The sequence below is a fragment of the Paramormyrops kingsleyae genome, chromosome 15 (assembly GCF_048594095.1).
Source record: "Paramormyrops kingsleyae isolate MSU_618 chromosome 15, PKINGS_0.4, whole genome shotgun sequence".
In the NCBI taxonomy this organism is placed as follows: Eukaryota; Metazoa; Chordata; class Actinopteri; order Osteoglossiformes; family Mormyridae; genus Paramormyrops; species Paramormyrops kingsleyae.
In genome coordinates, this window is record NC_132811.1 from 13,004,637 (window position 1) to 13,464,954 (window position 460,318).

At 44.3% G+C, this 460,318-nt stretch overlaps 12 protein-coding genes, 2 long non-coding RNA genes and 1 pseudogene across 40 annotated transcripts; 6 read left to right on the forward strand and 9 right to left on the reverse strand.

Annotated features, from left to right (window-relative positions):
- Positions 1-5,054: 5,054 nt before the first annotated feature.
- On the reverse strand, positions 5,055-10,563 carry aoc1 (amine oxidase copper containing 1). Of its 3 annotated transcripts, none has more exons than XM_023804459.1 (5): positions 10,451-10,563; positions 8,689-10,233; positions 7,964-8,252; positions 7,139-7,271; positions 5,055-5,809 (listed from the first exon to the last, which is right to left on the reverse strand). In XM_023804459.1, exons 2-5 carry the CDS (start codon positions 10,223-10,225, stop codon positions 5,540-5,542), a joined length of 2,229 nt encoding a protein of 742 aa, XP_023660227.1. In that variant the 5' UTR covers positions 10,226-10,233; positions 10,451-10,563; the 3' UTR covers positions 5,055-5,539. The 3 variants fall into 3 exon arrangements, with proteins under 3 accessions (XP_023660227.1, XP_023660228.1, XP_023660229.1); XM_023804460.1 differs by having other exon boundaries at positions 10,419-10,538; XM_023804461.1 differs by having other exon boundaries at positions 10,415-10,518.
- Positions 10,564-14,618: 4,055 nt separating this feature from the next.
- Positions 14,619-90,243, forward strand: sspo (SCO-spondin). Its single transcript, XM_072699986.1, has 113 exons — positions 14,619-14,645; positions 14,847-14,946; positions 15,344-15,553; positions 16,292-16,374; positions 17,181-17,351; positions 18,213-18,436; positions 21,497-21,599; positions 21,771-21,929; positions 22,178-22,263; positions 22,418-22,543; positions 22,823-22,979; positions 23,066-23,306; positions 23,548-23,689; positions 23,780-23,906; positions 24,361-24,533; positions 24,997-25,215; positions 26,384-26,549; positions 27,975-28,221; positions 30,638-30,821; positions 30,911-31,005; positions 31,479-31,735; positions 32,430-32,564; positions 33,052-33,254; positions 33,401-33,528; positions 33,954-34,063; positions 34,163-34,312; positions 34,674-34,767; positions 35,053-35,456; positions 36,037-36,273; positions 36,768-36,941; positions 37,631-37,861; positions 37,978-38,100; positions 38,462-38,556; positions 38,711-38,942; positions 40,072-40,224; positions 40,336-40,476; positions 40,984-41,166; positions 42,427-42,577; positions 43,505-43,661; positions 43,744-43,798; positions 43,883-44,002; positions 44,104-44,367; positions 44,834-44,961; positions 45,073-45,214; positions 46,716-46,905; positions 47,101-47,191; positions 47,308-47,332; positions 47,558-47,678; positions 48,036-48,252; positions 48,778-48,919; positions 49,162-49,311; positions 50,140-50,277; positions 50,378-50,506; positions 50,668-50,835; positions 50,999-51,163; positions 52,180-52,371; positions 52,798-52,920; positions 54,350-54,479; positions 54,589-54,717; positions 54,801-54,892; positions 55,328-55,504; positions 57,227-57,397; positions 57,490-57,742; positions 57,955-58,001; positions 58,525-58,695; positions 59,899-60,033; positions 60,249-60,388; positions 60,606-60,700; positions 61,362-61,411; positions 61,499-61,669; positions 62,020-62,190; positions 62,302-62,381; positions 62,461-62,630; positions 63,921-63,967; positions 64,274-64,474; positions 64,911-65,081; positions 65,553-65,750; positions 65,895-65,994; positions 66,287-66,507; positions 66,597-66,746; positions 68,241-68,407; positions 69,408-69,568; positions 70,489-70,709; positions 71,235-71,270; positions 72,659-72,823; positions 74,846-75,055; positions 75,687-75,854; positions 76,155-76,289; positions 77,168-77,408; positions 77,834-77,986; positions 78,139-78,185; positions 78,279-78,449; positions 79,165-79,341; positions 79,602-79,757; positions 80,644-80,768; positions 80,971-81,107; positions 81,265-81,311; positions 82,655-82,885; positions 82,988-83,149; positions 83,274-83,390; positions 83,570-83,708; positions 83,800-83,996; positions 84,076-84,246; positions 85,165-85,292; positions 85,837-85,979; positions 86,160-86,206; positions 86,544-86,708; positions 88,046-88,269; positions 88,527-88,622; positions 89,001-89,061; positions 89,233-89,363; positions 89,563-89,713; positions 90,032-90,243. Exons 2-113 carry the CDS (start codon positions 14,888-14,890, stop codon positions 90,052-90,054), a joined length of 16,863 nt encoding a protein of 5,620 aa, XP_072556087.1. The 5' UTR covers positions 14,619-14,645; positions 14,847-14,887; the 3' UTR covers positions 90,055-90,243.
- A 2,495-nt stretch (positions 90,244-92,738) lies between these two features.
- kcnh2b (potassium voltage-gated channel, subfamily H (eag-related), member 2b) lies at positions 92,739-225,148 on the forward strand. 2 transcript variants are annotated; one of them, XM_023804679.2, is made up of 16 exons: positions 92,739-94,347; positions 102,282-102,512; positions 156,548-156,706; positions 157,083-157,475; positions 158,205-158,416; positions 207,760-208,182; positions 210,575-210,965; positions 212,833-213,032; positions 214,292-214,544; positions 216,187-216,380; positions 217,813-217,915; positions 218,051-218,142; positions 218,248-218,341; positions 218,817-219,003; positions 220,372-220,561; positions 221,053-225,148. In XM_023804679.2, the coding sequence occupies exons 1-16, from the start codon at positions 94,272-94,274 to the stop codon at positions 221,320-221,322; spliced, it is 3,468 nt and encodes a 1,155-aa protein (XP_023660447.2). In that variant the 5' UTR covers positions 92,739-94,271; the 3' UTR covers positions 221,323-225,148. The 2 variants fall into 2 exon arrangements, with proteins under 2 accessions (XP_023660447.2, XP_023660446.2); XM_023804678.2 differs by having other exon boundaries at positions 92,743-94,347; positions 218,051-218,341.
- A 3,142-nt stretch (positions 225,149-228,290) lies between these two features.
- Positions 228,291-291,311, forward strand: LOC111840101 (uncharacterized). 13 transcript variants are annotated; one of them, XM_072699597.1, is made up of 18 exons: positions 228,291-228,447; positions 244,048-244,247; positions 245,678-245,734; positions 245,999-246,061; positions 257,262-257,372; positions 257,787-257,852; positions 258,076-258,264; positions 260,008-261,441; positions 278,002-279,224; positions 280,814-281,050; positions 281,610-281,760; positions 282,278-282,337; positions 282,569-282,837; positions 285,642-285,734; positions 287,509-287,590; positions 287,719-287,792; positions 288,393-288,555; positions 288,790-291,311. In XM_072699597.1, exons 2-18 carry the CDS (start codon positions 244,067-244,069, stop codon positions 288,795-288,797), a joined length of 4,461 nt encoding a protein of 1,486 aa, XP_072555698.1. In that variant the 5' UTR covers positions 228,291-228,447; positions 244,048-244,066; the 3' UTR covers positions 288,798-291,311. The 13 variants fall into 13 exon arrangements, with proteins under 13 accessions (XP_072555698.1, XP_072555699.1, XP_072555700.1 ...); XM_072699598.1 differs by having other exon boundaries at positions 288,927-291,311; XM_072699599.1 differs by having other exon boundaries at positions 257,790-257,852.
- On the reverse strand, positions 239,942-249,491 carry LOC111840104 (uncharacterized). Its single transcript, XR_011982655.1, has 3 exons — positions 249,396-249,491; positions 240,262-240,479; positions 239,942-240,151 (listed from the first exon to the last, which is right to left on the reverse strand). It is a non-coding gene; the product is annotated as an uncharacterized lncRNA (long non-coding RNA).
- Positions 291,312-294,423: 3,112 nt separating the features above from the next.
- On the reverse strand, positions 294,424-297,142 carry LOC111840103 (uncharacterized). 2 transcript variants are annotated; one of them, XM_023804575.2, is made up of 9 exons: positions 295,964-297,142; positions 295,775-295,893; positions 295,589-295,692; positions 295,344-295,521; positions 295,158-295,275; positions 295,002-295,087; positions 294,909-294,936; positions 294,658-294,783; positions 294,424-294,560 (listed from the first exon to the last, which is right to left on the reverse strand). In XM_023804575.2, exons 1-9 carry the CDS (start codon positions 297,110-297,112, stop codon positions 294,432-294,434), a joined length of 2,037 nt encoding a protein of 678 aa, XP_023660343.2. In that variant the 5' UTR covers positions 297,113-297,142; the 3' UTR covers positions 294,424-294,431. The 2 variants fall into 2 exon arrangements, with proteins under 2 accessions (XP_023660343.2, XP_023660342.2); XM_023804574.2 differs by having other exon boundaries at positions 294,854-294,936.
- Positions 297,143-298,096: 954 nt separating this feature from the next.
- On the reverse strand, positions 298,097-314,387 carry LOC111840090 (retinal-specific phospholipid-transporting ATPase ABCA4-like; annotated as a pseudogene).
- Positions 314,388-318,324: 3,937 nt separating this feature from the next.
- On the reverse strand, positions 318,325-319,340 carry LOC140577607 (uncharacterized). Its single transcript, XR_011982807.1, has 3 exons — positions 319,245-319,340; positions 318,724-318,925; positions 318,325-318,502 (listed from the first exon to the last, which is right to left on the reverse strand). It is a non-coding gene; the product is annotated as an uncharacterized lncRNA (long non-coding RNA).
- A 4,036-nt stretch (positions 319,341-323,376) lies between these two features.
- Positions 323,377-361,682, reverse strand: LOC111840122 (rho GTPase-activating protein 29-like). 5 transcript variants are annotated; one of them, XM_023804618.2, is made up of 23 exons: positions 361,508-361,680; positions 359,890-360,225; positions 344,928-345,071; positions 341,480-341,576; positions 340,931-341,003; positions 340,548-340,608; positions 339,932-340,069; positions 339,730-339,794; positions 339,503-339,613; positions 339,288-339,368; positions 337,572-337,739; positions 337,042-337,179; positions 336,404-336,594; positions 335,574-335,746; positions 332,438-332,566; positions 331,015-331,113; positions 330,425-330,588; positions 329,795-329,983; positions 328,908-329,045; positions 327,773-328,005; positions 325,828-326,143; positions 325,623-325,731; positions 323,377-325,519 (listed from the first exon to the last, which is right to left on the reverse strand). In XM_023804618.2, exons 2-23 carry the CDS (start codon positions 360,137-360,139, stop codon positions 324,699-324,701), a joined length of 3,888 nt encoding a protein of 1,295 aa, XP_023660386.2. In that variant the 5' UTR covers positions 360,140-360,225; positions 361,508-361,680; the 3' UTR covers positions 323,377-324,698. The 5 variants fall into 5 exon arrangements, with proteins under 5 accessions (XP_023660386.2, XP_023660387.2, XP_023660388.2 ...); XM_023804619.2 differs by having other exon boundaries at positions 359,890-360,255; XM_023804620.2 differs by having other exon boundaries at positions 359,890-360,086; positions 361,508-361,679.
- A 2,128-nt stretch (positions 361,683-363,810) lies between these two features.
- Positions 363,811-377,446, forward strand: abcd3a (ATP-binding cassette, sub-family D (ALD), member 3a). 3 transcript variants are annotated; one of them, XM_023804665.2, is made up of 23 exons: positions 363,811-364,021; positions 364,654-364,690; positions 364,889-364,987; positions 365,723-365,811; positions 366,212-366,281; positions 367,244-367,341; positions 367,665-367,788; positions 369,117-369,173; positions 369,306-369,448; positions 369,693-369,762; positions 369,945-370,014; positions 370,174-370,271; positions 370,875-370,966; positions 371,169-371,263; positions 371,365-371,440; positions 372,324-372,387; positions 373,157-373,234; positions 373,331-373,396; positions 373,649-373,738; positions 374,623-374,742; positions 375,503-375,607; positions 375,705-375,761; positions 376,181-377,446. In XM_023804665.2, exons 1-23 carry the CDS (start codon positions 363,912-363,914, stop codon positions 376,256-376,258), a joined length of 1,986 nt encoding a protein of 661 aa, XP_023660433.1. In that variant the 5' UTR covers positions 363,811-363,911; the 3' UTR covers positions 376,259-377,446. The 3 variants fall into 3 exon arrangements, with proteins under 3 accessions (XP_023660433.1, XP_023660432.1, XP_023660434.1); XM_023804664.2 differs by lacking the exon at positions 366,212-366,281 and adding an exon at positions 366,567-366,636 and having other exon boundaries at positions 363,815-364,021; XM_023804666.2 differs by lacking the exon at positions 366,212-366,281 and adding an exon at positions 366,567-366,636 and having other exon boundaries at positions 363,817-364,021; positions 371,169-371,260.
- Positions 377,447-378,231: 785 nt separating this feature from the next.
- acp5b (acid phosphatase 5b, tartrate resistant) lies at positions 378,232-381,884 on the forward strand. 2 transcript variants are annotated; one of them, XM_023804669.2, is made up of 6 exons: positions 378,232-378,413; positions 378,545-378,735; positions 379,315-379,364; positions 379,556-379,747; positions 380,414-380,561; positions 381,167-381,884. In XM_023804669.2, exons 1-6 carry the CDS (start codon positions 378,338-378,340, stop codon positions 381,404-381,406), a joined length of 897 nt encoding a protein of 298 aa, XP_023660437.2. In that variant the 5' UTR covers positions 378,232-378,337; the 3' UTR covers positions 381,407-381,884. The 2 variants fall into 2 exon arrangements, with proteins under 2 accessions (XP_023660437.2, XP_023660436.2); XM_023804668.2 differs by having other exon boundaries at positions 378,233-378,413; positions 379,315-379,442.
- Positions 381,839-386,916, reverse strand: f3a (coagulation factor III, tissue factor a). Its single transcript, XM_023804670.2, has 6 exons — positions 386,689-386,916; positions 386,314-386,428; positions 383,678-383,871; positions 383,381-383,562; positions 383,113-383,269; positions 381,839-382,896 (listed from the first exon to the last, which is right to left on the reverse strand). The coding sequence occupies exons 1-6, from the start codon at positions 386,789-386,791 to the stop codon at positions 382,754-382,756; spliced, it is 894 nt and encodes a 297-aa protein (XP_023660438.2). The 5' UTR covers positions 386,792-386,916; the 3' UTR covers positions 381,839-382,753.
- Positions 386,917-410,062: 23,146 nt separating this feature from the next.
- Positions 410,063-423,563, reverse strand: cnn3a (calponin 3, acidic a). Its single transcript, XM_023804595.2, has 7 exons — positions 423,276-423,563; positions 413,289-413,410; positions 412,816-412,882; positions 412,504-412,641; positions 411,851-411,967; positions 411,566-411,712; positions 410,063-411,117 (listed from the first exon to the last, which is right to left on the reverse strand). Exons 1-7 carry the CDS (start codon positions 423,330-423,332, stop codon positions 410,779-410,781), a joined length of 987 nt encoding a protein of 328 aa, XP_023660363.1. The 5' UTR covers positions 423,333-423,563; the 3' UTR covers positions 410,063-410,778.
- A 2,281-nt stretch (positions 423,564-425,844) lies between these two features.
- Positions 425,845-436,154, reverse strand: alg14 (ALG14 UDP-N-acetylglucosaminyltransferase subunit). Its single transcript, XM_023804596.1, has 4 exons — positions 435,969-436,154; positions 435,520-435,668; positions 434,702-434,824; positions 425,845-426,649 (listed from the first exon to the last, which is right to left on the reverse strand). Exons 1-4 carry the CDS (start codon positions 436,111-436,113, stop codon positions 426,419-426,421), a joined length of 648 nt encoding a protein of 215 aa, XP_023660364.1. The 5' UTR covers positions 436,114-436,154; the 3' UTR covers positions 425,845-426,418.
- Positions 436,155-437,551: 1,397 nt separating this feature from the next.
- On the forward strand, positions 437,552-456,813 carry tlcd4a (TLC domain containing 4a). 4 transcript variants are annotated; one of them, XM_023804637.2, is made up of 8 exons: positions 437,552-437,824; positions 442,448-442,510; positions 442,947-443,116; positions 445,168-445,257; positions 445,787-445,845; positions 446,117-446,211; positions 452,599-452,672; positions 453,301-456,813. In XM_023804637.2, the coding sequence occupies exons 3-8, from the start codon at positions 442,962-442,964 to the stop codon at positions 453,614-453,616; spliced, it is 789 nt and encodes a 262-aa protein (XP_023660405.2). In that variant the 5' UTR covers positions 437,552-437,824; positions 442,448-442,510; positions 442,947-442,961; the 3' UTR covers positions 453,617-456,813. The 4 variants fall into 4 exon arrangements, with proteins under 4 accessions (XP_023660405.2, XP_023660404.2, XP_023660406.2 ...); XM_023804636.2 differs by lacking the exon at positions 442,448-442,510 and having other exon boundaries at positions 453,301-456,812; XM_023804638.2 differs by lacking the exons at positions 437,552-437,824; positions 442,448-442,510 and adding an exon at positions 437,834-438,692.
- The last annotated feature ends 3,505 nt before the right edge of the window (positions 456,814-460,318 follow it).

Consider the following 460,318-nt stretch of genomic DNA (forward strand, 5'->3'; position numbering starts at 1 on the left):
TCAAACCAGCTCCCAGAGTGATGAGGTGACAGTGGCACAGTGCTAACCACTACAGTACACCACTGTGCTGCCCTGTAAACTTTACCTCCTTACCTAATTTTTTAGCCACTAGTTGCCAAGGCTGGTCGATCCCATCGGTGACATAGGCTGCGGCCCAGGATGCCAACTTTCAAGGGGGTGCCGACTTGCCAACCAATTTCACTTTGCCTGGGACAGGGGGCGCTGGCAGTGATGCTCATCTAGGGCGCCACATTGGCTAGGGCCGTTACTGCCAACCACTGTTGTAGATATAATGTAATATTCTGCTTTTACAAACATATTTTCCAACATATCTGCTCTAGCCATAGTGTTGTTCACTAAGCCAAGATCCCACCAGACTTTTCCAAGAATTTTCTCAAAATTCTTTCTCGGTTTGTTGCCAATCCTTCAGATTTGCCACTAGATGGCAGCATTCACCGCTATATCTTCATAGTTTCATGAATTTTGTTGGACTATGTGGCTCTCAATGTCTGCTGCGGGCCAGTGGAAAAAAAGAGTCACAGACACATCCCATAAACGTATTCTGAACACCCACAATTCCCACTTCCATCATTTATTTCCAAGGCTCTTTTTTAAGCACGTTTTTAAAAACCATTTTTTAAATGCCGTACTCAAATTTTAATCAATTATATGAGATTTCATTCTGCTGACCTCAGTTGTCACCACACATTTATCATCCATTTGAGAACACATTTGCAAGCCAATGCATCAACCTTTTATTTTATTTTAATTAGACATTTGTGACTTTGCTCCTGGATTTATCAGCCATTATCTTGTGTGCCCCAAGAGCAAATTGATTTCTGAAAATCTGGAAGAGAAGAGAAACCTCTTAATGATTCTGCAAGTCAGAACTACACAGACTGAGGAGAACAGATTATTGACTCCATACAGAAGACCACTTGAGTAGTTTTCTTTTCCCATGGAAGGCAGTTTCCTGGCATTAGCAAATATTAGCCCACGGATATCAAAAAGTCTGAAGTTGTATCCCAAGTTCTTGGGATTGCCTGATGATTATTTGGAGCTGCTTCCTCTGGTAGGCAGTTGGTCTGTATATGGCTCATAGGAGTTTTACTTACACAAAAATGTTCTGAGGGCAGAAGGAACAATAATTGGTTTATAGAGGTAACCAATCAGATTGTAGAGGAGGTGGGTCCAAACAACTAGAGGAGGAGAGACTAAGACATCTGATTGGTTGGTCCTACCGCCTCTAGATGCTTGGGCCCACCTCCTCTACAATCTGATTGGTTATCTCTCTGAATCAATCATTTTTTCTTCTGCCCTTGGCTAATTTTCCTGTCATGTCATAACCACACTGGAGAAATAAAAAAATATTTTCTTAGCATTATTCTCGGTACTTATCTGAAATACAAAGTGTCACTGGTTGTAAAATATTTAGGCCTGACCCTTTGTAGTGTACTTGTACCTGTGAATACTTATTTATTAGCCTAAATTTATCTTCTGTGCTAATCTCTGTCTATTTTCTAATCCCCTTTCATCTCTCTCCTCTGGACCAATATTTTTTCTTAATCTCAAAATGTATCTTTCTTCCACAGGCATTTATTATATTTTTACAGTTTAATTGCTTATTTTTGTTTCCAATTGACTCATTAAATGGCCTATTATTACTATTATTATTCTGCTAAACAATTATATCTTGACTTAGTGTGTTGTGCTCCTTATGTACTGTAACTGAGTAAGTTATGTTATATACAGCTATTTGTCTGGTTCGGTTAGGAATAAGAAAATGTGCCTCAGTCATATGTGCTCAGCCGTCAACTGAGATTAAGCTGTTTACAGAGATGCCATTGTGAAGGTCTGTAAATCCATCCATCCATCCATCTTGTAACCGGTTATCTTGGTCAGGGTCTCAGGAGGTTTGAAACACATCCCAGGTTGCATAAGACTGGGGTACACATACGACTGGGTGCCAGTCCCCTAAATTCAGTCCCAGTATTTCTGTCATTAGCCAAGCTTGTTTCCAGACAGCTGTCAATGTGAATGAGTCAATTTCATCTGTACTGTACACAGCATGTCTTAGCACAATAGAGCCTTTGCTAAATCGCCATATCATTTGCCTGTCAGCAGAATGGATAACCAGAAATGAACTCCACTGGCTATAGCATTACATTTCTTAAAAACATCCCTGACCATCTCACTTAAGTTGGAAAACAGAGCATACATTGGACATGTATCTTCCAGTCAATAAAAACCTCTATAGAAGCAAAGAAGAAGCATGGTGAGCACCAATACCCTGTCTAGAAATGTGCAGATTTTCTTTGAAGTATTTTTTTATGTCACAGATTTCCTTTGAAGTATTTTTTAATGTCACAGAGATCTGCAGGGCTGTGTTTGATCTGAAAGGCACATCAGACTAAATCTTCCTAGACATAAGTCCATCCATCCGTCTTCTAACCATTTATCCTAGTCAAGCTTATGGACAAGTGATATGTTAAGTACCCAAAATGGATGTTTCAGTGAAAACTGCCACTATGATGTGCAGCAATAATGAAAAAAGTGAATCCAAATAATATTAAAAACTCATCAAGAGTGTTGTTATTTCAATCAGTATAGGCAATAAAATATGAAACGTTTCAGGCTGAACAGCACTATACGAAAGATATTCATGGGTATTTGAAAAATGAGCACTTTAGATTTCCAAACTACAAATCTAACGAAGTTTCTCAGATGACCCAGTAAAGATGCCGGCTGGACACTTTGAAATAAAACGCGGGACGATCAGTTTACTGCTTCCATAAATCATACTGCGGTATGGATTTATTTCTACAAACGATGTTCACCACGTATGAAACGTAGGAACCATAAAATAGATTTTTATCTCTCTCTGCCTCAACATAACGTATTGAGCAAATACTGTAGTAGCCCACAGTCTCTGTAGGCTGTACTAGCGAGTATAGTTCAGGGACTTGCAGGCCGGTTTCGAGTGCTGGAATGTAGTGGTGGGCGGATCGATCCAAGTATCGATAATAATGTTGATTGATCAATACCAGTTTACTGAGATCAATACTTTATTATTTATTTATTAGTTTCAATTTCTCTCCTGAATGCACTGCGGCTGTCTGTGTAAGCGCTGCTGCTCTCAATTGTCACGTGACTCAGCGGCGCCAGGCAAGCAAACAGGCTCACTTGTGCGCGCGTACACACACACACACACACACACACACAGTATAATATTCTGTCCTGGGTTTTAACTAATTAATAAAAAAATTACAAAAACACTTAAAGGTAATGAAAATTAATTCAGCTTTAGCAATTTGATGATGCATTCACCTTATTAATTATTAAAAAGTATCGATATCGGAACACCGCATCAGCGATACTGGTCCTGTATTTACTTGGTATCGGATTGATACTAAATCTTGTAGTATCGCACACCACTACTGGAATGAGTAGGAGGTTGGGTGATATTTTTATTTGTTTATATTCGTTTATTTATTGCGGGAGGGTGTCGATCGCATCTGGTTCGGGTGATACCACTGCTGAAAAAACTGGTGGCTGTGCTGGCTTACAGGTGCAGCGCCTCTAGGATCACAGAATTCGGTATAACACCGGCACATGAAGCTGGCCCACCAGCAATATTTCATTAATGTTGCTGGTCCACAGCACCAAAAAGCAACATGCATGCATTATGCTGGTGTTTTTGCAGGGGAGGAAGGGTAGTTGTTTATGTATTTGGGCCTATATTGTGATCGTTCAAAGTTCTTAGCCAACTTTTCCAGATTATCAGGTGGTGGCAGCAATTTAACCATTAGCTACGGTCCGCTTATTACAGTAAGATGCGATGACCCCCCTGATATAGCAATGCACGGACAGACAATGCTCTTTGACTATTTGTAATAATGGTCAACGTGTTTCATTTTTTAAATATCTGTATAAATACTATTGGAATATTACCATGCTTACGTCTATTGGGGAAGATGTTTGAATTAAATATGAATACGCAGCCTCGATCTGTTATAGTCTTTTTGAGGTTTTTTTTGGACTAATCGAAAACATCTGGATCTGTCTGTTCACATCAGCATGTAATTTTAAACTCAGCAAGCGTGTAATTTTAAACAAACGCCATGCCTCTCTGCATCCAAGCTGACAGACAGTCCGTACGCTTGGTTTATTTTCCCGTTTTCTGGTGCAGTTTCCCGGGGCAACCCGGCAGGTAAATCCTGGATTGTCTGTGAGCTGGTTCCGGCAAGAAGGTCCGGGGGGGACGACGTTTGCCTAAGCAGCTCCGTCTTGTTCTGGGGGGTTAAAGCATTCTCGGAAAGCCTGGTGGGATCCAGGAGCCGGACGGTGGCTGATTTGAAAGCCCCGCATCCGGCATGCTCGGAAGCTCTAACCCTCATCCATGGTGATTCAGACGCTCACTTACTCTGACAAGGTAGCAGGCGTGACCGTGATAACACCAGAGAAATAAAAGGTCCGCGAAGTCTGCTACATTTGGATTAGACTGTATGCATGGACATCCGCTTCAGGCGTATCTATTTTAATAATAATAATAATAAATTTTATTTGTATTGCACTTTATATTTTAGCAACCTCAAAGTGCTACACTGTAAAAATAAAGAAATAAAAACAGGAGGATCTATAAATTACTTTAATAAAATGTCTTTCTAAAAAGATGAGTTTTTAGGCTTTGTTTAAAAGCATCAGTCGACTGTGGGGCTCTCAGGTAGTTTTAATGATTTCCCACTTTGAATGCAGTATGTGTTTCTTAGATGAATAAGGTAGCTTGTGTGGATTAACATGTTTTGGAAATGGCTGAAAAAGTTAAATGGTGTATGTTTGAAATGGTAAATGTTCATCGATAATATAATGGCTATTTTTATATTAAATGGCTCACCTGTATACAGAATATAGATTTAAATTTTAAAATGTCATGTACTACTGAGAGCAATACAGTATATGAAAGAATTGGTCATTTGTGTCAGTTCCCCCTCCAAGCATCAATGCCTTCAGCATTACAGCAGTTATTAGAAATAAACTATAAAGTACGTGAAAAATAAATTATCCACAGTAATTTATTTAAACACCGAATGAGCATTTTGTAAACCAATATATTGGGAAATCGGTACAGATATGTAAAATATAGTACAACAAGTTGTGATGGATGTTTTGATTGTTTCACAGAATGTAGATGAAGTTTGCATTACAAAAAAAAAAACAACAAAACAGGGCCCTGTATCATGAAACTCGATTTCTTTCTTAGCAGGATAACTTGTTGGATTTAAAGTAGTCTGGGTTAAATGTAATTGAACAAAGATAAAGAAAGTCCATTTGAACTGGGTTACCTTAAATCCGATAAGTTATCTAGCTAACCAACAAATCTTGCCTTGTGATAGAGGTCCCAGAACTCAACACGCAGAGCCTGGAAAGTATTTACATCTTAGCTGAGTTTGATTCCAATGTTTCAGTCCAGCATCATTTCATGGTTTAGATATGGCACATATTTGTGGTTCACCTACAGGACGTCTGGAGGTTTCACGTCTCAGATTCCGACGTATGTGCCATTGTAGAAGAAAGGCTTGTCTGAGACACAGTGACCTACAGTCTCAGGGGTCCATCGCTGCACCTCTGGCTTGCCTTCTTTACCGGGCCGCACAATGACCGTGTTACGGGAGAGGAGGGATGGGTCCTCGTTGAAGAAGTTGAAGGGCCGCAGGAAAAAGCCCACAGCATTGCCGGGTGTGGCCGTGTTGGGGATGTCTTCCGAGTGTGGGATGTGCAGGAAGCCTACAGTCACCCAGGCAACGAGGTCCTGTCGGAACACATGGTCTCAGTATGTCTCGATCCAATCAAATAATTTTCTTGGTTACCATTCTGTTTCAGATTATGAGGGATTATTTGTCTGAGACATTAGGCATTAAAATCAGGGTTAGGGTTTATTTGAGCTATTTTCACAGATCCAAGTTTCAAGTTCATACATGAGAGTGAGAAAATGGGACTGGAAAAGATGCCAGACCAAGATCAAGTAGTGATCAGGCAATGCAATAGATGGCTTTTTTATTTTGAAGGAGTTCAGGAGACAAAAGGGGGTCGTGTGTGTGTGTGTGTCTGTTTATGTGTATAAGGTCTGGACACACCTACTGAAATTGCTTTGTTTTTCAACATCTCAGAGTTAAATAGTAAGTATTATCTTGTGAACATGGAAAGAGAAGGAGTGCTGCGACCTGGCCCCCACAATCCCCTGACCTAAACCTTATAAAGTTGGTTTGGGATGAGTTTGATCAAAGAGTAAGAGCAAGGTAGCCAACTAGTGCCCAGAACTTGTGGAAACTCCTTCAGGACTGTTGGAGAAACGTTCCAGGTGGCAACATCTATAAGCTGGTTGAAAGAATACCAAGAGTCTGTAATGGCTTTATCAAGGCAAAAGGGAGCTATTTTGAAGAGCCTAAAATTTGAGAAAATTTTGAGATATAGAACATTTCTCTTGGTCATTGCAATATTTGATATGTATTACCCCATTGCCTTGATGCCTATAAGCTGAATAGCATAGTTAAAATAAAAACAACTGCATTAACGCAGTTGTGTCCAGATTTGTTATTGGTATTATATGTGTGTGTGTGTGTGTGTGTGCGTGCGTGTGTGTGTATAGTATGTATATGCATATATACACACACACACACTAACACATTCAGTGGTCAATACATAATACCAGGTATAACCCATTTCTGTCTCCAGAGCCACTTCAAGGTACTGAGCACTGGTAGCCTTTCTGTTACCTTTAACAAGTTTCCTCTGAACTCTCTCATTAATAGGGTGTTTTCAGAAATGCCGACAGTCACATGATGTTTAAAATCACTTCAATCACACACCCTGGCCTCTCAAAAGCTTTGTCACACACTAATGGAACTTTTCGACCCTGTCGGTGTGCTTGTATGATTCACTGTTTGAAGGAGAGGGCTGTTTGCATTAACGAGCAGCTGTGACTAATGGCCAATGAGTGTATGCACATTTATAATTAAATGTATGTACATTTATTTAGCAGTTTGAACTATGTTCAAAGAGTGGTTCAGGATGTGATTTGACCACCTCTAAACCTGTTTGGAAAGAGTGATAATGTGTTTCACGGTGGCACCCGACTTGCCTGGTTGACAATGTCTTCGTTGTTGCGCAGGTAATCCTCAAAGGAGACCACAGGCTCCCAGGGGTCATTCTGAGTGTAGATGCTGCTGCTGGTCGCCTCACTGTCCTTGTGCCTCGTCACTGCCAAGGGATACCTGCATAAAAAATGTAGTTTGAACCGGCTCATAGCCTGAAATAGATTTACAGAAGTATCAATTGACCCTTCTAGGTAGATTTTACCAATGCTCTTTTTAAGCAGGTGGGGGGGGGGGGGGAGACAAAATACGAGGGGGGTTGAAACTCATTTTACAACTACCTGGCTAAGTGCCTTGTCTGGAGTGATTAGAATTTCAGGGGGGTCAAACCCATTATTTTACTACATGGCTGCATGCCTGGTTTTGGAGTATAATACAGTCATAATACGGATTTACTGGGTCAACCTCATAGTACAGATAGTATTCAGAATGTTCCAACGCTCAAGCATCACAGTGTCAGAAAAAACAGAGCCCTAATTTGTACCTTTGTTTGTCACTCGAGCTGCACCCTCAAGGGTCTGCCAATTGTACCCTAGCTGTAGGTAAGTGTACCTTTTAGTCTAATTTAAGGTACAGAAATGGACTCTGAGGAGCGTCCCCAAGGTACAAACAACATTAATATACCCCAATGGTGCAAAAATGTACTTCATAATCCATTTCTGTATCTTATAAGGTACAGTTACCCTTGAGGGTACAACCTCAGTGACAAGCAAAGATACAAATTGGTGCTTTTTTCTGATAGTGTGATAATATTTGCCAGGTCCCAATATTCAGATTGCCTGGGGAGCAGAAGAAGCCCCGGGTGGCCATACCTAGACCAGCTGATGCCGTTTTCCTCCTGGCAGCCTCGGGGCAGCACGCTGTGGGCGTGGGAGTTGAACTGGATGCGGTAGCCCTTCTTGTGACCCCATTTGTTAGACTCGTTGGGGTTGTAGAAGTGCAGGTAGCGTGGCATCTTCTTGCCGAAGCGGAACGCGGCGCTTCGTTCCGTGGGTCGCTGCGTGCGGACGAGCCGCGACTGCACGATGGTGTGGTCAGGGCTCCACGGGTTGGTGAAGTTCTCAAACTTGAGGCTCATCGTCTCAAAGCTGTTCTCCCGGCCTGAGCAGAGGCAGCCATTTTAGATAGTAGGGGCAATTTATACAGTATGTGAAAATAGTCTGAGTTTTAATCACATGGTCATGAATTTAAATTTTGTCAGTGGAATAATTTAAGTAAAACATTTCATTTATTATTATTATTCAGCTTATTTGTGTCATTTCTAGCATAACACCTTGTAAAATACTAATCATATGTAGACTATAGATAAAAATAATATGTATAGTTATTATAAATATGGATATAAATTAATCTGCATACATTTTTGTTGCAGTTCAAGTGTCCCAGCTTTTCCTCAACCAAGTCAAGGAAACTGGGTGCAGGAATTGATTATGTAGTGGGGTTTTTTTCTGTACTTTATCATTTGACTTTTGCCGTTACCTTTTTTTGGGTAAAATAACGTCTTATTCCAGGTTATGCTGATAGCCCCAAAGCTTACCAGAAATGTCCAGGTCCACCTTGTAATGAATAAGGTGAGTGTGCAGGTTGCCCAGCACATAGCTGTAGACCTTGTTCCCATAGTGAAGCCCTTCCTGCGTGAAAAAGGTGGCATGGATGTAGCCAGTGGCGCTGACCCGTGACTCCATCACCCCGTTCTGGTAGAAGTAGAAGTCCCAGATGTAATCATAGTTGTAGACTGTAGACGTGGTCCGGATCACCAGGACATGGTTTTCCAGACCCCCGAAGAAGTTGTAGCCTCCGTGGAAGTTGCTGTTGAAATGTCGCCTGAGGGGCATGGCGGTGGTCATCTCGAAAATGCAGAGCGCGTTCTTGTGCTTCACCGGTTTGTCCGTGTCGTAGTAGTGGTGAAGGTCCAGGAAGGTAGCTATTTCGGGACAGTCGATCCCCGGAGCCAGCTCGTAGGTCACGGTGCCCATGGCCCAACCAGCGTCAATGTACTTGGTCTGCATGGCTGCCGGGGTGTGCCCCGCGTAGAAGGCGATGGCCTCCTGCAGGCTGATCTCGTAGGCGATCCTCTCGCCATTGAAGCGAAGGTCGAAAATCTGGATTCCGGCGGAGGAGCGCACTCGGTAGGCAAAGGACCAACCGGCATACTCCACAAAGTTCCCCTCCACGCGGTAGCGCCGCCCCTGTGGCTCTACCAGTTTCGGCCCATGGATGTCGGTCGGTGTGTTGCTGTGGCCACGCGGGATGTAAGTAGAATACAGGTCCTGCTGGTCATGCTCTGGGAGCCTCAGTTTCAGCAGGTCACCATTGTCGTACCGCTCGACCAGCTCGTCCATGCTGTCGAAGTACTGCCCATTGTACCACACTTTCTCCACTGTCCAATTTTCTGGGTCCAGGTCACGGTGGTTGATGAGGACCTCGAAGCCCACTGGGTGGATGAAGTACCCTTCCACGAACTTCTGGAGCATTATCCAGGTCCTCCTTTCACCTGAGGCTAGTCCCCGGGGAGCAATGTCAGAAAAGGTCAGACAGCGGTCAGTACAGTTATTGAAAGTGAAACCCGTGCTCTCCTCAAGTAGTCGGTGCACCTTGGCGGTAATCTTCTTCAACATGGCGTCCAAGTGTGCGTACTCCACCATGGAAATCGGCCGTGATTCAAATTTGATTGGCCGGTTGCTCCTGAAGGTCCTGACCTGGTAGGAGTTGGGGAATGGCAGCGGCCCCACAATGTACTCCGTGATGTTGGGCTGCAGCTGCCGGCCAAACTGAACCACGACCCGAGCCTGGCGGGGGGGCTTGGCACGGCCCTGGTCTAGCGCCCGTAGCGCCTGCTCCTTTCGGGGCAGCTGCAGCTCTATCAGCAGGATGCTGTTCTTCTTCAGCTCCTTGCCCTTCGCTGGCGAGAGGCCCAGCTCCTTACAGGACGATAGGTAGTCGCGTACCGCATGCATCTCCTGGGCGGTGAGGTCGGCGAAAATGGAGGCACCGTGGTGAGCCCATTCCCGCGATCGGGGGCTGGCGGCTGAAGCATTTATTACAACCGCGAGCAGCAAGCAGAAGAACAACATGTCCACACCTGCAGAGACAGGCACGGCTTGATATCAACCCCCCCAGTTCCAAACACACTGACTGCATCTGCCTAAAACCCCCCCTCTCATAATTTTGTTTTTAATCTGTTTTATGAATATAAAAAATGCAAAAAAAATTCATAATATATGTTGCTACAAAGCCAAAGCCAGTTTTTGGTGCAGATGTACCTACGTGTTTTGCAGCCTGCTGCTTCTTCTACTTACGGGTATTCGTTTGTGTTTTTGTAGCTGTTCACTCCCTCTTCTGGTTCCCTGCTGGAGCACAGTGAACATGATATGTTCTGGAGCTGTTTTTAACAGCTCCCTCTCCCGCCTCCTCTTCCCAGAGTTTGTGATTGGAGAGTAGCGCATCATAAAATGATGAAATTCGCGAGCCTCGTTATAAATCATTAAACCACGTCATCTGCCCATTTTCCTGGAAAATGTCACAACCTTGTTTGATTGAATCGCCTTCTGAAATGGGGAATACATTAGGTGTGAAAAGTACTCGCAGAGAGCTGGGTTGAAGTGGGTATATTTTGGGAAAACATATTCACAAAGAAAAATGGCTTTTGAACAGCTAATGCACTGACAGTAATATTCTTAATAACAAAAGGTTCCTGCCCCAGTCTCTCCCCAGCTGTCATTTCAGTTAAGCACTTTTGCATATTTAATTAAGTATTATCTCATATAATTACCCAGCATTTTGATTATAATTAAATCTGATCGTACATGATTCAATATAAAGGTTATTATGTAGTTCCAAAAAATACTGGAGTAAGATTGTTTTTTGCAGTGGTTAACTAATCGCATTGAAGGTACATCAACTTGGGTGGGATGAAGACCAAAAGGCAGCTCTTGTGAGCATGTTCTTCCTCTCTCCAGGCTGCTGGATCCATGCATGGAATATGCTTTGGTTGGGTGGAAGCTGAGCCCCGAGGACCCTCCAGCATGGCATGCACCCCGATTTGCTCTTCACCTGTCTTGGAGCATGCGAGAGAGCTGAACTCAGCACTTGGTTATCATCTTTACTGCGCAGACCTTGTGCCCAGCTGGGGGGGGGTGTGGTGGAGTGAAGGTTCTGATGACAGAAAGGGAAAGTTCACATCGATAATCGCTCAATTGGCTTTGCTGCTAAACTCAGTAATATTCTGTCACGTTTATGTATTTTGTTTAGAGTAAAGTATACTACCAGTCAAAAGCTTTTGCAGACACTGAGATTTTCTATATTTGCATGTTACTGACTTAACACTTGCTAAAATACACTCAGTTTTCTTTGCCTACAAATAAATTTACAGTATGTGCACCATTTACGTATCTTAATTGGTAAGAAAATGTCATATCTTTGATTCATCAAAGTAACCTCCTCTAGCAATTATAACACTAGAGAAAATTTGAGGCATTCATTCTACAAGGGACATTAAATACTGCTCTGTTTCATGGGATGGAACAGTTAACTAGTGTATTTAAAGTTAAAGGACAGCTTAGAACTATGCCATCACCACACAACCAGTCAATAGGATGTCAGACATTCATTATTACATACTTTTTCCATGTTATAAAGGAAACTTGTTTTATTTGACTTATATTTTCATTTATAGTTGCTCACTCAACTTTTCTATTCTTAACAAGAATAAAATATCTGCAGTTTATGAAATAAATGGAAAAGTGGTAAAAACCAGTGGTGTGTTAAAACTTTTGACTGGTAGTGTAGATAGACTGTGGCTGGGTCAATGTTTGGTGCAAAAGTCAAATATCCACTGCGTCTGCATTTGCTGCAACAATGATTAAGTATTTACAGTTATTTTCTCTGAATTTCAAGGTGGTCAAAGGGATAAGATGGACAGTAGTAGAGAAAGAGAATAGCCTAGTGTTCTGGTTTGATGATTTGAATATGCGCTATGAACTTAATTGGGGGCGGGGGGGGGTGGGGGGGGGTAACGGAGATGATGGGGACACTACTGGCACCACTAATGGGGTGATTGTCCTCAAGGGCAATACCCCCTGGCAGCTAAACTAATTTCTCACAAATTTGTGTCAACCTTGTTCCTACGTGGTCACGACAACATCAATATTCATGACTCTTCTCTAAAAAATTACGTCGCCAGTCAGGGAAAGGATCGCACCAATTCTAGAAAAGGTCATATCCGCCCCACATGAGATTGTGGGACTGTGGGTAAGAAAATGAAAGCTGCAGTATGGGCCAACTGAGAAATGACTTATGCAGAGCAGCAATCTGGAGATAATAAGCATATGCAGAGGAACGGGAGTACACTATTAGGGTGAGGTGGACACTGTCCTTTCACCAGAGGATTTATGATGTCAGAGTGGGGAATTGGAATGTTCTCATGCAGTTTTTTTCGATTGTTTTGGAACATTTTGTGAAACATACTTCGCATTCGCAAGAGCATTTCTCAAAACAGTTTATGCATGTAGCACAACACTATGGTTTAGCTGCAAAAGCCTGTAACTTTTAAACTTTTAAAACAATTAACTCATGTCTCAAAAGCAAATTATTCCACCAATGAATGAGTCAGTACCACCAAAATGAAAAGTACAATCAGCATCTTTTGAACCACGAGAGTCAAAATGCTTAGATGTATTGTCAGTACATCAGTGTATGTTCCTCACGTAAATAATTCTGAATTATAGTCATTTCGCACTTTCTCATTATCACGGACTTATCATTTTTCTGTAGCAAACTAATTTATTCAGACTTATTCATGTCAACGACACCAGATTCCTCATTGCAAGGCTTTACATTACAATATGCAAAGTTCACTTGCTTGCACTCACAGGCATTTCTCAGATCTCAAGACGCAGTACAATATAACAACAAAATAGTCACACTGCACTATATAACACAAAACTGCAAAATGGCAATACAAGAACAACAAAACGACAATGAAATCATGTACTGTAGAACCAAAAACACAATGACATATCACTGTGATTTATGGAAGATATTTTTAAATCATTTTGAAATCTTAGTTAACTGTTTTGCATGTGGAGGGTAACATGACAATCATACATATATAATTCGGGGTGTATATTATTACAATGAGAAACTACATAATCTATCTTGACCAACAAAACCAAAGTAACTGAATATTCTGCCGAATGATGACAATTGCACAAAACCATTTGCATATATGTACTAAAACATCTGGAAATTTGTGTGAAGTGATGAGACAAAATGTTCTGCTGTGCAGACGTGGATTATGGTATGAGGATTACACATGATGTTTTGCAAATGTTAACTGCCATTTGAAAAATGCTCCAAAGCAATCAAGAAAATCTGTAATGACAACTTCCTGCGGGAAATTGGCTCCTAAAGCTCACTGGGGGGAGCAAACATGTTAATATATTTGTTTTCATAATTCTTTCTGTTCCTTGAGTCTTTGTGTGATGTGCTGTGGTGGGGGGCTTCTTTCGATTGGTGGGTGAGCATCAACAGTGGCAATGAAGACTGTACAAGAGCGCTAAGGAGAGTGGGTGTGTGCGTGCCTGAGTGTGTGCTTGTGTCCCACGCTGAAAGAGCAGTGGGCTGGGGTAAGGGGTGGAGGGGGTCGCAGCAGCTGTGTTTGTTGCCCAGATCCATGTCAAAAGGTTCAGGGAACAGTCTGGAAGATCCAGCACTCTCTACTATTGATGAGCTTTATTAAATAAACGCCACCAAGCTTTGCTCTTTATAAGATTAAAACGGCCGTAAACACCCCCCCTTGCATCCCTGTTCCCGTGGGTCCGGGGGATGCCATTGGACCCTGGGGGCCGGCCAGCCACCCATCATGGTGGGACGGCTAATGGTGCCCGCGGCAGCTGTTTCAGGAGACTGCTCCTCCAATGGCCACCGTCTCAGATGGTGCGGGCACCCCCAGGGATTCCCCGGCCGTTTAAAACCCGGGCTGGGGTGCCGGGAGCCCCAGTACACACAGGACGGATCACCGAGGAGACACACGACACAATAAAGCTACGAGGGAGAGAAAAGGGGAATACAGGTAACCCAGGATGCTGAATTTTCATGAATAGATAGATAGATAGATAGATAGTAGTGTTCTGAAGTTTATTGACTTGAACAAACTCAATTCTTCTTCAGTTCCCATTTCTTTAAATCCTCTTTTTTTCCTAGTTTTCCACAAATATCGTGCCTGAAGAAGGCAAACTAATGGAAATAATAATAGCAATCTGTATATTTTTGTGTTAAGTTTATTCTGCATGCAAGGTTTCACAGGTACTTTAAAAACGTATCAAAAGTGTGGATCTGCAGAAGTCTAGACGTGATTTAGCCTGTGAGTAATAACCTTGGCCCGCCTCTGTATTGCCATTATCCCATGAAACCCACATCTTTGTGTAACTTGTCTCTGTTCTGCTTCAGGCTTAGCAGATGAAGTGGATTCAAAGTCGGCGCGGGTGATAATTAGTGAGTCATTTCACTCTTGTCGAGCTGAAAAGCTCTTCACTGTGCCATTAGAGCAGGAAAACTCTGGGGAGGTCATGTCACCACTTCTGGGGAGCAACGAGTTACGGGAAGCATTGTGAAATTACAGTATGGGTTCTTCTAGAATCTTCCGTGGGGGATTTCCATGTGTAGCACTAGGTTCATGAGTTCTTCTCTGCCCAGGCTGATTGGAGGGATTTTCCAAGGCAAACCGATCGCGCAAGATGGAAGCCCTGATCTTGTTGGTGCTGGGCCTGCGTTTGGTGATGGCAATGGAGACTGGGTGAGGGTCGGATTGTGTGACTGGTTCTGTGGTCCAACTACTGCAAAAAGGGCTTCTGGGGATAGAGACGGTGAAAACATTAAAAGAACAGGAGACAAGAACATACTTTACAAAGTGATATGAATGGGTGACTACATGTAGATTAAATATTGACTGGATGTTGCTGTTGACTACTTATGCTTTCAGAAAATCGATTTCTTCATTTCCCTAAAAAAATACACTGGATTGTTTCCGATCCTCACATGGCTCACTTATATTCTGGCTGCTAAAACTGTTGTTACTTGGAAAATCATTTGAGTCTGGACTATTCTTGCTGGAGAGTTCAATTCATGCCCAAGGTATTTGAGGTTTTTGCCAGACCTTTCCTCAACTTTCAACATTTTTGTGTATGTTCCAGGCACTGGTGTGAACACACCGTAGAGGAACAGGTGGAGAGGATCATCTCTCCCCGTCAGCAACATGAAGTGGACTGCTCCACCGTATTTCAGTTCAACCTGCAGGGCTGGAAGCTGGACGTGGACAGAATGCGGCACGAGTTCGGGGGGGATGACGGCATTGCACAGTATTACAAAAAACAGGGTCCTAGGGCATCTTGCTACATGTACAAGTGAGCTAATTTACCATTCCTTATAAATAATTACCCATTCTTGTCAATGGCACTGATTTTAAGAGTATTTACAGTGGTGGCCAAAATTATTAGAACACCTGACAGATCTGAAAATATTGACTTTTTTTTGCCTCCAAAACATGATTTCATTTCATAATGTCCATGAAATATGCAGATGGTTGTGCTGAGCACAACAGATATCAGATGAAGTGAGTCAAACAAGTAATTTGGCTTCTTCTGTGAAAGAACATGATTGTGTGAAATAAGCCTAGCTTGTTTTTTGTAAGGAACATGACCTAAATTTCCTTATGGTGGCTCTATTCTATGGTTTATAGAGCATAATGATGATTTCAACAAAACAATATTTTTTTTTGGAGATGGGCATAAATGCTTAAAAAAATCAGTTTTTTTAACACACCAGCAGAGGCCATTGACAGTGTGTTGATTTGTGGGTTAGGATGCAATGCCTCTTCTCTGGAGGTTGCTGATTCAAATCCCAGAGTTGGCAGAGTGATTTTACCATTGGTTCCTGTGGACAAGGCCCAGATCTGGGGCTGTCTGATCCTGCTTTCTCAATCTGAATGTCACTTTGGATAAAAGTGTCTGCTATATGAACGATTGTAGTAAGTCCCTCCGTCTGAGACCTGTAGTCAGAGGGCCTCCTGGGCTGTCTTCCATCGGTGCATTTTTGTTGCATAGAGATGTAACGGAGGGTACCGCCCGTGTGTTTTCTGGCAGGCCGGAGGTGCTGGAGAGGCAGCCTGTGAACCATACCGTGCGGGGGTGCTGTGAAGGCTGGGTCGGGTCGCGCTGCTCACAGGGTATGCAGACGGAGCACTGCTCTCATGAAGGGGGGCTCAGCTCCCAACCCCTCCCCCTCACCTCTGAAAGGCTACGCTTCAGCTTATGATCAGCCTGAGGAAAAACAACCCCTGAATATTTGTTTTTTAATTCTCTTGTAAATAGCCCTTTATTCAAGACAGATAAAAACTTGTTCAGGTCCTTTGGTTCTTTGGTATTTTTGTAATATACTTCTGAAATACAGCCCGTGAGAGTTATAACAAATCAGACTGTAGAGGAGATGTGTCCAAGTAACTAGCAGAGGCAGGACCAACCAATCAGATGTCTTGGTCCAGCCTCGTCTGGTTGCTTGGAACCACCTCCTCTACAGTCTGATTGGTTATCTCTCTGAACCAATCATTTTTCCTTCTGCCCTCAGAACATTTTTTGTGTTAGTAAAAATTCCACAAGCTGAAATGCAGGGGGAAATATATACACTTTAAGGAACAATGGCACTTGGGATGTATAGCAGAGGTGGACATTTCAGGTCCGGAAAGTAAAAAATCCAGACCAGGATTTAGTTTCAACCAATGAGTTGAGCATAAAGAGTCACAGTTACTGGTTGGTTGAAACAAAATCCTGGTTTGGATTTTTACTTTCTGGCCCTGAAATGTCCATCTCTGATGTATAGTGTTAGACATAGGAAGAAAAACATAATGTCCTCTGTAGAGGACAGAAATGCATTGATGGATAATTTTCTTCTTTGTAATTCTGACTCATTACATGCTATTTATATTTATTTATATTTCTATGTGTCTACTCCATCTTCTCCATCTTACTGCTCTAGGGATGAGCCCAAGAGGAATGTGTTACTCGACGTGGAGCTGTGAGGATTTCCCTGGGGTACACAACTCCTCCTTAATGCCCCTGGAACAGTGCTGCAGCAGCCTGTGGGGCCTCAGCTGGAGAAATGCCTCGGACCACACCTGCCTTTCATGTGCATACACACTGCTGCCTGGTCAGTTGTGCTACAGCGCCGCCCTTCTGGTTTTCCTGGAGCATCGCGCTCTGATTGTGCCATCCATATGCAACAACCTCCAGAAATAGGGGGTGGGCTGATTTTTTTTTTCTTGAGAAGTTCTGCCTTCTACCTTAATTTTACACTGCAGACAGTCTTTTCAACCATTTAGTTATGAAGTGCATTTATTTTAGAAGATACAGAAAATTTAATTAGAAGTTTTATGTAAATACCTCATCGAAACAGGTTCAGCGTGTACAATCAGGAGCAGAATCAGCTTTATTTTCTTAACTTTTCATGTACACGGTGCTTCTCTTTGATCTTTACTAATCAGTCACCAGTTTTGTAAGTCAATAAAAGTGTATATAACAGGCAGGTGCACATATTGCAAGCATGTGCAGACACTGATATAGTGTGTGTCAAGCAAACTCTCACAAGCCGCCATTAATGCTTCCAGCAGTCATGTGACACTGACCTCAATCTGCTCTCATAAACTAATAAAACTTTGATTTTCAGGCACGTTTTACTGAGAGGCTTTCAAAAAGCAATTATGCAAGGTTCAGTGACATATTTTATTGTTTTTATTTTCCACCGTTGTTCAGACAACCGGACTGATTTAAGATTAAGATTAAGATTAAGATTAAGTTTAAAAAACAGCCAATCTGACAACAACATGGTCAGGCTAGGCTAGAGATTTTGGGCCCCATGAAACATATCATATTAGGCCCCAAAACACAAATCAATCCAGTTATGTTGCAAAATTGTTAGGGGTCACTTGGGGTTCCTTGGAAATGTTCTAACTCCCCCTCACCCCCTTAGCTGCTCCCCTGCTTATCAGACACCATCTCTCTGTGTGCACAGGTTTCCAGTCCTACCCTCGGCTTCGTGGGGGGGCCCTAGGGGGGCTCTGGGACACACAGGGCTCTGGGACATGCCTTGCCTGGGGCGGAGCACACTACCGTACCTTCGACCGCAAGCACTTTCACTTCCAGGGCAGCTGCACCTACATCCTGGCCTCATCCATTGAGGGAACGTGGGCCGTGTATATCAGCAGTGTCTGTGACGGCCAAGGGCGCTGCGACAAGGTACCACCTAAAGCCTCGCAAAGCTCATCATTAATCTCCACCACTAACCACTAACTAATCGCTCTGCTCTCCTATTAGTCTCAGACCAGTCTGGCGGTGTCTAAATTATGGCCCCTCATTTGGTTTTGCACCTTTATAATAAGATTTGCAATACTTTTCGCTGAACAGTCAAATGCTAATATGCTAATATTTGGGGGCAGTGTGCGATTTAGTGGGCTAAGTCTCTGTGCCTGTGATTGGAAGGTCAACAGTTCAAGCTTGGCTCTGGCACGTCTGTGGGCCCTTCACTAAGGCCCTTAACCCTCAGCTCCCTCGGTGCTGCTATGGGCGGAGAACAAGATGGGGTAGCAAAAAGAGAATTTCCCCACAGGGATCAATAAAGTGTATTCATAAATATAATGCTAACTGGAGGGTAAAAATGCAAATGATTCCCTGATCCCTGACTTCCTTTACACCTGGGTACTGCTCCCAGAAACCGATATCTATAAATGGCATGACGGATGGACACAGTCGTTAGCAGCGGATAAAAATAGCTCTGCGGCAAATGAGAGCAGATTGTGGCGAATGGTGATGGATCACTGACCCAGCAGTGTCAGGCAAGGCACTGACTGTGAGCCTACACAGACAGCCGGGTCAGTTCTCCGCGTCATGCCAGCACATGGGCACAGCTAGATGCGTCCCCCAGCGTGTTTGAGGAACGTGGTATTCATGTAGCTTCCAGCTGGATAAGCCATTTCAAGGACTTGAACCCATGACCACTGGTTGGAACATTATTAATTGAACAAACTGTTAGTTCATAAAACGTGTTTTCATTCAAACCAATTTCCAATATTCTATGTTCCAAGATGGCGCCATAGATAGCAGGGATGTTCAATAAATAATAATAATAATACATTTTATTTATATAGCACTTTTCATACATTTCTTTGTAACTCAAAGTGCTTTACAGGGAGCAGACAAACAAATGAAAAAGAACAGTAAAAACTAGCAATAAATACATAATAATACTAATCTAAAAAATGACAGCAATTTAAAAATCAATAGTAATAGAAAATAATAATAATAATAAGAAGGTCTAGCAATGACAAATCAGCCAACCACTAAATGCACCACGCCAGACAGGAGGTCCCCGCAAACCCCTCCGATGCAAAATCAGCCCTGCCCAAAACACAACCAGCCCACTGAGGGGAGAGGGGTGTCGACCCCATCCAGCCCCGCCCCCATCAAGTCTCACAAGCCCATAGCCCACGAAACCAAGCCACCGAGCAGGCCCAGACCCCACACGCCAGCACACCAACCGGTACAGCACGCCACGAGATCAGACCACCCGACACAGCCAACCCCGCACGGCCAAAAAGGCCCCTAAATCGTCCAGAACCCAACCCGAAACCCATCCCGCCACACACCACACCAATCAATGCGGCAGCGCGTAGAATCCACGCCCGGCCGGCAGCCCAGCCCCAAAGACACGGACCTGCGGAGATCGATGAGATAGGACGACGCCAGACAGGACAGACACCCACCCCCCACCAGAGGACCAGCCAAACCCCAGGAGCTACCGACCCCGCACCGAAGAGAATCCACAAGGCACCCTCCAACCAACACAGGAACACCCAATGATGGGCCGACCCGACATACCACGACCCAAAGACAGCAACACTTAAAACAAAAACAATCAATCAGAACAAGACATAAAAAGTGATGCAAATAAGAGAAATAAAAAACAGTGAGTTCTAACTAAAAGCCAGAGTATAAAAGTGTTTTAGCTGCTTTTTAAAGATATTGAGGGAAGAGGCCTGACGAATATTTATGGGCAGCTTGTTCCAAGTCTTAGGAGCATAAAAACTGAAGCTGCTTCTCCATATTTCTTATATTTTGCCATTGGAATATTTAACAAGGTGGAACCTGATGATCTTAAGGATCTATTTGGAATATACTCGGTCAGACACTCTGAAATATATGAAGGTGCTTGTCCATTTAAAGCTTTAAAAACTAATAAAAGTATCTTATAATCAATTCTAAAAGAGACTGGTAACCAGTGTAAGTCTGCTAAACTGGGCGTTATATGTTCAAATCTTCTGGCATGAGTCACAACTCTTGCAGCTGCGTTTTGAACAAGCTGTAGTCTTTCAGTTGTTTTTTAGGCAGTCCTATAAAGGAGTGCATTACAGTAATCTAAACATGAGAAGATAAACGCATGAGTCAGCTTCTTAGCATCTTCCAGATTAAGAAATGGTCTTATACGAGCTATGTTTCTAAGGTGGAAGAAGGCAGCTTTCACAACACTGTCAATGTGTGCCTTAAATGTTAAGCTCAGAATCCAAAATAACTCCAAGTTTTTTTACCTCAGTTTTAGTCTTTAGTGCCAGATTTCCCAGACTATTAAGAACCTTTTTTCTCTGCATTTCATTACCAACAAGGAGAATTTCACTATTCAAATTCTTCACAAATAAACAGAGATGCATTGATAGGCCCATTTGATGAGGGGGAAAAATGTAAAAGCTGATTAATTGTGCGAAAAAGAATTCTCGGGTTATTGTTATTTCTGATCATACTTGAGAAATACTTTTGTCTCTCACTGCGTACTGTTTTGTTATAACTATCAATCAACTGTTTAAGGGCATTAAGGTGAACCGTTAATTTAGTTTTCCTCCACAGACGTTCTGCTTTACGACAAGCTCTTTTAAGGTCTAGCACATGCTCATTTTTCCATGGTACTTTCTTTTTAACTGATTTTTTTCCTGATTACTTCTGGTGCCGCTATATCTAGCGCAGTTCTAATATGACTGTTAAAATAAATCACCTTTTCATCAACAGTTAATGTCTCAGGGGGAGCGGGCAATTTGTTCAGAACAAATGCAAACCTTTCTTTTTATAGGGGTGTGGCCACTGGCCTCCTGAATGTGCCCTTCTCTGTCTCTCACCGATTCGAAACATATCATTGACTAATGATAAGTTTGGCCCTTCTGTATGGCCCTGTTTATGCCCCTAGAATCCTAGAATTGCCCCTGTTGTCCAGGATGGAAACACTGATATCCTTTGACTCTCTATGCCTTTTAGGCCTTGCGGATGATGTTGGGGTTAGACCTGGTGTCAATCCATCAGAGAAATGTCACACTCAATGGCTTGTTGGTCCCTCAGAACAAGGCCCTCTTTAGGGGTGGTAAGTTTACTCCTATGGCCATGTTACATCGGTTGATTTAACTGTTTTTTTCCACAGATTTTTTTTGTTTTCTGAAACCTCTGCCATTTCTCAGGCCTGATGAGCCGCTCTCAATGCTGGCAGCCATTAACTCGCACCTGTTTCTTTGTGTGCATCCGCCACATTACGCAGGGGTGAGCATTCATTGGATGGGAGACTTTGTTTTTGTGGAGAGCGGCATGGGGGTTCGGGTGAAGTTCGACATGGGAAACACCGTCCATCTGACCGTCACTGCAGAACACCTCACTGCCACTAGGGGGCTTTGTGGAATCTTCAACAACAAAGCTGACGGTATGAGAATAGTAACACATATTATAGTAACAATGTAAGTATTTCTGCTCCCCAGAGACTTCATTTATTTATTTGTCTTTCTTACCAATGAACGAGAATCACATCTGTTTGGTTTAAATAAATTTCATCATGAGCTACAATAGCTACATCATTTAACAGTATTTTCTCGATTTAACCTGTATGGGTTATGGTGTGGAGTCATTTTTGGGGTTTTTTCCCTCTGATTACTTTTTTCCGCATGCACACAGATGATTTCACCACCGTGTCAGGCACCGTGACCCAGTACGCTGCCAGCTTTGGGAACTCGTGGCGTGTGCCAGATGAACAGTCCGAGGTATGAGGCTGGATTGGAGTTCTGTACTGTGAATGACTGCGAGCCACATAGTGCGCTTAACCCGAGACACTTCCATGCATAGCAGACACATGGAATCAGAGCCTCTCAACCCCCCCAGTTATGTTCTCTGCGCTCTGCCCCCCCGCGCCCCCAGGGATGCAGCGATGCGGCTGAGCTTGGCCATAGCTGTGACATCGTCGGGGACGCTGACCTGCGGCGGGAGGCCGAGGCCGTGTGTCACAGGCTGCTGGCGAGTCCCTTCACACAGTGTCACCAGCAGGTATGAGGCTGATGGCACGTTTGCCCCCACCGGTGCCCCTCCCTCAGTATGGTGCCCTAGGCAAGCTTCACTGCTGGCGCCTCCCGTCCGAGACAGAGAGAAATCGTCGGCACCCCAGGAAGCCGTCTGTGTCGCCTAAAGGGTTCACCCTTCCATTGGAAATGCATGCAAAGAAACTACCTCCGTTACAAAAGCTGTTTGCCCTTCCTGTGCTTTTCAAACGCACCGTTTTGGCCAAGCGGTGGCGCTCTTTGGACCGTGTCTCTCTCTCCTGATCAGGTGGACCCAGCGCCTTACGCGGACGCTTGCCTGTTCCTGCGGTGCAGCCTGAGGGGGGCAGAGCGGGATGAGGGGAGCTGCGACACCCTGGCCAGCTACGCCCGCGAATGCGCCCAGCAGCATGTCAGCCTCAGCTGGAGGGGTGCCAGACTTTGCGGTAGGTTGTCACAGCAACGGAACCTTGGCTCACCTCACATTAGACCCTTATAACCCCATGACTGTCTCTCTCCTCCTCCCCTCCAGAAAGGAAGTGCCCCCAGGGGCAGGTATTCTCTGACTGCGTGTCGTCCTGCCCCCCCAGCTGCTCCTCCCCACTGCCCCCCATGTCTGGCCAGTGCAAGGAGGAGTGTGTGAGTGGTTGCGAGTGCCCCCCTGGTCTATATCTCCACCAGGGTGCCTGCTTGCCCCGGGAACAGTGCCCCTGTTTCCACCGCCGCCGTACCTACCGACCAGGCGATGCCATCCGGCAGAGGTGCAACACCTGGTTAGTCCAGCTGTCTGTTTGCTCCTGTGTGTGGTCACATCTCCCATCAGTTAGTCACATGATTAAAAACTGCCCAACATATGTTTGCCTGCCCTCTGAAGCTAATCACTGGACCATAACTGTGGTCTTTATGTACAGTGCGTGGGATCAGGCATCAGGTCTGGAACATATTTTTTTGAGACACAACGGATACTATGTGTGAATGTCCTCATCCCTTCTCGATTTTGGTTCTGTCTCTCAGTGAGTGCAGGGCAGGGCACTGGCAGTGCTCCAGTGAAAAGTGCGCTGCGCAGTGTACCCTGCTGGGGGCGCTGCAAGTCACCACCTTCGACGGGAAGCGGTACAGCGTGCTGACCGGCGACTGCGGCTTCACCGCGGTGGAGGTGAGGAGCGGCCTTATGGTACAGCTGTGGTATTTCCAAACCGTAAAACCCACGGAGTTAATAGTGCCCCATCTGACTGTCCCTCTGCAGGACTTTGTGGACCATAAGCTTCTGGTGACTGTCCAGGCTGGGCCGTGTGCCTCAGGAGCGGGGCAGGGGTGCCTGAGGGAGATGGCCGTTACTGTGCTCCGTACCTCTGTGACCGTCTCTGATTCCGGTAGGCAGCCGTTTTATAGACCCAACTGAAACCTTTTGGCAGGGGTGTCTGAACAGCGTCTCCAAGTTACTGTAGGTTACATTACTAAATGAGGGAGGCAGTTGGTTACTGAGAGGAATGTATACAGGGGCTGGGGCTCAGCTGATTGGCCCCCAGAGTGCCTCCTCGTCTGTCACTCCCCAAATTAAATCATTTAAATCATGTATGAATCGTGGCCCCTCATTTGCTACCCACCTTAAAAAAAATCCTAGAATCGCCCATGGTTAGTGATGGTGAACTGAGTTATTTGTTTAATATGACTAAGATCATTGACTCTCTGGATGTGATGCAAGCAGACAAGTCTAGTCTTCTCTCTAGATCTATAAAGCTGTCAGGCTGTCCCTTTGAGGTCTACGGTTCTACCCATGTGTGTAGCACATGTGTATCACCACCTATTTGTTATTGCCTGCTAAAGGTGCAGTAACCGTGAACGGCCAGAGGATGGCGCTCCCTGTGGTGATGTCAGACCTGACTGTGCGGCGCGCCTCCTCCTCCTTCATCGCGGTCCAGACATTTGGCGCACAGTTACTGTGGTACCTGGAAGGACCCTATGCCCTTGTCACACTGCAGCCGGGATTCGCCCACAAGGTGTGCAGTCGTCCACAAACCAGAGAGCTGAAGCATTCAGTGACATTTCTGCCAAAATCGCAATTGGAATGGTGATCAAACACCTTCAACCCTCCAATCCCAGGAGGTGTCAGGAGATGTAGAACACAACCTGCAGAGATGCAATTAAACATCCTATTATATACAAAGGCAAAAGTGTAGCTAAGATTACAACCACTCCTCGGTTGTAACAGATAAGCAAGATGGCAAAATTCCAAATCACACTGTTCCAATTTTAACATTTGAGTGTCATTCGGGGGGCAGGCAGGTGCTGGTGTTGCTACAGATGGCAGGAGGAACAGTGGTACAGCAGCAAAAGTACAGTGTTCTAAACCCCTGGGTCACTATCCGGTTATAGAATTCTGTCTCCACGTTAGTCCAGCTTATAGCTCTGATCACATGGTGCTCGTTCAGACTCTAACTGCCCTCCCGCATGTATGTACAGGTGAGAGGGCTGTGCGGAACCTTGACGTGGAGTCAGCACGACGACTTCACCACCCCAGAGGGCGACATAGAAAGCGGCGTCAGCTCCTTCGCCAGCAAGATGACCCTGGGCGGCTGCATGCCCCCCTTGGGGGTGTCACCCGACCCCTGTGTCACCTACCCCCAGAAGAGGCAGCAGGCGGGGAGTGTTTGTGGCATCATCCAGAGTGGCGTGTTTCAGGTAGGGGAGGGGGCAGGGACAGAGAGGACTTGGCTTTAGTCAGTGAAAAATAAACGTTTCATTTCCTTTGGTTGATGCTGCACGTGTTTGGGATCATTTATTTCATTATTACATTGCGTAAATTAAGAATTATTTAGTATTCATCACTTAATGCCCAGATTATGTTCTGTCCAATAGGACGACAGGTTACTTGTGTGCGATGCAAACATCATATATATGTATGCAAACCTATATAGTTTCTTTGTAAGAGAGAGAGTACACATTAAAATGATAACAAAAGTACAGTAACGTAAATACATTAATGCTTAACACAGATGTTGGTTATCATTATCAAGTGTTGTGAGTATTATAAATTAGATGTGTTCTGTACCATTTTATGACTGACAGCGCAATTGCTTTGCTTGCACCAGCTGCATGTGGTGCATTACAGCCTCTTACGTCTGCTGCGTCCTGTTAGAAACAATAAGGATTTTCCAACTCTGTTTTAACCTTATGGGACCTCAGACGTATACTGTATGGGGACGGACGTTATGCGGACGGACGTTAAGCGACACATAACTGTAATAGTCTCTGAGAATCTAAAAAAACTCCAGTCTACTCGCAGGCTTTGGATGATTTCAGGACTGCGCTTAAATTAATAATAGTAATGAAGTCGTATGAAGAGCACATTACCAAAACTCACTCAGTCCATGGGATACATTTGCCAAAAGATTTCTATGTACTGTGTGAGTTATGGAAATTTTATGAAAGTCCCCATGTCCCCATGAGGACAGAGATTTGGAAATTTGCTCTTCATATGGTCTAACACAGGGGTGCCCAACTCCAGTCCTGGGGGGCCAGAGCCCTGCACATTTTTGGGTTTCCCCTCATTTAAACCACCTGATTCAACTCCTTGTGCTAATTACCACACAGTTCCTGAGCTGAATCATTTATGGTGGAACAGGGAAAGAACTAAGCTACACAGGGCTCCGGCCCCCCAGGACTGGAGTTGAGAACCCCTGGTCTAACAGAATGTTTCCGTGAGCTTTGAAACCGAAACTGCAGTTGCTGTTTAATTAGGAATGAATCCAACTTGGTAAATTACCAGATTTAGTAGCTGTTTGTTATTGCTTTGAAATTCCCAACATGGCCGCCACCTGTTCTGAGGACCCTCTCTCTGTCCGATCAGCCGTGTCACGATGTGGTGGAGCGGGACCCCTACATACGCCTGTGTCATGCGAAGGTGTGTGGCTGTGCGCCGCAGAGCCAGTGTCACTGCACAGTCCTCGTCGCCTATGCCCGGCACTGCGCCCAGGAGGGGGTGCTTGTAAACTGGAGGAATTCCACCTTCTGCCGTGAGAATCTCTGCGCATCCTTTCTGTTGCTCTTTTTGCAGCTATTGGTGTTTGAATATGTACAGAAGGGCTGGGCGATAACACATCGATATTATATCGCAAATGCACAATAATCACCAGGGCTTCAGATGACAGGCAAAACCTTTGGCCAGATGCCATCTTTTCGGTACTATACGGACGTTTATTTACACCTATGATTTGTTAAGCAGATTAATAGTATGGCTAAAATGTTAATGAGATGCATTTTGTGACACCCAAAAGTTAGTAATCTGCTTGAACTTGGCATATCTTTAAGTTTATTAAATTCGGTTAGTGGAGCACACCACATAATACTGTTTTCAATAGGAATTGACATAGCGGTGATGAAAGGAACGGCTCAGCAGCCATGACATCTTTTAAAAGAGGAGATCTTGTGGATAAACAAGGTACAAATATGTCGGTGGTGTGGTGGTGCTTTTTGCAGTTCAAAGTGTGACACATCTATTGAACATAAGGATATGCTGAATTTATACTGATTACTAATCATTTTTGGCCATCATAAAATGCCTCATTAAAATTTTAGGTGCACTACTAATCTGCTTACCAAATTGTGGGCGTAAATAAAAAAGCTGGCATCTGGCTAAATGTTTGGCCGGACACTGTTTGGTCGTTTAGATACACAAGACATGATAATTAACTATTCTCGAGCTACTATCACATGGACAGCCCACTCCATGTTGAAGTGCGAGACATGGATCTTAATCACATGGATCTTAATCATGTGGATGATGATAAATGGCAAGTATTATACACATGGCCACTCTTAATAGAAATGCACCCTATTCGTGATATCACTTTATGAACTTAAAGTTATCTTATAATTTGCACAGAATTTAATGGAAATATAATTAATTACAGTCTTAAAAATCCGATGTGGTTTTGGGGGGTAAGAAAGGGTCCGAGTACTGAGCCCTGAGGGACTCCTGTTCGCAGGAAGTGTTGAATGAAAGGTTCCAAGGTAGTCCAGAGCAGTCTGTGTGAATGTACCTTGGAACCACCGTACTTCAAGAGATATTTTATTAAAGCTCAGTTGGTAGCACTGGTGTCTCACACCTCCAGGGATGGAGTTTTGAATTTCACCTCCTTGGTGTGTCGAGTTTTGTATGTTCTCCCTCAGAAACATTAATCAATGCTATATCTCAGTGTCAGTAGTTGATAGGGTCAATGTACAGTATGACGTCAATGTCCCTCATTGTCAGTAGTAAATGGTGTCATTGTTCAGTGTCAGTGTCCCTTAGTGTTAGGAGTTGATAGTGTGAGTGATGTTTAATTTCGGTGTCTCTAAGTGTCAGTAAGTCATGGTGTCAATGTTGTTCAATGTCCCTCAGTGTCAGTGGCTATTATGCATTTCAGTCCACTGATGGCACTCCCCCCCTCCCCCCCCAGCCGTTCAGTGCTCGGGGGGGCAGGTGTACCAGGAATGCGGCCGTCCATGTGGGGGCTCCTGCGCAGACCTCCAACAAGGCTGGAGCTGCCAGGGGGAGGCGCCCAGCTGTGTACCAGGCTGTCAGTGTCCTTCGGAGCTGGTACAGGATGATCATGGACAATGTGTGCCTGCTGCCTTGTGCCCCTGCGTGTATGGGGACAGGGTCTACCAGCCTGGCAGTACCATCCAGAACAACTGCAACACCTGGTATGTAGACCAAGCAAAATCAACAAGACTCCAGCTAGTTCAAGGTATGGTTTAATTCGGCCTGCAGCTCAGCTAAAAAGGTCTTTATTTCTATCATCTGCTGACATGATCTAGATGGATTTAAGAAGGTTGGCTTTACGTCCTTTATCAATATACATTTGTTTCAAAGCTGTGCACCTCTTGTTCCATTCTCTTTTCTGTACAAATGTTAAAACAAATTATCCTCTTTGTGTTTGAACCAAGACGAAATTTGCCGATATTAATTCAAGCTGCAAAATGTTCCTTCAGAATACTCCCTTTGTCTTCCTTGACGAGTTGTACCTGCTGGCCTTCTCCCAAGCAAGCGCGATACAGGCACTGGGTAACGGATCATAGCTGGCACGCCGTTTTTTATCGGTGCCATGAACCCTGAGACGATTCTTATCTGAGTTAATGAACTGAGAAGATGAAGAAGTGGCCAGATGACTAAGCAGAGCGCCGACCTTTAACGCCAAAGGGTGCACTGTCGCTTCTAGGAGGTGGGGCCACTCAGGCAAGGCGCATTTGTCCTCAGATCCGGGTGTCTTATGCTTTAGCGATGAGGCTGGGTGATCTGGGCGCTTTATGACATACTTATCACATTGAGATGCCTTCATCCGCGTCAAAATTCTGCTGCCCTGCTTTACAGCTGCTGTAAATGGCTGTTTTATTACAGCGGGGACTTATTATGTTATGTCCTTGCAGAGAATGAGTTTGTGTAGGTTGATAGGAGTGGTGTGTGTGTGTGTTTGTCTCCTGATAATAGTGGTGCGAGGGCGATGATGAACTCGCCCTATGCCCTGCTCTTTCCCACATCAGGATAGGTTGATTTCATCGGCGTTCTCCGCTGCGCCAACATTGTGAGTGTTTACGTGGTCTGTGGAGAAGTGGCGGTAAGGAGGGCAGGATCCCCCACTGGATGCCGTTGATGGAAGTGTACACTATAAGGTTTCAGCACCTTACATTTTAGTGTTCTTGGCTGAGCTTCAAGCAATGCACTTTTAGTGAATTCCTGTCCGGAAACATCTGAAGAAGATGAAGGAGAGCTGAAAGTGATGATAGTCTGGCCTGCAGAGTGATCTGACCTTAACCGCATTAAGTTGACTTGGGATGAAATGGATAGTAATATTACTGGGCATATCATTTGTGGGCTGCTCTCCATCAGTATCGGAGTGAGCTTTTGGAAGAAAAAAAAAAAACCTTGAGTCTAATTAATCGAATGCCTAGAGTTTGTTGAGTTGTATTCCCTGCAAAAGGCAATCATACTGTATACATTAGTCACTGGTTAACTGCCATTCTGTGTATTTTTTTTCTTTCGTACGTGACACAGATAGTGTTTAAACTGTAATAAAACATGTGAAACTCCACATGCTGAAAAACCTCGCTGGCGGTGCAGGTCGAATTTACCGTAGTCTAGTCTGTTGGCATACCTATCTAAATGGGGAACTTCCATTCGTTGGAAAAACCCTAATCCAAATCACGACACCCTTACCCCCTACCCAGTCCTAACATAATCATAAGTAACTAAACAAAATTCAAGACTTTCTGTATTTTTACTTTTTTGATTGCATTCACAGATTTTTATAAAATTGAGGTTATCCAAATGTAAAATGGTGACCTGAAAAATGTCCACAAAAGTATTGAACCTTCATGACATTTTGGGGACATTTTGGTCCTCAAATGTAATCTACACAACCCCCCCCCCCCCCCCCCCCCCCCTCCACATGCACACAGTGCTATGGTCGGGTGAATTACAAAGTTTGAGAAATTTTCAGAACGTTCCAGTCACTTTTTACTTTAAGTTCATCTGTTTTCCATTCAACATTCACGGACGGTTACGTGTCAGTAATCTTGTGTTTTGCCCTTGCCCGGGCGGTAGGAAACTCATGGTGTTTTGACCTAGCTTTCTGGTATTAGGTTGTAATGATGTTTTTCAGTGCCAACCTGCATTTGAAACTGGTCGCACACTGGAAGCTCAGCCTAGCCCCACATTTGCTTATGTTGGCTCTTGTCTGCTCTATGGTTGTGATGTATTGAGGGATGCAGTAGGGGGATGGACACCCTGGCAGATTCGGGGGTCCATCACTTTGCAGGGGCCCTTGAATATGTACAATTTAAAAAATATATAGGTGAAATTTTGTTAGGGGACCCATAATTTTTAGCTACACCTGTGGACGTATTGCCTGCCTTTTTTGTATATTGATTTATAGAAATGCAACTGCCAGTTGAGAAAATGTAGATAAATGTCAATGTAAACATCCCCTGTAAATGTAACCCCCCTCGCAGACCCCTGCTCTATTTCAGGGTGCATTTGTATGGCTCATTAACATCTCCTTCTGTCTGCCCTGTGTCCCCTTATTCTCCTCAACTTCCTGACCGTCCTGCTTCTGGTGTGTAGTGTATGTGAAAGGGGTGTGTGGAACTGCACCGAGGAGCCCTGTCCGGCCCTGACGGCATGCCCCCCCGGCCTGGAGTACTCCCCCCAGTCCTGCCTACGCACCTGCTCCAGCCTGGATGCACACCCAGAGCCCTGCCCAGAGCCCATCCAGGGCTGTGTCTGCCCTGCCGACACCGTGCTGCTGGTTGGTGTTTGTCCATCACGGGGGCAGTAGGGGTGTCAGGGGTTCTCAAGGGGCACCGATATCCCAGCATGCACTCTGTCCCGCCACAGGGCGACCGCTGCGTGCCCTCGTCAGAGTGTCCGTGCCACCACAACGGCAGGCTGTACTACAGCAACGACACCATCACCAGAGACTGCAACACATGGTAGGCAGGTTTCAGACAGGGGTCTGCAGAGCTGAGGTGGAATTAGTCATACAGTGGGCAGGACTGCCATACACTACTAGTCACTGATTACATCAACCTAATCCAGACTAGCTGGGGGGGGGGGGGTTAAATCCTGTCCACTTGTCTACTTGTTTTTGAAAGACCTGCCTCTTCATTCTTTTTCTAAATTGTTGAAAACTGCTGACATCGCGATGCATGTTGACATCTGGGTCATGCTGCCAATGACCTGACATTAAATACGCAGTCCGGAAACGATGCTGAGTGAAAGATATCATATCACAGCACTCAACATAATTTGCCTACAAAAAAAATCACATTTTTGTTGTGGCTTTTATTGAGTTTTACTGCAATGCATGAAATTATTAGTAGGTGATATTTTAGTAATTGTTCAGTATCGCATTCTTAATGATGCTCCAAAAGTCACCTGGGCACGCTTTCTGACCCTCCCCCAGTGTATGCCGGGGGCGGCATTGGCACTGCGGCCATGCCCTCTGCGCGGGGACCTGCCTTGCCACGGGCGACCCGCACTATGTGACGTTCGACGGGCGCACCTTCACCTTCCTGGGTGACTGCGAGTATGTGCTGGCACGGGAGGTGGGGGGCCACTTCAGCATCACCGCCGAGAACATGCCATGCGGCAGCACCGGCGTCACCTGCACCAAGTCCGTCACCTTCACGGTGGGCGGCATCGCCGTGCATCTGCTGCGAGGTGAGTGAGGGGCGGCGCCAGGAGCTTGGGCACCTGCTCATTGCAATACTAACTGCAGAGCGCAGTACTAACTGCAGAGCGCAGTACTAACTGCAGAGCGCAGTACTAACCTCACCACATCAAATTTATAATTATCGTTCTTGCTAGGCTGCGCCAACACCAGTCCATGGTGGCAGTGGTGTAAGTGACAGTTTGAGATTAGGGGGACACAACTTAATGATTAAGAGATCAATGGAACCAAATTAAATATTGTGGGCTAACACCCCCCACTTCCTGCACCCCTGCATGGTGGATAGACGAACTGAAGAGCAAATTTCCAAAACTCACTCATCCAGTCAGACTTTCTCGTCATATATTACAGTATCGGGAATCAAATCTCACTCAGTCTTCATATAATCCAATGAAGAACTTCATATCCGAGGTCTGAATGAGCTTTAGAAGTTCGCTCTTCAACTGGTGTACAATGCTCTTAGTGTAAGTATGTGTAAGTGATGGAGCAGCATCCCATACAGGGAGCCCTGTGCATTCTGGGACAGGATTCAGGCTCATCATGGCATTGGATAAGAGATTACAGAGAATGAATGGATGAATATATATGACGATATGTGTGTAGTGAGGCATTCATGCTCTAAGCAAATGGGCAATTTATGTTTAATCAGGCTTCCCGTAAAACTCGGAAAACTTCTGGTTGCAGGAAAAGCGGTGTCTGTGAACGGCATGCCTGTGGCCCTGCCCAAAGCGTATTCGGGCAGCGGGCTGCATCTGGAGCAGATCGGCCTCTTCGTGTCCCTCTCGTCCCGATTTGGAATCACCGTGCTGTGGGATGGAGGTGTGGCCTACACTAGCTAGTCACGTTACATCGACATCACCTCATAGCTATTTTGGAAATAAACATAGTGGGAGTCTCACATTTCCTTCTTAAATATCACTGTCGTTAAAGAGCATAACATTTATGCACATCTGGAAACTAACTTGTACAAATAAAGTCCCAGTTACTGAGACAGGGACGGATACAGGGGCGGGGCCACAGGGGCATTGGCCCCAGCTGAAAGCTGATTGGCCCCGGGAATGCTCCCTTCCCTGTCACTCACTGATTCGAAACATATCATTGCTTAATGATAAGGCTGGCACTTCCGATGCCAACATCTGAAAAAACCAAGAGTAGAGTTGCCCCTGTGCTGTTAAATACTGTAAATGATGCATTGACTGGTACTCACATAACAATCTATATATGTATCCCAGGACCCATCTACTGGCCTATTCAAGCTGACTGTGTAAGTTAATAGTATCTTATTCCTAATGTTTCCATTGTGCAGGGATGCGGGTGTACATTCGCCTCTCTCCCAAGTTCCGAGGAAGAGTTGCAGGGCTATGTGGAAATTTTGACGGGGATGCTGAGAATGACTTCACCACGCGTCAGGGTATTATCGAGTCCACAGCCGAGCTCTTCGGGAATTCCTGGAAAGTCAACCCGACCTGTCCCGACGTCCAAAGCCAGGATCTCCGTGACCCGTGCACCGTGAGTCCCTCGGATCCTAATTCTCATTAATGGAGTAGCTTCAGCATCGATCTTCCCAGACAAATCTAAATAGGTGCTACTGGCAGTAATAATGCCAGAGTGTTTTAGGGTATTGATTGGTAGCCTGTCGCTGACCTCTGGCCCAGGAAAATCCGCACCGGGTGCCGTGGGCACGGAGGCGCTGTGCTGTGATCACACAGGAGCTTTTTGCTCCATGCCATGCTGAGGTGGCCTTCCAGCTGTTCTATGACTGGTGTGTCTTCGATGCCTGCGGGTGAGTCCCTGAGCTTAATGTTATGCTGCTCTCTCCCATCTACTTTTTTATTCTCCAAGTGTAGGGTAATGCAGGCATTACATTTTCATGTATTTTTTCCCAAAATATATTGTTTACCCTTGTGTGTCCTTTGACTAAGTGCTGTGTTGCAACAGTGACTCTGGTGGGGTGTCTCAGTACGTTCTTTGACTCTGTTGTGTTGCAGCTGTTACTCTGATGGGGACTCTCAGTACGTTCTTTGACTCAGTGTTGTGTTGCAGCTGTGACTCTGATGGGGACTCTCAGTGTGCTCTTTGACTCAGTGATGTGTTGCAGTTGTGACTCTGATGGGGACTCTCAGTGTGTTCTTTGACTCAGTGTTGTGTTGCAGCTGTGACTCTGATGGGGACTCTCAGTGTGTTCTTTGACTCAGTGATGTATTGCAGTTGTGACTCTGGCGGGGACTGTGAGTGCCTGTGTACTGCCGTCGCTGCTTACGCTGAGGAATGTAACCGCCGGGGGATCTACATCCACTGGAGGTCCCAGGAACTCTGCCGTACGTACAGCTGACTGACATTATGTTTAAAGATGACCTCCACCGACACTCTGCGTCACACTGTCTCCAGTGTATGATTTGCTCCTTTCTGCCCCACAGCCCTGCAGTGTGAGAATGGCCTGGTGTACAAGTCTTGTGGCCCAGCTTGCAAACTAATGTGCCCCAGCAGTATACATAACCCCGACTCCCCATGCAGTGCCCTCTCCTGTGTGGAGGGCTGCTTCTGCGAGTCTGGGACTGTCTGGCATGGTAAGACACTAACTAGCAGACAGAGTTTCCCACAGTCGTGCTGGTGCTGGCTGTGGGGTGTAATTCCAGTAATACACACCATCACCTCCATATTCTGGGGGTGTGTCTAACTGCTTATATGTTATTGGATGCACAGCCACCCATCAATCATAGTATATCTTGATTTGTATATTGTCTGAGCAGGTTTATTGAGCTGGTGATAAAGGCATTGAATCTATGAGACATTCCCCACTTGGACTCTTGAATGGCCCTGTACTCTGACCCCCATTAGTCTGATCAACATTTGCAAAATTCACCTCCAGCATATTGTTGTCAGTACAACATAACTGTGCATAACTCGACTCTCTGTCGCCCCCTACAGGTGATGGATGTATTACACCTTTGTCCTGCCCCTGTGAGTGGGAAGGCTCTCTGTTTCCTCCTGGGTCCTATATGGATCAGGACTGCCAGAATTGGTGAGTCTCATTATGCATACCTAGCCAGCATGTGGTGAGTTCAAATAAGCTCCTTTTGTTATGTGTTCTCAGCCTGGGCGGCATTTGAACAAACCAAGGATAAGTTTTGGACAAGTAATAAAAACTCAAAAGTACTCATTCTCCTAAAGGTCCGATGAGAATAAACTCATTTTCATCAAACAAAGATTGTTAATTGATTTACTGGGTTTACTGAATTGCCTCTCCCAAAAGTTTGTTTGGCTTGTATTCAGGCGTAAATGTAATCAAATATATGTTTTTTTGCAGCTCATGCCAGGCAGGGAGTTGGCACTGTGAGGGGTCTTCCTGTATCCCAGAATCCCCGTGCCTGGAGTCCGAGTTCCAGTGCGTGGGGGGACGTTGTATTCCAGCTCAGTGGAGGTGTGACAATGAGGACGATTGCGGGGATGGTTCAGACGAGCTCTGCCCCTCTACCTGCGCTCCTGGTCAGCTCCACTGCAGCAGTGGCCGCTGCCTCGACCGAGCCCTGTGGTGCGATGGTCACCCTGACTGCGCCGACCAGTCGGATGAGGAGTTCTGCGCTCCTGTGCGGCCGGTGCCCTTGTGCCCCCCTGGGGAATTCCAGTGTTCCAGTGGCCTCTGCCTGCCCACCAGCAAGCTGTGTGACGGCCGTTCTGACTGCGGCTTCGCCGATGACTCTGATGAGCAAGGTGGGTATCTGTTTACGAGCCGCTGTTAACCTGTCCCTCTATCGGGTCCCTGGGTCTCTGGCTCCCATTTGATTTGATCGCTCTCCCCTTTCAAAAATATCAGTATGGGGAACAGCTCGCTGGTTTGAATCCCAAAGCCAGCAGAATGATTTCACTGTTGGGACCCTGTGCAAGGTCTTTAACCCCTCGGGTGCTCCAGGGGCTGACCATGCTTCTCAGAAATGTATTTTTAATATAAGCATCTCTCAAATAAACAACAAACATATAGTGTATTCGTTGTTGTTTTCATTGTTATAGAAGTTTAAGGAGCTAGATTTACAGTAGGTGTCTTATCTTTATTATTTTACTCTGTATCTAACTGTAAATGCGTCAACCAGGTTGGTATAATTAATACTTTAATTGACTGACTTTTATTTAAAATGTTTAATAGGTAACCTTTATACAGCAAACAAATCCAGTTTTGAACCTGCTTAACAATCCACCTTCTGCCACTGCTGTACAACTAATCCTGCTGTAATACCCAGCATGTCCTGCTGGTGGCGATAGAGGGTAACGGATGCCTTTGGGGGTGTGGTTACAGACTGTGGCGCCACGTGCGGAGCCGGAGAGTTTCGCTGTGTGGGGGGCCGCTGCTTGGCATACATCCACCGGTGCGACGGGCATGATGACTGCGGGGACCTGAGCGATGAACGTGGCTGTGTATGTGCAGCAGGAGAGTTACAATGCCCAGGTGACCAGTGTGTGCCCACTGAGAGGGTGTGTGATGGCGTGCCGGACTGCCCCTCTGGCACAGACGAGGCTGTGTGCCCGCCAGGAGGTAGGACCCCATTGACGGATGAATTTTGGATATTTTGAAACATATTTATATTTAATTTAAAACAATCATTAACACTTTACCATAATTAACTTGTCATCCCTCAAGCACATTGTTTGTCTTTTTATCTATTTAAAATGTATTCAATTTTACAGTAATAACCTGTATGATTTGCATTCTATATGTCATTGTTTTTAAACTGTGACTGAATCCAAATGTCCAAATACTGCTGTGCAAATGGCAAATGTAGTTTCAGTTCAGTTTAATTCAATTCAATTCAGTTAAATTCGGTTCAATTAATTTCAGTTCATTTCAGTCCAGTTCTATTAATTTCCTTTCAATTCAATTCAATTCAATTCAATTCAATTCAATTCAATTCAATTCAATTCAACTCAATTCAAAAGCAATAAACATGTACAACCCAATGTGTTTGTGAATGTTTTCTCCCTCTCTCTCTGAGTTTTGCATGTGTATGTGTTCCCATCCATGTATGCCAGTAACCTGCGCCCCTGGTCAGTTCCCCTGTGCCGACGGTACCTGCGTGTCCCAGGTGAAGCTGTGTGATGGGTCCATGGACTGCCAGGGCGGGGAGGATGAGAATCAGACTGTCTGTCAGCCCGTATCTCCCACAGCGATGCCGGTAGTGACGCCCTCCCCAGTGCCCAGCCCTGGTTAGTGACACCATGAGAAACATCTGACAGACTGCTCAGGCATTAAGCACACCGGAATCAATCCACAGACGAATTTAAAGAGGCCCTATTATACTCTTCTAGTTTTTCTCTTTCCATTACTGTGTTTTGTAGCTTTATGTGCATGCAAACATTCTGCAGAGTCTAAGGCCTAATGTACCTGCCAAAAGCAGTTACAGTGGTATCTCAGTTCTCGTACTCATTAGAACTCAAATTTCTTAAAAGTCAAACCAACCAGATCAAAAAAAATAAAATTACCTACAGCCTGATCTGAATCTCAGAATTCAAACCGTGCAGGACTCTGGCTCTCCAGGACTGGAGTTGGGCACCCCTGCCCTAGAGTGACATGGTGGGGGGTGGGGGGGATCAGTGGAGGTTGTAGTTCTGTGGTCAGGAAGTAACTTTGAGACATAGTCTTGTTGAGGACCTCCTGTGGATGTCCATAAATAGACCTGACATCTGTAGATTCATGTCAAGGTCTGAGAGGACGGAAGATTCCTATAGCTAGATAGAGTGAATCGGAATCTGTTTACGCCGCTGCTCGACTAGTTCAATTTCTTAATATTCTCCTTCACTAGAAGGACATCTCAATTCAAGGTGACGCACACCTCTGCTTGTCATATGAGGTTTTAACCCCCCCCCAACCTTTCTGTCATGGCCCAAAACTCCAGGATGTGGGCACCATGAGTTTCGCTGCATTGATGGACACTGCGTGCCGTTGGCCTGGCGCTGCGACGGGGAGACCGACTGCCCTGGCGGTGAGGACGAACAGACCTGCCAGGGGCCCTGTGGCCCCGGCCAGTTCCCCTGCCGTGCCGGAGGCCAGTGCATCGAACACCAGCAACTGTGTGATGGCTCGCCCCACTGCCGGGACGGCTCTGACGAGAGCGAAGACAACTGTGGTTCGTCTGCACACGATCCAAACCCCCTCAGAAAAATAGATTAATATGAAAATACATATTGGTCAATAGAGTAGTGGTAAGAAACGTGTTCCCGTGTACCTCTCTGTCTGCGCCAGGCTCCTTGAAAATCCCACCCTGTCCTGGGAGCTTCCAGTGCGATAACCGCACATGCGTGAATATGTCCCATGTGTGCAACGGCATGCCCGACTGTCCACGTGGCGAGGATGAATGGATGTGCGGTGAGTTCCTGCATGGAGCCTGAAATCACTGAGGCCAGACCCCCAGTCTGAAAGTTAAAGCGTATTTGCTAACGCTGTGAGCATCTTTGCTAGCACTATGGCACATTGCCAACACTGTGGGACTCTGTCTTTGAGGCTTTGACGCTAATTCTTCAAGGCTATTTGCTAACTCTTCAAGGCTCATTTCTAACTCTTCCACTAACTGTCCGTGGCCCATTGCTAACTCGCAATGGCTCTTTGGTAAGCTTTCAGAGCTCTTTGCTAACACTTTGAAGCTTTATGCTAGCACTTCAAGGTATTTTGCTAACTCTTCAATGCTCTTTGGTAATACCCATGGCTTGCTTTTCTCTCCTTTCTCCAGACCAGAGAACCACTTCGCCTCCGGTCTCTAGAAACACTAGCAAGTCATGCCCAGAGTACACTTGCCTTGATGGCACCTGTATCATCTTCAAAGAGGTAAGGAGTTTAACCTCACTTGACTCTTAGATATTAGCTTAGCCTGAGGCTGTGGTCTGGAGGTATGAACTATCCCACTGGGCAGCTCTTGAGGGGTTGCTGAACACCGTTGTGAAGCAGCAGGGTTGTGTGTGTAATTCTTATATTCCGGCAGGTATGCAACGGTATCCCAGAATGCCCTGAAAGCACAACCGGATTGGAGGGAGGCCCATCAGATGAACGGGGTTGCCGGACCTGGGGCCCCTGGGGACCTTGGAGCCCCTGCAGCCGCTCCTGTGGGTCTGGGTCGCAGATCCGACAGCGACAGTGCCCCCTGGGGGATCCTCTGCGCCACTGTAGGGGAGAGGACACCCAGAAACAAAGTTGTTTTTCCGTCTCCTGTCCAGGTAAGGATGACAGAGAGAGGAAAAAGAGGTTGTGTGTGTAGTCTGTGTTTTTCATCACAGTTATTAGCACTGTACACCTACATGACCTTTGCTGACCTCCAGATGTCCACCTTGGTAGTGCAGCAAGCTTCCCTCACTGCTTAACATTGCACCTTCCTGTCAGAAAAGCTCCAGTTCCCCGTTCTTTTTGCTGAACCTTTACCAATGAGAATCCACGTTTGCACTTTTATGATGTCATACACAAAACAGAGTGTGAAGCATTGCAGTGGGCAGCAGAGAACCTCTGGCAATTTTTAATTCTGAATTGGTAGTAATTTGCTGCATAGTTGCCCTAAAGTGAATTACATATTGCAGAAAATAAAACAGAAGACAGTGGAAGATAGGAACAAAAATACCCTGAGGTCAGCCCAGTAGGGAATAAGGCTTATGGGAATATATGTACTCAACTGGCTGTTCAGTCCTCCAGAGAATATTAGGAAAACTACACCACGTATCTTTATATCAGCAGGTATGTAAGTAGATAGATAACATTCAGCTGCATTGCATCCTAGCCTTACTGCAGGGTTGCCAGGTTGGTCAGGTGGCTGGTGAGATTTTCAGTTTGTGTCTGCACACACATTTATATGAATGTAACTGTTTTATTACCTTGTAAATAGTCCGTAGAGTTTGCAAACTACACCAATGCATTTGATGTAGCTAATTTTAGGTATATAATGGAATTCTATAGGGTTGCTGTAAGATTTCTTGCGTGTGTGTGAGAGTCTGAAAGCATGAGTGTTGCATGAAAATTGGCAGCCCAGCCTTACTGGGATAGACTTGGGATCTTTGCAAGGCTGACTGGATAGATGTTTAATGGCCAAGGACTGACTTAAGAAATCAACTAACACTGAATTGTGCCATGCTTACTGGTTCTCTGCATTTGTTTTGATATGTATATACTATTTGTAGTCTACAAGTATTGCATAGAATATTCCAGTGTCTGATAAATGTCATACTGGATCTTAAATTTCCATTATGTAACAGATTTCACTTGATTTTACTGTCATGGAATGAACAACATTGCTACAGTTCGTATTTCTGCTGTCTGAATGGATTATACAGAATGATTTTCTCTTTGTGCGATTGACAGTTGATGGAGAGTGGTTGCCATGGGTAACATGGTCGAATTGCACTAAGGGATGTGGAGGTGTCGAAGTGCGTCATAGGGGGTGTGTCCCACCTCAGAATGGGGGCAAGGCCTGCACAGAGCTGCCCGGACAGCCCACCATCGCCATGGAGATCAGTACGTAACTTTTTTTTTTTAAACTTGCATTGTGTGAGCCCTTCTGATTGGCTACTGGGGTGGGTGATAACATGTCTGGAATTCATGCCTGGTTCTTCATGCGCCCCACAGAACCCTGTCCCCAAGACAAGTGCTCCAATGTCTCCTGCCCTGAGGGCCTCGTCCGATGGAAGTGTGCCCCCTGTCCCCTGACCTGTGCCCACCTGAGCAACGAGGGCTCCTGCGAGAGTCAGCCTCCTGGCTGCCTTTCAGGTGAGATAGGGGGCACCAGTGTGCGTCGCCAAGAGTTAAAAGGGAGGGCAATTCTATTTAATTCATAACTCTGGCTAGTGTGAAATTTGTTAGCTGTGTTTTTTTTAAAGGTTTTAATTACCATTGGTTAATATTTTGTACTTTGATGATAATGAAGTAGATCAATAGATAAGCAGATTATGCAGTAGATTATGAAATTTAACAGACACGAATAAAGCACTCTTTAAGAGATTTGTATTTGATTGCGACACCTTCACACCCTGTCGGCCAAATCTCCCAAGGGGGACCCCCCCCCCCCTTCCCTGTGACTCAGTAGCTTCCCAGATTTTTAGCTGTAACTGTAGCTAGTTGGAGACTTTATGTTTTATTCATGTTTTAACTTTTGCTGATTACAGATCTGCTGGCATGATTGCCTTTAGTGGTACTGGCGACTTAAATTGTGGTTTGTTATATGTAAAATCACTTTATAGCACAGTCCACTGTGTGACGGCGTTCTCGACCCCCCAGGATGCTGGTGTCCCGAGGGCCAAGTGATGAGCCACACGCAGCAGTGTGTAAGGCCAGAGGAGTGCATCTGCGAGGTGTCCGGTGTGCGCTACTGGCCTGGGCAGCAGGTCAAGGTGGGCTGTGACATCTGTACCTGTGCCAAAGGAAGACCCCAACACTGCAAGCCTAACCCAGAGTGTTCAGGTCAGCAGGATCAACATAGTACCAGTCACAAGTATGGACACACTGCCTTTAGTGCACGTGTCTCTGTTTTAGCTGTTATTCACGTTGTAGTAAAAGGCCTCCAGGCAATGTGATACATATCAAATATTGCAACAACCAAGAGAAATGTTCAGCATCTTAAAATTTTCTCAAGTTTTAGATTTTTCAAAACAGCCCCCTTTTGCTTCGATGAATACATTGCAGACTCTTGGTATTCTTTCAACCAGCTTCCAGATGTAGCCACCTGGAATGCTTCTCCAGGAGTGCTGAAGGAGTTTCCACAAGTTCTGGGCACTAGTTGGCTACCTTGCTCTTACTCTTTGATCAAACTCATCCCAAACTAGCTGTGTTGGGTTTAGGTTAGAGGATTGTGGCTGCCTGGTCATCTGTCACCGCACTTCATCTCTTTCCTTGTGCACAAGATAATATAGTGGTGCCTGCGGTTCACAAACGCTGTGGTCTACGAACAATTTGGTTCGCGACCAAATACTAGTGTAACACCGGCGGGTCGCATTCAGTTGTAAATAGAAGGAGCACAACAGGCAAACAATGAACACGAACCCAAATATACAGACGGGAAACACGAGGTTGACAGACGCCGAACTGCAAGATGCACACATGGTGGAAGATTTACACACGCTAAATACACGCAAGGGTCAGACCGGGTACACACAAGACACAGGCAAACACATGCATGACCATAGAGAAATGCAATCATTAACATTAACATTAACATTAACAACAAAAGCAATACAACAGTTAAGGACTGTTAAGAAAGAGGGTGATTTCCCCGGCAAGCAAGTCTCCATGTCTCTCTCTGCTCCCGCGATGCCTCGGTCCGGCCGTCGCCACACTATATTGTGTTTTTCTTTAAAGTTTTCCTATAGAATCCAGAAAATGAATTAACAAAAATTATTATTTGGTAGGCTTGTGAACGAATTAATCGAATTTCAATGCTTTCTTATGGGAAACATTGCCTTGGTTCACGCACAAATTGGTTCACGACCACTTTTCTGGAACGGATTGTGTTTGTGAACCGCAGGCATCACCGTACTTACTACATAACCTCAGGGTGTGCTTCGGGTCATTGTCTTGTTCAGAATTTTCAATAGGTGTGTTCAGACTTGTCTGATATACAGACAAAAAGTGTCAGTGTTCAGTTCAGCATGATCAACATGCATGTTGAGTGATGTGTTTATACGAGGCACGAGATCGAAGCATGGTGTTTTTGGTGGCCCCCAGTGCACTGTGGGTGGTCCGCCTGGTCGCCGTGGGGCGAGTGCCTGGGCCCCTGTGGTGTGCAAAGCGTGCAGTGGTCCTTCCGCAGCCCTAATAACCCCAGCAAGCATGGCAACGGACGGCACTGCCGGGGCATCTACCGCAAGGCCCGCCGGTAAGCAGGGCCCCCCCAGCCTCGTCTCCTACCACCACACCTCCTCTCCCCATCTGCCCCTCTGTGGTCCAGCAGGAGTTACTGCTGAGTAAGGGCTGTTGGTCAGGGTGCCAGATGCTTGGGTTCAAAGTAGCTTCCAGGTTAACAGTTGACAGGTACACCCCCCTACAGATGCAAAATCCTGTGCCTGCATATTTTATTCAAACTGAGTTATTACCAAAATTGCGTCTCTTAGGTTCTGTTTTATCTCATGACAAACTATCACAGTTAAACTATGCTCAGTGTTGAAGACAATGCTATCATTTATCTGTCTACTAAACATATGGGTAGCCAGTCAAGAAACTCCAATCCAGCCTTCTATTTTCTGTAACTGCTTGTCCTATTCAGGGTTGTGGTGTGTCCAGAATCTATGGGTGAAAGGCAGGGAACAATCCAGGATGGGGTGCCACCCCATCGCAGGGCACACTCACATACCACTCACACCTATGGGCAACTTGATAACCCCACAATAACATCTTGCAAACTTTACACACATGGAGCCATAGCTGAGACTCAAACGCTGGTCTCAGAGGTGTAAGGCAACAGTGCTAATCACTGCACCAACATGCTGTACCTCAAAAGAACCTTGAACTGTACCACCATCAACAAATATTACTAATTTAATACTTAATTATTATTAAGTCAGAGAGGCCTGCGTTGTGCCTGCGATTGGGGGCGATTCTAGGAGTTTTTAAGATCAGGGGCAAAAGAGGGACTGTAATTAATATAGAGCAGCCAACCTTGTCATTATTCAATGATACGTTTTGAATTGGTGGATGACAAGGCACTGTGGGGACCTATCAGCTTTCAGATGGGGTCAGTACCCTTATGGCCCCGCCCCCATATACGCCCCAGTCCGTGATGCTGAGTCCACATGTCTCCATCCAGCTGCCAGACCGGGCCCTGCAGGGAATGCGAGTTCCAGGGCCGCAGCCATGCCGTCCAGGACCAGTGGAAGCTGGGACAGTGCCAGCTGTGTCAATGCCTGCCCAACCTGACCGTGCAGTGCGCCCCCTACTGCCCACACGATGCAGGCTGCCCCCAGGTTAGCTGGTGCCGGCGCTCCCCTACAGCTGTCCAGGCTGCTTGGGGAAATCTTAAAAAAATATCTTCCCTTCGTCTTTCAGGGACAGACTCTCATTCCCAGAGATGGGGAGAGATGCTGCTATTGTAAGGAGACTGGTAAGGAGTCCATTTTGGCCCTTTGTTTCTGTCCTGACGGTAGGAACACTCTGTCTAAAAAGTCCCCCTCTGTCCATCCTTCAGGCAGTAATGGCACAGTGACTTCACCACCTAAAACTGTTACTCTTCCTGTCGACACTGTGTCCTCCATGCCACCAGAGGGCCCTCCAGCTCTGGTTCCTACATACCCTCTCCCAACTGGAGGTTAGTCTAATTATTATTCTGTGTGATTGTCAGTTATGCAGACAATGTAATTATGAAGTTGATATTGCTATGTTCATCACATTGCTGTTTTCTCTGTGCAGAGGAATGCTGGGCCCCTCTTGGAGTGCAAGATCTCCCGGTTTCCAGTTTCAGTGCGTCTTCACACCAGGACAGCTGGCCCCCTTGGGCGGGTCGGCTGGATGTGCGGAACCCCCGCAGCGACCTGCAGGGCTGGAGCCCAGAGCCGGAGAAGTACCGTGCGCTGCCCCGCTGGACCCCTGAGGGTGGCTACAGTGACCGTGGGGACGGTGGTGTGAAGCCTCTGTACCTACAGCTGGACCTCCTGAAGCCTCGGAACATCACGGGTAATGATGCAAGCGATTTGCAGATAACAAATCCAAATACAGTATATTACCCAGACATGAACTAACAATCATTGTATTATTAAACTGACAGCCTTCTACATGGAAAAGGCATGTAACAGGCAGGGGCAATTCAGCGATGTGTTTTAAGGCGGGGGGCATTAGATGGGCCATAATTCATATAGAGCTGCCATCATTATCTTTAGCCAATGGTATGTTTTGATTTGGTGAGTGACAGGGGAAGGGACACTCTGAGGGCCAATCAGCTTTCAGTGCCCCTGTTGCCCTGCCTCTGTATTTGCTCCTGGTAACAGGTCAAGCATTTCTTAGAGGGGGATTGAACAGCACCAGTTTCCCTGCATTCGGTTCACTGTTCGTGGAACTGACTTGTGCTCCAACACAATGGCAATAACAAAGAAGGGATCAGTGTAGGAGAATGACCTATGAGTTCCTTCTTTCTGTCCCTCAGGTATTATAACCCAGGGAGGGGGCGCATTTGATGCCTATGTGTCGAGCTTCTACCTGCAGTTCAGCAATGATGGTCAGCAATGGTTCACCTATCAGGAACTGATCACTGATGCCCGTGCCCGAGCAAAGGTACCATATCTACCTCCCCCCAGTGCAAAAGTACACCAGTGTGATGCAGTATGTGAGTCACTGAGATGCCTTCCTTTCCCATCATGCCGTCCTCCTCCTTGCTTCGTCCAGGTGTTCCTCGGTAACCGTGACGATAGCAGCAAGGCCCGGGTGCAGCTAGACAGAATGGTGTCCTCCCGGTTTGTCCGTGTGCTGCCTCATGACTTCCAGAACGGCATATACCTGAGGGTGGAGCTGTTGGGCTGTGCGACAGGTCTGTCACACGCTTGCGGGCGTCAGCTGATCACATGGGATTTGGTTGCAGCTTATTAATCAGGTTCTATCCCCACATGTCAGGAGTTCTTAGACAGAATTCATCCTAGATGGATAACTGATTTAAAGATTGCACTCTTGGGTTATTTAGTAATTATTCAATTCAATTAGGCTTATTTTTGCAACAGAATCACCCCAAGGAATTTGCCATGGGTGTGCAGTGATACATTACTACATCATACATACAGAATAATACATTAAACAGGGGAAAGGGGAAGACAGAAATTCTTAAGTTTCACAATGATAGCTGGTGCATGTTTGCTTCCAAGGTAGAATTTTCCTTCTGTGTTTGAGTTTCTGGCTCCATTCTGATATCTCCAGAGGCTCTATCCCCCCTATCCCTGCTATTCTTGCTATCCCTGCTATCCTGGCTATCCCTGCTATCCCCGCTATCCCTGCTATCCCCCCTATCCCCGCTATCCCTGCTATCCCCCCTATCCCTGCTATCCCTGCTATCCCCCCTATCCCCGCTATCCCTGCTATCCCCCCTATCCCTGCTATCCCTGCTATCCCCGCTATCCCCCCTATCCCCCCTATCCCTGCTATCCCCACTATCCTTGCTATCCCCACTATCCTTGCTATCCCCCCTATCCCTGCTATCCCCCCTATCCCTGCTATCCCCACTATCCTTGCTATCCCCCCTATCCCCCCTATCCCTGCTATCCCCCCTATCCCTGCTATCCCCACTATCCTTGCTATCCCCCCTATCCCTGCTATCCCCCCTATCCCTGCTATCCCCCCTATCCCTGCTATCCCCCCTATCCCTGCTATCCCCCCTATCCCTGCTATCCCCCCTATCCTTGCTCTCCCCGCTGTCCCTGCTATCGCCGCTATCTCTGCTCCTTCTCTTCTAGTTTATTTCTTTCTGGTCAGGGAGTTCCACTGTGGGAACAGTGACTACCTACACCCGGGTCAACAACGGTGGGGTCGCGTGCCACATCGCCTGGTTTTGGTGCCTCTCTTTGCATCCACGTCCTGTCTAGTTCCCGGTTTTCAGTCCCATGACATGCATTTTCCATCCCCATACAGTACTGCAGGAAATTTCATCTTAGTGAAATGGTGCAAATGGGTGGAACGTTGCAAAACAATTCAGATTGGTGCCTGTTTCTCCATTACAGCAATGCTTTTCCAAGAAAGTGTAAAATGGTGTGGAATGTTCTAGTACAGGGGTACTCAATTGGCAGACTGTGGTTCACATCTGGACCAAAAAATTTAATCCAGACTGCATGATTGAGTCACCCCTCCCTGGAAAATTTTATCGGGGCCGGTGGACTTTGGCTTTGTGGCACTGACCTCCAGGAAAAATAATTGCATGCCCCTGTTCTAGTATGTGTGATCACATTTACTGTTAAAATAATGTCACCATTGTCTGTGCCTCCTGTACTCCTGGAAAATGCTGCTCATGGCTCATCATGGATTAAAACACCCTGAACCTCCGGCAGAGTTCCAGCCCCCTCTGACATCACCAAGCCCCCGGCCTTGCCCAGATGGACAGTTCTCTTGCCCGACACTAGGACCTTGTGTTGGGGTGGCTCAACTCTGCAACGGAGTTCCTGATTGTCCGGATGCAGCTGATGAATGGGGATGCTTCCCTCAAGACAAGATGACCACCCCAGGCCCAGGAGTGGAGAGGTATTCATTTGCAATGAAACAAAAAAAACATGCCTCATTTTCACTGAAAACAATATCCTCCTTCTTGCATAATATCCTAAAAAAAAACGTAGCAAGGCATTTTGCAGTTTGCTGAAGTGCAATTCGACTTGAACCACTGCAGCTGCCCCCGAGCATGTGATCAGCTGATCACAGCTTGCTTGTCTCCCCTCATAGACCCCTGAGTAATGGAAGTGATACCTACATCACATCCACCCCCTCCTCTCTCAGGACACCTCAAATGGCCTCCGTCACTCTGCCGACACCCGTAAGAGCTTCTCTCACTCTTACACTGGATCATTCTCCACAACAGTTAACACCATTTTTTGCATCATAGTATTTATTTATATATCATTATTTTCATTTGTTTTCTGTTTTCTCCAGGGAATAGAAGGCCCAACATACAGAGGTAACTACAGTATAGTCAAACCTCTTCCTGTTGCAAAATTTAATTAATACTGAAGTCTTACATGACAGGCATTCTCCATAGAGTCTGTGATTTAGATTTCCGTAGTGCATTATGGGATTTTTTTTTATCAAGTGCTGCACGTTTAATCCTCAGTCACCTGGGGCACTGTGCAGAATGCCATCATGTTCCAAGGCGTACACACACTTCACAGCTCATCTTTCCTAGGGCCGTGCTCCTCGCCCCTGGGCATGGAGGATGGCCGCATCAGATACGGCCAGCTGACCTCCTCTACCCACTGGGAGGACAACCCCGCGGACGCCGGCCGACTCAACGTCGTGCCCAACGTGTGAGTGTCCGTCCCATGGTTGCCAGGTTTGAGGGCAAAAATCACCTATGAAATTTGACTGTGTAGGACTGCGAGACGCTGAGCAAAGTGCTGAGCAATCAACAAAAAATAACCTTTACATCCAAACATTCAATGGATTGTAGCGTGGTAACCCTCCAGCAGCATTTCAACCAAATTAGGCAGTAATGTCCGTGACCAAAACCCATACCCAACATAAATATGTGAAATTAAATGTCATTTTGGTCACTTGACCACCGATTGGTTGATTAGCCACATACACCAACCAGCAATTGGTTGATGAACAGGCCACATGCAGTCTGGATTGGTTCATTGCCTCTCCATATGATGGCATCGCAGTCTCATCATGGAGCCTGGGTGGAGCCCCCGACCAGACGACCCCCAGCCATACCTGCAGGTGGACTTCCTGGAGCCTGCCTGGGTGTCAGGGGTGGTGACGCAGGGCAGCGAGCTCGGGACGGGGGGCTACCTCAGCAAATACCGCCTGGCATTCAGCCTGGATGGCAGCCACTTCACCGACTACAAGGAAAACACAGAGAAGGGCCCTCAAATCAAGGTAACATGCATGGCACCATTACTGGAAACCAGCCCACCACACCCAGTGTGCCTCCTGCCCCCTGGGATAGGCTTCTGGAATAGTGTAACCCTGCCTTGGATGAACAATTGTGTAAGAGGGTGAATGGATCGAAATTATTATTAAGGTTTTCTGCGGGGGTGCTGTAAAGGGGGCTAAGGTTGGAGGATTATAAAGACCCTTGAGTGGCAAGGGCTCTAAATAATTTGGAACATAATTGGATTAGTTTGGGTTGCGGGCGATATATGATTCGCTTTTTTGGGGGCCCACAATCTCTAGCAGTGCCCCTGTATGGACAAATGTATTCCATAATGTATTTTAATGTATATTCTTCTTTTTTCTTCGTTTGTACAGCTTAATGTTTTTAGCAGAGCGGTGTGATTTGTGTGCCGTACCAGTGTCATATCTGATAATCATAGTCATAGCTGATTGGCTGAGCAGGGGGCTTGCGCCTGCCTCTGATGCTGTCAGTCATCCGGGTGTGGGTTGTGCCTCGGGCCTCGGCAGGTGTTCGAGGTCCGCATGGTGGGCAGGAGGCCGGTGACTCGCTGGCTGACCCAGCTGATCCAGGCCCGCTACCTCCGCATCATCCCCGTGGAATTCCGCCACACCTTCTACCTGCGGGCCGAGATCCTGGGCTGCAGAGATCGTACGTATCTGAACTCTCCGTGTGGGAGTGAATAAGGAGCTTGTATCTTGTGTTTTTTCATGTGTGTATGATGAGAATGTACGTCTACTGCTTCTGGAATTTTCTGTATTTAAACCCTCAGTAACTTAAAAGTATCAAAGTAATGAGAATGAGCGAATTCGTCCTTCAGGAACATGGAATTTCATTTTCCTGGACCATCTGACTTTCTTCTGATCATTGTGTCTCACTCCGTATTTCCGCAGTTGAGCTGGTTACTCCAGGGGGAGGCGCTGTTATAAAGGGGCTGTGCACGGGGGGGGAGTTTCCCTGTGGCAGCGGAGGCTGTGTTCCACTGGCCGCGCTCTGTGATGGACGGCCGGACTGCCGGGATCGTTCAGACGAACTCAACTGTGGTGAGTCGATCCCTAAACTTGTGGAAACCGGCTAGGGGAGTTGCTAGAAAACATAGAGGCCCCCTGACAGAATGTTCCACACGGGGGTTACAGATGATTATGTGTTATGCATAAAAAAGATTAGGTCAGTGGTAGTTCTGTGGGAATACATACCTTGTTAGTGGTGAGAGAGGTGAGACTGGTTAAAGCCAACAGGAAGGCTGATGAAAAAATGTCATGGGGCCAAACTCCATAAGGGAAATGTCTAGAACCACGTTGAATCGATCACTCAAAGATTTCAAGCTGATCTTGACAAAAGTACCGGAATGGCGCTGGTATCTTCAGTGCGGTGATGCTTTCCCAAGAACATCAATGTAATATAGTGTGGAATGTCATGGGTCGAATGCTGTAAGGAAGACATCGCTGACAAAACACACTCCACCCAGGAACTAAACAGGGGTACCTAATAATATGGCCACTTAGTTTGTATACTATATATAGATTCAGTTACTTCAACCACCTTTTCTCTGAAAATACAGCACATATAAAAGCGCTTCACTAAATCTTTGGCAAAATCATATTTAAGTTTTTTTATTCCCTTCCCAGATTTCCAAGAATATTACGTGATAAAATTTTTATAGCATCAGTGTCATAAAACTTTTTCTTAATGTTGAATTACTTGGATATATAAAATAAATGTAATAATAGCACAGAATGAATAAACATAATAAAAATTTAAGGCACAATGGACTCCCATAATATTTTGAGTTTCTCATCATTATATTATGTTATCTGGTTCTGATTCTGACATGTTAGAATAACACGGGGGTGCTGTACCTAATTTCCCAGGTACTACGGGAGCGCCAGGTGTCTGGAACCGGTCCAGTCCCACAGGAGGGCCAGATCTGGGCCGTATCTCCACGCCGCCGCCGGCGGAGAGTCTCTCGCCTCCCTCCGGAACCCCTGGCCCCCCTGCTCCCCCTTCAGGTTTATTATCATTTAATCGTTTGTTTGTCTCTCCCTGGAATGTTAATGCTTCCTTCCTCTAATCTCTAACTGTGATTCGTGGACTTGACTGTGACTCCAGACGAAGGGCTTCCCAGAGTCCTGTGCACCGAAGGCCAGTTTGCCTGCCGTGCTTTCGGTTGTGTGGACGCCGCGCTCATCTGCGACGGCCGGGATAACTGCCCCGACGGCTCCGACGAAGACCAGTGTGGTAAATGTTACTGTGGACGGCGTGGACGGGAAAGTGAAAGCAGTGAAGGAGGAATGCTGGAGGTCCACATTTAAGAAGAACCGTGCAGGTGTAACCCAGGATTTAGGATCTTTGCCCATCAGTCTGAAAACGTGTGCTGGATCCCTCTGCTCCTGCCCTAGGTGGTCCATCCCCGACTCCTGGACTTGTGGTGACAACAGGGCGCCCCCTAGTGCCGAGTCCTTGCTCTTCGAAACAGTTCTCCTGCGGCAGTGGGGAGTGCATTCACCTGGACCGGCGGTGTGACCTGAGGGTGGACTGTCTCGATGGCTCAGACGAGAGGAGCTGTGGTATGACGGGTCTGGACGCTTCTCACAAAACAAGCCTCTGGTTTCACGTGGGGGGGGGGGGGTTATGGCTTTGTTTTTGACCAGGTGGCCATGAGGAAGATGATGAAGTCTGTGACTGACATGGCCTACATCTGTCTTGTCTGCCACCTCCCCCCCCCCCCAGTGGACTGCATCCTGTCCCCCTGGACGCAGTGGAGCCAGTGCAGTGCCTCCTGTGGCCTGGGGTCCCTCTTTCGGCAGCGGGAGATCCTGCGTCAGGCCCGGCCCGGCGGGGAGTGCGGGGGAGCAGTTTTCGACAGCCGGGCGTGTTTCAATCGCGCCTGCCCTGGTTAGTGAATGTGGCACGGCTGCAGAGGGAAGTGATCCCAATTCCTTCTGGTTAGCTTGCAAGCATAAATGCCTTGAAAAGGTGTCAGCCGTGCCTGTCTTAACTCACTTTCATACTTCGGTTGTTTCTATGTTAATTTTGGTTTTGTAATTTTCATTGTTATCTAAATACATGCAGTTGTGGGAATTGGTGAGCCTGTGTTGCCCATAGCATGAGATTTGTGCCCCTGTCCCTTATGCCATGTGCTTCCTGTCACAGGAGTATTCAGAGGCGGAGCTACTGAGGCACTGGCCCCAGTTGAAAGCTGATTGGAGCAGGGGTGGTCAATCTTATGCTGAAAGGGCTGTTGTATATGTGTGTTTTCGCTGTAACTTCCTAATTGAGAGAACTGATTGGTTGAAGAATTCTCACACCTGGGTTAGATCAGCTGAGCTAAAGGTTATCCCAATAACCAGGATACTCACTGGCCCTTTGCAGATAACAGTGCCCTCCCCTACCCTAGAGTCTTCCCTTTCCTGTAATTCCCCTACACATCTCTTTGTTATTGCCGGTGTATTGCAGCACAGGTCATTCCCACAAGCAGTGAACTAACTGCAGGAAAGCTGGGGGTTTTCAGTCCCCTTCTAAGACATTGACCTAACCTGTTACCTTGGTCATATATGAGGGTTGGGCCACAGCAGCACTGGCCTCAGCTGAAAGCTGATTGGCCTTCCGAGTACACTCTCTCCTGTCAGTCATCAATTCAAAACATTTCATTGGCTGCTGATAAGGCTGGCCACTCTCTATGAATTATGGCTCCTTTTATGCGCCACCACCTTAAAAAAATCCTAGAATTGCTCCTGCTTGTTGGGATGGGTTCTAGGATCACCGTGACCCTGATCCGGATAACGAGTCATGGATGGATGGATTACCGTAACTGTTAGTTTTCTAGTTAACAAAGCAGACGTGAGTCTGGAAGGAATGATGTTCCCAATCCTCACACTACCCTGGCCCTGTCTCCCCCCACCCCCTCCCAGTGGACGGTCAGTGGGCGGAGTGGAGCAGCTGGTCACAGTGTAATGCCCCCTGTGGTGGAGGCCTGCGGACAAGGAACCGCAGCTGTTCTGACCCACCCCCTAAGAACGGCGGCCGTGACTGTCAGGGCCTGACAGTGCAGACGCACAGCTGCAATGGGCAGCCCTGTGGCTCCAACGTGGACTTGCAGACAGGTCGGGTTCGCGCACGGTGCTGTGCTCCATGGTCCAGGAAACAACAGAAAATCATGGCCCAGAACATCACAGCACAGCACAGCTCAGCACAGCAGCAAAATAGCTCCCAAGAGCCCTAATGCAACACAACACAGCTCAGCACGTCACGGCATTACAGCTCCTGCAAGCCTTAACACAATACTGGTCAGATAACATACAGTAGGCTCCTGAAAGCTCTAAAACAGCTTAGCATAGCTCAGCACAGCATGGCTCAGCACAGTTGAGAGCTTTATCACAGCTCAGGACAGCACAACACATCACTGCATAACAGCTCCCGTGAGCCTTAACACAACACAGCTCATTACAGTGTAAGAGCCTCCTCTGAGCCCTAACACAGCACAGCAAACCATAGCTTAGCACAGGTTTTATGTGTCTTTTGGGTGCCAGGCTGCAGCAGCGGGATGGTGCTGGTGACAGAGGAGGACTGCCGGGCTGGAAGGGCCACAGGGTGTCCGCGTACGTGCCTGGAACTTTCCTCTCCGAGCGACTGCCCCTCGCAGTGCATCCCAGGTGAGACGAGTCCCTGTGAGTCTAAGCCACAGTCTATCTACACTACCAGTCAAAGGTTTTTACACACCACAGGTTTTTACCACTTTTCCATTTATTTCATAAACTGTAGATATTTTATTCTTGCTAAACATTGAAAAGTTGAGTGAACAACTATAAATGAAAATATAAGTAAAATAAAACTTTCTTTCATAATATAGACAGAGTATGTACAGTAACAGTACGTGTCTGACATCCTATTAACTAATTGTGTGCTGATGGCATCGTCAAATTCTAAGCTGTCCTTTAACTTTAAATGCACTACTTAACGCTTTCATCCCATGTAACAGAGCAGTATTTAATGTCCCTTGTAGAAATGCCTCGAATTTGCTTTGCTGTTATAACTGATAGAGGAGGTTACTTTGATGAATCAAAGATATGACATTTTCCTGCTAATAAAGGTACTCAAATGGTGATCATACTGTAAATTTATTTGTTAGCAAAGAAAATTGAGTATGTTTTTAGTAAATGCTAAATGAGTAACATGCAAATAGAAAATCTCAGTGTGTGTAAATGCTTTTGACTGGTAGCATATGCACCTTTATAGCTGCGGCCCGGGGCCTCTGGGTCATCGCTGTGTGTCACTGTCACCCTCTGATGCTGCGGTGGCGCTGTGGATCACACTAATGCAGCTCTCTTCCAAGGTGGTGGCTTGAGCCCCATCGTTAAATAACGGATTCGGTGGACGCCCCACGACATTTATTTCTGCCTGTGGGCCAGAGCCTCCGCTCCTCTTGTACGTTCTCCCCACGCTATGTGGGATTTCTCTGCATCCATTCCTCTGTGTCCTCCAGCAGTCCAAGGACCTTCATTTAGGTGAATTAGTGCCCCTGAAGTGCCCATTGTGACTATATGCCCTGTGATTGACTGGCATCATGTTCCACATGTCTTTGTACTCCCTGGCATGGGTCCCAGACAATCCCCCATGACCCCGAGAGCTTCTGGAAGATGAATTATCTCCTTCTGTTAACTCTGTGGTATTTTCTTTGTTTACCAGGGGAGATGACAGCAGTGTGATTTATCTGACACTGTAATAAGTCGTAAGCAGTGTGATTTCAAACCTGTCTGCATGGGCACCCCCTGGTGGCCAGGCTGCTATGGGGCTCACTGCATGACCCCGAGTAACCCCTCCGATGGCTTTTCTGGTTTCCCTTTCAGTCCATTACCTGTTGCCAGGGTGGCACCAGACCCATCCAGGCTCCAGTTCTTTTGCCATACAGGGACAAAAATTCTTTATCAAATTCCAATGAATTGTATGACATACCTACCTGGACCTACCTTTGTAAACACGTTAAGGATAAATGCTTCCAAATAAAACACAAATGCAGCCTAGGCAGTGAATTAAAGCTGCTTCTAAATGGAAAATCTGTGTTTATTTTTCTTTTTCTCGCAGGATGCCGCTGTCCAGCTGGTCAGTACGCACAAGATGGCCGCTGTGTCAAGGCCAGTCAGTGTCTTTGCCACTGGGATGGACGGGTTCTTCAGCCAGGGGAGAATGTCCTGAAAGGGAACTGCAGCACGTGGTAGGGGCACACCCCCCCCTCATTGGTCATACACTGACGTGTGCTTTTGCCTCTTAAAACAGCCACGTCGCTTTTGGAGGTGATGCACCCCTATATCTGTGTTTCTCAGTCTCTGCCAGGACGGACAGGTCTTCTGCAGCAGCAGCCCCTGTGAGGCGGGCTGCTATTGGTCGGCCTGGTCTACATGGGCCCCATGTGACAGCGCCCCCTGTGGAGTTGGTGTGCAGCAGCGGTACAGGTAGCACTATTTCCTGGATGACCGCGGTAACACCTTCACGTCGGTGACTATTGCTCCCTGAATGGCTCCGCCTTCTCCTGCAGGTCGCCCCTGATCCCATCCAATGGGACGGAGAGTCCCTCCTGCCCCGGGGACACCTCAGACGCCCGTCAGTGCTTTGTGCCCTGCCCCCCAGGTACTCCCCTACCTTCTTTCCCCCAATAACCTGAAACCGGCATCAGTGCTCAGGAAGCCGTGGGTTTGAATTCAGTGGTCAGTAGAATAATCTTATCACCCTTAGACTCATAATCCCAACTGCTCCAGGGGTGCTGGATTCTGCCTGACCTGAGACTTTTCTCACTAAAATGTCTATTTGAAGCCAGTCCGGCCCAAAGCATGAGCGAACTAAGCAGTTGTGCTGACTCCAGTGGCCACCAGGGGGCACACCATTAAATCAGCCTGCCAGAATGGGAAGGAAGATGAAAAATGACAACTAGGTTGATCAAATTTTACTTAGAGCACCTGAAAAAGGTTGCGACTGTGGCCGCTCTAGATTACATCATCATAAACTGATGTAATGGGAATGACCGACACAATGTCCCCATCACTTTTGGCATGGTTGTGCTTGCAGGTGACCAGCAGCACTGGGGCGAGTGGACGGCCTGGTCGCAGTGCAGTAAGACGTGCTTCCTGCATGTGGACGACGTGGGCCTCAGGAGGCGATTCCGCAGCTGCAACGGCACAGACGGGGGCTCCTGCGATGGCGACACTGAGGAACAGGAGCCCTGCAACACAGTTCTGTGTCCCGGTACGGCAGCCCGGGCCCGAAACGCACCAGGGCTCTTCCTGTCCAAGACTGTTGCCCCTGGCAACACTGGAATTCCCACACATGTCACATGGGCACCAAATATTTATTGGTATTAAAATAGACATTTTCAGTGATGAGAATTAGCTCTCTGGAAGATTTAAGGTTCATTTGCCCTTTTGTTTTTCAGTATATAGGAATTCTCACTGGTGCCACCCAATCAATAACATGTAACAAATAACAGGATTAGATAGCACAAGACGTGACAAAGGGCATCGCAGAGCATCAAAGTAGACATACTAGCAGTTGCAGAGGTACTTATTTGAGGAAGAAATATGAAATAAACTGAAGAAATGCCTGAAAAAGAAAATATTTATGTAAATATAATATATATATATATGCACAATATATGTAAATATAGAAATTGCTGAAATAGCTGACAAAGACTTTAGATCAGGGCTATTCAACTTCAATAGCAAGTGGGCCGAATATGAAAATCACTGGGGGTTCGTGGGCCACACAGAATATTTGTCAACTAATTGCGAAAAAATTACTCTTGATGATAATAGATATTATATTAGTATGAACGAATGACACATCCATTTTCTTTAACTTTAATACTTTCACATAAGGAGCTTTTTAACCAAGGTCCATATTTATATTTTGTTCCATTCAAGATGAACAAAACAAAGTCATCAGACCAACAACATTTCCGTGCAAAAGTGACACTGTTGAAAAGACGCTAGCAGACGCTGTACTTTGTGTCTCCGTTCCTCCGAGCCCTCTGGAAAACTGGCAGAAAACGAGCCGTGATTTGACTTGTAGTGCCTCTTCACGTTGTATTCTTTCATGACAGATATGCATTCGTTGCACAGTAAACAGACCAGTTTATTACTTGTCGCGGCAGGCAAAACAAATAAATATTTGTCCATCCATTTGCTCTGGAACTGGCAGTTTTCCGAATCAATTTTTGTTTTTTTGAGAGCGACATGTTGTAAAGCGGCGTTAGTTTAGCTGACTCTGACCTCTTCACCTCTCACCCGCGAGCTGAGTGCAGAGCGAGTGTAGCAACCAATCACAGCGCATGCCTGTCCGGTAGTATAACGTGATGGATTGGAAGCGTTGTTGAAGTAGATCAGAGCTACCGGTATACCAAAATTTTATTATACCACACATTGTGATTTACTGGCAGTCTTGCGGGCCATAAAAAATTTCAAAAGGGCCGTATCCGGCCTGCAGGCTGCTAGTCGAATAGGCCTGCTTTAGAGTGTGAAATTTGTGTTGCTGATATAGGTCACCATGTAAAGCTTTCCAGTGATGACATTGAGGTTGGGGGCTTGAACCCCAGAGGGCTCACATTAATTGTAGCTGTTTTCTGTAAGGCAAGTCACTTTGTATACAGTAAATGGATCAGATAGATCAGGGGTGTCAAACTCCTGTCCTGGGGGGCTGGAGCCCTGCACAGTTTTTGGTTCACCCTCATTTAACACACCTGATTCAACTCCTTGTGCTAATTATCACACAGCTCTTGAGCTGAATCATTTGTGGTGGAACAGGGAAAGAACTAAGCTACACAGGGCTCCGGCCCCCCAGGACTGGAGTTTGACACCCCTGAGGTAGATGCATTAAAGCTCTGAACTGCTGTGACGTGTCGATCCTGTGTGTCATCTGGAGTAGCTGCCTCTGTTCCCACCCCCTCTTCATCACCTGTGTCCTCTTCCTCAGTCGCTGGTGCCTGGTCGCCCTGGTCCCCGTGGTCCTCCTGCTCGTCGGAGTGTGACTCCGGCTCTCAGACCAGGCAGCGTCTGTGTGACTCTCCCCCTCCCCAGTACGGGGGCGACGGCTGCCCCGGGCCGCAAATCCAGACACGGGACTGCAACACTCAGCCCTGCTCAGGTTCCCCCCCCCCAGCCCGTATCCAACAGTGCTGCTCACCCGTACACGATGCCCGTTAATACAGGTCTATTTTACATGCTGCTCTTTTTTAGGGGCGTGTCCCGAGGGCATGAGCTACCTGAGCGTTGACCAATGCCGGGCGCAGGGTGGGGCCTGTCCCCGCGTGTGCCTGGACCTGACGCCCTCCGCTGCGTGTGCCACCGACTGCTACGACGGCTGCTACTGCGCCCCTAGCCTCTACCTTCTCAACGGCTCCTGCGTGCCCCTGTCGGCGTGCCCCTGCTACCACCAGGGGGCGCTCTACTCCCCAGGCGCCAGCATGTCACTGGATGCCTGCAACAACTGGTATTACTCAGAGACGAGTGACGGCCTTCATCTTGTACCTCCTCACCATTTTGACAAAAGAACTAAGGCCTATTTCTACTTCAAATGAGGAGAATTTTCCCCCTTATATGCTCAGAGATGGGTTTGTAAGCAGGGAATCTCAGGTATTAATCAGTGGTTTTGTTAATGAGCTCAGTAGTCCAGCTCACTGCCTATATCCCTGCCTCTTACAGCACCTGCATTAACGGAGAGATGGATTGTGGGACAGCACCCTGCCCTGGTAAGAGAATCCACATTTATCAAAACCGTAAGATAGAAGTCTAGGCATTGTTGCTGCAATAATACTTTAGGCTTAATGAATAAGCCTGTGTCTGTAAGAGACATTTTAAATGGCCTTCTGTGCAAATCGCCATGGAAACCTGGACTGTATTTTATGTGATATTTGTATTGTTCCTTAACTCCATTTGTGTGAAGTTTTTATGAATAAGAAAAAAAAATCACATGGTGGTTAAAATGAAGAATGATGTCAGTGTAGTATGATTTGTATGGTGTGTCACTGTGCACTTCTGTATGGTGTGTCACTGTGCACTTCTGTATGGTGTGTCGCTGTGTATGGTGTGTCACTGTGCACTTCTGTATGGTGTGTCACTGTGCACTTCTGTATGGTGTGTCGCTGTGTATGGTGTGTCACTGTGCACTTCTGTATGGTGTGTCACTGTGCACTTCTGTATGGTGTGTCGCTGTGTATGGTGTGTCACTGTGCACTTCTGTATGGTGTGTCACTGTGCACTTCTGTATGGCAGTGCACTGTGGCTGGAGCGCCTGGACACCGTGGAGCGCGTGCAGCCGGACCTGCGATGTGGGCGTGAGGAGGCGCTACAGGTCACCCAGCAGTCCTGCTCCAGGCTTCGGGGGGCGCCCCTGCAAGGGCGGCCGGGTGGAGATGGACACCTGTAGCCTGGAGCCTTGTCAGGGTGAGGAAGAGGAGGGGGAGTGAGGCGAGGAGTAAGAGCTGGCCGAGAAGCCAGCAGAGGAGATTCTCGCCGCTCCTCTCCATTTATTTAGAATGTCCTGGAAGAAAACCAGGCCAGTTTGCAGCCCTTTCTTCCAACCTCGCTTACCAAGTTTACCTATTACCTCACAGTGTCATACGAATTACACAACATAGCTGATTCTTCTTTAAGTTATTCTTGAATTTTAAGGATTATAGCTACACTCAGCTGTAAAATAACAGAGTCCGTCGCCTGAAAGTGCAAGGAGAGCCAGTCCTTTTAGCATCTGAGACTCAGCAAGGTAGCTTAATTAACCTTGCAGATGAATGCTGACGGCCATGGAGCTTATGGGCTGTGTGGGCTGCCTCACTTCGTATCTGTGCTGATTGGGTTTCAGGCTCACAGCAACCCTGAAGATCGACAGTTATAAACTGAAAACTGAGATGGCAGAATGTCTGCATATTTGTGCTCAGCTCCCACAAAAGAGGATAAAGGCTCAGGTCCAAGTGGCTCAGATATCATTACCCACAAGTCCAGTGCTCAAGGTTATTGGAATAGCTTCAGGAAAACAAGTCACATGTTCATTTTCCCCCTGTGTTTTAGCTTTGCCTGTCTGTGGTCTTTGCTTTGAAATGTGTTGTTCTTTTGGTATTCTGTATATTCAGAAAGACGGATTGGATGTGTGTTGTCTCTGAAGTGTTTCTGTCTGTGTGGCATGTTTTCCGTGTGTGTTATGTGTTTCTGTATGTGTGACATGTTTCCATGTTTGTGTGTAACATATTTCTGTGTGTGACTTGTTTTTGTGTTTCCTTGCATGTAATGTGTTTCCATTTGTGTGACTTGTTCTGTGTTTGTGACGTGTTTCCATGTGTGCGTGTCATCCGTTTCCATGTGGGTGTGTTTGATGCATTTACATGTATGACATGATTTTGTGTGTGAAATGTTTCTGTGTGTTTGCCGTGTTTTCATGTGTGTGAGATGTTTTTTTCGTTTTTTCGTTGTTTTTTCGTGTTTTCATGTGTGTGTGTGTTTCTTTCTGTGTGACGTTTGACCTTGTATGTGAGACATATTTCCGTGTGTATGTGATGTGTTTATACGTGTGTATGTGACATGCTTCCATGTGTGTTGTGTGACGTGTTTCCATGTGTGTTGTGTGACATGTTTGTGTATGTTTGCACCCCACAGGAGCCCGGCAGCCTTGGGGAGCGTGGTCCGAGTGTTCTGTGCCCTGTGGTGGGGGCTACAGGAACCGGACTCGTGGGCCGTCCAGAACCCATGGCATGATGCAGCAGTTCAGCGCCTGCAATGTGCACCCATGCGGTGAGCTGGGTGGGGGGGTGGGGTAGTCCTTCATATCCTTGACAGTGAGCTTTCCGGGGACAATTATGAAAAGCTAGAGGGATGTGGACAGGCTTCCTGGGCACGGTTTCGCTGGCCAACCATACCAGTGGCAAACATCAGGGGGCGCTCACTCTCCTGTCACATGCCATCCCGCGCATTCACAACAAAGTGCTAGAACTTTCCCCTCCTCCCAGGTAATGAGTCTGGCTGCCCTGGGGAGCAGGAATTGGTGGCCTGTGTCCGGCATCCTGCTTCCTGTTCTGACCTCAGTACTGAATTCGACAACAGCAGCTGCACCTCAGGCTGTCAGTGCCGGTCCGGCCTGCTCCTCCAGGTCAGTTCCTCACTCCGCTCAGCGGTGTTGGCACACTCTTCAGACCCCGTGTCTGTCTCTGCTTGGGGCCGAGGTGTGAGAAACACACAAGAAGATGTGTGGGGGAGTGTGAAGCTCCTTGGAGGGGCGGGGAACCTCCCCTGTAGCCTATGATACTTTAAAATGCTAAATACAGCCTAAAAGTGGCCTTATTCTTACAATGTGCTGGTTTCAGCAGGACGGAAACTGTGTCTCCGCACCTCAGTGCCGCTGCTATGTGGACAGTGAGCAGTTTGAGCCAGGAGACACCATCACCCAGGGCTGCCGGAACTGGTAAGGGACACCCCCCACCCAATCGGACCACCCACCACCCACATTTGAATCCACCAAATTCCATCCTGAATACCTGCCTTTCATGCTCTGCGAAAGGAGTTGTTTTCATTTCTTACGGCCCACTGAAGGCATCTCCATAACGTCAGATTATTGGTGTATTTGGAGAACCTTTTAGAACATATCTTCCAGACATAACTATTACATATTCTTAGCTTGTCTTGCTGTCTTATTTGGTAAGTATGGAGATCTTGTGATCACTAAATTACTGCCCTTCTCTGTCACGTTAATGTCTTTTTATCTTTTTGATCTGTACTGTCATGTATCTCCCAAATTTCCCTCCCGGGGTTAATGAAGTATCTGTCTGTCTGTCTGTCTATCTGTTGGTCTCCCTGCCTGTCTGTCGTGACCGTCGGTCTTCCTCTCTCTCTGCCTGCCTGTCTGCCTGCCTGCCTGTCTGTCTGTCTGCCTGCCTGCCTGCCTGTCTGTCTGTCTGCCTGCCTGCCTATCTGCCTGTCTGCCTGTCTGCCTGTCTATCTGTTGGTCTACCTGCCTGTCTGTCGTGACCGTCGGTCTTCCTCTCTCTCTGCCTGCCTGTCTGCCTGCCTGTCTGTCTGCCTGCCTGTCTGTCTGTCTGTCTGTCTGTTGTGACTGTCCCCAACAGCACCTGTGAGTCGGGGGTGCTGACTAACTGCACCGACCTCGACTGTGATGGTGAGTATTTCGGATCGCACATGACCCATGTTGTACTTGTTAACCAATGCGCCCACCTCAGCTGACGCCCCGGTCACTGCCCCACAGTGGACGGCCTGTGGTCCGCATGGACACCCTGGAGTGATTGCAGCACCCCCTGTGGGCCGGGCCTGCAGTCCCGCTACCGCTTCTGCTCCAGTCCTCCCCGGTCCGGGCGGGGACTGCCCTGTCTCGGACCTGACCGTCAGGACCAGCTGTGCGTTCAAGCAACCTGTGACCGTAAGCCTGTCTCACGACTGCTTACAGGATTAACTTGACCCATAGCCATCCTCATGCAGCACTGTGGGAAAACGATGGCTCTAAGGCCTAAATCAGATAAAGACAAACTTTTGGCTGCCTAGAAATTTGAACTGATGCCATTGCATGAAAGATGTCTCCTAATGATCGATTATATAAATATGTACACTTGTATTGCCAGGGCGATAATCCAAATTAAAATGAGTATGTTTTCCCAGGCCCTGAGGGTGTTACTCTAGCTGTCTCCAGGGTTTTTTAAAGACAGCTTTAAAGATATCCTGCCCCATTTTAATATCACCATCCGCAAGTGATTATGCTTGGATATCCTGCAGGTGATGGAGGTTGGGGTGAATGGACCCCTTGGACGGAATGTACCAAGTCATGTGGCGGGGGTATGCAGTCCCGTCAACGGGAATGTGACAGCCCCACCCCCGAGGGGAAGGGTAACTTCTGTGAAGGCCCGGGCAGCGAGATTCAATCCTGTAACACCGATCACTGCCCCGGTACTGAGGCAGGCAGGAATACCATATATTGATAGGAACTGTGTGTGTTAGTGGGGGCCATGTAACCCCATGCCGTTTATGCATATCTGTGTCCCCTACATCATGTCCAAGTGGCCCCCTGCACCGAGGTCCCCGGGACGGCTTTCAGCAGCTGTGGCCCCTCCTGTCCCCGGTCTTGCGATGACCTGGCTGTGAGTATCGTAGTGCCCAACCATTGTTTGTGCGTTTCCGGACTGGAACCTGAAAAAATGCCTCGCTGTTCTGTTTCAGTACTGCGAGTGGCGCTGTGAGCCGGGCTGCTACTGCACGGGGACGCGTGTCCTGGGCCAGAACGGGACATCCTGCATTCAGACTGAGGACTGCCCCTGTCTGGACATGGCGACTGGTCAGCGACTGGTGCCGGGGGAAACTGTGCCAGCCCCCGATGGCTGTAACAACTGGTAAGGGCCCCCATGTCTCATACACAGGCCCCACCCCCCACCATGGTCATGTGACTGTGGTCACGTGACTACACCTCCATGCCATGCCCCCAAACATGTCCGCGGTGTCGATAAGGAGTTTCCTCCATTTGGATATTCGTCCTCTTGCCCATCTGTCGAAGGAGAGCTTGAAACCCACTCCCTTTATATGTGATTTGTGAAACACCACATTCTGACCTCATACTTACATCTTTTCCAATAGCGTGCGTTGACTCGCCAGTGGTGTTCATGATTAGTAATATAAATTCATTCAGTCTGGTTCTTGTTTCTGTCTGGCCACCTTGGCTAAGTGGTTAAGATGTTGTACCAATGGGGAAGATCTAATGGGTATCAGCCCTCGTGGCTTCAAACCGCACACCATGGAAATCTGCCTGAGCTTTGCAGCTGTGCTCTTTGACTTGTAATTGCATCCCAGAAATGAACTTGGGCAATCCAGAAGGATCCCTACATGTTCGCAAAAATGCTCATTTGGCCATTTGGCTATGGGTTGTCAGAGTTCTTTGGAAAGCTACTCCATTTCTCACTCATGAAAATCCAACACCAGTATTGTAACCCTAGTTTCCTACCCCAACACCCCACACCGCTGTACTGATGGTATCTACTACCACCCCTGTAAGTTTTCAATGGAACGTGACTGAAATCTTCTCTGCTGAATTCCAGTGCCAATAACACTGCTTAAAAATTGCATAGTTACAATTTACAGAAATCAAAACAACCATCCATCCATCTTCCAATGAACCATTTATCCTGAGCAAGGTTGCAAGGGGGCCTGGAGCCTATCCCAGACTGGACAGAGCCCAATATCCTCAGCAGGTGCCAGTTCATCATTCTCACACACATAATCATACACTACAGCCAGCTCAGACATGCCAGTCAGTATAAATTAAAGCAGCCTATTGGAATAACAGGGGCTTTCAATTTTATTATTATGTACACTGCGTGCCTGTGATTGGAAGGTTGTTGGTTCCCATCCTATAGTGGGCAGAGTGCTTTCACCATCGGGCCAATGAGCAAGGACCTTAGCCCCTAACTGCTCCAGGGCTGACCCAGCTTTCTCAAAAATGTGTACCGCTTTGAATAAAAAGCACCTGCTAAATAAACAGTTATGTAGGTATATAGATGGCTGGGAATTGTGAGCGTCACATGCCACTGAAACAGAGGTGGACTGGGGAGACAAGGATGGAGCTTGACTACATCGCCACCCTGTGGCAGCTTTTCTAAGTGACCTCGGCTTGCCCTCCTATGTTTCAGTACCTGTGAGGGTGGGAGGATCACCTGCACCCGCAAACCCTGTCCCGGTAAGTACATACTGTATACATGGTGTGGTATGCATGTGCTGAAAAGACAAGGGGACATGTCCCCAAAAGCAAATGATGGGGCATGTACAGAGGTGGGGCCATGGGGACACTGACTCCAGCTGAAAGCTGATTGGCCCCCAGAGTGCCCCCTCCCCTGTCAATCACCGATTCAAAACATATCATTGGCTAATGATAAGGTTGGCCTCTCTATATGAATTATGGCACTTCTCACCTCCCCCCCCATTCAGAAATTAATTAATCTCAAAATACGTACGTAATAAATAATCCCCCGCCCATTCCTCCCAGTGGCAGGAGGCTGGTGCGAGTGGTCCGGCTGGACGCCATGCTCGCGGACGTGCGGGACGGAGTGGGTGTCCCGGTACCGTAGCTGTGGGTGCCCTGAGCCCAAGGCGGGCGGGCCAGCCTGCCCTGGGGAGCAGGAAGCCCATGGTGGGATGGGGGTGCAGATCCAGAGGCAGCCCTGTCCCTCCGTCACCTTCTGTCCTGGTAATGATGTCTGGGCACCCATGAGAAAGCCTGTGTTTTGTAATACAGCTAGAGGTTTGCAACCCAAAAGTAGCGCGGTTATAAAAAACTCTCTAATGAAGGCTTTGTGCTACTGTTACTGCACTATGATCTGTTCACTGTTACTATTACTATTTGGGAATTAATTTGGTGCACAATTTAAAAAAAATTGAGTTGTGACTTAATGACCAAGAAAATAGGAGGGTCCTGAAGCGAAGGCAGTTGAGAACCACTGTTGTCATTTTTTGTTGTTTAATGATGGGTATTCCTATTTTGAAAAAAAAATAAAAAATAAAATCTTGCACGGTTTGTGTATGATTTGGCCATTTCGGTTCCGGCATTTGTTGCCTTACCTGTTCTGAATGCTCTCTCTCCCCCCTGCTCTCGTCCTCTGAACCTCCACCCTGTCACCCATCAGTCAACGGCCTTTGGGGGTCCTGGAGCCCCTGGACGCAGTGTGACGTGTGTGCGGGGGTGTCGACGCGCAGCCGTATCTGCAGCAGCCCCCCGGCCCGCTTTGGTGGCCTGCCCTGCCCCGGGGAGACACGTCAGAGCCGGGGCTGCCATGACAACGGCACCATCTGTTCGGGTCAGCCAGCCCCTCTGTCGACGGGCCCGTCCTGTTCTGTGTTTATGAATGCAGTAAGGTGTTGGGTTTGTTTTCTGCCAAATAGGATGCACTTTCCCTTATCTCTACTGTGAACCTGTGGTGCTTGGAGTGAGCCAGACCTTTACGTGAATGATCCAGCTTTAATAGCTTAATTTAAGAGGTTTTTGATGGAAAACAGTGAACAATTTGTCATATGTGCATCCAAGGCAGTGTATTCATTCGTTTTACTCCATGATCTGACACTTTTATTCAAAGTGATTTACAGTTGAGGGAAGGCTTACAATTAATGCATTCTCCATGGAATTTGAGCTACATTTCCTCTCGTGCCTCACTCAAGATGAACCCCCAGATGGGACTCAAACCCACAACCACAAGGGTCCTTGTTTGAGATCCCCCCCCTCCGTCATTATACCCTTTTTTGATTTCTGATGGCTTCTCCCCCCTGTACAGACTGCCCTGGGGGGCAGGAGGAATGGCCGTGTGGAAAGCCCTGCCCGCGTTCTTGCTCTGATCTCCACGGCGACACAGAGTGCGTCGACGTCCAGGGGTGTCAGCCCTCCTGCGGCTGCCCTGACGAGCTGCTCCTGCAGGACGGCCTCTGTGTGCGGCGGGACGAGTGTCGCTGCAAGTTCCCCAACAGCACCACTGGTGAGGGGTTCGCGACCCAACTCTCCCTCCAAACCGCTCAAACATGACTGGGGCTGTGTGACAGGCCCATTCCTAGCAGCTAGACTATCAGCTCTGCTAGTATCTATAATGGTACACTCTCTCTTCTCTTTCAATCCCCCCCAGGTGGGGTGGACTCAGCCAACGCCTCATGGGCATGGCCCGGCATCTCCTCCTGGCACTTCATGGACTCGGGGGAGACTATTACCAGTGCCTGTAAAAACTGGTACATCTCCACAGTATCTTCTGCACTTCAGAATCTCATTTACCCAACATGGGCACTGTTGCAAATAAATCAGCTTTATGGTGCATGTCCCGGGATGAGAGACAAAAATCTGATCTAGGACAGCTTTTTAAGGCATTTACTTTCAATTAATTTTTATCACGCCGGGAAATATTTGCATTTAAAGCCCCACTTTATATTCGGCAGTGTTTCCTGCATTTAATCACGTCTATTTATTCTTCTTCTTTGAATTAAATGAAAATCATTTTTATGAATAACTTTCTGATTCTTCCAGTACTTGTGAAGACGGTGTTGTGAAGTGTCAGTCATTACCTGGTTGCCATGTGGATGGGGCTTGGAGCCAATGGGGGGCTTGGACGCAGTGTTCCGCTCCATGCGGGGGCGGAGTCAAGCTGCGATTTCGGCAGTGTGATAACCCCACCCCTCAGAATGGGGGCAGGGGCTGTGCAGGGGTAGCGGAGCAAAGAAAGGACTGCAACAGCCAGCTCTGCACAGGTACGAGGCGCGGAGAGCAACCGCCCCCCGCTGGCACGAATAGGAGTATTCCTAATGACCCGTGTCCGCCATTTGTTTGTGTGTGCCAGACTCGGGCCCCGGGTTCGACTGGTCGCCCTGGACAGCGTGCTCGGTCAGCTGCGGGGGGGGGGAGCAGTCACGATCACGCACCTGCCGCTCGCCACCTTGCGAGGGTGTGAGGCGGCAGAGCAAGACCTGCAACACCCAGGTGTGCCTTGGTGAGTTTGGGCTGCGTCCTGGGTGCGTGTAAGCCTGTGTGAGCAGGGCCACCCCAAGGCATTAGAGAACCCTGCAGCCACCAGGGGGCGCCCCATCTGATCAGCCTGTGGTGTGTGTGTGTGTTAGGGCAAGGGGTCCCAGTTCAAATGTTTCTTATGACCATAAAAGTGTTGGGCGGGCCCTGTGTGTGTGTTTCAAGCAGCGAAGGATCACAGGGAGTCTAACCTCATCTGTGACCCACAGAGCTGGACAGTCAGGCTCACATTAAGTCTCTGCATGTGGCAGGAACCTTTGGCAGCCTGTGTGTGTTCTGTGGGTAGGGATGCTAACGGTTGAAATTAGGTGACACGGTTAATTATAAAAGAAGTAACCACGATTTCACGGTTATCCCAATTAGTTTCTATTTCAATCTGTAGCACTACACAGGAAAAATTAGACGCTGAAATAATTTTGCAATCAACTATTTTATTGTATTTTTGGGCATCTATCTATATATGAAACTAAGGTTTACTCCACCTGTCTTTTTAGAAAAAAATCTGAAAATACGTATTTGTAAAAAAAAATCTAGCAACTGGGCCTCCTCTTAAAAATTTACATTGATCAAACCATTTTCATGGTTTTGTTCAGTGTAGTAAATCCATGTTATGGTGAAGAAACGTCATTCTCATATAATGACAGAATGCCTGGGAGCTGGCGTGTGGCTGCTGTGCCTGTGATCAGAAGGTTGCTGGTTTAAATCCCATTGTCAGCAGAGTAATTTCAGCATTGGGCCCTTGAGCAAAACCCATAATCCTCACTAGCTTCAGGGCCTGGCTGACCCTGCTTTCAGTCAAATACAGTATGTGTGTCTCTTTGGATAAAAGCATCTGCTAAATCAAGTAAAGGTACAGAAAAATTGTGACTTACTATAAATTCACTCAGTGTCTGGATATTTTGCCACTATTTTTTGTTCAGATTATATAATGATATAAGCATGAGAGTGAAATGAGAGTATAATGATGTGAATCTGAGAGTATAATCAGAGTATAATCATGCAAATCTGAGAGTAAAATAAGGGTATAATGACCAAAATCTGTAAATATAACAATCTTAGTGTATAATGATGTGAATCTGAGAGTATAATGATCTGAGTCTCAGAGTATAATGAGAGAATAATAACCTGAATTTGAGAGTATAATGAGAGTATAATGATCTGAATCTGAGAGTATAATGAAGGAATACTTATGGAAATCTAAGTATGATATGGAGAGTATAATGAGAGTATAATGATCTGAATCTGAGAGTATAATGAAGGAATACTTATGGAAATCTAAGTATGATATGGGGAGTATAATGATCTTAGAGTATAATGATCTGAATCTGAGAGTATAATGAGAGTATAATGATGTGAATCGTCCTGATATTGTCTTCTCCTTACTGTTTTTCACTCATGCTGCCCATGTCCTCGTCTCCGCCCCCATCTGCCCGTCTCACGCTCCACCCCTGGGTGTCAGAGGTGGGATGCCCCCCCGGCCGCCTGTACCGGGAGTGCGAGTGGGGGGAGGGCTGCCCTTTCAGCTGCGCCCAGGTCAGTGGGCGGGAGGGTTGCTATAGTGACGGCTGTGACGAAGGCTGCCATTGCCCGCCGCGCATGTTCCTGCACCGCGGCTCCTGTGTGCAGGTGAGGGAGCTTCACGTTATACGTAGAGTCACACTTTTAATCAGTGTTGTTTCTGCTTCCTACCATCCAAGATCTCATCACTAAGGGGTTGATGACGTCTCTGGTAAATGATCATTCAAATGTGCCAGCCATCTCAGTTAATCATTTGATTATCCATCCATCCATCCATCCATCCATCCGCCCATTCATCCAGGGCCAACCCAAGGCAAAAGCAGATTAAGCAGCTGCTTATGGCCCTGCAGCCACCAGGGGGCCCAATATATGCTCAGCCTTTCAGAACAGGAAGGAAGATAACAAATAACTAGACCAATCAAATCTTGCTTAGGACCATGAAGAGGGTTGAGCTGGCCCTTCGTCCATCCATTTGCTAATACTGATCATTGAGGCACTTTTTCTACAACTTTGACAACTGCAATCATGCCTGTTGACCCTCAACATGTGTGACTCAGACATGTTGAATCACTTGCTGGGAAATATCAACAGAAACACAAAATCGCCCCACTTTGAGTCACCATTTATCTTGGTGTTCCCTGCACTTTTATTATATCGCATGATGGAAAAATAAGATGGGTGGGAGACGAGGGGCAAATCATTAAATAACAGGAGGGAGAGAGATGGGAAGGATTTCACCCCTATCTGTTATTTTCCTGTTAGGCATCGATGCACAGATCATTTGTAATGAGTCCCGAGTTTTGTATTTAGTCATGTGCCTGTATGTTTGATAAGAAGTTTGCCGAATGTGGAGATTTTTAGAGAAATATTGTGAAGTAAATTACTGACATCCTTGATGATGACATAGTGAAGAAATAATGTAGACACAAGCTCTTTTTTATTACTTTTGTGCTGGGTAGACAAGGTCATGCCACTATTTGCAGTGCTGTCAAGAAATAAGCATAGGACAGCACTTCCCGTCTGCATTTTACAGCTGGGGTGGGCAAGGAGGTGGGGAGGTGGGGGCAGGTCTGATATTGGGACCCACCCTTTCTCTCCTGGTGCACAGGAGTGCCCTTGTGAGGTTAACCTGCAGCTCCTGTCTTTGCTGAGGAACGTGTCGGTGACGCCAGCTGCAAGCCCCGCCCCTCGAGATTCTGAGGGGCAGAACCTGACGCTGGGGACAGAGCTACAGCCAGGAGTTGCACTGGCACATGAGTGCAGCGCTTGGTATGACCGTCGCATGTCAGCTGCATTGCGTGACTGGTAACATAGCAAAAGTTTGTAACTCGAAGATCACGGCTTCTGGCCCAAAGAACGGCACTGCTGTTGTACCTTCCAGTTTGGAGTCTGAGTACCTTATACAGACACAAGCCTGGAGGTAAAAATCATGAGGTTTTTAGTAACAGATTAGTCAAGTAATCATGCAGCATTTATGCCGCAAGGATGTCCAGCTTTGCAGAGACATTCCTGGCAGAATGATTTGAGAAAGTAAGGGTTTATTATCGTAATATATGTAATATGGACAAAAGTACTGGGACCCCTGGCCATTACACCCACAGGAAACTTTTATGACGTCCCATTCTAAATCCACAGGCGTCAATATGGAGTCTGTCCCCCCCTTTGCAGTTATAACAGCTGCCACTCTTCTGAGAAGATTTTCCACAATGTTTTGGAGTGTGTCTGTTTGAATTTTTGCCCATTCATCCAGAAGAGCATTTGTGAGGTCAGGCACTGATGTTGGACATGAAGACCTGGCTCACAATCTCCATTCTAATTCACCCCAAAGGTGCTCCGTGTGGACTAGTTAAGTTCTTCCACACCAAACTGACCCAATCATGCCTTTATGGACCTTGCTTTGTACATTGGGGCACAGTCATGCCTAAACAGAAAAGGGCCTTCCCCAAACTGTTCCCACAAAACTAGAAGCATATAATTGGCCAAAATGTCTTGGTATACATACCACATTAAGTATTCTATGCTTCTACACTTCCAACTCCATAGTAAAGCCTATGGATTTAGAACAGGATGTCTTAAAAATTCCGGTGGGTGTAATGCCTAGGTGTCCCAATACTATAGTGTATAGCCTCATAAAAATGGCTGATACTTTACAAGTCTTTGCTGTTTTTATTATCTGTAACCCGTCACAGCCAATGCCAACATGGTCAATGGAACTGCTCACTCATCCCTTGCCCACGTGATGGGGGCCCATCCCCTTGGGGTCCCTGGGGCCCTTGCTCGCTGTCCTGCGGCGGTCTGGGTCAGAAGTCTCGAACTCGGACCTGCGGCAACCCCGCCCCCGCACACGGAGGCAAGGACTGCGAGGGGCCACTGCAGGAGCATGCTTACTGCCAGACCCCGGACTGTCCAGGTACTAGAGAACCCAGCAGCCACCAGGGGGCGCCCCATCTGATCAACTTGTGTGTGTGTGTGTTAACCCAGGGTGTGCGGGGGGCCACTTATACAGGTTTTAGTTTCAGCAGAGTTCCTGATTAATTGTGCCATGCTTTGTATTCGTTCCATGATGTAACCATGTGAGGTGCTGATTGGTTGTTTTAATACGTACATTTTTTTTCTATGCAACACTCAGAGTTCAAATTAACCAAGCACCATCCTTAAAAGCTCAATCATGACCGAACTCAGAAATTTTCATCAAACACATCTCCTGATTGTACTCAAGAAGAAATAGAGAATTTCACCTGATTTGCAACAAACCTTGCCTGAATTTGCCACTTAAAGTCCTCAGATCCCAATAGGTTTGATTCAAAATTTCTACAAAAGGGGGGTGTTACAGTATCTCCCGCATGTTTGGTCAATGCAGATTCCTCGGTCCTGCCGGGTTTTAGCGCCATTAGCTGGGTCTCGCACCTGTAACTGGTCTTCTCTGTCTATGCAGTGATCCTCACTCCGACCGTCAAGCCCTCAGCTCCGGGTAAGTGTGTGTGAGCGGCAGCCCCCCCTCACCGGCCGTGTTTGCTGCGGCCTGGTCCACTTTACCCTGTCACCCACCCTGTCACCGCTACCTTGCAGTCCCTGTCCCCACCTTGTGCCCCCGTGACACTATTGAGATTCAACTTTTTTTTTCATCTGTTATGGTGCCTTCTAGCTCCAGGTATGGTATTATTTATGTTAATAATTTATTATATCCTCCTGAGACCCAAGGGAAAAAGTGTCCTTCAATTTTAGGTTATTTGTCTTTGGTGGAAATAAGACATCTTACAATTTAGATTTTTTCTAACTTATTTTTATTTTTAATTTCACAGCATGTCCTCTTTAGTGTACAACAGGAATAAATATGCTTCCTTACATCAGTGAAAAGATAGATGCAAAAACAAAATGTCCACTACAATGGACATAAATGAATGGGTGGGGTCTCAGGAGGTTATTGATTGTCTCGATTTTCCTTAACTGTTTTGTATGACATGCTACAATAAAAAGTACTTTGCAATAAACAAATTCCAGATGCGATTCTGATTCCCTTGCACACTCTGGAACGCAAACTGCATCTTGACCTTTCGCCTATAAAATAGCTGTAAGATGCCTTGACCTCATTATAGTAATAAAACATTTTGTGAAAGGCTGATGGAATCTGACTCCCTGCCATGAACTGTGGTTTTCATTTTGAAATGGACCCGGGGGATTTGATCGTGTTTCAGGCCCAGTTAGCATGAGAGGCCTCGGTGTGAAAATGGAGCGTAGGGGGGAACGTGTAAATGGTTTCCTTCAAAGTTTGAAGGAAAACTTTGAGAACCGTCCTCTGTAAATGGCCAGTCATTGTTTTATGTGTTATTTTATCTGATCCCGAAAAACTGTCTTTGATTATTAGTATTTGCTTCCCACTGAAAGTCTGTAATAGTTTAGCAGCTGGATGGACTTTTGCCTCTTGAAGTTTTTGGCGCAGTTTCATATTTTTTTTATTTATTTGTTTTTTAAGTTTTACTTTTTTGGAATGGGGTTGACCTCAGATCGACAGAATTGATGTATACCGTCAAGAGGGTGAAAGACGGCTTTTCCAGGGACATCCTGCTGGTTTTAAACCAATGTGTTCTAATAAGCAATTGTTTGATGGTTAAAATCTCATGAAGTAAAATAGTAGCCAAATAATATTATTAGCTATGATCTCAAAATCCGGTCACTGTGGTTTACGGTTCTGGTGTAGCTCCAGATGTAAACACAGTTATGGTCTGTACTGGTTATATTTACACTCTGGGAAAATGAGTTTATCTCCTTCTGGGATTCTGTACCAGGATCGTACTCCTGTCCTGCTGCGTGGAGCCTATTCACCGTAGGGTGGCTGACCGCCTTTGTGTTCGTCCGCAGATGAGAACGCTGGCTTCTCTCCGTGGTCCCTGTGGAGTGCTTGCTCTCGGTCGTGCAGCGACGCTCGCACCCCCGCCTGGAAGAGCCGGAGGCGGGAGTGTGTGAGACCACCTTGCTCTGGAGAGCAAAGCCAGGAGATAGCCTGCAACCTACCCCAGTGTCCTGGTATGCTTCAGCCCCCCAGTCTCAAATCATCACATGGAGAAAATGGACTGTACCCTTGTACTCTATCTATCTATCTATCTATCTATCTATCTATCTATCTATCTATCTAAAGATGAACAAGTATTTACTCTTTATTTTTCTCCAAGTTAATTAATGGGAGAATGCTCACAATTTATATGCAAGTCTTACTGATCATGTTAAAAATCATTCTTGTAGATTGTTGGATTGTTTATTTGCTTGAATATGACACAGAAATACTGAAACACATGAGAAACATGTCCAAACACGCTCCCACTCTGTAGTGCTCCATGAAAACATGACCCAGGGCCCTGTCCCCTTGCATCTAACCACGTTCAGTGAGCTTTACATTGGCTTGTCTGCCATCTTTTCTCCTCCTGTTAGGCTGATTCGACTAAACTGTACGTGCTACTGCACTGTCACCTTCCTGTTTGGACCGATAAAGCCTGTCCGTCTGTCTGTCTGTCTGCCTGTCCTTCTGTCTGTCTGTCCATCTGTCTGTCTGCCTGTCTGTCTGTCCGTCTGTCTGTCTGCCTGTCCTTCTGTCTGTCTGTCCATCTGTCTGTCTGCCTGTCTGTCTGTCTGTCCATCTGTCTGTCTGCCTGTCCTTCTGTCTGTCTGTCCATCTGTCTGTCTGCCTGTCTGTCTGTCTGTCTGCCTGTCCGTCTGTCTGTCCGTCTGTCTGTCTGCCTGTCCTTCTGTCTGTCTGCCTGTCTGTCTGTCTGTCCATCTGTCTGTCTGCCTGTCTGTCCGTCTGTCTGTCTGTCCTTCTGTCTGTCTGCCTGTCTGTCTGTCTGTCCATCTGTCTGTCTGTCTGTCCTTCTGTCTGTCCATCTGTCCGTCTGCCTGTCTGTCTGTCTGTCCGTCTGTCTGTCCGTCTGTCTGTCTGCCTGTCCATCTGTCTGTCTGCCTGTCCGTCTGTCTGTCCTTCTGTCTGTCTGTCTGTCCGTCTGTCTGTCTGCCTGTCCGTCTGTCTGTCTGCCTGTCCGTCTGTCTGTCTGCCTGTCCATCTGTCTGTCTGTCCTTCTGCCTGTCCGTCTGTCTGTCTGCCTGTCCGTCTGTCTGTCCTTCTGCCTGTCCGTCTGTCTGTCTGCCTGTCCGTCTGTCTGTCTGCCTGTCCATCTGTCTGCCTGTCCATCTGTCTGTCCTTCTGCCTGTCTGTCTGTCTGTCTGCCTGTCCATCTGTCTGCCTGTCCGTCTGTCTGTCCTTCTGCCTGTCCGTCTGTCTGTCCTTCTGCCTGTCCGTCTGTCTGTCCTTCTGCCTGTCCGTCTGTCTGTCTGCCTGTCCTTCTGTCTGTCTGTCCATCTGTCTGTCTGCCTGTCTGTCTGTCTGTCCATCTGTCTGTCTGCCTGTCTGTCCGTCTGTCTGTCTGTCTGTCCTTCTGTCTGTCTGCCTGTCTGTCTGTCTGTCTGTCCATCTGTCTGTCTGTCTGTCCTTCTGTCTGTCCATCTGTCCGTCTGCCTGTCTGTCTGTCTGTCCGTCTGTCTGTCTGTCTGCCTGTCCATCTGTCTGTCTGCCTGTCCGTCTGTCTGTCCTTCTGTCTGTCTGTCTGTCCGTCTGTCTGTCTGCCTGTCCGTCTGTCTGTCTGTCCTTCTGCCTGTCCGTCTGTCTGTCTGCCTGTCCGTCTGTCTGTCCTTCTGCCTGTCCGTCTGTCTGTCTGCCTGTCCGTCTGTCTGTCTGCCTGTCCATCTGTCTGCCTGTCCATCTGTCTGTCCTTCTGCCTGTCTGTCTGTCTGCCTGTCCATCTGTCTGCCTGTCCGTCTGTCTGTCCTTCTGCCTGTCCGTCTGTCTGTCTGCCTGTCCGTCTGTCTGTCCTTCTGCCTGTCCATCTGTCTGTCCTTCTGCCTGTCCGTCTGTCTGTCCTTCTGCCTGTCCGTCTGTCTGTCTGTCCGTCTGTCTGTCTGCCTGTCCGTCTGTCTGTCTGTCTGTCCGTCTGTCTGTCTATCTGTCCGTCTGTCTGTCTATCTGTCCATCTGTCTGTCTGTCTGTCCGTCCCTTTACAGACGGGGGGCCTTGCTGGGATGAAAACTGTGTCAGAAGGAACTGCTCATGGACAGAGTGGGCGGACTGGGCTCCCTGCTCTCGCTCCTGCGGTGTTGGGCAGCAGCAGCGCATCAGGACATATCTGGCCCCCGGCGGTAATGGCTCCTGGTGCGAGGACATCCTGGGGGGCCACATGGAGAGCCGCTTCTGCAACATCCGGGCCTGCAGAGGTGAGTCGACCTGGGAGTAGCCAAGCTAAGCACAACAGGGTATCCTAGGTCCGTCCATCCATCCATCCATCCATCTATGCATTCATATATCCATCCATTCATCCATCTACCCATTTATCCCTCCATTTACCCATCCACCCATATATCCATCTATCCATCCATCTTCTGTCTGGTTCTGCTGGCTTCCCAATGGCACGTTCATGGTTGTGAGATCTTCACTATGGATAATGTTAACAAGGCATGACATTATCTTTTTTAGCAAAAATCCAAACGATGAAAGGATGACATGTAAATGAGTGCTATTAGAGGGACCACTGTGGCTGTCTAAGCACTTGAAGGTGCTGTGATGTAGACTAGCAGGATAGACAGTCTGGGCACAGGCATCACAAGGACGACCTCCGAGGACCAGCCTGGCTTTCTGCTTGCTCTGTGTCAGCTAATGATCAGGCTACATCTCTGTTTCCAGACCCCATTTTTGAACTATATACGCTCCCTCTCCTTCTCTCTTTCCTTATACTGTATGTTTATTCCTCTATCTCCCCAACTCTTCATTTCTTTCTTTCCATCTTTCTTTCTGCATCCCTTTACCTGTCTCTCCTTGCCCCCCCATCCCCCCTCCCCCCTCTTCCAGTGGATGGCAGCTGGTCCCGCTGGAGCCCCTGGTCACGCTGCGACAGCCTGTGCGGGGGTGGCCGTTCCATCCGGACACGCTCCTGCACCAGCCCCCCTCCCAAAAACGGGGGACGCTCATGCAAGGGGGACAGGAACCAGGTGAAACCCTGCAACACCAAGCCCTGTGGTGAGGCTGCGTACAAGCTCTTATTTACCCTGTCATCCTGCACGCAGGGTCATGTGACATTAGGTAGAGCTGCTGAGCACCATGAGACCTTAAGGGAAGCGTTAAGAGTCCCTGCCCACCTTCATAGTAACCTGCCAATAGTATCTATGAAGGGTACAAGGGCAGTCCCAATTCACTCTGCATTTAGCTGCCCTATACCAAGCAACGTATGCCGTCTGCTCATTACTGAGACCTGAGTGGGGCAATGGGATGTGTATAATGTATGCGTGTGTGTCTGCGTGCGTGTCTGTCTATCCACAGATGACCAGGGCTGCCCGCCGGGTCAGGAGTTTGCGCCCTGTGCCAATGTGTGCCCACAGCGCTGCTCGGACTTGCAACAGGGCATCCGGTGCCAGGAGGATGGTGGGTGCCAACCCGGCTGCCGCTGCCCAGCAGGTAAGGGGGCCGGCGTCGGGGGGAAACCTGCCTGGCAGCTCCTGTCTGCTCCCACCATCTGGTGACCCTGAGCGGTCTGCTGACAGGTGACTGGCCGTAATTACAGTGCTGTGCTCAGTATGGATGCCACATCAGCTGACGACAGAACGGTCATGCTACTGGATATTACCTTAGTCATGTGACATAGACATGGGCTAGAGGACTGCTGGATGGGGGGGTTTACAGGCAAGTGGCAGAAAGGGGTCAAGGCCCTTTTAAAGGTGAAATGCATAGCTGGGAGGGATCCTAAAAACACAAAGTTACACCTCCCCATTACTCCACAGAGCTCCTCCTGCTCTCCTCTTCTTTACCTGATCTCCAAATCAGACACCACGATGACTTGGTAGCTCTCCAGATCTTTGTACTGTAACATCAGTGGTTCTCAAACCTCTCAAAAAACACTGGGTCAAGTCTTACGACTCAAATATGATTACATTTGGGTGTTGGTGGTGGATACTGACGAAATGACGAAATGTCATGCGTGCCACCCCTGGGGGGGGGTCATATCGCCACAGTATGAGAACCAATGCTGTAAATAACCCTACCATGATGGTACACAGGGCCACAGGGACTGGGTCTCTATGGCAACATCAGCCAAACTAAATTTAACCATCCCATTGGCTCACACAGGACCCCTGCGAGACTTAAAATATTTTTATATAATAATAAATGAATTAAATAATTTTATGAGCTTTTCTGAATTTAATTTTTTTTCTGAACTAAGAGCTAGACATAGCTCTTTGTTAACAGATACAGTTGTAGTTGTAGAGCAGTGTGTTTGTAAAACCCTGTATTAAGGGGCTCTCTGAATGCGGAGCCTGCGATGCTGTTCTGCGCAGGCCGGCTGCAGCAGGATGGCGCCTGCGTACACGCATGGCAGTGTGACTGCACCGACTCCCAGGGTCACAGCTGGGCCGCTGGCAGCTGGCACCAGGACGACTGCAACAACTGCAGCTGCGCAGACGGCCTCCTGTCCTGCACCAACTGGAGCTGTTCAGAGGCTCCCTGCTCCTGGAGCGCATGGTCCGCCTGGGCGTCCTGCAGCGCCTCCTGCGGATCTGGCCACAGGACCCGATTCCGGTTGGTGCTGAATTGTTATCTTTAGCTAACACTTTTATCCAGGGTGCAGTTTAGCTTTATAATTGAGAAATTTCAGTTATGCATCTTGGAGACCCCTCAAGGCACCAGAATCCCTACCCAGCATGGTGGCTGCTGCCCCTAGTGGCTGGAGGGGTACAATGCGTCCACAGAAAAAATGGAAGGGCTACATTTCAATTGTTATATAAAAAATACTCCTGGTATAACACAGTTTGTTGTGAGGAATGCAGAAAGAAAGAAGTCACTATTTGCATGTTTTGCTGAAATGTGGTATTTTACACTGAATACCTAGTTGACTTGGTATGCTGGGACATTTGCTGCCATGTTCTTGCTCTTGTGATGCCATTTTTATACTTTTAATAAGATCTTAGGAGCCCCAAGTATATCACGACTCCACGTTTCACCAGATCAATGGTCCCGGAACCTGATGGTGCCGACTGCCAGTTCGAGGAAGTGCAGAGGAAACCGTGTGACCTAGGGCCATGCCCACCCCTTTGTATCCATGACGACCAGGAGCTGATTGTGGGTGACACGTGGCTCCAGGGGGAGTGTAAGCAATGGTGAGTGGGGTGGGGGGGGGTTGGGTTGGTGGTGGAGGAAATGAACATGATGTTTTTAGACAGGCATCACCTTGGGCACCTCACAGTGCTGCTTCGGAGTGCAATGAAAAGCACACTGCGGGTCACTTTCATCTTTGCTCTGTGTTTTCTAGCACCTGCACCCCTGAGGGAGACTATTGCCAGGATGTCGAGTGTCAAGGTGAGTGGCGGCTGACCAGGCCCAGGCCCGTCCCGAACGCTTCCAGGATGGAGCTGTGCTCGGTCCGGTCTCTGACCCTCTCGCATCTCCCAGTGGACGGTGGGTGGACTCCCTGGTCCGTGTGGTCTGACTGCCCCGTGACCTGCGGCCGTGGGACCCGCATCCGCACCCGCGCCTGCATAAACCCCCCTCCTCGTAACAACGGCATGTTCTGCCCCGGAGATGAGAGGGAGACCCAGGATTGCCACGCCCCTCCCTGTCTCGGTACGCCGCCGCACTGCCGCCGCACTGCCACCGCACTGCCACCGCACTGCCCCCGCACTGCTGCTGTGTAGAACTCCCACCTTGTACAGACGCTGAAACACCTATTTGTCGTTATAGTTTCTCATCATTGTTATTGTAAAGCCCCTCTCTGCCCCTGGACCCAAATAGACTCCCTGTTCTATCCACCCAATCACATGTGGTGTCACATGACTCTGCCTGCCATCCCTCCGATATTGCCCGTTACTATGACGTTATGTGTTGTACAGTATGTGGCATGGAGTGCAGTGCAAAAGTTTTAAACAAAGAAAATGATGTTTAAATAGTTTTAATTAATTGAGCTGGTGGTGAAATGCTGAGGTGCCCCTGAGGAGAGGTTTGGGAACTGAAGCGGTGTTCATCTAGCCGTCCAGCGAGACATCAGTGGCCTTTTTTTATTGGATTACTGTTCATTTGCACGTGATCTAAATAGATTTTTTTATTCTGCAAATATGCACTTATATATACACTTATCACCCAGATAAGAGTACCTAAGATTTTTGCACTGTACTGTGTATAATGTTTATCCTTATTATTGCACTTTAGTGATTGTTAATCAGATTTTCCCCTGGTCACTAGTGCTCTGATGTTTAACTTTTGATGAACTAAATGAAAGGTACAAAGAAGTTTTTTTTACTGTGGTTCAGACAAAGGAACCTTTCCTGTGCATGTTCCCCAGACGACTTTTGCCCCTGGTCTCGGTGGTCCTCCTGCTCTCGCACCTGCGGCGCTGGGGTCATGTCTCGTCACAGGAGGTGCGTGTGTGCCGAGGGGGGCGATGCCCCGTGCCCGGCGGAGCTGGAGGGGGCGCAGGAGGAAGAGGAGACCCGGCTGTGCTACAAACAGCCCTGCCCAGGTTCCACGCGCCGTGATTTTAGCTAGTAGCGAAAACTGCCTGAGAACGCCGGCATCAAACATCATCCCCAGCAACACCTGCACATAGCAGCTTTTACCTCTGATTCCCACTTGTCTCACCTCCCCTCTCCCTCTCTTTCCCTCTCTTTCTCACCTCCCTGCTCCATCTCCCCCTCCTCTCCCCCTCCTCTCCCTTTCTCTCTCTCACTTTCTCACCTCCTCCCTCCCTCACTCCATCTCGCTCTCCCCGTCTCTGAGCAGACTGCCCAATGTCTGAGTGGAGCGAGTGGACGGCCTGCTCCTGCCAGTCTCAGAGGGAGCAACGTTATCGTGCACCGCTCTCTGCTGCCATCAGGGGGCAGCAGTGCCCAGAGCTTCAGACAGAGAGCAGGACTTGTCAACCTCAACATTGCCTGGGTGACTTTACTGATGGATTGTGTGTGTGAATCCTGTGAGATGTAATTTACTGGGAAAATGTCAGGATTCATTGATTTTATACCTGTACATTCTAATGTCTCATCTTTCACGCACGCACACGCACACACACACACACACACACACACACACACACACACACACACACATATATAGGCAGTCCCCTGGTTACAAAACAGATTTGTTCCCTTGGTCTGTCTTTAAGTTGAATTTGTAAGTATATCATAATAATAATAGTTATTATACAATAATAATAAAACGAACATCATATTTTATGGTACCACTGTACCACAAACTGACAAACCTCTGAAGCCACGCAATGTTTTCAGGAGCATCACAAAGCAGTGTGTGTGTTTCTTATTACCAACCATTGTATTTAACCTGAATTTTTTCAGGTTAAATGTCCAGACCCCATTTTTGAACTTTATAGCAGCCTGTTTGCACATTTGAGTTGTCTGTAAGTTGGATGCTCTTAACCTGGGAACTCCCTGTATGTTCAGGGTCAGACCGTTAAACTGGCAGCTCTGAAGCCTTTGGAGGGGTCCAGCCGACACGTAACTGTTCCGCTTAGGACAGGATTTAAACTGGCAACCTTCCGATTACAGACACAGTGGCTGAACCAGCTGAACCTCATGCTGTCTCACCCTGTGTGAGCAGCATCTCCAAGGGACAAGATTTTTTGTTCTAATTTTTTACAAAAAAATAATAAGTTCACATCGGCGTGAAAAAGGAATGTTTTAAAAAATGTTTTTCAGTGGGTTTAGTGTTACGGGTTATTATATTAGCACAATTTAAATGGCTGAAAATGATGTTGAGAAGGCTAATATTTGCGTGGTTCTTTCTGGGCTGGTGCTGCTTCCTGTGACAGAGTGCAAGGAGCCATTCCAGTACGCCGACTGCGGCTCTCCCTGTGAAAAGCTCTGTGCACTTCAAGGACACAATGGGACATGTGCCGGACCCCCGGCCTGCACACCTGGATGCTACTGTCCTCAGGTATGCCCTTCTTCCACACCCCATTGTTAGCCCCCATCGGCGTGGCCTATTAACATGCCGTATTGGTACGTTCCATCAGTGCATCCCTTTGGCACGCTGTATTGGTACGTCCCAATGTTGTAACAATGGCGACCCGTGGAGATCACATCCTGCGAAGTCCAGAGCGCATGTTGTTATGCGGATCCCTGCTGCGTGTTTCCAGGGCCTGCTTCAGCAGAACGGGACCTGTGTTCCCCCCGGGCAGTGTGGTTGCACGGTCTTGCTACACCAACTGCATGGGAGGCCTGTTTCCATCACCATCCAGCAGGGGGAGACGGTGACCGTCGGCTGCAGCACCTGGTGAGAGACTGAGGCAGTCAGAGACACCATCCTAGACAGATTCCAGAAAAACGTGTGCTTGACTCGCCATGGGATGCAGGGTGTGCCTAAGCAGAACATCCTCTTGAAGAGGCACAGAGGAGATATCTCTCAGTGTCTCTGTTTCTGTCTCTGACAGCCTGTGTCAGGATGAAGGCCTGCATTGTGACAGCCGCGAGTGTGAGGGTGAGCATGAGAGACCGTGCCTCGTGTTTCTGAAGCGTGTCAAAGTCTCCTGTATGAGTGACACTTAAGAGTGAGCCTGGGCATCAGAGGGCCGCCCCCATGCAGTGGGTGGGAGGGTCTTACAAGGAACCACACAACCGCAGAGGGTAACAGCTCTCAGTTTGTAACAACAGCACATGAGCTGCAGAAAAACATTGGTTATATGCTCCTTCCTCTCCGAAAGGAAATGTAATGAGATTCAAGGAAATTAATCACACTGAATATATAACAAATTTAAAATACATTTACATGTGCAAGACTGAGTACAGTATATAATGACATATAATTATGTATATGTGTGTATGTATATTATATATATATATAATCACATTAAATATTTTCTTACAGTTTTTAATCAGTATTGTCTTAAAGTTAGAACTGTAGTACCCTGGTGATTCATAATCCAAATTAATATAATGAAACCTGACATTAATTCTTCATTTCCCTAAGAAATTTCATAAGAGGATTAACTATGTGGTCCGGTAATTGTGATATTTCATAATTCCTGACAAGTGATCTATTTTGCCTTTTAAATAACTTTCAAACTAACTAAATTTGAAATAATAGCCTTAATTGTTTTTTATTTTATTAATAGGTAGCTTGTGAAGTCTTGCCTAATGTATCATTACGCAGCACTGTGAGGTTGTCCAAGCAGGTTGGATCTTAGCAAGCTTTTTGAGCACTGAGAATGGAGCCCGGTTTTTTGTGAGCTTCTTTCGTGATGTTCGTATGATTCTCTCGTGATTCTCCCCAACCTTAACTTTTTAATGCATAAAGTTCGAAAATGACAGTATATATATTATACATTTAGCACAGATGATTCACGTGTCAATACAGAGGATATGAGCATTCAATGGAAGGCAGCATAGTAATGCTTTAATACGGAGGAAGACCATGGATGTGTAGTGCAGGGTAAAGAGTAACTAATGTGACTTTACAGCATGTAACGTGTGACATGTTTAGCACAGTGAAAATAGCATGTTTAGCCTGGGGGACGCTAGCTTTTAGCACAGATGCTGTCACATTTCACACATGCGGTTGACATGAACATTTAGCTTAGAAGTGATGAGCATTCAGCACAGGGGATATAAGGGTTCAGCCCAGTGTACATGAGCATTTAACACACAAGATATAAGGGTTTAGCATTTAGCATGTAGCACAGGGCATCTAATGGGATTAGCCTTTAGCACAGGGGATATATATTTAGCATTTAGAAAAGGGGTTATAAGGGTTTAGCATTTAGCACGGGAGTGATAAGGGTTTAGCATTGAGTGAAGTGACTCTGCCATGCTGTCCCTGTTCAGTATCCCTCAGTGAGTGGTCAGAATGGACTCCTTGCTCCCCCTGTGTGCTGCCACCCACCACACATGCCACCATGGCCCTCTTGGATGCCGTGCGGCCGCTGTCCTTCCAGCGCCGGTACCGCGCCTGTCTGGACCTGGACTCCGGGTTGCCCATCAGCAAGGAAGAGGAGGGCAGCTGTGGCGCGGAGCTGGAGGAGGAGAGGCCATGTCCGGACCCCGCTGTCTGTCTGGGTAAGTCCGCCAGGAGGGGGCGGTGCTGACCTGAGCGCTGACCTAGGTCAATGCGGACTAGCGCTGATGGTTCTGTGTTGTCCCTCTTTGCTGGGCCTTCAGATGTGTGCCAGTGGAGCGTTTGGGGCCCCTGGAGGGCCTGCCAGGAGCCCTGCAGCGGGGGCTTCCGTCAGCGTCACAGGACACGCCAGGACATCCCCGTGGGGCCCCAGTGTCGGGGTCAGCAATCCCAGACTGAGAGCTGCAACACCGGCCTCTGCCCAGGTGAGCAGGAAGCACAGGCACCGCGGTAAAACACACACATGTATGATAGCTGACATCATGGCTGGGGGGTATCACTGGCATCCAGCTGCGAGTGACGTTGGAGGGGGGATGTGGTGTCACTCAGGTGAGAGGTGCGAGGACAGAGGTCGCATATATGAGGAGTCCTGCGCCAACCAGTGTCCTCGGAGCTGCACGGACCTCTGGGAGCATGTGCAGTGTCTGCAGGGGGCCTGTCAGCCAGGTAGCATGATTCTACGGGAATTAATGCCTTTTACATGCCATTTAGAATCTTTTTCTCCTATGAATTTAAAGGTTTGTAAAATGTTTGTAACTTTCTGCGTCCCTCTGCCTTTCCTGTATCCCTCACATGCTCTTACTTTCTGCGTCCCTCTACCTTTCTGCCTCTATCCCTCCATTCAGGTTGCCGATGCCCTGACAGCTGGCTCACACAGGACGGACAATGTGTCCCCGAGTCCGAGTGCCGCTGTGGCATCCCTATGGAAAATGGCACGCTGGAGATCTTGCCTGGAGAGGTCGTCATGATAGACTGCAACAACTGGTAGGTGGGCATGATAACAAGTGCCCTGCAGCCGGTAACGTTCCTTGTTGCTTTGAAGCTAGAAACCCTGATGGAGTCTTTTGTTTCCCAGTACATGCGAGAATGGCTCCCTGGCTTGCAGTGACCTGCCCTGCCCTGTGTATGGATCATGGGGGCCCTGGGGCAGCTGCTCTTCCTCTTGCGGGTTTGGATACCAGAACCGCAGCCGCACGTGCCAGCATACAGCCGGCGGACCACCGTGCGAGGAAATGAACCAGACCCAGCTCTGTCTCCTGCCCTCCTGTCCAGGTGAGCGCTGCTCCTGTCATCAGACGGGGTCAGCTGGGTCCACTTGTTCCCTTTTAACAACATTTCCGATTTGTCTCAGTGGGTTGCGTGCTCAGCGATTGGTCCTCCTGGAGCACATGCAGCGCCTCCTGTGGAGGAGGCGTGTCAGTGCGGAACAAGACCGTCCTGCAGGAGCCCCAGCCTGGTGGAGAGGATTGTTCCTCGCCTTTGGAGCAGCACACTGCCTGTAATACACAAAGCTGCCTGCCAGGTGTGTTCCCACACACACACACACACACACACACACACACAGCCATGTAATCATATCTTTTTGGGGACCACTCATTCATTTCAATGGGAAAAATGCTAACGCTAACTATGAGAACCTTAACCCCTACCCAGCCCTAACCATAACCATAAGTAACCAAACAAAGTACGAGAGTTTTTGCATTTTTAGTTTTTTCATTGCAGTCATGGATTTTTATTAAATAGAGTTTTCCTGGAAATTCCAGGAAATTGGTCCCCATAAGGTAAAAAAATGGATATTCATCATGATGTGGGGACATTTGGTCCCCACAAGGTAAGGTACAGTATACCTGGACCACACACACAGAACACACACACATACAGTACAGGTTTGTCTTTATATCTTTGTGGGGACCATCCATTCATTTCTGTGTGAAAAACCCTAATCGCAGCAATGAGAACCTTACCCCCTACCCAGCCCTAACCTTAACCGTAAGTAACCAAACAAAATACAAGACTTACATTTCTAAAGCCCATTATACATGCACCCACACTGCAGATCGCTGTACTTAAGGGCACCTCCAATTTTATTGCAATTGAAGGTTCTGAATCCAATCCACTAAAGCACTGCTTTACTTTAAAGCAGATGCAGTTAAAAAAATATCATAAAACACGTAATTCGTCCTTTTTGAGGTTTGTCATTCCAGTATCAGCCCCCTTGAAATAGCAGATACTTTGAAAAGTACATTTAACAATGAACCCAGAGCTAAATTCATGTTCAAATTTTTAAGCTGAAGAAGCACGAAGAAGAGAAATTCATATGCAGAAGAACCTCGGCACACTGTACAAATTCTTGTAAATCCCTTCTATTGTTCCGACACTTTGCCAAGCCTGCTAAATGTGCACTCTGAAGGATTTCATTTTATTTTGGCCCTTGCCGCAGAATGCACCGGAGGCCAGGTGTTCAGCGCGTGTGCAGGCGTCTGCCCCTACACGTGTGAGGACCTGTGGCCTGAGACTCAGTGTGTGCCAGGGCCCTGCCAACCAGGCTGCACCTGCCCGCCCGGCAAGGTCTGTGACACTGCCATCTGCTGGAGGGAGGCCGGCATCGGCCTGTGGTCAGATGTCGCTAGTGGGAGTTTTATTTACGCAAAAATGGTCTGAGGGCAGAACGAGAAATGATTGGTTCAAAGAGATAGCCAAACGAAGACATAACCAAACCAAGATCTCCAAACCGTCAAACCACACACTGTACTATAAGGACCTCCATGATAATAATGATTGGTTCAGGGAGATAACCAGTCAGATTGTGGAGGAGGTGGGTCCAAACAACTAGAAGAGGCAGGACCAACCAATCAGATGTCTTGGTCCTGCCTTTTCTAGTTGCTTGGTCCCACCTCTTCTATAACCTGGTTGGTTGTCTTTCTGAACCATTCAGATGCCTCTGAAATTCTATAGCCCATCTGCCAGTTTTTGGTCAAACCCACACTGCTCACAACCTACCACCTTCATGCAACTTCCTGGCAGGTGGTACTTCAGGAGCAGGACTGAGACACAGTCTAGCCAGATATCCTTGTGGTCATTTGGCAGTTTAAGTGCCCTGTTTTCCCCAAAGGTCCTGCTTGAGGGATCCTGCGTTCCTCACAAGGAGTGTCCCTGCTCCTCATTCTCACTCCATGGGCCCCTAAACCTGAGCTCAGAGGAGCAGAAACAGGAGCTTCCTCCTGGGATGGTCCTTCAGCATCTCTGTAACACCTGGTACCCCCACACCTCTGCTTTAACCTCCTCTTATAATAATTCTTCTTCTTCTTCTTCTTCTTCTTCTTCTTCTTCTTCTTCTTCTTATTATTATTATTATTATTATTATTATTATTATTATTATTATTATGCCTGTGTCCTGTGTGCGAATCATCCCCCCCCCCCACTTCCTGTCTTAAGCGTTTGCCAGGGCGGCGTGTTTAACTGCACTGAAGACACCTGCGATGGTAAGAGTCACGTCCCTTCTTGTCATTACGTGGATCGTTAACTCCATCACAACCCAGGATAGCTCAGGACAGTCTGTTTCTTATTACGGGGGGTACACCCCTACTTAATATGCAGGACAAGAGGTGCTTTAATGTAGTTTTAAACACTGTGAATTTATGATATGGAGGTTTGACTCAGGCCTGTTTCCTGTTAGTGATAGTTCTGTCATGTTGGTGTAGATTTAAAAACCTGCCCTATAAATAACAACCTTTATAATTATATGATAATAATTTGCCTTCTGGATGCTCTGTCTTTTTATGCCTTGATTATGTCCCTGTCTCTACCCTGCCCTTGCAGTGGACTGTGAGTGGGACACCTGGTCTGAATGGGGGCCCTGCTCTGCAACCTGCGACTTGGGGGTGCAGAGCTCTGAGAGGGCGGAGCTGAGGGCCCGGCAGTACGGGGGGGCGGAGTGTCAGGGGCCCTCAGTGCGCTCCCGGCCATGCTCGGGGCCTGACTGCGGTGAGCACACAACACTGCTGAGTACTCAGTTTTTTATTTAGTTTTTATTTTTATATCATTTTCAATTTGCATTGGAAATCCAGTTTACTTTTTTTCAGTGCAATTTTATTAGTTTTTAGTTTTTATTTTATCTATTTATCTTTTATTTCCTGTAAAGCACTTTGAATGACCTCTATGTTTGAAAATGTGCTACATAACATAATAATAACATAATAACATAATAATTTAGTTTTTATGTATTTTGGTTTCAATTTACATTTTACCTTCTAGGGATAATTGAAAGAACTGTATTATGTGTTTGATCATTAGAGAATCATACATGAACGCAGTGCTCATTGTGTCCTTAAAATGGTCATTAAAGATAAATTAATTACTCTTGATAAACAGTATTAAAAACAGTATCTGAAAGTATTTGTTTGTTTTTGTTTATTTCAGTTTTAGAAGCAATGTTTACAGTTTTCATCTGGCTGTAGTTCTGTATTTTGTCGTATCTTATTTTATTTCAGTTTATGAAGATGTTAACTTATGATATTAGTTTTAGTTATTGTTTTCGATAATAACCCTGGCAGACAGAGAATGTACATTGGCTACTTTTATTGCTCTACGTTACAGTAATGTTTTAAAAATGTTGCATAAGCTGCAATCATGGGGCCGTCACGCACAGTAAAGTTACACTTGTTATGAAGTAAATCACGAACCCCCGGCATGACTAAGCACTCTGCACCTCCCTGAGGGCCATCAGGGGCCTGCGGCTCCGGTCCGGTTGAGCTCGCCTCGCTCACGGGGGCGATGGCTTTGCGTCAGCTAGGCTACTTGTGCTGATTGCCGCAGAAGTGCCTCCCACAGATCACAGACCCATGTAACACTCGCTGGCCATCCAAAGCTGCTTGCTCCTCCTCCTCCTCTTCATGCAGGCCTCTCTACGACTTCCTGTGGTCCATAACGTGTAACGAATAGAGACCTTATTGGGTGTTACCTAACCAGCGAACAGCGACCAAGACATTCTGGTCAATGGCGTGTGTACATCATTAACTATATCCAGGGCCGTCCCAGCCCTTTTTGAGGCTGTAAGCAAAATTTAATTAACCCAGTTGTCATTTGTCATCGTCCCTCCCATTCTGACAGGCTGATCAGATCGGGCGCCCCCTGGTGGCCACTGTGCCCTAAGCTGTAGCTTAGTCCTCGTATGCCTTGGGTTGGCCCTGTTTATATCATGTCACACAAAGATTTTGATTTCAGAGTGACTTGTATTTAAGGGCTGGAATTTGCAGTGGGGAATTGGCCTCACTAATGGCCTGACTGGATAACCCCCACCCCCCGCCTCCCATCTCTTTCAGCATGCCCCCCAGGAGAGCGCTGGAGGAGGAGCGGTCCGGGGGCACCATCCCACTGTGAGAGGAGCTGTGCCGAGATTTACGAGGCCACGCCCCCTAGCTGCGGCGGCCCAGGGGTGGGGGTTGGGGGGGGCTGTGTGTGCCAGGAGGGTCTATACCGCGGCAGTGGCGGCGAGTGCGTGATCGCCGCGCTTTGCGAGTGCCAGGAGGCCGGGACGTTCCGAGAGGTATTCGCCCATGGGGGTGTTGCAGAAAGGAGGCAGTGATCTGCCTATGCCTTCTACAACACAGATTAATAACTCACCCACGTGTAAGTGGCTGGGCCGTAACAGCCAATGAGCTTTGGCGGAGCCAGAGACAGATTTCCAAATGAGAGGAATATTGCAGTAATGAGATTATGGACTTTAGTCAGGGGAGAAATTTCAGCAACCACTGTCCCCCCCCCCCCCCCAACCCCCCACCCACCGTCAATGTCTTGGCACAGGCAGGATCAGAGTGGGCAGAGGGATGCCAGTCGTGCCGCTGTGTGAACGGGCAGAAGCAGTGCCACTCTGCCTGCCCCCCCCTGCACTGTGAGGAGGTGAGTTTCCCCTCACAGTACGAGGGACGGTCTCCTTAAAAGTTCTGATATTTCTCATTGTAACAGAGCTGTTCTGTCAGGCTTGCCGCTACACCTGTGAGAAGACTGCGCCTGATAACCATTTTAACTTCTTCTACCTCCCATGAAATAAATGGTACAGGAGTTTGAATGGAGAAGCAATTAATTCATAGTCCAGTTTGCTCTTGTTCATTGCCACTCCGGCCTCGTTCAGCCTCATTAGCACTTGGCAAAAAGCTGCAATAAAAATATTTAAAGACATGATGCATCATGAACACGGACGTTTTAATGGATTCGAGCTGGACGGTGGAGCTGTTTTGCGATGGGATTGTCCGGCTGACCTCGGTTTTCGTTATTCAGGGGAAAGTGAAGATTCTGGAACCAGGAAGCTGCTGTCCAGTGTGCAGGATGGAGTTTCCTGGTAGGAGAACAGTGGCTGACATTTTTCTCCTTGGTTGTGTCTCAGACGGTTATTTTGTGTTTTCCATCTGCATCCAGGTTTCACCCATCAGTCTTTCATGGACACTCACCTTAAGCTCCTGCTTCTAACATCATTCGCTGTTCTTTCTCTTTAACCCCGCTGTGTCCCCAGGGGAACTTGAGGCGCAATGTCGGCGCGTCACCGAGGTCAGGAATATCACCAAGGGCAACTGTCGCCTGGACAACGTGGAAGTCAGCTACTGCAGGGGCCGCTGTCTGTCTGGGACGGATGTCATTCTGGAGGTGCGTCTGTGACGGTTTTGGGCCGGATCGAGGGCGCTTCTGCTCCACTTTGCATGTGAATGCTGGCATGATGGATGCATCTGGGAATAAATCTGGGAGGTGTCCTCTTTCTTCCGACTCTAAGCACCCGAGCAGGTGAGCAGCCATGCGTCACTGATACAAACACAATCTGACTGGCTCTGCGCCTGTTGTGCCCCAGGAGCCCTATCTGCAGGCTTCCTGCGACTGCTGCAGCTATCGGCTGGACCCCCGGAGCCCCGTGCGCTTCCTCAGCCTGCAGTGCGACAGCGGGGAGACTGAGCCGGTGGTGCTTCCTGTCATCCACAGCTGCGAGTGCACCAGCTGTCAGGGTCTGCACTATACTCCTTGACCGTCTCACACAGGCCTTACCCAGACCGTTCGTGTGCTAACCACCTCTCAGCCTCTCTTTCATCCTGACCGCTCACACTCATTTCCAGCTTGACCACTCCCAATGGTGCTCACCCTGACCGTTGTCACCCTGATCGTTGTCAATAGGCTCTCACCCTGATCAGTCTCACCTGACCAATCCCAATGGACCTTACCTTGCCCACTTTTTCTCTCCTTAATGCAGTGTTGCTGTCGTGTGGATTGGATTTAATAAGTAACAAATGTGTACCAACCTTTACACCAAACTTTTTTCTTCACAGGTGGGGACTTGTCCAGACGCTGATCTCACTTGGGATGAAGGGACATTCCTGGACAGCCAGAGAGCCCTCTGCCTCTTTCCTGAGTCTGAAGATGAAGATTCACCGTAGCATGTAGTCATTATATGACTGGATTCCCTTGTTATAGAGTGCTTTATGAAACTCACTGAAGTTGTTATTCTGTACAGCTTTTAATATGTTGTTAATAAAGTACAAGCATCAGCTACCAACTGGCCTCCTGCCCATGTTTCTCTGAATCGTGCTGCAAGTATGGGGTGTTGGGTGGCGTAGCATTTAAACTACTGGGCATCTGACCAAAAGGTTGTGGTGTAAAGTCCCCAAAGGGGCTGCTGTTGTATTTTGAGCCAGGTACCTGCACCAATAAATACAGGGTTGCCTTAGAATAATTCTCAGACATGTAAGAATAATAATACTCATAATAATACTCAGACATGTAAGAATAATAATACTCAGACATGTAAGAATAATAATACTCATAATAATACTCAGACATGTAAGTTGTAAAGTGGAGGAAGGAGATATGAAGCAGTTCCAGCTCATTGCTAATTCCTGTGCTCTTTTGTTTGTTTTTTTTTTTTTTTTTTGTCCGTTTGAATATCCACATTTCGTGACATCAACTTATTTAGCAGATACTCTTCACCAAAGTGGACAACTTTGGATCAGCCAGTGCCCCTGGACAGAATAGGTTTAAGGCCCTTAGCAGAAGTGGAAAGTTCAAGTCCAGAAAATAAAAATCCAGACCAAGATTTTCTCTCAACCAGCCAGTTGAGTACTCTGTGAATGTAAGTCTTTATTCTCAACTGGTTTATTAAAGTAAAATCTTGGTCTGGATTTTTTACTTTCTGGACCTGAACTTTCCACCTCTGGCCCTTAGTCAAGGGCCCAGCTGTGATACAATTACTCTGCTGTTCAGGTTAGAATCCATGACCTTGGGCACCCACTGCTGATGCAAGGAAACTGCCAAGGAAAATGGTAAAAAATGAGAGGAATAGACAGGCAGCGGCAGCTTCTTTGAGAAAGGGAAGCTGAGAGTCAGTTGGCAGGGTTGGAGGAGATATCCTGTGTGCTAATGACCTTCTGCACAGCTGAAAGGAGAGCCGGCCGTGTAAGTTATGACCTGGGGGTCAGTAATGTTCCGGAGAGTGACCTCTCGCTGGCCTGGCATCAGTCCCACTCGTGTAGAGTGCGGATCCTGACAAAGGCCTCTGGCCTCAGGGATGTCCTGGCGACTAGAAGATTTGCCCGGCTTGCGAGAATCTGTGCTCTGAAGGATACCGTCTTAAACACATTTGTGGAAGGACAGCAGCGATGGCGATAGGGAAAACAGAAGAAGATCAAGATGGCCACTTCCTTTTTCCACCACCAGTTGCACTGACCCAGAGCACAGGGCCCAGCGTTCGAGGTTTCCTCCAGCACCATGGACAGGTCCCAGCTCCACTGGTGGACGTGGTGTGGAGTGGATTTTCCAGAATGCCACAGAAAGAGCCGGCAGTGTGTTAGAATTCATGCCATGTTTGCATCACGCTCATTTCCCTACACATCTGATCAAAATATGTGCAGTTCTGTACTAAGAAACCCAGGTTTCCAAATGAACCACTGGTACTACACCTTGTAAAAAACAAAAAAATCATCGATCCCATCTCGACCTGCCTGTTGTTTCTCATCGAAAGTTTCCGAGAGTCACGTCAAGGAAATTCGAAGGCCAGAGTAAGACCCTCATTTAAAATACATTGATATTGTCCGAATATATTTATAATGCTTGCTGGATGGATTCTTCACTACAGAATGAAAAAGAGCTTCCGCAAGAAATTGCGTCCACGCTTTGATACACTGGTACTACACCTTGTGAAAAAAACAAAAAAAATAAGATACCGTGTTAGACAATATGAGCACCTTTGAATGTTGTATTCCTCCGTCTTATACATTCACAGTGTTTCCTAGTTTGGTCCTCGGGGACCCACAGACAGACAGAGGGACAAAAACGTGGACCGGCTGTGGCTCACGGAGGACCACACTGGGAAACACTGTTCTACACACTTATGTGGGGGAGGATGTAGCTGGAGCCAATTGCAGGCAGCATAAGGCGCAACATTGGGGAAACCCTACATACTCATACAGAGTGGAGGCAAGATCTGAAGCACAAACCCTGGAGATGTGACACAACAGTGCTACCCAGTGAGCCACCCCTGCTGCATTCTATATTTTAGTAAAATAGTAAATAAAGAAAAATACAAAATTCATTTCATATTCAGCATCTGCCTGTTTGAATGGCTTTCGTTCAAGAAATGTTAATGCCACACCTAAATAATAAACGAACCAATGAAATCGCCATTTAATAAAAATGTCGGAGGGCCTGGTGCCTATAATAATTTCAACGTCTAGGTGAAGTCACCCTGTACATTCGAATAACTACAGTTCTTAGTAAATATCACTTATTTTAAATAAAATAAAAACAACTAAATAACTGTGGATATACATATTGCATTCTGTATTTGTAGATATGGCGGTGTAATGGGTGGGGTATTGGAACAGACGGTAGGGGGCGCCTTAATGGAGCTTTGTGTGTGGGTCCGTGCCTAAATAAGGGAGCAGAGGAAAGGCAGTTGAGGACGCCGCCCGTGGCGCACGGATTTCCCCGTCTCATACACAAAAGGGAAGGGGAGGGTCGCTTATAAGTGAGCTTGTTACAGTAATATATTCACGGGATTTGTGCAAAAATAACACATGCATTAACGCTTCTTTTTATAGCATAAGTGGAGAGCGAAAGGGATCAAAGCAACATGGAAGTAATCATATTTAAATATAGTGAAATGTAGCGATAGGGGTGGATAAAACGGCATCCCCGGCTCGACGCTATTGTCCGTCGCTCAGTGACGATCAGGGAACTCCGCATCCATTGCGCTCGCACGCGCAGTGACGTGTTTGGCACGGTCCGAATCTCTTGCGAAACGAAGGTAAAAGCGGCGTCCTCCCCTATACACCCACACGTCCATGTGACCAAAAAATAAAAGGAAAGGTGAGTCTATTTAAAAATCGCTGCAATTAAGACGCCGCCGGTAGCGTTTTTCGTTAGTAGATCGCGGCCCGATGATATGTCAGTAAATCTTAGGAGAGAGGAGGGGCGACAGCGGCACGAGCGGTATCACGCTTCTTTGGCGCACGGAGACTTGCGCGAGCCTGCACCTGTGCACGCAGATACACCTGTGAGGTAACTTTTAGGGGGTCTCTCTGGCGTTTACGAAATTAATGAGATTAATCCAACCTTAGTGTCAGTGGTTTAAAAGTGAACCGTTTAAACATAAATATAGATACATAGTTACAAAGACTATGCATGCAGTATCTTATAGCCAAGTTAGATGTCCAAATGTTTTTCTTGTTACGTTAATCACTGCTTGAAGTGCGCACTTCTTTGTTTTTCTATTCAGAGTACCGGCACCTCTCATAATCTGCCGGTACTGAAGAACAAGGGAAACACTGTCACCTGTTTTTCCCACCTAAGGCACTAATATTAATAATATCGAAAGCATAGTTAATCGTTTAGTATTTTGTCGTGCGCCATATTATAATTAGATGCCAAATGAAGGCACTGCTTATTTTAACGGTAAGATAATGAATGGTTAAAGAGGTGCCACTCCTGGGGAGCTGAGATAATCTCGGTGGAGAGTGAAGAACGCTCGGGAGAGAAGACATCCCAGGGCGGCTGCAACCGGGCGTATCTGAGCGGACTCTCGCCTTTCCATTGGGGCACCGGCGCACGGAGCGCACAAAGCAGCGGGACGAAGCGGGTGTCACTCAGAAATGGCAAAGTCTCCGTGCCTCCTCGGGCAGCTCGGTCAGCCTGTGTCGGACTTTTCCATAACACAAGACACGAAGTAACCCGGCGCCCTCGCTTGACAGGGGGAGGGCATCCTCTTACCATTCCAGATCCGGGGAGGGGGGAGTGGAAAAAAGGGACGTAAACATATAGGTGCCCTTCATCCCGGAAGATCTGGAAGGGGGCTCTCCATGAAGAATAAGCGGTGGCTCGTTTGCACGTGTCATCGATCCCGTCTCGACCTGCCTGTTGTTTCTCATCGAAAGTTTCCGAGAGTCACGTCAAGTGGCGGAGCGCGGCACTTGCCCCGCTTGAGGAGGGCGCCTTGAGCGCTGCATGCGGCACGCGCGTGAAGGACGCCTCGGCTCCCTAGACCCTCCGCAGCTCCAGCCGTGAACTGGGACCAGGATGCCGGTGCGGCGGGGACACGTGGCGCCGCAAAACACTTTCCTGGACACCATCATCAGGAAATTCGAAGGCCAGAGTAAGACCCTCATTTAAAATACATTGATATTGTCTGCATATATTTATAATGCGCGCTGGATGCATTCTTCACTACAGATTGAAAAGGAGCTTCCGCAAGAAATTGCATCCACGCTTTGATGCACTTTACAACAGTACAGTTAATTTCGAGAAAGAAAGCAAAATTGGATTTTTGACGGTTGTTATTGTACTGCATGTGGGGTAAACAGTAAAAACGCCGGGCAGGTTTTTTGACAATGAATCCCACTATAGTTAAACTGAGTTACGGCTTTGGTGATACAAGTTCGAATGGCAGATGTTGAAATTGCAATTATGTACCGAGGGCTTTTAGTTTCATGTTTGATGTTAAATTTAAGAAGAAACGTGTACTCCTAAATTAAACCAAACCGCCTTTATTGATTTCATTAAAACGGTAACGATCTTTGAGTGCACGTGTGTGCGTGTGTGTGTTTACGATTGTGGGTGTATTAAAGGGTTCAGAAACAAAAATAAGAGGAAATAAAAGACTCACAGCTAGAAGTCAGTTACCGCTTGTAAAACAAAACATACTGTATATAGTTAGTGAACATGAGAACTTTTTCACGGGAAAAGTATTTAAGTGACCTTACTGTACGTACAGTAGGTCTCATCGTGTCTGGGTACCTGTCACTTTATGTGGCACCAGCATTTAACATAAGTTCATCATCTCAATACAAAATCATGTACAAAAAAACATCTTGAGCTAGAACTGAGACGTTTTCTGTGGTCCCTTTTAATGGTTTTGTTTTTCAGCGTAAGCGGCACATTGAGCATTAAATCCAATCAGTGTTTTGGAAAAAAGCTGCTGTTCTTTCCCAGAAGCAGTTTTTCTCATTATCATTTTATTTGCATTTATATATTTTCTTAGTTTTTAGTGGAGAAATTACCCTCACTTGTACGGAGTGCGGTCTGATTCTCTAGGATCATTGGACGTTGGTACATTTTGCTTCAGCTGCTCAGTTAAACACGTCTTTAAACTTACTGATAATATATCAAAATAATAACTAATTAAAATGTAATCGCGTATCATATAGCCTAGAAAGCGGTAGTTTTAGACATATTGTACAGACGAACGAAACGGCTATTAAAATCATCTGTTAAAAATATTAAAATCATTTTATGTGTACAGTTAAAAATGTATTTAACTTAGTCGTACCATTTAAACTGAGTTTATCGATTCGTCTCATTGTAATTAAATTATAGCGTGACTGGGTGGATGATTATAGTTGACCAAAACAAACCAACGGATAAATCTGTGCCATTTGCTGTTGTGATTGGTTGGTTTCTACTGTCTTCAATTTGCAAAAGCCTTCACTGTGAAGAACTGTTTTAAAAGTATTCAAATTTTACTTATGATTTTTATTTTTTATGTGTTTGGGGATAGAGATGTATTGAAAGTGTCGTATGTTACACACTCTGAAAAGAGTGAACTGCTTTCAGTATAATGCAATGTTTAATTAAGTATGTAATTCATTTAAAATAGGCTATACCAAACATGCATTTAATGTATTTATGGCACGATTTGCTGTGGTAGGACTGTTAAACCCCAGGGCAGACTCACTGCGTAACCTCCTTTATGAATATGTTTTGTTAGTGTACAGTAAGTGCAATAATGGGGCGACACGTCTTAGTACCCATTACAACTGCTGTATCCCCATCCTGCTGTATCCCCATCCTGCTGTATCCCCATCCTCCTCTATCCCCATCCTGCTGTAACCCCATCCTGCTGTATCCCCATCCTCATTTCTGGGCCTCTGTGCAGTTCCCATAGGGCTCACACCTGTCACAGCGCCTAGTGGATGCGCTGCAATATAGTTTCTGTGGTTTTTAGGTTTCTGTGCACATTTGCCTGTGGGTTGAAGGTGTGTGGGTACCTTCTCTGGTAGACAAATTGCGTGGAAACTGCTGAACTGGAACCAGTGAAAAATACTGAAGATTGGCAAAGCGTCTTTATTAATTAGCATTTCCTTGGTACTTTCTACAGCTCTGATAATGGATATGTGAAGCATGGATTGAAATCAGGCCCACATGTTCGAAAATGTATTCTTCTTAAACAGAGATATTTAGATATTTTATTGCAATGTAGTGTTATGAGAAAATCTCATAAACTTAAGATCAATAATCTTTTTCAGTGTGTGAATGATCCATCTGTAGTTTAGGCAACAGAACTTATCACAGGTATGTCCAAAATATTGTAATTGTTAAATATAGTATTTTGCTAATTAAATCATATTTTCAGTATTAAATATTTTCCCCAGAATTTAAGTTCTATGGTAACAAGGTCTCGAGAGAGGTAGTGAAGTCTATAAAGAGTTAAAGTGGGTTTGGAGCTGGCTGCTGTTGTTTGATTGCTCTCTAGACAATCGGAAAGTGTTTGACAAATGAAGAACAATTGCCTTGTCCCTGCGTAAATGTTCCATATTCATTACTTCACAGGCAGTAATGAGACAAACTACCTGGAAACCCCTTCGAACGTCCTGATAACTGATATTTGTTTTTGCTTTCCCAACAGGCACCATGCAATAAAACACATATGATGATAGGGGCGGGGAAGGATATTAAGCGCTACCCTCATGTGTGCAAAACACACCATCGCCCCGGCAACCCGGGCAGCTGATAGCTCTGTTTCCCGGGGATCGCCCGTGGAGACGGCTGACTCAGTCCCCTCCATCCATATCAAAGATGCTGTCCGGCATTAGGGGATAGCTGTCCTCTGCTCCTTGAATGTGTCCTGCTGGCTCTGGGGAGTTCAGCCACAGAGTTTTTGCTGATATGACTTGCTACAGGAATTTGCTGGTGGGGGCAGGAGGGGGGCGGGGGGGGGAGGGCAAACTTTATATGTAGTTGGCTGTTTCTCAGCAAGCATGTTGCTGAGCAGTGACTGAGGATAGAATAGTGATTCTGTAGAGATTCTGTATCCAGTGGCAGGCCATTATAACCCAGTCACTGCACCTGGCAGCAGAGCTGCTCTAACCAGTAATGCTCATCCCACGCTCATTGCTGTCGGGGTCGCCACCAGCTGTCCGGAGAGTGACACGCCGAGACCTGCTGTCCAAATATGCTGGGGCCACTGCGGGTTAAAAAAAGACCTCCTAGGGCCACAAGGCCCTGACCCTGTGCCCATGGTGACCTTCCACCGACCGTCCCTTCTCACCGTGCTACCCGACAGAGCTCACGTCGCCGTGTAATCCACCCCACCAGTGTAGTGGAGAGAGCACAGCTGGGTGGAGGAGTCACACCGTGTTGCTTCTGTTTAGGAGTAGGCGGTGGATCCCAGAGAGATGCGGCAGGCCAATGGACCATCTCAGCCGCGAGCTGCCCTGGCCACTTCTTCTCGAGAGTCACCCAGGGGCCTCGTAAACAAACATGCTCCGCAGCTAAGCGGGTCTGTGAGGTCTAAGAGTGATTCCTGGTATTTACTTGGTCAACATGCACTTTTCTGGTGTCCAAAACCCAGAAGAGAGTATTAAGATAAAACACATTAAAAAGCCTTTTGCTAATGAACCAATTAATAGTAACACAGTGTGTTAAGGACTGTAAAAAATACCGAAATTCATAGAAAGACAAGCCAAGATAGGTCACCTTGAGGTCAGGAATTCTGCAAGACTGATCACAGTATCTGTTTCATCATAATGACATCTGAGATCTCAAAAATCTTTCAAGTTTTGTTCAGAAAATGTATTATAGTTCACCTGTATGTTATGCATACAAATGTATTGTTATTAGAGAAAATTACATGGCATCTGTGGCCCCATTCCCTGGTGTTTTGATTTTGTTTTTCATTTTGAATATTATTCTCCTTCAGGCACTGGACAGTCCTGTGTAGGCACTGGACAGTCCTGTGTAGGCACTGGACAGTCCTCTGTTGGCTATCACCGAATGTGTAGTTTGTTTGATGAGATACACTTTGTTTCATAGAGCAGATGAAAATTTCAGTCCAGAGATAAAAACGACTTGTTTAATGTACTGGATTGTTTGCTTTGTTGGGATAGTAAATGGAAAATATTTAATACTTTTTTAATTTTCCAATTTTCCAATTTTTATCTGCGTGCATTTCTCCTGTGTTTTGTGAGAAGGAATGTAATGTAATGTAACAATACTGTAGAATGTTTTGGTCATTGAATCGCATTAGAACATGGAGATTCTACATAGGGGTCTATGAGGCTTTTTGTTGAGACTGTGTGTGGTGTGATTATCTGGCCAGACAGAACCAACTTAGGTTTCAGCTCCTTCTCTGCGTTTCGGAGTTTTAGGGGCTTGATGGGTCGGCGGGTACAAAACGGGACGCCGCTTGTCGGCAAGATAGCGTCTGCTTCAAAGTGAACCGGCGGCTTAAGTTTCAGAGAAGGCTTTTGGTTTGAATTTCACTTCTGATTACCGTGAAATTGCCGGGGTTCCTGTTATCAGCTGGCTGGTAGGGGCTGAATGGGAAACCGTCCCTGTCGACCTCTGGTCCCACACGGGATCATCCGCGCCATGCCTTACATGGACGGGGGCACCCGTGTGCTATGGCGTGTGTGGCCGGCACATGCAGGAGGTCTGAGGGCTCTGAGGTGTCAGCCGATAGCTGCTGGATGCCAGGGAGATGCCCTCTGTGGGATGGAAGAACAGTGGGTTGGTGAAGTGGCTGTCCAGTGATTGCCCGTTATTGAGGCTCCTCTTTTAATCTGCTCTTTGTCTCCATATAAAACTCGCTCTGGAGTCTCATTACGAACTGGCAGATAAGGCGACTTGTGCCGACATTCTGTCACTGTCCTCCTCAACAGGCTGAGAGCAGAACGCACCTAAGGGTTTTCCAACCGGGAAAGGTCGAAATATGCCCTCGCTTTTTTGGAAGCTCTTCCTAGTGGTCCACATTAAATATTTATTTCTGTGTAATGTGAACCGTAATCATCTCATTTTTGTTCAATTTCTTCAGTAGTTTATTTTAGACTTTGCGGGAGCTGCTTCTCATTTTCCATTGATTTATCGTAGAATTGCTTATCCTGAGGAGGATTATGGGGGGGCCTGGAACCCATCCAACACAACACTGGGGTACAGCCTGGATTGTCTTGGGTGGGCTTAGGTGGTGTTGTTTTGGCCTTCTAGTAACCTTCTCTTCCAAACCCATGCATTTCTCTATCTGTAGGGGCACCCCATAACTTTCACAGGATCCAGGAAGTGCGTGAAGGGAAACAACTGCACATAACCATGAGAACTTATACAGCATACACCTTTATCCAAAGTGACATACAATTCAGAATTGTCAGCCAGTCCCTGGAGTAATTGGGGTTGCAAGCCTTACTTAAGGTAGTGACAGTGAAATCACTCTGCTCACCCTATAGGATTTGAACGTTCTGATCACCAACTCAGAGACCTAACCCCTTGAATCACACACTTCGACAGTCATAACTCTGTTGGTGATGCAAAGTTGAAATCTTTGACATTTTTAATTAATTCTTTCCATTCGTTATTGAACAGCAAATCCAAGACGGTAACAACTCACTGTTTCCAACTGTAATATGCATTGCTTTATGTTTAAACTGCATAACTGACTGTAGCAATGCTGTAGAGATATAAATTATGAAGGTAGCAGTTGTGGGATATGTTGATATCGCTGCTGATTGACAGTGCTGCCCTGGGGTTAGTAGTACATCCTGAACCTTATGTTGTGCCCTGCATTAGACTCATTTTGGTGAATGACGATTTGTGCCGCTTGTGTGCCTATGATTGCGTCTGCACACGCGCGTTTGCAGCATCACGTTTGGTGGTTCTTTGTTCTCCGGTCTTCAGCAGCTGCTGCATCAGATTCCCTGGGGGGGGCTGCTGTTGTCACAGGCAACAGGGCCTGCTCGCTGGGCTTTACGGATGGGTGGGGGGTTTAAGGGGCAAGGATGGCCGATTGATGCCGAGACACTCTGCACAGCCACCCTACGCCTGCGCGGCCTGCCTCTGCCCACCGCCTAGAGAGTGGGGGCTCTGGAATTGCTGACAAATCCATGGACTGCTTGTCCGCTCTTAATTGACTCCAGCAGGGAGTGTGAAACTCCCCATGACCTCAAACACGTCCTTAGGCGCAGGAGCACATGGTTATCTATAATAACAGAATAATCTTCTAAATGATTTACTTGACAGCCAATGCTAAAATAAGACGTCGTCTCCGACTCTGGCCTTCAGCAGGCAGCTGATTTAACAGAAGTGGAGCGCTTTGAAAGGGCCGTATGACTCCCTCTTGCTGCCAGCTCTGAAAAGGCATCTTAATTTACTAGCTTATTACCCGACGTTTAAATAAACCGCTGTTTCGTGACAATGCAAACAGAGATCCGTGGCTCCCAGAGCAGTTTTTCGGGTGTGTATGTGTGTGTGTGTGTGTGTGGGGGGGGGGGGGGGTGGCAAAAACATCACATGCTGAGGAGGGGATGCCTTTTTTAGGTCAAATTCTTACGTCCGTGAAGTTTCAGGCATTGCAAGGACCCGTGTACAATTATGTGAGCAAATTGAAAAAGCATCTCGCTGCTGAGACTCTTTCCTTTGGCAGTCTAATCCTTGGACGGGGGGGGGGGGATTTTATTCCAATGTGGCCCTATTAAGACACCAAATATGGGAAAGAAAGAATATCAAAATGTGTGGAGCTCCGTGTTGGAAGGTGTGAGGCGGGTACCTGAGGCACTGAGTGACGTCGCGATTTAACCGAGTTGCTCTGAACACTGAACACTGCTTCAGCCAGCCAGATTTTTTTTTTTTGCCTGAGCCTGGTATGATTATTCGGGACGTTTGTTTTCTCTGCAAAATATTCATCCACCCATATTGCAGATATACTGGATTGGCTTGTAGGCTGTGTAGCCTATCCCAGGCAGGACAGGGGTGTACCCTGAACGGGATGCTGGTCCATTGCAAGGAACAAACCTATTCACACTATGGGCAATTTACACTATGGGCCATTTACACTATGGGCCATTTACATATTTTTGTACTGGGGTGGGGGTATGAGTAGAGTACCTGGAGGAAACTTGCACATGATGGGGGGCATTATGCAAACACCACACACAGAGCAGAGACAAGTATTGAGCCCTCAGCCCTGGAGGTGTGAAGCAACAGTACTATCTACTGTCCCCTCCCCCAATATTTTAAAGAAACATAGTGTCCATTATTGAGAGAATACATCCTGTTTTTGGTTAGAAGCAGACAGTCATTGTGAATCTTCCCCACCATGCAAAGTGAGCCTTGAAGGGAGTGAGTGTACGTGCCGGCTTGGGGAGGGGGACACGTTCCGCATTCAGCTGCCAGAGAGGAGTACGGCGTCGCATTCAAGGCCAAGCTGAGGTTCTGCTTGGAGTGTCCAGCCATGCAGTAATGGGATGCTGTGTAAGTGGAGGCTGACGGCTCTGTTCTTCAGGCGCTCGGGCATGAATGTGCAAGCAAATAAACGAAAGCTACATGAGGTACCAGAGCGACCTCTGCTAATTAAGGTGAAACGTCTTCTGAGGTTCATTGGCAGTGAAGGATAACAGATGGCTGGACTAATGACTTCTGTTTTTTTTTTTTAACTTTCTGTGGTACTCTGTGATCTCTTACTTTCAAGATGACTAGGTTGTTAGCATCCATCCATCCATTTTACAATTATTTAGTACAGTTGGGGTGAGCTTGAAGCTTTTCCGGGATAGACGGGTCACAGGGCAAGGGTCACCCTATCTGTAATGCTAGAGGTTGTTAATATCAATCTATCCATCCATCCATCCATCCATCCATCCATCTATCCATCCATAGATCCATATTGTAACTGCTGATCTTCGTCAATGTTGTGTGGGAGGTTGTTAATATTTAGTTTTATATCTTGTCTAATTCTTCTCTTTGCATGGCATAACTTGATATAGCTAGAGACAACATGACTGCAGAACTTTTCCATAAACAGCAAGATAATTATGGCTTTCTGTGCAGGTCGCAAGTTCATCATCGCCAATGCGCGTGTGGAAAACTGCGCCATCATCTTCTGCAGCGATGGTTTCTGTGCCCTGTGCGGCTACACGCGCTCGGAGGTCATGCAGAAGCCGTGCACCTGCGACTTCCTGTACGGCCCACACACCAAGCGGCTGGCCGTCGCACAGATGGCCCAGGCGCTGCTTGGCTCAGAGGAGCGGAAGGTGGAGATCGCCCTCTACAGGAAAGACGGTAGGGTCACTCCACTCAGGCTCCCTTCCTCACTGGGCCTTGGGGTGTCACAGCCTTGGGTTTCAAGAGAATCATGCTGTGACAAGATGAAGAATGCAGTGGGCCTTTGCTTCTGGGTTGGGTAGTGGTGTGCTTTGTTTATTTAGCACCTGTGTTGTGCTGATTTCAGGAAAGATCAGCACTGTTGGGGATGCCTCTTATCAGAAAGAAACTTAAGAGAGGGTTTTGGGAGAGATCAGCACTGTCAGAGACGCCTATCATCAGCAGAAAACTAAAAAAGAGTTTTGGCTCACATCTTAGTCTAATTTTTTCTGGTTGCTTCTCTTGTTCTCCAAACTTGGGGAAAAAAAACACTGTTAAAAGGATTTTTCTAGGTGTCATGAAGGATGTATGGACTCTACAGTGACTGGTAAATTATAAACCAAGCTCAGAAAGACACTAGTCATATTTGTGCATTATTGTTTGTGTGTTTGTGCCTGCCTGCGTGTTGTGAGTATTTTAGTGCTTGACAGTGAGTGTATAGTAATGGCTGAATTTTGTTAGTCTTAGAGGCAGATGAAGTGTGTCGAGCCCCTCTGCACAGAGCAGTACAGCGTGTATGGAATCAAGAGATGCGGAGAGTACAAATAAATGCCTTTTATAGCAAGAGCAAGTGTTGACATGGATGCTCGGACCAGCCAGGTGATGTTATCTGTATTGGTGGAGAGGAGAAATTCCCTACTCCCTGGGGATTCTGGGAAACCACGGCGTGACACCTCTGCCCCCATCTCCACCGTAAGGTTTGGTGGGTAAGGGCTGATTTAATACTTGGACCAGCTTTCATTGGGATTGGGGAGGAGGGTCAGGACATGTGATTTGATTCTCTGCCCTGTGGTTAGAAAAACAGTGTAGGGTTATTTTGACATACCAAGGGAAATATCAGACTACCTTCCGATGCCACGGCCCGGGCGTGCCTTTGGACAGACTCCCGTGTGACCGCTGTGAGGGCCCCGCAGCGGCCTTCGGGTTGATGAATCGGCCCCCGTCGTGCCCAACGGCCCATTGCCACCACGGCCGACGCGCCATCCATCACGGCGGGGCTGTAAACTTTTCAAACTGACCCCCTTCCCCATCCTTATCAGAAGATCACAGGAGCCCAGGGCTCAGAGTCACTCGGCCAGAGGACACGCAGGGCATTCCAGTACTAACATCTGATGGCATCTGAGGTGGAAGCTGAATCTAAGGAACTGAATTCTGATTCATGGACATGAGGCCAGGTTTTGATCAGAAACAAGAAAACCTTTTTTGATACAAACGGTCAAGCACTGCAGTACATTTATATGTCAATATACCTAAGATAACTTAAAAAGAATCTCATTTTTTAAATTTTTCGTGTTCCTCGGTTTAGAGCAGGCTGGAGATCGAGTGACGTTTGCTTAAGTCCTACGGCAGTGATGGGAAATGTGAGGGTTTCACAGAGAGTGCTGCTTCTCACTCTGGCAGGGCTCAGTTTCCATGGAGGAGCTGATCTTAGGATTGGATTGAAGCCTAGCTGGGGCTACATGGGTGTATCAGTGGCAAAAGGTAACCGAAAAACCCATAGATACTGTAGCCCCCCCCCCACTCGGGCACATTATCCATTTACCTGCTGATATCTGAAAATCCAAAGAAACGTATGTGGTGAGGATGTCCAGGAGGAGCTGGAAGTTGGGAGCTGAACTTGACCCTCCAGAGATTTTCTTCACCTGCTGGTCGTCTGGTGTCTCCTGGCTTCTCGGCTTACACTGTGTCCTGTGTCTCTTTACATACATGCAGTACTATACAAAAAGTCTTCGGCAGTCAAAAGAAATGTTTAAAGCTGTTTATCTGGGCATTAAGTGCACTTTTGCTCAGAACAACAGACAGAATTTAGCATTAAAACACATGCAAATTAAGAGTAACATAATAAAAACTAGTATTTCTACTGTTCCCCAAAAAGTTACAGATATCTTGCAGGACGGCTAGATGAACACCGCTTCGGTTCCCAAACCTCAGGGCCATTTCATATGTTTATTAAAATTACCACAGGCTTTAATTTTATTAGTTAAAATGGTCAGCGAGATATTGATTGATAGGGAGTCCGAAAATACGTGTGTGTGTTGTTCTTCAGGCACTCGGGCATGAAAGTGCAAGCAAATAAACGAAAGCTACATGAGGTACCAGAGCGACCTCTGCTAATTAAGGTGAAACGTCTTCTGAGGTTCATTGGCAGTGAAGGATAACAGATGGCTGGACTAAAGACTTCTGTTTTTTGTTTTGTTTTGTTTTGTTTTGTTTTGTTTTGTTTTTTACTTGCTGTGATACTGTGTGATCTGTGATGCGTGTATTACACGGTTCCTGCACTGGGGTGATAATAGCAGAGGCTCTGAAGTAGCTAAGCTGACATACTTTGGCAGGCATTATAGGCCTATCGTAGTTTTACATCAACATAAAGATCATTTAAACGTCGTTTTCTTCAGACTTTTGCACAGTTCTGTATATCGAAAGCACTCTGAGGCACCTATGCTGGGAAGCATGTTATATAAAAGTAAAAGGTTTACAGCTTTGGGGGGGGGGGGGGGGGGCAGACAGACACCGACAGGATTCATGGTGTTCATGTGTTTCTTTTAATGACAGCAGTCAATATAACAACTGAACTAAACATCAGGACATTTCTTTTTATGACAATTATCCACAAAGTGTGCAGCTTTTGTCACTGCAGTGCATCTTTCTGGGCTTTAAAAAAACGCAGATATCTTATACTTTCCGACGCACGCTCTCTGCCCGCTGGTGAGAGTGTGCTCACTTGTGTGTGCGCGCACGTGTCTGTGCACACGCATCAGGGCGGAGCTCCGCCATGCGCGATACAGAGAGCAGGGGAGGACTGTAAACGCGCGACCGTGTAGAGACAGAAATGACAAGCTGTTGTGTAAATAAGATAAATTAGATAAGGATATTTAGTTTGTTTAATTAATATAGTGGTAGGGTAAACAGTGCACACATAGAAATTACACCTTTCACAGAATCCGCAGTTCAGTACCGATGGATATTCGATTCACCGTCCTCCGTCGATTGCTTAGTTGCCTTTGCCAGACGAGGCCCTGTGACTGGAGGTCACATGTATCACTCAGCCAATAGGCAGTGCCTGTTTCCCCCTTTGCCTGCACTGATTGGTCCGGACTCGGTGCCAGAAGCCTATAAATATGGCCCCTTGTTTCCTTAAGTGCTTGTATGTCGATTGCCATCTGGGTCTGTGGCTTTGTTAGCAGGGGTGCACCTGCCGCAAGGCTTCAGCAACCCGCCGCTGCACAGCCTACCCCAACATCACTGTTTCTTTAAGTGGTTCGTATTGCCTGGTAATTAGGTGGGACAATGTGGGCCAGTCGGTTCTGCTTCCTGCTCTCCATCCACAAACAGACTCTGACCCCAACTTGTTTATCGATGCTGCCGTTTTCGCAGCAAGGTGAATGGAGGGTCGCCATTAGCACTTCGGTGAGTGGGTCAGTCTACAGCAGCTGCGGCCCTATACTGCGTTTTCAAGGCTCTGTCCTTGCTCAGGCCCCGGTCCTGACGCTGAGAGCAGTGAAGGAGCAGGTTCTCGGCAGGAGTGCCATCAGTCTTCCTTCGCCTGTTGTGGCTGTAGTGCTGCACGTGTTGCAGAAAGATGGACCCCCCCCACCACACACACACACCAGCTGTTAGTTGCCCTGACCTGTTCCCTAGCAGCCCAGCTAATGGGGATGAGGTGGGAAAGTCCTGAGAAACAACCACCGGTCAGTTTTGCACCGGCTGGTTTCGGCAAGCTGTCCGCCCGCACCTCCGGCTCAGAGCCGCCCCCAGCATGGCCCGCATGCGGAGGCTCTCGGGACGAGGGGAGACGAAGTGTAAACAACGTCATGACTGGATTTAACAAGGAAAATGGGGACGGAGCGGAGCACTCCGGGGGATTCTGCCTGGCCTGTGGATAAAAGGCAGTAAATCATACTTTTGCAGCCTGGCAGTAGGTAAATTACTTGGCTGGGCCTCGCGTAGCTTTATGTTTCAAAAACAAATTAGAAGCTTTTTCGAGGTTATGTAAATGGGTCTGCCTCTTGATTTTAATGCAGATGTGGTCTGGCCTCTTCGTGCACCGACATCTCTCCTAAAACCTTTTAGGCCATTGTTTTTCTGAAAATAATACTTGGGGCTACTCGGTGTGTAAGTATATTAGCAGAGGTGAAGGCAGTAGCTGCACAGGAGATTCGGATCTGAGTACTTAAGCACTGTGGGTTTGTGGGCTTTAAACAGCTTTTGAACATTTAGAAAGTTTTCCATTGTGTTTAGTGGCCGGTTGAAGTATTACAGGAAATGTGATTAAGGCTCATAAACCAAAGGAAATGTCAAGAACTCAATAGGCAAAATGACAATGCTAACTGATGTTTCCTGCCTCCTTTTTTACCACAGTTAAGATTTATATAACTCATACATTGGCAGCATCATCATTTAGCAGTACCCTAGTCCGAATCAGTGCCTGAATTGTTTCTTCAAGTTTTAACCAACTAATAAATTCAGTCTAGGCCAGGGGTCTCAAACTCCAGTCCTGGGGGGCCGGAGCCTTACACAGTTTTTGGTTCACCCTCATTTAACACACCTGATTCAACTCCTTGTGCTACTTACCACACAGCTCTTGAGCTGAATGATTTGTGGTGGAACAGGGAAAGAACTAAGCTACACAGGGCTCCGGCCCCCCAGGACTAGAGTTGGCTGTTTCGGTAAATTCAAGGTGTCAGCTTTTTACCAACTCTTTGTATCTGCTCTGTCATTCTCGCTCAGGTGAAAATGCTTTCCTGGAAGAGATGTGTTCTGTTGGTTCTTCAGAAGGAGTAATATGCATGTCCTACTTTATTACTGGTCATAAAAGGTTTGCAAGAGAGCACAGTGGGAATCGCTGTCACATCACACCTCCAGGAGTGGGGATTTGAGTTGTGTGTAGTTGAGTGGGTCTCTGTCCTCCAGTTACTCTGCATCTCCCCCCCCCACCCTTTTGAGAGTTAAATGAGGCTGAATTAATCTTGAGCAGACATGAAGGTATCAAGGTGAAGCAAGGTGACCTCAATTTAGAGAGCCTCAGTTTTGGACAATAGTGCGTGATCCAAGTGGAGACATGTCCAGATGGAGACAGGTGGAGACTTGAGATGCTGGAATGAGGGTTGAGATGTGGTGGGAAATCAGAGGAGTTGAATGAAGGGTGATGATGAGCATCACCATTATACGCATCATCATGATCTTCCTCATGCCCATCATCATCAGCATCATCATCGTCCAGATGTTTTTCCTGGACAGATGGAGGGGGGGGGGGGGGGCATGGAGCCAGTCCCAAGCAGCATACATCAGAAGGCAGGAGTACACCCAGGGCGGGATGCCAGTCCAGCACAGGGATTATTTAGATGTGGAATTATTACCGTGGCGAAGACTGGAATGGAGGAATCCAGAAGTTAATTTCATTTCATCTTGTGTGAGAGAGTTCTGGCTGACATCCATCTTTTAGTCTGCCATTTACTGATCGCCCCTGCTGTGCTCTCTACGCGAACAGATTCCACTGTTTACATGGACTGGTCTAGATGCTGTGCTGGTTTATGGACTGTACAGGGGCCAGGCAGTCTGTACTAAAACACAAGGCAGTGATTTTATTTAAGAATATGAATTTGAATTGTTAATTTGCTGTGTGTCGGCATTGCCGTGCTCTGTGTTCCATGGGTATAGTCACGTCGTCGCTGCCCCCTCCTTGTGGCCTTGTGGCGCCCCACCCTTCACGCAGCTGGTGCCGAACGTGCCTGCCCCCTGGTGTACAGTCGCGGTTGGCTGTCTTTAACCCCTCTGCGCGAAACGACATGTTTGTTTTTCGCCTGTTTGACGAGGTGCTGGCGTGCCCCCCTCTCTCCGCTAAGGCTGCCAGCTGGGTTTGTTTTGCTTCCGACGAAACATCCGAGGCTGCCAGTTGGGTGCTGGGGGGGGCGGGCTGGGGGGAGAGCTGCGGTTCATATATGGAGATAACTGCTTTGCCTCCCACCCACCTGCCTGTGCTGGCTGAGCATCATAAAACAAGAAGTGTGACACTCCCAGGGCTCTGTGGCTCCCTGGCAACAGGCCCTGCCTCCCCCAGGTGACGTTTTCTCTCTATAGCGTGGGGTCTACACTCGGGGGGGGAGGGTGACTCTATTGGGGTTTCCCTTGTTTCTCCAGACTGTTACTTTACAGCTAAGCATTTTAACTACGCTGCTGTTGGGGAGAATCCAACCAGGTCCTGTTGACCAGCCATAGATGGTTTATGTTTACCTCCCTACTGTCACAATAGGGGAGCTTTTTATTTCATCTATGGGTCATGCCAGCGTGTGGGAATGACTTTCAGTGACTTGCTGGAAGGTGTCCAGTCAGGCGGCTCCCAGCGGGACATATAAGAGCTTTTGCGCTGTGGGAATATTTGGCCTTTTGTCTCGCCGGACTTTGATTTTTGGGTTGACAGGCTTCTGAAGGATCCCTGCTGTTCAACACACACACACACACACACACACACACACACACACACACACACACGCAGGTTTGTAATTATATCTTTGTGGGGACTCTCCATTCATTTCTATTGGGAAACCTCTAATCCCAACAAGACGACCTTAACCCCTACCCAACCTGAACCTTAACCATAAGTAATCAAACAAAATATGAGACTTTGGACATTTTTAGTTTTTTAATTGCATTCACAGATCTTTGTGGGAAACCGAAAAATGGTCCCCACAACGTCAAAAAACAGGTTCTTATTACATTGTGAGGGACCTTTGGTCCCCAGAAAGTAATATGAACCTAATCCACATGCAGACACACACACACATGCATGTGCACAACCAATGTCCCTGATGGAACACAGCAGACTGCAGTGGTGTATGAACTCTTCTGGTTTCAGGAAGCCAGCTGTGCAAAGAATGTAGTGGCGGGTGGTCTCAGTCGTGCAGAAAGGAGGACATGTGAGCTGTGGCCCGTCGTGGTAAACGGTCGGTACGCAGATGCCCCTTAGCAGCTGCACTGTCAGGATTTCAGTGGGGGTGTTCTGCCTCACTATGGGCTTTTCTGCGGATTCCCCCCGAGCCATGAACCCCAGGGAAGGTCATTCTGCGGAAAATGTGGAAGGGCACAGAAGAAAGCAATACGAATGTGTGTTCTGGGAATTTCTGCCATTTGCACGTGGGCCCCATCTAACCCCCAGCTCCTTGACACTCGGAGAGACGGACCGGCTGGTCAGCAGGCAGAACGCCCAGACCCTCGGCCTCGACATGCTTGCCATTCCTGTCCTGACTGCATCCTGAGTACCGACACAACACGCTGTAAACAGCCCAGGGTGGGACCCTGACCCGACACACATCCCTCATAGTAAGGGTCATGTGACAGGGTCATGTGACAGCTAAAATGCTTTGCAGGCCGCAGGGCTTCTGGCACTCTTGAGATTTGAGTTTGTCATTCCTGAGCCTCTGTAAAAGCTAATGGCATGTACACACAGCAATCGAGACTCCCAGATTTATTTAAGGCCCCCGGGGGGTGGCTCTGGAAGGGCAGAATATACCCTGTGGAAAGGAGCACAGCAGCTTTCGTTGAATAAATGTTTGTCCATTGGACATTTTTGGTTTTCCTGAAAGGCACCCATGTCTTTGCCTGCACTGTGCGCTGTGTAAACACAGGTGCGCCTGCCGTTTGGCAGGGCGCCCCCGACCCCCTGAAACTGGGTTCAGCATCCAGACGCGAGCAGACGGGAATAGGAGGAGTGGCTGGCCAGCGACCAGGCAGCACCTCCAAGCTGTGGTTCGATAATAACCCTCCAGTGCAACAGAGAGGGCGGGGCATCCCGATTTTCCACTTCCAGCTGCAGCGGTGATCGGTGTGTGTCCGTGTGTGTTCGCATTAAAGCAGGTCCTCTGTTTACTTACTCAATCTAATCACTCGCTGCCTTGCACTCTCTGTGCAAGTTTACACTGGATGCGTCAGTAAGTCACGGTGTACAACATGTAGTGTGTTTGTGTGTGTGTGGGGGGGGAGGGGAGGGGGGAGCACACAGAGGCAGGGAAATTCTGTTGGGAAGCCAAGACTGGGAGGAGAAACAATCGTGATGCTTGTGCGACCGGAGGCTGGAGGGCAGGTGGAAGCTGGAAGGCTGATCAGGTAGTGAAGGAGTTTGTCATCAAATGACAAGCTTACAAAGGAGCGTTAAGTTATTCAAATGCAAAGCTAACTTTATGTTTACTGAGAGTTGTTTCTTTTTTATAAAAGTATTGGTAACATTTTACTTAAATCACCCATGTATAATCCATTATAGATACCTTCATAATGCATGATAACGTATTCATAAAGCATTATAAACATAGCTATAACTATTTATAAAACACATTATAGCCGTGTACACTCACCTAAAGGATTATTAGGAACACCATACTAATACGGTGTTTGACCCCCTTTCGCCTTCAGAACTGCCTTAATTCTACGTGGCATTGATTCAACAAGGTGCTGAAAGCATTCTTTAGAAATGTTGGCCCATATTGATAGGATAGCATCTTGCAGTTGATGGAGATTTGTGGGATGCACATCCAGGGCACGAAGCTCCCGTTCCACCACATCCCAAAGATGCTCTATTGGGTTGAGATCTGGTGACTGTGGGGGCCATTTTAGTACAGTGAACTCATTGTCATGTTCAAGAAACCAATTTGAAATGATTCGAGCTTTGTGACATGGTGCATTATCCTGCTGGAAGTAGCCATCAGAGGATGGGTACATGGTGGTCATAAAGGGATGGACATGGTCAGAAACAATGCTCAGGTAGGCCGTGGCATTTAAACGATGCCCAATTGGCATTAAGGGGCCTAAAGTGTGCCAAGAAAACATTCCCCACACCATTACACCACCACCATCAGCCTGCACAGTGGTAACAAGGCATGATGGATCCATGTTCTCATTCTGTTTATGCCAAATTCTGACTCTACCATTTGAATGTCTCAACAGAAATCGAGACTCATCAGACCAGGCAACATTTTTCCAGTCTTCAACTGTCCAATTTTGGTGAACAGTATAATGGCTTATACTGACCATTATACTGCATTATGAAGGCATCTATAATGTATTATGATGGCTGCTTTAAGTAAAGTGTTACCAAATTATTTTGAGGAGAGCAAAAAAACTAAGAAGTTACATGTTTACGTCGTTTCTCTCCTGAAGCTAAGCACCATGGGATACCTTTCTTAATGGGGTGTGTCACAGCAAAATAATCTCTGCTCTGGACTCCATCAGCGTGTGTAGGACCTTGGTGTATGTGAGAAGAGCACTTAGGGGGACATGCAGCAGTGTGAGTGGGGAGGATGATGACATGTGACAACATACAAACCAGTGCTCTGTGCATTCTGTGTGACTTGTCAGAAGGATCACGGGAATCTTCCCTGGTGGTCAGATCAGAAGTGTGATTGCAGTGTATGGAAGGTAGCTATGCATCTGACTGGCTTTCATGTTTAATATGCCTGTGGGAATTTCAGTAAAGTCTTGCATCTTTACTACGTTGTGTTATATTTGAATAACATATATAAAGTACTGTTTCCCCTAGGTTTATAGCTTTGGGGGGGGGGCAGACGGACACCAACAGGATTCATGGTGTTCATGTGTTTCTTTTAATGACAGCAGTCAATATAACAACTGAACTACACATCAGAACATTTCTTTTATTATATTATATATATATAATATATAATATAGATATTTTTGTCTGCTTTTCAGGTGGTTGACGCGCCATATTCTCCGATGCGCGATCTGTGTCCGTTGCTGGGAGTGTGCTCACCTGTGTGTGCGCACGTGTCTGTGTCTCCGCCGGGCGCGATACAGAGAGCAGAGGAGAATTGTAAACGCGCGACCGTGTAGAGACAAAAATGACAAGCTGTTGTGTAAATAACATAAATAACATAAGGCTATTTAGTTTGTTTAATTAAAGGACAATGTATAGACCTGTCCTATAAGAAAGGTAACCTTAAATGAATTCAAGTGTATGCGCTATACAGAAAACAAAATTAAATAAAATTAAATTGACCTTCAAGGGGGGTTGGAGATGCTGTTGGGGGGGGGGGCACCCCCCTAATATAATGGTAGGGGAAACACTGTAAAGTAATTGTCCAAACCAGATATGGGATATATTTGTGTGTCAGAAGAAACGGGTCTGAGACCAGATGGCTGAGGATATGTTTTGTTTGTCCATCCTACAGGAAATTGTTTACGACAAAATACTTTACAAAAGTTCAAAGAAAGCCGTACTTTTATGTTAACTGTAGTCTCGTTATAAAATCTCCTGGGACATCAGGCAAGATGTCACAAAGACCCTGCTGAGATCTATTTTGTAGATCCAGTAGAACCTTTTGTGAGTTTTTGGCTCAACTTTTTGAAGTTTTCAAATTTGGCTTGCGGTGACCTTTTTGCTTTTATCTAGAAGAAACATAATAGGGAAAAGATTAAATCTTTCTGCAATTTCTCCTTTCCTCTGGGATGAGGCAGAGGAACAGGAGGCAAGATACGTTTCCTTCATTTTTAATTAATCTGCTGCTGTCCACTTTGGCTTGGTGAGGGGAACCAGCCCAATTACAGAATCTGCTGATGGAGTTTCTGATTGTATTTTTTTTAAGAAACTGGTACACATACATTCTCCCTAGTGGGACTTCACGCTGCCCTGCTGAAATGGTGTCCACGAACAGAGCTAACTGCAACTTTGGTTCCTTCTACCACACCCATGACATCCTCTGCTCTCTTCCTGTGACCTGTGACATTTTCTCCTTCTGCTGTGGATCTCCAGATCTCCAAATATTTAATTCATTCCTATTGAGTTAATTTAGATACTAGAATGAAATAATTGTTTATATGGATGTTTTCTTTTTGTGAAATCTGCGCTCCGTGATAATTTCCATTTTTGGTTGTATTTAAAAAGTCGATATGTTTACAGAGCATTAGCAAAGTCCTGAGCAAACCGCAGGCATGGTGTGACTCTCTGGGGAGTGAAATGCTGGGGGACGCTGGAGACCGTGAGGCAATAGAACGTCCATCCATGGTAGGGACCTGTCCTTTTGGGGACCTTGATAGGGGGCAGTGACATAAACATCTGCCTGATTCTCAACCTTCACACTTTAAACAGAACTTTGGCTGGTTTTTGTCACCCAGAACCTATTTTTCTCCTCCCTTTAGTTTGTGCAGCTGGTTATTTTACTCAGACATTTCAGGTTAAGTGCTCCTCCAAGGGTTTAATGACTGGGGTTTAAACCAACAATCTGCCGGTTTGCCGTTGTGTTTCCACTTCTCTAAGTAGGGTGCAGGTCATTTGGAGTTCATGTTTAAAACTTTCACATTCCCTACTTGAGTTACAATCAACAAAAGTGTTATGTTAAATTAAAATGTGTTTTCTAAAGCAATCCTTCTCGAACAGTATGGCTTTATAGAGGAAGTTCTCTTTTGGAAGCTCTTCACTGCCCTACTGAAACTCATGCTCTGCTCTTCTTCATCCATTTGTGGCTCTTGAAGACCCATCCTGAGGACACTTAGTTTTGCGTGACTTCACAGTGCTTCCTCAAAGCACACCAGAGTGATCAGATGCACTGCTGTGCGAGATGTGCACCCTCAGCACTTTAAGCTCAATGTGACCCAGTCTTGTGGCCCTTGTGGCATGCGGTCACTTAAGCTGCTGTATATCCTCATGCGAAATGTATACATTCTAACCTCCTGAGATCCAGGGACAAATAAATATACTGTATTGATTCTAATTTTGATTTAACGGGAAGAGGAAGCTGGCACGGTCACATTCCCACACATTTGACTCCCCCTTAAAGCCCTTACTGTCCTCTTCATGGAACAGGATTTAATATAGTGGCATGTAGAGTGTGACAGACAGGAGCAAAAACATAATGTCCTCTACAGAGGGACTCAGAAAGATAAAGAAGTAATGGAGCTTCTCAATGGTTTAACATGTGTGTGATACGTAATCAATACACCCGATGTAAGAATACAAGCCGGACTTTTGAGAAACCAGAAATAAGGACAGCGAGCCCCGACTGGAGAATTGCACATTACAATCAGGTTATAATTTTTATTAATAAGATTGAAAATCTAAATATATAATTAAAGCTTGATACGATTACATGTCACTTTGGTAAATATGGAAAATAACCAAAAACAAGTGCTGAACTAGATATTTAAATAACTACAAGAAATATGTCTGTATTCTCCGAACTTGTTTCTGGACACAACCCAATTCAATTCGACCCTGCTCCGCTCACCCAGCATCGACGCACTTAAGGCTGGTTGGCGCTGATCTGCTGACCATGGCACTCCTTTCCTCTGGTGGTCTCGGTTGGTGTGCAGACCCAGTTCTCCCCGTCACCCACTGATACATTTGGCTACTGCCAGACACTCGGGCCACCTAACCAGGTGAATATAGACAAAAGCTGTCGTCTCCCCTTCCAAATCCACTTCAGTTAGTGTAGGCGAAGGATGAGGAGATGGGATAAAGATGGGTAACATGTAGATAGCGTATGTTGAATGGGCGGGGAAAAAAATTCAGTGCCTTTGAAATGGGTATGACAGAGGAACTGGGTCAACATCGTCCTGTTTGTTTGTGGAACATATCAAACCAGCTATCCCTGAAGGATGCATTTAGCACCTTGGTGCCTGAACTCCTCTGGCTGTCCTGCAGGACAGTGAAATGCAGTATTTGGAAGGACATTTTATTAGCTGTTTTGCACATTCAGGTTTTGCATCTCATAGGCAAAGGGCAAGTGTATGTCCTACATAAAGGGCAACCAAGTTCTAGCAGGACTGCTTTGTGCTATTTAAAGCGGGGCAACAGCAAACACCCTGCAAAAGTGTAGTAAGTTTTTAATTGCGTCACAGGGATAGCAGAGCAAAGCCCCTGGGATTTGCAGAATATTGTTGGTCGTCGGTCTGTTCAGGTGTGCTTATAAGGTAGATACACTTTATGTAAACTTTTCTCTGCTCCTTTCTCGGTTAGCTGTCAGCAGGAAAGCATGATATATTAAATATAAATTCCCCGACAGGCCTGTCGGGCACCGTAGCCAGTGAGCCCCAGCGGAGAGGCTGCGAGCACCTGGGCAAGTGGAACGCGGTAGCAGTAGCGGTGGCACGCCTCGGACGGGCACGGGGGCGGCAGCGGCAGTGCAGTGTCTCGGAGAGCCCCCGGGGAGGTCGTTTCCTGGCTCCGCGCGGGGCGGGGCGGGGCGGGGGGGGGGGGGAGGGATCACGCTGACGACCAAGCAGCATATGCTGGGGGGGGGGGGGTGCCGGCAGCAGCAAGTCATCCATGCGCAACATCGCCGAAAAAAAGGGGTCGTGCGTGGGTGAAGACTTCATTTTCCCACTGAGGGATGGCGGACTCTATCACTGCAAGCACCCGACACAAAGACAAATGACTCTAATGACTGTGGTTTCCTTCACTTCCACAATTTGTCACGATTTGTAATTCTTCCACATGCCCGCTGTATTTATTTATAGGTGGACAGATCATTTGGCATTGTCCAGAATATGTGGGGATGGGATCCCTTTAAAAACCTTTTTAGTTTTACATCCAAATGACCAGGGCAGCGTCTGCCCTACAGCTGAGAGAAGGTGGAGCTTAACAACGCCCTTGCAACTGATCGATGCCTAAAAGTGAAAGATTCAAACAAGCATTTCTCTAAAAACCCATGAAATGTCTACAAAATCTTCCAGCTGACTAATAGTAACACTGATGGGTGTTTTTTCACTGTATTAACAAAGTTTAGATTGAAACATATGATCATATAAACTTGGAAGCGGCTGGAAATTAACAAGAGTCAGAATGAGAATTGCAGGTGGGAATCCCAGCCACACACTGTAATTTTGTACAAACACTCCCCTGTGCTGTGTAACCTAATAACGCGCCAAAAGAGTAAACACAGCTCATAAAACAGGCTGTAACTTGTGGCTGAAATGTGATTTGCAGATTGATGTCATCTGTACATGGCTATCTGTCAGCATTTACAAGAACGAGTAAATAATGTCCATGAATAATGTAATGGCTGTTCCTTTAGCTCCCAATCCTCATGCGGCAATGCATGCCATGCAGCTCCATAAAATGCCCCTTTTCAAATGAGCACGCCTATGCTCCGTTGCCACTGCAGGACCCATGCGTCAGCGTGGGGTTCAAATGGTCCTTAGGGTCTGGTGCAGGCCCTGCAAATGCTTCATCTTCCATATACTGTACGCTCACTGGTATCAAGTGACCGCTCGCGGAGTCTCCTTTCTCCTTAGCGGCAGGCCCGCCAGGCGGCCGAATGGGGCTGCTCGCCTGTGTCACATGTCCGGGCCGGCGGTGGCACGCGTGGGAGGGAAGCACGGTGGCTGCTGTAACCCCAGACACCCACTGAAACCTGCTACCGGGCCCCTCATTCCACCCAGAAGGCCGTAGCTACGCTAGGCTATGGTTTCTCCTAATTGCTTTTCCCCACTGCTCCTTGTCTCACGGTTACAGCTGGCTGGATTTCCCCATTCATTTTTAATCCTCGCTCTAATCTAATTTGCCTGAGCGGTCAAAGAAATAATTGGCTTAGAAAAATCTGAAAGGGCTGTGGGATGTACTTTGTGCTTAAAATTTATGGGCCCTCGTGACAGGAGGGGCCCAAGTGCTCTAATCCCGGTCTGAAGATAAAGGTCAAATTTGGGGCCAGCGAGTTAAGCACTCAGGGACACAGCGCATCATTGAGCGTGTGTGGCACCGCTTGAAACGGCAGGAGCATTCCGATTGTACGGTTCTAGTGTGACTGGAATGTGACCGGCTCTGGGATGGGGGCAGCCATTGGCAAGAGGAAGGTGCAGGCAGCCGGGATGCCAACAACAAATGGCTTTTTTTTTTATTTGGAAAAAGGCAGACATAAAATTAATTGGGGTTCATTTAAGAAGTTATCTGAACTACTCAGGCAAACATTGACATCAAATTACCATGTAGTTAAATCACAAAAGTAGGCGCCGGCCTGTGGTGTCCTTGCCTCCCTCGAATCCGCCAGCTGACCGTACTGAACCCCACTAGTGCTGTTAGTCAAATCTGGGCCAGCTGAACATTAATGACCAAGGCATCTGTTGGTAATCAATTGCCGTGGCAGATCGAGAATCTCCAGATCCCGGCCCTATATTTTCGCTCTGGCTCCCACCAACTGGCTCTGAGCGTAAGCCTAGAGGGCAGAGTTTAGGTCACCTCTAGCAGGAATGCCAGTCCCCGAGTGGCAGATGACATTGGGCCATGCCAGGCGTCCATTCTGGGGCACCGATGGGAGGTAAAACTGCTGGCTAATTGTGAGCCATAGCCTCCCTTCAGGGGCCCATTAGTGCCTGTGCCCAGGCGGCTGGAGCACTTAAACTACACAGTACGGCCATCTTGCACCCCCAGAGCGTCATTAAAGCCCAGCTTTTATTAGATACAGCACTACTAATTTTCATACTCCTCATAATGAATGTATTGCTCAGGGGTGGGTCGTCGTTTTAATTTCCGATCACTGCCCCTCTCTCACAGGCACTGTGGTTTGAGGAGGGGGAAGCTTTGCCTTACCGTTACGCTCCAAACCGAACATTTATCATACACAGCAAGATGAAGTTTTCTGTGGGACGCGCAGGGCGCTCTGTCGCTTAAACAGCACGCCACCTGCTACCCTGAAACAGATCGATGTTTGAAGAGACGGCCTCCCCTTCGGATAAAACCGCTCACAGCTCAGAGCGTGCTTTGCGTTTTAAATCTTCCGTCTGACACTCCTTTTTTAGCATTTCAGTTTGAGCCGTCTGCAGTTTTTCCTCAGCTGGGCTGCCCCTCTCCGATCCAACATTTCTGCCGTCGGCATTTGGCTGCCTCGCCTCTCCATCAGCCCTGAAAAAGGTCTGAAGACTCCCATCTTGTCCTAGAGAAGGGAATTGCACCCTACCCACTGATCCCAAAACTCTCGCTGATATCTGGGCTGTTTGACATGGGCTCCTGAAAGCAAACAAAGGAAGTGGGATGTGCCTCCCGTGATGTTCGGCTAGCCTGACATCGCCATGAACCCCCCTGTGCGGCGAACGGGCTTCCCTCAATGTCAAACCCAGGTTATCAGGATGCTTGCAGGGCCCAAAATGCTTCTCACACTGGGGAAAAAAAGGCTAAATGTAAATTAGCAGCATGTGTTCTGCTGATTGACTTACTATATGGCTTTAACATCCTCTGAATGCACTACCCTAATGAAACACAGCTGTTTAATTTAGCTTCAGACAATAAAATTCTTCACACCCACTGACATTAATTACATGTTAAAGTTTTTTACTGTATTCTAAGTCTGTGACATTTCATTAAAACCAAGCCCTCCCATCTGTATATTTTATCTCTCTCCCTCTCTTTTGGAAAATGCAGAGAACTGTTTGTTTGCTCGTCCATAACCTGAGATGCTTGCACACATTTCCCCAGACTGTGAAAGTGTTTGGGATTTCACAGGTACAAGCCATAATTACTCAGTGTTTACAAACACATGTTGTTCCATGCATATTTTTTCCCTCACACCCTCTACTGGAAAATAGAGTCCCTTGCATTTTCTGAATTTTGTGTGCTGTTAATGACTTGGGTTTCTGCTGAAGGCGTGTGTGTTTCAGCCCTGCAGCCTGCGATACGGATCGAGCCTTTTTGCCGCCCTTGGCGCTACGACTGTCTCAATGAATCATTAATTTGCGCAGGCCTCTTCGGCTCAATCTCAGCTTCAGACTTCAGGGTTTAAAACTGGGTACAAATTAGATTTACAGCTATGCCAAGCAGCTCAACCCCCCCCCCCCCAGAGGGATTCCCCTTAATGGACAGCCATGCAGTGGATGAGCCTCATTACTGGGTTTCCCTGCCCAGCACGCGTCACCTCAGGGGTGGGGCAGCCCTTAATCTGCGAGGTACCCATGTAGACATTGGCATCCTATCCCCTACCCTTTCTGCCTTGCTGCATGATCTCATATGTCATTGGTTCGCAGGTCACATGACTGCGGCTGCAGGGCTGTTGCTTGGTACCAGTGACCGATGGACTGAGATGGTCGTAAACCCTCAGCATTTTCTGCATCCAAATAGTCTTTTTAGTAGCCTTGTAATTTTCCTGAAGCAAATCTGTGATGGGGCTCAGTTTTCTCTGGAATTACTTGCTGAGAATCATTTGGAGCCAACGGAGAGCCTTTGCATGCTTCACGCATTCAGACATAGCACCTTTTCCACCTTTAAAAAGGCTGGAGGTGTGCAGTGGTTTTCCCAGCATGCCAGGACGCGTGTGGGGAGAGCTGAAGTGTTTTAGCTTTAAACTACTGGTGGATCTGAAGCCCCCAGCCCTCCTCGACACCACAGCCCTTAGTAACTTGAGCACACAGATGGGGGACACTCAATATCTGACAGTATAGCAGCTTTTGCCTTTTGAAGAAATGATGATGAACAATGATATTTGAGCTGTTGTATCTTTCCTTGCTGGAGCTTTCCAATTAGCCTAAACACTGAAATGTTTATGCTGAAGGAGCAGCCAGTCACAGATGGAAGAGAATTATATATCTTGATGTGACTCATCGACGGCATTTTATTATCTGTAGTGGGGCTTTCGTCGACGCAATAGAAGAGTAATAGCTATAGTCATGGATTCATTGCCTGCTACTGACCTGCTTCCCAGCAGCACCAACAGTGCCTCTGTTAGCGATTACACTCCCTCTCTCTCCAAGTAAATCGTGCGGACACCATGTGTACCGTGTTCCTTAATGCGCCTCAGATGTCTTTCCTGATTCATCTATCATAGATGGTTGGAAATTATTCAAGATTTCTGTGGAGGTGCTCGACTCCACAACAATTATTCAGAGATGGTACAATTCACAGTAGTAACCTGTCGGGTCAGAGGTTTTCCGTTCCATATCTCTCACCACCTGCTTCCAAGTTTCCCTCGCTACCATGTGGATATTTATTCATTCGCTTGCTTTACAAGTTGCACGCTCTGCACTTCTTAATCTCCATTTGCCTGGCTTTTCCCCTGCTGGCCGTTTGGGGCTGGCCTCCGTCCAGCTCTCCTTGGCATCTCCACGGTTCTCCATGACATCACCTGCCCGATCGCCTGCAGGGAAATCGCGTCTTCGCTACCTGTTGCCAGATGCAATTCCACCTGCAGAAACCTGCTTCTCCTCTGCAAGACACGGGATCCACTCTGTATCCCATCTCTGGAGGGGCTGCAGATGTCCATAAGCAGAATCACTGCCATCGAACAAAAAATTGGTTCACATTTAAAACTAGATTAATTATCCGATTAGACCTTTCTCCATTTGACGACATATTTGCGTTTATTTCGCAGAATCGCTGCGAGGCATGTCTGTTGAGTAATCCGATTCTCTCAGATACCGACTGAAGGTTACAAGTCATTACATAAAGATTACATCATTACAAGTTAAAGTGTTGTGCTGCCATTTCAAGACTTTTGTAACCTGGGGACATCCCGTTCTGCACTCACGTGTATTTTTTTGCCAGAGACAGTGCAGTTTGAAGGCGAGGTTTTCCTTATTTATGACTAGGGCTGCCACATCCTAGCTTCAGTTCTTTCCCTCCGCAACCTCTTAATGTATGAATGTTTACAGGTCATACAACAACGATTCAGTGGTATATACGTATATATATATATATATATATATATATATATATATATATATACACACACACACACACACACACACACACACACACACACACACAGTGGTACTGCAGAACTTTAACTTAATCCGTTCAGAACTCAGCCTCGAATCCTAAAAAGTTTGAGTTCTGATCGAATTTTCCCCATAAGATATAATGGAAAACCAATTAATTGGTTCCTGGCCCCAAAAAAAATTACAACGAAATATGTTTTTTTTTAGTATTTAAACACAAAATGAACAGGATAACACAAGAAGAACATATACTAAACACATCTAAGCACATTTATCAAAACAGTAATTTGTAAAGTAAGAAAATAAATGTATCCAAACAATGTGTAAAGTTAAAAACACTGTGCGCCAACACTGTATACCGTGCGTATCATTTTTTTTTTTTATGGCTTCCAAAACGATAAAGAATGTACCCCAACACTACCCCAAGCCATGCCCAACACTGTGTCAACACTAGACTATGCCATGCGGTCCATTGTTTATTTTTATTATTACTCTGTATTCGTTAATTTGTTCGTAAATCGCAAACTTTTAGGTTGTAACATTTGTACAACTATTGCGTAACATTTTGGTGAGCAATGGCTACCAAAATTATATAAACTGTGTACTGCATATTTTCAATAAAAAAGCACTATCCCCAACAAACGATGCTATCACAGCGAATGCGAGGCTGAGACTGAAGCATTACCCTTTGTTTCCATGCCGTGTGACTCATTTCCTCGCACATGCAAGTTATCTTAGGTCGCTGTTCACGGTTCGACTTCTGAGATTCAGATCGAGTTCTAGGTCTTTTTTTTTTTCGAACTAGTTGGTTTGACTTTTAAGAAATTCGAGTTCTAATGAGTTTGAGTTCTGATGTACCACTGTGTGTGTGTGTGTGTGTGTGTTTAGGATCGAATCCTAAAAAGTTTGAGTTCTGATCGAATTTTTCCCATAAGAGGTAATGGAAAACCAATTAATTGGTTCCCGGCCCCCCAAAATTATACCTAAATATGTTTTTTTTTTTTAAGCATTTAAACACAAAATGAACAGGATAAAACAAGAAGAGCATTTTTTTCTTAATGGCTTCCAAAACGATGAAGATCTTATCCCAACATTACCCCGGTCCTGTCCCGATCGTCCGCTCCTTCCGTGTGCCACGTCCCCTCGTTAACATCGTGTGGGATCCCCATGTGATCAGCTGTTTCTGGTTGTTGTCATCAGTCCTCTGTATTAAGTCCGTGTTTCAGTTTGTTTCCCCAGTCTGGTCATTGGATGCGTTCGACTTGCTTACAGCGCTGGCTTAAAGCAACGCATTCTGATCCTGACGCAATGCATTACGGTTAGATGCATTGCGACCTCTCACCCGGCTGCACAAACTGGAACCGCCTCCGTGACGACACACCTTTGCCCTTATTGGCTGAAGAGTTTAGTTACACGCATGACGTTTGTATCCCAGGCAGTTCTAATGCGTAATCTGCTATTTCTCCCGAATATCACATAAAGCAGTGAGAACTGGTTTTCAGTTAATTTACCTGGTAAAATAAAGTTTAAATAAATTACATAAATGCTCTAATAGTACACGTAAGTTAGTGGTTTATTTATTGTTAGTTACTGTAATGTTGCGCTGCCTTATTTGGTTAATCGTCCAGTCTGTGAAGAAGGCATTCAAGTAAGAATTGCATTGTAGTATGACTCATTCCCTGGCGCGTACAATTTATATTAGGTCAGCGTTCACGGTTCGACTTCTGATATTCAGATCGAGTTCTAGGTCAAACTGGTTCGTTCGACTTTCAAGAAATTCGAGTTCTAGTGAGTTCGAGAACCGAGGTACCACTGTATATATATGTGTGTGTATATACACACACACACACACACACACATACATTTATATAAAGTCTCATCTGCCTTTACACATATAAGTACATCTAACGCTGAGCATAAAGCTTTTGATTTACTCGCTTGTTCATTAATTGCATTTATTAGTGTTTAGTATATGTTGCTAACATCAACATCATGTCATGTTTTGGGGCCTGTTTCACGAATCAGGATTTCTTAAAAAAAAAATTACGGATTTACGAGGTAAGGTACTCTGCACTAAATATAAGTGAGCGAAGATAATGTCTGATTAAACTGGGATACCTTAAATCCGACAAGTTATCCGGCTAAGCAAAAAATCCTGCTTTGTGAAACAGCCCCCTGGCACAGTATATTTGAGTTGTTTTGGCTATTTGGTAAAATTCTAAGCATCTTGATGTCATATGTGTTAAGGGAAGATTAATTGATGCACGTGCTTGAATGCCAGAGTTTACCAAAGAAAGATGCGTAAATTGTACTGTAGGAAACGCATGCTGCGGTCTGTCATGTTACGGATGAACAATAGCCTTGTTTGTTCTTCACTGCAAATGAGGATCACAGGAACATTAAGCTTCTGATTAATGATTTCTAAATTTATTATATAGTGGATAGTCTGTAGGCCTATAAACCGAAGCTATATATCTGATACTTTCAAGGTAACTTCTAAGTCTGAAGACATCCTCTTCAGTATTGGCGCCAAAAGTCATCCTTTACTTTTAATTAGCTTTGATTAAAAAGTTAATTTTGTTTAAACATATCCTCCAAAGGAGCAGACACAGTGGAAGAGGGTTCACTAGCTCCTCCTGGATGATTTACGTTTCTAATGATAAGTACAACATAAGGATTCCCCGGACTTGGTGGTCTGCCAAATCTGAAACGTATAGGCTTACTTCCATGAAATGAATGAGCAGCGCTTACTGTTGCCAAGCTATTTACGGTGGTGCAAACGCGCCTTTTATTTATTCAATACAAATATATTATTCATTTTTGCAGCAGTGCTTATGCTTACTAATACGTCGATATTCTCTGGTATATACTGTATACAGTAGGCTATCTGTGACTAGCCACTAGGTTTAACAGGCAATATTCAGAATATTTTTTGCAGGTAAAACAACTCAACTCGCGTGCAGCAGACGCAAAACACTACATTTATTTATGTTCAATTTAGGTGAGCTATAGCAAATTTATTTTGCACCTGGATGTATATGGTTTCTGTTACGTTTTTTCACACTGCGACTCACAAGCTTGTGCACCAACAGCTTGGCCAGAGGTGTCATGATATAATCTGGTCTCAGTGGTCTGGCCAAACTGGGAAGGATGCACCCGGAGGAGAACCCGCTGAGCGCTTGTTAAATGTACAGCCAGACTTGGGCAGTGTGCGGATGGCGTCATTACGTGACAAAGAGCCAGGACCGGCCAACTTGCCACCTAGTTTCACTTTGCCTCTGACTGGGACGCTGGCTATGTCCGGTAGACCTGCTGCAAATGGCCTCTCCTAGTGGACTCTTTCCAGGTACACATTTGAACCTGCAGAAGTAAATTCTCTCTATATCCTCATTTTATACCTCCAGCGTACTCTGTAAAAGAGTCTTACTTAATCGATTTAATGGTTCATTTTATGACTAACAAGTCGCACTAAATTAGGCATTAAATTTAGTGGGATTCGCATTTGTACGTGGCCACTTTCTCTACCCTCTGCTGCGATTTGCAGATCTCTCCTGCTAATCAGGCGCATTAAACAGTCTCGTGCGGTATATGCTTTATGACATATAACAGGCTGGTGCCGAGTCCGGGGCAGCATAAGGATTTCCACTTCCATTTGCAGTCATTTCCAGACTTGGAGAGCAGTTTATCAAAGCTCCCGAGCGGCATAATGAAATTGTCATATTGTAATGGAAAATGGCCCATCCCCTTCTAATGGCTTGGTCAGGGAGATGCAATCTCTGACATTTCATCACGCCATTCAAGCCTTATCCGCGATATGGGTTTTTGCCGTTCGGGGGTTTATCAGCAGTCATATCACAGGTTTTTCTTAATTTCAATTCCCTCGACTGCGTATTTTGAGTCGCGACCGTAGATCGGCCAGTGATCAAATGCTGCTGCAGTCAAATAGGTTTTGGCTCTTGCCGCAATCTTCTAAACAAAAGAGATGCCAGCGATATATACGCTCTTTTAGGCTCCCCTGCACTCCTTACCGGTGAATAAACAAACAGCAGACTACTAGACGGGTGGCACGTCCAGCCAGGCTGAGCTTAAACCGTTACCGGCTATTATTTACTTTGCCGTCTATGAGAAACTTTCCCGTCGTAGCGTATCCTTCAAATGAGAATTTGATATACGTTAATAAGCTTGATGCATCTCTTTAGCGGATGATACGGGATGAGGTAACTCTCTGCACCAAGAATAAAATACGATTATGAAACAATGAAGAAGGTATCAAGTCTCCTTCCCGTGTGCACCAACGACGGGCTGACAGGCTGCAGGTAGCAGTCAGTCCGTGAAGTCTAAGGTATGGGCATTTATACCAGTTTAGGTTGCACAAATACAAAATACACAGAGTCCATCTTTAAAACCTATTACTAGCAGGCAGTTTGCAGGTTCAGGTACAGTGCAGGCAATGTAAGAATGATGTGGGGAATCTACTATAAACTTGACAGTATCATAGTGATTGGAATAACGGCTGGAGAGACATGTATCAGGCTAGTATAGTGCATATATATAATGTATGTTTATAAAGATCGAACGAGAGGCACCACTGTATATATACACATATACAGTACATACAGAGTGTTGATCTGGCATCCCATCCTGGGTGTACTCACGTGCCCTGTGGTGGACTGGCATCCCATCCCGGGTGTACCCGCGTGCCCTGTGGTGGACAGGCATCCCATCCCGGGTGTACCCACGTGCCCTGTGGTGGACTGGCATCCCATCCCGGGTGTACCCGCGTGCCCTGTGGTGGACTGGCATCCCATCCCGGGTGTACCCGTGTGCCCTGTGGTAGACTGGCATCCCATCCCGGGTGTACCCGCGTGCCCTGTGGTGGACTGGCATCCCATCCCGGGTGTACCTGCGTGCCCTGTGGTGGACTGGCATCCCATCCCGGGTGTACCCGCGTGCCCTGTGGTGGACTGGCATCCCATCCCGGGTGTACCCGCGTGCCCTGTGGTGGACTGGCATCCCATCCCGGGTGTACCCGCGTGCCCTGTGGTGGACTGGCATCCCATCCCGGGTGTACCCGCGTGCCCTGTGGTGGACTGGCATCTCATCCCGGGTGTACCCGCGTGCCCTGTGGTGGACTGGCATCCCATCCCGGGTGTACCCGTGTGCCCTGTGGTGGACTGGCATCCCATCCCGGGTGTACCCGCGTGCCCTGTGGTGGACTGGCATCCCATCCCGGGTGTACCCGTGTGCCCTGTGGTGGACTGGCATCCCATCCCGGGTGTACCCGCGTGCCCTGTGGTGGACTGGCATCCCATCCCGGGTGTACCCGTGTGCCCTGTGGTGGACTGGCATCCCATCCCGGGTGTACCCGTGTGCCCTGTGGTGGACTGGCATCCCATCCCGGGTGTACCCGCGTGCCCTGTGATGGATCGGGATGGGCTCCAGTCCCTCTGTCCCAGATAAGTGGATGGCTGTATCACGGTTAGTTTGGCCGCCTGCAAGCCGGTGTTTCCTCAGTGGTGCATTGCCCCTTGAAGGTCTGTCTCGGCAGATGGAATGGAAACCCGGTGGCATCGGCTTTAGGACACCAAACACTTGATTGACATTGCCCCTGCGAGCATGGCCAGATAAACCCTCAGATTTAAACTGAAGACTCTTCAATAATAGATGAAGGCCAAACCGTGTTACCTAACACTGGACCAAACACAACACTCACCCCCTGAGCCCTTGTCCCTGTTTAAAACTTACCATTACATGTAATTGTTTTATTTTAAATGAACTTTTCATTCCCCCCCAGTCATACATACACATAAATGTTATCATTAAAATGCTCAGAAATTGCAGAAGCACATATTAGACAGGATTTTCTAACCCCCCCCCCCCCCCCCCCCCAATTCAAGTTTCATTCACACTTTGAAAGTGTTTAAAGTAAATGAATGGTTGCTATGGGGAAATGTCCTGCTCACCATCCAATCAGCAGCCATGACCACAAGCAACACAAAGGGTCTGAAACAGCGAGGGTCTGTCGAATTGAGTACCGCCATCATTCACTCAACCACCTCTTCTTACTCAAATGGTGTGAGAGCCACTTTGATTTTTTCACTTTTTTTTGGGTGGGGGGTGGGTTTGTATTGACCTACAGCAGGGGCTGGCTGGGTCAGCCCAGCCACATGGCAGGTGGGCCCAGATTGGAGGGAACTGCATGGGGAGATGAGCTTGGCCTGCACGTCCCCTCTTGGATTAATCACCGCACGCCGCTTTAATATATCCGCCACCCGAGCCCAACGGGCTTCCTGTTTAATTAATATTGTTTGGACTCTCTATCAATTCTTAATGGTGGGTTTCCACTCTCAGGCTACTCTGGCTGTGGGTGGGTGAAATCATTGCTGTCAGTGTGTGTCTGTGCTCTTCTGTGTACTGAGGTTTCTTGAAAGTCGCCTGGGCCCGGGTTTGTAAACCTGCACCCGCCTGCACTGCTGTGGCATCGGTGCTCAAAGTAAAGGGTGAGAGAGAGAGGTTGACATTGGGGAAAGTGGAACTTCATCATTTAAATAAAAGGTCTGTTGATTGGTTGGGACAAATGAAGACAAATGAAATACTGGGGGGTGCAGGTCCCCCCTGTGCTACCTGGTTCCTACGCCCCCAATCAAAAGTGGATGAATGAGCTCATATAATTAACATTTATTTTTATTCTGGTAGATCAGATCTTCTACAGGTATAATGAAGGGTGCTCCTCTCCCGCTCTCAGTGTGGTCACTGTGGTGGATTGTGGTCTCCATTTAGTAATACCTGGTATTCCTCTGTGACCCCATCCCCCCACTAAAGTGCCATCGATTGGCGGTGAAGGAACCAGGGAAGGTCACAGGGAGACCCTTCAGCATGTTGACAGTGTCTTAGTGATTAGAATAACAACTGGAGAGACACATTTCGGGATAATGTAGTGCATTGTAAATTAATATACATTTTTAATGATCACTTGTGAGGCTGGGTGACTATTATGTACAAAATTACAAAGAGTGCTTGTAAATGGACTGTATTTATATAGCGCTTTTCTGCTCCTATGAGTACTCAAAGTGCTTTACAACTCATGCCTCATACTGTATTCACACAGCAGTGGCAAAGGCTGCTGCGCAAGGCACCAACCTGCAGACCGGGAGCAATTTGGGGTTCAGTATCTTGCTCAAGGACACTTTGATGGGGCCAGGAGGAACCAGGGCTTGAACCTGCAACCCTCTATAGTAGTTGCCAAACAATAGCACTACCTCCTGTGTCACCATCTTCCATCTTGTCGTCATGTTAATTTGATTCATCGTGATTAAAGTATTTCCAAATAGTATCAATAACGACTGGGCTTCCATAAGAATGACAACTTTAATAATAATAATAATAAGTGGGGGGCAACTCAGAGCTGTGATACGGAGGGACAGAGGTACCTCACAGCCTGCTCAGAGCACTTGAGATCTGAGCCACCACACCAGCATTCAAACCCCTTTATCGATTTCCCTGCATGAGGAGCATTTTCTATTGGGATTGATTATTGTCAAGAATCGCTTCCCTGTAATGGAGTTGCTCCACCTGGGACCTCCTAAGGAATTCCAGGCTGGCTTTGCATGCACATGTGCTGCCTGTTAAATCTTTCCCCTGCATTTCCAGCTTTATAATCAGGCATATAAATGGGTTGTTTCTCACAGCGTGACCAAGTTGAATAATTTTGCACTCTAAAAGCCTTTTTAAAAATAAGCAGGAAGGCAGTTCAGGAGCGTGTGAGACTGTGTGAATCTCGAAACGGACAGTGGCTGATGTGGAAGTACAGTGTTCTCACTCGGAGACCCATTAATTCAGACCCCTAATAAAATGAAGAGCTGTTTATCCCGTGGTTTTTGCCTCATTTATATTTCACCTACTGGCATAACAGAGTGGAAGGTTAATATTCAAGAACAACTTGTTTTGCCAGAGAATCTTCCCTGTGCGTTTATGTATCTTTATCCCTGTATATATTTTAAAGCAAAATAAGGTGATATCACGTGTTAAAAATACACACAAGGGCTGGAGAAAGCAGAGCAACTGCTGTGTACAATGGCTGTGTAAGATGTAAATACAGTGTAACCTATATTTCAGTGCGATCCGATTCTTTTCAAGACCCCCGAACGTTGCAGTATCAAAACTTTGCGGGCTGGCATGCCAGTTGACTAAATAAACGTACTAGCAAAATGTTACCTCTACAAAGCTACCATGTATACCTCATTTAAGATCATTGTTATGGGTTATATCTTCATTGTATCTCTTTGGCTGGAAGTCACACAGTTACAGTAGGGCCTGATAAAAGCAAATGTAACACTGAGGGAATCTCATTAATAATATTCATCTTAAGATAAAAACTGTGCTGGCAGGCACAATCACAAAGATATTGTTGGAGAATGAGATGTATCAAATAACAGTTGTGAAATATTCATGTGACAGAATGGTTTGCAGAATGGTTCTGTTGAAGTAGTATATGGAACTAAGTGGGTGTAACGGAATAGTGGCAGTAAATGTTTCAAGGACAAGTCCCCAAACGCTGTGTGTGTCTCTGTGCCCTTTCTTCTTCCTTGGGGAGGAGTCTTGCTCTATTGGCTGTCAGGGTGGGCAGAGGAGACCCCATTGTAAGATTCAATTCTATCAGAACGTGCAAATGATCCTCGTGACACGGAGGTCAGAGGATGGGAAGTGTGCGTGTATGTGCATGTGGGGGGGGGGGGGGGGGGGGGGACTCAAATGCCAAGGGCAGCAGCTTTGTCTCAAACAAGGGACTAAATGAAAAGGAAAACGCACGAGTTTGAGCATAAAGGCTGAATGGTCTCTATGAGGGCGCCCTTTCTCTCCGTCACCCTCACTTTCTGTCTGTAATTAGTCGATGATTGCAGTTGTGTAAAGGGGCTGGTCCTCTGACTTCAGTCTTACTTCAGAGCACCCACGGTCCCTCCCCCACACTCCTGAAGATGAGGTGGCCTCATTGGGGTCCAAATTGAAATTCTGGCGGTGCATCTCATCTGGTTGTACGTGCCAGTCCTTGGCTCTGAATGCAGCCTCCATGACGCTGAAAGACAATTTTGTCGAATGGTTCAGAGTCCCTCACAGGGCTCCTGCTGCGATTTCCTGACAGACTCGCTCACATTCACAGTTGATTAAACCGGATACCTGATGCATTGTAAGTACTCCTGGTCAAAGGGTTCTTTTGATATCCTGCTGAGATTAAAAATAGATGCTCCATTATATGTGGCTACTTTTTTGATAATAATTTTCTGGCTGAATTTTGGTATATATGTAGTGTACCGAAGGATAAAAGCAGGATAATGAAAATGATAATGTCATTTAGGCAAATACTTTCTGCTGTGAAGATTAAAAAATAAAGACGATAACATACCGTATAATAACAAATGTTTGAAATATGAGTGATGATTTTATTTTGCAAAAAACTTTTTTGATAATGTTACTTCAGATGGAGCTTTGGCTCCACAACACACACAAGACAAATGGGAAACGAGAAACAATAGATTAATAAAGGTGAACCCAAGTCATTAACCTAAACTTGGATGCGTATGTTAGAGAAATAAAATCATCAGTAACAGGTATAACGGGTATCAGGGACTGGTGGGGTTTACTGTGAGGTCAGAAAGAACAGAATACCATGATTTATATGTTTCGTTATCAACAAGAGACAAATGGAATGTATTGACAGTGACCATGGTTGCCTGATTGATTAAAATCCGTATTCCGTATTGTTCTTTATTCCAATGCCATGCACATAAATAGACAATTATTTCAAAGTTGAATTTACCGATGGCAGTATTTTTTAAAGAATCTTTTATTATTAAATGATAGAACAAAGACTGGTTTTCTTAGGAAGCCCCTCCTGGCCTTTTTTGGGGGGGTAGGAGAACCAGTTCTGGAGTCAGTACAAAGCCTTGAAGGTCATTAACGACACTGTGGTCGTCAGATCGAAAACCCAACTTTTCGGCCATTTCTTTCGCTGCTCCGTTCTCTTGGGACACAGAGGACAGAATGAAGGTCCTAAACATCCTGGACGCCACGTCGAAAATCCAACAGTTTGGACTTTTATCCCACTGCTCTGTTCTCATTGATCCTCTACTGGAGATTGAAAAAGGTTCCCACATTTCCCTGAGGACTAGGGGGAAGCTGTCTAATCCCAATATTAGTGAACTGGCATCATTTTGTTTTCTGCGGATTTGTAAATTTAAATACCAGCCCTTGTTTAGACCCCGTTTAGGCCCCTGTTGACTTGATGGGTGGGAGACAGCAGTCGGGCCTCTTCATCTGTAGCTAAAAATCAGAGCATCAGAATAGTGATACTACTCTGTCTCAGTTCCCTTCAATTTTCTTAGTTGAGTTTGTTTCGTGAATTTTGGAGGAGAGTTATGTTTTTTCTCACTAGATAATGAACCTATTCTCTCCAATTGTTCACTTATTAATAAAGTAGTAGTACTTTATTGATCCCAAAGGAAATTCCAAGAGAGCTGCAGCAGCAAACACAAAAGTGACATCAACCTGTACATATACAATAGAAAAAGACACTATACTATACAAAGGATATAATGTAATACTAAATTGCAATGTGCAATAAACTGTAATATAACTGCAATACAAGAATATACTGTTTAAAGACTAATAAATTGGTAGTCATGTAGGGTTGTACTGGATAAGTAGCTATGGAAGATGGTTGGAAATTGCAATACGACCTTATGCTTTTCTAAAAAAAAAATCATAAAGAGTGGAGTGATAAGCTTGGCATTACACCGTGGCTGCTTTTGTGTCAGAGGCAGCAGAAATATAAAGGAAAATTTAGGCAAGTAATTAGCACGTCGTTTGAGCTTCCGGTGTTCTATGTGCTAAGTCCTGAGTTAATCGTGTTTAGAAAATAAGTTACATGCAAATAAATCACGAATGACTCGCTCTTTTAATTTTGCATGAGGAGTGAAATAATTGGGCAATTAATTATCCTTGGAAGTCGAGTGTGCAGCGCAAATTAAAAGTAGAATCTGAAGTCGGGAACGCTGCTCAGACTCGTTACGACTCCTCGGCAGCTGCCAGCCTGTCGGTGCCTGATGTGTAAAATGACAGTTTGCTTAAGCTGCGGAAAACGACCCACCAGGGAGGGCGGAGATGCAGAGGTGGCTGTCGGACGAGGACTGATTATTTTGTTTACTGTTATAGTAGGATGGAAAATTCGTTTTTCGAGTAATCCGTAACGCTGCGCTTTAAAAGCACACCCATAATCGCTTCCCGATTTCCGGGAATGTCCGTGGCCATGAGCAGACAGCGATCTTTCACTGGGGAGGCCCGTAAATATACCGAATTTGTGAGCGCGTTTGCTATATTGCTGTGGGAGTGCCATAACGGCGAGGATGAAACCATTCCCATTCCCGGCTGTGTGTCGCATGCCTCTTTAGGGGCTCTTTCTCAGGAGTTATTTGTTTTCACGGAGATGACATGTATGGGAAACCCCCCGAGCGAACGTGTGCGCCGTCAGTAAGCCTGTCATCGCGTCTGAAGGAGCCACTCACGCGATTTCGCCCTGTTACTGGTTACTGCGTCATCTCTGTTCTAAAAAGTCTAAAAAAACATGATGGCTTCTCACTGTTCGTTGTAAGCTGACATGATACCCCACCAACACCACCACCACACCATCCTTCCTTCTCCGCATTTAGTCAAGGAAGTGGTGACTGCACAGCCATCCTCATCCGGCAGACCGCAGTCCCAGGAGGCCACCACTGTGAGGCGACCTTTCTGCAGCTGAAGGAGACCTCCTTCTAAACAGCTGTGAAATGCAGCATGTCCTATGAACAGTGAGTGACCTTTAAGCCTTGGGGATTTTCCCAGAAGGCCCCCCTCCCCCCCCTGCTCTGGGGCCACTTTGCAGCTTTACGGGCCTGTGTACTGCCCACTCCTCCCCCACCCCCGTCTAACACTGTTGGGAGGCTGGTGACGTCGTCCTGAAGAATTGCCCCCATCTCCGTCAGGCATCTGTAATTCTTCATTTAAAAAGAAGTCGATATTTAGTCTCATTGTTTTTATTGCTTGTCCTCTAATTACTTTCGCAGCGTCAGCGTCGTCCTTTCCCCTATCCATTTCCGTCTCAGACTTTTTCCAGCCCCACAGACACTTGACGACAGTCGGCCCTGGGACACGAGGTTGACTCTGAGGCCAGCTCTGTAGCAGCATGAACGATAGTGTTTGGTAAAAGTGAACATAAAAGCATGTCTATAACTGCCAGCAGGGGGCACACTACGTATCCTGAAGTGGAGAGGCGCGACAGACAAGGCTTCCCCAATAGCAGGTTTCCGCATCGGCAGTCATGGCTGGAGAAATTGTGTCTTCACACCGCTGAGGCAGTATAAACGTAGCAGACCATCCGTATCGATGCTTAAGCCGTCTGCTGTAGGGAATGGACGCACACTTGTGCAAAATTGTCAGCATTACAGAGTAAATATAGTGTTCTTTCATAGCTGAATAATGTAATCCAGACACGTCGACATCCTCTCAACTCGCTCCAGAACCCAGTGAGGCTATTCTGAATGGCACAAATTTGCAATATGTTCCACTGCAGCCCTGGCATGCCGTAACGCCGGCAAGTCATTGGATTTGCTGCTCTCCAATATTGCCATTAAGAACTGCAATTAGGCCCCCATTAGCAGTGATCTGAATTAGAGATTAATGAGCACATTTAGAGGATGTAACCCTGAAACCTCCTGTAGCCTCCTCCCAACCAATTCTCAGTCGTCTGACTATATGATCACCATTGTCTCGTCTCGTAGCACTCTGCAGGAAATTACAGGGCAGGAAATTAGCAAAATGCTCATTATTCCACAAAATGCTTTAAATCATCCTTTACTGGAACAAGGAAATAAAGTTAACGTCTTATTGAAGCTGCAATATTTCCAGTTAATAATTTGCTCATGGTAATGCCTCAGAAAAAAACAGAATTTTAGATTTGATTGTGCTTTTTTTGTTTCTGTAAGGATTGCCCTATCAAATCATTGTTGTGAGGCAAGTACAGATATACTAAAAATTGCGCTGGAAAAACTGATTATGAATATTTAACATACAGTACCGTATGCCTGTTCTCTGTCCACATTCCTGTCTTTCTGCTCTTTTCTATTTGGCCTGTTTCCTATCTGTGTCCCCTGGACAGTATGACTGTCCTCTATCTGTCTGGCCCCTGTAGAGTTTGCCTGTTTCCTATCTGTGTCCCCTGGACAGTATGACTGTCCTCTATCTGTCTGGCCCCTGTAGAGTTTGTCTGTTTCCTATCTGTGTCCCCTGGACAGTATGACTGTCCTCTATCTGTTTAGCCTCTGGAGAGTTTGCCTGTTTCCTATCTGTGTCCCCTGGACATTATGACTGTCCTCTATCTGTCTGGCCCCTGTAGAGTTTGTCTGTTTCTTATCTTTGTCCCCTGGATATTATAACTGTCCTCAATCTGTCCCTTCTCTGTACAGTTACATGTTCCCTGTAAATGATGACGGCCTTTTTCTGTCTGTCCTCTGTCCCGCTATCCTTATCCCTTGTCCTTCTGCACGCCGTGCATTCTGACTGTCCTCCATCTGCCTGACCTCTGTAGAGTAGGCGGTCTAGAGAGTCGGTCATCCTCCACGTCATCACCAGCACATGGCTGTACCCAGGGGATCTGGCAGAGTCCCACCAGCATGACTCCCACCCAGTCGCTGCTCCTCCTTTTCCTCTGTAGATAACACATGGCATGAGGTGAGGGGACCCTGTAATACAGGGAGATGGTCCTTGGATCAGGAAGCCTTCCCCTCATTGTGATTCCTGTAGCCTTACCGGGAGGATTAAGCAGAAATTAAAAAGTAAACTATGCCACATTTGTCCTTTTAAAGTGCAGCATCTTGTAAAAAGCAGTTTAACAAGCCCGGTATTCATCGAAAGTGAACACAGTGGGTCAGTAAAGTTTCTGCAGAGTTTCTGTGGGCTGTAAAGCTGTCACTGTGTTTTCTATTTGCCGATAACATTTGGGACATTTGGTAACTTTGACCTCCCTGGTCAGTGTTTATAAGAAATGCTGTTTTTACTGTAAAATCATGGCCAGGGAGAGCTAAACGAACAAATGCTTTTGAGCTTGTATAAGAAGATGAGCACAGTACTGTAGGTCTTTTGTCCTCTTGTCCATTTTTGTCCCATAGCAGCCAGGCGTGGGTGTAGGGAGACCAGGATGCAAATGCAAGTCAGTGAGATTTATTGAGTGACGAACAAGGTAGATTAATACAATTGAGGGAACATGGAGGACATGACTACTGACATAACATCATCTATACTAGCAGGAGCAAAAGTAACACTAACCCACTATTGCATGCAACTCATGCTGAACTCGCCAGCCTGAGCCTAAACCTTCATATACTGTATATAGGATAAAGCACAGGTGAAGCACATGATGGCAATCAGGGCAGGATAATTGGCAATTAAGAGAGACACTAAGAGACACACTCTGGTAACACAAGAGGTAAGCCTTACAATTTTGGTCGTTTGAGTGGTCCACTGAGGGGTGTTGTGAGGCAGGGCTTTAATGGAAGTTCTCATTGCTGAGCATCCTCCGCAAGGCTGTGTCTCCCATGCTAGGTTAGCAAACTTGGCCGTAAATGCTGCAAATCAGTGTTTCCCAATGCGGTCCGCAGGGACAGACAGATGGTCCACATTTTTGCTCCCTCCCAGCTCCCAGTAGGGAGCAGAAACGGTGACTGTCTGCAGGGACCCGAGGACCTGATTGGGAAACACTGCTGTAAATGATCTTTAACATGGCAGTATGGAAGAGCTAAGCCAAGCAAGCGGGCAGCACCATGGTGACAGTGGCCAGGCCCATATTGGTGGGCAAAGGTGCGAGTCACTCTTTCTCAGGATGATATCCAAGAGCATCTGAGGGAGAGTGGGAGGCACGGTGATGGCCGTGAGGGTGATGGCTGCTTTCACGGTCTCTCTAGCCTCGTCGCCCATCAGCCTCATGTTTACTGAGTGCTCGAGGATCGTACTCCCCTGTTTTGAGTTCTTTCATGTAAAGCTCCATCTCACCCTTTCAAGCCGCTCTCTTTCTCCTGATAAATCCCCCCTGACGACCGGATTGGCTGAGCTCAAATCTCGCTTGCGTTGCATTTTATCTGCCGTTCTCCACCAAAATGCTGCTTCCAGCGTTTGTGGAGCTCCTGTGATCTCAAGGGAAGAGGAGGCTTAGCGGCCCTCGGACCAGACAGCCCCAGGTGGGCTGGCTGCGTGTGTGACCAGCACATGGATGTTTCACTTTAGGGATGTATGGGTTGGACACACCATGTCGTCATCCTGAGCTATTTTCCTGTATGCCACTTTGTCATTTGACTCCAGAGCCTGGCTTCACCCTCGAAGAGAACCTCTCTGCACCTCCCCTTTCATACTGGATCCATCTATTCATTTTCTGTCCCTACTTGATCTATATGCAGAGTCGTGGGCGTCCAGAGCCTATCCTGGAGGCTATGGGTGCAAGACAGGGAATAACCAGGATGGGGTGCCAACCCATTGCAGGGCACACACACACACACACACACACACACACACACACACACAGGCACACCTGTGAATAATTTGGCAACTCAAGGTCACCATCGGAAAATCCGGATCTAGTTATCTGCAAAATATAACTCACATTAACATGTTATTCAAGTTTACAATTTAAATTTGCAAGGCAGCTTTTAGACCATCCCTAAATGACCAATGAATTATACTGGACTGTGCATCCATTCATATTCCTTTGTCACTTATCCAGTATAGGGTCACGATGAACCTAATTATATCCCCTGTATGGGACTGTATTTTATATTAAGCTATTCAAAAATGTTGAGGTTCTACTCATGTTGGGGCACTAACAGTCGTTGCGCCTTTAAAATGTCCATAAGGTGACACACGGCCTGTGTAAAGCAGCTGTAAGTGTACACTTTCTGTGTTAAATGCCTGGCTTTTACCTTCGGGTAACCGGACTCTGCACCCGGTGGTAATGCAAATCCGAACACTGTTGCTGGCCTCCTCGGCTGATCGCGGAGGCACTCAATGAGGCTCCCCTCACCTGCTCAGGGCCTCACTGTGTCCTGTTTGGGGGCAGGAGCTGGATAGACCAGGGTGCAGGATACCGTACATTCCAGGGGCAGACAAAGCCTGTCCCTGGATCCACAACCCTGTGCGGGGCTCCACTTGTAGGACATATGCGTGTTGTCATCGTTGTTTGTGTGTTTCCAAATGCAGGACTCTATTTATTTACTGCCTTACAATTATTTTTCCCCTGCCTTTATTTGTGTTCATGTCTGCACCTGACTTGCCCTGAGACCCCTGCTCTTTACCATTTAAGCTGACCTTTCTATTTATATGGGGGAGGAGGGCTCAGAAGGTAGCACTCTGACCTTTAGGGTCGGGGGTTTGACTTGAGTGCTAGGCTCTTTATTGTGGGAAGAATCTTGAGCATGTGTGTCCACTGTGACGGGGCCGCCTCTTTCTATGACCTTTGTAGAGCTATAAACTGAGGCCGTACACCAGAGGCGGACATTTCAGGTCCAGAAAGTGAAAATCCAGACCAGCATATTGTTTCAACCAACCAGTTCAGTACTCTGTGACTGTGTCTCTCAGCTCTTGTGTGAAATCCGCCATGGTTTAAAAAAAAAAAACTTTGCCTGCCTCATCAAACTCAAGGTTGGACAAGCATTAGTAGATGGTTGCTTTTAGAGATGGCAGACATCTTTTAAAATCAAAGTCACCTTGTTTGGATGAGGTCAGCTCGTCTCTGGGGTCCCAGTCTGTCACTCTCTTTCCTGTGTTGTCTCCCCTTCTGCCCAGCTATTCAGCAGGTTCACTATCTGCATTTTACCCTTGTGTGCTGAGATGGAATTAAATTGTCTCTAATTGTCCCTCAGTTTCAATTCCATGCACAGGGAAATCAGATCAAGCCCAAGCTGTCCAGTCCACAGACTCTCCATCCAGTCAGAGTTGTGGGCACCACCTCCCCCCCCATTGCTCATCTTGGCCAGTTCACATTTGCCCACTTCCATCTCAGTGGCCGCTGGCCTATACTTTTTCACATTAGATTTTTGCGGCCTGTAATTGGATCAGTCTGGTATTGGGTTCCCCCCCAGTGTCCTCCTTCCGCTGTCCCACAGTTGAGATTCCAGATTCCCCCAGGCCTTTCTATAATCATCAGGGCTTCCCCTCGAACAAGAGAAATCTACATCATGAATCCATATTACTGTCTCAAGTTCTAGTCTTTCGTTACGAAAAATCTCAAGCAATTCAAACTCATAGTGTCCTTTTCTTTATTGTTTTTAACACTGATATTTTAACACTGATTTTTTTTTGACACTGACATTTTGAACACTGACATTTTAATGTGGGTCTTTCGCTCATTGTATACTGTGAGATACAGTCTCCAGGCACAGCAGACAGCATGAGAAGCCCAGCTTCAAGGGGAGATTACGCTGAAGTTTCGGCAGCCTGTTTTATTGGGGGGATTCACTGTGTTACTGCTAATTTTGTTGTACTTTCTGGATCACTGCCTCTCAGCTTTGCCAGCTCTGCTCATCCCAGCCTGGATGAGGTGTGAAGGAGAGGCTGAACGAGAGAGAGAGAGAGAGAGAGAGAGAGAGAGAGAGAGAAAGAACTCTAGTGGACCAGGGAGTGACAGCTGGTGACAGTAGAGAGGTTGTCGTATTATCAATCGCTTGCTTAGTCACTTGCTTCCCCAGTCTACCCCTGGGTTACCACATGAAACTCAAAGTGGGCTACTTGTTCAACAGGTACTGCTGGATCAAACCCAGTCTTTTGGAGATAAGGCCTGCCCCTAAGAAATCAACATTTGCAGCAGTTTTATAATGCCTTTAACTACTTATGCATCCATCCATCTTCTATATGACTTATCCAGTGCAGGGTCATTGTGAACCTGGAGCTTTTCCCGGAAAATGCAGAGCATAAGGGAGGGGAACCCTGGATGGGATTCCAGACCATTGCAGGGCACACACACATTTAGGGATGCCAGCTCTCCCGACTGCCTGATTTTGGACTACCAGAGGAAAGTGGATTTACCCAGAAGAAACCTACGTAAACACGGGGAGAGCATGAAAACACACACAGAGCTGTATGTGGGACTCAAACCCCCCAACCCTGGAAGTGTGAGGCCAGTGTGCCAATATTTATTTTGTTTATTTTTCAATAGGCTCAAGACCCCTTGGCCAGGGTAAGTGGCTGGACGATGGATGGATGGATTTTTCTTTGGGATGACCCGCTTCCATTTCTGAGTTTTATTTCTAACCTGTGCTTGCTCTGCGTTCTCCAAACTCTGGGTCACTGTGGAAACCCAGCTCTGTCATCATTATGCAAATGAGCCCAGGTCTTCGTAATTCGCCTTGCCTCTGATAAACGGAAGATCAACCGGGGGCAGGTGGTATTAGCATAAGTGCCCAGTGAACTGGTGGTGCGGGGAGTCACGATTTGAGGACGGATCTCCCCTTCAGCTCCCCTCTTCCTGGGGAGGGGGCACAGAGTCACAAAGCATGTGGCTCCCAGTTGTGGTGTTATAGAGTTTGATTCATGTATATATATATTAGGGATGGGCATTTTTGATCATATTTCATTTCGAGTAATCCACAGGTTTGAGAAACGAGTACTCGATTAATCGGGGGTGGAGTTTAAGCAATGGGCGGGGCGTTTGCGTCACAGTATACAGTAAACATTTAAAAGAAGTAACAGCATGAGGTGAAGCTGAAGCGCTTTTTCTACATGACGCATTGTATATAAAATTAATCACATAGCCTAGATACATAAATATGTTAATGTTATATTACAAATTGTATTTATCTACACAAGATGCATGTGAGCTTGAACTACGTGCCAATCATAAAGTAGTGGATGCGCTTCTCCCGTTACTTTAAAACAACGGCAACTGAAGCCCCGCAATACTTGCAGTGACCGTTTTGCGCGATGGGACAGTATAGTGGGGCTCAACGTAATTCATTAAACGTTTAAAACCTTCACCTTCAACAAAACTAATAGGCAGCAAGTCTTCTGCTGTCATTTCTGCTATTAACTGCGTCATGTTCTTTGCCCTGCCTTTGTCGCATTTCTGTCTGATGGTGAAATCTCTTATGCTCGTCTGACTGCTGGTAGTGGCATCGGCATCATCTGCTTTTTTGTGTTTATATGCAAGATGATAACGCATGGAACTCGTTGTGGTGTTGTAGACGACTGTGGCGCTGCACATCTTACACTTGACTGTTTTTTCGTCAAGTTTTTCAAAGTGTTGCCAGACATCGCTGCGCGCTTTAGAAGCCATTTTCACTCTTTGCTCCAGCTTCTCATTAATCGAGTACTCGTGCACATCCCTAATATATACACAAGACCACCACCCCTGGGCCCTCCCCCGGATCATAGAGGCCCCTCCCCCCAGCCATAAGAGGCCCCTCCCATATACTAAAAACACACAAAGTTATACTGATTCAATTTCTCCCAAGCTCTTGACAGCTAGAATATATTACTTGCATTTTATTTGTGACTTGTGATTTCATATTTCTGTTATTTTTGGTATACATTCTTATTATGGTGGGTGTATGGTGTATTTTTTTTTATTATTTTTATTATTTAATTTTTTTTTAAATCTGTAAAATCCCTACAACAAACTTAAAATATAATACATAGTAATGTTTTGAAGTCAAACTAAGCTGTTCCTTTTGTATTTAATGGTTTTCCATTGAGGAATTTACAAAAAACTGCAGTGCATGATGGGTAGGATCTAAAGAAAAAAAAAACCTTTGAGCAAGTTCTGTTCTAATAGGCTATTATATGCTGCAGGGCTTCTGTTTACAATTTCGCCATGTAGGTTACGTTCTTAAAAACTGCTTTTTGTTGGATATAGCCCGATTATATGCCGTGGGCCTTTTAAATTTGTTTGTTTGCAATTTTGCCAGGTAGGCTACCTAATTTAAACTGCATTTTGTTAGACTACATATTTCGGGATGTTTTATTGTAGTCTTTGTAAATATGTATATAGTTTAGCGTGACCCAGCCACTTAAGGGAGCACGCCAGCTCAACTAGGTGCCCGCTCCACCCCGGATTAATGGGGAGGGTAGGCGTCAACAAATAAAGAGACTATCTTCACTGCATCACTGATGTCAAAATGTAAGAAATATGTGGTTGTATAAATAAATGCGTTAAAGTAGGTTAATGATTCTGTGCTGTCTAAATTGTATAAAAAGTTAGGCTACATGACATTTGAATGGGCTATACCCAGAGGCATGGATGCATTATGAGAATGAGAAAGACGGTGCACACTAATTAACCTATACCCTATTCACTTAGACAATACACTGTGCACTTTTGCAACAGAAATGGATGAGATGGGCAGGCAGCTGGAGGTGGAATTTTTGTCTTTGGTAAAACTCTGACGGTCTCCACACTGGTAGCAACGTTGTTTTCTAGGCATAGCCAAACAAATCTCCTCCTATCTGAAAAGGTTTAGAAAATGCAATTTAGTCACTAAAACTTTACAGTTTTTGTGAGGGACAGTCAAATTCTTTTTGTCGAGTTATTTGTGTTCTTGCACCCACACTTTAAAAACTCGTTTCAGTGCTGCCACATATATGTATGCGTGCATGCCTGCCTTCTCTAGAGGGCCTGCTGCTCTCCTTCACTGCCACCAGTGGTTGCTCTGATCCAGGGAGATCCACACTGACCTGTCCTCCCAACCAAAATGGCAGGAGTCCCTTCACCTCATGCTGGGATGGAAAGCCACCTCTAACCTTATCTTCCACACTTTCCCTGCAAGCCTCACACCCCCCTGAAGCCCACCGTCCTTCATAGGAGCCTGGAGCTTTACTTCATCTCCACTGGTAGTCCAAGCAGTAAGCTCTCTGCACTTGTGTCGATGTGATAAACTCCTTCCCTGGCCTCCGGTTCCCTGTCAGGACACCCACATTCTGCGGGGGCAGAATCCCTGACTGTGCTCTGCTTGGGCACTCTACAGTCATCATTGCATCAACAGGCAATCGACTTGGACATGATGTAATTTAACGAAGCAGGTGACTACTTTCCAAACGAAAAGCAGTGTTTATCCCAACTGGGATATTTTCTTCATCTCTTTTTGCATTGGAAGTTCTGTTGAAAACTTGGTGAACACCAGTCTTTAGATGTGACATACTCCGTACAACAGGTGTGTGGCTTTTCCTCCAAACCAAGTTGAGGTCTGGGCACATCTGTATTTGAGCCTCGTCCCAACAGAAATTAGTTGGCCTTGCTTTCAAAAAGCATGCAGCATTATTGTTCAGTGTAACAGTTTCAACTGATAAATCATCCTGATTAAGGCTAATTGATTAAAGCAATGCACTAAAGCCATCATATACACTAGGATGCTACATTGAGGATAGACAACAACTGTTTATAATATATTAAATATATCATCTGCATGTATTTTACATGCTAATCAGGAAGTGGAACCATAATGCATTGCAAACATAATTACATCCGACAGAGGTGAGAGAGGTCGTTTGAGATCCCCGCCATGCGTGAAGTAAACACTCATTAACACATGTTATCGCTGATCAGGGAATGCTGGAGAAGCTGGATAGCGTTTAGTGTTTAGTGTGTCCTTAAGCTACCACACCTGACGTCATTCCTAGCAGATTTTCATCACTCAGAGATGTTGACCACTCTTTGTCTGTGGTTCACAGGGTGCCCGTTCCCCTGGCTGAGGCAGGCTATGGTGTGCAGTGGCCAATGGGAATACAGGACCGTTAAATGAACAGGCCTGAACTGCTGGTGAAAGGACTGTTCCTTTAATGCAAGAGTGTCGGCTTGTGTGGAACAATGATTTACAGCATTGATGTAAATCAAGGGGAAGTCTGGGTGTAGAAGCCATACACTGAGGTTTCCCAGATGATACCCACTTGATGTCATTGTTATTATTGAGTCCTGGGTGCTGCAGCGACGTCATTCCTCCAGGATGTCCCACCATCTTACTGGGTCTTCAGGGTTCTACTGGGTTCCTCTGGCTGGCATGCTCTGTGTACTGGTGCAGCATCTGTCGCCATAAATTTTTAAATACCAGTGTCCTTATGATGGCGTCTGTCAAACTGTTTTATTCTTGGCTACCCCAGTTTCAGTAGCAAAGATAGGAGAACATCTCATGCCTCCTCCCCATTCATGTGGCTCGATTTAGACGCTGCAGTAATGGGAAACCCGGCGGAGGTGGGACCTCCTGACAGAATGGAACGTCGCGGACGCCCGCATGATCTCCTCAGAAAGGGCCTTGTTACCTGATTTTCATCCCTTGACCCCTTAAGCCCCTGCGAATACTAAACATCTGTCTTTTTGTTTTCTACGCTACTGCTTAATTTACCTGAGGTGTGGACTGGAAAAAACTGCACATCCTACGTACATCATATGTCTTCCTTAAACTGTTTTTGACCTGCGTTAAACTGAATCGATGTCTGTCCAGACATACCTTCACCGGAAAAAAGATATTACTAAAATTTTAACGTTTTCCCCTTCTATTTGTTTGCTTTTTATATCAGAGATTCAATTATTATTTGTTTTTATATGAATTTGGTAAAAAAAAAAAAAAGATCATTAGTGGCTTGTCCTTTACAGACTGAGACGGGTCAGGATGAGAGTCAGGATGTCTCTGAAACAATATATGCCTGAGATCCATTTTGTTAATTATACAGGCTTCTGAGACATTTAAGCAGTAATGGCTTGGTAGACACTTATCGATGGTCATGTTAATTGTAAATTCTCTGTGCTGGATGAAAAGTCCTCTACTTATTTAAAAGTTGGAGATTTCCATCGATAAATGAAGCCATGAGACTTGGCCTTTGCATTAGTGGGTGTCCGCATGCTGTTCTTTTCCTTGCATGGATGTGAAAATCTTCCGTCATACCCGCATGCCTCACAGAGGAAAGATCGGTCATTTAAAATATGGGTCCTCCTTTCTGTGTGGCTCCACGTGTCTGTGCAGAGCAGGAGGTCAGGTTTTATCCCGAGAATCTCAGGTGAAATCTCCACTCAGAGAGAAGTGAATAAATTCCATCTGTGAATCTGCTTTCTGCAGTTAAATTGTAGTTTTTCCTGTAGTGGTTTTCTTGTCATTAGGCAGAATTGCTCACCCTATAAGTTTGACTAGTGGTGGATGGGTGGGGGTGGGGGGGGGGGGGACCCAGGCCATTAGCATGGTGCTTGCAAACACCAGATCATCAAATGAATGGCGGGCTAATAGGGAGAGACAACATCATCAAGCGAGGGGATGCCCCATGAAACTGGGGGCCGCAGGCAGCATGACCAGTCTTTCTGCTTAAAGACGGGCAAATTGATTGTACCATGAAGTCGTCCACAGGGGAATGCTGCTTAACAGGGTGCCACATCACTGTGAATGAGTAAATTGGAAGTGACTAAGGGGTGAAACCTGGTCAAGGGTGGGGTTAGGGGTGGGGTCAGGGGTGGGGGTCGTGGGGGCGTTACCTCCTCGCTAGCCATTATTTCACACAATAACAAAACCAGTCTCTTTGCTTTTATATCTGTCTGCCGATCATTACCATGTCAGGATGGTGTCGTTTGGGTGTTTATATTTGTGGGGGCAGCATAATTGAATTGTGTTTAGCACTTTTAAAATGAGCCTTTGGTCTGTTTAACTCGGCCGGCTTATATACAAAGAGTCATCCATATTCATGGGTGAAGAGAGAATGCAGTGGGCATCAAAGTAAACAAGTAGTGTGTGAATCCCAAGCGCACTGGACAGTGAGGTAGATAATTACTAAGATAATTTTCAATCAGATCCCAGCTTAATCAGATAGAGACTGAGAGCTCAAATACAGTTTCAACAGATCAGAGAGAGTCAGAGCTCAAATACAGCTTCATTAGATAAGAGAGAGAGTCAGAGCTCAAATACAGCTTTATTAGATCAGAGAGAGTCAGAGCTCAAATACAGCTTTATCAGATCAGAGAGAGTCAGACCTCAAATACAACTTTATCAGATCAGAGAAAGTCAGACATCAAATACAGCTTCATTAGATCAGAGAATCAGAGCTCATATACAACTTTATCAGATCAGAGAAAGTCGGACATCAAATACAGCTTCATTAGATCAGAGAATCAGAGCTCATATACAGCTTTATCAGATCAGAAAGATTCGGACATCAAATACAGCTTCATCAGATCAGTGAGACCTCAAATATAGCTTCATCAGAGCAGAGAGTGAGTCAGAGCTCAGATACAGCTTCATCAGAACAGAGAATCAGAGGTCAAATACAGCTTTATCAGAGCAGAGTCAGACCTCAAATACAGCTTCGTCAGATCAGAGAGAGTCAGATCTCAAATACAACTTCATCAGTTCAGAGAGTCAGACCATGATTACAGCTTCATCAGATAAGTGACGCAGTTCTGCTGTGACACCAGGCTTACAGCCACGCAGGCCGTGTTTAATCACGCGGCATTGTAAGCAACACGTTGCCATGCCTCAGCGTGTCGGCAGATTCCCCTCTGTTAGCGTGAGTTTCAGTTGCCAGCCTTCACCAAGACAACAATGGGCATCATTAAATAAACGTGCTTTTTATGTTGTGCTACAAAGAAGGCCATTGATTATATGTTTTATGCTTGCTTCACTACAGGTGACTGTGCTGTCCATGTGACTGTGCTGTCCATGTGACTGTGCTGTCCATGTGACTGTGCTGTCTATGTGACAGCACACAAAATGATCACAGGATGGATTAACGGTGTGTTGGTCCAGTAAACATATGCTAATTTCATGTGTGACGATTGGCTAGGAGCTGAATATGCCTGGAAGCAGCCGCTGTGAACCTGAGTGGTGGGTGTGACTGGATCTGAGATCAATCGCAAATGAATTAGTGGTGTCCTCCATCCACAGTGACCCCCCCCAGGCAGCTGAAGCGGCAGCTGTGTCCGGAACAAGAACCAGCTGAGGTTCACCTCAGTGACATCACTGGGGCCGGAGGTTCCTCCTAAATTATCCGGGTTAAATGGAAGGACAGTCAAAAGTTTCCTTCCCAATTTAGGAGAGGATGAGGCCTCCAGAGGCTGTCTGTCAGTATTTTATTTCTATCAGACAGGGAACGCCCAGCACATGGAGGTTTTAATGAGAATGGAGCTCAGGTACGGGGTGTCACCTGTTTTTCAGTGATATAATGAGCCCTTGTTTTATAGTGTAGATGCAGGCACTGTTGTCAAAGTGCGGCAGCAAAATCTGCATAGCATAAGATCAGCCCTTATAATCCGTGGAAGGATATGTCTTTGCATGCTTTGTGGATGCAGTGGGGAAAAAATCCTCCACAGCTACGAAAGAAAAGAGTGTCGCCTTGAGGTTCTCTGGTTCTAATGCAATATGCTTCTTGTCAGGCTGAAGTTTGCTGTCACTTCACTGACGTAATGCTGGCTTTGTCTCGCAGCGGGATTGCTATCCTGATCTGTCTTTCACCCTATTCAATCTTCAGAGTTTTTTTTAAGCCAGATTTCAGCTGACTTATTTTTAAGTGAATCTTTCTCTGGCTAACGGCACTACCTGGGTCTTAATCTTACCTTCTGGAAGCTTGATTTATGAGAATGAGCCGATCTTCTAATGGCTTTAAAAATATATACCATGGAACGACAATCCTAGACTGATTAGGCAGACTTGGGAAAGGACGCTGATACCTCATTGGTGTTTTGCAAGCCTTGATTCATCAAAAGCAGGAAGATGGCAGAATTTGTTGCATGTTAAATTCATGAGAACTATTTAAGAAGTAAATATTTGACTCTTTCTGATCTAATAAAGCTGTATTTGAGCTCTGGTTTGTTCCACTGGTGAAGCAAATGGAGGGAAAAAAGAATGTAAATAAAACTGGCAAATTTTCATAAACAGTTGCTATTAAATCAATGGTTCCCATTCTGGCAACTACCAAAAAGGTAGTTTACTAAAACATATAATCATTTCAGTTTAATGGAAGATGTAGATCAGGCTCTTCATACAGTATGACATGGTTGCAGCTTCTGTTACCTTAGCAACGCTCAATAGGCTTCAGTGAGATTAAGGATGTTCGGGACACTGACTGATCGTGTACACATAGACGGGGAGGCCGGGTTCGTAACCCTGCACTCCCTGGAGCCACATGCGTCCGTCACACCTCAACACCAGCTAGCGGGGCCTGGCGGCCTGGCACGGTTCCACTTTGGATTACTGGGCCATGCAGTCCCTGCACGGTCTCTGAGGGCTTCACTAATGGGCTGTGGATGACGGAGCCATATGTCAGGATGGGTCCAGGGCTGCTTTACGTCCTATTCCCACGATCAGTATGTAATCTCAGTCCTCTCAGGGCTCTGGTACACGCTCACAAACGTCGATGGGAGCCAGGGACGGCATGGGCATGCAGCACCAATGCAAACTGATGAATGTCTCCCGTTGCTCCTGGAAACCGGGGACTACCCCTCGTGGGCCGCTTGGCGAGGTCTCCCCAGTGCTGCCGTGCCAGCTTTCCTGCACGATCCCCACTCATTAGCGAATCTGTCACATGATGTCGGCCTCTCCCACCCAGCGAGCTCCCTGTGCTATTAAAGTGCTAAAATCAGATCATAAGGCTTATCTGAAGGCAGAGACCTTAGGAAGACGACTGCCACATTTGTTTGGTGGCACCAATCAGCCGCGAGGCACAAACCCAGAATTTGCTGAGGAAAGCCAGAATGTTCCAGCAGATTGCAGGGCCAACAGGACTTGGGGGGGGGGGGGGGGGAGGCTGACGTTTAAAGAGACTGTTTGGACCAGACTTCACCTGTCATTGTGACAGGCCCACAAGTGTGTCCAGGGTCAAAACAAGTCCAAATATATTTATGTATGACGTTTCAGATTACTACCTGGGTTTAAATAAGCAATACGTCCTGTGGTCAATAGATTTACCTCTAATAATCGTTTTGCTTCAATCTGAAGTAGTTTTATATGTTGTTGATTTCTCCAGAGTAACATGTATACTGTGAGGCCTTCGTTCAAGCACCTTGGTCAAGGCTACAAGAAGAGTACAATTCCCTTCTAAGGACCCAAACCTAGAACTTCTTTGTTCCCAGTCTCTGAACTGACACATCTCCTGCTCTCCCCCTGCTTTTTAATGAGGCATCTCAGCTTCCCCCCCCGACCTCATCTGTTCCCTCCCAGCCCACATGACCAGGCTCTGATCACCACGGTTACAGTAAATAAACTTCAGGGGAATCTTCCTACTGGATGCTGGTGACAGGAGAGTTTATTGTCTTTTTTTTATTATTTCATGCAGCTACCGCGCTGTTCTGCTGACGTGTGTTTCTGTGTGTCCTTAATCAAAACTGTGTGACAGTGTGCATACTTGTGTGTGTGCGTGTGTCTGTGTGCCTCGTGCTGTGTGGCTTCATTTGTGCGTCGTCCGTTTCTGGTTTCCTGCCAACACTGAACGACAAAGCGAGAGGACGCGGCAGACGAGGGAAACGTGACATAATGAGCGACCAGGGCAGGCAGTGTGATTTTTTTCTGAGGTAGTGTGGCAGCACCACATCCTCAGAAATGCCCCGTTTGCTGGGTAGACGGGTGTTGGGGAGCCAGGATTAAATGCAGATATCTGGATATATACTGGACCATCCTGGTGGTCACAATACTCTAGATACCCAGTTAGTACAAAACAACCCCAATGGGAGAGTCCCTTTCTCCTGTTGGAGGTCACCCATTGACCGTTCTGTTGAACCAGTACCAGCTCCATATAGAATGGTCCTCCTCTGTCGAGTTAACGGGACATAGACTCCCAGGAAACCCTCACACCAGGGGTGGGGAACCTGTTCTATGGAGGGCCGGTCTGGGTTTTTGGGATGACCTCTCAATCAGCCAATAACAGTGGGTCCCCAGCAATGGAGTTGAGAACCACTGTTTTATTATTGGCTGATTGAGAGGTCATCCCAAAAACCTGCACCGGCCCTCCATGGAACAGGTTCTCCACCCCTACACCCTCCTCGCATTCAGCCTGCTTCTCTGACAGAGGATGAGCCTGTTCTGTCTGGCCAGTAAGGGCTGAGCTCTCCTGGATATAGAAGAACCACCACATCTGGGAGGAACAGGACGCATGGGCCATCAAGTCTGTGCTGGCCCAGAAAGATCCACAGCAGAGCCTCATGGGAGATCAGATCCAGTCCAAGTCAGTTGTGATTGACCTACATTGTTTTATTGTTTGGATTCTATAAACAAAACAATATACTGGTATTGTTGGCGTTATTCAATATTATTATTATCATTTTCATTATTATTAATAATAACAGTAGTGATTTTAATAGAGGTAATAGTTCTTGTGATGAGGAGGGTTGGTTTTTCCATCTTGTCATTCTCTTTAGTAATTGGTTAATAAAGTGAAAAACAGTAATTAATAATGTGTGATATTGTCTGTGATTTTATGGTATACAGTTCCATGTTGTGCAGTCTTCCCCTCAGTTATCATTTAAATCTGCTTGCCATGTTGGGTTTGTGTCTGTGTTTCAAAGAGTTCCAGCAGTAAAGAACTTGTGGGTTTTATCTTGCGGGTTAGCAGAGGCTGAGGGTGAGCCCTGCTTCTGTCAGGGTGACGTTCGCCTGCCTACAGATGCCAGGGGCTCGTGACGGATGCCAGGCCTGGTGGGAGCTGCTTTCGGGTCGGGCGGAGCTTGGGCCGCGATGCCGTGTATGTTCTTCTGTGAGCCATCGGGCTGGGAGTGAGCTTAGACCCGCTTATGACAGGGATCAGATATAGCGGGGCGCTGCATTTGCCTGTGTCATTATGCCGTTAGATCAGGGTCTGTGTCATGTGTCTCGTTTGCCTGCGTCATTTACACCGTAAAATCAGGCTCTGAGTCATTTCTGAACCTGACACGGGACTGTTGTTCACTCCTGAATATTATGGGGACACCCCTCTGCTTTTAACCAGAGTCGCTTAGTCATCCAGGATGGGGATGTCTGCCAGATGCATAAACGTAAATTCTCGGAGGCCTGAGGCGTGTTGGATAAGCAGGGCTTCCAGTCGTCGTCCAGTCGCCAAGACATTTTTAATGCACCTTACAGTGAAAGAGGATGAGCAGGCTGCCCCTCCCAAACCCCCCCCCCCACACACACGCCTTGTCTTCCATCACTGAACTCATAGGTGGATGGTTTCCTTTGATGTGTGGTGCACTTGAACTTATTTATTTATAGTGTCCACCCCCCCCTCCCCCCCCGATCCCTCCACCAGTCCTCTCTCTGTCTATCAGCCACTGGATTTGTCCCCTGTCTGTCACTTTGCAGTCAGCCAAACCTGGGTCTGATGGAGAAGGACCCTGGCACGCTGTCCCGGTTAGGAGGACGGAGATCAGCGCAGCTGGACCTGGGCATTCAGAGACACGCTGCCCCTCAGCACAACAATGATTCCCGTTGCTATCTTGACAATCAGCAAAGCTCCATGGACAATGAGAATTGGCACCTGCCTTGTGGAGTGACCGTCAGACCCAGTGACCTACTATCTTAGCCGTCTGGGAGAAATGCTTGGTTAGCAGCCTTCTGTAGAGTGGTTGTGTTTAGGAAGCCATTTTTGGCCAGCCAGACAGTCTGCTGCCCCCCCACCAACCAAACGCAGTGATGTATGACCATTGATTCCCACCCCCCACAGGATGCATAGCTGCACAGGATGCTCTTAACATGGCATCCGTCTGTGACGGGCTCTCGCTGGCCCCCCCAGTCCATCCATCAATGCCAGCTCCCATCTCCAGAGATCCCTCTCCCCCTCCTCACCTTACCCACCTGCATAACCACCACCTTTCCTGTTTTTGCTAGTTGCCAGCAGGGGGCGATCCGCCTGAACCCGCTGCAGGTGCATTCGATTACATGGCTGGTGCCCACCGTGGCAAGAGCACGCTGCTCCCCTGTCTATTCATCTCCATTTGAAAAGTAAAGTAAATAATGCTGATGAACGAGGAGGGACCGGTCTGCTGTCCAATTACACAGCCTTCTGCTGCCAGCCTCGGTCTGACGAAATCTTGGATGTGCCGCGTTTGTGTGTGAGGCAGCCGGGTCATGTGACAGAATTGGCAACACAGGCTTGCAGAAGTCCAGCCACACCCCCGGACTGAGGACAGCTGGTGCCTGTATCCGGGAGCACACACACACACACACACACACACACACACACAAATAAGCAATCCAGCACATCGGAGTCTTTTTGTTTTACATTCATTAATTTGGCAGCTGCCTCCTTTGAGAGTGTCTTACAGGGTAAGAGTGCAGAGAATGGACAGAGGTCATAAATACACTGACATTATGGGATGCCCTGGCTCGCTGTTTTAGGGTAACAGGGTAACTCGTACGTACAATCTAAGGGAGATGTTTCCAGGCCTGTGCTGTTAATCAGCTGGCCCATTCTTCGCGGGGCGGGGGGCTCTAACTCTGTTCTTTCATAATGTAGGGCTAAAGCTTCAGGCAGCCAGAATCCACCTTTTATAATCATTACTATTAAAATTTGCCTATTTTGGAAATATCCTTTGTGTCATTATGCTGCATAGCACATCTGTAAAGCTCGATGCCCACTCGCCCACCTCATTATTTTTAAGGTATTCAGGTCCTAAAAAGAAGGCATGATTTTTTTCAGGCCTGGAGAACCAATTATTGTCATATACTGCCACCTATTGGCGGGCAAAGCCACATGAATTTATTTTCAACTTAAAAATCTGTTCATACTTATACGTCCAACATTTAATTACGTATTTGATAGGACAGTCTAAGCATAATATTTTAAAGAAAAATAAGAGACATAAGCTGTTAAAATATCGCAGAGCTCCTGGGTTTCAGAATCAGCCAGCATCCTAATAGTTACTTATATGTAACAGCAATGGTCTGACATCCAAGTGCAGACATGGCGGATTTATCCATCCATCTATTTTTAACATCTGCTGGTCCCACGGGACTTTTTAAAAAGCTATTGAAAAGATCAGGGGTTAAGTCAAGTTTGCCCCGGGCTTGACTTTTTTGTTATTTTTTTTTTAAGGAAGATTGTCACCGGGGGTTAAAAAAAACTAGGGGCTAGGCTTAAAATACTCGGGGCTATAGCCCTAAGTGATCGGACTATCCTATCGATGGCCATGTCGCGTCCTGTGCATGGTTGTGGGGGTCCGGAGCCTTTCCCAGAAGTTACAGGCACAAGGTAGGGAACAACCCACGGCAGGGCGCTAATATAGCGGGTAATTAACTGAAATTTTGAATAAAGACCACGGATCGGATCAGCAGCAGAGGAGTGCACCTATCCACACATTTCAGCAACAAGCAGAGTCAGTATCTCACACAGCTTCTCCTAGCTGTTATACTCACTTTAATCTCAGAATGTGGTACCGGATCAGCACGGTTTGGCTGGGCGCGGCTGTGGAGAGGTTTACGGTGGAGAGGTTATTCATACGAACGTGTTTTTGATTAATTACCATGCTTTTGTTTTTAATACCTTTTTGAACAGTGGGACTGTAGATATGGGACAGCGTGAGCCCAATATGAACATGACGGACCAACAGACAGGCTAACACACCTCTCACGGCGGCTGTGGCAAGAATCACAGCGTAATGCAGCGATCAAAAGTACCTCTGACAAATAAAGAGGGGAAGCTGGCTTCCTCTACAGACACAGCTCACGAATACAAGAACGTCACTTCTGAAGTACTTTGACTGATGGGGGCATGGAAAGTGGTTTGAGAAATTGCACCACCTGCTGGACTTGAATAAATAAGTAGCTAGGAAACTCCTATAAGCATGTCGGAAAACAATGAGGGTATATAGTATGTGAGGAAGTAGGGATATAGGTGCCTAGGCAGTGTATAGACGGGCGTAATGCAAACACCAGGAAATGCCAGAAATAAATTATTCTTTACAATTGTTGATATTTATTTATCACCTTGTTAATTTGGTGGTTTAATTATTCATAATAGAGATACAAAACTGTTGGTTATGCTATAATCCTATATTACTAATATGATAGAGCAATATGTTTCCAAATGAATACTGAAAATGGTCCTCTCTTTTCACATTCATTCAGCAGGAGGCGCTGTTACTGTTCTTCAACCTCATTTGTTACTTTTGCTATTGTTTTCCCATTTTCTAGATCATGTTCCTTTGGCAAATCAATATCTGGTGATTGGATGGGCTCGTTTCTATAGGTTACCTGAGACATTGCCCCATTTCCACCCTTCCCTGGGATTCTAGCCCCCTGTAACCCAGTAAAAATATGTGTGTTTTTCTCTTGAAGGATAAATTGTGTTTAAGGTCACTTGTAGAGCCTCTGTGTCTCCATGGAACTGACCCCGACAGTCAGAGCCTCATTAAGCAGCAAAATAGTGCAAATACAATGTAGAATTAATGGTCATTTGAGTTACATAAAGACCAGCCACATAGATTTAATTCCGTTTTTTCCTTCTCTGGAGGCTTTAGTTCAAAGGGAGACCTTTTGAAGTGCTGACAGTGGGACGTTTCCCAAACGGTTACTTAAAGGGCCACACGCAAAGCAGTTGTCTCCACATGCTAAATGAGCTGATAATGCAGTGTGTCTCCCACTGAGCGCAGTGGTTTGGCAATAATTAGTAGTACTGTGTGTCAGAATAGAAGCTGAAAATATAGCATTGTTTTTTCCCCTCTTTTACTCTTTTAATTGATCAAAGAGATTTATAATGACAAGCTGACCACACGATGCAGATTCCAGCCACAAAAGCAAGATCGAGGTTACAGCTACTCGGCGGAATTTATTTTTGCATGTTTCACTGGAGAACTTGGGTTCTCCATCAGCCAAGAAATGGACCTAATTGTATATCAGCTTTTCTGGCTTAGCCCCACTTCAGAGACATGAAAACAGAAACGTGTTTGTCATTGCTCAGAATAAACGGGGGATTGACCGGGCAGTCCAGATTATACTTTTCGAGTGGAAAAGGATGAGAAAGTGTAATAAATTGAATTGAAATCCCTTTCTTGTTGGATACTAATCCTTGTTCTGGACACGAGAGAGTGGTATAGCCGTGAGAGTCTATCACAAGGATTAAAATTCATGTTAGATCATGCAATCTGCCAGCAACATACAAGTACCTCCCCTGCTCTGCACCATCTCAAAAAAATGCAGACGCTCAGTCAAAGAGGAACGTGGCATTATTTCATCAGAGTAATGCACACAAGCGGTACCAGAACCGAGCTGATACTCAATTATTACTCAATTATTTACTGCATTGTGTTAATAAAATGTTATTTTTACTGTTACTTTTTAGTTTGTCGGAACATTTTTCAGGTCCCCACAATGTAAACCTCAACTTTATAAAAATCTGTGAATGCAGTCAAAAACTAAAATAGCCAAAGGTCTTGTGTTTTCTTTGTTTACTTATGGTTAAGGGTAGGGCTGAGAAAGTGGTAGGGTTAGGTTGGGTTTAGGGTTATGCCCATAGAAATGAATGGAGAGTCCCCACAATGATAAGAATATAACTGAGGGTGATAGTGAACATTCCCATAATGAGGCAAATGTTATGGGAAGACCTGTAATCTCTCTTATACTTGTGCTTTTTTTTCCCTACTGAGATTATAAATGAGTTCAATCTCCTCCCCCAGCCTATGATGGCAGGGGTTGGCGATGTGGTGGTTATATCATGGATAACAGAGGAACACGACCATGCACAAGCAAAGAACAGTGGAACATGACAGTTTAAGAGCAGTATCGAGGAACATGAGTGTATGAGGAAAAGAACTGCTGAACTCAACCCAAGAGCAGAAGAGTGGAACAATAGTCTGTTGGAACATGACGGTGTGAAGGTGATACTGAGAAGTGTGATTGTGTGAGAAGCATTGGTCTGGAGTGGGAGGCCAGGTACCAAATGGTGTTCAGGTAAAACCACTTTCTGTAGAACGCTTAGCTGTTGGAATGGAGAGTCCCCACAATGGGGCTGATATGTCCAGAAACTGTAATTGGGTGTTTTCCTCTTATAGATTAGCAAGCGAGCTTCGGAAATATTTATTTTGTGTTGGAAGGGCATTCGATGGACATGATTATGTTTGAAATGCACAAGATCCTGGGAGCTTATGACCCTGCAATTTTTGGAGGTCTTTCTTTCCTAGGTTGCCGTAAGTAAAACTCCCTAGTAGCATTAGCAGAGAGTATTTTTTTTCAAACAGCACAAGCTACAACGCTCATGTTTTTTAGGTACTTTTTTTTTTGTTTTGGATAAATGCCGTCACAAAGAAAATGGTTGTTTATGTACATTTTGTTTATTGAGAGCAACAACATTAGTGTCACATAATTATAAAAATGGGTTTTTGGCTAATCCCTTACAGCCAGGAGAGCTACAGATTGGGGACATTGGTGGTGTTTTGGATTCGCCTCGTATGATTTTTCATGAAAAAATGATTTATTTTATGTGTGTAGGCAAAACCATGGAAAACACAAGCAAAATTATTGGTGTTATTTTTCCTTTGCGTCATCCACACAGCTTATGAGTTTCTTTCCATTTGTACAGATGGGCATCTCATTGCGGCAGCTCAACTTAAACATGTTTGCCAAGATGTGTCTGCCATCACCTCCTTTGTGCCTTCACCCTACATCTGTACCATCACTTTCTTATTGCCTCCACCCTAAGCCTGTGTCATCACCTCCTTAGTGCCTCCACCCTAAGCCTGTGTCATCACCTCCTTGGTGCCTCAATCACAAGTCTGTGTCCACAACCCACCATGCTAATGTCCTTACAGACAATTACAACAGTGGGGGCCAGACCAGGGCCCATTGTGCTGTTAGGGGGGGGGGGGGGGCAAATGCATTTGACCTTAATGTGCTCCAAGTATTACTTACACTATATTGCCAGCATTAAGAAGCGAGAGACAATTGTGAAAAACCTATGTTACTTATGCAATGCTTTGTAGTCACATTTTACAGTTTATGTTGAAATATGTAACACACTCTGATTTCTTGTTTAGACTGTCTTGCTTCCACAGGCCTGGTTATTTTTTCTGTCATTAACTTTGCTTTTCACCAGCTGAAGTGATTTGACCGCCCGGCGCACCTGCGTTGAGTCCATCGAGAAATGTGCATCGAGAAATGTGTCTCTCCTGTTCAGTGCACACATTTTTAGCCCACATATATAAATACAAATAATAATAATAATAATAGTCATAATAATAATATATTTATTTCAGACCCAAATAGCATATGCATTTAGAGGGGCTACAGGGTTGCCCCCCCCTCCTGAGAACCACCCCTGTGCTTGCGTACCTCCCTGTGCTTCCACATGCGTGACCGTCCTGTGGCCTCTCACCCCCACAGGCGTGTGCTTCCTCTGCACGGTGGATGTGGTCCCGGTGAAGAACGAGGATGGCATGGTGATCATGTTCATCCTGAATTTCGAGGTCATGAGCGAGGAGAAGCGCAGCGAGTCCAGCCGAGAGCTCAACCACAAGCTGTCCATCCCTTGGCTCTCCGCAGGTGGGAACCCAGCCAGTCTCTCCGTCTCTGGCCCACAGAGGCAAAATGCAGCAACTACAGTGACACTGAAACTCAGGGCAAAGGGCTGCAAAGGTTTTTGACTGTCCTCCCATATGTGTAGTAGGTAGGTAAATAGACAAAACAGAGTCTAAGAGACCCAATTTCAGTCATAACTCAGTTTTGATGAAATATGCAGTTTGATGCTGCGTTTTGCCTTTGCATGGCGTTCTGTTTACTCCTGTGTCATTCCCTTCTACAGAAATGGCCAGTGGTGAACACAGTGGAACACAAAAGTGTACAGTTCCAGTGCAGTGTACTTTCACATGAATCTTTCAGAAGTTTTCACACCTCGCGTGCCGATTCCCTTTCTCCGCAGGCCGCTCTCGTGGCTTCAGGGTACGCCTCCCGCTCCTGCGCTCCCTGGCCAACAGCAGGCAGTCCCTCCAGGACGACCCCGAGGCAGCTTGTGTGCCAAGGGCCTCCCACCCCAGCCGGGACTCCCTGATGCTGGACGAGCTCATCTCCCTGCCCGAGCCGGCGGGCCGGAGGGCACTGCTGGAGAGCCAGCCCCCAACACCACCACCGCCACCGGCTGCCGACTTCCCCGTGCATCCACACCACCTCGACCCAGACGCTTCCGTGTCCAACTGCAGCCTGACTCAAAGCCGCTCGCGGGAGAGCTTCCACAGCATGCGGCGCGCCTCCTCCGTTGACGACATCGAGGCCATGAGGCCCGAGTGGGAGCGCAAGGTCCGCTCTGGTAGCACAGGTAAGCCCCGCCCTTTCCTGTTAATCCTGTGTGGTCCAGAGGCCATTATTAGTGATGGTCAAATGAAGCTTCATGAACCATTTGCTGTATTTTTTGACCCCACTAGATGGTGCTCTTGGCTTCCTTTGAGCCCCTTTTTAAACAGAGAGCACCATCTAGTGGAGTCAGAAAATACAGCAAGTGGCTCCTGAAGCTTCATTTGGGCATCAGTAGCCATTATCCTGGCATCAAAAGGCCAGCAAGAGATTCGTACAGCATACAGGGAGGCCCCTTTACTGATGTAACGATCTGGTACAATTTACAAACAAAGTAAAGCTACAGTAGTCTCCCACTCCAGTCCTGGAGAGCTACTGTCCAGTCGGTTTTCTATCGTACCTGCCTTCTGATGAGCGGCACCTGTTCTCACATAAATACCAGGAACAGGTGTGGCTCATCGGAAGCCAGATGGAATGATAAAAAACCTACTGGATAATAGCTCTCCAGGACCGAAGTTGGAGACCCTTGCTGTAGATGTTCAGGTGAGTTATGCAGAAAGGGCTTAGCTTTTCTACCTGAAATCCCATTTGAATCTGATTGCAAAGCTCCGTAGTTTTGACTAAGATATTCCATTACGGATCTTGCCTTGAGACCAGTAAGGCCTGTAGCTGTGATGAGGCAGGACTGACAGACACCATGTGACTCTGCTTTTCAAGCACCCCCCCCCCCCCTCTGCTGGTGATGTCCACACAGGCGCAGTGAACAACAAATCAAACATCCTCAACTCTACCTCGGACTCGGACCTCATGCGCTACCGGACCATCAGCAAGATTCCACAGATCACCCTCAACTTTGTGGAGTGCAAGCCGGACCCCCTTATTGCCCTACCTCCTGGGGACAAGGACATCATCGCTCCCTGCAAGCTAATCGACCGCACGCACCACGTCACAGAGAAGGTTACCCAGGTAATGGGCACAGCCCCCCCTCCATCGACACCCCACTTTGATGCCAGTGGGTGCTTTTACCATGCCCCTTCGATCGGTCTATTGGTGGATTTTGTTTGGCATCTATTCCATTTTTACAGGCCATCTGTTAGGGCGTTTCATATATACTGAAAATGTCGAAATCCCATAGGTCTTAAAATACACAGCTGAAGACAAATCGGAGCTTCAAAGCTGCTTTTCTGCGTCGGCACGCTCTGATCCCAAATGCGCAGGCTGTCGTGCTGAGTTAACTCCCACTTAACCCGCTAACCTGATCTGCCCCGACTTGTGGCCAGGCTGCTGATGGATCATGCAGGGATCCCAGCCATCCCAGGTGTCCTAGAGCCATGTCTGCCGTTACAAGCCAGTAACAGGTTACCAGGAGCGGTTTCAGTGCTGTTCAACACTCCCTGCCTGACGCTGTAGACCCAACCATAGGCGCAGGGCCGTAGGAGACAGTTTGATACTGGGCGGGGGGGGGGGGGGCACAATTTGATAATTTAAATGCAAAGATATGTTTCTTAGGGGGATAAATAGGTCTTGTATTTCCTCAGGGGGGGGGCTAAAGGTCAAATCCGAGGATCGCTGCTGACCTGAACCCAAAATTAACAGGTTCCAGTTCCAATCATACCATTAACAGATAGGAGAAGAGTTTCTCAGTTCAGGGTAGCTGGGGGGGGGGGGGGGGGACACTGGTAGCTCTGGTGCACACCTGTTACATGAGTGTCACAGTGCTCTATCTGGGGCATATCGCCTACCACTGCGGGGGGGGGCAGGCCTCCCACCTGCTCTGCCTTCTCTGGCCTCTCCGGGTCCCGCTGGCCATCCTCACCACTGCTGTCAGCTCCGTCTCCTTCCTCCCAGGCAGAGAGGTGTCCGGCATGTGCTGTGCACAGCACCCTGTCTGAATGTCTGAATCCCGTCAGCAAATAATGATTTTGTTTTACTGCAGCCTCAGCACAAAATCCGCTCTCATCTCCCCAGCTAAAACACTGATATGTGATGAATCTCTTAGCACCAGTGGGAAACTGGTGGCATGATGTATTTGTATTTATATATTTTTTAAAAACAGAAATGTTATGCTACACACCAATATAAGTTAACGGACGGCGATATTGGGGACACGGGGTGGGGCTGGAGTGCCCACAGTGGGTATTTTTTAAAGTAGTTTCAGGCACTGTCCACCAGACATGAAATGCAATTAATCTGCACTGAGATCACCGCCCTCCGCCCTGTGCTTCCCGTCTCCATAGTGACATGCATTGCATTGTCACAAACAGCCGGAGTCAATCAGACAAGCTGAGTCAAGATTCCGGCAGCACTTCCAGGCATGACCTGCAGGTGGTGCCACCTGTTAGTGAAAGTTCATGTAACAAGAGGCCAGCACACTGTAAGGCAGTCTCTGTTACCCAAAACAGTATATTCCCAGAAGTATTACATTTTCCTCCTCAATGTTTTGTTGTTAGTTTTATTTTTTTTTCTTCTTTTTTTTTTTACTTATTTAATGATATACTATAGTATATATTGTGTTGATGTACACCATTGGGAAATTAATTTTCCTTGCTGATATTTCACTTGCTTTTGGGAACTGTAAATTGGCGTCCTGCTGAAAACAATAGGACGAGTGGACAACTGATCAACAGCGCGGATGCTTTCCAGGCTGGCACATATAATTAACCATAAAGAAACGGTGTTTTGTATGCAGTTGACTTTGCTGAACACTAGAAGGTGCTGCTATTGCATTTGTTCAGAATAAGAATTGCTAGTGTGCTGCAATAGCCATTTAATTATTGGTGTTTAAGTTTATTTGATATTCATGACATAATAGCCACGTATAATTGGGTTACATAGACTCGTTAAAATAATCTTATTTTGAGAGAATCTTGATGAGGCTTTTTATTTTTTTTTGCATTTATTAAGTGTTGAAGGGTTTCTTTTATATAAATTATACATAAAAAATAATTAAGCTTTTGCTGAATAAGTTATTGTGCTTTTGATTTATGTGCCCGTTAAATTGAAGCACTTTCTTTCGGTATGCGTTCCACGCGGACATTAGTCTTGGCTGGGCTATGGTTTGGCATTACTGGCACTTCAGGTCATCATTCCAGCTGTCTGGAGCAGAGCTCACAGAGGACTCATAGATGTGGCCTTCATTTTCATAAGCAGCTTTATTACATGAATGAAGTGACAACAAAAACAGCATCTCTGTGGCTTCCTGTCCTGTCTCTGCAAAAACAGCGGTTTCTGGCCCCTTCCGTTTCCCACAGTCATGCTGATAGTGATTCATTAATAATAATAATGATAATTTATTATTATTATTAATAGAAGGCAGTCTTCACATTAGCGGGTTGCAACAACAAGTATCTCCTCTAGGTCACCATCAGGGGGTTTGTTGCACCCAACAGTTCACATCCCTCAGCGCCATGGGGACGTCCTTCGAACCCTGCCCACTGTGTTTTGACCTGCCCATCCTCACCCCCTGTTGCCCACCTCGGGGTTCCGGAGGGGGTGTGGGGAGGGGGTGCGAGCCTGCCTTTAAGCACTAGATGGGTCATTGATAAAATTATCGTTCTTCTGGTCTGCACCTGGCTGTGCACGGGGGGTGGGGTCTGGCTGACGTCAGCATGTTGGTGGAGGGGGGCTCTGACGTACTGTTGACAGGCCTGAGGTGGGAAGAGCAACCTGACACTCCCCCCCTAAGATCTAGCCTACCCCCCACCCCACCCCCACTGCTTCGCTTTCCCCCAACAAGCACCATGACCTATTTTAACTGCTATTGGCCCATTCATCACTCAGTTGTGGGTATAGAGAGCCATGCCACACTGTTCTGCACCATTACAGAAGAGTAATTTCACAGCATAAGAACAGGCACCTAAAAATAAGCAGCACTGAGTGAGCAATAATTTGTACCCTTATTTCTGAGTGTAGGGACTGCTAATTTTCTGCATCTTTTCAATTGATTCTTCCTGTTCTGCACTGAGCGGAGTGGATAAAGCACAACCAAATTGCCTAACCTGTTAGAAAACTGAAGAAGTTTGCGAAAGTCATCAAACTCCCAGTTACTGGTTGCTTGTTCCACTTTGGTAGCCCTGCGGTGTGTAGTTTTATATACCGTTTTTGTTTATCAAAGTGGATGATTTACAGTTGTGTGCATGAAGATTATTTCTGCTTTCTGTGCAAGCATGGCAACTACCGATCTGATCTTACTGTCCCCAAACTCACTTGTCTTTTTAATGACCTAAAGTATCAGGTCTGTGTAATCATATTAAGTATAAGTATATCTGAGCAGAATTCACATTGGTGTAATTGCCAGTGAGACAAATTTAATTTGCCCTTCCAGGACCTTTCAGTCTGTTACAGTCTGTTACTTGCCCAGACACTTACTGTGATGAGGTCACATGGCTCACATGGGTCACATGGACCCTGGGAAGGTTGTCCATTGGTCCATTGTCCTCATGGTGCCCCAACAAGCCAGAGTCCCTCCATCTCACGCATCACCTTCACTCCTCCACGTCTGCAGGCTCCTCAGGCCTGCAAAAACACACGTTCAGGATCCATGTAATGCACATGCTTCATTGATGTAGTGAGAAGATCTTCTGAATCACTGCTTCACCCCCACTATTTTGGGTTCCCTGATCTTAGTTTATTCCTGAATACAAAGCTCACTTGCCCCACCTACATACTGTAGAGTCAGGCAGGAATGTCTATGATTAAGTCTAACACAGGCTGGAAATTTAATTAATCTGTCTTTGCTACTCTTTTCTACACATGCCACCACTCACTCCCTAAGCAAATGTCATGCCTGATGTGTGAGAGTTAGCAACCCTGAACAGTCATTGTGCGACGTGGAGGACCCCAAATTCCATTTGTAATCCCAGTACAGCCCTGCAGGGGGATTCTGCATGTTGAGCAGAAGTGGGTCGACCCACCTAGGGACACGGGAGGGGGAGGAGTCTGCCATTCGATGCCCTGCCATTTATACCCAACCCTCCAGAGGAGAAGCAGCCTAAATATCAACGTAAATACCAACAGAGCTCTGAGGCCCACGGTGCACGTAGCGCCAAAGGCCGTGCCAAAGCCGGCATGACCTGAGCTTAATTACAGCAGCAGCAGAGTGGCTCCCTGTCCTTCAGCTCCCAAGGTCATTTAAACCCAGCAATGACAAGAAGGACATCAAGATCCTGCCTATAGGAGTATATTCTAACCGCTTTTCAGAGAAACATTCATCGCCTGTGTTGATGATGCTTTACTCACCACCTGTGCTTTCTATGGATGTACGTCAGCTCCTTTCTCTTACGTCTTTTGCTTTATTTTATATTTAAAGCACTAGGTGTTCTGTGGCTAAATTCATTTACCATATATTTACCCTTGTGCGTCATTCTGGCAGGAAGTAGTCTTCAATCAATCAGCAGGGAGGCCTGTGTGTAATTTAACTCCGCCTGACATACTCTTGTGTGTGCAGTGCTATCTGCCTGCCTTCTGCGTTCTGTGTGGTTCAGGCTCCTGAGACCCCCGTTGTCAGGTTTGCGGGCACGATGCAGGCTAATATTCTCACAGGCTAATATTCTCACAGGCTAATATTCTCACAGGCTAATAATCCCACAGGCTAATATTCTCACAGGCTAGTAATCCCACAGGCTAATATTCTCACAGGCTAGTAATCCCACAGGCTAATTATCCCACCACTGATGGTCGAGTTGGTGTCCAAGCCAAAGATGAGGCGTCACACAGGCTTCCATAGGGGGTGGTGGTATGCCTTGTCCACCACCATGAAGACAGAGAGAATGGTTGGTTAGGTGCTTTAGGATCTACAGTCTCATGGGAAACAACAGGGGAAACAAGTGGGAGGCACATGTCAGGCAGTGACCGTGATCTGTATGCTGGGATCGGGGGTGTAGGAATGGGAGGCACATTTCAGGAGGTGACTGTGATCCGTATGCTGGGATCGGGGGCTTAGGAACCAGGGAAGACCTGGGGGAAGCCATACTCCCCAATATTTAATTTGGATCCATTCATCGTCACAAATCAATAGATTATTGCAATATAAATGATTAAGTTCTGTCCTTCTCCATATGAAACTTTCTCCTCTGCCACTGGGCTGAAAACTGACATGTGCTGCCAGACATGCAAAGCTGAAACCAGCAGACAAACACCGAGCTTTATGAAAATAAATTAATACCCATAATTACTATGCAAGTTACTACAGATTAAAAAAAAACTTTTCGATGAACTCCTTATACTGACCCAGAGTCCTGTTGACCAGTGAGTGATTTTGCATGATTCAGCCATAACATATTGTGTTTATTTATAGAAACCCAAAGGCAATGCTCTGTGGGATCTCGTTTTTATGTTGTGCTTCGCTCCCTATTTGGACGTTCCCAGTCTGATGCATCCTCCAAGCCACTTCATATGTTTTCCCCCAACTATCCCTAGACCCGTTACTGTTTGTCAGCAAAATTTTATATAAGTCTGTGGGAATAGACAAGTAGATATATAAGGGAAAAGTCCAGGGTAGATGTGAAAGCAAAGCATTCCTCTGGTCTGCAGGGAGCGATTTTTCTAAGACATTCTCCAGTTCATGCTCAAGATAATTTTTTCCACCAAATGTTATCATAGTTGGTAGTTGGTCGTGCTGAGAGATCCAGAAATGCAGAGAAAACACATCATTAGTTGTCGAGAGACATTTCTGTCGTGATGTATTTGACAAGCGAGAAATGATGCTTTGATTGTTTCTCCCTGTCATGTGATATGATTTAGTTTTCTGAAATTTGATTGGCCAGCTCAGTCATGTGACAATGTTACATTCTTTTAAAATAATATTTAGAATTCCTGGTAAAAAAATTGCATTAATTAAGGGACAAAGAGCAGTAGCAGTATAACAGCAAATTTCATTTACTCATCACTGCTAACTGTGAAAAGATATGTCCAAGTGAGTATAGCTCATACTGTCTTAGAGGAAGTATGTCAAACATCTAAATTATAATACTTAACAAGAATGGTGGGTAGACAAGTTGCTCCACCCTCCACTGATGGTGCTCAGTTGGGGAAAAGCTGACCTTAAGTTAAAGGTGTGAACAGCATAAGAGAGACCGCAGTGAGCAGGGAGGGGGTATCTTAAGGTGTAAAGAGCACCCAACATGGGACCGTCTTTATCTGCTGAGGACTGTAATTCAGTTCAGTACATTATCACCCTCGTCTCCAGCAAGGGGAAATTATGCACGCCGTGGTTTAGCTGGTGATCCAGAGGGAGGGCAACGTCAGACTCATACTAGCGGCCAAGACATGGACTGTTTTTAGCAGACATCAGAGATCCAACCTGAGAATTTGCCACTCTCTGAGCTGTCGGACTTCCATGGTTTCTGTTTTTTTTTTTTTTAACTTTTCTCCAAGTTACAGCTCATCTCAGAGGATCGGCTGTTTGCTTATTCTGAAGCCTTCACTCACAGTGACCTGAGTCTGAAATCAAGGTTGGAGGCCGGCCCAGTTAGCGGAGCTGGCCTGAGACAGAGTGGGTCTTCAGAAAACCCCTGCCTAGTCTTCAGGTTTGACACAGCAGGCTACTTTCCCAGAGCTGCTGCCAATGTTAAATTGAAGCACTTGAAGAAACGTCAGTTCCTTGCTTCTCTGCCTTCTGAGTTGTGATTCTTTGTCGGATGTGTTTATGTACCACGATAGCTGAGTCTGCCACATATAGTCTATACGGCAAGGCGTGTCCAGCGAGCTGTCTGGATGATCACAAATAAAGATTTTTTTGTTTCATGTGTATAGCATCAGAAAATATATGTGTCATTAAAATGTGACAGTGGATGCAAGTGTATGTGCCATTTACACAAAAATACAGCTGCCTTTGAATAAACCTCACACAGTGTTAGAGTGTAGTGATGTTGATAGTTCCTGAAATCCTTAGTATGTAGTTGAATGCTTCAGCTTTTTTCATGCAGTTCTATGTATTTGAAAGCTGGGTGGGACACACCCACTTCCTGTCAACAGGACAGGGTAACATGGTGCACCATCAGCCAATTAAAAGACTTTAAAAGACAAAAAAACATGTAATTTCTGATTGGTGTATTGTATATTCAGAAGGGGCTAGTTCTCCTTGCTGTTTTTTCCAGCACTGGAAATTGGCTTCCTGGCCTCCCGTGTCTGGTCATGGTCGGGGTGCCATGGTTTATTAATACTTCTCATACGCAGTTATATGTTTAGTAAGTGCTGATAATGGCTGGGCATCACCTTCAACTGGTGATATTTATTTATGACATTTACCAAAAGTCCCCCACAATGTGATAAAAACCTGTTATTTTGACGTTGGGGGGGGGGGGGGATCATTTTTCAGGTCCCCACAAAGATCTGTGAATGCAATTAAACTAAAAATTCCCAAGGTCTTGTATTTTATTTGGTTACTTATGTTTAAGGTTAGAGCTGGGTTGGGGTTAGGGTCGTCATGTTGGGATTAGAGTTTTCCCCATAGAAATGAATGGACATAAGTCAATTTGGGTGTCTTGATAGTTATAGGGAAGAAGCAGGTCAGTAAGTACAGTACTGTACTATACACAGAGTAGGCTACTCTACAGCAAATTATATACATAAAATCATATTTGTAAACACTTTATAATATAAAGAGACTGCACGTAAATTTGACAAAAAATTAGGCACAAATTGCACTATGATTGCGTGGTAGCAAACAATGGCAACTGAGAAAAAAGATGGCGCCTGAATTTGCAGTGAAATATTTTATTGTGCAGTGCAGTAAGTTTTTTTTATGGACAGTAGGATACTGTATGTCTATCATATATGATTATTGTAGTTGTCTTTCAATCTCATCTATATTACTGCAAGCAAACTGTATTAAAAGTTCAAGATGGACAGTAGGTTCATTTACAACTGGTACCGCTGCTCATTCTGCTGCACCTGTTACACTAAACGACACTGATAAATTTACTTGGGTTTTTTCTGTATTCATATCACGTTTCCAAAAATGCGGAAGAAGGTCAGGATTTGTCTGAAGCAGCTTTTGTACCTTCAATAAAGGGAAGTGGTTAAGAATTTTGTTAAACATGCACTAAATGCACAGAACCATAGTCATCTTTTCAGTCAAATTCTGTAATGGAACACCTAAATAACATTTTGAGGTTTCACTACTTTTTGTCATTGTGGTTGAGTTGACAGAGTAAATGCATGTTAAGAACATGGTAGTTTTGCCTTGGAAAATAGCAGAAACACTTGTCGTCAATGTGAGGCTACCTGCCTTAATTTCTTGCTTTCACTTTACAAAACAGGTTATTAAATAGTTTATAATTGTCTTATTAATGCACTGACTTTGAGTGCAACACTGCACATAATTCAGAGAATATCTTGCATTTTGTTCAGTCAGTTTCCATGCATGGTATTTTTACACTGCAGGCTCTTTTAGACCCATTAAATGTTCCTGGCTTGGACTGAGTGTCCCACGGATTTGTTTGGATGCCTGATTCTCACACAGGAAGTTTCCCTAACTGATTTACGTCATGGGGATCTATGATCAGGTATAGTGCCAATAGACGATGGGGGTGTACACGTCACTCATGAGAAATGTCCTTCCTGGAGTTGATTCTACAGAAGACGTCAGCTTTGGGCGGGACGGAGAAGGCCATATTGACATCTTCATGCAATTTTCACAGTAACATTGTGTAAAGAATCTGACATGATCTTTCCGAGCTCGTCCTTGTATGCATGCCTAAAACCACAATCCTTCAATTGTCTCAGAGATCTTCACCCTTCGCATCCTTTTTGTTTTGAGGGTTGTTCTCGTGTCGTCTGCATCTGAAGGAGAATGGTTTAGCTGAAATTCTGTTCAAGTCTTTCTCACTTCCATTTAAGCCTTTTTTTCAGTGCTGTCCCTTAAAACATACATTTATACTAGAGAATAAATCTTTAATAATTTTAGCAACATACAAAACCTTTTTTTCAGTATTCTTTCAGTCTTATGCATGAAAGGGAAGTTGCAGATGTCAGGAATAGTGCATTGTTCTGTGCAGCTGCTGTACGGTATCCTACTGCTGTCTTATATACTATGCTACGCTATACTATGATATACGATATGATATGATATGATATGATATATTGGTATATTCGCTATTGTACAATATTGTACTATATTCTATACTATTGCTGTACTACATTATACTATATTCTATAAGATTCTTATATGTTAAATAAGATTCTTGTAAGAATAAGGATTCTGATTGACAGCCCTTTGGCCCCTCTTGAAATTTATCTATGCTAGAAAGTTTGTATATGAGAGCGATCCGCTCTGATATACGAAAGTCTGAGGAAGCTGTTGGATGTGGGGGGAGTGGCAGACCCAGCCAGGATGATGCATGACTGCAATTGTTATCTCAACCCCCGTCGGCCTCCCAGCAGCCTGGGAAGCGGCCCTGGTGAGTGGACTGAAGGTGCCTACCTCAGCAGTCTAACAGGAAGTGGGGCAGCGCGCCGAGCCTCGGAGTCGGCGGTAATATCCTCATCTGTTATCTGCTGGGGGACGTGCTGAGGGTGGCATGCAGTGCTGCCAGTGCACCCCCCCCCCCCATATCCTTCTTAATTCTACAGGTGAACAAGAGTCGTTAGCGTCAGCATTGAGGTCCAGAATGAATCGCTGGTCATTATCCTACTTATTTCTAGTGAAAACAATTCAAAATATTAAGTAATCTGCATACCTAGCACATTTTATGTTCCTGCCGTTACCCTGAGGTTGAAGCATTAGCCAGTGTCTAAGGAAAAAGATGTTCATACCAACGCCTTATATTTTTATGTGATATCAGGGATACAAAGGATGCAAATGAACGTTTCATGCACATCAAACAATATTGTGATTCTGCAATTATCAAACAGCTAGTGCTGGGACTGTTCAGCAACACAAACTGGGGGGGGGGGGTGGAGGAGAATGAAAGAAAATATAAAAAAGCAAAGGGATGTGATTGGCTGGGAGTAGCAGCTGTAGTTGCCCTCAGAGAGAGCAGCAGTCCAGGACACCGCACATTACACTTATTTAATTAGAAGACGCTACAACCATAGCAACATACAGTTGAAAAATCAGGGCCAGATAGGTCCTGGAGCAAATGGAGGGTTAAGGGCCTTATTCATAGGCCCAACAGTGACATCACTGTGAAATCACAAGATTTGAACCCGAGACCTTTTGATTGTGGATACAAAGTCCTAATCTAAAAAGCCACACACACCAACCACTGTAGTGAAATTTCAGCGCACTTTGCAGTTTGGTCCCACATGGCTTTTTCTGAATTCTTCAACAATTTTGCTGTTTTACGAAGGGACCCTCCTTCATCCCATTGTTATAAATCATTTAATATTGATGATGTGTTTCATGAAGCCAAGAACAGAAGAGTATTATCAGTGACAGAAGAAGCATCTGCTCTTCTTTAAATATGTAAATATATATATTTTTTATTTTAAACTGCTTACTTTAGCTATTTCCTTATGGCAGGTAACCCTATATAATGGCTCTGTATTAAGTGTGGCTTCAAAGCACTTATAGACAAGATAGGAAGACATTTTTTCAGATTTGTCTTTAAGTTGAGTTTTCTCGAGTTGGGCCTTAGATAAAAACAACAGACATACCAATATAAAATGACAAGAAAAAATATTTTATTTTATTTTAATGTACATACTCTGTGTTTGATTGGCATCCTGTCCAGTGTTTACCCCTACAGGTATCTCTTGTGTCCATGTGTCCATGTAGCTTTATCCAAACATTCATAGAAAGGTTCCAATTTGCCCAGTTTTGCGGTGATTTGCGTTTTCTGGTGATAAATGTAGCGAGCTCACCTTCTGCGTCATTCTCTGTCAGTACTGGGCAGAGAGCACAGAGCAATCTCTGATCTTTCACTGCCTATTCACTTTCTCCTTTCTTTCTGTTCCCTGTGCAGCAAATGGCCATTATTTATTGTGCCCCAGGTGTTTTAAATCAGCCAGATTGCCTGTGAAATTGCAGCTTTTTTGTCTGAAATCTTCAGCATTTATTATGGACCGGTCTCTGACGACCACGTGATACTGCCTGACTGTAGCGGCGCTCCACGGGTCATGACTCAGCTTCCAGGGGCCTGAATTTTCAGCAGGCGGCGTCCCTGAGGGGGGTGAGTTTCAATGGAGTACGGGGTTTCCTATAGGGCCCACTTTTGTCTTTACATACAGATGTACAGACGCCCCCTTGAGGCTGTGCAGGAAATTCCTCAAAAGCGTTTGGTTTGAGCAGGTAATGGAAGTCTAGTGGAAAGTGAGAGCATGCTCAGAGCGCGTGAGCCAGTCTGAATGAAAGGCAATTTGGAGCTTCTATGTAGTTTGGCCAATTGAAGACCTGCAGTTATGCCCTGGATATGGCTTGGATTATGATGTGCTCTTACTGCAAAAAAGCACAACAAAGCAGGTTGTTATATATTTGTAGCTGAAATCCTGCAGCTTGAAAAACCAATAAAGGTTAAATGCATTCCATGTTCCATTAACACATCCATATTCTTTAACTGAAAGCACAGATGGAGCTCAAAATTGTGTTTGAATTAGGAGAAATAGCTTTGTACTTTTGAGGGAGCACAGTGGCTCAGTGGGTAGCCCTGTTCCTTCTAAGGTCGAAGGTTTGAATGCAATGTGCATTCTGCTAGTTTTGGGGTTTGCATGCTCGCCCTGTGTCACCTGGGTCCTCTAGTTTCCTCTGACAGTGCAACATGCAGTTAGGCTGACTGTGGTCTCTAATTCGCTGGCAAAGTGTGACTCTGAATGTGCCCTGATGGACTGGCATTTTGTCCAGGGTGAATCCTGTGCTCTATGCTGCCTTGTCCCCAGGCTCCTCTTGATAATAGCCAAGATAAACAGTCATATGATGCATGAGCAATATTTCACAGTGCTACATTTTCACTCCCACAACTCTGACCAGGATAACCAGTTAGAAGATGGATGGATGGATAGATGAATGAATTTAGGCTTCTCACACATTACCACATGGTCAGTGTCTCCTGGAGACGCAGAAGGTCTCTGTGTCCAGCTTGGGGGGCAGAATGACATGGCTGCACAGCTACAGTACCAGTCAAAATGTGGACACGCCTACCATTAGAAAGGTTTATTTTCTCCATTTTAAAGACATCAAAACTTTAATATAACATATATGTATTATATACTGACCAATAAAGTTGGGACTCCGAAGGTGGGTGGTTCACATCCCGTGGTTGGCAGAGTGATTCCACCATCGGTTCCTTGAGCCAGGCCCTTAACTCCAATTGCCCCAGGGACTGGTTGTCCCTACTGTCTCCTCCACGTCAGCTTCATGAGGTGGCCTCCTGGGATGCTCTTCCAGCTGTCCTGAGGAGGTCCCAGATATATGCTGAGCACTCATTGGCCGCTTTTCCTTCCCACTCTGTTCAAACTCCTCAAAAACCATCTGTACTGTGTTTAGGTCAGGGGGTCAGGTCATGTGATGCCGACACTCTCACCTTTGTAGGCGGCATGACGTGTTCCAGCTTTTTCCTGGTACTTACAGTTAGGGGGAAACATTCCCGTGTGTACCTTGCCTCTGTGAAACATGTAAACACATGTTAATTGGAATTATTAAAATATAATTTTTTAAATATCCCATCAAACATAATGGCTTGCAGTTAGTCGTTTTTACATTCAGCCCTTTACAATATAATGTAAAGTAACGCGAGGTGAGAGGAATTGGCTAGATGTGTGTTTATCTCTGTGGATTTAATCTCTTAAGTTTCTTCATTTAACAGAAATACCTCATTTCAGCACTGCCAAGCACAGCACACACAAGCACAGCACACACAAGCACAGCACACACAAGCACAGCACAATCATCCTATAACAGTCAGTGTATTCAGATTCAAATACAAATATTTCTACAACAAAAATAAGCCACTGGCTTTTCTATTTAAGGATGTACACTCCTACAAAACTCTTCAGCACTCTCGAAGTGTCACTGAATTTTACTGGTAACTTTGTTTGGTTTTAGTCTGACATTTTTATCCAGAAAATTAAAAAAACAGTAGTAAGTGATCACTGGAATAATTTAACTGAAAGGGCATTATAGACAACCAGTCCATCCACTGGACACTGTAGATGCCGTGTGATCATCACATTGCCAAACCAAGACTGGGAGGTCAGGGAAATGTGTAAATTAAAAGTTGACGGCTCAGTGGTGTATATTTGGCCAGTTGACGCACTTTTGTTATGATGCAGTGAACTGACAGTCATCTCCACCATCTCAGTGTCAGTCCCCTGAACCCACTAGGCGGGACACTGGCCCCTGAGCAGCACCCCCCCATCTGCTGTCTAACTGTACACTGCATTTCTTAATGGCACATTGCAAGGACAGTGTTTTCTGGGAGTTTTAATACATCAGCTTCCTTGAAGGGGTCACAGAATAATTCCAAAGTTTTTCCCAATATTAGCATTTAAGGTGCTTTTATCTGTTTTTTGATTCTTTGTAGAGGAAGGCAGTGCAAATTAATTAGGGTCAATTTGCTTGTAAAAATCTGCTATACCGAAAATTGATTTATTGATTCAAGACACTTAAAACTTAAAAGTACACAACAAAACTCCCATTCAGCTGCATTCAATACCAAGATATGAGGATACCCTGTAACGCTGAATTTGTGTTACGTTGAATTCTTAACATTGTTAAGTGTTAAGCAGGATATACTGTAAGAGATCCATTAGGAGAGGAAGGATGAGAATCAATATGGCTGACCCCTGGGAAAATAGCCTTGTTCCTCAATGTCTGTCTCATAATGAACTCGACTTCATCACAGATTTCACGCAACCTTCATCACAGCCTCATCCGTCGCAACCTTCCCACATAGGCTCGATCAATCGGGTCTATGTCAGAGAGAGTGACAGGTGCGTGACGTATGAGGAGCGTTGGGGAAATTAATAACAATGCAGGCAAACCACGCGACGTTACGGCTGATTTATTGTGGACCAGAGAACCGGAGTTATGGTATGATTACCGAGAGCAAGGACTAAGCTAAACTGATAAGAGACTCAACTTCAGCTCTGTGGAGGATTTATTATGGTGTTTGGAACATAGAGCAGCTTGTTCTCATCGCTCCCTCGACACATTTTCATGTCCTAAAAAATCCTATAATGGACTCCACGATAAATAATATACAGTAATACATTACTGATGGTTTTTATTGTATTCCAAGTCTCATAGATCGATCGAGACATCATCTTACTCTGCATCTCTTTTGAGTAATTACATGTATTTTTGGAATGCTTTAAATTAATAATGTAAGTGTAATTTACTCCCGTTTATAATGTGCTTTATTGTACTGCAGTCACTGGGATGTTAGATGCCATTGGGTTAATCGCCGGATGTTAGAGTTAAGTTATGCAAGCGTTACTGGCCTGTGCAGGCGTAGTGCCTGATAGCCACAGTGCCCCAGCTGTGAAATCCGCTGCAATTGCAAGAACAAGAAGGGGCAGTGTGGGCTGGTTCCCGCGCGTGACCGAGACTCCCGCCGTCCAGTTTGCTAGGTGATGCCACAAGCAAGAGCGATGCTACGCTGGCTGCTGTGACATCCTCTCAGGTCTCTCTGCATACTGCAAAGTTGCTGCAGACTGGATGCAGCGAGAGATGAGAACCAGGGTTGGGGCCATTCCGGAATTCATTCATCAATTCCAATCCAAATCAGGAAATGGAACTGAAGTTGGAATTTAAATCTCCCAGAAATTTGAATTCAAATCCAATTCTGTCCCCTGTAGTTTTTTTCCAATACCAACTCCAGTTCCATTTCCAACCCTGACAAGAACGCTGTGACCGTGACGGCTGAGCTTAAGTAAGGGTCGTGCCGGTGCCTGGAATGCAAGCGACATCGCCTCTGAAGGCAGCTTCTCGCATGATGAAGATCGCCCAGTTAAGCCCGTCGACTTTGTGAACCGCATCATCAGTGTTTTCCTCTTTTCCCCCAATGGAAGTTCATTAGTAAGTGCTTGGGGGGGGGGGGGGAGGGTTGTATTCCAGCTCACTTCTGTTACTTGTCAAGGTGCCTCATTTGTGTTTCGTAAAGCATATTAGGAGAGTCACATGGCTCTCATTATTTCCACAGTGGGATTAGCACTTGCTATCGAGCTGCCGTAAGAAATATGGTCATTTTCCACAAAGCAACATTTGTCCGTGTTTGAAGCCGGAATATCTGCAGCACCATGGAATTAGTTCACTGGAAAAAAAAAAAACAATGTTACCAAGCTAAGCACTTTCCGGGTAAATTAAGGGAGTTCAGTCATGCTTTCACACTTTTATTCTGCACTATTCGGGATTTCCCAAACCTGGAGCAGCCAGCATGGCATTGACTGCAGAGGTTGAAGCCCCTGGACAAGATGTTCTGATGATGTTTCTGATCCAGGCTTTAATCCTGCCTAACACTCAGACGGAATAACTTTTAATAAAGTTTGTGATGTACTTCCAGCCTTGTGACCATGGTGCGGAACACAGACTGACATGGCTGTGTCAAAATTACAGATTTTTATGAGGCACTATTAATTTGGGCAAGGGATCAACAGTAAAGCATGATACATATAGTAAATTTGCCAGAAATCGCAAATATATTTCTGCATCTGTGTGTTTGCAGCCCAGAGAGATAGAAAGTGTAAGTCTGCTTGTATGTTTTTGTTTGCAAGATTCTTATTCAATTTCCTCCTGGCCTGTGAGGGAATGCGAAGAGGATCAGACAGTCAGCAGGAATTAGAGCCAATCCAGAGAGTGTGAGATCAACTTGGGGGGGGGGGGAGCATGTGAGATATTGGCTGGAGGAAAGGAAAGAAAAAACAGAAACATGAGGAAATTAACAGGTCCAGAAAATGAGAGGACCTTAGTTAGGAGACGGACAGATGCAGAGTGGTGGAGAGAAACTCCCAGGGAAGGAAAGAGCGAGATACAGAGAGAGAGAGAAAGAGGGGGGTCCTTCAGCCTCCACACCTCACCTTGTGGTCCTAAATACTGAGAGAGGGAGTGTGTGAGAAGGAGGGAGGGAGAGGGAGAGAAAGGGGAGGGAGGGCCAAGAGGTGGTGACTACAGCAAGGAGTTCCAACAGAGCCACCGAGGCAGAGGGAAGCCACAACTGTTCGTCTCGGGCATCGAGGAGGACGGCCAGTTCCAGAGCTTAGGCTGTGCCAGAGAGGGACTGAGGCGGTGGATGAGAGTGCTCTAGGGGTAGGACCTTTCAGGCCGTGCAGTGGCACTGGGGAAGAGCGGCAGAGTGCGGCCAAGCGGGAGGGGGGCGGGCCAGGGCAGCGTGGCATTTGGGCCGGAAGGCTGCTGAGGAAGGCCAGGCTCTGAAGAATGCTCGCCCCCCCCTAGGGGTGCAGGCGACAATTAGATGAGGCCACAGGAGGTGACTTTAAGATGTCGCTAAGTGGGAGGGACAGCATCGGCCAGGAGGGGGCGCCGGCGAACGGTGAACGCAGGAACATGCACGTGAAGCGGGCGGTGCGAATCTCCAGCATCGTGGCTCAGGAGGTGAGTAGGGCTGGGGGGAGGAGAAGAAGGCTGTGTCTGACTTTGAACGGGGGACCACCTGGTCCCGGGGCCTGGGGAGGTAGAGTTTCTTATAGCGCTGGCTATTATGCAGGATCCTGTGTGGAGGAGATACTGTGACTTCATGAAAATAACTTCAGATATTAAAACATCAGATGACAGCACAGCAAGAACTCTGATGATTTTCTGATGAGGAGGAAAGAAACCAACACATATGAACTACAGTAAGAATACTACAGTACTGGGGAGCAGTGAAAGGGACAGCAAGTTGAAAGGCCTTTGATTAATTATTAGACAGAGAGGGTAATGCATAAATTGGTAATGTGTAGAATTCAAAGGTAAATAGTAGTAGTTCTGCACATTCACTATTTAAGGCCTTGAGTTTTGAAACAACACGGCAACCTTATTGACGCTGTGTTGTTCTTGAAGGCTTGGATGGGTTATTGGGAAGGCGGCCAGTAGATGTTCTGCAGTAGCCAACATGGGGACACCACGAGGGTGCAGACCAGAAAGCGGAGTTTTGTTTTTATGGCTAGAGACCAAAAAAGAACAAATCTGCTCCATGGGTCTGACATGTTTCTCATCAGGATAATCCAGCAAGCACCATATGTCATAACCACATCATGAGAACGGAACTGTGAGAAGAGTATACAGATCTTTATTTTGCAAAGTGTATATTTCTTATTATAAAATTAACTTACAGTAGTCCAGGTAAAACTGAAATGGATCCATGTTGTACATAATGATACTTTATGATCAAGTTAGTAATCTTTGTCAAACTTGGCAACTAGATGAATAATATTCTGCAATAACAGTATTTACTTCAGGTACATTTGGTAGAATGTTTGGTGTTTGCAAAAGGTACAGACGTGATTATGCACACATGTGTATCATGACCATGGGACAGTATTTACAAAAAACAGAGCGATGCCTGACAGGATGTGTGCAAGGACTGGGGCTGCCGATCGTGAAGAAATCAGTTAACATGGATGTGTTAGATTTAAGGTGCAAGTAGAACAGGAATCACCAAGAACGAGATCATCGATCGAAGCAGGGTCAGGCGGGCAGCCAACGGGATCCAGGACACCAAGCTAGACAAAACCAGAAAGTGATACACACGACAAAACCAGAACAGACAGAATCAATCCAAACTGCAAACCCAAAAATAAGTAGGAAACCAGGAGACCAGAAATAGCTCAAAACCCAGAAAGCCAGACCAAGAGACCAGAACGCCAAGAACAAGCAAGGATGCAAGTCGGAGTGAGCTTACATAGATTTATAAATCGCTATATTAAGTGCAGGAATGAATTATTATTGAGTGAAATTGTCTAGAGGAGGGAGTGACCATGGAGAATAGCCATGCATGTGGCAAGGGACCTGTGAAAGGGTGTTTGGACTGCATGTGTGGCTGTTTTATTTTTTGTCATTTACTTTCTATTTGGTTTTTTTTAACTCTACACTACATAGGACACAGGAACATACCTATACACTTCCACATGCATTAAAACTACGTTAAACATTAACATTACATTAACAAACAAAAAAGATTAGATGAAGAGGGAAATTGGAAGCAGAACAAAAATTTAAATGGTATACAATTGGTATACAATTCCAAAGTGTACACCATCTTACCATATATACCATATAAAGTGTATACCATCATACCATCCTTTATGTCTTTCCTTTCCCATTTCCTTTTCAAATACTTACATTTATATAAGGGCCCCATATCTTACTAATCAAATGCTGTTTTCCAATGACTCTACAGCATATATTTTCATAAGAGGCAATTTTGGTCTTTTCCGTTAAACATTCCTTGGCAGGAATGTCTCCCTTCGATTTCCAATGTTGGAGCACTATTGTAAAGTTTGTGAAGAGAAATACTCTATAGGATGTGTGATATTTTTATTGTTTTTGAGGACAATGGTTGTGTGAAAGTGATTATATGTGGCCTTGACTGAGAAGTTAGAAAGAAAGCTTAAAAGCATAAGGATTCGCACTCTGTTATGGAACGGCATGGCGTAGGTGGGAAAAGGAAGATGACAAACGGGGGTTTATTGGGGAAACTGGGCATACGGGGTAAAACTACGAAACAAAAGGACCACGGGTGGTCAGGAAACAAACGGGGAATAGTACCGAATTAACTAAGACCATGAAACAAAGCACAATTAAGACACTAAGCAAAACCACAGGGAAGAAAGTGGGGCAGAGAAAAGAGGAAGAAGCTCACCATAACATTCAGAGTGGCAAACTGAAGAGCAAGTCAAAGACGGGCACTTAAATACACAGCTAACGAGACACAGTGCGGGACAGGTGAGAGTCATAACCAATTAACCAATCACAAGGACACGGGGCAAACAAGGAACAGGTGCAATTAATAATCAATTAACCAATCTAGAGAGACACAGGAACAATGAGAAACAGGTGGAAGTGGAAACACTAAATGAGTACAAGGACTGGGGAACAATAAAAGAGGGCCGACTACACTAAGATAAAAAAAAATTTAAAATATTATTCAAGCAGCACACAAGCAGAGCACACCAAAACAGGGAAGCAAATAACCAATAACACTTACTAGGAACAACAAAGATCAATAATTAAACAAAACAAGGGAGGATGGCTTTAAACCCTTGATTGTAGGGTTCCAGCATCCATACTACACACGCAACCCAATGAGCCATGCAGCAGTCCAAGGGGCAGAGAAACACACAGGAGTTAGACAGGGAGTGAAAGGACATGATGGCCAGCGACACCTGCTGGCCAAACAGGGTAGCGACACGAAGGGTCGGACAGATGCTGACCCTGACACACTCAGAATCGCAGGCTATCGGATAAACCAGTCGGGGGTTCCCCTGGCATCGTGCTGCAATTGTTACTGGTGCGAAACATCCCTCATGCGTTTTATGTAACAACATGTCTGTGCGATAATCTCCCCTGGATGTCATAATGTAAATCTCTTGCACCCCAGACATCTGAGGGTAACACGGTGGTGGGTTTTGATGGGGCAGATGAGTTCGGCATCTCTCGGGCACGTTAGTGGCGTTACTCGCCAGGAGTTAAGGAGAGAACATCTATTGACATTCCGGTCCTTGGACATGTACATGGACAGAGGAACTCTTTTAAATTATCATGGTGTGGAAATAGAGCTTTGGTGGCATGTTTGTGGAGAGTCAATGAGAAGGACTAAGGGGCCTAATTTGGGTCACTAGATGTCCAGATAAGAAGTATAACAAAAGTGTAACGTGACTTCCAATTTGACCTACTTATATGGCCGGCTGCTTTATCAAACCAATTCAGATTAAGTACTTTTCTCAGGGTTAGGACAGCAAGTGCCCTGCTGGGACCTGCCCCTGTCAATGACAGTGTGTGAAAGTCACTATTGGAAGACAAGCTAAAATAAGAAGCATCACAGGAGGGGATCTGATGGTTAACACCTTCTGTTGGAGGGGCACACAAGGAGCTTACACTGCGACTCACACAAGCCCCAGGTGTACCTTCACACTTATTCGCAGCCTGCGAAAGCCAGGCTCACGCAGAACCAGCTGTTTGTCTGTAAGAGACAAACCTCACTCTGTCCAGGAGGGGGAAGAGGCTGTGAATGACTGACAAAGAAGTTGCTGGTCTGTGCAGTTCTAGTATGAAGCACTGCACACCATCTTTTAGGATGGCCATTTCCAGACCTATCTTACATGTCATGAAAAACTCACACGCCAGTTCGGTTTTCAGTTAGCTATTTACAGCCTGACCCTCTGCTCCACATCTCCATCTCCATCCCAGGTTAAGATGTCCACCAAAAGCTGGGTGTGATATGCATCATCGAACTCCAAATCACAGATGGCTTTGGTGAAATGGCCTCTGGATGGGACAGCAGACAGAACCACATGACATGAAGCTGGGCAAGGTTGGAGTTTCTTTGTGGTGGTAAACAGGTGCCTTATTTGGTGGGAACGGGGTGGAGTAGGACACAATGAGGAAATGCATAAGGAAAAATTATGTTGGCAGGAAAAACCGAACAGATGGGATGGGGAATGGACAAGCCATGGAATGGACTACAAGAGTCATGGGGGTTGAGGCTTCTGCCTGGTTACTGGGGTTGGGGGGCAGGAGAAAGATTAATCTATACATCTGTAAGATTAATCCATATTTGCAGGGAATGAGGAACAGGTGGATTAATTGTCACACTTGATCACATGACTTGACTAAACTCGCCAAAACTATTACACTCCCCAAACAACATTTCACTGTTTGCCCTAAATGCTACAGTCATTCCTTCCACAGATCAATGTCTCACATTAACTAAACCATTTTATCATTATTATGATGTTTTCTGCTTTGTAAGCTATACCCCATAACAGCCACATAGCCATTTTTATTTTTGTGATGGCATTAATATCTAGGTAAAACATCCCTTAATAATCACTTATGAGTTATTAAGTAGCTACTCAGATATATATTTAAAGTTTTAAATTTCATGTAAACATTATTTACCCAGTGGAATGCATCCTGACATTGTGCAGCATTGATTCAGAGAAAATGCCCCCCCACTCCGAGTCGCCTCCTGAATTAAAACAGGCTGCAACGATATTTCATTTATTGGCTTATTTTTATTGGCCTGCTGTGCGGTACAGCTGGATATGCGACACATATGACCTAGAGGGTTCGATCTGTGACGCTCTGGAATTGTGGAAATGAGGCTCATGTCAAATCCAGGACGATTTAATGACTCAAAAATGCTGTATTCGTACGGCTGTATTTAGCAAAGAGCTGGTACCCCTTCGACAGAAAGTAATTTAAAGGATTTTCTAGTAACATCCACTCTGTATGTTTGACCACTGTCTTATGTTTGTGGGGAAAAAACATTCATACCTAGGGGGCATGAAAAACTTGGAGGACCAAGAATTCCCACTCCATGGTTATGCAACTGTTATTCAATAATTAATGATTACAGCATTTTCTACAATACAATTAGACCGAGAGCCAAAGCTGTTCTTGGAAATCTTTAGTCTCATGCCCTCTCAGCTCCCTACTGTGGGTCCCTGAGGACCAGTTTGGAAGCACTGATTTAGGGTATAGAATTGATGTCCCAGCATTTGACCTAAACAAATGAAGAGTTACAAAAAAACAACAACCTGGATTGGGATGTCTTGGTGTTTATCACAAAGCCTCTCTCACACGTAGATGACAAGCCACATCGAGATCTCTCAACCAGGGGTGCATTTCCCAAAGGCATAGTTGCTAACTACTGTACATTGGCAACTTACGTAGTTGGAACCATGTCCATCTTTGCTATCCCTCATTAACAGATGGACATGCTGTCATGGAAAGAGCTCTGTCATTGTGGCCAGTTCTGACGGACATTTTGATCTAAATGCAATTTCTTACCACAACATGGGCTACATACTGTAGCTTTTTTGCCTCAGTCAAAACATTTTGACTTGGCACAGACACATTTGTCCATACAGCTTCTAGGGCTGAACTTTAGATACTATTATGTGTATTAATTAACTCTGAAATTAAACTTAAAGTCACTAAATGACTGTGGTGTTTCAAGGAAAGGCCTTCATCTGGCCCTCTCATTTAGTGACCAGAGCTCTGCTTAAGAGCAGACCACATCTCATCCATCACCTCTGTAAAGCATGCCCTTGGATACAGGTGGCTTCAGGTACTATCCCTGTGCTCTAGACTGAACATCCCCCGCTGCGGGTTTCCCGGTGTCCTCGGCAGTAAATGATGAAAAATCAGCTCCCTTGTCTGAACTGCTCTTGGTCGCCCCATCAGCAGTTTTTCTGTGAGGTCTTGTCGCGTGAAAAGGATGATCTTGCCTAACAGTTTGGACCGCCTTTGTACAAACAGCTTCGTAAAGGATGCTGCAAGGTTTCATTTTCGTCCCTCGACGTCCTTTCTGTGGCCACGCATTTAACAGCAGCTTAGAGGACAACTGTTCGTATAGCGTTTAGGTGATCAAATACCTCATTCATTATTTAGAAGTAATGCTCTACTTAAGGGGTTTGTTTGTTTGTACCTGTTTGCAGCTCCTTATCCAGCCAATGTGTTACATCCATCCATCCCATTCATCCATATTCCAGCCACTTATGCTGGATGCTCATGGGAGGTTTATTTGCGCAAAAATGTTGTGAGGGCAAAACAGAAAAATGATTGATTCAGAGAGAAAACCAATCAGATTTTAGAGGAGATGGATCCAACCAATCAGATATCTCGATCCCTTCTCCTCTAGTTGCTTGGACCCACCTCCTGTACAACTTGATTCCCACAAGTATGCTGGACATTGGTTGCTGAATCAAAACTCTACAAAGCTTTTAAAACAACAAAATGTTACCTCACATTAAGGAAAAACAGACTTTAGGCCTTTAAGCACACTATACACAAAAATGCTTATTACTGCAGTGATATATGTGAAAGTTTTAGTAGCGATATTGATGTCTTCACAAACTACTGCCACAAAGACTTGGACACGTGTCTGTTTCTCTTTGGGGGGTGAGGGGTGGCTCTGTAAGTTTAGTTGATGTCCTTTCCTTTAATGGAGATGCTCAGTGAAAGGACTCCCTCCGTGGTTACCCGACGATTATGACACCACACTGGTCTGAATTTTCCCTTTTAAACCAATGTGGGGGTGGCCTGGTGTACAAATCAGGAGGCAAATCCCAGAGCAGAAGAGAGCAAATCAGGGCAGGGGCAAGAGAGGCATAGCTGTGCTTGAACGCTAATGCTGAGCAAGACTGCCCTCTGACTTCTGGGAGGAATATCAGCGATAATTATATATCACATAGTAAAAATCTAGTGATAGGCTACAGCCAGTTCCTCTGGATTCAGAAGAAGCTGGCAGTTTGACACCATGGCAGTCAAGTTGTATTTTATGTCCTAGAGTGAAATCCTACCCATCTGGGTGAGTAAACACCGAGGGAAGTCGTTTCACAAGATGCAAACAGTAAATTAACGTCTGATTGTTAGATGCGCTGCTTCCCCAGAATTTCTCGCTCTCTTTTCTGGGTAAAAGCATTGTTGCAATTGAAAGGTCAGACTGTCCTACTGTAGATGAACAAACCGAACATGTTCCTCAGCATCAGTAAACAAAGAGGGCTTGAGAGGGGAGCCTTATTAAATTTATATGCACTCAGAAGAAAACAAATTTGGTCTTGAAAGTAATGAAAGGTATTGAAAAATATAAGATAGTACACATCCATTAGGACTGTCTTAAACAACTAACTGTGATAAGTACTGTGTATGTTTTTCTTCTCCCATTAAATCAGTGACTTGAGCCCTGGGGAATTAGGGGCACAACAGTCACAATTATGCCCGTAATAATTTCTCTTTCTCCTATCTTTATTTTAAATATATATTCCTGCACCTATTTTAAATATGTATACCTGCAGTTGCCAACAAGAACTCCGCCCCAGCTGCAACCGCCAAACCCCGAAGGAACAGTGAAAGTGGCAATCCTTTTCTTTTTTCCCAGTGATGGTTTTCTTTTTATTTAATATTTTCCCCTCCCTCTTGATTTCTCAGTCTATTGGAAAGACAAAGACTTCGTATAAACGAGCAAAATAAACGAAACCTTGACACTTATAATAGACTATTGCATGTAAGGCTATATTTATTTGTCTCAGTTCGCAATGGCATGACATAAATACAACTTCTCAAAATTTGCAGTAGTTTGCCATTTTTATGGACCGGGGCACTTTTCTGAGTCTGAGCAGACAGAACTGTGCTTCTTTCACCTGTTTCTGGTATCAGCCTCAGCCCTGCGCTCGGTGTTACCGGGGATGAGCGTTACCGCGACAGGTGACTTGGCTGAAGCGTGCCGTGCAGCTGGAAAAAAATATAAAACGTTTCCGGGGGACAGTTTGTGCTGACAGAAATATATTTTCATGGCTGTATTATGCAATGTCTCATACTTTGCGGGGAAATGTTGCGTGGAAAAAAAGCGTTACATGACCGCAGAGTGTGGTGCCGTGGTCCAGTATTTTTTATCTGCTCTCTCTTCGTATAGCTGCCATCATTAGGACAGATGTATAGTAAAGAGACTATTTAATATTTAATATTTCTGTGCCATTACCTTCCTGTCGCTGTGGTAATATAGCAGTGCTGCGCGGCAACTGGATCAGAAGCAAAGGGGTTTTTTTGGAGAAGCTAAGTTTCATATTGTCCGTCCCTGTTGTGTGTTATTTGTAGCTGGTCGTGGGAAGTCTACTGATGAACGGTGTTAAAACTAGACCTAAAATTTTGGCTTAAATATATGCAGTTTAGTAACAATAATTAATCATTTTTATAGCTTATTAAAAAATGTTGTCAAATATGCAACATAATAATTACCCTGTGGATTAAATTACTGTCACGCAGTGTGGCCATTAAACGATCAGCTCATAAAGTCATAAACGTTTTAATTTATTTACCCCCGTCATGAATTTATTGCAGGTTACATAATGTAATTTTGCTGTGTGGCAATATCAAATTTCTGCACTTACATTTAAATTGCATTATACAGTGCATGTACAGTGCATTTGAGCTACTAGAAAGGTAACTAATGTACGAATTAAATTAGTAACAGACCTGTTTAATTCAGTATGAATGACTTATGTGTAATGGTGGAGCGAATTAATGGGATTTCTTTGCTGACTGCAGCCATGATCACACACAAATATGATGAAAAATCGACTAAAGCAAAATTGAAAGTGATGTTTTCTTTTGCTTCGTGATTTCTTTTGTCTTGTGTAAAATTCGGACAGAGTATCCTCATCCACAGTGGTATGTATACTTTCCTACACAACTCCAGTCACTATTTCTCTCCTTTTGGCTGTAGCACTGTTGCGTTCTAATGTAGCAGAAATGTATAGTAAATATTGATTTTAATTTGCTCCAACCTTACATTTTCTCACCCTTTACCTACTGGGCATTGTGATTTATTAAAGATCCAGAAGCTTTTTAGGATTCTCATCCATTAAACCTTCTAAAACGTATCTTACATCAATGCTGTATAATTTGTACTTTAGAAGGAAAGGCTTCTAAGGAATAAGAAATATCATCGTACTGCTGGAGGACAGACAATCGTATCCCGAGTTTGTTATGGTGCAAACACACTATATGGAAAAAGGTATTGGGACACCTGGCTGTTACGTCTACAGGAGCTTTTATGACACCCCATTCTAAATCCATAGGCATCAATATGGAGTTGCCCCCCCCCCCCCTTGCAGCTATAATAGCTGCAGCTGCCAGTCTTCTGGGAAGGCTTTCCACAAGATTTTGGAGTATGTCTGGGCATTTTTATATATTCATCCAGAAGAGCATTTATGAGGTCAGGCACTGATGTTGGATGTGAAGGCCTGGTTCGCAATCTCCATTCTAGTTCATCCCAAAGGTGTTTGATGGGGTTGAGTTCAGGGTTCTGTGCAGGCCAGTCAAGTTCTTCCATATCAAACTCACCTAAGCATGCTTTTATGGACTTTGCTTTGTGCACTGTGGCACAGCCATGCTGGAACAGAAAAAGGCCTTCCCCAAACTGTTGGAAACATAGAATTGTCCTAAATGTCTTGCTATGCTGAAGCATTAATAGTTCCCTTCACTGGAATTAAGGGGCCTAGCCCACCCCCTGAAAAACAACCTCATTGGCACAATGCAGTCGGGCAGGTAACGTTCTCCTGGCATCCACCAAATCCAGACTCATCCATCAGACTGCCAGAGAGAGAAGTGTGATTCGTCACTTCACGGAACATGTTTCCACTGTTCTAGAGTCCAGTGGCGGCGTGCTTTACACTACAACTTCTGACACTTGGCATTGTGCTTGGTGATGTGAGGCTTTCATGCAGCTGCTCAGCCATGGAAGCCCTTTCCATGAAGTTCCCAGTTTTTATGCTGGGGTTAATGCCAGAGGAAGTTTGGAACTCAAGTTGGCGACTTTTAGTACTATGAGCCTCAGCACTTGGCGACCCCAGTCTGTTACGTGGTCTGCCACCTTGTGGCTGAGCTTCTGTTGTTTCTAAATGCTTTCACTTTGCCATAATACTACTTACTACAGTGGTACCTCAGTTCTCAAACTCATTATAACTCGAATTTCTTAAAAGTCGAACCAACCAGTTCGAAAAAAAAATACCTAGAACTCGATCTGAATCTCACAAGTCAAACCGTGAACGCAGACCTAAGATAACTTGTACGCGCGGGGAAATGAGTCACGCGGCAAGTCTCTCAGCGGAAACATAAGGTAACACTTCAGTATTCATGATTACACTAGCATAATATATATATTTAGACAGTAAAAATACATTTAGACAATGATAGACAGTACCAGTAGTTATTATTATATAATAAAATACATTTTAAAATAAAGATTTCTTATTAATTATTTTAGTATTAATAATAAACCATTAATACATTTAATTATAATAATATTGTTGTGCCCAGCGGGAACAGAACGGAGACAAAAGCGCAGACGTCAGGGTATCGCGGAATGCGGGGTTTAATTACAGGTAAGGCAGGCAAAACACAGACGGACAATACAATGACCCGACTGGGTAAACAAACTGAAACGCGGACTAAATACAGAGGGCTAATGACAACAACCAGAAACAGCTGATCACAAGGTGATTCCACATGGGGTTAACGAGGGGGCGTGGCACACGGAAGGAGCGGACGATCGGGGCAGGACATATTGTTTGGATACATTTATTTTCTTACTTTAAAAATTACTGGTTTGATAAATGTGCTTTGATGTGTTTAGTACAGTATATGCTCTTCTTGTTTTATCCGGTTCATTTTGTGTTTAAATGCTAAAAAAAACATATTTCGGGGCTGGGAAAAGGCAGTGTACCTTTTGTGTCAAATCTACAACTAGAGACACAGTTTGAAAGAATCTTTCTCCATGTCCGTGTAACACTAGATCAGTTACTGCAGGTGCCCATTTATTCATATGACTTTTGCCTCGGATGGGTTTCTCAGGCATTTGAGTCATAGGAATTTAAGAAAATACTGTATTCCTTTCCAACAGAAAAATTCCAACTTGAAAAATCAGTCTAGTCCTCAATTAAGGAAGGTTGGTTGCACCATTTGTCAGATTGTCAGCTACCATGTTTGAGAAAGATTTAGTTTTTGATGTCATTAACAATAGGTTTATTGTACTTAGTTTTAAAGAGGAGAGGTGGTCCATTTGGCTAAGTGGGTAGCACTGTGGTCTCGTATCTCCAGGGTTGTGGGCCCGTGTGTTTTGCGTGTGGAGTTTGCATGTTAGATGGGTTTCCTTCAGGTACTCACATTATTGATGGGTTTCAGGGAGTTCATGAAGCCAAATACTCCAGTCTTTGTCATTTCCCTCCTGGGATAGGCTCCAGACTCACTGTGACCCTAAACTAGTTCAGCGGCTATAAGATGGATGAGTAGGAGGAGACTTTTTGAGTGGCAAGGGCAAGTCTTTTTGGAAATGTGTATGTAACATGAACAGGTATGGAATAGGAGGAAAAGCTTCTGGCTTCTGCTCATCTCCAGCTTAGTTACCTTTCAGCACCATCTTGACTAATTTCTGTTAACTGCAGCTACCATGCATTGGCTTTGACTGCTGGTGAGAAGGTAAAGATGGGCGATCTGGTTCCTTTGCTGAAGTTCTGTTCATTTCAAATGACAAACTGTTGACTTTCCCTTCTCGGGCGCCGACAAAAATCTTCTTTCATTTAGATACCAATGATGATCCTCTTGGCAAAAGAGAAGTATCAGGACTCGGCTTTACCCATCTCGGCAATGGGGGTGATACATGGGAGGCAAAACTCCCATCTTTGGGTGACAGATTGGCCCTGGGAGCGTGGGGGTCATCCATCAGAGTGTTCCGGCCAGCAAAATCTGTTAGCCACTGCAGCCACTAGCTGAGGTTCAGCCACCTGAGTCTGTATCCCAGGGTCCCCATGATAGATCTTGAAGGAGAACTTCAGTGAACATCTGTATCCTTATATGTTTGTGCATCCACAGTCCTGAATAGGTTTCTGCGTGCCAATTTCACTGCGAGATAAATGGTCCTGTCACATTGTTTGTTGTGGATCAATGGCCCATTTTGTGAGTAATGGAGTTTCTCTGCTCTATTGTTTTCATGGATAAACCACAATCCTGCAGATTTACATGCTACACAGATGGATTTACACAAACCAAATACTTTTCATGTTCAGCCTTGTGATTAAATGTATTGAGTGATGCTTTTAACCTTGCCTTCATGCTCCCGTTTAGTTTTGAAGCTTATATAAGCATGTAAATATAAATACAAGAGAAAGAAAAAGTTTTGTTACTTGTCCTAAAACTGCTGATGTTTGGAGCCCAAGAGACTATCTGTTGTATTAACTTGATGTTGGCGTCTTGAGTTTCTGGTGCACTTTGGGATAATATTTCTAAGAGATTGAGATTGATTTTGAAGGCAGAATGCAGATGTCATAATGGGACGGTAGTAGTGATGTGTTTTTTTTCTTTGAGTCAAAAACTGCAGGGTGAACACCAAGTATGACCGACGGGTAGATGGAAAGCAGACAAACATGATAGCGTGAATCTCCTGAGTCCTATCTTAACCTTTGTATTTTTAAATTTAAATTTTAGTATTTAAAATTTCAATTTCCTAAATATTGTCACAAGCACTAACAAATTCCGTTTACATGGTTTCAGGTACATGCTAGCTGTGGAGATGCAGCGGGGGTAACCCTGCATTATAGACTCTTGCGAGTTTCTGTAAACCAAAATGAATTTCTTCCATAGTTTGACTCTGATATACAGTGATCCCAGCTTCATCATCACTCAGCCTGACATCGCCTTGTACGTCAAAGAGACACACAAAATAGCCCATCTGCATGTCTTTGACATTTACAAATTACTTTTTTCAGTTTCAGTCGTACTTTGTCTCCACTCCATCTTGTTTAGTTTTGTGAATTCCCGTTTGCTCCACACTCCCTTGAACACACAGCTCACAGGCTGACACACACATGCATGCAAACACACACACACACACACACACACACACAACATGAAACGAGATCCATAGGGTGTACAAGGAGAACAAACCAGCCAGAGAACATATTCATTAAGAAGATAAGGGCAATATTGATTAAATCTCTAGGTGGGGGTGTACTTCCTCTGGTGGTCATGTCCCCTTTGCGGAGAAACTACATGTTCTTGTCAGGTTGGTACAAAAATACAGATTTCATTTACAGAGAACGATAAAGGCTTGTGATTTCCTAGGAATTAACTGCACTGTAGATTGTGGGAGACTGATTAGCCTGATTTATGTGTAACACAGGATTTTTATTATTGCCATTTCAATTATTACATTTATGATTTAAAGCTGATTTGCAGATGTTATCAATATATCATCACAAGGACATGATTTGGTAATTTCATCCAAGAGTGTTATACTGTAAGAATAGGGTGGATCCCTTTCCACAAACCACATTTTAACATGATCCAGAACTTTTTAGCTTCAGGCCTTTGGAACCAGATCCACATATTCGTGCTGGAGGTCAGTTAGTGGTCTTGGGCTGTAGTAAAACGGTCCCCTCTGTTTGATGTAGAGGCTGTGGAACGGCAGCTACCAAGCTGGGCACTAGGTCAGTTGACCCATCACACCTTAATTAGTTATACCAAGCTGCGATCAAAAGGTTTCCTTCCGGACATAAGGTCACCCTCGCCCCACTTCATCCCTTCAGAATTTATAGGAGCTCACAGTAACTTGCATATCGTTATATCTCCTGCCTCCCAGTTTAATTATGTCCAACATGCTCTCTGTGAGGCTTCACCTTAATTTGCTGCCAGTAAGTGCCACCTGCTTTTACTGTGACTCACAACTGAGTCACAGGTTCAAGTCCCATTAGGTCCTGGAGTCTGAACAACAGTGTACGAAGCATTTCACCAAAGTGCATCACACAGTTACTCTACAGCTGAGTGAAATGTATGTACTCAAAGACATAAAAGCACAGTCTTAATCACTGTTTGACTAAAGGATTTTCTGTACCGCTCCCCCAGGAAAAGTACTCTGTAAAATTCCTGTTTCGTTACTGGTAAATTGATTCATTCATTTTCCGTCCCGGTTGTTCTCCATCTGCTAATGAAATGACAGGTTTAGACATCCTTCCAGTCCATCCTGCTCGTGTCTCCCGAAGGTCATTGGAGCCGTCACAAGAAAGCGTTGAATATAAATTAAGAAGGAATGTTGAATATTAATTAAAAGACTACCCTTGTTCCCCAGAAAGACATGTCCATCCATCCACATGGACGTTCAGAGCAGAGGCGATGGGGATCGATAGACTCCCGCAGGAGAACATTGCCTGACAACACAGATCGCAATGCCTGGCCCCTTCCGCATCTCCCGTAATTAATGTCTGCATTAAACGCTTCTCTCTGGAAGGGCCTGCTCTGCGCTGCTTCCTGCGAGCGTAGCTGTGAGACAGTGCTGAATCATTTACCGCCTGACAGACTCGATTCTGGCCTGTCTGTCTTGTGCCTTTTTTTTTGGAGTAAATCTATAGAGCCATTATTTGCATGTCCTTCCCGCAGGGCTGTTGCACATTTGTATGGAATCCGGTGATTCATTTTCATCCAGTGTTGCTTGCTATTGTCTATGAAACCTAAAAAAAAAAAATCAAAAAGTTTGTTTCTCACAAATATGACTGCAGGCTCACAGTTTGGAAGAATGCTAGAGATTACTGATGGTAAAGTATCTGGCACCTGTTTACTTGGGTTGGAGCACAGTGCCCGTATATGGAACAAGTACTGTACCCGTATATGGAACAAGTGCCCGTATATGGAACAAGTGCCCGTATATTGTGGCCCGAAACTTGGCTCAGCAGTTCCTTAAACACCCTAAACTGCATGCATTTGAAGGTTGTCCTCTACCCGTATTAGAATTTGTGCAAGGATTTTTATGCTGTTATTTTAATCCTATGATTCATTCACATTTTCTGCAGATGTCACCATTGAGAAATATGAGACGGTTAAGTAACCCAAAAAGAAATTGCACTTTCTGACTTTTTAACTCAAAATGGCATTTGAGACTTTTTGAACCGTATTTTAATTAGGTCTGCAAAAATTCAATAATTTTGATAAATTCAAGGATGAAATGTCTCCAATAAAAGTACTCTGTCGAGTACTTGCATACTTCTGCAAATTGAATAATTACACTACTTTGAATTTTCTTAACATAGAGTGGCAATAAATGACACTTGGTGGCATGTCGGTTAAAACTGAGAGTTAGAAATGATATAGGGAAGGACGGCAAGAAAATCAAGGCAACTAAATCAGCTAGAGGTCTGGCATTTTTCACAAGGAGGGGGGCCGTTATGTGTGAAATATGCACAAATAAAATGGTATGACATGACACAGAGGATAGTGCATTTGAAACAGAAACATACCGGTGCAATAGAGACTTCCCTAAGGTACTTTAAGTTAGCATACTAGCGTAATGCAAATACAGGTTCTTTGTAGTTTATGCTGTTCATTAATTAAACACTGTTCAACAATGTGCCACTTTTCATTATACTGTTTTGTGCTTTTATAGTGATGTATATTAATGACTTGTTTGAATTTTACATCATCATCAGAATTCATTATAAATCATCATCAGAATATTCTATAGGATGATCGAAAGTTTCTGATGGAAAAATGTACAATCAAAATGTTTCAGTATTGCAGCCTACATTTGAATCAGTCCTTAGTAATCAATTGCTTTAGTTTATTATAATTTTTAAACTGGTTTTTACTGATTATGGGGTGAGGAGGGCTGTGTGATTCAATAATGACAACAGGAACACTGAGATACACTAATATTACTATAGGTCTGTTACGTGGCAAATGGGCATGGAGTGGAGACAGAGGAGCGGGAGTCCAAGGAGTCGGGAAAACGAGGGATTTATTGGGGAAACAAGGGTTTTACTGGGGAAACAGGCACATGGGGCAAAACAGGTAGCAACGTCAATGACAGGACTGGGGGAAGATGAACAGGGAGGTATTTAAATACACCAGACTACATTGAACAAGACTAGACACAGCTGGTAACACAGGGATTCCACACGAGGCGGCGAGGGGGGCGTGGCACATGGGAGGATCGGACGAGCGGGACATGACAAGGTCACAGCTTACATTGTGATTCCTAATTAAAAATGAAACTTTTAAAGCTATTTATACCTGCTGTCAGGCATAGCAATTTGGGTAACGATTTACTTAAAGCACCAATAGGTAATGCGTTATACAAACCTTCATAATGCATTATAATGCATTCATAGTTTTATAAGCTTTATAAACACGGCTATAACTATTTATATAAAGGCATAACACATTATATCCATGTGTATTATGCATTATGACTACCTTATGAAGCTCTCATCTATAATGCATTTTTATAATAGTTTATGAATGCATTGTAATGCATTACGATAAGGATAAGGGTGAGGATCCTGATCCATGTAGAGTTTCTGTGGGTGCAGGTTTTTGGGATGACCTTTCAGTCAGCCAATAACAGGGGGTCCCCAGGACTGGAGTTGAGAACCACTGCTTTATTATTGGCTGATTGAGAGGTCATCCCAATAACCTGCACCCACACTGGCCCTCCAAGGATAAGTTTACCCACCCCTCCAATATTGCATTATGATGATTTCTTTAAGTAAAGTATTACCATAATTTGCTGAAATGTTTCAGTGATGCAAAAAATATGAAAGTTTGCATTGATATCACTTCCCAGGGCCTCCACACTTGGGATTCTGCAGCCTCCCAGCTCAACTACTGATTATTAAGGCCCATCGATCAGTCAAATACTCAGTTTTATCAGTTTTTAAACTGGTTTTTACTGATTATGGGGTGAGGAGGGCTGTGTGATTCAACTAAACCGGCAGCCCCATAGGGCTGATAATATCGACACAGTTTGGCAGATAAACAGCACATTAAGCTTCTTCTGAGGAGGGTACAAATTGTAAGGATGTGTCTGAACCGCTGGGAGACATTCGGAGCCTTGAGGTGAGGTACGCTGTGGTAGATGCATGACACATGGGTTGCCTTTTAATCTCTGCCCCCGGTACCTGGTAATTAACATTTCTTTGTAAATGAAATTTTAATTTTACACTGTTAATTACGCTATAGCTTTGGTCCCTCGACTTTCAAAGTGTACTGTGGGAATGTTTCACATCTGTGAGGAAATTAAGGTCCCAGACCAGCATGGATTTACCGTCAGCACGTCAGGGACTTAAGCGGAACTCGTTTGAATGTTTGGCAGCACTGCCTGTGTTTCTCCGCAGCAATTCTGGTATGAAATCACCCTCTAGCGTTGCCATTTAGGGGTTCACGTCGCCTTGTTCTGCCATCAGAGGGCGCCCACAGCAGGAGCGATTGGTAGAGAAACCAGAGTGTCAGATAATATGGAGGGTAACAAGCTGTTATTGATATGCAGCAGAGCGGATATGCCTCAAAGGGGCAGATAAAAACATTGGGGTAGTGTTGTACCAGTGGCCCCAACTAGAATCTGAGATGATGTGAGCTCTGTTTGTGATCCCACAAAGGACCTCACCTTGTCTCTGATTCATGTGCAGTTTTGTACCTGCGTCTAATTGCAGTCTAATCTCCGGGTTTAATTTTAGATAAAAAAAGGGGGGGTGCTGTCTCCAGTATCTAGGCAACCCCAGCTGGCGCATTGTGTAAGAGTGAGAGAGACATTCTGTAATTCTTGCCTCAGGTGTAGTCGTGAGCTGGCCAGTGGTACCGTTGGGACAAAAAAAAACGGGTAAGGTAACGGTAATAATAGGTAGGAATCCTGGGCGAGAAGATTTTATCGCACGAATAGCACCTTTTCTGATTGTGACGGCTTCTGGCTGCTGAGTTTTCCGCTTGGATGCAGGGGCAGGCACGCGATGAGTTGGGTTTGATTACGGATTAATGACGACTGAGCCGGGAGAGTGGAAACAGACAGAAAGGGGAGGCGTGTGGGATGCACGCTCTCTAAACAACAGCCTCTCATCCAGAACAAATCTGTGCAAACCCTTTGTTTGGAACCTAACTGGGCAATCCATACCCCTGCAGGTGCTTTTGGCTTGTACTTGGATGCAGTGCCTTGGCTGACAATCATACAGTACCTAACTCTACCAGACTTACTGACATCCAGCCCTTTCAATGTGTCTTCTTTATATAGTTGCTCCTGCACATTGGGTAATACCACAGCAGTGAGCACCTGAATCTTCTGTACCATCTGATTTTTTTTTCTTCATTTTTCCTATGTAGTCATGCACGCATCCATCTATTTTTCTAACCATACATTTTCAGTATGCCCTCACCTGGTCAGGACTACAGTGGTGTGTGTGCAGAATGTTCCAGGAAGCCGCGTGTGTGATGGACGGCTGGATGTGGAGACAAGGAGCCAGCCTGGTGCACAAGATTCACAGAAATCCCTCTATCTGAACAGCAAGTCTGCTGAGAACCAGGAATGACATACACACACACACACACACACACACACACACACACACACACACATACACACACCCACACACCATTGGGACAGTCAATAGACATTGTTCTACCTGAATGTCCTGTGAGGAAAATAGAACCTCTTTCAGCTCCACTGTGATCCTACATTGCTTCCAGAAATGCATGGATGGATTGTGATGTTATGTTTTAGTGGTGCCAATAATGGTGCTGCATTCAATTCAGAAAATAATGGCTGGTGTACATTTTAACCTGAGGAGGAGCTCCAGAGGCTGCCATAATATTGCTGCACGTATCTCTAGGAGCAGAAGCAAAAGTTCTTCAGAAACATTCTTGTAAGAACCTTCAGCAGACAGAGTAATTTAGCTGTTCATCAGAGACTGACGAACTTTCTCTGTCTTTGGTTTTATACCCGGTTGACCTATTTTATGTTTATTAAATGACATCAAAACCAATAAAATCAAGTGGACTACCTTTTTCTTCCCGAAGCCCAGCCGGGGGTGAGGATACTGGGACGGGGGCTGTCGTATCCGCACGGTCATACCTACATGCAGAGGGGCAAAAACAGCCGTCACACAGATTTTCCAGTGGAGAGGAGGACGGTCCTTGGCCTAGATGCTGCGCTCGTGTATGCCCATCCCCGTGTATGCCCGTCCCCATGTATGCCCGTCCCCGTGTATGCCCGTCCCCATGTATGCCCGTCCCCGTGGATCCCCGTGCACTTCTGGAAGCTTCAGCGCCATGCGGCGAAACCCCCCCCCACGCCCTCCTGCCATCCATCACTCGGCTATAATTAGAATGCTTTGCTTGCTCAGCGTCGCTGAGGCACGGCGGGAGGAACGGTCTCCCGACGCAAGTCACCTGACCCGCTTCACCAAGGAGACGCGTTAAGCTGAAGCATAATGTGAAGCTCAGCTTCAGTGGGAGTTTGGACCTAAAGGTCCTCTCACCAACCCCCCCCCCCCCCCCCATCACCCTCTGTCTCGCTCCCTCTGCCTGTGTCACTCTTTATTTGAACTTTCTGTGCAGTCACCTCTGTGACGCCCCCCCCCCCCCAACTCGGTTTGGCGTGACTCGATAGAGAGGGAATTTTTTTTCCCCCTCCTCTTGCCAAATGCTTCCCAGAACTCAGTGGAGGGAGCAGCAGATGCCGCTCCGTTCGGAACACCGCCGCGTCCTTGGCGACCGCAAGGAACCCGACTCCCGCTGGCGTCTGTGCCGGCATCCCCCCCCCTCGCCGCCGCCTCCCCTGCCGTGCAGCGGGCTCTGCTCGCCAGCTCTGAATTGCCTGTTGGCAGGGAGGGGGGGGTGTCGCTGAGGGAGATCCATTCATAAATCACAGCAACGCACGACGGCACGTGGAAAAGTTGGATTTAGAGGGAAAGTGAGCGAGTGAGATTAAGGAAGAAGGGCATTTAGGCGGAGTGACGGGACGGCAAGAAAAGCGAGGGGGGGGGCACCGAGGAGCCCCCGGGGGATGGGCTGACCCCCATGCCGAGGGTGTCGGGATGCCTGTTTGGCGGCACTTCCAACCGGCACCCTATGACCCACCTTTGGCCGGTTCTGGTCCTCAAGCTTCTGAACGAGCTGTTCCAGCCCGTGACCACCAGCACCTTCCACATGCCACGTGAGTCGGGATCACCGGACCGCTGGCACTGGGATGACAGCACTCCCCGGTTGCCAGGCGACGGACGAGAGGTGAGGCGGGCTGCGGGGCTGCTGGCTCGGGTGCCGTGGGACCAGCGAAAGCAAAAGCGGTAGACAGGCTGATAAAAGTTCCCTATTGTTCATTGTTACGATGTTTTAATTTGTTGAAAGAAGCTTGAATTTAGCCAATAATATTGCTATACACTGTGAAGTGCTTAAGTCCATTTAATTGCTTCTTTATATAGCATTTTACAGATATTATCTGTGCTCTGAAAGCTAAATCATCCTGCTAAATGCCAGTAGTTTACTCTGGACGTTGTGTGCAGCATCTGTGGGGCGAAAATGCGTCAGTGATCCTCTTAAATCTCTCTATGACCCGACCGGCCCGGGATCCTGACCCGGGTCGGACGGCATTAAGGGGGGCCGACGGGCCGGAGAGAGCGGTCGTGTCTGGGGGAATGTTACTCAGAGGACGAGGAGCAGTGGCCTGGGGGAGGAGGCGCAGAGGGAGGAGCTGTAGCCCAGTACCGGAGCTCCCCTGCAGCTCCGGAGACCGGCTGACGGTCAGCTGTCATGAGCCTGTTACAGGACAGGGACGCGCTGTCCGGTTCTTACCTGCAGGTTTTATCTCTTTGGCTCAGTCCGCTTTGTTTCTTTCTCGAGTTTCTTCTGGAAGTATGAGGAGTGGGTGGCTGGGTGAAATTTTTCAACAATTTTTGGGCAACAAATGAAGACTTTTCAGACAGACTGTTTCTGGCTACAAAGGTAACACTTTACTTGATGGAACACAGATACTTAGTAGTAACTCAGTTACTGCTAAAATATAAATCAACAAATTTAGTAGTTACTCGAGATAAAAGATGCGTCGAACACGAGATGAGTATTTCACTTGTTATTCATTACTTGTTCCTTCAGTAGTTCCTTAATAGTTCCTTCAGTAGTTCCTTAATAGTTCCTTCAGTAGTTCACAAAGGTTTACAGAATTTACAGATATAATAACAGATATAGTAACTGCTTCAGATAAAAGTTGTGTCACGATTCATTATTGGTGAACGAACATGAGATCAGTATGTAACTAAGACTTAGTTTGTGGTCCATTAATACATAAGTAAAAGCATAATACTACATTATTTGTGTCTACTCAAGAAAAGTGTTACCGTGTCAGACATATAAAAGATCCTCACTCTAGTATAGTTTCACAGTATTGGTTCACTCTAGTATATGTCCTCTTCAATCACACTTTGCAGTGTTTATTAACCTAATCATGGAAAATGAGGATGGCCAATCCTGACAGCAACTCACACATGGTAATATTATTTGTTATTAAAAATTAACTTTATGCAAGGAGTGTTCCATAAGCATCTTTAAACTAAGATGTCTTTCAGGACAAGAATTACTGGTTAAATTTTGGATTTTATTACCGTATTGAATGAACAAGGGAAACCCTTAAACTCTGATAGACACACCACCATCGTGGGTCCTATGAGCACCATAAGCAGTTTAACTAACCTGGTCATGAATAAAACAAAATAAAACCATTGGACTCTTAAAGCGTCTGGCTCTTAAATACTCCCATTGATCTGTCCACACATTTTAAAGCTTTCTTTCTTTGCATTACATGCCAGGATTATAAAAGTATCCCTTCACACAAGTCTCAGTGATCATCATATTGATTCTTATCTGACTACCAAAACATATAAAATTCCCATTTGGTGTCTGCCTCTGTACGTGATCTTCAGATGTTAGATGAGGTGCTGCCTCTCTGGAGAGCTTTAGATCTTCTCCAAAGCATCACAGTGCTTGTGAAAATGATGGTTATTACGTTATTCATGTTGCGAGGTCGTAACAAGTAGAAGCTTGTGAGGCTTCTGCATGGTAACAGTGATGCAACAGCTTGTACATTATTTACAATGTATGGATCTTTCAGCCACAACTGTGTCATATATGAATTTCACCAATAGATTTTAATGCTATAATTTTTTTGCCTCTTAAATATGTCACCACTGCTATACTTACAAATAAATATCGTTATATATTAAATATCTCTGACTTATTGTTACCTATGCTAAAATAATAATAATGTTAATAATCTTAACAATAAAATGTTAACTAAAAATTTAATAATTTACGTAATTCCTACTTTAACTTTTACTTTTTAAAATATACACATTTTTTTCAAACGCATATTGAAAACTGTATTGGTCACCCATAGGTACGTTTTTGCGGAATTCTAATAACTGCTTGATGAGACTTTGGAGAGTCTGCACCCATTGGTGTGATTATATCCATCAGGCTTGCTGAAGTGTCCAGTTGCTGACATCCCGCTGATTTCGCCAAGTGGTACCTGGGTGGCATCTGCTCTGGCATTAGGCTGTGATGGAGATCAGAGGCAGGGTAACGGCGAGGGTTTAGAGATACGCGACGCCGACAGCTTTCTTATGGTCAGTCCCCCGTTACAGTCTTAAGGTTGGCAACCAGCAGCTGTTGAGCTGAAATCCTCGGCCCGTTTGAACTCCTGCTTAAGCTCAGCACAGCAGGTAAAAGCTGCGTGGCACCTGTGGCACCAGGCGGTCCGCTGCACATCGTAACAGCGGCACCAGGTGCTCCATCAGGGCAACGGCACGACCTCATTAGCATGGGCCGCGTACCGCATGCTGCATGCTGTATCGCATTACACGCATTGCTCAGTCAGTCTGCTTTGCTTGATACGCAGAAGCCAGTGCTCTGAAACGGGGCCACAGCTGAATCGGAGGTCACGGGTCCCTGAAGCTGCCAGTTTGAGTATGACAATCTCTAGGTCCCATGATCAAGGTGTTGAATCGCTTCAGTAAGTAAGGCAGCTGTATAAATAGGGATAAACTCCAAGTCCCTGGGCATGAATCCTTGTCCTGCACCTTTAAGATCTGAAGTCCCTAGACTCCTCTGTTGTCTTCTGGCATTTTCCTATTTTCCTTTTTTTCCCTGTATCCTGAACCATTTAGTGTTTATGCGATAATGTATTGCCAAAAACTCTTATTAATCGCTTTGGGCCAACTGTGTTGTGAAAGGCGCTATATAAATATATAAAAACGAATTGAATTGCAATGAAAAGATATATTGGCAATCTATGTCGATATCTACAACATCCAAGGCACCCAAAGGGTGTTAAAATGTGCCGATAATTTGTCTTGCAATTGCGGCATCCCTGAGGAGGCTTTAGCTTTTCAGTGTGCTGAAGTAGCTCTGTTATTTTGGGCATGGCAATCAATTGGTTTTATTTCTCTATCGCACTTGATGGAGCTGCGCCGCAGATCTTGTGAATAATGCGTGAGTCTGCTTCTCTGCACCCCCCCCCCCCCAATTCCTGCTGCCGTCAGTTTTTATTGATGAAGTTGAGGCTTAAGTCGCCATAATTCAGCGTGTGCTCGACGTGCTCGCATGGGAGGCTGCCAGGCCTGGGTGTCGCACCTGCGCTGGCAGCAGGCATCACACTGCTCCTCACACTGCTCCTCGAACCCCCCGGGGCTGTTCTGTTTTAAAATTTTTGTGAGGTAATGCATGCTGCTTCCCACAGGAAGCCCTACATTCAGAATTGTGAATCAGGATGGAGCAGCCTTTTTTGCAAATATGTAGGTCTATTGACATGCAATTACAATCAAACTGAGAGGCTGTAGCAGAATGCTGGGGTACGCATTGATGAACCAGGATGCACATAAGTGGCACACAAATACACATTCACCATATAAAGCATTTTATCCGTCATATGGCTAATTTCATAAATAAAAATACCTTCATAATGCAGTACAAACCATCCTTAATTCTTTTACTGACCATTATAATGCATCATGCAGGTATTTATAGTGTATTAAAGATGACCGCTTCATAGAGCATCCAGCTGCATAATAAACATGGCTATGATGTGGTTTGCCTTGTCATAAATATCTATAGCGGTGTTTGTAATACTTTATGAATGCTTTATTATGCATTATGAAAGTATGTATGATGCATTATTAAAGGGGGCTTCATAGAAAGTGTTAGCAAAATAGGCACATATTCGAGCTCTTACGACAAGAAATTCACTTTATACGGTGAATGCATAATTTCGTACCAGTTATCTGCATCCTTGCTTGTAGTCTTATTTATTTTTCATTTAAAAACAAACGAACAAATAAAACTCGCTTACATGTGCACATGTCGAAAGTACATTTTTGACAGGCAGCTGTTCATGAGTGGAGAATGCGCTTCCTGCCTTTGTGTGTGTATATCTTGTGTGTGTTCTGCCTTTGTTTGTGTGTATACATCTTGTGTGTATTTTGCATTTGTTTGTGTGGGTTTCCTTCGGATACTTTGGGTCCTTCAAAGAGAACATCAGGTTAAATGAGTTGGACCATAGCGTGATTGCGCGCAAGTGCATGATATATAATAGTGATAGGCTTCATGATTACTGTGACCCTGTACTGCACAAGCGGTCATACAATATGGAGGGATGGCATATTGATGACACTTACATAACCCAAAGTTAAATTAGTTTTCTCTCCTTTTAAACAGCTTATTACAGTGGCCCTGAAGGCCCAGACCATGTCAACAATAACATAACACAGAAACATTAAGACGATGCAAAAACATCAAGACAAAAAAACTAAATAAAGTTGAACCAACCAGTTTGAAAAAAAATTACCTAAGACTCAATCTGAATCTCAGAAGTCAAACCGTGAACGCTGACCTAAGATAACTTGTATGCGCAGGGAAATGAGTCACGCGGCACGTCTCTCAGCGGAAACATAGGGTAACGCTTCAGTCTCAGCCTCGCATTTGCTGTGATAGCATCGTGCATGTTTACACTAGCTGAATAAATATATTTAGACAGTAAAAAAATATATACAGACAATGATAGACAGTAACAGTAATTATTATTATATAATAAAATACATTTAAAAATAAAGATTTCTGATTAATAATTTTAATATTAATAATAAACCATTAATACATTTAATTATAATGATATTGTCGTGCCAAGCTGGGACGGAACGGAGACAAAGGTGCAGACGTCAGGGTATCGGGGAATACGGGGTTTAATTACAGGTAAGGCAGGCAAAACACAGACGGACAATACAATGACCGGACTGGGGAAACAAACTGAAACGCGGACGAAATACAAAGGACTAATGACAACAACCAGAAACAGCTGATGACACGGGGATTCCACATGGGGTTAACGAGGGGGCGTAGCACACGGAAGGAGCGGACGATCGGGGCAGGACTTTACATATTTACATATTGTTTGGATAAATTGGACAAATTACTATTTTGATAAATATGCTTAGATGTGTTTAGCAAAGTATATGCTCTTCTTCTTTTATCTGGTTCATTTTGTGTTTAAATAATAAAAAAAAACATATTTAGGTGTAATTTTTTGGGGCCGGGAACCTATTAATTGGTCTTCCATTATTTCATATGGGGAAAATTCAATCAGAACTCAAACTATTTAGGATTCGATCCGGAGTTCTGAACGGATTAAGTTCGAGTTCTGAGGTACCACTGTAAATTAAAATTTTAAATGTGTTGTGTTCTCTTAATGTGTTCTCTGCTCTTGCCACAGGGGGCAGTATTTATCTCTCAATATCGTGCCTCCAACACTGATATCTGTGGTAGCTGATTAGTGTTGACCTGCTTTCAGGGCTACCATGTACCTTAGTATTAGCCTTAGTTATTCACTTTGGGTTAATATTGTTTTGCAGTATTAAATCACCTTAAAAAATCTTTAATAAAATGCTAATATTGAATTTTCTTAGTATTAAGACACCAAGATATTTATTAAGTTTCTTGAAATTTTAATGCTTTCCTTAATTCTGGCATGAATTATTTGGACAGCTTGAAGCTCTGACGCAGGACATAAATCAGTGAGCCTATAATCTATTAAATATTGATAGCACTAATAAAAACTAATTCCAGTGACATTTCCCATCAGAAGTGCAAAAATAAATACTATTAACAATGCTGCCTGTTGTAGTTAGAAAACAAGTGAGCTTCTATTACAATCAGGATCTCAGTTTTAATCCACATAAGAAATGCTATTAAAATATAAAGGTTGTAACCCATTTTTAAAGTACCCCAAAAATATGACCCATAGAACCAAATTGAGACAAAGTGCTAGCAGTGGTTGTGTTTCGACCAGTGGAATATCAGTGGGCACATCTAGACCAATGGGAGGTCAGTGGGCATGTCTGGCCCAACAGAATGTCACTTTTCTGTGCTAGTGACTGGTCTCTTTCTGTCTCTTAGACTAGTTATCATGTATAGGTCAAACTCTCTGCTGCTCTGAGGGTGTTCATTCAGCCTTTCATTAAAATTCTATTTAGGATGAATTTTTTAGGTTTTGATCATCCATTCATCTTATAGCTGCTTCTTCTGGACAGGCTTGGAGACTATCCCAGTCAGCATAGGGCACAAGGCTGGGCTACACCCTGGACAGGATGCCAGGCCATCATATGATACACACATGTACTCACTACGGGCAATTCGGGAATGCCAGTTAGGCTAATTACATGTCTTTGGACTGTAGGATGACACAAGCGTACCTGGATGGAGACCCGCATGACATAGGGTGAACAGGCAATTAGCGCTAAGCACAGATCCACGCAGCTTCTGGTCAGTTTGTTGTGATTTTTAACGATGGCAAATGCAGCAAATTTTCTGCGCCCCAGCATGGGATAGAAAGGTATCACAATTTGTAAGTTTTTCAAAATGCCTTCATAAGCACTACATGAATCTAATAAACGTCGACAGGCAGCGCTGACAGTTCTCTGCTAAGAAACTTTTTGTTGGACCTTGTCTGCATTGTGGTTTGATCATGTTATGCAGATTAAGCAGATGTGTCATCCACAAAAGTATGTCATGATTATGCAGACCCAGAATTCAGCTGCTGTCCATGCTGAAGATGACAGTAATTGGCCATTTAAGGTGTAGACAACCAAGGGACCTGCACCTTGTATGATGGGGAGAATTGGACTGAACAACATTCATGCCAAAAACAGCAGAGAAGAAGCCCAGGGCTGTTAAATATCAATGACATCAGGAAGCATTCGCTAGAGGAACCAACGCAGATGAAGGTGAGAAGAAACATTTGAACATGGGATGAGTCTCTGGGGCAAAACGGAACAATCTGACTTTTAGGATGAAAGAACGATCTTCCTAATGAGCCACACATTGAAGATGAATGCAGAGGAACCCCAGCCAGAGACTACAACCATCAGAAATTGATGATGAAAATGAAGGAAAGAGGGAGAGTTTGTGAATATTTCATAGCACTTCTAGCATTATCTCTATCTGCATTCACTCTAATGTGGGTAAAATTAAAGCAAGCAACACTGAAGTAGCGCATGCCTGTGTGCTATAAATATTTCAGGCGTTTCACAGCAGATCTACTACTGAAAGCTACATAGGGCACAGGTAGCATCAATGTCCAGATTCACCAACGTCATGCAGGTTCAGTGGTCCAGCGAATTTAATAAATTTAGTAGAAGTTTGGGCTATATTTCCAGACCATCTTTATGATTATATTAACTAATATTACACTATGTAGCTAAGTTTACACGTCCTCTCTTGTCAGCGTAGGTGTCCTCCAGGCACTCCCCTTTCCCCCCACAGGAAACGGGTGAAGTTGTCCCTTGAAATCGCCCTTCAAGTGTGAGTGTGTTCTAAGAAGGACTGGCTGGTTACCCCAGAATAGGCTAAAAGCTCATCACGAGCCTGCTCTGGATGAGTAGATCTGGAAAATGGATGCATGGATGTATGGATGCATGCATGCAAGCACAATTTTCTTAGGGGGTGCTGACTTCGCAAGCCAATTTCACTTTGTCTCAGAATGGGGGGGTGAAGCTTTCCTGGGGCGCCGCATGGACTTTGACCCATAGTGCCTACCACAAATGTAGATAATCTTCTGTTTACCAGATTTGTAGCTGTGAAGTGGTCACTATAGTACATTACTAGATGCTATGGTTGTCTATTCAATTTCAAGACCGAAATAACATGGAAAAACACAGTTTTAATACACCTGTGGCACCCTAAAGAGTGACAGTAGGGACAATTTAGATCCCATATGGTTTGCCAGTGTATAGCCTTCTCACTTAGACAGGCACTCAAAAAAACAGTGTGCCACAGTTACTGAGTCACGCCTCTATCTCAGCACCAGTCGTCCTTGTATTAGCGTAGCTCATTAGCAAGTTAAGCTGGGAGAATGTGATCTTATTTGGAGTGCACACGGAGCTAGTTTTTAATTTGTTTGGTAGCAGCAGCGAGGCGTGTTGCGTTTCAGATGGAATCTGGCTTTTGTGCTTCTGAATATTTGAGGTACAGTAAAAGAGGTGGAGCAGGTGCCAAGAGACTGATGCATCGTGGGTAAATAGGTGCCATAGCCATCGACGAGGAAAGATGAGGCACACGTAGCCTCAAGTCTCATTTTCTCAAGGACAAAGCAGAAAACTAAAATTAATAAATAGCTATCAGCCATTTGTTATGGCGTGAAATGGATGGAATTCATATATAAAAGAAAAATTACCCAGAATTCACTTTACTACCCTATCAACGTCTCTGGAATCCTCTTAGCTGTTATAGATCTTTAGTAAGCTGGAGTGTCTCTGACGTATTAGGAGCGAGAATAGTCACAGTAAATATTAATGAAGCTCAGTGGAGCTGTCGTGATGTCCATAGATCAGGTGAAATAAGGTTCAGTCCAAGTGCAAAATTGAGCAAAAAGTTACCACCTACCACGCTACACTGACCAGTTCATCGACGAGTGCTGAGAAAAACAGAACTGCAGTTATTACTCTGATTTAGTTTGTATTCATTTACTGAGTGGTAAACCCTGACTGCGTGCACCTCTGGGTATTTTGCACATCAATATGTGGCGTTCTGGAGATTAAAAGGTGCTTTTTCATGGGCTGTGTCTCTGCAGAAGTCCAGACAAGCTTATCTGGGCACACACAGGTTATAGTACAGAGCGTTTTAATATTTGTGGTTTGGCCTTTTTGACAGTTTTATAAATATTTATATGGGATGGTAATATATGCCTTTTCTCTAGCTGCTTACACGATGCGAAGCTGCTCTGAGCCTGGATGCGGACAGGACGAGACACTGGACAATACGTTTTGTTTATGAGATTTCTAACACATACAGTGTAATACATATTGTGTTTAATTACATTTGTTTACAATGCATTGCTTTTTAGAGAAAAACCTAAATGTCTTGATGAAAAAAACACAACAAACGCTAAATGCTATTTTCTTTTTTTTCCTTTTTTCGTAAACATGAGAATCTTCTCCATATTTACCGAAAATAAGTGCTAATGTAGCGAAGTGGCATAAAGCAAATATTTGTAAAGTCGGGGGGGGGGGGGGTAGCTATTATTCAGACAAGGACAAGATACAGTTTGTCAACGTCAAAATCTGCCTTTGCTTCAATCTATTACATACCTCAAATGCGCAAGTTTCATATTTTAGTTTTCTGCTCTTGGAACAAACACAGGTGATTAAAGCTTAATATATCCCAATGGCAAGTCCATTGAGCTGATGCAGCAGTCTGCTGCCAGTCGTGAATGGCAGTGAAAAGGACAATGCTCAGGACAGATCTGCTTACAAACACATTGTTGTGTCACACTGCCTGACAGCATGTTAGATTAGATTATGGCTGACAAAAAGAATACAGCTCTCATAGCCACAAGGCTCATGTCACTGTAACTGAATGTGGTCGCCACTGCTTGAATAATGCCTCACTAGTCATGCACTGTAGCAGTTGTACCTTAGACCCATTAAGTTGATGTTGGGTTAATGTTACTCTCAGGTGGAATGCTGTTTCCTTACTTGCGTTCTACTTCATCTTACTTTCCTCACTTCCTTCCTACTCTGAAAAATAGGTTTGCTATTCTTGGGTGTTATTCCAAAAAAGAAGTAAACAAGAATAACTACCACTTTGAACACATATCCAAAAGACAAGGTGAAAGAGTCATTTTTAAAGGACACTTTAACTAGAGTGACTGCTCAGTGTCCTCGTTGGTTTTTGTTTAAATCTGAAACAGCTCATTGATTTGCACACGGAGGCTCTAGCAGTGAAATAAATTAACTTCATCCTACAGAGGGAGACCGGGGTCTGTTCCATGCGGGATGTGTTTTTGGCTGCCAGCTGTGAAGGTCACATCATCTGTCCTATGGGGGCTCAGGAGGGTATTCAGCTCTTCTGCGTCGTGGCATTTGATTTGACGTGTGAAAAGCGGGTGGAGCTGGTGGGGATGTTAGTCAGGGTCGCACCATTACCTGTCCTTTCTGCTTCCCGGCTAATGCAAGGCCTTTGTATGAAGCTCAGCTAATACCGGTGAAGAAGAAAACTGCATGGACAAAACACCTTAAAAAAGTGCAATTTTACATCATTCTGTTAAAGGCTTTGACTCAACTGCTAGTTCTGTTATGATTTAATACAGCTGAACGTTTAAAGTAGCGCCTTTCATAAAATTCTCACCATTGATTAATGTCAAGCTGCAGATGGTTAAAATGATGCCACAAGGTACAGTCTTGCACTGCATCACTGCATTACTAAGTCATAACCATCGCAGCTGAATATGTTTTTTCTGTGTAAAGAAAGAAAGAGACCAGGCCAGCTGGACTCCTTCAGGAGGGAACAGCGCAGTGCCTCACCCAGCTGTCAGGCCAGACATGGGAAGTTGTGCTCTCGCACCTTGGGTCCTTTTTCTGTTTACTCTTTTTTCTCACTGTACTGGTCAGAGACGGAAAGGACAGAGATCTCTGATTGTCCTGACAAAACAGCATGCCCTTGTGTGTGTCTGCGTTTGAGGTCTGCATGTGTCAGTGTGGTGTGTATGAGTGTGTGTCTGTGTATTTATTGTAATTATTACATTGTGGGGACCAGATTTCCCCACAATGTGATTTAAAAACCTGTAACATTTTACTTGTAGGAACATTGATAACCTCAGTTTTTATAAAAAAAAATCGATGAATGCAATTAAAAGACTAAAAATGCCAAAAGTCTTATATTTTGTGTTATATTATGATTACTTATGATTACTTAAGCATAGTGCTAGGTAGGGTTGTCATTGTCATTATTGGGATCAGGGTTATACCCATAGAAATGAATGGAGAGTCCCCACAAAGACAGGAATACAAACGCGTGTGTGCGCTTGTGTGTACTGTATGTGTGTGTTTGTGACTTCCAAGCGGGCTACAAATGGGGGTGGATCTCTCTGCCTGAAGCTGGGAAACTCTTTATGTAATTTCCTGGGTAATTGAGGTTAGCGCACCCTGTGAGGGAGAAGTGGCAGTTCCAATAGGAGAATATGGCCATTCTGTGGCATTTAAATTGACTCTAATCAATTATTTATCTGCTATACACGACAGCATAGGCTGAAGAATAACGCATCATCATTGGTCAGTTCATGAAATGGCCATTTTTCTGTACAAGGCCCTTGAAATGAAGTTGTTGTGTAGCGGCAACTGATAGAATTAAATTCGCGTCGGATTGATACGCCGCCAAATAATGTTAGCTACGCCAACCTTCTATTCATTTTTATGCAAATGAGGTATAATGATTGCCTTAATCATTTTATAATCCGATTTAAACTCACGTTTGATTTACTGAGAAATTAATGGGGCTCTCCATCCAGCAATTCCGTTCTGGCTGGTAACGAACGCAAGGGGAAGTGCAAATATTGGCATCTGTAAACATCAGTGTTACTAGCGGGTATCACAGTTGTACTCCAGGGGTGTTTATGTGCTTAGTGGGGACCTTGGAGCCCAGGGGATGCAGGGCTTTCAGAAATTTATGCATATACCCCCTGGAGGAATATCCGTGGTCTTTCAACCCATTGCCAATACTCAGGATGGTCTATCACAACTGCTAAGAAAAAAAAAGTCCATGGTCCAATGAAAATTGACGCAGACTGCATATCAATTTACCTAAGTTTATGGCTCACAGATGGAGTTCCAGCATAATTACCGCTTTCTGATATTTTTTTCCTGTTTTATCTTCTTTTCCTTCTTATTTATTCAGTGAGGAATGTAACTGCAAGTTAGGGATGGAATAACCAGCATGAGTATTCCGGCACGGTTCTCCTTAAACGCTCTCTGCCCCGAAGGCTTTTTGGTTATTGTCTTTAACTCGGCCACGACACAGTGGTTGAAAGCAGGCCTTTCATCTCCTGCTGGGTGGCCTCCACACCTCCATGGCTACTTCCAGCATGTAGCTGGCCTCATGCAGTGCTCTCCTCATCTTCCTTCTCTTTGCCGAGCTGGTCCAGTGTCAGCTGCCTAGCAGCATCTTAATGGGAAAGTGTCATTTTATCCATTAAATCTGTTTCTCTTGCTGCAAGGCCATCACCGACGTTCCTATTTATCGATCTACGGTTTTCATTAAAATTCTTATGACTGAGTGACTGGCATAATGACTCATTTTGAGTATCCAGTTGGGTATATATTAAAGTGACCTCTTATTTAAACCTGCTAAATCTGTTCATTTGTCTTCTTTGACAGCTGTGCCATCTGCAGATGAAGAAAAAAAAGTTTTTTCACACTGTTATATATGTGGGAGTGTGACTAGGATATATTTGCTGTTAATACAGTGTTTAACTGACACTGTAACCTAAAGCTGTCATTTTTCCAGTTGATGCACTATGGGGAAGCTGCATGGAAGCCTTAACCTCTGAGTCTCATCATCTCTGTCTCTCTCTGCCCACCCGTCGCAGGTGCTATCACTGGGTGCCGATGTCCTCCCTGAGTACAAACTCCAGGCTCCCCGCATCCACAAGTGGACCGTCCTGCACTATAGCCCCTTCAAGGCGGTGTGGGACTGGTTAATCCTGCTGCTGGTGATTTACACGGCCATCCTGACTCCCTACTCTGCCGCTTTCCTGCTGAGCGACCAGGATAACGTGGCCATGGAGAGCTGCATCTACACCTGCACTCCGCTTAGCATGGTGGACCTCATCGTAGACATCATGTTCATCATCGACATCCTCATCAACTTCCGCACCACCTACGTCAACATTAATGACGAGGTGGTGAGCCACCCCGTCCGCATCGCAGTGCACTACTTCAAGGGCTGGTTCCTCATCGACATGGTGGCGGCCATTCCCTTTGACCTTCTCATATACCGCAATGGGGAGGAGGTACGTGAACCTAGTTGCACTGTGGGTAATGTAGTTTCCGATGTCCATTTATAACTGGAAGCGGTCACCTGCTTTCGGTTTCTAGTTCAAATAGTGCCATAAAGTAGCTGATTCTGTTTTATATCAACATGAGTGCTGATAGCAAGATGTAATACTTTCTTTTAAAATGATAGGGGCAGTCAGTAGCAGGTAAGACATCAGAGCAAATTACAGCCTTTGCGGATACAAGTACATACAGGAAGTCGTTTGCATGAAAGACTAGCAGCAGACTAATTTAATCTTCACATATATAATCTGAGGTTTTAAGTTTAATCAAGCCATTCAGGATATCCACTTGTTTTTTTACCCTCTGACGATTCGTCTAAATTACACATTTGCATGAGAATAAACTCATATTAACGTGTTAATGCGAAAAGCCTTATCTGGAGAAGTCCTAAATCACCAGACAAAACCCCCGTTCACTGCTGGTACACTCAGTCAGCCTGTGTGCAAACGGCATCTGTAATAGTTCCTTGCAGGTATAATGTAAGAATAAAGCATTAGACAAAGAGGGACGTTTGGTTTCAGCACTGATAGGGACCAAATCAGCCCCCAAGTATGTTTCTTTTTTCCTGGACTCTGTTTTCATAATGCAAACATGCAGTATATTTGAATATACAGTATATGCAGCTACATTACATTATCTACTGATGTTATGAAATGTTTTTATGAAAGAAGATTATTGTTCTTGCGTGAAGCATAACGCATGATTGCATGGGAAATAATTTAACATACTTTTATCGTGCACCACACAAAATCAATCAAAAAATAAAATTTGGAATTTGGCTTGTATTTTACAAGCAATACGTGAAGAATGGAGCGCAGTATTTCACGAATCACACAGCCTCTGTATGCAAATGAATTGGTTTCATTTGGGATCTAAATGTCGACGCGGTTTATAAACTAAGCCCTTTCAGGACAGTAACATCAGAGATCAATACAAAGAAGATAAAGGGCGAGAAAGAAACGCCACCTGGCCAGTTATTTGGCAACATGGAGACCGGCTGTCAGTCGGCAGGACAGGCGTCTCTCTGGCCCACCGAGCCGGGGTCCTAACCAGGTAAAAATAGGCTCCTTTAGCCTGCCCCTAATAGATTTGTCACATGGACAGCAGGAACTTCTCAAAACAAGTGTAATCTGTAGGAAAGAACAGGGCCGGCCGACAGCTCCGTAAAACAATGGATGTGGAGGATTTATGACCTGGCATAAATCAGCGGCTGGCGTGTTGGTGCCAGGCTCGGTGCGTTTGCGGGAGCTCATGCTGAAGGGCGCCCATGTGCGGTGCTTACAGACAAACACCTGGATCTCCTTGCGGCCTCTCTGCTTCATTGTGGCTGCAGCCAACTGACGCTCTGTCTGTCTACCTGCACCACAGTCCTCATTGCGAGCGGAACACATTCCTATCTGTCTGGTAGTTATTGGATCTCTATGTAGGGGAGAGGTAATCAAATCCTATTTATACAGCAGGCAGTTCTGGGATGGTGCGTAACAACAGATCCACGTGACGTGCGTGTTGGAGGGTGAAGATGGATGGATTCTGCAAAATTCCATTTAAAAAGGGGGCAGTTGGGGACTGAATTAAATTTTGATTTAGAATGAACTTCATTGATCCCAGAGGGGAATTTTAATGCATAGATAAGTGGGCATGATGAATATGGACATGCATTCAGTACAAAAGACAAAATGCAAAACAGTACACAAAAAAAAGGTACAGATTACCCAAATAGAATCCTGAAAAGCAGAAAAATATTAAATATTAATAAAATTGCTAAATGTTAAGAGGGGGGAAAGTAATAATTAAATAAATTGCCAAGGTAATGTGCTATTAAAGAAGACCGATAGTGCCAGACTATACTGTTGTAAGATGATTGGCTGCCTGAAGGGGTTATGGAAGACGGGGGTCTACACTTTGGGGGTGGACCCGGACCGGGCTTCATGTTACAGACATCCTGGTCTCATTTTGGGGAAAGGACTTAAGTTCTCATACTGTTACAGGCTGGGTAGTGCGCCTGGTCACCTGACTTTGCCCACGCCACAGGTGTCCCAGTCCCATCTGTCTTGCTCAGTGGGTTTCAGAGAGAGAAACAAAATGCAATTACATTTATCAAAACCAGGAAACTGAAACTGGCCCCTTCAATGAAGGAGATCCTACTGGTAGTACTCCTGGAAATAATTCTTCTGGGAAATAATGTGTGGTATATATTATCTGCCTCACTTGTATGTTACTTTGGCCAAACGTGCCTGTCAAATATGTAAAAGTATTAATAAAAATAAAACATACAGATCATGTGATTCTTGCAGATGTAGCTTCCTGGTTAGTCTTTTGAACATCTGCTTACCGCTTCCCCCCCAGACGACCACTCTGATTGGCCTGCTGAAGACTGCCCGCCTACTGCGGCTGGTGCGGGTGGCTCGCAAACTGGACCGGTACTCGGAGTATGGTGCGGCGGTGCTCTTCCTGCTCATGTGCACCTTTGCCCTTATCGCCCATTGGCTGGCCTGCATCTGGTACGCCATCGGCAGCGTGGAGCGCAACGGCTCCATTGGCTGGCTGCACTCTCTGGCCGACCAGCTGGGGAAGCCCTACAATGAGACCATCCAGGGCTCGGGCCCGTCCATCAAGGATAAGTACGTCACAGCACTCTACTTCACCTTCAGCAGTCTCACCAGCGTGGGCTTCGGCAACGTGTCGCCCAACACCAACTCGGAGAAGATCTTCTCCATCTGCGTCATGCTCATCGGCTGTAAGTCAGTCCTCCACCATGCCTAGGAAGTCCATCTATCCATCCATCCTCACTTACCCAGTACAAGATCAGAAGTACAGGGCAGTAGGCAGGGGACACCCTGTATGGCAGGGCTCTTCAAATCTGTCCCTCAATTCCCAATCCAGGCTTTGTTTTTAGTTATCCCAGGTAGTTAGTTTAATAGCTACTGATTCTGATTGGTCACAGAAGCTTCATACCTGGCTCAAATGAAAAGGAAGGCTGGAAAATCAGCAGTGTTCAGACCTTGAGGACTGTGATTTGAAAAGCCCTGCTGTATGGGATGCTAATCTGTCTCCAGTAGTACAATCAAGTGTTGTATTACTGGAGAAAAAATGTTTTATTTTCCGTAATATTGGTGTGTTTCTTTTGAACTGGGAAGTCTGAACTTCAACTGGACCTCCCCCTGAAGTCGGAATTCTGACTTGTATTTTTATTTGCATTTATGTCATATTTGTATCAGTTGTACACACAGATCTGTCTAACCGCTATCTGTGGACATGTTGCTATGGTGTTTGAATGCACTAAATAATGCGCCATGCACTGTTTTTTACTGGTATTGATAAATGGCTTTCCAACTTGCACTGGAAAGGGGTTAACTTGGGTGTGGCATCATGTTATGCAGCAAAAGTGCCCCACGGATGAATGAGATCATCCATAAATGTCTATGTGCTGTAGCACTCAACACCATCCTCTCTTTTTGGGGATGACCTATGCAAAGGCTCCCATGCTAATTAATCTGGGACCATGACATCATCACTGGATCATGTTCCCTATGAGTTGAAGCCACCCTTCTTAATCATGATTGTCCTACATTATAGCCTTGGCCAGAAACTTGTAGACTTGCTTCTCACCAGAAATGTGGCCACACAGATTCTCATCCCAATGTTCTCTGGCACCATTGTGAAGGCAACAACCCTTGGTAAACTGGCAATAGGCCAAAACCCATCAGCATGGTCCGAGGATAGCTTCAGGGCTGTAAGAATCAATCAAAGGTGCTTACCCAGATGGTATAGAAAGAGCATTTGCTTTTGGAATTATGCAATTCTACTAGTAATTACAGCAGCCCAGCATGCAACAATAGGCTCACAGTGTGTTTAAGGAAATTTGCTTGATGACCATCATCCTCTGACTCATGCTGTCATGCTGGGAGTCACTGGACTTAACACCCCTGCAGCTGGAGACCAGGCTTGGGGGTGCTAATTACTCATTACTCACAGTCCTATACCGCAGTTACCCAAGTCCCCTCAGGAGGGGGCTGTGATACTGTCCTGAAGCTCTAGCTCTTCTACTGCTACGGCTGTCCAGTTCCAGGTTGTGTCATGACTTGCAAATGATATTTGCCATGGGCTCGCTTTTGTGCAACTACAAAAGCAAGAGGAGCTGGGAATTTCGAAGCTGCTGGTTAATTTACAAATATATGCAAATGTGCGCTACGTATGTCAGAAGGTTATATAGCCATGAACTGAAAAAAATAAAACAAGCTAATTTATGCATCTCATATCACAGAGGCACCAGTCCAAGTCAGTAAATTCAGCATTTAAAACATACAAATATTGAACCTGCAGCAGTGGTTATGAATAAAGCACCAAGGCACCAATGAGTCAGACCTATGCTATACTGTGATTAGCATCATAAATATACTCTTACTCATCCGTCCCTTTTTAATAGCAAGTTTTCCAGCCTGGGATTGCAGTGATCTGGGCCTCAGGAATCACAGGGTTTAAAGTGGGCTACACAATAGGTAGAGATGCCCACGCAATTTAATTCACAACTCCGATCTGTTGTTCCCAAGTGTTCTTCCTTGGCGTGTGACCTTTGACCCCCTCGCTCTCTCTTCCCCGGGCAGCCCTGATGTACGCCAGCATCTTCGGCAACGTGTCGGCCATCATCCAGCGGCTGTACTCGGGCACGGCGCGCTACCACACGCAGATGCTGCGGGTTCGGGAGTTCATCCGCTTCCACCAGATCCCCAACCCCCTGCGCCAGCGCCTGGAGGAGTACTTTCAGCACGCCTGGTCCTACACCAACGGCATCGACATGAACGCGGTCAGTGTGCCTCGCACATGCATCCAGGCCACCTTGCTACCCCTTGATTACCATGCAAAATCCCAGTAGTATCCAAGTATTTCTCCTACCACTAATCTTGCCAGGACTGTAGTAATCTATGATCATGTTGTCTTACACCTGATTCCATGGGCGTAAATTACAGGGGGGATGAGGGGGGGGGGCTAATAAATCAAAACCAGCTAATACAACCCCACCAATAATCATGCTTCCCCCGTAATGGGTGGAGACCTCAACCCCCTCAATGTTACAGCCAAAGTTACACCCTTGCCTGATGCCAAGGATGTAGAGTTGGATATGGACAGTAATGGGAATATTGTGTTTAGGGGGTGCGGGATTAGAGGCTGATTTGGTTCCTACCAATGTTGAAACCAAACATACGCCCTTGGCTTAATGCTGTATTCTTACATTATACCAGTATCTCTCAATCCAGTCCTAGGGGACCCCCAGTCTGGGACTGTACATTTTCCTATCCAAGCACTATAGATACCTTTATAATGTGCTATTACTTTTTATAAATATTTATAGTCATGTTTATAATGCTTTACGGCTGCCTTATGAAGCTCTTATCTATAATGCACTATAGATACCTTTATAATGCATTATAATGGTCGGTATAAAAATATAAAAATTAAGGATCTATAGTGCATTATAGATAAGAGCTCCATAAAGAATTCATAATGCATAATACATATAGCTATAATGTGTTATGTCTTTTTATAAATGTCTATAGCCATGTTTATAAATACGTTATGAATGCATTTTAATGCATTATGAATGTGTTTATAAATAACTAAAAACATGGCCTTATGTAAAATACCACTGGCATTTATATTTAACAGGAAACAAAAGTAACCGAAATGCGTGCAGCTCTGCCGACACCCTACATGCACGCTCAATACGCATTATCTGGGACATGCTGTCTGCTGAACCGCGTTAAATTAAGACCTTCATCCCAAATGATCGGAAAATTTATATAACAGTTGAGACCCGTTGCAATGCAACATTGTACCATAAGCCTCTACACATTAATTTAATGGAATACAGAAATGAGGAAGGCTCATGAGAAAAAAGGCATCATGATTATTTCCCCCAATGTTGTTTGCCTCACAGTGTTACTCCATATTTCCTGGGTATCAGATGTCCCTACAGACCCAAAGGATTCTGGGTATTTTGTTGTAATTGCGAATGTCAGCTTCTTAGGCACTACCTGAGAGGATGGTGTCCCCCGTGCCGTTCAGGTGCTGAAGGGCTTCCCCGAGTGCCTGCAGGCCGACATCTGCCTGCACCTGAACCGCACACTGCTGCAGAACTGCAAGGCCTTCAAGGGCTCCTCCAAGGGCTGCCTGCGCGCCCTGGCCATGCGCTTCAAGACCACGCACGCCCCGCCCGGCGACACATTGGTGCATGCCGGCGACGTGCTCACCGCCCTCTACTTCATCTCCCGCGGCTCCATCGAGATCCTGCGCGAGGACGTGGTGGTGGCCATCTTGGGTGAGGATATGGGCCGGCTGTTTATGCAGGCTGGGCAGTTTATCTTTGATTCTGATGTTTGTAAGCTTATGATTAATCCTTTGTAGGGTACAAACCCAATATACCTCACCACTGCAGACATGAATAATTGCATAGTGTTTGTGTAGAAAAAAAAATTATAATATATATATATATATATATATATATATATATATATATATATATTACTATTAAAATGTGCCTGTGACTGGAAAGTCAAGTCCTGGAGTTGGCAGAGTGATTTTTCCATTGGGCCCCTAAGCGAGGCGCTTAACCCCAATTGCTCCAGGGACTGGCTGGCCTTGCTCTCTCAATCATATGTTGATTTAGATAAAAGCGTCTGCTTAGTAAATTAATATAATTTAAATGTTTGAAGCAATAAGTTTAATTTCTCACTAGTTAATGTTGGTGAGCTGTGTTGGGCACATTAACACTGTGTATATTTGCTCCGTGTTTTGCTAAGGAAGTACATTGTAACTGTGCTGTACACTGGTATCTTTGACTATACTGACTGATCAGATGGTTTTATCTGTGTGAAAACAAAAACACGGTGGACTCTTCATTTGACTGTGATGCATTGTGGCCGACTGCTGAACTTCAGGCTGCTGCAGCCGCGTTAGCGTTGTTGTTCATCTGCCGCTGTTTGGCTTGGCTTACAGTGCCACATGCTGGACATATTGTGTAACAACAGCCCATTTTTTAGTATCCTACAGCAAGTCACACGCTAAAAAATTTGATAAGATGCAAAACAAAGGCTTCATTCACATTACAAGCCTCATTATTCAGCTCCGACTTCTTGCTCAGATTAGATTTGCCTATCTTGATGGTTCACATTCATTACTACAAGTGACCTGTATCTAACATTAATGTGAATGGATCTGTCCTCTGAAAATGCACATATTTGCACACTGGCATGCTTTTCCATGAGACATCTGTGTCATTCCAATCTGAACATTCTCATACATGTGACATGACCATGAATTGGATGTGTATCCAATCTAGGACCACATGCAAAAGTGACTCCAATCTGATATGAAAAGATCAAAAGATTTCTATGTCCACGCAGCCCTGAAAACATCAGATCTGTGTCACATTAAGACAACAAATAAGATTTGAGTCACTTTAGCCTGGGAATGTGAACGTAGCCAAAAACTATATTTTAAAAAGTACAGGAGCAATGTAGTGAACACTTGATGGTTTGGTGGTGCTCTTCCAAACTGCATACATACATACTCCCTTGTTCATAGTTGAGTAAAAGTCCAGACCAGCATTTTGTTTCAACCAACCAGTTGAGTACTCTGTGACTGTAACTCTTTAAGCTCAACTGGTTGGTTAAAACAAAATCTTGGTCTGGACTTTTACTCTCTCGACCAGAATTACCTAACTCTGCCCTTTTACAATAGAGTAATTCTTCCGTTACCTTAATAAATGATGTCTACACTAAACCTTCTGCAGAGTGGTGCACTGCTTGGCTTGCTACAGACAATGCTATGCAATACCGTGCTACACATGGAGCAGTTCCCTTTAAGTTACAGTTCAATAGCTTGCTATAAAGTCACAAATTAGCATATTCTACTAGACACTCTGTCTTGACTTAAATGATGAAGTAACCTGTGTCCCACAGGTAAAAATGATATCTTTGGTGAACCCATCAACCTCTACGCACGTCCTGGGAAGTCAAAGGCAGATGTGAGGGCACTGACCTACTGCGACCTGCACAAGATCCACCGTGAGGACGTTCTGGAGGTGCTGGACATGTACCCTGAGTTCTCTGATCACTTCTGGAGTAATCTGGAGATCACCTTTGACCTGCGCGACGTGAGTCTTCTCCTTTGCCTATTCTGATTTTGTATAGTAATGGATCTGTCTCAAAGGCTGCTGGACCAGGTCCTAGGAAGGACAATCGTGCAATATCCTCGAGAAAGATTTGTGACAGTCTTATGTAACAAACAGTACTCACAACATTTTACATTGTCTTTATTGAACGAATGGTTCAAACAATCAAAGGCATTGATGGGAAAAGGCTGTTAATTTATGGGTTGGACATCCATTGGCAATAGTGGTGAGGAGGTATTTTAGTCCATTCCTCTATACAAAATGTTTTCAGTTATTGTATATTTTTAAGGTCTCTTGTTCCTTCCTCAGATCATGCTGCCACATCTTAATGGGATATTTAACCCGAATCGAGGCAGTAGAACATCCAGTCGTATAATTGGGTCATGGCACATTGCGACTGGACGAAAAAATTTATAACGCTTGGATTAATAGTATATTTCAGTCGAGCAAATTAATATATTTGTCTTTGTCATGGATGATAAAGTTGCTTTTCTTTGGGCTGAGAGGGGGGATAGGCAGGTTGTAATGGCTACCCAATAAATGAGCATTAGTGACATTAATGGTTTGTTTTGCTCGTCATTGCTGTCTTGGGTATGGTGGTGCACAATAATTCCAAAAATATCATAATTAAAATCAAATGTGTTTTCCACACAGTTATTAGACCACAGAATGCATCTGAATGGGGGTGGGGGGGCAGAAGGTCATGCCCACTTGTCTGTTTAACCTCCTCATTTTCTTCTAAACTGTCGAAGCCTGCCAACCTCCCAATACGCTTTTTTGCCTTGTGATGCATGTTGAGATTTGGCCGATGCTGATGGGGTAACATATAGGCTACAGTTTTGAATTACATCTGATAGGTAGATATCAAGAATTAAGTCATCATTGTCAACACACCACAGCGCGCAACAACAAAATGTGTCCTCTGCATTTGACGCATATGTGACTTTTGTGACATAGCATGGGGCAGCTAATTCAGCACCCAGCACTGCTTGGGGGCAGTACCTTGCTCAGGGTACCTCAGTGGTGACTTGCTGGTGGGGGATTTGAACCTGCAATCTTTGAATTACAAGTGCGCTACCCTAACCATCAAGCCACCACTGCAATCACAACACTCAGTGAATAATCGGTATCGTTTGCCTTGCATTGCTTTAAAATAACACCAATATAATTCAAGCTTTTATTAATAACAGTTTACTGGTTTGCATTAACAGATCTGTAGGTAATTTTTTATGATTGCTTATCACTGCATTTTTAATAATGTACCAACAGTTACTCTGGTATGGCCTGGTTCCGCTTTATATCTGACCTTTTTCTGGAGGCATGTGTGTTAAAGTGTGAAGTCTCTGCCTATGACAGGCTGCTCAGGGTGTGAATTTGGGCAGATGTCACCCTGAGGTGCCCCTTTCTCTTCCAGACTAACATGATTCCCGGCTCTCCGAGCAGCGACGAGTCGGACTGCATCGGCTTCAACCGGCTGCGCAGACGGAAGCTGTCCTTCCGGCGCAGGACCGAAAAAGGTTACCGTGACGCCATCGGGTCATTTCGTTGGCTAATCGCATGGCCCTCGAGGTTGGCCTTTACCATTTTAGGCCCCGCCTTCATGGATGTAAATTGGATGGGTGAGTAAATTGGATGAAATATTCCTCCCTCAGATGACGAGAAAGCAGGTGAGATAAAGAAGTCTCAGAGGCCAGTCCGCCGGGCAAGAAAGCAGACTGTCAGCAACCAGACAGAGGGCTGTAAGGTAGAGTGGGAGGGGCCACGCAGTTCCGTGTCTTCTCACTCCAGTGGGGAAGAGGGGGAGGAGTTACTTCTCACCTGCCCCGCCCCTCCCTCCGCCCTCCTGGAGTTGCCAAGGGAACTGGGGACACACGTCAACGTGAGCAACGCTCCGGAGGTGGACGGGGATCCTAAGGCTGGCAGCACCTGCAATGCGCTCTCTGGTGCGTCACGTCCATCCTGCTTGTGCTGCTCTGTTTCGCACATCCGGTTCTAAAATCCATACCCGCTCTTTGTCCTCATCGACCACAAAAAGTTATACCAGGGCATTATTCCCTGAATGAGCTGCATGTCACATTTGCAAGGATAAGATCAAGTGCCCTTTTACATTATTAATATGAAAGTTAAAGTATTTTGCCAAAGGTGTCTGGTCACAGTAAAAGGCCTTTGATGATACTGAGGACCCTTGAGTAACTTTATCCGAGATATTAATATATGTACCTGTATAAAGACCTGTATAAAGACCTGTATAAAGAGGTAAAAATGTTAATTGAATGCAGTTGCATCAAGACCCTCCCTTGGGAAAATTTGAAATTTAAAGTATTTCACTATTAAAACTGGGTCTCTCTCCCCCCCCCCCTTCTCTCTCTCTCTCTCTCTCTTTCTCTCCCCCCTCCTTTCTCTCTCTCCATTGCTTAGGTGCGTTTTCCGGAGTGTCAAACATCTTCAGCTTCTGGGGTGACAGTCGCGGCCGGCAGTACCAGGAACTGCCCCGGTCCGGTCCGGCCTCCTCTCCCACATCGGCCACGCCGACCCACGGCATGGCCCGCTGGCAGCGGAGCCAGGTGGAGAACCGTCTAGAGCTGCTGCAGAAACAGCTGCACAGGTGGGTGCAGACGGCCGGCGTGGCTGCAAGGGGAGTCAGAGCGGTACGTCCAATTACTTGATCTGAGACAGGGTTATAGCTTCTGAACCCGGGGTCTGTCAATGGCCAGGTCACACGAGACTTTTTCGGGGCATTTAGAAGATTAGTGCATGTGCAAGAATAACATGACCAACATTGTTGCTGTATGGAGAACAGGAAATTAAGAGCCAGTAGGGACCTGTAGATTGAAGGGTGCCAGCTAAAACTTCACGAGGACTTTGGGCCTGTTGGACCATCCTTGAGGAAGGTACTTCACCTGAAACGCAGACAGCCCACCCCTCCCTGATATTCTGGGAGTCTCCTGCATATTGGGCAGCAACACCCTGACACCTCCGAAGGATGTCCCAGAAATCTGTCATCTTATTCTTCACTGGTGGTAAAATTATTACTTACTGTAATACTACCGTACCTACCAGACATTATATTTTGGTATGTGGTATTCTGACCAAATTTTTAAAAATGACGCTATTCCAATGTTCAACCAACCAGTTTTTTGAACGGAAACGCCATGATATATGGTATTACTGTATTACTGCCCAGGTCTAGCCAGCACCCCCCCCCCGCCCACCCTAGCTTTTCTCATCCTCCTCCCTGAAATTAGCATGCCTATGATAAGGTGTCTGGAATTGTTCCAGAGAGCTGTCTACATAGGTAACTGCATTAAAAGTGCATAATGGTGCTAGATAAACCCAAGATTGTGCTGACTAAAGGTGGAAACTTCATGTCCAGAAATTTCAAATACAGACCAAGATTTAATTTCAACCAGAGTCACAGTCACAGAGTATTCTACTGGTTGGTTGGAACAAAATCTTGGTCTGGTTTTGTACTGTCTGGACCTGAAATTTCCACCTCTAGTGCTGACCAAACCGCAGTTAGGGATCCTGTATGAGCCTGATTAAGAGGATGGAATGTAAAGATGACCCAGGATCCTCAGCGTAACGCTTGGTTACCCTTAACTTAATGTCGCTCCTTGTGGCCCTCCATCTGCAACGTGTGTTATTTTCTATTATCTGACATCCTTCTAGATTGATTTTTTTGTAATCTTAAAGCACTTCCATCCGGCCAGTATGGAGAGGCAGTGCTGTGTTCTGTCCAGTCATTTGCAGCACTATTCATTTTAAATAGCTTTGAAAGCAGTATTTTTCACTTACATAAAAAGTACAATCTATCCTGTGACGTATCTGCTAGAAGCTGACGTCAGATCGATACAGCAGCCCTGTAATTTCTCACAAATAGCCTGCACATTTAGGTCAAGGAGGAGGACGGTGTCTTCTGGGCCTAATGACCTAATGAAAGGCGGGGGTCTGAGCCGTCTGCTTGTGCCCACAGGCTAGAGATACGCATGTCCACCGACATCAGCACCATCATGCAGCTGCTGCAAAGGCAAATGGTCCTGGTGCCCCCTGCCTACAGTACGGTGACGTCCCCCCCTCAGCCCTCGCCCTGCTCCGGCCCCGGGGAGAGGCTGGTCCAGCCGGTCCCCCCACTGGAGCCCGACACCCTGCAGTCGCTCTCACAGGTAAAATGGCAAGAGGTCATGTGGTCAGATACTGTAGCAGCAGTCAGTGTTTACATAATAGGCCGGGGGTCTTAAAATCTGGACCTCGATTCCAGATCCAAGCCATGTTTTCAGTTCTCCCTGATAATTAGTTTAATAATTATGGATTTTTTTGTCTCAGGCCCCTGAAAAATTATTTTTCTATTTACTTGATTTGTTCTGTATTTTTGTCCCATATTTCTTCTAATTGAAAATATCAAATCCTAGAATCATACCTGGTTTGAGTACTAGAAAAGAGCAGCATCACATTGCAATGAGATCATGAGGAGTAGTTCTCTGCATCTTTTGTACACTTATTTCAAGGGACTAAAGCCTTTGTAATTGAATTTATTGTGGCTGTCTCTCCAGTTTAGTTTTAGATTGATGACCCAAAGTCCATGTCTTTGTTTTCAGACATATTAACTTCCGTGCCACTACTGACCTTCCTCTCAACTCTGATGTCTTCTCCCTAGATCCTGGTCTCCCAGAGCTCTGAGGGACCCTCTGCCAGGTTATGCGAGTCCCAGAATAGTACGGTGGAGCCTCAACCCCCGGGTTCCCTAGGAACCAGGAACCAGGAGGCAGGGCTCTCTGGCCTGGCCGGTCCCCAGTACTGGTTGGACGGGGTGATGGGGACCTCCGCGATGGACCCCGAGGCACAGCGGAGGCTGTCGCTGCCGGGGCAGCAGGTGGTTCTGGATTCACGGACGCCGCAGAGGCACATCTCTGACCCGGGGAGCTAGGTCCTCCTTGGAGCATCTCATCCAGGTCTTCCCTGTAGTCCCTCCACGCCGAGGAGGAGACCACCAGTGCTCACCACTTCCTACTCGTATTTCCATCAGCTGTGGGAGTTTCCTAGGGTGCTTCCCACCTACCTTGCACAACACTACCCCACTTACCCCTCTTCTTGGCTGACTTGAGGAACCACCGGAGATTAGAGTTTAGACCCGTCTCCATCTCCAGCTCATTGTCCTTCACAGCAGGTCAAGACACTGCAAAGCGTGTAGTGAAGCGAAAGGCTACACTGGATGGACTTTCCCTTTACTGCTGAGACTGGCGTTGGAACAGTGAGACAAACGTGCACAGCGTAGGCACTCAGCCCACCTCTCGTCCACGTTGCTTCCTGACATTGTTAGTGAACTTCTGCGTTAGCTGGCCTAACAGATGTGTGGCTGCTGCCCCCTGGAGTCCATTTCCCAAAGCGCATCCACCAGATGGAATGTGGTTTTTAACTGTTGCTGTAGGGGAGTGGGGTGTTCAAAGCCATTAATTACTGGTGAACATATCACATTCTTAAAATAAACCTTGTACAGATTTTGAATGACAGAATCCTCGAACAATATGCAAACTCAGCAAGAGAAATGTTAAATTATTACAGGAGTGTGTCGATTTTCAGTCCAAAGGTTTGCTGAAGTTTGCTAAGGCCTGTGGATCGCAATTCGTCCGCGTGGTGATCTGCTGGATCCTACTACAGCAATATAATATATAGAGAAAGAGTTCTTGCTCATGAAGACTGTAGTTTTCTGTTAATCACCTTCCATGTCTTCTTGATCCATTCTCTTGGGCGGGTGGTCCTTCTCCCTACCTCCTTCTGGAGATAGTCTTCAGAGTGGCATAGAAGAACTCCTCTGGTGTTCATCTTGGTGAGTGGATGGCAGGTTGTACTTTGAAAGATGGTTGATTGTAATGTACTGCGTTGCACAATGAAATGAAGGTATGTATTGTATGTTTTTTATTTCTTGGGTGTTGTATCTTCTTCAGTAATCAACACGTATTCTTCTGTCGCAAAGAAAAATATCAGAATTTCTCTTCTGATGGAAGAATATGCACTGGATTTTTGACAGTCTTGTGGATCCTTTCCCAAATCCATTTCTGTGTAGTGAAAACATGGCAAAGCAGCTTTTAATTGGACTTAATCCTCACCAGAGATTCCATTTGGTCGAGTTACACACCTCAGTTTGTAATGAACTGTAACAAGGTAAAATTTGAGCTGTCAATCTACTGTATGACCACATATTTGCCAAACCCCAAAATCTATTGGAATTATGAATATTTTTTCCTGTGTATTAGTATGTATTTTTACAAAGTTCCTTACCCAGACTGAACATGAGTCTGAAAATTCACAGCTTGTCCATTATAAAAATAAGCATTGATTTGCATTACTAGTCCTGGGCATTGATATTAACATTCAGTCCAAAGCTGGGCTGTCGAATTCCAGTCCTGACAGGCAGCAGGTTTTTGTTACAGAAGAGATTTTATTAATTAACAATTCATCGATCCTCCCCATCTATGCCAGGCAGCATAGGGCAGATGCCAGGGGTACAGCCTCGATGGATAATCACACTCTGTGGGTGATGTGAAGGTGACACAGAAGTATCAGGTGACAGGGCTGCCTAATAATTTTACAGCAACTGATTTCCTAATTTAGAAAAAATAAAATAAACACGGTTCAAAAACCAGCATCTTGGTTTACAAACTAAACACATTGCTTGTAGACCCACTGCAGTTTAATTTGAATGTGTCTGTGATTTCATTTGACCCTTTGGTCAACAGTAAAGTTGATTATAGTAAATTTACGGTAAAGTAGTTTACACAATTGAAACTGAACAGTAAACCTCTATTGGAACTTAAACCAGAGTACCCTGCAATTCCGTCCAGGACTTAAGTTTCACAGCCCCTTGCAGCAATTCCAAATGCCTTGCCAGTCCCAAAGTAGAGTTTAACTGTTTATTTTCAAATGAGCATATTTTGTGTTTTTAAAGACTTTAACCAGACCTTTACAGCCATTATTAGCATAACCTGTTAATCCCATGAAGCTGATTCAGTTATTCTTGGCAGGTATGAATTTTAGTGTTGAAAGACGATGGGGGTGAGGTATTAGTAACCCCCAGTGATATAGTATTGCACAGTGGACATGTGTAAAGTGTAAGCCAAGTGTTTCTCCCATGTCTGAGGGTCACATGGACTTCTGAGGCACTATATAACATGATTTACCAATTAACAGAAACCTCAGTCCTCAAATTGTGTTTTAACCTGTGTATATGTACTTAATGTAAAGACATTAATACTGCTTTAGTCTGTAAGAAAAAAAAACATTTAAGCACATGACAGTAACACCACTGGAGTTTTCTATCCCTGATGCCAAACTGAGGGATGATTTCACTTTCCACTTCAACCTTCACGCAGTACTGTAAGATGTCCACTGTTATCCTGTGAATCAGATTGTCTTGTTTCCTCTGATTCAGGTCCATTTCCTTTCTGCACTGCTCTGATACTTGCCCTATTGTTGGCAAACCGCTTACAATTGTAAGTCTCAGCTTAATTTCTGTCATAACCTCGGACCTGTATCATAAAACAGGATTTCTTGGTTAGCTCGATGACTTGTCAGATTTAAGGTAGTCTGGGCTAAATGTATGTGAACAAAGATAAAGTCCATTTAAACTGGGCTACCTCAAATCTGACAGGCTATCCAGTTCAGCAAGAAATCCACCTTCATACAGGCCCCTGCTGTAAAAGTAGCTTTGTTCTGAAGTATCCTCACACGAGGATGTTTTGCTTCCTCAATTCATTCAACTGGTTCGCTCAGGCATTTGAAAACCGTACTGGCTGTCACCTTAACAAACAAAACCTAGGAGCTGTAACGCAAAAAGCAGGATTTCTTGCTTAGCTAGATGACTTGTCGGATGTACCCCGGTTTAAATCGACTTTATCTGTGTTCACTTACATTTAGCCCAGACCACCTTAAATCTGACAAGTTGTCCGGCTAAGCAAGAAATCCAGCTTCGTGATACCAGCCCGCAGTCTTCATCTTAGTACAGGTATCTGCAACAAATCACCTGTAACATAATTCTTACACTGCCTTCTACAAAGGCACACTGCACCCTTTAACGTCTGGAAGATTGTCATTTAAACCTGATGCCTCTCAGTAGACGAGACTGTTTTCATATCGACGGATGTTTCTGATATAGGTCTGGCATTTGTAGATACTCTGACAAATATTTTTCCCTAAAATAAGTCTACACTAGATTTTTTATTGCCTCTTCCCTGTATATGAGAATCTTGTAATTGAATCAGCCTTGGCACTCTTGTAGCCAGCACTATGCAGAAACTGTCATATCCGTGGCATGCTCCAGAATGCAAACTGTAGAAGCGTTTGTCCAGTTTTTAATAATCATATTCATGATTATATTAATATTAATAATAACGGTGATGGTGCCGATCAAAATAATGAAGATGAAAAAAAATAAATAAACGTTGTGCACATTTTATTTGCATGCTGCACTGAAAATGGAGGGACGAGATTAGCTCTGGGCCACTGGTTTCTGGATCGCCTGATCGGCACGCGTTAAGATGCTGTGTCAGAAAGCAGTAAATGCATACTAACATGCCAGAAGGAGACCTGAAGAAGAACAGTGAGCCCAACACCTCAAGGAGAATTAATTCTATAGCCATGTTTATATCAAGCACCAGTGAATTGGAGGAAATAAGCTATGGGGTCTTGACTGTGTGATGGTACCATAAACGGATGAAATGTCCAACTTTTCCTTCAATAAACCTCTTTGAAAGCAAGTATATAAACCGTCTTGTGTTATGTTATTTTACTCGCGATCATTTTTTTTACTATTATTTTACTGTTAATTATTACTATTATGTTGTAATTATTTTCTCCTAAGAAAAAAAGAATAGATTATTGTAAAGTATAAGGATGTCAGTCACACCCATACGAAACACAGGTGAAGAACATTAATAAAATATTTTATAATTTTTATTTATAATTTTATATATTTTTATATATTTTAATGTTTTATATTATACTGAGTTTCACATTATATTGTCCCTACATACATTCAATAAGTAGCCGATCACGATCGTGGTTGATATATCGTAGAGTGGAGTCCGCGGGTGGAAGGCTGGGAGGCGGTTATAGAAGAGGTCTGGAGTCAACGACATCCGAGGTGAAACAATGGGCAATGGCCAACGATGGATATCCGGAACTTATCCAGAGTTCAAACACCGAAATTCAAAGGTCAAGATGAGAGGCAAAGTCGAAAACTGAGTGAAGAGACGACCCCAGTATAACTATAGCCAAGCAAATATATATATATAAAATTACTGAAGCTAGCTAGCAACAGTAGTCTGGCGGGGCATTTTGTTACTTGCTCCCTCATAGTCCCTCATTTCGATCAGCTGGAACGCTTCCGGATTTGGTGAGATGCAAAGGACTTCCGCGACCACCGTGGGTTTGCGATCTCCATCCCCCTGATGGGTAACTAAGCTACTATGATTTCTGGAGAAGCGAAGTGTCTACTGTTTAGTGCAAAATAAAACAAATAAATCAACATATTTTTTCATCTAGATGTTTTGTTTTTCCGTCGATTTTTCTGCTAGCCTATATAAATCCCTGACATAGTTTTCCCTATGATGTTTTTCAAAAATGTTCAACATAAACCCACATTTATTCCTGACCACTTGGTGGCGACTTAGCCTTGACTACAGTATTAGGAATACAGTACTTTCAATTTTCACAGTTAATTTGCCACTGTGAATTCCTAATTATAATTAATTAAGGTGGCATTTATGTAATGATTTAATGTATTCGGGTTGTTAGAGCGGTGTAACATATTTACAAATGACAACACATTTTACTGTACAACACAGGCCAATTTTGGCAGAGAGCACTGAAGCAAAGCCACGGAAGAGGAAATTTATATGCGTATTCAATTAATACGTAGGCTACATCGATAATTTAGAATACCGAAAAACAAAAATCTTCATTAATAGGGTACCTTGTGATTTTTTTGGTACCATACACGAATAAATCATGCATACAGCAGCCTTTTAAAGTAGCTTCTGGTAGATATCCTTGTCTGTCTTATTTAAAGGAACTTTAAAAGTATATTGCCGGTGACTCTGTAAGCTGGAAAGTCGCTTCTTTCGTACAGTAAATAAATCCGACTTTAAGTATGATAAATAGATCGAACAGTAACGCTTAATATTTTTAGTCCATGATTATAGTCTCAATATCTGAAAGCAATATAAGGTTATTAGCAGTATATTTCTTATGAGCATTTTATATGTCGTTATGTTTTATACGCATAATATTTTGACCCATATATAAATGCGATCAGTTAAAAAATAAATAAAAGAAAAAAAATCTGCGATCAGTTTAAACTAGCCTATATACAACACAACGAATAGGCCTACTGTAACCTAAAACGTATTCTTATTAGACATAAAAGGGATTAGCTCCAGCCCGATAATAAAATATCCAAATGACCCCGCCCAGAAATAAGCGAATTTAAGAACGATTCTGAACTATTTTTTAATGAAAAGAATCCATCTCCACAAATTCTAAAGTAAATCAGCCATGGAAGTTTGGAGAGATGACGACATTAACTTAATAATGTTTTTCACCCCGACAACCATGCTCACGTTAGAGGGCAGTGTTTCCTCGGGCGCGTTGAAACACACCGCGCGCTGCTGTTTCTCCTCGTTACTCTTTATATGTAGTTTTGTGCTTTATATTTATATAATCACATATTGATCCATTTGATTTCAAGCTCTAGATAATTAACTCAGGTGTAAATGTATACCTACTAAGGATGTGAGGACAATGTTTGCAGTAATTTATCTCTAAACAAACAAACAAACAAACAAGTGAACGTATACTTCGACTTTGTAGGCCTGTCAGATTATCCCCTCTTTCTTTCTCATGTAGCTACAGTAACCATTCTAGTTTTTCGTTTGATTTTTATAATCCATTTGAAGCATGCGTGGCTGGGAAATGTAATCCTGAAAACTGCAGGTGTAAAGATCTCAAGACTCAGTCACCTATCGCTCAAGCCAGAATATAATCTTACAAGCCAGATGTATTTTGGCCTTTCGAACATTTTATTATTCTTTCGATTAGTCATAGTTTAAAGTTTACTTGTTATGATCATTCCTATGTTCCTGTTGGTAAGAAATGTAAGACAAAATATTCCTAATTCTGATAAATGACAAATTCTTTATATTCATCAGTTTGTGTGCTTGTTATAGGCTCTTCAGTAATTTATCTTAGTACTTTCTGCTTGGTTCACTCATAAATCAGGGTTGCCAATTTTGGTCAGATGGCTGTAGTGAGATTTTCAATCTGAGACAAATCTGCACACGCATTACATGTATGTGACAGTTTTAATTATTACCTTGTAAATAGTCTGCAGAATTTACAAACGACCCCAACGATTTTGATGTAGCTAATTTTTGGATTATAATGGAATAATACAGATTTATTGTGATGATTTCTTGCGTTATCTTGAGAGTCTGAAAGCGCGAGTGTCACGCCAGATGCGTGAGAGTTGGCAACCATGTAAATGGGGACAATTTCTGTGCAACGCACCGAGTGTAAGTCCGTAATGGGGACATTCTGAAGTTTTCGCAGGATAATGTCAGGAACCACTGGGTGGCCATATAAAACGTACCTATTGGCGTAACCGCTCTAAGCAACTATTGGACAAATACTGTCCCTTAAAAGGAAGTAAACCTGTTCATTTGCGTGCTACTGATGTCCGTCAAAAGTATATTCGCTGCAGGGATCATGGCAAGGAAGTTTGGAAGGCGTCAGGACGGAATCCTGAAATGCGATTGGAAGTCCCTGGCCGTCCGGGCTCCTCGTGCTTTATAATGATTGGTTTATTTGGCCGTCTGTTTTGCTTCTTGAGCTGTGATAGGTCGGAGTCATTTACAGTCCGAGAAAGTGCGTGGAGCGGGAGGCGGGGAAGTGGATGCCAGTGTCGCTCCGTGGTCACGCAGCACCGCAGTAAGTGAGGGAGAACCAGCGCAAGGCTAGCGTCGGACAAAGACTCCCGACAAACTGTCAAAAGCAGACGGTGAGTCATTCTCTACAAAATGGGCCGCGTTTCGGTCCAGGGGCACCTAAGAGCGGGGTCGGTGAAACGGGCCGGGGACACGCACGCCAGTGACAGTGACAGATTTGGGGACAAGCGTGTCCACGGAGCGCCGGTCCAGCGCCGACCTCAGGCACTCCTTAAAGTGGTGCAGTGGCGCTTCTTTTACGTCTTGCGTAAGCCCGTTTGCCCCTGTCTGTCCCCTAAGTCGCTCTGAGCCCTGTAAAAAAAGCTTGTCTGCTTTTAGGGCGGCGTGGGTGGATAACGGGGCAGAGGTTTAACCCCCGCGGACTTTTTATGTGGCCGCGGCTTGTTGACAGATGTCCGGCGCCGGCGTCCAGACTGAGACCGTGCGTTAAAAAATGAACGCGCATAAGAAAGCTAATGTAACAGTTGCAAAGTTAAATTAAGAAACGGTGTTGCAGTTGTCCCCCAGTTGCGCGTTAATTATCTACAGCTCATTTTAAGCCACGCTGAAAACAGGTCCCGTTTGCCCGCAGCACTTTCCCTTCTCTGTAAAGTGAAACATTTAAGGCCTTCGATGTCTGCTTGAATACGCCTTCAGCTTTTCCATGCATCAGCAGACCCAGGGCAGTTTCTCTCGGCCACTTTCCCTTTGCCTTTTATCTGTGTCTCTTTGTCCCCGACTTGTTCACGCACTCCTAGTTTATCGGCGTTGACAGCAGCCAAGGCTTCGCTCCACATCATGGTGTTATGGAGGACGATGCAATATTCATGCACACACACACACACACACACACACACACACACACACAAACATACACACAACGTGCGCCTGAGTCAGGATGAATGATGGCACCTCAAGCATCTGGACTTGTTCCTTCTGACAATATCTGGACTTGTTCCTTCTGATTCCAGCTCAGAACTCAAATTTCTTCCATGCCCAGGTCTGATTTTGGTTTCTTTATGTTTATCATATGTCGTGGCAAACATGTGATGTAGAGCCAACTAGGCAAACACTGGCATTACAAATATACTTAAATGAACTATTCCTGTATAATTCCGTGCTCCATTCAGCAATACTGTCAGAAAAAAAAGTTTACTTTTCAGGGTACAATTACTTGTCACTGGGGCTGTACCCTCAACAGTCTGCCAGTTCTCCCCTAACTATAAGTAAACATACATTTTAAGGTATAGATATGGATTCTAAGGAACATTTTTGTACCATTGGGGATACATTAGTGTTGTTTGTACCTTGGGAACAAAATTGTACCAGGCCTGTACCCTTTTTCCCACACTCATTTCCTTAAATTAAATGTAAATGAACAAAGATAGGCTTCTGTATTTAAGAACCTGACATTTTGAGAGTGTAGGAATTATATTTGAGTGTTGTTTAAGTCAAAGCGAGTAGTATTCCTATGCTTTACTGCCTGGTTAGGTTGATAGGTATAATGTATTGGTCCCCAGGAGGAAATTAATATTTCTGCAGCAGGGAAGAGTGTCTGCTCAGAGACCCCACCTTTGAAACAATTGTTCAATGAAAAAGCATAGAGGCATGATTTAATAATTTGCTGGTAATTGTGTGAATAGGGTGGTGAGGGTGTTGAGACACAATTTCCGGGAGAGTTGGGGAGGAGATGCATTTTTCTGGCACTTCCAGACCTTCCTGGAGAAGAGGAGTGTCTGCATGCCACAGATCTCACACATACACAAAAGCCATGCAATAAATGCAGTGTGACGCAGTATTGTAAATATCCCCAAGATACAATTGCGCAAATGTATAAAATGTATCATAATAAACAGGATTAAAGTCAGAAACAGAAACAATGTAGATTCTTTCAAATGCTGTAGCATGTTTGGAGAATTTGAGTCTTGAATTCTGTGTCACTGAAATGAAATGAAACAGGTACAAAGTCACCATATAGCATATAGCTAAGAATGGGGAGGGTTTACGATCTGGTGTTTGCCAGTTCTAGTCGAGACGTGACATTGCCGGATTAGTCTTGAATAAGGCACTTCTCTTCTGACTCCAGTACAGTATCCATTTGCATGAATGTTTGGAATTGTAGGTTGCTTTGAGTGAAGGGTTTTCACTTTTTTATTTAATTTATTTAATCCTTATTTAACCAGGCAAGTCATTAAGAACAATTTCCTGATGACCTACAAGTGAAATGATATTTGTGCGGTAGGTATTCAGGAATCAAGAATTGAATTTCCAGTCTCTAAAGATATTTGTCTAAGTTTCACAGTGTTCTGGGCATTATAAACATTAGCTGGCCAGGCTAATTATTTGAGCGACAATGAAAATGTATGGTAATCTGTAGCTGTAAAATGTTTACACACTGTCTTGTTTTTAGGATTGCTGTTGTGTAGTTAAGTTGTGATTTCCGGAACTAAGGATGAAGCTTGCATGTACAGTAGGTCCTCTCAGTTCTTGGTAGGTTCAAATGAAACACACTCAATGAAGGCTTTCTGAGCTAAGTGCCGAGGTCTTATTCAGAAGAATACTGGAACGAGAGAATTCCAACGTGGGGTATTCTTCAGTTCTACAGAGTGTGAGAGGTAAATATACCTGTCTGTGAACCCACATGGCTCAGAAGATCAAGTAACATCACACTCAGGTGGAACCAAAACATAAGTTAGAAAAATGTCTGGTCTCCTTTTTGGTATGCTCCAATTTTGCATTTGTTCTGGTGAACTAAATGCCTTTCAGATTGCCTTGACCTACCCTCTTTCTTTACAAATTGTTTCTTTTTCCTTCTGGCTGTCTGTCTGGTTTTATTGGTGCAGGAGTGTATGGGTGGAATACCTGGAACTGAATCACCTGTCATGCTGGATTAAAGTAGCTTGTATCCTTTCTTAATTTAACTTCACGAGTTCATGGCAACATGCCAAGCGGTTGGCAGGTGTTCATGTTTCATAATGTGTTTTTTTTTTCGTTATTTTCAGTATTTTGATTCCTTCAGTATTATTAAAATAGACCATGGTTTTCTGTGTATCTGTCAGTATGACTGCAGTCCTGTTTATTGCTGTTGTGTGAATACTATAAAACACTGGAAAACAGGAAATATATTTGGTAGCTTTTCCTCCCCAGTTTTTCATGCACATCTATTATGTGTAGGACACCCAGGTGGTGAGGAAGGCGGAGCAGGTGCGGGTGCAGCAGTGGGTTGGGCTGGCGTTCTTGGTGACCCCAAGGGCTGCAGCATCTGCGGAGGTGTGGGGAACCTCCTCCTGAGGGCTGGGGGGGGGTGCGGCAGACTGCTGACTCGCAGGCCTCTCCTTGCAGCTGAGGACAGAATCATCTGTACGATGCAAAACGCAGTTTCAGCATCACATTTCCATGAATGTTTCATGATCCTCTAAGCAAAAGCAAAACCCCATTCAATAGAAAATAGTCGATTTAAAGAATTAAAGTATTTTTTATCACTGTAACTGATAGGAAAATGAATACTTTTGTAAGCTAGTACTGGTTTAAAATAGTACTAATTTTCTCAGTAAATGAACTGAATTGGAGGGAAATTCTACTGAAAATCATTATTACCACTTTCACTTCAATGGCTTGCAGGAGTGAATTTCCATTTATAAATTACTTATGTATTATTCTGTTCATAAGGTACCTATTAATAGCACAAATGGCATACCTTTATTGTGCCATCATTTTGTGCCGAACTCGAGTGGAATCTCTTCCATTTTTTTGATTATGTAAACCTCCCGTGTTGCACATCTTTAGTTCCTCGTTGTGCTGTAACCTGTGCGCAGTGAGAGCGTCAAACATCAAATCAATTTGCAGGGCTAGCACTTATTTTTTACTCAGTCAGTCACATCAGCCTGCAGTATTAATGTACAGTAATGGTGTTGGGTAAACTGACATTCACGTTTTGCTGCACTAGAGAAAAGAGAAGATAAAGAGGACTGTCTTCTCATTTGTCTTTTTCGCACAGCAGTACTATCGGTGCATTTTAGAATTGAAATTAAAGTAGCTAATTGGAAAATGCAAACATGGAAAGAAGTAGAGTAAATAGAAGAGTAAATTATTGGAAAGTATACTTGGATTTGGTGAATGAGACATGGATCGAGTATCCACCTTGAAGGTCAGAGAAGGGGATACGCTCCTCATTTCCATGATTCCTGTGCCTCTGCTTTCCGTATTGTTTCTGAGTGGAATTCTTTGTAATATATTATTGTCCGTTGGCTAAAAGTGCTCTCTGTCCCCATGGCACAAGGCTGGTATTATGGGATTCTGCCAGGCTGGCATTATGCAGCAGCTTGGGCAGCATGTACAGCGTAAGTACAATTCAGTCAAAAGTCAAATGGGTGGAAAAAAACAAATAACACTTCAGCAGTGTTTTTCTTCAGTTTAGATAATAATGAAGGTAGGATCTTCGGAGTTTTGGGGTCTCATGAACGGGCATAGGGAGCTTGCAGGCCTTAAGTCTCAAATGGTTCTTTTTACTTTTCTTCTTTTTTTTACAATTATTTTTTACAAGCATCCTTGTGTTGCTATGCATGGCAGTTTCTGGACTGAGCCTTGGATATCCTCCGATCTGCCATAAGGTGCTCGTTTCTCGAAATACTAGTTATTATGCAACATAACATTGGGTTTCGGATTCTGCAGCTCCGTTGCTGCTTCCTGTCTGAGCCGTAAGCCGGAATCCATTTGGCTCTGAGTTGTATTGATCCCAAATTGTCGATGAATATCCTGTGATGGTCTACAGAGACATGGCTATTGAGACAGTCAGTCCCATCCTGCACCCCCCCCCACAACATAACATCCTTGATCTCCTTTCAATTTCATGATGGCAGCTAATAGTTTTAATGCACACGCTCTAGCATGGTTGGTTAGGTTTTTGGTGCTACACTGTCTGCAGAATTATTAGGCAAGTATTATTCCTGGAGTTAATTTTCAGCAAAACTTAGGCAGGATTATAAAAGTGAATTTAGAAGATTTCTTATTCCCAATTTATTTAGAGAGAAAACTACACATTTTTCTTTCACGTCGAAAATAAATAAAAGAAAAACGCGTAATTAATGCTGTGCACAATCAGAAACTATGTTGGTTTTTCTCTCTTTTCTATCAACAGAAATAATAATAAAAAACAATTTTAGTTATTCAGTCTATATAAAGAATAACAATATTTTAACTTTTCTATAGTCTATTCTACACGGTCTAATGTCCTGTAAATGGTAAAATGGTAAATGGACTGCATTTTATATAGCGCTTTTCTACTACTACAAGTACTCAAAGCGCTGTACAATTTATGCCTCACATTCACGTGCCCGTGTGCCTGTGTAGTCACCTTTCTTTTTAATGACAATCATGAGCCTGTTGTCCATTGATCCAGTCAAGTTTCCTATTCGCTCACATCCTATATTAGCTGAGGCAGGTAGGATCGCCTCCCAGACGCTGCTCTGAGACATGTACTGTTTGCTACCTTGGTAAATCTCATGCTTTACTAAGTCCTGGTATTTCTCAATGGGGTTTAAGTCAGGTGATGAAGGGACCATGACCTTTCCAGCCATTCTTGCCCAATCTATAGAATACCTTGATGCCTTGTCCTGCATGAATATCATAATCTTTTTGAAAGCTGCTGGCTACTTCTTGTACCAGTGATTGAAGGAAGAAGGTATCTTCAAGAAATTGGCAGTAGATCATGTAGTTAATTTTTACACTATCTTTAAGGTCGGAAAGATCCTACAAATTCATCACTGATAATTGCTGCCCACACCATTACTCGTACTCCACCTTGTGGATAGTGGAAGAAGGTGTTTTTCCATTGGCCCATTCATCTGGTTTATCAAGAGTCAGTATCATTTCATCTGTCCACAAAACCTTTGTAAAATCACTCTTGAGTGGTGTTCGTGCCCGTGTGCCTTATTGAGTTGAGTCCCTGTCCCAGCCTTTGTGACCTTAGCAATGTCACGTACAGTAGCAACCTGCTACTAGTATTTCCAAAGATTCCATTCAGATTGTGCATTTGATGGTAAAGAGTTTCTGGAAGTCTGATCATGTTTTAAAAGTTTGGCAGTTTCAACTGTTTTGCGTCCCTCTCACAGGCATATTGCCATCTTTGTTTGTTTGTTTGCCTATTTATTTCTTTATTTGTTTGTTTGTGTTCTCTGTCAGGTCCTTTTTGTTCCATTTTGTTAGTAATAGAAATAATTCACCTGATAGGGTTGCACGGTGGTGTAGTGGTTAGCACTGTTGTCTCACACCTCTGGGACCTGGGTTTGAGTCTCCACCATAGCTCCTTTTTTGGAGTTGGCATGTTCTTCCCGTGTCATCATGGGGTTTCCTCCGGGTACTCCAGTTTTCCCCCACAGTCCAAAATCATGCTGAAGCTAATTGAAATTATGAAATTGTCCATAGGTGCGACTGGTGTGTGTGTCATGCGATGGGTTAGCTCCCCGTCCTGGGTTATTCCCTGCCTTACGCCTGTAGCTTCCAACCCTCATGAACCTGCATAGGACAAGCAGGTACAGAAAACGGATGGATGGGTGGATGGAATTTGCTTCATAATTCTGTACAGGGAACTATCTACAGTTTCATGATTTACTCCGATCAGAAAGTCCTCAGACCATATATGGAGGATGCCCCACTAAACAGTCCACTCTGAACTTGGGATTAATGTGGACTGAAAATGCTGACCTGAAGAGAAGATAAAAAAAATCTGCATGCTGTGTTCATTGGGAAGATAGGTGAGTTGGAGAATCGTAGCCTGTCATTTCTAGCATCCAGTCCTGCACTGCCATAGACATAAATACTGTAGATACTAAATGTACTGTAGGTGGCGATGGCTTCAGTATGTGGTCAGTTTGGGTCCAGCTGAAAGTACAGAAGGTTCTTGGAAATACAGTAGAGAAGTAGCTAAATGAGCAATTATATGTGTAAATGCCGATGGATCCTGAGCCCTGTGAATGATCATTTTCAGCTTATTCTTTAGATTCTGTGGCCTGCCACTCACCCTATACAGCCAGGATCCCCAGTTCCAGACCTGGAGGGCCAGAATCCAACACAGTTTGCAGATTTCCCTGCGCAGACGCATCTGAATTAGCGAATTGACAGGTTTAGTAGCGTGTCTGAGTGGGGAATTCTGCAAACTGTATCGTGAACTGGTCCTCCAGGACTGGAATTAGGGAACCCTGCTTTACAGTGAACAAACTCGCCTCTCGGAACAACTGACAACAGTCAGGATGCGGAGGAAGGAAATTTTTATTGACATGTATCATAGGACTTTGGTCCAAAGTCATTGCATAGCTCGCAAATTGTTTGCATACAATTAAATTGCTATATAAAAAGTTGATTTACATACAGATATTTTCGCACTGATGAGTAAAAACATTATGACCACCCCCATGTGACACAAATAATGCTGACTATCTTGTAAAAACAGTGCCTGTGAAGATCTGGGATGTATTAGATAGTAAGTTAAAACTGGGTATAGGCTGCCCCCAGGATACGAACAAGATCCGTTCCTTAAGTCTGTCTTTAACTTGAATTTGTAAGTTGGGAAAAATAATAATGCAGTACATAATAAAAGTCATAATAATAATAATAATTATAATTATTATTATTATACAGTAATAATGAAAGTGACTACATACGGTACTGTACTGTACCTCTTGCTGACGAACCGCTGAAGCCGTGCAATATTTTCAAACGCGTCACACAAGTAGTGAGTGTGTTCGTTATTATGAACCATTGTATTTAACTCAAATTTTTATTGTAGTAGGCTTTATGGCCATCTGTTCATAAGTTACAGTTGGATGTGTGGCCAGGGGCGTGGCCAGGGGGGGTGGCTAGGAGCGTGGCTATTGCCTTGGGTCACAGCAGCGATAGCAGGGCTCTGATTAATGGGCTGCACAAGGGGGCAAATTAGTGAGAAATGTCCCCAGAACAAGTGGCTTATGCTTGGGAGAGTCCCTGTATCACGTGTGCGGCGGGTCACCACCATCCTGCATGCGCGAGAATCTGCCGTCACGCTCTGGACTCATCGTGTGTCCGACATCATCAGTCAGGCATGTCGGGGGCGAATGGGATTAAGTACAGAAGGCTGCAGTGGCCTTTTGAAAGAATCTGCCGTCTCATTGAGGTAGCGGTGCATAAGACCTGGAGCAAAGGAGTGAGAGACGGCGGCTTGGAGAAGGCGAGCATCAGTGCGGCATGAGAGGCCGGTGGAGGCTCTGACACACAGTCCCTGACCTCCCGCTCAGCCAGTAAGCCTCCCGTCACACTGCAGTTGTCCAATGCATGACATTTTTATATTTCGAGCCCCTCCTAGACCTCTAGTGGAAGTGTTGGCGCAGCCCCCTGCTGAACAAGCATGGTCAGTTGGTACCTTTGAATTTTTTTATGCCGTCTACAGGAATTCAGTCCAACTTGGAATTAGTCATTGTTGTAAATATGGATCCAAGAAATTATTAGAATAAACTTTGTTTTGCATGTTAGACTGCATCCATAATGGCATCGTCTTTCCCAGAAGAAAAGAACAGCTTTTACTGTTAGATTCCTGTGTGTCTGACAATAAAAGCTGTATGACTGGGAGAACAGAGTATGACTTTTAAAATACAACGTCAAGCAGTAAACTGTGGTTAATATCTGATTACCGTAAATCTCTTTAACTCTCAACAAGTCGCTTTCTTGGTGTTGCAGTTGGTCTGTGTGCCAGGAATGTTCACTTTTTAAAAGTCTGGGCCAGATCCTGATTTGTGTTGGCCCAGGATTACTGTAGGATCTGCAGATGGTTTTTGGACTAGCAGTTTGTTAGCAACGGCTGTATCGTTTAGTGTCAGAGTATCTGTACTGTTTACTGAGAAAGGTTCCACAAAAATGTCCTCCTGTAAGAAATGTCACGCCTGGTTTGTTGTTATGCTGACTTCTTGCTTGTATTGACATTGTGCCATATTGGCATGGAGTTTTCTGTTTGTTTTCCTACCATCTAGGGCCAGCAGGTCATTGTATGGAAATTTGAATTGTGCTTTATTATTATCCTTGTCTCCATCCCCACATATTTTGTAAGCAATATAAATGGCATAGTAAACGATGTGGAATGAGCAGGAACAGGCTAAGGAGATGAGAATATAAACATATAGCATATGCCCACTGGCGGAGCAGATGCAGCGCAGTAAATCTGACACGGGGACGCGACGCGATATCTGAGGACATGTGCCCACACCTGAATCTTGCAGCGCAGCCTGTTAGCCCCAGGTACACGCCCCCCCCGCCCCACCAGCCACCTGCATCTTGCTCTGCGGAGGGCTTGAGGTGAGCTTCAGGGTACCGTTGGTTTCGCCGTTTCTTGGCACATGTGAAAACCTGCCGTACAAAGTATCATTTTGAGCTTTTATTTTACTGTTTGCGTTTAAGAAGAAAAAACAGCTTAAAACAGCTTATTGCCTCATTGTTAGCAGAAACCCTAGTAGCCGATCACACAAAAAAATTAATCTTTTTGGCACTTGACTGGGAAATTCTCCAGTGATTTAGAATGAAGTTACCAAATTACCAACGGAACAACTGACACATTCAGTGACTATAGATAGAAATATAAATAAATAAACATATAAAAATGATTTTCCAGGGTCATCAGATTTGGCTCCAGCTGGTTATTCTCTGAATCTTAAAACAAGTTTTCACCTGCAGCATGCTTGAGTGTACTGTTTTATAGACCAGAAGATTGATAGAGAAACAATGTCACATTAATATATCATCAGTCATGACAGCGCGGGATATTAATCTTTTTTATCTTTTGTTCTATCTGTTCTCTGGCTGCCTTTTTCCCTTTTATATCTGATGAGTAAGAGTCCTAAAATGCAATAAAGGAATCTAATTTCGTTTTATTAAACAAAAAGATTGTTATGTTGGGGGTGGGGGGTGGCTTTTGGCTTATTGGGAACGACGTTGTTTAGAGTTTGGTCTGGGGTGCGGTTATCACCTTGTGCAGGGGGCCCTGGCTGGATTGCGTGACTGTGAGTCATTGCTGAGTCACCCCCCTAATCCAGGGAAGGGGGGAGGGGGAGACTTCACCGTGGAATTTCAGGCATCTCCCCTGTCCCTGGAAAAGTGGTTTGCTCCCAGAGTTATCACTTACTACCAAGAGCGAACTTCATCATGTCTGTAGCTTTATGTAAAATAAACATGCTGACTCCAGTAGGCCCTGCTCTGACTCATATGTTGATTCAGATTGTCCGTGTTACAATATTAACTTTTGCATATTTCAGTGTCTGAAGACGTTTCTTTTAGTTGAAATTAAGCATACGTGTGACTTTTTTGGTCAAAATGTTTTACTATCTGGCAGAGATTCAGGCATCTCTTGGTGATTGTTGCGTGGGAACAAGCCCACAAAAACTGGATAAGGAGTCTCTGTCAGCCGCCTCCTGTCAGCTAGAGGTTGAAGGGAGAGCCCTACCTGGTCCCAGTGGGATGGCCCAGTCCTGAACGACGTCGGCTTAATGGCCCAGTCCCGAGCGACGTCGGCTTAGGGAGTGGCAGAAACAGACTGTCATTGTGGCAAGTCACAAGCCTGGTGCGGTGACATTCGGTGTCGATGAAGCGTGGGGAGGAATGGGGGGGGGGGGGTCCTCTGAAATTCATAATGGATTATTTGTAAGTTGTTTGGGGGGGAAAACAATGGTAGGGTAGCCAGAGGGAGACTTTACAAAAAAAGGGAGATAAGATTCCTTTAAGAAGTAAGTATACCATATAGAGAAAAGCGAGCTAATCCGGTCCGGTCTGTTCATTACTCTCTCCAGTGGGACGGCATTTATGCAGTTTCTTCAGACAGAAGGACCAGGGGGCAGGGGGGGGTCTGTTGGCTGCCTCCCGTGTACAGGATGCATTTGCGACTGTAATGTACAGCTGGTCACATATTCGACCCTGAAAAGTTTTTCCCCTGAATATGATTGTTGGTCCTTTATGGTAATGGAAGTTTGCCTGCTTTATTTAATCTGTCACAGCTGTTAGTTCAAAATATTTTGCCGTTGACATATTTTTCAAATCACGGCCCTCAAGGTCCGAACACTGCTGGGTTTCCAGCCTTAGCTTTACCTGTGAGCCATGTGTGAAGCCTTTGGCCAGTCAGAATCCGTAATTACTACCTGGGAGAACTGAAAACAAGGCGTGGATATGGAATCAAGAGCCCTGACATATTATAATAAGTAGCTGTTTATATTGGGAAAAGTAAAAATAAAATGAAATGAAATGATGAAAATTTTATTTGCCATTTGCGAGTTCAGGTACATTGGAATGCTTCTTTTCATGTATCCCATCATGCTCTCCTTTGAGACACAAACACGTGTACAGGTGAGAGTGAAGCCTGGGGTCTGAGCTCGGGGTTTATTCAGCACCCCTGGGCCACTATATCCAGGGGTGAGACTTGAACCCTGATCTTCCACGGCTATGGCAGTGAGCCGGAACACATCTCCAGGATGCCAGGACCCAGAATGCTAAAAATAATTAACTAATAAAAATTATTTATGAATGAATAAGTAAATAAATACCAATGGCCATTTGTGTTTCTTCAGCTGTGGCTTGTTTATTATTTTATGCGATTAGTTTCCACTTCCGGGATCTTCTAGGAGATGCGGACATTGTGGGACTGACCGAAAGCCTCGGAGCTCAGTCTGTGCCTCCTGACAGCAAGCTCAAGAGCGGGGTTGTCACCCGAAAGCCGCTTCGGAGCCTGTCCCGTAATGACCAGAGCGGGGAGTGTGACCGTGTCGATTGTTACTTCAGGGGGATAAAACAAAAAACAAAGAAGTGGCCATGAGGGGACAGAGGAGGGCAGCTGCTGACCCAGACAGCCCCCCCAGAGTGTGTCTGTCATCCCCAGTGCTTACCCAGGACAGGGTCGGCTGTTCAGCCACCCAGAGGGTGCTGGATTGTGGTGATGCGGCCTGGCTGAGAGGGTCTGGCTGACTGTTGCTGACCTCCAGTATCCCTGTGTTAATGTCGGGGTGACTGGGCCTGTAGGAGAGCGGTCAGACCTGCCCAGTAGGCTGAATGCCTGCGTCTGGATCAGGGGGCTCAAAGCGGGCAACTTCAGCCATTTTTTGAGCTGAAAGACAAGCGAGAGATAATAAAAAAATGATCTTGGAGTCAGTAATTCTCTGTTCAGCACCGGCCCAAATGTAGACCAAATGTAGATTTTTTTAAAAATTCTCAATTGAAAATGAAAGATTGATCTGCAGGCCAGATTTAATAATGAATGAAAAATATGTTGGAAGCCACATAAAACTGTCTCTGGCCAGATGTATGAGTTTGTTTGATTTTCCAAGGGGTCAGAGGTTACATTATCCAGGTTTTATTTTTAATTCCTTATTTACGCAAGGACATTGGGAACAAAATTAATTTCTTCAAATAAAACAAGGGGCATATTTTAGCATAACAACTCATCTTGCTTTTGGGCTTTAGAGATAAAATCTAAAATACCCGCGTTGGCAGACTAAATGTAGACATAGAGCTGGTGACTTTCAGACAGCCCTGGGGCATTGTGGGTAACGCCATTCAGACTTGACACCATGCTCTCCTGACGGCAGGTGGTGCCGTCATGATATTAATGTGAGATTTATCGTGCTTGCAGCTTTATTTCCTTGAGGTAATTTAATCAGTGAATCATCTCCCTCTTTTTTCATGTTTTTTGAGAAGTGGCTAACCCTGGCAGCTTTACAGAGTGCCAGCGCTTGGCAGCACTGGTGGGTGTTGGGTTGGGGGGTGGGAGGCTGCTGGGGGGTGGGAGGGTGCATCAGGGGCAGGTTAAATATGGAAGGGCAGCACATCGGCTGTCTGATGGCTGTGTGGAAATATGCAGGATGCTCCGCCTTCACGGCTGTCGCAGTCCCGCGTGGGGGCAAATTCCACGCTTTGCTGCTGCCACTGTACCCAGAGGCCGGGTTTCGCCCCTCAGTGGGGTTGGTGTGATACACTCCCTAGGTCCCCCCCTCCCTCCCCCCAACTTTGTGGTTTTAGTGTGAAAGGTAACGATAAACATGGAGCCCGGGGTGGTCAGAATATTATACCTCACTGCTCTGAAGTCAGGCTTTAAATGAAATACCACTTGGCAGGGTGCTATGATCCCCCACCCCCACCCCCACCCCCACCCCCCATTTGCTGAATATATCAGTTACTTAAAGTTGAAAAAAAATGCTCCCCAAGGCTGCTGATATACCTCAAGATTTAGTGACATCCCTAAGAATGGCACTGGCAGCACGCAAACCTGTGTTTGCAATGGGAGCTGTCCATAGGGGGAGCCACTGAGCTGTTTGAGACGGAATACTAGTGGTGTCCATAGGGGGAGCCACTGAGCTGTTTGAGACGGAATACTAGTGGTGTCCATAGGGGGAGCCACTGAGCTGTTTGAGACGGAATACTAGTGGTGTCCATAAGGGGGAGCCACTGAGCTGTTTGAGACGGAATACTAGTGGTGTCCATAAGGGGGAGCCACTGAGCTGTTTGAGACGGAATACTAGTGGTGTCCATAAGGGGGAGCCACTGAGCTGTTTGAGACGGAATACTAGTGGTGTCCATAAGGGGGAGCCACTGAGCTGTTTGAGACGGAATACTAGTGGTGTCCATAGGGGGAGCCACTGAGCTGTTTGAGACGGAATACTAGTGGTGTCCATAGGGGGAGCCACTGAGCTGTTTGAGACGGAATACTAGTGGTGTCCATAAGGGGGAGCCACTGAGCTGTTTGAGACGGAATACTAGTGGTGTCCATAGGGGGAGCCACTGAGCTGTTTGAGACGGAATACTAGTGGTGTCCATAAGGGGGAGCCACTGAGCTGTTTGAGACGGAATACTAGTGGTGTCCATAAGGGGGAGCCACTGAGCTGTTTGAGACGGAATACTAGTGGTGTCCATAGGGGGAGCCACTGAGCTGTTTGAGACGGAATACTAGTGGTGTCCATAAGGGGGAGCCACTGAGCTGTTTGAGACGGAATACTAGTGGTGTCCATAGGGGGAGCCACTGAGCTGTTTGAGACGGAATACTAGTGGTGTCCATAAGGGGGAGCCACTGAGCTGTTTGAGACGGAATACTAGTGGTGTCCATAGGGGGAGCCACTGAGCTGTTTGAGACGGAATACTAGTGGTGTCCATAAGGGGGAGCCACTGAGCTGTTTGAGACGGAATACTAGTGGTGTCCATAAGGGGGAGCCACTGAGCTGTTTGAGACGGAATACTAGTGGTGTCCATAGGGGGAGCCACTGAGCTGTTTGAGACGGAATACTAGTGGTGTCCATAAGGGGGAGCCACTGAGCTGTTTGAGACGGAATACTAGTGGTGTCCATAGGGGGAGCCGCTGAGCTGTTTGAGACGGAATACTAGTGGTGTCCATAGGGGGAGCCGCTGAGTTGTTTAAGAAAGAATACTAGAGGTGTTAGGCAACGTCAGCTGTTTACAGAAGCAAAATTTTTGATGGTTTTTACTACCCAGTGTGGCTCTGAATCTTACCTCTTTGATATTATCATTTTAATGGAGTTATAGTGCAATTATAATTGTATTCTAGTTGTCATCCAAGGAAATGGGGAGGCAAGAGGAAGTGAGTTTATGTGGGGGAGACTGCTGAGGGTTTAGGGAGAGCCAGACAGAAGAGTTAAGAAGGAGCCTTGTGAGTTTAGGCCAGAATTGGGCAGATCAGGATCAGTCTTTGGAACCAATCTATGCCAGGCTAATAACATCGCTGTCTTAGGAAACAACCTGTGGCAGGCTTATTACATTGTGTTCTTAGGAATGAATCTTTGGCAGGCTTATTACATCACTGTGTTAGGAACCAATCTCTGCTAGGCTTATTACATCACTGTGTTAGGAACCAATCTCTGCTAGGCTTATTACATCACTGTGTTAGGAACCAATCTCTGCTAGGCTTATTACATCACTGTCTTAGGAACCAATCTCTGCTAGGCTTATTGCATCACATTCTTAGGACCCAATCTCTGCCAGGTTTATTAGATTGTGACCTTACCTTTATTACCAACTAAACGCTCTTCTATGAGCCTTCTGTTTGACATCCCTGACTGGCAACGCCTATTGGCAGCTTCCTCTATCTGAGCCCCCCAGCACAGTCTGCCCCCTGGTGGACCTCTTTGGTATGATGGCAAATGTTCGCAAAACTGGGACCAGGAGAGAGGCCTCCTCTTCATGCCGGTCTGCACGCCTGGTCCCAGCACAGCAGTAGTGTATGTTTCTTTTAGGAGACAATTCCTGAGAGAACTGAAAAGAGATGCAGCGGCTCACTACAGTGTCACCTTTCCTGGGGTGTGGGTTCAGTTCTTGCCCTTGGCTCTGTGTGTGGAGTTTGCATCTTCTTCTGTTTACATGGACTCCTAGGTGGCCTGTTTTCCTCACACTGTCCAAAATAATGCATTTATATGAACTGGTACCTCAAAATTGTCTCTAAATCATTAAGCGCTGTTGAAGTTTTCTGCCTTGCCCTGTGATTGCGTGTGTGAGTGTCCTGCGATGGACTGGCATAACGTTTCAGCCTTATTTTCTGCCTTATATGCTTATAAGCCTGCTTATAGTGGGAGATGATCTAATGGTCGTGAGTATCCAGTAAATCCAGTAAATCTCTGGATGCCTTGAAAGCCACCTCATAACTTTGTTTGACCTGTGCTTCCCCGCAACAGCGTGACCATCTCCAGGACAATGGCAGACCTGAACCTGGGTGATGCCCTCAGCGACAGCGTGCCGCAGATGGACTCCGAGACCCCTGTGCAGAGGGACTTCATCGCCGCCCTGGAGGCGGAAGGCTTTGATGACAAGGTCGGAGAGACTGTGGACAAGATGGACTACGTGCCACTTCTGGATCCTGACAGCCAGCAGGAAGGTGAGGGGTGGAGAAGCGTGGGCCAGATGTGGGGGGTGGGGGGGTGGAGGTTGGTGATGGATAAGGAGATTTTACAGAATATAGGTAAAAGAGGTTTAAATTGTTTTGCCCGACAACACAGGCACAAGTCAAATAGTGGAAAGTAAAGCATGTCTGCTTTGTATAATGATATTGTTCAAACCACAGGTAGAAAGTTCAGGTTCAGTAAGTACAAATCCAGAAGTAAGTACAAATCCAGACCAAGATTTTGTTTCAACTAACCAGTTGCGTATAAAGACTCACATTAACAGAGAACTCAACTCAATCTCATTAAGTTCTTAATCGATAATGAGACTTGGAAAGTTTCTAATCTCCTTAATCACAGTTACCAGGTTAAGTGTTCATCAGGTTAAGTGTCCATGAACTGGTTAGCTCAAATTGAACTTGAACTGCTCAAGCCAGCTTTGAAGCAGCTAATTCCATTCTTAATCTCCTTGGGATATCTGCTCTAAATGAAGTTCGCTAGGGAGAAGGGAGTTTAAGGGTTCTAGCTCAGACCATATGAAACACGTGTGTACAGAGCCCAGGGTGCTGTGACCCTGTGCAGAAGAGCCCAAGGCTCGTTTCCCACCTGCCCTCTCTGACAGTAAGATCACATGTGCATCCTAAGGGAATGAGCCGCTCTGGAATTACAGTAAACCAGTAAGCCAGGCAAATGCTGGTAGGCCGGGCTGCTTCTGAATGGAGGTGGGCATCGTGGCAGTAAGATTTGGTGTAAACGTGCAGTGTCACTCTCGGACAAGTATCAAAAGGTCCTCGGGGACCCCCAATCCAGTCCTCGGGGACCCCCAATCCAGTCCTCGGGGACCCCCAGACAGTCCTTGGGGACCCCCAATCCAGTCCTCGGGGACCCCAATCCAGTCCTCGGGGACCCGCAGACAGTCCTCAGGGACCCCCAGACAGTCCTCGGGGGCCCCCAATCCAGTCCTCGGGGACCCCCAGACAGTCCTCGGGGACCCCCAATCCAGTCCTCGGGGACCCCCAGACAGTCCACATTTTTGCTCCAGGGAGCTGGGAGCGAGCATCAATGTGTGGGTCCCCGAGGAGCAGGTTGGTACTGTAAGCACCCCTATGGGGAATGAGATGTATGTTTGCATGTTTGTCGTGGGATGCTAAGACGTATGTGTGTGTATGTGGGTGTATGTGTGTCTGTCTGTCTGTCTGTGTGTGATTGCAGATGCAGGTACAATTGCAAAGCTGAGGCAATAGTTGTAATAATTGATTTATTGGCAAAATAATATTTTGTGGCTTCAAGGAGGTAGTGTAGATGTTTTGGAGTATGGCAGCCTGCCCAGCGGTGAAGACTGTGTGTGTGTGTGTGTGTGTGTGTGTGTGTGTGTGCGTGTTTGTCCTGGGAAGGTGAAGATGTGTCTATCTGCATGTGTGAGCAGATGGAGCCTCAGTGAAGAAGCAGGGGCCGCAGAAGGTCAAGGGGGAGCAGGGACCTGGTAAGAACCAGCACCCCTCCAGCCCGGACTGCACGCCTCATTACTTCATTTCTTAAGTTCCATCCCACCTTTTTGCTCCTCAGTTTATTAATTTCTCTGGTTGTGCTTCCTGTTAATTTTCGCTCCTTGTATCACGCTGCTGATTGAGCGATGGGGACCTTTCGCAAATGTGCATGTCGCCCATACAGTACCATTGAGTTCTGTGTGCATCCAATCGTGCTGTGCGCTATTTTACACAGCCACGGTAATAACCGCATTTTACAGAGGCGGCCCAGGTGAACATAGGCACCACAACGGGCAGTCTACCCCCTGATCTTGATGTCAGAGGTAAACCTCTTGGCCTGATCCTCTGCATTTCCAAAATATACAGCATAAATAGTGAATATTGTTAAATGATAACGAACCATTTCGTTAATCAACATTAAAAATCGGCATCCACAAAGACCGACATCAGAATTAATGGCACCCTGGCCTCCCATGGGGGCGATGTTCCAAATGTCCTGATTGGTTCATTGGTTAGTGCTGGGGTCTAGTTCTGTCTAACCCAGCTGTCCGTAATCATGGCAACCTGTTGATGCTTTTTCACAAAACAGTATGAAATATGGGTTGAAATTTAGCACTTCTGTAAAAGCTGGAATAACCAGGCACTCATTTTCAGTATTAAAAACCTTAATTTCCTTGGCAACTTAATTGCTATGTCTGAAATGCATGGATACCCTGGGTGTCCCTGCTTATAACCTGCCTCAGACTCTCAGCTAAATACTGCATATATTTATAAAGTATAGTCACCTTCTTAATGATATGAATAACTGCCCCCACCTAATGTGAGGGGGATGGGTGATATCACACCCGTCACTGTCAGTGGCTCTAGTGAGATGAGATCGTCAAGCTCACCCTCTTGTGGCCGACCAACTTGCGTCATCTGGTTAGGATCCGTGCAGCGGAGGGTTAAGGCCAGCGGAATGGGAGGACGCCCCATGTTTGTTGCGGGTGGCTTCCGCTTTCCTCCTCTGTCAGAAGTGAGATGGCACCCCCTTGTGTACGGCAGTCAGGATCTCTCCAGAGCAGAGACTGTACATTCTGTCCTGTAAGCCTTAAGCTTTCTGTCTGCATTCAGCGGCGCTTTGTTCATTCTCTTGATTCTGCTCAGTTTTGCATTTTCTCACATTTCCTTTGTTCTCCCCTTGAGTTTGTTTGCCTCTGAAAATCTCTACGATGGCATGGGGGCGGGGCGGTGGGCTGGGCATGAGTCTCAGTGTGAGGTGTGGATAGCTATGACATCATCGGTGACATTTTCTAGCTCCTACACCCGACTACAAAGCTTTTTTCACCCCCTGCATAGGTGGTCAGGGTGCACTGGCTCCCCCTGCTGTCACGCTGTGAATTCATGAACCCTCTTTTCTGTGATTTGGCTGATTGGATTACGTGTATTGTGCTCAGTGTGCACATACTGCAGGCCCGGAGATGTTGAGAATATTTTCTTTTGGAATTATTCACTCGGCGTCCCTTATCGTCGAGATTCAATTAATGAGGGACGTCAGTCAGAGCAAAAGCCAGCGCACGTCGCCATCACTGTGCTTGATTTGGATGCCAGTCGGAGGCTCTGGGTACGGAAAGTAGGGTATGAACACTGTATGCAAATGTGCATCTTCATGCCTCGTCATTAGGTACGAGCACCTGCCATGTTGTGACTGAGCCCCATCCAGGCTCACGTCTATCCTGAAGCCTTTACAGCAAGGCAATCTTCCAGTGCGGCTCAAGTTCTTAGTTACTCAGATGCTTTAGACGTGGGTCCTACTCCGTGTATAAAAAGAGATAAGTCAGCCTCTGTGTACGAGACGCAGGCATCCCTGTGCAGTGTCAGATTAACGGTGGAGAGCATCTCTTTTGCTTTTTCCTTTTGAATGGAGTCTCACCCCACGGTGAACTCGGTTCCCCTGACAGTACCAGCCCACGTTTGAATGCATCTCCGGATGAAGCCCAAAGTCGCCTCCGGGTGGCACTGATGTGCCATAGTTTAGGCGTGTGTGTCTTATCATTCTGATGTTCAGCTCACGCTCCTGCGCTCCGTTTATCATTGTTGTCATGGGATAAAAGTGACATCAGCTGATCTGCTTTCTGGGTCACTTAAATGAGAACATGAGCTGTAGACGTTAGGAGCGGTTATTGGAAACTGCTACCTGCCTGTGGTGGGGGGGGTGGGGGGGGGGTATGTGTGCGAATCCACCAGCTTTAATCTGATTCCGTACTAACCAACATTCTTATTCTCTCCCTTTCACTCCCCCCACCCCCCCCTCGCCTGCCTGTCTTCCCCCCTCCCGATCATGCTTGCCCCCCCTTCCCAAAATCCACACTGTAGAAGATTAGACTGCGGCTGGCTTGACTTTCACCTCTCCTTCGACCCCCCCTTCGTCAGTCTCCCAGTCTCCTCTTTCCTCCTCTTCTCAGTGCCACGCTTAAATCCCGACCTATAGGAACCCCGAGGCCCCTCCCACCCCGAGGCCCCTCCCACCCCGAGGCCCCTCCCACCGACGGGGTCACTGCGGGGGCCGCTGTCTGAGAGCTGAGAGGAGCTGACCTGTACCCGTCACAGAATCGCAAACATTACCTTGTCAGTCTGATTTCGAGGTCTGATATCTTCTAGCACAGCCCCGTATCGGCGATTTGGCCACACCGGTGCGACTGTGAACCTCACATGACGCTCCAAAGCACCCCCCCGCTACCATGTCCAGCATTAAATTAAGACAGGAAGATGGTGGGTTATGCTGAAGGAACGAAGAGTCCAGATGTGGCTGACGTCCCTGTCCTCATCTGAGCAGGAGACCTGACCCTGGGTGATGTGCTACGGATCCAGCAGTGTCCACAAGGGGGTGCGATGAGCCCTGCTTCATCATTTGTACCTCAAGAGTGTAAAGTCGGAAGGGATCGTGGCAGAAGTGGACAGATGAAGAAAGCTGGACCCTTTGCTGCCTGACATGCCTAAGTCCCAGCACCCCCTTCCTCCCTGCCCGCCCCTTCATTGGTCCCCTGGCCACATCACCCACACCCTGATCTCAAGCGTATGCCTCTGCTCCTGTCATGTCAGGCTCTTCAGTCCCAGACTGGTCAACCTCACTCACCCGAAATCCCAGCCCCTCCCCACCCCCCCAGCACTCAGACAATAAATCTGCCCAAAGCAGGCTCTCACAGTTCTGTCTCCTCTCTTACAGTCTGCACTCAACAGCTTTTACGTACAGTAAGCTCTGCTTCCAGGCTGTTTTGCTGACATTGCGCTGGATTGCTTTGCCATAATTTATGCTTTGGATTCTTTTTAATATATTTTTGACATTTTTTCTCCGTGTGTGTGTGTCCATGTGTGTGTGTGTGTGTGACAGAGAGAAAGAGAGAGAGACTGGCCAACTTTAGAACAGGAAGCATTAACCATTGTAATACATTTATATACTATTTATTTAGCAGATATTTTTATTCAAAGCGACGCACGTTTTTTAGAAGTCCCTGGAGCAGTTACAAAGGACCCAATGGTAAAATCACTCTGCTAACCCTGGGATTTGAACCAGAAACCTTCTGATCACAGGCACAGCATCCTGTCCCATTGAGCACCGGACCGGGGCCCTTGTAATAAATTATAACGTTTGATTTTCGTATATATTTATCCACTTACCTGTGGTCTCCGGTGAGCACACTGCATTGCAATGATTTAAGGTTCTCAGTAGAGTCTCAACAAATATCAGATTCTTCCAAAGAACCTGAGATTTCCCTTCATGGTCAGTGCTGAGGTTTAGTCTGTAGGCCAACAGCTGTGGTTGGGTTACAGATCCTCCTCCATATGCAGGCAGAGCCCTGTGTGACGATGGGATGCATCGACTGGCCGCCTCTGCCCCATTAAGAACATTCCATCTCCTCACTTCGGTGCCACCATTGCTAATTGTTATGATTGGTTCACTTAGCATGTGACTTCATCCAAAGTGCCCACTTTTACCAACTCTGCATGCGTAGCTCCCAAGAGTAGGAGAGGCTCTCCTAGGAACAAACCAAGCCAATGAGAAGTGGATTAATATTCTGCAGCTTCTCCAGCTTGAGCTTAATATACCCCCGCCTCCCATTTTATCCAAACCGTTGGCTGTGGAGGTACTTTTGACCCCCTTTTGGAATATGCAGTGGAACAGACCAAGACTTGGCTTAAAATAGCTTTTTATTCCGTTTTTTCTCAAAAGATAATTAAACGCAACTTCTGAGGTAGGTGTTCTGAACTTCCGATGGCAGACCAGCCGCCTTCCTGCTCCTGGCTGACCTGATGAGGTTTCGGTCTCCTTGCATGAGGCTCTTCAGTATTCGGTTTGGAACGACTCCCATAAAAAGAGACTTGACTAGTCTTGGGCAGATACTGCCCTTGTCTTGATTTAAGGGTAACCGTGGACCTGCCATTGAGTGTGTGCCTGAATATGTGTGCATTGGTTATTTTGCTCATTTTTTTGTTGTGTCTTTTAGTTCGGCAGTTTAATGCATCTGTTGTCACTTCTTGGTGATATTTATAGTCAGCCTTCCGCAGTTTACCTCCATCTTCAGATTCAGAACTTCTACATCTGGACTTAGGATTCCCTGTTTTTCTACTTATGGTTTTCCGTTATCTTGATCCTTCGTTCTGCTTTCCTTTTATTTTAATTTCAAAGCAATCCAGCCAGAGATGCATACTTCCGTAAAAAGGCACCATAACTGCATACTTAATCAAAATAAAATTATGACTGAAATTGAGTCCCTGAGCATCCATTTTGTCTTGTAACCCAATATCCTAGTTCAGCTACGGCAGGTTTTGAGGAAAACATCATCATTTGCTTACCTACTACACATACGGGTGGACGCTCAAAAGACTTTGAAACCTATTTTGTCAGTTTTGTTGTCAGCATAGTTACTGTGGTTTGCCTTTGAGGGGCAGAATACGTGCAGTTCGGCTGTCTCGGACAAGAGTGCATTTGGGGAGACAGAGAGGACATTTGACAGATCACTGAGAGCAAAAATGCTGAACTGCTGAATAGAAATTTTAGCCTCAGCACAGTGAGGTTGTTAATGGCAGAATTGGGTACAAAACAAGTTGGCAGGAGTCACAATTTACAGTTATGGGTTAGGGTGGGAGTCCCAGGGAGGGCTTGTGGCTACGTATCCCAGAATCCTCTAGATTCTCTTTCAGTGATAGCGCCTGTTTTTGAGGGCATTGTGTAAGTTTGTGTGTGTATGTACACAAAGTGCTCTTTATATCCTGTCTGTTCTTACACTCAGCTAATAAATTAAACTCTTAACGCATTCACAGGATTCTGTGTAAAATTATTTCTCTGCCTAAGCCACCCGTCTGAACATGGTACAGGCTGCCCCGTCTCTGCCCCCAAGTTAACCCCCCCGTAAGTAACATGGTTAAATAGTAATATATGGTTAGAAAATTGTTTTGTAATCCTGAAATGCTGTGTATTTAAGGATTAAACAGAAATTTCATTTATAGTAATATTTCACAGTGACATATTTATTGGGTACCTTTTTGTCAAGTCAATATATTTACTACATGTCTAGCCTTTGAGTTTAGCCATTCAGTCCTCCGTCACAACTGTTAAAATATACTATACTATAGTAATGTGCCCAAATGACAATTCTGTACATTGAACAAAATCCATAGTTTTTGAAACTCATAAAATTAGTAAGGAAGTTGGTATGGAATGAGGAGTAGGACCCATGTGGAATGAGGAGTAGGACCCATGTGGAATGAGGAGTAGGACCCATGTGGAATGAGGAGTAGGACCCATGTGGAATGAGGCACACCCCCAGGAATATCCTGTCTGGAGTTTGCATGTCCTGCATGTGGTGGCAGTGGTGGCTTGATGGTTAAGGAAGCGCACTTGTAATTGAAAGACTGCAGGTTCGAATCCCCGACCAGCAAGGCACCGCTGAGGTACCCTGAGCAAGGTCCCGCCCCCAAGCACTGCTCCCCGGGCGCTGAATTAACTGCCCCCTGCTATGTCACGAAAGTCACATATTGGTCAAATGCAGAGAACACATTTTGTTGTTGCGCACTGTGTGTTTACAATAACCATTAAATTATAATTCTAATATGATATATGGGTTTCCTCCAGGTTCTCATTCTTCTTCTGCCAGTCCCAAACACCCGCAGGCAGGCTGTGTATGTGTGCCCAGAATGGATGGATGGATTCTTTGAAACGTCCTTTTTGTGCCTACCAGATTTGCAGAACACTTAATACATAATTTGAATGTTATTTGTTGCTTTGTGGAGAAATGTATTTTCCTAGAGTGAAAGTATCTTGCATTCAAAGTAGTAGCAATGCATGTGTCCTGATATTCTTAGCTTAGCTTAGCTTATTAATAACGTGATGGTTGTTAATTGGTACGGACTGACTTTTTAGCCTGTCTCAAAACAGAACAAATGATTCTGTATCTCTGACCGATGTTGGAAATGAATGGCGTTGTTGGGGGTGCGGGGGTGGAGGACAAGGACAAGGGGAAAGGAGGTGGAGAACAGCCCGAGCTGTGGAGGGGCCATTCCGGAGGGTAATGGGGCACCAAACGGCAGCCAAGAACCACACCGCCACCTCTAGCTGCTCGGGCCGCATATACGCTGGCCTGCCCTCCTCCAGCCCATGTGAAGGTTGGCACATGTTCTTTTGGCCCGATTTGGCTCAGCCTGGCCCAATTCAGGCAGATGTGCTCAGCGGGGCAGTCCCAGTGCCCCCACCCCGCCATGCCCCCTGCCCACCAGCCCCTCCCCAGATCCCTGAGCTGCTCATGCCCTAGTGCTGCTGGGTGGAGCGGGAAGCTCACCAGCTCCGGCAAGCATGTGGCAGCACTCCCAGAAGGGGGGGCACCTGGGTCACATGGTCCCTCCCGAAGAAACCCTGACCCATATCACATGGTCTTCTCCAAAGGGTACAGGAATTTTATTTACGTATTTAATTTTCATTTTGTATACATCCTAGTACAGTCTGCATTTTCATCATTTTCCTCCCGGACTAAATCCTGTGTTTATAAATTCCCCTCTCTACTGGCCAAACATCACTGCCACCCTCAGGTGTCTCTGCTGGTGTTGATTACCTCCAATCCGCACCCAGGTGAAGCACCTAAAAAAGGGCTGGAGACTCTCTGCCACAGTTGATTATTGCATGATTAGGAGGGGATGGAACTCAGGAAGCTGAGAGGGTGTTGCTGTTTGCTGGCCTGACAGTAGGGTCATGTCCCTGGGGAAAGTCATGACCTCTGCCCTTTGGATGTGCAACGTGACTCTGCCTCCAACAGCAGAACAGTCCTGTGTGTGTGTGTGTGTGTGTGTGTGTGTGTGTGTGTGTGTGTGTGATCTGGGCCACGCCTCCATGCCCCGTGATACCCTGGCAGCCTGCCCAGCCTCATCCTGCCTGGCATGGGGTCCAAGCTCGCCGTCACCCAGCTTTAGATGAGGGGCTGCGGGAAGTGGATGGACGCATCTACCCTCCTAATAAATTAGCAGTGAAATGATACATAACAGGCGAGTGGTGTGCAGGTTTCATGCTTATGTGTTCATTGGTATCTGAAGGTGCTAAATTATACAGCTCTGCACTTCCTCTGTCCTGTGATTTGTCAGTTTTAATCTTCTTCATCCTTGTCATCCCGGTTCCTGGAATGGTCTGTCCGGTTGTAGTAAAGGTTTCAATGTATATGTTAAGTAGCTCCTGCTTTCTTGTTGGCATTGCTGAGGTGATGGGAGTGCAGGGTATGAGAGTGCATGTGCGAGAATGCGGTTACACAGCTCCACCAGAGGTGCTTCAGGACTCCCTGCCCCGTGTCAATGAGGGCAGACAGAACTCCGCATGCCTTCCGCTGGTAACCCCGGTAACCCCCCCGTAGTTATGCCAAAAATAGCTGTTTTATGAGTTATGCAATGCTGAGTCCCAGTCAGTCAGCCAGATGGACAGCGGGGGGCATCCTTAAAAAATTGGCTGCCTGCTGTTCTCTGGGGAGGGGAGGTTAGAGTGTTTGGGGCCAAGGAGACTGTCAGTCTGAGCCTGTCTGGACCGTCTGATGGGGGGTGTAAATGTTTCAGTGCTGTCCCCACATGAAGAGATGACACTAAAAAAATTATGAAGTGCTGACCTGAAGAGGGCAGCACTGCATGCTCTGAATACAGGGCCCGCTCTGAGTCATTCAGCTCTGCTTGGTCACCCCCCTGCCTGTCCTCGTGTGACCTCCCAGGACCCAGACGTCCTCACGAGGCTGTGTCTACGTTTGCACTTCATCACTCTCTCTCTTCTTACGTGGACAGCGGTTGCCTGGCTGTTTTCACGCAGTCCTTCCCGCTGCCTCTTTGCGTGTGAGCGTATGTTACACGGGACTCTGGCGTGTCACGGAGGCGGCGTAAAAAGGAGGAAATGGAGGCACTTTTCTGGGTCTGCAGGGTCCAATGTGGAGGCAGGTGTGCCTGAGTGTCACCAGAGAGAGGTAAAATGGGTCAGACAGGAAGGAGCATGAGGGGGGAGAGGGGGGAGAGGGGGGAGGGGGGGGGGGTTCAGCCTGTCTGGAAGTCAAGACTGCAAAGGGAGGAGTTCCACCTTTAGTGACCCGTCTATTTTTACCACAGTGTTGTGAATGAAAGAGTTCACATTATTCTGACAGCAGAGCTTACTCTCTCTCTCTCCTTCTCTCTCTCTCCTTCTTTGGAACCATATATTTCTCTCTCTCTCTCTCTCTTCTTCGCTGTTTTTTTTTCTCTGTCTCTCCTCCGTGTTATTTTACCTCCGCAGCCTCAGCATATGCCTCTTCAGTAAGCAGTGGCAGTAGGCAGTACCATCGTGTTTCGTTCCTGCTAAGCAGGCACTCGCCTCATAGCCGATTATACACTCATTTCTCCGTGTCATCCTAAGCCACTTAAAAAGCTTGAGGCTTTGCCAGAGTGCACAGTATTTCCTGAGGAAAGTCGAGCACTAATATTAAGGATATAAAAAGTTTGCCTTTGGCCATTTGCAGCATTTTACTGCTGCTTTTCCAGCTCCTTGACTACCGTGCCTCCTGCTTTCCATTTCAGGGGCGCTCAGTATAAGCCAGGTTATTGCAGAAGCTATAAAACTTCCAGCAAACTGAAATAAAGTCACTGAGTCTATGCTTGTATTTTCAGAAACATTTCAGGTTAGAAGATAAAAAATGCCTGAATACCTGATTTTACTTCTGTGCTTCTCTAGTGCTTTTATTTTTCTAGTATGGTACCCGTGTAATTTGTGTTACTTTTTTGGGCTGTGTTACTCTTCTGGGTTATGTATTTTTACTTAGTGCATTACTTTTCCTGATGCCCATCTGAGCCGGGCATGTAGCCACATGGCAAAATAACGAGTTTGAACCCCCCTTGCCGGACCCCCCTCTAAATTAATTTAATCTGAGCTGTGTAACTTTTCTTAGTTGTGTTACTTCCTACAGTGTGTTACTCTTCTGTGTTGTTACGTCTTACAGTGTTTTACTCTTCTGTGTTGTGTTACTTCTTAAAGCATGTTACTCTTCTGTGTTTTTACTTCTTACAGTGTGTTACTCTTCTGTGTTGTGTTACTTCCTACAGCATGTTACTCTTCTGTGTTGTGTTACTTCCTACAGCATGTTACTCTTCTGTGTTGTGTTACTTCCTACAGCGTGTTACTCTTCTGCATTGTGTTACTTCCTACAGTGTGTTACTCTTCTATGTTGTGTTACTTTTTATAGTGTGTTACTCTTCTGTATTGTGTTACTTCCTACAGCGTGTTACTCTTCTGTATTGTGTTACTTTTTACAGTGTGTTACTCTTCTGTGTTGTGTTACTTCCTACAGCATGTTACTCTTCTGTGTTGTGTTACTTCCTACAGCATGTTACTCTTCTGCATTGTGTTACTTCCTACAGTGTGTTACTCTTCTGTGTTGTGTTACTTTTTATAGTGTGTTACTCTTCTGTGTTGTGTCCTCAGATGGTTCCTGCTGCTGTAATCATAAAGAGCCCCTAATCCGAATACGTCCGGGCAGAATTCCCAGCTGAGGAAGGTGCTGCATTGATCATTCGGGATAAAGCTGTTGACTTAGCAGGAAATGAAAGTGTCAAACAGTGTAATAAAGACATGATTGGGGGGGGGGGGTCTGAAGCTCACAGCTTTTTGCACAGGTTTTTACAATTCAGGACCATGGATAGCGACAGCCGCTAGTGGGTCGGCCAGTTTGGCTTGTTCCTGTAATTCAATAAACAAAGCCGGGGCTATCAAGAAATTAATTAATTTATTAAGAAAGTTATTAATAAAATGCTTTCATATTTTTCTTGAATAATTGTGCCTAGTTGGCTAGGACAGTTTAACAGAACAGAATGTGGAAGACTAGTGACTGAGGGTTACCGTGATTACCAGTTAGGAATTGAATGGCACTGGGGCAGCATTGCGGATACGTAAGCGGAAAAGGTGAGGAAGTTTAAGGGGAAATTGATGCACACAGTTTGGGCCTCAGTCATGTGCTGAGGGTAAGTGATCTTCAGACAGCTGCTGACCTGGGCTTTTAGTTTACTGGAGCAAAACGTGAGCAAACCAGCAGACCATCCCAGGGAGAAGATAACAGATTTTGGCTTTTCTGGGAGATAAGAAGGAAGGTGGATCTAGGAGATGTGGCCAAATCCACATCTCCTTGGTCATTTCAAGTCAACCCATTTGAAATATCCAGGGGCCATGACCTCCCATGGGCAGTGCCAGGGGTGGGGCTTAAACCCCGAGAGTGCCAGCCCTTTCTTCACAGTCATTTTTACAGTCAGTGTGACCATGTTATGATGTGTGACAGTTTCTGGGCTGAGCACTGCATGCCCTGTGTCCCCAGGCCTGCCCCTGGAAACACCCTCACCACACCTTTCTTTATCAGAAGAGAGACAATCCAAAAGCCATTGTGATATCTCTTTTTAAATTTCAATCTCCTCAGGGACACGACCCTCAACAGAATCAGACGCGGAACGCTCATCTGTTTGAGGATTGAGTCGCCTTTAAATCAGTCTCCCCTGATATCATCGCAGCGTCCCTTTAAGATGCCGCCGTTGTCTCTGTTAGTTGCATTGGCAGTTTGGGTTGGTGCCTGAGCCAGATGGAGCACCACTGGATGTCGTCCCGAGTCAGCCGCCCTCAGTCGCCATCCTTGTGTTCTTCGGGCTGGAGGCAGCTAGCTTTCAGGATGATACCGACGATGTCCACCCAGATGCTCATAGAGTGAGGACTGAAAGGGAACCGGCATGACCGTCTGGGTCTGCTCCAAGCCCAAATGCTGATCTGGACCTAAGTCACGCTTACCTGCGGGGGCAGGAGGAACATTGTGGTGCAGTGCGGACTCTAAATAAACACGACGTCACCAGATTGCGTCTCCTGCTTGGATTATAAAAGGGTGATTTATGCTTTCTGTAAGTGATTTCAGCCTGTGTTTATGTTTACTACGACGAGTATCACCACGGGTAACGGCGGGCTGGCTGGCAGGCCGGGGAAGGCGGTGGAACCGACGTGCACTGACCGGCGTTGCCGTCCGGCAGGTGTAGCGGTGACACTCGAGGGAAGGGCACCAGCGCGGCACTCAGGAACAAAGGGGGAGGAGAGAAACCATTTGGAGGAGCAACAGGTCCTCGCGCCAGACTTCGTTCCAGGTAACTCTGCACGGGGTCCAGGGCGCGCACCGCTTATCCCAGGTTTTCCCAAAATGTCCCAGTCATACGGTGAGAGAGAGAGAGGTCCGGTATCACAGCCTCTTACCCCTGCCTGCCTCAGAGTCTGCCTCTGCCTCTGCCTCTGTCTCGCCCATAGGCTCACTGACTCCTGTAACTTGAACTTCTGCTCTTTTTCCTTTCACTTTCTTTCTGCCTTTCTCTCATTCTGCCTTCCTTCCTTTCTGTCTCTGCTTTTTTCTCTCTCTCCCCCCTTTTCTCTGTCTCCTCCTCCTTTTCCCTCTGTCCCCCCCTCTCCATCATTCTCTTGTTCACACACACTGTTTCTCTTTCTCTCTTTCCTTCCCTCTCTCCCGCCACCCTCTCTTTCTCCTTGTCATTCACTTGACCGGCCAGCAGGGGGCTTTCCTGAACGGTGGCTCACCCACGCCACCACTCTGCAGATGGACACTGGCCTGACAGGTATATTGTCAGCTTGTTTTTGCAGAGTACCGCATGTAACATTGCCTCTATGAGGCTGCGTATATGGACGTTGCATATTAGAGATCGGTGAGGCCTCCTCCGGAATCACGCCCTCTCTGATTGGTGCATTCCGCTCCATTCTGCCTGCTCGTGTCCTGAAGGTCCTCACGCCCTCCCTTCACTGGCACGGTAACTGCATTCTCCGCGTATCTCTGTCTCGCAGACTTTTCTCAACCGGGGCCAGCAATGAACTTGGATGTGGGGGTGGCTCTGCTCTCAATGGAGAGGCCCCCCGCACTTGCGGACCCCCAGAGACCCACCCCATCACTCACCGACCAGGACACGGCGGCTGGATCACCGAAGGACAGGGGTGAGGCAGGAATCTTTGGACACACTGTGGATCCCATATCAGGTAAATCAGAGCTTCAGAACATCTCTTGTTGTGACTGTCACACGTTTTACCTGAAGTCCTAAACCCTTGAAGAACGCAACCAGGCAAAAAAAACTTTGTCTGAATTCCAGCTGTCTCCTGCCATGATGAGGGCTAGTTTTTGGCTTTTTTGTATTCAGGCATTTATTATCTTCTAGCATAAAAGCCGTACTCTCACGGTCATTGCATTGTAATGTAAGACCTCCTCCACCAGGTGGCACTGTATGCAAGGCCGGCATTATCAATTAGCCAAAATGGATGTTAGTTGTGTAGTTTGGGTTGTGGCTCGGCACAGGGGACTTTGTCCAGGACAAAGACTAGCACAGCTCTGCAGAGTCCCATGTTGAAGGCCAGCTAGTTCCCCCAGCAGACGAAACTCCCCCAGTGCTCTGCTGCCAGTTACCCCTCAGAATAGGAAGCACTACAGTGAATGATGTTAATTTTTCCTTTAGTTCCGCAAATTTGCCTTTATTGGGCATTTACCTGTTTAGAGGCGTATTTAGGATTTTCAGCACAAAAGCAAGTCATTGTTAAGTTGCATGTGTCAGTTACTGGTGTCCATCCGTTAATCTTCCTAATGTGCATCTAGAATAAGGTGCCAGAGAGGAGCATATCAGGCAGCATTGGCTGAACATGCTAAGGCTGTATGCTTAGTACTGTTATTGGTGTATTTGTACGTGTTTATGTTGTCTTTTAGCGTTAATAGTGCTGGGATTATGCGAGATGCGTGCCGGGACAATGGCAGCAGTTGTTGATCTGGACACTGCGCTGCTCTGTGTGGCCTGAGAGGGCGCCGGTGCTGGGCGGCCCACGTCACATGACCTCCCCGCCTCCTCTGTCCGGGCTTTTGTTTTCCGCTGGCCCTCACTAACAGCCTCCTCCCCCGCTCTGCTTTATTTCATGCCTCTATTCAGTCACGTCTCTCTCCCGGTAACATCTGGCCGGAATGTTTTTATCGAAGCCCCACCTGTCAGCTCTCAGCGAGTGGAGTTCCGTAATTACTGTCCGTTAACGCTGCTGTCTTAATCGATAGTCTTCACGATGAAGATCGGAGCTCTTTCTCCGAGTGGGGGTAGTAATACCTGCACGCCAGATGTTTTTCACAGGCTGGTCTATAGATTCTGTCCCTATTCTTTTGTTATTGTCACCCATTTCCTGTTGTCAGTGTTACCTGTTTCCTATCACTCGTCCATTTCCTGACATTTATTGTCATTTAAATTCTCCCGATTGCTTACCCCACATAGCTTTCCAAGTCCAAACCATTCTCCGCACAAGACATGTTCTCTCTGCCAAATGTACCTAGAATTAAGTACATATTCAATTCAGTTCAATTTATTTTTATATAGCGCCATTCGCAACAGTTGTCCCAAAGCCCTTTACAGGGTTGTGTTGTGATACATGAAACAGAAGTAGAGAGAGATACAGAACGGGGAAAAAAGGAAGGAAAGAAATTGAATAAAGAAAGCCAGAAGACAACGGAGGAGAGGAACCAAAAACTCCCAAGTAGGGAAAAAAAAACCTCTCGGGGTCCAAGGTCAGCTGGCAGGAAGTGTAAACATGTCTTCCTGCTATAGGGGGGGCATTTCTACCTGTAATGTAATCCCAGAAAGCGGTACGTGGTGAGAATATGGGTCTGATGGCGTGTGGGCCATCACCTGGGGGGGGGATGGGGGGGGTTGTTGTTGTGTGAGTATAACTCTCCCTTCCTTCTCTGCATGTGAGCAGTCTGGGGTGAGCCCTGGGGAGGCGACGTGGGCTTACGGGCAGAGCTCCCCTTCACCCCCAGCGTCTCCACGGTGATCAGCCGGCATGCCAGCCAGATGGTTGATGGTCCCCAGGAGCCGAGGGACCCCCAGTGTCTCCAGGGGCCAGGGGCCTTAGAGGAGAGGGAGGGGGAGGTCTCAGAACGCAGGCAGCAGCAGAAGAAGAAGAAGAAAAGGAGGATCAGGGACGACATGTACGACACGGGTGACGGTCGTAGTTCACTGGAAACTCAGTCTGAAGGCACCGCCCCAGTGGACAACGCTCGCAGGAACGCTCTGCGAAGAGATGGTGGCTGGGAGCGTGAAGAGGGAGGCAGGAGTGCTACCCGAGTCAAGAAGGGCAAAAACAGGAAGAAGATCCCCGAGGAATGGGCCTTGCCCCTAGAGTCTCAGCTGCAGGAGTTGGCAGCAGAACCCGTCGCCTTCCCTCTGGCTCCTGAAGATCTCCCAAGCCTGAAGGAACAGCTCCTCTCCTCCACAGAAGCCTCGTCGTTCACGCACGGCCTGGACGAGTACCCCCCTCCCAGCTTGCCTACCTCCCTGGCTGAGGACCTGCTGTGTCTCACGGGAGGCGTTTCATCGCCCACTCCATTCGCACTGCATCCCAAGGCCTCCCCCCTGCCGATGTCCCCTTTTCAGGGAGACCAGTGCTCACCACCTGCAAATGCCAGTCCTGAACGAGAGATTGCCCTGGTTCGTCTGGAAGTGCCTGATAGTTTCAGCCTGGCCACAGCTAGAGACAGTCTCTCCCTTGACTTAGATCTACTTACCGGAGGCACGTTCACATCATTTCTTCCTGAGGTGGCTCCTCAGACCCCTGACAGCAAACCGGCCTCCAGTGAAGAGAGCCAAAATGATCTGGGTGATCAGGGGCCCTTGAACACCATCTCCGTCGCTGAGTGGTTGGAGATGGAGCCCCCCGCTCTCCCTAAAGAGACCCCAGCCTCTGACTCAGATGCCCCCATGGATAAAGTAGCCCTCCTTCCTGATGCCACTAAAGACCTCTCCTGCACAACCCCTGAGGAACTAGATCACAAGCCCTTCCTTCTCAGAGGAGAACCTGTCCCCATCCCAGGTCCCCTCAGGCCCCGTACCTCCTCCCCAGACCTGATACCCTCGTCTTCTCCTGGACAAATACCTCCGATGGAACGAGGAGAGCCTCGATCCCCAGGGCAGAAACCGCCGAAGAAGACCCGGCCTACCAAGGACCCCTCGTCCCCCCCTAGGTTTAAGCGGTCCCCTCCCCATAGCCCTCCAGCCTTCACCCAATCCTCCCCCCGCTCCGGGTTGAACCCTGCGGCCCCGCCCTTCGTCCCCCGCCTCCCAGATGCCCCTGTGCCCCCGGTGATCTCGGGGAAGGAAATCAAGAAACGCATAGAGCATTCCAAGCAGGAAGGTTGGTGGGGGGCCGAGCGCCTCGCTCAGAGCATGGCTGTGTCGGGGGCCCCGCCAGGGTGGGGCACTGTGCCTGGCTCACTAACACACTGGAGGACAGCGCCCATGACTGGGCACCGTGCGTTGGCGCGGTCCAACTCTGGTGTGCCGCTGCCTCTGTCTGTTGGCGCACTGCCTTTAACCGTGTACGATGCGAAGCGTGCTAATTGGCAGCTTTCTGACTCAGGTGTGGCCCAAGGGCGCAATGTGTTCCCAACATGGTGCCTACGCTGTAGTCAAGCTGCACGTTTGCAGGCTCCGCCCTTTTCCTGCTTGGGTTTGTGTCTGAGCAAAGGCACCTTGCTCACTGTCTCCTGTTCATCAGTGCACAAAGTGATCGCTGAACACGTTTAACTGTTACTCTTTCAGGCAAGCATGTGGATTTTTCACTAATACCTGGTATACTTGTACTATAAATCCCACTGAGTGAATAAAAATTAATGGAAATGTCTCTCTCTCTCTCTGTTTTGTTTTGTTTATGTCCGCCCGGCTGGGGTTCACCTTGACCGTGGATGCTGTACAGGTAAGCCCGAATTTGCCTCTGTTCTGCTGATATGGTTTCCACGGTGTGATGGATTGTGGGAACTGTTAGTGATGGCGATGGTAGGGTGAGGAGAGGCCTGGAAGCCTCATGCAGATATTAGGCTCAGAAGATTCCTATAGAACATCATCGGTGATGAGTAATGAAATAATCCCAGCGGAGATGAGTCTTGCAGGTTGAAATAATAAGCTTAGCGGGGAGCAAGTTAGACGTTCCGTAACGGGAGGTAACCCGTGGTAGGAAGGTGCAGGCAAGATCCTGCAGCTGATTGGATTGTCCTGTCAGTGTCATAGCAGAGGGCATCACCATAATTGTGGAGTTATCTTACTTGTCTACCACACATTGACGGTGGTTTAATCGCCCCCAGAGGCCCTGCCATCAAGTTAATTCATAAACCTTATACTTGGTCTTGTACCTGTAGTATAACTTTAGTATCGCAGTACCTGCTTTTATCACAGCTTTTCCCTGCTTTGGCAGCTGATTCACCTCTGATGTAGGACACTGGCAGCTCTGTCTCTCTTCTCTTACGGAGACACGAGGCATTTGACAGGAAAGGCGGAATCACATGGCAAATTTCTGTTCCTTTTCTGCTAACTCCATGTGGGAATCATAAGAACATAAGAACTATACAAACGAGAGGAGGCCATTCGGCCCATGGAGCTCGCTTGGGGAGAACTTAACTAATAGCTCAAAGTTGTTAAAATCTTATCCAGCTCTGATTTAAAGGAATCAGTGCCTTAGAAAGACCTTTTGGAGTTTAAAAATTCATATAATTATAAGTTCGAAAGGTAAAATGAGATGAGACGGACCTGTACTGATCCACCAGAGGGTTTTTTGCTGTTAATAGTGAGTAAATAAGTACAGTACAGGTGGTAATAGTGCGATTGGAAGCCTGCGGAACGCGCGTCATTTCTTGCAGGCGGGTTCCTGGTTCTTGCCGTCACTGTGGTGGCCCATCTTACCGCAGACAGGGAACTTCCTCTCCCTTTCACTGCTCCTCCTTCAAGCTGTACTTCTGCAGTTTATCTTCAGATGATGCTTCGCGGTCAGCCTCCAGGGCGGCGCCATCTGCAGATAAATGTAGAAGTGTGGTATCTTTGTGGAATCTTTAATGACCAGTTTGTAACCATCCTAGGACTCCCCTTTAGAGCTTTAGGTGGGATTCTGCTGTGTTGTGCAATTTCACAGTGTTCCTCGTGAAAATTGCTTTCGGAATTCAGATATTCAGGGAATTCAGATGTGGATGTTTTAAGAATCGGCGCACAGAGTAGCATTGGCCAAACGCTGCCCAAGAACCTGTTTTGTTAAATAAATCCAAGTTAACCTTCTATCAGTTACGTTTCTGTTGTGCAAAATGTAAACAAGCGGACATAAATCTTCCTATCAGCAACAAACTCTGACAACAAGATCGGCGAGGCAAATTATGGTGCCATAAGACTGTCTTCTTAAATCATTTATAGGAGTTAAAGGTGCACTGAATGACTTCCATCTTAATTGATATTTACAGAAGGGTTATTAAGATGCAGCCCATACTTGGTAAATAAAATTTTACTGTGAATTTCCAATTAGATTCGTCCGTCATAATACTGTTTCTACAAGAGCCTCATTTTCTTATTATAGCCGTTAAACCAGTCTAACAAAACACACTTTTATGTGACTCTTTGTCATTTCAGCCTTTTTTTTCGCTCAGCCAGAGTAAATCCGTAACGATTGCCAAGATGCTAATAGCTTCCTGTCAGAAAGCTGGGATGTACTGAGTCAGCCCAGAGCAAACGGGAGATTTCTAATGTGTTGGTGTGTTTTTATGCAAATACGGAATGTATTTCTCTAATAACTGCTGAATGTTTGTGCAACATATATAAAACTCGCGATATAAAGGTTACAGCAATGTACCAGGACTCATAAATATTGATATATTTATTTTGAAATAGGCTTTATTTGTCATTATTATCAAGTGTCATTCATCAACATGCAAAATGATTCAGCTGTTGTGCTTCAAATTGAGCTGATTTATTCTTGTTTTTATATATGGGTTCAGGTCTGGAAGATTGTGCATGGTCTCGTTGCTACTGTTATTAGATGTGAAGTTATCTAATATTTTTTGTCTTACCATATTTGCGATTGATATATCACTGAAATGTGCAGCCGGGTCACTCCCTCAACCAGATCCAGTCCGGTGTTTATTCACGAAAGTGCTTTAGTTCCACTCTCTATTTGTGTATTCTTTAAAAATATGTCTGTTGAATAATGATTGTAGGTCAGAAGCTAGTGGTTGGAAATGCTGGAAACAGTACAAAGAACGGAAGATTTTATTCAACAAATGACACATTAATTGGGACAGTATTGTTTCATTGGCTGAATTCAAGCAGTCAGGATAGTGACGCAAAACACTAAGGCTCTGGAAATAGCTAAACAGGTTTTACAGAATAACGCAAAGACTCTAAACAAAATTGGACATTGTGGGTGATCTGGCTCCCCTCTGTCCAGCTACCCATGTTTGTCCCTGAAATTCAAATCAGTCATATCAGGGCCAGCTGGACTTCATTAACTGAAACGGCAGTTGGCAGGGACAGGTGATTAGTTGCCATGGCAACGTGATCATCCGCAAAATGGAACCCAGTGTCTCATCCAATGTCCGGAATAGATATCGATTGCCGAATTTCCATCTGTTTTTGTTTATGGAAGCAGGGTAACATGGCAGGTGAATGTTTTCTCGCCACTCCTCGTCGATATGATCACGTCTGTAGCGTGTCAGCGGCATTCCGACAGCGGCGTGGAGCTTCGCAAAGATGTGCATGTTCTGCCGATGTCACGGAGTGCTTTCTCGATGAAGATGAGGCTGCTGTTTTGGATGTGCCTCCGTGCCTCTGCAAATAGCAAAGTGAGCAGCCATCTCGCATTTAATCTGGGACCGCAGTGACTGCTAAATGAATGGATGTGTTATTGCTTACGGCACAGCTGGGCTCCCTGGCAGGGGCGGGGCAGCTACCCTTGAGGGCCGCTCTGCTCTGTAATTTAGGGTGTCTCAGTGTGCAGGGGGGGTGGGCCATGTCACCCAAAGTAGTACTTAGGGGGGAGGCATCAAGAGACAAGGCCATGTAGACCGCCCCCTCCACCCACCCTCACACGCTAACAGCCACCAGGGTTGTCACATTCTCCTCCAGGTTTCCAAAGAGAAGTTCTTGTAATGGTGGTGGATAGTGAGGGCTCTGCGGATGGAACGTGCAAAGAGCCAAGCAGTATGTCGCAATGATGCAGTGCTGATGCAGGCCATGTCCGGACCGTGAGCTGACCCATTGGCAGGGATGGCGTTTGTAGCTTGGGATTTAGCAAGATGCACAGATTTTTCTGTCACCTGTAACAGTTCTTATCAGTGTTGATATTAGGTGTTTTTTAGTGTTGGCATTGCTTTGATATTATCTACATTTTATTTGTTTTATTTGTTTATTTGGTTTTTTTTTTTGAAAATTTGTTCTGAGGGCAGACTGAAAAATGATTGGCTCAGAGAGATAACTAATCAGATTGTAGAGGAGGTGGGTCCAAGCAACTAGAGGAGGCAGGTCAAGACATTTGATTGGTTGGTCCTGCCTCCTCTAGTGGCTTGGGCCCACCTCCTCTAGAATCTGATTGGTTATCTCCAAAAACGAATCATTTTTCGTGCCCTAAGAACAGTTTTCTGTAAGTAAAACTCCCATGAGCTGGGATTTCAGTCGGCCACTTTCCAATCACAGGCATCCTACCATCCTACCCCACTGAGCTGCACAGTGCCCCATGAGGCAAAACCGACACAATAAATATGAAATAAGGCTTTGAAGACATTTTCTGCGGTAAACACCGATGACCTGCCTGCTGTTTATCCTCACACTTCCAGTCCATTACTGCATGACACTCTGGAGACCAGCATACAGTCATATAGAAAGAGTGACCTTCACAGAGCCATTGCCAGTCCTGCAACACACAGAAGGTCAGGGGTCAGGTGACATTCCAGATAATATCGGGAAGTGGCACTCTGTCCATTCTTGACCTATCAGGCTTTATTGTCATACCACATACCCAGGTATGCAGTGGCATGAATTAACATTTCCCCGGCAGCACATGCACCATTACTGACATGGGGAGGGTTTTCTCAATGTTTAAAGTGTAATACACAGGTCAGTGTGCAATGGGACGGGGGTGTCACTTTAAATTCTCCTTAATCACTGGTACAGTGGAGGTGTCTATCTGTGTGGCCCTGGAGACCCGCCTCCTCTGTTTCTCTGCTGTCCCATTTGTCCAGCAAAGCTCCGCCTCCTTTATCTGATGTTCTGCTTTCTCTGTAGTCCTTAATTCTGATTCCTCCCCCTGTTTAAAAGCTAACTGGAGTCCCAAACACATGCTCATCTGCTGCAGTGTGTGTTGAGCTGTTTTGTGTTGCTTTTTCAGTGTTTTTGGGGGCCTGGAACAAAAATTCTGTAAACAAATGAATTGCATTTAAGACTCTCTGGGGAGTCCTCTCACGCACAGCGACGTCTCAAGCACAGTGTGCCGTCGTGTGTCTGAGTATACAAATACAAAGCCAGGTGTAGGAATTCTGGAGCACAATATGTATGACGCAGCATCTAAAGTGGACTTCGAAAGTGCAGCCGGGTACAGATGCAGCAGCGACAGCCATTTGGGACTGACGCCCAGGTGTCGGACAGCGTTTGAGCTCAACTGCTGCAGACGCTGACTCCGGGGAGCAGCGGGCTGCACAAAGTATTCGTGTCTGTCTTTCCTCACCAGTCTAAATTCAAATGAGCTCTAGGCGGAACATAGCTACTTATTAAACATTCAAACGAGCAAGAATAGCCTGCTCTGCTCTGCCGTCCTAGTATTCTTCTCCCTGCAGTTCTTCCGTCCCCCTCCTTTCCCATCATGCCTTTCATAACCTCAATGATGATACACCATGTGCCACGATGACTGAACTGCAGACGCCAACCCCTAACCTTCAGAAACTACGAGATCATGGAAAATTGGCAAGTGGGGTCTCAAAATTAATTGCCAATCGATCGTTAAAGTATTATGCAATAGGTTAGGTAACACGTTCCAAATTGTTGGGCAAATGGGTGACAGGACAGTGGAGAGGAAGGTCAGGTGGTGGCGTACAGTATGCGCCAGTGGCGGATGAAAGCGGTCGTCTACTTTGGGACAGTGGCAGGGGGCTGGTCGCGTCCCGCAGTGACTCAGAGAACGCGTACGCGGCCTGACAGCTGAGCAGCCAGACGTACGTCAGCAGTAGGCGATGTGATCCGTTCGCTTGCTTTGGCACGGCCCCTGGCGTGATCCCAGCAGCACAGATGTGTCATGCGTAAGCCTGCGCCTCTCTCGTGCTGTGAAAAGCACACTCACTTCGCACAAGTGTGCAGATGGTTCACCACTGTGGGGTGAGGGATTCTCTGGTTTTAATCAGGGGTAATGGTGCTGATGGTGGTGCAGTGTGGCCCACTTAGCTGGGATGCCGTGTCTGTGATCACAAGGTCACTGGCTCAAATCCCAGAGTTAGTGATGCCACCATTGAGATCTTGTGTACACCCTTAAACCCATTGCTTCAGGGGCTGTCTGATATCTTCTGAGTCTGTAAAATGTAGAAGTGTCCTGGGTGTTGCAGGTTCTTTAATGTAACAACAAACAAAGAAACCATGCAGCACAATTAGCCCCCATGTTGGCACTGCACTGCTGGCACCTTTTTAACGCTAAGAAAAGCCTACCTGTGAAAGATGGCCCCGCTGGCCTTCGTCTGCCGTTTGTAGACCCAACTCCTTGCCCCCGTTCTGAGTCCCTGCCTCATGCTATTTATAAAGCAGACAAGGATTTAGTTCTGTTATTTCACCTCAAGGCTGGTCAGGCTGCAGGGCAGACGGTGACATTAAGCCACTTTGTATTAGCATCTTAATTATGAAAGTCGTTAATTAAGAGAGCTGGTTTCCATGATGATGTTCAGCGGATTAGTGCTCAGAAATGTACATTTTCTTTTGAAGAAAGACCCGTAGGTTTTTATGTGGCGGTTATTTTTTTTAATCTGTTATACATTAGTAATTAAATCCATTATCCATTATTTTGCATTTAATGCCCATCAGTGCTGCTTAAGAATGTAATTTTTCATGTCCATTGAGATTTTCTTACCTCTGCCGGCATTCATATGTTTCTCATATAATGTAAAAAATCGTAATAATGCTTTGTCATTGGGCTGTATGATTTTACTGTCTGTGCTACGTATAAGTTGGAATGTTGACGCTTTTAGCTGCTATTCATTAACTGGGATACACAATCATTTATTGTTTTTAGATTTATGCTGTTTGTATTATTATTTATGTGTGATATGCAGTGTCACAGCCAGACAGCAAGCTGGAAGGTGAGCAGGAGCGGGGATTATGTTAGCAGCAGTGTATGAGGTCGCCCTGCACCGTGGCCTCTGCCAGTGCCTGTTAGCAGCAGTGTATGAGGTCGCCCTGCACCGTGGCCTCTGCCAGTGCCTGTTAGCAGCAGTGTATGAGGTCGCCCTGCACCGTGGCCTCTGCCAGTGCCTGTTAGCAGCAGTGTATGAGGTCGCCCTGCACCGTGGCCTCTGCCAGTGCCTGTTAGCAGCAGTGTATGAGGTCGCCCTGCACCGTGGCCTGTGCCAGTGCCTGTTAGCAGCAGTGTATGAGGTCGCCCTGCACCGTGGCCTCTGCCAGTGCCTGTTAGCAGCAGTGTATGAGGTCGCCCTGCACCGTGGCCTCTGCCAGTGCCTGTTAGCAGCAGTGTATGAGGTCGCCCTGCACCGTGGCCTCTGCCAGTGCCTGTTAGCAGCAGTGTATGAGGTCGCCCTGCACCGTGGCCTCTGCCAGTGCCTGTTAGCAGCAGTGTATGAGGTCGCCCTGCACCGTGGCCTCTGCCAGTGCCTGTTAGCAGCAGTGTATGAGGTCGCCCTGCACCGTGGCCTCTGCCAGTGCCTGTTAGCAGCAGTGTATGAGGTCGCCCTGCACCGTGGCCTCTGCCAGTGCCTGTTAGCAGCAGTGTATGAGGTCGCCCTGCACCGTGGCCTGTGCCAGTGCCTGTTAGCAGCAGTGTATGAGGTCGCCCTGCACCGTGGCCTCTGCCAGTGCCTGTTAGCAGCAGTGTATGAGGTCGCCCTGCACCGTGGCCTCTGCCAGTGCCTGTTAGCAGCAGTGTATGAGGTCACCCTGCACCGTGGCCTCTGCCAGTGCCTGTTAGCAGCAGTGTATGAGGTCGCCCTGCACCGTGGCCTCTGCCAGTGCCTGTGTCCACCTTTAATGCAAGTCCATCGTTTAACAAATAGAGGCACTTTGTCAGGACTGGGCCTTATGGATTGAATGGGACATTCGGGGGGGAATTAAGAAGACAGAAATGTCTGCATTCCGTCAAAGTCAGAGAGCAGCACATCCTTAACCCCAGCGGGCATCGTGAGGCGAGCGGCTCTCCGTCTTAGCGGGCAATGTCCGCCGGCATGGAGGTCTCCGCCCTTCCCCGCTCCGCTTTCAACCTCAGTTTTGGCCCCCGCTGTGTGCCAGGTGCACACGTCGGTGACAGAATGAATTACCACGGCACCTGTCCGCCCACCTTCGGCTAATCCGCGTCACCGGAGTTCACTTGCTGAAAAAAAACCGATAATGAAAGAAGAGAGATGCGAGTGAACCATTACGTCCATCCAGAGTCTGTTTCTTGGTGCTGGAGAGTTATTTTTAACACGCTTGCATTTCAGCTGCACCGTTGCATGCTTTGCGTCTGAAGCTGAAACGTTTTCTGCCGCAACGCATCCAGTGTTGCTGCTCTGATTGAAATAGTTCCGAGATTCTGTTCATTAGCCACTGTGTTTGTGATCTGCCCCCAAATAGGCCTTTGCATTTTATTTTGTTGTCTCCTATGCTATTGCCTCCATTATAAACAAACTTAATTGTCCTTAAAGCAGTTTTTCTTTCAGCAACACAACTGTGTCAGACTCTGGATAATAAAAGGGTAAAATGCTATTCAGAGACTAACTACTTTAATTAACAAATTTTGATTAACTGTAAGATATTTTTGTTCGAGAGAAGGTGGGAGGAATTAACTTTGTTCACAGTTCCTAAAATCAGTTTTTTTTATCCTGCTGTTTCTCATTCCATGTTCCGCGTTCCTGTCCCCTTCTTGCCTGCCCTTTCATCTTGCTCCCCATGTTGCTGAAACGGTGCAGCCTCTGTGACGGGGAGCCTGTTGCTATGGTAATGGGAGGCGGTTGCTTGGAAATGGGGCTACCAAGGAAACAATAGGGAGTGATGGGTAGGGGTGGCATGGAACTGCCCAAAATAGTAACTTACTCACCTCTCCTGGCCTGCATTAGTACCTACGCCACTGAATGCTATGCCCCACGTCTGAAGACCCTCCCTGTGAAGTCCCGCATGACTAGTAAACTTTAGTTAGCCCCCATGTCTGGTTAGATATTCTGCCTTACCTCTGTTCATCTTAGAGAAACCCAGGTCTGAATGATTAATTACTGCAGTAATATTACATTTTTACCTCTTACTTCATGCAGCAGACAGGTTTATAGCCTGGCTCTGCCATGCCGATGTCAGTCCCTCCATGCCCTCGGAGTGGCTTCCTGTTTACAATCCGTGCTAAAAGTGCAGCGACTTAAATCAAAACAAATAGCGTTCTCCCTCGTATTCACACTAATATACCATATTTTTTAAGTCACTGGGTTCTGCCACTTAATGGAGATTAGCGCATCCGAAAATAGCTCTTTACTCTTGACATCCATTGCTGTTCAAGGGTACAGTCAAGTGAAAATGGAAATGTGTACTTTAATCCATTTAGGTGTCCGATTGTTAACGGTGTGAAATATCAGCGATAGCGAGCGTGGCACTGTGTGGGTCCTTAGTGGGTGAGGAACCCTCTCTTCTCTCCTGTTTATGTATCCAGGCTTATTCCTGTGAAATGGGGCCATGCGGCAGAGGTCTTCATAGCCAGAGAGGAGCACCAAGCCCTCGTCTGTGGGCTGAAGGCTGCCGCATTGTGAAAGAGACCTTAACCCGGCCTTGCTGCTCTCAAACCCCCACGAGTGTCATTCATCTCCCGAGGTTCACTCAAACATTTAATTCAAAAATTGTTACTAAAACGATTAGGGAACTAAAGAGATACTTATGAAGTTTTAGGGGTGGATTTCATGGTAATATGCTGCACATGAAAACAGCTAAAGCATTAGGGGTAACTACATGTTAAGTGGGTCTGTTTGAAACTATGTATAATGTCCAGGGTAACAGTACAATAGATTCCAGATTGATTGTCATACACACAGTAAACTATGCAATGAAAATCTTACTCTAGTCCTTCCAGCCACTGGTAAACAAATGAAACAGAAAGTGCTTACAGAAAGACAGTAAATATGATTACAGTCAGGACAATTAATATGCAAATAAGTAATGTAGTACAATGTAAACATAATTCAGTTATTGCAAAGGATTGAACATATTCCAATTAATTCTGAGTAAAAAACAAATAGTCAAACTGTGAGTTCAGGAAACCTTGAAAGTCCACCTTCTTTTTGGTGTACAAGAGCTATTTTTATGCCACCTGCAGTGACACGTAGCTCACGGAGTCCCTCCTTGCCTGTTTTGACTGTGACTGACAGCTCTCCCACATGCTGATCTGCCCCATACCATAAGTGGCTGGCGGAGGGCTTTACGTAATTGCATAACACGTTATTAGTTTTCCGGACCGATTTGTGAGGGATAGATAAATGATAGAGAGTTGGGTGGAGAGAGAATTTCTGTAACCAGGGCAACGGTGGGTGTATGCTGAGCTGGGGGGGGTCTGGCCCTTGTGTGCACCCCCTGCCTGTTAGAATATACCCAAAACCGGGGTCGAAGGACCCGCCTCGCCGGAGTGCTCTGCATGTTTCACAGGACACGGACACATGCCGGCTTTTGTTTGACTCGAACTCGAGAATGAGCTATTAATTTGTATATCTGCACCAGTGGGGGTCTCCCTGCTGTCCCTGGCATCTGGCATGCAGTAGAAAATGGCTGGGCATATTGATGTATTCCACTTTTTTGTTTACGCTACAAGTGTGGCGGCCATGTTCTCCACAGAGAACAAGCTCCGGAGCCGTTTTTTGGGAAGTTCGTCCGTCTACCATCTTCCCAGCCCCTCCCTCCCATGTGTGAGACGCGGACAGGCTGTCATGCCAAGGGATCACCCTGAGATGGGCAGTGGGGTGGGGAACATAGAGAGGATGATGGACAGAGGATCTGTCAGAATCGACATGGGGGGGCCCAGATGGGCTCAGGCTCTGCTGCAAAAACAGCTGGTCGGGGGGGTGGAGGAGGAGGTGGCAAAAAGGTGGAGGTGGCACTTAGAGAGAGGAGCAGGGGGTCTGTGAAAGGTGCTGAGAGGATGGGAGAGTCTCAGAGACTGTGCACCTTGAAGATAGAGTTACCTGAGGAGAAGGAGAGGGAATAGAGAAGCAGATGCGCAAAAGGTCCACACCAGCTGGCGGGGGGGTTGGGATGGGTACATATGCCCCCTGAGGCTCTGGGCCCCATTTTCAATACTGGACAGATTGAGGAGGAACATCTAGACTGAGAAATCGGGGATGCAGGGTCTGGATGGACAGAGGAGAGGAGAGAAAAAAAAATTCATGGGAGGATCATTTTGATGTGGGACTCGTCAGTGGCGAATGAGCAGCCAGAAACACGTCACATGATTAGAGTTGCGGAGAGGCTGTGGGAGGGGGAAGTAAGCAGAACATTCGGCTCAGTGCTGCTCCTGGTCAGTCCTCGAGCAGAGCGGCAGGGACAGGCGAGAGCGTGAACGGCGTACACACGCACACACGCGCACACACACACACACGCACACACACGTTCTTGCCTCTACGAGCAGAGCAACAGAACAAGGGAGAGCAAGGGGACGTGCATCAGGATATCAGGGGAGAGATTCAGCTCACAGGCAACAGAGGGAGGAAAGGATGTCTTCTCTCTCCAACCAGAAGCCGGCAGCTCCGTTCTCGGAGTACAGCGAGCTGTGCAAGGCGCCCCCCCAGGGCTGGGACTGGCAGCACACGGAGATGGGGGTACCCTCCCAGGTGTCCGGACTCACTGATGAGGACAAGCTCTGCTTCTTTGAAGACTCGGACAGGGATGCGGGTCTGAAGGCGGCTTGCTGGGCGGGTGGCACCTCGCTGGGCAGCACTGGGGAGAGTCCGGAGAGCCCCCTGTCATCCTCGCCGTCCCCATGTGGCAAGCAGCCTGCCCCACCAGGGTATGGGGGCAGCGGGAGGCTCGGCGTCCTGGCTGAAGCTGACAGCAGCCCGGTTGATGTCTTGCCGGCGGCAAACTCGTTTGAGATGGCCAAGAGTAGCGCCACGCTGACCAAAACCTCAGCGGGACCTGCAGCCCCCAACTACTGCGTGATCGGGGTGGTGGGTGTCTGCAGCCCCCCCGCAGTGGGGGGGCCCTCAGAGGACAGCGACGGAGATGCTGAGCCCTGCTTCATGGGCCGCGCCGAGAAGCAGCGTAAGGCCATGCGGCGCGCCATGTCCGAGTGTACCCACCTCTCCGTGCCGGCCAGCCTCCAGCTGCCCGACAAGTACCCTGGCAAGGTGCCGCGGCTGGACGAACTGACCTCCCCTGGGGCGGCGCCGCGGCGCACCCAATCCACCGTCAAGCGGTCCCTCACTGTGGCGGACAGGCAGCCGTCAACGCCGCCTCCAGTCGTGTCATTCACTGCCGCTGACTTCAAACAGGAAGTGAGGGCTTGTCCCCAGCTGGCTTTGGAGAGTGAAACCAGGGGCTTCTCCCGCGACATGCCGGACGGCGCCCCAGAGGTACTGGTGACGGAGAAAGAGGGGAGCATCCTGCTGGAAGTGCCCTCCGGCGGGCCGAACGTCAGTGGATCTGCTGCCGGAAGCGCCTTTGCAGCCGCCGAGGGTAGGTCGCGTCATACGTAACCCGCTCGCCCGCCCCCGAAACCCCCCGAGTGTCTGAGTCGCTTCTCAGATTCCGGGCGACCTCGATTTATCGTGTGCCGGGGGGAGGGGGGGGGGGTGGACGAATGAGAAGGTCTCAGGAGAGAAACACTGAGGGAAGATGCGGCTGGGAGACGGATGAGTTCGGAAAGCCGAGATGTCTGGGATTATGGGACGAAGTCGTCTGATCTAGATTAGTGTGGCACAGACACAGAGCACAGGCTGTGGCCCCTTCCCTGCCTTCTCTCTGCCGGAATTCGGGTCTTGAGCCCAATATCTGGACAAGGAAAGCAAAGAGGGACTGTATGAATTCCTTCATCCCTGAGGAGTCAGACCAATCAGAGCAGCTTGCCATACCCCCCTCCCAGAGGTGCACACAGTGGAAACAAGAGGATCAACCCCCCCCAGCCCCAAAAGCCAAATGCCAGCAATCAGAAGTACCTATGCGAGAGGTTACCTGAGAATGTGTGGAAAGTTGCTGCAAATGTGGTGGACAGTCATACAGAGCCGGCGATTAATAGATTTTCCTCTGGCCAGGAGTTGGGCCTTTTTCGGTGGTGATGTCTGGTGTGGCGGGGGTGCCATTCTACCGTCCGGCTGCCCACTTTCATTCTCAAAGGGCTCTCTCTCCTCTATCTGGTTTATTTGGATCAAGACAGTCTGCAGATGAGAGGCAGCAGCTTTGACGAAGGACCGCAGTAAAAGACAAGGCTGTCCGAACCCTAACGGACTCTATTAGAAGTTAATAAATGTCATTGTCTTTGGCAGTAGCAGCCGGGCTTACCCTTCGTGATGGGCACACTTTAGGATAGCTATTTGCGCACGTGTCATCACCACTAAATTGGTTCCCATTCAGTAGACCGTATTAAATCAGTCTTACGATAATTCTGGTCGCAACTGAGCTTTGGCATGTTCTGAGGCGATGCAATGGGAAGCACGCTTCATTTGTCTCCGGTTAGCTGTCGCGCTGAATCATTAGCGCATCCTGCAAAAACGGGTCAGGGCAGCGGCATCGAGAGTGACGGCGCGGCCCCCAAGCCCCACCACCTGCAGACAGATGGCCACGAATAAATCTCCTTACCAGTGCCTCAGGTTAGCGTCAGTGCTACAGCCTGACATGTAGATTAAAGGTGGAGGGAGATGCAGATGTATCACAGGAAATCACAGTGCTCATGTGGATGTTCAGGTTCCCTTACAGAGTCTTTAGTTTGTTCTCCTTATGGTGGGGGAGGGGGGGAGTCAGATTGTGTCCCTTCATCAAGATCAATCACCAGTTGTCACTAGAATGTTGTAGCTCTAAATGATTGAGTCCAATGACAGATAATCTAGTCTTTTCTTAATAGAAAAACCTACCTGGATCCAGATATTAAAAGAACTTCCCTCCTCCTTGTTCAGTTTTTGATGCTAAATAGGCTTTTTTTGGAACTGGCTGCATTTCCATGCCATTCTTGTTCAAGCTGTCATTTATAATAGCTGTCTGAAAGTCTCACAATTTACTACAGTTTAAAAAAAAAAAAAAAAAATTTGGGCAGAGGAGAGACAAGCCTTTTGGTTGCTCCTGCATTTGTCTTTGGAGAAATGTTTCCTTTGATCATATGATTAGGGGGAGGGGGGGTGTTTTTCCAGTTGGCTATGGTCTTAGCTTTTGTGACCCCTTATGAGCTTGACAGCTCCAACCACAGGGAACCATCAAACTTTTATACTGAATGAAGCATTAGGGCATGGAGCCTCTTCCTCATCACCTTCCTCATCATCTTGATCCAGCTCTGCAGGTATTTGTCAGGATGAAATCAAACAGCCGCTACTCATGTCACATATCCTTCTGACATTCGAACGTGTGATGCACCTCGGTCTGCCACAGAGTGATGCCTATGGACAGATACCGTATCAGTTTTTTCATCTGCGTGCCTCCTGGAAGATCTGTCACAGGAAGATCTCATGTTCTACTCTGGCTTTGGTAAAGCCTGGAGTTGCTTGGAAAGTGCGTCATTGTTGAGGTTCAGAGTACAGTTGATGATTTACTTCAACTTCAACTTTATTTGCATAGCACATTTAACACAACTATAGTTGACCAAAGTGCTTCACAGGTTAGCCAGCAATAAAACAAGGAACAATAGAGACAATTGAATACACTAAAATAAGAATAAAATAAAATAAGGTATAATAACGATGCACTGAGATTCACTAGCTGAACTGGGGTCAATCATAATAAACTGATTGGTCATTAATAGTTCATCGCTGCTCTGGAGACTCTTTTGATCTGCTTTAAAAAAGCCATTGATTGAGGCTGGATGCTGTTACCAGCTGTTAATGTCCATGTCATTCTTGCCTGCATTAGCACTGAAACAGTCCAGTTTATATTTGCCTGACCTGGAACTGCCCATTAAAGCTCCAGTTATTCTTCAGCCTTAGTTGACTTAAGCTGCTTCCTTTTAATTGCTTTACATTTATGTACCGGTGAGCACTGGCTTTATTTGTTTTTAATTACCATTGTTTTTTGTGTTCTTTCTCCTCATCTTCCTCCTCTTTTCCCGTTGTTTTTTCCCATCTCCTGTTTGCCGGTTCATCCTTTTTTTTTTTCCGGGAACCTCAGTGCCATGTAATGCAGCAAACCTGGCCAGAGCACTTGTTCTTGTCATGCTGCCTCTTTTTCTCAGCAAGAGGTGAGGAAAAAAAAAGTCTATCGCTTCTGCCTCTCTGGTTGTTTGTTTCTGGAAGCTTTTAGAGGCACGTGGCCAGAAGGCGGGAGGTGTGGCTGAGCTAAAAAATGGGTCTTTTGAGACATTCGCTAAGCCCTTCGTTACTGTACAGTGGGGGCGGTACGGTCTCGTGCAACAGCTGGAATTGGACGGGCATAAAAGGTGCAAGGTCAGTCCCGGCCTCTTCCCCTGTGAATTTTATGGAGGATCAATAGTACAGTCTCTGTCCTTCTTTTCCAGGGTTGGGGTGAACATATAATCAAAATGTAAAGGGAGATGGGAGAAGAATTATTTTCCAGTCTATGCTATGCCAGACTGACCACTATAAATTCACTAGCATATTCACTGTGAAATCTGGCTTTGATTGTGTCCAGTTTGTGCCACACCAGCCTGCCGGGTCTGGGCGCCGTCAAGGTCCCCGCATAGCCATCACCCGTGCCGTGCCCTCGCTTCCTGTGGTGCTGTGGGTGGGCCCCCACCGTGGCCCCCCCAACTCCGGGCAGTCCCCCTATCGCTGCACAGCATGTCCATGGATAGTCCCTAACCCTAACCCTAACCCTAACTCCGGGCAGTCCCCCTATCGCTGCACATCATGTCCATGGATAGTCCCTAACCCTAACCCTAACCCTAATCTGAACTGACAGGCCCGGCCCGCTTATGGGGCCATCGCTCCGCCACAGTCCGTGAGGCCGCTGTGGGCCTCTTTCGCCTTTCCGAGGACAACCGCGTTACTTTGGTCTCGTCCACTAGGGGTCAGGCCGTCCCAGTAGTCCAGCCAATGAGGAGTTCAGAAAAAGCCACAGCACAGGGCAGGAGGGTAACCTCCTGAGGGATGGGGAGCTCGACTTTCGGCTGCCTGTTTAAATGTGGGCGTATCACTGTACCACTGTATCACTGTATCACTGTACCACTGATGGCTACCTGGAAGTGTTTAACTCGGGCCTGGAGCTTCGGCAGCTTTGTTCTTGAGCTCTTACTCCTGTACTTGCTGCCAAGCCCCACATTATTGTGGATTCTGGGAGTTCAGCCTCGCACAGCTAACATCTGCTACCCGGCAGTTTAATTACAGCTGTAGGTCATATCCTGTGTTTCCATTATCAGATGTGTTTAGTCTGGAGCAGGGAATAATTGTTTTATGACAGTGAACACCGCTGAACAACAATAATTATCATTATAATGTATTATAATGTGTATTCATTAAAACTTCACAGGTAGTAAAGGATTTGTCTTATAGCCAGAATGTTTTTGGTTTATCAAAGAGAAAAACTTTTACCTTTGTGCCAGTGAATTATGTTTCTGAGTCTGCTTTTGATTGTTTTTTTACAGAGAAAACAGAAAAGACTAGCAAGCAAGAAAAAGTTGAAAAGACAGAGCCCTCACAAAAGTCAGAGAAACTGGAGTCAGTGGAGAAGAATGGCAATGTAGATGAAGGTGAGAAGATCGAGAAGAATTCTGCGAAACTGGACGGACAGCAGAAAGGGGAAGTGGAAAGTCTTGGCGAAAAGGCAGATAGTGTCAAAGTAAAGAGTACAATGGAGACAGCAGAAAGAGTGGAACAGCTGGATGAGATAGAAATGCTAGAGAAGAAAGAAAATGTGCCACATAAGATGGAAAACAATAAAGTAGATAAAACAGAAAAGGTGGAGAAGGATGATAAAGTAGAGAAGATGGAAAAGGTGGAGAAGGATGATAAAGTAGAGAAGATGGAAAAGGTGGAGAAGGAGGATAAAGTACAGAAGACAGAAAAGGTGGAGAATAAGGTAGAAATGGTGGAGAAGATGGATAATGTAGATAAACCAGATAAGGTGGTGAAGGAGGATAAAATAGTAGAGAGGATGGAAAAGGAGAAGTTGGATAAAGTAGAGAAGATAGATAAAGTGGAGGATAATGTAAAGCCTGAGAAAATGGATAAAGTAGATAAGGGAGAGAAGGGGGATGAAGTGGGGAAGATAGAAAAGGTGGTGGTGGATAAAGCAGAGAAACTGGAAGAGTTAAAAGTGGATAAAGTAGAGAGGACAGAAAAGGTGGAGAAGGAGGATAAAGTGGAGGAGAGTGATAAGGTGGAGAATATAGTAGAAATTGTAGAGAAGGAGGGTAAAGTAGACAAGACAGGAAAGGTGGAGGAGGAGGATAAAGCGGGTAAGGTAGAGGTGAAGAAGATGGATAAAGAGGAAGTGAAGAATAAAACAGAGAAAACTGAAAGCGACAGAACTGCCGATAAAAAAGACAGAGCTGTGAAGATACCAGAACTGAATGGGCAGCTGGAGAAAACTGATAAAGAGGACGAGGAATCGGGGAAGTCGGGTGCAGTGGAAAAGAAAGAAACAGCAGAGAAAACAGACAGTACCAAGCAAGCGGGAGAAGCAGCAACAGTGGATAAGCAGGAGAAGACAGGCCAAACGGAAAAAGCAGAAAAGAAAGACGAGGGCAGGGAGAAGGTCAAAGCCCCCGCCGGAAACAAAGCCACCAGGGGTGTGAAATCGCTATCGACTAACGGGATCGGCACTGTGCCGAAGAAGGATCTGACCAGTCCGGATAAGAAGACCAAGGTAAGCCGGGGATGGGACACAGTGCGAACGTGGGCTCTCCGCCGCGAGCCGCTTCCTCTGCTGTCATGTGACCGGGAGGGTGGAAGACGTAAGACAAGCGTTTCATCTGCAGAGGCGGTCTGCGGGGCTACTGCTGTGCATCATGGGTAAGGTGGAGCGGGGATGAGTGGGGTTATGGGACTATCAAGGGCATGGATCTGGGTATGGACACCTCCCTACCAATATTCTGGGAGTGTATTTAGGGGGACAAGGCATCTGGGGCTGAATTGGTCACTACCAATGGAATCAAACCTACGCCCTTGAGTACAGGTGAAGTGCTTTATTCTTTTAACTTATTTAATCTCATGGCTAAAAGCTGCACAGGTCACTTTATATGACGAGGCTAAAATTAAATGCAATCCAGGGTGAAACACCATGATGGATCTTTCCCTGTCTCATCGGCGTTGTACGGATGGCGGTATATTTTAATTTCACTACGTTTTTTCACGGCCTGGACAAACCCCTCAAGGCCTGCCCCACTAATACAGGAAGTCTCCCACTGCTGCTCCGCATGCGAATATCCCAAAATGGTTTGCTTCTATTTTTGCGTACCTTTTTTCAGTTTTATTGCAAAAAGCCTTTTTTGTGTTTCAGTGACCAATCTACAAACACCGCCTTTGAATCAGGTCTTATTGCTAGGGAACGATGTTTTAACTACAAGAAAGTGATCCTTACTATGCTTACTATAGTTTCTGATATTAATTTCAAGAAAAAACAAATTATTTCTGGTAATTAGTTAGTATCTGGCAACATAACAAATGTTACCCATAATGTAAAATTTTTATATTTTAGAAACCTGTTCAAAAATTTTGTTTTAAAGATGACACTGAAAAGCTGAGGACTTAAGTGATGTAATAACACAATATTTAATTAAATATTATTACACTAAATCTGAAAAATAATTAATAATTACAGTGTGTATATAACAGATGCTACATGCATATTTTAAAATTGTATCTGTCATGGTGCAGTGTTACATTCCAGTTTGTTTTAGTTCTGTGATCTTTTGTGTTTTTAACTTTGCTTAATTCCAAATGATCTGGGGGATATTTCACGAAGCGGGTTTAGTGAAAACTCGGAGTTTTACAGCTCAGAGTTAATCAAGTCAGAGTTCAAGTTTAAACCCAGAGTTTGCTAACCCCGCTTCGTGAAATACCCCCCTGTACTAAACTCATAATAATATTATTATAAAAATTTCCTATGTGCAGCTGTCCAAAGTGACCCTGAAAGTTGCCACAGAAATGGGTGCGAAAGCTTTAGATGTTTAGATGTTACGATCCATAAGTCGTAAAGGACGCTGTGATGAAAAATGCCATTTAGCGTTAAATTACTGTGATCGTTTTATTCATCCATTCTTGCAAATGAGCAGATCGGCTTCTTCACCTGAGTGGCTGCCGCTCCCTTTGAGTTTTTATGATTTCTGCTGCCTTTTGTGTTTTTTGCCCCCCCACCCCACCCCCCCCCAATCATCGGTTTGTTTTGGTCTCTTTTATGTACCGGTCTCTGTCACACCGATCTCCGTTCGTCGGGTACCGTGCCACTTTTGAAAGCCTCCTGCTGGCCCGGGCAGAATGAGGCCCCCCAAGCCGTGGACGGACTTGCAGAGTACTTGCACCAGCAGCGCCCCCACCCATAAACGCCCATCCCCTTCTCCCACTTCATCCTCCACGGCTCCCAGCAGAAAAAGCCCGTTGCCCAAGACACCTGCCCCCCACACTGCTAGCAAGCGGCCTGTGTCCGCGACCAGCCGTACCCCCACTACTACATCCCAAGAGAACAAGCCCAAGGTGAGTCCCTAATTAGCTCCCCCTCATGCTGACTGGACCTTGTCCTGACATCTGCCAGACAGATATCGGCCTTTCCATGCGTTAGACCCAAAGCCCTGCTGGGGAAGCCCCATACCCTCTGCTGCCCCCTTGTGACAGTATTTCTCATCAGCAGACAAAATTACTAATCTCTTTACGGGATGCATTTCATTTAAATCTTTTATTTGGCAGTGTTTTTCCTGAAAGTTTTCTGATTTCTGTCTGGCTTGTTTTATTTTCCCAGCATTTTTCCCCAGTATTCCCAGTAGGTGATTCAGGATCTCCAGGAAGTGCAGTGTTGATTCTATGAACAAGGAATCCGCAAGAATCTTATTTATTAATACAAAATAACATCTGAGTATCCATTGAGCAGATGGTGATATCAGCCCCAGATTAGCAAAGTCTGGAATTCTTCCTCACCTTCTGGAAGTCGCCATATTGTCCTGATATCCCTCACATGATGTTCAGCGTCACATGAGGATAGCAGTCCAACTAGGCCCTTTCCCCGCATTCTCCTCTCTGACGTGCTTCTGCTTCATAGGAAGAAAAGTGCCCTGCAGTGCCAAAGGTCAATACTGTGCCCAAGACCAATTCCTCCACCACGACTTCCGCCAAGCCTGCCAGAACGCCCCGGGTGTCCCCATCCACCACACGGTCCCCTACTGGACCCCTCGCCCCACGACGTTCCTCGGGTGAGTCACCCACCACCCCTTCCCACTTACTGTGGTGCTTTCCCGGTATTTCGATCTCATTTACAGACTAGCGTTTCATCACTGCTAACATTAAGAGAAATTACAGAGTAACCAACTTCAACATGCTGAATGAAATGAGCTAGTTGCAGGTGTACAGTACTGGCAAGTAGGTGAAGTAGTTGTTAAGGGCACCTAGTATGGAGAAGGTTGTAGGTTAATATACTTCACCTGAGGACATTTAGAAAAATAGCCAGCAGAACTACTGTAGATGCCAATGTGTAAACCAGAAGGAAAGAGAGTCTGCAGTGCTTTACAGCCCCCTTGGTGGCAGGGCTGACTTTTTAAGGGGGGGGGGACATAAAAGGGGCCATTATTCATACAGAGGGGCCAGCCTTTTCATTAGCCAATAATATGCTTTGAATCAGTGACTGACAGGGGAGTGGGCACATGAAGAGCCTATCAGTGTTCAGCAGGGGCCAGTTACTCAATGGCAAACATGTCTCTGTGTGCTCCACAGCCACCAAAGCGAACGAAACAGGGGAGGTGGGGAAGCCTAGCATCCTGAAGAGCACGCCAGGTGAGACCCCCCATCCCCCCCCCCCCCCATAAATTCCCGCTCCATTCCCAGCTTGTTCGCCCTGATCCTCGTCCCTCACATTCCCCCATCTGCAGAGGTGACATCAGGGTGGGGAGATTATAGGACACAGTGATGTGGGGGGGTCAATGGGCCCACTATGGCAGCTCTCGGGGGGGGGGTGGCGTCTGCTGAATCCCCTCGAGATTTTGGGATGATTTGCCCCGCACACAGCTGACTCCCGTCGACCCAAGAGCGCCCCCAATCGGAACTCCACCAGTGGCCGTCCCACCAGGTCCCCGACAGCCGCACCCGCCCCTGCCCTGCCTGAGAGGAAGCCACCGGTGCCGCGTGCCCCCCGGTCCTCCGCAGCCCCCACCACCGCCAAGGCTGCCCCTCGCCTCAGCACCGCCCCCGGGACCGTGCCCACCTCCGATGTCCGCAACGTCCGTTCTAAGGTCGGCTCCACGGAGAATGCCAAGCACCAGCCCGGCGGGGGAAAGGTATGCTGTGGGGGGGAGGGGGGGGGGGGGCAACATGCATCCCAGCATCCCTGTCACCTTCTCCACCACCAGCACTGCAGCCCTGTCATGTTCATCCTACTTTTCTGGGCGAGTCCCCTTCAGCAGGTGTGTGTCTTTCTGGGAACATTTCCTGTCTATAATCACGGGCATTTGGTGACTAACATTTAACTGCTAAATAAAGGCGCTATATAATCTTGGCATGCCAGCCGAGAGCTGTGGGGATGATGATGTCCTGTAGCACATGTGGCTTGTGGAGAGAATATATCTGAGAGCTGAACTGTGAGTATTTTCTGCTCACAGATCAGTTTGTGACGCCCTGGTGGCAGACAGGAGGAAGTACACCTTCATTATCGGAGGCTGGTAGCACTCTGACTTCGACTGTATGTCCTGTTTTCCAGCTCGTGCTGCTCCCCGCCCCACAAAAGCCCCGCCCTATCTCTTCCCATGCCTCTCCATAATCTCACCGTAGGTCTAATATAACCCATCTGCCCCACAGTCAAAGTCAACTTTATTGTTATTGTGCTCATGCAAAACAGAATGAGCTTGTGCGTAGCCATTTCACAGTTTGTTTCATCCAAAGCGGCATACGATTGAGAAAGCAGGGTCAGGGTCCCAAGGGTAATATAGGGTTATCTTTTCTCAATTCCGCCCCCTACTGGTGGGCCTGCCGCCGGTCCCGGGTGTCAGAGCCGAGCCTTGTTCAAGGGCTCGATGGTGAAGTCAGTCTGCTGACCATGGGGTTCGAACCGGCGACCTTCCGATCGTGGGCACAGAGTCCTATCCCGAGGCCTGCACGCACTAACAGCGCCCGCCCATCTAATGCTTCATGGATTGACCTTCTTACCATCCCCATCACCCTGACATTGAATGGATAGAATGGCCTCATCTATTCCTCCTCCTGGCATTGGGGGGTGGGTAGGCCTCCCCTGACCCCCCACCATCTTCCATTTTCTTCCTTGGGGACAGTACCGCCCTTTCTTTTTGGGTGTGGCCTCCCCCAGGCTCCCCTGAGTGTGTGGTTTCTCCTAAAATAACCGCCTTCCATTCACCCCGAGTAGCAAACAGCTCTGCAACAGTTTTAGTCTTCATCATTATTTATTTTCAGTTCCAGTTCAGTTTTAATGGGTTTTATTTTAGCTTTTTAGCTCCATTTTTATTTAGGTTTAACACTTCTTTTTGTCCCTATGAATGCTGCTTTCTGAATTTTGTGCCCGCCTGCTTTTTAATGTTAAAGGATGGCAGCAGTGACAGCACTGCAGTTTCCAGGAGCCTTAACCTACAGCCTTAAAGTTTGTTAGGCACTTCGCAATGTGTTGCACTATTCCAGGGTTCTTCAACTCTGGACCTCGATTCCAAATCCAGGCCTTGTTTTCAGTTCCCCCAGGTAGTTGTTTAATAATTACTGATTCTGATTGGTCAGAGGCTTCACACCTGACTGACAGGTAAAGGAAGGCTGGAAAACCAGCAGGGCTCGGACCTCAAGGACCGTGAGTTGAATAACCCTGCACTATTCCATCCCAGGCCGTGTAGTACATGATTTAGTCAGCAGAGGGTGCCGCAATGCCACCTCAAGCAATTTCTGAGGACAGAACAACTCCCAGTCATATTCTGTCCTGTCCTGTCCTGTCCTGGGATGCCTCACTCCGTTATAATTGCACAATATGAACCCCCAATGGACAGCCCTTAATAGATTTAACGGTGTTAATCCTAAAACTATTTTTTCCCTCCATAATGATGGAAGAAAGGGAAAAGGAGGAGACTCACAGAGGAGTCAGCCCTATGTGCAGCCCGGCCAGAATCCAGCTGTGGCATCTCTAGCTACAAAACAGCCACTGAATTAATCTGCAGCCACCCGTAACCCTAGTTTATATTTAAAGCTGCCCTTCCTGGCTGGTGCCGCTTTGAGTGTCTCTCAAAATAGTGGTTCTCAAACGAGTTTGATCTGTAAATAAACAGGCATGATCGCCGTAGAATAGGAAGCCAGCATCGTGTTCCCCTGAGGTTGGTCAGTGGTTGGTTTGCAGCTCACTTGTTGCACATTCTGCCCTCTGCTGGAAATGCTGGGTGCTGCAGGTATTTCTGGGAGTCTGCAGTGGATTTCATCTTACCTGAATATGCTTGTAGTTGTGTGTTTGTGTGTGTTATTAATGAATTTGTGAATCAACATACATATATTTCCAATATATAAACTTGCATTAGCAATGAAGGGCCAACAAGGGAGGAGGGTATTACGATAAAAAATATCTTTGTTTAATAAAATGTAATAATATGTACTGCCCTCTTCTGCGCACTTTTGGTCCTGCAGGCCCTGGGTGCTGCTTGGTATCATCAGGGTGGCAGTGCTGCTAAAGTCTAGGGCTTATTTCCCTGCCGGCGCGTTAACACACAAGTAGCCGTGACAGTGTACTTTCGGAAAATGTGCTTCCTGTCCCATGCTGAGCCGTATCAGTGAGTCACAGCAATGAGTCATTGCAGTGTTACAGTGAATCAAAATTGTGCGCAAAAATGGTTTATGTAGCAGTGTGACAAAGGGTACTTCATTCAAGATTTTTTTTAAAGCTTAATCAACCCCCCCCCCCTCACCCATGAGTGCCTGGATGATTCTAGCTATGATTGACCCCCCTGTATGACAGTGTGCTAGAGGAATGTGAGTTTAATGTGGCAGGAATGGAGTACAGGTCATTTTGCCCCTCGTTTTCAACCCCGCCCCCCTCTACCCCGGGACCACCGGCTGCCCTCGCAGGGGTGACCTCTATCCTTTCTGCTGCTGTGCTGTGTTGTAGGTTCAGATAGTCAACAAAAAGCTGGACTTCAGCCACGTGACGTCGCGCTGCGGCTCCAAGGACAATATCAAGCATGTGCCCGGCGGAGGCAACGTAAGTACGGGGGTGTGCCAGAAGTGGGGGCGCTGACTCCCTCCAACATGGACGGCCTTCCTCATTTGTAACCGGGGATACCTCCAAATGAACACCTCCAGTGAAAAACAAGCCTGTTCTCAATGAAACCGTGGTAAAAGATACTTAGATGTCTTAAGCAGCCCTTTGATGTTCTTACTCCCCATTGGTGGCTCTCTGGCATCGTGTCGGCACCATCTATCTGTCAGTGGCGCAAAAACACTGTGTTTCTTAGAAGAGTTCTGGTATGAAGTCTTAATGTATTTGATTGGTTGTTCTGGGACCATTTTCTGTCACCTGATTGGTTGCTCCCCCTTAATGCCTGAGATCTTTCCTCTTTGTGAGTCTAGTCCGCTTTTTCTAACACCTCTGCCTCAGTCCCAGCTCTCTCACGCCTCTTCCCAACATTTGCCCGTTCTCCCTACGCTGGATGCTGTCATTCACAGTTCCCATCCGCATGTTTCTGGGAGTCTGCAGTGGATTTCATCTTACCTGAATATGCTTGTAGTTGTGTGTGTGTGTGTGTGTGTGTGTTATTAATGACTTTGTTCATTTGTGAATCAACATACATACATTTCCAATATATAAACTTGCATTAGCAATGAAGGGCCAACAAGGGAGGAGGGTATTACGATAAAAAATATCTTTGTTTAATAATATGTAATAATATGTACTGCCCTCTTCTGCGCACTTTTGGTTCTGCAGGCCCTGGGTGCTGCTTGGTATCATCAGAGTAGCAGTGCTGCTAAAGTCTAGGGCTTATTTCCCTGCCGGCGCTATAACACACAAGTAGTACACAACCCCAACCCCATTTCCGGCATTGTGAGCCCCTGTTAGGCACTCCTGTCCACGGTACCACTAGCCCAATGGCGCTATTCTAAGGCTAAGCACCCAGTCGAAGCTCATAACCTATTGTGCAAAATAGACGTGTACAGTAGGTCAGTGGGCATGAAGGTACTGGCACGTATGAAGCTGCAGCTCCACACTTCGCCCAAGCACTGACCCTTGTAGCTGGAGAGGTCAAACTTTAGTGGTTCGGTGTATTTGGTTTATGTAGTTTTCAGAAAAGGAACGAAGCCATAGAAGTAAAGATACCTGAAAATCTGAGTCCAAGTTCCAGTACTGATCTACTTTCAAGTACTACAAAAGTATCAACTTGAGCATCAGTTTTCTACCTTCCAGTACCCCCCCCCCCCCCGATTCAGTAAACTGTAGGACATGACAGTTACTTCAAGGGTCATGAAACGTTTGTGATCCCATGTTCTGGCTACAGTGCCCCAATCTCTCCTAATACAGGAGAGTAGTTCATCCTGACAGGATCAGACGTTAAGCTGTAACTGAGGGTGCGTGGTCATTTCAGACTGGGCCGTACAGGGGCTTATCATGTTTTGGTGCTTGATGCAAATGGAACATCACGACAGCAACCCAAAGGTTTAGTTGTACTATTTGGTGCACAAATGAGCATTCACCTGTGAAGCCTTCAGGTGTAATAAATAGCAGCTTAATTTAGATATACTTTTAATTACATTTTTTGATTAGTGAAATTCATTAAAAATTTAAACTAAGAATAACTCTCTGACCTGGTCCAGGATAAGCAATTGATAGATAGTCGGATGAATGGATGGATGAAAAACTAAGAATAACTTGTTTAATAGTTTCTGCACATGATTACTTTTAGACCTTTGAGTGCAGTTCTTTAAGTCTTTTAGTTTTATTGACTTGTTCCTGCTAAATCAGTTTTGTATCTGAATGACAGGTAATGATACTCAACAAGAAACCTGACCTAAGTAAGGTGACATCAAAGTGTGGCTCCAAAACCAATATTAAACACAAGCCAGGTAAGACTGACTGCTTTCCTTCATGTATGTGCCATGAGCTGCCAAGTCTAATCCTCTCCAAGCAGTCTTCAGGCAATTACCTGAATTCACGGAAGCACGTTTCTGCACTTCTTCTGTTCTTCCTCTAGGGGGCGGTGATGTGAAGCTAGAGTCCCTTAAAGTCAAAGATAAGGCTCAGGCCAAAGTGGGATCAACAGACAATGTAAGTCATGGACAGGTGTATTGAACATGATGGTTAGGTCATTGGTCAAAGGTCCATTTTTCAGCAAATACACCTTCAGGGTTGTGGGTTCGATTCCAACCCCAGTTTCCAACAGTAAAGAAGTGCGGGTTTGGTTTGTCTGTAGTAATGTGTGAATGTAATTTGTGCCATGATGGACTGGCATCTGTCCCCTGGGTCTGGCCCAAGGCATAAGCAAAGTAAGCTGCCAGTTATGGCTCAGTGGCCACTAGGACACCCCCATCTGATCAGCTAGTCAGAACGGGAAGAGGGAGGACAAAAAGGGTTGGTTTGGCCCTGTCTGTGCTTCCTATCTATATTTGTATAGAGCATGACGTCGAACTGGATAAGCAGATATGGAAGATGCATAGATATATGTGTACACAGTCATTTTGTACACATTCAACTGTTTTAGATTGCATAATTTCTTCTGCAAAAACGATCCGTCTATGTTAATGGTTATATACGTCAGGTTCTGTCATGACAGTGAAAGTCTGCATCCGTTTCTCAGGGCTGTGCTTTATCCGATGTGCTGTGCTGTGTTTGTCCCACCCCTGTCCCCGCCCTGCCGTGTGGTGTTAGGCTGAGGGCGTGTCGGAAACTGCCAAGCAGGACGTGGCTCCCTCTAGTGGTGCCCTGGCTGCGGTGGACAGTGCTCAGGAGAGCGGTCTGAGAAAGAAGACGCCCAGTGGGGGCGAGGGGTTCCGGGGCCCACTGGGACTGGACTCGCGCATCCCAGAGACAAGTGAGTGCAATGCCGCTACCCTGCCCCCCCAGCTATTTGGAGCTCCACCAGCACTGGTTTCATCATGGATGCTCCCCCGTGCTCAGTGACCTCTGTGACCCCTGAGTTTCAGCGCCCCCTATCTGCAAACTTTACACCAGTACTCACACCCTGTTATGTGGCTGTTTAGGGTTTTTGCCTTGTCTCTGAATGCGCTGATCTGTGACCCTCGTGTCTGACTTTTCTTTTTTTCAGGCGTGTAGCCCCCCTGTGTTGCTGCTGGATCACCTCCTCATCTACACCCCCTCCCCCCAGTGCTTCCTCCTCCTCTGATTTCTCATCTCCTCCTTCTCTCTTTCTCTCTTCTGGTTTTCCCGACCTTCCTGCTACAGATTGAGTCCTGCAGGCTCAGACCCCCCCTTGGGGATGCCCCGGCTCGCTCGGACCATGGCGTCGGCATCTCCCTCCCCCGCCCTCCCTCACTGGACCTGGCGCTCAGAACGCGACGCGCCGCTACAACCTCCTCTCTCCCACTGGTTTCCTCGGGTCACCTGCCCCTCTCCCACTGCCCAGTAGGGCAGACAGGCAGGCAGCAAAACATTGTACTCACACATCATCCCATCACCTTCCTGCCATTTTTGGTCATCACCCACCCCATTTTAATCCCACCCTCCTTCCGCATTCCCTCATTGGCTAAGCTAGGTAGCCAGGGGTAGGGGTCTCTCCTGGTGGGTCACATGGGATTTAAGATGCCCCTCCTCTTTCAGCTGGGTGACCCATACCCTGCCCCAATCCCTGGAGGTAGGGTCAGGTCAATAAGGTTGTCGAAGGGGTCCTTCTACTTCCCGCTACTTCCCGAGACCCCTCGCCCTCACGGTGTCGCCCCTAGAGAAGAGCACAGTTCTTTCCCCTGTAGCATTTTAGCTTTGTGTCTTAGTGACAGAGTAACCTCTTGGGTAACAGTGTCCTGTTTATGCAGTTATTGACCATCCCAGCCTTCCATGACTATAGTGTGTAGAGCAATGCTTCTCAAACTCTTTACTCCGCTTACCACCTTAGAAAACACTAGGCTGTCCTCATACCATCATTATGACCGACATCATACATGGAAATACCTCCATATACCTATAGAGGGCACTCCATAATTTGAGAACCACTGGTGTAGAGCATAAAGAGTAGTCTGGTAGAAGTAACTCCAGTAACCCCTTTTAGCGAGCATGCACAACAGTTGTGTGGTCCCAGCAGCCATTGTCATGTTAGCCTGAGCCCCCAGCCCCACCTGCAGATGGGCACCACCCCAGTCCCCCATCTGCCTCCACTGCTGAACTGTTAGCACCAGTGCAGTGCATCAAGCTAGACTGAGCATTCAGCATAATCTTAGTACCTTTATACTCGTCCAGTTTTCGTAACGCGTGTTTTAGTATTCCCCGTGACACCGAGTCGTCTCGTCAGTCTGTTTCTCGTATTATTATTATTATTGCTGTTGTAAGGCTTTCTATTTATTTATTTATTTTTTAAAGTTCCCGGTGGTTCGCATTTTCTTTAAAGAGAATGTCCGCGAAGGCCTGGTTTTGGTAGCCATAGTGGTTAGCGATTATATCACGAGTGCTCGTCTGTATTGCACATTTTGTTTAGTGAATCCATTTCAGTACACTGACTTAATGGGAACCCTTACTTTGGGTTTTCCGTTACACTGTAGTGCTTCTCTCGGCCGAGCGGAGAGCTGCCTGGCGCCGCTGGGTCCAAATGATTAGCCGACTGGCCTCGGGCGATGAAAACTGGTGCCTCCAGTGTTACACAGGCGGTGGAGCAAAGAGTGCAGTTGTGCGCTGGCGTTAGGTGATGTCATACCATCAGCTAGGCGTCCGTGGCAGTGGGAGATGGGTCAGGGAAGGAGAAACGGATGGGCGTCAGATCATATGTAACAGTCACAGTGATGTCATCTTTGAGAGGTGGTCGGGGGGGCAGGTAGAGCGGAAGTTATATAGCAGCAAGGGGGGGGCAGTCAGACTGAAACTGATACAACTCTAATTATGACAGTGGGCAGTAGACCAGGTCAGTTGATTAATTGGTGTTAATCAGGATTGCTTTGTCCTGTATTAACGCAGTGACATTGGGACCTCTGTGCTCTAAGATCTACTAGTAAGTCCTGTTTCTTAAAAACCTTATACCTTATACCATTCACCTTATTACATACACTTAAATGATACACTTAAAATTCTAATACCATGTTCTTTTGAGGTTGTCTGTCTGTGCGAGAGGGAGTTTGGCCATAAGACTGGTTGCTTGTGTGTTGGCATGTATCCGTCATCTGTCCCCCTGCTCCCCTGTCCCAGTCCCCCCCCCAGAAACCTGATGCTGAACGAGACATAACAAACATTATGGCCCCTCTGTCAGAACACGCAGCTTTCTTTGCATTCAGTGTGAGTGAAGGGTGGTGTGGTGAAATGCGACGGTAGGAACAATCAGCACTGAGCTAATGAACAAAAACGGCGGGATATCATGTGATCATCGGTAGTATAGTGTCATAACGAGGTTTTAATGCTTTACAGCAGGGAGAATCTGTATAATACAGAAAAACCTGCATGTACAATATGAAGGAAATTTGATCGCAATAAAGTAAAAGTGTGTACATGTGGTAGTACAAGCACTGTAATATTAAGTATTAGTATGTGGTCATTCAGTCTGGCAGGCTGTTCCTGCTTTGAGGGTATACATTGTTATACTTTGTTGCATTAAAAACAAATATTTAAAATTAAAGGTTTGAGAGAAACTAATATGTTGAGTTGGAAGAACAAATGTATGTTGGGAAAAATGCTATGCTTTTTCAATATCAGAAATGTTTTTTTCAGTATGAGAAATGTGTACTGTGGAGCTTCTTAAAAGAGCAGTTTCGCTGAGGTTTTCCTCTCAATCCTCGATGTTCTCCAGCCAATCACGTTGCATCCTCCCTGCAGACTACCAGCCTACACATCACTCTCCTTTGAGAATGTCCTGGTTGTACCGTAGATGTACAGTATAGTCATTTGTTTTTACATTGGGCTTATTGGCCCATGGGAGAAATCGCACACCTGAACGGTTGAGTAGGTTTGGGCTATTTCGATAGTGTGCCACTTTCAATGCCTTCTGTTTGGCGGCTGAAACATGAGAATATTTTAAATGATCATGTCAGACACCACACGTGTATTCATATTCACATCGACACATCTTCAACTTTGAGTCGTCCTGTAGAAAATACAATTACCACGAAAGGAATGGGATTGTTTCCAAAGACCACCAATTGAAAAGCAAAAAAAGCACCAATTGAAAAGCAAATTTCCAAAACTCAGTCCATATTTTTGTTGTTTTTTAGATAAGACCTCTAATGACCTAAAGTCATTCTTCGTCATCAAATGTTACAATATCGGGAACCAAAACTCAGTCCTCATGTAATCCAGCGGACCTGTTGATAGGTAATGGTGTGTGTTTGTTTGTATAAGGAAAGAAGCAGAGAATCCAAGTCTGTTAGGCCAAAACTAGAATTTTGAATTAGAATTTAGAAGAATTTAGTGATTAATTGACTATAAAGATACATTGTTTTTTTAGTGTTTCCTTCAATATGTTGCACGCACCTGTCCCAAGACCCCATCATGAAACATCATCACCCAACAGGAAGGGCCTCTCTGGGTGCCACAGCAGGAAACAGCGGCCTCTTCGATGTCCTTTGGATCCAAAATAAAAAGGAAATGCAGTTTATGCAATTCATCAATAAGACGCATGTCACCTGATATAAGAGGAATGATGTATGGGAAGTATTTTGATAGGCAGGTTGATATTCTTTCCATGGGCTAGATCCCAATATAGGCATGGCTCAGGAGCGCCATAGAGAGAGTCAGCAGCTCTCCCTGAATGACTGACAAGCTCTTCACGTACTAAGGGTCTTTGTACTGACTTAGTGGTTAGAAACCTCCCCGACCCAGCCTCTGCTGACAGTCCACGCCAAATGTGGATATATTTAACGATAGCAAAAGCAAGCTGAAGATGGTTCAGCTACATAAACGTTTGCCATTTGCGTGTGCAGGGCTTGTTTGTGGTTTTTCTTTTTTCTTTTTTGGATCAACGTGTTTGTGATTAATTGTTATTAGTGACGTGATTATTAAACAACGTTAAAGGACATTGAAAATGTATGTGTGCTGCTATTAAAATACACTTGTCAGAAGCGATCGCCATGTTTGACAGAGAATAATCCAATCTCATGCGGGATGAGGCACACGGCCACCTGACACTGCGATGGAATGACAGACTTTATTTCAGTTTAGCTAACAGAGGTATCACTGCCAGGATCAAGAACTGAGGTCCAGACGTCTGGCGTGTGAGGAATGAGGCGCAAACTAGTCGTAACGCCGGAATTCCAAGAATGGTTGCACCGTGTGCTGGCACGACACGGTTCTGCCCCGTTCTCTACAGGGGGGCTGGGGGAAACTCATGAATATTCATGAAGATGATACCTGATTGGATTGGCAGGTCGAACTGCTGTCAGAAGCGTTCCAGAAGCTGCATCCAGCAAAATAAACTCAGCGTGTATGTTAAGTGAAGTAGAATGGAGAGCTGCTTCTGGGACAGTTCTGAACCACGCCATGGCACTTTGGGTGGAATCATGAGCAGTGACTAGAGTGGAGCCGATCAGCCAGCCAGAACGTGGTTCAGAACCACTCACTGGAATTCCGGCATTAAAGTCCTGAGCTGCAGGTGATTGTCACACTGTTCCACCTGCATTTTGAAGCATTAATTATACAAGGGAACACATGCCAATCCTACAATCTAAACATTTGAATGGTTCAGACTTCTTAAACGGTAAACAGGTAAGCCAAGGCTTTTTAAAGTCCAAGTCCTGCTGATTTTCCAGCCTTCCTTTTCCCATGAACCAGGTGCAAAGCCTCTGTGGCCAATTAGAACCAGTAGTTATTAAACTACCTGGGAGAACTGAAAACAAGGCATGGATTTAGAATTGAGATCCAGTTTGAAAGAGCCCTGGAGTAAACCTTCAGCCTGCGATTTGTGGGAAAAAGTGAAGCAGTGCTTAGTGAGATTGTCTGATTAAACAACTGTGTGGAACTGGAGCCAATTATCCATTGACCATTCTGAATTTATTACACAACCAGTCCTGTTTCTTTGCCTATACCTAACCTTGTACATGAGAATGGTGAACAGGTCATCGGTCCATTGTAAAAATAATCAGCTTCCTGCTGGCAGTTTTGCTTTGTTTCTCTGAATTTCCTGATGCATGGTCCAGAATAATGAAACAAAGATTAAAACATTGGTTGTTTACAGGTTTAAGCAACCAGACTATGGCAGCATATGGACTAATTTACATTACGCTGGAAATAGATCAGGAGGATGCTGACAAGCTGCAGATTCTGCCACTTATGAAAATGCATGTTTTTGCATTTCCTGCAGTAGGAGTCCCATACCTAGTCAACCCAATACAACCCTTACTGCTTTTTCCTTCCCCTAAGTGAAATTGTCAGACACCTTATCAGTTCAGTCAGTGAAGGGTTACACTGAAGAACATGTCTATTGGAAACAGACTTAGGTCTGTCTAGCAAAGTAGGAGCCAAAGACACCCTGTGATGGGGTAACCAACTCAAGATCATGTTAGTTTGGTACCAGGTCAAAGAAACTGACCACTACATAAGCATCTCAGGTTTACCTGAGCATTGGACACAGAATCCAGTATCATAGGGAGACCTTGGTGAGAGCTGGTCATACTGTACAGTTTACCCAGTACGTAGCTCACTAGGATCTTCAGTCCAGGGCCATGAAGTCACAACTCTGACATACCACTGACTAACCCTACTCATAGTTGAAGGATTCATGAGTGTAAAGTGTGTCATTATTGGGGACAAAATAGCCATTAGTTAGTGAGCTTTATTCTTGAGAACAGTTGGACAGTCGTTTCCAACGTAGCACAATCCCCAGAACACCAATGACCACCAGTGCAACTGCAGCAAGCACTCCAGCCAAAGCCATGACCTCCAGGGAAACACCTGAGCAAAGCAGCAAGCCAGTGTCAAAATATCCAAGGACCTTCACCCGAAGTATCACTACATTCCCAAAGGGCCAGAAACAGCTGTCGCTACATACCAGAGTGAGCAGTTCGGTCCTCTGCCTTAGACACCTCAGCTCCTGGGGGGTGATGACCACCATGCAGCAGAGGCTTCTCAGCCACAGAAAGTGGGCCCACAATAGCTGTACTTTCCCACCATAGAGCTGCAAGCCAGGACAGTCAGTCACAGCACCATCATAAACAGTCAGGAGTATCACATGGGGACCCCCATACTCATCAGATCTCTTGCTATCCTGGGAATGCAGTCTGTGTCACAGCAGCCACACACCTGGTCATTACCATCTGCAGCTGTCCACCTAGCAATGAATGAGAGCTCAAGTCACACTGAGCCAGACACTAGGCCTCAAAACCATTTACACACCTGGTAGCAGAGAATGAACAAGCCTTGTGCGTCTCATCTGTAGGCCCAGGTGCTACAGTTGCTTTCAGAAGACAGGTAATGTAGATCTACAAGAAGCAGCATGAAGCAGTTAAGGTCATCTCATACAGCACTTGTGGGCTTGCGTCCATGACTCACCAAGTTGCTAGTGGCCTGCAAGAACCTGAAGGCATCCAACTGCATCTGCAGCTTGTCATCCTGCTTTTGGGGTAGGAAGCGGGAATTGGAGGCGGGCAGCTTGCTATCATTCAGGCAGCTGAAGGACACATTCAGGAAGCATTAAAGACTGCCATTCACATGGAACTACAGCAGCCTACTACTCACCCATGATTTACCACCAAGTCATATCTAGGGACAGAAGTCACATCAGGGGTTGAGGTGGCCACACAGCTGTCCACAAACACACGAAGGGGATGGTGGTTTGCCACAGTCACAGAGGCTTCAATGTTGAGGAGATCCCCCAGGGAGAAGTCATTTGAGGTTCTGTCAAGCTGCCAGTCGTCTACAGAAGCAGACATGCATCAAGTACAGAACACAGCAAGCCATACTCACAAGGCAAAATGACTCACCAGTCATGAGCTTAAGTGAGAAGACCAGGATGTCTTCAGCAACCTTGGTAGTAGAGAAGGGAACCCAGGTTGGCACCAATGCGTCACTGCTCACATTCTGCTTCCTACAAATTCAGGACCAGAATCAGATGCCAGATAAATCAAAGTAACTAGTCACCACCACAGCTACAAGCTTCCCATCCTGACCTCAAATAGTGGCACTCAATACTGAGCACAGCACCATTAGTGCGCACAATAGGCGTGCCACCAATTCCAGTAGGAATATAGATCAGGGTAAAGGTGTAGACGAGGGAGTTGTCAGTCATCTGGAAGAAAACGCATCATTAGTAGCAATGTGTGGCCTGTCTATCATCCGAAGGGGCACAGGCTTCATACCATCAGTTTGCTCCCACAATCCTGCAGCTCAGACTCAAACCTCAGAACCTGAGCAGAAGCATCCTGTACCACTGGTGCACAGCCTCCCAACGTTATATCAGCAGACTGGATCAGCTGGCCAATGCCTAGCTGGTCTCTCTGCATCTCCACAAGAACCGAGCTCTCACTACATGTTACCTTGATAGCACTGGGACTTATCTGCGCCGGGGGGACTGTGGCCACCGCTGGCCCCACCAGCCCCAACGTCGCCAGTGGTGCGGGCACTGTGGCCACCGCTGGCCCCACCGTCGCCAGTGGTGCGGGCACTGCGGCCACCGCTGGTCCCACCGTCGCCAGTGGTGCGGGCACTGCGGCCACCGCTGGTCCCACCGTCGCCAGTGGTGCGGGCACTGCGGCCACCGCTGGTCCCACCGTCGCCAGTGGTGCGGGCACTGCGGCCACCGCTGGTCCCACCGTCGCCAGTGGTGCGGGGACTGTGGCCAATGCTGGCCCCAACGTCGCCAGTGGTGCGGGCACTGCGGCCACCGCTGGCCCCACCAGCCCCAACGTCGCCAGTGCTGCGGGGACTGTGGCCAATGCTGGCCCCAACGTCGCCAGTGGTGCGGGCACTGCGGCCACCGCTGGCCCCACCAGCCCCAACGTCGCCAGTGCTGCGGGGACTGTGGCCAATGCTGGCCCCAACGTCGCCAGTGGTGCGGGCACTGCGGCCACCGCTGGCCCCACCAGCCCCAACGTCGCCAGTGCTGCGGGGACTGTGGCCAATGCTGGCCCCACCTGGCCAAGTTGTAGCTGGCCCTGGGAGCCAGTGGCTGCTGCTGGGTTTATCTGCCCAAATTGTGCTTGGCCCAGGGGGACAGAAGCTGCTACCGGGCGTACGAACCCAAAAGACAACTTGCTCAGGGGGGTCGTAGCCGCCATCGGCCGCACCTGCCCCAGCGCTGCCTGCACCTGGGAGATGGCAGCTGCTACAGATTGCCCCAACTGTGTCTGTGCCTTAGAGACAGCAGCCATTGCAGTCTGTGCTTCTACATTTGACTTTGCAGACACAGGATATGGAGTAACCTCTGGGCTCATTTTCAATGGAGACCAAGCATTACAAACCCAACCAAATAAAAGCAGTACTACTACAAATCGACTATGCAGTCCCATTGTTTTGCTTTAGTTACAGAAGTTGCTGTGTTTGGTCTTTGTCCCAAAATCTAATTTATATCAAGCTGGAAGTTCTCTCCTAGCAGGCGTCTAATCTGGTCCTGATTGAAGGAAACAGCTTTTCGCCCTGCAGCTAATTAAGCATTTGTGAGTATTATCTGACCTTGTACTGAATGAATAATGCTGTCTCTTTTGTCATTTTTCAGTCTTACATTTTAATGCACATCAATCTAGAAAATGGGTAATCTTTCTGGTGGCATCTGGTGTATATAAAAAATGCAACATGTGCAAATGATGAAATAGTTTGGTTTGAGGCTGCATGATGTAATTAGAATACCTACAGCTCCTGCAACTGAGTGAATGAATTATCTTCAAAATCACAAAAAAATAACAATAATTAATAAAATCAAATAAAAAGTTAACAAAATGTCCAAGAATCACTGCAGCTGATATGTCTTAATTTAGGTGAAGACAGTTTAACTGCCATGCTAGAGCTGTTTCCTTCAATTAGGACAAGATTAGACACCTACTAGTACAGAACTTCCAGCCAGATATAACTGAGGCTTCAGAAGGGCCCTCTTGTGTCCTGGTGGTGTGCTTTACACTGCTTGTTGTATTTCTAGTGCTAGTAATTTTCCGTCTGTCTTGAGACAGCAGTGGAAATTTTGTTTTCGTTTTAGTCTGTGGCCAAAATGCAATTAAATTTCTCCATCCATCTTCTGAAACTGCTTAATCCTAACTGGGGTCGCAGGGCGCCTGCAGCTTATCCCGGGAACAATGGGTGCAGGTGGGAACCAACCCTGGGCAGTTGCCAACGCACTGATGCATCTTCATTGATATTAAAATAAAAACACCAGTTCGTGGAACTTGAAGTGCCCTCCAGGGTTATTATAGTTAACCAAAACCAGGAGTGAAAAAACAATTATGATAACTAAAATGAAATACAAACAACAGTTAAAAAAAAAAAAATTAAAACTAAAAAAACTAAAACACAATATAAATGCAGGTAAAATCAGCCTCGTTTCCATTTTTATTGCCTCGATTTGCCTTGTGGTCTCTCTTGAAGAACATTCTCTGTTGAGCTTTTTTGGTGAGAGAACAGATGTTCATCTCCCACATAAGGTCCTTGCTGATCGTGGTGCCCAGGAAGCAGAAGTACTCCACAGCGGTGACTGGTGAGCCGAGCAGGAAGACGGGTAGAGGTGGGGCAGAGCTTTTCCTGAAGTCCACAATCATCTCCACTGTCTTCAGGGCGTTGAGCTCAAGGTTATTCCCATTGCACCAGGACACCAGGTGATCAATCTCCTGTCAGTAGATGAGTCCGATGATGGTGGTGTCATCTGCAAATTTCAGGAGCTTGACAGACAGGTGGGTGGAGGTGCAGCTGTTTGTTGTAAGCACACTAACTGCTGGAAGGTTATATCTCTGGAGCAGGATCTACACCTGTTTCTGCAGCCAAAAGCTTCACGGTGTGAAGATATGCTTTTCCAATATGGCTGTCAAATCGTTCACTTGCGGTCACATGAATGCAAGTCTTGTAAATGCATATGTGACAGATCAAAGTATTGGGTATTGCTTTTCATACAAAGGTATATACCTTTTTTTCCTTTCTTTTTCTATCTGCCCACCACCACCACTCCTCTTCGGAGGACAACTTTATTTTAAACTAAACTCATGTTGAAAATGACAAGAAGTGTTATCGCACAGACAAGAGCTTTTGCCTTGTTATTGGATTTAGTTTGATTGCTTATCAACCTGCGCTACCTGAGCAAGGAAGTCCTTTTGGTTCCGTGTGGCCCGATGGAATCCCTTGACCAACAAGGCAAAGAGTTGCTTTAGGACCAAGTTCAGCCCTTTGACCTTCCTTAACCCTTTTCCAGCACTACTGTCCAACAGACCCTGCCCCAAGTCTTCGGGTTTGTTGACTTTTGGAAGGGGAAGCAAGACAAATACAGTACAAGCTGTAAAATATGAGGAGAGTGCAACCACAGTTCATAGCACATGTACCTCTTCAGTTTTAAAGTGTAAAGTGACAGGCTCACTAGGTGAAACTCAAATGGATGAGATATATTACCAGAACCACTTTCAGCTTCTCCATTAGCAGTGACTTTCAGAAATATCTGAAAGGGACATTTTCAGATTACCGAAACAGAAAAAATGCCAATAAATAATATATTCCTAATTTAATCTACACAAGAGTAAGGCTTTATATATGCATATATCATTTATTTGTAACCTTCACTGCACATTAGAATACATACACCTGATGAAATAAGGTAGAGACATGATATTTTTTAATCATATGTACCAAGGAGGCTTTACAGGTTAATTTCACTGTCCTAGGTGGCACAGAGGAGGCTTTTTTGGGCATTGAACCAACAAACAACATGTCTTAAACCACCATGCTAGTCAAAGGTCATAGCATCATTGGTGTCACCACCTCCAGTGAGGTGTCAGATACTCCAAAGGTGGTCAGACCTAAATCCGAAAGCATCTGCTCTAGCTCCCGGAAGAGGCCCACATAGGCCTGCCTCTTGAAGTACTTTCTGGGAAGCAGAAAGGTCAGCTCCAAGCCCCTATCCTCAATCAGCCTAAGGTCAGCTCCAAGCCCCTATCCTCAATCAGCCTAAGGTCAGCTCCAAGCCCCTATCCTCAATCAGCCTAAGGTCAGCTCCAAGCCCCTATGCTCAATCAGCCTAAGGTCAGCTCCAAGCCCCTATCCTCAATCAGCCTAAGGTCAGCTCCAAGCCCCTATCCTCAATCAGCCTAAGGTCAGCTCCAAGCCCCTATCCTCAATCAGCCTAAGGTCAGCTCCAAGCCCCTATCCTCAATCAGCCTAAGGTCAGCTCCAAGCCCCTATCCTCAATCAGCCTAAGGTCAGCTCCAAGCCCCTATCCTCAATCAGCCTAAGGTCAGCTCCAAGCCCCTATCCTCAATCAGCCTAAGGTCAGCTCCAAGCCCCTATCCTCAATCAGCCTAAGGTCAGCTCCAAGCCCCTATCCTCAATCAGCCTAAGGTCAGCTCCAAGCCCCTGTCCTCAATCAGCCTAAGGTCAGCTCCAAGCCCCTATCCTCAATCAGCCTAAGGTCAGCTCCAAGCCCCTATCCTCAATCAGCCTAAGGTCAGCTCCAAGCCCCTATGCTCAATCAGCCTAAGGTCAGCTCCAAGCCCCTATGCTCAATCAGCCTAAGGTCAGCTCCAAGCCCCTATCCTCAATCAGCCTAAGGTCAGCTCCAAGCCCCTGTCCTCAATCAGCCTAAGGTCAGCTCCAAGCCCCTATCCTCAATCAGCCTAAGGTCAGCTCCAAGCCCCTATCCTCAATCAGCCTAAGGTCAGCTCCAAGCCCCTATCCTCAATCAGCCTAAGGTCAGCTCCAAGCCCCTGTCCTCAATCAGCCTAAGGTCAGCTCCAAGCCCCTATGCTCAATCAGCCTAAGGTCAGCTCCAAGCCCCTATGCTCAATCAGCCTGGCTTCAGGAATGTGGTGCCGAACAAGGGCGCTGATGATTTCCACATCCCCTATAGAGGGTAAGGGGAACGTATTTCACTGCTTGTTGTGTTGTTTGGCACCACAATGGCTCATGTATCAACAACTCGACTCATGTATCTCTACGTATCATTGCACTTAAGGGGACCTTTCAAATCATTCATTTCATAACACTACATAATGCTAAAGCATATCAATTAGAGTATCCTGAAATAATGAATGTAATAATTCATGGCATATTGAGAAATCAGAATACAGCAAACTAAAAACAAAATCCACATACAAGTTTAGGATTTGTGGTCATCCATCTATCCATCCATCTTCCATAACTGCTTATCCAATATATGATTGCTGTGAGCCTAGTCAGTCATGGGTTACTCATACGTAATCACTAGTGATGGCCAAACGAAGCCTTGTTTTTTTAACAGAGGGCACCATCTAGCAGGGTAAGAAAATAGAGCAAATGGTTAATGAAGCTTTATTTCACCATTACTAATAATAATGTACTATGGTCAGTTTGCCTAGCTACACGTTTTTGGACTGTGCTCTTCTTTGTACAGTGAGCACCATCTAGTGGAGCCATAAAATACAGCAAATGGTTCATGAAGGTTCATTTGGCCATCACAAGAATACAGTATATAAATATAGCCTTGTAGCTTATTTTTGTAGTCTTTAATTCGATTCAGTTCAATTCAACTTTATTGTGATTACAGTATACAGTTACACATATACATACATCCTACAGCTGATGCAAGAAGTTAAAAAATACAATAGTAGAATAGAACATTACAACAGCAGATCAAAAAATAAGTTAATAGAATAATAAATAAAAGAATATATATACATAAAACTTTATATAAAACAAACAATATTGTACATCAAGTATGAAAATGCAAATGCGCGATTTCTTGGCAGCATAAGGGGTAAATATGGTAAAGTAAGCACAACAATACCATGATTACCGGGCCGGTACTTTAGCAGGAAGTCCCAAATTGATTGACGGGAGATGGGATCAACCCCAGACGTGGGTTCATCAAGTATGACCACTTTGGTACCGCCCATAAAGGCCATGGACACTGACAGCTTCCTTTGCAAACTCCCTGGTGAGTTATACAGGTCAGTTTCAGGGCATGTCTGTCTCGGCACAACAGACTTCAGAACTGATCCATTATGCATTTGTACACTCGACAGATTTGTACATTACTTAAATGACTGTAAAGCAATTTGCAACAAATGTGCAATATAAAATGCATTGTGATTGGCAGATTGATTTAACTAACACATTGCTCAGATTCACCAACCTCAGAAGTTCTGCACCTCCTCGTTCCTCTTGTGAAACAGCCCGACATCCTCTAGAATATTCTCTACCTCCCTCAAAGCCTCGGGCATTGCCCGTTCCTTCAGAAGCAATAAGAATAATATATGCTCTGCCACAGTCAAGCTGAGGAAAGACAGAAGGGAAGAGGGATGATGACAATAATGTACAGTAGTACTATCTATTACCTAAAAGTGGCTATGTAGCAGCCATGGGGCCGAACTAGTGAACAAAATGTCATAGGTTCAAATCCCATGAAGCTTAGCATATGGGAAGCAGGTTATTGTCTACTGATGCAAAATAAAGAGGCAGAAAAACATAAGTAAGTTACATAGGATTAGAAATCTTCTAGGTTCACAGATGAATTTAAATACTCTGCTGTGTAATAGGAGAGGCCTGCTGTGTAATAGGAGAGGCCTGCTGTGTAATAGGAGAGGCCTGCATACTGGTGAAACAAGATGTTGTGTTGGGGACACATTCCCACACATGGCCGGATGGCATCCAAGCTGGTGCGGATGTCCATGCTGTTGATGTAGGCGGTGCCTGAGGTGGGTGGGAACAGACCAGTCAGAATGGACCTAGGGTAAGAGATGGGAAATGATGGAGAGACACACTGAGTCAGAACCCATTATCTCATTGCCATCTTTCTGGACATGATGTTCGTTAGAGATGTACATGACAGTAGTCTTGCCCGCCCCGTTCTGGCCCAGCAAGCAGGGAATTTGTCCCTCATAGAAGTTGATGGTCAGGCGGTCAACAGCAGGCTGGAAGCCACTGCTGAAGATGTTCACCAGGTCCTGCATGGACACTCCCACCACGAGGTCTGATGGCTCTGACTCAAAGAGGTTCCCTGTAACTTTAGCAAACTTGAATTACCTGTGCATGCCGTAACCTCTCAAGGCTAAGATACTTGGTAACATGATACAATGATCACCTAGTACATCATACACAGTTCATTGGCAGTATACAATGTACTAAAAGGCTTAATCAGAACATTCATAGAATAGAAGAATGATAGTTTATTATTTTTTTTAATTCTCTTTTCCTCCCACTTTGCCCCATCTTGCTCTCTATACAGATGAGAGTAAGCTTTGTTTTTTCTTTTTTTCTTTTTTTTTGGGTGGGGGGGGGGGGGGGGGGGGTTACCTCGCAGCACCCAGGAACCTGAGGTTTAAGGGCCTTGCTCAAGTGGACACAGACATGTGACCTTCTGGTCACAGAAGACTAGCCTGCTGAGCCTCATACCACCCCATAATACCTGCTCTGATTCTATGTAATATTGTTGATCATGATCACTATCTTGCACTAATGCTACAACTCTTAACCACTGAAATCACCTTTCTCAAGTGCAATAATTTATCGTGTGCAATAATTCATGTGCAATATTCCACTGTTATACATTGCTATATGCTATTTATTAATTTGTCAATTTTTTGTTACATTTTTCTTTCAGCTTGTTTAGTTTTTATTGGGGCTTTTATAGGATGAACCAAAGTCATCTCATTGTACTTATACAGTGACAATAAAGATATCTTGGGTCGTGTATCAAAAGTCAGCCACAAGAATTCTAAAAAGTAAAAAACAGAATAAACAGTACTTCAGTAGTTTCTTATATTTTCTATATTTATTTAGAACAAAACTAACATAATTTGGACACAAAATAACACCATAAGCTTTTAACCAAGCAGGGTGCAAATTTCCTGCAAGTTGTCATAGGTGTGGTATGTATGCATTTATCCGTCAGCTATTCCAGGCATTCCCCAGACTCTAAACTCTGTGATCTGTGTCTTATTTGTGAACATTATGCCTTATGCTGGATATGCAGTTGGAAGATGGATGGATGTCTGTGTGGAAGCTTAGCAGATGTGTCTTCTTCTTTACCCATGTTTCCCTCTCCCTCTTCTTGTCCACTCAGTGGCTCCTTCCTCTCTCTTGCCAGCTGCTCCTGCTTGTCTTGGTGTTTGCAGGCCTTCCCGCCCACCCCAGGTGCACCCAGAGACCCTATGCGGGTCTGTCTTGCTTCTCCAAAGCAGCAGATCCCAGGTTCTCAGAGGCTGGGCTGTCTGTTGCATGGAGTGGAAGCACAAAGGTCTTGTTACATATTCCTTTGTCAGTAATGCTGCTTTTTGAAGAACTTCGTAATAGCTTTGCCGTTCTCCTACTAACCTGATAGCAAAGGTTCCATAAGGTACCAAAGCCATTATGAGGGCTGGAGTGGAAAATAAAATGGCTGTCCAGTTCCATACTGGCCTGAACCAAAGGAATGAAGCAATGAGTCTAATCATCAAATGATTTTTATCCTACATGTAAAGCACTTTGAGCTGCACGGCATGTATACATAAAGGTGCTATATAAATGAAGATTATTATTATTATGATTATTATTATTATCACAAGTATAAGTTTCCAAATTTGCTGAAATCTCTGAATTAGCTGGAAGTGATGTTCCTACCTGGAAAGACGTTGTCAAGGTACCAAGCCTTGCTTGCCAACTTCACACATGTAAAGCCAGGCCGGACACTCAAACCCAGGGCCTTGAGAAACAAAGCAATAGTGCAAACCAGCATCTCACCATCCCAGAACGAAATCGATTTTAGTTAAAATAATTTATTTTACTCTGGCTGAAATCAGAACATTTTAAAAGCCAAAATGAAGCTGACTGGTGTGAGGTTTTCAATTCGAGACAAGTCTTCACACGCGTGTGTGTGTGTCTGCATGTTCTCCATGTGTTGGGGAGGATTTCACTGGGTACTCTGGTTTGTTCCTGCAATCCCATGACACTGACACACACCACCATGATCTTCATGTCTGTGGTGTTGTGGTCCTGCCTGGTGAGGCACAGGATGTGTGGCAGGTAGAGAGTGACGTAGATGATGTCACTGCAGGCCGCCGACAGGTCAGCCTTGTCGAAGAATACACTCATCAGGAAGCATTGTGAGATAGTCGCCGTGGCGAAGAGTAGCAGGAACAAGGAGAGGATGACAGGATTGCTGTAGCTCAGAACCTTCCCAGTCTGAAAAATAACCAAACCTACACGACCTTTTTTAATATTTACAATAAAATATTAGTAGCACACACACTCTAACCTGAAATAAACCTCCTCTTAAATCCATATTTAAAATAAGTAATTAAAATCCAGTTTGAGAAGGGAATACATTACAGGAAAAATTGCTGAGTAAGTTGCAGTAGCAGCCACCTCTCAGATGTAACATTTAAAAATCTCCACTAGATGGCATTGTTACTCAAAAATTTAACTCGCCCACCTAATGTAAATTCCACCTTTAGCTGAGGAATAGGCTTGTAATAAGCTTAAGATTCAGATGACTACAATTTAACATGTTGTTGGTTCAGTGAAGGTAATGGTAATGGTTATCAAAAAATGGAATGAACAAATCGGTAATTATATAAATCTAAAAGAAAAGAGTGCATTGTGACCATGATGATGGTGGTGACCAGGGCTGTGTTGACATCAGGAAGCTCTCAGTGAACCAGCTGGTCCACATCACACCGCTGATCACACCCATGGCCTTCAGCGTTTCCTTCAGCCTCATCTCTTTCTCCAACACGATGCTCTTCACCAGCACGGATGCTGAGTACACCCATGCCAGGACCACGAAGGCGGGAAAGATGTGGCTGAACATCGACATGAAGCTGAACACAGTGGAGGACAGGAGGTGGCACAAGTGTTCAGTGATTTCTGGTGTCTTTACAGAGGTGATCTACCTTATCATCACCCAGGAAAGTAACCATGAAAGTTCACAAGAACATCATCACTGGAGCTTCTAGACATCCTGCTGTACAGGTTAATCAGAACACTTTCAAATAATGAGGATCACCTTAAACAAATATAAGAATAAAAGACACATCCATCTATCTAACTGCTTATCCTAGTTGGGGTTACGGTAGGACATTAAGTCTATCCCAGGCAGCAGACGGCTGATATATGCACACTAAGGCATGATCTCTGGGCAATGCTGAGAGCTGAAATGCATGTCTTTCGACTACAGAAGCAAACCGGCACAACACGAACATAGAAACTCCACACACATAGAATGGAGGCGGGATTTAAATTTCTCTCAAAGGGTGCGGCAACCAAAGGTGGAAAGTTCAGGTCCAGAAAGTAAATATCTATAAATAAGTCTATCTATCTCAGGAACCTATTTTTCAATTTTTTTATTACTAATGGATGATTATTGTCGTATGTTCATAAATCTTTTTCCTAATTCGTTTTTTCATATGGTTCTTGCCTCTCAGTTAATATCTGAGGGTCAAAGGACAGATTTAAGGATTTGGAGCATTTGACTGGGTTGGTAACTGAATTTTATGTATGTAGCAGATGGGGCTGCACAGTGGTGCAGTGCTTAGCACTACTGCCCCCCACCTCTGAAGTCATTTAATCGCCCCCATGGCTCTGTGTGTGTAGAGTTTGCATGTTCTCCCTGTGTTGTCATTGGGTTTCCACAGGGCACTCTCGTACCACCCCCCCTACAGTCATAACACACACTGAGGTTAATCATATTTCCCAAATTGCCCATAGCTGTGAAAGTGTGACTGTAGCCTGCAATAGGTTGGTGCCCCATTCTGGGTTGATCCCTCCCTTGAGCCAATAGGCCCCAGACCCCTGAATAGGACAAGCAGTTACAGAAGATGGATTTATGGATATTTAGCAGATGCTTTTGCCCAAAGTGATATAAAAGCAAGGCAATTAGCACTTTGCAAACATTCATTGTTTGGAATAATGTTGTTATATTGCATGTTTATTGCTCTGTTCTATTATTATAGCAGGATAAAAATCTAACAAAGAGATTTTTTAAAAGGTGTGAGCCTCTCACAGATCATCCACATAGCAAGGATAGGGCATCTGTTGGAGATAGACCCCCAGGGGCCCATCTGTGTTCGTCTGTGCCTTTATGATGCAGTGCTCGATCATGTCCTGCAGGTAGGCAAAACCTCCCCACACGTAGCGCAGGTCCCGGGTTCCAGTATCTGATGAGACATGGTGCAGTTAAACATGTAAAGTCAATGGAATGCAGAAGAAGTTCACACAGCAACTGGCAGCACAGCAGCACGAGGAAGGCCAGGTGAAGACAAGCACAAGTATTCAACTGCTCTCAACTCCTTAACTGATAAAGTCCTAAAGTCAATTATAGCCAGAGAACAACGACAGATTGAACCAATCTCTCCAACCGTAGCTGAACGGGGGGCAAAAGGGCATTGAACTGCTCGCTGAGGGGCCAGAAATATGGGGGTCCTGAACCTCAATCATTACAATCGTAAAAAGGAACAGGCCACTATTTCCATGTGCTCCTTGAGCTGAGGAGTATCTGTGCAAAAGTACCTATGCATCCTATCACAGATTTGAATGGAGGATTCCAACAAGAAGATAGAGATATACTACACGATAAATATCAGAAATCTAGGTTGGAACGCATTACTAAAATGCTTAAACACAAGATGTGCTTACTGTGAAGAAGTAATTATTGATTGTTCTTCCTCTGTCAGTAAATTTGTAATGAATGAAATGTGTTCTTTGACCAGTTTTTAGCCAAAAATGTATCTCATTATCTTAAGCAGTGCTGTGGATGACACACACAGATGTATCCAAAAGCTGCTTGATGATTCCAGAAGTCTCCTATTTCAAAGATGTCATGATGGATAATGATGGTGGAGGAGAATGTGGGGCTTTGAGGATAAATCCATCTGAAATGGGAATCCAATGCGTTGAAAGACTAAAAAAATTGACACAGTTGTTCTCCAGGAAGCAGGGTAATGAGAAAAGCACTGACTATATATCTTCCAGCAATAAGAAACACAAAGAAAGCTACCTTGTCATCCTTTATGCGTTTGTATTTACTGCTGTTCTTAAAGGACACACCTGTTTTTAATTTTGTTGGTCTGCTCCACAGAGTCGATGTCCATGCGGATCTTAAACTTGATGTGAGCTGGCAGCTCAGAAGTCCAAGGGGTCATGTGCAGGACGACAAGTCCAGCCCAGAGCTTATTCTCTCCCTGCAGGTCCAGGGCTTTGACCATCATCTGACCCTCATCAGAGGGGCCGACAAACTTGTTCAGGTCCAAGCACTTGAAAAAAAGCATGTGGGGGGGGGGTCACATTCTCCAACATGGGATGTGTGAGGAATAAGATCCAACACCACACATCCAGAAAGATTCTCCTGCCAAAGAGTGGCGGTCCTCAAACCTCAGATTCATGCTCCCTGACACCTCAGCAGTGGCCCCCTATTACAGGCAAAGCGTATCTAACAACCCCATTCAAAATACTGTACAATACAGCCCAAAAAGGCCCAAGACCAGGCCTGAAAGCCGAACGTGTCATTCCAACATCCGATAAAACACACGACGCGAAAAGCGAAGCATATAATAGATATAAACAAGAACGGGCGTCACTTGGGTGAATGCGACGATAGACGTGTATTTGCATATGTGATCCACATTTTGAGGCAACTCCCGGGAAAACGATCTCTATGGACACAGACTGACAGTTCATACTAACTGAAGCCTAAACTGAGGAGCTGGTGCAGACTGACAGCTGTGCCTAATTCGGCTCAATCAGATGGGCTTATCTGTCACACTGAGGTACTGTTTAGCCCGACCGGGGACAAAGGCTAAATGAGGAGCAGATCCTACTCGTGCTTAACAATGTTTCTCCATTTATACGCCCCATGCATTTTCGAGGCTTCAGCCTCAGAACCAGGAGGCTAAAAAGACGAATTGAGCAGGTGACAGGGAGCTCTGTCTACTCAAAATACTCTAATGCGATGCAATGCAACCCAAAGAAAAAGTACTGAGTTCTTTTTAAGCATCCATTTAATCATCTCAAAAGAACCCAGCGGGTAGTAGACATTTTTTTTATTTGTTTCACCTTTCATAACAAATTTAAATTTGTTTCACCCTGAAACAAGCAGAGATTTGGGATTCTGAAAAGCAATTTAATGGGACAATAATTAAGGCAGTGCCCACACAGAGCTTTCTTGACTGTACTTAGTTGCACTTTTCCTGGTTAAGAATTTCATGAGTAAAGTTCAGTGAATCAGAGGCTATATTAAAGAAAATATTAAAAACATTCAACGCTATAACAACACGTAATTGTTTCAAATATGTTCTACTTGAAGTACTTATACTGTAAGCAATGAAAAAATTCTGAGTAATGAGTGAAAATATTCCCCATAAAACTAAATATTAGCTTTATTTAAAAGTGGGCAAAACAAAATGCATAAGGATGAATTGAAAGCAGATTTCAGAAATAAAAATGGATCTTTACTCTTTAGGTTCATTTTACAGATTTCAATAACAACATTTTGCAGATTTAATTTCTTGGCGCTTATAACAAGGAATTACCTCTCCATACTGGTTGAGTAACTGGATGCCTTGATCTGTCAGACTTAAGATATTCCTCCAGTCAAAATTCGGCATATCATATGAACGATCAGTGGGTGGTCCAGTAAACAGGAAGTTAAGCATGTGTCTCGAGGAAAACCCCATACTTTCTACACTCATATCAATGAAATCCGCTACCATGGGCTTCATGATGATATCATGAAAGAGGCACAGAATGTTTCACAATTATAACAATAAAGCAATACAGCTATAATAATAAAATAACACATGATCCTAAATAAAATCTGAGAAATATTAACAGATAATGTGGAGATAATATGTGAGGATATGCTTGCAAACTGTAGAACAAATTATCCATCCGTCTGGCCGTCCATCCTTCCATCAACCACTTATTCTGGGTCAGTCACCAGGAGCCTATTCCAGGCAGCATAAAGCAGGAGTCGGACCAGGATGGGATACATAAAGGGGACATGGGACCCAAAGTGCAATCTGTATAGAAAAACTCACCCCGTTCTTCCCCTTCAACCTATGAGTCACCTGATACACGACAGTCAATCATTAAACACAGACACATCACTGGTCAGGTCGTTCATACAAACCGCATATGTACAGGGCAAAGGGGTAAGAGAATTAGATGTGATAAACAGCCATACCCGGACCGTGTTCATGTGCACGCTGCTCTGAAAGAAGGCCCAGAGCTGGGGGGCCACTTCCTCCCAGGCTTTTCCCAAACCTTGGAGTCTCCGCAGCTGCTCAAACGTGACGTTTGCCTGGCAGACACACACAGACACGCACGCTTACCCAGCATCAGAGAAAATGTTATTCCTCTCCCAATGAAATCGGGACCCTTTAAAATGTTACATTCCCACAACGACTTATCACTCAAGGGGAAAGTAGAAGGATAATATAAATCCACCAGCTTTAACGCTTTCTTCCATTAACTTACGGTAACCTATTGACAGTACAGCTATTGTGTTACTACACAATATGTAATAACGCAATATCATTACAGGTGACACTTCCAGAACTTTCTCTTGCATCTTCTAAGAGAAAAAAACTACTGTACTTATCACTTTTTTAGAAGAAACTATGATGATGGGACTAGGGTGACATTTCACCACTAATTCAGAAAGGTCAAGCTAAAATAGTTTTGGCAACAGTGTAAGATAAAGAGACATTTCCTGATCTTTCCACTTCTATCCTGTGCAAAAAGTCATAGCTCATCCATACATTTTCTGATGATTTCTCCTAATCAGGATATAGTAACTAGAAGCCAATCCTGCAAAGCACAAGGCAGAAGGCACAGCAATGTCCAAGAGGGAATGTCACTCTAAATACAATTAAACAGAAACAGTTACAGTTGTGCTTTAGTTTTAATTATTATTAAACTGCAATTATGGTGAATTGTTCAAATGGTAACATTTTCTATGAATGCCATGTCTAAAAGATTCTATAAAAATGTTCATAACACATTATAATGCATTCATAAAGAATTAAAAACACAAGTATAAATTATATTTATAAGAAGGCATAACACATTATAACCATTCCCATGTTTATTATGCATCATAAATGCTTTATGAAGTTTTATAAAATTATAAATGCCTTCATAATGCGTTATAATGCTTGATATAAGAATTAAGGATGCTTTGTACTGCATTATGAAGGTATCTATAGTGCATTATAGATGAGAGCTTTATTGGAGCTAATGAAGTATTATAATCAACACTATAATGCCTTATGGCTGGCTGTAAAAGATGCTGTAATGCTTTACCACTCATCCTTATCCTTATGCTGACCTATAATGCATTATAGGTGACAACTTCAAGCAAAGTGTTACCGTTCAAGCTTAATGCTTTATGAATGCATTATAATATGCTATGAATATGTTCATAGACATGGCTTTCACAGAAAGTGTTACCAAGTTTTGACGTCTGGTAAGTCACTGTAGGTCATAGTACTTAACTCAAGATAGACACCTTGTGTAGAATGTTTTTTATTGCACTCCTCCAAACATCTCCTGGGAACTTGAAGAGAAGCTGCATCACTTACTCTCCTTAATATCTGCCTCACCGCGGGTGAGTCAGGGGTATGCAGTATCTTTCCCATCAGCAAGGGCTTGACCGAGGCCCAGATGACTCTGGAGATTGGGTTGGACTCTAGATCCATCATGAGCGCATTACAGTAGGGACCTACGACATTCAGAGGGCAGGACACCATAGGGCGTTATGATACATCAAGCCATTATGTTATTATATATAATCCCCTGAATGTGAGCGAGTTGATGCTATGAAATCAATGGAATACAGCAGGATAGAGCGTATGATTGCGGATAAAGCCACTACTGTCAAACTCACTGGCTGTCTTGTCATAGACGTAGCCAGTCCACTTCTTTGTGCTGTTGATGCCAAAGAAACCTTTATACATATTCTCCTCATACCAATTGAAGGAGAGCACCCTGGAACCAGCTTCCTTGGGGTAGCCACAGAAGAGGCTGGACGCTGCATCCATGAGCTGGCTCACAGAGGAAGCCCCCCCCCCCCCGCCTGAAAAAGGGGGGAGAGGACCTACAGAAGATCTTTGGAACTGTTCCCCGCAGATAACAGGTGATAAGGGGAGCAGGATGAAGAAGAGGTCTGTGGGTATAATTCGAATTCATCTCCTTCATGTTTCTGTTGTTAAGGTGAAGTGCTACATACATGTACTTTATATACCTCCCTTCTCGGCATAGTTGGCCCAAATAACTTAAAAATTCAGTAAAGATGTAAGGCACTGTAGAAAAGATGGTTATCATAGACAGACTTAATAGCAGTTGGTAATAAACAGTTTGAAACATCTAGGCGAGGAAAGCCAGGATTATTCTTTCATTCATTTTCTATACCATTTGTCCTGGTATAGAATAAGTATAGGGTAATGGAGGTCTAGAACCTATCCTGAGACAATGGGTACAAGGCAAGGAATAGCCCAGGATGGGGTACCAACCCATTGTAGGGCACAGGATTATACATTATAAGTATTATAAGTAAAGAATGGATGGGTTCAAGGACAACAGTTGGTCAGTTCCTCCTTGTGGATGCCAGAGAACGCTAAGAACATTTCATGGTGGGAATGAAGTTCTTTCAGAACTCTTTTAGAACTATAATTTGGTTTCAATTTATTACTACTTGGATATTTTATTTAAAACTACTGATTGTTTCTAATGTGGTGTATATTTTTTGTAAACAAAAGAATAAAGTAATGATTTTGTTAGAAAACCAATACATTTTTACTGAATTTTACTAAATTTACTGTCCTAAGACTTTCTATGATCATTGTATAATTCATTAGGCTTAAGATGCATTTCAGATTTTAAATAGCTGGAAATTAATCACAGCATCTTCCTTAGTAAATAAAAAAAACTTGTATTTCTTCCAAAGTTTGAGTCTCATTTTTAATAGCTAGTCTTCAACCAGAGCAAAACAAACAAAAATATATACTATTTAAAAAAAAACAGGAAACTGTCTGCGATAAAGAGAAACTCCAAAATTCGACATCCTTCCTCTTACATTCTCCCTCCCTTATCACTTCAGATCAAGAGGCCGCAGTACTGAAAGCGCAAATTCCCGTGCAGGGGCTGTGACTGAAACTGTCCCCCACAGCTGTTTACAACAGGAAGGACCCGTGCGGAAAGACGTGGGCCTTGACGATGGGGGTGGAGTCAAACTGCTTATCTGGATGCGGCGGAAAAGGCAGAGCTCACAACCTCTCCAGCCTGATTGGACGTTGACTTGTTTTGCTGTTCGGCAGGTCAGCTAATCACACCAGTACCCTCCCCAGCAGAAATGACTGTAACGACCACCCTTGACGGCAGCGGATTTGAATTAAACTAAAATTATACATGTGCTTTCCACACACAAACACAATGTGGTACTCTCCCTTTAGTATCAGGGAATGCAAACATATTCTCTTTCCTGTGTTCGCTTTGCATAGGATAAACCAACATTTGCCTATGAATTTATTCCTTGATTTTATTTTTATATTAATATTTTTCATGACAGTGACAGAACGTCATGGTGGTGCAGTGGTTAGCACTGTTGCCTCACACCTGGGACCTGGGTTACATGTGTGTGGAGCTTGCATGTTCTCCCCATGTCGTTGTGGGGTTTCCTCCGGGTACTCTGGTTTTCCCCCCACAGTCCAAAGACATACTGAGGCTAATTGGAGATACTAAATTGCCCATAGGTGTGCATGTGTGAGTGTGCCCTGTGATGGGCTGCCCCCCCCCCATTCCTGGGTTGTTCCCTGCCTCATGCCTGTAGCTTCCAGGATAGGCTCCTGTGAACCAGAAGCATAAGTGGTTTGGAAAATGGATGGACATGACTTCATCCATTTTTAGATGACAATATGTCCTTACACGTACATGAAAAAAATATCCCAGTAAACCACATTTTATTTTTGACCGTGCCTGCTCTACAGATTAGTAGCTTTGGTTACTGAAACCTTGCATCACTTCCCCACCCGTCCTCAATTTAAAAAACATGGGTGAAAGACCCCAAATGGCCCAATGTCCCACTGAAGCATCCATATTTATTCTGTTAAAAGCATCCCCACTGCTCGCATTTAGTCAAACTTCCTCTTCTATAAGCTATAGATAGGAAACTGGCTTCGCAGTCAGCATGAAAGTAATAGTTGCTAAGAGTTAAAGGCTCTGAGTTCTCCATCCTGCAGAACTGATGACCATTTTAACCCCCTTCTGGTGCTAAATCAGACATGGGTCCTGATGAGAGCAAGAAGCACCGTCACCCTTAAGAAATAAGCTTGAGAGGACTGACCAAGCGGAAGAGCTTGAAGAAGTCAATGTTGTCGTCCATGCTGTTCTCAATGGCATGCAGCTTCTGCTGGCTCAGGGTGCACATGGCTTCACGCACTGCATACAGAACCTCAGGGCTGGGGAAGATGATGTAACATTCCAGGAGGGCTTGACTGCAGGCTAAATCCTTCAACCTCAGGTCCGGCACTCCACTTGCAAACTGGGTAGCAAGGGGCACACAGGAAATGACATCAATCAGACCTACCAACTCTGCACAACAATCACATAATTTTGCCCCAATACATCTGAGACTGGCTGGTAAACAGCCATGCTTAGTTAAAAACACAGCCCTACAGACAAATTTCACAGGCAGTGACAATGGATTTCCAACCTTTGAATACCATATGTCCCACACTCCAGCCTCCTCAAACATAACAGACATTTCAGGGTTTGGAATGGAAAACATTTCAAAAGGGATCTAGCTTTCAGAAAATGTCAGAAAATAATTTATCAGACTGAGATTTACGACAACATTCCCAAGCGAAAGCAAAAAAATGAAAAGAACACAATGTCACATGCAGCCTCTTAGATGGTTTTGTCACTAAGTAGCCAGGAAAGATTTTTTATGCACATGTGTCTGTGTGTACTATGAAAAAAATCTAATCAGTAAATACAAAAATAAAATCCTTGTGTTAAATCTTGCTTTATTGCTTAATGTTTCACTGAAACAAAGCACAAATGTGGGAAAAAATAGACTCTTGTTCCCTAGTGTTCTGCCTTTTCAGAAATAAACAATATTGTATAATTTCCTCAAGCGCTGAACTTCATGTAAATAAAAACAATTAAGTTACACCATAAGGCTTATTATAAAAAATCACCAGATTCTTTTTCTGCCATTGTTCTCTCTTGCATGTGTATGCCTGTTGGGTAAGAGCCTTCCATTAAAAAAACTGTCTTAACTGAGAAGACTGTTATCCAATCCAGGCTATACCTCTGTTTTATGCCCTTTGCTGCATGGGATTGTCTCCAGGTCTCCTGCAACTCCGGCTAGTTGGAAGATGGATGTATGAATGGATCTACCTTACATCGGTCACAAATATAGTAATAACTCCCCACACATAAAAGATTACTGAGCTCTACAGAAAAGGTGTTAATTCAATGATTGATTCAGAGAGATAACCAATCTGATTGTACAGAAGGTGGGTCCAAGCAGCTAGAGGAGGTGGGACCAACCAATCAGATGTTCCATAACCAAGGGAGTCATAACACTAAGGACAAGGCTAAACACAGGAGGACTACAATTAACTAACAAGGAATAGTAATTAAGAATACTACTAACACACACAGAGCAACACTAAGAATCAGCCACAATGAACCAAGAAGCGACAGAACAAAAGCAGGCACTTAAATATACCATGAACGGGACATGATACTGGACAGGTGAAAACCCTGACTCAATTAACCAATCAGTAAGGCACAGGACAACAAGAAACAAGTGGAATACATACAATTAACAAGCACAGGAAACTAAGGGACATTACTAAACTCAAAGAGTCACAACACTAACAAAAGCACAAGCAGAACAGATTTGAACCAGGTAAGGGCGGGGTACACCAAAAACAATGACAAAAAGCAAAGACAAAAAATAAACAATGCAAAACACAAGGAATAAACTAATATAAAATACACAATAGGTGAAGCTGGCCTCAAAATTATGACTAGAGGGGTACGGCCACAGAACCACACACTCAACCCATAGAGCTATGAGGCAGCCCTGGGAGCAGGGAAACACACTAGGGACTTAGGGCTACAAGATAGAAGAAACAGGATGGCCAGCGACACCTGCTGGCAAAAAACAGGAAGGAAACAAAAGGGATAGGGCTAGACAGGCACCAATCTTGACAACAATCACGAAGATAATCTTCCCTTTGGGAAATAAGACAAAAGTGATGGAAACTTGATAATCTCATTTCAAATTTCCAAAGAACTTCATGCCCAATAGGAAATGTGGCTTTATATTTATAGTGTTCTCCAACATCCACAAGTCATTAAGATAGATGGTATCATAAATGCAAGAGCGTAGATTTGGTTTCAATATTGGTAGGGGCAAAATCAACCCCGAACCCCCTGACACCGAGACACACACGGTATTCCCACACTATAGGCAAGGACATGTTCCTACTGTCCATTTCCAATTCTACGGCCTTGAACAAATGACAGTTCTTATCCAAAATCCTTGTTTGCTCTGGCTGGGTTTAGACTTTGCCAAAAACAGAATTTCTACTTCCACAGTGTGTGTGATCTCAAACACATGCTAAAATCAACCAAGAAGAAGTCAACTGAACTGTCGGGATTGAAAATCACATTCTAAAGTGAATCCAGTTGGTGGTGTGAACAAACACTACAAACCACAGAAAAAGTATCTGACTGCTGTACAAAAGGTCTCTGATGAGGAACGGTCAACGATTCTCCAAGGAAAGGACCTATTAGTGCAATCAGTGCTAAGAGAAGACACATATAATACTGATAACAAAGGTGCAAATGTTTGTTTTTTCATATTAAAACATTATTGGTGTACAGATGCTTTATTACTGAAGCATATAATTTATTTATTTATTTTCAGCGTACTTTAGCATGCTGACTCGTACTGTTTATTTTCTCTGGCATTTCCATTTCTCCCAGCAATGTGAAAAAAACACAACCGCACTGTGTCAACAAAAACTCCAGAGACCTGTTATTGGACCTTAAGATCACGTTTCTCCGTGACCATATCTCGCACGCCATTGCGCCAGAGGCCAAGTAGGAATTACACGCATCTGCCCCCACGAGAACTTCGGGAATGCCGGTCACGTCGGAATCGCTGCCTCCTCTAGCCCCAGGAACAGAAATCAGCCCTGAGAACTGGTTGGGTCCTGAGGTCTGGCTCTCGTCCAATCTCCAGCGTAGAAGTACAATAATTAAATGGAGGACAATGCTGGGGCTGACCAGGGCACCTCAGGGTCCTGCTGATACCGAACACATTCCTGGGCACCTGCTGGGGATTAATTGTCCCACACGTTCCTTTTCCTTGGGATCTTACAGCCGACTTCAACGCCCATTTGGCCACTCTCTAGAAATTTGCATGCGTCTGGGTCTTGCGAGCGTGCTTAGCGCACGTGCTTCAGTTTGCGTGCGTGCAGAGGCCCGCAAATTTCTGCATTGTGTTTTTGTGTGCTTGGGCCCAGTGCCAACCTGGCCGAAACCTGAGGTGCTCTGATCACAAAGATGACTGGAAGATTTCATCAGATTAGTTGCTAAGTGAGAGGACCCAGCCAGTGTGTACTCCCTTCAAACAGCTACGGGGTGAATTGACAAGTCTTGAGAAAGGCCAAGTCAGTGAAAGGTTTGCATTTTTTGGATAAAATTTGCATATGAAAGCTGATTGAAAACCATTGAAGTGTCAGTCCGTAGATTTTTTTGTCTTTGTCTTTTGGCCAGTGGGTTGCACATACTTTCACATCCTGCATATTATTCTACAGCAGAGGGCCAGATGTAGCTGTGGATCAAAGCCGTCCTCTGTGGGGTAGCTAACTTCCAGAACATTCTTTAAGATAAAAATAAAATAAAACAATAACAAAATTAAATGATTCTAAGGCTAAATGAAGCGGAACTGTTAAAGGGTAATATTAAAATCAATAGAGTTTTATTTAATGATGACACGGCAATTTAAAGTAAGCTATTGAACCAATAGAAACCAAGGACACCAGCAAAATTATCAAAAAGTATACTGATAAATAACTTGAATTTCTAACTTTTTTCCACAGAGGAAAATTCATGCTCCTACAAGCTGGAATTGAACCAGTAACCTAAGGATGTCCATCTGCATTCCCCTACAGTCCTCCGCGCTACCAGCTGAGCTATCGAAGGGAGCCAGAAGACGAGAAAGTGAACAAAAATACTGAGAACAGCAGAAATATGTAGAGAATGCATAATATTTCCAGATCACTATTTAAATTTAAATCTACTTAGTGCATCAGGGTATCATAGGATCAGTTTCCCAAGCAATGCTGCATAATGAATGCACGGAAATCGCTGAAAATAATATGACAATCAAATAAGTCGTGTTGAGTGTTCTCCCTGTGTTTGAGCAGGTATGCTCCCACAGTCAAGAAATACATGGTTATGTAGAAAGATGGCTGATGGATGGATGAGTAACATAATTGCCTGATACCTAATAGACAACCTTAATCTCAAAGAGCTCTTTAATTTTTGAGTGACTGTTATCACTCTGATTGAACCCTGAAACAACAACATCACCAGGGGCACCTGAAATCTGGGTGGGGTTGTTCCTCAGGGTATCCATGAAGGTGCTCATTATGGTCAACTCATTCCATAGCCTTCCCATCTGCTGGAAGTTCGGGTCACTGAGAAGAAGCTCTTGGACGTCCCCATAGAAGCGGGCCAGTCTGAGCAGCGGAGGTCAAAGTGAGGAGAAGCCCATCTGGAATCACTAAAAGGCACTGAACCATATCTCCTGTGTGCTCCACTGTCAGAGCAGAAAGGGCAGTACACAGTCAAACAAACATCAATGTACTGTAGCACGGCAATATTCTGTGGGAAACAGCAATGAAAGGGTCATATCTGTAGGCCCCCCAGCACAGTTTAAGAGTAGAGAATGTTAACTCACATGGAATTCTGGTAGTTAGATACAGGGCCTGGGGATTCTCCTGGGGTGGAGTACTGGAAACAGGGATTGTTGACGTTGCAGAACATCCCCTGGATTCAAGGGAAGATTCCAGCAGACGGCATTGCCTTGTTGGGAAAGTGACCGGGGGGTAGAATGAAGAGACAGCCCCTCCCCCATCCCGCTTCACTGCATCAGTGGGAAACTACAATACAAGAATGTTCCAGAATTGCTATATGATGATTAGTACTGGAATTACCCATTCTTGGATCACGGAGCAAAAATAATAGTAAAAAAAGGCAAAAGACACCCCCCCCCCCCCGATTAATCACCGTTTACATAATACACAAAGCACTTGTCTTTGTTTGAATGCAAACCCTTAAAACCTCTTTCGATTTTCTTATTGGCATCAGCTACAAAGCAGTGAATAGTAGCATTTAGTAAAAACATTCCAGATATCTGTAATTAAATAACCAGCACAAATGACTAGTGATAACAGTACGGCGTGTAGTCTGTTAGCTTACACTGGTGGTGCTGGTACAGGGGGATGGCTTTCCGAAGGCACACCAGTCCAAGGCATAAAACAGCCGGCCGCATGATCTCAACAAATAGCCGAATCTGCAGGGAGTGAGTAAACGTTGAGCAATTTAAAACGGACGGTGTGGGCTTTTGTGAAGCGGTAATTACTTTTCTATCCAAACCGTAATTACAACATCAGGGCTGACTGCCTTTCACAAGCTGAGCGTTTTTGGTCGTGCGTATTTGATCCAAATCAACTTGGCCAGGAGCTCCACTGAAATACTTTTAGAATGTTTCCATTAATAATTAAAGATTAAAAATACCTGCCAGTACACTTAGTTTCTTCTTAATCAACGTGATTCTGCCACACTAGACGAGAGGTGATTTCTGTGTGACCACAATGTACAGTGCAGTTCCTTCCTTGTTGAGCACAGCACTTAAATGTTTTACTCTTTTGTGCACTCTGACCCCTTTAACAGGAAAACTGCTATTTTTGAGAAAAATGTTGAATTGCACTGATGTTTCATTTACGTAGCAGACACATTTATCCTAAGGGGATCGTGTGTGTGTGTGCCCTGCGATGGGTTGGTGGCCCCATCCTGGGTTATTCCCTGCCTTGCACCTGTAGCCTCTGGGATAGGCTATGGACCCCTGCGACCTTGAATATGACAAGTGGTTACAGAAAACAGATGTACATTTCTGATAGTCAGACCATCTTTGGAACAATTGGGGGTTAAGGGCCTTGCTCAAGGGCCCAGCAGTGAAATTATATGACGGACCCTGGGATTTGAACCAGCACTCCTATGATTACAAATATCATAATCCACGGAGCCACATGTCACCCACTGGGGTGCTATACTACTTCTTTACTGAAAGGACAAGAGAATTGCAGGGATTACCTTCTGTCCCTTGTGGAGAGTCCAGTTCTTCCAAAGTAAGAGCTTAATCTGGGAACCAGTAGGCATGGTTAATCCACTACAATCTCCCTGATGTTCACAAACCTTGAAAGCCAAAAATTAGAAAAATACATTGTTCAGTTACTAAGTCCAATTTGTGTTTTGAAACAGGTTTTTGGTACTGGCACTGCAGAATTTAATTATCAGAATCTTTATGGGAGGAAAAAAGTGAAAGGTACAAGAAATTGGGAAAAGGAGAAAATATGAATAGTGCTTTATTTGCCATTTGCACAATCTTGTGGGAATTCCCCCTTTTTCTATTTCCTTTGAGAAATGTCCTTTGGGATCTGAGCCAGGTGATTATTACCCACCACCCCTGGAGCATATTTTTTTTTTGGGGGGGGGGAGGGTGGCCTTGCTCATGTGCCCAGTAGAGATATGACTATTTTGCTAAGGCTGGGGCTTAAACTGATGACCTTCCAATCACACGCACTGAGGCCTAACCTGCTGACTCACGCGATACCCCACCCAATTGCTGTGCTGCGTCCATTGCAACAATGAGACATAAATGTCAATGTGTGCAGCCAAACCACTGAAAAGGACCTCTAGCACACAGCATTCTCCGTCTGGCCAGTTTAATGAGGATCCTCCAGCTGTTTTCTAAGAAGCCCCCCCAGTTTCCTTTTATTAGAGCCCAAGGAATGCAACTCAGTCAGCACTAGAGGTAACGGAAAGTTACAAACTAAAAAAACAATGTGGTGAATGCAGAACAGTCTTGTATGTTTCGTTTGAAACACAATATGTTAGAACAATTTGAGGGAGAGAACTGGAAATGAGAATGGTGGGGGAAAAACATGGGTTAATTGAGGGCAGTCTACAAAAAAAAACCATGTGGACCGGAGGAATGAAGGAGGTATCAACAGACCCATTCGATGGTTTCAGCATGCCACCATGGTTGATCCATGCCTCGTACCGCACTTCCAGTTAAAACATATGAAAAAAAAAGCTGCTTCAAACATCCTACAAATTTACATTAAGTGAAACAGACCAAAATGTATCTACTTCTAATATTTCAAGACGCTCCAGGTCCCCCTGAACAGGACAAGTGGTTACAGAAAATGGATGGATGGATGGATTTACCTTTTTTATCAGAGATTAGTGCACGAAATATGCTAACACAAAAAAATCAGGCTATACCTTTGATTTATCTAGAAGATGCTTTTGTCCAAAGCGACACATACATTTCTGAGAAAGCAGAGTCAGCCATTCCCTGGGCCAGTTGGGGGTTAAGGGCTGTGCAGAAGATCCAAAAGGGAAAATCACTCTGCTGACTATAGGATTTGGAGCAACTTTTAGCTCACAGACGCCGTGCCCTAACCCATTGCCCCACACACCACTACAGTCACATGACAGGGGACAGTACGATGGAATGAGAGTCTCTTACTATACGCTCACAATAGGCAATTCAATAAGTCATCTTTGGACGGTAGGAGGACACCAACTGAAACATGTTAAGAACATGCAGACTCCACATACATGGAGCCAGGGATGGAGAGCATACCAGGCCTGGCTCTGAATTGAATAAGTGAAACTTTTCGTTTTGCCAGCTTGTTAATTGTTTAACTCAAAGCCAGGCCTGGTGTGTTATGAAATGTTTACGCTGAGCGATGATGCTTATTTGGGTTGTTATATAATGTTGACTTATTATGGATGTTCATGCAAATAAAATGTGTCACACAATCGTATGGTCGCATTACCTTTAAACTGAAGACCAAAATTTACTTTTATTTCAGGTAATCATTTAAGGACTAAATAAGGGCAGACTAAATAAGATATTTCATCTTGTGCATCTATTAATAGGACCAATAATTAAATGTTTTGGTTAGGGTTACATACCTTTGTAATATAAAATTAAAAATTCAACACAGAACTCTGTCAGAATTCCGCAGGCAGCATATTACTTACAACATCAGATTTACAAACCCTTGGTCAGTTGCCCTAATCCACACACCAACCAACATTAAGCCTTGAGTGGTCATGTATTAGAACTATATACAAAAGGTAGAACATGTCAATAGAAACAGAAAATAAGGGCGCTTACCTTACAGTAACATATTAGGAAAACACCATTTTATAAGCATAAAAACTTAGCGTTCTGGCCAGTGTTGCATGGCGACACAAAACCATCCCCGTCCATCAGGGCCTGTCAAATCGTAATCAGATTACAGTAATGTTCTTTCCGGATCCTGGAGACCACACTCCTATGATCCGTTTTGGATCACCTACAAAAACCTAAGAAACTGTAGTAAACGTGTAGGAAATCTGTGCAGCCCAACACCAGTATGTCTGTCAGTCTGTGCTACAGACTGAAAGATTTCACATAGAATATGGCTAGTGGGTCACATTAAACCCCCTAGAACTGTAATGGGATTTAGTTGGCTGAATGTCAGCACCAGAACCTTGCGGCATTACCACAGGCAGGGTTGCGTCAGTGGTGCTTAACTTCTAATGTTGGGTCACTTACTTAAATACACTTTGACAGATGCTAACTTTGTAGTGCTTGATGCTTTCGTACCAGTAATGTCAGTGTAAAACCATACATAATCACCAACATTACGAACATTTAGGCAACATCACAGGTTACCAGCAGGAAACATGCTCCAACTTGAAAATGCCCATCATGGTGTCATTGAGTGTTTTCTATCAGTAACAAACTTGATACATTATGATACATTTCAATTTGCAACACAAAATTGAGGATGTGGTTATTTCATATCAAGATGAGTAATATCAGAGCTACATGATTTGTATGCTTATCAGATACTTTACTAGTTTACAGGTTTATACTTTATATAACTAGTTAGTTCAAAGCAAGTACAAACATATCAGTAAACCAGCTTATAGTTACCTGTCGGTCACATGGTCAATGACTAAACTGTCACACCCACATCCAGGAGTATATACCTTGTAGAGGGGTAAATAATTACAGGGGTAAAAACATGGGAGATCCAGAAAAGAGTTTAGTTCTGAAGCCATTCCTTTTAAGGTATGATAGTGCCATTTCTGTGTATTCGGGACCTTTTATCAGGGTCTTAATCAGGGCAGGCATTTAAGAATACAGACTCAACACTGTACTTAAAGAATAAAATGTGTGACTGAGGTAATCATAGAAACCAGCAGAGACAAACATATTTCCCGATGCATGGCAAAATCAGCTTGATGAAAATGACTCGTCAAACTGTTGGCTGTAATAGTTAATATAATTATATATAAACACATGTACAAGCAAAATGACAGAGGAGGTAATAAAAATAAGCATCGGCAATACATCATTAGCCAGATACAATATATACAATATAATAGCTATAGACCAATCAGTTGTTTAAATATTAATATTTCAGTGTTTCTTCTGGATGCAGTATTTTGGCGCTCCCCTCACCAAAGACTGAAACAGAATGTTAAGCAATCAAAAAAAAAAAGTCAAGAGAAGTGACTCATAACACATCCTACTGTAGTCATTTTATCCAAAAGTATATATCAGTATGACTATAACAGAACCTGCTGTGTTCATTTGACTTCATATGCATAAATTCAGCTGGTACCTATTGTTTTCATTAGCATCCAAACAACTCAAAAACCTTAGATCATAAAAATATTTTGTTCTGATGAACAAAGGATGAACATCCACTCATTGGTCCATCAGCCCATTTTCTAACCACTTATCTTGGTTAGGATGATGATGAATATACCATGAAGTATTTACAGCCATCCATGTCCTGGTATATTTTAAAGCTGCTTTGGGTATTTATTTAAGAACTTATTAAAAGTTAATAAAAATGAGTTTCATGGTCTTATGAATTGCTTGCAAAAAGGTATACAGTCAATACATATTTTTTACAACAATCATTCATTGCAGGTGATAGACAGAGGACATTAACAGATATACAGAATACACAGAACATCAGATGTACTTGCTTAACTTATGCATAGGTCTACATGTACAGACACTATCGCCTGGGGGGGTATTAATTTACTCAACCTCTTCCAGAGCACAGCATCCAATGAGTGGAAAGACCATTTGGAAAATGTGACTGATTGCAACCAAGTAAGTGCACTATAATAATTAAAATAAAGTGACGTAACAAAAAAAAGTAACAAATTTTAAATCATTTTTTGGCAAATAAACATACAGATAGTGACAAAAAAAAATTAACTTTGCACATTGGTCAACGTGTGAAGAATGTATGAACATGTTTATTATGTTGCTTAAAAACATTAAGTAAAAAACGTTTCCCTTCATCGTTCATAGTTTAAAAATGGCAGCGATATACATGACCGACTTGTTCTTTTCTATTGCCCTAAATATGTATGTAACATTAAATAATTTTATCATTAAGTGCAACATCATTTTAGGGAGCAATTGTGTGCTTATTCCAGCAACAGTGGCAAACAGATTAATAAGAATACATAAATACATGTAACACTTCCATGGTTCATTGTCATATGTTCTTCTTCATGTACGATATGGCACAACATGGCTGACGATTTACATGATGTAAGCTGTCATACGAAATGTGCTTCCCTGTGCTCCAGCTCCGGCAGGCGTCGGGGTCGCAGTCTCTGGTATACTGGCTTGACTGGGAGTGCGTCCTGCACGCCGCAGCCAGAAAACTGGGGCTGTGTCACAAGAACATTTGTAGATTCCACCTCAGCGTCAACAGAAACTTCATCGACAGACTCCTCCACCTCCACACTCACCTCTCCCGCGCTGTTGGTGGGTGAAACGTATGCCTTCACGTCCACATCTGAGGACTGTGTCATAGTGTTGTTCTGAGAAGGTTTGTAGAATGTTCCAGGTGGGGGCTGTAATGTCCGGGGTGCCCTCGAGGCAGTAGGTTTAGGGCTGGAGTCGTTTGCATCATTCTTGAAGCCTCCTTTAACGTATTCCGATGGTATAGTCAAAGACAGTTTCTCAAATTCCCCTGATTCCTGTTGAGGAGAAACATTGACCGTAGTCTTCGCAGTCCTAGGAGTAACGCTGTAATGCCTGTACTGCTTGTCCCATGTTCTCCTGAGGGTCAGATTTTTGACACGTGTGTCTTGACTGTGGCTGTTAATGCTGGCGCCGGACCGGTCTGGTTCCTCCAGTTCCTGTATGGGAGGACTGCATTCACAATCTGCAGTGCTTCTGGAGTTTATCTCATCGGCCTGGGCCGGGCCGGATGGGTTATCTAGGGCGAGGCTCACGGGCCGAGACGCCAGTCTGGTCCGCAGAGGGCGCTGATGGGTTTTGGTTGGGCTGTCATAGGACTTGCTAAATACCAACGTGGATCTATGGATCTCCTCCTCATGTCCGTTGAGTTCTTCTGACACTGAGCTGAAAACTACAACAGCAAGATTTAAAAATGATGGTTTTGACCAAAAATATTGACGAATGTTAGAAAACGTCACAAAAACTTTATACATTGGCTGTATAAACATATTTACCAGATGATGTCTTCCTCCAGTCTGAGCTGTCTTTTGTTTCCATTACCTCATCCAACAAACGATTAGAAGGAATTACAGACGAGTGCCGTTTGTACACTTTAACGCTCTCCTGTAAGGACACCAGAAAGTATGTTAGAGTCGCTCCTGGTATCACAGCAGGCTTTTTGTTGGACACCTCCTCTCTGCTTCTCCGATGCAATCCTACCTCCTTGATGTCCACCAGAGACTTTGAATGCCTGCTGAGCATCTGTTCCTTCTCCTGGGGGGTCAGTCTTGGTGGCATGTCTTTTGGGGTTCCTGGAGAGGTCCCGCCTGCTGGGAGCGATGGGCTGGTGGAGATGTCAAAGATCTTTTCGTAGTGGCGGATCAGAAGCTCCACTATGAGGGCCTGGTAGGGGTAGTCCACTAGCGAGGACAGCGAAACGTCCGCGTCCACCTGCCTCGGTTTGATGAGCGTGGGCCCAAAGATGATCCCCAAATTGCTGGCTGTCATTTTGTTCTCGTCCGCCTTCTCTGTCACTCTACATTCAGAATCATGAAGGATTTCAAAACCTCAAAAGGCAAAGGCATCAATACAGCTAAATAAACCCCTACAGCAATACAATTGATGTGATTCACTATAGATTAGGTTAATTTATGTTCCACTATGTTGAGACCCGAGTCCATTGGAGGACATTCAAGCAAGTAAACAACCAAATAAATACAAAGAAAAATTCAGAGTCACCAGTTCACCTACAGCAGCGTTTCTTGACCCAGTCCTTAACAGCCCTTGGACAGGCCAGATTTTTTCCTTCTCCCAGATCCCAACACTCCTGTACCAGGCATTTGGTGATCTTGATTGTTCAGTTTGTTCTTAATTGTATGGTTCAGGTGGGCTGGGAGCTGGGAGACAGCAAAAATGTGGACTGTCTGAGGGCCCCCAAGGATTAGGTTGAGAAACAATGATCTGGGGCAGGGGTACAAATCTTATCCGCAAAGGGCCGGTCTGTATGCAGGTTTTCGCTGCAACTCCCCGTTTATATTAGATAATTAGAGGACTGATTGGCTGAGTCTTCACACCTGGGTTTGAACAGCTGACCTACAGGTTATCCCAAAAACCTGCATACACACCGGCCCTTTGCGGATAAGATTGGGTACCCCTGGTCTGGGGTCTGCTAAGCGATGACTGGCTTCTTGGTAAGGTGATAAAAACATTGTGTAATTTATAAGTATTCATTGTTCATGCATTGAATCGTTCTGTTATGAGGTGCAGGTGACAGCGGCTACCCTCTCAAACGCTGGCTGCTCACCTCCCTCTCAAACCCCCAGAGAGCACAGGAAAAACGCTACAGCGAGGCTCACGCTCGCTCGCGCGCACCGCTGTGGAGCGTGCGGTCGGCCTGCTGAAATGCAGATCGCGATGTTTAGACGCATCAGGTGGCCAGTTGTTATACCCATGGAAGCCTGTTTCCACCACTATGGAAAAAAATATATATGTATAATTTTAGGGCGAAATTTCGACTTCTCGAAATAATGAGATAACCAAGTCGAAATTTCGAGATAATTCTCGTTATTTTGAGATATTATCTCGAAATTTCGACTTAAATTATATATTTTTTTTCCACGGTAGCGGAAACGGGCAAACGGGCTTCCATACCCACAATCTACCTCGGTTTCAGAAAAATTTCTCTTCTTACTTTTCCCCTCGGTTGCCATGATGCCATGACTTTTCCAGGTTTACATCGGATGCTTAAATACACACGAGGTGATTTGCATTGACCATGTATGGTTGAACGGGGGCGTGTAGAGGGTGGAATATGTGGCAAATCCACGTGTGTACAATCCCAGGTAGTGTGCGATTTATAAAGCGTATATTGCTTGGAGGTGTGCGTGCGCACGTTTTTATAAATCTGACTTTTTCTTTGCGTGCATCATTTTCGTCTTTTGAGCGCACGTACACTTTTAGAATGAGTTCTACACAAAGCTTTATAAATGAGATCCCTGGACGTAGGACGGTCATACAAACAAAGAGAACACCCTAAAGGTACCAAGCGGGGGCTCTCTCTCTGCAGACGGGTTCATATTAAGTGCTCGTTACAGACACACATCGGCACCTCATGATTCCTCTTGTCCATTATGCACTAAAGGTGCAGCCTGAGGGTGGAGCGCACCTGTGCAGGTGACCTATGAGGAAGCGAAGGGTCCGGTAGTGTGCGAGGGGCAGCTGCCGCAGCAGGTCTTTGACCTTGAACAGCAGCCGGTTGAGCTGGACGCTGCCCTGGGATTGGTCGGTGACGGCGTCCCCGGTGGCCTTGTCCACCTCGTCCACGATGATGCTCTGGCTCTCCTTCGCCAGGCCGATGAAGTCGTTGTAGAAACGGAACAGGATCAGCGGCTCTGGGAGCTACAAGGGAAAAGCAGCTTTTACCAAAGTTCACAGCGTACCAGTCAATCAATTATTTAGTGATATCATTTATGTTGTTTTATACTCATCTATATAGGTCAACCACACCTTACAGTGAGATAAAATACAGTTCCAAGCAGCTTTCTCTGCTATTTATTTGACTGAAAGATTACTATGCTGTAAATTAGAATTTTTGGTATACTTCCTATTTGCACTATTCATTTTTATTTACACTATTCTGTTGCTGCCACAGGGGTGCATGGTGGTGCAATGGTTAGCTATTACTTTACAGCTCCGGGACCAGGGTTCAAGTCTCCGCCATGGCTCCGTGTGAGAAGTTTGCATGTTCTCCTCATATTGTCATGGGATTCCCTCCAGTTTCCCCCAACAGTTCAAAAACTAGATTAGAGCTACCGAATCACCAGTAGGTGCGTGAGTGTGCTCTGTGATGGCACTGATCTGTATCTTGCACTGATAAGCTCCGCAGACCCCATGCGACCATCAATAGGTCAAGCAGTTACAGAAAATGGATAGATGTTGCTACATTTTTCAGTGGAACTGCACACAATTTTTCACTCACCGGTACTTCACCAAGTGTCATGTGACAAAAAAAAAGTGATTTGATAATGTTGGAGAGTCATGGAGGCTCAGTGGGGAGCACAGCTGACTCATACCCCGAGGGATGGGGGTTCACTGCTCTGCCCACATTCTCTGGCTTCCTCCCACAGTCCACAAACTAGCTGAAACTAACTGCTTATATGAATGTATGTCATATGTGTGCTCAATGTGCTGGAGTCTCAGGACGCCTCAGGCCCTGTACCGGATAAGCGGTTATGAAAGTTGGATGGGTGTAGCAGCCTGTATATGTACGTTTGCACTAGAAATCAAAGGTGACGGCGTACCTGCCGCAGGTAGAGTTTGAGCACGTTGCTGATGTCGTGAGGGTACAGCTCAGAGAGTTCAACCAGGTCCTTGCCGTTTTCAAAAGCCTGACACAGCTTCTCCACCCGGGACTTCGCCCCATTGATGCGGTATATACCCTTAATCCAGAACAACAGATGTTAAGCGGGACAACAAATGAACAGCCAGTGAGTGCAACTAAGCGATTCTGAAACAACTGTCTGAATGGACCAGAACAGCTAAGGAACATCCTGAGCCAATAGCAGGGAGTTCCATGCAATACTTTTCCTGGCACTGTTACTATTTATTGTTGTTTATTATTTATTTATACTATCTATTATTGTCTAAATGTCCATTAATTGCCTAAATGCAGCTACTCAGCTACTGTATCCATCCATCCATCCATGTCAAAAGTACACCTGCAATCTGTCTTCATTTTAGCTGTTATTCACCTTATAATAAAAGGCTAATATTGTAATGACCAAGAGAAATGTTCAGCATCTCAAAATTTTCTAAAATTTTGCAGACTCTTGCCATCCTTTCAACCAGCTTCCAGATGTAGCCACAGTACAGAAAGAGTTCCCACAAGTTCTACGGTAGATATGAGCTACCTTGCTCTTACTCGTCGACCCAGCTCATCCAAAACCAGCTCTATAGGATTAAGGTCAAGGGATTGTGGGGGCCTGGTCATCTGTCACAGCACTCTGTCTCTTTCCTTGTTCATAAGATAATACTTAATTAAATAGCTCAAATGATTCCTCAGGGTTGCTATGTTAAAATGATTTTTAGTAGGTGGGTCCAGAAGTTTGACTGGTACTCTCTCTCTCTGTCTAGTTTGCTTAGCTCTAATCTGCTAACACAGCAGGGCGACGCGCACGGGAACCGGTACCTTGACGGTTAAAGCGCGGTGTTCGATCTCCGACGTGCATTTCCTGATGATGAAGGGGATGCCGTCGGGGTTGTTCTGGGCGGCCTGTGTGAAGTCGATCCCAAAGAGGTGCAGTCTGCCCTGCAGCTTCCTGTGGCCACACTGGATCGCCAGCGTCTCCAGGCACTTTTTGTGGCAAGCAAGAGAGCACTGGGAAAACGTGGACAGCAGAATTACTGTCCACTCTCGTGCTGTCAGAATTATTCCTGCATGATCCAAGCTAAGGAGCCATATTTCCTGGGATTTCTTTAAGCAGCTCTGTGTCATTTCAGGTTTTCATATACAGCTCGATGTGTTAAAACACAATGCCTGTGATCAGAAGGTCATCGGTTCAAATCCTGTGCTTTACAAAGTGATTTCACTGCTAGGTCTTTGAGCAAGACCCCTAATCTCATTTTACCCTGGCTGACCTTACTTTCTCAACTGTATTTCTCTTTGGATAAAAGTGTTTGCTAAACAATTTAAACATAAAATAAACATATCTAGGGAATATAATTCTATCTAGGAAGTATAATTCTTCAACGTATCTACTTTTGGCTTGAGTAAACAAACTGACGGAAGTTCCCGGTTCTCCAGAAAAAGTCCTGGTACCTCCTCACACTCTGCCCCATGGAACACGACCAGACCATCACATTCCCGGCATTTGGAAGGGGAGCGCAGCTTCCGTAGCTTGTGCGTCTGGGCAGCTTTGGACATGTGAGCATTCCGGAAAGGTCCAGGAGAGCTGCTAGTCTCATTCACCATGTCACTCAACCCTGGAGCATGCCAAAGGTAGATGAGTAAATAAGATTTTAATAACCAAATTTTAAAAGTTGAGTTATTTTAAAATCCAATCCATTTTATTCACTACATGAACTGCATCTACAACTTCTGAACATGTGTGTGATATATATTATAAATATATTTTTTAATTAACTTGGAGAAAACCAGTACTACTGGCTTCTTGAGTTAAATAATTTCCAAATGTCTATAAGGGCTGAACTGGCATACTGGGCATTTCCCCAGAGGGCCGACGGACTTGTGGATTGGCAAAATTCTTCCTAGGTATGTATGTAGACAAAGGTCCATGGGCGAGTTTTAATCCCAGTACAGCCTTGGTTCTGACTCACGTTCAGCCCATCATAAGCCAAAATAAAAACACCCTGTATAGCTGATTCTGTCCTGACATTCGTCTGACTCACCGGTATCCAAAGGTGACGACGGCTCCCTCTCGTCCAGGTCGTCCGCCGAGGACATGGTGCCTGTCGAGGGGGTCCTGGGGATCCTCCGTTTGAAGTCACCTGCGCCAGGGACACGGTCGCTGCTGTTAACACGCGCATCTGTTTTTAACGCCTCTTCGCGTGCCACGTGTCGCTGCAGCTGGGGAATGGTGGGCGGGTGTATTTGGCACATGTGGTAAACTGCACCCCCCCCCCCCCCCACCCGAAGGACCTCACAATGTGCATCACGGATTAATTCGCACCTCCATTCAGCGATCAAGCACTCGACCCCCCCGCCCCATAGATGAATAGGCCACCCCAGTCAACTGCAGGACGCATTCCCCGCATTCTTACACCCTTCGGCGTTAAGGCACCGACAAAGAGAGGACACTCTCAGGGCAGGGGGCTTTCATTCCTCATGACATCAACCCGCAGAAATGCAGCTACTCAAACTCAATGGGCCCGGTGCTGATTTGCAACCAGAGGACATTTCTCAGAACCATTTAACACCAGCACTCCCTCCTGTATTAGTCACTGAAGCGACATCGGGGGAGAGAACCTTCTGATTAAGCATGACCACATGCCATAACATGAGACACGATGAGGTAACGCGAGATACGGCAAGATGTTTATTGTTCCCATGGGTTATTTAGTATATCTGAAAGCAAAAGCTGCATATTCTACATACGAATTAAAAAATTACTATAATTGATACTTCATTAATCCCTGTGGGGAAATTCTCTTTACACCTCCCCCAACTTGCCTCTGTAGGTCAGAGCAAGCTGTCCGCGAAGGGCAGCCACCAATAGCAGCGCCCAGGGAACTGAGAGTTAAGGGTCTCGCTCAAGAACCCACAGATGTACTGAGGCTGGGCTTGATCCAGCGACCTTTTGATCACTAGAACAGAGGCTTAGCCCACCGAGCCAGACGCTGCTCCCGTATATAATAAGATGGACAAGAATGCTTCATATATGTCCCACTACCCATCCCTCCCTCCCAGTTTATCTAGTTCAGGGTGACAGAGAGCCTGAAATCTACCCCAGCGAACACAGGACCTGAGGCAGGGGGCACCCTGAAGGGATGGACCATGGACCCACCCCATCGGCCCGAATGAAAAGGGCTTCTTGATTATATGCCTTTGCCGCGAACCGTCAGCAAGGCTGGCAGCGTCATCGCAACAACAGCATGTGGCGTCTTGCATGAAAACAACAGGTATCCCATAAAAAACAAGTCACTTGCCAAAATCCACCCACAACCCATGAAACGGGATGACGGAATGGCAGAAACATTCATTCTTTTTTTTTCCCCCTTCAAGGTTTCTGGAAACGGGCACAGCTAGGAGTGGCCTCAACAGAGCCACAAATTCCCCAGGGGACAGACTGTAAGACCTAGGCCAAACGCCTACCTGGGCTGGCGGTCGGAGAGTCCACGGAGCGGGACTCGCTGCTGCCCCCGGCGCTCTCAGAGTCGCTGCACATCCCACCTCCCTGACCAGCCAGGCTCCAGCCGCGAAACGTGGCCTGGACCTTTAGCGCTGCAACACAGTCATGATCAATGCATTTAGGTTCATATTCACCATCCTCAGATTTTAAACACAAGTCAGAATGTGCTGTTAGTCACAATTCTCCTTTGCCACCCCCCACAAATTAACACAATAAAAACTAATAGGAATTTCTTCTGTTCTCCAAAAAGTCGATACTTTCAGTTCCCAAACCTCTCCTCAGGGGCACCTCAGCCATTCCATGTATCCCTTACATTTCATGACAAGCTCACTTTACTAACGTAATTACTTTTAAAAAGTCAATGAGGTATTGATTACCCATACAAGGTGTACTAGGGGTCGAGTCAAAAGCATACATGGGTGTGCTGGGTGGTCTCTGCAAATACAGTGGTGACTTAGGGGAGATTTTCAAATCGCCAACACACTTATACAGATATAATATCATACAGTTTTACATCAGAGGGAAGATTATTGAAACATCATTTTCTTTGACTGCCTGAGATATTTGCGCAGTACTGTATCTGTTAAACAAAAAGTGATTGGCTAAGTTATCTTCCAGATAAAAACCTTTGAAGTGAAATATGTGCAAAACATTATGAGGTAAGGAGTGTGCACTGATTACAGTGCATTGCCGGACCCACCCCACGAAAAACCACCTCAGGGAAGAGAACCTGAGTGCAGCCATGTGGTGGGTGATACCTCAGCACCACACTGGTCCAAATGGAATTTTTTTCCCCCGGTGGCTGGAGTTCCAATCCTGCCACCAACCCCCAAGTTTTTCCCTGTAAGTTGGAGGACCTCCTTATAGGGCTGGATGTAGAATAACATCATACCCAGAACAGAGCAATTGCAGGTTAAGGGCCTTGCTCAAGGGCCCAACGCAGTAGAATCACTCCGGGCATTCATGGGATTTGAACCAGCAACCTTCCAGCTGCTGGCACAGATCCCTAGCTTCGGAACCACCACTCCACCAAAACATTATTATATAATATATACTGAGTATGGCATGACTAGCATGGTTAAGTTAAGAGTAAACATGTAAATTTGTCACACAAAGTTGAAAAACTACAATTACAGAAAAGGTGGAAGGAGGGATAAAAGAGGGGAAGAAAACTGGATTGATTCCAAAATGCAGGAATTGCGGGATTTTTTCCTGTGAATGCAGGACGAGGTTTAATTTCCAAGCATAAAAATTGAAAACTTGTGAATTACAGAAAGAGTGGAAGGAACAATAAAAGAGGACAAAAAAACTGGATTGATTCCAAGATACAGGAATTGCGGGATTTTTTTCCTGTGAATGCAGCACAAGGTTTAATTTCCAGGCATAATGAAAATGCATGAATAGCACACAGTTGGGAAGAGGGTGTGAGCCGCGTTCAGGCGTGAGAATCAAGCACACAGCCCCCACACGCCAATCTCACTCCTCACTCGGTCACTTTTCACCCACTGCCACTGCGTGCCAACGAGTCACCAATATACCGCTGTGTAGGCAATCTCTGATACTAATGAGGCCACACATACCTGCATGACACTGTGACGGCTCATTAGCCAGGAATGTCTTACTACAGGAAACGGAAGCCTCTTCCATTCAGTCACAACCTAATTATCTTTAGCAATACTGGGGCCATGGCTACCTATTATAGTGCAGAATCAAACCTATTGCTCCCTGTCAGAATAATGTTAACCACTCCATTAATGTACTATAACAGTGAAAATTGTTTAAGTAAAGGTGATGTAGCCATTTTCCACATAAACGTATATATACACATATCGTCTCTGTCCAGTGCAAAACACACATCTGCAAAAATCCACTAGTTTAGGAGTGTGAAAAACACATTTTCTCAGAAACGACTTTACAAAATAAGCCTAAAACAACGTAATGTGACACATTTGGTGCCACAGAAACATCTTAACACTGCCATCAGTAAACAGTTTAATGCCTTAAATTGACTTACCTAGATTGTTGACAGTGAGGCAAGCATGTCAGTATCAACAACAGATAGACTAACCACACTTAATATTCACGATTACCAATGATTTTAGTTAGCTAGCTATCTAGCTGTTACCATTAAGTTGTTAAAATTAGTGATATAAAGTAAAGTAATCTATACAACCACTATGAATACAAATGTGAACTAGTAAAAACATGAATACTAGTTAAATAGATAATTTCAGAAAACATCCATTGGACAATTACATGTTAAATACTATCAGCACACAGAAACGAATGGATGCATTGCATCTATACTAAAAAGTCGCAAGTGGACATATACCACAAGTGGACAGTTTTCATCAGAAAGCAACGATATATAACTAAACATGTAAATGTAAATATCCTGAAATATATTTAAAAGTATTTGCTAATATAGGCTTGATTCATTTTGAGAGAAATGCTGAACAATAAATTATGCAAGTTTTTAAGCATAGGGAAGGGGCTGTCGTGTAAATGGTGGATGTGTCATGGCCGACAGGCGGTGTGACAGATTCGAGTTTGGTGGGTAAATGTTGGAAGGGGTAAGCAATGTTATATACAATTTTTTGACCACTTTATGTCACTTCGCTTTTGTTTTCGGAATATTTTCTTTTTGCATAGTTTCATTTGTGATTTGGTTCAGAGAAATAAAAGTTTTATAGGAATCCTTTTTGGTTGTGGCATGTATGAAATGACCACAGATTCAACCTTTGCAAGCTTTTCTCTGGATTAAAAAGCCAATACAAAAAGTAAAAATAAGGACTTAAAAAAATGTAAAAAAGTGAAACAGGTACAAAATTTCTGTACAATTTACTTTAACAGGGGTGTTTTCATGAATGTTTCATTAGCGCACCAGCAAAGGTTACCCTAAAGCAGGGCCATGCAAATCACGGTCCTCAAGGGCCCAGCACTGCTGTTTTTCCAGATTTTCTTTACCTGGGAGCCAGTTGTGAAGCCTCTGGCCAATTAGAGCCAGAAGTTATTAAGCTAACTACCTGGGAGACTTGAAAACAAGGCCTGGGTTTGGAATCGAGGGCCAGATTTTAATAGGGGGGCCCTAAAGCTTACCTTGGATGTCCGTGCTGCTGTTGGATCGCCTTTCTCCAATCTTCCTCCCCATGCGTGACTGGACCGGACTGCCCACCTCCTCATTGCTGTGGTCCCCGGAGTTGAGGGACATTTGTGAAAGGTTTCCGTGGGAGTAGCTGGTGCAGATCCCCGTCCGCTTATGCGGCTGCAACCTAGCGGAAGAGCAGCAGGTGATGTTTGACCGATGGTGGCCATTATTACGATGCTCCTTCACCTTCACCACCCTCTGTGGTGATCTGGAGCCTTTTCTGGGACGCCTACGATGCTGAGGGATGCCTGATTAAATGGCCAACACTCTCTCTTAGAGTCACGCACCGGTTTAGTCAGTGTCACATTATCCGCATAAAGCTAACCAAACAAAATACATGCCATCTTCAGACTCCCTTCAAACTAATAACAACGATATCAACGCAGCCATTCCTCAGCAGTTTTACTATTTATTTATTATTATTATTATTGCTAGCTTAGGGGTGGCACAATGGCTTAGCAATTAGCTTCATACGTACCACTAGTGCTGGAGATAACTGTGCGAAAGAAATGTTCAAACTCCGCCTGAGGTAAAACCACTATGATCTCCAGGTCGTGTGCGTCACACGAGAGGTGACACTATTTTTGCAAAAAAGTAAACAATGACACACTTGCAGTCCAGAGAAGCACTACGGTGTCCATTAGCTAGGTCCTCCTGCTCACCTTCGCTCTCACTCTCTCTCGTAGCTCACCCCCCCCCCCCACCAAGGTTCCAGAGCACTCTTCAGAAGAGTGCTGGCGGCATTGCCGGTGAACCGCCCCTCTGAGGCTTGTCGCCTTACCCAGCATTCTGGGGCACGGGCCCGTCAAAGCAGAAGGCCTCTCCCCTGCAGCGCTCCCTGGGCAGGTTCCTGACGAACTCCATGTAGCGCCGTCCCGGATCGTACAGCTTGGCTGTCTCACAGAGCGACTGGTGTTTTAATGGAAGGGAGATGGCCAGAGCCTGCTGCATCTGGAACCAGTTCACTGTCACCTGTAGGAAGGAGTGGCCAGGCCATAAGTCACCGCAGCTGAATCATAAAGGTGACAGCCTATAATTATTGTTAATATTAGAATAATAGGATCATGATCAGCCACAGAACAACACAACCAAGCACAACATTGACAAATTGACAAATAATAATCAATAAAAATAAATAAATACTAATGAAGCATAACATTATTAAGATAAAAGAATTATATTGATTCCAGAGGAACTTATTCAGTAATTATTATGTACTCCACCCACCCATCCAGTAAAAACCAATCCCAGAAAACACTGGCAATTAGGGGGCTAATATTAAATGGGATGACTCTTATTATTCTTATTATTATTATGATGATGATGATGATGATGATGCAGAATACATCATATAAGTGACATACTATCAGTAGCTAAACCACAACACAGCCCAGTGCCCTTCTGGAGCCAAACACTCACGGCTTTCAACGTCAAGTCGCACTGGAACACCAGCTCTCGAATCTGCGTGAGGATTTCGCCCTTGACGCTCGCCAGCTCCACCCTCTTCACCCCCACGTCGGCAACGCAGGCTTTGTACTGCTCCTTGGCCTCTTCAGCCTGAAACAAGGCATGAGCGGAATCCCATGCACGAGATAGAGAGGCCATTTTCAAAACAAAAGCAAAGATTATAACACAGCTCATCGTACTGTGATTCGTTACAGCGTGTTCCAGACTGAAGCACAAAAAGCATGATAAAGCAGCTTTAATAATGCGACTCATCATCGCTGGGGTGAACAGACCTTTAGTTCGTTTATCTAATTTATTTTATACTGTGTTTGATTGTACCATTATTTCACTGAACTTGTGTAACCCACTTGGACAGTGACAAAAAACATTCTCCAGATTTGATTCTTGATGTCAGTGACCCGATATTACAAGACTATTCTCTGCAGGGGGGGGAGGGGGGGGGGAGATACAGGGAGCCATCCGGGGTGGGGGAGGGTGCATACCTTCTGCAGCGCCTCCTCCTCCATCCTCCTCCTCTTCTCCAGCTGCTTGCCTCCACTGGCTAGCTGCTCCTCCTCGGCGCGGCTGGTGCAGGAGCGTGCCCGCTCGTACTCCTCCAGCCTCTGGGCCTGCAGGAGCCTGGCCTTCCGCAGCGCATTTTCTGCTTCTTGCTAAACCGCAGGAAGGAGCAAAGCAGCTGCTCAGGACCAAGTAGCACACACACGATCGTGCAGCACAGTGTACACACGCACACGATCGCGCAGCACAGTGTACACACGCACACGATCGCGCAGCACAGTGTACACACGCACACGATCGCGCAGCACAGTGTACACACGCACACGATCGCGCAGCACAGTGTACACACGCACACTTGCACACACAGAGTCCCACCCGCACTGTACTAGCATTAATAAGCAAATCCAGATATGTGCACCATATTCAGTGGTACCTCAGAACTCGAATTTAATCCGTTCAGAACTCCGGATGGAATCCTAAAAAGTTTGAGTTGTGATCGAGTTTTCCCCATAAGAAATAATGGAGAATCAATTAATTGGTTCCCGGCCCCAAAAAATTACATCTAAATATGTTTTTTTTAGCATTTAAACACAAAATGAACAGGATAAAACAAGAAGAGCATATACTAAACACATCTAAGCACATTTATCAAAACAGTAATTTGTAAAGTAAGAAAATAAATGTATCCAAACAATGTGTCCTGCCCCAATCGTCCGCCCCTCCCGTGTGCCACGCCCCCTCGTTAGCCCCGTGTGGAATCCCTGTGTCATCAGCTGTTTCTGATTGTTGTCATTAGTCGTCTGTATTTCGTCCGCGTATCAGTTTGTTTCCCCAGTCCGGCCATTGTATTGTCCATCTTGCGTTTTTGCCTGCCTTACCTGTAATTAAACCCCGTATTCCCCGATACCCTGACGTCTGCGTCTTTGTCTCTGTTCCATCCCAGCTTGGCACAACAATATTATTATAATTAAATGTATTAATGGTTTATTATTAATATAAAAATAATTAATAAGAAATCTTTATTTTTAAATGTATTTTATTACATAATAATAAATACTGTTACACTTTGTCTAAATGTATTTTTACTGTCTAAATATATGTATTCAGCTAGTGTAAACATACACGATACTATCACAGCGAATGCGAGGCTGAGACTGAAGCGTTACCCTATGTTTCTGCTGAGAGGCGTGCCGCGTTTGAAGTGATTGGAAGTTATCTTAGGTCGGCATTCACTGTTTGACTTCTGAGATTCAGATCGAGTTCTAGGTAATTTTATTTTTAACTGGTTGGTCCGACTTAAGAAATTCGAGTTCTAATGAGTTTAAGAATTGAGGTACCACTGTACTCTCCGGCTGGCTAGAGCAGATTCTTAGTGCATCTATTTATTGCAAATTCATTGCATAGTGTTGTATAGTGTTGCCCATTTACTAACTGAATTTTTAACTATATTTCTGTTTTTATGTCCACGTCTCAGTATTTTGAAAATGAAATGTCCTCCATATTTACATTCTAATTATCACTCATACATCATATAGCAGAAGATGATAATCAAGCTACTTTGAGTTGAACATGTTATTTAATCGGGGCATATTAATATACAGGATATATCAAAAACACCTTCACTTTGTATTTTTACCCTCATTGTATAGTTTGGGACGTAAACAATGGTCACAACCAGAGAGCTAACTCAAAACACTCACAATTTTTTTTTGTTCCCTCTGCCACTGCTCCTTGATCTCTTTCCTACGTTTGTCCAGTTCATTCTTCCTAGCTAGCAGGGGCTAGAGCAATAGGAATAAAAACAAAAGAAGTGCCATTTTAAGGGAAGCAGACGACACGTTGTTTGTTTATAACAAATGAAAACAAACTGCAACAGCTGCAGTAGCCAAAGAAAACAGCTTCATTTTATACATACCTGAGTGAATTTGTTTGACTGGAGTGCAGCGGCAGTTTGCAGCACCAATTGGCTGTACTCAATGTCATTTTTAAAGGCGGAGATGTAAGCCTCCTGGAATGGCATGTACACCTTCAGCATTAAAAAAAAAAAGAAGGTGAGTAATTTATGCGTTAAAAAGACTGGTATTCAAGTATCTTCCCCGTTCCTCAGTATCTGAAGGCTCAACCCTCGTTAAGCGCATCTACCTGCTGACTTGTGAGTGTCTTCGCAGATTCTGCCATTTTGGCGAAGGCTTTCGCGCATTCGATATCTGGAAGCACAAGCGATGGTTAGAGATGTTCTTGGAGCACGAAGAATAAAACAGAAACCCTGTTTTACAGCCTGGAGGCCATGTCACAAAGGCAAAACCATGAGACAGCATGCTTAAATCCAGCTCCACCCACTCACCCAGGCTGAGCCTCTTCTCCACCCAGGCCAGAAGGTCCTTGGCGTACTTCGACCAGGCCTTGGCATAGAGCAGCGCCGATTCCACACCATTGTCACTGCCCAAGAGCACGCTGTCCACCTCCTCCGCCCGTGGTGACCCTGGAAATACACACCGGACACCAGGGAGGGTGAGACAGTGGGGCACCTGCATCGCTACCAAGACCAGCAACCACTAGGTCTGCGTACCGCGGAAGAAAAGCTGCCGTTGACCTTGCCCGTGGAGGGGGGGGGATCGTCATAATCCCTGCTGACGCTAAGCAGACCCGCTAAGGATTTCCACCCCCTTCTTCGGTGTAACAACACAGACAGTCTGCTGCAACTGCACCCTACTGCACTGGTGCAGACTGCTGCTGTACTCTAGATGGCGTCCGTACGCACTGGTGCAGACTGCTGCTGTACGCTATACGGCGTCCGTACGCACTGGTGCAGACTGCTGCTGTACGCTATATGGCGTCCGTACGCAAGCTCACATCAAAAGCAGAGAGGGGTTTCGGAACTTTCGGGTGCAGGATCAGGTAGTGGGAATTTAGTGTTCCGTAAACCCAAACAGGAAATGTGGATGTGGAGAGACTCTTACCTGGGCTGTCATCCTTTTCAGGAGAAGATCCCCCAGACTCTGCACAAAGGTTCTCAAAAGACTTGAAAAGAAAACAGATCCAGGATCAGTAGGGTCAGAATCGACCAATTATAACCATGTAGGTTTTTGAGATGTATGTGTCCTCCTGACATCAACTGCATGAGTTCTGATACTGCAGGTGTGAAAAAATGTTGAAAGCATGGTTGCGTAATTTGGCAAACATGCACGTAATGCGTCCTTGAGTGATAAGGCTCATATCTAATCTCCTTTTCACTAAGAGTGAATATTACATACTTCACCAGACGATTTGTTTTTAATATACGTTATGAATAATACGATTCACATGGTCGCAAATGGCAAACAAACACAGCATGAATCCTTACTCGGCTTTTGAGAGTCTGGGTCAGTCCCAGTGCTGATCCTCTGTCCACATCTCCCATAAGGAAGTCTGACACTCTGGAGGAAGGAGAGAGGAAGTGACACACAATCACAGCTGGAAAGCACCCGCATCCCAAGGAAAGAAGGGCTCAACTCAGCTATTACTGTAATCTTAACAGCAAAACCAAGTGAAGAAAGTTGAGCTAGATCCCAACAAAGACACTGCTATTTCAAGAGAACTATTCGGACAGCAAATTTCCCTAACTCAGTATATCGGACGTATTTTTGAGAATTTCTCTGGATTTAGTGAGTTTGGGAAATTTAATGAAAGTTCTTCACTGGATTACATGTAAATTATGATGAGGAAGCCTGACTTTAGGTGACCTGCTGTCTCATCTCAAACAAAAAATGGCACTTTGGAAATTTGTTCTTCAGTCGTGTGCTATGGACTATTACCATCAAGGCTCTGAAAACTTCACATCGTACAGTGTTACTGACATCAGTGCCGGAAAGACTGCAGCTCCTTAAGAGAAACAGAAAACACAGGCACTTACACATTGCCAAAAGTGAATGCAAACGTGTCGATAGAAGAGTGTATCTCATCAAAAAGGTTCCTCTTATTCTCTTCATTCACCTCCTTGAAGTTCACACCTGTCGAGGGACACGTGCAATAATACAGTTACTCATTGTAGACAAACGCAATACCAAGAAAAAAATGATTTGATATTAAAAACGGTCCATTCATCTTTCTGAAATTCCCCCCTCAGTTTAAAAATAAGGACAGTGAATATATACAACTATGTAGCAGAATGCTAATAGTACACTTGATGTCATAATTGAGAAAGCAGGGTGAAGCCAGTTCCTGGAACAACTGTGCACCATTGGGCTTTGCTCAGGGGCCCAGTGGTGAAACTACTTTGCTGACCATGGGATACTAGACTTATTACTTAAGTCCATTTTGCTTGACTTCATATTTAGAATGTATTACCGTGTACCAACAGAAACAACCAGTGCCGTAATGTTTACTATTCACAAAAGCCCCCTTTGTGATGTAGGTCTAAGCACCCAAATAAGGGTGTGAGTGACTGGCGAAAACACGTTTGCAAGGGTTACGCAAAACAAGAGCGTGAGACTCTGCGAACCGGCCGGAGGTCTGCACGTGCATGTGTGTGTGTGTGTGTGTGTGTGTGTGTGTGTGTGCGCCATGCCCGCAGGCGCTGACCTCATCCCATCCGCAGGACTGAAATGTCCTCAATGCTTCCGCTCAGCCGGTAGCAAGTTTGTACCGGAATCTTAAAAGGCGGCAGAGGCGGAAAAGGAGGAAAACCTAGGCACTTATAAAATCAGATGAGATGACAAAGAAACTCAGAGAAACTTACCTCATTAAATATCTTTCAACTTAAGCTGTAAGGCCATACCTACAGTAAATCAGCTTTGGTTATGTTAAGGACAAGCAGGCTCAAATCTCATAGGGATTCCTGCTGTTATCCCCTAGACTTGTGCCCCCCCCCCCCCCCGATCAACAAATCCTCTTATGGGACCCCCAGTCGGCAAAATTTATGGAGAGGGACGCCCTGGTCATCAAAATACCCCAGGGTCGCCCCACACAAAATTTATTTCTGGCTAGATTTGGTACACTTAATTGCACAAAAAAAAATCCCTCCCTGAAACTAAAATATAATAATAAACTGATCGTCAATGTTAAAGACAACTGTATTCAGTCTATGTACTAGAAAGCCTAAAAACACCACAAACAGTTTAGAACTAAATACATTAAACTATCAACCCACTGCTTCCTGTCTCCATGCTACAATGCCACAGGAAACTCAGGAATACAGCTCAAAATCCAAATAAAAGTAACCAGCCCTTACCCACTGTTACGCATCCCATTCGGCCAACCGAACTGCGGTTGATGAAACCAGCGAGAAAATACAGGTCAAATGTAACGAAATCCTGGGGCTCAGCTCAACCAATCCAGGGAATTTTCTGAGCTTGCACTTTTCCCAGCACGGGAAAGGTGCCGATATGAAGCCCTTTTCCAAATGAAAGCCCTCAGGAAGGTCCAGGAAAATCTTTTGTAAGGGTTCTGGGAAGATTCTGGTCAGGCACAAAGAGCAAATTCCCGCTGTACTCCTACGAGGAGAGGCACAAGCACCTATCTTCCAAAGACTCAGCCTGCGAGCCGTGACTCTAAGCCTCTGCTATTCCGAGGCTTTCCCCAGGACATCCTGAGGCTGCACGCAGGAACAATGCCCAGGGACGGCAGCTGCTCACAATGCATGCATAGGAACTACATCATCCAGCAAAAATGGCCTTCGAGGAAACACCCACCACTTTGATGGAGAAACTTATCAGGCTTTTTTCCACCCCCGATTAATTCAAAACAAATGGATATTGTTTGCTGAATAAATATGTATGAGATTTTCACACATATCCAGATAAGCCTCTAGGTAGGGTAGATGAAAGCTTAAGGTTAAATGTGTAACTCAACCCACAGAAAGGACTCTAAAGGCACCGCAAATCATCCACATGAATGTAAACTCATAGAGAAAAGATCAAGTATGATAATACTTTTCTGACATATTCATTACTATGTAAAGGCAATTTGTAACAGTTTTACAAAAATTACGTTTCGGTTTTTTTTTTTTTAGGGAATAACATTTTATTTAAAAACAGAGTGTAACGCCTAAACCATCACTGCTATTTAGTGACAGCAGTATGAAAGTGGTTCATTTCTTCAAATCAGAGACATCTGTCTTCAACAAATGGAGACGTGCAACTCTGTGGTAAATTCCGTCAGCTCATTCTCACATCTGGATCCTGTCTGTCTGAACTTGGGACTGCAGCAACGAAACCCTGGATGCCTTTTATTTAGAATTCTGAAAAATGGCCAGAGTAACAAAATCATAATTCAGGTATGAAAACACTTAAAGGCAAAGCAATAACTCGCAAGTGCTCTGAACACAGTGAAGCAACCCCAATACAAATGCTCAGACCTCCTTTATGGAAAGCCCAGAAGCCTAATGTCTTTTATTTAAACGTGCTCTTGTGATTTTGTAAAGTACTTTGAATTGTCTTGTATCTGAATCGTGCTATATAAACTTAATTTGCCTTGCCTAAACCCATGCTTGCTATACTGATTCAGGTCAATACTTTCCTCCGTATCACTTTTCTACAAGACACTGAACTAAGCAATCTGTTTTAATCAATGCAGGTACTGAGATAATTAGAAGGTCAACCACACTGACACTTCAAGTTTCTTCATATCTGGAGCCCAACTAGATTCTAACCTCAAAGTAAGCATGAAATGTTTTATTTCTTTGGATGGAGAAGAAATCTTATGGCTTTAATTGGCTCTCTTGACTAAACTTGATGATGTGACCGTGACATTACAACCCTCCATATCAAGCCAGGGACTGATGATCTGTACTGGAAATCACACGTATGATGCTACTACCTACTATCTGCCACAAAAAATCTGCTATTTGAGACTGCTTTCCCCATACTAGGATGCCAACACAATTAACAGGCGTCCTTAAAGCACTCATGCGGGTCGGATTAAGTTTTCATTTCACAATAAACAAAATTTTCCTCAGATTTATGATTTCATACAAGGTCTACAATCAAAACATTTTAAGTGAAAAACAAAAGAAAAAAGAAACAGACACACAAATAAGGAACAAAGTCATTAAGAGGAGGGATCCACTATAACATGCAGAAGCTTCACACATCTATCAAAATAGCTTTTTTCATCTCAAGCTTAAACATTTTTATCACCCCCCCATAATTCAGAGCTCTGCCCTCGGCTGTATAAATCTGCAACCCCAACACCTCCCCCCCCCCGAAACCACCATTCCAGACACAGCGTGTCTTTTCTTCCAGTCACTTCAAAGCCGGGCCTATTTACGATGACGCGACTGAGCACATCTGCCGAGGGAGGCAGGTCACTAATTGCACGAGCGGCAGCACGTATTTCCTACGGACGGGAGCCGGGCCACTAACCTTTCACCCTTGCGATCACAGTTCCTGCAGCGCTGAGGATTTCCACGGAGTTCAGCACACGGTGTTTGCCGATTACTGCCTTCAGGACTCGCAGTAGGTCCCCCAGCCGTTCCTGGACCACTTGATGGAGGTAATCTTGATTCTCTATTTGACAAAAAGCAAACTGCTAATTAGGATGCTGCAATCATTTCCAGAACCTGACACAACAATATACTGGCTTTAAAAAAGACAGACATGACATTAATAATGAAAGGTCATGAGAAAAACATGAACCATTCTCCTAAAGTCACAGCAGAGATGAAGATCATTTTATAAAGATGACTATAATATTAACACAGAAGGAGTCTGTCTCAGCCCCACCAGTTCCAAACCGTATAGCATTCATGAGTACACTCCTTGCACAAGCTTAATGTTGGGCAATTAAGGTTTGGCCTAGGAGTACACAATCATGTTACTGTATGTTGTCATTGTTATGTTATGTCATTCTGACAAAACAAAACCAACTAAATACAAAGCTTCACTTTCCTCCATAACATCCATGTCCAGTTTTCTATTACAAATATTTAATCATTTACGTGCAAATCTCTAATCACTGTATGTATCAAGAGGGCTAGAAAGTCAATCAGTGGTCTTTCACAGTCTTTACATTGCATGCGTTCCAGCTTCTCCAAGAATAAGCACAGCTGAGAAAATAACAGAAAACCTCAACATTAGCATAACCTGTCCATCACAGAGATGCATCTACTGCTTTTTTTTTTTATCTCCCTGGAAAAATAAGATGTATTTTTAGGGTTGGTTCTGTGACACAATGTACATTTGGAGCTTTTGCAAAGTATTTATCAGCGAGTCAACTATTGTATCACTGACAATGCTGACATGACATACTTCTAAAAGATTTAGTAGTCGTTCTACATTTGAAATTAATATTATATTTCTCAGCTGTCTTACGTTCTTAAGAGAACCTATATACATTTCACAAGAAACCTAGGATATAGAGTTAATGAAGACATTTCTTGAACCACAAGACAGGGACATTAAAGACTTTGGGTTTGAATGATTTATAGAGATTTAGACTAGAGGTGCAGAAAACAATTAAATTTCCCCCTTTCAGCTTATAATCAAACTACTACTCTGCCCAAGATCAGCCGATCTCGAGTCCTGAGGTCCGCGTGGGACTACGGGGGGGCAGGCAGTCCGCGCGGGACTGCGGGGGAGCAGGCAGTCCGCGCGGGACTGCGGGGGAGCAGGCAGTCCGCGCGGGACTGCGGGGGAGCAGGCAGTCCGCGTGGGATTACGGGGGAGCAGATAGTCCGCGTGGGATTACGGGGGAGCAGGCAGTCCGTAAACAACTGCGGGGGAGCAGGCAGTCCGCGCGGGATTACGGGGGAGCAGGCAGTCCGCGTGGGATTACGGGGGAGCAGATAGTCCGCGTGGGATTACGGGGGAGCAGATAGTCCGCGTGGGATTACGGGGGAGCAGATAGTCCGCGTGGGATTACGGGGGAGCAGATAGTCCGCGTGGGATTACGGGGGAGCAGATAGTCTGCGTGGGATTACGGGGGAGCAGATAGTCCATATGGGATCACACAGGAGTAGAGGGACTTTAGCAGTCCCCCCATTTCCTTCTATTGTCTGAATCTTTTTTCATCCTGCGACAAAGACGGGGGGGTTCAAAAGGGCTGAAGTGGAAGACATACCTGTTCGAAAACATTACTGGTACTTCAGACACTAATAGACTTCCAAAGGGTGACAATTGCTGACCAACCAAAAATGTACTATCATAATTAAAGTTCTATTATATTAAATAAAAAGCAATAATTAAGGTTCATTAGTATGTGTACTTGCTATGCTCTTTGAGCAGGACATCAAAGATATTGAGATAGGTCTGACAAAAACATGCACCTGAAACAGAGACTAGAAAATAACTTCAACTGAGTTGCTATTTTATGCAATATCAAACTACAGTAGGTATACAGCCACTGACAATATTACGGCGTGTGGCAGGTAAGCAGTCTTTTCAAAGGAATGATAAATACAAGTGTGATACTTCTGAATAACCACAGTATCAACAGGGGGAGTGAACCCAGAAGTGGGAAGAGACTTCAGAAATGTCCCGGTAAGTCAAACCCATCGATCTTAAGCGTGATGCAGACTATGGGGAGTGAGGAGACACTGTGTACCAGGGAGTGTATTTTACAAAAGAAAGAGCTGTATTCGGGGTCGGGGGCCATCGCTGTGTGACTGAGAAGCTCTCATCGGTATTGATTTTGCCCCCCACCCCCCTCCAACTGGAAGGTAGGTAAACATCATGAGAAGCTCAGGTAAACCTCATCTGTGGGGAGTGCTGCATGAGTGATGTGTGGCCAGCATGTTCAGACTGACCTAGACCTGAGCGATATGGCCAGGATCTTCTATCCTCTCACACACCAACTGAGAAACAGCTGTGCAAAACTGCCTCTACTTAATACCAGACAGAAACGCAAAGACATCCTAATGAAGGCATGGCTAAGTGACAGAGAAAATATTTTGCGAAGAAATTTAATCCAAATGAGAGAAGCTTTGAAAACTGTCATATACAGAGCAAAAATTGCCTATAGCCCTGCCTTTCCGGCGTCAAGTAAATTGTAAATCTGATGAGAACTTTGCATGAAAGAAAAGAACAAAAATATTTTTGTGATCTTTGCATTCATTCCGAGTGAAAGTCGTATCCGTCAGACAAACGCATACATCATGCGATGATAAACAACAAGAATAATGACAACATTAAGCTAATCCCTGAGTTGCCATTTACCTTCGGTCAACTTTAAACATCTTAATTATGACGGGTCATAAGATATTCATTTTGTAGAACATGCTCAACTATTTGAGAATTTGAGAAAAGTAGTCATTAACATATCACCAAAAATATAAAAACCGCTCTTAGCCAACTGCTATGAATTCCAGAGTTTCCGTTTCAACAGAAACTGTGAAAATACAGCAAGTGGACAAGGTGAGCAGTCCAGTTATGTCTGATCACGGTGACAAATTCATCCCTCCTGTGAGGTGGACCAGGACGCCTCTTCTCCATGGTCTGGGGCTGCCTCCAAAGAACACACATTCCACTCTGTGCTGATGCCACACCTTAGACCAGGCCCACCGCAGAATAAATGTTTTCTCACATATATATTACGCAGCGGGTGGCTGACTGCAAAGCAGACCGTGGGGTGTCACCTCTCAACTAAATAAGCCCATGTGCTTCAAATTTTGCTTGAAGATTATAAAAATAAATTAACCTGTACTTAAAAAAATAAACAATAAATATAGCTAATACTTGCCTCCCAGTGCCCCCCCAAATCTAAAAAAAAAAAACTTCATTTCACTCTCAAATGGCAGGCTCAGGGTGTTGGAATGAACTCCTACGGCACCATGAGAACGATCGATCCCAACTTCCTAGCGCTGTTCAAACACTCCAAGGCTGCCTTTCAACATTGAATGGAAGCCAATCTCAGATAAGTTACTGCCCCACGAACCAAGCTGCTAAGATCACGAGGGAAAAGCAGGGGACCTTGGCGTCATGCTGTGTTTTGTACGAATGCCGAGAGCTGGCATTCCAGGCATACTCCGCTACGAAGGGCCCCGAGTACTCCCACGCAGAGGCAGCGGCCCGACACATGGGCTGAGTTAAGCGAGTCCCGTATCCCAAAAGCAGGAGTCCTACTCAGCTGGATGTCCCTCCGGTAAAAAAAACCCACAATCATAAAAAAGCGGCGGATTCAGATCCCCACAGCGCAAATGACCATTTTAACAAGGAGTCAGGAACTTCGATTAAATATTTACAAGCATACAAGGAAATAAATTGTTTGATTTGTTATAAGAATATCCTTGGCTGGTGTATCTTTTCTGAATAGCGGTCACTCAGCCAGTGGTTAATGAGAACATTGTGGATATTTGGCTTATGTTAAATGAATCAATGTTATCAGTGCCCATCAATCAAGTATTCAAACACTTGCTGCCTACATATTTAGAGACTGCACTATTGTTACCGGCGTAATCAAGGACTAAGTATTTAAACAAATGCTATGGTACACAAACCATGTATTACTTTCTGGGTTTGTACAACACAAAATCTGATAGCTTTAAAAAAGGATTTACCAATTCAGTAATTTAGTAATCCATGATTTCCTTTATTGCTGGATTTTCCCATCTGACGTGACATCTTCATTTTACATCTGCAAGACTACAGGCTAATCAGACTAACTTAAAGTCCATTGTGACCTAAACAGCATTTGAAAGAATCAATTAATTCTGGTGCAACAGCAAAGTCAAGGAGAACATTTCTTGTAAGTACTGTGTTGGTAAAGTATACATAGGCAGCTCACAGTTGTTAATTAGTTTCCTCCGTGTCACTGGGAAAGATACTGCCCCTCCATGTACCCCTCACTCGGTTCCCGAAGAATCAGGTGTTGCTTTGATCCAACTGTACACACCTGGCCGTGGACTGACATAGTCGTCTGTTAGTGTCCCCCTTCCAGGTCCCCCACTCAGCACAGCTGACAACAGGCAGCACAGCACTGACCACCTCAACCTTTAATATTTTTTTCCTAAAACATCAGGTACAGGACCCCTTGACACCCGGGAAATCATCAAAAATTAAGCTGAAAATGATATCGCAGCACAAGAATACAAAAGTCCTCTGAGCAGTCTGGAGTGGCTGCATTGGCAAATTCTCATGCAGATGCCTTAAAGAAAATGTATTGAATATTTGCCTAAATACAAATATTTCATTTTTATTACCTCAGCCTGGCTCAAAGGCTGAGAACCTAAACATCACAGTAAATGCTGCAACGGTAGTACTTTTAATAAAGATATTAGTCATAAAAGTCTGTTTTTCCCCCCCAAACATCTTCCACGGAAATCATCACTCCATATCCTTCTCTGGTTGATATAACCACATAGGCTGGTATGGCATAGCTGAACTCAAAATATAGAGCCCAACAGCTATTTACAGACTGATGATTTAACTGACAGGTGATTTAACTTGGTTACCTAAGTCCCTGTCCACTGTCAATCCCATCAAAGCCTCTAACTGTACTCGTGAATGACAGCACAGTAAACAATGATTCAGTTCATAATCTCTGTAGGAATTCAGACTCATACTAAGGTCACCAAAGAACTGTTAGCTATTATCAACATGCTATGGATAAGTAATGTAATTACTAGTACAACTTGGATTTGGTTGCTAGCAGTGACCAGGAAGCAACATTCTAGTCCAGGGGTAGGCAAGCCGGATCCTGGAGTGCCGACATCCAGCAGGTTTTCCATCCTACCTCATGAGTAATCTCTGCCTGAGATCAGGTGTGGTTCAGAGACCAGGTAGGATGGAAAACCTCCTGGATGCTAGCACTCCAGGATCAGGCTTGCCTACTCCTGTACTAGTCTGTTAAAAAAATTCTGAAGTTCTATGTAATAAAATATGAAATATTCTTGAAATTATCAACTAAAACCTGAATTGACTAACGACAAAAGGACAGCCCAGTCGCTGGCATCTCCCGGACTGTGGGGTTAAATCCAGCTTCTATTTGTGCGGGATTTGCATGATCTCCATGTCTTACATGAGTTTTTTCCAACTGTCCAAAGGCCGGAAGTTGGAAAATTTGCATCTCGAAATCACCCAAAGTGTAAAATTGCGGGTGTGAGTGTGTGCACAGTGCATCACAGGGTGCATATGCCACCCCATCCAGAGTGTTTCCCTGGCCTGTGTCTTATGCTGCGTGGGATGGACTTCAGCTCCCATTTGACCTCGACCTACAAGTGCTTGGACGATGAACGGATAGAACTACAACCATGCAAATTATAAATAATCTGGTATTAATGCAATCGTTACAAAAGAGTTAACGATTTATTATTCTTGAAATAATCAGCATTCAATAGCATATAATTTGTATTGTAACTTGCTAAAATATTAATATGGTAAAGCGCAGGGCTCAATCGATGCTCAATCCATGCCACTCAGGCACTGTTTATGACCAGTATTACGAAAGGATTATAGAATATGCTTCCACAAACGTAACGTGAAAACAGAGCAAACATCACCTTCGAACATTCGGGAATTGGCAAAGTTCAGTAACACAAGAGGACCTCGGGCTAAACAAATGGAACCCTTTATTACGCAAGGTTAAAAACAGAAAGTATATAAATTAAATCAAACATCTGTTAAAGTGGAATTCTTGTAAAGCGGTTTCAGGCGTTGACTTGATAACACAAAAACGTCATATTGTTAAAGACTACGTAGGTAGCCCAGAGTCAGTGACCAACTGAATATGCCAGGAAGATCTTCCTTCCAAAAGTTAACAGAAACAAAGTTACCTTCCATGACGTTACTGGCAAAGGAAAAGATGGCCCAAGAGTAATTTTAAAAACATTTCAATATTTTAATTTTAAAGCATCAATAATGAAATTAACTTAAAGCCAGGAAGAATTCTGGATATCAGGCTTGGTGCAAAAAAATCAAAATATCATTGATATTTATCTAAAGAAACATCTAAACTCATATTCTAACTACTTTCTTGAGTGAACGTAGCCAAATGCAGGTACTGAAAATTAAAAAAAAAAAAAAAAATAGAAAATGACTTATTTCATCTGTATCTATGCTAATGTGGCTTACAGCCTGCCCGTACTGACGAAAAATTCTTCCTGCACATTCCTGAAGTACTTCACAGGAGGAGCAGAAATATGCTGATGTTTACCATTTTGCATAGCCTCGCAACGCTGCCTTGTGACTGGAATGGAGTTGAGTGACTGAGAGGCCCAGGTGTTGCTGGTGTAAAACACGTACTCCTCTCCCACAGAACACAAACACACACAGAATCACAGTGAGATCATCAATGCTGCCACTCACGGTCATGAAGCACAAATCTGTACTCCCCAACTTCCTAAAATGAAGGGGAGCAGTCAGCGTTGCATGGAAGGCTGGGTCAGTGGTGTTTTGTCAATACATTAGATGATGTTGATGCAAACAGAAGCAGAGCCATCCAGGCACCAAAGGGCTGAGGATTTACCTCATCCCCCCCCCCTTCTTCAAAAAGTGCTTATTCACAGCTATAAAACTTGCTGCGTGTACAAAAACGCAGGTGCCCCTGGCTACTGTTGGAACTCCTGCAACACTTCCACAATCACCAATATCCTTTATATTTACCTGGTCTATAACAGTGTGCATTTAAGACCAGATACAATTACAAAATCAGTTAGTGAAACAAGACAAGTTGGTGTTAAAACAGCAAATGTCGTAACATTACCAACTGCGACTTTTTAAGGGAAAAACAAATACTATTTTCTCATCTGTTACACTTTGCTTTCCGTTACATCTTGCTTCATATTAAACGCAGCTAAATCCCACCCAGTACCAATTATCGGTTTATATAGTCGGGTCGTAACAGAGTCTATGCCTAAAACGCATCAATCCAACTCAAAGGACTGAGAAAATCCTTTGCTAAGAAGCAGTAAACGTTTTATAGGTTTAATTATGTGACAAAAATTAGACCAGGGCGTAGCGATTACAGAGGAATGAAACGTTCACAGATTGTCGTCCAAATTTAGAGTGAAATTAAGATCATTAAAAAGGAGATGAAGAATGACACCGGATGTAAGCAAACTTTCGGATGATTTAAAGCGGCTTGAAACAGCGCTGCACAAAAAAAAATCCATAAAAGGACCTCAGCAACTAGCTTTACAAAGGGTGCTGAAATCGAGGGAGAGGAGCAAAGCTCTGTTATACCCATCGAAGACGTCCTTCGCGTCAGCGAGAGGACTGGCACAGCTAATTTTAGGTTTGTTATTCTTTGACGGGTAATTTCGACCACAAATCACAGCGCTGCATGAAAAGTTCTCAGAGGACCGGCGGCTAAATAAGTTTCCCACAAACTTTTGGTATCATGCGAGGAAGCACTCCCATGCAGCGCCGCCGGTACGGGAGCGGACCTTTAGCGAGATACAGCTGGGAGACAGAGGCAGACGGAGAATGCCGCGGTCTGGAATGAGCTCTTTATTCCCCGGAATCCCTCATCCGGTTCGAGATTCCAGGGAACGCAGTACTAAGGAGATACCAGGTCGTTTCAGGCCTAACTGTTGCCCGTAGTATAGTAAGAGTAGCGGTTGATTTTCAACGACTTACACAGTCTTGGCAAAGCACCAATCTGTTAAATATTAAATCAGGCTGCATACACCCAAAGAGACCGATCTGTTCAAAACCAGCCCGTGTTTTTTCCCCCTGTGCTAGCACAATCAGGTTTGAGCCTATAATTATACTCGTAAATAATGGTGAAAACAAAGATCCTTAGATGAGAACAGCGATTGCATGGTCTGCCATGATTACGGTCTAATCATGAACTGAACATAGGCTACATATGAAGAAAGCAGTCACATTTGTGGTTATACGGGAATATTTCTAACAGCACTGTAAACCAAAATATATCGTTACCCCAGCATATTAAATACGTAGATATTTATATAGACACACACCTATCATATATACTAGTATACTATCTGCCTCAATTGTACATTGCTTTCGAAAAGAATATCCACTAAATAAATGTACATAAATGCACTATAGCCTATTATATCATATATACCTATCATAACTGTACCAACCATAACTGTATACATATATTGATGCGAACATTGTCCATTGAACAGACTGCTTTGTGTGTGTGTGTGTGTGTGTGTATATATGTATGTATGTATATATATATATATATATATATATATATATATATATATATATATATATATATATATATATATATATATATATATATACATACATACATATATACACACACACACACACACACACACACACACACTTATGTGGAGGAAGGGTGATTGTGTGTGATGTGTTTATGATCTCTGTCATCGCATTCTCAGCCACTACCAGCCTGAGACTATACTATACAGAGAGAGAGAGAGAGAGAGAGAGAGAATTACAAACAGGAAGCACATTACACATTTATTTTAAAAGCGCTATAAGTCAAACTGACATTCATGATAAGAAGTTCCAGACACCCGGGCATCACACACACACACACAAACATACACACCATGGCATCACACACACACAGACACACACCACGGCATCACACACACCACGGCACCACACACACACGACGCGTTCGGCCTGGACCTCAGCCCATCAGAACAGCCTCCGCCGGTTCCCATCAGACCAAATAAAGCATCCTGCCTTCCAATCCCCCCCCGGGTCCCGGGCTGCTCCCTGAGGAATAATAAGATTTTCAGTATTTTTAGAAGGCCTCCAGTTTACTTCTACGGATTCAGCAGTTTGTAAGCGAGGATGAAAACCAAAACAGCCCCTCTGTGAAAGCACCGATACGGCACGGCTCCGGACTCTCCGACAGATCCAGCCTGTCATCGAAAATCCTGAATATTTACTCAGCAGGCCCCCACCTGCACCCCCCTTTACCCAACCCACTGACTAACATAACCAGGTGGAATAATCATGCACCTCAGTTGGGACAGAAATGAGATTTGAAATGTGCAAACAGCAGCTCTGAGGTCTTATGCTGGGCACCGTGAGCGGGGCCGCCGAAGCAGGGCCCTGGAGCAACAAGCCGGCATTTGTTCTGGAGGAATGCAGGGTGTGTGGGGGTGGGGATACACTCAGCCTGCCTGCGGAGACCAGGCTGCCTTCCTGTCCTGCTTATACTGATTAGCTGCACTGGGGTTCATGTCAATGAGGCCCTTACCAATAAATTAAAAAATACATAAAATAAACAAATGGAAAAAGTAAATAAGTGAACAAAACCAATTACAACTAAATTAAAATTAAGTACATAAAAAGAGTAGATGGAGAACTTATTTCTCCTAATTTCCATACCACTGGTAGAAAAGAAACACCTTATCCAAAGCAGTCAGCTACAAATGAGGAACTTCTGAGCAGGACTGAGGCTGTGGAACCTTACTGTAGGCTACAGACAGGTGTGAGCACCGCTTGTCTTAAGCCAAGGGAAAGGACAGAAATATGGGGATCTATGCTTTTACAATGCAGTACTTCTTAGGACTGGCATTGCATGCTTGGTGTCCCCTGCCTTGTGCATTCTGGGATAGGCTGCATAGGATACAAGGTTGGGGTACATACTGGATGAGATTTCTGTCCATTGCAAGGCACATACATGAACGCACACCCACACAAACACTTTGGGTAATTTAGAGATGCCAATTAGCCTAACTGCATGTCTTCGAACTGCAAGAGGAAACCCAAAGGGGACGAAGAGAACATGGCAACTCCCCATGCAAGATCGGAGGCACGATTCGATCCCCCAGCCCTGGAGGTATGATGCAACTGTACCATTGAGCCACCTTCAAACTGACGTGTATTTTTATTTTCACAAAATGTAACAACAAAATAGGCCTTGAAGATATTTTAAGATTGACACCCTATATGCTAGAAAATCATTGTGAAGTTGGAAATTTAAAAGAACAGAGGAACTTGGCAGAGAAATATTGCTGTGGTTTCTATTACCAATGCAAAAAAAAAAGAGATCAGGTGAATCCTTACATTCTCATTACACTTACATAATTTCATGAATGAGCTTCTTAAATTACCATAAAGCACTGCAACTTCCTCATACAAGTTGTTCTATTGTGTATTAAACTAACAGTAACCAGAAATTTACAAAAGTGGCTACTAAATTGAAATCCACATAATGAATCAAGAAAATTATGAAAGCTAATCTGCTTAATGACTGTTATACTTATCAAACAGTTTATTCACCGCTGACGGTTCTGAAACAGAGGACAGTAACGTACAGCAACACCTTCATTCAGAAAAGGTTTGTATTTACAACCCAGTTGAACCTGCCCATACGCAACATTCACGATTCAGAAATGTAGCCCGGCACAGTTTTCCAGACCAGCCCTTCCCTGCGTACACACTGATAATAACCATTTACGGTTAAAAACGATACTTGTATAAAAAGAATACCAAAAAAAAACATGGAATTTGTGAAGGGATTGGCAGCAGCCTTGCACTGGGAATAATCACGGGCCTTTGGCTATTCTTACATGGGAACAAGCTTTCAGATGGATCGGCGTGACAAGCCACTGAATCACATTCCTGCGCATTATAGTGAATTCTCAACAATATATCACAACACTGAATCCCGGGACATTGTTTTAGGTATTAAAACAATGCTGTTGCTTTATGGCACATACTACACAGTGAAAGGCCAATTTTAAACCATATACTTACAGTGTATATGTACAAGTATTTTCTAAAACTGGAAAAATTCATAAGGTGGAAGGGACATAAATATATTTTAATCACTGGATTGCGAGACTCTAAATTATTTTACTTAGAATGGTGCCATGTTTATGTAGCACCCTAATTTCCTATAAAAATCACACACGGAAGATGTTTGTTGACCAATATCTTAACTCTCATCTAATTACCAGAGTCATAGGGAAGGCTAATCTACAAATATTAAAACACCCACTATGAAGGAACTTCATAAGCATTAAGTGTTATGGTTCTTATATGGAGGACACAAAAGGACTTGTGGACACTGGATATGTGGACTTTTGACTGAAAGGTTTAATACTGAGTAGGTCTACTACGATTTGACAACCACCGTTTTAAAAAAACATTAATTTAAATTCACAAATGCAAATGACATGAATACTTCCAATAAACCTGTCACTCAGAATATTGTCCAAACAATTAACATTTTCATAACAGACCAAATGCAGTGCTTTTAAAAATGTATTCTTCTTTATTCTTCAGAGTATTGCAGTATTAAAAAGACACTTAAGACCTTGCCTTATTCCACAAAGCTACGCTGCCTATTCCAAACAGGACAGTGTCTTCCAGTTAATGAGCTTTTTCCTGTATTTGGTCTGAAATAAACCTACTACTTGCATGCAAGACTTCATGCAGCCACTTCATTTTACGGAACAATCATAAATGAACCCCAATATACAATGTATCTCTCAGAAGGTCCAGTGACAACTTCAAAGACAGTTATAAAGGTGCAGTGAGGGAAATCACTAACTTCAGCACACCAAATACCCCCCCAAACAGCCAAGTGAAACTGTTTAGCTGTAGCAAACACAAAAATGTGGTAATTATACTCCATTACTTGCCCAGTGACGACCATGGAAACATGCCTAGGATGCTTAAGTGCTCGGGATGCAATATGATAGCGAGGCCAAATTAAACCAGGCCGCCAACTTTGTTACAATATATCAGTTTTTTTTTTTTGGCTTCGCTATCATATTGCATATTGTATTTATGTATCTTATCATGACCGGGTGGCATACCTAAAGATAAATATGAGTCCATGAATAGGAATCCATATGTGCTTCTGAAGCATCTCAGAATTCAGGACATTTAAAATTTAAACTTAAATGGAAAACTTTAATGTATGAACATATTAACTATTATGAGGCATGAAAATAAAGAAATAAAATAAATCATAACTGGTTTATATTGGTATGTAGCCTAGTAAAATGTAGATCAGTCATTTAACACCAGTAGGCCTATCAGTAGTAAAACGTGATCATATTTTTAATTATTTTTTTAGTTTTAATCGGGTTTTAGTTTCTGATCTCCGGGTTAACAAACCAATCACCTAGAGCCGTATAAGCGTCTTTTTCACAGACAAGGAAGCACAAGAGAATGCACAAGAGCTGCACATGAAGTAAAGCTGACCCACAGATGCAGGGGTAGGAAGCCTCCCCCCCAAAAAAAAAAAAAATAATAAATTCTGTTTTCTACTCTTTTCACGCACTTTCCGAGTCCGTTACAAGTGGAGATCTTTAATTACACACAACGCATGTTTAATTATAGTGATTCTCCTGAGGGATGGTCTACAAACCCAGGCCTGATTCATCAGCTTTTAAGAAGTTAAACAGAACTTCTGTGAGATACAGCTAATGACTGGTGAAGTGCTTCCTATCAAGATAACAGCCACCCACATTTCAAAGTATGAACAAAATATAGGTCAGAAGAAGACCCACCCCCACCTTAAAAAGGAAAAAAGAGCAACTTTTAACACCCTATATAATTGGGTAGTATTTGACTCTTGTAGATTGATTATTCTTTTTTATTTAAAAATAATTTGACAGCTAAATCTGTCATGCATGTATATTCCTGATCTTCATTCGAAAAAGCACAAGCTAACTACAACTCACTCACTTTACCTTTGAAGACACAAACACAAGGCCTCATATCTGTTAGTACAAAGGGAAAAAAATCCCTTGCTTAAGTTATAATTAAACAAAACAACAATGTACTTTGTCATACTTTCAGGCTTCCAGGAATGCTTCGTTGACAGGCAGATCACCTCGAACCTCTGCAGGACCTCAAAGATTGTCTGTGTAGGCAGAGCACAAGCTACCCCTCCATTAAGAGGAATGCAACAAAGATTAGGACTGCCAGCCAACTGCTGGTCTTCCCGCGCACGGCCAGGCCAGAATGAGCCATATTTAAGAGCAACTCTTCAGTTCACAGCTGCACAGATCTTTACACTACGATGGGACTTGGTATTCGGCAACACATCAAAAAAAAAAGAGAAAAACTCACAGCCAGCTGCGAAATCATTGACTATATTAAAGCTGTGCATTTGCTTGTGTCTGTAGTTGACAGGGTCTGGAAATTTTGAACAAGTGTGAACTTCTGTAAAGCAATATTTTTGATTTCCGCATTTACATTATTTACATTACGCTCAAGCATAAATACAAAAAAGAACAGTCTTGTAATAAAGTTTAAAAGTGCCACACATATAAAAGGCCAAATAACGTTTCTGGCCAGATTCAACTACTTCGACGGTTGCATTTTTTTCAAACTGATATTTTTAAAAGATAAAAAGCAGGAATGATAAGGCAGTGGTGTTGCATAAAGAATTTAACATCCACAAGACAAAAAGCCCCCAGTAAACCATGTGTATGTTTATGAAAGGTACACCTGTAATACACTGTTACTCAATCCAACATTATCTAGAATTACAACCATCATACTCTGGGAATGCTGTATATAATGTGTGAAGGACACTGAGTCAGCATTACATAATCCATCTTCCAGCTGCTTATCCAGTACAGGGGGTGATGGGGGAGGAGAAGGATGGATATGTTTCACTATTTTTTGGCCTTCAAACGAGCTTCTTTGTTTCAAGTTGCTAGAAATGGAAACAAAAATTCTTGGCACTGTTACATTGCATTTTTTCATTATTTTAGAGGACATGATTGTTAGCTTGGGTTACTTGGATAGCCTGAGCTTTGCAGGTGTATTTTCATTATACGGATATAACCGTGTCCTTCACCTCGACCTAGGTCACCGATCAGAAAGAAGATGAGGGCATTCGCTAGGACCATAGCTGTATTCTAAAGCACCAAGAAATCCTGTTGTTGACATAACTTAGGGACAGGAAGGATTATGGGAAAGTGGCACCTTGACTAAGCACCAGGCCAGTGCAGTAATGGAAAGCTTGCTGTTGACAGATCGGATGAGGTTAGCAGAGGGTACAAAGGAGAACTGTACCAAGCAACTCAACAGCTTTATTGGCTAGATCTGACTGACTGCTGAAACAGCAGCTCAGTCCAGCCCACTACAGATCAAAAAATCCCACGGCTACATTTTTGCTTTTATAGCACATTTTACAAGTGGTTTTACGAGCCCAAAAAAAAACTATATTTTGGCTGCAATCTGTTTTGTAGTAGCTTGAGTCATAATAACCAGCTGGCTATGTTGGCCTACTGGGGGAATGATTTCGATCCAACAGACATCCATGCTGGCATATATGAATTACAGCATGAAGAACTTCATGAGAACATTACTGCTGATTTGGATCATCTCCAGAGACCTCCGGTCTCAAGATACAGCCCAGATATCCATCTGGAGAAACACCACCACACATGAATCAAGAATGACGCTGTCCATAACAGCTCCAAGAGTGAAATGTAATATCAAGACGCACCTTCGGACAGGAAGGACTCCTTAAGACGCAGGAGGACGTCAGCGACCTGACGCACGTCGTTAACCAGCTGCATGATGTAGCCGGGGTCTTCTCCAGGGCTGTCCACGCCATCGACGACACCAACGGAGTTCAGAGAGCTGCCCTTCAGATTTCGGCTGGCTCCCCAGGTCCCCGGGCCCGCAGAAAGGGGGAAGAGGCTGGAGATGCCCAACGTGCGTTTATTTCCACCGCTGTTGCTGTGTCGCAACATCCCCGCGCCGCTGAGCTCTCGCCCAGGGTGATTCACACCTTACCACCACTGAGCTCCTCGTGACTCCAGGCGATGGAGAGCGACTCCTAAGGCAATAAGATGCTTTTTATTTTTTCCTTCAGGAAAGGGAACAGGAAGAGGGCAATTCTCCTCTCTGATAGCACAATATCATCACATTAACAATAGCAAACAATATCCTGTTATCGTGCATGACTCACTTTTGCATGTAATGCAAAAAAATCTAACATTATACGAGAAACGTCCTCATTCATATATATGCCCGTACTTTAACAAAAAAAAAAATCCAATAGTTACAAAAAAGATAAACCTAATCATGCATATGATAAGCTTAGTAATATTTCATCCCGCTAAGACAGCTGTAGGATAGCTGCTTGACAATGTGGCTATTTCTTTTTTGCTTATTGACCAGACACTATCATTAAAATATCAAAATCTAATGTGAGAACATTAAGGTCAGTATGAACTGCATGTACCCCACATTTCTCGATCCCAGCCTTATATTAAAAGTAGGGTTGGGAGACTTAGAAAAAGCGTTAAGGAGTAATGCCATACAATTGCATTAACTGTATCCTGGGATGCCAAAAATATCGATATTATTTCGTAAAAGATACAGCATAGAAGGAAGACCCATGCAAACCGTTTTAAATTACAAACTTTGAAACAGTGTAAATTAAACTTCCGTGCAACATCGGTTTAGATACTCCAAATGCGCGGAAATAGTTTATTAAGAAAAATATTTTCTTTTAACGTGACCGTACTGCGACAACAGTCGCAGTTATTGCAGCCTAACAAGGTGACCGACCGAGTTCGTTCCACCTGAGCAACACGACATATGGACCTTCTGTGGTGAATATTCAAACAGCTTGTTAATAAACCATAACACTTAATGCTTAGACCAGGAGAGCCTTATTGACTTCATAAGGCATACCCACTACACTAATCACTAAGTCGAACCGGTATCTAGGTAGCATGTAACACTGTATTCGAAACGTATAGTCCACCAGTAGAAAACTGGATATGTTCCCCAAGTAGGTAATGTATGACACTTGTAGCCTGCCTGATAATATTACCCACGACAACCTTCGTGCCGTTAAATAATTATTAAACAGAGTAATTTGCTAAACAGCGTCAATAATACACATTAAATACAATTCCCCTTAAGTTCTGAGCATAGCAGTTTCAAAGATCTGACAAAACACAAGCAATGTAACATCTGCAAAAAAACAAACAAATAAGTAACTATAGGCGCCCCTACTCACAATATGTGGATTGCGCTTACTTGCCCAAATAGTTTTATTAGATCAGTTATTTTGTACGACAGCGGGTCTTACAGATCAGCGCGCTCACCTGATTTTTGCATCAGTAACATCGCCCTGTCGGGAAGTCCGGAAATCTGGCTTGGACCCTTAAACTAAACCCCCGTCTCTGAAGCCTCGCTCCAAGAACAGTGTTACTGTAAGAATTACACTGTCTCACTTTCAAGCGACTTAAAATCGTGATTCACTGCCTTCTCTATTACCGAGCCCTCCCCCTTCACACGTGATGCGCAAGCTAACTTCTCATTGGCTGGCTAACAGCACGGAGGCGAAAACGAGTATACCTATCTAATCACAGTGGCCTCCCTTAACAACAGGTGTTTTACCTGTTGCTGTGTGCGCAATGCGACCTGCATGCAGCGATGGGGTCTCTAAGGTGCTTAGGAAACATATTTGTGTTTCTCATACAGGCCAGAGTAATTGTACAACGGATGCCGTGTCGGCAGGAGTATCGATGTGTGCTGTTTGATGGCTCTCTCAGTTCTTCCGTTTACTAAGGGAATTGTTCTCCTAGATAAGGTTATAAGTAGTACATCGGAAAATATTTGACCACTTGAGGTACTTGAGATATCCAATATGTAAAAGGCTTCCTATCATATCAAATACAGTCTGCTGGAGAGTCCATTTAAATAGTGTCTGATAATGCCACAGAAAGGACTGATGTGCTTTTAGAATGCAATTCCAATATTACTTTACAGTAAATATTAATATTTATAATTGTGGTGAATACAATAGCTGTACATACTGTGAAAATGCTACAGAGACATGAGAGTACATTTTTATCATTTGTTGTTCTGGAACAAACATGCTGATCAGATATATATGCAGTCCATCCATCCCTCCGTCCATCTTTCAGCTGCCCTTGTCCAGGGTTGCAGAACCTTTGGGATATGAACCTTCAACAAACCCAGTGTTTGCACCAATTCTATCATATGAATAATATCCCACAGGTCCAAAGTTAAATGGGTCTGATGTGTGGCTCTGTGGGGTAGACCTTTGTTCTTGTGATCGTAAGGTCACTAGTTCCAATCCCCTGGTCTACTCAGTGAATTCACAGTTTGGCCTTTGAGCAAGGCCCTTATAACTACAATTTTTCCAAGAACTGGCTGACTCTGCTTTCACAATTGCTTGCTGCTTTGGATAAAATCTTCTAATAAATAAAAAAATCCTCAGAATTATGCTTTAGGACAAAACAATAAACTTGTGTGTTTTCTTTATTATATATTTTTTTCATACAATAAAGTTAGTAAAACCCTATTCCTCTGCGTGTTAATTTTCAAAATACATATCCCATACGATAATTCCAGTGAAAATGAAATAAGCACTACTACGGAAATACAGTCGGGACTGCGGCTGACAAACTGAAGGAAACACCTACGAATGTCTGAACGCTACTACTGCCATCTAGTGACTATCCTGGACTTTTTTTTTCTTTTTACAAGTTTGCTGCTGTTGCTACTGACATTTTAAAGCAATGCTACCGATAAAATCCGATACCGAATGGGAAAATATCAAATGTTAATTCATGTTATTGCATGTATCTCATTTAGCTTAATTAAACGCGCAGCCGATTTTTTTATTTATTAATATTACATACTGTATGCTATTTTGCACAACGGGGAAAGTAAATTAATAAAATGATTTGATAGAGAGGACAATGTTGAATAAGAACTCAGAATACCGATGATTTCTGTGGCTTACAATCTAAACATACAAGCGATGGACGATCTAAAGACCTAACACTATAATCCTTATAAGGACATATTAAGTGGGACCACCCTTTGCCTTTTGGACAATTTCAGTCTTTCTTGGAATGCAGTCAAGCAAGTCCTAAAGTATGGGTGGTGGGATACTGGAACATTCTTGAAGTAGGAACGTTTCTTGTCCTTGAGAGGTAATGTAGGTGGATTTCGGCACATGTCACACTTTGTAGTCCAGAAATTCCCATTAAGCTCATGGGATATTTACATCTGATGACTGGCGCAGTGGTTAGCACCATTGCCACTATAGCAAGGAAGCACCTTCTCTTCAGGCATCATTTGACCTCTTTAGAACTCAAGATGCTTTAAAAACTCACATAAAGCTGCTGATTATAAGACCCATTTAATAGCTGACATATACTGATAATTAACATCCGACCTATTTATGACTCATCTTTGTAGCTGGGTTTCTGATTTAGATTAGGAAAAGTCCCTTTTCCTTCGTTTCTTTTTCTGTCCGTCCCCTATGTCTACCGTAATACATTTATTTACCCCGATGCGCTTTAAGATACCCAATTTCCTACTCCAATGAGTTTTACTATGGGACTGTGACAGACGGGATACACGCAGTTTCGGTGTTAAGCAGTTACACAAGGGCAGTTTGTCTTTAGTCTCCTCCTCATATCCCGGCATGCATGACGCTGTTCTCTGACCGGCCAACTCGGTGTGCGAAACATGGCGGCCTTCAGCAAGTACTTGACAACTAAGAACTCCTCCATAATCAGCGGGGTCCTCCTCATCCTTTTCCTCGTCAAGCAGAGACGGAGGTCCGCCAAACCCAACGGGTACGTGGTGCGATCGCCGGGGACGCGAAATTTTGTGGCTGATTCTGTTGTAAATATAAATAGAATAGCCACAGAAAAGGTCGGGTGTAGGCAACCCGGTAGATACCTTTGAAGTCAGGTGTAGCGCGGAGGACCTTGTCCGAATATGGAAGTCTGGGGTTAGACGTGCACTCCCAATTGCTCGTTTGATATAGCTTTAAATACATCGGTGGCCCAGTTCAGTTTCGTATCGGTGCTTTTTTCGGCAAACAATGGCAGCCTTTGTATCCGATAAGGTCGAGATGCTACAATGTTGCACGCCGGTAACGTCGGCAGTGACGCGGCAAAGCCGGCAAAAAAGCATAGGTGCCATCGACGCGTTTCTGGACAGTGCTTTGGGAAAGCTGGCATCTAGTTGCAGCAACGGCTCTGCCCGTCAGTGTCAGATCGTCCGCGGCTTCTGCAGCCCCGTTTGACATTTGGCACCATTGTTTGGGGGAGTCAGGGGGAGAGTAAGGGGGAAAGCGCACCTGCAGACTGTGACACATACACACGACAGGTACATTACACGGGCTGGCTCTCATGCAAATATCAAACACACATACAAAGCCGATTTCTTCACTAGAAATAATAATAGTATTTCTGTTTTCTAGTAAGAAAGGTCAGTCAGAACTGCAGCTGAATAATGACGTAAGTACTCCATAATATGTTTGAGAAAATGTTTTTTTTAATCTTTTTTCTATTTTCCTGTACCGCCCAGTTATCATCCAGCACCTCGTCTTAATGTTATTTTGTAAGATTGTAATTTTGACATTTATATGCATGCGGCGTACTTGATGGGTCACTAACGCCATTTCTTCCGATTCGCACGTGGTTTTGCATTTGCAGAAAGAATCGAAGAAAGACAGAGCTGCCGTGGATAAGGTGTTCTTTGCACGTCTCTGTCGGATCTGCAGGATTATGCTTCCTAGTATGTTTTGCAAAGAGGTTGGTGTTCTTTATTCGTCATTGTTTCGTTAATTATTATCGGTGAATCTTGAAGTCCACCTCGTTTATGGTTCAGATATCTAGTTTTTGCATGTTGAACGCCTTGCCATCATTATAATAAATGGTTTTAGAGCACCAACATGTCCTCTGTGGCCTTGTGCTGTTCCGTGAAGAGCTATTGCAACACTTTTACGGTTATGTCAGAACACCCAGATGAAATCTGTCACAATGAATTATCTTAAATTCTGGACTTTAAAATGTGGCATGAGTCTGTTGAATATGTATTTTTTCAATTTGAATAGTTACTCCCATAACTGCTACTATTACAATATTATGCAGTATTTGTTAGTGTCTAAATATTACATATTTTTAAATTATATATGGATGTGTGTGTCAGTGTAATGTGATCTGTTTGTAAGTATGCTTAGCCTTTTGCAAGCACTCTCCAGCAACTATGTTGGAAGCTGCGCTGAATGAACTGAATATTTATATGACAAAAGTAAAAACATTTCAGAAAAGATTAAATTCTGTAGTTATTCTCATCTGACCATTGCCGAAATGTTACAAGCCAGTTAAAAGTGCTAATTTCGCAAGCTTCTACAGGTGTTTTATAAGTTATCACCCATTGGCATTCCAAAAATATTCAAAACAGTTATGTAACTTTTTTTCTTTTTTAATTGTGGTTATTTGTACTAGTCATTTGATAGTCACTGTACTCCTATGCTTTTGTCCTAGTCGGGATATCTGGTCCTTATCGCAGTGATGCTGGTTGCCCGTACCTACTGTGATGTCTGGATGATCCAGAACGGAACAATGATCGAAAGGTAAGTTCCCACATGTGTCCTGAGACCCTGCAGAGGCCACGGACACTGGGCCTTTGATAGGGATCAGGGACTGGGGAAGTCAGAGGGCCACCTGCTCAAAGAAGCAGGCTGCCTCCTCCCGCGAGGCGCTTTTCTCTCGCCTCTGAATGGAGCGGTATCGTATTCTGGGTATTCTGGTTTTTGGGTTTAGCCATGGCGCTGTGGGAAAGAACGACTAGCACAGATTGGTCGCTTCTCTCCGTACAACAAAAGGGGCATTTTTGTAATTTTTCGTCGTAACATACCTTGCACGTAGTTAATAGATCATAGTTTGTAGCCAACTTGCTTTGACTTTAATTGGTTTTATATGCAGTTTTAATGCCTACGTGCTAATTATTATATTTTTTTTAATCCCCTGCAGTGGTATCGTTAGCAGAGATATTGTGTTATTCAAGAAACACTTTTATTCCTATATTTCCGTCATTTCTGGGGTAATTTTCATCCCTATGACGCCCGCATGGGTATCATGAGATTTAATAACTGTCTGCACCTATGGCTGAGTAACTTATTAATCATTGCACAGAGCATTTGTATGGCTTTCAGAGCAAGAAAACTGACCAATTTTTTGAAGGTCTGAAATGGCTGTTTGTCATTTCTGGGTCCCGTTTTGCCTGTTTATTTTACTGACAGGGTAGACACCCCTGCTTCTGTGACCCATCCGCTACATGTTCCATCTACTGACAATGCTTTCTTTTTCTGCATGATGTGGTTTGCAGTGCAATTATTGGTCGCTCGACAAAAGATTTCAAGAAGTACTTGTTCAACTTTATTACCGCCATGCCTCTTGTAAGTGTATCTTTAAAATTTTTACTTTTAAAGAATATTCAAGCAAATAAGCCAAGGTTGATACCTCAATTTCATTGACTGTATTATGTGGAAATGAACGTATTTTACTTAGGATTAACCCCCGCCCTGCTAATCACATGGTAACATGCCCTGAATGAATGAAAGGAATCTTGTTGAACGGGCACAGAAACTTGTGTTTACCAACGTTTGGATTCTAAAAGGCCTGAGTTTTCTTGCAAACTGCTGATCACATGACTTTACCATAACGGGACATTCATTTTTTTGTTTAACAACCTGTATGGCTTGACGAGTCATAATTGATGTGAATGGCAAGATCCTCAGTCGCATGTATCTACCATAGTCAAAGAACTGCTATTTTAAGTGGAGGAGGAGAATTATGGAGACACGTCCTCCAAGCAATGGACATACTTTATCCCCAGATTAAAGAATAGCAACCTTATTTGTAATGTAATATTTCTTAACAATTTTGCCTCCTTGTGGTATGTTAATTTTTGCATGTATGTTGTACGTCAGACGCAATGCGGCATTGATGATAGTTTTTGCCAAGTTGTCCGATAAGTTCTCTTTTTGACCCTGATTCATTTAGATAGCTTTAGTGAACAACTTCCTGAAGCTGGGCCTCAATGAGCTGAAGCTGTGCTTCCGTGTCAGACTCACCAGGCACCTTTATGATGAGTATCTGAAGTAAGTGCTGCCGTTCCTTCACCCATGCTTCTCCATTCTGTCCCTGAAAAGGGGCGGCTATGCTTGAACTGCCATTATTTCACGTGCGCTTTCCTTGCAAATTGACTAAGGTGCAATATTTATTTGATTCAGGTATCATTTCAGGGGAATGTGTCTGGCTGAATTTTCCCAATAGCTAAATATTTTTCAGGCAAAAATTATTTTCTTTAAGGGAAGACATTGAATCTTTTCATGGGCAGAAAAAGATTTATTTGAACCTTAAAATGCCCACCCTTAGGTGAATTTGCTTGAGACCACTTTGTCTGTGTTTTTCTGTCCCCCAGAGGTTACACCTACTATAAGATGGGCAATCTGGATAACCGTATCGCTAACGCAGACCAGCTGCTCACCCAGGATGTGGAGAAGTTCTGTAACAGTGTGGTGGACCTGTACTCGAACCTGAGCAAGGTAGCTCTCCAATGCATTTCCTGTTCCTCTCTTCTCGCAGCCACCCAAGTACATCCACAAAAAACACTTGAGTAATCTGTAAGACCCCTTAGTCTAAGCCCAGGAACTTTTAAAAAAAAGTGTTTTGCTTCAGAAAGCCACAAAAGCACTGTAGGAAAAATTAGAGGAACAAGAAATTTTTAGCATTTGCATTGCAGTTATTTAGTAGACGTTTTGATCCAAAGTTACATACATTTGAGAAAGCAAGGTCCGCCTGTCCCTGGACCAGTTGATGGTTAGGGTCTTGCTCAAGGGCCCAACAGTGAAATCACTCTGCTGACCTTGGAATTTGAACCGCCGACCTCCCGGTTACAGGCACGGGGTCCCAATCCGCTGAGCCGCACGCCTCCCTTCTCCCAAGCACAAGGAAAATCTGAAAAATGATTCTCTAAACTGTAGCTGGCTTCTGAAATTTATTCCATACAAAATTCTGGCAATAAGCAAAAATGTCAGACTTAATTGTGTGGTGAAAAAAAGACTGAACAGAGCCAAAATTCTTCTAAATTGTTGTAGCAGCAGAGTAGTTGTAGCTTTAGCTAGCAAGCTTGCCAAGCAGCCTAGAGACCTAGTGTTCACCCTCTCAACGAGTGGAGGTCTGCCAGAATGATCTGCTGGGAAAGTGTGTGGGACTTCATATGACTTCATAGGACTGCAGTGGAATAAAAAAGGGGGTGGAGTCAGATGTGGCTGAGGTCGGGACTAGTCACTTATAGACACAGCGCCCAGCCAACTGGGGTAAAGAGCTCTCTGTGATAAGGTCACACTGTAGCTGGCTCATGAAGCAAACGCTCACCATGACAACTGCTCATGTCACTCAATTTGTCAGAAATAATATTTCACTGATGTGTTGTAGTCTTGATGCGTGTATGTCCTGGTACAAGGATTAGCCATCACTTTTTAATTGTGACAGTACGTGGAGTTATAGGAATGACAGTCACAGTGGTTTAATGGCTTAGAACCTTAAAGAAAAATATTACTGGTGACATTTAAGGTTTTGCGAGTTGGTCTTTTAATTTTAATAAGCAGAAGATGTAGGGTTTGAAGAATGTAAAATGCTATTTATGTAGCTTGACATCCGAATTAAGTTATTTGGTCTATGGGCTCCAGAGGCTCAAGATAGCCGATGTTTATCACAAAAACACACGTTGTAGAGCTGCAGCTTAGTCTCCGGTGTCTCCAGCTGATGGAGCTGTCTCAGAAGAGTTTATGCTCGCTGTAGTGGATGGCTCGAGAGTTGTTAATGCCTTTAAAATGGAAGGAAAATGTCTATAAATGCTTCTGTCTTGCAGCCGCTTCTTGACATTGGTCTGTACATCTTCAAGTTGACAAGTGCTATTGGAGCACAGGTAACGAGAATCTGGTTTTTAAATGGAAAATCATGGTACAGACTATGTCTGTGTTCAAGTTTTGTTATGTTGATGTTTAAAAATGTCAAGGCTAAACAGAATGTCTACTAAAATGTCTGTTTTTGATATCAGGGCCCTGCCACTATGATGACCTACCTGTTGATCTCCGGCCTCTTCCTGACGAGGTTACGGCGCCCCATTGGTAAAATGACGGTGACGGAGCAGAGGTATGAGGGGGAGTACCGGTACGTCAACTCCCGGCTCATCACCAACAGGTAGGTCCTGAGATCGCCTCTCTACCACTGGGCCGTACCAAATGAATTCAGTCAGCCACCGCTAACACTGAAACTCTCTTTAGTGTTAATGGACAGCAGCCTATGACTCAGCATCAAATTCTGCTTGGTTGTTTTTACCTGTGGTATATTCCAGAGGAACCTATCAAAACTCTGTCTTAGAGTCTGACATGTAAACAGATTCCAGTGAATTATTTTCTCAGTGAAATGTCTTCTCTCCATGCAGTGAAGAGATCGCTTTCTACAATGGAAACATAAGAGAGAAGCAGACCATTCATTCTACCTTCCAAAAACTCGTAAGAACTTCTTACAAAAAATACACATGACAGTAAATCTTAAAGTAGGTCTTCGTTGGTGCCCTTCTGCAGCATTTATTATATATTTTTACATTTAATTGAAAAAATCATTTTGAATATATAGGCTAGAAATAAACCTATATTTTCTGTCACTGATTCTGATTTTTAACATGTTTTTGCAGGTTGATCATTTGCACAATTTCATCTTCTTCCGGTTCTCCATGGGATTTATAGACAGCATAATTGCCAAATGTAAGAAAAAAAGTTACTTGTCTGATACCTGGCGTCTGTCTGTAACCGTGAAGAAAAAAGACAGCAGTCAGGCTGTAGTTTATGCGTATGCTGAATGGCCATTACGAAGCTGGGCACATTTAGGATCTCAACACCCCCTGACCACTTGTACCCCTGCAGATCTGGCCACTGTAGTGGGCTACCTGGTAGTGAGCCGCCCCTTCCTGGACTTGTCCCATCTTCGTCATCAGCAGAGCACGCATGCAGAACTTTTGGAGGTAAAGATAAGACATACAGCTAATAGAATTACCGAAAAAAACCCCACAAACTGCTACTTCATCCCCAAATATGAGTTTTTAGAGTGGAGCTCAAGGAACTGCATAATACTACCTTAAATATAACTGGACATAAATACAAATGATATCTGAAATACGTAGAGTTTATGGAAAAATCTGATAGGCGACATACGCCTGTAATGTAAATTTACATTATATCTTCTTGGTTTTGAAATGTATGGCCTTTAATAAGGACCATTAGTATATTTTTGGTTCTTGTTTTTTGCTAATAATGTATCTTGAATGGTATGGGAAGGTAAATCCAATTAACATAAAATTTGACCTACGTAAGGGTTTGCGGAACAGATTGCTTCTGTCAGTTGAGAACTCTTAGTACACCCTTTACAACTGCCCCAATCCTCCAAAATTGAACTTAAAGTTTTACAGACCATCTTATTTCATAGTCCTCCAATGAAATGTCTTTCTGGTGCAGGCTAGATGTTCAGATTGACTCGTGGGTTTTCCTCCAGTATGTGTCCAGGTGTGTGTTTATTCACCTTTAAAAATGTCATTGACTTGTACCTTCAACTTCTCTTCTGCTTTCAGGATTACTACCAGAGTGGTCGCATGCTTCTGCGCATGTCGCAGGCTTTGGGCAGGATCGTGCTGGCTGGTAGGGAGATGTCCAGGCTGTCCGGGTGAGTTATGCTAAGTCTCTTTCATTCGTTCATTCGTTCATTCGTTCATTCGTTCATTCGTTCATCCGTTCCTGCTTCCTGAGGGTCTCCAATGTATGAACTCCTCCACTGTATTTATTTCGTTCACTCTTACCACCCATTTGGTGTAATTTCAATTAAAAACAAATAGTGCCGTTGTAATAATGCTGTCATTTTGACGCAGGTTCACATCCCGCATCACTGAACTGATGAAAGTCCTGAAAGAGCTGAATGCTGGGAAATACGAGCGAACCATGGTCACTCAACACGATCGAGGTAGCAGCTGTTATGTCATATTTTGGTGGTGTTTTGGGTCCATGATCCAGTAATTATCAGAGTCGTAAATATGAAATTGTGGATTCCCTTCCTGTCTAATTCAGAGAACTCAGAAACTGTGGAAAAACTGACTCTCGTCCCTGGAAATGGAGAGATTATCAACACAGACAAGATCATAAAGTAAGACGTTTTTATAGTTTGGTTGTACCCCTTGTATTCAGAAAATATGTGGTGGTTTATCAGTATTAGATTCTGATTTTTAAAACGTCTAGATATTGTTGTAATTCTGGCACATTAATGCAGGTTGTTCAATGAGATGATGAGTGTTTATCAGTATTAGATTCTGATTTTTAAAACGTCTAGATATTGTTGTAATTCTGGCACATTAATGCAGGTTGTTCAATGAGATGATGAGTGTTTATCAGTATTAGATTCTGATTTTTAAAACGTCTAGATATTGTTGTAATTCTGGCACATTAATGCAGGTTGTTCAATGAGATGATGAGTGTTTATCAGTATTAGATTCTGATTTTTAAAACGTCTAGATATTGTTGTAATTCTGGCACATTAATGCAGGTTGTTCAATGAGATGATGAGTGTTTATCAGTATTAGATTCTGATTTTTAAAACGTCTAGATATTGTTGTAATTCTGGCACATTAATGCAGGTTGTTCAATGAGATGAGTGTTTATCAGTATTAGATTCTGATTTTTAAAACGTCTAGATATTGTTGTAATTCTGGCACATTAATGCAGGTTGTTCAATGAGATGATGAGTGTTTATCAGTATTAGATTCTGATTTTTAAAACGTCTAGATATTGTTGTAATTCTGGCACATTAATGCAGGTTGTTCAATGAGATGATGAGTGTTTATCAGTATTAGATTCTGATTTTTAAAACGTCTAGATATTGTTGTAATTCTGGCACATTAATGCAGGTTGTTCAATGAGATGATGAGTGTTTATCAGTATTAGATTCTGATTTTTAAAACGTCTAGATATTGTTGTAATTCTGGCACATTAATGCAGGTTGTTCAATGAGATGATGAGTGTTTTGGTGGCAGGTTTGACCATACGCCACTGGCAACACCCAATGGAGACATTCTGATCAGAGACTTGACCTTTGAGGTACTTTAATGTTTAACCATTCTGCTCACGCACCAATAGTTCAGACATAAACACTGTCTCTTTCTGAGTCTAAATAAAACCAAGAGGATGCATACTGAGGAAGTAATCAAATAATCTTAAGGTGTATCTCACTGTTTTCATCTAGTAACTCTTGTGGTCAAGAATTACTATGCATTTACTTTATAGAGTACTATTTAATCTGGGTAGTAAGTGCACATCTGCTCAGAACAAAAATCACAATTTAATATTGGAGTGTATGCAAATTAAGAGTAACAATAAAAATGAGTACAAATTTCTTCTGCTTTCTGAAAAGTTACTGGTATCTAGTTGGATGGCTAGATGAACTCCGCTTCAGGTCCCAAACCCCTCCTCAGGGGCACCTCAGCCATTCCATGTGTTTGTTAAATTTCACCACTAGCTCACTTAATTAATGAACTTAATTAGTTAAACAAAAAGTAAATCAGATATTGATTAGCTTTACGAGGTATACTAGTGGTAGATTTAAAAAAGGCATGGTTGTATTGTGTGGTTGCTGCAAATAATGGGCTGATTTTAGTAGAGGATCTGAAATGGTTAAGCTGACACACTTTGACAGGCATAATAGCATATTTTTGTACCAACATGAAGATCATTTAAACATAATTTTCTTTGGCTGCCTAAGACTTTTGTGCAGTACCGTAGGCGTTTTGTTTTTGCTTTCCTTTTGAAGAACTGTTTATTATCCAAGCGCAGATGAACATTAATGTACATTATGTGTTTTCTCTTAAAGGTACGGTCTGGAACTAATGTCTTGGTCTGTGGTCCTAATGGCTGTGGAAAGAGCTCACTCTTCCGTGTCCTTGGAGAAGTAAGTGTAGTGTGATATTTAATATAAGCTGCAGAGGCTAAATGTGACCCATTATCCGTAATGATGTAACAATGCGTGTGTTTATCTTTTTTAAAGCTTTGGCCTCTCTTTGGTGGACGTCTCACCAAACCTGAAAGAGGGAAATTGTTCTACGTTCCTCAGGTATGTTTTTAACTTTATTGTGGTATTCTATTTTTTTTTTTTTACATGTGCTTGTTTAATCTTTTATTAGTGATATCTGACAATCTGCGTAGTGTGTCTAGCTGGTGGGATGGGATGGTATAGTGATTGCAAAGTGATATGTAATATCTGTTCAATGGCATTTCGTAGAGTCATCCTTTTTGTGGACCCTTGTCTGGTATCGCATTGAACTGTGGGATCCATTGACTTTATGTCTGTGACATTTTGCTGCAGAGGCCTTACATGACCTTGGGCTCCCTGCGGGACCAGGTGATCTACCCAGACACCGCTGAAGATCAGAGGAAGAAAGGCATTTCCGACCAGGTATACTCTCCCAAAGGAGCTGTTTGGTGCCTTAGGGCAGGAAATCCATACTGCCAATTCGTGGTCAGTATTCCACCAGTCCACATAACATTGGGGGTTTGTGGGAGAGGTTGGTTAATTTCCAAAAATAATAAATAAGTCATGCCTTTTTCCTATTCCCCGAACATTTGTATGTCCTGCTCACATTAACAAAAAAAGTACATGGCAAAACTTATTAAATCTAGTCCACCAGTAACCCCCTCCCCCCAGCAAGTTTAACCACCTCTGTAGCCAACCATAGTAAACAAATGTTAGGAAAAAAGTTTGTAAGTAGTCAGCAAACAACTTGTGGTGTTCATGATACTTTCATATTAATCATGGGTAATAAGAACAAACGAAAGGAGGCTATTCGGCCCATCGAGCTTGCTTGGAGGGAATTAAACTAATAAAGTAAAGTTGGCAGGATCTTTTCAAGTTCAGATTTGAAGGAATCCAGGGTCTTAGTTTGCACTACCCCTTTGGGCAGACTGTTCCACGCTCCAGTTACAAGCTGTAAGAAGAAGTTCTTTCTCAGGTTCGCCTGCTACTTTCCGACTGCGGCCACAGGTTCTTGAATTAGAACTTATTTTGAAGTAACAATCTGGATGAACAACATGTAGTCCTCTTAGAATCTTGTATATCTGAATCATGTCAGCCCTTAGTCTCCTTTGCTCAAGGCTAAACAAATTCAGCTCTGCCAACCTCTGCTCGTAAAACATCGCCCTAAGGCCGGGAATCATTCTTAAATCCTCTGATCCGCAAAAGTAATGTACAGTGTATGCTGGCCCGTATTCAGGAACCCCTGTCTTAGAGAGCCGTGCGGCCCGTCTCCCCGACAAACGTGTTTCCATGTGGCCCAAAACCAGGTGCTGAAGGAGTATCTGGATAACGTCCAGCTGGGACACATTCTAGACCGAGAAGGCACATGGGACACCGTGCAGGACTGGATGGATGTTCTCAGTGGAGGGGAAAAGCAGAGGATGGCGGTGGGTGTTTTTTTTCTTTATTCTTCTTTGGGACTACACTTTAAAGTGTAACTAATGCCCAGTCAGCGCGGGACTTCAGAGATGACCTTCGGACCGCACAGCGTGTCCTCCGCAGCTCAACCCCTGCCAACAGTCATTTATTTGAAGAGCTGTGGACTATGCCTTGCTCCCTGATATGAAAATATAGAACTAATGGTGAAAGCAGAACCACACAGCTGTAGGAAAGGCTTTCCTGCTAGGCATCTACCCACATCAACGTCTCACCTCCCCTTGCTTTAGTCACCATTGTTGGGTTTTTTTGTTTTTACTTTTTTTTTCCTGGAAAACCTGTTACAGCTACAGCTTCATGTGATGGTATGATGTCACAATACAGCCGCTCCACCAGTCAGCACCTTGACGAGCCAGCCAATCAGATACTTCCCTCACTATCATGCATCACAGATCTTCAAATATATATATTAACCATCTCTGCAACTTTGGAGATTTGTGGAAGAATTATGTTGAGGGGAAAAAAAAGAAAAGTGTGAAACAGTAGCTGGTTCATGTGGTAACTCCATACAGAATACTGTACTCACTAGGATAGGGGAGATTGGGGTAGGTGGAGCATCAGAGATAATATCTGGAAAAGTGCCTTGGTTTTGAACGTGGCTTCAGTGATTAAAATTATGGATGAAAATGACTGTTTTTGATTTGATTCATTTTCATCTTTATGTAATGTGTATCCCCCCCACCCCCCACGTTCCTTGGATTGGCTGTCTAGATGGCGAGGCTCTTCTACCACAAGCCTCAGTTCGCCATCCTGGACGAGTGCACCAGCGCCGTCAGCGTTGACGTGGAGGATTACATCTACAGCCACTGTAGGAAGGTAACTGCTGCGAGGCAGCCGCGCGCTGGCCGAGATCCACGGGGACGCGTCGCTGAGTGTGGGGCTGCTCTAACCACCGCCGCTGTTTGCTTCTTAGGTCGGCATCACTCTGTTCACAGTGTCGCACAGGAAGTCCCTGTGGAAGCACCATGAGGTAAGCTCAGGAAACGCTTCAGAAACGTTTCAGGAAATGGTCAACACTGTAGCACCTTTCCCTAAATTGTATAATATTTCTATTGTTTCTATTGCCCAATTGTTTCTTATACTCATCAATCAAAAAATTTGAATAGTTTCCAATGCTTTATTAGCAAAGCTAATTAAAATTTTACCCAATTCATGCAGCAGGTTATTTAACTGAATGCATAAGGTCAATGTACTTTGCAGGCTCAGTATAACCTTTAATGTAACCTCTTGTCACCATAACCCTATGCTCCCTGCCAGCTTGCTTATAAATAGATAATTGTTTACCCTTCTTAAAGTGACAGGTCCAACTAAACATGAATCAAGAAATCAGTTGAGCTTGGACTTGTGCAAGTTGAGACCATTTTGTTTTATTTTGTTGTTGTCCCGCAGTACTACCTCCACATGGACGGGAGAGGGAACTACGAGTTCAAACAAATTACTGCAGAAACCGTGGAGTTTGGCTCATAAGTGGCGTGTGACCACAGCGCTCTTCAGTGGCCAAGGCTGATGATTACCACATAACCAAGCCGTCAGCTAGACACAAAGTTTTGTTTTTAATCAGACCGACTCGTTGTCCCCAATAACACTATTTAAATTTCTAAAGATGGTTTAATAATAAATTTGTTAATTGCTGTACATAACTTGTAATTAAAAATCTGTTGTCTAGTCTTGAACACTGGACTGCCTTCATTCAGACTATTAAATAGGCTAATCCCAGAGAAATATGTTGTTGTCATGTTTCTAAGGATAAATTTTACTTTAACATGGAATTTGTAAGAGTACAGCTATGAAGCTTGGACTTGTGTGATCTTGTTTAGTCTAGATCAAGGGCGGCAACCCAGGTCTATCAGTACCAGGAATGTTTCTTGTCTTATTTCCCTTTTGTTTTTTTTTAATCCCATTTAGTTTGTCGTGGGAGTTCATGGGAGGGTACGTGGATCCAGGTCCGTATGTGTCCGGGGTAAATCAGTAACTGATCTGGACCTATAGTGAAGCCATTTGCTTTTTTGTGTGTGATTTACTGAAGATGCCTTCAGCTGCTGCTGATTTAAAGGCATTAACCTAACTGGAGTTCGTCAGTGGCCCGGGACATGTTCTCTCTCTTCTCCCCAGCCCCATCCGGCCCAGTAACCCATTTTTTTCTCCACTCAAAAGCCCTTTAAAATAATCAGCACATTAACGGTTATTGTGTGTGTGCGCGTGAGTAGGTATGTGTGCGTGAGTAGGTGTGTGTGTGCGCATGCGTGCATGTTTTAATGAGCTAATGTAACAATGTCCGATACTGTGCTCAGAGTGTCTGTTTAGCCAGAAACTTCTCTGATACTGAACCTGGGTTGAGAAATACCCAGGCGCTGTGGGTTCAGAAACTGTTATGCAATGTTTGTCGTGTTCTAAGGTCTGGGATGATGGATAGATATGCAAGGCCCCAGCCTCCTCTTTTACTTTGTTAAGGGACACTTAGCTGCTGCCTCTGCAAACTGATGTAATTATACCTTCTTGACATTTCAAAACTAAAAAAAAAAAAAAAAAACACCTTTGTAAGATTCCTGGTTTTATACAGGACTGTGGCAACACAAGAATGTAGGCCGTAAATATGTGCATGGATCTAGAATAAGCTGAACTGTACATTTTCATTAAAAAAATCACCTAAGAAAAGTACTGTGTCTGTACTCAGTATCTATATTCATCTCTTTGCTAATTTTTTGATGGGAAGAGGGTGAAGCTGGAAGTTGGCTAGGGGTGCTGTTGCAAACTACTTAAGGGTTTACGGGTCAGGGTGATTCTCCACAAGGGAAATGGTTGTTAGTTTATGTGTGTCCTTTTGATTTGAAAAACCATCCATCTTCCAGCCACTTGTCCTGGTCAGAGTTACGGAGCCTATCCCAGGCAGCAAAGGGAACAAGGCTGGGACACTCAGGAAGGCATTACAGTACGTTTAAGAACCTTCAGCCATAAGCTTCCAGTAGACGATGAGGTAGAGCCGATGACCTCACGTCGGAATGCCTGTGATGTCACACTCAGTCAAAGGTCACTGACACCAGCAGTCTCTCAACATTATTGATAATCCTCGCATATGTACCTTCTTGACTCTATTTGGACATTATTTTTGTCCAAAGTTTTGTTAAAATAACACTGCTCTGACATATACCAAAATTATCTATTTTAATTGGTATCATTTCTGTTAAAATTTTCCTATACCTATTTAAATCACGAGGTACTACTTTTGCTAAAGTTTTATCTTAACTGTTATATTAAATGTCTTAGAATGCCTTAGTCTATAATGAATACCATTACATTTATGTGGCAGACACTTTAGTCCAAAGTAAAACATATCACATGATGATTATTATTATAATTTTGTATTTTAACAGTAGCTTATTCATTAACGTGGAAACCATTGAACAAGAATCACTTTCTCACCTTTTTAATTCAGGAAGTCCTCAGCTGCAAAGCTACTTCCTGTGTCTGAGCTCGGAAAGTGAAAGAGTTTTGCGCGTGATAGTTGAGTGAAACTCCCCTGCAGGTGGTGGCCACGGCCTGCGATCCATGGCAGATATGCAGTTTGTACTTTCGCTGCTTATAGTCCTCCTGCTCATGTCGACAGGCGAGCCTCAAGGACACGGTAAAGTATTGCAATGTCGTGTGTTGGAAACAAGGAGAAACTGCAATGTGCTGTTAGAAAGGGAACTTCAGCTTAGAGACTTAGCATTTGTCAACGTTACTGCTGTTGTCTGCTTGTTTATCATTGTGCAGGGAGTCTACGCTTTGTTGGCATTGGTGACTGGGGGGGTATCCCAGGTAACCCATTCTTCACCCCCCTGGAGAGGGCAAATGCTGTCGAACTGGGAAGAGTAGCTGATGCCACAGGCCTCGACTTCATCCTCAGCCTGGGTGACCACTTCTACTACAGCGGTGTGAAGGATATTGAGGATTTTCGCTTCAAGGTAAGTACCAGCTAGCTCTAGACAACCTGTTTTAAAGTTTCTGTAACAGTCATGTTCCAAAGCTTTTCCCCAAACAAAATATTCAATATACTTGTATACATTTTTCAAAAATAGGTGTCACTGTTTCTTGTTATCACTGTTGGAATTTTAGACCTTCGTTAGACTACAAGGTATCATGGTGAATGAAGATAAAACATATTACTTGAGTGAGATCCAAAGTGTACTTTAACTCAGCAAACTATAACCCAAGGTCACAAGATTATCTGATATGTGATGTTTATGCCATCTGGTGGTGATTCTGTTAAATGCTTTAAAATATTATATTAATTTATAATGTAATACAAGTAGGGGTATCAGGACTGAGGCCTTCATTCTACATGAATTCAAATCAAAGGCACAATCATTCAGTTATTTCTTTTGGCTGTAAAAGTTGTTAGTTAAAATGTAACAAGTTTTGTCATTTTTAAGAAACCGTTGAACTTGTTGTTCTCTCAGAAATGTAATTACAAAATTTACTGTGATATTTGGAGACGATTTTCTGCATCGCTCAACTAATTGTAGTTTATTTTGCCTTTTCAGGTGACATTTGAGCAGATCTTCAATCACTCATCGCTGCTTAAGCTCCCATGGTATCTCGTAGCAGGAAATCACGATCACATAGGAAATGTCTCGGCACAAATATCTTATTCCACAAAATCTCCAAGATGGTAGATTTTTTTTTTTTTTTTTTTTTTTTTTTACACTTGTCGGTTTCTTGTTCTCTAGTTTTCTCGGTGGAAAAAAACGTTTCATTAGTCTAAGTTTATTGTTGTTTACCTAGGCACTTTCCTGAGCTCTATTACAAGCTACAGCTGAAAATTCCACAGACTTCCTCATCGTTGACAATCCTCATGATTGACACAGTGGTGCTGTGTGGCAACACTTACCAGGAATCTCAGCCGCATGACCCAGAGAACCATTTGGATGCTGCCAAGCAACTCAGCTGGATCCAAACACAGTTGGAGAACACTAAGTATGATGTTCTTCTGCTCTATGACCATTCGTACAAAGACACATATTATACACACTCCATGAACCTCTGACCCAACACTGTTTGTAAATGTTGACTTGATGAAAGAAATGTTCAATATCCAAGGAAGTTCCAGAAAGCCATGTTCTTCCTGAAGGAACTTTTGCTGAAGATCTTTGGGCATGTTTGTGGATGCTCTCTCTCGAATCTCTCAGCATCCTCAAGTTCTTCACGCCTCACAGAAGTTCTCAGCAGTTGGTGCTTCTGGATGTATTCCCAGGGTGTTGAAGGTCTATAGGTTTTCTGTAATACCATTGACTGATATAAGAAGTTGGATGGTTCAAAAGATCACACTGTCCATTTGTCAGGCGCTAAAATGCCTGGTTGACACCTGAGGTACAGTACTGTACAATGACTGTACTGTAACCTACGTTCCAGAGCAAACATGTATTATGGTCATATGAGTCACGCATCAGGAAGTAACTTGTTTCTATTCTCATTGGGAACACAATAGATTTTACACAGCCACGTCCTGTTGTTATCTGGCACATCAAAGAATTTGTCTTCCAAAGCATTGTTTGGAAGCTGTTCCTCCACAGTCATGCTTCACAGTGATCCTGAGCAACTGCGCTTTCCCCCTAATCTTCTATCTTTGGCTTTTTCTCTTAGGTCAGAGTTCCTGGTAGTTGCAGGTCACTACCCGGTGTGGTCTATCGGACACCATGGTCCCACACACTGCCTAGTGGACAAGCTGAGGCCCTTGTTGAAGAAACACAATGTCACGCTGTATCTGAGTGGCCATGATCACAGCCTACAGGTTGGTCATCCATTACTGTCAGGCGGTGGAATGTGGTAAAGTTTGCCACATTCATTCCCACAAAATCAGCATGCCCCGGCCTGTTTCATCCCTGTAATGTGCTGAGTAAACTGCTGTGTTCTTCAACATGACTTGCTTCAAAAATTCAGAAATGTGGTCTGGCAGTTCCTTTACATTTCTGCATATGGTTGTGCACAAGGAAAACTTGAGGAATGACACATGCTGTGCGATCCACATTATGAAGTCCCCAAAAATGTAACGTGATTGTATTCCTGTCAGGACAGCTTGAAACTCGAGGATTCACCGTCAGTCTGAGAAGCTTTACTTTCTGCCATGACCGATAAAATTGTAGCTGTTGTGCCTCAAAGACAAATCCAATGTGATTCTTCACAACAGCCTCATAATACTAATTTACTGCTTTGTGCGCTAGCTATTAATCCATAAATAAAAATTATTAAAAACAACAAAAATGATATATTCTATGAAGTTTTGTGATGTAAACGGTAATTTAATTAAAAGAATATGTTCTGTGCGTAGCGCTTTGCAGAGGCTTTTCGGCGATCTCTCTGAAGCAGCGTATTAACTGTTGTTCTTTGTGCCTGCAGTTCATCCAGGAGGACGATGGCAGCGCGTACGCCGTGAGCGGCAGCGGCGCCTTCGATGACCGGTTCGCGCCGCACAGGCGCAGCTTCCCGGCTTCCTGGCTGCGCTTCTCTAGCGCTGTCAACAATACCTCCGGAGGGTTCGCTTACATCGAGGTCTCACAGGAAAAAATGCTCGTCAGTTACATCCAAGTAGATGGAAAATGTGTTTATCAAGCTACTTTGCCAAAACGCAAAATCTAATCACGCATCTAACCGATCGCACGCATCTGGCATGACTCAGACAACTTCAGGCTCACGCAAAACTTTTTTATGGTAAATCTATATGGCAAATATCTATATAATCCCTATTATTCCATTATGAACCTAAAATTGGATACATCGAAAGCGTTCAGCGGGTAGTTTGCAAACCCTACAGACTGTTTATAATGTAGTAAAACTCTTACATACTTGTAAATGCGTGTGCAGACTTGTCACGAATTGAAAATCTCACGCCAGCCAGCTGACCAAAGTTGGCAACCCTGTTTTTGTTTTTCATGTGTTTGATCGGTATTGGGTTTTTATGTGTTTGATGTTTGATTTGAAGCTGTTGAATGTATGTTGCTAAACCCAGCAGGTGGAACCGGATTTTCAAAAATGTGTCCGAAGTGAAGATGACAGCATGGACAATAGACGGGAACAGGAATACAATCTTTGTATAATAAAATAAAAGTATATGTTATTATTTTATCAGTACACATTATCTCAGGGAAGTCTGCTATATTATATAATTCTAGAGGGGTTTTCAATAAACATCTTTAAAGCATTAAAATATGCCAGACAACATCTTTGTAAAAAAAAATGTAGGGGGAGTTCACTTAATATTTGTGATAAGCTTAAAAAACAGCAGCACATAAGGAGTGTACAAGGTTTAAGTCTAACTTAAAATTGTTGCGCGATATATTTTAGTAGAGTTTTCCCGACAAGCACACCAATCACCTACTAAACCCTGTCAAAACAACATACCTGCTTTTGCCCTTAAATCGTATCCTATATCATGAAATAATTAGTACCTAGCATAACATGGACATCTACATTTAAAACCACCATTTAAATCCCGGGTTCAAATATCGATAACCATTATTTAACTGTTCAATAAAAATATAACCCAAAACCATTAAATAGTACACATTCAGTAATATAGCATAATATACACATACATCTGTTAACATATAACGAATAAATTAAGGGCAGCTTGTAAACTATTTATCAAAATACATTATACCAATATCCCATTTCAAGGCACTAAGGCTGCCATAAATCATCCGAAAAAATAAATAGTTAAAAAAACAACGCAGTGCTTCAGTAAGAAATTTCGCAGTGTCTATGCGTCCTATTTAAAAATACCATTTACTAGTTAAAAACAATTAATTTTTTTTTTTTTGAGAAGTATGTCTCTAGACATTTTACATGTTATTTCATTAGTGGGTTACCAATGTTTCTCAGAAACAAAACAAAGAATTCCAGTGTTTGGCAAAGGAATGTAGGAGGGTATGCACATCCGGCTCAGTCGTACCATGTCCCCATGACCCGGGTGGAAGGCTTTGCCTCTCACACCTTCTTCAGAGGCACTGCTTCTTTTCCTGCATCGCTGCCTCTCTTTCTACGTCTGCAGCATACCGCAATCAGAGCGATGGTCCCTATCAGCATGATGACCAGCACGATGCCTCCCGCAATCACGCCAATGCTGTATTCTGCAAGAAAGTACAAGGGAAGACTCATTTCTCATGCTTAAATGAGACCCCACCCACTCAAATAGCCCCTCCCACTATACTAGCCCCTCCCACTATACTAGCCCCACCCATACCACCTGCTCCTCCCAACTCCACTAAATTGAATACTAAAGCGACTTATAAAATCCACAGGACACCTTGTGTAATTCAGTCGTCCTGAGCTGAGCTGCATCATACCTGATCTGTCTCCGCCCGGCGAGCACCGCGTGCTGCTTAACTTCCCATCCTGCTTGGTCCCGAGGCGAGTCGGCAGGTACGCCTGTACATTGAAGCAGTAGCTCACGCCCCTGTCCACGGCCACTACCAGCCTGCTACTGCTTGTAGTTTTCTCCCTCTGTTCAAAGGAAGGTCAAGATGGCCCAACTGTTAGTTCAGCGCTCAAACGGGATGTCGTGGCAGTCTGCATATAGCACAACACTGCCCCGTCCCGCGCCACAGAATTCACCTTTCCAGTGCTTTGTGCTTTCCTGTAGAAGACTTTATACTGCAGGTCACTCTTGAAAATGTCCCGTATGTTAAGCAGCTTCCTGCCACTGTGGATGGCAGTGACAGGGTCTTCGATATCAAGTGTAATTTTGCTTTTGTCTTGGGTCACATTAATTTTGAAGCGGGGAGCTCCGATTTCGGCTGAAAGAGTAGGAAATATGGAAAGTGACAGAACTGGACGGAGATGGAGATGGTCACGCGTGCTGCGGGATTTCGGCTGTCGTTAGCATTGATGGCTACTGTGAGGAATACCTACTGTCATGGTAGGGGCAGAATGGAGGAGATTTGGTGTACGGGGGCTCCACTGCATCGTTAGGCACGCCCGGCATGGGCTCAGACAGAATATCAGCGATGTATGTAGCATTCAGGTCAACCAGCATGCTGGTCAAATCACAGTCTGTCTTCTCAGTCCGGATACAGTGTTCATTCTTCTCTCCATCTTTGCCCTGGCTGATAAAAAGGGCGATTGCGACATTTCATGTTCTGTTCAGTGTTATCTGCAGCCAAAAACCTCATTTCATTCATTTCTTTTAGCAGACACTTTCCTCCAAAGGGATACACCATTGAGAAGGCAGGGTCAGCCAGTCCCTGGAGCAACTGGGAGTTAAGGGCCTCACTCAGGGGCCCAACGTTGTGCCATTTTAAGAACCACTAAGAACGTGTTTAATGAATCGGAGTGAGACCTTCCGATGTTTAGAGATGTTTATAAACTGTAACTGGATATTTGTGCTGCTAAGATTTCAAAGCCCCCTAGTGCTGCCACAAAATGTATGATAATACTTTACTTGAAGGGCACAGTTAACTTAGTTACACAGTTACTGCTCAAAAACAAATCATAAACTAATACAGTTCCTGCAAGAAATACACGACTGTCATGACTGATTAATGATGGTTGATCATGGGATCAGTACATAACTAACACTGGTTAACTAATGCAGTAAGAGTGTACTACTACATTATCTGTGATCGCTCAAGCAAAGTGTGACCAAATGTATTAATTTACTGCTCAGCTAATTCTACAGACCTTAAATGCATTCAGGACACTGTATTAGATCATATTTCAATCAATCTATTTTTGTAAATATATTTAACAAAAAAATGAAGTAATATTTTCCTAAAGTATACTGAGACTAAGTATTGTTCAGGCTGAGCACAACCCTGTACTGGACCAGTGTTTGGAAGGTGAATGAACAGTTGGCTCCAACATCTACAGCAGGGTTCTTCAACTCTGGACCTCGATTCCAAATCCAGGCCTTGTTTTCAGTTCCCCCAGGTAGTTGTTTAATAATTACTGATTCTGATTGGTCAGAGGCTTCACACCTGACTGACAGGTAAAGGAAGGCTGGAAAACCAGCAGTGCTCGGACCTTGAGGACCGTGAGTTGAATAACCCTGATCTACAGGGACACTGAGTGATCCTCCTCTCTGATCCTCACTTGTATGTTGCTTTGGACAAAAGCGACTGCTAAATTAATAAACACACGGTTGTACAATGCTCAACATCTTCAGTTGTGCACCTGTACTTTTTGTATGAATCACTAGGTTGAGCAGACATTGTCATATAAATTCTTTTCCATACTGCATTTGTACACACCCTACTCAAACGAGGCACAAAATCAAATTCGGTCACTAAGACAGATATCAAAAGACAATGAAATATCAACACATACATTAATGCCTCTTTATTGGACATATATTTCCATGAAACGGGTTATTTTTTTCAGTTTGCCTATTTGGTGACCCTCAACTGCAAGGCTGTTGCTTGCACTGTGATTTTCCTTATTAAACCTAGCAAATTCCAAAGAGGGGACTCAATATATTGATGTGTTTGAGTGTTGTCGCAAATTATCACCACAAACAAATGTGCTAACTCTGTCATTGATACACAAGAGTACACAAGATTGGACACAAAGTTACCCCAGAAACTACCCCAAGAGAGTTATCTGGTATGTGGCATAAATACGTTCTACGCCCTGAAAAAGCGAAATACTCCAAAGTAACCACTTTTACATATGACACATTATAGCAGGGTTGCCAACTCTCACGCATCTGGCGTGACACTCACGCCTCCAGATTCTCACGCTTGCGCAAGAAATTTTACTGTAAATGTACATTATTCCATTATAAACCTAAAATGAGCTACATCGAAAGCGGTGGGGCAGTTTGCAAACAGACTATTTACAAGGTAATAAAAGTGTTACATACATGAAAAAGCGTGTGAATGTGTGTGCAGAATTGTGTCTTACTGAAAACCTCAGCCAGCAGACCGAAGTTGGCAAGTCTGGACATTATGTAATTCAGACCTGCTAATCCGATAACAAACGCAACTTATAACATTCAAAAAGCTTTCAAAAAGCATAGAAATAACAGGAATCGATAATTACAGTTAAATCAGCGCTGTAATAATTTACCACAATCATGAAGTGCACCTAGACTCACCTAAGTACAATGAATGAACAACGAGAACCACGTGTTTTGAAACATGTTACAACTCGATCCTATTAGGCAGTAGTGTTTTCTGAACTCGTAATCTTTATGAGCATGGCTGGGCTGGCCGCCTGGCATACCGGGCATTTTCCCGGTGGGTCGATGTAGGGTATGTGGGGGACCCCCAAACCACGCCACCCCCCGGTCGGCAAAATATATCGCTTGGTAAATCGATGGGGGACCCATAATCTAGGGCCGATATATTTAATCCCAGTCCAACCCTATTTATGACTAATATTAATTTCTCGCATAGTAAGAAACAACATTGTTTTACGCGGAACGGTTCCTATAGATTAATAATTAGATAAGTATGCAAACTAGTTTCACTATATTTAGTTTCAACATACTGAACGATTTTTATGTCGTCCAATACATACATGCAATCGAGCGGTCTGTATGTGCTCACCGATAAACTTCAACGGTATAGGTGTAGTTGACTGGTTCAGGACCCCATTTTAATATTGTCTTAAAATCAGAAGAAGTCCATGTAACACCCTCCGCCTTGGGGTAGGTGTTCATGCCTATATAACAGAAAAACAGCAAAAAATTAATAACGAAATACGCAAGATTCCCCATCGGATTTAGACAAATCAGTGGATTCCCGAAGACGCAGAACTATGCAATTTCACGAACTACAGTAATCGCTAATACGATGCTGTTAAAGAACTTAAACATCAGAAAATCCCTTAAAAGTTTAATTTAAGCTCCATTTCATTTCAGCAGGCTGCGTCTACCCAAACCCCCTTTTATCGTGCACACTCAGTGCATTACGGATACTGACCTGCATTCTTGCCAAAGAGAAGGAACAAAACGCACAGTAATGCAAAGGAAACCCTGATATCCGACATGATCCATATGTTATATAGACAATTTTTAGAATACATCCCAGGCTTTATGTCAGGTGTACTTGCTGCCGCAGACGAAAGTGCACAGCTCTGGCGAACTGCTAATTACTTCATGAGTTTATATCGCTTCGTAGCGAAATATACAATGAGTGGCCTACGAGTCAATTTAACATGAACTATGAAGACACAGCCCCTACTTATTGGTCCTCTCCCAAAATGACCAAATAAGGCCATCCGGGGGAGAATATTATGCCACATACGTAATTAGAGCTTGGGTATGGTCACTAGTCTGTGTCTGTGTGAAGAAATAGTTATTAATAATTTATACTGCCTAATATAGAATAAACAATTATATAAACACCAGTCTTAGGAGGAGTTTTTTGAAGAGATTGAATATGTACTTTATTATAAATATACAAATACATTTATGCATGCCTGCGATGGGTTGACGCCCCATCCTGGGTTGTTCTCTGCCTTGCGCCCGTTGCCTCCAGGATAGGCTCTGGACACCTGCGAACCCGAATAGGACAAGCGGTTACAGAAAATGGATGGACGGATGGATGGATGGATTTATGTATGCATGTACTGAATATAAGTATAATCCACATAGTTATTATACAAAACGTATGTGCAATATACTCTTAACAGAGTAAAATAATGTACTTTCATTACATTACTTGCTTTGGATATTTTTTGAGTATTTGACCAAACCTTTCCTTTTACAGAACTGACCCCGATTAAACCTGAGCTGGTTGCATAGCAACACGGGTTTGTAATAAGCACCACTTAGTGCTTGTAGAAAAGGATTATATTGTGATCACAAGCAATAAGGTGCAGTGAAGATCCGAAAAAAATTGCGGTAAACCGTAATGGTATTCACAAGAATGTCAAATCAGTCCTTAAAAGACATTAAAAACAATGTTTTGAGGCAAAGTATAAAACAGAGAATCTGTTTAGCTGAATATAATCCTATATTGCAAAATCTAGATTGCTTCTTTTAAAAAGAAAAGAGGTTTCCTTAACACCACATTGAAAAGTAAATTATTGAAACTGGATGGATTTGAAAGGATATCATGCTATAATACACTTTAAAGCCTTTAAAAAACTCACATAGCTTGACACATTTCCACTGTGCAAAGAACTGCAGTACCAAAGAATAGCGATGTATTTGGCGTAAGAAGGCGCTGAAGAAACTGGGGCTTCTCTTTGAAAGAGTATGCTAATGATCAGTCCAGTGCTTCAATGCACTGAATACTTCACAGTTGTGGTCTTGAATATCAATGTTCTTATAAGATTTCTGTAGTTCTGATATACAAGAAACGCGTAGATGTTTTTCTCTGATTAGAAACAAAGAAGGCAAACAACCATTTTGCTGAAAAACTATTCAGAGTCACACCTACTGATATTCAGGTCAAAACTTGCCAAGGGAGTCTACCCCTCGACAAGAAAGCATTTTGACTGTTTGTTTTATGTTACACATCCTGTTTAATTAAGACAGCTGCATGTCACCACACAGAGACCAGGCACTTGATTCTGACCTAGCAAATTGTTAGGCTTGACTTTAGCAGTGATGCATCTTCCATGCACAGGATTTCCATTGTGTGCTCTTCACCAAAGCTACACAGTTTCAGTTATTTTTGGCACAATCCCCTGAGAGAAAATGTCTTCAGTTCCTGCCCCAGGACAGCTGACGTACATTTGCTTTGTGCGATTACCAAGAGCTGAGCATTTGCCTCATATACATATTAGATATTTAAAACAAATATTAGCATATTTTGTATTATTGCAGACCACATTAAGTTTTCCGTCAAAAAAGTGTTTTGTAGTTGATTAAGTGCAAGGACTGTGTCAAAGGTTACCGTGCTATCTTACACACATACAACTCACAACCACAGTGAACATAAAGGAACACTTCCATACACATAAAAGCAGCACTATCCTAGGCATTCAAAGAACATAATGTTTAAGTAATCTTTATGTGGGTACAAAACTACGATTTTATGTCTGCCAAATTGTGTCACCTTAGCTTTTTCACAACCTCTCCTACAATCAGTGTCAGCAGTAACCAGTCCAGTGCACCATTGTATTTTGTGACACCACTACTAGCATGTCTTGCATTTCTAATTAATACCTCATGAAGTTACCTAACTAATTAATTGAATTATTTGCATTGTCAGAGTTCCTGACATTGGCCACACGTGTTGTGAGTCAGACACAGCATGGTAATGCCAAGTGTCCCGTTGAATGATTTTTGCTATACAAAGTCCATGCATTTTCTTTCATGCACTTGCTGACGCGGATGATGCAGACTTTAACGTATCTTTCTCAACACTCCAACCACAAGGTTCATAAACAGCTTCCCTCTCCAGCTGCATAACCCAACTGTGGATCTACTACTGGCCATTTGCACACTCTATTACCTACACTTATCTTGTGTTATTTATTGTTCAGTGGTTATTGGTTTTGTTTGTGTATTGTCTGCAGCACCTACGCTTCCCATGTCTTTGTATTCTGGTGCTACTACTGGCCCAATTTTTGTATTTGTAATGGATGACTCAGATTCAAGGTCAACAAATGTGGATTCTTATCAACTTTAAAGGCAGACCAATGGGGTTTGGGACAATCAACAGTCAGAAAGCACAGCACTAAACTGAAGTTGGCTAGAGTCACAATCAAGGTCACAAGTGACTGTAGGGGGAATTTTTATCTTGTAGCTATTTTTATACTGCATTTTCAGCTGATTACTTCTCAAAATGTGACAGTGAAAAAATATGTATGAGCAAATAATGTATTGTGGTTAATAACTGAAAGCTTCTTAGCAAATGCAACTCATTAGTCTATCTTAATTTTTAAAGTGCTCTGTCCATTTGCTGTGTCCTGATTCTTCCTTGTATTATTCTATGGTGTCCTTAAGTTCATTCTTGTTTCCCCATTGTCTGGAGCCGTAAGTGGATGGTCACCTTCTTTTCCTGCCTGGACCATGCCCTGAGTCTATAGCACTTATCATTTATAGAACCAAGAAAGGCATCCTTTTTTCTATTTAAGAGAGAATTACAATTTTAAGTGTTAAATGTATACTTTTCTGTCCATCTTCAGAAGTTATCATAAATGCAGTTAAAGTTAGATATTATTAAATCCTAAAATATGTAAGAAACAGGGTAGAAGAGGCGTGTCTGGGGGAAACAAAGAGGATGGAACTAACAGGCTTGAAATTGAGACCATCAATTAGCTGTTGGCCATGAGACACGGTGCAGTGAGAAGTCATCAGAATTCATCTGCCCATTATCCTTTGAAATGAGCAAATTATACTGACATTATGAACCCCAAATAAAAGGTAAAATTGAGACTTCATGCTTTGTTAGACTGACAGGGCAAAAAAGGGGACTGCTTGAATCAAATGTGTTTTTGACCCCTGTGAGCTGATTTAATGAATAGTTACTTGGCCCACGTGACACGGTGGAAAGTGGACAAAGAGCAGGTTTAAATGCACAATAGTAAAAACCTGTTAATGAGTCAATACTCTAATAATAAAATCTGATAATACTCAATGCAAAGTTTTAATTAAGATTATGGTGCAGTACACAAAAAAATAATATTTTGGGAAGTTTAGGTTTATTTCTCGTGGAAGTTGGGGAGTAGAACTTTGGTGCATAAAAAAGACGACATTGTCAAAATGCATAAAATTCACGAAACCTGAAAGCATCAGCGTAACACTAATAAACTCGCTGGACCTCAAAGGTGCTGTGCTGTATAATTACTGTCGACACAGTTTACCACAGGCTTAGCTGGGTGTGTTTTGTTTGCTTTGCAAAGTGCCTCATCCAGTTTCTAACGTTTAACACCTGTCCTGATAGTAATGTTATAAAGTGACTGTGAGGAAAAGACTTTAAGCATGAGTGCGTGTTTCATCTGTCCTCATCAATAAAACAATTCCGTCTCTCTACACTTTATTTGGTCAGAAGGACTTTCTCTCCTTGTAAAACACAAATTAAATACCTAAAACAGCACATATAGGTGCTTATATACCAGTTCTGTACACTGGACAGTTCTGTTTCCTCTTTTTAAGACAGTTTGATTTTTATGATACCCAAAATTGCATTATGCTGCAGCACTGCAACAGGCACCCATATTTATTTGAATAAAAATTCAATTTTCAGATTAAAGAAAAATCACGGAGGCCTATCATATATGTTTTATTATGAGGGTGGAATTTTTCACAGTGCTTAGTCAGTTTAAGAAGTATTTAGGGATTATTGGAGTGACATTAATTCCTTCTCAGCGGTGTTCTGCATCGTACAACCTACAAGTCATGTAGGAACCTGCAGGAAAGCTCCAGAGATACAAACACGCTCCACCTTCAGTACCAGGAGATCACTTTAGAAATTGTTATTCAGTAACGTAACACAGAGATACAAAAGCTAATAGTGGCATTCTCTTCATATGAATCATCAAAATGTAATGTAAAATCCCGTTGACAGTATCAAGTTTGTGACTTGTAGCAGCATTTGGATTTTGTCTACGATTTTTCCATTAATCATTGATCATTTACATGCTTGTTTCTCTTCTTCTGCAGGTTTAGTTATTAAAGGTACATTTAAACATTTAAAGTGTTTTCTTCATTAAAAATGCTTTATTTTCCAAGTTGGACTTAATGCAAACAAACCATGGAGAACAATCCTGGTTATAATTACAAGAATAACAAGGGTAAAAAAAGTCTCTGGATGTTATGGGTCGTAAGGTGACTGTCCCAGTACAATTCTTCTTTGAACAGTTAGAATTCTGATAGCGGATAAAAACGGCTTAATCTTCCCGACATCTCGTTACGGCCTTGTGAAAAGTGGCAAATAATGTTTTCATTCCATTCGTCATGTGGACCAACTCATGCACAACAAAGGTAGAGAACAAGGTGCGCCCATTTTCAGAAACTTTGAGATGTGACTTATTTGAGTAACCATAGTAACATAGGAGCCAGGATGTGGGTGTACCTCAGTGGGAAGAGAAGACAGCATGCCGTGACAGAGCAAAGCCTAATCCCAGGGAATCGGCTCTAGATTTTGAGTAGGTATTATGATATTTCTGTTTTATGGCCTAAATAAAGCCAGAATAAAATGACTAAACAAATGAATACCTGCTAATGATTATTATGAGAGTGTCTAATAGCTGAGGCTCTGAGAAATACCTGCTAGCTGTAATTATGAGAGTGTCTAACAGCTGGGGCTCTGAGAAGTACTTGCTAGCTGTAATTATGAGAGTGTGTAACAACTGGGACTCTGAGAAATACCTGCTAGCTATAAGTATGAGTATCTAAGAGCTGGGACTCTGAGAAATACCTGCTAGCTGTAATTATGAGAGTGTCTAACAGCTGGGGCTCTGAGAAGTACTTGCTAGCTGTAATTATGAGAGTGTGTAACAACTGGGACTCTGCGAAATACCTGCTAGCTATAAGTATGAGTATCTAAGAGCTGGGACTCTGAGAAATACCTGCTAGCTATAATTATGAGAGTGTCTAACAGCTGGGGCTCTGAGAAGTACTTGCTAGCTGTAATTATGAGAGTGTGTAACAACTGGGACTCTGAGAAATACCGGCTAGCTATAAGTATGAGTATCTAAGAGCTGGGACTCTGAGAAATACCTGCTAGCTATAATTATGACAATGTCTAAATATAGTATAGTAGTAATGATACTTTTTAAATTCCCATCGGGGGAAAATTCTATTTTTTCACTTTGCCCCATCTTGCTCTCCATACAGGTGAGAGCAAGCTTGGGGGTCACAGTGAGGGGGCAGCCACCTTACAGCACCCAGGCAGATGGGGGTTAAGGGCCTTGTTCAAGGTCCCACAAATATGTCGTTGTCCTGCCGCAGCCAGACACCTTCTCATCACAGGCAAAGTAGCTTAGCCCACTCAGCCACTATACTGAGGCTCTTAGAATTACCAGCAATAGCAATTAAGACATTGATAGATGATTCTCTGGAGAAAACCTGGTAGCACTAATTAAACAAAAATTTGTGGTGCATACATAGTTTCACAAAATCTCAGACACATAAAGGGGTATTTTGATTAATTAACAAAAAAAAACTGGACTTCTTCGTATTGGGTTGATCCATTAATACCAAATGTGATTTAATACCGGAGCAGTTAACAAACCTGACGGTGATGCACGGCTGGATCTGAAGCACCTGATGCCAGTCTGAGGATGGGACCGGCATGTTGGAATGAACTGGGCTTCAAGCCAGGAATTTCGATGTGCTAGATTCATGACACCGGGACAGAGAGCAGACTCAAAAGCCTGAGGCGTTATCATGAGTGGTGGGCTCATTTGGAGAGGAAGGAGACATCCACGCCGAAGGGGGCCTGAGATTCTCCAACCTTCCCACGCTACACAGAAACGTGGGCCAATTATTCTAAAATTATCCCGTCTTTATTTGTTTCCCCTTCAATCTACATTCATTTCAACTTTCCGTAAATGCGATCTGTAGCTTGCCAGAAACCATTTTCCTCTGTTACGGTTCTGTGATATCATTTGCTAAGTGTCTCGCATTTTGCGTTCTACTGAGCATGAAAATATCTGATATATTTCTCCCTTTGTCGTCCTTTTGACCTTTGCGAGAATGCGAATTTCTGACGTAATTCTAGTGTATTTTCCCATATGTTTATCTCTAATTACTCACTACTAGGATGATTAATCATTGTTGAAGTAAAACATGTAAAGAATTTTGAACACTAAAGTATCATCAAAGGTTCTAATGTAAATCTTATCAAATCAATCGTCGGCCACAATATTATTAAATTGTGGCCGACGATTTTCAGCATATTTGCCGTTTTATTTAACAATATTGGAATGTCACACAGTGAACTTTCCCAGATATGACAAAGCAATAAATGACCATGATTTTAATTTAAAGAATAACAATTATGCAATTGCTTTGGGCAATTTTATTTTTTTTTGCCTTCAGTTTTTTGCATATTTTTTTGTATTTAAACTGAGGTTGTTTTGAGATGTTATTTTGTGGTTTTGTTTGTATTTGTATTTCCCCCTGAAAAATTGCACCATAGCTGCAGGAATAACTCATGAACGAATGATAGTTTCTTTTGCGGAGTGATGTGTTTGATGATTGATGCTCTTAAATCCATGTGGTAATTAGTGCTCTTAAATCCATGGTTCCTGCCTGTATTATTCCCAGCGTGGTTTCCCGCGAGTTGAGCTGCCGATGACTGTTGCCTGCGCTTGCAGGGGAATGTACAGCGGAGGGCAACTCACCCGCAGGACTTGGGCCCCTATGACCCGCCTCCGGCGCCCTGCCACGCTCACGCTGATAGGGTTTACTCTGATGTCGGGAAGTGCTTGGAAGTTCACTGATCCTCAGAAACCTGGAGCCACTTTATCCTTTTGAGCCCAAATGCAAAAAGCATGAAAAGAAAAACTGAGGGAAAAAGGGCAATCTTGCTGCCAAAATGTGGCAAACAGAGGAATTTACCAGGGCAAAAAAATCTCCAGCACAAAATCCCCCAGGAGCATGTGTTACAGTAAGAGCCGGGATAATGACTAAATGTAGTGAGAAGTCCAGGATGCCAGACTTAGGAGGAACACGCCTTGAGAACTGGGAACCGAATCCTGCTGGGTGCTCAATAAAACTGCTGTTATTGCCACTGTCTTTCTCCACTAATGCTTTTGAACTGTCCCCCAGGTCAGTGTCTCTCAAATCCGTCCCTTGGGAGCCCACTAGGCGGTCCAAGTTTTTGCTTGTTCCCAGGTCCCTGGCAAAAACGTGGACCGTCTGGGGATCCAGAAGACCAGGTCGAGAAATACTGACCTATGGCCGTTACCGGAAATCGGAGAAAGGAAACTGATGATTGTGTGTTATATAAGCTACCAGGCGAGTTATCAGGTGAGACTGTCCTTCAAATATTACTTTGTTGCTCAATGTGTCTTCCTAGCGTACATGCTTACGAATGTGCATTACTAACCCAGACTCACACAGCAAATATATATATCAGCTTATCTTAGACAGACGATCATAAATGAGCACCAGGTTTTATTTTTAAACACGCATGACGGAAAGCAGATGCTTGCGTAATGTGCCCAGTTTTACTGTATGAAATCCATCCACTCATCTTCCATTCATCCAATAATCTAATACATGGTTTTGGTGGGGGGTGTGCAGGGTATTTGCCAGGGAACACCCTGAATTTGATGCCAGTCCATCTCTCTCTCTCTCTCTCTCTCTCTCTCTCTCTCTCACACACACACACACACACACACACGAATCCAAGGACCACTGTTACTCAAAGGCCCTAAAACAATCCCCTGTCCATCAAGGTGTCAATGGTAGGATAGATAGCGGATTGGCAGAGCAACTAATGCCCATCTGAACAGGCAGTGTTATCAGTACACAGAACTCGGAGCAGCTGAATCTGCAGTGAGAATCAGCCGGAGGATAATGGGCGCCGTAAGCATCAATGCAGCCGCAGACATGCATGTGGATCTGATCCCACTCTACTCCTCTATACCGCATCACCTTCCTGTGTTCAAGGTCCAGGCAGCAGGGAGAATAACTGTCCTTGGAATTTGACCAAAATGGTGTTTGGGGAAGGAGAATTATTATTGCTGGTCCAGTAATCCTATAGTAAATTAGATTCAAATGTGTCTAATCCTTAGAAGCATATTGCCATATTAGTAGGTATTAGCAATATTGGGACAAATGGAAAAACAACTGGGAAATAATTCTTGTATTGAACTTCTGCATCATTTTGTAACTTAGTGTAAATATTTTTTTCCATATTATATTGGCATCATGTTCATTTACAATAAGAAAAAAAGAGTTTGCTTTAGCTAATGACTTGCTTGTAAAAACCTCCAGTTGAACTTGCCCGAATTTAACCAGCTGCACCAGAAATATGACTCATGTCAGACCTCGAAAAGTAGCTGAAATTTGAACCCCGACTGGGTCAATGTAACGTAACAGTAACAGCAGAACTACCCAAAACGATTCACAATCACGGTGTATTTAACAAAAAAAGTGACACGTATTTATTTTTCATCAATGGACATTTTTAGGGGTAGGTCACACGCCTGGTGCTTTTTGGTGTCTTGCCAGGAAAGGAAATGCCCAGCTGTTAGAGAATTTATAAAGCAAAGAAAACAAAACAAACAAAATGATCCCATTCGTTGTATCCCTGTGCATGATTCTGATCTATTAAAAACAGTCTGAAGTTTTGTTCCCTTTAATGTATCAGGATAATTATATAGCTTTTTCACATTCTTCTGCAGATTAGAATACAGCTGTTATCTTTCTTGGGACTTATGGCCCGATTGCACTTCAGCTCAGACAGAGCTGTGCAGCATGGAAGATCAGCATGTCTGGGAACGTTTGTCAGAGACTCAGAACTCCTTGTTAATTGACTCACGGTGAATGGGACTGGTTGAGGGTGGTTCAGCTCTCTCTCAAACAAAATGATGCCTCACGATTCAAAATAAAAACAACAAAACAGGTTTTTTTTAAAAAAGCATCTTTTTAACATACACTTCAGCGAAATTTGCAGGTCACAGCAGAATCAGACAAACATTGCTACAACAGGGTTGTTCAGCAAAGGAAGTGGTTAATATGGTGTATAGAGTGATACCACGTCTGGCCATGAACCAGAAGATTAATTTCAAGGTTGTCAATATGGGGAGCAAAACTGGAAGGTGTCATCAGTGTGTCAGTGGTCTGGAAAGTGGTTTCGCTGTGGGTGTAATAAAAGTCATATAGCATCCCTGGTGATCGGTGATTTATAACTGGGAAATACACAGCATGTTCTCTTGGTCATGCTACTGAGAGAATTTACAGATATTCATGCTACTCAGCCCAGTACTGCGCAGAGTGCATTTGCCCGTGGGTAAGTCATTCTGTCAGGGAAATAAATAAGAACAATAACAATATTTCAGCCTAGTTTCTCTCTGATGGGACACAAACAATGATGATCTGTGTAGTTATGTAAGTACAGATATCGAGGGGGAAAATATTACTGCAGGCTGACCCATGTACACAAAGACCCCAGTGATGAATTGTCTGTTTTGTCTGCATTCATCGGCATGGCAGCAATGGTCCAGAAACGCAAACACTACAGAAAAATAAACACTACAAGCGTGCACAAGTGCTTTCCAGAAAATCGCTTTCTTTGAAAACCTTTCGGAATTTTGCCAAGGCACCTGGCTGTTCTGCGTCCGGTGTTGTCTTCACCAGATAAGATCACCGCTCAACGTAAATGTGACGCAGTGAAGACAGGAAAGACTTAAAGTGCACAGTCGCTGCCCCCCACCTGCATGACAGAGTGGTGTTTCACAAAACCAAGGTATTACAGATAAGCAACACAGTAGATTTCAGACTAAAATGCACTGCCAACTTAATTTATCACAAGACTATAAACAGCGACAACTGTATCTCAAACAGGTGTGGCCTGAAATCAACTACAAACTATGAAACAATGAAATATTTGCCCCTTACTAATGCACCATGTATTTGCCTGGAAATATGTTGCACATATCTGGTTTTCCTTTACAGTTCCTTACTAATTACATATTTATTACACTGTTACTTTATGTCTTATTTCACTAATTATTACTGTGGTGGAGTTTGTCATCTGGTATTTCACTGCAGGTTATAATGCAGTCTAATACCAGCTGTTTCCCAAAGAATCCAGACTAGGTGTTTTTGTGTAAAATTTTATTGATAAAGAAGTTTGTAAGGAAAGCTTTGCTTTGAACAACAGAAAGAGATTTAACATATTTTCTGTCTAAATAGAATATAACACAAAGCTCAAGACACAAATCATAAACAGGATAATTTAGACATTACTAGGTTTAAGTGTGGCTTTTGATTTGTTTTTATATGTTGCATAAAGGCACTTGAACATGATAGATGTTCACTTATTTTGGAAAATAAAAAATGGTCCAAGTTAAATAAAGCTGCAGTATCGATGTTCTGTGGCCTTCATGACAAAACAGTCCCAGGCAACTTGGGCCAGCTGTCTATGTGATCAGTGTGTGATATTTTGTAGGAGGAGCAGACCATTTTTCTTTCAAAATAAGACCACAAAAAGTGTGCATTTCTGGGTGAGATCACCAGTGTGGTCAGTGTAGTTCAGGAATCAGTCTTGAAATATATTTCAGTGCAACTGTAAATGGTTATTTATGCTCTATTGTGTCATTCCCAGAATATCCTGAAGGATGAGTGCTGTGTCGTACACTTGACGATTGAGTATCTAGAATTCCAGTGTTTATGTCCTGCAAGATGCTTTGCTGTTTCCACTAGATCAGTCTTTATTTGTTCCTGGAAGAAGAATCTCTACACAAGATAATTGGAAACAGATTGAGAGCCCATTAAATCTGACTGCATCACTATCCCATTGCTAGTTCCTTATTAGAGAGAGGGTTTCCTTTAAAAAGTAAACTAAATCACATGACCAGCTAGGGTCACTGGGATTGGACGTACCCCTTTTTACAATACAGTATTGCTGTAGTGCTATGCTTTAGTTTATTAATCTCATTGCAGAGCATTCTCCAAATACTAAATGGCTTCTTTTCCAGGTTGTAAAATCATGTTCACTATTTTTACTGCTTTGTTTGGTTTCCTGACACAGATTTTACATCTAGGTTAAGTTCACTAATTACTTACCCGACACTTTTATAGGTTTGAATTCACACAGATGTATATTCACAAGGGTTGTGAGTCACATGGGTTCGAACCCTTGCTCAAGCCTACAACAGAGTCCCACCAGAGGTCTCCAGCACTTTTTTTTTGTGGGCCAAATTCCATTCCTAATGGGGGGGGGGTCATAAAATTTATGGATGGGGGACGTGCGTTCAATTGTATTGCCGTCCAGGTGATGCAGACCACCAGTCTTCACCACTGAACCTTACTATTGTTGCTCCCACATGTTTGTCCCACATTCTTGTCTCTGTCTTACATCTCCAGACTGACTTGGTGTTCAGGTTCTACTGTGCACCTAGTTTCCCACAAAGGAATTTCAGTGCTGTTTATGTTGGCTCTCGTACCCTCAGAGGACTTTTTAATATCAGGCTACAACACTCCCTATGGGGAGCAGACTGCCTGCTTGAACTTTATTTGGGAGTTTACACTGGACCTAAGCAATGTCTGAAGAAAATCGCCCCATGAAATTATGCCTTGGCTTGTACATTCCAACCCCCCCCCCCAGCCCCCAAATGGACCTGACCAGTGACTGAATCCATCGGTGTGATTGTATGAGAGCCACTGTTACCAAACACATCTATTAACATTAACAGAATTCCACAAGTATGACAGAACAATTAAGGACAGTGAAGTTAAACAGCAGTGGGAACAGACTACCTGATTTTGTTAAGATTCCCTTGAGACAGGGGAAGAAATATGAGACAGTTATTATTGTCTATATGGACTTTGTCCTGTAATTTGACACCTGAACATGATTCTGAGTCATGTGCCTGGTTCCTTATCAGCTGTGTCACCAGCATTTGCTAACCAAGAGGCCTCCCGGAATCCCTGGTGTTATTTCTGACAACCTTTAAATGAATTGAGAATGATTTGAGTACTTTACAGTCATTACCACTCTCTATTCCCCCAGAAGGCCCCAAAAGAACAGCGTAGCCATGTTTTAGTTAGTGGCACAGTGGTTAGCATTGTTACTTCAAACCTTTGGGACTGGGGTTTACATTAAATGTATGTGGAGTTTGCATGTTCTCCCCGTGTTGTCGTGGGGTTTTCTCCAGGTATTCCAGTTCCCCCCCCCCACAGTTCAAATATACTGTATGGAGAGGCCAAAAGTTTCTAAATTGCCCATAAGCAATGTGTGTGTGTGAGTGTGTGTGTGTGTGTGAGTGTGTCTTACGATAGATTCTCACTCCATCCCGGGTTGTTTCCTGCCATGTGCTTGTAGCCTCTGGTATGAGCTCCAGCCCCCCCCCCCCCATGACGCTGAACAGGACAAGGGGTCACAGAAAATGGATGGATGGATGTTTTACTGATATACAGACTGTCCCTGGCTTAGGACTGAGTTCCACTTCGACAGATGGGTCGTACTTTGAAATGGACGGATGTCAGGATAGGATCATCACACTGACCTTTTGGTGTGAGAATGAGACTCGGAAGTGGGTGTGAGGCTGAGATGGTCATGCTGCCACGCAGTACAGCCAACTGCTGTACTCAGCTGAGAAAATAAATGTGAATTCAATTACTATAAAAAACACAAAATATTTTTATGTTTAACAAGCCCTCTTACCCCCGAATGTCTCAAAGCAAAGGAAAAGACCAAAGGTGGACATTACAGCTGCTGCACGACACAATCACCGCGCCCAATAAATTCCTCTACACTGCATTGGGCTGCTAATGTCTTAGAAAACTGTACAAGTTCAGTCATATGACTGTATACACCTGCCGTTCCTGGTCATTCCTTAGCAAGCATGTGGCGATGCTTATCACTCTGTCCCTCTGTACTGAGTCCTTTGTGGCTTGGACTTCTTTCCCAACACTCATACACAATGGGCTCATTGTTCCCAAGGTTCAGTCAGACCACCAGGTGCACACAGGTGACCTGACACTGCCTGCCTTTCGCAAACCGGCTCCCCTTCATTCTCATCGAATTTCCCCGGAATGCGACACAGACTGGCTCAATGCGCATTTAACATGAGATTTATGAGCTTGTAAATAGTTCCTTCCCCACACAGAAATCCCATAAGGGGTCCCTTCCTTTAAAATGTTTTGAATGCTACAGATTGATGGCAGCAGAGAAACTGCAACCAGAAAAAACTGCAAAACAAACATGTGATTTGACTCCACATTTTCATATTGATTTTAAGATTTAGTGGGGAAAAAAACAGTGGAGTGCAGTATTCATACCGAACACCACGAACTGAGTTCTTAGCTTGTATCTTTACATACACACCTGTTCTAAAATTTAGCTGTAACACACAAATAGATTCATCTGATAAAATAAAAGACGTCATTTCATTTTATTGCAATTGCATGTTTGTCCACAGGGAAACTGAAGTTGTTTGTGAGCAACTATGAAGTTGGTTCAGTGCAAAATCTGGATGTGTTAATTCGGCTGTTATAACAACCTCACCCTTAGTAAATGTATCACACATCCATAAGAGGACTGCCCCCTTGTGGTGGAGTTTTTAAAAGTTTCAGGTATTTACTTTTTTGACCGCTGGTCTGAAAATTCCCCAGAAAAATCTGATAAGAGTTAAGCATAAGAGTTAAAAGTTTTACAAATGCCAGTAAACAGCATTCTGAAGTAAACAGCATTCTGAAGCCTGAAAACATAAACTATCCTATAAAAACATACAAATTACTCTCCAAATTAAACTTAATTGGGATCATTCATTTATGTCCTGTGTTTGTGACACCAAATATGTGTAACCCATAGCTAAGACCAGCCAAAGTATTAAAATTACCTAAGCATGTCATTTTTTTGCACACTGTGAAAAACATAGAACATAGAACATGCAATGTTTTCATTTATATATTTCAGGGCTTGATCATGTACTTTACAGGACTGGGAAAACAATGTGATGTATTAGTATGTTTTTAAATATTACCAAAGAATGTATCTGTCAAGAGTTAAGTTTCTTGGGAAAGCTCTTGAAGTCTTGATGTTTGCAGACATGTAAACAAATACAACGGCTAATCCAAACAAGTAGCCATGCTGATTCAAGTCTTATTCCCATGAAGTGGCACTATTGAGCAGACAAGCTGGATATTGACCCAGGAAAACTCTGGATGTGGCCACCCAGCAGTGACAGGAAACACTGAGCCGGCCCCAGACACCAGAAGGGGAACAACCGAGAAAAAAATTTAAGCAGAAATAAATGTGCTAACGGCTTGTGTGCTTGGACCAGTTTCCAAAGCTCCATGGGTGAGTCAGGACAAGGTTGAACTGGTATTCAGATGGCAGTTGGTGTGAAAGAAGGCTGATTTGGATATAACTGGCAAATAGACAGAGAAGCCGCTCAGGGCAGGGGCGGCCCCAACATATTCTCAGGGGAGGGGCAAAGAAACAGGGGGCCACCACCAGAGAAAAAATAAAGACCAACTTCTCTCTATTACATGCACAACAGAAAACACCATGTTCTCTATCACACAATTATGCCTAAAATGTCTTGTTCATATATTTGTCTAAAAGGTTACAAAAAAACACTGTATATTCCAATAATTTCTTAGAAGACAAAAAACAGACAGCTATTACCTCTTCGTATTGTTTTTTTTTCCAGCACACTCTGCACCTTTGTTAATATGTGAGACACAGGAATCATGTGTTAAGTGGCTTCTGTTAATGGGAGGACTGGGGATCAGAGCTGAGAGGATAAGGGGACAGGCAGGATGTGGAGAAGGCAGAGAAAAGCTTGATTTCAGAGGAGTGTGGGGAACTGTGGATGAGTGAGGTCTCCTGGGGTGCTCTGTTAGTAGTGAGAGCAGTTTTTTTTGTTGTGTTTGAGTCAGTTGTTGTGTTTACATAATGTGCGGACGAGTCTGAATGCACGGAGTGGAGTCGGTACGCTGCGTACTTGTTAAGTCAGATATGGAAGCGTGGAGGATCCAGACCCGCCAAAGTACAGTAGGAGAAAGTGTGTCATAGCAGGCGGATCTCTCCGCTGAGATGAGGAGGAAGTGTGCCCTGCTTTCTGTTTGCTAACTAGGGAGGTAGATGCTTGTGAAGAAACTGGCAGACGGCGGCTTCGGTGGGAACCACAGGGATGGCGTGTGGTTTAGCAGGTTAAGACTCGTGCCCATGAGTGGAAGGATGCCAGTTCAAATCTTCTGCCTACTAGAGTAAATGCACTGTTAAGCCCCTGAGCAAAGCCCTAACTCCTCAATTGCTCCCGGGCCTGAGTGACCCTGCTTTCTCTACTGTGTTGTTTTGGATAAGAGTGTCTGCTAAATACTGTAAATAAATGTAATGTGAGTACAAATATCTAGACTTATTTTCTCTGAGGGGCAAGAGAGGAATACAGCATTGTTTTTGTTGTGTAGTTCATTGGGGGAAAACTGAAACCTTTATTTTCCAAGTAATAAGTGCCCCAGAAGGGAGAGCAGATTCAGTCGGCAAAGACCTGCTGTTCTGTCTGTTTTTATGGAAATCTCAGACTAAAGCCTGTTTATGCTGCCTTGTCCTGGGGCCTGTTTCACGAAGAAGGATTTCTTGCTTTAGCCAGAAAACTAGTCGGAATTACGGTAGAGTCTGTATGAAGTTGCATGAGTGGCATAAAAATAACGAAATCTGTAATGAAATGCAAAGCCTACGGATTATTTACAAGGTAATAAAACTGTTACAAACATGTAAAAAACTGACCTGAGAGTGCTGTGTGCGGTTTTTCCTGTTAGCACTACATATCAGTAAATCCACCCATCACTGTAATCATATAATCCCAACCGTGGGAATCAATCCTGGGCAATCACCAACACACTGCAGGGCCAATTTAGACTGACCAATCAACCTGCCCTGCACATTTTTGTGACTGTGGGAGGAAACCAGGTCCCCCAGTGGAAACCCACACAAACACAGTGAGAGTGTGTGAACTCCACACAGAAAGGACCTACACCCAACCCAGGGACCAAAACCAGGACCTTCATGCTGTGAGGCAGCAGTGCTAACCACTGCACCACTGCACCAGCATATCAGCAAATCGCACCTTGTGTATTAGTCAATCAGATGTTTCGTCTGCACTACCCCACCTGCAGTGATTCTACCACCTCCTTCCGCGTCGATAAGACCCAACACAAGGCGTGAAGAGACGCGTCTTAATACAAGCAGCTTTGCATTCTAAATTTACGAAGAGAAAATGGGATCAAAAAGAAGATGACATACTTGTTTATTTTAAAAAGAAAAAAAGGTGAGGAATTAACTTGCATTTAGAGTATTCAGTGTCTGGTCAAGATAAATTAAAAAGTAATCATGCCTGGGGGCATCTTGTAAGAATATTACTTCTGCAATGCCTTGTATTGTGTTAGTAATAATATGCATTAGTAATTTAATATGGTTTACATGTCACTTTCAAAGGAGCATCCCTTTGTTATCCTTTGAGCATCTCTGTAGGAAGGCTTAATTCATTACACTAATGAAGGAGAAAGTAAACAGGGAGGGGGAGGGAGAGGGGGAGTGAGCAAGAGAATCGGAAACGTCAGACATTGAGGAAAATGAAAAACTGTTCAAATCTGACTTTGAAGAACAACATCAAAAGTTGCACAGTGATGAGAACCATTAAAAAGTTATGATGAACATACTGGGAAAGAATGTCAGAATGTCCCTATCCTGCCCTGCTCCATGTGTCATTTCCCCATTTGGCCAGTGGGTGTCGCTGGTCATCCCATCGCCTGTTATTTCCCAGGTTTGTTAGTTCCTAGTGTTGGTATGTACTCTTGCTCCCTGGGCTGCTGCATTGCTCAGTGGGCTGAGTGTGTGGTTATGAGGGAGGCATCCTTACCATCTGGAGTTCAAATCTATTTTTTTTTTAAGAAAATAAATAATTTCTGAGATTAATGTTGTAAATTTATGAGAAACACGCCCGTACATTCTCTTGACCTCTTTTGTTTTTTAGGAAAAAAAGCTGAATGTGCAAACAGTATTATAGCAGCTGTTTGAACCAGCCTTTTTCTGGTTTTAACTATTACAGTTTATAGCAAAGGGGTATCGCCTTGTTTGTTTTTTACAGTGACAGTGTTTTTTAAGATTCTCAAATGGCTTTTGTAGCTCAGCGTACTTGCTCTATGTTCTCGTACTGCAGCAGGTACAAGCGATGGATTTCGCCCTGTCCATAAAGAGCAGACTTATTCCTTTGTTAACTAACATTTCAGTATCGCATTTCTTGCATATAAAAATAAAATCATATGAATACATTTGAATGGATAGTGGAAATTGATTATATTATATTATATTATATAGGACGAAGTGTGTTGTTATCTAAATCCGTGAGAGAACTTTATAAATATTATTTTAATTAGTTTAATGTAATCTCAGGGAGTTTATTGTCACACGCTGCACATCTGACCCTCCTGTTTCCTCCCTGTTAGCACTACCCTAACAAGCCACGCCTGTTAATCATTGTCTTACCTCCCATTCCCAATCCCTTGTGTTAATCAGTCCCAGCTGCCTCTTGTTTGCCTCCTCATTAGTTATGTATTTCAATGCTTCCCAGTCCTGTGTTCCTCAGTACAGTCATTCACGTCAAACTCGGACGTTGTCTGTGCCCTGTGGATGTTCCTGTGTAGTCCCCTACCATAGTCTTTTGTTTTTACTTACTTTTTTGACCGCTTGTGGTCATTTTATTTCTTGTCTTTTTTGAGTTTAATAAAGTCCTGTCCCATTCGTTAGTCCAATCACTTTGGGCTATAGCCCCTGAGTATTTTAAGTGTACCTCCAAGTATTTTAGCCCCGATACCAGTCTTCCTTTAAAAAATAAGTCAAGCCCCAGATAAACTTGACTTAGCCTCTGATCTTGTCAATAGCTAGAAACTCCCTCGATCCATTCCTTGATCATGCCCACCCCCAACAAAGAATTAAGGACTCAAATTACATTTAATTTTTGTTGAAAGAAAGAAAAGCATACTATATTATATAATTTTAAAAATTTACATTTGTCTTTATATGTGTTTAATGCTTGTTTATTGCATGTAATTTGAGTCCTTAATTCTAACTGATTAAATACAGGTTTATCGATGAAGTATTATAATAATGGATGGATGGGATGGATGGAATGTCTAAAGACAAAATAGTAACACTTATGGCCAGCAGAGGGCAGAACACAAACGAAGATAAAAATGCTGATGGGCCATTCCGTGGAATAGGTGCCATTTCTGTCCCCAGGGCATTATGTCTAAATATGCATGAAAAGTAGTTTATAATACATATTATTACCAAGCAAAATTCCTCCACGATGTCCTCTTTGCATATTTAAGGTGTATAATGGAAAACATTAATACAAACTACCTGGAACACTAAAAAATAGTTTGTCACATGTCCCTGCTCACTAATGCTAAACTTCACCATGAAATATAATGATTAAATACCCTCAGAAATCTTATTTTTTGTATTGTTGTGTGTCAGTTTTTCTCTTTTGTACTTTAAATACATTTTCATATAGTAAATCAATAATATTTTAGTCATGTCTCTAGGTTTTCACTCTGCATGCACATGCTGTTACCCACATACATTTTCACGCCTAAAAAATTTGGCACATTCCACAAGTGGCATGTTCACCTGGAACTTTCATCATCTCGGTCACCTGAAGACAACAGGAAATCCAATAGTAAGTTTTCTCACTTTCTTTGCCATAATTCTGATGATATTGTAAGTATGTCTGAGGCAGTGACCTCAACACTCAGTCCTATACCCAAATTATTTCTTAGATTGTATTTTTCTTTATAAATTTATAAATAAATTCTTGGTAAGATATTTGAATGTACTCAATGTTATCATGCTTTTAGGTTTGATGACATGTAGTTATGGTTCATGAATTTGCTTATTTTATGATAAAACTCCTGTTACTTTCCGCCCTGTTACTCATATAAAGAGAAAAGTACAACATTAACACATATATAGTGAATTTTTTCTAACCACAAATATATATTATTTTGAACATGTAACCAATCTTTTTTTTAAAAAAAAACTTTATTGAGGGGAACACAAAAAAATAGCTGATATGATTTTGAAATTATTTTTACAGTTGCATGAGGTTTTGGTAACAGGATTGAGAAAAATGCAGTCACGTTCCAATTAAAAACCTTGAAAAAATTAAATATTGACCAATACACATTTTGAATAGGTAAATATGTATGGTATTAGATTCAGTGTTGGAAAAAGATGAAAAATGAAATTTAGTTTTGAAGATCTATAACATGCTAATGGAACTAATTCGGGAGATCACCAGATAAGCACAATGCATGCAAAGGTATAATTGGTCCTTTAATTGTCTTATATGTGTTCTGATCTGTTCTGTTTATCTGTAATATCTAACTATTGCTCAGTCATTTAACTGCTTATCCTGAGTAGGATCACAGTGTTATTCATAATGTTTAAGCGTTTTTTGCTTATTTTTAAATGCAATCCTACTTCTACATATAATAAACTGTAGAGCTTTAATTCTGCTCTTCAAAATGAACACAAGTCACAATTGTGAGTTTGCCGCTTTCATTCCGGATTTTCATCCCAGCAGCTCACCCCTGAACTCAAAGCCTTATCCAGTTCTGGTGTTGGATATTTTTCAGAGCATCTCTGGGTTACAAGTCATATCCTTAAATTAAGCCCTGATTTAATCTTGCCTCAATGCTTAGTGTGTCACTTGAAGGTAATTGATATATAAAAAAATTATTATTCTGTTATATTAGTAAAATACAATTCTAAAAATTCATTTTGATGTGCTGCTGGATATCAGCTCTGTAAAATAAGTCTCTACTGATGAAGACCAGATGGAACTTCTGATTTTTGTGTCTGTGTGTATTTTCGCAGATTCCTGCAGAAACTCTTTGTGTTGTTTTTGGAAGCTGCATTTGATTCATGAGATGCCGATGGACCAATGCAGAGGGAGAATTTCAGTCACGGTCTCTTATTAAACCCGACGTCGCTGGGTGAGGACCAGCTGCCAGAAATGCCGCATTTGTCAACCCACCCCACCCCCCCCTTTTTATTCTCCTTGTTTTCATACGTCTGAAAAGCCAAAAGTACTTGCAATAATCCAACAGGAACTGCCATTGTGTTCAGAAACGTTTTTGTTCGCAGCAGGCATATTGTCCGGGTATTAAAACATTTGTTTTTATTCATACATGCAACATGTATGTGTTCGCTTGTTCATAATTTAAGGGAAACAATTTTTAATTTTATTATACATCATAATTGGAACACAATTTTACTACTTCCAACAACTTTCGACAATACTAAGCAAACATGATTTATCTTGTAAAAACTGTGGGAGTAATGAAATTGTGAAACAGCTCCGCTCAGAAATGTTAGAGATGGGTTAATCTACACTGCATGTGTCATTGAAATCTGACAGTGACAATAATTGCTGTTATGCTGGCTTTTGCGTGCGATGGCGAGTCACCTTATGGGTGGAGTGAAGGTCCAAACTAATCTTTTTAAGTGACCATGTTCAGTTTTGACACTTCGTGTTCATTTCTTAGAGGTACATATATACCAAAAACTGATCATTGTTCAATCAAAACACATTAGTCAATATTTGTGTCTAGTTGTCGTCAAGCAACGCTAGTTTTTGGGTCATAATAAAAGGCAATGCTTTACATTAACTGAAGCTTTCATAGAACATTCATAGAATATTCATTGTGCTTTCATTCGTAGAACATTAAAAAGCAGCATGTAAGTATGCCTTAACATCATAACATAAGTTAATACACTTTAATAACAAATATATCATTACATAATTGTTTATTATCATATAATGTTTATTAATGTATATTAAAAGTGATGAGGTATGTTAAGATGTTATCGTATAATGCATTATAAAGGCATTATGAAGGTGCAGTTAATGTATAGCATTACCTAATAAAATTACATTTTATGGGCAAGTGCGACTTTAAAGCTTGATGCTTAAACAAGCATTCAGTCATTTGGGGGAAGGTCTCACAGAGTCAGCTCAAGCCTTGCAGGCGGTAGGAGTCAGGCAGCAGGACCTGCTTCAACTATTGGCTTCCTCCAAAAGACATTCGCTGTAGTCGCTGTAGTAACAGACTTTTTTTGAAATGCTCCATAATCAAGTCTCACATTTTCAGCCCAGATTCCACTGCTGCATACAGTGGCTATTATTTGTAAGCGGCAGAGTGTGGACAGGAAGAAAAAAACTTTGGGTTAAAGTCATCTCTCCAGTCCTCTTGAACCCTTTCTGTAGCCGTCACTGTCCTTGAAGCATCAAGGGCATTCATCATATGATTTATGACCAGGTGTTGTTTCTTCACCTTGCCAGGTGAGAAGGCCTCCAAGTTCGGGATGAAAGTATTGAATATAGACATTCAATCAGAGGTGGAAATTTCATCCAGAAAGTAAAAATTCAGACCAAAGTTTTGTTTCAACCAATCAGTTCAGAATAAAGAGATACAGTCACAGAGTACTCAACTGTTTGGTTGGAACAAAATTTTGGTCTGGATTTTTACTTTCTGAACCTGAAATTTCCACCTCTGATTGAATGTCTATACTCAATACTTTCATACTTAGCAATGTCAACATTTTCAACCCATACCAAATAATGTACCCAAAGAAGTATATCTTTCACAAAAAAAATGAGACTGCTCATGAATAGTTCAAAATCAATTTTAAGAGTAAAACTATGTGGGGAAATAGCATGTATCAAATTCTCAGAAACATCATTCAATAATTGAAAACGAAAGCTTTGTGAACAGTTTCAGAGAACACTTGGGACTAATACAGTTAAAAGTGGATACAAATAAGAAACATTTATAAGCCATTGTTGGATAGCAATTTTTCAAGTATTAAATCAAGATATAAACTAACGCAGGATGCAGTGATGATTCTGAAGGGGAATTAGTTCACCGCTGATACTCCCTCAGAAAAACACATCAGAAATTTCCAAATGGGTCACAAGGGAAAAAAAAATGTAATATGCGAAAGCCTTGGAAAACTGGCCTCACCTCTGCAGAGACAATTAGAAGGACTCTCTGGAGGGGAGCCTATGAAAAGGGCTGCAATCTCTCAGACCTCTAATTGACCAGGGTGACTTGCTTAGCGTGACGTTCTGGCAGGATGTTCTCACCATAAAACCCTCCTTTTCCATCTCCTTTGTCCACTCGCTGTTGGCTAGAGCACAATGTGCGATTTTATTTGTTTTTAAATATAACACACTAAATACTGGTTTGCAGGCTCATTCTGCTTGGTTATTACTTCCAGAAACCTTGGGACACTTCTCTGGGATTTCTTCCAAAACATCTCAAAAGCTGGCTTCAGTGAGATGATTTATGGGTAATATCTCATTCACTCGGCTTGAATGCATGATGAAAATTCGATTCAAAAGAAGCTACACTCACAAAAAGGATTGTGCTTCAGGAAATTAAATCAGCTATGCAGTAAGACGACTTCCAATGCCATTTTCTTTAAAAAAAACAAAAAAAAAAAACTATCAACTTACAGTCAGAAGGGAAGTATAATTGCCAGTTACTGATCTTAATCACAAGGTAGAACATGCTGCAAGCCTGACATTATCCAATTAAAGCAGTAGATTTTATAGAGGAAGTCAGTTGTGCATCTCTCGAAAATGTGAAAGCAGATGATATGACCAGTGGCAAATACAAAGAGTCTTAAGCAATCAGTGAAATAATTTCTCATATCATTGAATTTATTCCAGAAAAGAAACATACAACAGAAAAATTTATGCTGGAGATGCATGATAATAAATACATAAGGAAAGGGGAACGAGGGGTTAAGTGTACAGAGCTATTATGGCACAAAGAAACAATCAAAGCAATAAAACACCTAATTCTGGTCATTTTGTCTATTCGCTTTAAAATTTTCACTATTCTAGGAGGGGGAAAGTGTTCCAGTGATTTAATGTCAAATTTAAAAAGACAAAGGTTTCCAGTACTTGCCTTCACTAATCCGTCAAGGTCACTTATCAATAAATTCTTACCTCTATGGACAAAGTAACCTATTTAAAAAATAAACTCAGACACGGTTAAGGACACGGAATGATTCAACTTTAAGACGCACGTTTCATTTGAGAAAATTCCAGGAGATGAAAGTTTAAAAAAGTGACACAGTTGAAAATAAAACTCATAAAAGGGGTAAAAAAGGGAATGTTTAAACAGGTAACACAACACAACTCCTTTGTATACAATTCTACAGTTAATAGTATTGCTATTCCTGCTGGAAAGGGTTGTTTTAAGGCAATATTTTATGCTCTGAATAAAACAAGAAAGGATTAGCAAGAAAAGCAAAAAAAAAAACAAAAACAAAACAAAATAAAATAAAAAATACTCGCCCCGTTGATAAAATATACTTCTTAATACTGCTCTAGCTATTGGATTGCTCAGCTTAATAGTCAACGCCTTGGTCATTGTAGTGGCCGCTGTACTCATTGTGGTAACTGCCTTGGTACTCGTCATGATACTCGGCTTGATAGTCGCTGTCGCTGATCTCGGAGCCGTTTGTGCCTGTGCCCTGGCTGCCGTTAGTGTGGATGACGGGATCCTGCGGTGCGGCGCAGTACTTGGGGTCGTATATCTGCCGGCCCAAGCCGTACACACTCATGCCCTTTTGGGAGGCCACCTTGTTGGTGCCCATTTGCAGAGAGATGGTGGAGGAGTCTAATGGCTGCTGTGCCACCTTCTGGTCAAAGATGTCCCTTCTGGTCCCTGGGGCTGCCATGCCAGCCTGTGAGGAGAAATCAAACCTTTTATTAAGATACTCACCCGAGGAGTCTCATAATATAAAAGAATACATTCCTTGGGAGTACACTGTTCCATTAGATTTAGAATAAATTTGACTGATCCCAGAGGGAGATTCTAGGGTATACAGCAGTGAGGATGTAGAGCACAGACAAACATACATTCAGGGCAAAAGACAACGTGCAAGACAATACAATACACAAAAAAGTAACATACTACAAACAAAAAGGTGAGAAGTGCACAAACAGAATCTGGAGAAACTATATACAATATTAATGAATATTATTAAAATAAATATTAAGAGGGAGGGAATGAATGAACGAACAAACAAAACAAAACAAAACAAAACAAAACAAAACAAAACAAAACAAAACAAAACAAAATGGAAAAGGTGCCAGTAAAGAAAGCCGATAACACTGGACAATTACTATTACCTGACTGGCCCCTTTGTTTGTCCCCATCTGAAGGCTGATGGTTGTCTGGTCAAATGGCTTTTCTGCCTGAGCCTTTGGGTCATAAAGATGTCGTCTTGTGCCATAAGCAGTCATACCAGCTTGGCTGGCACATTTGTTGGTCCCCATCTGGGGGAAAAAAAAAAAGGATTACCTTCCCATAAATGCTAAACGACTACATACGGAAAGCATTACTATGGAATGAACCAGGTTTTGCCAATACTGCTCAGGACAATTTTGATTAGTGGTCCCACCCACAAATCATACCTGTAGTCCAATCACACACTGACCCGCCTTCAACTTGTCATCATCAAAATTCCGCACTTGCTTATCTGCATACTTCACACCTATGTCAATCTTTGTGTCCATACCTTTGGTCTTTGCCTATAAAACAAAATAAATAAAAAAATAAGTTATTATCAGGGATTGACATAACTGGTATGCAAGTACGCATTCACCTTTAAAAGCGATACGTGCAGCAATCAATTGTAACAGCGTGAGTGCGCACGTATTTTATGTGACAAGAAATTATCGTGCATTTTAAGCCTTATATGCTAATTCGTACTTCATTTGCAGTATAGAGGTTAAAATGCATTATAATTTCTTGTCATATCGGCGCAAATGCACATAAAATACGTACGCATTCACGCTGTTACAACAATCGATTGCTGCATGTATCGCTTTTAAAGGTGAATGTGTACTTGCATACCAGTTATGTCAATCCCTGCTTATTATCTACATTTACAGATTATTATTATCCATTGGCTCTCCACATGTCATTTCCAGGCTTCTGTATATTATTTTCATTTATTTTATTTATATTTATTTTTCCATTTCATATTTATTTTGTCTTTTATAGCTTTGGTGGTAAGTTTCATTCTACATGTACAATGACAATAAAGAAAATGTTTGGGACATACCATACTGGCCAGGGCAAGCAGCGTAGTTTGAACCTGAGTCATGTTCCCATTCTCAAAAAGGTCATTTGCTTCAAAGATGTCATTCGGTTTCAGGCCATAGTCCAGAATAGCCTTGATAAAGTTCCCCAGGTTCTCTAACTGCAGGAAAAAAGCAAATCATATTCACAAGACAGAAAAGCACCACAGGAAATGCTTGAGTTAACTGAGCCATGGGACCTTATACTTAGGTGGTGTAATTACAAAGGCAAAACTGTAGTGTAGGTAGCCCCTTCTCTTAAGGACAAATAAATAAAGCAAAACTGAAAATATTACCTTATGCCAGTTCAGTTGTGAGTGATTGATTTTCTTCACTGAACCAGGCTGAAGTTTGTTGATTAATCTCAAAATAAAGAAGTGGAATATAAGTTTTATTCAGCTTGTATGTCCATTAGCTATTCCACAATATTAATGATACATTTGCTTTCTGAGAATGGTGCAGTGTCACACTGAATAAATCTGGTGGGTGGGATTAAGATTTTCAGGGGGGGCATATGGGGGGAGGGTGTGTGTGTGTGGTATTGGTAAAAGTTGTCGATTGGCCACAAATGCCCCCCCCCCCCCTCCCCTCCATGATGCTGACCCTGACTGCATACAATCGATTGTCTTGTGAAACCGTTAGCCGGGGCAACTATGCCAGCGATGGTGAAGGGGGAATCGATAGTCCGCAAGGTCGAGTGCGTGTGGTATCAGTCACTGCATGTGTCCCCCCCCAGCGCTGCAATGACGGGCCGTGAGGGTGAACTCACTCGCACAGGATGACTCCGTCCTTCAGACCTTTCTGGAAGCTGTCCCCGATGGGCATGCCTGTCACCTCCTCGATCCAGAAGCGCAGCTCCTCCTCTTTCTGCATGTCATACTTCTGGGCGATCTGAAAAGGTTACAGGCCGGTGGTTACTCTGGGATACCGGGCGGGGGGGGGGGTGGGGACAATGCACCTTCATGCGTTACTTTTATTTAGCAAACGTCCAAAGTGACGTACAAGTGAGGCAAACGGCACCTAACAAACATGGATAAGTGCAGCTGGGCTGAGCTTCCAGTGAATGCCCAAGTACAGGTGTAAGCAGCACTGGAGCACGAGCTCCACAACAACTTCTAATAAAGCAAGAATCTAATAACAACCTAACAATACAGCTTCTTCATTGTCATTTTCAGGAGCCAGTTACTGTGGGAAGAAACATTTGAGGGCCCTATGTGCTCTTCCCCTTTAAATAGCGGCTCAATCTCCCAAATCCACCACAGCAACAGAATATACCAAACCCAGTTTGGTCGCTACAACAGGGCAAGGCTGCTTAATCCAAGCCTGTACTCGGACAGTGTTATGTACACGATTAAAAACAAGCCCTGACATCTCAAATCAGAGGTGCTTTGCCAAACTGTAATCCTCCACTTCATCTGGTCAATGGGAAGACTTGTTGGCAGTGGGTAGAAGTTATATCAATATTAACAAGTGGCTCAAAACAAGTTTGAGAACTTTGTTGTTTGGCCTGTTTGTGGCTGTGTAGAGAGGAGGTTCTGTCTTTGTGTCATGCGTGGTGAATTAGGGGTAATCCAGTCTGAGTCATGGTCCTGTTTCCTGCCTTCTGGGTTGGGTACAATTAGGTCCCACAAAGCAACATCTGTTTAAGAGGATACCTCATTCATCACACTAGCGTTCTACCTGCATGGGGTGGGGGCTAAGCACATTCTCCAAAACAAGGCTACTAGTGTCCTTAGAAGCATCTTCACCACCACTGATTACACTTCTCCACTGAGTAGTCAATCTTATTGGTTGTGTCAGAAGTTAGTCATTGTCCGTGTGCTTCTAGAGAGGCGCGCGCCTTTAAATTAAGCTGTACGTTTGTCTCTGGGAGCAAGGCCAACAGCATCAGGACACATGGGAAATTGCACTGACATGTTCCACTTTACTGGGGATTTCTTTGAAAGAACAGCTAAGGGCATTCGCAATTGCAGGCTTGGTTCTTTCTGGATATCAGCCAGCGGGCATCGCATGAAGGCATAAACGGCAACATAACGCGATTTACGCATTATAGTCATGGAACTGTATCCACGGCAACAGCTGCGGCCAGCCTTCTGTACGGCAGCACCGTTTGAACTGCTGACCTCATCGCGACTCCCCGACACAGCACGCAGGCTGAAGTCTAATTGAGATGGCGTCACACTCGGTAGCTGTGATAACGCAGGTGCGGCAGGTGCTTTTTCGCAGGAAATTTTCCATTAGTAGGAAAATATGCTACCATGCATAAAGAATGCAGAACAGGAATAACTAAACGATAACAAGCTGCACAGGACTTACAGACTAGGGCAGGGGTGGCCAATCTGATCTGCAAAGAGCCAATGTGTATGCAGTTCAAAACCAGCTGTGAGGATTCTTCAGTCAATCAGTCCTCTAAGCAGTCATCAAATTAGGGATTTACATTGAAAACCCACAGACACACTGACCTTCTCTGGATAAGACTAGCCCTAGCCCAAGGGTGGTCAATCTGGTTTACCAGACTACTTCAAATTTTTTTTATTATTATGCCTGGTCTTTTAATATTAAGTAAAAAACGTACACATGGTTCTGCATTATTTTATTGCGTGTAGGAATTAAGCAGAGTCTTACTTGGGCTAATCATAGCTCCTCACGTTGCCCTAAATCAAGGGCTTTTACCTGCCAGGATTTACAGGGTGTAATATGTGGTCTGAGAGCGAGGAAGCCACAGCGGCCATAAGGCCTCGAAGGACGGTAAACAAGCAAAACGACCCCAGCAGTCCTCCCCGGCCAGCAGAGAGACGTTGCAGATTCCACACATGGCTTGCAGTACAGGATTGGACGAGGGGGAAAAAAAAAAAACAAGATGGCAAGACTTGATCTCTCCAAGACATTCAAAACCGGTTTTCCTGAAATAACCCTGAACCTGCACTGCAAAACTAGAGAAAAACAGAAAGATTTTTTTTTGTGTTTTTCTTGCAGTGACTGGCCAGTCACTACATTTCAACAAAATTCCAAAAAAAAAGGATAAAAAAGCACCAGTCTTGTTTTCAGCCAGACGCATAGAGTCCCCCTCCATTTCTCTCAGCCCCCCCCCCCTTCCCGACAGAATTGCCCAGCTAAGCCTCATGGGGGCAGGGGAAAAACACACACACTAAATAAATAAATCTGGAAAATCTATGGTTTTGTCCCACTAGATTTAAACCCCCTAAAGCATTTCCTGATGACTGCACAGACCAGAGCAAACATCTGGATAACATGGAGCAGGCTGCAGTGCCTGAGTGCAGGACACCTTCCCACCCGTCACTCCAATGTGCTTAAGGGGAGTTTCACGCTATAGAAATTACACCCTGGCCGAGCCGTTTGTTGTTCTTTCAATCCATCCAGCTGCCCATCTGCCCAAGTCCAGGCTGCTTATGCAGAAGAGGCTTGCGGTTTGTATCCCTTTTCTTTGTGCATTGATGGATTTTAAACCTATTAGAGTTACTGCCATATTACAAGGCCGCTCCATTGGGGTACTGCGTGAATCAAGTATGCTGCAAAGCCTCGTCTCCCAGTTCCTGGTCCAGGAGCCCCTCTTATCCGGGGGGATGACTGAAAGCCAACACAGAGTTTCCCGGAAAGCCTCGCCTCCCAGTTCCTGGTCCAGGAGCCCCTCTTATCCGGGGGGATGACTGAAAGCCAACACAGAGTTTCCCGGAAAGCCTCGCCTCTCAGTTCCTGGTCCAGGAGCCCCTCTTATCCGGGGGGATGACTGAAAGCCATCAGAGTTTCCCGGAAAGCCTCACCTCCCAGTTCCTGGTCCAGGAGCCCCTCTTATCAGGGGGGATGACTGAAAGCCATCACAGAGTTTCCCGGAAAGCCTTGCCTCCCAGTTCCTGGTCCAGGAGCCCCTCTTATCTGAGTGGATGACTGAAAGCCATGACAGCGTTTCCTCACCATTACCGCAGCAATCAGCCCCGAGCGCCACTGTCAGTATCAACAATCATGTGAACCCTGCATTTCAGACCCCCAATAAAATAACTGCTTACTTTCCCCCTTCTACTGGCTACCAGTAGCCCATAATCAGATCCAAGCCTCACAGTGCCAGGCTTTTTATCTCAACGCTGCTTCTGGGGTACCTACCTGCTACTGCTTGCCGTTATTGAATGACGAGTCTCTTTCTGGGGGAAAACCTGCTTAAGGGTATTTACTATATAATCAGGAAGCTCGTAACTTCTTAATTTAGTTATGCACCCTTAATGACAGAATACTTAACTCCAATGTTCTCCTGGTAGGTACAATGCTAACAACAGTATAAACTGTACCAGAGGATATGCTAACTGATGCTAGCTGTTCCATATCACTCCGTCACAGAGCCTAACATTGGTTCTCTGAGACATTGGTCACCTTACTCTACATCAGCAATCCAGAAGCTTTAGAGTAAATGTATTTTAAGCATTAGCTGTGTGTTAAAATGTATCAACGTGTAATCGTTGCATTTCATTAATTTAGCAGATGCATTCATCCAAAGCAATGTACAACTGAGAAAGTGGGTCAGAGGGCCCCTGGAGAAATTGTGAAAAATCACTCTACCAATCCTGGGATTTAAACCAACGACCTTCTGATTGCAGGCACAGCATTCCAACCAGCTGAGCCACACATCACCCACCAAAAATCACCCTAAATTACCAACATCCCGGTTGAGAGTTAAATAATTCAAAAGTAACCGAACTGACTTAAGAAATGGCAAGTCTCTGAAAGAGCAAAGAAACCTGAAGGATTCGTTATTCTGTACTTAAAGAAGCGATACCCGAATGGTCAGACATCAAACCCCATAGGGAATAGAGATGGCTCTGAAAATCAGGGGCGATAAGGACGTTCTGCATCATAGCAAAACAATAGTGCTCAGGGTCGCTCACACGTTCGGCCAAAGGCCACACGTCGCCATCAGACGGAAACCACTTCATCTGGATCATTTGAGCCCTTCCTGTGAGCCTGCCCTGGGCAGAAGTGAAGGCCAATTCATACTTCGCATGTGCCTTCGGTCGCGGACATGGGGACGCGGGGTTTCTCTCATCATCAGGGGACGGCTCCGGTCAGTGGCCATGTAGCCTCGATTTTTGTGTCTAGCGGAAACCTGGCGCATCCATGCGCATGTGCAAGGTAACTGATTAGGCATTTCCAGTAGGTGGTAGCGCAGACTTTCACAGATCAGCAGTCAACAACGAAAGAGTAGAAGAAGAATAGTTTTTATTGAAGAAGTTATGGTGAGCAGATGTATGAGGAGGGTTGGGAGTACCTGCATTACTTCCTGGCTAAGTTTGTCATAAGGATTTCAAAATACTGTGGTATGTCTCATTACCGGAATAGTGCCCAAGCCTTGATTAATAACTTTAAAAATGTTCATAAAAGTTAACTTCTTTCATTACACTGCCTGTATTTGTGTTTGTCTCAATGCATCTGCCCTCTCCTGACCTGGTGGAATATCACTAAATGCACCGACCGTGACCGTCGGCATCCGCTGCCGAATGGAGTTCGAACGCAAGCTGCTGCGCGGATGATGGTCCCCATCCCGAAAGCATACAGAAGCACGCGTGGAAAAATGAAGTATGAACTAGGCTTGACTCAGCCTTCTGGAGCAGCTGGACTCCACAAACCTGGAAGAATGAAGCTTCCCTCGCCCGTCATCGTCAGCTACAGTCTGATTATGTTTAAACTCATAAACCAAAACCCACACAGTTCATCAGCTAACACAATGCATGGGTTTTAAGACTTTAAAGGAAATATTTTCAGAAATTCAGCTGGGAGACAGTTGTTTGCATCTCTGCAGATATATTCAAGTTTTAAGCACATAAAATATTAGGCTGACTTTGTTGCTGACATGTTAAATTCTTGCACCACTTCCAGCTTTTGAAATAATATTTTAAATGTAATTTTTATTATTAATTTGCAGCATCATTCTGATCTCCTTGGAGGAAAAACAAGAGGACCTGAATGGCTGCTTCTGGACCGTAATACTAAAGAAAGAGGGAGAAAAAAAATCACAGCAAAGAGCCAGCTGATCCTATCCAGGAAAATGTCCCACGTCAGCACGTTGCAGGGAGCACATCCCCCCACGGCTCATGTCCCATCCCCCCTGTGGTAACGGTGCATGGCCGGCATTAATCTGCATGGAGGAATGTCAGAAACGCGCTGACGCGCCTGGCTGGGTACTCAGTGCCGCTGGTACCTGGAGTGGGATCACCCTGAAGCTGAAGCTCGCGTCCCGTGAGTGGGGGGAGGGGGCTGCTCAAGGCTATGGCCACACCTCCGTCACTGGCTGTTCTACATCAATGCACGACTGCGTCCAATTCAGTGTGACATTTTGGTCGCTCAGTCACTCAGCATATGAAATTCGTCTTAAAACTAGGAGCTCCCGGGTTTCGGGACACCAAGGGTTTGTGAGACGTTGACTGACAGCAATTATGCAAAAATGTCACATAGAGAGAAGTGCCACATTCACTGTGCATGTGCGATTCAGTGCAGGAACACACACGCACACAAGTGACGTTTACTTTACACTGGACAAGAGGAAAATCTGCACGGAGGAGACCGCAGCGGCCGGGAAACACTACCCCAGACATCTGGGAGGATGAAAATAAAATAGAAATAAATAAATAAAGCAATTTGTAACTTAATCGCCGACGTGACCTCTGCAAGACAGACACCGGTTGTCAAGCGTGTCTCTGGGGCCAGACGGGAAAAACGCCCCATTCGAGTGAAACAGACGTTCTCTGTGAGTCCAGAAGCACAATGATACCACAGGTCGTGCACAGAGGGGACCACAGGCTCAGAACCACATTTTCTTGTGGTAACAGGAACGATTTTCACAGCGGTCTGCCAAGATCTCAACTGTCAACATGAAGAGGCGTGGAATGCACTTCTGAGAATCGGAGCATGTGAGCTTAGCTACAGCAAAGCCTAATGTTTTCTGTATCTTTATATGCTGTATCTTTATATATATTTTCTTGTAAAGCCAAATTAATGGGGGACAACACACCATTCCCACAGCTGACACATTATAAGAGATGGTGGGGATCAGTTCGTGCTGACGTAACACTACGTAACCGTGTAACCTAATCATAAACACACACACGTCTAATCCGTCATTAGCTTGTCCTTTGTCACCACTCACGCCTGGAGGCTCAGCGGGACAACGGTCAAGCTGGCAAAAAAATTTAAGAAAAAAAAAAATCAGCACAATAAATTTAAGGGTCCAGATTTATAAGACCCTCGATCCACAATTCAGTTAAAACCACAAAATGGTGGGAAGAGACGTTCAAACTTTTGAAGTACAAAGAATACATTATAAAGAATATTTGTACCAGTCCGTGATGATTTGTTAGAATCTGGGCCTTTGCGTTACCCAAAATGTTCCCCAGTGGAGTCTACGCGTCAAAGCCGAGTACTGAAATGGGAGCGAACCGCTACCTGAGCAGGCAGATGTGCTTCTGAAGACGGCATTGGAGGTCTGGCGGAGCCCTCAGGGCACTGACAGGTACAGACCACTTCACGTGACTGCAGGCAGATGTGCCTCTGAAGACGGCATTGGCGGTCTGGCGGAGCCCTCAGGGCACTGACAGGTACAGACCACTTCACGCGACTGCAGGCAGATGTGCCTCTGAAGACAACACTGGCGGTCTGGCGGAGCCCTCAGGGCACTGACAGGTACAGACCACTTCATGCAACTGCAGGCAGATGTGCCTTTGAAGACGGCACTGGCGGTTTGGCGGAGCCCTCAGGGCACTGACAGGTACAGACCACTTCACGTGACTGCAGGCAGATGTGCCTTTGAAGACGGCACTGGCGGTCTGGCGGAGCCCTCAGGGCACTGACAGGTACAGACCACTTCATGCAACTGCAGGCAGATGTGCCTTTGAAGACGGCACTGGCGGTTTGGCGGAGCCCTCAGGGCACTGACAGGTACAGACCACTTCACGTGACTGCAGGCAGATGTGCCTTTGAAGACGGCACTGGCGGTCTGGCGGAGCCCTCAGGGCACTGACAGGTACAGACCACTTCACGTGACTGCAGGCAGATGTGCCTCTGAAGACGGCATTGGTAGTCTGGCGGAGCCCTCAGGGCACTGACAGGTACAGACCACTTCACGTGACTGCAGGCAGATGTGCCTCTGAAGACGGCATTGGCGGTCTGGCGGAGCCCTCAGGGCACTGACAGGTACAGACCACTTCACGTGACTGCAGGCAGATGTGCCTTTGAAGACGGCACTGGTGGTTTGGCGGAGCCCTCAGGGCACTGGCAGGTACAGACCACTTCATGTGACTGCACGTCGTCCTCCCACGTTTTCGCTACAATAAATGGCTGCAGGCACTGGTTTAATTATTTAGCTTCCACCAGGATGGGTATTTGCGAAGTTTAGCAGGCCAAATATCCACAAACGCCCTTTTCGGTAGAAATGACAAGCAGGGGCGTACAATTTGGGGAAGGGACAGGGTATTGAGGACCACCTTCACAGCATCTTGGGTTGTGTCACTATTAAACATGCATCCGGATGGCAGAATTAATTCCCAGAAAAGGTCCGAAGGGGAAAGCAAGTCTGTCTGAAGCTCGCTGACCCAACGTCACCTCACTTCAGATGGGACCACACCCCAGCCTGGCTCAACTCACAGTCAGGAGCACATCCATGCTTTTAATAGCCAGGACACACATCCAATGACAAGACACAAATATGTGGTTATACAAAACAGCCAAAAGTGAACGACTGACACATTTTAGGTCAAGGCTTCATATGAAGAATAACCTTAACAACAACTATAAAAAAAACATGCAGTGGGATGCATTGCTAACTCAACCTGTGACCAGCCTGGGCGTCGTGTTTTTGTATTTTCATAAAAAACGGCCCTGTCTGCCGGTCCTGACCACACTGCACGACCTTTCAGACAAGGAGATCCATACGGTACTCTGGACTGGATCCAGGGCAGATGACAGCATGACAGAAAGCCAGCTACACAGGCCCATGCCCGAAAGGACAGCATGACTCGTTCAGCAAACACCGAAGACTACGGTTAATTTAAAGATGGTACAGTGTGCATACTCAGTACTGTAGAACTTAAATTATTATCTTACTAAAACTGTTTAGAAAAATGGTTTGGTCCACCAGGGGTTTCATACCCAAAGACATTTGTTTTAAATCACCAGAATTTATTAACTAATTAAGAACTCAGTCATGGTAGTGATCTTCTTCATACTAAACATGATCATTTATAATCTCTGAAACATATTTTAGAGGGATCTTTTTGAGACTAATCATTATAATTAAACTGCCAACCTCTCAGCTTTTTTGGGATAGTCTGTCTTCAGCACATAAATGTTTGGGTCAATACTTAGAGGATTAATTCAAGCTAACATTTTGAAAATATCTTAAGCAGGACTGTTTGAATGATTTAGACACACCGTAATATTTCACATACGAGTGACAGTTACCCTGCGCCCTTAACAACATTTACTGGATATTGTCTGACAGACATCCTAACGAAACCTGCAAAAGCCAGTAGTCACAACAAACACAAAACTTCACTTTCCTTTACAAAAACAGGACAAAGAGAGAACCACCATGTCATGCTTGCAAGATAACTCAACACAAATGCAACTTTTAAAAGGGGGATGTTCTCACAGTTTACACAGCACAAAATAAATATAACATGAAAACAAAGACACTTGCGTATTATCTGAAAGAATACATTAGTTGCCGTAAATTCCTCAAAATAGACAGTTCTCCGGGAATCCCAATAAATCCACATCCATTAACTATTAAGACAGCGGTAATACGAGAAGGCAAGTGAGCCAATCTGAGACCAGCACGTAAAGGCAGGACTCGGAGCATTTTCCCCCAAAATTCTACCTATGGTAACAGATTATGTCACTGCGCAGTCATTCCGAGCAGGACGACGATCCACGCCTGCATCGCCCTTTTAAATCGCCAGTCAAGCCTATATTTAATCCGCCTGGATTAGACGAACAATTTCTCCCACGGTTCGGATCAATGGCGTTTAAACACAATAATAATAAAACGTCGTTTCCCTGGACAAAGTTTGCCTTAATAATATAAATGTAACAAAACAACAACTTTAACAAAAAAAAAACAACATTTGGAGCCATGCTTGGACATTTTATTAAATAACTGCACAATATTTAAAATCGTTATTTACTGAAAAATATCTGGCACAAGTACAATGGCTTCATATACCGCCCCAGCGAATCCCCTCCCCTGATGCTGACTATCAAGCCCAGCGCTTTCATTCATCCGACTTGCAGCGAAACCCTCTGGCGACCTGGAGCTTCGGGAAGGTTAAAACTGATTGAGAGAAAAGCCACGAAAGTATTAAAGATTGCGGAATAAATGTATTTACAGTGTGAATACGTGCATTAGCTTAGTTTAAAAAGGACCGAAATACTACAATGGAACCGATCTCCAATTAAGATTAACAATTTTTCCAGTATACCCTTTAATACGACACAAGCGAAAATTACAGTATCTTTGTATCATACAAGTCCTACCACTACAATTACCACCACCACTACTATTACTGCTACTACTACTACTAACAATAACAACATCAATAATAATAACCGCCTGTCCTCATTGGTAAATATTAAAACGTCATCGCGTTACTTGTCCTTGGTATTTTCCATAAATGAAATGGTTCCCGAGTCACATTTTAGCCATGAAAAAGGCACAAGGGGAAACAGAAGGAAAGGTCATCACTCCTTCCTCTCCTACCTTGCTTTTTACTTCAGCCGATAATCCATAGGTCGGTCCCTTGTTAAACTGAGCCATTTTCCTTTGTTTTGTATAACAACTAAAGCGATGCCAACGTTATGGGACTACACCGTATAGATCCTTTGTTTTCAGCAAAAAAAGCAGAGGTCAGACACCGTGCACTTTCCCGAGCGGCCGGCAGCTGTGATAGATCCGTGAGTCCGGGACACCGACGGCTCTGCGTCGGTAGAGTCGCTGCAGAAAGTTCTGGTTTCAATCGCAGTTTTCGAGCGCAGAAAAGAATCGTCGCAAGGGGATCGAGGGCGACAGTCCAGCCAATCAGATCGTGCCGTTCCTACTTACGTTTCTTTTCCCTTTCAGCCCTGCATTGCTGCTTATTCAGAGTTGGAAAGTGAGACTTGTGTCTCTGGAGAGTATTTAATTGTTCTTAACACTATTAGTAAATTCATCGCGTATCAGGCACTTAGGCAAAACAATCTTTTTAAATATCCAGTTTAAAACGGGGAAACTATTAGGATTAGGTTTTAGAAATGGCAAAAATGAATTCAAAAAGTATTTTGAATTGCTTTGCAACCATTTTCCAAAGCACAGTCGTCATAGATGTTACGGAAGATAATGTAGCTTTACAATGTGATTTAATCTCATGAAGTATTTAGAAACTTTGTATAGTTTCTCGCTTTTAAATTGCTGATTAATTTTACTCAAGATTTAAACTTGTGGAGTCGAAGGCGACACGGCGTTTCCTGGTTTGTTATTTTTCCTTCGACTCGTACCGTTGGTCAGTGCTGGTATATAGTAACGGAAAACACGGGAAATCAATAGCAGTGTAATCAGGGCATTTTTGACCGTGTTTGTTTTTAGTCAGCCAGTGATAAGATAATTACTGACGCAGTAGCAACATTTGCACTTATTGCGCATAGTCAGAAAGAGATCGGTCTGTTAATAAACTTAATCCTTTAAATATTTGTGAAATGGACATTATGGCATTCCATAATGTCAGTTCCCATATTTTCTTGAACTTTAGAGATTATTGTTATGTAATAAAATTAGTTATTGCTATGTATCAAGATGATCTAAGGAAGGGCAGGCAATCATTTTTGGCCTTTATCATCGTCTCCCGTAAGACATGATATCATACAGCCGACTCAGACGCTGACATCAGTAAATGACGCGCGTGAGGGATAAAATGTATTTCGCCAGGTGATATCCGTCACATCCAGCAGTTCATCGGTGAGATGAGAAACAGATCATTCCTTAAGTGCAACTTCATTTAACAGGATACCTTCTGTTTTTCTATATTATGGCATGGCAAAATAACTCTTTTTTTTGGGTTTAATAACTGTGAACTTACTTTGAGGAAACGCATCGCCATTGTTCCCCCTGAACATCCAATATCTCTCCAGCAGTAAAATCAATAGTTTTTCAAGTTGCTTACTGCTTACGATTAATTTAAATATTAAATATATACTGGTCAGATCCTTCCAACCTAACCTATGAAATAATAATAATGAAAAACTGATCATTCTCCAATTCTTCTCCAAAAAAGTTCACTTGATTGTAACATTTGTGAAATAGGAGGCAGCAACATACACAGCTTCCCCACCGATCCCCCCCCCTTTTTTTATTTAACTGGAAGGCTACAAAACAGAAAAGGTGCCCTGGTGTAGACAGAGACAGGGCGGGCTGCTACTGACACACATTGTCATGAACTTGGGCTCCCGCTGAGTCCAGTAAGTGCTGCAGCCTCCTCGATTTCCTGGCCTTTTAGAGCTTTTTTATTCACAGCTTGTCTTTCTTTCCATCCATAGACGCCAAGATGTTGGATCGGCAGCGTCACACTGGGGTCGGATCAGGGGGGCTCCTGACCATCAGGTTGAACGAGACCACCAGTTAAAGGCCCCAGAATTATGGATGTCAACATAATGTTGATAGCAGCTTATTTGAATCATATGCCGTATTTCATGACCTTTTATATCCAAAACCACTCACGGGGGTGCAAAGCCCCCTTGATTTTTACGTCACGCCAAGGACATTTGAACATCCATCTGGCATAGATGCAGGATGTCGCAGCAACACAGTGCTGCCACGGTGGGATTCATTGCAGCTGATGAAATTGGGCATTTGGCAGGAGACAACCTTCCACAAAATTTGCTTCCTCTACTTGTATTTGGAGAAGCAGCTGCGGTCACATTTCCCGAAGCATTTTAATTCAGTGGTAACCTGGCGCGTGGTTCTATCACACACAGTTGGGGAAAAAAAAACAAGAAAACCTTGTGTGTGTTTGTATGTGCGCGACTTGTTCAAACAGCACGTTCAGACACAACGTTGTGTTTTTCTAGTACTGCCGTTGTAAAGCAGAGCACCTATAAATTGCACGTTTCCTGTATTTCAAGTACGATCAAGGCTGTCCTTAAACAGGAAGCCTGCACAATGGAAATTCATTGCCAGAAAAGTCTTCCTTAAACAATACAAACAACAGCGACAGCTGCAGCCAGACCAAACCCACAGCTACAAATGTGACCCCAGCGCCACCCCACACGTCGCACTAATGAAAGCATGACTCGCAAAATAAGTGCTCATTTACGGTTTATTACGGTAATATTAATGTATCACTGTACACTCCTGGAAGGGTTTTATTGCAGGTGCTGCAAAACAGGAACAGAACAACTGTTGCACAAAAACAGTAGATTGTACAGGGGCTGACAAGGAAACCTTTAATAACCTTTAAACAGGTAACAACTTTCAAAATACTGTACTGCATGAATTTATATCAAAATGTAACAAGCCCCTTCATTCATACACGAACACCATCAACCCATCATCAATGATTTACTTATGTATAAATTTTATACAATTTGTACTTTCCATTTCTACTTAAGTCCAGAAGTTAACGAAGTTGCATTTAACCTGCGTACAATTTCATTATACCTGCCATCGTTCCTTACCTTTTCTTCTCTTTATGTACATAACTTAACAAATCATTCTGCTTACAGCTGGATCACTGCTGGGGTTAACGGAGGTGGTGTCTTATTTCAAGGTCATAGAATAATGAATTAGAAAAGAGGCTTTTCTCCTGACAGCAGGATAGCTTGACTTCTAATGATACACATACGTAACAGGTGACATTTTCCTTAGTCGGTCGGTCATACAACTCTACCCAAGTAGATCGACTTGGGATATTTGTCTTTTAAGCTTGGCCACTGCACAAAGAAATAGTCAGATAAGTGATAGAGGATCTTCCCTGACAGGGAGAGTCTCTCCACCCGGCAAATGCTCTCCACGTAGACGATCAGGATTTTTTTCGCCCCGAGGATGCCGAGAAGCAGCCCCGCCAGGCACAGAGGGACGCAGGTTCCTGGCCCGTTGCACAGCAACTGGAACGGTAATGACAAGGAACAAAGTCAAAGTCACCACTGAGGACCTGGCTGTACAGACAAAGACAGAACCACCTTTAAAAATCTGACAAATTGAGCTTACTCAAGAGGCACAATTTTAGGTAAAGCTAGACATTTTAGCTAACAGACGCCACAATAAAGTATATTGCGTGAACAGTAGCCTCCAACCAATACCTTGATATTTGGCCAGTGCTGGTGTGTGTGGGGGGGGATAAGGGTGTGGTAATCCACCAATTCAGGACCATTGGCTTTGGGTGACTTCAACACGCAGGATGGAATCAGTATGTCAACTAACAGAAACAGCATAGATTTATTGAACTGAATCACAAACTAATCCTGAGCAGGGCTGCGTGCCACTTGATCATTCATCTATTTCCTATAACTTTTGTGTTATATGATGTATTGCATCTACATTCTCTATCAGCTCATCCAGTTGTAAAGCAAAAAAATCCAAAGATGTATATTAACTGAACTCATTGGCATAAATGAAAGTCTCTCAACAGTAAATATATCTGCTGTAGTGTATATTTCTCCTTTGTTCATAGACCTAGATCTTGAGTCCTGATGTGGGAAGTCAACTTTGAGTAAGAGACATAAATCAACCATTGTTTCCATAATAAAGCAGAAAGATCACTAGTCAGATCAAGCTGACAGGGCACATACAACAAAAAACCACAGCTGTCAATCCACACACACATACACACGTAGAAAAAAATGTTTGACAATTCTGCTCGAAAGAGATCCAGCTTATGCGAACCTAAAGTACATCTTAGAGATGAAACGGTATGAAAATTTAATATTACGATTGTTGTGACCAAAATGATCATGTTATCAATATCATCGCAGTATTGTTATAATGTGCTGAAAATGATCAAAGAAAAGGACTGACACACAAACTGAAATCATCAGTTTTATATTGAAAACCACAAATAAAATTAGCAGCAGTATACATTTTAAACATAATAGTAATAAAATAATAATAATAATAATAATAATAATAATGCATGCATTAAAATAAAACAAAGTTTCTTTTCTATCACTGACTCTGGTTTGTTCCAATCTCCAAACTTCCTGTCCTGAAACTGTTCACCTACAACTGGCTCTGCAAATGGACGATAATGGAAAAGTTTGGCAACCCATGTCCTGTCAGACGTGAGCTTTCATTTCATGTGGAATGAACCCAGAAAGCAGATGAATGTGAAGAATCTGCGTGGTGTCGCCATGGGAGACGACTCACCTCCTACAGATATCTCAGTCGCTGGTGAGTTTCTACAGCTTTCCTATTCAGCAGTAATCAGCACTAAAGTACCTTCACAAGATGCTTCACATTCCTAATTATTGCAGATGGCAGGCCACTATTCGAATATCTCCCTTGTAAAATAACACATAACATTATGACTTTATTTTCGTAATATTACGGCTTTACTCTCGTAGAATTGCTACCATATTCTCAAATTCTGAGAATTTTTATTCCCTCAATGTGGCCGTAATACTTTGTCGTAGGAAAATCTATACAGAAGAAGGAAATAAACACATTAAAAGTGTTCCGTTTAAAAAATGTGCGAATACAAATGAACGTGGAATTACCAACTTTGGTTAATACTGGACCCAATTAACCCATAGTATATTTACTTTTGTCTTCTTGATTGAAAAGAAATGTTTAATTATATTTATGTCCTGTATACTTACAGTTCATTTTCTGCAATTAGGTCAACTACGGATGAAATCTGTAATTTAAAAATGAGTGATGTCATAAACCCTGGTATTTACTGGTAGCTAAAGATAATGGGCAAAGAACTGGCCCTGGTGATATTATTGGCTTTTGCTTCTATAAACACAAGACCGCAACCATCAAAACAAACTGAAGGCACTGAAGGCACAAAAAAATATTTTTATGAAATGTTTTATCATCTCAATCATTGTTCTACAATCATTTGACAACAGTATTTATGCAAAGCCGTCCTGCAGTGAAGCTATATTCCCAAGACTGGTTAGGACATTCCTGACATACTTTTCTTGTTAGTGGCCTGGACTCCAACGCACATTTTTTTTCCACTCAGTTTTTGAGATCTCCAACAAGCTTAACTGAAAGCCGGAAAATCAGTCTCTCCCGACTGTCAGGGCTAGACTGACCATCTGGTACACCAGGCAACCGGGACCCCCCCCCCGTAAACAAAATTTATTGCTTGGCAAAATTTAACCTAGGGGACCCCAAAGTCCAGGGCTTTTTAATCCCAGTCCAGCCCTGCTGGTGGTCATTTTAACATGCAACCCCACGTGTTCTATGATGAGAGGATAAAACAAACAAACAAAAACAAAAGAGGATGAAGCTAAATAAATCAGAGCCACGTCCCCTAGGTCATGATCTGCAAGAGGCCCAAATGCAGCGAGAAACATAACACAAAAGGAAAATTGGAAATTTATAAGGAAAATTATGAGAGACTCATGGGAATAAACACAGGTGTCATGGGAAGATTCCTGATTTTACGGTGACATCGGAGCCATGTGAAAATCCTCCTGTGTCACAGTCAGAGATCAGTGACGCAGACTCGCATCCTGACCCTGTCGTCACCTGTGCCCTAAACACCCTCAGGACCAGAAGACTGCAGTACTTTCAGATGATGAGTTACTTTCCAGCACTGCAGTAAATTATAAATTATAGACAAGAACAATTCCTACTTATCTAGCACTGGGTCTCAGTAAAGCCTGAAATCTGTCCCAGGATGCAAATCAGTTGTTTTGAGTCATCAGGTACAAAAATAACAGCAGCAGCAGCAGCAGGGGCAACAACAACAATAATCTACCTACACAATTCTATATTTGCTGAATGGACCCGTCTCTAGACTACGTTTTTAATCTTCCTGAACAAAATAAGATAAAATGCAAAACGCAAATGACTTGAGAGTAGTGATTCAAAGATCTCCCAAAACACTCTTGACGTTTTGAAGCTGACGTCTGAAAGGTGGTTTTCATCGTTTATCAATCTCCTTCTGACATAGTGGGTCATTCAAAGTCAGGTTACTGGGGGAAACGGGGCCATGAAATAGAGAAACTGTGACACGCTCGACAGTAAAGCTGCACAGGGTTAATGGAAAGACTGAGGTTTAAGAAAAACAGAAATGGTGACATCTGAGAAGCAAGAGGAAATACTTTTAGCAGAGAAAAGATCATCGTTCGGCACTTCTTCCAAACACAAAAAAAGTGCTCCCATTCCGCTGCGGATGCTTTAATAAATGAGGACTCAAGTGAAACTCATAGCGCTCTATGACCAAAACTCACGCACAGATATTCGCAAAGGAGGAATGGAAATACTGAGCTCAGATCAGCGGCAGCTGCGCAAATGTCACAGAACTGGCAGCGCAAACTGCTGAGTTCATTATCGCTTATGCTGAATTGCTATTCCAATCCCGTTCACCATACGTACCCTATAACCTCTACTCCCAAATTTTCACAGGGAAGGAAAATTCAAGTCTTTTGGCTTTGGAGCGGGGGGGGGGGGCAGGCAGTAAAATTTCTTGGAAATGGACAGTGCTTGAAACTTTCTTCATCTGAATCCTCGACTTGACAGCTTTTTGTCAAATGGATAAAAGATAAAATGGATAAAACGACCCTGCAACTGAGAAATGGAGAATGTTTAAGGGAGTCTCAAACTTTTCCAAAGCCTTCTACCTCCCAAAATCCATTACAGCTTGTCCACTCCGGAGTGTGTGCTGGTTTTTCCATCTAAACTCGTAAAGAGTCAGGCGTGACATGGAGCTCAACTCTTAAATTCTCTTTAGGAAACCAGTAAGCAATATCTTCACAGATAAGGAAGCAGAAACCGTGCCAAAGGTAATATGATTAAAGGCACAGGTCATTGCTTGAGAACAATTAAGCAAATAAATGGCCAATTCATTTAAATGTAGCCAAATGTGAATTAATTCTGCTCTTTACGTATCACGAAGGGTGAGACATCCGACGTGTGATTCCCCCAAATGTGGGAAGCTGAACTATTGCGTGGTCAAGACTCATGAAGAAGTTGGTGGAAGGACAATGCGGTGAACACGAAAGTTGTCCAGGACTAGGACTGGGAAGAACTTCTGTAAATCTCATTCACTCTTACAGATGCTCAAAAGGTGACTTGTTTATTTCAAAACAACATGTCCCAAACTGAGTGATATCACGCATGCCCATAAATTCAGACAAATAAACAGAAAACATAAATTTGCTGGTTTTAAGTACTGCTCTGATGAATTGTTAGGCTGGAATAAAGTCTTTGAAAAAAACAATAATAGCTATGACTTGATTTCCTTTCCAGTTCTTTTTTCCCAGACAGAGAACGCTTTAAACTTGACCTTGCTGAGGGTTCAGGACTGTGGTGATGAGACTGGGGATTTTTTGGGGGTGGTTTTGGGGGGAGGGGTGAAGAGAAGGGAGCACAGAAGCCCTTTTATGGTCAGGGGGGGTTTGAGATCAGAGAGTTCCTCCACTGATGACGGTCGCTCTCACTCAACAAGCTTAGATCTTCTGCATTAACCCTTATGCTGGTCATGTTCACAAATGTACAGCTTACTCACCACACATCACACTGATCTGGGACCAGAAAGTTTCACTATGCATGAAACTGTAAGGTGAGAAAACAGGGATGGCAGTAAAATGAATGAAGCTGGCGAGTGAAGTGGGCCGTGTGTTAGGCTGTGGAGTGACGACTAGCTCGATGTCACGATCTGCAAAGTTTCTGGGGCTACAGAGACAACCTGAGTGTGGAATTGGTTGAGGAGTCCACTGAGGATCTAGCCAGACTGCTGGCCAAGGAGCTAGTGCGGACCAGCCTCACAGTTACCGAGGGAGCAGGGTGAGGCCCCATGAGGGCAGCAAGGGGTTTTTTTTTACCCCAACTGTTCCACAAAGCTTTCACTATCACCTCAAGAGATGTTACCGTGGGCGAAACAAGGGCTCAGAAATATTCAACCGAATGCTGAATGAATCAGAGAAGATTCCTAAAGAGCAAATGACTGATTTGAACTAAAAAAATTCAATACATCCACACCACCAAAGGAGAACTCATGACATTAAAACATTAAACATTGGCCAATTGACCTTCATTTGAGTGTAAAAATAATATACAATATAACAGCAACATAGAAAGACACATTCATCCATGTTAAGTAACTACTTATCCAGTATAGTTTGGGACATATCACAAGGAACAAAGGACATAAGCTTTAGGTATGCTGGATGGGAGCCAAGGGGGCGTGCACACACACACACATGCACGTACACACACGCACGCACGCACACACACACGCACATACGTGCGCACACGTATATATACTATACACGTACTATGGGCAACTTAGAGATGCCACTTCGTGTAACTGTATCTGTTCGGACTTGCAGGAGAAACCTGCAGCACCCAGAGGAACATAAGAGAACGTAAGAGAACATGGACTGCTAACTCCATCCGTTCTGAATCGGTTCCATTGACACTTCACAAAATGAAGTTCAAACATACAATTGCTGTTGCTAGACCCAAGTGCATGGAAGAAACCATAATCTAGCCAAGAAATTGAGTTTCCTAGATGGAGGGCATTTACAGGGCAACGTAAATCAAGATGATAGAGTTTTATGGTAATTTTTCCCAAGAGGAATACCCCACAATGCCTCTCTTCAAAAAAAAAAAAAAATACAAAATACATTGAAACATAGACAATGAAATCTGGACAGTGGTATCCTTCTTCCCCAAAGAATATTCCTCATTTCCACCACAAAACTTACACTTGTTTTCCAATTTATTTGGTAGCTTATGTTTAGACAAATTTTAAGACATCCAGAAGGGCACTCAGGTACAGATCCAGACTTTTCCGGTTAATAAAATGTTGTGTCCAGTAGCCCTTTTCCCAAATATGTCACTAAGAATCTAACTTTGTGATTTAAACATACCAGGAACCTGACCTTGATTTGCACCCCCTTCTCTCTCCCTGCAGACAGGCAACTGCAATAATTCCTGGTAAAAATGACAGATTTCTGTAAGTGAACAAGAGCCTGTGTAATTTATCCCTGATAACTCCCGGGCCCGGACCAGGTCTAACCGTGGCGAATGAGCCAGATTGCGCCTCGCGCGTTCATTTCCTGGCTGGCACGGCCTCCCGCACTGCGAGCAGCTTCTGCACAGACAGATACCTTCTGACATCCCTGAAGGGGAAAACTGTCAGGATCTGAGACATCACATGATATTAACACTTATATAATATACCACATAAAGGCTCACCAGTTCTTATGAAAGAACTAGTCAAAAAAATTCTTTCATATCTAATCCTATATATATATATATATAACAGGCAGCTTTTTAAAAAATGTACTTTGCAGATGCTTTTGTCCAAAGTGACGTACATCTTGGGGAATGCAGGGTCAGACAGTCCCTGGAGCAATTGGGACTTAAGGGCCTTGCTTAAGGGCCTAGCAGTGAATTCACTCTGTCGACCCTGGGATCTGAACCAGCACAGTATCCTAACACACTGAGCCACAAATCACCCATATTTTTACTTTGGTTTGACGTCCACAACAAAAACTACCAATAAAAGTCACTTAAACATTTTAGAACAATGGTCTCCAACCATTGTTATAGTGTGAGCTACTTTTTCAAAGAAAATAATCTGTTAAGCTACGGAGTCCCAATGGTATATTTTGCTGACCAGAGGGGGTCTTGTATATTGGGGGGGGGGGGGGGGCTCCCCTTGGTAGATTTTGCCATCTTTCGTGATTGACAAAAATGACCTGATGACCGACCAAACAATTGTGACTGGTTGGTGACCACCATTTCAGAACGTTAAGTAATTAGGTTGAATTAAAAAAAATTTATGTGAATGCAGAGCCCCATATCTCACCCATTGAGTGGCAGCAATATCATTGCCTGTGTACCGGTTTACAGAAGACTAGTGGAAAGCAAGACTTCAGAGTGTTTTTGTTTTCAGAGATAATCGGATATACTCTGCCTTCTTGTCTCAGAAAAGCATCTGACAGTTAATGCATATACCTTCATTACAGCACCAGCATCTATCCCATAGTAATGCATCACCCTGCCCTTGTTAAACTGATACTTTACTTGCTATTTGCCCAGAGAGCGCAAAGCTTTTTTTCCCAAGCACCCCTGGAGCAGTTTTTGTGCTTAAGGTCTCAACTGAAGTGCCTGACAATGACACAGTGATTCTACTAGTCATGGAATTTGAACCGGTGACCTTCTGGACATCGGCAAACTAACCCAGAGGGTCACACACAACCTATACCAGCCTTAATCACGTGATCTTGATTTTTCACCACCACCGGCCGTAAAAGATTGGGTTACACCTTAAATAATGGATTGAATTACCGTCATAAGATATTTTATAAAAGCAGTCATTAATGACTGTAGCTGTAATCTGAACATATATCATAAACATTTTTTAATTAGTCAAAGTCAGCTTTATTGTCAATTTCTTCACATGTACTAGACATACAAAGAAATCGAAATTACGTTCCTCACTGTCCCATGCGCAGACAAGACACGACAAGACATGACCGGATAGGACAAACAGTAAAGTGCAGAGGCAGAACAAAACACATCCTAACTACTGAGTAACAGTATATAAAGTGCAGGTAGCTTAAGGCATATACTCTTAGAAATTAAAGTGTAATAATAAGTGTTTCCAGTATTATAAAGTGTTTATGTGCTGAGACATTCAATAATAGCAGCTGTAATGGTAATAATAATAATAATAATGGTAACAGATGTGTGCATCTGTTTAAAATTAAAACTCTATATTAAAATTAAAACTCTATATTAACGTATCGAGTGCTTGTTTATTAAAGGGTTACATATAGTTTAGCAAGCAGACTAGTAGCAGAGAAGCAGTAATGTTTTTCTGTCCCAAAATAGATTTGCACCACTGGAAAGTCATTAATTATTAAATTATTATAAATAATACATAGTTCAAACAGAGTTCTCATTAAAAGATGGGCAATGATACTATTAAAAAACATGCGTAAAAAACTGGAAGACTCCTCTACACCTACCACATCAGGTTGAAGATTAAAGAGCAGGGGTACAGAGTAAAGGAGGGCGTTCATTGTGGTGAACACCGATGAGCTCCAGGACTGACGCACCTCTCGGCTCCGAGGAACCCGGTGAATGGTAAACTGGAATCAGAAGACGACCATGTTTTAAGTACATCACAGAAAATGTTCCATAAATTATTTACACAAATAAAAAAAAAAAGATTTCTATACAAAGTTGCTTAATGCATACATGACAAGCAAGTGGGAGCAAATTTCTTACGTAGCCAGAAGAAAACTATGAAATACCGCCCCCTACTGGAACGTATGCGGAGGTACACTTTCTCGTCATGACAGAACCGAGAAGGTGTTTTGGATCCCCACATATGCACCCTGTATATTCTGTATTTATCGTCATTGAACAATCAAATAATTCCGGGTCAATCAGACAAATAATCTAATTAAAGGCTAGACCTTCCTGGGCGCTTGGACCAGGACTCTGGAAGATTTCAGCTGATTCAATAAATAAGCACTCTGCAATACAAGAACTCTTTATGGTCATTTACGTAAATGCTATTCAGATATTAATACTAATTTAAAAATTCTCAGGAAAGACTTAACTTCCAAATTAGCTGAACATTTATCCTTTTATTTCGGAATTCCTGCCCTTATCCACGTCTAATGCGTACTGATTTCGAAAGGCACGTCAGGTTCATTAAGCTTCACTGAAACAAAGTGAATACAAAACAGAAAAGTTCTTAAAACGTCGCTAAGAACTGTGAAATGAGGAGTGCAAGTATTGCTGCTTAAAAAGAGACAAAGCAAAGAGGCTCAATTACATTTCCTTGATCCTGTTGCTTTTTTGACGCCTCAAGAGTGCGGATCTTGTCCTCACTCATTTTGTCCGTATCAGCGATAACATAATGCCGGGGACAGTATGACTCCGAGAGGCTTCCCATTAACCGCAGGATCTCCGTGGTATGACCTCCTGTTAAGAAATGGTTCAACAAAACCACGGTTATGACCGAACAACTCAAGGCAGGCAATGGAAAGCAGTTTCTCCTCATAAAAAGCATTGGCTATATCTATTACAATGTTACGCCCACCGTATCCTTAAAATATTAGATATATCCGAACACAATCGAGACGCAACAATATACCATTTAATTTAACCAGCTGGTTATCAACACACGTGAATAGCTGTAAATGAATCGTCGGTACTTCATGAAGTCGACTGAATAACGCACTACTCTTAAGCAATTTCAGATAGGCAAGTTATTCATTTCACCTGAGCCTGCAACAACAAGGACACTGACGGAGCCCTTCTTCCCGGGTCTGTATCCTGAGCCTTTTCGTACAACAAAGAATAACCGCAGAGTAAAAAGTACGATTATGAGAATGAACCCACAAAAAACGCCAAACAGCGCTGCCATATTATGACACGATATGAACACATAAGGGAGCTACGGCATCCTCTTCGGGTCAAACTTAACGGAAACGACATTACCGAAGACGGACGTCAAACCTCCTGTGTCTGAAGCCTAGTTCGTAAATTACTGACATAAACCTGTATACATTACATTGTCAAGTGGATTATAGAAAAAGTTTATTTTTTTCTCTTCATCCATATCTAACAGAAGTTAGGTGCTGGGGGCGGGCGTGGGCAGCAAGTTGTCCTTGGACCTTTTTCGGTTCCTCTCCTCCCTTGTCATCAGGGACGGATTACGGACCGGGCCAGCGGGGCCGCTGCCCAGGGGCCCTTGGGGTGCAGGGGGCCCGTGGGGCCCCTAGCCCAAAACAATTTGCAACGCTTATCAACAATGTATTTTCGTTTGTCTATTTTAGAGGGCCTACATTCTTTGATCCTCTGCCTACAAGGGCCCCTGACCCTATAGGGCCTCTGATGGAAACATGGAGGGAGGGCGTTTGGCTGCCAAGAGCCCTTGAATTGTGGTGGTTGTGGTGGTGGTGGTGCTGGTGGTGCTGGGGGCCCTCGCGAACGTTTTGCCCAGGGGCCCACACAACCCATAATCCGTCCCTGCTTGTCATCTATCTTTCTTTTAAAAAAATTCTTTGTCTTTCCTTTCCCTCGTTTTTGTATTATTTGATTTTAATAATGTTGGAATGCAGCCTGTCACAACACATCCATGTAAAGCGTCTTGGGGCGAGTCTGCTGTGAAAGGCGCTATATAAAAATTAATTGAATTCAACTGAATTGAAGAGGAACCAAATAATGTACTCCACGTTATTGTTGGCAATTATATGTAATATTATTATTTGGTCAGGTAAACTAAAAAAGACCTATACGCAAATGCTGTACCATTCAAAACGATCATATGTTTAAAGACTGACTTACTGATACCTTTCATTACCGGCGTGTATAACACAGTATAGATACATTTTATATGTATATATTTTACTGTATAATTCTCAGGTTTAAAACGTCAGGTGGTTTGACAGCCCAAATTACATGCATAAACATCCATATCCACCCACCCATTCATTTTCAAAACATTTTAAATAGATAAAATATATAAACAAAAAGCTCGTCAAAGAATCTTTAATGATTCAAAACATGCCACCATGCAGTAAGATTTTTCATCAGTCACTCCTAATTTGATCTTTTGTGCCCAATTACTCTAATTTTATTTGGAACAACTGGAATTCAGCTCTATATGCCGTCCGTGGTAGTCTTCGATACCACCTACAGATGGGTGATATTTAAGTAAAAAATAATAATGAGTGATTTGCGAGTACGACGTACGTGTAAGTGCTGGTTAATGTTAATTAATCGGTGCTCTGGCTTTCGATTCAAGATAATGTCTCTTTAAGACTTGAAATGAAATGTGATTCTCATTGGAGAAGCGCCTTGCCCTGCAGTAACCCTGCCATAACCGAGCATCAGTTTTAACAGCGCATCACTTTCAGCGTTCAACATACCCGCCGTGCACGAAATGTCAGGCATCGAAATGTAAAATGCAATCGTGTCATGTATAAATGTCTGTTATTTTCCAAAAATGGTTATCGAAAATACATATTTTTTTTCCAGTGATGACTAAACCTAGATCTAACAGCCCTTATATTGCAATATAATGGCGAATAAACCGGTTGAGCGATAATTTTCTGCTTAATGAGAGACACAAGGTAAGGATGATTTCATTCATTTCTATGTGTAACTCGTATGGAAATAGAAATACAAATTTTGCGTATTTATGCAATGCGGCGTGAGCCGGCCTGCCAGTGCAGCCTACCGTTACGTTTATCAGCACGGCTCTTGCACATATACTGTATGTAATGTAACCGTGCCATCGTTTTGACCTGACAGATTACTTTTCATCTCAGGTCTCACGTTGAGTGATTAAAAATCCCGGTGTTGTACGTGGAGGTCGCAGTATCCGAAATGGCTTTTGTTCATGTCCAGATTGAGTGATACGTGGTCGGATTTCCCGAGTTACTTTCATTATCGCTGTCAAAACGCCGCCTCTGATTCGGTCCCATTTGCCGAAGACCAATGCTACCTCTGAATACCCCTTAATTTCTTAGCAGTATGTACAGAAAAATAACTGTCCTTCTGAACCGTTGCTGCTTATTGATATTTAAAGTGTGTACATACATGTTCTGAAATATAATCGTACTTATTTTGAAATGTCTATCCGCTCTCATCCAAATCTGTGGCAATATTTACATTCTTCAAAGTTCATCATTATACTAAAACTATACTTCGGTCGGGCTATGTTATAATGTTAATCTTTTTCTTTTATGATCTAATTGTTATACCATGGTCCAAACGCTACTATTAGTGGGTTTCCCATGAATCATAATCAATGACCTTGCTTCAATTTGTGGTTTGGGCGTTTGTGTCCCTGCCAACAGAAAATCCGATACCGCCTGAGAGCCGTGCAATTACTCATAGACATCGTGCTTTTAATTAGAGCATGTAGCCACCGAAACGAACTTACAGTTCTTCCTGCTTTGACCATCAGTGTTGATATTTCGCTTATGTAACCATTCGGTAAGCGCTTGCAGTTCAGTATTGATATACATTCACATAATTAAGCTGTAAACATTCGCTAGCCCTGTGTATATGTTTTGTTATCATGGAATTTAACAATTTCAAACCAAGCTATCATCCTGCACCGATAAAACCTTAGCCCGTTGTTTACAGCTACACATCCTGCACAGTTTTGTTTTTGTTATTGCGGACATGTGAGCAGATGCCCTTTAATATCGGTAGTCAGATGACTGCAAACCTTAAGCTCAATGAAATTTGTTTAACAATTTCTGATTTAGGGTCTTTCTTACGGGATCAGTGACATACATCAACTGAAGACCAAATTTCCAAAACTCACTACGCCCACAAGATACTTTTTTGTTGGATTACATGAGGACTGAGAATTTTGGCTCCCGATACTGTAACATATGATGAGAAAGCCTAACATTGGTGGATCATCTCAAAAGCAACAAGAAATGGACATTTGCTTTTCTGTTGTCTTACTTGTTTTTGCAAATGGTAATTTGTAATTAATTTGTAATTTGTAATGTGAAAGTTTAGGTCTAGAGGTTCAGTTGGTAGCACTGTGGGACTACACATCTAGGTTAATCTTCTGCTCCTAGTTTCTGCTGCATGCGTGTCGTTTGTGCAACTTATGTCTGGGTTTCCTCAGCTGTCCATGAATATGTTATTTGAATTGGTGTCTCTAAATTGCCTTCAGTGCGTGTCTCACTCACGGTGTCCCCTGCCTGTCCTGTGTTTGCACTGAGAACCTGTTCTGGATGAGGTCTGAGGGAAAATAGAGGGATGTTTTGCATCAGTAATGAAATGCAGTAAAAAGTAGCAGAGGGCTTTTCTCTTTCTTATGTACATGATCCTGTTTTCCATTAATATGATTTTAGCATTAGCTTGAACAATGATACATCAATTCTTTGGCAAACTCACATAGAAGGTGTGCACTGTATTCTCTTACATTTGTACTTTAAATGGAAAAAGACTGCTTCAGAATAGTTTCCAAAATATATGTAAAATAATGGTCCTAAAATGTAAACTTCTGTGGGACATTTATCAAGGGCAAAGGGTTTGTTTTCACCATTGGTAGGGACTAAATCAGCCTCAACCCCCCTGCCCCCCTAAACACACATAGTACTTCCATGATATTGGTAGGGACATTTTCCTACTGTCCGTACCCAAATCTACGGCCTTAACATTTATAGATGTCATTTATAGGACAGTGCAATCAGTTGTGCATTCTGCTTTTTTTGTAAAAGACTGGAAGTCAAGTTTGCAACTAGCATACCATTGATGAGCTGATAAGTCTTCCTGTTTCTTTATGGTAAACAGTTCCTTCTATATTGCTGACATTGTGGTAACTTAGTGAAATATCATGCTGAGGTCATGTCATGAGATATTTCTGAGATATCAATAAGAATAATTCACCTAATCTATGATATTAAACATTTGACCCTACCCTCCTTGGTTGCCCGATAACAGAAGCTGGGTTAAGATGAGGCTTGGAAAGTATCTAATTTTTCATGTCTCACCATCTGAACATTATACTGGTATATGGTATTTTTATGATATGTTCAGAATATTCTGTTTTGCAATACAGGTTTAGTATTTTGAAATCTTGGTGATAAAATTCACCAAGCAGAGATCATCAATAAGTTTTTCTAAAATATTTTTAGAAACGAAACATAGCAAGCTTTGCAATTTGAATGACCGTTCCTTTTCAGGATTATCTAGTACATATTTACTAATCTGTGCAAAGTTTGCCTTTTACATGAGCTCTGCATGCACTCTCTGAGCCAATTATAATCAGTTTTGTCCTTGGCTGTTGGACTCAAACTCTTAGAAAAAAGGGTAAAAATTTGTACCTTTGCTTGTGACTGGGGCTGTACTCTCAAGGGTCTGCCAATTGTACCCATAGCTCTAGGTAATGGTACCTTTTAAGGTACAGAAATGGACCCTGAGAAACGTTTCTGTACCATTGATGGTACATTAATGCTGTTAGTGCCTTTGGGATGTTCCTCAGTCCATTTCTGTTCCCTCAAAGGTACAGTTACAAAGGTACAGCCCCATAAATTTTTACCCTTTTTTCTGAGAGTGCAGTTATAGACCTTGTGAGAAAATGAGTGAGGAGGAGAAAAGCGAAAAAGAGCTGGTCAGTGGAACCCTTTGGGATTCCTTAGAGATGACATTGATTAAAAGCAAATGATTTGTCTGCAGTGCTTTGTGTCTGTTGGCTAAACCCGTGGCAACACTACCAACTTATTTCACAGACTTTATTGGTATGTCATAACTATATTTTATTTTGGGTAATTTTTTCTGCTTTATAAACACACTATATGGACAGAAGTATTGGGACACCTGGCCTGATATGCATACCAAGAATTCTATGCTTCCAACTTTGTGGGAACAGTTTGGGGAAGGCCCTTTTCTGTTCCAGCATGACTGTGCCCCAGTGCACAAAGCAAGGTCCATAAAAACATGGTTGGGTGAGTTTGGGGTTGAAACACTTCACTAGCCCGCACAGAGCACCTTTGGGATGAACTAGATCGGAGATTGTAAGCCAGGTCTTCATGTGTAACATCAATAAACAATGTGTAGAAATTGAGTAAAGCATTGATTTCTTAGAATGTTGAAGCTCTCATTCAGACTGTTTGCAGTCTTGAGTAAAGCTGCAAAGCTTCAGTGGGGAACATATTGATATGGAACTTACTGTGAAGGTGATCTGGACGGCCAGTGCCAAGGTGATTGGTGGGGCTGACTGGATCTGCTGGGAAGAGCTGCCTTCCTCTTTATACTGTGACAGGATTAAATGCAGGCCTATCGATTGAAGTGGGGGATGTCGGATTCTTTGTGAAGGGCTGGATGTGGTTTTGTTTTGTTTAGGCCAGTCATGGATGGGCATGCTGTGCAGTGTGTGTCCCGGCTTTCCTAGGATAGGCTTCAGGCTCACTGTGACCCTGTATTGAATGAGCAGTTATGAAGGGTGGATGTGGGGCTGGAACTGGAACAGCTGAGCACAGAAGTAGCATGTCAGTTAGGGGGGGGAGGCTCTGAGGGTATGGATGCTGGGCCTATAATCAGAAGGTCATAGGCTCAAATCCCATGGTCAGTGGAGTGGTTTTATCGATGGGCTCCTGAACATTACCTTTAACATCCGGTTGTTCCAGGGACCGTTTGATCCTGGTTTCTCAATTGTATGTTGCTTTGGATAAAAATGTCTACAAAATCAATGTAAGTGTAGAGTGCAGACCTCTTAAGATGCACACAACAACAGCCTTTACTGCTTCACGGCCTTTAATGTAAAATGCAATCCTCCTGGGCCACCAACCACTGAGCCATTAGTATAAAGCATGGGTGGGCAATCGTATGCAGAAAGGGCCATTGGGTATGCAGGTTTTTGCTGCAGCTCCCTAATTAGATTACTAATTAGAGGACTGATTGGCTGAAGAGTCCTCACACGTGAGCTAAAGTTTATCCCAAAACCCCGCATACACACTGGCCCTTTGCGGATAAGATTGCCCACCCCTGATATGTCATGTTTACATCAGTAACTGTCTGTTCATTATAAACAGGATGTGGCTGCAGATCACCATAACTAGATAATTCCACACTATAATGGATGATTGAAAACATTCTTGTGATAAATACAGGGCTATCATTTGAACAGTAATAGAGTATATACTGTTGCATGTGGATCATCCATTAACATATTTTTGTAGCATTTTGAAATCAGTGTAGCTGTAAAATTTCTGTTTCTCAAACAGGAACTTGAGATAGACATCCAGGCTGCACAAAATCAAAACTGGGTATGACCTCCCACAATAAAGGTTTGGTTAATCCTATATCCAAAGACTGGTTTTGTAGTTAAATTTGTATTTAAAATATTGTGGAGAAATCATCAAGATTAGTGTAGAAAGTTTTATAATAAACATTAAACTTTTTCAGAGAAACTTGATTCTTAAACCCCTGTAATAGATTGTGGTGTAATCTGAAATCCATGCCTTTTATGCTGAAATTACATACCTCCTTGTTTTGGTAAAACCTATGAGCGTCTGATATGTCTTTTTATCGGATGATTTAGCTACTGTAGTCAGTGATTTTTTTTAATCATTTTTTGACATTATTACATTGAAAATGCATTGAAAAGCACTTAATTTGCAGTGTGGTGTTTTCTGCAGAAGTGTTTTGTTTAGCCATGCCAATGGTTCGCCCTTGTTTAACATGCCCATCGTTTCTGCATCCGTCTCTCCTTCTCTGTCCAAGCGTGCGCGGGCTGCGATGGATCCTTTCAGCCAGCTTATCCTCGCCATATCCACGGCCAGCTTCTTCACCTTCCAGTGGCTCTTTCACAGTGTCAGCCCCTGGATGTCCCCTCGCATTACTGCTGGCTTCCTCAGGCTCACGCCTAAGCAGAAGATTGAGTGGAACTCCAGGTAGGACCTTCTGCATAGTTCTACAGTAACAGACCCACAGCACAATTAATTAGCAGTATAAAGTAAGTGCTGTGTATGTGTTTATTGGCGGTTTAGTGGTAGAATTTTTGCCTGTCGTGCAGGAGGCCTGGGGTTCAACTCCCACCTAATTCAGCTAATTCAGTGATTTGTGCTTATGTCCTGAATGCCATGGAAGGAGAATAATTGTATTATTTTTGGAGCGCTAAACAAGGCCCTAACCCCAAGAAGCTGTCCGTACTGATGCTACTCTCTGAATGCAAGCTTCACAAAAAAACGTAATTAAACCTTGACATTATGGTCCAAATTAGCAATATGCTGCAAAATGTAGGTAATGTATGTTACTAAGCAACATATATGGTGGGGTACAGATGGAGCTGGTCGGTTAGAGATGAGAGAGAGTGGGTTTTGTCCTCACAGCTGGCTGGTGTCAGAGTCTTTGGCAGAGGAAGGTGGCTCAGTAGGGTTAGGGTTGGGTTAGGGTTAGGTTTGGGTTAGGGTTATAGCCCTTATACCTTCAGGGCTGGGATACAGCTCTTGGAGCTTGAGTTTTTCCCCCTGTACTTTTATGGTTTTCCTCCTCCTGGGACAATTGGTGTCTCCAACTGTCCCGTAGTGTGTATGGAACAATTTCAATATTGCTCAATAATGTTGATTTCTCTACTGTTCACAGTAGCTTTAAGAGCGACAGGCCGAAACCAGAAATGGACTAATTGTATATGCCTCCCTGCATGTATGAGGAAAAGCAACACCAGTCTTATTTGGTTTTCAAGGGTTAGTAAGAGTAACATTTAATTTAATTCCCTGGAATGTGGATCACAACATTTTTACATTGTCTGGACTGCTATTTACCTTATTATTCCAAAGTAGTGCATGTAGCACCAAGAGGTCATGGGAATTCGGTGATTAGAAACAGGAAATGAGTGAATTTCAATTCAGTTTTAAGTCAAAATGTGATGGGAATACATGCAGTGAATGTTGATAGCGAGCTAAAAAATAAAACATTACATTCTGACACTCCGAGCAAACATGAGCAACAGTATTTCTTGGTTATATAACGAGATAAAAATTTGTTCAGCAAAGTAGTTTGTTGGCTAAAGTTCAAGAGAATCTTATCAACAATAAAAACATGAGCAGCACAATTTTGTGAACTTTCTGCTGGAATAAACAAATCAGTGGCTATCAATGTTGCCGCAGACCTCCCAGCGTTAGTGACTGATAACACTCCTACACTGTGTGAGAGGGGGTCTTTGTGTGAGAGAGTTTTCATGCCCTAGCAATGTTGTGCAGATTACCTCCACTTAAGGTTGATTTATACTTAAGCATCGACACATTAACCACTGCTGCCCCCTCCTCGGCACACTTCCCGCTCCCCCCGCCGCCCCCTAAAGGCTGCTAAGGTGTTGGTGGTGATGGCGATGAAACTTACATTTTTGGCGTCTTTCTCGTATTTGTTTTCGATAGTTAATAGAGGATACGCATTCTCTTTCATTTTTCCTTTTCATTTTATAGAAACTGTCCCTCACCTTTTCTTCTACTTTCATTCAAACCGAACCGGTCTGCGCATGCAGAAATGTGTGCTATAAGCATTCAGGCCACCGACGTCAAGATAGAATTTCAAAATCAAAAAAAGAAGTGGACGTAGTTGTGGGGAGTGGAGGGTCCTGACGATGACATTTGCCGAGCGGGTTGTGTGTGGGGGGGTGATGCTCATTAATGAACATACTGGACTGTCATGTTCGTGTTATCCCTTCTGTAAACACCGATGTTTACTAGTCATGCCAAAGAAAGCGCAATGCTGGTGATCGGTATCAGTAAAGCGGCCGATCCATCGAGCTGCTACCTAGTGCTCTTCTTTGCGTTAGGGGAGCGGACGTCAGCTAGGTTGCAGTGGAAAATGAACCATTAACCACCGGCATGGATTAATCTAATATATTAGCCTGCGTGTGTCTGCTGGTCATCGCAACTACGGCAGTTACCGACGCGCATCAATGTGTATCTGTCCGTTCGTGTCCATTGTCTGGTTTTTGCAGGACTGTCTCCACATTCCACGCCCTTGTGGTGGGACTCTTCTGCCTCTATATCCTGCTCTTTGACGACGCCGTCAACCAGGACCCGGTCTGGTAAGGCGTATAAGTAATGATTCTTAGATATAATTCATCTACTATGTCTGTTTGGTGTCCACTAGGGATGTAACGCTATTATGAGTAAAAAATAGTATTCCAAAATTGTCCTTCCAAATATTAATTCAGTATTGCTTGTACAGGTATTGTATGTACTTGGTACACTGTTCAGAACACCTACAAATGATCAAAATTAAGATGCACTTTTAATTTTAATGTCTTTCTTTCCTTGATTTCATACAGTAAAAACATAAACTAGGCCTAATTAGTTATGCTGCCTTTTTTCTGAATGGAGATTTGTTATATGGCAAAATAAAGAGTCTGTTGTTTAATTTAAGACTTATGTGTTATTTTCTTCTTAAATATAAAAAATACCTAAACTGTATCATTACTGCAGTCCAAAAACCATGACACATAACTGTACTGTTACACCTCTAGTGGTCACCCTGTCCAAAAATGATTCCTGCTGCCTTACCACATTAGAACAATGTCTGCATTTTTCATCTCATGTTATGTTTTGCTATGGCAGGGGAGACCCTACAATGGTGAAAATTAATGTGGCGATTACAGCCGGCTACCTCGTGTCTGGTAAGGAATACCCGTTTGGTTCCCTTTTATTGTCTTGGCTGTAGGTATGAGCTGTGCATTTGCAACCATCTTGTCCATTGTTGTAAGATGTGTGGCCTTGCAGAAATAATTAGCAGAGAGAGGTTGCATTTACCAAAGTGTTGAATATACCTTAAATATACATTAAATGTTGAATATACCTTAAATATACCTTAAATGTTGAATATACCTTAAAACAACCTGGCAATTGTAACTTATTTATATCTTTTCTTCGGTTTTGTTTCTCTTGCAGATCTTCTGCTCATATTTTACTACTGGAAGGCTATAGGGGACAAGCTTTTTGTAATCCATCATTTGGCGGCATTGTACGCTTACTACTATGTACTGGTGAGTTCCCTATTGTCCGATAGCAGAACATGCAGGCAAGATGGGAAAAAGGAGACCAAGGGTGAACAGCTGTCCGACGTTGTGTTAAGAAGGAGGACTTTGAATTAGGCTTTCAGTCAGGTTATTTTGCTTCCTGGTTATCTGCGATCTCAGTCAGACGATAAATGGGATCTGCTGGAACATGACTGAGGTCAGAATCAATGGTGTGATGGATTGTGACTGTGTCATCGGAATAACAAGCTGAACTGTGTATGGCGTTGATGGACTATTCTAGAGATGTTCGTGGAAGTCAGCTTAGTATCACTTGGAGTTCTGACCTTGTCCGTTCAAATTTTAACAAGTCCTTCCCCATTAAATGCAGATAAAATGAGGAAACTTGGATTTATTTTGGAGGCTGTACCTGTCAAAGCAACTTTCAGGAGATTAATTATTTTCACATCTTTGAGGACATTGTTTCAGGAGGGAGGTAGCTGTGACAATCAGGGTGTTTTAGTTGAAAATACTCACTAAATAGTGTTTTTACAAAATAAATAAATAACTCAAGGGACTTTGTATCTCACACATTGCCACACAGCTATATTTGAAATATGGCTGAATTTTATTCACATGAACAGGCTGTATACTCACTTTGCCAACCTAAATTTTGCTGTAGTAACAGGTGTAAAATGTGGTGTTACACCAGGCCAGGACTGGAAGTGACACCAGCGCGATGGCACAGTGGAGTTGGCACGTCAGTCTTAACAAGCCAGCATTTCGGTCCTGGAATTAATAATGGGAATTCATTGATTGTAGGCAGCTAAATGAGTGATCAATTTTAAATGAATTGTGAAAAATTAACAAATAACAGCAACCGCAATTTTTTTTAAATGGGAATCACACGAAGGACCCCGCTGTTCACTCTTGGTGTCGCGTGTCTGTACCTGTGCGGGCCACCAGCTCGCCATGATGATGATGTTGATGATGGGGATGTTTTTGCATGGAGCGCTCAGCTGTGGGAGCGGCAGGAGTCTGCCCTGGTTCTGTGCCATTGCCCCTTTGTGCTGAGCTGTGCTGAGCCCCACCACTCCACGCCCCGCCCCGCCCCGCCACGCCCCGCCACGCTGCCTGCATGCCCCCGCTGCCCTCCGCGCATGCATGCCTTAATCACTTACGCTTTCGTGCAATTGGCTTTCAGCTCCAGCCTTTATCTCACACCCATGTAACCACGTAAGCAGGACATCCACAAACACAAAGGGAACAGATTCCTAATTCTTCTTGTTAATAATAGAACTTTGGTGATTTAGATACAAACAGTAACATGGAACATGTGGAGCAGTGCTTCTGAAGCCGGTCCTTGCTCCCTACTGTCTAGGGCAGAGCTATTAAAATCACAGTCCTCAAGGTCTGAGCACTGCTGGTTTTCCATCCTTCCTATACCTGTGAGCCAGGTGTGAAGCCTCTTTGGCCAATCAGAATCAGCAATTATTAAACTAACTACCTGGGACAACTGGAAACAAGGCCTGAATTTGGAATCAAGGACCAGATTTGAAGAGCCCTGCTTTAGGGGTTCCCGAAGACTGGTTTGAGAAATACTGATGCGCAGTATGATTGATTTATTTATCACTTCCTAGAATATGCTGTGATAGATTCCCCCCACTGATTAGGATAAGCAGTTAAGAGGTGGAAGGATGGATTACTTAGAAGCACAGTATATAGAAACTATATACAAACTGAACAATTCCCAAAATTTATTATGTTTTATTGTTTTTGTAGAAGCTATGGAATTGTGATGTTTAGCAGTTACTTAAAGAATAACTTTATATATACAAGCTTATACATAATCATTTTGAACGTAATGCCATTTTGACCAGGTAACTCTTTAGCAGTCATTAACTGCTGTTAGTTGCTGGTCATGGTTAATGTCGTGAATCAAAATAATTACATTTTCTTCACATTTTTTGAGGGGAAAAAGAAACAAGACAGTTTACCTGAGCTCAGCAACAATTTAACATACATCACTTTCTTGATCATTTACCTTATATATTTACATTAATTCAACATACACTATGCCTTGATTATAAATCAATTTTTTTACATACAATATATCAAATACCGGTAATTCCATCTATTTTGCCTTATTTAATACTTTACATTTCTGGAGCTTATCTCAAGTAGCATAGGTGAATGTTGTAAGGCAGGACATCAAAAGACAGAGTGTTTCTTGATACCAAGAACACAAAGATCGTACTTGTGGTCTCGACGAGCTCGTTCTTTCTAAATTGCCTCCCCCCGAAAACAAACTTGAGATGCAATGAATCATGGGATTAGGTGATGATGCAACTAATGTATCCTTGATATTTGGGGCGGGGCAAGCACGACATCTGGGGATGTTTGCCATCCTCTGTACTTCTGTTTTTAGTATTGGAACTGGTCTTTGGCAGTGGAAGATGATGTAAAATGGGTGCACGAGAACACAAGTACAGTCAAGTACCCATATTGAGAAACACCCACACACTCAAACTCACGCTATGGACAATTTAAAGGTATATCAGTCCACCTGAACCATGTATGTTTGGACATAGTAGGACATGATGGAAGCTCCACACACACACACTCGCGCACACACACACACACACACACTCGCACTCACAGAGGAATCAAACCCACACTTCACAATGCACCGGCATCCTTTGATTTGCCGTGGTAGTGCCCTATTGCATGTTAAGTGTGCTCTTTGGTTTGGTGTCACACTCGTTTTGCTATCAGTTGTATCCGCACCTATTTTTCCAATGACGTCTTTCTCTCCGCTCTGCTGTCACCTAACACGTCTTACCAAAAAGCCAGTACCCATATCTCTTTGCCAGCAAACTCTGACATGCAAAAACTGCCAAAAAAAAAAAATGAATCTGCCAAAGAGGTCAGATTCAGCTGATCTCCCTGGAGTCTTTTCCTGTCTTGTCTGCAGTTAGTGCTGTTGCATTACACTAAGCAGATTGCCTAGTGACAGTATGGACTTACCAGTATTTAGAGGTACCAGCATGCATTGCTGAGTTCATGTCCTCTGGTTTTAATTTGGGCCAGGCGGATATTGTCTGTCTTGAGTAAGTACACATTGTTCACTTTTGGTTTCAATCTGTCAGGTAAGTGCATTTTCTGTATAGGTTCAGCCACTTTGAACATCACCATAACAGCAGTATATGTGCTCATTTGCTTTGGCTTTCAGCTGAAATAGGACCTTAAAGCTTCTCTTTCATAATATCATCTAATCAATGTGTTTCATGTCTAAAATTTAGAGTGCCTTGTTATGGTTTTTTTTTATGAATTATGTATGATGAGGGAAGGATGAATAAATTATTTGCGAATTTGAGAGTGATGTTCAAGGTGGGAACAAACCAAGAAGGTGAAGTCGTTCAATCCGGGCAGTGATGGCTTTATTCTGCATGGCTAATGAGTGCATTTTTACCAGCTTTTGGGGACTGTTAATTGTATGCGTTTGCATTGTTATGTGCTGAAGGTGGTAGTTTTTTTATGTGAAGGTAATTTAAGTCATTTGATGCTGTTGATACTTTGTGTGATATTTCAGCAGACATTGCTATTTGTTATATATTGTGTGTAAGAATGGAAGGTCCACATAACATACAGTGCTTCCTAGCCTTAGACATAATGATTTGGAGTAATTTAGTCCTTAATTAAAGTAAACAGCTATTAGAAGTAGAAATTACACAGACTGCTCCCCACTTTTATTTTATTATGCCATTTTATACAATGTCTCCTGTAATATTTCTAAAATACACATCTAATTATGTATTATTATTCAAAGGCAATACTTGTTCTAAAATGTCAATGCAAATGTTCCTTAATCATGAATAAATGTTGAGTTAAAAACCTAGCTGTTAAGTTAATGTCTCTCTTGATGCTTTTATTGGGCCAGGGGCATCAGTTTGTATATTTATGCTTTGGATGTTACACAAAAACAAATCTATGTAATTACTGTAAATAGATTATTTTTTCAGTTTCGTTGCATGTGTGTAAAACGACAAAGTGATTTGACTTATCTAAAACATATACATATTTCTTTACATTAATATAAATTTAAACAGCCAAAGACATGCACATTTTTTAAATTTTAACCTTTGTGAATTTTTTTTTAATTGAAACTTAGTGTAGTATTATATCAAGTTGAAGAATGAGAATAAGTGGATTTATAAGTAAGTAATGACATATTTATTATCCTGGCTGTGGGCTTACTCACTTACTGTGACAGCTTTTAGTAGTAGGCACGGTATATAGTAATGTGACTTTTTCACAATTTGTTGTGTTACTGACCAAATTGTGATAAATTTAAAGCCCCCCTCTTTCATTTTATAACTTTCTTAGGCGGGCAATAAATTGATTTAGAGTTTAGGAGAAGATAAAAAATATGTATTGAAAGTGGTTATGCAGTTATTCGTAGACTTGTGCCCTGTAGTCTGCCTTCATCAATAAAATCACGGGAATGTCATGGTTTATGTGTTTCCGCAAACATCGCGATTGCGGAGTAATTGTTAATTAAATGGAACAGTTGCGTTTTGCCTCCCTCTTGTGGTAGAATCTTTTTACATCTCTATTGAAACTTTTTACATCTTTCTACTGAGACAATGCCGTCAGACCTCAGCAAAGACCGCAAGTAGCAAGAAATACTGCCACTTCCATAAAAAGTGTCACATGTCTATACATTATATCTTAAAGTCAACAAATTAAGGCCTCAAAAACAAACAAATAAATTAAAAAAAACAGCTATGTAATCCCTAATGCCACAAACCAAACATCTTCAAATTGGAATAACGACACAGTTGAAAGAGTCCGTACTCAAATGGGTTTACAAACAATCACTAACCTTTGTCTGGGTTGGTAATTATGCTCAGATTAATAAAACTCTTTGTGACTGCACTGACAATTGTAAAAATAAGCTGTTTCACGGAGATGTCAGATTTAAAAAACAATCAAGTAATCGTTGGGCTAACAATGTGTGGAAAAACAGGGTCATAAAAAGAAAATAAAATCAAAGGTTAAATTCCTGGTTGGGGCAGCTCCTTGTATCCGTAAGCGTCATACTCAAACTGAAATTTCTTATGTATATATCCATATCCAGGTATTGACGCTCCTCTACTTATGAATGAGATACGTTCCGAACGGCCGTTCGTAACTTGAAATGTTCGTAAGTCGTTATTCAACATCATTTTAAGGGTATACGCAAATACAAAGAACTAGGATGCTGGGAGTACGCACGCTACGCTGCTGTGCGGCGGGAGTAGAGGGCAGATGTCGTACTAGGCGGAATTGGCGTGCAGAAAAAAAAAAAAACGATGTTGCGGACAGGAAATGGGAGGCCAATGAACACAATTTGGACTTACAGTCCTCTTCGTTCGTATGTCTGTATATCCATTTGTAGGCAGATAATTGTAATTTATTGAAAATTAATTTCCAGTTGAAATTACAGCCAGGATAATTTGATTGGTTATTTGTATGTGGTGGAAGAGCTTCTGCGCAGACGTCTCCAGTTAGCACAGTCTGCACCAGCCGGTTGTCTGACTGGTCCATTTATCATGTTCTGAGTGATGGTCCTTAAGCTTCATAATGACTACTTTAACTCTGCTTCATGAGGTAATCATTTGTGCCATAGGTTAGATTAAGTGAATAATTTCTGTCTGTCTGTCCATCCATCCATCCATCTTACAATCCTTGGACAGCATATGGAGTGAGGTTAAAGTGAGGAGTAGGTTCTGTGGATTTGAAGAATATTAGTATTTAATGCAGGTGGTAACATAAGAAAATTGGAGAAAGTCTGGATCCAATGAAGAGAAGTTCTTCCTCTATTACGCTAATTTTTCATGTTATTTAGCCTGAGAGGAGCACTGCCCCTTCATTTAGTGCTGTACTTAGTGGTCTGTAAAGAAGCCAGCGAGTTTTGGAGAACGGGACAGTCGTATAATATCAATATGAATGTCCGATTGGTTAACAGTTGTAAAGCATGGCATTTTCCTTCCGTGTGTTACAAAAATCTACATTTGTTCTGAAGGCTGATTGAATTTCTATATCCTAATATGGTTTATTTCTGTCTTATAAATTTTAATTCACTGCGATTAAGACCAATCAGTTATTCAAGAGCAGAGAAGTATTAAGTGATTACAATTGAATTAAATATTAATTTTACCCCAATATATATGTACATATCAATGAGATTATTATATCAGAATAGTACTCTTTAGTCTTGCTAAGGCCACTCTATTCATCGCCCCCCTTAATACACTGTTCAATCAATAATTTTGATATTCAGAGACCAAAAGTGGAATCTCCAAAAAATGTAATGGCAGCCTTTTTTGACATTCTTTTTCTAGTTGATTATTTCTCTTTGCCTTGTTCTTCCAGGGTCAAGGAATGTTGCCTTATTTCGCTAACTTCCGTCTGATTGCAGAGTTCTCCACTCCCTGTGTCAATCAGCGGTAGGTAACTGGTTGCCTGTGCTTGAACAATTTTATAGGGGAAGCCATGGATGCCTTCAAATCTAATACATAATTAATAGGCCTAATTATTATGTAGAATACATGATATAGATGAATGCACAGAACAGAATAATACAGTAAAGTCTATAGTATAGTAGGGTGCATATATTTATAATATAACACAAGTTTAGTAAAGGGATTAAGCAAGAATGTACAGTCAACGTTAACACTAAGAATGATTACTGAGTTCCATTCATCTTCTGTAACTGTTTGTCATATTCAGGGTTGCAGGGGGGGTTCAGGGTGTATGGCTGGGAACAGCCCAGGATGGGGGCACACTCATATATCATTCAGGCAAATTGGTTACTCCAGTTAACCTCAGTATGCTTTTGGACTGGTGGGGGGATTCCACAATGACACAGGGAGGACATGCAAACACCACACATGGAACTCTTGTGGAGACTCAAACCTTGGTCCCAGAATTGTGAGGCAGCCACTGCACCATCATGCCACACCAAATTGCTGACATATTATATTTAAATATACCATAATGTCTGATTGCGTAACATAAATTCAGTGATTTTTTAATATTTATCCAGGTTGCATTATTGTTGCCACTCTTTTCCAGCTGGTTCTTTGAAGTGTTAGGTTACCCCAAATCCTCCAAGCCCAACATGGCGAACGGGGTGATGATGGCCGTGGTGTTCTTCCTGGTGAGGATCGCCGTCATGCCGCTCTACTACAGCCGCATGTACTCTGTCTACGGCACCGACGCCTTCAACAGGGTCCCCCTGGGTGGCCGCAGTGCCTGGATCTGCTCCAGCATATGCCTGGATGTCATGAACCTCATGTGGATGCACAAGATTGCCCGGGGATGTTACAAAGTGCTGCGCTCCAGCAGACAAGGCAAGAGTGGAACACAGGAAAACGGCAAGACAGAGTGAAGAGGTCAAAGACGCATGTACAGTTAAGCACTCATGGAAGAATATTATTCCTTTACATTGTCCCCAAGGCTGTTTATTTTATTTCTGAGCGAGCTGAACACTTTGTTCCGCTGACATCGAAAAATAACCGCGTTGTTCGGCTATGACGCGTGGGTTTTGCCTGCGTCGAGTGCTCAACACAAGTTATCCGTGTACAGTCGTCAGAAATGTTACTCGCGCTGCATCCCTTTGTTCCAATCCTGTCTGGAATAACAAAAGTACAAGAGCTGATTTTTAGATAAAACGTAAAGTCTGACAGCTGTGTATATATAACTGTCAATATATCAGCTTCTGGATTTATATGTCATGAAAATGTTGTTCTTTTTCGCAGTGGAATGGTGTCCAGGTGGCCGCCGGGAAACATTCTTGGCTACTCTGGGGTGCAAGCAGCACACCTGCCTATCTTGAATTATTTATAATTTAAAAAGCAGTTTTCCTCCATTTCTGGTGATTGCTGCATCTAGCGCGCAGTGCCAGTAAAGTGAATAGCTGAGAGAAGTGCAATAATACCAAGATACAGAAAACGAAAGGAAACCATTGCAGATCCGTGGGATCCATTCTCAGTAGCTCACTCTCCATGAGTCACTGTGATTATGTGCCAGAACTCATGACTGACAATGTCTAAATGTTTTACTCAGAGAGAATGAACCGATTTTTTTTTTTTTTACAAGAACGAGGAACAAAGTGCACTTATACTATTTGTGTCTCACGCCACAGGACAGCTGTTGCGATTCAAATATCGGAAATTAATAAGATGACTGAATATGGAATTTCTACGTGCTGGCTGGTTTTTTTTCAGTTCAATATTTTATGTCAATAGAAATGTTCTCAATTTAAAGGTAGAAAATATATTTAAGGTCAGTGAATAAAAAGGAAGACATTAAATTTAAGGAAGGAATGGACTGAACCAATCTGATAGACGTTGTAGGCTACCGGGTGATATTTCTGTTCAAAAGTGCATGCTCTGCAATGTCAGTCACAGAATATTTTAATTATTTTAATAATTGTAATGAAGCATTTGACTGATGCCTAATCCAGTTCTATTATACCAATATTTGTGTAATTTGAGTTTAAATTATGTTTTTTTTTCAAATTAAGATTTAAGTAACTTGCATAAATTATTGCAGGTGGATAAGGCTAAATGATTCTTTTTTTAAATTGTGTGTAATTAATTCTTATGTCAGTGAATTAATGGAGCAGAGAAGCTGCGTTTGGTTGTTGTGCATTTCTTGTCTTAATGGACATTAGTTTCAAGTTTAATTGTCATGTGTTCCGAGGAACACAGTGAAATTCTTAAGCTGTAGTTGCAGGGAAGGATATCAGGGATAGGATGAACATTAGTGCAATAAGGTACCCTTACCATGTGGGGCTTGAACCCACAACCCTGAGATTAAAAGCCCCATGTGCTACTAACTGAGGTAGCCAGGCTGTTACCTGAAGTTTTCGTTATGTTGGTAGTTCTTGGCCCAAAGACCATTTTGTATATAAAGATCGATTTTAAAGAGTACAAAGAGTATGCATACAGTACTTAGAGGGGGCTAATTGCAGACCACAGTGTCCTCTAGGACTATACCAGAAGCCTTTGAGGTGAAGTATTGCTGAAAAGAAATAGCATGATGATGTCTACGTGAGTATGAAACCAGACTGAATTAAAATGACCACTTTTTTGTCTGAAGCTCTTCAGCACACTGGCTTGGTTAAGAGGTTCCTGTCACTTAATGCTTTACATAGGTAAATCGTTTCTGATTGCTGTTAAACAATAACCTGCAATGTCTCCCCTCCCACAATGAAAAGTTGTATTTTGTAAGAGTTATAGAATGTAGAACTTATTTATTTTTTTGTTATTTAATTTTCTACACATTTCTTATATCGTTTGATACTATGGACACTGGACTATCACTGCCACTTACTGCGCTGTGCCAGTACCTTTCAGACTGAGGCTCTCTTATCTGTTTGTTTTTTGCAGAGCTTTGAATTATATACGAATGTTGTTTGGATCCCCTACAATCTAAGGACATGTTTGATATTCCACTTTTTAAAAATGATGCATACCTTTTAATTTCAACAAGGGTAATAGTTATAGGTGTATGTATTATGCGTTGTACTTAATCACCTCTCGAAAGCAAATCCACTGATATGCAGTGCCCAAGCCCAAACTTGAATGTGCTTTAAATATGTATCCACCATTGACGCTGGATTTAAGAAGCCTGGTCTGTGATGATCTTTCTGTAGAATTGACTGCTGTGATTCATAGCACGTACGTGATGCTTAAAAAGAATTGTTCGTCACATAGATTGTCATAAATAAATCAGTGATATCTAGCACCCTACATTAGGGCTTTCTGTTAAGAAAACAGAATATTATACATTCTTTAAAATTATATATCAGCTGTAAATCATATTTTATATATATATATATATATAAAATATTATTTACAGCTGATTTGTTCTACAAATAAGTTTATTTATATGATAAATAACTGGTGTTATGTCTGCTCCTGTTGCAAAACCCTTGCCATGCACTTTGGGTCTACTATGAACTGAAAGGTAAGATGCATGCCACTTCTGTCAATGAAGTCTTTCTGATATAAGCACATTGCCATTTGTAATGTTCTAATTAAACCTGTTTAAATTGAAAATGAATGTTGTTTCATTTGCTTTGTCCAGGATGGGTAATTACAATGTAGAACAGATAGTTCGAGACTCATTAAATGAATGTATATGTGCAAATTGTATGTCCTCTTTATCTTTTCTGCTTTAAAGTATGGGTTCAATTATCTTTATATAGAGATCAAATGAATTAATCTTTGTTTTTTTATCACACTTGATAATTGCAAGGTTATTGGCTATCCAGTGATTGATATTAAAATCAAATATTTCATCCAGTATTTCAGGAATCAATCTACTAATCTGATAATGCAGTGTATGAAGTACAAGAAACTATTTTGCTAAATATATTTTGCCTGCAATTGTTTGAATGATGCTCAAACGGTCTCTGTTTACAGTTATTCTGAATATGCAGTGATTAATATATAAACCTGAAGGTGGTTAATTACAGTGTAATTATATGTTCACATATTTTGTTTATTAAGCTATTATTATTATTATTACTATTATTATATTGTATTCTTTGTTTTGTTTTCATATTAAAGTTTTAAATTTGTCATATTTGTCTTAAATTTTGTAATCCATTTACCTGAATGAGGCAACGCATTCATTAAAAGAATAAAATAAATGGTCATTTATTTATGATTGTTCATTCCTGTGTGCCAATCCTGTCAGTGACACAGCACTAAACCCAGCTCTGTGATCATCTGCTTCCCAGATTAGCAGGCAATAACCTACTACTTCACAGTGCAGTCTAGAGATGAACATGTGCACTTTAATTAACTTCCATTCACAGCACAAATTAGTGACTGGCACTTCCTATGCCCCACCCCCTTTCAATTTCCACCAATCAAAGGTACCTGATTGATGCACAATGAACATGTCCACACTCTAATTCAGTGTTTGCCAATCCGGTCCTTGGGGACCCACAGACTATCCATGTTTTTGCTCCATGTGGACTGTCTGCCAGGGAGCTCAGAGGGAGCAAAAACATGTACCTACTGTGGGTCCCCGGGGACTGGACCGGGAAACACTGCTCTAAATTAGCTGTCACACATAGTACTACTCTGACTCTGAATAAATGCCCCTGTCAGGTAGGGAACGAACAACACACCTCACACATTATTTCTGTCTGCTTCCCTCTTTTAAGAAGACTTAAAAAATGAATGGGAGAAATGCAGGAACTGAACTGTACAGTTCTGCTGTAGTCACACTCATGCCTGAAAACTGCCCCCAGAAACAGCTCCTCAAGGTTTCAGTGCATACATTCCTGAATGAGAAAAGTGCATCCACAGTAAAACAGCTGTATAAACTCAGCCAAGAAGTGACAGTGGGGTGGTGCACCCATCACTGGCCATGGAAACAGAACACTTGGAAAGGTTTCCTTCAATCTGGCGAACAGAGCCCCATTCAGTCATTGACAGTTGATTGGTTAAGATCTCCACTGCTCTAATTCTTTCCAACAAGAAAGAAAGGTTTTCACAAAGGGACAGAAACTACAATCACTTTAATACCTTTTCTTATCACTGAAAATTTTGTGACTAAATATTTTTTCAGTTTTTGTTTACAGCTGTTTTTTTTTATTTAAAATTCAACTTTGAAATAGACGTTTGTCATGCAAAAAAGCAACACATACAGCAAACTGGGTTTGGCTACTGTTTTAAGTATCTCCTTCGATGAGAAGAAATGCCACCAGACGTTCTTGTATGACATCAAGGCCAAGTAGAAAACCCTAATCAATTAATGGGCTTCGTCAATGACACTGGCGTCTCTGCTGTTAGGTAAGTGACCTGCGTGAAGTTGGCTCCACAGAAGGTGGAGCGGTTTAATAAAAATGTCCAATAATGGTTTTACTTTCTCCCTCCACTCTACCCGAACTAACATTTCAAATTAAAGGGGGGTGCATGCATTATTCGGTAAGTCTGATTTCATAGCTACCGAGATTTGCATCCCCCATTTTTCACGAGGTAAATACAATTCTCGGCAGGCATGCAAAACTCGGCATAACAGCGGAGGTAACCCTTTCCCTTGTGAGTCGACGACAGTATAGGAGTGCAGGGGAGGAAGGAGGACAATATATTGTAAAAATATAGCGAAAAATATGTATGTCTGTATGTATGAATAGGTATGTATGTATGTGTGTATATTTAATGCACAGGTATATAGACCTCACAAATATTAGGGCCCCTCCCCCCGAATTTCTAAAATGACATTGCTCACGTGAAAATGCAGTGCCCCTTTATTAAATAGCAGCATAAAATGAATACTATATACGAAACGCGTATGGGTGTTAGCCGCTGAGAATCTGAATTTATTCAGCACGATGCTGAAATGCGGTATCTGCCTGGCGGGGCTGACAGTCTACGTACAGCTTTGTCGCGGAGTCATCAAACGCTCCACCTTCCGTTAACATGAGAAACACGAGCCTGAGCACTATACGGCGATCATGTAAAGGCATAAACTAAGAGGTATAACTCAGAAAAAATAACAGTACAGACAATTTTTAAACGGCAAAAACTATCGAGACCGGTTCGGACGCAAACGGGGGGTAACTTAACGTGACCATGTAAATAAGCAATATTTCTGCACCGAAGCAGCACAAAGGACAGTTTTAACGGCACAAACGATTGCGATCGTTTTGGTCGAAATCAGACACAAATGGGATGGGGGGCAACCTTACAAACATTAATATCTCAGAAACTAAAGCAGCAGAAAGGACAGTTTTAACGGCACAAACCAGCACAAACGCAGCACACACGATTGTGATCAGTCTGGTGGAAATCAGACGCAAATGGGGGGCCAACTTCACGCTGATGACGTCACAATGTAAACAAACATTTATATCTCAGAAACTAAAACAGCACAAACAAAAATTTTAACGTATCCGTAGTTACGTTTAGAACTACAAATGAACTTTATTCTGTTTTTTATATCACAATTCCAACTCTCCTCCTATATCGGGGCTTGGGACCGATAAAAGTGACCCCAAAGAGATACTATGGCGGAGCCCACGGCAGCACCCGCTGCTCGGTGAGAAGAGTAAGAACGATAACGAAAGTCGCTAGATTTGTCGCTAGTCGCTTTTTTGAAAAGGAGTCGCTAGAGGGGTCTAAAAATTCGCAAAATACAGCGACAAAGTAGCTAACCCCACAACCCTAGAGGGCGCAGAAGGTTTTCCAAGCAGCAGACTGTTATTGTCCAGAAGCTGCAGCACCATCTACTGGACATTTCGAGAAGCAACTCAAATTGACCATTCGGCAGTACTGCGAAAGGTGAGCATGTCCCCGTTATTACGGTAGAGTTTATGAAAACTGGTCCAATATATTGTTTTTTTATCTGCAACGTGACCACTAACAGAAAATACTCGTTATAGCTGTAATTGAGTGACATGTATGATCTGATTCCATAGACATGCCACATGCGTTGGTGAAGAGACACTGACAGCTTAATCGTATAGTTGCTTAACAGACACTTTTGGTCAGAACAACTTAAAGCAGCAAGTTACTAGTCTTAGCCAGGCTATTTCTGAATTTGAATCAACAACCCTAGAGGCAGTGTTACTCGCTACCGAGAATGAGTTGTGTTCTTAATAGTAATTAAACTAAATGGGCTCCAATTAGTATGCTTACTACACATAATTAGAATAAGTCATGCGGCTAATTGCTTTAGGGCCTGGAGTCATGCAATTAATTTCTGTAAGGCCTGAACGTTAAATAAATATTTGTTTCCCTGGTTTAATAGATAGATGGTAATAGAAATTGTAAAATAATATTTTCAGATTTACAATGACATTTTCGGAACGATGTTTATAACAGATGGCATTGGTAAAAGTGCGTACTCAAGAGTTCGGCTTTGTTAATGGGACAGCTTAGGTATAAATAGAATCCAGCATACAGTACGAGCATTCCAAAGAGGAACAATGCTTGAATAAAAATTAAATAGGCCTACCGATATAGCCGCAGGCGGCGATTAACGGAGTCCAAGCACTATATGGCCTGAATAGACGGTATGGCCACATTAAGCATGAAATGTTCCATTAGAATTTATATAAATGAAT

What these genes read in the sequence shown, in the direction of transcription:
- aoc1 (XM_023804459.1), bottom strand. Translation starts at nt 10,225, where the DNA reads ATGTTGTTCTTCTGCTTGCTGCTCGCGGTTGTAATAAATGCTTCAGCC. An exon ending in GGTGGACCTGGACATTTCTG is followed by an intron (nt 8,253 to 8,688) that starts GTAAGCTTTGGG and finishes GCCTCTGCTCAG; the next exon opens with GCCGGGAGAACAGCTTTGAG. An exon ending in AACGGCATCAGCTGGTCTAG is followed by an intron (nt 7,272 to 7,963) that starts GTATGGCCACCC and finishes TTTTTTATGCAG; the next exon opens with GTATCCCTTGGCAGTGACGA.
- sspo (XM_072699986.1), top strand. Translation starts at nt 14,888, where the DNA reads ATGGAAGCCCTGATCTTGTTGGTGCTGGGCCTGCGTTTGGTGATGGCA. An exon ending in CGAGGATGAATGGATGTGCG is followed by an intron (nt 38,101 to 38,461) that starts GTGAGTTCCTGC and finishes TCCTTTCTCCAG; the next exon opens with ACCAGAGAACCACTTCGCCT. An exon ending in CACCGACCTCGACTGTGATG is followed by an intron (nt 61,412 to 61,498) that starts GTGAGTATTTCG and finishes ACTGCCCCACAG; the next exon opens with TGGACGGCCTGTGGTCCGCA.
- kcnh2b (XM_023804678.2), top strand. Translation starts at nt 94,272, where the DNA reads ATGCCGGTGCGGCGGGGACACGTGGCGCCGCAAAACACTTTCCTGGAC. An exon ending in TCACAGAGAAGGTTACCCAG is followed by an intron (nt 158,417 to 207,759) that starts GTAATGGGCACA and finishes CACCCGTCGCAG; the next exon opens with GTGCTATCACTGGGTGCCGA. An exon ending in CCGGCGCAGGACCGAAAAAG is followed by an intron (nt 217,916 to 218,050) that starts GTTACCGTGACG and finishes TTCCTCCCTCAG; the next exon opens with ATGACGAGAAAGCAGGTGAG.
- LOC111840101 (XM_072699597.1), top strand. Translation starts at nt 244,067, where the DNA reads ATGGCAGACCTGAACCTGGGTGATGCCCTCAGCGACAGCGTGCCGCAG. An exon ending in GTCCGGATAAGAAGACCAAG is followed by an intron (nt 279,225 to 280,813) that starts GTAAGCCGGGGA and finishes CACTTTTGAAAG; the next exon opens with CCTCCTGCTGGCCCGGGCAG. An exon ending in ACCAGCCCGGCGGGGGAAAG is followed by an intron (nt 282,838 to 285,641) that starts GTATGCTGTGGG and finishes GCTGTGTTGTAG; the next exon opens with GTTCAGATAGTCAACAAAAA.
- LOC111840103 (XM_023804574.2), bottom strand. Translation starts at nt 297,112, where the DNA reads ATGGGACTGCATAGTCGATTTGTAGTAGTACTGCTTTTATTTGGTTGG. An exon ending in ATTGTGGGAGCAAACTGATG is followed by an intron (nt 295,894 to 295,963) that starts GTATGAAGCCTG and finishes GTTTTCTTCCAG; the next exon opens with ATGACTGACAACTCCCTCGT. An exon ending in CTCACTTAAGCTCATGACTG is followed by an intron (nt 295,522 to 295,588) that starts GTGAGTCATTTT and finishes CTGCTTCTGTAG; the next exon opens with ACGACTGGCAGCTTGACAGA.
- LOC111840122 (XM_023804618.2), bottom strand. Translation starts at nt 360,139, where the DNA reads ATGTTGCGACACAGCAACAGCGGTGGAAATAAACGCACGTTGGGCATC. An exon ending in TGTGATCGCAAGGGTGAAAG is followed by an intron (nt 341,577 to 344,927) that starts GTTAGTGGCCCG and finishes GTCCCTCGACAG; the next exon opens with GTGTGAACTTCAAGGAGGTG. An exon ending in TGAAAAGGATGACAGCCCAG is followed by an intron (nt 340,070 to 340,547) that starts GTAAGAGTCTCT and finishes GTGTATTTCCAG; the next exon opens with GGTCACCACGGGCGGAGGAG.
- abcd3a (XM_023804665.2), top strand. Translation starts at nt 363,912, where the DNA reads ATGGCGGCCTTCAGCAAGTACTTGACAACTAAGAACTCCTCCATAATC. An exon ending in AGGTCCGCCAAACCCAACGG is followed by an intron (nt 364,022 to 364,653) that starts GTACGTGGTGCG and finishes TCTGTTTTCTAG; the next exon opens with TAAGAAAGGTCAGTCAGAAC. An exon ending in TGTACTCGAACCTGAGCAAG is followed by an intron (nt 367,789 to 369,116) that starts GTAGCTCTCCAA and finishes TCTGTCTTGCAG; the next exon opens with CCGCTTCTTGACATTGGTCT.
- acp5b (XM_023804668.2), top strand. Translation starts at nt 378,338, where the DNA reads ATGGCAGATATGCAGTTTGTACTTTCGCTGCTTATAGTCCTCCTGCTC. An exon ending in ACACAGTTGGAGAACACTAA is followed by an intron (nt 379,748 to 380,413) that starts GTATGATGTTCT and finishes TTTTTCTCTTAG; the next exon opens with GTCAGAGTTCCTGGTAGTTG. An exon ending in GCCATGATCACAGCCTACAG is followed by an intron (nt 380,562 to 381,166) that starts GTTGGTCATCCA and finishes TTGTGCCTGCAG; the next exon opens with TTCATCCAGGAGGACGATGG.
- f3a (XM_023804670.2), bottom strand. Translation starts at nt 386,791, where the DNA reads ATGTATTCTAAAAATTGTCTATATAACATATGGATCATGTCGGATATC. An exon ending in TCTCTTTGGCAAGAATGCAG is followed by an intron (nt 386,429 to 386,688) that starts GTCAGTATCCGT and finishes TCTGTTATATAG; the next exon opens with GCATGAACACCTACCCCAAG. An exon ending in AAGCACAAAGCACTGGAAAG is followed by an intron (nt 383,270 to 383,380) that starts GTGAATTCTGTG and finishes TCCTTTGAACAG; the next exon opens with AGGGAGAAAACTACAAGCAG.
- cnn3a (XM_023804595.2), bottom strand. Translation starts at nt 423,332, where the DNA reads ATGGCTCAGTTTAACAAGGGACCGACCTATGGATTATCGGCTGAAGTA. An exon ending in CGGCTGAAGTAAAAAGCAAG is followed by an intron (nt 413,411 to 423,275) that starts GTAGGAGAGGAA and finishes TAACCTTTTCAG; the next exon opens with ATCGCCCAGAAGTATGACAT. An exon ending in AGTGTGTGATTGGACTACAG is followed by an intron (nt 411,713 to 411,850) that starts GTATGATTTGTG and finishes TTTTTCCCCCAG; the next exon opens with ATGGGGACCAACAAATGTGC.
- alg14 (XM_023804596.1), bottom strand. Translation starts at nt 436,113, where the DNA reads ATGGCAGCGCTGTTTGGCGTTTTTTGTGGGTTCATTCTCATAATCGTA. An exon ending in CCTTGTTGTTGCAGGCTCAG is followed by an intron (nt 435,669 to 435,968) that starts GTGAAATGAATA and finishes ATTTCTTAACAG; the next exon opens with GAGGTCATACCACGGAGATC. An exon ending in AGCAACAGGATCAAGGAAAT is followed by an intron (nt 434,825 to 435,519) that starts GTAATTGAGCCT and finishes TTCTGATTCCAG; the next exon opens with TTTACCATTCACCGGGTTCC.
- tlcd4a (XM_023804635.2), top strand. Translation starts at nt 442,905, where the DNA reads ATGCCCATCGTTTCTGCATCCGTCTCTCCTTCTCTGTCCAAGCGTGCG. An exon ending in AAGATTGAGTGGAACTCCAG is followed by an intron (nt 443,117 to 445,167) that starts GTAGGACCTTCT and finishes TGGTTTTTGCAG; the next exon opens with GACTGTCTCCACATTCCACG. An exon ending in AGCCGGCTACCTCGTGTCTG is followed by an intron (nt 445,846 to 446,116) that starts GTAAGGAATACC and finishes TTTCTCTTGCAG; the next exon opens with ATCTTCTGCTCATATTTTAC.